A 520543-nucleotide genomic window follows, 5' to 3' on the forward strand; every position below is an offset into this window, starting at 1 on the left:
CAGTCTCTCCCTCTCTCTCTCCCTTTCTCTGTGTCTCTCGCTATCTCTTTCTGACTCCTCCTTTCTTCGCTTGTATCTTCATTCACATGTACTCTACGTGCTTATATTCTTAGGTAGATGAGTGTGTGCATGGTTAGATGCCTCCTACACATGGCAATCAATAACTGACACATTTTCAGTCAGACATGTTCCTTTTATACAATGTACACTTCTACACGCCCATATTTGAGATCTCCAGCCTTAGTGATACCTATGTGATTGTGTTTTTCTACTTAGATTTAAATCTCAAGGTCACCATATGTTGTGCCATCCAAAGTCATAAACATGATTTCTGATACTCTACAATAATTTCTCCCTGGAACTGCTGAGACTTCCTTCTATTGATTTTCTTTATCTCTTGACAGACAAGATTTCCTGCATCTTACCAATGTTACAGATGTATCAGACCCTTTTTTCTCTCCCTTATTTTAAACTTAAATTCCTTGTCATGAAATCAATAACACTCAAGGAAAATATATCTTTTTAAAAAATTTTCAGAAGAGTCATCTGGCCTTAGAGCAGAATCCATGTTTTCTACACTAAACTATATATCAGAAAGCCAAATCTTGTTGTTCACTTTATATTTAAAACTTTACCAAATCTCGACTTCAAGTGAAAATAAGAAATTAAAGGCCAATATTTATCCTCAGAACTTGCTGGCTCTCGTCAGGATTTCATAGTCATATTTGATATTTCTTTTTATCACTTATTTTCTTGACTATAAAATTTGTTACTACATTGATTCATTCTATAAATTTTTATTGAGCTTTTATCATATTATATACTAAACTATATACATGAAAAAGCAAATTAGACATTGCCATTATTCTAATGCAGTGCTCAGTTATTACACTGGATATGTAAGTCAATGATTACATTGGAAAATATTAAATCTATGCATTTTTTAAGAATAGCAATTACTTTTATTATACAGGATAAAGAAGTTGCTGCTCGTTTTTGTCTGAAGGAATAGAGATATCAGAAACCACCTCAAGAAGATACGTCATTTTAGTTGAGATCCCAGGAAGGGGTAGTAGTTAGACTTTTTATAATATTATAGATCTGCCATTTGGGAAAAAACATCTCTTTGAATTCTACAGATCGTGTTGATACACAGCTATTTTCCATATCTTCAAAAATGATTCTCCAGCCATCACAATATACAGTATTTCACAATCTTATAGAGATAAGCAAAATGTCCTCATAATTCTCAAGATCTGTTGCTCCTCCTTGTCCTATATGGACCTGTTCCCTTAGGCAGTTCAAATTCACCCTATATGAGGAAATACTGAGTTTGGTTTAACACAAATAGCCTAAATTATTCAGCATAACTTTCTATACAATACTATTTTTTTTCATTTAAAAATTATTATGTATTTTGCTCTTTATCATTTCCAATTTTCTTTATAATTTATCTGCTTTTGATGATTAGGTCAGTATTTTCAAAAAATAAATTCCTGGACATCAATTTTACTATTTAGTTATTTTTTGTTTATGAGCATTTTACTTATATTTAATATAATAATCCTTCTATTTTCCTTAATTTAAAATAGATTTTAGTTAAATGATTAGTTTATTTCTATTCTTGAGGAAAAAAATTACAACAGTAACAGTTGACAATGCCGGAAAGCTAAAGGACATAGAAACTGCATTTGGAACAGGAAACTTAACCCCTCAGCACCTGAGTTTCTTCATCAGTAGAATGGGGATAATGTTTGGCAGGGCTTCTGTAACGATTAGATGAGTTAATATATGTAAAAGGCTTAGAAGAGTTCTTGACACACAAAAAACACTCAATATGTTACATACCATTTATTTTCTTTTATTTTTTAACAATGATATCACTTACAGCCATGGATTTATATCTCAGTAAAGCTTTGAATGTACGGCCCATAATATTTTTGTATAGTGTCCCTTCATTACGTATTTTAAAGAATCTATTGAAATTTAATTACTTCTTTGACCAAAACAGTCATTGAGTAGTATAGTTGTCAAAAAAAAAAAGGAATGGTTGGAATTTGTTTAATATTTTACTATTAACGTATAGTTTTGTTACTAGTTGTAAAATGTTATCTATTTTTGTCTGCTTTTTGCAAGTTTATTGAAATTTGATAGTTTCATGTCATATAATATTATATATTTTTGCTTTTTTGAATTTAAAGAGACATTTAACATTACCTAGAGTATAATCACATTCAAATTATAAATGTCTCATGGATACACTGTGTGTTTATAAGATATAAAATATGACATATATTTCATGAAACAGTCCAAATTTTCACTTTCAAAGCCATCATTTTGGTCACTAATTATTTTTATCTTTTAAAAATGATTCCCCTTTTTGTGACCACTTGCCTTTTATTTATCTTCTATCTTTGCTGCATAGACTATTATTAACCTCCTGTCATTTTCAGAGAACTGATCTGATGAAGACCTAAAATTAATCTTAAGGAGATCTAATATTCAAATAGCACTGAAGTGACCTCAAGAAAGCAGAAAACTTTGAATTTGTTCTTTTTCTAATTATCTGCCATGGATCTGATACTATGGCATAAATGCAGAATACTTGTGAATGGTCAGAGAATTCCGTAGACGTTTTCCAATTATCCTGTGTTCCTTTCTGTTGCCTAAATTAAATGCCACATAATGCACCTGAAACTTCCTGTGTTTTGACAGTGACCTGCTCCAACTGATATTTAAAATACAGGGACTAGGAGCAAGATAAGCTCTGACACCTTTTCTGACTCTCTTTCAGTTTTATGAATTGCCATGGTAATGAGAAGGGATTGAAGAAGGAAGACACTGATGAATCATTGGGGTTTGTGAAACCTGGGTGAGAAATTGCCTCTGAGTCGTGACCGGCCCAGAGCCTCATCTGGTCCTGTGATGTGGTCTACAAAACCTCCTATGACGCATTAAGCCAGATAGCCTGTCATTCAGCCTTAGTATATGTTGGGATATCCTTAGAGGGAAAAAGAAATTCTACCATTGTCTTTTTGCTATTCATGCTTCGAATGGTCCTTAAGTATAAACTTCTTATCACGGATTTCCGTTTCTTTTTTGATGAGATTGACTTTTATTCTTTCAAATGAAGGTGTTAAGGTTTCATCCTTTTCTTACATTCTTTTCTTAATCGATCCAGCTCTATTTTTATTCAATAGACCTTCTCTTTATTTTTAATGAATATTCTCTTTATTTTAAAGACATGTAAATACCCTCTACAAGTCCCTTTTGCATCCTTTAATTTGGTAATTATTTCTACTTATTTAGATGGCCATCTATGTTCAGGGCCCCACACTAGATAAGCTGAATTTTTTTCCCCTCTGTCAACAAGAAGACATCTATAATATTTATCTAAGTCTGCTATTGGAGAGTTAAATGCAGGCTTTGGTGAAATAAATTTTCTTTTTCCTCTATCCTCTAAATATTTTTGAAATGATTTGTAATAATTGAAGTTATAGATAATGCACTTTATATTTATAATGTGTTTTAAGGTTATACTGCATTCATTCACCTTTCATTTGAGCATCATACCAATTATTTGGAACATTTTGTTTCTATTGGATATTCACTTTAATTTACCAAAGAAACTTAAGATTAGAAAAGATAAATGATTGCCCAAACTTTCCCAGTTTACACAGCTTATAGGTTGCAGAAATAAGACCCTGATGATAGCACGTGACTTCAAATCCTATAGTCTTTGTTCAATTTCAAGTTCCCTCTCTGTTGGATATATTGTCATTTTAAGCATAACATAGCTCTATAATGAACTATGATATTAAAGTTTTATTTATTATACTAATGTTATCAAATACTATATATACAATATTAAAAGACTTGAGTATACAATATCTATGAATCATTTAGAGAAACCATTTGACTGCAATTAGTACGTTATACACTTTGCCTATTCGATAATGAGTATATTGGATTGGTCATTAGATTGAACTAAATAAGCTACTTAAATAAAGCAGTTTATCTGTTTCTCTGGGTTGAAAAATGGTGATGATAGCTGTGATAAATGTAGATGACATTGATTGTGAATCGAGTTATAATGTTCCTAGAAATATGGAGAGGATAAACCCTTATATCAAAACAATTCCTTAGGACAGAAGACAATTGATAGTCATCCTGTTTAACTATATGATGGGCACTGTGTTGGGGAAGTCATATCACCTAATATTTGTAGACATCTCTAAATTATTGATATTTACCTTTGTAGATTGGGAAAAACTGAAGATCATGGAAGTTATATTCTGTCTTGCTCTGATGCTCATGCTATTTATACAACAAATAAGGTTCAGAGATGAAATGTGAGTGGCAGAGATTAAGGATGTTTTTGAAAAACAGAGAAGTAGCTGAACATCATGTCTAAGAGCTAGCATCAAAGATTTTTTAAGAAGCTGTTAGTCAGAGCAGGAGTGTTACAACATTTATCATGGACAAGACGGATCTGCAAAGAGTGTCTCCCAAGTCCTAATGGGAAGGCAGCATCACGGGTTGTGGGACTCCAGCATAGGAGCCTCTCCATCTTTCATTTCTGTCTATGTTTTCTGTTCTAAGGCATTGTGTGCATCCTACTTCCTAATTGGAAAATAACATTCCCTAACTTAGGTTCCCTTAGATCTTTGTACTTTATACTTTACCTATACTTTAAAATATCATTCCACTATAGAAAAAGCTCTGGATTAAAATAAAAGTTCCTAGAGTGTTGAAAACTACTGGTTTTATGAGATTGGACATCTCTGGCTAAAAGCTAAGGAGATATCTCTGAAATTCCAGCTGACTAAATAATCTGATTTTTCTTGAATTATATGTCTTGTAAGTATGTCTGTCATTCAGTATTATATATTAGTGAGTATGCCAATTAATTAACAGAGATTTTAAAATTCCAAATTAAGTTTAACAACCAAACATCACCTTTAATACCTTGAACTTATTTACTTGTTTCAGTGAGAACTAAAAATGAGATTTGCAAATATTTTCCTCTATGATTTGAGAAGAATAAGTTACTTTATTTATATTTAAATAATAAGTCAGATCATAAATTTGAATGAAAGGTCAAATATATTTTTGAAAGTGAAGAAATACATGGAAATAACCAATTCATTCAAATTTATATTTTAAGCTTTATTTAGATGGAGAGGGCAGAAATTGGTAAAAGTAAGTTAGTTAAACTTTACCTAAAGTGGGAGAAAATCAAAAGGTAGTGTTTCAGTTTATCTCCTTCAGTTATTAAACTACATACCAACATTCTTTTGAGATATTTGAAATAATAGCCTGCTTCTACACATCTAGCCCACAAGGAAGAAAACACTTTGCTTTCTATCAAAACAAGAGTCTTACCATTTATCAATCTCCAACATCTAGACAAGAGTCATCCAACAAGAGTGGAAGTGTCCGGAAGTCAATGAGATCAGGCAAAGCAATCAGAACAAAACACGCGAAGCACGAGTTTTGGAGGAGACAGATGGCCATGAATAAAACAATACAAAGAACATATGAGAACTTCCAAATGACAACTTTCTGACCTCAGGCAAAAGGCTTTCAAGAGATAGAAACATAATTTCCCAATTAAATATTTATAAGATGACTTAAGGAGAACAAAATTGATGATATATGAGTTTGTGGTTTGAAAGATCAAGTGCAAGGAGTATCTCACAGGAGACAGCTAAAAAACGAAAAAATGGAAAAAATAAGAAAAAAAAAAAGAACCAGAGCCTAAGTCCAGGATATAATAGAAATTCCAGAAGGAAAAATAGGATAATATATAAGTAGTAAAAAGTAAACAAATAATAGGTAGAACAACAGAAAATATCTCTATTATTTTAATAATAAGATAACAGCATTAAATTCTAGGTCATCTTAATGAGAAGACACACAAGGCACAATCCTAGTATGTTCTTGAAATTTAAGGATGAAGGGAATGTTTTACAAGCTTCAGGTAGAAAGAAAAAGTTACATGCTAAGAAAAAGTCAAAGTGGCATTACAATTCTTATCTGCACAATGTAAAATGAAGACTATGGAATAACACATATAGACTGCAGAGATACAGGACTGAAATCCAAGAATCCATACTATAATGAATGCAGAGTGTGTCATCCACATACCTATTTCAGGAAAATATTTAAGAATAGACTCTATCTAGAAACAGGGACAGAGACCAAGGAAATAGCTAAATACCTAAGGATGAGGGAAGATAATCAAGAAAAGACTGGTGAGCACTTTGTTATATATATATATTTATATTACACATATATTATATATATATTACACATATATTATATATATATAGGAAATGTATCTGGGAATATGTCATATAGGTGTTAATTCAGAGACAAATCATAAAGAAGTTTTAATACATATTCAACTCTCTCAGAAAAAAAAAACTATAGTTGGAAATAAGAAGGCGATAAGAGAAATAAAAGCATCTAAGTATCTAATGGGAGTAGGAAAAAGACTAAAAGAAGACAGAAGCAAATTATTCTAAAATTATCATTTCATTGGGGCTTAAGGAAAAATAGCATATCTTGGTGGGGGAAATGTTGGTTTTGACTGGGGGAAATAATTAGTGTGTTATTTGCAGTAGATTAATCATGCGTGTTTGCCTAAGAGTCAAGAAAAGTATTCATTACTGTGATAGAAAACCATATTAGAACTTCTAAATGAATAAGGGAAAATTGAATAAATAAAAAACAGGTCAAAGCGGGACATATAGGGAAAGTAAGAACACGTGTAATAAATAATAAAAAAGGAATATAAAAGGAATAAAATCTAGCATAGCCACCCCAGGTGTGAATTAAATGAACTTTTTCAAAATAAGTCTAAGAACGTTAAGTTGAGTCAAAATGTAAAACTCTTCTACATTCTATTTTTGAAAAGCACATTTAAAGAAATTAAAAGGGTGAAAATAAAAGGTTTGGAAAAGAGACGTATAGCAAAACCAACAATAAAAGATCATAAAGAGTAATATTTTTAACAAGTGTACTTTAAGAGTAAAGCATCAAAATTATAAAGAACATGAATTGATTTTTAAAGGCATAATATATGCTATAACATTCATAAACCTGAATGCAACAAACAATAGAGCAGCTAAATACATGGAGAAAACCTATTAAAATGCAAAAGAAACCAACAAACAAAAAAGAAATTATAATGAAAGACCTCTGTATAACTTTCTTGGAATTATGCAGACATAAGGAAAATACATACTTAGTTTAACAAATAATCATTGAATTTTCACCCCATAAATACTTGGTCACAAATGAAAAGCTTATTAAATATTTAAAAATAGAGATTTTTATTGGCTACATTTTCACATTACAAGTGAATAAATTTACTATTATATTTACAAATTAATCTACCATAGGTAAAATTAGAAAAAAATCACAGCATCTCTAGAAAGCAAAAAAAGAAAGAATCTTTCCTACAACGTGTGAAGAAAACCATAAGCTGACTTATGGGGGAAAAAAAAACTGGCTACTGACAGAATTGGAGATCTGAAGAGCCTCAGGTATATGCCAGTTTCCCGTTGTCAGAGGAAGTCATTGAGAGGATGTGCCCTCCAGATGACCCTGGAGCTGGACCCAGGCAATGGAGGCTCCTCATCTACTCCCTGTCCTTGGAATGTATGAACCATTTCAAGGATGCAGCCTTGAGGGAATAATGCGTTTTTGAGACAGTCTAGATTGTATATACGACTGAACCCAGTTAAGGCCTCCCTATGAACTTTAAGATTTAGCAGATGGGTACAGAGATCTACTCATCTTGAGACTGCCCAAAACAAGCTTCAGTGGAAGTTCCCTTGTTTATTAAACCTGCTATCTACCAATCTGGAGTGGGCTGACTCTTGCTTCAGTCTCTTCCTCCCCTCTGTGTATGGAGGCCAGTTTGTGAACCAACACCCCCCTGAAGGAATGTGTTGAATTCTGAAGTTGTGCAGTGTGCGATTTAACAGTTGAAACCAAAAACTTCTAACAACTAGCATGCAACTTCCTCAAAATCTCCCTGGTTTTTAGGAGTCAAAGACCCACCAGGTCTTTGAAAACACAACAGGCAAGTAACTGTTTAAAGCAATAGAGAACGTGGAAGCAGCTATTTCTTCCCAAAGAGCACTTGGCTATATAGATTTATCTGGAGACTGAGAATTTTTCTTTGCTCCCAGCAGTGGACCAAGGCTGTGGAAATGAGAAACCAAGTGGAACTGTTGGAATTACAAGTGGCCTAAGTCACCAATTGCAGATTTGCAGGTGTTTCAAACACTGTCTCTTCCTCAAAACATATGCCATTTGATAAAATTCAGAATCTGTTCATGATAAAATCAAACAGAAAAACAGCAATGGAAGCATATGCTTAACAAAGCCTATTTATGAAGTTAACATCATAGTTAATGTTGCAATATTAAAAGACCTCCCCAAAGTAAAGAACCAGGCAAGATGTCCAATCTTCTCAATTCTATTAAACAATGTTGGATAGGCCTTAACCAGAGCAAGAATAAGAATAAGAATAAGAGGAAGAGGAGGGAAAAAGTCATAAAAATAGAAAGTAAAAGGTAAAACTATTTTTATTCAGAGATGGCATGATTGTATATCTAGAAAATCCAAAATAATTTTCAAATATATTCCTATATCTAATAAGTGAATCTACCAAGGTCAACTGTATTTTTATACCCTAAAGACAAAATAAATTGAAAATTAAATTTCTAAAAACACTACTTCTATTGGCATTAGAAACATCAAATATCAAGAAATAAATTTAAATAAATATGTGAAGACCTCTATAATGAAAAACTGTAAACATTTAAGGTAACATAGTATATTAGTTTGCTAGGGATGCAATAACAAAGTACGACAGACTGGGTGATTTAAACAATACAAATTTATTTTCTCACAATTCTGGAGGCTAAAGGTCTGAGATTAAGGTGTTGGCAGGGTTGGTTCCTTCTAAGGCTTCTCTCCATGTCTTGTAGACGGCCGTCTTCTCCTTGTGTCTCCAATCATCTTCCCTCTGTACATGTCTGTGTCCAAATTTCTTCTTCTTACGAGCATACCAGCCATATTGGATTAAGGCTCACCCTAAGGACCTCATTTTAACTTAATTATATTTTTAAAGATCCTATCTCCAAATACAGTCACACTCTGAGGTACAGGGGGGTTAGGGCTTCAATATATGAATTTTGGGGGACATCAATTCAGCCCATAACACATAAAGAAACAATTGTGGAAATAAAAAAAGTGGAAGAAGTATTCTTATTTGGAGAAGGTAGGAGAGAGGTGTTAGGTGTGTGGTATAATTGAGCCAAACTTGTTTATCCTTAAAGAAAATCAATACCAGTTAGATTCTAAAGTTGAGAAATCAAGAAACAGTAATATAAGCGTATCACTTATTATATTATATAATGGAGCAACCACTAACTAAAAATAAAATTCTCATTTAAATCAAAAATATTACACGAGTGCTTTAGCTTCTATCATTTAACATTGTTCCAGAAGTTATACCCATTGCAATAAAATAAGAAAAATATTGTAGTAAAAATATTAAGTAGGAGATAAAATTATTTTTTTGATGAAGAAATCAAAAGAATCAACTTATAATAAACTGTAAATAATAAAAGATTTTAACGGTGTTTCTATAAAAGCATTTCTAATAATCTAATATAATCACCAGTTATAAAATTTAATAAAGGAAATATTATTTGTGATGGTACAAAAAAAGCACTAAAGAATTTAACTTGAAATATATAAACATGATGCTTATGAAGAAAACTGTAAAATTTTACCAAAGTGTAGGAGTTATGGAAAGAGAAAGCAAGGTCATATTTCTAAATGGAAAAAGTCAATATTTTAAATATATGCTTTCACTCAATTTTCACTGGAAAACATTCATATAATTCGAAGCAAGTCCAGTGGGGAAATTTGTAGGACAATAACACTTGAATATCACAAATTTTGAAAAAGAAAATAATAATACATGCATTGGGGTGGGAATGGATTTGCACTACCAGATGTTAACTCACACTAAAAAACACAATGAGTAAAATTTTGTGGTTCTAAAATAATAATTAGAGTATTCTGTTCAGCTGAATAGGAGGTACAAAAAAGAGGTGGATGTATAATCCTTTTTAGTATACAATATTTGGGCAATTCAAATTCAATAAGTGTAATTAAACATTAGAATAAATGTTTAATAAATATATATTTATAATATATATTTACTGAATATATTTACTGAATAAATATCAGTACCCCCTCCAATAAACCTAAATAAGTGGATTAAATATTTAAATATAAATATCTTCAATCATAAATGTTTTAAAAAGGTAGAGGCAGATGTGTGTGAGATGGTATTGTGGTGAGCAAGCAACATAATTTGAATATCCCAATCCTCTCACGTAAACAAAGGTGGCAACTGGGATCGAAAAGGAAAAAACCTGCACACGGTGTCCTTATTGTAACTAGATGACAAAATCTACAAGAAGAGAGTGTACCCCCAATCACCAACAGTGACAAGAGTCTCAGTGGAAAAGTGGTTGTGTGAGAGAAACAAGAAGAAAAGAAGGAACTCTGCCCTGGAATCAAAAAACAAATTCACCAAAATAACACACCTTTAAAAGGAAGGGTCCCCACTCAGAGTAGAGGGCTATGCAGACCAATCTGAGAACACCTGAAGAAGCAATAGATTAAAAAGTTGGAGCTTCAGATGTCCCAAATTTTGGGTGAGTGTAGAAGGACCTTCGGTAGTTGTGCAAGTGGAATAAGTGGCCTGGGCCTTAGCTCTTTGACAGATAAAGCCCCACCCTGGGGAAAAAAAAAGAAACTATTAGAAATAGAACAAAAATGAACCAGAAGAGGAATTCTGGAGTGTGGGAATGTGATTCAGATATTAGGGAATGAGGGGACCTGAGTAGATAAATCATAGGATGTCTTAATGTGGATACATTGAGAAGCCATATCTTTGACGACCTTATGGTACAAGAGAAGAAAGCCAGGGGTATCCTAACTGGGCCTCTCCTCCGATAAATGAAACCCATCCTTAAAATAAGGAAAAATCCAATTTGTTAAACATGAGCATGAGAAAAGGACTGCAGTGTACTTTGTATTTCCAGTATTGTAAGTTTGATACCTGGATTGGATAATATTCTTAGATGGCACTCATGAGGAAGAGGTATGCTCCTTTTGCATATGAAAGAAAAGAGGGAGAGATTCCTGAGAGAACTAGGGAAAATATCCAGATTCCTTTGATAACTTTATCTTGTGAGTGACATCCCCTCATTTCTGTCATACTGTATTTGTTATAACTCATTCAATAAATCTGGCCCACACTAGAGAAGAGAGGATTACAATGCGGTGGAGATCTTTGTGACCCATTTTATAAGCTACCTGCAATAGTCTGCCCTCTGGATCGCAATGATTTGTGTTTCTCACATACTAAATACGTTAACCCCATCCCAAGACCCCTCAAATTCTCATCCTATTACAGTGTGAGCTCAAAGAACAGAATGTTGTTATATAAAATAGTGCTGGTGTAAGTAAGGATCCTCAAGTGTAGTACCTTAGGCATAGTTTTTCAAGTGTGGATCTTGTTCTCAAACTGTAGACCTTTGAATCTAAAGAGACAAATAATCTGCCTCCCACAGCCCCAACACGCAAAGGTGAGACAAGCACAGTACAACCACTAGACACATTCCTTTTCAAAAAGGGACACAAGAAGCCACATAGAATCACGGATCCATAATCCTGAAATACAAATGGGAATATGCTGGCAGTTCCTGGATTAGTTCTCAAAGTCAAGGAATACGGCTCTATGATTCTTAGCTCTTCCCTCTAGGCTCTGGGGTCCTCCCTCTGAGTCATCTTTACTTTTTCGTGAAAGGTAGCATGGGTTTTTCTTTTTCAGCTGAGCTGTTCTCTCAGCCTGCTTCCTGCCAGTAAAATACTGGGAGTCCAAGTGCCTCTCCTCATTCTGGATTGTCTTTGTCTGATACTGTTTCTGCCTATATAACTCTTTTACGAACTTTGTGGGTCTCCTGTGAATCTCTTTACTCTATTAGATAAAGATACAGCAAAGTGTGTGATTGTAAAATCATTGATTTTTCTGAAATCTTAAAAAAATGTATATGTTATAGTCACACACTTGGCTTTATCTTTAGGCAAAATTTTCATAGCAGTGCCCAGGATAAGATCTTTGTTCAGAAGCCGTTTCTTAATTTTGTCATTGTTGTGGTTTGAAGAGGCTGGGAATGTTCAAAACCATCAGTTCTTGGCTCCTTTTTGTTTCAGGGTTCTTCCCTCAATTTATCTCTCTTCGCTCTCATTTTACTACGTAGCAAGAAGAGATAGGCTGCACCACCACCATTTTTCCTGGAAATTTTTTTATCTAAATGGCACGGTTTATTAAGTACTTGTCTTAGTTTCTACACAGCTGCAGGAAAAAGTATTGCTACTTTTCCTGCCATGACATAACCGGAATGCTCCTTCCTCCAATTTCCAATAATATTTTCATCACTTTATTGTAAGATCTCACTCACAGTGTCCTCAATCTCCAAAACTTTGCAGTGTGTGCAAGGTACCCCAAGCTTTCACTAACACTCTTCTCAAGGCCACTGATGGGTTCTAAAGCCATTCCCAAATTTTCCAGTTTTGCTAAGGCAGCACTTTACTTTCACATACCAAAATCTATTTTCGTTATCCATTTATGCATAACAAATTACCACAAAAGTTAACAAATGGAAACAACAAACATTTGTTATCTTACAGCTTCTGTAGCTTCCTAGTTTAGGAACAACTAGTAGCAGCTTAGATGTCTGCTTCTGGCTCAGGGTCTCTCTCAAAGTGTCAGACAGGGTGCAGGCATCTAAAGGCTTGCCTGGGGAGGATCCATTTCTGAGTTTACTCACATGGCTATGGAGAAACCTGAGAACATCTACTTCTGAACTCATTTACATGGGCCCCTCCACAGGATTACTTCATATTGTGGCAGCTGGCTTCACCCAGAGCAAGCAATCCAATAAAGATCACCCAAGATAGAAGCCGCAGTCTTTGTATAACCTAATCTAGGAAGGACACTCCATCACTTCTACCATTCTATTCAGTAGAAGTCAGTCAAAAAGTCCAGCCCACACTCAGAAGGAGGAATTACATGAGACATCATAGCAAGAGGTGGGGATCTCTGGGGCCCGGTTTAGAGACTGTCTACCATGGTGATAAAAGTGTGAACAGTATGCAGTTTTTTAGTGTGTAAGAAAAATATAAACAAGAGCACATGTATGTCTTTTCTTATATTGTCAAAAAGCAACAATGGAAGGATAAAACTAAATCTAATAAAAATGGTTTCCTAAAGGATAGGTAGAGAACAGAGCAGATGGGACAGAAATCAGAGCTATATCCCTCAATGTGCCTTGTTTGATAGGTTTGACTTTGGAAACTTGTAAATATTTCACATTGCGAAAACCTTAAAAGAAAAGAAGCAATACTTAAATATGGAATCTGTCAACATTAATTTGAATTGGAAATATCTTTAAAAACTGTGAATTTTTCTTTTAAAATATATTTCTAAAATAAAAGCATTTCATTTCTCCATAAGTGAAAAGCTCAGAACGTGTAGCAGAAATAACACCCTGGTAACTAGATTATGGGATCTGAATTTCATTTCTCATTAAAATGAACAAAAGTTCCTATGAAAAATAACGGATGGGGCCGGCTCAGTGGCGCAGCGGTTAAGTGTGCGAGCTCCGCTTCGGCGGTCCAGGGTTCGATGTTTCGGATCCCAGGCACGCACCGATGCACTGCTTGTCAAGCCATGCTGTGGTAGCGTCCCATATAAAGTAGAGGAAGATGGGCACGGATGTTAGCCCAGGGCCAATCTTCCTCAGCAAAAAAGAAGAGAATTGGCAACGGATATTAGCTCAGGGCTGATCTTCCTCACAAAAAAAAAAAGAGAGAGAGAAGATACTTGTTATAGACACACACACACAGAGTCCTATGTCAGAAATTTAAGAATCAAAAGTAACTATAGGAGAATATTTAAATCATATTAGGGTGTTATAAAGACCTACATAGGCATATGAACAAAGTCATAACTGTTCTACAATCATTGAAAGCCAGAGTTACCAACCATACCTGATCCTTAGGTTAGCACTAAGATTGTTGCTGAGACAAACTTAAACCCTGACTTCATATATCTTACAATTGATTTGTGGAAACAGATTATTATATAAATGATGGTGGAAGTCAGTTGTCATGGAAATTTTTGTAGACACAAAACCAATCTGGAAATTGCAGGTCTGAAATCGAATGCCTCTGAGCCAGTTTCCTCATCTATTAAATGGCAAATATCCTTTACTTAACACATAGAGTTGCAAAGAGGACTGAATGAAATAATGTATTTAACGCAGCTGCAAATCTAAAACAAGTCTTCACATAAAGAAGTAGTAGTTATACAGCATATGAAATAGTAACAAATGAGTGGAATAGACAGCATGCCCCAGGTGTTCAGAGGAGGAGGATCACGCCAAGTTAATAAGGAGTTTATGCAAGTTTTCCAGGAAGGGCAAAGCTTGAGGTCATTCTAGAGTGACAGCCTAAGGATCTTGCCATGTGATGCTCCAGCATTAGGTACTCTGCATGGTTCATAGTCCAAACAAATGTTTGCTACATAAACGAATGAATAGGAGTAGTGTGTTATTAAGGCAAATTAGAGTTTCCACTGGGTAACGTGGGGTCTAGACGGAGACTCTTGCAAATGATGGGACAAAAATCACCCTTGGGGCGCCCATTTAGTTGGGGTGAAGGGCATGCTACTTTATCCTTCAAGGTTTTATATTTTTTTCTCCCCTCAGTCAAGTAGTTTCCTTTCTCTCTTAATATTATTATGTTCCCAATAGGACTAAGAAAGTTTAACTGAGAATATGGAAAAAGACTGCTCACTAAAATAAGCAGAAATAAACACGATCTTTTTAATTTTTATTAAGTATAGACTCTTTATAACTAAGGGACTTAGAAAATTTTCAATGTTTGTACATTTTTTTTTTTTTAGTTAGAAACATCCTTAGTTACTAGGTACTAAATATTCTTGCCTATAGCAAAAATCTATATGTTGCCTCTAGCCAAAATTTAAAACTCCCTATTTTTCCTTAAATCTTATAAAATAATTGTTAAATTAAAATTTTTTTTACAATAGAGAATAGCCTACTTTTAAATGTCATGCGTTCCTACATTTTAGGGGACAAAGTTCTTCATTGTTCTGTTTCACAAGTTGAACATTTCAATAAATCATTTGCATCCACCGGTAATAGCTATGGTCTCCATTTCCCCTAGAAGATTAAAAGCCACTCGCCACTTCTGGTCATAGTTAACTAAAACGCGCGCATAAATCAATCCACTCTGGTCCTCGCTGCTGCTACGGGAGAGGACGTCGGCGACGGGCTGCCTCGCCTGATTGCTCCAGTCTCCTCAGCAGCAGAGGGATTAGACACATGCGCACGATTGGTCTCTTTGTGTGCACCAGGAAGGGCTTGGCGTCGATTTACACTTCCTAACGGGGCAAAGACCTGGAACGCGAGCGTGTGCTTAGGAATAAAAATGCACTGTAAACACGGCCATTGAAATAAACAATCGTCTCGCTCCCGTTTGCCTTTTTCCTTGGGAGCATCCCCGCCGCCCTTTTCCCCGGCGTCCAGTTTGGGAGTGGAGATTAAGAGCCCCGGAATGAGGAGCCGTGTCCTCAGGAACCCCGCACCCGGGAGAGCGCTGCGGGCAGAGGGAGCGGGTGGGAGCTGGACCCAGGGCGCGGGGGCGGGAGGAGCTCCCCGCCCGAGCGGCGAGGGATGGAGCGCGTCTTGCGAGCATCTTCGAGCCCAGCCACCCCGCGGGCCAGGGGGAGGGAGCCGGGCAGGCGAATCGGCCCGCCCCCCCGGCCCGCCCCTCCCCCGCGCCGGGGAGCCGCGATGGTGCGCTCCGGCCAGCTGTGCGCCGCCGAGTGAGCGCCAGCCGGTGGGTGCTGCCGGGGGCGGCGGCGGCGCGGAGGGGGCGCCCGCAGCTGGCGGCGGCGCGGGCCGGGGCGCTCGGCTCGCGGCGGGGGCGAAGGTGAGGACCGGCACGCGGAGGGCGGGCGCTGCTCGCGGCGCCGGGCCGCGTCCCCCGTCCGCGGTCGCCCTGTCACCCAGCCCGCGTCCCCGCCGCCGGGAGCTCGGGGGGACCGGGCGGCGGCGCGGCTGCTGGCGGCGGCTGGCTGGATGCGAGACCTGCGCGGACCCGGCGGCGGACGGCGGCTCTCGACTCGGGGAAGCCGAACGCGCTGGCCATGGCCTCCAACTTTAACGACATAGTCAAGCAGGGCTACGTGAAAATCCGCAGCAGGAAGCTGGGGGTGAGTTGCTCGCTCGGCTTTCTCCTTCCCCTGCGCCCGTTTGGCACGGCTGGCTGTTGGGGAGAGAGGGGGCGGGGAGAGGTGACCGCGCGGAGACAGGGGCAAAGAGGGACCTGGTCCTCCGGCAGACAGCCCGCTTGTTGCGCGGCCGGGCTGGGAGCCCGCACCTGCCTCGGGGGGCTCTGCAGAGGGGGCTGAGGGCTCCGGGAGCGCCTCGGTCCCCATCCTCAAATGCGCGGCGCTCGTTTGGACCCAGACTGAGAAGTCCAGTAGACGAAAGGGACTGTCAGTTCCAAGATGAATGTGCCCTGGCGGGGGGATTTATATACTGTGCAACCCACAATGGTCTGTTCTCTAAAGTGTGCGCCTTTCGGGTAGAACTGCTCTGTGTGCGGGAGATGGATAGCCGCTCCTGTGTGTGTATTTAGAATCACCATTTTCTAGTCCCCGCTTCCAAAGCCCGTTTCGAAATTGTCTCTTGATGCCCAACCAGCGCCGCGCATCCCCGCCGGCTATGGCCAGTGAGTTGAATGCGCCCTGAACAGTTGCCCACTGGCAGGCTCCCTGGCGATGTGTGCTCCCGGACAGGTGTACCTGCGCCCATGTGCAGGCAGGTGTGTGCTCAGGGCCGCTGACACGGAAGCGTTCGCAACAGCAAAGTTTATGCAGACCTTTCATAGTTTTTTCTTGAAAGATGCTCTGCCTAATTTGGGAAACAGTGTAGACCCCCGGCAGTTCAAAACTTCTCTAGTGACCAGAGGAGAAGGTAAGAGGGACGCGTTGACGGTCGTAGAGGACTTGGGGTGTGGACAGGAGGGGGCAGGAGAGGAGTGGCAGGCACCTGGACTGGGAGCTGCCCAGAGTTGGCTGACGTGGGGGGACTGTCGGAGCGACGGGCAGGAGGTCCCGGGGGAGGGCGGTGGGAGGTGGGCACCCGAAACTGACCAGGACGGGCCGGTCCACAGAAGAAAGGAAAACTTGATCTGAGGCCGAAAGCGTCCGTTTTTTGGATTCCCTGGATGTCTCTCTACCTCAGTGTTCTCAGAGTTCCAGTTCTGCGAAGCTCTGTAATCCTGGGGCAAAGCGGCCTCGAACGAGAACATTCCCTGCGTTCCCTGCTGAATGGATGAATACCATAACTAGGAGAGGGAAAGAGAAGAAGGGAGAACTTCGTTAATTTTCTCATTTTAAAAAATAAATAAAAAGAAATTAGATGCTAAATATGTTGTTAGAAAATTGAACTAAGGTGGGGCAGAGTCCCTAAAAGAGGAAGGATCACCACGCACCCAGAAGTCCCTTGGTCGGGAGTTGGTGGACGCAGGTGCCGGGGGCAGGAAGAAAGGAAAAGGCAGACTTGCCTTTTTGTGCTGTCTCTGCTGGGTTTCACGTTCAAGATGCAGACTGTACCCCAGGGACGCAAGGGACCGGTTCTCGAACTTCGGCAGATCTGTAAAAGCGGGGAGTACAAAACTGGGTGACAGCAAAGCTCCCCTCCCCCAGCCTGGCGCCTGGCTTCGCTGCTGCGCGCCCCACCAGGGCAAGAGACAGCAGGTGCCGGGTGCAGACCCTCAGCCTGGTTGCAGGAGCTGCTCTTGGGGAGAAGGATGCGCCTCATTCTTTTCCAGGGAGATAAGGAAGAAACCACGTGAAAAGCTGCGATCGTCCAGGAAGCTGATGGCTTCTCGCAGCCGGGACGCAGTGCTCAAATCTGTTACCCTCACAGCCATCAGCCAAGAAAGGAGGTGCGGAGCTGGAGGGGAGAACCATTTCAGGAACTTGCCCTTTGAAGCCTCTTGCTCTCCTACAGGGTGCTTGCTCATCATTCTCGCTCTTCCGTCTTCTTGGAATCTCAATTGTGTCTGACATCTCAGACACTATGAGCTAATGGATGATTTAAGTCCCCCGGGGAGATGTGTGTCTGCTTCCAGAGTCCTCGTGTACGTCAAAATCAGATAAGGAATATAACACTGAGACCCCTCCCCACCCTTGCCCACTTGGCCCTGGAGGCTATAGGATTCCTCCCCCATCTGAGCTTTCCAGGATTTCATACAATAGAAACTGAATATGCAACCTAATTCTAAAATAGGATCCAAGGGAAGAGCATTGAATACCTCTTGAGTAACTGTGGTATTAACAGCCTTTGAAATGTCCTCTTAGAACACCATTTCCCCCTAAAGATGTGTGCAAATGTGTATTTACATTTCCAAAGCTCTGTTTCCATACTCCCTGTTTACAGCTGTGCTTTTCTAAAGCACAGTCTTCCTAGAAAACAATAAAAGCATGTTTATATACAGATTAATTGCTTTTGTCTTCCATTTCTACTTGAGAAATGTGAACTTCGGAGTTTGATGTTGAAACAGTTTTGCTTTGTTTTAACATTAAATCAAAATATTAAACTAAATTAACCTTGACTATTTTGGAGATTATTATTTATTTAAAAAAACTTTAGACACTTTTCTATTCAGAATATTCTAGTGTTCAGAAGGGTGAATTCAAACGACGAAACTTCACACACAGGGTTCTGTGAACGTTAATAAGTTAAGTGGGTCCCCTAAGATAGTGGAACTCTAAGCAAATACTATGTGCCTTAAAAATGAAAATGTATAGTCATGCCCAAAATCATAGAAATAGGAATTCTCTAAACATTATTTCATTTTCATAGTTAATAATACATATTCCCAATTTTATGGACTCTGAACTATAAACTTTTCCAAATAAAATAATATTTTTCACTCAGAGGATACACTATGGCTTTTTATGGTTTATGTTCAAAACTAAATTTCAAAATAAAAATAATTCTTTTTTTTTTTTTTTTTTGTGAGGAGATCGGCCCTATGGTAACATCTGCCAATCCTCCTCTTTTTTTGCTGAGGAAGACTGGCCCTGGGCTAACATCCGTGCCCATCTTCTTCCACTTTATATGGGACGCCGCCAAGCATGGCTTAAACAAGCAGTGCGTCGGTGCGCGCCCTGGGTCCAAACCAGCGAACCTCGGGCCACCACAGTGGAGCGCGAGATCTTAACCGCTTGCGCCACCGGGCCGGCCCCAAAATAAAAATAATTCTAATTAAATATGCACTGATATTGGATTTATTATGGAAAGAACTCATGCTTTCAAAAACCAAATTTTATAATATTTTAAGGGGAAAAAAAAAGGCCTAGGTATGAGGCCAGTTGTGTCAGAGATTATTATGACATGAAAATGTATTTTGAGATGAAATGTTCTAATGTACCCTTTACTCCTCACAAATTAGTGCTTATTATTATGCGGAATGAGGACAGAAAAGAATTTCTTGCTCTCTAGGCAGTGGGGCAACCATCTCAGAGGGCCTTCCAGGTCAAATGGATTGAAAGGGCCCTTGCCTTGTGCCTTCCTACAGAATCTAGTGCTACCTGTTGAAGATAGTTCCTTAGCCAACTATTTAGCAGTAAGTGTCAAACATTTTTTTGAATGTTTGCTGTGGAATTTGTCTTGACTCATTAATCAGTTTTTCTTCTATTTAGGAAAATAATTTTGAGAAAAGATAGAATCATTTTTCTGAATTTTACCCATGTCCTTTAAAAATATCTTTATTAAGTCACTACATTTTTAAAGGTATTAAATCATTAAAAGTATGACATGACTCTTATAGTCATTTCTTTAAATTCTGTATTAATTTTTCATTATAATATATCACTGTTTCTATGACTATATTGTTTTCCTTTTGCAGTATTTAAAAGCCCTTACAATAGTTTCATTCCTCTAACCATCTTATCTGTTGCATGATTGGTATTATAATTCACAAGGTATCATGGTGGCTAGTATTTTTTTTTTTTAAACAAAAGAGTACTTACAAACACTAATAAAAAGCAAATGCATGTTGGTCAATATTATCTCTTAGCTTTGATTAGCTATATTCTTCTGACCTCTGATGGGTTAAATTTAGTCAGCAAGAGATATATTGCAAAATATCCAACTTGTTCTTAGTTCGCAGATAAACTAAGAACTCTGTCACTGAAACCATTAATGAGTTTATACCTGGGTGATTGACTCCATAAGGTAGGAACAGTAAAAGCAGCATTACAGAGGGACATCATCATCTTCACCATCATCATCATCGACATCATTGTAGAGATTCCAGACTGCCACAATTTGACAAATTCTAGACTCACATCATTGTTTTCAAGGAATTCTGTTCAAATACATCAATGTGAATATTCTTAGACACTGTACACAGACAAATAGTATTTTACACAATTTTTTTTCTATTTCTTACTCAAAGTCAGTAGTGGTATGTGTGGGTATCAAAGAAGTGTCGCAGGATAGGGTGGTATTACACATTCAACAAATGATGAAATCATCATGGAGCATCTGCTGTTTGTCAGGTGGTATACACTGTGTGTGTGTGTGTTTGTGTGTGTGTGCGTGAATATTCTAGAGTCATGTTGTATTGTCAGGGTTATTAACGGTAAATACCTCCTACATCATCTCATGTACTCATACTACATTAGGCCAGTAATAGTCACTTTGCCCCAGCCTGGTGTAAGGGAAGCAGGGAAATGTAGAGGAACACATCTGGAGTATTTGATGAGCATCAACTTTATGAGCTGAACATCTATTCTGGATTTTCTCTTTTGCATGGTTTCCATTTGTTTTAACAATGAATTGTGGATTCATCTACCTCTTGCCCTCTCTCCCTCCTTGATTAAAACTTTGACACCTCCATTCCTAACTTGATAGTTATTGATCTCTTTCCTATAAACTCGTTAAGTTTTCCTGTTCTTTTTCAAACAGGTTTCTTCTGATGATGGAAGAGAGTAGTTTTTCGTGAGAGATGTTTATGAAAATTTACCCCTTTATAGAAGCTCACTCATTAATGTAAATGGGAATTTTCTGTGTATATTTGCATATTTTTTGATTGATTAGAGTATTTTAAGTTTTCTCTGGTCTCCCAAATCTCTAGAAACTATTTTGTGAGGAGAGATTATAACTTGTATGGCATGCATTACCAATTTGCCAAGAATTAGATGCAATAAATATATTTAAGATAAAATGTATAAATAACTTAATAATTTTGACCATTCAGAAGTTCAAAAGAACTAATTTCAGAACTATTACTTCAGATATGAATTCTCAATCTATGGATTTAAGATGTGGAAGTTGTATTGGGTGTGTTTAAATCTTTACTCATTCTAGAATATTGTGTATCCTGGGCATTGGCTTCTGAAATGGATCTGTTATATCCATGGTTATTTATCATTTATTTCTTTCTCATTAAATATGGATTTAGAGTGTATGAAAATTCTAATTATTTGAGCTATTGTTATTTTAGATTTTTATTCATGGTGACTATTATATATAATAACACTATGTGTACGTGCCACTTATTTCTGTATCTGTATCTATCTCTCCATATCTACAAAAACTACTGGTTCTTACAATTTTAAGAGTAGAAAAAGGTCTTGCATACTTTCTATCAAATCCCTATATATTAATTTATTTGCAAATGTTTGGTTGTGTGTATGACGTTTCAGGTGTTCTTAGAACCTCTGTTATCTACATAAGTGAGATTCCTTTTTAAAAAATCCCTATGTGTGCATATGGGCATGCCTGATGTTCTTTGAATTTTCAAAACTTAAAGCCAAAAACAAAGAAAATAAAAGTAAACCTAACCATAAAAGCCAAACCCAGACATTTTGCTGGATTTTGATATTAAGTGATTATGCCTATGCAATACCTGGGGGAAGCCACTAAATCAGGGGTGAGATAGAAGAGTTCACATCTCAGTTTGCACCTTGATAGATTTACACATGACTGCTGGCAGGGTGAACCTTAGAGATGGCGTTCCCTCAGATAACAAAGATTATACTCAGTATTTAGGGAAATCTTTCAAATGACTGAAATAAATTGTGGATAGGGTAATAATACAGTGGTCAAATATCTTTGGAAGACTTACATTCTCAGTTTCCTTAAATGTTTTTCAAAAGTGCTCAGTAATAGTTGATATTTTGAATAGGTCTAAAACAACATGAAGGAAATAGTTTAATCTGAAGTCTATATATTTGAAATAGTGTCTTTTTTGAAGTATTTTTGTTGTAATATATTGTTTTGTTGGATCATAGTAAGCCATGTAAATACTATTCAGTGGGACTGTTAGGTATCATATCTTTTGTCTGTTTCTATTTACATCTACTTCATTTTAGAAACTGTAGAAGATAAAAAGCAAGCAATACATACAAAATAAAAATTACCTGTATTCCCACCATCTACAGATCATCTCTAGATTTTGTAAATTTGTAAGTGCTCGCTTTAGGGAAAAAGTGATTTCTATCAAACGAGACAAACTAATTAAAAGAGAGGATACTATAATTTCTTTTCCCTTAGTTTTATTGTTTTTGCCTCACTTTTCTCATAGTATTTTCTTTTTTCTTCAAGCTCTAGTAACTTCGTCCAGAGAGCCCAAGAATTCTTGGTGGAGAGCATTTTCATTAACTTTCTGCGTAAATCTCCGTTAGTTTTATTTTAAGATACAGAGCAGGATTATCCTCTGAGTAATTCATTTTTATATTGTAACACTATTCCTCAATGAGAATATTGCACCTGTCAGTCAAATTGGATGGAATATGAAGTGATATTTTGTTATTAAAAGAGAACAGAAATTCATTTAATAAAGAAAACTGTTTTCATGTTGTTTGAAAATAATGGTGGTTGTAATCTTTGACCATGTGCAAAGTATTTTGCCTGCTATTTTACTAATTCATTGCAAAAAGCTTGGCTAATATTTTGGCTTAACAGTAAAATGACTGGGAGGACAAACTCATGGAAATTTAATTTGGGACTTCAGGATAGTAATATGATCATGTTGCATTGTGGTGTACCGTGCATTTTACAGCTTATAAAGAATTTTCACATCTATTATCTTGTATAATTCTCCCAGCAGTATATTTAATTTTACCCCTATTTTATACATAAACTAAAATACAAAAGAAGTAAAATGAGTCAGCCAGAGTTACAGAGACACAGATTGGGTTTGCGTATGCGAATGCGTATACTCAAATCTAGGTTTTATAACTTCAAGTTCAGTCTTACACCTACTATGCAACAGTTTCCCCTTTGCAATATATGTAGACAGGTGGCAACACAGCCATGTGTACTATTCAAAGTAAATGTATTCTCTTTAATTGGTAACGTAGTGTAAAGCTATTATTCTCATTCACTTTACTCAACTCTAAGTCATTTATATTGTAGATAAAAGTGCTATTGGTGGGTGGGAGATGGGAAAATGGGTGTTGGTGGTCAAAAGGTACAAACTTTCAGTTATAAGATAAATAAGTTCTGAGAATGTAACATACAGCATGGTGACTATAGTTAACAATACTATATCGTATACTTGAAAGTTGCTGAGAGTAGATCTTAAAAGTTCTCATGAGAAGAAAAAAATGTAACTGTGAGGTGATGAATGTTAACTAAACATACTGGTAATCATTTCACAATATGTGCATGTATCAAATCATTATGTTGTACACCTTAAATTTATACAATGTCATATGCTAATTATATTTCAGTAAAACTGAGGGAAAAAAGTGCTATTTCGTGAAAGAATTTATGCCACGATGAGGTACAATACAGATATTTCTCCAGGCCACTTTGAACGGATGTAATTTCATTTTCATTGTACCGTCTAAAAATCAGCTACTCTCTCCTTGTAAGACAGGAAAATAGGCTCCAAAATTCTGCTGACAGTGTCCAGGTAGAATTTAAAACATTTAAAAGGGCCGGCCCCGTGGCTTACCGGTTAAGTGCTCGCGCTCTGCTACTGGCGGCCCGGGTTCGGATCCCGGGCGCGCACCGACGCACCGCTTCTCCGGCCATGCTGAGGCCGTGTCCCACATACAGCAACTAGAAGGATGTGCAACTATGACCTACAACTATCTACTGGGGCTTTGGGGAAAAAAAAGGAGGAGGATTGGCAATAGATGTTAGCTCAGAGCTGGTCTTCCTCGGCAAAAAGAGGAGGATTAACATGGATGTTAGCTCAGGGCTGATCTTCCTCACAAAAAAAATAAATAAATAAAATAAAACATTTAAAAAATACATTTATTTTAGGTTACCTTTATTTATGTAAAATGACCTTTTATTTAAGGTGGTTATATGAAAGATTATGTTTAAATTAAATTAATGAAAAGTGAGTTCATTTAAAGAAAAACACAAGTAAAAAAAATAGTGCATATTTACTAGGATCTGACAGATCAAAAGGTGATATGTGGTGATACAGTCAGGCAGCAAAGAGTGTGATGGTGTTACCCGAAGGCCTGAACACTGCGACCTTGACCTGAGAGGCTGGGTTGTTTGTTTATTTGTTGTGCTGCTCAATGCTTTTAAGGGACAGGAATTGAAATATATATACTTAAATGATGTTTTTTTTCTTAGTTCCTTTATGTATTTAAATTGGCTAGATGCCACTCTTTTATTTGTACATGTACATTTTTATATAAGAATTATTACATGTGTAAACATGTATAGTTATTTTTATCTTCATGATTTTTTTCCTTGTAAATATGAAATTGCTTTTCTCTGAGCATTCACTATCCTTCAAAGTGTGTGTATGCATATATATATGTGTGTATATATAATATGTGTGCATATATGTGTGTGTGCATACATATGTACACATACATGTATACATGCAGACATGTAATATATGATATATATTAAATATAATATGTATATATTTCCAAATGACATGTTATTCCTTATACACACTGAATTTTTATCCTTCCTATTTAATAGCACCACCCAGGAGAAGAAAATGTTTATAAAATCCCTTAATAGCATACAAGGAAAGTTTTTATTGTATAAATTGTTACACGTTCACATTATTCTTTATTTGGAAAAAAATAATTGATATTAATTTAAAATTGAAATTTAGCATATCTTTCAAAAACTATAACTTTTAAAGGGTGGCAACCAGTTAGAGAGAATTTTGTATTTATCTCTGTTTACGTAACTAGTAAAATTTCTCACATACTATTCAAGAAACAGAATAAAGCATACTTTTTTATATGTTTGAACTTGTTTTGAAAAATCTGCCTTGTCATTTAACTTATAGGCAATAGGACTGCATTTCCCTGAATGCTTTAAGGACCCTGGAGCTTTGCTGTAGAAAGTGTCCACGTCATTTTACTGATGCTTGTATAGACTTCATTACACTTTAGAATCTCTAAGTGTTAGCTAAGTCTTCTAAACAAAAGTACATCTAGTGCCAAATCGTTATGTTGAGTTTAACTGTAAAATACCAAACTTAAGTATGAAATGTACTCTTCTATACATTTAAAACATGACAACTGTTTAAAATTCTGAAAGCTACTTAACACATGTACTGTTGCCTCCTGTTACTTTGCATAACTATCTACATGACTTAGCCCTCTATTTAAGAAAAATGGTTCTCAACCATGACTGCATATTGGCATCCCCCACAGAGTTTGGCCTTTTCCTCACTGGATTGGTCTGGCTGGATTTTGAGCATGGATATGATTTTAAAGTTCCCCAGGGGTTTTTAATGTGATGCCGGGGTTGATAATTGTTGCCATGCCATCAGGATTTTGGGGGGAAATAAAGAAAATGTGTGACATGTTAGACTACTTTAAACTACTAAAAACACTTTTGTTAGTGCTAAGACTTCTGAATTGGCATTCCTGAAATATAAAATTAGTTATCCAATAAATCAGTCATGATTTACTGACAATTTGTAATGCTTTATAATGCGAACACAAAAAGAATAAAGTAAAACTTTCTTTGAGGGCTGAAATTCACTTTTAAATACGATGAATGTCACTTTCTTAATGATTCTGGATTATTCTTTCTGTCAGCTCTCTTGATGCCTGGCTGATACTTCTACCAGCAATATGGCTACACTTGAAAGACTTCCTTCTTCTAATTTGTGTATTCTAATCTAAGTAATTAGAACACCATGGCTGTTTAAATTGTACTTAATTTAAGACTCAGTAAAGTTCTGAATGATGCTGTAATGATTTTCCTTATTGGAGATTTAATGCTTCAGACTTTATTAAAGGTGAAAAATCTATAGCTCCGAGTCCATTTTATACTCTTCATAGGCCTGGGTTTATGGCTATGCAAGGCAGTTGCTACAGTGCAGCACCTTCTTGCTGGTATCTAAGAGGTTTCTTGTGTACTTTGTTTCCTACTTGAGGAGATTGGGCATGGATGGATGGGTGAGGGGAGAGAATTGAGGCAACACATGGCAAGTACCTATTGAGCCTACATAGATAGTATGAACTGCTGTGGTTTACAGAGAAAGTGATCACCAGGATGAGAAATCATGAGTGAAGAAGGCTTTGTTAAGATTTCCATGCAGAAGAAATAGCATACCTAAATAATAATAAATGGCTGGATGGGTATGGAGAGTTGAGTTAAAGATCCAGAATAAAGGGGCTTGTAGTGTTCTAAGAACCCAGGAAGTCACTGATATGTTTTACAAGAGTTAAATGTTCATTCTTCAATTAGCAGTATCTGTGAATCTTGGGTTTGTAGAATGGATTGTAATGAAGTAGGACTATTGACAAGGAGACAACTAGGATGAGTTTTAGTGTCCTGGAAAGGCACTGGGTAATTCTAGTGGCTCGCCATGGTTGAGAATTACTGGCATAGAAATATTTTTCTCCCCGGCACTGAGAAGACACAAGTTTCTACCTATTATTTTTTGTGTTGAGAAGTCAGCTGTCAGGCTTATTGTGGCCTTTTGAAAATAATTAGGCTTTTTACCTTTGGCTGCTTTTAGTGTCCTCTTTTCTAGTTTTCAGGAGTTTTGCTATGATATGTGTAAATTAGTTTTCATTTTATTAATTATTCTTGGATCTGTAGTGCTTCTTGATTCTATGGCTTGATATCTTTCTTCAGTTCTGAAAAATTATCTACCATTACCCCTTCAAATATCAATTCTGTTCATTCGTTTTCTTCTTCCTTACTCATATGTTAGATAATTTCTACCATATTTCTCGTTTCTCTATGCTTTTTTCTTTTCCATCTTTTTGTCTCTCAGAGCTTCAGGATGGATATTTTCTTCTGATATTTCTTCCAGTTCACTAATCTTCTATTCAGCTGTGAATGATCTACTGTTAAACCTATTCGTTGTTACCAATTTATTTTTTTTGAAGTCTGGAATTTTCGTTTGATTACATATTTTAGAATTTCCTAGAAAATAAATTCTCAATTTTGTTTTTGATAGGCTTCAATGCCTTTCAGATAGATGATTTTTGTATTTGCCCAGTATTTCTAATCGTCAGCATGTAGGCTGTCCTGAATTACCTGGTGCACCATTAACAGGAATGGAACATTCTCAGCTGGGTGAATTTTGTAGTGATTTCCTTGTGGGGAGCTGGAGGCCGTGTAGTCTCCCAGAACAGCACTGAGAGCCAAGAAGTTTGGCTGTAGCTTTTCCCTAGCTGTGGGCCCCTCTCCCTGTGGTAATTTTGTCTTAGAATATTTTCAAACAGGTTATCCACCTCTATAGAAGAACTAAGGTTTGTGATAATAAAGTGGAAGAAAAATGAAGGTGTTTGAGTGATAGGACTAACCACAAGTGTTGCAAGTAGTGTGTGTGGGTCTAACCTGCCTCTGTATAAAAATGGAGGGAAAGAGGCAAGAAACAGTTATAAGCCAGCTCTAGCATTTGACTTAATGAACAAGGCTTTGCAAATAGTTCTACCCCTTAAAGCAACATTTCTTAACCCTGGATGCACATTACAATCAAAGGGGAGGGTTTTTGAGTTTTTTTGATTGTTTTTGTTTGTTTGTTTTAGTAAATAGCAATGACTAGATCCCTTCCCAGAGATTCTATTTTAGTTGATCTCTGGGCAATAGAATTGCTTGTTTGTTTGGTTTTAATCTACTCAAATGATTCTAGAATAAGTGAATTATTTTTCACCAGAAAAAATTTCAAAGTGGGTTGTTTATGACTACATATTACCACAGAACCCTGCTAAACTAGGATAAATAGGCTATAATGTGCCTCCATAAGCAGCTACACAAATTAACAGTATGACTCAGACATGCAACATTTATTTTTTCACCCAGCATTTGAATCTCCTTCCAAATATTTGGAGAGTACTCCCACATTATCGATATTATGAATGTTGAAGATAGCAAATAATGCCTCACATTATAGAAGATGAAGTGCCAAAAATATTCTTCCCTCAGCTTCCTTGCTGCTAGGGCATGAGAAATGAGTATTGAGTATTACCAATTATGTGACCAAACTTTGAGTCAGTGACAAAAGAGGCAACCCAGTGGAGGAGTCTTCACAGGAGATGATAGAGGAGTCATTTCTACTGGATCAATTTATTGATGCACAAATAGAAGCAATGCAGACTGTTGCACCAACTTTCCAAAGACAATAGCCTCATCAAGACACTTTACTGATTTCAGAGATCACTTATGGTTGCTTAGTCTTGAACCTGGTTCCCCAGCCCTCTATTCCTAATTTGAAGTAATTAAAAATTTAATAAATTTCTTTCTGTCTAAATCAGCCAGTGTCAGCTTCTATTAAGACTAATAGCAACTAATACAGCTGACGGATAAAATGGCATTATTGGAAGTGATTCAATTAAATTTTAGAAGTAATATACTAAAATAATTTTTAGAGCAATGAGTATTAAATAGTCATCCTTAATAATGTGTAGGCATAGGGCCGGCCCCATGGCTTAGCAGTTAGGTGCACGCACTCCGCTACTGGCGGCCCAGGTTCGGATCCCAGGCGTGCACCGACACATCGCTTCTCCGGCCATGCTGAGGCCACGTCCCACATACAGCAACTAGACGCATGTGCAACTATGACATACAACTATCTACTGGAGCTTTGGGGGGAATAAAAAAGGAGGAGGATTGGCAATAGATGTTAGCTCAGAGCCGGTCTTTCTCAGCAAAAAGAGGAGGATTAGCATGGATGTTAGCTCAAGGCTGATCTTCCTCACAAAAGAAAAAAAAAAAAGAAAATATTAAAAAAAAAATAATAGTATGTAGGCACTAGAATTCATTTTCTATTGTAGTCACACCTAGCTTGGACATTGAGAGCATCATTAGTGAACTATTCTGTTCACCCATGGAGAAGTGTAGGAGCTTTGATGGAAGCATACAATCAGACCATATAATTAAGAAAATAATTTATTTTAAAAGAAGGACCCACACAAATATAGCCAATGAGTTTCTGATAAAGGTGCAAAAACAATTCAATGAAGGAAGGCTGCCTTTTCAACAAATGTTGCCGGAGCATCCGTAGGCATCCGTAGGCAAAATAAATGAACCTCAACATAAGCCTCACACCTTGCAACTCAAAGTAGATCATGGCTTTAAATGTAAAAAGTAAAACTTTATTTCTAACAAAACGTGTAAGAAAAATCTTTGGGAACTAGGACTAGGCAAAGACTTGACATCAAAAAACATATCCATAAAAGGAAAAATTGATAAATTAACCTCATCAAAATTAAAAGCTCTTGCCCTGTGAAAGAGCCCACTAAGTGGATGAAAAAACAGCTGTAGACTGGGAGTAAATGTTGACAAGCTACGTATCTCTCACACAGGATTAATAAAAAAACTCTTAAAACTCTACAGTAAAGTTAAACAACAACAACAATTTAATTAGAAAATGGGCAAAAGACATGAACTGACACTTCACAAAAGTTGATAAGCAGATTGTAAATAAGCACATGAACAGATGTTCAATATTATTAGCCGTTAGGGAGATGCACATTAAACCTACTGTGAGATGTCAATACACACCTACTGGAAAGGCTACAATAAGAAACAGCGACACCACCAAATGCTGGCAAGAAGGCGGGAAAGCTGCTCACTCATACATTGCTGTTGGGAATGTGAAATGGTTCAGACGCTCTTGAAGACAATTGGCAGTTTCTTAAAGGAACTAATTATGCAACTGCTGAACGACCCATCAAAGGCACTCCTGAGCTTTTATCCCAGAGAAATGAAAACTTCTGTTCACACACAAACCTATACACGAATGTTCATAGCAGCTTTATTGTAAATATCCCCACACCAGAAACAGACCAGATGTCCATCACTGGGTAAATGGTTAAACAAACTAGCGCATCCATATCATGTAATACTACTCAGCAATAAGAAACTAAACTGCTAATGTACACACAATGGTGAATCTTGAGAAAATTATGTTGAGTGAAAAAAGCCAATCCCCAAAGCTTATAAGCTATGATTTTATTTATATAACATTCTTTTTTCGGTGTGTGTGTGAGAAAGATCAGCCCTGAGCTAACATCTGATGCCAATCCTCCTCTTTTTGCTGAGGAAGATCGGCCCTGGGCTAACATCCGTGCCCACCTTCCTCCACTTTATATGGGACGCTGTCACGGCATGGCTCGACAAGCAGTGTGTCAGTGCACACCCGGGATCCAAACCGGCGAACACCAGGCCACCACAGCAGACTGCGCGCACTTAACCACTTGTGCCACCAGGCCAGCCCCTAGATAACATTCTTGAGATATAAAATTATGGAAGTGAAGAACAGATTAGTAGTAGCCAGAGGTTATGGACAGGGAAGAGGGAATGGAGTTAGTGTGGGTGTGGTGAGAAAAGGACATATGAGGGATCCTTGTGGTGAAGGAAATGTTCTGTGTCTTGACTGTGTTAATGTATTAATATCCTGGTTGTAATACTGTATCATAGTTTTATAAGATTTCGCCATAGGGGAAAACCGAGTGAAGGGGTGAAGGGTCTTCAGGGTCCCTCTGTATTATTTCTTACAACGGCATGTGGAACTACAGTTATCCCAAAATAAAAAAGTTTGATTAAAAAATGTAAGAAGGACATCAAAATGTAGCCTTATTTTACAAACATATAGGTGATCTTTTGGGGCATAGTTATAGTGGGAGTGATTTAGGAAAATGGAAAGAGCACGATCTTTAGAATCAGTCAGCCCAGATTTAATTAGTAACTCTGCCAATTAGAATTGTGTAATTTATGGGAAATTTCAAATACCCCTGAGCCTTGCTTTTCTGATTTGTAAAATGGAGATCAGAATACCAACCTCGTTGTGTTTTGTTAACATTAAGTAAATACATTTTACAAGATCTAAAACAGTATTTGATCTATGATGCTCAAAACCCTTGAAACATAGAGCTTGTTGACAGATACTGCAAGCTTCCTGGGACAGCCCTTTGAAAAGGAACACACATCTTTGCAGCCCTTCTGAACTGGGCTTCCATGAGCAAAGAAAGCCTATTGTAAGTAATGCTGCAGTGAAAATGGGAGTGCAGATATCTTTACAAGATCCTGATTTTAATTGCTTTGGATATATACCCGGTAGTGGAATTGCTGGATCATATGGTAGTTCTATTTTTAATTTTTTGAGAAACTTCCATACTGTTTTCCATAGTCGCTGCACCAATTTGCATTCCAACCGATAGGGCACAAGGTTTCCCTTTTCTCCACACCCTCTCCAACACTTGTTCTCTCTTGGCCTTTTGATGATGGCCATTCTAACAGCTGTGAGATGGTATCTCTTTGTGGTTTTGATTTGCATTTCCCTGATGATTAATGATGTTGAGCACCTTTTCATGTACCTGTTGGTTGTGTGTTTGTCTTCTTCGGAAAACTGTCTATTTAAGTCCTCTGCCCCTTTTTTAATCGTGTTGTTAGGTTTTTTTGCTGTTGAGTTGTATGAGTTCTTTATGTATTTTGGATATTAACCCCTTATCAGATATATGTTTTGCAAATATTTTCTCCCATTTCGTAGGTTGCTCTTTCATTTTGTTGATGGTTTCTTTTGCTGTGCAGAAGCTTTTCAGTTTGATGTAGTCTTCCTCTCTCCCTAAATTGCGGAAAATATAAAGTTGATCATTTTGCAGTTTCAATTTAGTGTTCTCTGTGAAATGAGGTTTATATAAGCTACATTTGCCCACAGAACACCTTAATTACTAGGATCCAAGTGGCGTGAACACTCCATTGACTCCAGAAACAAACAGCAGTGCAAAACTTCCCTGCCTTTGACTTTGAGCTCTAAGCGAGCCACCTTGTCCAAATTTTACAAAACATCATTATTTAGAAGAAGATCAAGTTCAACAGCGTTTCAATGAAATTTCATTTTGTATCTCCAATAAGAGATCACTTGGCTATGTTCCCATCCAAAAAGTGTCATTAGCCATTTTAATACCCAAGGTGATACCTAGTTGCAGCTCCGTTTTAAATGATAATAGAACTGCCCGGAATAAAAATAAACAAGTCCCAAATAAAGCATCCAAGAAGAAGTTTCAGTTGTTATGTTCTCTGCTGATAGGTTAATTTCAGTGCCCGAATAGAACGCGAAGGGAGAGCAATAAAATTACTTAAAAAAATAGCATCACAACACCTGAAGCATTTGGACATCCGTGATTCGTCTAGGATTCAGAATCAATGCTGAAGGAAGTAATTGTTTTGCTATGGAATTAGAATCTGTAAGATATTTTATATATTTTTTTCAATTTAAAACATCAAGGATATATTTATATGTAATAACTAAGGATATATTAATGTGAAATATATCAAGGATAAACCAGTAAAAAGAAGCACAAGAAAAATCGGCATTAATACCTGCAAGTCCAGTATGTACCACGCACAAGGGATACAGTGATGAGTAGGACCCAGTGCCAGAGTAGTCCAGCCTGGCACAAAAGAGGTGGTCAATAAATCTTTGCTAAATTGTTGAATAAGTTTATATTCAGAACTGTGCCACCATGGTTTTGATTGGCACGTCCAGGAGCATTGGCACGGCCTTCCTGGAGGTACTCTGTAATTTCTCCCTTCCTCATTAGCTTCAGCAACATCAATTGAATTGCAATACAAAGGCTACAGTTGGAAATATATCAGCCAGAAAATGTCTTACATCTTACCTAAAAGACGCCGTTCAGTGCTTCATTTTTGCACAATATAGTTTTCAACGTTACCTAAAGACATTTTCTGAAAGTTCTTAGAGAAAGCACTAAAATTTAGCTTCCCTAAGAACACACCATACAACTGCGACAAAAAACCCCAAAGTGCATTAGTTTTTTGGAGGGAATATGTTTTGGTTTAAAGGCTACCTAAATTAAAAAAAAAAAAAATGAAACTCTGTAACATTATCTTTAGATATACTTCTTATATTGCGATATTTTGTTTCAGTTGCTATTTACACTATTCTTTGTGTGTGTGTGTGTATATATATATATGTATATATATATATATATTTTTTTGGTTGAGGAAGATTGACTCTGAGCTAACATCTGTGCCAGTCTTCCTCTATATTGTATGTGGGTTGCCACCACAGTATGGCTGCCGACATGGTCGCTGACGAGTGGTATGGGTCTGTACCTGGGAACCAAACCTGGGCTGCCAAAGTGGAGCATGCTGAAATTAACCACTAGGCCACAGGGCCAGCCCCTGTATACATTTATTTTTAATGTTGATTGTGAAAATTAAATAGTATAGAATTAGAACCTGTGGTAATTGTTTTCCAGCAAGAAGAATTTTCCATTAAGAATCATACCAACAACTTGTATTTTTATAGTATTTTACAGTTTAAAACATGCTTTTACATATAGTTTCCTTTTAAAATAGCCCACTCTTCAGTGGGCAGGTCAGATATCGTCTTCATTTTGTGTAGGAAAACTATGATTTTAAGGCAAGTGAGATACACTCTGAGTCTGAAGGCTCAGTTCTTTTGCACTGATTTCTAGTGCCTTTTCAGAATACCTATCCTAACCACTGCACACATTTTTATGACAGTGTATTCTACTCCCACCCCAGTAGAGGTAGGCATATCTCTGAGAGTGCCCTCTGCAATAGCATCCTTGACTAGGACATGGTATAATTTTTCTTTCTTTTTCTTTTTGCTGAGGAGGATTCACCCTGAGCTAACATCTGTGGCCAATCTTCCTCCATTTTGTATGTGGGTCACCACCACAGCATGGCTGATGAGTGGTGTAGGTCTGTGCCCAGGATCCAAACCTGCAAACCTGGGATGCCAAAGCGGAGTGTGCCGAACTGAACCACTACGCCACTGGGCCAGCCCCGGTATACTTTTTCTTAACAACCTATAATAATTATGAAGCTCCTATCTTATATAGATTTACCCCCAATGTAGTTTGGAACCATTTAATATGTCTGTTCCAATGCTCAGTCTCTGCTGAGCGTCTCAATTCCTGCTTTCAAAGGTAATGTCACGAATAGTTCCTCAGATCTCTTTATCACTTTTCCTGTGATGTGTGTGATCTTCCAGCCTTGAAATCCTGAGATACATGTATCACTTTAAATGGATTTGAGAATTAAGAAATTTTCTTACTTGTCTTTATTTTTAAACATGAAAAACTTTTGCAGAAATAGTCCTATATGCAAAAGTGTAAATCTGAAATAGGCTTTCCTCCATCTCTTCGATATTGATTTTTATGATGTGATTTTATGGCTTAGATGGAGTTGATTGATTCCCCTCTTCTACCAACAGCTACATTGTTTTTGTCTCTGAACAACTCTCCACAGACCTCTGCTTCAGGAAAACCCACTATTTTAGATTATTAACTTGACTTAAGCCTCCACTCAAGAGTTCCAAGCTCTGAGCATGAGCACAGTATAGTGGAGAGGAAAACTCTGGAAACAAAGGCCTTTCATTGAGTCCACTGACTTTCCAGCTCTGTACCTCACATATAAAATGACTGTCAAGTCCCAGAAGCTATTCCATAGGGTTACTGTAAGCTGTCAAGAAGATAAAATATGCTAAGTGCCTGGCACATGGTAGACCTTTTACCTATTGATATTGGTATTTCTCGAGAACAAATACTGATTTGACTTGCCACGAGGAAGGAGTATCGTCATTTTGGAGTATTTTACATTTAGTATCACCTCTTTGGGACAGCACATCTCTCTTTGCCTTGGGCAAAACCCTTTGCTGGATTTTATATTTGATACATCATGGGAAGGCATGATTGGATTTTAATCCAGAGCAATTACCTGATTACAGGTGTTTGAGACACATTAGTCTGGTGAAACTACATGCATGGGTTGATGTGGGTGAAGGCACGGGAACCAAAGTGCAGGTTGCTAGGGTGGTCACGCCTTGGCCACACCTGCCCTGGGCTGCCTTCCTTCCTCACCTGAGGGGCTGGACCTCCTGGTCTTTGCCTGACTGGCTCTTCTCTGTCATTCAATTTTTTTTTTTAATGTCACTTCAGTTTGTGTCAGCTACCAGAAGCAGAGGTGGCATCACCTAGGAAGCCCTACCTTCTGGACCTTCCATTATATGTGCCTTACCAGTTTCCATCCTAAATGCACATCCTCTGCTTCTGACACCTGCTGCCACATGGGTGTGGAGGGCCAGGAGCCCTGCGCTGCGCCTCCTCCTGCCGTTCCCACTGCATCTGTCCCTGGCTTCCCCTCCCCCTCTTGCCCTCCCAATGCCCACCATGGCAAGAGTTCTCTCAATGGTCTGTTTTCTAAAATCTTATCCTTTTCCCCTCGGAATCCTTATTTAGTTCAGAGCCCTACAGTTTTATTCCCACTTCTCAAAAGAGGTCTCTAAAGTAGATATTTTAAACTTTAATCTCACTTCCAATCTCCAGATTTGCATGCCCAAATTGCTATGAACCACTCCCTGCTTGAGACCTGTAGTGCACCCCAAGCCACTGAGTCTAAACATAGTTTTTCTTCCCAAACCAGCCACTTCATCACATATAAACATATATAAATAGATATTTCTATTACAACTGCCACTCATTTAAAAATGATTCAATATCAGATCTCAGAGACAATGCTGGCTCTTCCCTTTCTCTGATTCACTACAAACAACCAAATGACATATCTTATGGTGCTGCCTGGGAATATCACTGTCATCCGTGGTCTCTTTCCAGTTGAAATTCTGCTGCTATAACTTTGGGCTCAAGTATTGGTGAGACTTTCCAACTGTTCTTTTTACTGCCTGCTCGATTATCCTTGTATTCCTGCCAGATTAATTTTCCTAAATTTCAGTTTGAAACATATAATTCCCCCTCTTAAATTTTCCCGTGGTTTCTCATTACTTAGAGTAATAATTAAACTTTAACTTGTAATTCAAAGCTATCTACAATACCTACCATTGTTTCATTTAGGTTTTTTTTAATTAGGTAATATTTCAAACATACTGGAAACTGCATAGAATCATATTACAAACCACCATATATGAACTACCCATCTTTTATCAATATTATCACAGAAATTTTTTTTCTGCTTTAAACTTTTTAAGCTAGAAAATGTTGAGAGTTGAAGACCCCTTTGAACCTCTTGACCTTAACACATTCAACAGTTGTATTCAGTATTTATCTGTTACTACATAAATCTAGTTTGTTCATTTCAATGGTTATATTGTCCTGTCTTGCATAAATAAACCACACTTCCTCTGTTAATGGATATTTATGAGGTTTTTCTGTTTTTGCTCCTATAAACCATGCTTCAACAAATACACTTATATAATTCTCCTTGATCGCATATGTCCAAATTTCTCCAGAGTACGTGGATAGAAGTGGACTTTCTGGTTTTTAAAACATGTAGATTTCACTTTACTAGATGTTTTCAGATTGCTCACAAGTAATTGTTCCAATTTATAAGCCCAGAACTAATGAAATGAAAGAACTTCTTTTATCACATCTTCAACAGCAATTGATATTGCCAGATTTCTTTACTTTTAGTTTGTTTGTTTATTGCAGTAACATTGGTTTATAACATTGTATAAATTTCACGTGTACATCATTATACTTCTATTTCTGCATGGATTACATCATGTTCTCATGTTCACCACCCAAATACTAATTACAATCCATCACCACACATGTGCCTAATTATCCCTTTTGCCCTTAAATTATGAAATATTTCAAGCAGAGAGCGTAAAACTTTATTAAAAAATACCATTTTGCTATTTTTGCTTCAAATTTTTAAAAAAAGAAATAAAACGGTTCAAGTTGAAGCCCCTTGTGTATCCCAACACAGTAACTTCAGAAGTAAACTTATGTTTATAATTCCATGCGTAGTTTTTCAACATTTATTGCATTTTTATATTTATTTAAATAATATATGCTGTTGCTTTGCTTAGTTTCAACTTTACCACAATTTGCATTTCTTAGTGCAAATGTGCAAGAGGTCTTTTTGGTGGTGGTGGTGGTGTTTTTTAGGTTATATGCTTAGAGGTGGATTTGCTGGGCATAAGTTGGCACATACTTATTAGAGATTGCCAAATCGTTTCCCAGACGTTTCCCAAATCCAGATGCATTCTTCACTGAATTTGAGCACTCTTTGCTCTGCTTCCTCACCAACACCTGATATTTTCAGGGGAGACTTTCGCCCCTTTTGGTAAATGGGTGTTTTAAAGTTACATTTCTCTGTAGTTTGAACATGTTCTCATTTGTTTATTGACTAATGGATGTTCCTAGTTTGTGAATTATCTCGACAGTTTCACCGCCTGCTTTTCCATGTGATATCTTGTCTTAATGGTTTATAGGAGTTGTATCTATATTTTGAATACTATTCCTTTGCAGTTATAAACTATACAGCTGTCCTCTCTCATGTTATGGCTTGCCTTTAAATTTGCTTATGCTCTCCTGTCTTACTGATATTTTACATTTTAATGGAATCAAATTTATCTATTTTCTTTATGGCTTGTACCTTTTGTTTTCTTATTTAAGAAGCCACTCCACACTGTAACATAAAACTGCTATTTTCTATTTTATTCTATTGTTTTCATGTACTTCTAGAAATGCTTAGATCTTTAATCAACCTGTAGTTAATCATTATTTTAGGATTTAAGTTTGGAATCTATTTGGTTCTATATGGATGGCCAAATTTTCACCTCTATTTATTAAATATTCTTATCCATGAGCTTGGTAAACAAATCCAACTTTTCATGTTTTCACATGTATATTTCCAATATTTTGTTGTATTTACTCTTCTGTACTTTAACGTTTCTGCTGTTTTGAATGAAATATTTTTTTGTTTGAAATTAGATTTTCTAATTGGTTGCTGCTGGTTTATTGGAAAGCTGTTGTTTTTGCATATCTTGTATCTAACATTGATTCACTAATTGACTATTGAATATATTGAGGGCTTGCTTTGTGCAGACGCTGTGTAGGTGCCCAGGGTATGTCAAAGCAAACAGCATGAACCTTGCCTTCAAGGAGCACATCTAATAAGGGGTCAAAAAAGGAAACACACTGTTGCCACGCAGAGTTATGCGTGCCTTTTGCGAGGGAAGATGGTGAGAAAATTATGAGGGAACTCTGCCATAGAGAACCAAGAGGGCTCCAGAAAGGTGGAGGTGGGTGAGTTGGTTCTGATGGAAGAGGTGGAGCTCATTGGGTGGGCGTGGAGGAAGGATTGGGCGGGTAAATGGACCAGGGGGTCACGGAATATCTGAGTTTGTGAACCACAAATACCCCAGTTCCACTTGTGTGTAAAGCGTGCCAGGGGAGGGTCACATTTTAGAAGACATTTAAAGTTATTGGAAGTTGCAACCTTAATGTGCAGTCATTGGGTTTTCAGAAGAGAAGTCTTAAGCAGGGGAGTAACGCAGCAACGTTTGTGCATGTGAGGTCTGGATTGGCACGGGTAGGATTGGAGGCACGGATGCCATATGGAAGTTAAGCCAAAAAGTGCAAGAAAGGGTCAGCATGGGCAGCAAAAATAGAAATGAACTTTCCTTTCATATTCGGAGTAGTGCCTTTTATGAATTGTATGATTATATAAAAATGGATGAATAGTTTTCCCACTTCTGGCCCTTTGATTATATATACTTATTTTATGTAATATAATATTTTTTATTTTGCTCCCACCTTCATGGCTTGTCACAGTGCTACCTGTTAAGACCATTAAAAAGTCACCTCATTTACAAAGGTTTTTCTAGAATTCTTGAACAGTATGTGGTTTCTCCTCCTTCCTCTTTTCAATTGTTTGTAGGGCTTTGCTTTTACTCTTTATATACCATTTTTCCTGCTTCTTTTCTTTATTTGCTCATGAAACTGATTTTTTCTCAGTTTTTCCATGATCGTATTTACTTTGTAAGATTTAACTAAAATATATTAACAAAATTTGAATTTATTTTACACCATTCTATTTACGGCATCATTATTAGCGCAGTTTTTTACTTTTAAGGAAGAATAACTTTTAAAATACGGTTCTTCAAGCAATGTCTAATCAGATATTTGCAATTTTAAATCTATTGATTCTGATTTGAAATTTTGGAAAACTGTTTCTGCTTTAAAATTAAAGAAATTACATAAACTATTAAACACATACTTAATTTTTTTGATTGTCTACTCCCCTTGACTTTATTTCTCTATCTATATGTTAAGGAATTGGGCAAGACCATCTTTAAGATCACTTTAACTTTAGCATACTATAGCTAGATATACATATGTATGTTTTTTTTTTTAATTTCTGGAGAAATTCTTCCCTGATCTAATATCATAAAGGTATTTTCCTACGTTTTATTCTAATAGTTTCAAATTTTATTTTTCGTATGTGTGTTTTCAGTCCACCTGGAATAATTCTTGGTTAGTGTGAGTTAATGATCAGATTTATTTTTCTATATGGTTAGCCAATTTTCTCATCACTATTTGTTAAATAGTCTGTCCTTTTCACTGGCATTCAATGCTACTTTTCATATACCCAGTTTCTCTATAGGTGCGACTTGTACCTGGGCTCTCTATTGGGTACCACTTGTTCCTTTGTGTGTCAGGAGCTTTGGTATCCTCCCCACCCCCAACCACTTTATCCTTCCTCTCCAAGTTGTCTAGGATGTTTAATCCTTTATTTTGTCATTTGCATTTCAGGATCTGATATTAAGTTATATCAAAAAATTTGCTGAGATTTTAATACAAAGTCCATTGACTTTTTAAGTTAGAAACACAATTATAAATAAGTTTTAGACATTATGTGGTTCAACTTCTTAATGTTACAAATATGGAAATGGAAACCCAAAGTATAAATTCAGATCATCTATAAAAAGTCTTTTTTTTTTTTTTTTTTTTGGTGAGGAAGATTGACCCTGAGCTAACCTCCATTGCCAATCTTCCTCTTTTTGCTGAGGAAGATTAGCCTTGAACTAACATCTGTGCTCATCTTCCTGTATTTTGTATGTGAGATGCCACCACAACTGGCTTGATAAGTGGTGTGTAGGTTGGTACCTGGGATTCGAACCCATGAAACCTGGGCCACCGAAGCAGAGCGTGCCAACTTAGCCGCTAAATTACTATGAGAAGATGTAAATGACTAAAATTTGAACCATGTTAGTAGACACTGTAGATGATGACTATTCCATTAAAAAAATAATCAAATGGAAAATACAAGAAAATCTATGCAAATTAAATATGCAGTCAATATAATGAATTGTTAAAAAAGTCAAATATTATCATTTTTATAAACATTCATACCAATTTATTCACTTTGTAGATTATGACACATTTCACATTTTATTTAATTCCCTTTTCTGAATCTAATCATTCCTAATCCCTTCCAGTCTAATGTATTTACCCTACTTTTTTTGTTGTTGTTGAGGAAGATTTGCCCTGAGCTAACATCTGTGCCAGTCTTCCTCTATTTTGTATGTGGGTCACCACCACAGTAGCTGATGAGTGATGTGGGTCTGTGCCAGGGATCTGAACCAGCGAACCTGGGTCGCCAAAGTGGAGCACGCCAAACTTAACCACTAGGCAATGGGCCTGGTCCAGTATTTACCCTACTTTTATACCTGTTTTCACTTTGTTTAGAATTCTTTATGACCCTTACCTTAGTCAACTTTATATTGTACTAATGATTAGATTATATAAAATATAGAGAATACAGCTTATATATAGAAAGGAATATATAGGTTATGAACTATAGAGCAGACTTGTGTTCCAGCCCAAAGAATGGCAGGATCAATATTTACACTCCAAGATAATTTTTACTTTCTCACAATAAATACAGGGGCCCACAATTTTTAATGGGTATGATTTATGGATATTATATAATTTGTTTAACAAATTCCCTACTGTTGGACTCCCCTCACCCTTTGGATAATGTCTTAGAAGTGGAATTGTTGAGTCAAAGTTATATATTTTGTAACTTTTAAATTTGGGATAATTTTACGTAAAAGCCTTGCATAAAAGTTACAATAATAGTGCAGAGAATTGTGTATACCCTTCATCCAGCTTTCTCTTATGTTAATATGTTACAGAGCATACAATAATTCTCTATCTTATTTTTTTTTGTTTTACTACATGTATTAAAAATAGTTAGCATCCTACATTTAAATATTATGTTTGGAACCATTAAATTATAGGAACCTGCATAAATCATCATTACAAAAGAAAAGGAAACAAAAAAGAGAACTTGAAAATATATTGCAATTAAACATTGAGATATTTCATAATATAGTTTACAACTAGTGAAAATTTTCTCTAAAAATTATTAAACTAAACAAGTTTATCATTGCGATTTTTCTAAAATGCATTAAAAGGTGCCAAACTGGTAGATAAACTGAGTGAAAAGAGTGAAAACTACTTTAAGCTGATTGTTCATACATAATACTATTTTGGGAAAAGAGAGGGAACAGATATACATATTTCTGTATTTCAACAGGAGCTCAATTTGTAAAATTAGTCTTATTCACAGTTTAGCTAATTAAATACTGACTGGCAATAGTAATACATTTGCTGACATGAATGCTTAGAAATTAGTGTTCAAAGTTTATAAGTTTAAACTCTCCTCCCCCCCACAAAAAAGAAAGAAAATGAAAAGAAAAAGAGAAGTTATTAATGGAAGAATATAAAATTTTATTTAAAACATAAATTAATACAATTAAAAAATATTTCATTAAGAAACAGTTGTGCTTGAAACATTTAAAGCATTAATTAAGCTAAAGAGTAAGATTTCATAATTAAAGATAAAATGAGTTTGCATTATATTTTCTGGCCAAATAATTGTTATTAAAACAAGGCTTTAAGACTGTGGACATGTCTGCTTTACCTCAGAACACAGGGATTTGCTTGTTTTAATGGTTTTGGTTATTGCAAAGTCATAGAAGTGACTATAACATTAAAATAACTAGGGAGAGCACAAATATGGAAAGAACCACAAGAATTTCACATTTGGAATTTTGTCATATATATTCCTATATACTTTTTCATCTCAGATTTTCTGTATTTCTTTCTTTTGAAATTACAATAGAAGAAAGAAAAACACTAAAATTAAACTGAAAAACACTAAAATTAAACTGAAATGAATTCTCGATGCCTCCTTATTCCTGGTAAATTGTATGTTTGTTTTTTTAATTTATATTTAATCAGTCCTAATATCTGACAAAAATATCCTTATATCAATACCAGATGAAGTTAAAGAAACATTTCATTGCAGTTATTATTATAATACTGTGACTGTCAAAACTAGTATAAATGTATGACCAATATTCTACTATAACAGTGCTTAATTTTTAAAATCAATAATTACTTTGTTCCTTTACTGTCCATCTTACTATTGTGTAGTAGGTAGGAGATCTTTTCAGGATCTCTAACTTTTCATGCTTTTTGAAACATGTTCGCAATTGAAGACATTTGAAGGCAAGACAAAATAAATTCAATAGGACATTTTTGTACATAACATCTATTGTTGCACAACTTAGTATGAATTACTTGTTTTGAACTGTATTTCTTATAAATAAAAATTTTCAAAGGCATTCCAGACCTACTCCCAATGACTCATTCACACATGGCTAGCATAGAGAACTTAAATTTACAAGTTATTTCTGAATCAGATAATTATATTCTTTGGCCCACCAGAACATGTGTTGGACAGTGTAGCAATAAATGTAGATAAAAATCTATTATGCTTTTTTATAATAGAAATATAAATAGTCAGGGGATGTACAGAATAATTGTTCATTCAACAGCTGTTGCAGGTGAAAAGCAATACCCGTGTTCTGTGATATAAAGAGATGGCTCAGGTAGAGGTAAAACATCGATATGCATAACGCAACACCAAATATTTTGAGTGCCTTAAGAAAGACACCATAAAGTATTCTGGATATTGAGAGAAAACAACAAATTGTTCTGGCTGGAAGGAGGGCGGAGTTCAGCAAGATACTTTAGAAAGGAGATAACATTTAAGCTGGAGGCTAAAATATGGTTACCCTGGGATATGCAGAGATGGGGTAAGAAAACAAAATAAAGGATTCTGAGGATTTGGGAAATCCTAAATTGTGTAGAAACCCTGCATCATTAGTCAGTCTTTCTTTTATCTTGTGTTTTATTTTTTTTAAATTTCACCATTAATGTTATTTTTGACTTGTTTTATTCTCTTTAAGTAGGATAAATTTGCTCGTCTTATGAATATTAACAGAATTATTTGGAAATATCTTTTATGTGCTTTTTACTTTTAAATGTCTGTAGAGATTCTTAATATGCTTTGCAAATTATTTTTGAGCAATAGAAATTTAATTTCTGCTTGGTACTTTTTTACATGCTGATTATTGCCTTGAAGCCACTTGCATTTTCCCCTCATAACAAATATCACAATCTTTAATTATGTGTCTTTGTGAATATTTTATTAGTGTTTCTCTCTCCCACTATCTCTGAGTTCCATGAGGTAGGGACCACTTCCATTATTTCTCACTACATTCCCATAGCACAAGGCTGAAGCACAGCAAGTGCTCAGTGAATACCTGTTGAATTAATACACAAATAAACGGGGGGAAAAAGAATGTTACTTTACTCTCATTTTATGAAAAATAAAGAAGATAACTCTAATTTTTTCATTTGGTATAATGTGGATATGTATAGGGTAATCTGCCTCACAGCGAATGCATCGGTTGACTCAGGGCCTGAATTAATTTCTTTCAAAGTCAAAAATTACATTTATATGGAAGCTATAGAGTTCTGAATATAATTTTCTCATATTGATTTTAAAATATCTCTATATTTATAGAAAGATTCTAGTGTCTGAACATGAAATTTGAGTACCTGCTGAATGCATAGCTCCTCTCTCAGCAAACAACTCGAGACAGAGCCTTTAAGAGACCTTCTGAGAATACCATAGCTAAGTGTGTGGATTCTAGAGCAAGACTGGCCCGGGTTGAAACCCAGCTTGGCAATGTGACCTGGGGAAATTTATCTCCTCTTTGTTCTCCACTTTTCTGCTTTGCAAAATGGTGTTGGGGTGGTAACATAAATGAGTGAAATCATGTAAACCATTTAGGAAAGTGATACAAGTAAAGTGCTGTAAGAGTGGGTGTAATTATTATAGTATTGTAGGTACCAGGGGACCCCAGTCTTCTGGCCACAGCTGGTTAGGACAGGAGTTACTCTTTCTAAGCTGGAGAAACCTGAATCCATTCTGTTTCTTCTAGCCTGCAAGAGAGTAACTCATGGAGTGCCGTTATTTGTCCCATTTGGTTCCAAATTCTGTTATCTGACTTGACTGTGCTGGAGATAAAGTCTAAACTCCTTAGCATGACTTCAGGACCATTCAGGATCTGTGCCTTGCTTGCCTCTCCAGCATTTTCCTGTGCTACTTTCTACCCCTTCTACCATATGTTCTGGCCATACAGAATTACCTGCTGTTGACTCTATCTTGCCTAAAGGAGTTGCTGATATTGCTCTCTAGACATAGACCTGCACCATTCTTCCTACTGCATTTTGCCAATTTAGGTCCTCAGATCTCACCTCCTCTAGAGGTAGTGATCCCAAGTCCAGGGTGGAGGTCAGGTCTATGTGCTTCCATAACCTCCTGTGTACAGCCTATGTTTGCGCTTAGCACATTCCACATGCAGTCTTGCTTTATACAGCTCCATACAGCGTGGGATGGCTTGGTTCCTCTCTCCCTCTCTCTCTTACTTTCTCTTTCTCTCTCCATACACACATGCGCACACAACACATACACACACATATGTATTCATACATATATACACATACATACAATAAACACATATATACATACATATATGCACACATATACACATGTACATATGTATAAATAAATTATATGTATATAATCTCCACTTGCACAGCAAGCAGGGAAGGATGTCAAGCAGGGTATTAAAAATGTAAGCTTTAAGATGGATTTAGACAACTTCAAAGATATGGCAGAGCTAATGGAGGATGAGGTTCAGTAGACGATTTGGAATTTTTGAAGACCTTCGATGTTTTGGAGGACATGGCACTCATCACTGCAGTCTGGGCCGACTCACTTGCGATGTGTGAATAGTAGCTCAAGAAGTGATCATTGGAGATATCTCAAGATGGCTGGATAATTGAAGACAACCAAAGAGCAGTTGTGAATATTTGATGCCAGGAAATCATTGCCTTTAGCAGCTATGCAAAAAGGGCACCATGTGGATTTGATTCATTTTGAGGTCATTTTCCAAATATAAATTTCCCAACTACCCAACCCCACACATGAGCTATGCCTATTTTTTGATTGTTTCTCTGAGGTTTATTGGTTAAAAACCTCAGGAGAAAGAATTTGTCATCTTTATTGCTGTCTCCTCAATACTGAATGCCATATTAGTTCTTTCTTCCTAAAAAAATATATATATACACAGACACACACACACACGTATATGTGTATGTATTTTATTGAGGCAAAATCCATATAGTATAAAATTAACCATTTTAAAGTTTATAATTCAGTGGAATTTAGTACATTCACAGTGTTGTGCAACCATCATGTCTTCTAGTTCCAAAACATTTTCATCACCCCAAAGGAAAACCTATCCCATAACCAGTCACTACCCATTTCACACTCTCCTAGCCCCTGGTGATCACCAATCTGCTTTCTATCTTTATGGATTTACCTATTCTGGATATATAAATGGAATCATACAATATGTGACCTTTTGTGTCTGGCCCTTTCACCCAGCATAATGTTCCTAAGGTTCGTCCATGTTTTTGGCAGGTATCAATATTTCACTTATGGCTGAATAATATTTTGTATGAATATACCACATTTTGTCTACTCATTCACCGGTTGATGGACATTTGGGTTGTTCACACCTTTTAGTGATTGTGAATAGTTCTTCTATGAACACTCGTGTGCAAGTTTTTGGTGATACCTTTTAAAATTCTTTTGGATATATATGTATGAGTGGAATCACTGTCTTATATGACAATTCCTGTTTCACTTCTTGAGGAAACTCTAAACTGCACAGTGTTGGCTCCATTTTACATTCCACCAGCAGTGTCTGAAGATTCCAATTTATCCATATCCTTGCCACACTTGATATTTTCTTCATTGTTGTGATTATGGTTATGATTATGATTATGACCACCTTAGTGGGTAAAAGTGGTATCCCATTGTGGTTTTGATTTTCATTTCTCTAATGCCTAATATGTTGAACCTTATTTCATGGGCTTGTTGGCCATTTGTATATCTTTGGAGAAATGAGTGCTCAAGTCCTACGTAATACCTTCCCCATATGAGGGGAGGTGGCTTTCTGTTTTTTTTTTTTTGTTGACTTGTAAAGTTTCTTTATATATTCTGGAAGCTAGACCCTTATCAGATATATGATTGCAATTTTTTCTCCTATTCTGTATGTTGTGTTTTCACTTTCTTGATAACTGCTTTGATGCACAAAAAAATTTAATTTTGATGAAGTCCAATTTTATCTATTTTTTCTTTTGTTGCCTGTGTGTTCAGTGTCATATCCAAGAATCCATTGCCAAATGCAACATTAGATAGATTTACTCTTATGTTTTCTTCTAATTGTTTTATAGTTTTAACTCTTATATTTAGGTCTTCGATTCATTTTAAGTTAACTTTTTCATATGTTGTGAGGTAGGGGTTCAACTTCATTCTTTTCCATAGGGATTTCCAGTTGTCACAGCACCATTTATTGAAGAGACTGCTCTTTCTCCATTGAATAGTCTTGGCACCCTTGTTGAAACTCAGTTGGCCACAGATGTATGGGTTTATTTCTAGACTCTCTGTTCTATTCCATTGATCCATATGCCTATCCTTATGACAACACTACACTGTTATGATTATTGTAGCATTGTAGTAAATTTTAAAATTGGGAAGTGAGTCCTCCAACTTTGTTCTCCTTTATCATGATTATTTTGGCTATTTGGGGTTACTTACACATCCATATGAATTTTGAATCATATGAGTTTTTGCAAGAGGCCATTGGAATTTTGATAGGAATTGCATTGATTATGTAGATCACTTGCGGGTAGTGGGGTATTGCCATTTTGACACTATTAAGTCTTCTAATTGATGAACATGGGATGTCTTTCCATTTATTTAGGTCTTCTTTAATTTCTTTTGTGAATGTTTTAGAGTTTCAGTGTACAAGTCTTGTACTTCCTTGGTTAAATTTATTCCTAAATATTATATTTGTGATGCTGTTGTAAATGGAATTGTTTTCTTAATTTAATTTTCAGATGACTCATTGCTGGTGTATAGAAATATAACTGATTTTTGCGTGTTGATCTTGTATTCTACCACTTTGGTGAATTTGTTTATTAGCTCTAACAGTTTTGTGTGTGTGTATGGACTTTTTAGGATTTTCTATATAAAAAATCAGGTCTTTTTCAAAGAGAGATATTTTTACTTCTTTTTTCCAATTTGGATGCCTTTGGTTTCTTTTTATTGACAAATAGTTCATTGTACCTCCTAGTACAATGTTGAATATCAGTGGCCAAAATGTTCATCCTTGTTTTTTCCTGATCATAGAGTGAAAGCTATCAGTCTTTCACCATTGAGTATAACGTCAGCTCTGGGTTTTTCATAGATGCCCTTTATTATGTTGAGGAAGTTCTCTTTTATTCCTAGTTTATGGAGTGTTTTTATCATGAAAGTTTGGATTTTGTCAAATGCTTTTTCTCATCAATTGAGATGATCATGTGACATGAATTTTTTCCTTCAATCTACTGTGGTGTAATACTTTGATCGATTTTCATATGTTTAACTACACTTGGATTCCTGAGATAAATCCCACTTAGTCATGGTGTATAATTTTTTAATATGCTGCTGGATGCAGTTTGCTAGTATTTAGTTGAAGATTTTTGCGTCTATTTTCATAAGGAGTATTAGTCTATAGTTTTCTTTTCTTATGATGTCTTTATTTGGCTTTGATATCAAGGTAATTCTTTCCTAATATATAGTGAGTTAGGAGCGTTCCCTCCTCCTTTTCTATTATTTGGAAGAGTTGGAAAAGGATTGATGTTAATTCTTGTTTGAAAATTTTGCATAATCCACCTGTGAAGCTATCTGATTCTGGGCTTTTCTTTAGGGGTGGAGGTTGATTACTGATTCAGTCTCTTAAATTGTCATAAATCTGTTTACATTTTCTATTTCTTCTTCAGTCAGGTTTGGTAGTTTGTGTTTCTAGAAGTTTGTCTATTTCATCTAGGTTTTCTAATTTTTTAGCGTACAATTGTTCATAGTAACTCTTATAATCCTTCTTATTTCTATAAGGTCTGCAGTAATGTTCCCACTTTCATTTCTGACTTTAGTAATTTGAATCTTCTCTCTTTTTTTCTTGGTCAGTCTAGCTGAAGGTTTGTCAATTTTATTCATCTTTTTTTTTCCAGAGAATCAACTTCAGCTTTTGTTGATGCTCTCTGTTGTTTTTTTATTCTCTACTTCGTTTATCTCTGCTCTAATCTTTATAATTTCCTCTCTTCTCCACTACGTCAGTACTTAGCCAGGCCATGTACAACTCTGCCTTAGCCATCATTTTGTGCTTGCATGGAGTCTGAAGGTGAAAGAGAGTGAATGTGTAAGTTATCCTCAGCTCTTTTCAGAGTAGGTGTGTAGCCCTGGGCATGTGTGTTCTTCCCAGTTGCCCAGTGTACACACGTCTTTTAGCAGCTCTTTTTTCTTGGATCTCTCTCTTCTCAACTTCTTCTTCCCTGGCTTTTTGGTCTATTGCTTGTCCTGACTGTTATCCCTTGCCCCAGGCTTCTGTGGCCAGTACTTTTGCCTTTTAAGTGCTTTTGGCAAATGCTACCCCAGCCCTGGGAATGTTCTGATTCAGATGAATTAACTGTAAGTCTTCACGCTGGTATTCAGGGAGCTGTCAGACAGGTCAAAAAACACAGCCACAATTCTTTGAGAATAACATCCCCGTTGTTCCCTCTGGCACTAGCAGCCTGCAGCAATATGGCCACCACCGATCTGGAGAGTGGGAGATGCTACGTAGGCAATTAAACATGCCACAGCGCCCCCTTACGGCAGAGCAGCAGCATCCTTCTTAAATAAGCTTTCCCTTGGTTGCGAGTTTTTGGCTCAATTCCAAAGCTCTGCAAAAGTTAACTCTGACAGTTTTTGCTGTTGTTGTAGTTGCTTTTGTGTAAAGATAGAGCCCTGGAGCTCCCTACACTGCCATTTCTGTGATGTCACTCCGTATTGGTTCTTAATAGTTGATTACACCATGCTTGGTTCTTCGTGGGAGGTTATTAAATATATTTTTGTATACTGAATAATAAGGAAATTTGTTATCTTTTAAAATCAAATATTAAGGACAATGAAAAGTGACATATTTAATATGCATTCAGCAAATACTTAAGTGCTTCTATATCAGTTATCACATTTTTAAAAAGTAGAATGTAGCAAAATACAAACTATATATAGAGTGATCAAATAATTTATCTCCCAAACTTGGACCCTTTACAAGTAAAAATAAGAGCTAACTAGGTAGGAACTGAGGATTAAGGTGTAACCTGGCTGTATTTGACTGTCCAATATGTATGATCACCTTCATGCTATCTTTCAGTCTCTCTAGTGATTGACTTGACTTGTCTTTAATTACTAGTTTTTGTTATTCTTATGTAGCTGTGAAAACAGCTTGTTGCTAAAGAGTTGGGTACAGGATAAGTCTACTTTTAATGTAATACACCTATGAACAGTATTTTCCATTCTCATTTAGTAATAATCAAATTTATGGCAGATGTTACATTAGAAACCTTTGCATCACTATTATAAAAATGTAACTTAATATGCATAATGAGGAAGTAAGAGCTTTTTTTCTTAGTCTTTAATCCATTTTCAGTTAATTTTTGTGTACAGTGTAAGATAAGGCTCTGATTTCATTCTTTTACATGTGAACACAGACATCCTGTGTTCATGGACTGTTGCAATCCCAATTGAAATCCCAAAGACATTTTTTACAGAATTAGAAAAAGCAACTCTGCGCTTCATATGGAATTACAAAAAGACCACAAATAGCAAAATCAATTCTGGGAAAGAAGAACAAAGCTGGAGGCATAACACTTCCTGATTCCAAAATATATTAGGAAGCTACAGTAATCAAAACAGTATGGTACTGGCAAAAGACGGTCATATTGACCAATGGAACAGAATAGAGAGCCCAGAAATAAATCCACACATATGTGGTCAGTTCATCTTCAAGAAGGATGCCAGGAATAGACATGGAGAAAGGATAGTCTCTTCAACAAGTAGTGTTATGGAAACTAGTAGATGTGCTTCTAACAGTAATTGTAATGCCTCACAGGATTCCAGCAGGTCCCTGAACTCCATTCTTGCTGAGTCAAAAGTCACTTGATCTCTGGGGCTGGCCTGTGGCGTAGTGGTTGAGTTCTGGCACGCTCTGCTTCAGTGGCCCAGGTTCGCGGGTTTGGATCCCAGGCACGGAGCTGCACCACTCATCAACCAATGCTGTGGTGGCACCCCAGGTACAAAATGGAGGAGGATTGGCACAGATGTTAGCTCAGGGCTAATCTTCCACAAGCAAAAAACAAAAAAACAAAAAAGGAGGATTGGCAATAGATGTTAGCTCAGAGCGAATCTTCCTCACCAAAAAAAACCCAAAAAACAAAAACAAACAAAAACAAAAAGTCACTTGATCTACTTTATCTCTTAAGTCAGCAGAAAACCTTTGCCACACTGAGGGTCTATAAATTAATTTATACCCTGTGTGTGTGTGTTTTAATAGGTAAAGTGAACATGGCTTGAACTATTTCCAATTGAAATATATATATACATGTATTATATATTCATATATTTTTAATACATATGTATAATTCATACCATAAAATATCTCCATGAATTCTTTTCCAAATGCTTTCTCTTTTTTTGGTATATGTGGCATATGCATTAGAATTGTGTGGAGTCACACAATTTTGAGATATTTGATCAATATGAACAGTTTGTTTTCACATAGGAATGTGAAGTAAGATCCATAGAGACTGGAGATTTTAACTGACAGCAGATGAGAAGCATAGAACATTTTGGGGGTAAATGCCACAGCATAAATGTAAAATATTGGCAGTCCTTCTCTTTCAGTAAAATTACCTGCAGCTGTATTGGCAAATGACTTGTCATTTATATTCAAAAAGCTAAATTATGAGCAATTTGAACTCATTTATCTTTTTAAAATCTATGCAAATAATGACAACATTAATCTTTTTTTTTCCCCAAAAGAATGAACGACTGGTTTGAAATGCCAATTCTCTAAAGAGATTTCCCTGACTCCAGTGTATCCACATTAAAAACCAGAATTTAAAGGAGAGATTAAGGACTTCAGATTTGTTTGAAATAGAGGAGACACAAGATTTCAAGTTTGTTTCTACCATATAAAAAAAAAATTGTCATTCAAGCATTACAGTCAAGAATCACATCTACCACATCAAAATGTGCTTAATGATACTGGGAGCTGGCCCAGTGGCGTAGTGGTTAAGTTTGTGTGTTCCGCTTCGGCAGCCCAGGGTTTGCAGGTTCAGATCCCAGGCACGGACCTGTGCACCACTTATCAAGCCATGCTGTGGTAGCGTCCCATGTAAAGTAGAGGAAGATGGGCATGGATGTTAGCCCAGGGCCAATCTTCCTCAGCAAAAAAGAGGAGGATTGGCAATAGATGTTAGCTCAGGGCTAATCTTCCTCAAAAAAAAAAAATACTGAAACATTATTTTTATTCAGGAATACATTTCAAACATAATTTCTTTTGTCAAAGTACCATTTAATTTATTTTATTCCAAACTCAATAAATTAAACTTTAGTAACAACGAAAATTTGCCTTTTATACTTTCTAGGGCTCATGAGTTTTTCTGAATGGTTTGTACTTTTTCTCATTTTAAATCTCCTTTCCCAGTTTCTTCTTGCCTACCTTGGCGGTACCCATGTTATTGAGCTGATAGCACCAATAATAATAAATGGCTAACCTTTCTCAGATACTTAAAATGTGTCAGTGTGCTCAGCATTTTATTTTTTAAATAATTGAATACTCATCTCTTCTTATATTTGAGGAAAGGCAGACATCTGATGAGTGACTAGCAAATTCCAAAACGAGATTAAAGCCCAGTCAGCCTTGTCTCCAAAACCTGTGCCCAGACCCATTAGATTTACTGCGTTTGATAGGGATGATTGCAGAGAGGCCGGTCTTCTGTGTCTCTATTTATATTCTCCATGACTAAGCTTCTGCCTCTGTGGTTAGAACTCTCCTGTCATTGAGGGCTAATTCATAATTCACATTCAGGAAAACAAATCTCAAAAAGAAATATGAATTCAGTATATTCATTACATCTGGTACTCGGCTGAAATATACGTAATTGATATAAAGATAGACGTTTCAGATAAATTTTGCTGAAGAATGTAACACTATTTTGATGTTGTATCTATGGGTAAAAGTCACTAAATAAAGAAGCTACTTTCCTATTAGTATGTTATTTGTGTTTAAAAATGAATTTTTCTTATTTCTTTAATATCACATTAATATCACTCATTTTTTTTTAAAAATTCGTTTATAATCAATTCCTCTCATTATTCATTTGGTGTTTAAATTGTCCCAGATATGGTGAGTGAGAGCCTCTTCCAGCTGGTTTCTGTGTGTCCTCCTGACGTTTCCCCATCGGCTCTTAAACCCTCTCTTACTTTCTGGCACAATATGGAAGGGGTGCTGGGGAGAGGAGAAAACTCTTCTTTACCTAACAAGGACCAACAAAAATGCAAAATGAGTAATAGAAATAGAGAAAAAAATCTTTTACAATCACTAAAGTAAGAATTGAGTTGCTCGCACATCATGAATCATTGGGTGAAAACAGTTGGGAATTCACAACTTAAATGATAAAACTTAACATCACCAATAGTGGGTCAAATAATATTATTGTATCCTGATATGATGCAATAAGAAGGAGACACATATGTCAATAATAATATAACATATCAATAATATATTAATAAAATAAATATATTATTTATATATTATATCTATAACAACAATAAGAAAGATAGCAATAAGTTTTTATGCAAGTAAAACTAAATATCCAGTTATGTTTAATATAAAACTACTGGATGGGCTTGATCTATGTATTTGTATGTAAATATATTAATGTTTCCACATACATGCTGCATATCCTGAAACAGTAATTAAATATGAAGTCATTCATACCTTTCCATGGACAGAGAAGAAATTGTAGCAAACTCATAGATATGTGGCAAACTCATTGGTATGAGAAATTTATATTAACTGATACTTTCATGAATTTAATATTTTCCAACTAAGCCACTGAATCTATTATTTTTTAACTTGTACAGAACTTGTAAAATAGTGACATCTATCCTAAAAAATGTATTGTCTTCCTTCCATATTTCATAAACATAATTTTGAAAGCCCACCTCTGTCTTTCTTGAAGTCTCATCACAAGTCAGACCATGCTCACTTTTGAATTCCCAGAGCAGCACTTTCTTCTTCACATTTGGTGTTTTTAACCTGCCTTCATTTTGTGTCTGTGTGTGTGTGCAAAAAAAAGTGATACGTTCGAGGAAAGCAAGGAAAAGCCTTAAACTGATTTACATCTCCTCATGGCCTTGCTTGTGGGAAGCACTGAGTATCTGTGGAATAGCATTGGTATCATTCTTCTTATTCCTAGTAATAACAGTATGGTATTGTGATGCAAGGACTTTCTTTCTTGGCTTTGATGAATAAATATACTTCAGAGTCTTTCTCTCTGTCTCTCTCTGTCTCTCTCTCTCTCACACACACACACACGCATATACACTATTTTATTGGAAAATTTTTCAGCTTCCTCTGACCCAGAAATGCCTCCCAGAACTCTCATGTTTTACTCGTTTTCTCTTATTTTCAATCCTCTTCTATTTCTTTTAGCTTCTCACCTACCATCTTCCTCATCACTCAAAGCAAATAACCTCACCTCCTACTCCATCTTGAGAACATCAGGGTTTTCTCAGCTCCCTGATAAATGCATGACAATCTTACCGATACCTAAATACCCCTTTACTCATCCCCATCGATTACAATGAGCATATACCCCTACTCTGGTCTAAAATCTTTCCAGCTTTTTTCTGAATAACATCTACTCGTGGGAACCCTGTTTAGCCCATTGTTAGGCTTTCCCACGATTGTTTTCCCCCTGACCTTTAAACTCTCTTGCCTCACTTTCATTCCCACTCGAGTAAACATCTTTTCAAAATTCTCTTTAAAACAAAATGGAAAAACATTTCTGATCTTAAATTCCCCTCAATTTGTAGCCATATCTTTTCCCTATAAGCGAGTTTTTCAAAAGATTTCACATTTGTCTGTGTACATATGTATGTATGTTCTAAGAATTTGAAATAGACATGCCAAGCAATTCATCATTATCTCCTTTAGTCCTCTCCAGCCATCTTCCATCTTGCAGACTAAGGCATCCTGTAAAACAGGGGTCTGCCTTCTCCATTCCACCCTTTAAGAACAGCTCCAAAGCCTTAATCCTTACTGTGAGCCTGTGAGGTCTTTTCTGATTTGCCTCCCACATAGCTCTGTTGTAGCCACATTGAACTAACTTTGGTTCTCCAATAGCTTGTTGCATGCTCTCCTTCATCTCTAGATGTCTACACCTGCTCCTCCTTCTGTCTAAAAATCTTTTCCCTGCACCCTCTCCTTCTCTTGCCTGGTTAGCTGCTAATCATGTTTTTCCTGCTAATCATTTTCATGTAGGTAGGATAACTCTTCTAGGATATTTCCCTTGACATTCCAAAGTGTGTTACGTCTCCCCTCTCTGCTCTCATATCACTGATCAGATTATATTATAATGACTATTTATTTGTTGGTAAGGTTTATGAAAGCAAGCATCGTGTGTGTTTTTTAACCATGTATTCTTAAGATCTAGCACAGTTCCTGGCAGATAGAGGTCATTCGCTAACCATCTATAAAATGAAATGTCAGTTATTAGTCTTTTTGCATCGACTATTGTGTGCATTTTCGTGTGTGTGTGTGTATGTGTCCTCCAAGCTTTCCTTGGGCAATGACAATTAAGAATATTTATAAAATGTATCCTCAGACTTTAGCTTTCTATGAATATTTTGATTACATTATTGCTTCTTTCCATTTTGGTATTAGAAATTCTAAATGTCATGGGTATTTAAAGGTATATTTATTCAACACATTCTTGTAAATGGTAGAAAGGCCTTGTCCTATTTGTGCTAGATTTTTGGTCTTTATTTTTATTAAAAGCTTCAGTGAATTGCTTTGGCTTTAAAAAATGTTTTTAATAGAGCATTCATGTATGGTATTAACTGATTAATCCTTCTGCTAGAAGATTACAAAACCCTCAAATCTGTGCAGAATTCAGCAAATCCAGATTAATAGCATTTAAACATTGGAAAGGTAGTTTCTCTTGGGAGCTTGAGCAATTATTTTAACTCTATGCCCAAGTAACTAGAGCCATTAAGAAATGTCCTGCCTTTTAAATTCTCTGAGCCAGGAAGGATGACTGGCAGCTCTGCCTGTTTTTCATTGCCTTCATCAGTGATTTCTTTTCAGCCTCTTACTTGGGAGTTAGTCTGTGGCTAAGCCTATGGAATCCATGTCGCCCCACCCACTCTCGCTCTTCTTCCCCTCTCCTCACGAGACTTCATCAGCACTCAGCATTTAGAGGTAGACAGTAGTGTTTGTGGTATTGATACTTATTGTTGGCCTCTCCCACTCCCTCCCCCTTTTAGGAATGTGTTCTGTTAGATGAAACACTAAAGTTTTGTCATCAGACTAACTGAAACATTTAACTTAACTTATTCCTGAATAGGACACTTGATCAAGTACCTCCGAGTTCTGTGTGCTTTAAGTAATTTGCCTTTCACTGTCTCTTGTCCTGTGTGTGTGTGTGTGTGTGTGAGTGTGTGTGTGTGTGTTTTAATCTTAATAGTGTCCTCTCTCTTATTAGATTTCATGCTACTGTGTCTGTATGATCAGGATAGTACTAGCATCCTATTGACACCAAATAAAGCTTAAACTGTAATTGTCATTACTGCTGCTTTTGTTTGAAAATAATGTTTATTACAGACTTTTGTTAACATTTTGTTGTTACTTAAATTGATTCCGCCTCTGTTTCTAGCTTTCTGAGCTCTGAATCGTAAAGATCTGGGCCATCTAAAGATTTGGCAATTTTTAAAGTGCGCAGTGAGTCCTGGGCTTCAAACGTAATTGTAAATTGTAGCCCATTTAATGAGTATAATAACCTAACAGCATGAGTGTTGTTTTCATAAACATGTTTGCATAATGATAGACTCACATCTGAAAAGAAATCATCTAATCAATGTGAATTCCAGTAATTTGTTACATACCCTGATGTGGGATTGACATTTTCTAAAAAGCTTTTTAGTTGAAAGCTTGTCTCAGGAGATTATAGATAAGATGTGAATCACAGTAGAGGGGGTATGTTTATTTTTGCTATTTAAATTTTAGTTTTTATGGTCCATTTTCCTACTCTTTAAGGAGAAATCTATTCCCAGAGTTGTCTACATCTTCATCTTCAGCTAAATGAGTTTGATGGCAACAGTTTGATTTTTTTCTTTTTAAATGGGACTCTATATTAGATTTACATTAGATTAGAACCTGACGCTAATACATAATAATGTTTTTATTTCATCATCTTCAGTCTAAGACAGAGATTTCAGTGAAGAATTTTGCTATGACAAATTAATGAAGGAAAATGATCTATAAGATATTGTAGATACATAATCTATACAAATCTGTAGCTAAAACACTGCAGATGTTTTCTATTTGTCAAAATTTTTGCAATTTGGGCTAATTGGAAGCAGAGCCAGTCTGAATTAATAAACAATATAAACTACGAATGCCTTTAAAGATATATCATCTTATTACATAAAATTAATCAGGCCCCGAGGGATCTGATTTCAAGAACAACAAAAATAACCTCAATTTTTAAATTTCATATCACACTTGTCAAAGTAAATGCTCTTCAAATGTACTTCAAATTAACTTTTATTTCAAGTTATTTATGTTTCCTTGTAGCATCTTCATATAACTTAATTGGATATTAAATACTCTTGTTCACAAAAGAAGTTAAACTTCATTCAATTCAGTTCCGTGTTATTGAAGTCTAAAATTTATTGAACCCAAATATGGGAAAAAATATTGTAAACACACATGTGCTCACACAGACGCATGTGCACATACAGCTGGAAACGACTTGACTGATTTTATTATATGGCATGTTCGATTTCTATCCTGCATTGGAAGACATTTAGTTTTCTAATAATATTAAATTAATGGAAAGCAGATATTGATGGATTTATATCTTCATTTAAGACAGAAGAAATTGAATTAAATTTTTGTATTTTTTGATATAACTGTAAAAGAATAAGCAAAGTTCCTAATAGCATTATTCTATTGGCTCTTAAATTTAAATTTAATATAAAATTGTACATATTTTCCTGCCTTTGAAAGGTTTTCAAGAACAAACAAACCAAAAAGAAAGCAAGATGAAGAAGGAAGAATGTAATGTAATCTCAAGTGGACACAGATGCCAAAGATCTGAGAGAGAGAGCAAGAGAGAAAGAGAGGAAGGAGGAGGAGGAGGAGAGAGGGAGAGAGAAGGGAGGGAAGGAGGAAGGCAGGCCCTTTCTCTTCTGTCCGTAATGAAATATCCTTTTCTGGTGAATATGTTGTTGATCCAAATTACTTTTATATTGATACCAGGGGAAATGAACATTTTCTTTTTTTTTCTTTTTTTCATAAGTAGGAGGGAGGAAAGACCATGAAGGCACTCAGTGCCTAGGATAGGTAACAACATCAAAGAAGCCACGGCCATTCTTAACCTCACTGACTTTTTTTTGGCAAGGACCCATCCTGTCTGGATGCTACAATACAGGTAACATGTTAGTCAGCCCTTATCTTACTTAATAATGTTATAAAGAGGAGGATAAGACTAATAAATGTTTGCGAGAATGAATATATACCATATGCTCTTACAGATGCTAAAAGAGAAGAGGTCATGTGGCAATCACAGTAATTCCTAAAGTTGTTGATAATTCATACATAAGATCAGAGGACAATTTTTGAAAGATGAACGTGCATGTAATAAAAAAGCAAGTGTTTACTTTAATGTGAATAAAAAATTGGTAGTGAACCAAGTAAGAATTTGTTTTGAGTCAGGAATGTGAGTGGTCCTGTTCTATAAGAAGTAAAATACATTAAAACACAGATGGTTTCAAACACTATTTCATAGTTTTTCGAGGAAATGCAGAACTTTCTTTCCTAGTCTGTGTTCAGCGAATCTATATTTGGCTCACAATATTGCATAAATTAATAATTTAGCTGTGTTTTCTATAAAGCTATCTAAATATTATCAAATCAGTTGATTTCTTATATCTCTTACATAATGAAAAAATTAGTGCTTTTGAAAAAAAAACAACAAGAGCTGGCCTGGTGGCCTAGTGGTTAGGTTCATGCACTCTGCTCCAGCAACCCGGGGTTTGCAGATTCGGATCCCGAGTGCAGACCTGCTCACCACTCATCAGGTGTCCACATACATAGTGGAGACATATGGGCAAAGATGTTGGCTCAGGGCTAACCTTCCTCAGCAAAAAGAGGAGGATTGGCCGTGGATGTTAGCTCAGAGCCAGTATTCCTCACAAAAACAAACAAACAAACAAAAACATATCATTTTATGTGCCACCAGATAATCAAACATTTATTATACCAGAATTACCCAAAAGGTCTATGTAAATATGCAGTTTCCTGTATCATTTGTGTTAATTATTTTTATGAGGTACACATTAGCTGTTAGTCTTGATATTTACAATTATTATTATTGTGGTAATATCTGTATTAAAAGTGATGGGCAACATAGTTACCAAAAGGCTTTAAAGACAGTCTGGTAGCTCCCTGATTGTACTGTGAGTAATAACATGGAAACATAGCCTGCAGTTCTGAAAAGCACTATGCCGTGCACTAGGCAATGATTTAATTCTGAAGTTATTTTATTACATTTTCAAATGAAATGAAAATTCCCCTTGTTTCTTACTGTATGCCTCATTATTAATTCATAATTTATCCTCCTTAGGTGATTATCATGATTCATGCATCATTCCCTGCCTTGTCTTATATACACAGTTGCCATTATATAATGGTAGCAATTTGATATTTCTTATTACAATGGAATTACTTTCCTTGTATACAGTAAAGGAGGCTTCTGTATTTCAGGAGGCAAATTATAAATACTTATTTAACAAATAGAAACATATCACTGAGCAGATTCTCCCATTAAATTCTGCTCCATTTAGGATTTGAAACTCACTTAAGTTCAACACATTAATAACACACAATAAATTTGATTGCCTAGTATGCAGCAAGTCCTACGAGAGGTGATAGGCAGTGTCTGAACTCTTGAAGACTGTATGGCTTAATAGATGGTGTTTCTACTGCATTTCGTGTGTGTTTGTGTAGAAAGTATATATATAGTGTATATATTATGTATAATTATTTTGTATGTGTATTGTATATATTTGTATATATCATATGTTATACTTGTAATTATATATAGTCTGCATATATATACACATATACATTTTTTTTCAGTATATTATATTGTGTTGACATTTTAAAAAACCTTTCTGGCTAGGGTGAGACTGCCCCACCCCAACTAACCAATTTTTAGAGATAGCGAAAGACCCAGCCTGGAGACTGCCTTATCTCCTCTGCCTGACCTGTGCACCCTAGGGGGCAATATTCCTCAGCTTTAATCATCCCAGGGCTAGGTGCCAGGCAACTAGGGACCACCCTTATAGCTCAGAGCTTACCCAAATTGTTCAAACTAGCCACGCCCTTCCTGGCCTTGCCTTTCCTGCCAAAACCGCAGGGAAGGCTCTTGCCTGATGTTTTCCCCTCTCTCCTGTCATCTGCTCCTGGCCACCCTGGCACTTCCCCACGTGACCCTGTGTGTGCCCTGCCTGCTGCCTCCAGGTCCTGTGAGTGTAATGAACTTTGTTCCCCTGAGCCTCTCCTCTGTCTCCTCTTGTGGCCAGACCCGACTGACCATCTCATAAATGAGCACATCCTCATTTTTCTATCAGTTTATCTGTCCTCCCTGTTCTGAGATCTGAGAGGCAGATAAGGCTGGATAGAGAAATAGAAGCTGAAAGACATTAAATGTTTCGTGTTTGATCTGAGACGTGATAAGATCTGGGGCCATTTTAGATTTCAGACTCAGATAATGGTGTGATATAGTCATAGGTTTGAATGGTTTAATCGCTACTGCATACAAGATGGACTGGAGCACTTCCTGAACGGTTCGTGAACGATGGACCAGAAAGAACTTGGAGCATAGAGACCAGCTGGGGTACAATCAGCTGGAGTACAATGAGTCAAATACAGTTCTCGATAAAAATGGTGATTGTTTTTTGAAACAAAAGCGAAGGAAGAACCTATGACATACTTCAGAGCAAGCTACATCAGGATTTTATAACTACTTGGGTATTTGGGACAAAGGAGGGTGGGTGAGGAGTTGTTTTTAAGATGCCATCTTTTGTATCTGATATAGCTGAGGATAATGATGATGCTACTGAAGGAAACATAGGTTTGTGTAGGAACTTAATGAGTTTGATACTGTTTGTCCCGACATCAGCTGTGGTAATAGCACCCGGAAATGTGGGATGAGAGCCCAGTGAGTCAGAACTAGAAATACAGATTATCAATCTCTAATGGCTGCTGAGTACTGATAATTTCATAGAGAAAAGAGATTTCACTTTGCTTTCTTGTTTGTTTGCTTATTTAATTCTTAGTTTTATACAAGTCAAAATAGTAAAGCATTTTGTCCTTATCCTTAGTTTAAACAATACAGAATTTTAAATTGAAATCATTTTAATTTTATGTGTTTGCTTTGAAGGATGGGGCAAGATAATTAAGAAATTAATAGAGCTGGTAATTTAATTTTGGGGGGTTGTTTTTTTGAAAATACATATTATTTATTAACTGTTTCAGAAAGTTGGATGGGAAAGATGTTAGTAAAGGAGTAGAAAGCAAAGTATAGGACATTTTTCTTTCATTCAACTCGTAGTTGTTGGTTTTGCCTTAAGTGTTGGGCTAGAAGATTTGAGTTCAGGTCTCATGGAGCTTTTGTTTTAGAGGATGGAGATAGCGAATAAACACTTAACAGATAAACAAAGAAATAGATGAACATAAATGCTACTTGAGATTTTTTTAAGTGTGATACAGTAGGAGATGCAAGAAGGGCATTCTGAATTTAGGGAACAGAGTTGGTATATTTGAGAAACAAAAATGAAGCCTGTATGGTGGGTAATAGGAAAGGTTGGCAGGAACTTAATCAAGTCGGGCTTGTAAGCCATGCCGCACTGTTAGGATTTCATCTGAAGTTCTCCAAAAAGACACTGGGCACTTTTAAGCAGGGATTTGTCCTTACCTGATTTATATTTTTTAAAGGTCACTCTGGTTGCTGTGTTAAAGTGGATGGGAGATTGAGGGGACAGGAGAGAAAGGAATTTAAGATGCTATTGCAATGTTGTCCTATCGGAAAGAAAATTCTAATCAGTAAATATTGAATGAATGAATGAATGGTCTTTTGCTTCTGGTATCTCAAACAGAGAATAGTTCTTGGCTGAGCAGGAAATACAGAGAAACTTTCAAAGCACCTAATGAAATTTGCCTCTTCTCCTGCCGATGTATTCTGTTTACACCATTTTCATGGTAAGTTTCATGCAACCTGGCTCCTTATCCCCATGTTGCCTCTGTTTCATCACAATACTAACCTTACAATGTTGATTATGGGATGATAATAAGAATAGTTATTATTGTACTAGTTTACATTTAGTTATTGAGCAGGGATGGTGATCAGTGTTTTACATGCATCACCTCATATAATTTTCCCAAACAACCCTGTTAGGTTGCATAAATGTCCCCATTTTACATATAAGGAAACTGAGGCCTAACCTCACCTAAGAAATGGCCCCTCCAAATCCTGTTGAGGAGAAGCCAGAAATCAATGTCAGAACACCACTTAGAATGCCCTTCACTTGAGGCTAAGGAGACGTAGCAAAGACAGGGGGAGCCCACCTGACGGTGGTGGGCCCAATTCTGAGTGTGACGCTCCACCCAGGGAACTGGCACTGCTGACAGGACGCGGCTCCCTCATCCCCCTTGTGGTGTTGCCCATACTAAGAATATGCCCAGGGACTCGGAGTCCTTAGGAGAAGAGGTGGCGGGTACTATTCCTGCCTTTGGGTCTCAGGTTCCTGTGGACAAGTCCACTCCCCCGGCTCCCCGCGGCTGCACGGCCTTGGAATTTGCAGTTGGTGGTGGTTGGCTCCTCGTCCTTCTGCCCCCTCCCGGGTTTCTGGGACTGCTCGTCCCTGGTGCTCACGCAGGCCCAGGTGGGAGAGGATTCTTCAGTTATCTCTAGAACCTTTTTTCCGTCATCTTCTTTCCCATTTTCTCATCAAGAGAAATATTTGGGAAAAACACACATGTCTGATCCCATTATTTCTTCAAAGAAAACTTTTTTCCTTTCCATTTGTCCTCAGTCACAAAGTCTGGCCTAGAGGCAGACAAATTATCCAATTCAAGAACTCCTTCCTAAGAAACACAGAATTTCAAGCATCGGTTATTCAGATCGTGTTGCTTTCTGCCCTCTTCTTATCCGAGTCAAAGAATCTCATACTGTTTGAAACCTCTTCAAAGATAACTGCTGGCTTTTGCTTCTTTTGTTTCACAGCCGTGTTAACATATAAATCAGAGGGAAAAGCTCATTTTATGCTTACTTCATATAGTAGAATAAAAATTTAACAAGTACAGACTTGGGTAGGAAAAAATTAATATTCCTTATTTTATGTAACTAATATAATCATGTTTCCTAAGTTTGAGAAAAAGTTCAAGCTTGCCACTTAATTACAAGTAGGCTTGTCAGATAGAATACAAGATACACGGTTAAATTTGAATTTCAGGTAAACAATGAATATGTTTTTCATGTGAGCCAAGTCCCACACCATATTTGTATTTTTATTCGGTAAATCTGAAAATCCTAATTATCATCCTAATTATAAAACTATTTTTAGTTAAAAGTTAAAAGGCCAAATAACAAGAAGATGTTAAAATCGCTCAACTTAGTTTACATAATCACAATAATGAAATGATGTTCCCTGATAGAGTCCCAGTAGGTACACTGATTCCTGTCACGGTCACGTCCTGGTTGTCCCTGTTAACACAGACTCACCTAAGTTCCTCCCACTATGGAAGATCCCTCCATGTCACTGTTTTGCATCTGGCCTCTGTCCTGGACCCACTAGTGGGAGTCAGTGCTCTAAGGTCAACTAGACTTTCGCCCTGGTGGCTCTGTGGCAGACCCTCCCGTGTCCTCGCTGGCTACTATGTGGGGAATTGGGGTCCCTTTCATGTCACAAGGCTACTGAGGGAGAGAGACTCGAGACCACTGTTTCATGGCCTTTCTTGACCGAAATACTCGCTGGAACTATTGTAAGTTGTTTTGGCCATGTAGCTTGCTGTGGAGCACTCTGGATGGGTACTGCCTCCTACAGTTACAAATGGAAGCAGGATATTCACCTCTCCCTCTTGCTTTTAGCTTCCTCTTCACCCTTTCTAGGTTTTTCTATCACCACCCCCTTGAAGTTCACACCTAATGGAAGTTTAGGGGAAGCAAGGCCGCGGACTTCTGGAATCTTGCCCTTGTTTTTCTTTTTCTGCTTCCTCTGTCTTCCCCCTTATGGAGAGGGCAGCTTCCTGTCAGTAGTAATGGCCCTTATATTTTGGCCTCCCTCTCCTCTAGTGATGGCTTAATGCTTAGCTCTTGAGTGTAAAATGGGCTTTTAAAACCGAGGACTATTTTTTCCTTCTCAACATACCCAGGCTTTTAAGACTCAGTAAAGATTCAAGAGAGCCAACTTTCAGCCTCAATGACCCCTTTATTTCAGATAGAATTATCTTTCCTGTTGAAGGGATGAAAACCATGGAAAAAGCTTCATTATAATAGGATTTTTCAGGAATTGGAAATATATTGCAAAATAAATTTTAAATCCCCTCATAATACAGCCTTTATGATGTGTGCATACGTGTGTAGATGTGTGTATGGGGTGTGTTCCTCCTTCCTCCCTCCCTTCTTTCTCTCTCTCGTGAGCACACAGGTGCATTCCCTTCTCTCTTCTTTCTTTCTTTTTTTGAAACTGTATAGACGTGTGTACACAATAATAAAAGCAACATGCCCTCCTAAATACTGGAGAAACAGAAAATCATTTGAAAAATTGAACAACTCTGATGGTGAATTTTGAATTATAGGACTACCTCTAGGCTGCTTTATTCTAATATGAATAAGAAACATTCATTTTATTAAGACTCATTCGGAAACTATGTGCTTGGATCTTTAAAATAAATTTACCTACAAGGCATTTGAATTTGACCCTTGGTATGGTTCCTATAAGATTTAACATATTCCAAGGGCCCATTCATTAGAAAATGTGTCGAAACTCCTTTTAATGTCATTTTTCATTTTTGAACCAACTGTTATACAACTCCCTTGGGAACTGCCTATGCCTTCTTTAGCAAGAAAATCTTCAGTCATAACATAACTAAAATAGTTTCCAAAGCTTTCCCAGTGCAACGTTCTGCAGTGTTTCAGAGCTAGGGTAATTTTTGTCAAAAGCAAAAACTAATGCTGTCTTGTAATTCATGTCAATAATGAAACTAAAATAATCTCTTCAGAAATACTGCAGCTAATGATATCAGTTATCTCCAAGTAAAACTTGAACCAAATCAAAAGGCATGACAGAATGTAATGGTTTATTAAACACCAATATATCCATTCAGATATTTTTAAAAAACGCTAATCTTGGATAAAATTTAATTATTATGAAAGTCCACAAGTAAAACCTGAACTAGACAGATGTTTTGCTTTTGAATTCCAGGTGAACACATTTGTACTGATTTTAGTATATTAAGGAAGAGTTCAATAAATCACTCCTGAGAAATAATGTAATTAATAAATAGCAATTGTATACTTCAGTGTTTTAATCTACTTTAGCACAACAGGAAAAGTATTCATATAACATTTTCAATCATTTTAGACAAAAGAAAGATACTGTGTTTAAGTAGAAGATAATATTGGAATCTTATTTTCCCTGGGAAAGTTGGAAAAACAGAAAGTGTCAATCTTACCAAGAGTAAGTAGTTTACAAGGCATAAAGTAAAACTAAGCATCATGATTAGGCCCTGTGGAAATGCACTTGTATTGATTACAAATACCTACTTAGTATTTGGTAATTTGCCCATAATGAGATAGTAAAAAAATAAAGTACTTTGAAATTGGAAGTATAAAACAAAGAAAAAAAAAACAGGAAACGTTTGTCACAGAATTGGCAAATAGTTTTATATTTTGAAGAGAGAAATTCAGCGTTTTCTGTTGTGCTGAACATTGTCTTTGAGACTCTTCTAAGTGAGCCCTCATTTGAATTGTCTCAGCTTTACCTGAAATTGTGTTCCTGAAAATATGGAAGCTTGGTTCTTACTGGCATCGTCCTGAGCTGTATATCTGCTTGAAAATTAATTGTTTTCCTTTAGACATATCAGCTCTTCCAGTAAATATATAACAGCTATTCCTGTCTTGCTTTCTACTTAAAAAACTTTATTTTTCTCCATCTGTCTAATAAATGCTGATCTTCTAGTTCTACTAAACAAGAGTTAAACAATATAAGCTACTTATCACAGGTACCTAACATTTTAAATGCAGTTATCCACAGGCAGTTTTTTGTGACTGGTATTATCAATTTGATCAATTTGTCAGTTGTAAAAGACAGTTATCATCTTTGAACTATTTTTCTTTAGCACATAGGAATAGTTTTTTTCTAGATATATGCACATATATGAATTCTTCATATATGAAGAATATATATGAGAGCAAGGAATGTTCTTGATATTCCTAAACTCTTTGTCGCATAAGGAATACAAGTACCTGAGAACTCATGATTTTTGTTTTTCTTTTCTCAAGAGTGAAACAGCAGTCAGAAGGATTCTTGGAAGACACACACAGTTGTCACTTTGTCAGTCAGGGTTCCTGGAGGAAACAGATGGCAGTCTCAAAAGGAGTGATTAGAGAAATCTTACTGTAGACAAGGTAGTTAATGGATGGGTTAAAGGAAATGAACAAGATACAGGAGAAAGCAAGAGTCAGCCTCTGCCACCCCCAGGCCTAAGGACAAGAGAAGGGATTGATGATCAGCACTGGAGCTAAAGTTGATGGAGGGGCCACACCATGGAGTAGGCCTGAGGCCTGAGCAAGGGAGGGAGGGAACAAGCAATGCGATGCAACTCTTCACTCCCTCCCGTCTCTTGCTGGAACTTTCCTTTGTCAGAACCGAATTGGAACCCGGCTGGATGCACAGGGACTTGCTGTGCAGTCCATAAAATAAGCTCTGGGACACGGAGCAGAAGAACATCAAGAGTGAGGGAATCTGGAGGGACCAGTAGAACATAGAATGTAATTCCCATTTTTATGAACACAATGAAAGATTGCTTGGATTAGTCAGTTGGGGTCATGAATGCATGATTCCATTAATGACCCCATCACTGATTTTATTTGCATAGCAGGCTTCATAAATAAGCTACTTGTAGCATGGGAATAGTATTATTTTTAAAGAAGGGTTTGGTGTAGTGATGATTCTGTGTATTGTTATGTGTTTCATACAGTGCACGATAACCCTATGGTGACAATGCTGTTTGAAATATAAATTTAAAGTTTGAAATAAAGTTTAGAAGAACTTTCTTCTTTGGGGGATCCTAGTGCCAGTAGGCCTTACTAAGGAGTGAAGAACATAAAGGTGATGTCTTAAAATTGCTATGGGCTTAATAGTCCTTAAGTTTCTTCTAGATCTAAAATTTTACATTTCATCTTCCTTTTTATCTGGATCACTTTGGTTCAGAAGGGTTCCCGTTAAAAGTTAAAAATGTGAAAATGAAATTCAGTAAAGAGTTCTGGAGTAACCCAGAGAAGATGGGGTAATATAGTTAATACACAATCTAGCAACACATAGTGCCTTTAACAGGATGTGCTTGAGTAAGAATGTACTGTGACCCCCACACCTGGCCCTCAGTATATAAGGGACGTTGAGCCAGTTGATAGATAAGAGTAAATGTAGAAACAAATTTTGAAAGGTTCTGGGATTATAGGACTACAGTCTTTTTCTTCACTTAAATTTTCCTGCAGATAGTTTTCTGTAATATGGTCATTATAATACATTTTTAGAGATTTAATTTTGAGCTCTTTGGAATGAAAATGGTCTATTAATACAAGTTAATAAATGTAAGTTAAAATATTCTTTTTCAGGTAATTTGTTCATTAACTTTAGCACATTTTTACAAAAAAAGGAAATATCTTTTGTCACCTGTGGTCTTAGTTAGAATAGAATTATAATTTATTCCCATGAGAAAAAAAAAGTATTTAATGCTCTTAAGTAGAGATGTAAAAATAATTTAAGGAAATACTTATAATTCATAAATTATTTTGAATGAAGGATGACACTAACATGATTAAACATTTCTTTTGCATCTGTTCAGTCTCTTGTGAGTATGTGGTAGTGACCTGATTTTAATTTAATTATCAAAACCACTAATAAATTTAGACATAAATCAGGAGGGAGCAGGTCATTTGCAATAGTTATTAATAAATTGGCACACTCGAAACTCATTTAATTCTTCAGCATCTAAGCTAATGAGATGTTACGGTCTATTTGTTGACATATTAATATAGCTGAATGCATTGCTATTAATCAAATATGCAACACTTGAAATGATAAAATAAATATATCTTAGTAGTGATAACTTGCCTCAAAATAATTTTAACTAATTTTAAAGTAAGTTATAAAGTTCAGTTTTAAATAATAGCTTATGGACTATACTATCACTTTAAATAATGCTCATTGATGTTCAATTTATAAGGTTAAAGCTAATAAATGATACATGTGGGAAACTGTTTCTTTTTGTTCCCAGATTTTATCTAACCTTTGAGATGGTAAAATGAGTGTCAAAGATATGAATATTAATAGACTACAATAGTGACAAGAATCTAGCACATTTTTCATTTGTTAGTTATACATCCTTGACTAAATTATTTTATGGAAATGAGGTAGCTCATCTAAAATATTTCTGTAGGCTCATCTATAATTAATGTAATACTCTGAGTTTATATCCTAAAACGAAAGCTGGTAACATCTAACCTGTTTGAGTTAATTAAGACATATTCATCAGTTTTATTTGCCAATGCATGATACTAGGTACACATATCAAAGTGAACAGATATGATCTTTAATTTCAAAGGCCTTAAAATCTGGCGTGTAAAATATTGATGCTTGTAGACAGGCCAACAGCCTCAAGGTAAGTGAAGAGCTCGGTAAACAACTTCATAGGTAAACAAATGCTTGTATTTTTTTTTTTTTTTTTTTTTGGATATCTGCCCTAAACACGTTGATATTGGACTGGACAGTACCTTTGTATCGTTTGAAAGCTTCTTGTTGTGGTGAGGAGTGTCTTACACATGAAGGAGATATGACTTTGATGTAACTGAGGTGATGGTACAGTGTGAGGAGTTTAGAATAGGCACAGAATTATAGACTGAGGGACAATAATAATCTAGGTATGTGATATAGGTTAGGGCAGGTTTTTAGTTTTTAAATTTTCAGGCAGTTGAGTTGGGTAGAGGCGGTCCCGCGTCAGGGCACTGTCTGAGGAGAAGGCCCTGCAGGACCTTTGAGAGAACTCACACGTGGGCGTGAGATAGTTGGATGGCTGGTCAGCCCCAGCCAGAGAAGCGCAACTTCTTTACTTCCAAAGTGGGAAGTAAAGGGAGGAGGTACTAGCCCTTCTTCCCCTGCATCCCCTCCTAATATTCAGCACCAGAGGAGCGAGACTTTGGTTGACAACTGGGAGCACCCAACGTATACCAGAGCACACCTTTACCCACCGGCTTCTCTTCATTCACATCCCTCAAGGCTCGTGCTTGAGAGTGGAGAGGAGGGGACATGGCAGTCAACTGTGAGGTGGAGATTTTAAACTGTGCTGGGTCAACTCTTTACAACTGAAAATTATCTGAAATCTGGCGGTCCACTCAAGTGTTATAAGTAGAATGGGACATGAAAATTTTGATACAGCACATTTAGGGGAAGAGATTGAAGAAAAATTAAATACATTTATGATGGTGTGCCATGGAATTTAGAACATTCAACACACTCGTTACATATGTGCTGGAAGGAATGATTCTGTTCTTGGGCTGAAGTTCACTCCCCATTACCAAAAATCCCCAAAAAGGGGTATACAGTAAAAGTGGAAATGACGAAACATTAATATTTCATAGTAGTATGAAAAGAATCCATTTTAAAAGTTTTGTTTTGCTTAGCATATGCATATCTCTGCTAACTAGGATCTTTCTGTTTTAAAAATTATTCTAGAAGATAAAGAACTTCATGAAAAGGGATGAAATCAAAGAATTGTATAAGAAATATGAATAATTTAAAAGAACCTGGAAATACCTATTTACTAATTGGTGTCCTTTAACGATGAATGTGGAAAGGTAGCCCTGAGGCCTCCTCTGTTTTAGGAGATTCATTCTATTTACAAATAAAATCCTAGAAGGCCCCTCTCTCAGAAGGGATCTCAGGCTGCTTGGGAGGAATGGGCCTCCAGCCTTCCGTAGAATTTTAACAGACTATGAGGTAGTCACTTTCCTGATGATTTCTTCTTCTGATCTTGGCTTCTAATGACTGGTCTTGTTTTCTGAACCTTTGTAACATGGGAGTCCTTGCAACTCCTTTCTCTTCAGTAGCTGCAAGTGACATTCAAGCCTCAAGAAACTCTTCCCTCCAGATCGCGATAATAAATTGTGCGGGATAGACTTGCTTAACGAAAATAATGTCTTAGCAGGATCGTAGACTTTACTCCTACTTGACTTCACAATATTTAGAAAAGAAAGACATTAGAAAGACACTAGTCTTCGTGTTTTGTTCATATTTGTTGTAGAGCCTCCTTTTTTAAGTTAATTGCTTTCCTTTAATGATTAAAATAATTTTTCTGTCCAATAATCTGGTCGCCAAATTGGGTTTGTTCACGTAGTTAAGTATTCAAATCCTTTTTTATTTTTCAAATAAACTAGCATATTTAACTACTTATGAATTATTTTAATGTCTTCTTTATCTATGATATCAGAAACCAACAGGTTGAGGGCTTTCTGCTCTTTGCTGATGTCTTGTAACCGTAACATCCAGTCATGTGCTGAATGACAATGTTTCGGTCAACGTCAGACCATGTAAACGGTGGTGGTCCCAAAAGATTAGTACCACACGGCCCAGATGTGCAGTAGGCTCTACTCCATCTAAGTTTGTGTAAGTGCACTGCATGATGTTCACACAACGACGAAATCACCTAACGATGCATGTCTCAGAACATGCCCCTGTCATTAAGTGGCACATAACTGTACAGTGAATTGCTATTTACTTAATTTGTAAACCCGAAGTCCTGAATCTTACCTCAAAAGGTAAATTAAATGTCCAATAGGTCTCCAAAAACCAAGACTGACTGAAATATTACTCGTTTAAAATGCTTTGATGCACTGATTTCTATGTAATATGTGTGTTTTTTTAAAAAATTCAAAGTCTCTATGTTGTAAGCAACTGAAATATTTATTTTATAGAAGGAATCCAAATAAATGTCTCAGCTTCGTAAGTATGCATAGAGAAACTCACTTGATTTATTTTTGGTGATGGGAACAAAGCCTAAATTTAGAAGCTATCTTTCTTTTACAGTATGGTCCTAAAATACTTGCAGACATTTTTGGTTTTTGTATTTTGTATTTTTTCAATGAATTAAAGAATTAATATAGCAAAATCTAGAAGGATTTTAAGCTTTGTCCATCATCAGGTAATATATTTAAAAACATTTTTTTTTCTTACTGACCCGTGAAAAACTAAATATATAAGAAGTGTATTTTTAAAATACCTTTTTAAACAGTTTCTAGGGTTAATTGAAAAAAATGGCTCTACCACACTCATATGAGGAAAGAATTGTATATACAATTAATTCTCATTATTCATAGTAGTTATGTTCTATAAAGTCACCGGAAACGTTGAATTGGCTAATACTGAACCATTGCTCCTAGGGAAAATACAGAGTTGGGTCCTGCCAGCCTCTAGTCACAACATTTTTATCAACCAATTAATATATAAATTTGTTTTAAGTGTGTTTCTGTTTAAAGACACTTTTTAAATACATATTGTTGATTCGTTAACATTGAACTCACTGCCAACAGCATTGCAACTCATGCTTGAGCTAAGCTTATCGATCACACGTGCTTTCTCCCTAAGGCACATCACAGGCATCTTTTGCTGAAGAACTCTAGCCGGCACTTCAGCCCTATGCTTGGGGCCGTTTTAAACAGTGAAATCACCAACAAAAAGCACAAAAATTTGAAAAACATGGCAAATCAATAGACCATGAAAAAAGATACTTCTTTACAGTTAAGTGAGCTGAAACAAAGGTGGCAGAACATCGCCTTGTAGGGCCTCAGCTGGGAACATACGGATATCAGTTGACCCAAATTGATCTTGGGGTTACAAAAAGTACTAAAGAGTAGATGAATTTGTGAATATAGACTCCATGAACAATGAGGATCAACTGTATTTCACAGTGTATATTTTACACATCCTTTGAGATTGATTTGGGACTCCTTGAATCAACTGTTCAGCATACGATATCCCAGTGAGGCTACTCAGATTCCCAGTCCAGATGAGCTTAGGCCAAAAGTGAGAATCCAGGCTTGAAGGCTTTGGGGTGATTTGACGTAGTGATTTTAGATCTGTTGAATCTAATTATATTAAAAAAATAGGTTTCTATATAATATATATGTTTATTTTTTAAGAAATTCATTATTAATGTACCTTATGAAGTTTCCTAGTGGATAGGAGAGGAAAAAAAAAAAAAGGAAAACACTGATCCTTTCCCCCACACAGTTGGAGAGGCGTGGCTTCGGGTGGTTGTTCAACCCTGTCTCACAGGTCCAGAATATAGAGCAAATAGGGCAGCAAATGTCCTGTAGTCTAATTCCTTCATTGTCCATCCGCCCCTAGCAATCTCTCTCCCCAAGTCTGTGCCTGAGAAGTGAAGGCTTCACCCTTTTGACCCATTTTGTGCTAAGACCCTTCAGAGGAGTGAAGAAAGGTCTAGTTGACTACCCCATCTGCTTTATCCTTCTTAGGAAGATAGAACTGGTACTGCTCTAGGAATGAAAACATTTTTCTGGTCTGGTTTAAATGACCAGACAAAATATTGTCTGATTCTACTGAAAATTTTAAACCCAAACATACTATATGTCTTGTCCTAAACATAGGATGACATCCATTATATTTTTCTCTTCTACCACAGAAGAAAAAGAACTCTAATAATTTAATTTTGGGAAATATTTCCATGAGCAGTCTCAGACTTGCCTTTTTTCTTTACCAGAGTGAAATAATTACAAAAATTCTTATGTATATTCATGCATGTCATATTCATGACTATTCATATGGATATAAATATATATTTGTAAGCCCGTGATCACCTCACAAGCACTATTACTCATTTACTTCCCACAAACGTATAATGACGACCTTCCATGTTTTAGGAATTGTTCAATACGTATTCATTGAATGATTTTGATAATGATTCTTCTAAGCTGCCTTTCAAATTAAAAAAATCAATTTATATCAAGGACTACAGTCAGTAGATAAATATATATAAATATATGAATATTGAAAATAGAGAATTTGTGCAGCACTTGGAGGAGGAGGTAGAATGACCGCAGTCAATGATTAGGTCAGGCACACTCTTGAAATGTTCTACAAGCTAGATGGCTAATCATGAATCCATGTGTCACGTTGTCAAAAATTAGTTAAAGAACAGGAGAATGTGATTAGGAGAGAAGATCATCCCTCTATTTGAAGATATGTAACATAAACATCTTGGGTGAATTGGGGGCCCATATGTTCCATATGTTCAACTGGGAGCCAGCTGATGCAGTGCCATGTTGTGGATATACTGTTTGAAACAGGTTGTCTCCTTGGTTGCCATGGCAGAAGATTGAGAGACTGCAGGATCTTGCACAAGCTTTTCACTAACTGAGCTGAAGGTGACATAAGTTATTACTACAGATTAGTTAAACGATGTGGGTCTCTAAGTCCAAGGGGCGAGGAGGTGTGGGGAGCAGTTGGAATGCTTGCTGAATTGTCTGTCCCATGAGGAAAGAGTGGTGATGGGGGTTGGACACTGTTTCTAACCTGAAATGTTTTGCAGCTAGTACTTAGGTCAGTGCACGCTCCTGTGACTTGCTTGTGGGCAGCAGGCGAGTATGGATGAATTTTGTTTAAACCCAACGTGCACTCCATAAAATATATTGATTTTCATCAGTAATACTAACTGACCTAGTTCAGTGGTTTTCAGACAGTGTGCTTGGAACCCTAAACATCTACAGAAGTGCTGCAGGAGCACAATCAGTGGGAAAAGGAGAGATCAGATGGGCAGGAATATGGCCAATCTCCAGCCTCAATCCCCTAGAAAAGAGATATCTTCATCTGTTTCATTCATTGCAATGGTGAGGAAGGTTTTGTTACAAACAAGATAAAAGAAAAAAGAAGTTTCTGCTACTGTAGAATCATTTGAAAACCAATGATATTTTATAGAAAACCACTTCATATGTATCACTGAATTGCTTTTAACATCTACAGTATAAAAATATGAAATTTGAGGTTCTTGACAACCAGCCTCTGAAATTTCTACACAATATAAGAATATGCATATTTGAAGGGCTATTCTTAGCAGTTGAATCCACTTGTGATAAATGTCTTCTCATTTACTTGATGTTTGAGTATTTTAATCATCTAATTCTAGTGTTAAAATGAATTTGCTAATTTATAATGTCATATATTTATATATATATATGAGTTGCATTTTTCATGAAGAAATCAGTGGTGACAAATAAAAATCTTAATCACTGAAAGAGCATAAATTATGTTAGTTTAATAATTTAATAGTAATATATATTATGCTGAATACAGAAAATAGAAAATTTTATATAAAGATAGAATACCATAGTTAATAAAGGAATTATAAAAATGTAGAAATGCCTTACAGTAGTGTGCATGGATCAAAAGAGTTGAAATAATGAAATCTTATTAAAGCATCTGTAATAGGTTTTGAACAAGCTCTTAAAGAGAATTACCCTTTGGAAAAATGCCACTTCATTCATACTAAATGTATCGTTTTTACTTTCATTTAAACTATGTTATATAAATACTTGACAGTTAAGTCTAAATCATTGACAGAAATTACTATAACGTTGTCTGAGCCTTTGACATTTATTTCCTTTGTGAACACACATTTGTTCCCATTGTTTAATATTTAAGGTACACTGCAGCTTAAAAGTCTAAAGATGGATGAAAATCAATTGATGAATAAATAAAACTGCTTCTGGCCTTTGAGAAAAATGCTTTTATACTTTAATATAATAAAATATATTAAATACTTAAAAAATATACTTCCATATAGTAAAAATACTTTTATATTCAGTATCTATTAGAATTCTCTAATTTAGGGCCAGCCTGGTGGCGCAAGCAGTTAAGTGCACGCGCTGCACTGCGGCAGCCCGGGGTTCGCCGGTTCGGATCCCAGGCGTGCACTGACGCACTGCTTGTCAAGCCATGCTGTTGCAGCGTCCCATATAAAGTGGAGGAAGATGGGCATGGATGTTAGCCCAGGGCTAGTCTTCCTCAGCAAAACAAAAAAAAGAGAAAGATTGGCAGATGTTAGCTCAGGGCCGATCTTCCTCACCAAAAAAAAAAAAAAAGAATTCTCTAAGTTTTCTCAGGTATAAATTTAACCATATATTTTGAACCATAAAAATATTTAGAAATAAACACAAAGTATATTGCTGTAGATAGAAATAGGTTGTAAGAAGGTAGAATTAACAGTCTTGGCAACCAGATAAATATTCAGATTTTTAAACTTTTTTCTTCTGCATATTGGCTAATAAACAATCACCTAATGCCTTTTCTTTCCCTAACAAGCTCCTTTAAGCCTAGAACAATATTTTTGGCAACTAGGAAAGAAGCATAGAGCTGCTAGGCTATGAGCCTTGGAAAAGTAACCACTGTGGAACTGTTTATAAGAGGTTCATGCCTGGATATATCAAGCCTCTAAAAATTATGATAGCCTCAAATAACATAAAATCATTAGAAATAAAGACATAAACTTTAATGTTAGTTTTGATTATCTATTGCCGTGACATAAATTACCCCACAATTTAGAAGCTAAAAACAATCATTTTATTTTATTCAAATTTTGCCCAGATTGCAAAGGGCTTTGCTGAGGGGCTTGTCCCTGATCGTTGTAATGTCAGCAGGAGTGACTGAGGCTGGGGATCTATTTCCAAGATGTTTGGTGTCTTCGCTCACAAATCTAGTTCCTCATTGCTCCTTAGTCCCTCACCCTCTCCTCACGCAGGCTCAATCTCCAGGGCCTCTCCCTGTGGCTTAGGCTCATCAAGCTTGGTTTTCCTAGTACAGTCCCAGCCTCATATGCCAGCTGGCTTTCATGAAAAAGGAGCAGAAGTTCTTAGTTCAGTTAATTGCTGTGCCTGGGATCGCTTCATTCCGTCATATGCTTGTGGTCAAAGCAGTCAGAGGGTCCACCCACATTCAAGGAGGTGGAGAAATGGACTCCTTCCCTTCACGGGAGAGCAGCAAGTTCACTCGACAGAACATATGGGATGGGAGATGTTATAGCGGCCAACTTTGTAAAGTAAAATCTGCCGCAATTCTTAATCTGAAAAAATAAATATTTTAGAAATTCAAATTCTCCAGAATGATATGTCAAATAATAATCTATTGAGAAGCAAAGAAATGATTAACTATTGAAGCCATTTAATGAAATTAATGAGCAACTACTATATACATTTTTAAATGTAACATGTCCTTGAAGAAATGTGTGCTTGTCATTAGAAATTCAGAAATTCCAGAAATAGGCTTTAAATTAAGATTAGAAAGCAGGGATAAAACATTCAAATATGCATCTTAGTTTGAGGAGAGATGATACTTACGTCTAATGGATTCTGGAATGAAATTCACATTGGGACGAAACTGTGAGAACAGATCTTCTAGGAAGAATTTTAGCGGAGACATATCCTTTAGCACAGAAAGCCCTCTCTACAAAGAACAGAATTCAGTCAAACCATGTTGGATATAGTTATCTGTCTCATTGCAGACTTCAAACATTTTAATCCCACATAAATGTACAAATATCACCTAAACCTATTTCAGTTTTCCTTATTAAAATATGTTCTCTTTATTAAAATATACCTGGTCTATAAATGTTATTTACTCTTCCTCTGTTGGTCTGTAAATGTCAGGTCTTGAATGAAAAACAAATGTGAAGCAGAGAAAATAGGAGATCTCATAGGTATAAAAAAGATTTGAGTTCCAATAATAAGTAGATTCTTCCTTTGCAGAATATGAGATATTTCTTGTTCCTGACTTGTGCTGATTTTAGAGATTTACCTCTTGTGCTGGGGAACATCAATAGATGTTTGTAGGAATTATGCAAGATGGGAGGAATTATGGATGGAGTTGGGAAAGACACAGTGAGAAGGGGTAACAGGTTATCTCCTAGCAGGAGTGTCGCTAGGCCTCCAGAACTTCACCAATTCTAGAGTTGGGAGATTTCGGCGTCTTCCTATTTTGAACATCTCTGCCCTGCCCGGCAACTTTAATAGAGTTTCAGGAAGCATTTCACTGTATTTATAAATCAGTCTAGTCTGTTTCTTGAGTCACTGGCCAAAGTGTTACCTTAGCTCACCTCAGGGGCCTGTTGCCCATGTATTGCTTTGGCTTTGCATGAATCAGTCTGCCTCAGTAGAACCTCCCAACTGCTGCTTCTCACTCCTTAGGCCTCTCCCTAAGGCTTTCACCAAAACTCCCTCTGGTCGAGGCACACTCTGTAGTCCCTTAGGGCCAAAAACAGCCTCATGCATGTTCCATTAAAATAGTGTTCATGTGTCTTTGTCAGGTTGGGCTGCCATAACAAAATACCACAGACGGGGTGGCTTAATAAACAGAAATTTATTTCTCACAGCTGTGGAGGCTGGGAAGTCCAAGGTCAAGGTGCCAGCAAGGTAGGTTATTCTGAGGCCTTGTGCTTTGGCTTGTAGGTGGCCACCACCCGTCTTACCGTGTGTTCACATGGTTTCTTTGTGTGCATGAGGGAGAGTGAGGGAGCAAGCTCTCAGTTGTCTCTTCTTATAAGGGCGCTAATCCTGTCATGAGGGCCCCACCATCATGATCTCATCTAACTTTAATTATCTCCCAAAGGTCCCATCTCCAAATACCATCACATTGGGAGTTAGGGTTTCAACACATCAATTTTGAGGGGACACAAACACTCAGTCCATAACACCTGTAACTCCCTCTGTTTAGACCCGTAGCCTCACCACCAATACGCCCTGCTCACTTAGGCCATGATGTTGCTGTCTTGGCAGTCCTTGTTGTGATTCAGTTGTGCTCTTCTCCTTGTGTCCCCTCCCTAGGGCCAGTGTCTCTGCTGCCTGTACTATTGCAGTCAGACCACTGCTCATTGGTCTATAGCAAAAGTAGTAGAGAAATGGGCATAGGTCCTTGATCAGCTCTTATCGACATGGTCCATGGGGTCCAAGGTGCTACAGCTTTTCAAGTTTCATACACATAAAACTTTTCTACTAAATAGAACATAGACTGCTAAGGTGAGTGCATTGAAAGTGGTTCAGTAAAGAACCACCACTGAACTCAGAACCACAGGTTTATTTGGTCAGACCATCTCTAAAATCATCACAATGCCTTTTGTTATTTGGCTTCGTCTTAGTGCCCCAGTCACTCTGTCCAGCTTAAATATTTACATAGTTCCAAATCCCAATTTTTCAAAATCTTTTCCAGAAAGCTTCTTGAGCTCTGTGTAAATCAGTCAATACAAGTACTAAAGCTGCATCAGCTCCATCTCCATTTTGCTCACAAAGGGTGTAGGTGATCCACTTCCAAGGGCATGCTGCCCAACTGGCTATGGGTGAGGGAGGGAAGATCAGCCTCACCAGTTCCAGGTGCTGTGTACTTTCAGTGACTTCACATTAATAGCTTGAAATCAAAATCAGCCATGGTGGTAGAAGTATTTACACCATGGAAATTGGCAGATGCTACAAATCTGGGCACTTTTTTTTTTTGGCAGTAAGCCAAAACACCCATACTCTTACCACGGCTGATTTCAAGTCAGCTCACAAAATTCGCAAAAACTTAACAATCAACTCTCACCATTCAGTGTCATTTGGTAGCAGCATACCACTTCTGTTCTCCTCAACTGATGACCAGGAAAAGTCCAATGTATAACACAGTTTTCTTCAATGTTATTATTTATGTAATGAGCAGATATGTGGATGTATCTGAAGCTAGGGAATTTATGTTTAGGCTCGTGGCATATAAACACAAACAAGAAAAATTAATGTAGCTGAAAACGTAGTCAGTACATTTCATATTTTTCTTTAGTCTATAATTAACTGGCTAGTCTTAATTGTTGGTGATTAAGTATAAACTTAGGCCATAGCCCATCTATGACAAAACTTACTAAAATTTTCTTTTGTAAAATACAAAACTTTAATTCATTAATGGCCACTAACAAGAGTCAAGCAGAAGTGATTATTTGTATATCGTGTCAGTTTTTGAAAGATTCTGAGGAGCGTCAGGACTGTGGAATTTGAAAATCATGAGATCATTGTACACGTTGGCGAGTAAAATGCTCAGAATGGTGGGGATTAGGAATGGCTAATGAGAGTTAGTAGTGAGTAAGTGGAAACAGCTGGGGTACATTAGTTTTTCCAGAAACTTAGCAACATTAGAAATGAAATAGGATGGAAATCTGAAGGTGAAAGAATCAGAGGATAGTTTTGAGAAGGGATGAGAAACTTATGTTCTATAGACATATTGGAAAGAGCCAGTCAAGAGAAAATGTGGCTGACGTTTCTAGAAAGTTAGATGAACAAAATCTGGAGTGAATCTTCTTGGCAAGAAGGCTAAATATTTCTCCTTCAAGACAGAAGTGGAGTGAGGGTGAGAAGTTGGAGGAAAAGAGAGTGATTCAGAGAGTTTGGGAAGTGAAAATGAGTTTGAGAGCTTAATATTCTTAATTTATTGTCAACATTTCTGATATGAGTGAAAGGGATGGAGACATTGGGGTTTTGAAGAAAATAGGGAATGGTTTGCCAGAAAAACACAACGAGGAACTGAGAGAAGTAAAAAGAATAAAGCCTGCAAAAGAAATCTATTCCTATTGCTAGTCCTAAGTGTTAAGTGAAGGCTGGTCATTTTGGGTATTCATTTTTATTCATTTCTATCCTTAGACAAACGCTTCCCACCTTTACGTGCTTAGCATAGAGTATGCACACAATAATTATCAATTTTTATAATGCCACATAATCACATTAAGTCATTTTTATCTCTAGTTCCCCCTAATTCCTAAGACGGAACTTTTGCCTTCTGCTTACATTTCGTGCTCATTTCTGTTTGACATTTACATAAATTCTCTCCTTCATCCATTGTCTCCATGGGCAATGTCCTAATGCTTTCTCACTCAGTACACACCCCTCTCGTTTTGAAAGCACTCAAGGACCCTTTTCTTGACTGTCTCCCCTACAACCTGCTCCCCGAGTCTTTCTTCACTTTACCTTCACAATTTATTTATGTAGTTTAAATGTTTATGAGATACTTAGGTGGATGTAAGTAAAACCTTTAAAAGTTTCCAAAGACCAGTGAAGAGCTTACCACTTAGTGAGAAGGAACACATACAGAAAGAAATTATTAAAAAATAATATTTTAGTATTTAGAAAACAAATTAAGTAAATCCTACACGTTTAAAAACTCATAAATTATTTCCTGAAGTGTGATACCAATGCCCTTGCTCGATCCCGGAGCAAGAGGTGGTTGTGGAGGTCTGTCTGACGAGCAATAAGGATGAAAGACAAATGCTGTAAGATGAGGGAGAAGTTTGTGGTTGTCACTTGACTACCTATTTAATAAAATGCACTCATTTTAAGGAATAAAATATGTTTTCCATAATTGTAATACTTTGTTACTGCATAATGCTACCTCTATGGAATATAAAATCTCTTGGAAAAATCTTTTAAAAACAACATCAAATTGAAAGTTATGGTTTTTTGCTTTACAGAATTAAATCTTAAAATAAAATTCTGGTAAAACTGGAAAAAGCGGAATATTCCACACTTAGATTTTGTTTTCAGGGAAGTATCTTACTTCAATAAAATATGTTGTAAATGTCCCTCTAATCATTCATTAACATGATTCACATTGAACTACTCTAAAAATAGAGCAGTTTTCTGTCACTTTGACATCATGTGTGTCATATCTCTTTTTTTAATATATTGCACATTTGCATTCATAAGTAGAAAGTAGCAGCATTTTATATACAAACAGGTTATGTATACATTTTTCAAGTATATGATTGAATGGTATTTGGAAACTAAGAACCATAAAAATTTAAATCATAGATCAGATTCTCCATCAGCCCATAAGTACCTATTTGTTTTAAGAAGCATAAGTATAAGAATCTAGAAATACTTCAGAGAAAAATTACATTTTAACATATCATAAGGAAAGCAGCATGAAATGTAATTGTGTAGATAATGTCCATATCCTATCTTGATTTCTAGTGTGTGTTATTTGCTCCATTTTTCTAATTTCTCTTGTATTATGATACTCAATGGTATATGGTTTTCGCATTTGCTAATTTTCCCCTGCTCCATATTCTGGTACCAACCCCTCGCCTCTTCAGACAACCGTTTGTCAGCTAAGAATATACCTCTTTGTGGAATGATGTAGGTGATATGTGCTATTGGATAAGATTCGTGATCTGGGGCCAACAGGCCTGGGTTCAGATCCTGTCTTTGTACTCAATGGCCTTAGCAGGTGACTGTCCCTTTGCATCAGATTCCTCATGTGTAACATACCAAGAGTCTGTATCTTGTGGAGTTACTGTGAGGATTACATGTGATAAGTTAAATTAATTAATAATGTAAAGTTCCCGACCCATAAGGTGAGCTAGTTGATGTTCGATAGTGCTGCTAACATTTTTCTTCATTCCAAAGGTGGCCCTGGCAGAGTTGCTTTTCTCCTTCATTATCGCTGTCACCTATCCCCAACCACCCACCCGAAGCGATACCTCTAAGTTATTAAGAAGCAGGAATGGTAATAGGGGCATTACAGCTACAAAGTTTCAGGAAACTGGCAGCCAAAAGGGTAGAGGATTTTTCTCAGAGATGGACAGGTGAGGCCAGTGCCTTCTTTAAAAAATATGGGTCACGCATCAACTCCTTGATCACTCCATTTATTTTCTTCCCACGACCACAGAGATTGGCCCAGCTTCCCCCTTCCCGTCTCCAGCCCTGTTTCATTCCACTCAGGGTTTCATTTCTTCTCCTATTCATTACAGAGCAAAGCAAACATTTGTAGGTTTTTTTTTATCCTTCTCTTCCTAATGTATGCAAAAAGCCCTGTTCAGATTTTTACGAATTTCGTACTTTTGGTTGTGTATGTTTTGGCATATCTCAAGTAGATATTTTACTAATTCATGATTTACAAAGTCTGAGTTGTTTTATCGTACAAGTTAATGTGCCTTTACAAGTAGAAGCAGAAAAGAGCAGTATTTTATTTATTTTTTTGTCATACATTTCCCCTAAAATACTTTGGGAGGGACAATTTTGAGGTTCTGCATATATTTTGAAAAAAAATTCTGGAAAGCCTATCTCTACATAAATAGATTTCTAGGAAAACTTTTGGCATATCTAGTGAAGTATTATAGACTACTCTTTCATAGTTTTAAATATTCACAGAACATGCTAATTATTCTAGAAGCTCAGAATGCTTGAGAATCACGTTTTGAAAAAGAATTGTCTCGTGTGATCATATGTATTCTATTTTAAGGAGCTAAAATTTCTAAAACAACGCAGACTTCTTGCTCCAAAGGCAGTCTCTCCATTTGTATCCCTTATGGCTTTCTACAAGGGATGAAGCGTGGTTCTCACAGCCGTATCCTTAGACAGCAGTTACCTCTCACAGCAGCATCTGGAGGCTACTCTGTTCCCCACTGTTTTTATCTGCACACTTGGTACCCTGCAAAGGCATTAAAATTGGATCGTTATATAAATATATGAGTTTGATAGAATATGCAAAATATAGAAAGAAAAAAACCTCAACACTGGACTGTGGAAACATAAGGCAAATAATTATGAAAAATGTTTCCAATTAAGAAGTAGTTGTTATGAGTTCTTTTAATGATGTATTTTAAAGAAATTTGATTTATTAGTATATGTCTGTTAACATACACTTAAGCTAGAAAATACCTTTCGTATCATTTAACACAAATTCTTCACTTAAAGAAAAAAGATCTTGAGAGAAAAGACTAAAACTATGACCACTTATATACTAATGTAATGCTTTCACTGGTGTCTGACACTGCCTTCATCTTGTGCAATTAAAACAAGCAAAAAAAAAAAGGACAACTGGCTCTATTTAATTTCTTTTTGCTTAAATAAAATAAAAAATATTTTTTGAGATAAATCTAAACTAATAAAATCATGAATCATTTTTGATTATTTAAAGTCTTGTATTAGGCTTTATGTTCAACTTTAGCAAGTTGGATCCGCTAGTTTCCAAGTGGGTTGGTTTTGCACACGGGTGATATGTGCACATGCGTGTCGTTGTAATACATTTTATAAGAGTAACTCTCGTCTCACGTGAAGTACGTCAGAAAGCTGGATGGCCCGTGCCCTGCTGTAAGCAGGGAAGAAGCAGTTGGAGGAGATCACCTTCAATGCCCTCTACTCCTCAAAGAGCCTGTGGTTCTTCCTCATACCTGGCCTCAAACACATTACATTTTACTTGGAGGAGACAAATGTATCATATAAAATAAAACTACTCTTTTTTTTATTTCTGGATTTAGAATATGATGCCTTCCCATACTGACTAGGTGGGAGAGTAGCCTGCCCTAGAAGTGAGGAGGTCTGAAATGCATGCCTGCAGAGCAAGCCCAAAGACTTTTGTCAGATGGCAAAGATGCTTCAGGAGTTCTACAAGGAAGGAAGTGTGCTTCATAAACCACAGAAATTTACAATGCCAGAGGTGTCTGTTCATTACTTTTATTCATTTTGGGTTCCAAGAAAGTCTTTGTTTGAAAAAAATAAATTATTGCAAGAAAGATTGAAAACCACTGGAGTGGGTGTCCAGTAGATCACCTCCAGCTCAGTGATTCCAGTGAATATACTTTTCAGTGTTTTCTGACTATAAATTATATATGTCTCCTAATTGTAAAAAAATTTTGAGCAATACAAAAATAAGCATATACTAAAGAAAATAAAAATCAGCAAAGTTCCCATCATTGAAAAAATTACTTCTCTATTTTGTATTTATTTTTTAAATAAATAGTGAACATCACTGTCTTAAAATTTCTTAGATATCTAATTTAGTGGAAAAAGTTACCCTATCATGTGTCTAGATAATGTATTTAGCACTATATATTTATAACTTTCAGTATTGCAGGAGTTTAAGTACATTCAATATTTTAAATAGACTTCTTTTTTAAAATGATGCCTTTGGGGTTACTCACAAGATTGCTTGTAAGTGAATATGCTAATTAAAGTAAGACATTCAGAAATATAGGTTAGCTATTTCATCAAACAATATTGACAGATTATCTAAGAATTTTCTCTTTCCACAAAATGTGTGAGAACACACACCTGAAGGTAAGAAAAATTATATACATAATTTCTAATGTTGAAAGGAATGTGCAAAATTTCATACATTTATGCATTATTAGTGATTGAATAAATTTTGAGAAGCCTTTCAAAATCAATTGTATAGCAAGGGCCTAAAAATATCTATATATGTCTCTCAAAGTTTGTTGAAATAATTACACATGGGTTATATATTATTTTTCAACTCAAGAAGATATTCAGTATTGGACATTCAAATGACAGAGGAAAATATACCTAATCTGTTCTTTCTGTTGATTATGCTTCCTTAGATAGTTATTGACTCATTAAGGCTAATTATTTAAGCATGAGACCCACAATATGGTATAGTGTTTAAATAACAGGTTCAAATAATACCTATGTAGCTACTAGCTATATAATATTTTTAAAAAGTTATTTGTCACTACCAGACTTCTATTTCCTCATCTTCAATTGATAAATACCCTTTCATTGGTTAACATGAATTATGCTCACAAAGGCATGGCATACACTAAACACTCAGTAAATGTGAGCTATTCATAGTAATAATAAACACAGTGAAATGGAAATTGTTTAAATTAACTCAACAATGTTATCAGTGCATAACATCTACCGAGCTTATTTAGATCATTTCTAAATACTTTTCTTGTCTAAAATTCTAGAGGAAATACATAATTTTTACACTTTACTATGTTGACTGGCTCAAAAGCCCTTCATGGACAAAAAAAAGCTAGCTAGTAAAAAATTATATTGCCCATCGTTTTCTGACACAGTAGATACTTGTTTTGCAAACATAATACCATAGGTTTTTTATGTGTTGAATTCTTCTTGGGAAAATAGTTCTTGGTATAGAAAGAGTATTTCCTAAACATTCATTAAAACTGCATGGGGCAAAATTTGAGATTCTGAAATGTCATCTCATTGATCACATTCTTATATATTATATGTCCTGTGTGTGATATAATTATGATCATAAATTGACAAAATGTTTAGCTTGTTGTCTGTACATTTCCTAAGGAAGAACTAAGAACCTGTGCTGAATATGAATTCCAGCCATGATTGAGCGTTTTCTGAAGGGCAATAATCATTTAGCAGGCTGTTATTTTGCATAAGACTTTGGCCTTCAAGGTTGTTTATTGTATCTGTTGAGTTTGGATTTGTGTAGAATAGGTTGCCCAGTCATGTTTCAGAAATTTAACAATGCTATCTAAATATATAAATCATCCTCTTTTTTGCCAACTGGCTAGACATTAGCAGTAAATGGCAATCATTGTGCAGAGAACCAAAGGAATATTAAGTATGGACATCTCCAAATTGAGGCTCAGAAAGGGTTATTATGGCTCTATTTGTTAGAAAGTGTTTATTTGCAAATCTGTCTTTTTTGGCAGAGATAATCATATGCCTGCAACAGATAGAAAACTGAAGGAAGGAGTGGTGTGAATCTATAATTCTAATTATCTTATTGAAAGAGAAACACGGCATGTAGGAGGAATAATACATTTCCTTTTTTGAAAATGCACAATAGGAACTATAAAAATCACAGTGTTGTTTACATGGAAGTATGGTGACATACAATTATTGATTTTAAACTTATGGATATCATTCACAATGGAAAATAGTGTTAGACGTGTCACTTCCTTAAATAGCCAAGAGCAATCGTGACGCTGGTTCTGAAACAGCAGCATTAGCATCACATGGCAACTTATTAGAAATGCAAATTTTCAGTCCCACCTAGACCTACTGAGTCAGAAACTCTGGGACTGGAGCACTAAAATCGGTTTTTAATAAGCACCCTAAGTGATTTTAATGCATGCTAAAACTTGAGAGCCACTGTACTAGACAAAGCAACTAAGGATAATGGTTAAAATCTGAGCAGCAACCAGATAATAATGATCAATTTTGTCAAATTCGCAGATATGTATCCATTCTATTGGCTCTCAGCTTCCTAGCCCTGCCTTATTATTCTTAATAGCCATAATCACTAGCTGATTAACACCTCCCCTAGAATATAATCTACATGAGGGCAAGGGTTCTGTCTCCTGTGTTTATTGCCTTTTACCCCAGCACCTGAGACAGTGTCTAGTATATAGAAAGTAATTCAGTACATATTTATTGAATGAATAAATTACTGAGAGTTCAATAATTTAACTAAACATTAAATTATCTTAATGAATAATATTAGTATCAATTAAGTTTTAAGACAGATATGGATAAATAGATACATGTGTTCACCTTTATTAATAATATGTAAACTTTGTATCACCCTGGAATATAAATTAATTTTAGTCAATATAGTTTGATAAGTGTAATGAAATATTTAATATTTAAAGTTTGTGTAATGTAAAACTACCTTTTTCACAAATCTACCAGTGATTTGTGATATGGTGATATGATAGACAGGTGATATGATTATTTTAATGCATGTACTTTGGAAGTAGTTGGTAAAATTTGAAATGCCAGCAAACTTTTGGTTTTGGGGTGTGTGTGAAAGTGTGTTAGAGAGTTGCATTCCCTGTACTTTTATGCAAAGAATCCTCAAGAGCAAAAAACAGCCCTAAAAAATGGGATATTTAACCAAGACAGAGGATGAGAAAAAGAAGTTGAAATAATTGTGGTTATTGGCACTCCCATATAATATCCAAAATGTCATATTCACTAGAAACTGAACTAAACAGTACTTTAGACACTTGCCTCTCTATTTTTTAGAACTAATTTTATCGTAGAGTTTGAGAATCTTCAATTTATCACTATCAAATGATCTTGAAAAATATTTATTTCATACTAACTTGACTCTACTGATTTAACTGGTTAATGATCTGATCTGTGTGAGTTACTCACTAGATTTCGATCTGAGATATTCTTTTATTTAACCTGAAAGCATGGTTCTAGGAACCTTGAATGTTAAAGAAACGAAGAGCTGTGCATAACCAAAAGGCTTCCCAGTTTTCAGTAGATACCCAGTGAGCTGAGGACAAAATTAACCACTGAAATTTTCAGTACAGAGGCTGTTGTTGGTCTGTGCCAGGGAAGTTTCAGTGTTTTTGTGGAAGCATACATCTACCTGCAACAAACTGAGGAGAAAATGAGACGTCAGAAAGTGCTGAAAACACCTAAATTAAAAAAATCCCTGTTCTCATTGCCTGGTGTATTCTCCTATTTTGATAAATAATAAGTATAGTTGAATTTTCCTTTGTTATAAGGTTGAGGAAGGCAAAAATATTTAAAATCATAGACTTTAAAACAGTAAAGTTGTTAGACTATGTCTTAAAATAGCACAAATATTTGTTTTTCAGTTCAATATATGTGGTACCTTTAAAAATGAGAATTAATTTCCTTTTGGTTAATGTATTTTGGTCCAAATAGAAATGTCATCACCTTAACAATGAATATGAAATTTTAATTCCAATTACAACAAAAAACAATTTTAAAGTATAATTTGACAAACATGTCATTTTGTATTGAATAACATTTTTAAACCAATATATTTTTTATTCAAAGACAGAAAAAAGAATGAATAGAGTCATTATTCTTCCTGAACAATAGAAGAAATGTTGTATTCGTATGTCTAAAACATTGTTTCAAGAGAAAGACCTTTTGAAAACTAAAGAACTATTGAGGCTTCCCAGTGATTCATAATTTTTTATAATAGCATCTTTAGTCATATCCTCCACATGGATTCACAATGGAAAATTATAAGACAATAGGTCTCCATGTCAAATATTAAGCTAATTATCAATCTGGGTGATAGTCACCTGTCTACTCTGAGAGTTAATGGGGTAAGTTTAATACAGAGAACTGTCATTTTGTCTAGGTAGCTAGGTGAGTAGGTACTCCCCAAAAAAGCCTTTTAGAAATATGTGAGATCAAAAAGACCTATTAAGTTTAAACCTCTGAGTCTTAATTGGAACTATCCAAACTACCCCGTTCTATCTAACAAACCACGAGCAAGGAGATGACACCACAATTGCTTAAAAGAAATACACCAATTCTTTCCACACAAACACAATTTTTCATGTAGTTAACATAAAGAGAGAATAGAAAGTATATAAGTAGTTGAATATTGAAACACGTGCTTGATATTTATCTGACTCTAGCCTCTGGTTAGTGCTTATTTTAATGTTTGCTCTCATATTTCTATACTTTGAGCAAGAGACTTATTAGACACACTAGCAAACATTTTGCATTGAATGAATATTATAAATGGAAAGAGGATATATAATGAAAAATATCCAAATATAAAAATGTATTTGTACAGCTGAAAGTGTGTATTCTTTAGCAGTCTACTCAAGAAGAAATATATATTTTTCTTTCTTAAATAAAAGTGACATCTTTTTTACGTATGTTTAATATATGAAATATCACTTTATGATGACTTAAATCTACCATATGCCATCAAGACACAGGAGTAATTGAGAGAAATTTTAAAGATTATAAATCTTGTGATCTAGAGCTTTTGAGTTTCCACATGAGAAATATTGAAATGTTTTCCTCAGTTTTCCACTAATATCTCAATTTTATTAGAAAAAAAAGTTGAAGACTTTGAATGTGAAATTACATAATAGAGATAGAAACTAAGTGTTTTCATATTTTCACAAAAAAGTGCTTGACTAATGCATATTTTAATTCTCCTTACCCCAATAACGCATTCCCGCATTGTTCGTTTAATATATAAGCTCATATTTAAATAAAATGACTGCTCAGATTTAAGTAAAACAGTCCCCACAGAATTTTATTCTTGAGTGAACACAACTAAATTGCAATTATGCCGTTTTTGAGATTCTCAGGGTGCCTTGTATTTATGCAACAGCAAATAGATGTATACCTGCTGTCGTTATTTCCAGTCTTCATGACAGAGGGAGGAGGAACAGCACTTTTTTTTGCTAGTAATGTTTGACTTTATCGAACTGCTTTGTCTGGTGGTAGTTCTATTAGATCAATGTTGCAGCACACAAGTCTAATGAGAGAATGGTGATTCAGTGTAAATTTTACCCAACGATTACTCTTCTAGGAGATTAATTTCTGTTTCATGAACTTATTATTATTTTCGAATCATTTTGGCTAAATTTGAAAATTCTTTGAAATAAATGAATCTCAGAATTCTTATTAACCATAGAAAGCAATAAAATCTAAATTTATTACACTGAATTGGAGCTACTGGGTATTGTCTTTATTACTTGTATATTTCTTTTTGGTGCTATTGGAATCGCACAGTATTGCTTTTAGGTGATATCAACCATTAAGTAATGAAAACATCTTCAATCATTTGACAGGATACCTTACCTCTCACTGATCATACCATCAATTTTGCTCTTGTGAATATGGACTCCTGTTTGTATATTAACTTCTTCACTAGTTGCTTTTAAAACATTCATGCCAGATATTTTTTTTTAATGAACGAAATGAGTTGGAGTTTTGTTGTTTAGCTTATTACATTTAAATACCAAACACTGAACCAATTATTTTTAAAATTTTCTATGATTTTCTGAATGGAAATTCCTGAAGTGAATGTCGCTAATTTGTATTCTATCCAAAGTGATGGATATATCTGTATATTGGCCACAATACAAGGCATTAGCATGTTTCAAATGATCTTTACTGAACCACATAAAAAGTGTTATGATTCTAAGTTGGTATAAAAGAAAAAGGAAATCAGATTCAATTTAGTCAATTTGGTCAATAATTTTAGAAAAACTTATTTAACAACTAATTCTAACTCAAGGGCTTACATTATTTTAATAATTTAAAAATTTATTCTAGTTTAGTTTATTTTTTCTTCTCCTCCTCTCTTTTTCTTCATCTTCATCTTTTCTCTCTTCTTCCCTCTCTCTTTCTCTTTGGCTAAATTATTTTGTATTTGGACAAAATTATATTTGTTGTGAAATCATAGGTGAAGTTAAGTGGGCGAGTCGAGGAAGAGTACAAATAATTCTGGCAACACTATCTTATTTACAAAAAAATGTAAATAAAACAAAACTTGTTAGCAGAAGACATTAATTTTGAAGAGACAGATGATTTGAGCAAACAGATGGCTCCATCCTTGTTACTTCCTTTATATTAAAATTTTCTCCCCTCATGTCCTCCACACCCTATTATTACAGCATTGTCTGCTGACAGCTACCTGACTCTTCACAACCTTGAACCATCTTTTTCTCATATCATCTGCTGCTTGTATCTTGGCACATTGCTCTCACACCATTATGATATTCCTTTGTTTTGGAATGCATTGTATCAAATGAGGAACAAGATACAGATCTATAATATTGTGATTCTGTGACTATTTCTTTTCAATTCCCTTTATCTCAACCTTCATTTCAGTAGGAGTTAAGATCTAATTACTACTTGCCTAGGAATTAAGGACAAATACTTGAAGGACTCAGGAACACAAAGAGTAAGAGATCTTCAGAATCCATAGAACCTTGCTTTAGTTTTATCATTCTTATGCAGATACTCATTAAGGGAGATGGAGTCTTATAGGCACATTGTCATTTTTCCCATTTATTATTGCTATTTTATAGCACAGTAAATAGCAAAAGGTGGGTAAGGCACATGGTAATATTATTGACATATTGAAGGTTTTTCATATATTGATCCCGTTCATGGTTACCACAGACCAATCTCATCCCACATTTAACATTGCAATTAGTAACATATCCTGCAAAATATTAAACAATTTGCCCTATTAATTATAAAATATAAGTACCTTAATATCATCATTGAATCTATAGCTCTTTCACTAAAGCTCTTCTAGAATGTGGTTCATTTAACTTTCATTCCAAATGAAGCATCCAGTAGACTAAAATTACTGCACGTATAATGACACATACTGGAATGTTAGATAAACCTGAGAGATACACTGGGCTGGATGTAGAATGGAAGAGAGATTTGTTTGGTAATATCGGTTGGGTTGTGCTTGAGCAGATGTTTGAACTGATCCTGACAATCACAGTAATGCTGCTTATAGTGGATATTGGTTGTTTTTTCTGTTCAACCTCCCCATCCTACCTGCACATGCTCACAGTCTTTTAGTTTAAAAAGCCTTCTCTTTTAATGGAAATCATAGCACATATTTTCAGATAGGTCTGGCTTGCCTCAATGCTCCCTCACCTTTACCACCAGCAAACAAAGACATAAACATGACACTCAAGACTTGCCAGTCAAGGTATTCCACGTAGTATTTTATTCAATTGTGGGCATTTAGTACAAGCCAAGTCTATTAGAGTCTCCCCTTGGACTTTGCTCCTTAAGCCACCAAAGAAGAGTTTATTTTGATAGCTGGGCGAAAAAGTAATGAGTATTAATCTGAGCCTTTTCTATACTATTAACAAGGGATAGTATCTTTGATAAGTCAACCAATCTCTCTGTGACTCAGTTCCCCATCTAGGAAATTGAGATTTTGGCCTAAGTCAATGCTTTCTATGGTTATTATTCCTTAAAAATGGTCATGTCTTTAAAAAAAGAACTGGTATGTGCATCCCAACTGTCGAATTGCCTTTAGCTCTGTCTCATATTTTATATGTCTTACATCTCTTATTATTCTCTAGTGCAAATGTGTATCACTGGAGGTAAATGCTAGGTAAATTTTTAACCTTATTCTCATCATACATCACAAATATCTGATTTTGTTAAATATGTAAAGTAAAATAGTATAGAATTATTGAATTTAATTCTGAGATCTATTTTTCATTTTTGTAACTATAATTAAAATACAGCAATAAAAGCTCTTCACAAAATTTGATGCATATTTTAGTTTAAATATTCTATATTTGAACAATAGATGTACTCTGTTCATTTGTTTGTATTGAAAATGTCATGGCAGAAAATATTTTTGGTCTTGTCTAAAGGAAAGAAGAGGAATAAGGTCTTAAGATTTTATGATTGTTGCCGTGTTTCAGGCAGCAGCTGTAATATTTCTATCCCTCATCAAAAACTTAAGCTATGTTCCTAACCTGACTGCATGCGTGTAGCTCTGTCAGACATATACACTTGCATACACATGTGCGCGCGTGCGCACACACATACACTCTCCAGGTACAACCTATCCCAATACATAGTGCCGTACTGTGCTTATGGCAAGTTTCAGTTACTCCCAGATAATGGGGATTTCCAGCAAAAAGTAGTCTCCAAAGAAAGAGAAAATCCTTTCTTTTTTAACCACCCTGAGATTGTGAAGAATGGTATTTTCCTCTTGAGTTCAAAACTATATTTCACTCCCTGGTAAAATACATAGCCACCCTCCTATCATTTGAAAACCTTGCATGGTAGGAGAGATTTTTGACAATTTATGTGTTCGGGTAAAATTCTAGAGCAGCAAAGCAGCCGAGAGGTAGTGTAGAGTTCGTTACAATGAGATTTTAGTTGGGCTAAATTGCTCAGCAATGAATAAATGCAATGTATAAATAGTTCTCACTTGTGACGAGATCAGCGTATTCTTGGTATTATAAAGCTGCAATATGATAATTTTAACAGAAAAGCTAAAGCAGAGAAAATACAATATACAATTAAAATATTATTTTATCTCCTAAAAACTAAGCTCTCTTTAATAAAACATATTTCTCATTTCACATTAATATTTGACAGATTAAAATTTAATAAATGCTAAGTCCATTTTAGGATTTAAAATACACATTATCTCTGATTAGGTTTTCTTTTAACTCTTTGTCAATGCATATAACTTATTGAATGTATATTTAAGGTATTATGTAACAATCATTCAAGAGTCAATATATACAAAAAAGGATGAAGTGTAATAAGATCCTTTTTCATTTAGATGTTTTTGTCTTGAAATCTTCTTGTGATTATTTGATTATTTTCCCTTGTGAATACTTGAATTAAATATGTATGTGTCATTCCACTATTGACTTATCCATGTACTTTTTTACTGATCACCTTGAGATCCAAATATTAATTCAAATATATGATAAGAATACAAATGAGTAAAAAAAAACAAGAAAGAAATAGAAGGGAAGGAAGAAGAAAGAAGGCAATATTTTAAAACAGTTTTGTCCTTTGCTATCATCGTGAAAAATTAACAATAAGAATTGCCTGTATTCTGTATCTGTTTTCAAATCTCTACATGCTAAATTTCCAAGATGGGAGAAAGTGCACGTCTGAAAATTTTAATAGGGTATTGTGTGGTAAAATTGTTTACTAGCTAAATTAGTTGAGTGAATCCTGAAACTTAATGAATAAACCATGTAATATATTAAGAAACTTTAAAATGAGAACAGAGAGTCCATGTAACTCATGCGGATGCCTTCGATGATAATAAACAAGTAGGGGGTTGATTCACTAATTTATACTGGGAACAAAATCATGATTGACAAGCAAGTATATTAATTTATCACACATCTTTCATCTCAAAATATTGAGGTAGTTTTTTTTTGGAATCCATTTTTATTTCAAAATCAGGTCATCGTCCTTGCCGGTAGGAAAAACAAAGCCGCCCATACAATTATGCAATATGCTCCCTCCCACTCTGCACACCACTCAGGCTAGAATTCCCCATCATCTCAGAAGACACAGGTCATCAGTGCATGTTTGGGTTTTGTAGGCAGCACCGTTCAACCCAGCACTCAACTTTGTCTTCTGTCCATAATCTCAGACTAATTAGAAGCTCTGCTCAGTTAATAGGCTACATGGTGCGAAATTGTTAAAATGATTGATGGTGAATCTTCAATGGCTTCGGATCAGCTGTTTGTATGTGTGATGCTCTTGTTAAGGTTAGGATGATGTCAGTCTTCCATTTTTTTGAAGTGCTTAATCCATTTTCACTATAATATTTAAAACATATGAAATAAGACAAATATTTTTACATCAAAATTATTTTAACCAATGTGCTTAATCATGTACAATTTATTGTGTCTATCTATCATTTCTTCCTGGACTTCCTTCAGACCACAGAGGGAGGAAAGCAAAAGAGGCATTGTGTAGATAGGTGTAATTAAAGAGAAATTTCCCCTGTGTTTGTCGTCAGATAACCTTTATAATGCACGTAAAAGAAATGACAAACTTTTTTTTCTGATTCTAAAGTGAACCTGATAATAAATTCAGTGGCCTGTCAGCTTCAATGTTTTCTGATATTCGCTAGATAACTCCCTTTTTTGTTATTGCTTGGTCAATCACTTGTCTTGTTTCCCTTTGTTTTTGAGCCATCTAAAGGTGTCATTACCACAAAGCCAGTGACATACTGAATAAATGAGGGATCCAGGCATAAGCTAAAAAACATAAAAGCTATTTTTAATTTTCTTTGTTTCTGCTACAGCTTAGATGAAACAAAAATAGAATGGATTTGAAGAAACAAAACACATGTCTCAAAAGAGACAAAGGGAGAAAAATCAGAGAAGTCTATGGAGAAATATCTTGAAAGTGAGAAATATATCGTTATTAATCTTTTCACTCTTACCCTGATTGAGTAACTTTATGTCAGAATTTCTTGGGGAAAACAATCTTTCGTGTAAGACTAACTTCTACTTAATACTAATAGTCTCTATCTCCCTTTCTCTCTCCGTCTCTCTCTCTCTTTTAATCTATGTTCAAGTTAAGATTGGGAAGTCTTAACAATTGAGGGAGTGTTTCATTATTGTAGAGCTTTTCAGAGTTTTTAAGCATGCTAATATGAATTATAAAGTTCTCCAACAGATTTATGGTTATGAATTTCTAAACTCTTTAGACCACAGATTAATTTTCACCAATACTCACTTTAGCATATGCTGTTTTGGTTTCATTATTTAGAAAATGCTGATCAATTCTTACTTTTTTGTAGCTTTGTAATTCCCAACACAACTTAAGTTTCTATTCCAGAGAAGTTTACAAGAAACTTACTAATGTACCGAGAGCAGGGACTATGTGTTGTACATCTTGGTGTGTCCATAATGTTTTACAAACTGTGCTTCATCCAAGAAAGCTTTACATTATAGGCTCTGTACAACCTGCTGGAGATTAAGATGTTACCTTTTCTGAATTTAAAATAAGACTTGGTCTAATGATAATGGCAGAAATACAAATGCACAACTATTATATAAAGAACTAGTGGCATAGGTACAAATAAAATCCTATTTGATCAAATGGGAGAGCAACTAACTCCGCCTGAAGGAACTGGGGAGATTTGTACAAATGGCAACTAAACTGACTCTGAAAGCAAAAATTGTTACTTCACCAGGTGAAATATATGAATATATATATTCATACTATTAGGTCTTCAATTTGCATCATTTTTTTCTGACTTCTGAGGAATATCCTTGACTGTGTTCATTAAACTTGAGAAGTTCCAGGGTCTCTTTCAGTGGTTGAACCCATGGGGATATCTTTTGCAATCTGTCACAGGATGAGCCATTGTTATGATGCATATATGTGTGTATGGATGGATGGATGGATTGTTGAAGCTAAAAGGTGGGTTGTTTTGTATTTATGTATTTTTTTAAAAAATTATTACTTTCAATTTTAACTGTTTATTGACTCTGTCCCTAATGCTTTAGGATACCTCACTTTAGAGGACTCTGAATTGAATACAGCTAGATTTAAAAGTTGGGTTATATGGCTTGGATCTTTATTTTTCTCATCTCCCATAGTCTTTTCTTAGAGATATTGTATTCTGAGCAGTAAATGACATGAATGTGTATTCTGGGTAGTAATAACATGAATTTGCAGATATCAGCCAAGGAATCCTGTTGATTCTATGGGCCTGTCCTGTCCTCTGTCCTGCTTTAACTTCTGAAGGTGCCCTTCATGTTGCAGGCTAGATTTCCTTTAACACCAGCTTTCATACATTAAATGTTAGCAGCGCTGGACCTGCCTCTCCTAGGCCAGATTATATCTTCCTTACGTTGGCTGGCAAGACATGGCTTTTAAGTTGCCCTTGGAAGCTCTGCCTGCTAGCCACTGACAGCTTAGTTTCCATTTGTGCATTCCAGTGAGTCTCTTAATAATTCAGAATATGATTATTACTTGTCATAAATATTAGAAGAATAAGTGAGAAAGAAAGGATGCTTATCAGCACTCCTTTATTTTGGGAAAGCATTGCTGGTCTGAAAAATTGAGGGCTTGTTTTCATAATATTAAAATTTTGGAGATCTGCTGGTAAAAATATAAAGACCTGAACACAGAAATGCCTGAAAAGAGAATGGTGTGTCCCCTCTCCAGCTCTCCTCTTCCTCCTCCTCTCTTTTGCCTTTTTTCAGTGTGCTGTGTCCCCCGTGTGGGTTGACCTTCTCTTCCCTTGTCTGCCTGTCTTTCTACTTATTATTCTAGTTTGACTACTTAGGCAGCTTCCTTTTTATGATCATTTATGGGAAAATACCTTAGTTATTTGTAAAATACTTCATTGTGTTTTAAATATTTTAATGTATTGTTCATTTTGTCTGAGGTCGTCATACTGATTACTGCTGTTCAGGTATATGACTGAATTTGAAAATTTTAGATCAAAATTAAATGAGGAGGTCACAGCAGAAAATTCATAAATATTTGGCAAGGTAATATGTAGATAATCTTTTCAGAGCATCATCTTTTTGGCTAAAGAGAACAGAAAATGTCTTAAAAAAATAAAAGGTAGGACTAAAAATTAAAATCATGCTTAGTAGAAAGGAACAGAAGATAGAAAGAACTTGATGGAAGACATTGACTCAGTCTAATCTCTGAAAATTGTGTATTTAAGTTTCATTGGATGTAATGGAATATATGGTGGAAAGTAAACTTACCATTGATAAACTTGGTAGTAGTTTAAAAAATTATCAGATACATAAAGTTATTTTTCCCAGTCACATTTTTATTGGCCACCCTGTATTTGACAGTGGAAATCTTTCCTTCTACTATCTGTAAGCCATGTCAATTGGGAAAAAAAAAATGCAGAAATTTGCCATGGCGTCTTGTAGTTGACTTTCAGAAATTTTCTTGAGAAAATATTAAAAATAGGATTAAAAAATTTAAGAACGGGAGTATTACCCATTTTTAGGCTCAACTTCACAGATTTTATATTGGACACTGAAGACAAATATTGCACAAATATTTATGCTATGATTATTTAGAACATAAAATTTTGTTGAATATAATTACAAATTGTGAAGATGAATGTATAATCATGCAGACTTTAGGGGGATAATTTAATATTTCATATTGAATCCAAAAAATACACTTTCAACAGCCAAATTACACTTAAAGTCACTTACTAGTTAGTCAAACTAAGACAATCAGAATAAAGAGGCAGAAGAAAATAATTCAAATATGAGAATGCTTTATTTTCATTATTTGTAGATACAAAAAGAAAATAACCAAAATGCTACACATACAAGGAAAATTTAAAGAAATTAAATTCATACACTGGATTTGTACAGAGTCATTAAAAATGGAGATTTGGAGACTAGTTAGATACTTAGGGAGATGTTGATTAAAATGCTAGATGTAAAAGGCTGATTAAAAAAGGGCTCCATAATTATTGGAAAAATGTAAATATAGACAAATTGGAAAAGTATACCAAAATATTAAAAGGGGCTGCTTTTGGAGTAGAGATTAAAAAGTAATAGTTTGTAAATTTTACTTTTCTGAATTTTCAGTAATGATATTATATTACTTTCACAATTAAAAATAGTTTTCTTAAAAGTGTTTGAAATACTATTGTAATAAATCTTGTGTATAACATGGTATAAGAACCTGATTATAAAGAAAAATAATGGTATTAATAATTATAAACTACTATGTTGGCATTGTCAATAGACCCTTCAATAGAAAATGTAGATAATTTAATATTTTTTATTTTTTAATTTTTAATTAAAAAAAATTTTTTTGCTTATGATTATTTAAATGTACAAAACAATACTGCCTAAAAGTGTCTAGGACACTGTTAGCCTGAGCAGTTTGATTTAAAATTATAATGATAAAATAAATAAAACTCTGTTTCCTTCTATGCAGATGAAATAACTTTGAATACATTGAATTCTAATCTCAATTCACTCTGTATAAAAACTTTAATGTTTATTGCATTAAGGATGAAATATGCATTTGATAGTTTCAATTTTAGTTGCCCTCAATCATGTTTCTGAAGACTCTAAAATGAATGCATTTTTAAAGAAAGTATATTTACTTATTTAAAACACTTAATTACTAATTGACCTGATTAAAAATAGATATTACACTATTGGATATGGGTAATGCACTACAAATATAAGCTAAAGTAATTAAACTATATCATCCTCTTTGTGTAATTTTAAATATACTTGAATAGTATATATGTCAGTAGATGCCATATTTTTTAATCTTTATTTTTTTGAATTACTGATAGTTTCAGATCTTTTCTGCTTCTGTTTTAGAATATTACATAATAGGGTGAAGTCAGCCTGGAAATTTTCTTTCAATTCAATTCAATTCAGTTCACCACTATGAAATATGCTAGGCCCTACCTAAAGTGTTTGGGATATAATGACTAAAAAGACAAAGTCCCTTCACTCCATTGTTCATGTTTTTACAAGAAGGATGTAAAAGCAATTAATGAAACATGGAAAGTGTGATGATAATAACAGTAAACACACTGATTGCTTCAAGACATCAGTGTATAAATGCTTAGTCTGTAACAGATTGTTCTGGTAAGATATCTCTGTATACATGAGATATCACTGTAGTTGCAAACTGATATTCCAGATTTTTAAACTTAAATATTTATACATATTATAGAATTCCACTTAAACATCCAGAACCTATACAAATAAATTGTGTATCACGAATCTGAGATTTTATTTTACTCTTGTATGTTTTAAGTAATATGCATTTATCTGTGACATTACGTTAGGCAGTATATATAGTTTACATTCTCTATCATCAAGTTTCTGTATCTTAAAGTCAGAGGAGATAAAGAACCAAGCAAATTGCATAATGTTATTTTGGCAATGTTCTGAGTTCTTTTAGAAAGTGTGCTATATCCAATATCTTGAAATTTGCAGTCATTTTTTTAACTTGTGAATTAATGTTTACTTCCATCTTTGCAAAAACGTTTAAGAAAGGGCATTTTATTTGTTTTAAGTAAAACATGGTCTTTTAGGCACATTTTTAATAGACAATGAGAAGAAAATACTGAGGCTCAAAATTTTCTATGAAAGAAGAGTTTAGATTTAACATTTGTTTATTAATTTTTCCAGTAGAAAATTAAGTGGAGACTTGCAAAACTAAATCATTCTTTCCAAAAGAAAAAGAATTATTAATTACTTGTCTACATTCTGGATTTATTACTTAAAATAATTTGTTGTAATATAGATATTTTTATTCTGTAACTGTCTTGGTTTGGGTAAAAGTAATAGTTCCCAAGTAAAAATTTATAGGTATTATTCTATCTAGCTTTTATGATATCCTCTTCTGAGATATACAGTATTGTTCCACATTATTGAACTCTCTTCTAGCTTTTCAAAACTTACTGAATTATGGTTCAAAAATGTGGCAGAGGAAAATAAATCTATTCTTTTCAATCCCCTTTCTGCTTTCCAAGGAGGATAAATCATACTAACAGGAGCTTGTCTTGTTTTCTGAGGCCGGTTATGGGTGAGATCTGTAAGAATGGAGGCAGAAGACAGGGGTAATTGCTCTGAAGGAGAAAGGGAAGAAAGAAGCTAGGAAGGAAGATCTAGGGAATGGGCCAGGAGCAAAGCAGAATTTAGAGGCTTCACGAGGCAAAGGGTCAAGAGGGAGCAAAAGTGGGACTTAGATGTGATCAGAAACGTAATTCTGTTACTGAGTTGTTTATTTTATGGTATGTGATGTAAAGCCTTTCTGTTTCCCACGGAGCTTTCAGTGAAGCTCATATTTCTGAATATTGATTCAATAAAGTTCTGCATTCTTCCATGGATGACATAGGGTGAACAACAGAAGCAGTACCCAGAAGAAGCCAGCATCTTGATCTAAAATAATGTTATGAAATGTGGATAAGGAATGAGACAAAGTCATGATAAATTGAAATATTTATTGGAATTTTTATATTAACATATTTTAACGTTTATGTTCCATGAATGGTTCCCAAACATTTATTTTTTAGAAAATAAAATAATAGGCATAACATATACCTCATTTGAAATATTATATATTGCCTTGTTTATCATCCAAAGAAACAAGTCTAAATTTAAACTCTCTAAGATTGGTTTAGTGTAATGCATGTCATAGAAATGATCTACTAGGTTTATCCAAGCTTTTCTACTTTGATTTCAAAACAAATGCTTTATTCGATGGTTAAAAATATTTTCACTTTAATGGTTTTTTCAGACACTGGAGATAGTGATCTGCCACCAAAGAAAAACAATTTTTTTTCTCTAGATAAAGTTTTTCTTCTCCTCTCTTTGGTTTTATTTGTTTTGTTTATGTATTTTTGTAACTGATCCAAGAAAATACTGCTTTGTCAGCACCAATAATGTTTGTGTTGCTGCTAACTGCATGAAACCTCTTTTCTTACAGTAGTGGTTACAGTCGCCTGACCTACAGAAAATGTATGAACATAATCTCCAAAATGCATTTGGTGAAGTTGATCTAAAAGTTAAATATTGAGTGGGAAATGGATCTAAAGTTATGCCCAGTTCATACATTTGCAGTCCCAAATGTTTTTCCAACTTCCATCTCAGTTTTTCAGCAGTTGGAATAGTGACGAGAAGATATCTACAAATGCACGGGTGCAGAAATCTAATTCTATTCCAAGAGAGTTTATCCACGCTTGTGTGCCCTATGCAGTGACATCTGTATCCTGGAACATATGAGATGCTTTTTGTTTATGTTGTGTTTGAGAAACACATTAATTTTGTGATTTTTTGTTACTGGTTTTAGTCAAATTGGGCAATTCTGCTTAAGAGTTGAAGTTATGGAGTGAATTAATTATTGAAAATTAAGAACTTGAAAATTCTATTAGGTTAAACATTAGGCTAAACATAAAAAATGAAACAAGCAATACTTGCCAAATGTTTTGGGTGTCATAACCCCTTAGCAGCAAGTGTGTTTTACTGAACATTCCCCTACTTTCGTGTGATATTTTATGCAATTTAGAGCTTTGTTAAGAGCACTTCTGCTGAGTCTGTTGTGAAACTAGAGGGTCACTTTCATTGTACCTGCACTGCCTGAGTAGAGGGGAATGTGTAGTGGCTTAATAAACTGGACAGGGTGGACCATGGCGTGAGGGCTATTATCTAAATAGATTCTAACTATTCTTGGTTTATTCAATTATAATCACAAATGTCCTTAATAAATCTATGTGGTCAGAGCTATTCAGTAACTTCAGTGTTTTTTAGTTTTATTTTATAAACAACAGAAAATATTCATTTGAATTAGAAAGTACAGTGAAGAACCATTCATTTTGAAGCAGCGGACGTGATAGTTTTATTATGCAACTTATGAAGAATTTCCACTTAAATTTTTTTAATCAGGCAAGTACTCATCCAGTAGCCTGAAACTATCAAGCAAAGTTTTGAAAATTGAAATTAATTAAATTATTTTGATTAGTTTGTTTTAAAAAAATAAATTGGGGGCCAGCCCTGTGGCGCAGCGGTTAAGTGCTCACGTTCCACTATGGCGATCCAGGGTTCCCAGGTTCGGATCCTAGCCCCGCACCGTCGCACCACTTGTTTAAGCCATGCTGTGGCAGCATCCCATATAAAGTAGAGGAAGATAGGGCCGGCCCCGTGGCTTAGCGGTTAAGTGCGCGCGCTCTGATGCTGGCGGCCCGGGTTCGGATCCCGGGAGCGCCCCGAGGCACCACCTCTCCGTCCAACGCGAGGCCGAGTCCCACGTACAGCAACTAGAAGGATGTGAACCTATGACGTACAACTATCTACTGGGGCTTTGGGGGGAAAAAACTGAATAAATAAAATCTTTAAAGTAGAGGAAGATGGGCACGGATGTTAGCCCAGGGCCAGTCTTCCTCAGCAAAAAAGGAGGATTGGCATTGGATGTTAGCTCAGGCCTAGTCTTCCTCACAAAAAAAATAAATAAATTGGGAGTTTTTCCTTTTATCAATTAGTATTAATTTTTTTCTTCTCTTCCCAGTCAGGTATTCCTGGCAATTATTAGACCAGTCAACTTTGATTGCTATGCTCACAAATTCACTGGAGAGAGGAGAATATTATTTTGAATAAATTATATTAAATGAGACTTTTTAGTGGAAAAAGAAACCTTAGTTCTCCTAGTATATATTTCATGTATACTGGTATATAAAATTATTATCTGAATTAAATTGAGGAAGTCAAATGCTGTATTTTACAATTCTTTTTTGGTGGATAAGTAGAAATGACTAAAGTTTGAAACCTCTTTAAAACTATATAGAAATGGAAAACTATTTGTTTTTGCAAACCAATATTTGTTTCTAGCTTTGAAGGGGAAATACATAATATTTTAGAATTTTTCTTTATTACGTATAATTAAATGCAATTTATCTAATGGTTAGCATTACCCTCAAATGCCAATGCCACGTTATTCCATTCTAAAAATTTAGGTTTTTTAATTTCAGTTTAATTTGTATTTTACTCAATATTTTAAAATTTTAACCTTAAAATCTATTTCGAAATTCTCTGAATTATGTTATGAAGGACTTTGCATGTTTCCAGAGGGTTTCTGTTTCATATTGAACATTTAGGTAATTACTACAGAAATTTAAGGAGATGATTGTTATAGAAAGATGAGTCTGCTTGTGGTTAGGACTAGGGAGGGAGGAAAGATCAATGAGTAATTATTCTATTTTTCTATTTAGCTTGAATCCAATGTCTCCTTTTCACCTTCACTGCGTTTGCTCTGGTTCACACACGTGACTACGCTTGGCTATAAGTTTTCCTGCCCTTGGCTACTCATCATGATGGGGAAATTTAGCATTTTCTTTTTTTTTTTCCCCAAAGGCCAGATAGTAAATATTTTAGGCTTTGTGGACCACTAAGTCTTTGTCACAACTACTGAACAGTGCCGCCATAGACAATGTACAAATGAATAAGCATGGCTGGGTTCTATTGAAACTATGGACACTGAAATTTGAATTTCATATAATTTTCACCTATCATGAAACATTCTTTTTTCATTTTTTCAACCATGTAAAAATCTAGAAATCATTTGTGCTTCTTGAGTCATGCATAAATCTGGCCTGTGGCCTGTTTTTCGCATGGGCCACAGTATATGCACAACAAAGTTTGAGAAGCACTGATCTACACAATTTAAAATCTATTCATTAAATCATATTTATAGAAATATATCATTTCAGAATAAATTTATACATACTCCTGCTTTCTTTACTAAATTTGTATACCAGCTTTTTGGAGACATAATTCCCATACTATACAATTCACCTATTTAATGTGTACAATTCAGTGATATTTAGTATATTCACAGACTTGTGCATGCATCACCACAATCAATTTTAAAACATTTTCATCACCATAAAAAGAAATCCCATAACCGTTAACAGTCACTACCCATTTTCTCCCCATCCCCCCAACCCTAGGCAACTACTGATTAGTGGTTTCTATTGATTTGCCTATTCTGGACATTTCATACACATAGAATCATACAATATGTGGTCTTTTGTGACTGACTTCTTTCACTTAGCATAATGTTTTCAAGGTTCATTAATGTTGTAACATGTATCTGTACTTCACTGCCTTATATTGCTGAGTAATATTTCACTGCATAGATATCCCATATTTTAATCATCCATTCATCATGTGATGGGCTTTTGTGTTGTTTCCACTTTTTTGGCTACGATGAATAATTCTGCAATCAGCATTCATTTATAGGTTTTTTGTGGACATATGTTTTCATTTCTCTTGGGTATATTCCTAACGGTGGAATTGCTGAATCATATAGAAATTTGTCAAATTTCTTTTTTTAGTGGTTTCTAATTTCATTCCATTGTAGTACTAGAAGGTAGTTTGTACAATTTCAATCTTTTTAAATTTATTGAGGTTTGTTTTATGGCTCAGCATATGGTCTATCCTGGACAGTGTTCCATGTGCACTTGAGAAGAATGTGTATTTTGTACATTAAGTTGCTGGGAGAGCAAGGAAATTTATGAGTGTATACTGACCCACATACATATACATATCTAAAAATACTTCTGTATGTGACCAGCTATCTCTCTATTAAGCTAAATGTGAGTTCCTGCTGATGTCTCCATATCTCATTCGTCATCACATGGATCATTCTAGCCTCCTCCCCTTGCTTATCTGTGCCCTCCCACTCCAACAATGAGAAACCTGCTCCCACTAACCACCATCCCCCATCTATTGCTTAATTGTTTAACTCCAGTGTACATGCATCGTGGTTTCAGAATTGTTAACTTGTACTCTTGTGGGAAACAGCTTTATCAATAAGATTCGGTGCATGTGCGCCCTTAGTTTTACAGTCTCCATTCATTTCCAAAGTTACTTAATTCAGCACCTACTCCCTCACCCGTTCAGTGAGGCTGTTGCATGCATTTGTAATATGGTTAGATTATTTAGTCACAATCTACATTCCATCTTGGATATGCAGACTTCTGACTAAAAATCACTTGGCTACTACTTATTGTATAAAAATGGAGGCTACTTGAAAAAGGCAAATGCTGAGCTTTTGTTGATTTGACTTCATGCGTATGAAGACTAGTGATTCTGACTGTTTTATAGACCTCGCTAACAGTCACCTCAGTGAACCTTAAACTTGGTGATAAGCATAATCATAACAGCTATCTTGCAGTACATGTGCTTCATCTTTCAGATGCATAAACTAAGACTGAGATACATAAATTATTACTATTAATGATGGAGCCCGATTAGCATCGAGGCTACTCTAGGAAGAGTGGTCTTTTCACCATTCTTTCCTATATTTTCTTAGATACAATAATTATCATAAACATAACTCAATATTTTCTAATCATATTCCTTTCAGAATTTTAAATATTCTAAGATACCTAGAGTTAGTATAAGGAGGAAAATGACTTTGAAATAAACAAATACCTAACTCCTCAATACGTTTTAATGGCATATTCCGATTCAAGGTAAATTAGTGCAAGGAGAACTTTGATTTCTGTGTTTGGCATTTATCCAGGAGATTCCCTGAAGTATATAGCTTGACTTTCCCTGTGGGTGAGAATATTTCTCTCAAGGAAAGCTTTAATCTTGCCAGTTTTTACAATACTAAGGGACTCTAAATAGTCCTCTATTCCAGCATTTGTTTGTTTAGACTTTCTATTTAAATGTAAGGTTTAGTAAAACTGGATCTCCATAATCTAAGTATCCATCATTCATGCTGTAGTTCTGCCTGGGCCTCATTAATTAATCTTTAACACAATCATGACGTATGTAACATTACTCAACATCTCTCCTGGTTGGAAACTATTAAAATAGCATCACTTTAGAGCAACTGGCGGTGCTTACATTATGTTATTCACTATGAACTCTTTCCGAGAAAGGAGAAAACAAAAGTGAATTTCGGTTGCCCTGACAGGTCCAAAGAGCACAATAGTATGGATCTAGTGGTATAAAAGGGATCAAGAACTGCGTAAATCACCAGACAGAAATCACTTGCATTTCTGCATTTTGTCTCTTTTTAGTCAAATCTTGCAATGAGTTTGATGTATTGGTATAGAACTCTTATTTTCCCTCTCACTCTCTTTCTTTCTCTCTGTGCACACACACGTGCATATCCTCCTCACCATCTACAATGAAAGGAAATTATATAGTAAGTTAGATTACTTCCTGCCTAAACTGAATTGTAGTAATACACCAGGCATTATTGAAAACTCCATAAATTTCATTCCAGTCTTTATTTAATAATTGGAATTCCTCTTAGATTTCTTTCTCCTTTACTCTCCTATCCAACTAATCAATAATTATTTTCATTGGTTTATGACTTTTTGTACTGGCTACTTCTTTTAAATTCCCATAATCAGCAGTATTTTATACCTTCATCTCAGACCTTGGTTTTATTTTTCAATGATCTCCAAACTGTGTTGTCCAAAGAAGGTTCCCCATCTGCAGCCTCTACAATCTTCACTTATTTATGCAACTAACATTTATTTAAGGCATTGTGACATCGACTTGGAAAGGAGTACAAATATTTGCTGAGTCTCAGCCCTGCTCTGTAAAGCAATAATTGCAAGATATCCTCATGAGTATTCCGGAACATAAGTACACTCTCTGCTCCAAATACCTGTTGTATTTTCTTCCTTTAAATCTTTGCTCAAGTTATTATCACCAAACAAAATATATCCTGCAATAGTGCATTCCACGTGCGTCAGAATCTCTGGAGGGCTTGTTGAAGCGTATGTTGCTGGACTCCAACCCCCCAGGGATTCTGATGTATCATTTTCTCGCGGGTAATGCTGAAGCTGCTAATCTATGCGCCACGCTTTGAGAACCGCTGACCCAGAAGGTTGTGTGATGCTAGTTGGTTCACCAGCTTACCCTCATTGTGAGGGATCTCAGAGAGATTCAATCTAGACTTTTAGACCTTACACTAGTGACTCAAAGTTAGTGAGAAAATTAATTGTCTAGGTACAGGTAGGATGTGTTCAATGGAAGATAATGACAGGAAATAATAAAAACATTATGACTTTTTACATGAATTCTTATACATAGCTCTAATTGATGAAAACAATTTATACAAGCATGTTAGCATCTTATAACATTTTCATCTTTATATTGACTAAACAGAAAATCAATATTGTACCACACAATGAAATTTCTGAAAAAATACAACAGCTTTTATTTTTTCTTTTTTGCTTAAGAAATTTTAATTGGCTAGTCTTGACAGAGCAAAGGTAAGTTCATTACCAATAAGTATTTTACAAATAAATGGGTAAATCTATTGATTAATTTTCCTATTTGAGAATTTCTTAAATGAAGGACATTACCAGCCGTTAAGAGCCGTTAATAAGTGTAACCTTTTATTTCTTAAGGCTGTTTGAATTTTATAAATGAATTTTTCATTGGGGAGCCAAGTTTCATCAGGCAGTACTTTTGTAGGCTAATGATCCTCGTCAGGAATAACCTACCAAATTCATAGTGTAATATTAGTTTCAGCTGAGGCCTTTGAAATATATGCCAAATTTAGTTTCTTAGTTGATCACTAATAAACTCAAAACTTTTGTTCCTGCCATAATCTGGTAAGGAAACAAAATAATTGGGTTTTTTTGTTTGAGACATAAACACGTGAAAATTAGTTAATTTTCTATGTGATTTTTATCCAGGCCCTGCTCTTTGTCCCAAACTTAAATAAGTTAGACTATAGTATCATTTAATAAGTACATTTAGTCAATAGAAATTACATGGAAACTTATCTTAGATGATTTGAGATTAATCCATGTGGTCATTTCCAGTTCAGAGTTTTTGTTGATGACAAAATAGAAATGGAGAGTGTTATCTGATTTTATTTTGTCTCTACTTATTCTAGTCACTTTCCTCATTGGGAGAAGATGAGGTGATTTCTCATTAAGATGGTGAGCTCAGTATTTCTCTGACTTCCTGTTTGCTGCTTTTATCACATATGTTTTCAATGCCACATCCGCCTCCTGAAGTCCAGCACACACAGATCATTTTAGTTCTCAATCTGTCCCCCTCTTCCCAATGTTATTCTCATTCCTCTTGTGCTCATGAGATCCCTCCACCATTTCATACTTTAAGCCCCTGGACATCACCCATCTGTATATATTTTTTCCATCTCTTCTTCACACAGGCTATAGTATTTTCATTCTCGATGAAATACTGCCATTATGTTGAAAACATTTAGGTGTTCCTTTTGAAAGGATATCTTATAGATTTCATTGAAATTTGGTATTACATGAGAGCCATCTTTTCTGTTTGAACAAAGAGCTCTGGTCCCCTCTTCCAGTTCTAGTCAGTGCCCTGGGGAAGAAGAGCAATTATCAAGACTTACTGGCAGAGTTCTCAATATCATTTTCAATCTACACAGAAATACTTTCATGATTCTGCATGAATCGATATCCATTAACCAAAGAAGGGGCATTTTCTCCTTTATAAAAAAATGAAAATAAAAGTTTTTCCTGTCAGTTCTGGTTAGAATGTATTTAACCATTCAAAACTCTAATTAGGGGCTGGGCTGGTGGCATAGTGGTTAAGTTCATGGGCTACGCTTCAGTGGCCCGGGGTTCATGGGTTCGGATCCTGGGTGCTGACCGAAGCTGTGGCAGCATCCCATATAAAGTAGAGGAAGATGGGCATGGATCTTAGCCCAGGGCCAGTCTTCATCAGCAAAAAGAGGAGGATTGGCAACAGATGTTAGCTCAGGGCTAATCTTCCTCACAAAAAACAAAAACAAAAAACCTCTAATTAAATAAGTTAGGTAACAATTGTTAACAGATTAGGTAATATGTTTTTTTAAGTGAGTATTCACTGTCAATAGCCTTAAGATATTTTTGGAAATAAAATTGCTTTAAAAATCAAATTTCAGTGGTAGTTAAATATTCATAAAAATATACATTTTTTCAGCAAACAGACTTATGAGAAACCATCAATTTCAATATCTACTCTTTTGGGACCAACTGAATACAGACAGTCATTTTGAAAAGTGACATCTGTGGTACTCTAAAAGAAATAAAGAGAAATAACAGTATAAGTATGTTCTTTAAAAAAAGATACCACATGTTTAGTTATGTTAACCCGATATTTTATCCTCCTCCAGAAAAAATGATTAATTACTGAAAAAAAACACTCAGTCCTCTACATTGTGTGGAAAACTGCTTTGAATTGTAAACAACATACGTTTAAATGAACTTACGTGTAATATAAGCTCATTACTAACATAATTCCAATATTAACTCAAAATTAGTTCTGACAATTTTCCTTCCTTTTTCAACCATTTCAATTGTCTCCTCATTATCCTCTAAAAAAATTATTTTTAGTGTGGCTTGTCATGTCTTCCATAATACAGAATAAGGCATGTCTAATGTTATGCCAACAGATTTTTCTATTCAGTCAAATTGAATAAAAATAAGGTATGAGGCATTATGTCACAGAAAAGCATAAAAATGGAACATATTCATATTATGCAAATATAATCATTAACCTGACAACTGCAGGAAAGGAACTTCAGTAATTGTTTTATTTAAGTGACTAACATGAGAAGTGCATATTAGAATACATTCCATATGGACAAAATCATTATTTTGTTTTCAGTACCCAATAGAAAAATAAAGTTCTTAAATTTAACTTGTAATATAATGAATTCTAAATTTTATAAGTTTAGATCCTTATAAAGTAAACTACTTTATTTTCCTCTTTTAATTATTTCTTCCTTGGCTTGAAAATCAAGGAAATTATCTTACTTTTTATAATTCCCAAACTAATGGTTCTTATACTTTGATAGGAATGTTTGATTACCAGCAAATGCTTGGCGACTGGAGCATGGGGGGGGGAACCACCAGAAATCCCTTGGTGTGTATATTTGTGTGTGTGTGTTTTAAAACAGCAAGAGATTGAATAGTAACAGTCATCCAATCAGGTCAGCCTTGTTTAGATCTATTCTTTTACATTTTCTAAGGTAAGGGAAGTCAGCTTTTGATATGACTTGTGGATATATCAAATGTGACATGTTATTATAAAGAGATATATCACTTAAGATCTTCATTTTTAATTACTTAAAATAATTGAAAATAATTGTAAAGAAAAGCAGTTGAACAAAATGCAGCAATATTTGTGGTTCTATATCTTTCTGTGTATACCTAAATTATAGCAGTTATATTATTTCATGGTTACTCTAGCTGATCCACATGGAGCCAAGCCTTTTGTATCCATTCTTTGAATATCCAGTGTCTTGTATCTAGTTGGTTTTCAGTAAATGCTTGTATATTTCGATATAAGGCAATCAAATTTATTTACTAAAGAGCATGTCTGCCTAGTCCCTTCTGAAAAAAATTGGAGTAAGGTAGGATATGGTTTTTAGAACAAATTTATGTGTGTGCTCGTTAACCTTTTTATTTAGGGTTCTGAGTAGGCTGTAATCCCTAGGTATAACTAAGGTATTTAGGAAGATGATTTTAAATAAGATAAAAGAAGTTGCTATTCCTATTGTAAGTAGCATATTTATAAAGCCAAGAAACCAAGTCAGTCATACAAATGGTATACATGTGCCTTAACCATTAGGCTCAGATTAAGTAACTATAAAAGTCTAGGTCTCCCCAGCAACACACAAACAAGTCAGCAATTCCTGTCATATTTGCTCCTAAATAAATTGGGAATTTTAAAATATGAAATTATGCTATCCGAAAATAAAGACAGTTTTTCTTCTTCCTTTCCAATTTTTATCCCTTCTGCTTACTTCTTTGCCTCCCTGTCCAGGCTAGAGAACTTCTCCTGACTGTGGAGAGATGACGCATCCTTCTCTTGCACCCGAATTTAGCAAAACCGAGAGTTAGAGGAGGTAACTAGCCTGCAAGTCCTACTGCTCTTAGTGCATTTTTAAGCCAGGACTCTTAGACTATGCTGTAGCTGTCTCTAGTCTCCAAAGTTACATTTCTCTGTAACTACAAGAAAATAAGATGCTTAATCCTATACATGAATTCAGAGTTATCAGACTGTAATTACACAAAAGGACTACTTGCATCTTTCAGACGCTGACAGCTTCTTCAAGTGCCGATGCTCCTCAGCTGGGCTGCTCTATAGTGACTAGCAGCACATCTGAAAGCAGCACCGTTATCTCACCTTCACCTGCCCTTGGTCCCGGACAGGCTGTGGGAGAGACTTGGCTGGAGTAAGACAGCTAGTCCTTTTGCTCTTTTGTAAGTGTTAAATCGCCCTGCATTCTAGAGTTCATTAAATATGCCAACAGTTATTTTTAATTGGAAAATTCCTAATTTTTCACTAGTAATTCCCACAGAACTTATCTAACATACTTAAAACTTTAATCTAAAGACCTTGAAATCTGTATTTCTTCATTTCTGCTCTTATCATTGAGAAATTCCACTGTGCAAAAGGCTAATCATGTGTGTTGTGAATCAGTAGATTGGTGTTTTATAAATAAAGGAACCAGAACAGCTCCAAAATGTATGTGATATTTTAGTATACTTCAAAGACAGTGTTGAAGGAGTGAGCTTGTTATGAAATGTAATATTTCCCTCTAGGCTGAAGGCTCCTTTCTCTTTCCTCAGTTTCTAACAGTAGGCTTGACATCAAATATGTTTGATGTAGTAGATGATTGTCTGCTCAACTCTGCAAGAAAAATTGCATAAATCTGTTTATTTCTTCCAATAGGTTAATACGATTATAATGCAATTGTTTATCTTCAAGTTGAATTGTATATGTCCTTGTTATATAGGTATACAACCTATATTTTAATGTATTTTAAATGTATATTTTATTTAATCTATTTTAAATATATAAATTTTTCTCTTCATGGTTATTAAATGTTCATTATTTAAGTGTGACATCTTATTTAAAATAAAAATTAAACTAGTCAAAAATGCATCTTGTATGAAGCATGGTATAACTGTCTCACATTTTAATGGGAAGAAGCATGGAATAATGGGAAAAATACTAGATCAGGGTTAGCAGAGCTGAGTTCTAATCCTAAATGTTCAATTAAGAAATGGCAGTGATTTTAGGGAAATTATTTGGTCTCCATTTTCTCATCTGTGAAATTAAAACTATGATCATTTAGATGATCTCATCAGATATATGATATTTACAGACAAATATCTGATATTTTCATCTGAATAAATAAGAACCAAACAAAATCATCTTTTTATTTCGATGCAATTAATATAAAGGTCTATTCAAAATGAATCTACTGTTAATCTATATTTCCTGAAGGGTGAGAGTATGAGTGTGTGAACATGATGTTACCTGGTCAGTCCTTAACATGGGAAGGCCATGCTCTAAATTATCATCTACCTAAAGCAATTGTTGTGAGTACCACGACATATGGAGAATTAGATAAATGTGATGTAAAATTGCCCATATGTAAATGAAAGATGAAATTCTTGCCAGATACTAAAGAATTTTGAACACTGACCTCTCTATTGCCAATCTGTGTTCTTGGTTCTACACTCTACCTCTGTAACGTCTGTTATATCCCATCTCAGCTCTTTCCCATTTTGCTTTAGTAACTGCATTCTTCTCTCCCATTTTTCAAAGTGCAGTCCTTGTTCTTTGTATGTGCTTCAATCCAGGCTCTAATTGTACCTAACAGTGATTCTTTGATTTACCTTGGCTACGTGCTGTAGATTTTGAATCGAATGCCTTGAATTTTACCTCAACTAATCAACTAATCTGTGGTGCATTAAAGCAATCCCATTAGAACACTAAATTCTCATGAAGTCATGGCTCTTTCTGGTTCTTATTAGAGAAAGAGAAACTCTCATGTGCTTAGAAGCAGTGTTTTGTTTTCCCAAGCTCGGGAGATAGCAAGAATTAGAATGATGAAATGTACTGATGTTGAATGAATTTAAAAATTTCCTCTCTTGAAGTCTTTCTTTATATTTATGCCATATTTAAACTGCTCAAAGATTTAAAGAATAATAAAATCAATACTTATATATTCTCCAACAAGCCTAAGAAAAGAGTTTATCTACACAGTTAAATACCCTTGGTATATTCCTTCATGATGTCCTAGTTTACTCCTGGCTTCCACTCAAGATATCCAGGTTTGCATGAGAAGTTATATACATATCATCATCTCTTATTGATTCAGATATCATCTCCAGGAATTTTTTTAAAAATCTCAATGATATATTTTGAAAAATAGCATTTTGCATTTCAATATAGTTATGTTTATCAATCTTTATTTCCTGTGTATTTGATGTATAGTCTAAGAAATCCTTCTCAAGCCCAATGTAATAAATTTATTACTCTATATTTGCTTCTAAAATTTTTGAAGCGTTGCTTTTTATATTTACAATATTTATCCACAGGAACTGATTTTGTGTACAATGAGAGGTTGCAAGGAAACTTGTACTTTGTTTTTTTCCATATGAGTAACCAGTTTTTCCGGTACCATTTATTGAGTAGGCTTCTACTCCATTACTTTAAATCCCAGCTCTGTCATGTATCAGTATTCTATATGAGTGTCTGCCAGTTTATGAGCTCCATAATAATTTCCACTTCTCCCTTTATCTATCCCTGCATCAGTGCCACATAGTCTTAATTATTATACCTTCATTATAGTCTTCATATCAGAAAGGGAAAAACCTTTACCTCATTCTTCTTTAGCATCTGCCACAATTTTAGATTTGCAGATTCTATGTAGGGGTTTTGGTTGAAATTATATTTATAGATTAGTGTGAGGAGAATCAGTGTGAGTCATTATATTGCTCATATATCTCTTCATTTCCTTAGGACTTGAATGTCTTTTAAAAAAATAGATATTTTCTCCATAATAGTCTTAATCACTTTTCCTAGATTTATTCCTGTTTTATGTTTTCAGTGCCATTGTAAAACATATTTTCCTCTTACATTTTCTACATCTTTGTTGCTGGAGAATTAGAAAGCCATTGATCACTCTATATTGATCCTATTGCTGTCTGACCTGCTGAAATCTCTATTATTCTAATAATTTGATATGGATTTACTTAGTGTAGTCAGTATAATTTCCATAAATAATGACAGTTTTGGTTTCTCTATATCTTTCTAACCCTTACATAGTTTTTATTTTTTCTCGAGTTTGCTAGGAATTATATATTATATATATATAATGATCATAGATATATGGTAATGGACATTCTCATCATGTTCCTGTTTTTAAGGGTATTACTTCTCTGTTTTGTTATTAAATATAGTGTTTCTACTTTTTCTTAGGCAATATTAAAATATAAATATTTAGAGTTCTTCAGATTTCCAAACAGAACAGAAAATGACTTAGAATAGGATCATTCAGATGAACCTCAAATTTCCTTATGAAATTTTGGATTCCAGAAAATGATATATCAATATCTACAAAGTTCTGAGTGATAGGATATGCTGTGCAAAAAATCGTGTGCTTGGCCAAATTATTATTCAAATGTCAATGCAACAGACACACCTTCCTAAAAATGAAAGATCTTAGGAATTATACCACCTAGAAAGAATTCCTGAAAAATATTAATGAAATGCAAAATCCTGTCAAAGAATAAACGGGGATGTCATAGGAAAAGGACCGGTATCTTATCAACGTCTACCTAATTAGCACAGTGTCTACAAGGTCTCACAGAAGCAAGCATTTACCAAGAAATGTAATCCAGCCAAACAGTCAATGAATATAAAGACAGGTGGCCATATTCAAGGATGTAAGAACTGAAGGAATACACCTACAAACCCTTCTTAGAACAAAGAACTTAGCAATAAAATCAGATCTGCTGAAATATATGTGGGTATAATTACCTCAGGAATAGAGAATCTATGGTAAAAGGATTTGGTAAGCATTGACTCCATTGATCTTTAGATAGTTTAGTCAATGAGCAGAATGCAAATTAAATGCCAGAGAATTTAATATGTAAAAATATGATTAATTAAATACAAACTGCTAAATATACATATTGTTAAAATGGAAAGTAAAATGAATGTTTTGCTCTTATTAAATATAGTTTTATTAAATATATCTCATTTTTATAAAATCAACTCTGACTATCCATTCATTTATCCATGTACATGAAGAGAGAATCTATACAGAGTGTTGGTTATCTTAATAATTATAGTTATTTCCATTTGGTGAAAGCCTTTCTGTCTTCTTTATTGAGATTTTTATGATTAGAATAGACATCATTATTTTTATGAAAATTATCACATCTTTATTCTTAATTATCCTTGAATTTGAACCATAAAAGGTAGAGACACAGCCTATGTATTCACATGTATTAATATATGTGCAATATATCACAATATTTTTTGTTTGAAAAGGACTCTTGTTAGTTCAACTCTCTCATCTTAAAGGAGAGAATAAGAAAGTGCAAGTAGTTCAGAAAGCCGTCCAGTAGCACTTAGCTGGTTAGTGATTGAATGAACGAGGGATCATTTAACATACCTTAAAATAATTAACCAAAATTATCATGCAGGGGAAAGAACAAACACATTGACATAGAAGAAAATATTTAAATCCTATTCAAGTAATGGCAGATGAAATGATTCATAAGGATGATTCCACTTTGATTTTATAAGACTTGAATGTTGGACTTACTTCTGCTTTCTGCCTCTGATATTGCCCAGTTAACTCAATCTTATTCTAATCAGCTCTGCACCATTCACCTTTTCCTTCCCCGGCTGTCAGGTGTCCCTCTTTGTCTCACTTCACCCTGCGAATATCACTATCATGGTGCTTTCTTTAGTGATTTGAAATTAGTTTTGCATGCTGGTCTGCCGCACTAGACTGCATGTTCCTTAAGTCATATCCCCAGCGCCTAGCACAGTGGCATATGTTACGTGCTCTGTAAATATCTGTTCAGCTGATTGAATTGCATTTAGGAATCTATACACTCAACTAATTATTGAGCACTTACTATGAATAAGACATGTTTATAAGAGCTGGATCATTCCTTTATGTCTAGTGGAATGAGTTAATTTTACACAAATATGCAAACTTCTATTCGTGTTCTGATTTTATGTTTTTGATCAAGGAATAATTTATGACTTCTATCTGGCAAACATTTCAAAGATATCATCAGTATTACCTGGCCATGATACCAATAAAATCTCTTTTGCAGAGGGAATTCTATCTGCTTTTATATGATTTTTATAACAGTATGTCTTAAGAGTGTATTGACAGTATAGTCCAATGTGTCCAAGATCTATCAAAGATATGGCTTATACTAAAAATAAGCTCCTTAGAAAGCTTTCCGTATTGTTGTTTTTTCTAAAGGCATGATTGAAGGATTTTGAAAAAGGACTTGTATCTAAGCAGAGATTTTAAAATAAAACTGTCATGTTCAATTTGATGTTTTATGATTGCAACATATGAAAAATACTGTAAAGTTACAGGGCTATCATTATTTTATTGAAATACTAGGTAAATAGACTCTTTTCCCATGTATCTTCTTGGCTGGAAAAATGCATTTTGGGAATGGAAATGTAATTTTGATATATGAGAAACCACAGAAGATAAATGTGAAAAGAGTGAGGAGAAAGATAAGTCTTATAGCGAGTCCTGTAACATTTAGGTTACAACAGAGACACAACAGACCTAGTGGCTCATTTTTAGCATCATTTCTTTTAAGTGGGCTCCACATTGCCTTTTATTTTCCCAGTAAGAATAGTTAAAATAGGCACCTTAGATGATTCATTTCTCTTACTAGACCACCCTTTATATTCCTACCCTCTCAATCACTGGGGTACTTCACTCTGGTTACTCCTCTTACATTTCTGATTGTCTTCCTCAGAATCCGTTCTCTCCATTTCTCTTTAAGTGTCAACCTTTCCCCTCCCTCCCCAACCCCATGCAAAGTGCTGTTCTTGGTCCTCTCAGGCTAGTAGGCAGTTTCTCTGAGCCTCAGTTGCTTCATCTGTAGAATGGAAATGGTAGGAGTAGCTACCACACAGCATTGGTGTGAGGATTAAGTGAGAGGGTGCTTGACATATCAAAGTTGTTTAATGAATATCAGCTGTTATTAGAAGTAAAGACAAATACCATATGATTTCAGTCATATGTGGGAGATAAACACATAGATACGGAGAACAGGTTGGTGGTTGCCAGAGGAAAAGGCGGTGGGGGGAGGGTGAAAGGGGTAAAAGGGCACACGTGTATGGTGACTAGGCTTTGGCGGTAAACACCATGCGGTCATACAGAAGCTGAAATATAATGATGTACATATGAAAATTACACAATGTTATAAACCAAGATGACTTCAATAAAATAACAATGATAAAAGTAAAGACAACTCAGGGATCTTCCTGCCTGCGGCTTTTCCTCATCAAACTGCTCTGCACTCCACCACCGGAGTTAACCATTCTGAAATACAAATGTGACCGAGGAGTCTTCCATGTCTGTCCATATAAATTCTCTTTAAAAGCCGGAATATCTCTGTGAAATGTTAAACACTTGTTGATCACATTTTAATATTCCTTACCTGTTTGGTAAGGAATATTACTGGCACATAATTTATAAATTAAGAAGTTTCTCTCCTGCTCTCACCTTGGTAGACTCTACCCCTCAGTTCTGTAGTGGAAACCAATTTTTAAAGTTCTTTTTTATAGTTCTCGTGTTTCTTTATGGAGATCCAAGAAAATAAAGCTATATATTTTTAATTTTGTTCTTTCTCATACAAAAGGCATATATGTGTGAAAAAACCAAGGTGTTTTTTTCACTCATAAACATATCCTAGAGATATTTCACATCAGTACATAGAAAGCTTTCTTATTGGCGTAGATGTGCCATAGTTCATTTAACAAGTTCCTTATCAATGGGTATTGGTGTTATTTCCAATATTTTGCTATTATCAACAATCTTGCAACATATAAGTTATGCAGATAACATTGTTATGAATGCAGATGTATCTATGGTGTAAATTTTAGAATGTGGACATGATGAGTCAGTCATATGTATATAATTTTAACATATTTTTTTCAAATTTACAATGTTCATTGTCCTTCCTGCATTTTTTTGAGATGCCACCTTTATCATCAGACACTCTTCTAGAATTTCTATTCTGTTTTATTGGTCTGATTATTCAGGTGCCATTATCACTCTGCTTTAATTATTGGGGTATTATAGTATGTTTTAATACCTGTTAGGTCTCCCCTACCATTATTATTTTTCTGAGTTTCTTTTGGCTATTCTCTATTTTACCATAAATTAACATGTCTAGTTCTGAAAGAGTAAAGTTTACTGCATTAAACATACTAACTAATACAGGAGAATTTATCTTCTACCACAATCACAGGGTATCTTTGCATTAAATCATAGTTTATGCCTGCCAGAAATGTTTTTCAAGGTTCCTTTTGTGGGTCTTAGCATTTGTTTTAAGTGTACTTCTAGACTTTTTAACATTTATGTGACCATTGTAAATGGAGTTTTCTTTTTCATCATACTTTCTAAACGATCGTTGCTTGTTATATTTATGATTTTGGACTTCTGAAAATTTTATAAACTTTTACCTTAGTGAAATGAATCCTCTTATGCTCTTTAATATATTTCAGTTGATTCTACTGAGTTTCCCAATATATCGTTATTTCATCGACAAGTTGTTTTAGCTGGTACTTTCTAATATTTCTATCTCTAATTTTGTTCTCTTTTGTAATTGCACTGGTTAATATTTCTGCTACCATGTAAATCGTAGTGCTGCTAAAAGGCATCTTTGCTGTAATCCTGATAGGCAGAAAGGATCTAATGCGTTTTTCCTTTAAGTATAATGCTGGTTCTTGGGCTCATTTGAGTGTTGTGGGGAGGCAGGAAGGAATAGTGTGTATTTTATCCTGTTAGTGCATATATATCATTACCCTTTTCTTAAATCACCTAATGTTATGTTTATTTGTGCTCTGTTTCCCCAGACTGTTTGCCCCTTGAAGACAAGTATGTTTTATTCTCTCCTATTATAAGCACGATGTTTTACACATTGTCAGAATTCATTTATTGTGTAATTTGAATAATAAGTCAAGCTTCTAAAATTGCAGCCTACTGTAATTTTCTCTCATGCTCTGGAATAATTCCTAAGTAGAAATATTTACTTGAGTGTGATGGAGGAATTGATGCCCTTCATAACGACGAGTAATAAGACTTGGGTCAAGGAGGTGGCAGTGGGTGAGACCTGTGTATGAATAATATATATTATCCACAAGGACTGAAATCATTAAGTTACATTTAAAAATTAAATAACAACCATTTCCCACCATTTGTGAAAGACATTTTATTAATAAGTGTTAAAGTGTTATTGAAGTTTATAATTGCACTTAAGTTTGCAATAATTGTACTGGTTCTTCATAAAAATAAGGCATGAGTTTATGCTTTCCACCAATAAATATTGAGCCCTCATGGAACTATATTTTGCAAGAAGCTGCTTAACATATAAAGTTGTACTTTCAACAAGCATGCACTGCAACAAGAGAAATGAAACTTCTATATACTGATTTGCAAAACAAAGGGGTAAAATAACTATCATGTTTGTGGCATATAGAGTATAGGAAAGTGGAGACTGGAGGCGCTATGATGAGCAGGCAAGCTTAATCTGCCTAAAATTTTATTCCTTGAAAACTAAGTATTACACCAATAGGGAAACTTATCATGTTGACCAGATGTCAGGGCATCTGGAAAGCATGAAGTAAGTGTTGAATGTACAGTATGTTGCCTATAGTTAACAATACTGTGTTGTATACTTAAAATTTAAGAAAGTAGATCTTAAGTGTTCTCACAACAAAAAAAAAGAAGAAGAAAATGATAACTATATGAGATGATGGATGTATTAATTAGCTGGATTATGGTGATCAGTTCACAATGAATACGTATATCAAAACATCAAATTGTACACCTTAAATATATACAATTTGTATTTGTCAATTATGCCTCAGTATACATTGTCAATTATACCTCTTTTTTAAAAAAAAGAATGTTGGCAAGTAGTTGTGAGCCCCTGGAGGGCTTAGTTTGAATAAAAAGACGTGGGAGATGAGCAGAGAAACTGGAACAGGGATGGTGTGGAAAGCTTTGTGCTAGCCTTACGCAGTTAGAATTTACCTGATATGCGAACAAAATCCATCAAATGTGTCATGGAATTGAGAAAACGTTAGTATGACTGTATTGATGGCAGTGTAAGAGTAGTTTAAAGTGAGAGAAAGCAGAGGTAGGAAGCCAAATTAGCAAACTGTAGCAATAATTTAGTATCGTGCCAAACTTTGAGTAACTTACTTAGCTTTTCCACAGGAGTGTCCCATTCTGTAGGCAGGAATAATTATATTGCCTACCTCATTTGGTTTTGGCGTGATTTAAACTATGCTAGTATTTGTAAATCCTTTAGAACAGTGGAAAACATAATAAGAACTTAAGATGCTAGTGATTAATATTGAAAGTCAAGATTGCTGCTGCTACCTGATGGAAGCAATGCCCAAAATGTTGACCCCAGGGAAAAAGTGAGGTTAAATCATAAAATTAAATCATACTAAAACAAATATAGAGCTTCCAAATCTAATTACGTAGCTCTAAACAGAAAGCCAGGGCCTTTTAAAAACAGCAGCCAAAATTAAATTAGGGAAAATGATAGAAATAAAAACGTAAAGTAAATAAGAAACACTGCATACTTTTTGCAAAGAAATTTTCTTTCTGAGTAAAAACTCTTGCTTAAGATATTTCATTTCAAGGGAGCTTTATACATTTGAAATCAGTCACCCTTTAAGCTGTTTCTGCCCTGGGCTTTCCATCTCCTGAAGCGTTCATGTCTTTTCCATGCTCTGAGGTAAGAAGCTTCTGTTCAGCTCCTGAGTCTGGATTAGTGCCTAAGGCTTCAAGGTGCCCATGCTCTCAAAGACCATTTAGTTTAGGTCTTGACATTTTCTTTTACTCTTGACTTTTTTTAAAAAAGTCACTTATTACTGCACAAGATTTGTGTCCTTAAAATGAAAGGACACAAAGCTTGTCCAAAAGGGTATTTTCAAAACAGTCCATTTAGGGGCAAGAATTTATTTATCACTAAGCATATGGATTAAAGAGTTCCTCCTTGGTTTCATCACAAACAAACCCAATATTGGCCTTAGATTCCCAGATTTTAGAAGGAGGAAAGTAAGTTTCAAACCTTTTCTCTCTCCACTCTTTTCTTTTCAGTCATCTTTTTTGGCCTCTCCTGTCTCTTGGGTTTTCCGATGTGAAATGTCACAACTGTGCTGAAATTTTCAGTGTATCAGAGTAAATGAGTGATTGTCCTTCACTGGCTGGTTTCCACTTCTTGAGAACAAGGACTTTCTTCTGGATATTTAGGATACATTTCTCTGTGATTTAGGTGAGCAGAGGACAAATGAGAAGGGGTAGGTTTGAGGGAAGAGAGAGAAAGAGGAATTTCCCACGCATAATTGACTCCAAAAAAATGGCAACAGACAGGGGCCGGTCCCAACCTCATGGCATAGCGGTTAAGTGCATGCGCTCCGCTGCTGGCGGCCAGGGTTCGGATCCCGGGCGCGCACCGACGCACCGCTTGTCAAGCCTTGCTGTGGCGGTGTCCCACATAAAGTGGAGGATGATGGGCACAGATGTTAGCCCAGCGCCAGTCTTCCTCAGCAAAAAGAGGAGGATTGGCGTGGATGTTAGCTCAGGGCTGATCTTCCTCACAAAAAAAAAAAACAATATGGAAACAGACAAACGTATACCATCTCCCTTTCAGTCCCATTTCTTTGTTTTTAGCATCCTTTTTCTCCCCAGGCTCAGGCTTTCGTCCTTGGAGAAAGTCAACCTGTCTTCTTATCTTGGTGTAAATTTTCCTAACTTTAAAATCAATACATTAATACCTTGCTTGTTTAAGACTCAAAGGACATAATGCATGAGGAGGTAATGTAATAATTACAAACACAAGCCCTCGAGCTAGATTAGCAGGGCTTATTCCTCTATCTCCGTGACTGTCTTTTTTTCTTAAACGTTTCTGTGCCTCAATTTCATCATGTATAACAGAATGATAATAATGTAGCCTAAGAATGTCGTTTTGTGGATGAAATGAGTTAATACATTTTAAGTATTTACACCAAAGTGTAACCTAGAGTAAATGCCCATCTTGGAAATTATAAGAGTATATGCCTATGAAGTATTGATTGATTCATCCAACAACGTTTAAGTAATCACTTTGCTATGAGCGCGTTTAGGGATGGGGAGGAATACAGAGATATACTGTATAAAGCCTGGCTCCTTCTCTAAAGGAGGTTATATTCTAATAAGGGAGATTAAATGTCAAAAGACAGAAAAGAACAAAAGATAAAGGAAAACAGAGTAGGAGAAGTCCCTTTTGACTGGTTTGGTCTAGGAAAGCCCCCTGAGAGAAGTAAGACTTGAGATAGAATTCAAAAGGTAGTTAGGATTCTAAAGAGTGTGTATTGAAAAAGAAGGGAATTTCAGGGCCAGCCCCTGTGGCCTACTGGTTAAGTTCAGCACGCTCCGCTTTGGTGGCCCAGGTTCGGTTCCCAGGCACAGACCTACACCACTCACCTGTCACTGCCCATGCTGTAGTGGTGGCTCAGATACAGAAAGAAGAAGATTGGCAGGAGATGTTAGCTCAGGGTGAATCTTTCTCAGGAAAAAAAAAATGAGAAGCAGACATGAAAAATAAGGGAATTTCAGATAAAGAACATGACAAAGAAATGAAAGTAAATATGTTCAAGGGGGTAATGATGAGTAAACCAATGCAATTTGAGAAGTTTTAATGGGAGAAGTGAAAAATGTTTGTGAAGACTTTAAGATTAGTTTGTGAAGGTTCTTGAATGGCAAGCCTCAGAATTCAAAATTTCTTTTATAGGCAGTGAGCAATGGTGAGGCACTGAAATGTTTTTTGTTGTTTGTTCATTTGTTTTTTGGTCCAAAGTGATACATGAGCAGAGCTATGCTTTAGAACATTTACTATGGCAATAATTGTTAAGTTGGGTTGGAGTAAAACAAACGTGAAGACAGTAGATCAATGGGGAGGTTACTAGGACTTTCTTAAAGTGAGATGCCATTAGATTCTAGTAGTGAAAATGAAGAGAGAGATGTTATGCATCAGTGATTAAATGTATTTGTCAACTAAATGAATATTTTTATGGAGTGGGATGAAAAGGTTTCAAAGGCTGCAGAGGGAAAAAGGGAAGCAATCTAAGAAATTTTATTAATCCACCGCAAAGTAGGAAAAGATTAAAATAATATTAAAAAGAGAGTAAAATAAAAAATGAGGTGGCTAAAAGTTCAAATATATCAGTAACCACATAAATGTAAATGGATTATGCATTTGTATTAATGAACAGAAGTCATAAACAAACAGCCATAAAGGAAATAATTGATAAATTTGACTATCGCAAAATTAAAAACTTCTGCATGGAAAGTTAAATTATAGAAAAGTGAAAGTCAAGCTACAAAATTGGGGAAGGTATTTCCAACACATTTAGCTGATAAAGGATTTAAAACTAAATATATTTAAAAATTCCTACATATCAACAGACGGAAAATAAAAAATATATATATCATATATCAAATTGGATAAAGCTCAATCCTATAATTGGAAGTGCAAGTTAGGTTTTATAATATTTTATGCATGATTTTTTATACTATTTATGCAAAATTTAAAATAGAAAAACTAATAAATATTGCTTATGAAGGTATAAAAATATGGTAAATATATTAAAGTCTTTGATTAGAAGGATGCACGTTAAATTTAAGGTAATATTTGCTATGGAGTACATATATAAATGAGAGAGTTTATGTATTAGTGATTACTGACCCTACAAGCTCTGGAATTTCTTTAAGATCATTATGAAACTTTACTTACAATTGACATTTTAGGAATTCCTTAAACTCATTACGAAATCTGGCAGCTGTTTATGGCCGACTGAAATAAAATCAGTAACTTCAGTTATAATCGAGTTTATTACCAGAAAACTCAGATCAGTTGAAACCACAGTATAAGTCCCTCATTTGAAACCAACATCTGAATATCATTACATTTAAAGAGCAATGGATTCTTAGAGGCAGTGAATAATTCTATTTTAAATTTAAGCATTTCATTCAAGACAATTCAGAAGGTATGTGGACTTAAGCCAAGCTGATATACTCATTTGAAACAGAGGTAATGGAAACGTATTTGCTGATTTGATATTTTAAATACGTTGAACTTTATAGTTTTAAAAAGGGATCAAAAAAGCATTAAGCGTTGAGTAGCAGGGAAGGAATCAACATTGGATGAGTCTGAAAATTTATATCAAGAAACTGAAGTCATATAATGTTTTCAACAAGGAGAATAATAGTTAATAGTGAGAAATTATTCTGAGGTAGACAGAAAAGTGTCCATTTTACAGGAAGGCTGCAGCTTATGACTTTGTCAAGAGCAGTTTTGGTAATGCATATGTTTAACTGTCGTATCAAACCCAATATAGCTAAAACTAACCTCCATATTGTAACGTTCTAAATTGTTTCTGTAATGTTTCTTATCTTGTGTTCATCTTCTCTCTCTTTACTGTCTTCAACACTGGCTGAGTTGTAATCTCCTCCTCTGGTGTGAATGTACTAATTAATTAATGAAATTTTTCTGTTTTCTTAGTTATTGTTAACCCTGCTACTGTTCTACTATTCTTTAAATATTATTTCCATAATATCACTCCCTTAATAAAACTGATCATTCCCTCTCATTTTCTGCTGCATCAAGGAAAACTCTCTTTGATTTCTAAAGTTCTCTACCATTTTTATTTTTATTCTTCGTTTCTTTCCTAGATGTGTTTTTCTTTTGCTCAGTTCAAGCGATTCTCACTAAACAGGGGCATCTCACTTTGGATTTTGTCCATAGATTTTGGGATGGTGTAGGTAAAGACAGGGAAAAAGTAATGATGACACCAAGATTTGAAGATTATGTGACTAAAAATATGGTTAACAAATGGAGGAAATAAAAAACCCAGAAAGACAAGTGAAATGAAGAGGAAATATTTTGAGCTTTGATTTGGACGTTTGACTTTTACTTACTGGTCAAAATGTCAGTTTGAAGCTGTGATTTTGAAACTCTTCAGGAATGGGGTCTTGGCATGATTGAACCCTATACTAACTGGGTCCATAAAATAGAAACACGCTGGTTGTACATGGGAATACAGTTTCATTGATTATTGACTTCCACCTCTACAACTGACAAAAATAAAACACCACCAATTTCAAAAAGCATAAGTCGATATAGAGCCAAAGAATATTCTGATTTTAGAAAAACTAAAACCCAGAAGACATGGTTCTTTTCTGGAGATCTTGAGCAAAGAGAAAGGATTTTTTGTTCTGTATCATGTCAGTGTTGGGCTACCTGAAAGTCAGGAGCTCGAAGACTGTAATTGTAAGTATCCTTCCAGTGCTGTGATTGTTTCTAAAAATTGCCGCTGGCTTGGGCCACTGCTCAGCAGGTCTACTCTACAACCAGTTTTCATTCTCATGATAATGATGACAATTTCACACTTTGGACCTAAAACTTGCTGCTGCTGTGAAGCATTTCATTTCTGGCTATGACTCTAAACCATGTGTGTATTCTCTCCCAGTATTTCATTGATGGCCTGGTAGACAAATGCAGTACAGAGAACTATATATACTCAGTTGAAAAACAAAAAACACTTGGCCTCCACAAAAATTGCCACTGGTGAGAATTTGGGAGTTATCGTTTGCCCTTTATGAATTTCACAGTTGTTTTTCTGGATTATTAAGAGAAAGAGAAAGCCAGAGAAGAGTAACAGAAAAAACTAGCACATTCATTTTCGTCTTTCCAACTACATGAAATGAGAAAAGTGACATTACATATTGCTCTTGAAGCATGTTTTCAATGTTAATGGACAGCAATATTTATATTTTACTTTAAACAATCGTGAATGATGCAAAGCTCTTGAGTTACAAAATTGGTGAGAACTTTCTCTTATAAAAACAAACTTTAATTAAATTATGCTCCAAAGAGAAAAGAAAGAAGTTTTTAATTTTTTGGTCCTGTGATTTATATTTAAATATGTGGGTGTCTATACAGGGATATATGCATAGATATTTAGGTATATTTCTTACATACTTATGTAAACTGAAATTTTAAAACTCAAATATATATAAGTACATATGCATGTATATATAAATATAACTGGATAGCCGTATATACATAAAATGATAGCTTGCCTCTGCTTCCTCTTATCCTTAATGTCTCACTTTCTACTTCTGCTTTTTTCAATCACAGATTACATAACCTACAATAGGAATGGCCAGTAAAAATATTTTTAAAACACTTAAAAACAATCCTTGAATTAGTGACATGAATTCTTATATCTTATGAGATACTAGTTAGTTTTTTGCTAAATTAAGTTACTAGATAAAAATAAGTGTATATGGACTTGTAGATATTTAAGAAAGTACATTTAGTTCCCACATCCTCAGAGACCTATTCTTTGCCTTTTTACACTGTGGACTGCTTGGTGCCCCTTATAACACCTTTACAGTTACCTTTGGCTTGTCTTTTTCCATTGCTCTTGTATGATGAAGTATTTCTAATATATTCACAGGTGGAGAAAGACATTTATGTTTTGCATTTATCAGAGAGCCACTGCATTTATTTCAGAGAACTCAGCTGGCTGTGAACTATACCCAGAGTTGTAAGTGTGTACAAAGGAGGACCCACAGTGGATCTATTTAATTCTAGCAGTCTACACTCTCTTTGGGCATACGTAAGCCACAGAACTAGAGACATTGCCATTGACAGCTGCAAGTCTTACAGTTTAGAGAAGACATGTAGCTTGAAAAACCTAGGCATTTGATAGAAATCAACCTGAAATACCCAGTCACTCAATTGGTCTGTCATATTCCTGGCACCCTATGGCTATTTTTAAAATCTGATTCCATTTGTAACTTTTGTTTGAGAGTCCTAAATTGCTTAGGTTTTAGTTTATTTAAGAATGTCTACCTTAACATGCAGAAAGAGTTGATGCTACTTGGAGTTTTGAATCTGAGTTAATTCTTGAAGCCAAGATCCTTGCCTGACCTGGCTCTCCCACGTCTTTCTTCTCTGACCTCCTACTGCTTTTCCCCTGGTTCACTGCCCTCCACACCAGCCTCCGTGCAGTTCTTGGAGTAGCTCAGGGTATTTGCCCTTGCAGGTCCCTCTGACTAACGCACACTTTCCCTGGCTGTCTGCGTCACTCCTTCCCTCACTTCCTCTAATGCTGAAATGGCCCCTCATGGGAGAGCCTTCCCTCACCATCGTTGTGCTATAATTCTCTCCATAGCACTTAGCACCGTTGAAAATACTCTTTACAAATGCACCTATTTATCTGCTATCACCTGTCTACCCTACTGAAATGGAAGTTCCATGAGGCAGGAACTTCGTTTTTTCATTGTTACTGTTTTCATTTATTTATTTGTTTTTTTACTACGGTACCCACAGAACATAGAACTCTCAAATTTTTTTTTTTTTTTTGATGAGGAAGATTCTCTCTGAGCTAACATATTGCCAATCTTCCTCTTTTTTCACTTGAGGAAGATTAGCCCTGAGCTAACATCTGTGCCACTCTTCCTTTATTTTGTATGTGGGTTGCCACCACAGCATGGCTTGACAAGGATCTGAACCCGCGAAACCGGGCCACCAAAGTGGAGTGTACCAGACTTAACCACCACACCATGGGACCAGCCCCTCTCAAATATTTTTTGAATGAATGAATGAGAGTGATTCTGGTATTGGTATATATTTAACAGCAATTAAACATAAGCCAGTATTGAAAGATACTAAAGTTCATATCTATATTGAAATGATAGCTAATGCTAAACTCATTAGTGCATTAAGCTTAATCCTGTGTATTAGTTACTTTTTACAAAATCCAAAGTGTGTCTTTCAGTAGTACCATACACATTTTGTGAGAGGACAAAGACCCAGGACTAAGTAATTGAAGATACTTGTAGCATAAACCTGCAATAACTATGCCTGGATGGGCTTTGCTTTTGTGTTTATTTATTTGTTGTCTTGATATGTTCATCTGATACACAGTTATAAGTAAATAATGGAATCCTGTACCCCGAGTTATCATTTATAGAGTGTCTTGCTTTTAGGAGGGAACACAAACATACGGTGCTCCAGACATGTCACTTTCTTCTATGTCCTTTAAAATCTCGAGAGACGAAGTTTCTGTGACTTCCTTTGTGCAATGGACCCTCAGGTTTGACAATCCTATAATCAGAAATTCTTCCAAGTTCTAACCAAAATGCTATGGAAGTGCGGGGTTCATTAGGTCAACATCTTGTGATGGAACACACCCATTAAATCCGACTTTTGGTTAAGGTAAAGCGTGTGAATGAGTCCCAGCTAAGTAACATAATGATGGCTATGAGCTAAAGCCAAGAAATCACCATTTACTTCACAGTGAGTCTTAAGTGGAAAAAGGATGTCCTCAGCGTAAAATCACTTTGGAAAGGAGAAGGTACTAAGGAAAAGGGATTGCTATGAGGTAAAAGGATTTTCATCAGATGGAAGGGAATTAAGAGGGTATTTAATTATGGCAAGCTGGCTGGCTGGCTAATGCAGTGGAAAACTGAGGCTGTGGAGCAGATGGGGATTTCTGGAGTCCTGGCAACAACATGGAATTTTCTAGAAGGAAATCTGAAGGGTACCCAGGAGCCTGTTTGGTGAGACAATTGGCGTGTTTAGGAGATAAGTCTGAATGAGAAGGGGAAATCGGTTAATCCCCTGGATAGAATGAAGCAGCATCCTGAGCAGTGGTGGGAGAGGCAAGAGTGTCATCTCCTAAGAGACAGAACACGGGAGACAGTGACTCTTCTTGCAAGCAGTAAGTCCTGTTTCTAACCAGCCAAATGGTCTCTGCATCTTCTGATGCCCTTGAAGAGCCAAGCAGCGTCTGAAGAGACTGCACTACCTCCTCCCACATACTGCTAATGAAGGGCATTTATTTATGTCTTCTTCTCATGGGACATAAATAAAAATAAGGTACCTAATTTCATTGTGTGGTTTTCTTTCATGTACTTGAAGAATTCCTGTCTTTCATTTACGAGCAAAATAAAAGCTATTCCTTTATTTTTTTTTCTCAGAGGAGTGATTTCCTGGTCTCAAGCAGTCATTTTTGCTGCTCATCTCTGGAATTTTTCCAATAAACTCATATAAGGCATCAGTTCTAGAGCTTAAAGCAGAGCATAATACACTATTAAAATCCTGTTTGATGAAGAGTAACAAAAAGGTGATCTCCTCATGCTTCTGCTTATTTTATGTTTCTGGTATGAAGGTTGATTTTAGAGTGCTGACTCCTGCTGAATTTTACTTCACATTGACACAGAATGACACTTCCAAATTCTCTGCACTAGAGCTCTTTTTATTCTTTTACTCCTATCTAAAGTAAAATATTTTGAAAAACTATGTCCAAAAAAATCTGTGATTATTAAATGATTCTTTTGCTACTTTAAGTTTAAAAATTCAAGGAGACAACTGATCAAAATATAACTAGTCCATATCCATGATGAATTCATATTATTTTCCCCAATAAATTATTTGTTTTAATCACTTCATTGCGACATTTTCATTAGACATTTGGAATATCAAAAATGACTTAATTGAGACAAACAGAAGTTGAAGAACATTGTACAAAATGCCTGACCAGTAGTCTTCAGAATTGTCAAGATCATGAAAAGCAAATAAAGACTGAGAAACTATCAAAGATTAGAGGAGACTCAGGAAACAGGACAACTAAATGCAAGGTGGTGTCCTGAATTGGATCCCAAAACAGAATAGGACATTAGTGGAAAAAACTAGTGATTTCTGAATAGAATCTGTAGTCTAGTTAATAGTATTTCACCATTGTTAATTTCTTAGTTTTGAAAACTGGTTATTTAGGATGTTAATATTGGGGGAAGCTGGATAAAGTCTATACAGGAGCTCTCTGCACCATTTTTGCAGCTGTTTTGTAAATCTAAAATGTTTCCAAAATCCAAAAATAATGCTTAAGGGCCTCAGCTTGGTAGACAGTCTATTGCATCAAGTCTTTAACAATCAGTTTTGTCTGTATGTGGTTGCCTCTGTTAATGTAATAGCAAAGAGATAAGATACTATCAAAAATACAAAATCTATTTTTCCTTATTATCCGTTATCAGGTTTTTTCTATAGCAATATTGAGTGCCTAAATGGAAACACTTATGCTTTCTGACTCATGTTTAACTTACTCTTTAGTAGAGAAGAACTATAACCACAAAAGATGGAACATTGCAGCCAGTGAGTATGTGTGTTTGTGTATTTCCATGAATACCATAAGGCTTCATTTGACATCACCATGGTTACCGAGCTTTGAGCAATAAAGTGCAAAGGGTACAGGGAAAAGCATTCCTCTGTAGAAAAGAATGGAAACCACAATACCAGGGATTTGGCTCTCATTTCCATTCAGAGAGTTATCCTAGCTCAGTTAGGATTCTAAATCCATTAATAACCAGGAGATAAATACTTATAATCTATATGCATCCCACTTTGCAAATGATTTTTTTATTTATCTGCCTCTGATCTCTCAGATTTCTACTCAGATTCACATAACTGTTTTTCACTTCCACAGTATTACTACTACTACATCTACTTCTGCTACCAACCATCACCATCTCTGCTAATAAAAATAAAATTTAAAAGTCTCTGTCTTAGCTTGGACTGCCGTAACAAAATTATATAGACTGAGTGGCATGAACAACAGACATTTATTTTCTCATAGTTCTGGAGGTTAGAAGTCCAAGGTCAAGGTGCCAGCATGGTCAGGTTCTGGGGAGAGCCCTCTTCCCAGCTTGCAAATGGCCACCATCTCACTGTGTGCTCCCATGACCTCTCTTTTGTGAGAGCACAGGGATAGAGAGAGCAAGCTCTCTGGTGCCTCTTCTTGTAAGGGCACTAATCTCATGCTGAGGGCCCCACCCTCATGACCTCATCTAACTCTAAGTACCTCCCAAAGGTCTCATCTTCAAATACCTTCACATTAAGGCTGAGGAATTCAACATATGAATTTTCTGGGAACACAATTGAGTCCATAGCCATATCCAAAACCCAAGAGTTTCAAACAAGAGTACGTGGACTACACTTCAAACATATTTTCTAGATGCTTTCTGCAGGCTATCTTATTAAATCCTCAAATAACAACTTCATGAGGTATATTGACCTTAAGTTATAGATTAGGAGGTTAGGTCTTAGAGAAGTTAAAATAACTTCTGCAAAACAAGGCATTTAATACATAGCAGAACCTTCACTGAAAATCAAGTTGTTCTGATTAAAAAATTATATTCTTAGGCATTACAATAGAATACCTTAAATCCTAATACAAACAGGTGTGATTAAAGACTGAGTGAAATGATTTATCCTTTGCAAAAATTACTTCATGTTATATTGTGGAGAGAGTAATTTTAGGAAGAGAGTAAATTTGATGCAATTTTTTTCCTTTTTTGTCAGCTGTGTATTGATAAATATAAAAAGCTAAATTGATTAACAATATCCAAACCATTGTGAAATTAGCAGGAACTCATATTCGTATTCAACAGAATATTTAGAAGTTCTGTCTATTGATATTATATGTAACATAATTCCCATAATTTTTGGAATTATTTGAAACCTTTTAAAATGTATTAGAAGAAGCAATGATTTACATATAAATATTCATAGTGGTTATGGATGTGCTGAACAAAGTCTGTCACTAAGAGCATTTTATCTGTTTTGTATTGTACTACCCTTTGTTAGTTAGTGAGTCCTCTGTAAGGTGCTGCGGCATGAGTTTTGTATGCTTCATTTATTTTCACTTCACAATAATTCTACGATACAGACATTATTTTCTCCAACCTAAGATAAGGATTCAAGCTCAGAGGGTTAAATGACTTGCTCAAAGTTACATGGCTCTCACAAGGGGCTGAGCCGAAATTCCAATTGGAGTCTTGTCTAGTTCTACAGTCCTAGGGAACTAGAAACTGGGAAATCATTAATATATTTCTATTTATTTTTTAAAATTCTTATATAGTGCTCTAAGTGTTCTGGATGCAGAATATTTAGATCTCAATTCTGTTAGAATTATGTGTCATTGGTGAAAAAAAGTCCCTACATGTGACTTTGTCATGTGCTTCAGATTGCACCTAGTCTGTAAGTAAAAGCGGCCTGAGAAATGAGCTGACTCTTGTTAAGAACCTTCTGTGCACTAGAATGTGGGCTCACCTTGTTAACTCTTCCCTCTGTCCTATGAGGTACATTTCTTTATTAGAGGAAACATTAAATAATTTGTCCAAGTTTGCACAGCTAAAGTGGCATAGCCATGATACAAACCCAAGTCTGTCTGATTCCAAAGTGTAGGAGGAGGTCATCGAGAGGACGTGAACACTGGTTGACCCTTGAGCTGGACCCCATCAATCGGAGGCTCCTCAACCCCTCCCCTGTCCTTGAAATGTACATCCTGCCCACTGTTCTCGCACTCGGAGCCGTTTTAAAGCACACAGCTTTAAGAGAGTAATGTGTTGTTGAGACCATCTGCACGGTATACATGACAGAACCCAGTTAAGGCCTCCATGTAAACTTTTAAGATGCTGGTGGGCGGCTGCAGAGACCTACTCGTCTTGTGACTCCCCAAACCTCTATGTAGGTTCCCTCACTTATTAAACCTGCCACCTACCACTCTGGAGTGGTCTGCCTCTTTCTTTGGTTTCTCCTTGCCCCACCCCAAGTACAGAGCCCAGTTTCAGATTTCACCCAGGGAAGTCCCAAGGTTGAAAACTAACACAAAGCTTAATTAATTTTCCACTATACCAAACAATAACTTCCTGTAGGTTTGCATTTTCTAAATTTATTACCGCTTAAAATATAAATAATTTTTTTAAGTTTAAAAAGCCAAATTCTAAAACACTAAATAAATTCATATAGAATTGAGTTAAAGCTAAACAAACCATCTGCTGATATCATATTATAAAATCAATATTTACACTGTGTTTTTTTACTATTCTTTTACTTTGGACGTGGAGATCAATAAGGGGCCAACAAATAAATTAGCTAGAACACAATGTGCTAAACACAAGTGTGTAGGAAGAACACCAGGAGCACTGAAGGAGTGCCTTCACTCCTTATTTCCAGGGTGTGGTTAGCAATCCTGTGACAGAGGAGGTGCATCAGTGCAGGTAGAAAAGGAGAGGCACATAGATGTGTGTGGGAAGTTCAGAGTTGTCCTTCATTTGCTTTTTGAAGCCACTGGGAAGGAGCTAAGAAAGGTAGCTGGAGTAAAGTGAAAATGTGTGTTTGCATTGTTATTCTATTTATTCTGCTTTTGTAATGAGAGATCTTTATGTGATTGTTCTAAGAGTGCATTTTAACATGGAAGCACTGTCTTCTAGTGAATAATAAACAATGCACACTGCAAAGGAATTCTATTATCTGGCCTATATTAGTAACAAAACACATAAATAAATAAATAAATAAATAAATAAAAGAGTTGCAGTTTAAATAAATAAATAAGAGAAATACAGTTTAAGTAAATACAGGAGAAATACAGTGATGTAAGTTTCTAAAGTTTCCTTCTATGAATTTCTTTATGGTTATAAAGAATGTACACACCAGCAAAAATATGCTAAATGTTGAAGTTTAAAAGTTGTGGCCAATTTGCATTTCTACACCTCTTCAATTACTGAAAAGGAAACTCATTTTGTTGCTTTGCCTTAAACATACCTGTAGAAGGAGTGTGATAAGGTGGGCATCAGGTGACAGACAATCTAAAGGTCCGATATTAATTCGTCCTGTAAAACAAAGGCGGAGTCCTGAAAGGGTGGTTTGTGTTTGTGTAATTGGTAGTCCTGCTTTTTTGCAAAGCTGAAGCGCCCAGACAGATGTGTGCTCAAATCCTGACATTATCACTGTCTTCATCCTAAGATGGAGATAAACTACCTTGTACAGTAGATATGAGGATTAAGTGTGTTTATAAATCTTAAAATGCATTACACATAATAAGCATTTAATAAATACTAGTTACAATAAAACTATAAAGAGGTGAGACAGATGTGTCCATTATAAAAACATGTATCTTTTTGTTCTCTAAATTAATAATTGAGCAATTGTTTTTTTTAAAAAAATTAACCCTACAAGTTAATTTTTAAATGCGATGTTTTTTCAAACAGAGAAAATTGAGCATTATGAAAGTGCTTAATCTTAGCAAATCGTCACTGCGTTATCATGGAAAACAGAGAATTATCTGTAGCTAGGATGGTGAGAATAAATATTTCCTATGGCATTGACACCCAGATAATTTAGTTAGATTAAAGACAATTAAAAGCCAGCACCTTGAAAACTTCATAAAATATTTTCATGAAAAATTCATTTTTATATTAAATATCATGTTTTTAAAATTGGCTGTAATTTTAATGAATAACTTGCTTATAACAAAAAAATTGTTCTCTGTAAGTGAATTTTTAAAAATTTATTCCCACTGGATTCATTGAATAGGTAAATTCCTGATGCTACAAAACTAATGTAAAAAAGATAGATAATAGGATTCCTTTATTTGCTTTCAGATTTTCCGACGATGCTGGTTGGTTTTCAAGAAGGCTTCTAGTAAAGGACCGAGAAGGCTAGAAAAATTTCCAGATGAAAAGGCAGCATATTTCAGAAACTTTCATAAGGTAAGTCACAGTCCTTGGACTCACTGGGGAATAACTGGACCCTTGGCAACAACTGGTGGAGACATTTCTTTTGATAGATGAAATCTGCAGAGGCAAAAATGCATGGCTAGGATAAAATGTCCCTGTTCTGATAAAATGCAAAAGTTATTTTTCTCCTTTATTTTAATCATCTGCTGTAAATGCCAGTGGTACCTCTGCAAAATGAAAGACTCATTTTTATTGCTACTTTGCAATATGAGATGACTCATAACTCAACTAGATCATTTTCCAAGGTGCTGAGTAGGCATGTGCCCTCTCTTCAGGTTAATTGTGCATTTGTTACTTTGATTTAAACTGTGGGCCATATTTAGGAGGTAAAACTTTTGAGGCTGGCGTTAGCAGTGTTAATGACACTGTTATTGTACATGGCATTTGCTGTTTATAGCCTTAACAAGAAAGTGATCATCAAATATGTTGATGTATAGAGATGTTGCATACATTCTACGAATGAAATATCAATTTCCTAAGAATTAAAATTCTGTAAAAAATAATCCTAGAATGACGCTAAATGCGCTGCCTAAAGTTATCTTTGATGAAAACATCAAAACAAAGTTAAGTATTTTATACTAATGTGGAGGATTCCTGATCAGAACTCAGAATTGTGAAACAGTGTTGCTCGTTGGTAGAATGCATCAATAGCCTTAGCAAAGTTTCTAATTCTTTACTGGTGGTAGTATAGGGTAAGTTACCCTGAAGAAATGCAGTGAATTTCTAGACTTTATTTTATGTGATACATAGTTCTAATTTCTCCTTTTATTAAACATTTAAGGCTTTCCAGGGGTTGGGGGGGGGTGATAAATACGTGGAGCACAGAGGATGTTTAGGACAGTGAAACTATTCCTTATGATATTATTGATAATTGATACCATATTGGACATATAGTTAAAAACCTTCCCACCAAAAAAACTTTGGGTCTGTATCCCTTCACTTGTGACTACTACAACATGTTTAAGGGGAAAAAAGAATCTAAATAAATACCTAAAGAAAATAAAAAAGACAGAAACCCTTTCCAATTCACTTTATCAGACAGTCTTATCTGAAAACCAAAACTAGACAAAGACATTAGGAGAAAGTGACTGATCAATATCCCTACAAACCAAAATTTCTTAACAAAATATTACCAAATCTAATTCAAAAATGCATTCAAATGATAGCACGATCAAGTGAGATTTACGATAGAAATGCAAGGTTGTTTTAACATTTGAAAATCAATCAATGTACTGATGTAGAATAAAAGAGAAAATATATCATAGGATCACTTCAATTCATGCAGAAAAGGCATTTGACAAAATTCAGCATCCATTTATGATTGAAATCTCTCAGAAAATTAAGAATAGAGTGAGCTTCCTTAATCAAAAAAAGAGCAGCTAACAAAAAACTACGAAAAAGAAAAAGGAAAACTGTTTTATTCTCAATCACATAATTGTTTGTTGAAAATGCTTGCTCATCTTCAAAGCAAGTACCAAAATTAATGAATAAATTTAGTGAATGATATGTTGATAATCAATTGTATTCTTAATAATAACAGTTAATACTTGGTAAATTAATTTTTTAAAAAAGAACTCAATTTACAGTAGTGCCAACAAATAATTATGAATAAATTTATCAAAGCGCATGTAAAACCTCTACACTGAAAATTATGGAACATAATTGAGAAAATTAAAGGAAGAGGACACAAATAAATGGTGAGATATAAAATATTCTTAGATTGGTTGATTCAATATTATTAGGATGTTAACCCTCCCTACATTAATATATATTCAACATAATTTTAATCAAAATTCCAGGAGTCTTTTTGTATAGCTATTGAGAGTCTCTTTCTATATGGATATCTGTATAACCTATATTAGCTAATGCAATTTTAATAAAGAAGAACAAAGTTGGAAGTGTTACACTAAAAGGTATCAAGACTGACTTACTATAAACTTACAGAAATCATGATAATGTGATTTTAGCAAGAGGGTATCCATATAGATCACTGAAAAGGAATAGAGAGGTTAGAAATGAACTCACACGTGTATGGTCACTTGCATTTTGACAAATGTATGAAGACAAGTCAATAGGAAAAGAAATCCTTTCCAATAAACGGTGCTAGAGCAACTGGATGTCTCTATGTAAATAAATGAACATTGATCTTACCTCACACCATACATATAGTAAACTCAAAACAGATCATCATTCTAAATTTAAAGCCAAAAGTATAAAACGCTCGGTAGTAAATATAGTAGAAAACCTTTGTCACCTTGTGGTAAGCAAACATTTCTCAGGACACAAAAAGTATGAATCATAAGAAAATAATTGGTAAATTGAGTTATATTGAAATTTAAAACTTTTTCTTTTCAAATTAACAAAATAAAAAGACAAGTAAGTCTAGAAAAAATGATGCAAACATATATCTGACAAAGAACATGTATTCAGAATACTTAAAGAATTCTTACAACTCAATAATAAGAGATAACTCAATATTTAAAAAGGGTCAAAGGATATGAACAGACATTTTCCAAAATAAGCTATAAAAACAGCAAGTAAAAACATGAAATGATACTCAACATCATTAGTTATCTGTGACATTTAAATTCAAACCAAAATCAGTTATCACTACCCACCCATTAGAATGGCTGAAATTGTAAAGACAGATTAACTAGAGTTGGTGAAAATGTGGAGCAAATAGAACTCATAGATTGCTGATGGAAAAGTAAAATTGTACAAGCACTTTGTAAAACTCTTGGGCAGTTTCTTTTCTTTTTATTATTGAGGTAACATTGGTGTATAACATTATATAAATTTCAGGTGTACATCATTATATTTTGACATCTGTGTAGACTACATCTTCTTCACCCCCAAAAGTCTAGTTTCTATCCATGACTGTATGAATGTCCCCCATTACCCCTTTCACCCTCCTCCCCCCCTTCCCCTCTGGTAACCACCAGTCTGTTCTCTGTATCTATGTGTTTGTTCATTTGTTTTTTCTGTCTTCCACCAATGAGTGAAATCATACAGTATTTGTCTTTCTGCATCTGACTTATTTCACTTATTTAGCACAATACCCTCAAGGTCTATCCATGTTGTCAAAAATGGCAAGATTTCATCTTTTTTTATGGCTAGGTAGTTTTCCAGTGTATATATATATACCACATCTTCTTTATCCACTCATTCGTCGATGGGCACTTAGCTTGTTTCCATGTCTTGGCTATTGTAAATAATGCTGCAGTGAACATAGGGGTGCATATATCTTTTTAAATTAGTGTTTTCATATTCTTTGGATAAATACCCAGAAGCAGAATAGCTGGATCATATGGCATTTCTATTTATAATCTTTCGAGGAATCTTCATACTGTTTTCCATAGTGGTTGTACCAGTTTGCATTCCTCCAGCAGTGTATAGGGTTCTCTTTTCTCCACATCTTCTCCATGACTTTTTATTTCTTGTCTTTTTAATAATAGCCATTCTGGAGTGCTTGAGGTGATATCTCATTGTGGTTTTGATTTGCATTTCCCTAATAATTAGTGATATTGAACATGTTTTCATGTGCCTGTTGGTTATCTATGTATCTTTGAAAAAATGTCAAGATCCTCTGCCCATTTTTTAATCTGGTTGTTTGGTTTATTGTTGTTAAGTTATATGAGTTTTTTTTTTTTTTTTTTTTTGGATGTTAACTCATTGGATGTATGATTTGCAAATATCTTATCTCAATTGTTAGGTTGTCTTTTTGTTTTGTTGATGGTTTTCTTTGCTGTGCAGAAGCTTTTTAGTTTGATACAGTCCCATTTGCTTATTTTTGCTTTTGTTGCTTTTACTTTTGGTGTCAGATTCAAAAAATTATTGCCAAGACTGAAGTCAATGAGCATACTGCCTGTGTTTTCTTCTATAAGTTTTATAGTTTCAGGTCTTATGATCAAGTCTTTAATCCATTTTGAGTTAATTTTTGTGTATGGTATAAGATAGTCTACTTTCATTCTTTTGCGTGTGGCTGTCCAGTTTTCCCAACACCAATAATTGAAAGGACTTTTCTTTCTCCATTTTATGTTCTTGGCTCCTTTGTTGAACATTAGCTGTCCATGGATGTGTGGGTTTATTTCTGGGCTTTCGATTCTATTCCATTGATCTGTGTGTCTGTTTTTGTGCCAGTACCATGCTGTTTTGATTACTATACCTTTGTAGTATATTTTGAAATCAGGGAGTGTGATATCTCCAGCTTCATTATTTTTTCTCAGCATTGCTTTGGCTATGCAGGGTCTTTTGACTGAATAAGTTTTAGGATTCTTCGTTAAATGAATACAGTAAAGTTACAGGGTACAAAATCAATGTAACAAAAATCAGTTGCATTTCTATACACTAACAATGAACTAGTAGAAAGAGAAATCAAGAAGACAATCTCATTTACAATCACAACAAAAAGAATAAAATGCCTAGAAATAAATTTACCAAGAAGGTGAAAGACCTGTACACTGAAAACTATAAGACATTGTTGAAAGAAATCAAAGAAGATATACAGAAATGAAAAGATGTTCCATGCTCATGGATTGGGAGAATTTACATAGTTAAAATGTCCATATTACCTAAAGCAATCTATAGATTCAATGCAACCCATCAAACTTGCAATGACATTTTTCATGGAAATGGGCAGTTTCTTTAAAAAGTTAAGCATACATCTATGCAACTATTCCACTTCTAGGAATTTACCTCCCAAAAATGAATAGCCATGTCCAAATAAAGACATGTACAAAAATGTGCATAACAGCTTTATTCAAAATAGCCAAAAAGTGGAAACAACCCAAATAGGAGAATAAATACACCAATTGTGGTTTATCCATCAATGTAATACACTAAACAATAGAAAGGAAAGACTCACTGATATGCATAATAACAGATGAGTCTCAGAATCATTATGCTGATTGAAAGACTTCAAACCACAAGTAATATATATTATATGATTTCATACTTATTTGTAGTAACAAAAATCACAGCATTAGTTACCTAGTTGGAGGGAGGAACGGATGGAGGGATGGACTGCAAATGGACATAAGGCATTTTCTGGGAGTGATGGAAGCATTCTTTATCTTTATTGTGGTAGTAGTTTAAAAAGTGCATACTACTGTCAAAACTCGTTCACTGTTTACTTTAAATGGATCCAGTTTATGGTGTATAAATTATTCCTCAACAAAGTTAACAAGGAAAAAGGTCATCCTGGAAAACAGACTGTTGTTGAGAAAGATCAAGAATCTTAACCACTTGTGTGTGTGTGTGTGTGTGTGTGTGTGTGTGTGTTGAAAACATTTAATATCTACTCTCTTATCAACCTGCAAGTATATCGTACTGTATTAACTGTAGTCACCATGATGTACATTAGATCCCCAAAACTTATTAATCTTACCCTTTGACCAACGATGATGGAGATGTTAACTAACCTTATTGTGATAATCATTTCACAATATATATGTGTATCAAAACTTCACATTGTATACCTTAAACTTACACAATGTTATATGTCAATTATACCTCAATAATAAAGCTGGAATAAAAAACAACCTTAACCACATTGCACAGTGGATAAGATTGTAGGCTCTGGAATTTAGCTTCCATATTTAACAGCTGTGTGAACTTGAATAAGCTATTTAACCTCTATGCACCTAATTTTTCTCTCTGACATTAAGATTATAACAGTGTCTACTGAAGAGAGTTATTGTGAGGAATAAATGGCACTATAGACATATGAGATTAAATGTAACTAGATGTTATTAACAAATGAAATTTTATAGCTAAGCATATAATTACTTACTTGGCATACGGTAAATTGTAGCAAATATTAGCCATTACTAGTCTAGGTTAGATGTGACGGTGACTTGATTGAAGGTGTTAGTATTGAAGTTGGAGGTCAAAGGATAAATTTTGGATATGGTTTGTGAAAATTATTAAGACGTACTTATGGATTAGATATTGGGTGTCAGTGAAAGGCAGGATCATGAGCAATTCATGAGTTTGAGCTTGAGCAACAGAGATGAGGGTGATGCAGTACATGAAGGTGGGGAAGACTAGAAGAGCAAGCTTTGAGTAAAAATCACAAGCTTTCACTTTGTATATGTTAAACTTGAAATGTCTATTAGGCATTCCAGCTAAAATGTCAAGTAGCCAGTTAGACAAATGTGGGCTAGGGGATGATGTCATTGATAAAGTTATTCATTTGGCTGCCACTGGCGTATTGATAGTATTTTACTCTGTAGCACAGATAAAATGTCCTTGGGAGAGAGTGAAGAAAAAGGAGATAATTAACACTCCAGCACTTAGAGAATTAGCAGAAGTGGAGCCAGAGTAGAAATCTGAGAAAAGCAGGTAGTAAGATGAGAAGAATAACATGAGTAAATCACTGGGTTGGGGGGCGGGCAGCAGTGCCAGCCCGGTGGCACAGCGGTTATGTTTGTGTGCTCCGCTTTGGCCGCCCGGGGTTTGCAGGTTCAGATCCCAAGCGCGGACCGATGCACCACTTGTCAAGCCATGCTGTGGACGCGTCCTATATAAAGTAGAGGAAGATGGGCACGGATGTTAGCTCAGGGCCAATCTTCCTCAGCAAAAAGAGGAGGATTGGCAATGGATGTTAGCTCAGGGCTAGTCTTCCTCACAGAAAAAAAAGAGTAAATCATTGAGAACCAAGAGAAAACTGGGCTAAAAGAACTGAACAATGGTCATCTATATCTAGTTTGAGAGACTGAGAAAGATGACGGGAAAGGAACCATTGGTTTTACAACATGGAGGTCTTTGGTGGCTTTGCCAAGAGCTATTTCAGTGAACTATGGGGACTAATTTCACTTGGAATGGCTTATACGAGAATGAGAGGTGAGAAAGAGACAGCTGCTCAGGCAATTTTTTTCAAGAAGTTTTGCTGCAAAATTGAGCCAAGATATGTCGCAGATATTTTTTTTAAATATGACATATATTGTAATGCCTGTATGCCAATGGGAATGATCGAAAATGTGATGATTAGAATGTTCCTGTGTATAATAACAGGGTTTGGTCTTTCACAGAATCAGGGATCATTCATTTTAACCAACAAGAAAGAATGGAATATGAGTGCAGATATAAGTAGCTTAGATAAAAATTAATATTAGAAAACTATGACTAACAGTTCAAAAACATACACACTTGATGTGTGTGAGCTTTCTCTCTCCACTCTGTGAAAATTAAGCAGCCCAAGATCATGAGGAGCACATTGAGACTAGGAACAGTTAATCTTTTAATAAATAACTACACCAGTGTCATTGACTGTAACTTGAAGCTCGCTAAAGCACTTTAATAACTAGATTCAGTATATGTGACAGCTAAAATTTACCTTTCTCATGGCGATGTTATGAAGATTAATGTTTTTATTATTACAACTTATGCTTCATCGCATTTGGGAGGCTAATTCAGTTTCCCTAGTGATTTAAATGTTCTTTCAGGAATTTTCTCTTATTTTTTTCTTCCCTGATTGTGAACTAAAATGGTGAAGTTATACCAATCTTGATATGGAAGAATAATTTCGTCATGATTCATCAGTAATAAGAAATCTTGAGGGTTGTTTTCAAGAAAGTATGTAAATGGTCTCTTCTCTTATTTTGATTCTGTTTTAGAAAGTTTTGCCTAATGCTTCTAACTGGCTGTCTTATTATAGGCTTTGGGTAAAAATCACAAGCTTTCACTTTGTATATATTAAATTTGAAATGTCTATTAGGCATTCAAACCAAAATGCTGTGTCAATCTCACTCCTTTTCTTCTCCCTGTAATTTTAACCAGCACCGTGATACTGATTTTGCTTCTTTTTTTTCTTAGCATGTACATCTAGTGTTATTCAAATTCTCTTTTATCATGTCTTCTATTATTCTATAACGCCACTCTTTATCACTCAGATATGATCTGTTCTTCCCTGTCATCAAAATTCTATTACCGTTAAGCAACTCTAACATTGCTGAAATGAAAGTGGAAACTTTCAACATAAGTATTTGCTTTCGTTGGATGAGATAAGTAAATACAGGTGCCTCCTGCCTCTAAGAGTAGTTGCCATTATGCTACAAAGGAAAAGAGACCTGCCTTGCTTGTTGGGAAACTATTAAACCCAAGTCAATATAATAAATAAAATACTATTATTAATGTAAGATATATTTTTGTAAGACTACTGTGTATAGTGACAAGATAGACACTGAGGCTCAGAAGATGAAGACACTCTTCTTATTTGTACAATATTGACAATAATTGCCCTACTCCTCTGGGACTGTTATGAGGAGTAAATAAGACACTACATGTGAACTTTTAAAAAGAGTGTTGGAGCAGTCAATACATGCCGAGTTATCATCATTATTGTCTTAAAATTTTGCAGTCCAGAGAAGTAAGGTTTATAACTAGCTACCTATAATGAAGTATGATGAAGTGCAAAGTGCAGTTATAAAAGTATAAGGGAACAGTTCATTCTGCCTCTGGAAATTAGGACTTTCCAAAGAAGGTGAGAGTCAAGGGGCTTCTTAAGACTACTTTGTTTTAACAAATAAAATAATGGAGAGGAATACGTTATATGAGAAAGAAAAAGCGTTATGACAAGTACTGAAAAGCTACATTGCATGGGGAATTGAAGAAAATTTGAGTGATATAGTGTCGGCAAGCTCTGAAAAGAGGGCTAAAGTGGGGAAAGCTGAGCCCAAAAGCAGTGGGGGGGGCATATGAAGAATCACAAATCCTTTACTCATTAGTTTAGTCTTATCCTTTAAGCAGTAGAGAAGTTGTGAAGGGTTTTAAATGGTTTTTCATATCTTCAAATATGTATTTAGAAAAAAATAATTTGTATGAAATCACATCAAACAAATAGGATAATAGATTATATTCAGAGAAATGAGTTTATTGACTATTATAATATTTCCACTTCCCCAAAATAGACGATGTCCTGAATGGAGAAAGATAAAGTGAATAGAAAGGAGGTAGATTTTGGTGATATTTTCCAGGTACAGTCAAGTAGAATGAAAATGACTTAGCGACTGATTGGATATAGGGGAAATGGAACAGAGAGGAGTAAGAGTTGATATCTTTGCAAGACTGGGTGACAGATGAATGGTCGTGCTAGATGGAGACAGGGACCATGTGAGCAGGAACAGTTTTCAGTGGTGAAGAAAAGAAATCATTCTTGGCATGTTAGATTTAAGGTGTTTATGGTATATTCAGGTAGATATTTACATTAAATGATTAGAAATACAGCCAGATTGTAGTAAAAATTGCCCAGGAAATCTACTGAACAGGATTAACCTTAAGGTGGGGGTATAGTGATACCTCTCTGTGACAGCCCAATCAGTGCAAAATGAAACTCTCTTCTCTAAAAGACATGGACTTTGGTACCAGCCTTATGGTGACAGCCAGAGTATTTCAATTCTAAGTTTATGGAGCATTACAAATCAAAAAAGTTGACACTTGATTGAACAAAACAGCTAATTCAAAAAATGATAGAAAATTATGAAAAGGAAATGAGGAAATGCTAATAGAATAAATGTTAAAATACTAAACAGTAAAATTTATAGTAATTATCAAGACTCTTTAAATATACTCCTAACTGAAAAATTTAATAATTCTAAAGAGAAAATTGTTTATTTTACCAAAAAGAAAATTATTAAAAATATTGACATTTACAAAGGGGAAGAAGAGAGAAGACAGTACATTGGAGGCTGTGTGTCCTGCTCTTCCCTGGGGATACCCCTCCTTATGAGAGGGTAGGTGGGTGTGGGTGGTACAGAGAAGGCCACCCCAGGGGTCAGATGGTGTTAATTTGTCCAAGTCCTGGACAACCAGCCATCAAAGCAAAAAAAGCAATCCCAAATCTTCATAATATTTTTATCCTGAAGTATAGTCTTGTTCCTGCAGCATCAAAGACTGAACCATCACTTCCTATGGCTTTTTCCATTCATAGAATTATGAATCTTTTTTTTCAGATGTGAACATTGCAAAGCTGTAAATTTCTCATAGTTCCCTCTGATGGTCAGGTCAATAAAGATCTCTTTATGAAAAAGGATGGCATATTTAAAATCTTTGTTTTCCCTTGGGCAATTAATGGTCAGTCCAAATACTGGATCTCAAGAATTGGAAAAAAAATTCTTCATTTTCAAGATGGCCTAAAGAAATAGATTAGTATGGATTTCCCAAATTGTTCTATTTGTTAATGTTTAAATACTTTAAACTTATGATTAGTCTGCTATTTTGATATGCCTTAAAATCTGCTATAGTGCTCAATAGCAATAAATTGAAGTAATCAATCAAATGAATGAAATGTTTCCAATCTACGTGAGGGACGTCTGAAAAATAAGCTAAGGACACAATTATTTCTTTACCAAAGTTAAAGTTGGCATGCCCTATCTGGAACATACATATTATAAAGCGTATGAGTATTAATGTTCTCATTTAGACATTTGATATATTTACAGTGAGAGAGATCTTGCAGCATAAATCAATTTTTATATGAAACTGCTATAAAATTGTATATACCTTTTTTTTTACCTCTTTGTAGAAAGAAATTTGAAATTCCAATCACTAGCTGCTGAAGGAAGTTATTAAAAATGCATTAGTGTTGAAAATGTAGCTGTATGTAATTGTCATAACAGGTATTCAAAACAAATTTATCCTCAATGAAAACGGAACTAAAGCAATTTACATAGAATCAGCTAATAAATTTTCCTTAATTTTCTAAGCAGATGCAAAAGAAACAGTTTATAGAAATTTCAATAAAGTAAATGTGAGCGTTGTCTGTAGGAAGGAAAATATAAATAAAATCACTTAGAAGGATGAATAAAGATAGAACTATGTGAACTTCCAGTGATAAAAACTACGTGATGCCAGAAAAGCGATGCCTGTATTGCGACCAATCTTATTTCTAAATCCCCTATAACCTGACATTAAGAACATCACTTTATTCTGTCTGCTTTACTCCTATTTAGAGTTGTCAGTATTTATCTTTATGTAAAGCAGACATCTGAGCAAGTTGGGGAGAAGACGAAGACGTCCTGATGAAAAATAGCCACCTATAAATATAGCCTGTCCTTAAAGCTGGAAGCGAATCATTGGTCAGAGTGGAAATGCACGTGTGTGCAATATGTTATGTTGAACATTTTCATCTTGATTCCGATGGCTGTGAGCTTGGATGAGCACACACTTGGTGTGATGAGAAGGGATTCAAAGGCTTGGTGTCTCTTAAAATACCTGCCGGAAGTTCCCAGAGCAATAATTCAGGTTAAGACATCTTATCCATTTGTTTATTCATTCATTCACTCATTCATTCATTCATCCATCTGTAATCTCTTAGCTTGAAGAGGTCTCAATTTCTTGAACATATGCTCTTGTTAACAGACACATTGGTTCCTGGGATAGTCACACGTTAATTCATGATCATTTATTGATTGTTTTACTCATATTAATTGATCACGTGCTACTCACTCAGGGAAGACTCACAGAAGTGGAATATGAAAAGTTGGTTTTTACATAGGATGAAAAGAAGGTGTGAGAACGCCCAAGGCATGATGCACCGTCTCTGACAGACATGGAAGGGTTGTGAATGGGCAACTTTAAAGCCAGAGATTAGCAGGAGAGACCAAGGTTAAAACCTTTGGATGGAGGGATTGGCAAAATTGTGATCTTAAAATAATAGGGAACTCCCAGGGCTAAACTTGATCTTCGTAATATATGAATCAAGGTCAATTAAAATTTTACATCATCTAAGATATCTACTATAAGAATCATTCTGTGTGGCTTAAGGATGCCACAGAAAATAGATCACTCAGCAATCAGGATTATTGCTTATAATCTATTGCTCTACAATAGATATCTGTTCACTGAGAAATATGGAATCGGACTCAGAAAATATCTGTATGATTAATCTGAGCTTGACTTAGAGTATACAGCAGTATGATTTATGTTAACAAAATTACTGTCTTTATTCCACTTTTTAAAACTATCCATTTGTGTGTGTGTGAGGCACTCATCCATAATGGTACTACATTACAAAAAACATAGTATGATTTGAACAATATCTTTCTCTCACTTTCCTATCTGTAAAGTGCAAATAATATCATAGCTCACAGTGAGATGATAATTTCATGTAAAAGAACATGTAAAATGTAAAACAACTATGATGGCACAAGTCATTTCTGCCTCAGATTCTGCATCTTTGAAACCAGAGAAATAATTCATACCACCTTTAGAAAAATTTCGAGACCAACTTGCATGACAAAGTAACTTGTGTAATTTCAAAGAAGTCATTTTATGTGGTAAGTCAGAAATTTGAGAAAGAATATTCAATAGCATAATTCTGTTATGATGTAATTTCTATCATTTCTGAAGCATTTTTACATTTATTTTCCAATGCCCTTAATTATTATCTCAGAATATCAACAGTGCGTTTTTGGTTTTTAAAAATCTCTTTTTCACCCATTAACAAAAGTCTGCTTAATTGTGCAATATCTGACAGTTACAATAGGAGAAATGCTTATTGTATAACGTTTACTAAAGATAAATTGTTTCTCTGCCATTAACGGAAAGTTATATATGTACCTCAAGTAATGAATGTATATTCATTTACAACTAACAATTTGAAAAATATTTCAGTGAGAATTCATTCTTGATTTAATACTTTGTACCTCCCTATAAATATCTATCTAGCAACCTTTATTTTATAAATAACAATGCTGTTTCCTATTTATTTCAAATTTATATAATATTTTAAAAAATTTAAAGCCCTTTTACATCCAATACTTCTATTAAAAACAAAGGTAAAATTTTAATTGACCATTAACAATCCTAGGTTACGAACCAATAGCAGCCACTAAACTGATTTTATTGATTAGAGGACAGGTCCTAATTTAGGAAACCATGGGTTTTGGGACTCAGTGAAATTACTTGTTTTGATGATAACAGTTACATTTGTTCTACTTGGAATTATTGTCACACATCATTTGACCTCCTGAAGAAATGGTTGAATTCCTGCTATACAATATTCGGGGAAATAAGGTGGGTTTTTTTGGTTTTTTTTTGAGACAGAGAGAGAAAAGGAAAGAGAGATTGTAAGTGTTTGTTTAAAAATACAATTTTCCCCTAGTTCTTCTTTTCTATATCTTTTTTGGTGTGTGTGGGGAAGATTAGCCCTGAGCTAACATCTATCACCAATCCTCTTTTTGCTGAGGGAGACCGGCCTTGAGCTAACATCCGTGCCCATCTTCCTCTACTTTACATGAGACGCCGCCACAGCATGGCCTGACAAGCGGTGCATCGGTGCCCGATCGGGAGCCAAGCCTGCGAACCCCGGGCCGCTGAAACGGAGCGCACACACCTAACTGCTGTGCCACCCACCCGTCCCCTCCTTTTCTATATCTTTGACTCAAGTTAATCATATTTAAATATCCAGTGTATAGTATTATGAAATCAAATTTTAACCTGATTTGTAGTAGCCTGGATTCTCTATTTCTTTTTATCCTTTCGTGAAAGGTTTGTCTTGTTATAGGGGAAATTGGCCTCCTAAGCTCGGGGCGACCCTGATATTCCCCTAGTCTTAGCACTGGTACAGCTGACTCTCTCATAGGGGGACAAAAAGTCAACTTTCCTATCTTTTATTCCAGTTTCATCTGGTAAATAAACTGATGTCGTCAGACCCATCATTATCCCCAAAGCTGGGTCTTTTATGCAGTTCCATCACTAACAATAACTGGAGTAGAGTTTTCACTTTCTATTCTGTAAAAAATTACCACAAATTCAGGGGTTCAAACAACCTCGTTGATGAGGTCACAGCTCTGTAGGTCAAAAGAACCTAGCGTGGTTGGGTTCTCTGCTGAGGGATTCACAATCCTGAAGTCAAGGTGTCTGTCAGACTGAGTTATCTGATGGCTCTAGAGAAAACTCTGCTTCCCAGCTCCTCTGTGGTTATCTGATTCCGCTCCTCACAGCTGTAGGACTGAGGTTCCTGTCTCCTTGCTGGCCGTCAAAAGGGGCTGCTCTCTGCAACTAGAGGCTACCCACAGTCCTTGACGTATTTGGTTCTTTCCCTCTCCGAGACAGCAACGGCGCATCAAAGCCTTCTCAAGCTTGGAATCTGATTTCTCTTCTCTGACCAGCTGGAGAAAATGCTCTGCTTTTAAAAACCTCCCGTGACTGGGTCGGGTGCACCTGGGGTATCTCTGCATTGGGATCTAACCCTAGTGGTGAACCATTTACAGTTTTGTTTTATCTTTCATTTGGGAAGGGATTTTTTAGGCTGGTAGAAGTGAGAGAGCCACCTTTCCCTCGTGGCCTGTAGAAGGTATATACTTTATGGCCATTGTATTTGAAGTGAAATATGATGCAACTTTGACAATTCAGGCATGGGGGTTAATTTAATTAATTGCTGACTCAACACCCATTTGTAACTCACTTCTTCCTTTCCCGCCTCTACTATAGAGAGTGAAAAAGCTAGATGATCACTTTTTTACACTTTCTACAGTAAGGACAGTACATTTCTGGCCAGTGAGACATAAATTTAAACCTGCTAGAAGGTTTTTCTGATATGGCTAGCAATGTCTCTTATTCTTTTTTGCTAAATTGAAAGCATGATGGCTGCAAATGCAGCAGCCATTTTGTGCCCAGGAGGAGTGAGCAACAATGAAAAGCCAAGAGAAGGACAAATATTTGGGCCTAAGATGCTGCCCCTAATATCAGCAAACTGCTGAACCAACACCAATAACTGCTTACTTCAGAGTTCTTGTGTGAGAAAAATAAGGTTCTGTTTGTTTAAATCAGTGGGCAGCAAACTTTTATCTGTAAAGCGCCAGATAGTAAAAATTCTAGGCTTTGCAGATTATAAGGTCTCTGTTGCAACTCTTCAACTCGGGACTTGTAGCATATTAAATAACCATAGACAATATATAAACAAATGGCTTGGCTGTGTTCTGATGAAACTTTATTTACAAAAACAGATAGTAGACCAAATTTGGCCCACAGGCCACAGTTTGCCTACCCCAAATTTCAATCACTGATAATTGGATTTTCTATTACTTGAAGCTGTATATACATAAATAAATATATATTTAACTAAATAAAAAAGTGTAAATACTCCTGACATTATTTCTAGATGCTATAAGTACATAGGTAAACATTAGCTAAACATGATTGGCAGTTAACTCATGGATCACACCTAGAGTTGCTATCATACGCTTGGGGAAATAACCGTAGTCTCTTTTAGCTTTTTTGTACTCTTTGGAATTGATATATATTAATGATCATACCAATACTCTTTTCCATTCTGTGTCCTTTGTTAGAGGCAACATAATTGTGCCCATTAGTTATGTTAAGAGGTATCATATACCAAGCCATAGACAGCTGAGCTGAAGACTAGTTCAGAGCATTGGTAAGTTGTAATGAGCATATAATTGTTAATAGTGGTTGACACATCATTCAGTTGACTTTTCTTTGGAAAGTAGATTTTCTTCCCTCCATATCTCTCCATTCCTCCCTCCTTCCCTCCCTTCCTCTCACCTTCTCTCCTTTCCCCCTTCCCTCCTTCTTTCATTCCTCCCTCCCTTCCTCCCTTCCTCCCTTCCTCCCCTCCTTCCTTTCTTTCTTCTCTCTCTCTAGCCCCCTCCCTCCCTCCCTCCTTCTCTTCCTTCCTTTCTCTTTCTTTTCCTGGTGTGGTAGAACTTAGCTGCAAAAGTTGATTTAATCATGTTACTCAATTAGTGAATGCCATCATCATTGGTTTGTATAATATTGATTAATCTATTTTATTCTCATTCCTTAATCCCATTCATCTCTCCTCCTTTGTAGATAATCATTATAATGAGTTTTATGGGAAACTGTATGATTCTTTTAAATGTGTATTGTTGGTTTCTTGAATGTGTACTGCCTTGTTCATTCACATAAGTACTATTGTGTTATAACTTATTGTGTTTCTTATTTATATTCATGATGCGCTATGGCTTTTAAGACCTATTTGCATTTCTTTGTGTCCATTTTGCCAGTTGCTTCTAATTGCTATGTGATATCCCATCCATTATATTTTACTTTTCCATTTTCCTTGTGATAGAAACTAGATTGCTAGCAACTTCTCATTACCTCAAACAATAGTGTAATTAAGATTTTTGTACTGTGTCTTTATGATCCAATGTGAGAAATTTTCTGGGATATATAAAAAGAGTGAGATCATTGCGTTGAGGGTATGTGAAAACATTTTAAATATGTACTACCAGATGACTTTCCAGAATGCAACTTCATTCTGCACATCCACTAGGTGCATGAGGGTTTTATATTCTCATGTTCTCATTGATGCTTTCCATTATTCATTAACTTTTCCAAATCTGATGGGTATAAAGTGATATTCAATTGTGTTTTAACATTCGTTTTTCTATACCCAGTGAATTTGAGAAATTCTTCCTATGCATGTTTTCTTTCAGGGTTTATTCTTCTAGGAATTGCCTGATTATATCGTTTGTCCATTTTCCTACCAGAGTTCCTGTATTTTTCTTGCTGTTCTGCAAGATTTCCTTGTCTATTCTAAACACTAGTCTTGCTTTGGTTGTAGATGTTGTAAATAATTTCTCATCTCTATCATCTGTCTGTTAGCTTTCTAGAGTCCTGCATTAAACAGAAATCAGCAATTTGGAATGTATTCAAATTTGTCATGAGTTGGGCTTCAGTAGTTTTCTTTAGGAAATACCCCCCCACCTCATGCATCACAAAGATACTATCTTACATTTTATCAATTAACATTATAGTTTTGCCTTGCATTTTGTATTTTTCTAGATATATATCTTTTCATCTACGTTTTCAAATTAATGAGTATTCAGTTGTTTACAAACTTCCTATTAATATTTAGACTTTTTTTGTTGTTCCATTTATCCCTTTTCATCTTGTACTTGATTTATTTCTACCTTCTCTCTGTTTCCTTTCATCAAATTTGCCAGAAGTCTCTTTTATCAATCCTTTCAAATGGACCTTTTGGCTTTGTTAAAATTCTCATTTTTTTCTTCATTTCATTGATTTCTGCTCTTATCTTTATTGTGCCTGTATTTATGTAAATACTCTGTTACTTTTTTTTTTAACTTCTTCAATTGAATGCCTGAGTTCTTTGTTTTCAACCTTTTTTGTTCATGAAAAATATTTTTAAAGCCGTTTATTTTTGTTTATTAAATAATTATTCATTTTCATTTTCATTAAAATGTAAGTATTTTATAGCTTAACTTATAGTTTCCTTTAAAACTCATATGTTCCTTAGAAATATATTATTTTTTATATGTATGAACTATTTAATTATCCATATAATTTTTAATTATATTTTATTAAGGGCATAGAATGTAATTTGTAAATTTAGTTCTTTTAAATTTATTAAGAATTTTTTTTATCACCCAATACTTGTTCAATTTTTATAAATAATCCAAATGTGCTGGAAAAAGTGTCTACTTGGTTTGTTGTTGATAGTAAATATGAGTGTGTAGGTCTGTACAAGATAATATAAAATAACTTGACTCTATTAATTCTGTTTTGCAGAACTTCCATATCTTTGCTTACGAGTGGGACATGTTTACTATTTAACTTCCTTGTGAACTGTCAGATAATTTTGTCACCTGTGTTTGGATTATACTTTGTCCTTATTTTCTATTGGATTATATAATTTACTGGGCAAGAGTCAATCTGCTTCCAAAACCACTTAGGATGGGGGGTAGGGATGCACTGCATTACTTTTAGCATCCGTGCAATCTCACCTGAGAACCAAGTTTGACGGGTCGTCTGTGCAGCCGTGGTTTGCACTTGGGTACAATTTATACAAAGTCTTAACGTGCAAGCACTTTCTCGCAGACTTTTCTATTCTTGTTTCCAGTTGGAATCCAGCTTGTGACACTTTTAAAGGTTGATATGTGTCAGCAGAGTTTGTACCTTATCATAGCCTTGTGTCTTTTGAACAGCTGCAACAGCATTTTTACAGCAAGAGTCCCTAGAGCTGTTGTCTTTTTTTTTTTCACGCCATCAGTACTTTATCTTCTTTCCGTACTATTTTCCTCTCATATATATGGTTGGTCAGCTATCCTGGTCAACTCATGGTAATTCTTCCCAGCTGTAGGATCTATACAGTTAACATTGAACTTCTTTGTTCAACAGGTACCTATTCCTATGTTTTGATTCCAGAAATGCCAAGAGGCAGAGTTACAAAAAGTACAATTAGTGCTAGCTTAATAATAATGACTTGTTTAAATATTAAACCAAGAATTTTCTGATCCTGGTGAAAATCACAAACAAATCTGTGATTATAGACCATAGAAGAAGTTTTTGCAAGGAGATGTTTGGTATGTTTGAAGAGGTCAGACAGGAGACTCCTTGTAGTTCTACTACAGGGAAGAGAGTGGGTGCCACCAACAGTCTTCTCCAATGTTCTTTATCCTGATGTTTCAGGCTGATGGCAGGTTCCCAATAGTGCTACTTTTCTGTTCCCTGTTAATGTGCCAAAACAAATAAAGACAACTTATTACTGGCCACATCTAGACTATAAACAAGGCAAGGGACAGAACACGGCCAGAGCCTCCGGAACTTTCAGAACTTCTCATCTGAACCTTTTAATTACCTTATCTTGGCATGGATTGCCTCCATGCCGAATCGCTGGTCCCCTAACTGAGAAGAGAGAAAAACCCCAAAGCTGAGGAGCTTACCAGCTCAGTATCAGGTCGGCCTCGCTGGTGGTCCACATCAAATGTCAATAAATTAGTTTTCCAGCGAGGCTTCATGCTTTGTTACCTCATCACTGTCTTTGCCCCGGGCCCCCGACACTGGCAGCGTTCATTGGCAGGGAGCGCTTGCCTGAGTGGACCTGCACCTCCCACCTGGCTGTCCGTTAACCATCTGCTCGGCCTTTGGGGAACTATCACAGAGCTTTTGATTAATCAAAAATAAAGGAAAAAACATATTTAATGAATTTAAGTGACTCAAAATAAATAGAAGTGATTTAGGTGACTCAAATAACTAATATCTTAGAGAAATTTGGGATATATACAGAATTTTCATGGTTTTCTTTCTGTCATTTTACCTTCATTCAAGACTGCTAACTTTAAAACACAAATTGGGCTGCTTATCTTCAAACAATCCTGTATAATCTTGTTAGTTTCCTAGGGCTGGCCTAACTTCCACAAACTTGGTGGCTTAAAATCATAGAAATTTATTCTCTCACAGTTCTGGATGCCAGAAATTGGAAATGAAGGTGTTAGCCGAGCTGCACTCCCTACAAAGCCTCTAGGGGAGGAATCTTGCTTGTCTGTTCCAGCCTCTGGTGGCTCCAGGTCTTCCTTGGCTTGTGGCCCCATCACTCCAGTTTCTGTCTCTGCCTTCACGTGGCTGTCTCCACCATGTCCTTGTCTCAAAGCTCCCTCTGTTCTCCTCATAGAATGACACTCGTTACTGGATGTAGAGCCTACACTAAGTCCAGGATAATTTCCTCTCAAGATCCTTAATTCAATTATACCTGCGAAGACCCTTTTCCCAAATAAGGTCACATTCATGGGTTCCAGGAGTTAGGACTTGGACGTATGTTTTTGGGGGCCAATATTCAATCCATTACAATAATTAAAATATTTAATTTTGTACATCTGCTAAGTAAAGTCATAGTGTCTATGTAGTCTCTGTTAATATCTGTGTGGTAGCGCTGTAGCTCTCAAAGTAAGAATGATGCTATAGCTGACTGAGCTGTTTCATGCCTTTTTGTTCGTAGAGTCAGTGAAACATATTATTAGACATGCTAAATTTACACATGGGGAGCGAGAGACAGAGAAGGGGGGGAGAGGAGAGAGAAGTGTATAGATTTCCTATTTTAGTGCTTATTTTTTCTATGTACTAATTTTCTGCATTTATTAGACTTGAAAATAGATTATCTTTCTGTTTTATAATAGACAACCTCAAAATAATTTAGGAGTAATAAGGTAATGAGTTTTCCTGGGATTTCTTCCATCATCCCTACAATTTGAGTCTCTTTTGTAGTTGAATTCTCCTTCTTATAATAACTTCTTGATTAGCTCTTATTTGCCATTAATAAATCACATGAATTTCAGAGCAATAGCTATTGCATAAATTGGGGGAAAGAGCACTAGTCTAGAAACAGGAGGCGTGATCCTGATTCTGGTCATCACTTTAACTAACTGTGTGACAGCCGCCCAGATAGAGATAGGCATTTCCCATCGTTAAATGAGTAAAACTCAGCTCTATGTTTGCTTTATCAGTTAGAATGTTTTAGGGGGCAAATAACAGAAACCCCAACTTAAACGACTTACAGAAAAGCATTATTACGTGTTACAGCATGTCCAGAAAAAGAAACGGGCTTCAGGGTTGGTTGATTCAGTAACTCTTGTTTAAGCATAAAAATTAAGGACCTGGATTTTCCTTTATGTTTTTGTTCCTATCTCTGCTCTGCCACCTTAGGGCTGCCTTCATCTTCAGTCTAGTAGAATAATAGCTGGAGCGTTTCTGAATTGTGACATCCAGACAGGAAAACATCCACTGAGCAGAGGGCTGGTCTTATCCAGAGGCTACCTTCAGATCAGAAGACATTTATCAGAAGCCACCAGAAGACTTCTATTCACATCTTGTTAGTCTTATTTCGGTCATATCCTCTTTGCTAAACTAGCCACAAGTGAGGAGACTGTTACCCTAGGAGTAACAAGTTCTACCCTGATACTAGGGGTGAGAGAGTCCCACCAGGGCACTTGGGCTGCGTGATGTGGGGGTGGATAATTGAACAAGATCAGGTTCTGGCAAGATTGAAGGAGCTGGAACTGGATGCTGAGTAGACAGCCAACAGTGACTATTATAGTTAATTCCAATTCTAATATAATTTTATTCATAATTATTCTTTTCTAGATGATGTGTTTCATAATGCAGTTTAATATTTGAGAGATCTTAAATCTTTCAAAGATATAGAAGACTAAGCTTGCACTTATTAATAATGAACCTGTTGGGATAGTCAAATAGTAAACATGGGAGGACTATGTGGGAGCACATAATATCTGTCACAGGGAGCTGAAGGAATGAATTATATTAATTTTTTTCAGTGGTACACATTCATATTTTTCAGTGACAGGAGGCAAATATAAGGAAGCAACTACTGGAAAATTGATGTAAATTTTATTGGACAGAAGCAATTGTAAAATTTCTTTGCAAACATTATCACCCAAATATTGGAGCATACAATGTAGAGGGTAATACTAATATTTAAATTATTATTATGAAACTTTAGAACTCAAGCATAGAGAGATTGAGATGTATTAATTATAATGATAAAAAAATTTCAGTAGAATTCCCATCTTCTTTTCTTACTGGAAAATCAATATTCTCTATCTTAATAAAGTGAAGTTTTATTAAACTAGTTCCTAAAATGTACCATTTTATTCTCAAAAATAAAAACTCTGACTTAATTAAAACAACCATAGGAGATTAGTAAAATACCAGGATTAATAAGAATTATTAGTAAGATTAATAAGAAAGAAGAGTGCAATTTATTTTCTAGTTCATTTAAATCTACTTGAAAAAATGTGAACATTAACTTTCACTTTTCAAAATATAATTAGGTTTAAAGACAGAAACTGAGCACGTAAATAGGCAAGTATCTGATCTCAATTGTTGTGGCAGTAAACTGATGAGGCACTTTAAAACTAAAAATAATTTCAGCAAATATGCTTTTTTCACTATTTATCTGTGTACTAAATAATGCAAATGCAAATTTATACTAGTGAGAAAAATCTCCGAGTGCTAATATTTAGTTTAATTTGTACAGTTAGGCTAAGGGGAAGGATACATAAGTAGTATGATAATTTTTAAATTGCATAATAAATCTTAATTTGTTTATTCTAAATGTTGTTAAGTATGCAAATAAAATCCCTCTGAAAAACATGGGCTTAATTGGAGAAAATATCTCTTTGTCCTTCAGCCTGTATCAGATTCCTCCTAAGAATTCTGCTAAACTTAACAATGGTAGAACAAGTAAAATCAAATTAACCATTTTGACCTACAAGTGAAGCAAAGTTTCTCTCTCTGAAGTTTGGTCTTCTATTTATAACTCCTAAAGTATCTAAGTAGGCCCTCCCTTTCAGAACACAGAACCCAATGTAGCTGTATGCTATCTTATTCTTTAGCCTTTTCTTCTTTCATGGGATATGAAAGAAATAATCACTTAACAGGTGACTACTGGTCATCACTGTGAAACACACATGGTCAAAATGCCAAAAAAAAAAAAATTCCTATGTTGAAGTCTAGTTATGTAAAGAATCAATAAATAAATGACGTGAATTGATGAAAGAATAACAATCTTCACTTACTGAGTCCAATGTAAGAACATAATGGTTTCATAACGAGTCAAGAAGACATCTGAATTCAGATCAAAATGTCAAGGTCTTGAGAAAGCCCTCCCCAACAGGGATAAGTTATTAACTCTGCTTGAGTCATTCAGAGAAAACTAAAGGAAGACTTGCCCATTGGTCTTGACGAATGATTATGCACTTGACAGGAAGACGAAGGCGCAGAGTGCTTCAAGAAGATTATTCTGTAAAAGACTGCATAACCTTTAAAAAGCATGCTTTTTATTCAGGAAAATTGAAAGATTTTGTGTGTGGCTGGAACTTAATTTGTGTTCAAGGTTGATATGGAGAAAGATGAGATTAGATGTACAGATAGGAACTGAATCATCAAAAGTCTTCACGTCCTTGCTAAGGAGTGAGAACTTAGTTTTTAAGGTGTTATTAAATGATTTTAAGTTCATGAGGGTCATGGTCAAACGTTTACATTAAAAATATTAGTCTGGAATCAGTGTGAAAAAGTAATGGAAGACAAGGAGTGTGTAGGCTGATGGGAAAATAATAGAAATATTTAAGATGAGAAAGAGTGAGAGTCTGAACCAGTGGTGAAGTTGTGGAGAGGAAGGAATGAGTAAGAGGAAGGTTCATGAAATAGAACTGACAAAATTTTATGACATAACAGGTGTTGTGGGCCTGGGAGAGTGCTGTGTCTAGAACAGTGGATCGTAAAGTGGTCCATGAAGACAACACTCTTTCCATCATAATAATAATATGTTACTTGTCATTTTCACTCACTTTGTTTCGGTGTTAAGGCAAACTAGTAGGTAGTGCAGCATGAATCAAGGCATGGCTCCAAACAATAGTGGTAGTTATTGTATTCTTTTTTAAAATAAAATTTGTACATATTTAAGGTGTACAACGTGATGTTTTGGTATACCTATACATAGTGAAATGATTAGTAGAGTCAAGCTAATTAATATGTCCATCTCCTCACATAGTTACCTTGTGTGTGTGTGTGTGTGTGTGTGTGTGTGTGTGATGAGAGCACCTGAAATCTACTCTCTTAGCAAGTTTCCAGGATACAATATAGTATTAGTAACTATGGTCACCATGCTGTACATTAGATCTCTAGACTTATTCATCCTACATAAGTGCAGCTTTGCATCCTTTCACCAGTATCCCTGCATTTCCCCAACCTTCCACTCCAGGAACTACTGTTCTACTCTGTACTTCTATGTATTCAAATTTTTTAGATTCCACATGTAAGTGAAGTCATGCAGTATTTTACTTGCTGTGTCTGGCTTTTTTCGCTTAGCATAATGTCCTCCAGTTTCATCCATGCTGTCACAAATGGCAGGATCTCTTTTTTAAGGCTAAATAATATTCCACTGTATACATATACCACAATTTCTTTATCCATTCATCCATCTACAGACACTTGGGTTGTTTCCATATCTTGGCTATTGTGGATAATCCTGTAATGAACATGGGAGTGCAGATGTCTCTTTAATGTGCTGATTTCATTTCCTTTGGATGTATACCCAGAAAAGGGATTGCTGGATCATGTCTCTTTTTAACTTTTTGAGGAACCTCCATACTGTTTTCCAGGTGATTATACCAGTTTAAATAACCACCAACAGTGTACAAGGGTTCCCTTTCTCCACATCCTTGCCAACACTTATTATCTTGTCTTTTTGATAATAACCATCCTAACAGATGTGAGGTGATATTTCATTATGGTTTTGATTTGCATTTGCCTGATGATTAGTGATGTTGGGCACTTTTTTATATGTCTGTTGGCAGTTTTTATGTCTTCTTTGGAAAAATGTCTATTCAGTTCCTTTGCCCATGTTTTAATTGGGTTATTTGGGGTTTTCTTTGCTATTGGGTTACAAGAGTTCCATAGGTTTTTGATATTAATCTATTATCTAATACATGGTTTACAAATATTTTCTATCGGTCTGTAGGTTGCCTTTTCATTTTGTTGTTTCCTTTGCTGTGCAGAAAACTTTGAAAAATAGAAGTAGAAGAAATACTTCCAGACTCATTTTATGAGGCCATTATCACCCTGATATCAAAACCAGACAAAGACACCACGAGAAAAAAAAAAAAAAACTACATTCCAATATCTCTAATGAACATAGATCCAAAAATCCTCAGTAAAATACCAGTGAACCAAATTCAACAACACATCAAAAAAGACTATACACCATGACCAAGTGGGATTTATCCCTGGGATGCAAAGTTGTTTTAACATATGCAAATCAATCAATGTGATACACCACAGTAACAGAATGAAAGATCTGTTCATTCTGTTCAATCATCTCATAGATCACAATCATCTCAATAGATGCTGAAAAAGCATTTGACAAAGTTTAGCATCCATTCATGATAAAAAACTCTCAGCAAAATAAAGATCACTTATGAAAAGCCCAGAGCTGACATCATAATCAAAGGGAAAAACTGAAAGCTTTTACTCTGAGGTCTGGTACAAGGCAGGGATGTCCACTCTCACCACCTCCATTCAACATAGTACTGTAAATACTAGAAAGAGCAATTAGACAAGAAAGAGAAATAAAAGGCATCAAAATCAGAAAGGAAGAAGTAAAATTATTTCTGTTTTCAAATGACATGCTCCTATATGTAGGAAACCCTAAAGACTCCATTAAAAAAAAAAAACTGTTAGAACTAATAAATGGATTGAGTAAAGTTGCAGGATACAAAATCAACCTACAAAAATCAGTTGCATTTGTTAGCACCAACAACGATCTCTCTGAAAAGGAAATTAAGAAAACAACCCCATTTACAATAGCATAAAAAAGAATAAAATACTTAGGAATAAATTTAAGCAAGGAGGTGAGAGATCTGTACACTGAAAACTATAAAACATTGATGAAATAAATTGAAGAAGACACAAATGGAAATATCCTGTGTTCGTGAATTGGAAGACTTATGTTAAAATGTCCATACTACCCTAAGCAATATACAGATTCAATACAATCTCTATCAGAATTCCAATGATATTTTTATAGTAATAGAAAAAAACAACTCTAAAACTTGTGTGGAACCACAAAAGACCCTGAACAGCCAAAGCAATCTTTCAAAAGAAGAAAACTTTAAGCATCACACTTCCTTTTTTCCAATTATATAACAAAGCTATAGTAATCAAAATAGTATGATAATGGCATAGAAACAGACACTTAGTCTATGGAATGGAATGGAGAGCCTAGAAATAAACCCAAACATATATGGTCAACTAACTTTCGACAAGAGTGCCAAGAACACATAATGGGAGAAGGATAGTCTCTTTGATAAATGTTGTTGGGAAAACTGGATATTCACATGCAAAAAAATGAAAGTGGACCCTTCTCTTATACCGTAGACAAAAATCAACTCAAAATCTAAGACTTAAATGTAAGACCTGAAACCATAAAACTCCTAGAAGAAAACATAGAGAAAAAGCTCCTTGACATTGGTCTGGACAATGACTTTTTTTTGGATATGGCATTAAGCTCAGGCAACAAATGCAAAAATAAACAAGTGGGACTAAAGTCATTGTATTCTTTACCATCATGCACTTGCCCAAATAAGTAAATAAACAACAATTACATATGCCAATTTTATTCTTGTTTTACTTAAGAATGGTCTTGATAGCAGTAAAAATTATTAACTTTATTAAATTTAGACCTTTAAGTACATCTTTTTAATATTCTATTTGAAAAAAATGGTAAGAACTCATAGAACACTTCTTCTAAATACTGATGTCCAATGGTTATCTCCAGGAGGAACACTTGTGTGATTGTTGAAGTTACAAGCAAAATAACTAAATTTTTTTTCAGAGAACACCTGTCTTAATGAAAGAGTGATTGACAAACTACGGTCATTCAGACTTGGGTATCTGTCAGACGTTTTCTCAAAAATGAACTAAATGAACCTGTCTTTAAGGAAAACAACTGACAGTATTATTAACAATGTTAAAGTTTAAGTTTTCAAGTGAAAAATAAAATTTGGGAATCTTGTGTCTGCATTCTTGAGCTTGATAACTTCTCAAAACTTACAGATTTTTCTGTGGAAATCAAAGCTGATATTAATGAATATTTTTATATTGATAATGAAATATGTTGACATTTATAAGATCTTCATAACTCAGTGAACTGATATTTTCTCAATGAACAGTCAAAGATGAAAATAGTCCTATGGATTTTAATGCAACAGAGTGTAAAATGTGATTTTTTAATTGTAAAATGTTATTTGTGTTACCATAAAATGAGTTTATTATTATTTTTAAAAGCAAAAATATAGAATAACTTATAAGTTCTAATATTTCTTGTGGTGATCATTAATCGATATAACCCACATGAACAAAGTAGGGCAGGAGAGTAAGTTTTGGAAGTTGTCTATAAATTTCTTTACTTAGCCTTTAAAAGGCAGGTGCCATGTCCACCGACTGGTTGCAGAAATACAGATCTTCTTCCTCTATGCAGCTTTAGCTCTGTTTTTAATTCTATCATAGAGTTTATTACTGTTATTTGTAATCTGATTACCCCAACTAAATTATGAAGTCCTACAGAAAAAGGTTGTGTGTTCCACCTTTGAACTCTCTGCCTTTATCACCATGAATTCCTTAGGGATTGCTCATTGAAATAAAGATTAAATAGCACCAGTTTCCAAGTTATCATTTAGTTGTGTTTATATTTGAGTTTTAATTGTATCACTTATTAGACCTCAAGATTTTCAGTTGTTGACTGTGGCATTTATTGACTTAGACCTGAACAACCTGAATCATTTTCAAGTAAGTTTTCTTTCGATTGAATTCTGTTAATTTTGTATTTATTTAAAGTAATTATTTTAATGCTTTTATTAAACTTTAATTAATATTTTGTGCTTTTATAGCCATGTGAAAAGTCAATATTTCAGAAATATATATTGAATTGTTAAATGATCCAATAATTTATTGATATATATTAATTGAAATACTCTAGTATTTCACAATCGTAATAAATGTTGATAACTACTTTTATATCACATTGACAGGTTTTAGACTAATAATAAAAACATTTTTATTTTGAAACATTTAAAAACATTATTTTAAAAGTTGTTTTCATCTAAGAAAATACAAATAGTTTCCTACTGGATGGTAAATCCATATAGTACCAAGAGTAAAAAAGTGAGGATAGGAGATTCAAATATAGTATATCTTGACCTAAATTGTTATGATTTAAAATATTTTTAAAAATATATTTTGAATTAAAGAGGAACAAGTCCAAAGATATACCCAACTCCTCAGAAAATCTACTGGTATGATTTTGTGACATTTTATAGTCTAGTATAACACTTGAACTTCTTAACCAAGACAATCTGAGAAGAAGAATTTTATACTCCTCATGAGTATTTTGCTTTCCTGGCATCTCTTTAATGTCTAGGGCACACACTGAAGTGGATGGCATCACACTACTGATTAAGAACAAACAGCCTTGCACTATTCTGGGAACCAGTGTACCAGTGTCTGCTTGAAAAGGTTGTCTGCATTTCTAAATGTAAATTTTATAGAAGAGCAAAAACTGTGTTTGAACTACATCATCTGTCAGATAGCCTAAGGCACAGAAGTTAGAAATCCGTGGTGCTTGCTGCATTTTGCTAGGCTATCCATTAATTTGTTTTGTTGACTTTTTCTGTGAGGGGACAAAAAAGATGAAATCCACAATATCTGTTCTAATATTCTTTTATATTTGTAAATAAAAATATTTGGGAAAGGCCCTGAAGCAGAATAATAAATGTTTTTATGATATTGTTTGGTACAACTAGACATTATATATATATATCTTATATAGCAGCATATCACTTTCATGCTCACATGATGTAAATTGCATGAATTCGTAAGCAATACTTAATCTTTGTTGCTTCTAGATTCTACTTAACTTTGGTAAGATCCTTTGTTTAAAATTAATAACACTTGAAAATAATATCTCTTTTTCAAATATAAGTTCAATATGTTAGAATAAAGTTTGGCTTAAATGTTACTTGAGTAAATTATCAAATCGTTTAAAAATTCAAGAGTTTAACTTTATTTGAGAACATACTTTGATGTACTTTCAATATAATATGTGAATCATTGTTCCAAAAAAAGCATTCTCATCTTTCTCCCTGGGGCATTAATCCTCAGACACTGTAAGATATTGGTGTCTAATTTTTTTTTCCTGGAAGAGGAAATGAGTATTTTCAGATAGAAAGAGAGAGAGAGAGAGAGATTATAGGTAGACAGATATGAAATATTTATATAGTATATATGTATGTATAAATACACATGTATATATGTATTTGTATGTATGCATATATGTGAAGCGAAGTTTTTGTTAATTTAACATAAAATCACTCACCTTACCCATTTTAATTTTGCATGTTAATCTTAAGATAATTACAAGTAGAGAGAAAAACAAATATGAAGAAAAAGATATATTAAAATTAATTTTTCAGCAATGTGACAGAACTGTAAATTCATTGTGACAGAGAATAAAAAGGCTCTTCTGAGCAGCCTACACAGCAACCCTGAATAATGAGCTTGTTATTTTATGAGGCTAGAAGTCTAGGTCACTACATATTTTAGAAGGAAATGTGACAAATAACATCAAGCTCTTAAAAAAGTAGCCACAAGAGCTGGCCCCCGTGGTGTAGCAGTTAAGTGCGCGCTCTGCTGCTGGCGGCCCGGGTTTTCATACCAGGTGCGCACTGATGCACCGCTTGTCAGGCCATGCTGTGGCAGCGTCCCATATAAAATGGAGGAAGATGGGCACAGATGTTAGCCCAGGGCCAGTCTTCCTCAGCAAAAAGAGGAGGATTGGCATGGATGTTAGCTCAGGGCGGATCTTCCTCACACACACACAAAAAATAGCTGCATAGTTTTATTTTACAGATATTATTTTACATGACATGGGTAAAATTTTTGGTCATGAATTGATAATTTTAACTATTTCTGTGCTATTATATCCTAATCAACATCAGAGGTATTGTCTTCAATAATGGAGGACCAAAATTTAAAATTATATCAAATATATCTGTACATTTCTTTCCACTTAGAATACTTGTTGATGAATAGTGCTTCTAGGATGGCATTGTGCGTCGTGAATAGAATTAACTCTTTTCCCCTCATCAAAACCCTTCATTTGTAGTTAAAGCATGTGTGATAAAGTGAAAAATGTTAAACATTGATCAAGCAAGTCAAAACTGGTACCTTTGTCAAAGACAAGGGAAAAATCCAATTCCTGCCAACTGTAGCCATCCTCTCTCACCTAAGGTGGAGAAGGACTGAGAAACACTTAAGTTCCCAGTTCACAGACACAGGCTCACTAAACGCTGAGACTAATCGTGGGACTATAGAATGCTTCCCCTCCCCCACACCTCACCACCACATTACTAAAGGCCTATTTACAACAATTCCTTTTACCTAATATGTCATATCTGGCTATCAAGAAAAGATTACAAGGCACACCAAAAGGCATAAAACACAATTTGAAGAGACAGAGGAAACATCAGAACCAGACATGGCAGGGATGTTGGCATTATCAGACCAGGAATTTAAAACAATTATGACTAATATGCTAGGGGCTCTAATGGATAAAGTAGACAGTATGCAAGAACAGATATACAATGTAAGAAGAGAGATGGAAATCCTAAGAAAGAACCAAAAAGAAAAGAAGATGAAAAACACTAGCAGAAATGAGGAATGCCTTTGATGGACTTACAAGTATACTGGACATGCCTGAGGAAAGAATCTGTGAGCTTGAAGATATCTCAATAGAACCCTGCCAAACTGAAAAGCAAAAAGGACAAAGACTGGAAAAAAAATAAACAATATCCAAGTCCTATAGGACAACTCCAAGAGCTGTAATATATGCATAATGGGAACACCAAGAGGAGAAAAGAGAAAGTAACAGAAGAGATATGTGAAACAATAATGACTGACAATTTCCCAAAATTAATGTCAGACACAGAATTACAGATCCAGGAAACTCAGTTAACACCAAGCAGGATAAATGCAAAAAGAAAAAAAAGAAAACTTCATCTTGGCATATCATTTTCAAACTATAGAAAATCAAAGATAAAGAAAAAAAATCCTGAAAGAAGTTGAAGGAAAAAACACCTTACCTATAGAGGAACAAAGATAAGAATTACATCTCTCTTCCCCTCAGAAACCATCCAAGCAAGAAGAGAGTTGAGTGAAATATTTAATGTGTTGAGAGAAAAAAACCTACCAACCTAAAATTCTGTACCCTGCAAAATTATCCTTCAAAAGTGCACATGCTCTGCTGCGGCAGCCCGGGGTTCACCAGTTCAGATCCCGGGTGCACACCGACGCACCGCTTGGCAAGCCATGCTGTGGCGGTGTCCCATATAAAGTGGAGGAAGATGGGCATGGATGTTAGCCCAGGGCCAGTCTTCCTTGGCAAAAAGAGGAGGATTGGCAGATGTTAGCTCAGGGCCAATCTTCCTCACAAAAAAAAATAAATAAATAAAGTGAAGCGGAAATTAAGACTTGATCAGACAAACAAAGCTGAGAGAATTTTTTGCCAGTAGACCTGACTTGCAAGAAATGTTAAAAGAAGTTCTTTAGAGAGAAGGAAAATAATATAGGTCAGACATTTGGATCTATATAAAGAAAGGAAGAACATAATGTAAATGTATATTTGTAAATATATATTTCAAACTCTAAGGCAATGACCAAAATAAGTAAAAAAGAATTATAATTGATATGCTAAGACAGGAGAAAAATGGAATCATATAAAATGCACAATTAAAAACACAAAAGGCAGAAAAAGAGTGCAAGACAAAATAGGAACAAAGAACAAGTGCAACAAACAGAAAACTAACAAATATGGTAGATATTAATCCAACTATATAATCACTTTGAACATCAGTAATCTAAATGCACCAATTAAAAGATAGAGATTGTCAGAGTGGATAAAAAAAACAAGACACAGTGATAAGTTATCATAAAGAAACCCACCTTAAATATAAAGACACATATAGATTAAAACTATATGGATGGGGAAAAATACACCATGCTAACACTAATGGAAGGAAAGCAAAAGTAGCATACTAATTTCAGACAAAGCAGACTTCAAAGCAAAGGAGGTTATCAGGGATAAAGAAGGGCATCACACATTGATGAATTGCTCAATCCTACAGGAAGATGTAACAATCTTTAATGTGTGTGCACCTAACAACAGAGTGTCAAACAATGTGAGGCAAACACTGATAAAACTGCAAGGAGAAACAGATGCACCCACTATGGTAGCTGGAGTCTTCAACAGCCCTCGCTCAGAAATGGACGGATTCAGCAAGTAGAAAATCAGTAAGGACGTAGTTGAACTCAATAGCACCATCAATCAACTGGATATAATGGACATCTACAGACTATGTCATCAAACAACAGCAGAACACATTTTTCTCAGCTCACATGGAACATTCACCAAGATACACCATAATCTGGGCCATAAAACACCTTACCAAATTTAAAAGAATAGAAATCATGTAATATCTGCCCTCACACCACAATAGAATTAAACTAGAAATCAGTAATGGAAAGATAGCTGGAATATCCCAAAATATGTGGAGATTAAACAGTCCACTTTTAAATAACACATGGGTCAAAGAACAAACCTCAAGAGAAATTTTTAAATATTTGAACTAAACAAAGATGAAAATGAACCTATCAAATCTTTTGTATTAGAAGAAATAATGGCATTCAGCATGTTGAGAATTGAATTTTAAAAATTAACTCATCCAACATTATTATTGCAATGTTGTGTTTGCAGAGTAGTTGAGGAAACAAATATTTGCCCATTTCTATGGACTGTGGAGAAAAATAAAAGATACAAAGTTGTAGCAGAATAACATGTACCCGTAAAGATTTGGGAGCTAAAATACCTGTTTATTAAATATTTATTAATTGCCAAATGAATAAAGAGTTGTTAACTTGAGTCGATAAAATGTGGAGGGGCTTTAGTGAGAGAACAAGGTGAAGGAGTAGGGGGATGTGGGTCTGTGAACACTATGTCCATTTTTCTGGGAAGCAGGTCATTTGCTTATAAGTAATGACTCCAAACATTTAGAGTCATTTGTCTGCCAATCAACAGGTGTCAGTTGCATTGTGACAATAGTCCTATCAGGAACTTGCGTGATAGATGGGAGTTAGGAGAGAGGTGACATATTAAATCCAATCAATATTTAACAGAAACTTATTAAGAGTCTTCTATGTGCCACACCTGCTATTGTTTACAGAAGATACAATTTTACCAAAAACACAGAATAGTTGCTTTCGTGGAGCTATTCTTCTACATAGTTTTTAGACTATTTCAAAATTCAGCAAACAATGACCAAAACTGAGGGCATAATAGAAGACATTTTGTTTTGTCTGTATTGTTTTTGGCAACAGTTACTTAGAAATGAGTACAAATATCCATTGGACAGGTGTTTAAGACAGTAATAACTGATCATTTTGTTTAAGCACTCTGATGTATAGCATATACTGTACGCTAAGTTAAAAATATTTTTCTTTCAAGGTAACTGAACTGCACAACATCAAAAATATAACCAGACTGCCTCGAGAGACAAAGAAGCATGCAGTGGCAATTATCTTTCACGATGAAACGTCAAAGACATTTGCCTGTGAGTCAGGTAAGCAATCATAGCCCCGTCTACAGCTTGAGGAAATTGAGGTGCTTCTGAGACAATGGCCCAGATGGATTAAGATACACTGCTGAACAGGATGGCTTATTGTGCTGAGAATGAGCTGTAGAAGACTTTAATAAGAAGCTCAACATATTGATTTCTGCGGATGTCTTTGGTGCTTGTTTATTATCTGTCTGTGTCTGGATTTTGCTCCCAGGTGGTCGGAGGACTCTTGAGGTTTCCATTCAAGCTTGGAGAATTAAGTCAACAATGCCTGGGAGATGTTGTTAGGGCAAGCTTGTGACTTGTGGCTTTCTGGTTGTTGCTGAGTGCAGCTGTGAGCATGTGGTGGGGCAACATAATGCTGCCATGTGAAAGTGTGGCAAAGCAGAGCCTAAGTCCCAAGACATTTCCAAACAGAACTTTGAGCAACTGGTTGTTTTCATGAATTTTCAGTACTACGAGTAAATACATTTCAGGTTCAGTTTTAGCATCCCAGTTCGTAAAGCACTCTGACATTATTGAGACACAAGACAGTTTATAGTTTGAACTTGCACTATTTTTCATTTTTGAATCCCTGTGCTATGTAATATATTAGTTGGCTTATTATAGCTTTTTAAAGATTTTGCTCAATGAAATGGTGCATTCATTTTATGTAATGGATGGAAGCAAAAAGCATTGAGGGTTCAAAAGATGTGACTCTAAAATGATAGTTAAGTCTTTAGGAGAAGCTTTATTGAGTATTTTTTAAAAGGAAATAAAGCTTCTGGATTTATAAAGTTTATAGGTATGGTTAATACCAGGTTATACTATGCTAAAACTGATAATATAACTTTGCCTGAATAAAACGGCTCACACCACGTCACCTACACTTATCTTAGTTTTGCTATATTGAATTACAATTTATCAAAGTGTTCCTCTTTCCTTGAACGCCTTTATCCCTTTTGCTATACTTTCTTTACTTGTGATCCTTCCTCATTTCATCATTTAAAATTGACTTTCTGGAGTTGCAGAGAAGTCTGTTAACTGGTAATATAAATCCCCATTTTGTAATAGAACCTGTCCCGGACTTGCTGGTATCATAGGTTAATATCCAAAAGTATTTGTGCTTTCTTGTTCACTGGCTTAAAACTGTCCAACCACTTCACTTTTCTCTCAGCTCTTAAATAATGTCTCATATTAAAACTAATAACAGCCTGAAAATTGGTTTTCCAAAAAAGATGAAAGATAATTTTCACTATTGTTTGCATGTTTCTGGTTTAAATTTTCACTACTGTTTTATATTTTTGAAATTGTACTGAGCCATATTGTGGATCCACAGACAATGATGGAGTCTATTACTTCAGATAAGAATGACGTTGAATTATGTTTCTACATAATTCTTCTACATAATTCTGAAATTCAGACTCACATTTGTAACCCATAAGTCTGAAATTGGAAGCTTTTCTTGTCTGTGTCTCAAAAATCTTATATGAATCATGTAAGGGCTCTTGGGCTTATGAAATGAAGGGCTCTTCATTAAAAGAAAATGGCCTTTATTTCTAACAGGAGAATTTCCTGAGGGTGAAGCCAGATTTAAATGTAAAAATAGAAGAATACTTTTCTTTGAATTTCTAGCAAAAAATTTTCAACTACTTTAAACCATGATTTATATGAAAGTATCATTTGTTTTTCTTAAACTACTATTTATGTGTGGATATAACAGTCTGCTTGAAGCTTGTGGTAAAAGCGGTTAAGAAACAATGGCATGATTTTTTTTTTAATTGTCTTAACTTCATGGAACAGGCCAATGGAAAAAAACAAAGTACTTAAAACATACAAACAAGGAATTTGAGTACTTTTTCTTTCAAATTATATTTTTTAGATAGATGTTAAGATGCAGTAGTCCACATCTGTTGATAAAATGGCAAAATTATATGGAAAAAATACTCAAACTGTAAAGCACTCAGGGATGTGAAAATCAAAATAGCAACAAGATTAAAGCCAAGATTTAAAAAAACTATCACTTTTATTTCTAATGAAATTGCAGGTAAAAGTGTATTCTCATAACGGCTAGTGGGAATGTGAATTGTTTCAATTATTTTTTTCAAGAAAACTGACAACCGCTATTACATAAATACGCATACCCTTGCCTCAGTGAACCTCTTTGGAAACATATCCCATATAAACATATGCACTAGTACATGAGGAAGTGGGTTTAAGCACATTATGTGTAATGACAACAAAATTGGAAACAAATGCCTGTCAAGAGAATAGTCAAACAAATTATGGCACATCTGTATCATGAAATATTATGCAATCACTAGAAAGACTTCTAATTAAACCAATTAACTTGGTGACATTTCTATGAAGTTCAGTTGTTCAAGCAAAACAACTACAGAGAAGTATATACTGAATAATCATATTTTGTAAAAGAAGCAATGAGAGAAATAGCAGGTGTTTTAACAAGTGTTAACTGAGTTGAGGGGAGATGATGATGAGTTGAATTGAAAATGAAGATGGAGAAAAAAAGCAAGCAAAAAAGGAAAAGTAAAATAAAGTGAACAGAAGAAAAACCCCTTATTTAAACTATCCCACTTATGTGAAATTGTGCATATGTGAACATGCACATGAATATATCCAATTTTTTTTAAGTAAGTTAGTCATCAGGGAAATGCAAATTAAAACCAAAATAGGATATCATTATGTACCTGTTAGAATGGCTAAAATTTTAAAAAGTAGTGACACCACCAAATGCTTGTGAGGTTGCAGAGAAACTGGATCACTCATACATTGCTGATGGGAATGAAAAATTCAGTCTGGAAAATGATTGGCCGTTTCATATGAAATTAAACATGTAATTCTCACACAGTCCAGCCATTACGCTGTCGGATATTTATCTCAGAAAATAAATGAAAACTTATGTTCACACACACACACCCCTGTACAGCAATATTCATAGTAGCTTTATTCATAATAGTCAAAAACTGGGCAGAACCCCTATGTCCTTCAACAAACTGTGGTATACTCATACCATGAAATACTCCTCGGCAATTAAAAGGAACCATCTATTGATATATGCAGCAACCTAGATGAATCTCAAGTGAATTATGCCAACTGAAAAATAGCCAATCCCAAAAGATTACATACTTTGATTCAGTTTATATAACATCCATGAAATGACAAACTTTTTAGAAATGGAGAACAGATTTGTTGCCAGAGGTTAGGAATAGGATTGGGGGTGTGGGGAGAGGGGGGATGTATTGTCATAAAAGGGTAACATGAACTTATATTGGAACTGAGCAGTTTTCTTGATTGTAGTGGCACACACATAAACTTGCACAGGTGATGAATTGTGTGGAACTTACACACACAAATAAGTACAAGTAAAACTGATGAAATCTGATTCAGATCAGTGACTATCAATGTCAGTGTCCTGGTTATGATACTATACTATAATTTTGCAAAATGTTACCATTGGAGGAAAGTGGGCAAAGTGCACACAGGATCTCTCTATAGTATTTCTTCTTATTACATGTGAATTTACAATTATCTTAATAAAATTTGCAATAAAAAATTAGATCTATGTCTATTATCTGAAAGTTACCTATACAGTATTTTTAAGTTAAAAAACAGGGTAGGGAGAGAATTGCAGGAAAAAAAGTGTTTGGCGCATTCTAATATGGTAAAAAGAAACTGACAACAGTAAGGACAATCAACAGGAGTAATCCTAAATGTGTGCCTGTGTAGCTTCTGTATGTTCTATGAGCACAAAGAAATGTGTGCACAAGTACATACATGTGTGCCTTGCTCCTTGCTAACGTGGAGCCCTTGTGTGGGCTCCTCCCCAGCACACGCTCTTCACTCAACCTTCTCTACATTTCCTTCCATTTCAGCGTAGGTATCTCGTGCTTCCTGCCCCTTCATCTTATTTACTGCCTCTGCTTTATGCTCCCACAGCACCCTGAACTTGAACTTCACATACCCTGTTCAGAATCTCTCTACTCTGTTGGATTTTAAGCTCAATGAGGACGTGACCACATTGTCTTTCTCACCCTGGGATTCCCAGCACCACAGTGCTAATAAAAATTTGTTGAATTAATGAATGAGTAAAATTTATATTTAAATTTTGTTATAAGGATATATTTATCATTCTCCTTTTTCAAAGAGATAATTGTGTTTCAAAACAAGTTTTAAAGACTAATTTGGCAGCCCCATGGGAAAAAGTTATTTAAATTGCCAAACAACAGATTGCTCTGTGTTTGTGATGGGGGACCAGTGTGCTGTGTGCACACGTGTGTGTGTGTGTGTGTGTGTGTGTGTGTGAATCGTCATGGCCCACCAGGTCTGCTGCAATAACTTTATGAGTAAAACATTGTTGAATACAAATGAAAATTTCTGCACTTTGCCTAGTCCTTGAAAAGAGAGGCTTTTTTTTTTTTACATTCACTCTCATATCAATGCCTAGTAAAGGAAGGAGCAGATGGCTTAGATGTTGGAAACCCAGAGTTCAGCTAAGAGACTCTGGTTACCTTCATTAAAGAAAAGACAAACAGGGAAAATGAGCTGAACCACGTCTGTCTTTGTCCTTATATAAAACCGGAAAACTTATCTCCAAATAATTTAGGGCAAGTGGTATTTAAAGTGTGAACAAGAGGAGGATGGGCACAGATGTTAGCCCAAAGCCAATCTTCCTCAGCAAAAAGGGGAGGCTTGGCAACAGATGTTAGCTCAGGGCCAATCTTCCTCACAAAAACAAAAACAAAAAAAGTGTGAACAACCTGGTGAATTTCCTAAATAATTATTTGAAGCACTAATTTTATCCTGTAATATAGGGAAGTTCTTTTTATAGTTTCTTCCATCCAAAATGTGTAATAGAATATTCATGAATTGAATAAATTTCCCACATTAAAAATGAAAAATATTTGGGTAAAACTCAAATCCCAATATAGCCATAGATTTATCATTAATTTTTTTTTAATTTTTGCGTATTACTTTGTACCTGAAATACCTGGATATCAGTTAGTCACATTTCAGTTTATTCACATGTATTTCCCAAATTCTGTATCTTTAGTTCTGAGAGAACATTACTATCTAAAATAACCTCTTTTCCTCATAATTGTTTATATTAATCATTAAGATATATTTGTATCTTACATTTTATTACTGCTTGTTTTAAGAAAGCATTTTTTTCAGAGGATTCTCTATGGTTTACTTCTTCTCAGGATTCGCATAATTTTTCGTACCACAAATAAGTCCAAAAAAGATGCAATCAAAAATCATTCTTGAGGGGCCAGCCCCATGGCGTAGCGGGTAAGTGCGTGCACTCCACTGCTGGCAGCCCGGGTTCGGATCCCAGGTGCGCACCAACGCACTGCTTGTCAGGCCATGCTGTGGCGGTGTCCCACATAAAGTGGAGGAACATCAGCGTGGATCTTAGCCCAGGGCCAGTCTTCCTCAGCAAAAAGAGGAGGATTGGCATGGATGTTAGCTCAGGGCTGATCTTCCTCACAAAAAAAAAAAAAAATCATTCTTGAGTTCAAAATGAATGGTAATAGGCATGCACTTAAGCCTTTATTTCAATTAGCGTTTTTATTATACATGCAATTAGGAAACCTGTGCTGGCTCCCACCTGTGGCACAGAACCTGTGAACATGAGAAATGAACTTGTTATGCATCTGTGTTAAAGCTTTAACGAAGAATCTGTTCTTGGACTTAGGTGCATGGAACCTACTGTGAAGTCCAGTTATTATTCATTAATATGATAGTAAATAATATATACGTGTGTGTGTGTGTATGTATGTATTCATTCTTTCACCAAAGTGTTTTTTACTTGATTTTTCACAAAGCATTCCTATGTCCTGATTAGGAAATCCTTTGAACTATGTGGATTATTAATTTTGGAAGGGCTCAACTTCTGCTTAAGAATGAGGGAAAGTTCCCTCATGAAAGCTCTGCTCTTCAGGTACGCACCTCAGATTATAGAGCTTTTCATGTTTGTGGTAATAAAGCGAATTTAATAAAGCCAGTGAAACAACTAATAGATTTTAATGATTATTCAGTTATGTAGTCAAATATGACTTTAAATTGTAAAAATATAGTTTATATAACTCAAAATAACAGCTGGTATATATCCAGTACAAAGGAGGAAATCAATTTTATTGCATTTAAGAAGTCAGATTAGGGCGTGACGTTAGGAAAACTACTCACTGCTGCTTTTCTGAGTTACGTGGTCTGTGGGTAAATATCCTACTTCCGTTTCAGGGGATGTCAGCCCAGCACTGGCATAAGCAGCCTATTTACTTTGGGGATAATGGGAGACATTTCTGTTTACTGATTGTTCAATATAAAAGACATTGAATGAAGTTGTAGCAACTTATATTTCTAGCTGACTCAGTCACTGTGGAATACAATTGCTGGTTTATAACCATCTGGTTGTTAGCTATCTTGCTAAGAGACTTGGAAAAAAATCATTAAAAAACAGAATCTGGTAGCCTTATGTGATCTGAAATGTGTTGGGATTTTTGAAGTTATTTCTTTAGAGAAAGTGAAATGCTGTGTAGCAGTGACAGAGTATTGAGACCTTGAATTTTTAATGCTCTTTGCAGACTCACATTGAATAAAACTACCAAACCTTAATTTGCACCCTCTTATAAAAAGATGAAATTATTTGGTAATATTTGAGTGTGGTTTTATAAGGTTGGCATGATAAACAAATCAGAGACAGAACTGATTTGAGCAAAATTTTATAAGACTTAACTACCTCGTGGTGTCCGGGCAGTACTGTGTAACAGAACTAAGTGAAATGGTCTGGTAGATGCAGTCGAGAACAGTCCCCACTTAGGGCCAAAATCATGGCTGAGGTGAGTTGAGGCCACTTAGGATGAATGCAGCTAATGCCACATACTGGAAGAAGTTCTCTGATTTGGGATGTTGGAAACAGAGAGGAATTAGTTCACTGTGAGAGGAAAATGTATAAGCTGATTAACAATTAATTTAAGCATCTGTGGTTAGGTGCAACACAGGTAATGCTGATGTTTCCTGGTTTAATCACTCACTAAAGACTGATAAACTCTAGAAACTGATGGCTGGAGAATGGCATCTAGTACATGTCCTGTGAGTCTTCCTTTATGCCCCAATTCCAATGCTTTGCTTTTTCAGTTTCACCCTGGTCCTACTTTGGTTTCCTGCCTTTGAGCTTTGTAAGCAGGAAGAGCCGCAGTTTATGCGTCCTCTGCTGTGTCAGCACTCGTATCATCCTGTCATCCCCTGCTCACCTCCAGCACGCTGCCCTTCCTGCGGGGCCGCCTCTGCATGGTTTTCTGCCCATCATTGCACACAGTGAAGCACTAGCTAACTCGTGTGCCCTTTCTCTGAGCCAACCAAGTAGATTTCCCCAAAGTCCATCAAGCTCCCGAAAGTACTTTTAGAACTAACAACTATATGTGTAAGAATTTACAAAATATTTTTCAAATTTTATGAACAACTAATAGTGTCAGCTGACAAATGGTCAGGTAGGGAGACGTCATTGTCACTCTTTATTCTGTACATTAAGAACATGTATTTTTGCTTTATTTTTGGAATTTACATAAAGAATATTACCTTTGCTGTGTCACTCTAAAATTATACCATACACTCCTCTGCTATACAGAACTGTGCTTTTCTAAGGATCAAGCCATCTACAATTGGGTGCCAGATTTTTTTAAATCTTTGGAGCAGAAAAATGATTTGAAAAATTTTATGGGGAAAAAAACTTTTATTTGAAGTGTGGAATGAGGACTTAAAAATTGAGTGTATTTCTTAAAGTGACAACTCATTTCAGTAAACTAAGTTAAAAATATGTAAGACTTTTTAATTTAAACTTTCTAGAAAATATTTTAAACAATTAATATTCAACAGTGTAATAGGCCTCAAGACTGAATTTATTTTTTGCCAACACGTCCCTATGTATCCATATATTTGTAAAAGATTCACTATAAACAGATTAGGAAAAGGTCTTAATGCAAAATCCTCTGGTAGCACAAAACAAGGTGATACTACAAAAAGAGTTTGTAGGGGCTGGCCCCACGGTATAGTGGTTGAGTTCGGCACACTTTACTTCACTGGCTCGGGTTTGGATCCCAGGCATGGACCTACACCGTTCATCAGCCGTGCTGTGGTGGCAACCCAAATACAAAATAGAGGAAGATTGGCACAGAAGTTAGCTCAGAGCGAATCTTCCTCAGCAAAAAAAAAAAAAAAAAAAAAAAAAAAGGTAATGAGTTGTATAATCACCCAAAAGATGTGTGCAATTCCCAGTCCTTGTTACTTTATTTGGAAATAAGGTGTTTGCAGATGTAATCAAGTCAAGATGAGGTCATGGTTGATTAGGGCTGGCCCTAAATCCAATAACAGTGTCTTATAAGAGAAAGGAGAGGGAGATTTGGATACAGAGACACAGAGGAAACAGAGAGAAGAAAGTCATGTGAAGATGTAGGCAGAGATTGGAAAGATGCGCTACAACCAAGGAATGCCGAGGATTGCCAACAACCACCAGAAACCAGGAGAGGGGAGGCGTGGAACAGATTCTCCCTCAGAGCCTCGAGAAGAAGCCAACTCTGCTGACCGAGCTGCCTGATTTCAGTCTTCCATCCTACAGAACTGCAAGAAGGTAAATTTCTGTTGTTTCAAATCACCCGGTTTGTGATAATTTATTATGACAGTCCTAGTACTAATACAGAGCTCCTCCAAATAAGGTTTAAAATATATATGTGTCATTTGTGGAGGACTTTGAATTGGTTTCAACAGTTTGGTGGAGAGAAAATGGAATTCCGTGTATAAATGCAACCAAGAAATGATGAAATTCCTTCGTGTTTTTAAAGTAGTTTTGGGAACAGGGGCAGAAGAGTGGAAATAGCTAAGAGCGGTTCAAGAGTTTGGACTTTGTTTTGAACACAAATGAGACAAATTAAAGTTCCTTCTTTTTAAACTACAAATTACTTTTCCTTCTGGTTATCAAAGCAATACAGGCTTTCTGTCTCCAAAAATAAGGCTGACTTTATGTACTGAAAATTTTACTTAGTAAGTACTAAGTAAAATATAACATTTAAATGCGTAGTTCGGCTTACAAGAAAGAAAAGAGGTGCCACAAAAAGCTAAAACGAAAAGAAAGTTTTCAAAAGGAGTAAATTAGACCTGGGAGCTTTGGTTCATCTCTGCAATGGACATGGAACATGCCTCTTCACAGCTGTGAGTACAGGGTAAGAGACAGTGTGTTGGCTTCCACAAGCTGGGCAAACAGAATTGAGAGCTTTCAGTGAAAAGTGACTAAAGAAAAAAGTTCAAATGCCAGCAAAGGAAAATGACTGGGAACATCCTCATCTAAGCTAGGCTTCTGTGAAAACTTCAATCCCACACCTGCCCTGACTAGCATGTTTGTGCCATGACACCATCTTCATGATGCTGGACACCGCAAGCCCAGGAATTTATCTAAAATGACCCAGGATTTGTAATTCTTCTTCAGCAACACATGCCTCTCAGGATTCCCACATGCAATCTCCAAAATAGGGATTTACCAGCCAAGATGACCAAAATGATAAGCAAACAAGCACAACGGGTAAAAGTTAGAAAAATAGACAAATTTAGGTACAAGGGTGATTTTCTTTTTATAAAATAGAAAAATTAATGAGCTAATTGTATATCAGTTTGTCATTGATTTTTAAAAACAAAATAATTTGCAGCAATTAAAACTGATGATGTGACGGGCCGGCCCCGTGGCTTAGCGGTTAAGTGCGCGTGCTCTGCTGCTGATGGCCTGGGTTCGGTCCCAGGCGCGCACCGACGCACCACTTCTCCGGCTATGCTGAGGCCGCGTCCCACATACAGCAACTAGAAGGATGTGCAGCTATGACATACAACTATCTACTGGAACTTTGCGGGAAAAAAATAAATAAATAAAACTGATGATGTGAATTTGTATTTATTGACTTGAAAAGATGCAGATCATATATTAAGTGAAAAATGCAGTGTGCAAAATATACCATAAAGATCCCAATATTTTGGACATTTGTGTAAACACACACACATGCACATACACACACGTACACCCACAAGTATATCTGTGTATCATTAAACATAACATACTGAAAATTCACATCAAGGACTTTGCCTTGGTGACAGAATATCAGTGATGTTCTCTTTAGATCTTTATATTCTAAAAGTTGTTTAATTAGTATGCACTGGTTATATTATTTTATATATTATTAAAATATTCTACATAGATAACAATATAAATAATAGTATTACAAAAACCTGTGAACCTACCAACCACCTTAAGAGATAAATAAATCAAATGCAGTATAAATATGTGATGTGTGCCTTTGTTACAATTATATCAATCCCTAAAATTATATTATAATGCTTTGCATGCTTTATTTAGTAAATATTTGTGATTTATACTTTTATTATATTTATATTTCTAGAAATCATGGGGTTTTTTAACATATTTTTTGAAACTTATGTAAATATACACCATACTCCATTCTTTTGCAAGTTGCCCTTTTTTCCTCATTGCCTCCTTTGTGAACTTCTTCCACTTTGATAAATATGGCCCTAGTTCATTCATTTGATATCATTACAAGGTTATACCATACTGTATTTCTGATAGCTAAGTTATATTCTTAAAAGATGTCCACTCACTCAAAGTTGGCATCTATCCATATAATTACATGGTTCTTTTCCTTTAAACAATTAATAGGATGAATTATATTAACATATTTCCTGCAACGTCACGGTCAAGAGCATACTCTGCAGCCAGACTGTCTGAGTTCAGATCCTCCTTATGCCATAATTCCTCCTCTGTAAGTGGGGCCAGTAAGAGTTTCACCCCCTGGGTTTATAATGAAGATTTAATACCAAAAGAACAATGCCTGGAACTTATTAAGCATTTGACAAGTGATAGTTAATATTATCATCTTTATTTGCAAGAGTCCATCCCAATTGGGCATATTGAAGCATTGTTCTTAATAGATTTTTAAATTCAATTTCTGTAATAGGATTTTCACGACTATATTCATAATTCAAATAGGTCTGTGAATTTCTCGTACCTTCCTAGACAGGGTTTGGCATCAGGATATTGTCAGTGTTCATAAAAAGAATGTCCAAGTGTTCCTGTTTTTAAGCTCTAGAGCAGTTTATATAGCAAATGAAATATGATTTCCATGTTGCTTTTGAAACCATCTTAGCCTAGTACTTTTTTGAGAGGTACTTTGTTCACAAACTTGATGGCCATGCAGGCTTTCTACATCTATCTGAATGCATTCTGGTAATTTGGTTTTCCTGGAACACTGTCCATTTTATCCTGATTTTCAGATTCCTTTGTATCTGACAAGGCAAGACTACAGCCTCTGGTATCGACTGCCTAGGTTCAAATGCTGGCTCCCCACTTTCTAGTGATGTGTTTGGGAGAAAGTGACTTTCCTTCCATAAAAAGATGTTCTTCCTTCACATCCTTAAAAGGTTAATTATAGAAAGTACTAAAATTGTTAATCACTTAGTAAAGTACGGGGTCTTCTTCATGCGTGATTGTCAGTGTTAGCTATTGTTACTATATAACTCATTATTCTCATTTCCATTCGTTTGTATATATGTTCTCTTCTTGTTACTAATATTATGTACTTGTCTGTCTTTCTCGTTTTCTTTTTAAACTACTTAGACTGTTTAGGAATGTATATATTTTCCTGTCTTGTTTTGTGAAGATCTTGGCAACTGAATATGAGGAAGCAAGGGGGAGAGTCAAGGGTTGACTGTGTGTGCCCAGGAGCAATTAGAATGGTTGACAGTAGAGTTTGAGCTGGGTAAGGACAGGAGTGAGGACGTCAAAGGGGCAACTGAATTTGAAAATATGATAGGATCAACAGTGGCTTGGTTGTCTTGATGGAGTTCAAAGAGTGTTGGAAGTGGGAAGTCAATGGAATAAACTGGAAAGATAAGAGGTGCTGGTCTGAGGCTGGAATGTGTGAAAATAGTTTTAGGGGAAGATGTGAACTTTGATTGTTTGGAAATTTTCCTTATGGGAAATAGTTAATTCCTCAATAATAAAGCATGATGCCTTGCATATAGAACAGTCACACAAAATATAAGTTGTTGCTGATCATGTGTTTTGAAAGAGAGAAAATGACCTTAAAGTATATTTAAAATAATATAATTAAAAGTTCATCTAATATATTTCTTATGCTGGTGTCTTGGGAGGATTTAATTTTTACAAATAAATTTATTAATCTAATTTTATGACTTGCAAATACTCTAAGTACAGTAACAGATTATGTGTTAATTTCCCTTTTGAATTTTTCAGTTTCAACAGATTTAGATGCCAGAAACATGTAACACCCACTGCCCCTGATACAGTGCTAAGATCACATAGGAAATCCCATTTAATTTTCAGAGTAAGTCCTTTCTGTCTATTGTGTTTTCCAGACACGCACATTCTTATTAGCTTATAAACCCAATGCCTTGGATTTTAGCTCAGGGCTGATCTTCCTCACAAAAAAAGAAAAAAAGAAAGAAAAAGTTTAAACCCAATGCCTTATTTTTATGACTTTCTTCAGCTCTATAAGGAAAGAAAATAGAGACTAGAGAATTATATTTAAGTCCACAGTTTGATAACCTTTGTCTCCTGTGAATTCAAGCTTTGTATTATGGAAGCGCATCACATTGACATCTGCAGGATTTATTTGTTTTGATAACTATAATTTCTTGGCCAGAATATTTCACAAAGCTACCTCTTAATGTCTGCAGCCAAAAGCATTTTTCTTTAGTGTGTCACTAGAAATGCTGTGAAATAAGCAATAGGATGTTGTGTTTAAGTACTCTATTGCCATTTGCTTCAAGCTATATTTTCCTGTCTTCAAATGTACGACTTCTAACAACATAGCTATGGTTCACTAAATTGTACTGAATTTGTTTGTAAATAGTGAGGCAGATGTCAGCAGCAAATTAGATTTAATACGGGTCACCATGGCCTCCATAGATAAAGAGATTGCAGGCATTGAACGGAATTGCAGAGTGACACAAAGAAAATTGAGATTCAGAGATTTGAACAACTGGTAGGCACAAAAACTATTATTATTCTTTAAGGGATACAAATGTTAAAACTAAAAAAAAAAATTGTTGACCTTGAGACTAGTTCCCACTTAAGAATTTCAGGAAGATAAGAATTCACAGGAGTGTGGCTGACTGGGGGGAGAGAAAATGGTGGACTCGTGTCCACCTCTACCATCCCTGAATCATATGAAAGTGGAATACAGCCACTGGAGTTGGAATTGCCATTTCCCTATTTCCACAACACCTGTTTATACACTATGATAATTATTGTGGACACTCCATGTATTATATTCAAGGAAGCTTTCCAGTGTATGGAAAAGGTGATAAAATCTACCTAAAACATAACGAGGTGAGTAAAATTCAACTTCAGTCTAAATAATTTATTGAACGTTGGTGTCGTCTAGATGATATTGGCTCATAATGTGCATAATCATATTTCCGAGAAAAGTTCTTTGTCTTCTAAGAAAGTCAAGCAGTGTAAGGCAGTGGAAACGGATGAATCCAGTTCAGCCAATTGTTAGCTCTGTGACTTTAGGCAAAATACTAAATCCCTCTAATGATGGTTGCTAATATTTATCAAATAGTATTGTGTTTCCAGCACTGTGCTCTATACTGTGAAGTCACTCAGGTCTCACAATAATTCTCACAAAAATCAGAGAAGGTTATTATTCCCATTTTAGAGGTGGTGAAATGAAGACACAGATAATTAGTAAGTGCCCATAATGAGTAAGTGCTAGAGCCAGGATGTGAATCCAGAATCCAGAATAGTAGCTGCTTACTACGTATATTTTAGTCTTAGGATTTTCATCTGCAAAACAGTAATAATTAGACATGGTAGATATAAAGCACCTGTTAATAATTAGACGTGGTAAATATAAAGCACCTGGCATTGAGTAAACCCGTAGTGAATGGCAACTACCATCGCTTTTTGGCTCAGATAGCTCTTTTATCAATTCTTGATGTACAATAAGGATCAATGCCATTTCATTATTTGAGGACTTCTGATGTTTAATAAATCTGAAAAGAGTTCAGAAATGAATTTGTTTCACATAATGGCCCCTGAAATTCTCTTCCCCTTTCCTGAGGTATCCTTAAAGAGGTTGGTTTAAAGATACTTCGTTATCATCATCACTATCACCATCCTCATCATCCTCCTCTTCTTATGGTGCCAAAGATTTAGTAAATCATAATAATTTTTACTTCCATCTCCTATCAGTTGAGAAAGACAACCGCCTAACATATTTTAAAAATATAGCAAGCTTTTGTAGCCACTTTTATAACAAATGCTAGCAGCAGGATTACATTTCAAGTGTTATCTGTTTGTAATCTAAAACCAGATAGAAATCCAGCACTTTTCTGCAATCAGGGAAAATATAAAAGTAATCATAATCCCTTTACAAAAAGTTGTTTGGTGTCACTTTTCATGAATACAGAATCTCTCCCTTTAATCTTTGGGCCATCCCCTTAGATCTCTAAACCACATACAATTAACCAAACAAAAGCTTAGCCAGGGATGAATTTCATGAGAGAATTACTTTCCGATTCTTTTTAGGAACCATATTTTTAAATGAATTAACTGATTCCAAGTATGTTTATTCCCGTAACAATCCCATTTTTATTTGCCATTCAATATATAATGAATCCTGGCTTTTGAGTCACTTTATCATACTTGCTAGAAGCCAGTCTCTTCTCAATTTGCATGTGTAAAATAGTGTTTTTGCGCATTCTTTTACTTTATGCTGCAGAGGTTATACCTAATCTTATTAAATATGGTCTTTCTTAACCCCATCTGCTTTTCTGAACATTTTTGAAGATTAATGCTATTTTAAAGCTTTTGTACTCCCACTCTACTGGATGTCACCTATAAATTTTTATTTTTAAAGTGCTGCTATCAAAGTCCTTATTAAAATACACTGAAGGCTGAAATACCTAGAACAATTGACTAGACAACTCTAGAGAAGATTTGAAAACTGGTTTTCTTCAATTTCTCCTAGCATTTTCTGTGTCCTTATCACATAGGTAAATGTTCAAAATGCCTTTTAAAAGGCTATAAAACAGTGCAGTAGGTGACCTAAGAATGCAGTAAACTCTTTATTAGTGTCAAGACTAAATTAGAATTCATTTTAGGGTCACAAGTTGGAGTTATTTTATTATATTTTCATGAGTCAGAATCCTAAGAGGAGCATGTTTTATGGCCAGGGACTGTTTGTTTTATAATTTGTCGGGGAAATAAATCTATGGCTTGATCAAGTTCTCAGGTAGTGCATCTCAAAATGGTGACTCACCTTAAATTGCTTTGATTGAGAATTCTGCTTTTAAAAATAAATTTCACAGTAGACCGTACACATAATGAGGGCCCTTTGATACCCAGCTAACCCTGTAGTCAGACTCATTATGTCTGTGGTTGATAATAAATATTTATCTTTGCTTTATAGGTGTAAGGTCAGATGGGCATGCTCACATGTGCAGTTCAAATCCTGAAGATAGAAAAAAGTACTCAAGGCTTCTGAAGTATTTTTTTTTTGAGAAAGTATCTTAATTGCTTCAGAGAGATGCAAATCAGTTAACTATTTCCTCTGTCAGCAGCATTATTAGCATTTATTGTGTGCTCAGTGATTTGGAAACCTGCTTAATTTTTTGTTTCAAAACTTTAATTCATAAATATTACCTCTATGAAAATAAAATCATTAACAGGGCAGTTGATAAGTCAGTGTTTTTATGAGTAGAACTAAGTGAACTCTGAGATATGGAGTAGGGAAATGTGGTCCCATTCCTGTGTCCCTGGACAAAGTGAAGATCAACCCTATATGCATCTCATATGTGACTTCAGATAGTACCTGATTCCACTGCTCACTCCTGAGCAGAAACACATATTATTGTTATTCATGACCTTTACCCTCTCCCCTTATCACTGTATTATTATTTGTGTGTGTGCGTGAGGAAGATCGGCCCTCAGCTAACATCTGCCAATCCTCCTCTTTATTTCGCTGAGGAAGACTGGCCCTGGGCTAACATCCATGCCCATCTTCCTCTACTTTATATGGGACGCCGCCACAGCATGGCTTGACAAGCGGTGCGTCAGTGCGCGCCCAGGATCTGAACCGGCGAACCCTGGGCTGCTGCAGCGGGGCTCGTGCAGTTAACCGTTTGCACCACCGGGCGGCCCCTCCCCTTATCACTTTAAACTCCCACTCAATCCATTCACATTTACTTTTGTTGATGATGATTACCAGATGAAAGAATATGTTCACCTTTCTGCATTTCTTCCTTCCTTTATTCATTAAGTCAAAAAATATTTATTAAATGTCAACCATGTGGTTCAAGATGTTAGGGATAGAGCTGTGAGCCAGCAGAGAAAAACCCATGTCTGAAAAGAGCTTATAATCTAGTGGGAGGAGATCACCAATAAGAACAACAAATAAGAAAAATGTTTAGTAATTTGGTGATAAGTGCTGCCAGGAAAATCAGCATGAGCAGGGAAAATTGGCCTTACCCAAAGGAAAAGTCAGTTGCTCCTATCTTCATGATGGGAGGTGGTTTCACAACTTGGAGCAAGGCGTCCATGGCAGTTAGGCTCTGCCCTCCCACAGGGACTGGGAGATGGGGGCACTATCTTCTGTGATGGTTACATTTCAAAGGGATGGCTCCCAGGTTATTCTTGGCTGGTCAAACTGGCAATGGGGCTCTTAAAAAGATTTATTCTTAAAAAGGAGCAAAGTAAATGCTCCAAGAAAAGGGAGGGCAGGGACCTCTGTGGTTAGGCCGTCTGGATTCTATAATAAGGGCAAGGGTGAGCAGGGGGGTCAGAGGCCTCGAGTGAAGGGGGACAGGAAGACTCTTGTCGCCTTATAGACCCAGGCAAAGACTTTGGCTTGGTGAGATGGGCAGGCATTGGAGGGCATGAAGCCCTGCAGTGTCATGATCTGATGCACATCTCAACAACTGAGAACAGCGGGCACAGGAGCAAAAAGGAGACAGAGAAGGAGGGGTGAGACAAACTAAAGTAAAAGTAGGGGAGAGCTGTGGTGGTGGTGGCAGACAAGGGAGGAAACCTCAGGTGACAACAAGCCAAAAGACTGCACATGGATACAGCCTCTGATGACAGCCCAAAGGAGCAGATAGAGACACAAACAAATGTCTGCAGACACATGTAAACCAGAACTTGGAGCAATACGCATGGAGCATTCGAGGGAATTCTCGATACTGCCCAGTGAGATACTCATGTGATGGTTCATAAGTAATTAAGCTCCCCAAACTCTTCAATGGTCTTCAAGCATAAACATCCTGGATGCCCAGTCAATCAGGTATGAGGATGAAGAGACCTCGCCAAAGTAGCAACACTAGTAACTTAGTGGACTTGATCCTCGAGACAGTACTCTTTCTTCAGAATAATTATCCACAACTTATATTTGTATGTAAAATCTAGAGCTGTCACTTCATAAAACTACATAAAATACAAAAACTTTAGATGTTCATTTTGCCCCTTTAAATGAACTTTATGCATAATGCACACACAAAGAAGTTGTTTCCTAAGATTCTGCTATAGAATCAATTTTAACTTTCATTTCTTTATAAATAATACTTGAAGAAATGTGTATCACATTAGTGTTTCCCCAAATTGTCTTCTGTAGACTACTAATTTTTTTGCAAGGTTAATAATTAAATTAATAAAGGATGGGTAAGTGATCACATGTTTGAGGAATGCTGGATTGAGAAGAGCTGAACAATTTCATTGACTATAGAACTGCTCAGCACGTGGAATATGTTATGGTGAGTTGTGTCTCTCTAAGAGAGAAATGTGGAATGAAACTTTCCTAAACATATTTTTGACTATAGACTCTCTTTTTTTTAACCTTTGATGAAATCTCTGAACTGGAGTTCTATGGAGATATTTAGAAACAGTTGTAACACTTATTGGTTTGAGAATGCCTTAGATGTTGGTCTAAGTATGAGAGTAATTCACACCTTCATGTAGAAAAGGCTCTTAGGACTGGAGCAGGACTTACTTGTGCTCAAGAGTTAAGTGACAGCTGAGGTGAGTGGGGCTGGTGGTGGAGCAATATGCAAGCCACAGACAACAAGGTTAAGTGCTTATCCAAGATACCAGAGGGCACCTAGCCCCTGGCTGGAGGGATGATCCTATGGTAGTAAAAACCGCTCCAATTTATTCACAAAGGCTGAAATGTCTTTAGGTCTCCTAGCCAATCAGAGGTAATGTTGGGGCTCTGCCAATGTGAGGATCATGGTTCCTGCCAAATTAACCCGGCAGCTGTTCTGAGAGTATTCAGGCAGCTCCAAATCTATGCAGTAGCTTCATTTTTACGGTCTTTATAGCCTGGCTCCCCTGGAGCAATACAAAAGACTGTCGTGGTCTTGAGAGACGCAGCAAGTGGCAATATTTCTGTAATTTGCTCAGTGTATAAGAGCTCAGATGGAGGTTTGCTGAGGTTTAGAATAAGACATCAAAAATGATCATTGCCTGCTCTTTTCTGTCATACTAGTTGGCCATATATTAAACTTGTTACTGTCATATTTCACATCCCACATACTGTACCTAATTAAAAGAGTGGCAGTCTGACCCTTTTCCTACATCTTTCTTGCTTCCTGCATCTGTCATTCTTTTTGAAAGAATTTTCAATATAAATTTATTTTAATATTAATTTATTTAGAAGTGGAATAAGAAACATCATCAGGACTTGGCATTGAGGAACTAGTTAATATTTTTCTTTTATATTAACAACCACAATAGACTCATTGTTCTATGGGAGTTTCCATTTTCGATGGCCCAGTGGTGAAAACATTCTTCCCATCACCTGGGGAACTGGAATTGAGAACTACTGTGAACTAGGTAGGTCATGTCAACATGGCAGTAAGAAGAGAAAATGATACATTTAAAAGGAGGTTGTTGATATCTTGTCCCTGTCGAGTTAGGAGTTGGTGTCCATCATTTCCGTTTTGAAGGGCTGACTGATCCCAGGATGGTATGCCCAACCTCAGGACTCTGCGTCCCTGCTCACACCCTCCTTCAGCACCAGATTTTCAGTATACATTCAGCTCTTCCCCATACTTCCAACTGTAAACTGGAATATACAGTTGACTCTGCAGTTGATAGTAATTTTTAACAATTTCTTAATTCCTAATGAAAACCTATTGGGTAATGCATATTTACCCTGCACACACATCTACCTGGCATATATCAACAAGCAAACAGCAAGTATTCAGGAAAGACCTAACCAAACCCTGATCATTTGAAAGGAGATGTTTCCAAAATGGATCCTGGGTTTCTTGACACCATTACTCCTCTTATTAGACCATGCTTCTTTGGAATGAAAGAAAAAAAAAAGGAATGGTGCATCTTGTCAAATTTTAGTTCCTTTGGATTTTTTAAAAACATTTAGTAACATTTATGTTAAAATGTATTGAAATCTTTTTGCATGAGTGAGTAAAGCTATATACTTCTTCACATTTAGTCATTTATTATTCATGAAATCAGAACACAAATAGACTTGTCAGAATATAGCCAAAGGGTTGAATTTAGACTAAGAGGCTTGCTGTTACCATGTAAAGTGCTACAAAAAATTGAAATCATAATAAGGGGGGGCTAGATATACAGTTCTTCCCAAGGAAATGTCCCCCAAGTTTCACAAAGCATTAATCATTATATTCATTTTTGTTTTCAAAGCTCCAAGCATTATTTGGATTTCTTTGTTCTCTCTTGAATGGTCAAATTATACACTGACTGCATGCATTGCATTGTACATTACAACTCTTTACTGCATTCCTGTGAAATGCTTCTGTAAAATACTCTGGATATTGCTGAACACTTTTTGTGTAATACAGAAAAATATAAATGTATAGGCCTTTCCTTAAGGTAGTTTCTTAAGGCTATAAAAAGTAGATACCCCCAAGTAACTTTCAACGTTTAGAAATGCAAGTAACTGAGGGTAGGTTGGTAACCTGGAGGAGTTAACTCAAATTGCTAAATAACCTACATCAGGATGTTATATTCATTGTTGAATTAGGATGCATTTCTTTGCCAGGAAATTATTACCGTTCTAATAAGGTATCCCGAGCTAAGCTGACTTTGAAAAAAACAGCTCTCCTCTCTGCCTTTAAGCACATTTCACAGTGTCCCTCCTGAACCAGGCACCAACTACGAGAATATACACAAAGCAAAGACTATCTGAATATTTTGCTAATTGTCTCTTTGGATGAGGAAGTTTGATCACTAAGGGTTTGGAGAAGATATAATTGTTAATGTATAAACCTAGCGTCTTCAAGGCTGCTGGGTTCCCTAGAGGATTGCCAGCCAACAAAATCCTGAGAATAATTTGTAAGTAGACTTTGAGACATTGACAGATAATGCATGACTGGCTGAGCCCTGGAGACCTTTAGAGAATAACATGGTAATTTACTGCAGCTAACTTGAAACCCCAGCTTTCATCATCTTCTGTCGCTGCTCAGCCTCAATTGGCCGCTGAGGTCCCGTGCATTATCTCATCTTGCATACGGACTAACCAGTTTGACCGCCCTGCCCATCACCCCACCCCCCCAGGCTCTCTAATCATCACTGAATGAAGGACTCTACCAATTCCCTAGTCAGTGAGGGCACTGTCAGTGTAGCTAGAATACATCACAGAGTATTCAGATACACTTCTTCACAACATTAGATGTTTGACACTATGACTACACCCACAAGAAAAAAAGGATGATGGTTCATCCAAGCATCTGACTTGAAAACTACTGCTAACTAATGTAAATGTGCACATCCATGTAGACAAATTGTCCAAAATCCAAAGCATTATCCTCTGGATTTCACATGACTCTTTCCTGAAAGTATTCTTGTCTGTGTAAACCCGCTTATTTTTACCTCTAATCCTTTTTATTACAACTCACTAATATTTACTCAATTTGAAAATCATTATATTGGTTGCATGACTAAACTTTGATTCATTCAATGTCTTCAGCATTCAAATATTAATATATTTTCTTGACTACATGATTATTGAATAAATGCCATTGTCCACAACCCTAAATATTTATCCTTGAAATTAAAGAAATCTTTACTATTATTTGGTAATTTAATAAATGCATTTGCATTTCCCTTGAAGACTTTGCAATAAAGTTTAAAAAATTGTAGACACTTTATCACTAAAAAACAGATTTGGTTCATTTGTCGTAGGAGAACATGTCCCAGCTAATGGACAGTAGAACCTTTGACAATGGGAAACTGAGCATAACGTATAATGTAATCAATACTTAGGGTCTTGGTGTGTGGGGTTGGGGAATACTTTTGTTTATTTTCTAGTCTTTTAATGTATGTATCTTTCCTCTTGTGTTCTGAATTTTCCACTTTAGACCTATAAAAGTGATTATTTTAAAATTCCCAAAAGTCCTGTGTTCAATTTTTTTCCCCTAAAATATTACCAAAATAACCTTCTAAATTCTGAAATAGGGTATTCTGTTGTCTTGTTGAAAGGCCCTTGTATCAGAATACTGTAGATAGGATGGAACTTGGGGCCACATCCTTTCATAGGTATAAATTTTAAATATTAAAGTCACCTGGTAGCCTCTGACAACTAAAATGATTTTACCAGTAAAAGATGTCCATCTCTTACTTGGTAGCAAGATATTCAAAAGTAAGATCTCCCTAGACATGTTTCTCAATATTTAGAAATGTACAATTTCAGTAAGCCACTTTTTGCTATTTTATTTAAAAACAAAACTTGCTGATAAGTTTGTGACTTCATACATCCTACAGATCCCTGTACAATAAATTAAAAGAAGCATCATTTGGAGCAAAACAAAATGGATGTTAGAATCCAGCTAATTCAAGAAACAACATTAATCTAATATTTTCTTTCTTCTAGTGCTACTTATAAGACATGATTAACCACAGAAACTGCTATTGTCAGATACCATCCTCTATGGCCACCAGCAATCCCCATGTTGGATGTTCTGGGAGCATCACAGTTTATGCTGATTTCAGCCATGTCTATTCTTCATCAACAGCAGTTGCTAAGCTTATACTTTAAGTCATAGATTCTCCATGTATGGTCCGTGTATGAACTTGAGAGAATCCATGAATCCTCCGACATTTTTTTCTGGTTCATGTTTCTATGGCTTTCGTCGATTTGTTAAGACCTATGTTTTAATTAATGGTTTTCTTCCCAGTGTGAGTGTAACACCCTCCCAAGAATAATAATAGCTAACAATTATTAAGCACATGCTATTTGTCAATATGCCTTTAAGGCTTTGGCTTGAATTAACTTATTTTTCCTCACAATAATTATATGCAGTCAACATCCCCATTTTATAAATGAGGAAATGGTGGTAAGGGAGTTTAAGAAATTGCCCAAGCTCATATATCTAGTAAGTCACAGAGCTAGAATTTAAACCCCAAGACTCCTATGAAAGCCTGACTCAACCATGAAGCTGAACTTCCTGAAAATATAGCTTGTTCTATCTTGCAGAATATATTCTTCCCTGTGGGTTTCCATCTATCTTCTCCCAGATTACAGACCCTGTAACCAAAGTCTAGCTTGTGAGTTATTTTGGCCACAATTTAGAATCATATACCAAATTTTTGTTGAATGGGGATTTTAAATTTAGTAAAATTAATTAAAAATTTCCCAATTTATTTTCCTTAAAACATATTTTAAATTAAGCAGAACCTATGAAAATATGTTTTAACTAATAAAACACCGCCGTTTACTTACTGGATTAGAAAAAGCCATCTAACTAATCACTCAATGATACCCAGGGTGCCATTTTCATTCTTGAATTCGGGCAGAATATATGCTAAGTGGAGACATGTCACAACGAGTAGTTCACATTGCAGAGACAATTGTGAGACCATTTAACAAATATTTTAACTCAAAACAAAACAAAAGCCTCCTGTACTGAATATTGAAGAGGGAGATGAGAATTTAAAATGGCTGTTGTTAGCTCATCAGTGGTCTTAGGTTTTAGAAGAACAAGAAAAGAATAAATATGAGAAAGTAATATTGAAAGTCTTGCATGAGAAGACAGAAAAAATAGACTATTAATTTAGCAGTGACTTTGATCTAATCTTAACTAGAGGAATATAAGAAAGTTATAGCCTAGCCAAAAATGTACAATAGGGTTCCATATCCTCTGCTCTTGAAAATCAAATCCAAACAAAAAATCTCTGAAAATGGAGTTAGATGATTTGAGTTCATTACTGTGTCCAGCTCAAAATAGTAGTATGGCCTTGGGGAAGCAGGTTAGACTTTAGGCTTGTCTCTAAATGGGGACTACAAAGCCTTTTTTGCCTATATGTCATGGTGATCATGAAGATCAAGTGAAATTTTCTCTTTTGACAACTCTAGGACACTCTAAAATTTTAATTTACCTTTGTGTACCATTTTAAAGTCACACTCTCATCCCCCCCTCAAAAGTCAAAGAACTGATAATGCTTTTTGCCAAGTGTAAAGAAATCTGGTAGGGTGGTTGTCAAGATACTTGGATTTTAGTCCCAGGTCTTTCACAATCTAAGTTCTAACTAGCATGTCAGTTAAGTTTTCTGAGTCTCAGTTTTCTCTTCTATAACATAAGTGAATTAGGTAAGGTGATCTCTGATATATATTCCTTTTCTATGAGTTAAATATTATGTAATGAGAGGGAGAAAATTTTGTTCACCACAACTAATTTATTTGTTGGTATTTATTCATTCAATAAATATTTATCAGCTGCCTATTCTTTGCTTGGGGTTAGAGAATTGATCAGGACAGATTAAGCCCAGACCCTGAGAGAACATTCTAGATGTGGAGACAGAAAACAAACAAGTAAGCAAATGCTTATGTAATTTCAGATAATAATATGTGCAATGAACAAAAATGTGAGGGTAAGAGATTGGAAAGTGACCGAGGGTACAGAGAATTTTTGAATCAGATGTTCAAGGAAGACCTGCCTAAGATGGTGACAATTGAGCAGAGACCTGAATTAAGCAAGAGAGTAAGCATGGGAAGAGCTAGGGATTCCAGGCAGAGGGAACTATGCATGCAAAGGCAACAAAATGGCTGGGGTGGCTGGAGAGGAGTGAGGGAAGGAAGAGTAGTTGGAGGTGTGGACAGAGGGCTTTGATGTGTAGATCTACTATCCATTTCAGGTAAACTTTTGCATATGGAGTGAGGAAGAAGTCGAGGTTCACTTCTGCCATATAGATATGCAGTTGTTCCAACACTGTGTTTCAAATAGACTAACTCTTTGAACCAACTCTTTGAAATATATTAGTGCTTTAAAAAAAATGAATCAGTCAGCCATGTGTGGGTCTCTGTATGGACTCTATTCTGCCTCCTTGATCTGTATGTCTATCTTTATAGCCAAACCACTTTGTCTTAATTACTTAGAGCTTTGTTTATAGTAAGTCTTGAAATCTGGTAGTGTAAGCCCTCCAATATTGTTTTTTTCAAACTTGCTTTGGGTTTTCTTGGTCTTATCTAACCACCATGGTTAAAGATGTAAGCTCCATTGGCTCCCTCATCTCGTTGGCCTTCCACAGTGCATGCTGTAAAGAAAATCTTTCTCACACAACAAGTTTACTTGTTCTCTTCCACGGGGATGATGTTGAGAAGAGTCAAAGAGTCACGCTAATGTGACTCTAACTTCAAACACGTCCTTGTTGCTATTTTGCATTCTTTTGATTCATTTCGTATTGATTTCCTAGCACCCTCCCCACATCAGGTGTTCCAAAGCTGAAATGCTCTTAATGCTTAAACTAACCACTCTTACTCAGTTCTTAACAGATTACATCACCCAATACATTACTGATACAATTAAATATCTTTCATTAATATTTTCTTTCCTTGAAATTTCTTCCCTTCTAAGTAACCTCCCTCCACCTGTGTGCCTAATTTAATCCCTCAGTTATCCTCTGTTTTCTCTATGTTCACTGGCTTCTTCCCATCCCTGACAGCTCAGGCACGCCTGTCTCTTGTTCTAGTTACTACTGCAGCCATTAGCACAAGGTGGGCTTCAGCTGCCATCACCCACATGCACACTTGCAGTGCACGCACTGTGTGGCTCCCACTCTGCTCCATGGCTTTCTGTTGACAGCAAGGCTTCAAATACTGTGGGTCCTGATTGGCACTCATGCATGGGCAACTAGAAAATGCAGGGAGTGCTACAAGCCCCTGGTGTAAACCTTTCCCCAGTTGGAGGTGGGAGCCAGGGGTTAAATGTGTTGCCATTTTCCTCCCCATATACATTGGCTTGAGACACAGGTTTTATGACATTTCAGAAGATGACTCTGCCAGATTGAGAACTTATTTGCACATAGAGGTGGCCGGCTCCATAGTACATCTTTATATTGGCTCTCCCATTTTTCCCTCGTCCCTCACTGCTCCTTCAGGGATTGTACTTGCTAATAAAGTAGCACCACATATGCCTTTGCTTCAGTTTGCTTTTTCAAAGTGCTTGTGCTGCTGCAGAGCTGGGAATGGCTTTAGACAGCACACCCTCAAGACAGATTTTGGGAGCTGGATGACTCCCCTGACTGACGGCAGTGAGGATCAGATTTCTGGTTATAAACTCATAGTGATTACTCTTGGCATACAGTAGCGCCACGGTTACCAAGACCTTCACTTGTGGTTCACTAGGCTGAGGTGCGGGTAGAGGGAGAGGCGTTGGGATTCGCGGTGGCAGCGTGTCTAGACTCCCCGCCCAGCCAGAGGACACGCGGTTACACTTAACATCTCAGTCACTGAGAAAGAGGTTTAGTGTTTGGGGGCCTTCTCTGGATTTTAGAAACAACATATATCATATTTTGGAATATTTTTCCAAGTCATTTCTTGATTTCCGTGGAAGGTTGCCAGTTTTCAGTGGCGTCCAGAGCAAGAAAGGACTCTTCAGCACGTCCTGGCTATGTTGCAGGCATTCCTGTCCCTGGAACGGTGTGACCCAGTGGATCTGATCTTGCTGCCGATGTCTACGGTGTTAGGAATGCTGGCTGGCATGTCTGGCAAGCCTCAGTAGGAATTTTGCAGTGCAGAGACCTAGTGATCTGGAACAAGTTCATGCCTTTTATGGAGAACTGCTTTCCATTTTAAAATTGCCCCTAGCATGATCCTAGCCTTAGCAGGGAATAATTATTGGACTATGGGGCACCAAGAGCCTATGTGACAGGAGCCAACTTTTGTGAGCTGGATATTAGTAAACCTACCAGATCTTCAGGTGAGGTGGACACAGCAGCAGTGCACTTGACAATGGAAATATTCAGGGTCAAGTCCTAACAGGTACAGACAACACAAGATATCCCAAGAACAGGTAGCACAGACTCCCACATCATGAATCTTTCTTGCCCTGGCACTTTTCCTTCATCCCATACCTGTGGCCTCATGGAGGATTCCCCACGACCAACTAAAGGAGAAGGAAATAATCCAGGGATGGTTCACAGATTAGTTAGCCAGATATGTCTGCTCACCAGAGGTGGACTTCTGCCTCATTACAGCTTCACTCACGGGTGTCCCTGAAGGACAAGACGAGGTAAGAAAAGTCAGTGACCAAACTTGTTTGCCTCAGGCTCTGCTTTCTGGGGTAACACAGGCTAAGACACTTCCCTGCCACCTTCAAGGATTTGCATGCCTTCGCTGTCCCTTCTGCTGACTGCTACATCTTAAAGTTACTTATCACTCTTTGCAACTGTCAGTATTTTCCTAAACCTATGATCAGGGCTGCCAGAGGTACTATACTTATAAGTCACATTTTGTGTCCCAGTACTGCAAGATACATACACTTACACAAATGAAGTCTGGTTAAATGACGTTCAGAGTCATCTTAAAAGCCAAAAAAGGTTGGAAAGGCAAAAACACAGACTGGAAAGGGAGAGTATAAGTAGATGAAGTGACTTAACTTTGATGTAGTAGATAGTACAGTTCTAGCATGATTGTGTGTGTGTGTGTGTGCGCCTTGAAAAAACTGTTTGTTTTTAATCCCAAATGGCAGAGCACCCCCCTCACCTCCAAACCCTGCATCCACTGTCTGGAACCCGGAGTCATTACCTGAGCCTTCAGAGAGAGCACCCCCAAACATGCCCCTCCATGTAGCCTCTTGATCTGTCTTACAGTCAAATGACTCTTGCCATTCACTTTTATTCCGTCATAAATCTACCTAACAGCCCACTGATCATCATTATTTAAAGCAGTGTTTTCCGTAGAAAACAGGTCACAAGAGATGATCAGGGAAATCAATTTTCATGGTCATATGAGCTTGGGAAATACAATGTAATATGTCTCCCCTTTTGAAAATTCATCAGGCACATTTACATATTAAAGGCTTTAAAAAGAGAGAAAAAAGCAATAAAAAAGACACTTTTATCCTTATTTAATTCAGCAATTACCAAACTTATGGCCTACATAACTCCATTTTATCTTTGTTTTAACCACTTGCTCCCCCCGCAAATATTTCATTGCCTCTCATCATTCAGGGAGGAAAAAAAAGAGAAGTGATCATAACTTTGAAGTATCCATGTGATACATTTGTGTTCACAGAATTTTAGAATTCAAAGGGACCTTAGAGAATATCTAATCTAGTGGTTCACAAACATTTTATCACAAAAAAACCATTTTACTTGAACTTCTTCCCATGTACACATGTTAAGCAGTGTTCTATCACTCATGTGGTAAATGATAATGATTTCTCCTTTCTTATTCAGCAAAGGGTTATATAGCTGCCTCTCAAAACCTTTGATTAACGTAAGTTACTATTTATTTTGGTGGGTTAATAATACTTTCAGCAAAATATCAAAGGACCTTGATACGTTAGTTGGCAAACTTTTAAGTTTTTAGAAAAAAATGACTTCTTATTTCCATGATCTCATAAGGATAAGAGAGCTGTATTTTGCCCATGCTCAATTACTGACTGATAACAGGCTTTGGTTTCAAAGGGTGGAATGTCTTATTTGAGGCCCACTGCTGTTTGGTAGAACAGGGACTATAACTCAGAGCTTCTAGTTTCTTGATCAATAATCTTCGTATTGCCTTTGATGTTTCTCTAGAGCAGAGATTGGCAAACTTTTTCTATAAAGAGCCAGATAGTAAATATTTTAGGCTTTGCAGGTCATGCTGTCTCTGTTGAAACTACTCAGCTTTGCTGCTGTGTGAAAGCAGCAACACACAATACCTAAACGAATGGGTATGGATGTGTTCCAATAAAACTTTATTTACAAAACAGGTGACGGGCTGGATTTAGTCCAAGAGCTGTAGTTGGCCAATGTCTGCTATACTGCACTCTCTCAAACACTTGCCTGGTTATAAGAATCACCTGGCCTTTGGGGTGAACTACTAATTCCAACGTCTCTTGTATAATTCTGATTTAGAATGAAGCTCAGGAAACTATTCTTTTCAAATATGTCAAGTGATTTTTTTCCAAGGGACAAGTTTGGGAAACATTGACCTAGGGTACAGTTATCCTTTGCTTTGTAATATTAAAAAACCACAAATGTTTATTTCCTGTTTTAGCTGTTAATAACAACTTTGCCAACTTGTATCAGGTCAAGGTTGAGTCAAAAGAATTATATTTGGCTTCAGTTCGGTTTAGCGGATTGATTTGATTCAAAACGCTGATTTGTGGTTTAGTTTATGTTCCTGGCTCATATATGAACTCTTAAATGATTTATTCTTTGTTCTCTTGTGGTTCTTCAATCAGAATAGCTCAAAGAGGGGATCCAGAATCATCCTTTAAAGTACCAGATGCCTGCTTAGGAAAATGTAAAAAATATATATGTATATGATATATATGTGAGATATATATATATATGTCACAAGAAAAGAAAGTTAGAAATGGGGTTTTATAACGCAATTAAAAAGTAATCAACATTAATGTGATACTGCACAATTGACTAGGTACATTATTCTTATTTGATATTTATAATCCTGGGAGGTAGGTCTTTTGTCCTCATTCTGTAGCTGAAGAAACTGAGGCTCAAATCACACAGCTGGTAAGTGGGATTGGGAGATAAACTCAAGACTTTTTAAATGTCTAATTCTGTGCCCTTCCTCCTACAGTCGAGGAGGTAGGAGTAAAAGAAGGATAAGAGAAACTAGAAAAATCCATGAACCAGGAAAAAACTTTTTATCACAGCGTCCATTTGTCCAACACTGTGTGAGCAGAAGAAAATCCAAGACTCTTAAGAGCCACTTCTCCCCTGTCTTGGGAGTCAAGAAAGCAAGTTTGCAAAAATATCTCTAAATGTCTTCCAATCCTATGATTGTCCTATAGAGCAAACTCCTTCCAGCAGTGGAGGACTCTTTCTGCAGCTTGAGAAACAACTGCAGAAAGTCAAGAGCCCTCACTTGATGGAGAGGTGGGAGAGGTTTGAGAGAGAGGAGAATTGGCCCATTAGAAAGAAAGGGATTGCTGAGAACTCAGCAGAACTGGCTCCTTGCGTGTCTCCTCTGTAGTCTTTCCCAGCTATCCTTTTCACAGCTTTCGGACAACCTGATCAACTCTCCTTTGAGTCCTCATGCTCACTTGTCCTATAACACCTTTCTTACACTGCCCTCGTAATATGCTACAGGAGCCTAATGAGATGCCTTATTTATTGTTTTATTCCCTACCAATTAGGGACTAACCAAAGCATAACATCTAATGTATGGTAGTGATGAATGAATGCAAGAAAGGAGGAAGAAAGAGAGGAGGGAGAGAAAGAGGGGAAGGAGAGACAGAAAGGAGAGAAAAAACGTGAATGTCAACAGGGCATGAGACATATCAGCATTATTAATTGTCCAAGAAATATCTGAATATCCGTATTCATTATATTTCTATTTCTTTCCTGTCCCTAAACTAAGCAAAAGTGGAATTGTCTCCTCCAAAGTCCTTTGTCGTCTTCTGATGTTTTCAGCTAGATCATGGCCCTATTAATTAATGAGGAAGGTCGACTGCCTGTTTCCCAGGTAACTACGAGCACTTTGAGCAAAAAGGTCCTCTCTTAGTCATCATTTTAACTGGTTCCTCGGACTCTAGCCTCTCTGCTCTATTTGTTGCATAGGCAAATGCTGGAGTAATCCGCAGCATAGTTTTAATAAACAAATCAACAAAAACCTTTATGTCTCCATATTGCCTAATAAAATCCGAATACTTGGGCTAGACACGCTCTCTAGCCTTACCCAGTGATATCCCCTTACTGTCAACCAACTGAAAAATTGCTGTTCACAAACCTGCCCCAAATATTACCTCCATCTGCTATTCCCACTTGTTTCCTTTTCCTTGTCAGTTCTCTATTTTTCAAAACGGGTTCTCAAATGCTATCTCAAGAGAATCTCGCTGTCCTTAAGCTTCCTTATCGGTTTGTGTTTTCCTGTTAAGCAATTTTTATCTCTTTCTTATCTCACAAGAGGCACAATTGTGTAAGAAGAGCACTTTGGATCAGAAAGATGTAGACTCTGCCACATTCAGCTCAATGCTATTGGACAAGTTGCCTAGTCATTCGGAGTCTGTTTCCAAATCTGCTAAGTGATTTCTGAGAGCGGCGTCTTAGTTAATTTTCGAGTGGCCCGCAGCAACAGAAAAACTGCCCTGCATGTAATAGAAGTGCAACCACCTGTTTGCTAAGTGACAGAAGCTGTAGCATCAAACTGTGGGGTCAGAGAGAGGCAAGGACCAAGGAGTGTGAGGGAAGGGGCAGTTGGATCACAGATGGGCTTCAGTTTTTGCAGAATCATGACATTTAAACTTTATTAAAGGAAATGGCAGAGTATCTTTATTTGATGTTATGGCTAACAAGACACTAAAAAAATTTCCTTATTCTAAGAACATATAAAGAATTATAACCATTTAGCAAGCAGACATCTCTTTCAGAATGCTTCTCATTATTCTTTCTTTCTTAACAGTGGACTCTTCACCTGTTTTTAACAATGCCAGCATCTCAGTAACAAATTAGTACAAGTGTATGCTCGCCACTTGCTGTAAAATATTTAAAAATTTTTCTGCTTATCTTTGTAAAAAACTGAACTCAACCTTAATGACAAAATAAATAGGAAGTAGTACTAATGCTGTTCCACAAATAATTTCACTTAATCATTGACTAAACTATGAAAATATTTAATGAGAAAATTTAATTGCACTTATTTTTGTATTTGAACAATAGCAATCACACCTTATGCCAGTTGTTCACAGACTTTTAGCTCATTAATGTTGTTGGAAGAATCAGATAAAAATTTAGAGTCTGGAGCCACCCCCAGAATTTTTAACTCATTAAGTCTGGAACAAGGCCTAGGAATTCACATTTTCAAAGAAGAAGATGCTTAAATCGTGACCATAATTCAGGCTTTTTATTATTGTGTTTTTTCACACCTAACATAATCATTATCAGACTTGTGAGCTAGATTTCGGTTGCCCGTACTAATTCTGTTGCTTGAGAATCTCTGCAGTGAGAACACTGCCCCAAGATGACTGTTATTTTAAAACATGGTTTCTTGACTTGAATTTTCAACTAGCTCCATAAAGATAACAATGTTTAATGACATAGGATTCTAAATCCCCAAACAACCAACTGCCCCCACAGCCATCTTGCCGTGCACAAGCAACAGCGTGGGAAACATGCGAGGCATCCTGCAGAGGAATTATCTGAGATGTGAAACTGCGTATTCTTTTCTCCTCCCTCCTGCCACCCTCGCTTAGACTGTTGAGAGCAAAGATGCTAGCGTATTTTTAATTTCTTTAGGGTCATTTAATAACCCCTAAATTTTTTTATTTTGAAGAATTATAAACTTCAAAAAAGTTGACAGAACAGAAATATAAAGACCCATTTACACTTGAATTCGGAGATTAATACTTGCAATATTTACTTTATTTCTCTGTCCTTCTCCCTGTCTATATTTACCTCTCTGTACTTTTTAACTAAATTTTTGGAAGTAAGTTGCAGACATCGTGATACCTACCCTATATTTCAATATTTGTCTCCTAATGAAAGAGCTTTCTTTTACATAAATACAGTGAATTATCACATCCAAGACATTTAATACTGATAAAATAATGCAGTCTGTATTCCACGTTTCCTTCTCCCCAACGTATTTTTATGTTTTGCTCCAGATTTTACTCAAGAATCACTCATTGCATTTGGTTGTCATCTGTAGTATCTTTTAATTTAGATGAATCTACCTGCCTTTTTTCGTTTTTCCTTTTTTTTTTTTTTTGTCTTCCAAGATATTGACATTTTGGAAAAGTAAGGAAATTGTCTTTTACAATATCCTCCATCCTGGGTTTGTCGTATTTTTAACTCGAGTTAAACGTTTTTCCCAGAATAACTGCATAAGTGATGTTATATATTTCTGACAGCCTGACATCAGAAGGTACACAATGTCAGTTTGTCCCCTTAAGGGTGTTGATAATTTTAGTCACTTGGATATGCTAGATTTTGCCAGATTTCCCTATTGTAAAAGCAACTGCTTGTGTTTGTAATTAATATTCTTTTCCTCACAAAATTAACCCAATAGATTAAGAATCCATTGATGATCATTGCCTAAGTCAAATATCACACTGATAATTGCAAAACAGAGATTCTGTCATCACTTCTATTTTTTTAGGTGCCTTTAGTATGTAAACTAGAGCTTTCCTCATTGTGTATCTATTTTTTCTTTGATCGTTTATTTTCTGATTTTACTATCAGTTTGGACTCATGGATTCTTTTAATACTCAATGTGTATACTCAATGTGAACAACCATTCTTCTTTTTTATAACGAAATTTTTATTGACATAATTGTACATTCTTATGCAGTTGTAAGAAATAACAGAGAGATCTCAATAGTAACATTTTGCAAAAGGATATTATACTATCCCCACAGGGATATTGACATTGTTACAATTCACCGATCTTCAGATTTTCCCAATCTTGCTTTCACTCATTTTTGTGTGTGTGTTTAGTTCCAGACACTTTATTAGCTGGGTAGGTTTGTGTATGTGTGTGCACCACCACAGTCAAGACACTGAACAGCTCCAGCACCACAAGGGTTTCTCCTGTTGCCCTTTTATAACCACACCTGACTCCATCCCACCCTACCCCACTCCTGTCCCTAATCCTTGGTATCTGTCCTCCATTTCTAAAATTTTGTCCTTTCAAGATGTCACATGAATGGAATCATACAATATGTAACCTTTGGGGATTGGCTTTTTTTGCTCTGCATTATTTCCTTGACTGCATCTTGATGTATTCGTGTAACAGATAGAATGATACATCCATGCATCAGTACGTTTTGTTTTTGTTTTTGTTTTTATTGCTGAGTTTTCCCTGGTGTGACTTTATCAGAGGATGTTTAGCCATCCACCTAATGAAGGACATCTGGGTTGTTTCCAGTTTGAGTACTTTCCAAAAAAAGCTGCTATAGATCTTCATCTACAAGTTTTGTGTGGACATAAATTTTCAATTATCATGGGTAAATGCTCAAGAGGTCAATTGCTCATTCATACGGTAGATGCTTATTTAACTTTATAAGAAAGTGCCAAAATATTTTCCGGAGTGCCTGTATCATTTTATATTCCCACCAGAAATTTATAAGTAAAGTGTTTTCACATCCTCGCCATCATTTACCGTTGTCATTATATTTTTATTTTAGCCATTCTGATAGGTGTGTAGTGGTATCTCATTGTGGTCTTAATTTGTATTTCCTTAATGGCAAGTGATGTTGAACATATTTTTATGTGCTTATAATGTCTGCAATGTCTTTTCATGTCTTTTGCTCATTTTTTAATTGAATGTTTTTATCTTTTTACTAATTGAGTTATGAGAGTTCTTTATATGTTCTAGATATTAGTCCTTTGTCAGATATGTGGTTTGCAGATATTTTCTCCCAGCCAATAGTTTGTATTTTCATCCTCTTTACATGGACTTTTACACAGCAGAAGTTTTTAATTTTGATGAGGTCCAATGTATCAATTTTTCCTTTTATGAGTCATGCTTTTGGCATCAAGTCTAAGAACTCTTTGTCTAGTCTTCATTCCTCAAGATTTTTCTCCTACCTTTTAATAAGTTTTGTAGTTTTATTTATTTATTTTTTTGCCAAGGAAGATTAGCCCTGAGCTAACATCAGCTGCCAATTTTCCTCTTCTTTTGCTTGAGGAAGATTAGTCCTCTGCTGACGTCTGTGCCAGTCTTCCTCTGTTTTGTATGTGGGTGGCTGCCACAGCATGGCTGATGAGTGTGTAAGTCCACGCCAGGGATCCAAACCCTCAAACACGGGCCGCCAAAGCAGAGCACACCAAACTTTACCACTAGGCCTCAGGGCCGGCCCCTATAGTTTTACTTTTTACACTTAAGTCCATGATCCATTTTGAGCTAACTTCTGTATAAAGTGTGGGGCTTAGCTAGAGGTTTTCTTGCTTATGGATGTCCAGTTGCTCTAGCACCATTTAATGAAAGGGTTATCCTTCTTCCATTGAATTGCTTGGGCATATTTTGTCAAAAATCATTTGGGGATATCTGTGTGCACCTATTTCTGGATTCTGTATTCTGTTCCCTGGATCTATGTATCTGTCTCCTGCGAAGACCATACCATTGATGACCGCAGCTGTATCATAAGCCTCAGTATTGGGAAGTGTGATTCCTCCCACTATATTATTCTTTGTCAAGATTATTTGAGCTATTCAAAACCTGCTGAGACTCATGCTGATTGCTGTGTCTTGAATAATAAAGTCCTTTTTCTCTGACCCAGGAGTCTCTTGTCATCTGCCAGGATCCATGTAAGACTAACAAATAGAATGGCTAGCTTCTAAGTAAAGCAAAACCTCAGCTCCTGTATGATTCTTGACACATATTTCCTTTGCTTAGAAAATATGAAATGAATGCTTTGGAAGGACCAGTGTTAAAATAGTGTTTTAAATGTTTTCTTTAGAAATAATTACAGATTTACAGGAAGTTGCAAACATCATACAGAGAGTTCCTGTGTACACTTCACCCAGTTTCCCCAATGGTTACATTTTACATAAGTACAGTCAGTACTATGTGTGTGTATAATTCTGTGTCATTTTATCACATGTGTAGATATGTGTAGTCACCCTGCAATCTAAATACAGAACTGCCCATCACCACAAGACCTCCCTGTGCTACTCTTTAATAGTCACGCTCCCCATCCTCCCCTGACCATCTCCAACCACTGGCAACCACTGATCTGTTTTCCAGCTCTACAATTGTGTCATTTCAAGAATGTTATATAAATGGAGTCATGTGACCTTTTGAGAGTAGCTTTTTCATTCAGCACAATTCTCTAGATATTCACATCCAAATTGTCGCATGTACAAAAAGTTAGTTCTCTGGATATCCATCCACGTTGTGTGTATGAGCAGTTCATTCCTTTTTATTGCTGAGGAGTATTCCACAGTGCGGATGTATCAGAGTTTGTTTAACCATGCACCTATGGACGGACACTCTGGTTGCTTCTAATTCTGGGCTATTACAAATAAAGCTGCAATTATGTACAGGGTTTTTGTGGAGTTAGGTTTTCATTTTTCTTGGATTAAGTTTCAGGAGTACCATTTCTGGGTCACATGGTAAGTGTGTGTTTGGTTTTTTAAGGCTAAGAAACTGTCAGACTGTTTTCCAGAGTATCTGTATAATTTTATATTACCACCAGCATGTATTTTGCTTTGGAAACCAGTCTTAAATTTTTTTTCCTTTAATGTGTGAAATAAATCCTTTGAAATCATTGCTATGTTTGCTGCAATTGGTCTCTACTTCATCATATTATTTTATGTTTTGTTCACTGTGTGCATTACATTGACCGTGTTTCTTTCTCTATATGATATGATTCCTTTTCTCTTCTTTTGTTTATTTTTAGGGGAGTGTCTTTGGGGGAGTAATTAGAAAAATTTGAATTTCTATTATAGTTGTAATATACTACTAAATATACTAAATACTCAAAATCATTCCTTTGCTAACATTTATCTTTATTGAACAAAGCTTCTCCTCTAGGAGATTCCTAAGGACAGTATCTCCAGGATTTTTTTAAAATTTATTTCGTGTTTAAAATGCATGTCTATGGCCTTTAGAGTTTAAAGACCCCTTAATGCTTTTTCCTTGATTCTTCTGGGAATGTTCCATTATTGTCTTACTTTCTATTTTGTGTTTGAGAAATCTGATTCCAAGCTATCATTTTTATAAGTGACTTAGTCTTACTACCTGAGAGGTGAAAGAAATTTCTATTTGTTCTTTAAGTCCATAGTTTTACTATAGTCTATCTAGGAATTGATCATTCTTTTCAAATTCACCAAGTATGCAATGGATTCTTTCAAAGTGTAGATTCTGGATTCCTTAATTTTGAGCAATTTTTCTTAAATATTAGTCCTATTCCCTTGTTTTGTTTTTGTTCTTCAGGAATCCCAATTATGCATATTTTAAGTATTTTTCCTGTTTGTACCAATATATCTATATTTTTTCTGTATGTGTCCCTAGATTTGACATTCTGACATTAGATGCTTGTTTTTATCATGTTTGCAGTTGCCTGTTTGAGGGTGCTTAATGTAGATGTGGGTATCCTGTTACAGTTTTCCTTTGCTTTCAGGTTATTTTTTAAGAAAATAATTTTCACCAGCTCGTATGTTTTGTCTCTTTTTCTAATTTATTCCTTTAGTAGCTCTGTATGGATGTTGCCTTGCTTTTTATTCCTTTTTTTGTGTGTGTGAGGAAGATCAGCCTTGAGCTAACATCCATGCCAATCCTCCTCTTTTTTTTGCTGAGGAAGACTCGCCTTGTGCTAACATCTATTGCCAATCCTCCTCCCTTTTTTCCCTTTTTCTTCCCAAAGCCCCAGTAGATAGTTGTACGTCATAGTTGCGCATCCCTCTAGTTGCTGTATGTGGGACACCACCTCAGCATAGCTGGACAAGCGGTATATCGGTGCGCGCCCGGGATCTGAACCCGGGCTGCCAGCAGCAGAGTGCGCGCACTTAACCGCTAAGCCACGGGGCCAGCCCCCAACTTTTTATTCATGTTTAATACTGTATTTTCCAAAAACTTACAGGTGAAAGCAGGGATAAGGGGATTGCCTGGCTTACTTTCATTCTTCCATGACAGCGCATTCTGTTGAGGAGGGCTGATGGCTGAATGTCTGCTAATTTTGACTCTCTTTGCTTCTTCGGGAGCATTACTTTTCATCACTGGCTTACTTCTTTTTCTTTACTCCCAAACCTCTGAGGGATGCTTCCCTCCACCCAGGGACAGGGTTTTCATGAAACCGGCCCCTCCAGTCTACACACACTCTCAAGTCCTTCCCTTGTGATTTCCCTGGAGCCAAGGGCTCTGTCCTTGGCTGTCGCAGACAGGCGTTATCTGTTTTTCCCTCAGGGTGGGACCTCCCCTCTTTCTGGGAGTGAACTGATCAATGCTTCATATGACAAAGCCCGCTCCACCCTCTCCCTTTTCCACGCTGTCTCTCTCTGCTCCTCTCTCCATTTATGGACTCCACAGCTGGTGTTCTACTTGCAGATGTTTTTCTGTGTATTTTTGTGTACTTCTAAAGTGAAGTTTATAAAATTTGTGGTTTCCTGGTTATGGTATAAGCATGTAGTTTTATTGCTGTCTTGGTTGAGAGGTATGATGTTACAGGATATGAGGAGAAATAAGGCAGCCGTCATTATCCTATAGGAAACTGGAAGTCCCAAAGCCACCAGATTCAGCAGTCCCAAAGCTGCTGGTTCCAAGCACATCACTTCTAGTGACTGACTACATAATTATATGAAAATGCAAACGGTCAGAGCCATGAGATTTGAAGAAAGTAGATGAATGCCACCAGGCTGAATAAGACGCCTCAGACTTTAAAGAGAGAGATGTGTGTGTGTGACATACTATGCCCTTGTTTCTTCAACACTCTGCTCCCCATTCCGCCAAGCACTTCCCACTCACTGCGCTCCCATAAACTTTAGGGCAGAATATATGGAAAGGAGGAGTGAAAAGCATTAGCTACTCCTCAGTGGTATGGAAACTTGTGTCTCCTACTTATTTAAAGACTATTCTGAAAACTGAAGTCCCGTAGATCGACTACATGCCGTCAGGGTGAGAACAGATGACAGTAGAAACGGGGAGGCAGAAAAGTGAATGGGAGGGCCGAAGAAAGTCCTTCTCTGACTGCAGGCAGGGACCTGTCGAATAAGACCCTGCCCATGGAGGCTGCAGTTTGAACCTCCCATGGGGAATCAGAAGGAATTTATCTTTATTCCTTTGTTTATATACTGCTTTATTTTAGAACAGGTTTACGGTAACTAAGAGGCTATCAGATACTTGCTTAGGTTTAGAATCATGAAGCTTGGCTCCTCCTTTTTTTCTCTTTTTCTTGTCTAAAAGTACTTTCAAAATTTACCTTTTACCTTGTACTCTACACATCTAGAAAGGGAAACTATAGTCACATTCGCATCTTTGTAAACATTTTTGTTCCCTAGTTATTTACTATAATAGTTGAGATGACAATTAAAAAGAAATAAATTCAAAATGTTATTGTGTTGAATTTCAGAATATTTGTAAGCTAGGTGCAAACCAAGGTTACAATGTATTTGCTCCTGACAAGACACGAAACAAAACAAATGAAGATACATTTCCTTTCTCTATTCCATTGAAGGATTAAAAGGATATATTCACCATCCACTATTGACAGTTTATGTAAATGACCCTTTAGCAAGAAATTTAAAAATTGCAGTAAATGGCTTATTAATATTTATAGAATGAAGACTAGAATTAGAAAATGTAAGGGTCTGAAAATGTGTGAACTGAATCTCCCCTATTAACCAGTAGTAGAACATCAGTGCCTGGGACTCAGCAGTCCTGAGAATTCAAGTTGTCTTTGGCTAAATGCCAATGCAGGTTCTGCTCGTGCCTGGGTGGAGTTTGTAGAAAATCCTCAGAACAGCCCCTTTTCCCATCTGCAGTAAAAGGGCAGTTCATGCAATTGGAAACAGTAGTAAATTCCTGTTTATTTCTTGGTTCCTTTGCAGAAGGTCAAATCCCTGGCCAGTTTCAGATGTACATTAAAAAAAAAAAAATCTATAAATTAAGGGAGAGAACATGAGCTGAATCTTACCAAAAAAAAAGAGAGAGACATGATTTGTACTATTAAGCACATAATCCCGCTGGATATGATATTATTAGAGCATAGCATCCAGATGGCATCATTTCCTGGAAAGGAAGTTTCCCTTCCTTCTCTTACCATCCACACAACTTCCCATTTGAGGAGTCCGACTGTGTCCCTCTGAGAACACCTGAAAACCTCAAGCATGAGAGGGAGACGTATTTTTTTCAACACTTATCACTCATACAATTTAAAAGGCTCATCTAATTATAAAAAAGAAAAATAAGTCAATCTATATTCATTTTAAAAATGAATATGCGTATGGATATAAAAATGAATATTACAAGGCTTTTCTCAAAGCCATTTTTTCTACAATGAAAACTTCCTATCTAAGAGAAATAATTCATGACTATATAAACCAAGTCTCCTTGTCAGAGGTCTAAAACACAGTGCGCTTCATTGTATGAACTGAGTTTCTACAAATCTGTGGTACCAGTGAGAAAAGGGGTCTGTTAGTTTGGGATGTGTCCTGCTGATGCATTCCTTTCACTGCCCTGGGTTTGCCCACTTCTTTTAAGATGAAGAAACTGAAGTTATCAGCCTCAATAGATGTTCTCAGAACTTGGCAATTAAAATATATTGCTGTGAGGAAATTTTTCTGCATAACTGTTTTTTTCCTAAAAAAATAGTTGAGTCACAGAAAACTCTATGATTGTATAATTGGAAAATGCAAAAAAATCAATTGAAAATGGATTTGAATTAATGAGTATAGCAAAGTGGTTTGATAAAAGGTCAATATACAGAAATTAAGGACTTACAAAGAAACAATACATATCTAAAAAAGGTAACGGAAAGAAATTACTTTATTTTCAATGCCAAAGTTCCCAAAAGATTCCTAAGAGTAGACAATCTGAGAAATGTGCAAGACCTAAATAAAAAATATATAAATCTCTAGAGAATATAGAGGATGTCAAATCTTCCTATATTTGTCTATTTGTGCAATGTAATTCCCAAAATTAGAGTTTTTAAAAAAATAAACTTGACCACTAATCCTAAAATAGATCTCCCATGGGACACCCCTTTAAAGAGTCCCCTACATGAAGCTTAGATGCCCAGAAACCACCATGTAATGAATTTTCTTTCCAAGAAAAGGTACATAGGATTAACACTGTGTGCCTATTGACTATTGTTCTTAGATAAGTTAGATCAGTATGGCAGGGAGCATGTCGGACAAGAATTTCTGAAAATTCCCTTCTTATTAAAAAACATGGTTGGTTTTATGTATCTGTAAAGACAATACAGGGAATACTGCTTCTGGGTGGGTCAAAGACCCTAATATACTCATAAATGAGAGTTTCAATCTCTGAGTTAGGAGAAGTGATAAGAAGGGTCAGGATACCTCCTGCCCTGAGCAGGGCACCAGGTTCTGTTTATACAGAACTCTCTGCTACAGAGAGCAGGCAACACCCCAGTTGTCTCCCCCATCACAGGGTGAGCCATGCCAGACCTGGGGTCCTAGATAGGAAGGAACAAAGCAGGAAATGCCTGGATATTTCTTGATATGCATTTAATAAGGAATAAAAGAAAACTGAAAAGCTGTTCACAAATTTAAGTCTCTTGGCTTCTCAAATTTTCAGTGATATTTTGGTTAAAATGGATCAAAAATGATCATATCCAATGAAGGGAAGTGGCCCTTGCTGTTCTGTGAGTATAAAGTTTCAGTTATATAAGATGAATAAGTTCTAGAAATCTTCTGTACAACATTGTGCCTATAGTTAACAATACTGTGTTGTGCACTTAAAAAATTGTCAAGAGAGTAAATCTCGTGTTGAGATACCAAATTCAGAAAGAGAGAGAGACGGAGAAAGAGAGAATCAAGAATAAACAAGAAAAATTTGAAAAAGAATGAGAGGGAAGGGGAGTCTTGCTCCATTAGATATCAAAACATACTATAAAACCATTATTATTAAAACTATGTTTTAAGAACACAGGAGTAAATAAATAGAACAGTGACAGAGAATGGAAAGTCCATAAAAGATTCATGAATATTTGGGAACTTTGTTTATGATGTATATTAGAAAAATATGTTGATTTCCCTTAAATATTAATCCATAATTTATTTAGGCATAGAATTCTAGATTGATAATAATTTACTATATATATATTATACATATTGTATATATATTTTATATACATTATATATGTATATATATTTTATATATTTTTTTTAACTTGTGAAATGAGAGTTTGGCTGTTTTACTATCTTTTTAAAAGACATCCAGCAAATACATGTGCCCATTTAAAGGAGAAACTATATATAATAAGATATTTCTTTTTTCTCTTCTTTTTGTTTTAATTGAGGTATAATTGACATATAACATTATATTAGTTTCAGGTGTACAACATAATGATTTAACATATATATATATATATTGCGAAATGATCACACAGTAAGTCTAGTTAACATTTGTCACCATGTATTGTTGCAAAAAAACCTTTCTGACCTTATAATTTTGAAGACATTTCTCCATTGCATTCTTGCCTCTAATGTTGCAGCTGAGATATCTAAGGCCATTTTTGATAGGTGATCCTTGTATGTGGTGTAGTTTTTTCTCTCACTGAAAGATGTTTGAATCATCACTTTGTTTTCAGTATTCTAAAAGGTCACTTGATTCCTGCCCTTTGTTACTGGAAGTTTTTCATTTTTAATATTATTTGATAATTTCCTCTGTTATTTTTCTCAGTTCACTGATTTTGGAACTTCTGCTAATGTATATTGGACTACTTTGGTAAAGAGTCTGTTTTTTCACCTTCTATTTTTTTTCTCTTGGTCTATTTGTTTTACTTTCTATAAAATATTGATCTTCTCAATTTTGTCTTCCAACCCCTTCATTATTTGTTTTTTACTACTGCTACTATCACTGTACTTTTAATACAATATGAAGTAACCATTCACTTTTCAAGTTCTTTTTGTGTAACATCCTGTCTATATTTTATTCATTGCAGTGTCTAAATGCCCTGCATCAAAGGAGGGGTTTAAAATGTAGGTACACTCATAATATGGAAAACTCTCCAGCCACACACGTTCACAAAAACAAAAAAAGATAGTCCTGGACTCTGTGGAAAGATGTATAAAACATATTGTTGGTAAAGAAAGAATTCTCTTTCCTACTTCACAGAGAAAACAGAAGTCATCATTACAGTATACTACCCATTACATAGTATATGAACATCTATACCCATCCTCTCCACTAAGCCTCCTGTTATAATAGAGGAACCAAAATAAGGTCAACATGTCTACCTGTGATTTTGATCATACTACCTCCTTGCAGCACCAGGAATTTTTTCCTTTTATGTCTTTTATCCCATGTATAACCCAACTACTTCCGCAAAACTGGATCCTTCCCATAAAATTTTAGATATGGTTAAATTTTGTGCACTTTTTTTCCAAAACTTGTCCCCAGACTCCCCCTTTGGATAATCTTTATCTTTCTTTTCACCTTCACAATCGAACTTCTTGGTTCCTCTTCAAAGTCTCCAATCCCCCCTCACTCTGCATTGAGTCATCTGCCCCCTCCAATCTGTTTTCTGTCCCATTTCCTCACAAAGACTAAAAATATCTCTCTGACCTGCATTTGTTATATAAAATTAATATTTTTCAATCATCTTGTTATTCGGAATGCAATCGATACAACATTTAAAAAGGAAGCTAATTAAAGTTAGCCTTAAAAAGGAATTGCTTTAATAACAAAAAGAGCAAAGGGGATGGCCTTTGATAGCCATCAGTGTCCACGTGATTCTCTCTGCCTGGACCTCGCTGTGTGTCGGCGTCCACAGGTAGTGAACCTATGTGCCTGCTCATAGACATCTCATGCAAAAGTGACAGTGTTCTTGTTTCTCCACCAAGGAACATCTGTATGAGTAATTTTGCTTTCAGTCTAATCCATAAAACAGAGAGGATTAGGATGACATGCATGTTCTTAAATAATTTTTAGAGGAGTTGTTTTTTATACAAACACTAAAAATAATATGAAAAGCACATATCATAAAATCTAGAATCAATTTTCAATTTTTTTCATGTTTGTTTTAACTCTTGGTTTTGAAAAATGAACATTCCCTATAAATTCGAAACATTGACTTACACAGGCCGCCTTCTCTTTACAAGCACATGTCAATACAAAAATTTAAGAATATGTTTTACTACCTAGTCAAGGTTGAAGGAAGCAAAGATATTACTCTAGCTGCCAGAAATTATTTTTTAAATCTATTTTGAATAGTAAGAATTGTGGCTATATGAGAATCCATGGTATTTTCAGACTTGTGTATTGCATAAGGGGTGATGTCTGTATATTTAAAGATTTACTAGAGAATTCTACTTCTGGCTATGTGAGACTACCTTTGATCACATCAACACTCCTGTTAATAATACATATAAGTAATGGATATTATATTTTTTGTAATTATCTATTTGAAGTTATCTAAGGAATAACCATGGCAACTGGATTTGGAGAAGCCAAAATCCAAGATATAAAGCAAATGTATTTGGGTGAACCCAACCTTTGAGACTATTTTTACTTTTGAGGTTTTTGTTAATTTGTAAGCATCATAGGTCTCAAAGGCTGAGACCTAGGCAGAAAGAAGAGGCTATAAGCAGATAGCTGAGAAGAGCTTTAAGGCAGTCTTATGGGACTGGGAAGAAAAAAAATGGAGTTTAGGTAGCTGCAAAGGCAAACAGGACTTCAGGGAATATGATCCTGAAGAGAAGGAAGCACAGAGAAGTGAGCCTGACATTTGACTCTGCTTTGCCTCACAAGGTATTTACTGATGGGTAAGGAACCACTAAGAGACTGAGAAGCCAAGCTGAAAATGGCGGCTAGAAGAGCTTTTAATAGCCTCATGATACTGAAAGTCAAATTTGGATTTCAGAGTCCACCAAGGAAGAAGAACATCTGCCTCAGATTCTGGTGGGATCTTGAATACTCCAGGAATAAGGACAAATTGAATATAAACCAGTCCTGACAAGAACAGAAACCCAGATTGACATCAGCTGAGTCTCACACTGGACAAAGATGATATGTCTCTAACCACTTGCAAAAAGCTGAACTATACCCTCTCTGGACAAAGATAACATCATTCGAATCCTTAGGTTATCTCTATAATGTTTCATATGTACTTACCAACGTTCAATCAGATATCACCAATCATACTAAGAAAAGGAGCCAAGAGAAAAAATAGTCAATAGAAGCAGGACTATAGGTTATCCAATATTAGAGTTAACCAATATACCAACATGGGAGTTAAAATAACTGTGATTAATATGCTCAAAATATGACTGACAAAGTGAAGAACTTCAGCAGAGAACTGGAACCTAAAAAAAGTAATCAAATGGAAATTCTGGAACACATTACAAATTAAATTAATAATTTAATAAATAGATTTAATATTTGTTAAAAATAGCTTAAGAATATACTAGTACACTGAAAAATAGGTCACTGGAAATATACAGACTAAACACAGAGGAAAACAATAAAAAAACAGAAATAAGAGTAAAATATGGATAAAATACTAAGAAAAAACTTAATATGCATGTAACTGGAATTCCAGAAATTGAAGAGAGGAAAAAAAATGTGCAAAAGAAATATTCAAAGAGAAAATGGCTGAAAATTTTCCAAATCTGACAAAAGACTTCAAGGCACAAATTCAAGAGTTGTTATATACTGAACCAGATACATACACACACAACTATAAACATCACTAAGGCAGGAAATATGACATTGATATTGCATCAACATAAATTGGAGGCTGTGGACTTGAATTTCTTGCATAATATCTGGCTTTCCAAGTGCTCTCTCATTCTTGAAGAAAAGAATAGCATAACTTGACTTGATGCCCTGAGGAAATAATGAGAGGGCTGGCGTCTGTCTCAGAGGTAGAGCAGAGAATAGTCACCCAAACAAAGACTCATCCCACATATGAATATAATGTATCAATGTAAACTACTTGCATAAGGAAAAAATTCCAAGCTGTTATTAAAGTTCATCCAGAATTGTTCACCGCTGTAGGGCTTTGAAGCAGGCAAAGTTGAAACAGTTTTGTAGAGAGGATTTAAGAACCTCAGGCTTATAAGATTTCCGGAGGAGATGAAAACTTTCTGGAGATAAGCTTAGGAAAAAACAGTGCAAACCACATGAATAAATCACAATGAGAAAAAGTTGGCTGATAAAAAAAAGGCAAACTGGCACCCGTAGAACTGCAAATAATAGGAAAAGTTTTAAAAATATATAAAATAATTATATTTAAAATAAATAAATACGATAAGAAAGAAATAGACATCATCTTAGAAGGGCATAATAGTGTAAAAAACAGAATGTATGCAAAATAAACCACTAGAATTTCTAGATATTTTTTTAAAAAGTCATTGAAATGGAAAGGATTGAATAAAATTGGACTATCTGAGGTGATTACCAGTTAATTACAAGATGAATTTGGAGAAATCAGGAATGCAGGATGAAATATGAAGAGATAGAAATATTAAGATAGGATACTAAAATATGAAAGATAGAAGGAGAACATCCAGCATATACCCAGCATATACCTGACGGGATTTCCATGATAAGAAACAAGACTGAATAGGTGAGAGGCAAAACTCAAAATGATAATAGCTGACAAAAATCCCAGAAATGAAGAAAGACATGGGTCTTCAGGTTACATTAAACCAACAAGTAGACACATTATGATGAATGTGAAAAATTAAATATAAATCAAAAAATTTTAATAGCAGCCCCAAAGAAAATCAGACTACTTTTAGAGAGAAATGACAGATGAATAGATGACTCAATATTACCAAAAATAGGCAGAAGCCACTAGAAAAATATTTTCAAAATGCTAGAGAAAAATAACGGTCAAGATAAATTATCATTCAAGAGTGAAGGTTGAAAGACATTTTCAGAAATACGGAAACTAAGGAAATTTATTAACCTAGGTCTTCACAGAAAGAAGTACTAAAAACATATTCTTTTGGAAGAAGGAAACTAAAACCAGAAAGGAGGAGAATGAAAATCGAAATGATGAGGCGCTATAGCAGACCAGTTCAGGGTGTGGGTGCTGGAGTCAGCTATGCTGTGTAACTAAGAGTAAATTCCTTCACTGTGCCCAGTTTCCACATGTAAAATGAAAATAAAAATAATAATAGTACTTACATCATAGGTTTTTTATGGGAGGTAAACAAGTCAATACTAGCAAAGCCCTGGCACATAGTACAAGTTTAATAAATGTTGATGAAAAAAATATGTAAATAAGTTACTAAATTTGCAGTAATATTGATGTAAAATGCTAATAATAATAAGTATTTTAAGACTTTAAGAATAATAGACTTAGGGCCAGCCTGGTGGCATAGCAGTAAGTTTACATGCTCCGCTTCGGCGGCCAGGGGTTCGTGGGTTTGGATCCCGGGTGTGGATCTACACACCACTCATCAAGCCATGCTGTGGCGGGCATCCCACATATAAAGTAGAGGAAGACTGGCAATAGATGTTAGCTCAGTGCTAATCTTCCTCACCAAAAAAAAAGACTTAAAATAAGTTACAAACAGAATGTTGGAAAATAATACGGGACAAAGATGAGAGGAAATTATTAAAGTATTTTAAGATCATTGGATTTTTTCTTATACATGATGAACAGGGAAAATAAAGAAAATGCAATTAATACTATGCTCCAGTGTCTGGAGCAGCAGCATCAGCATGTCTGGGAACTGGTTAGAAATGCAAATTCTCAGGCACCACCTCAGACCTGTTGGATCAGAAACTCTGGGGATGGGGGTCCAAGAATCCACTGTAACAAGGTCTTCAGGTGATTCTAAGGCACAATGAAGTCTGATAACCTCTGGTGGAGAAGATAACAGAGAAAGAGGTGAGGAAAAAGTCATGACAAATGGGAAACGTGAAATCGTCAATAAAAATACAAATAAATATAAATACCTAGCTGTTTTTATTAAGAGATCTCAAACTGGATTTAAAAATCTGGTTATATACTTCTTACAAGATAAATGCACACAAAAGTAAGGCCCGAGAGTGATGGAAAGTAAAGGGATGGGAAGAGATGAATCACACATGGTAGATTGTGTTACGGTTTCCAGTTGTTGCCAGCCTTTCTCTGTTAGAATATTAAACCTCTTTCCCGTGAGCTTGCTTTCGTCAGTGGAACGTGAGAGTAGTGACACGTGCCACCGCTGAGATTTAACAGCATTAGCTCGGTTCTGTGTTCGCTTTTATCCCCTTTACCTTGAGACTGGGATAAAGGCTGCCCCTTCAGCCTGGTCCCAGAAGGAGGGAACCTGGAGCAGAGCTGAAGCTGACCAGCACCCACCAAGGTCAGGAGCCAGAAATAAGCATTTCTGTTATGGAAATCCCCTGAGATTTCAGGGCTTTTTCTTACCATAGCATCATCTAAGCAAAAATTGGTTGATATGCGAAAATATAACAGAAAAATGCAAACCAAAGAAAGCTGGTGTACTGTGATGACATTTTTGAAGTTAAAATATTTATTAGAAGTAGAGTTTAATAGCTCTCAGCCTTTATACACCTAACCAAATTGTCTCAAAATAGAAGCCATGTGTGGATAATATTACAAGGGGGAAATTGACCCAATATATGAGAGAAACAATAAATCCATCAACAGGATGAGAGATTTTCACCTACATCTCTTATAATTCTGGAATTAGTCTGGAGTCCTATCACACCTTGGATAAAAATTAACCAGACTCTCTTATTTTGGATAAGTGGACTTCTGGTGTGGACTCTGGTATGACTTCTGGGCTTTACATGCTGCATGTCTGACCTGGCAGTTTCTTTAAACTCTTGGGTCTCAGTTACATCATCTGTACAACTGGGAAACTAACAGTGACCAGCTCGTAGCACTGGTGGGATGCGTACGTGAGAAGATACATGTAATGTGAATTTCTTAGGACAATATCTGGCACACAGTAAGTATTTTTAAAATAACTGCTATTGTTTTAATGTTTAAAATCAGAACTACTACTGTTACTTTTGCTATTCTTATTACAGCACCAGCTCATTTCATTCCAGAACAACATGGAAAAGACACTGCAACCAAGAGTTGCGTTTTATTTGCTAATTTTCCTGATCAGAATAAAGGGCTCCCTTTCCTTCCTGGGCTCCACTACTCAGATCTCCCAGTAGCAGCTTTCTGTATGCCTCCAATTCTTTCACAAATGGAGACAAATCTTTTTCTGATGTCTTTTTTCAATATTCCAAAATACAGCACAAGCTAATAAATAAACTCCAAATTCTTAATTTTCGCATATCTAACTTTCTTTTTGCAATAAGGGAAAAAGTGAACTGGCAGCTGGGTTTCCAATAATTCATTTCTCAATATTCCTGGTTGACACCTAGAGCAGCTATAAAAATAAGCCTGCATATAATAATTAAGCACTATCCTTTAACAAACCGTAGATGGCAAAGACTGGCCCTTAAGAGTTACAACAGGGTTTTGTCTAGTTCCCTTAAGAGGGTTATTTTTTTCTACTGTGAACATTTGAAAACACATTAACACCAAATACACAGAGTTTGAAAACGTTCCCCACACTCTGCAGTCGAATGGGAGAACATGTAAACATTTAATCACTGGATCTGATTCTGCTGCCGCTGAATCCCAGGGTGAAAGGGGCTCCTGTCAGCCTGAGCTCCTGATGCGCCAGCTCCTAAGCTCCTTGGTCCATGTGCGCTGTCTCTGCTCTCTATTCCTTCAGAAGAAACAACAGCATCCCGGTCTTTCCTGTTACATAAGGTGATTTTTTAAGTCAGCACTATCCACATCCACATGTACATGTGATCTTTGAAAGGAGGCACAGTCAAAGCATTAAAAAAAAAAAATAGTGTCCATAGGAAAGAGATAAAGTGACCACGAAAACACTGAAAAGAAGGCTACCCACTGTCATTTTACAAAAGAAGATAATCACATAATATCTTATGTGTTTCTGCATGATATATTTCTTTGTGTTTCTATTTAGGAATCAATTCCCTGAGAAATTGCACACTGCTCATATTTACCAATGGAATTTTATGAATTAAGCAGCCTGAAATATAGTCAAGGGCACTAGGGACGCGAGCAAGCAGGTCATTAAGTGTGATGACGGGGACTCGAGGATCAGGACAGCGATAACTCGCATTGACTAGTGTTTTACAGCCGTAATGCATTTTGGAGTGTTTCAGAAAATGGCTAAACAGGATCTTGACCTGAGTGGACCTGTAATTATTTGCTAGGACATTATCTCTCTGACCATTGAATAAATGTGAGCTTTTAAATATTGTTAGATGAACAGTCAAAAATCCTGGTGCTGGGCCGGCCCTGTGGCTTGGTGGTTAAGTGCGCGCGCTGCAATGCTGGTGGCCCGGGTTCGGATCCCGGGTGCGCATCGAGGCACCACTTCTCCGTCCATCCTGAGGCCCAGTCCCACATACAGCAACTAGAAGGATGTGCAGCTGTGACATACAACTATCTACTGGGGCTTTGGGGGGAAAAAATAAAATAAATAAAAAATCTTTAAAAAAAAAAAAAAAAATCCTGGTGCTTCATTATAAGCACTGAACTGCTAAATCTATTGATGCAAATGATTTGGGTGTGTCATCGCTTTGCAAGGAGAGGCTGCACCTCTGCTGTGCCATCTGTTTCCCTTTAAGTGCATCATCAGGTCTGTTTGGAAGAGGCTGAAATGCATGTCGGAAACAAACAAATATGTGGCTGGCTGACAGGGCTGCACCTTCCTTCCTTTCTGCTGGCCACTTTTAAGTCTTTTCCACGTGGTTTCTGTGCTTCTGAAACAAACGCTGTGCATGGAGGCCTGGAGGCCTGCGCTGTGCATAGACTGTTCATATTTGGGGACATGGACTTTCATCAATTGCTAAATGCGTTACTTTTTCTATGAAGAGGAGTAGAAGGCAAGTGTCTCTCTGTAGATTTATTCAAATAAAAATTAATAAATGTAAAATTTCCACTAACTTGTAAATTTTAACTCTGATATACAAATCTCAAAGAGGCTGACCACTTTCTCTCATTGTTTGGGTAATGATGGTGTGTGCTGATGCAGGATATTGACTTTTTTTTCAGATTGGGCTTAACACAATCACTAAAATAATTTCATGTGTCTCTCTAAAATCGTAACATTCATCAGGACTAAAATTTTATGAAGGATCCCTCTGTCACCTAAATTGAGCAAATCTTCGAGTCGTCACACTGACTTTGGGGAGCAGTATGTTCTTTCTCCTTTTATTATGGGGACGTCTTACTAATCAATACTTGATATTTCTCACACGAGTTGCAAATTCGACTGAGGAGAAACCAGTTGCAGAAGTTTTAACAGGAAGGAATGGCACTTCGAATTTATCAAATTATTTTCATAAGCACTTAATTAAAGAGCAAAAAACAAGAACCACTGGCATCTCTGAAATGAGAAATTGAAGTTCAGAAATGATAAGTAACTTGCCAGGACCAGCTGTGAAAAATAGCGGCGCCTCCATCTCCTGACAGTCTGTGCTAACAACTTAGGGTTCCTATGTGTAGTTGTGGGGATAACAATTCTAAAATTTAGCCCGTTTTTATCAGAGGAGGTTAATTCAAAATGTGATGTGATTAATGATCATCTAGTTAATTTTGTTTTTGCTACCTGAAATAATTGTTTATCAAGATATAATTTTAATTCACTGAAATCATTTTTAAAAATGAGTACAAACAGATACAATGTAAAGGAAGCATAAAATGCTTACATAGAATATGTGCCATGGACTGTCACCAGCCACTCCAACTGTAAATACATATTGCACATGTTTTCTTACTTGTCTGTCCAAATCAGAAATCTGAATCACGCCTGTCTTGTGCCCACTCTGAGAAGCTGCATTTCTGGCCTTAGCACAGAAACAGATAGTAGTCAAAGAGGGCCAGTAACCTTCTTTCACCTTAGCTCTAAATAAACCCAAAATTTAATCTCCCCATCAGTATTTCGATTCCAAACTCCAGGAGCTAATCTTCATTTTCTTCTCTCTCTCCTCCCACGATTCGTTCTTGAGACTCACATTTTAATCAGGATGTTCGTTTATCTTAGATACTTTTAGCACGCTTGCTCCTGGTGTAAATTGCTGCTTTCTTTACCTCCTTTCTTGTAAAGAGGGCTCTTTCCTTAGAAGTGTTTTTCCCCTACCCTTACTATTCTCCAGATTCTAGGCTCTTTCCTTCTTGTTTATTTGAGTCTTTTTATCTTAATGTCTTTGTTGTGAGATGGATATTGTCTTTGAACAAACAGAAAACATTTGAACACAGTTTCACATTGATCCATTTTAATCAAACCAAAATTTGCATGTGTGCAGCAATGAATTTCCAATGAGACTTTTAATAGTCAGTTTGAAAATCTATACGTTAGAAAAAATCAGCTGTGATCCATAAATAAGCAAAATGGCAATGGTTTGATGATTAATCTCTTGTGCCATGCCAAAGCAACACTGTCCTATTGCCTACTCTACAATGATCAAACAGCCATGCTAAACTTATTGCTACAAAATGGATCTTCAAGCCAAGTTAAAATAATTGCTTTCATAGAAATACTTACTAGGAACAAATGAATTTAAACAATAGGGTGGATCCAGCCTTCAAGGTGACATTTTTCATCTTAGCTCCAAACCAATGAAGAAAACCAAAGGATGCTTCTTCGGAACCATCCCTAAGTGGTTCAGAAATGATTTCATGCTATCTCCTTGGAACAGTGTTTCTGCTCTCAAGTCCGTTAAAAGATAGTGCAGTTATTAACAAAAACGAGGAGGTGAAGGCCAGCTTCTACCTGCAGATTCCACAGGACAATGTGTCGCTCTTAGGGACACAGTGAAGAACTGGAATGGATTGGCTGATTCCTTTGGTCCCAGGGAAATCCCTAAACCACACTGTACTCTGAAGCTATTTTGCATTCACTTCATCCTGCAGGTGCTGCTCTGTCTGCTCCAGGTCCATGACTTCTGTAGGTTTATTTTAAGATCCTGCAAGAGAAATTAGAAATCTCAAGTCTGTTGAGCACTGGAGGTCCCTTCATCCTAGAATCCACCTGGAATATGAAAATGGGTCCCAATGAGAGAGAGTAATCGAATGGTCCATGTGTAATCCTCGGGTTGATTATGATAGCACAAACACATTGTGGAGAGCTGCTAATTGGAAAGAATTTAACTAAGAAATTCTGGAGGTGTATAGTTCTGAAAAGAATTGGGGGATTTTGACACTCTTTTTTCCCAGGAACAGTAATGTGTTTTGCATTGACTGCAGTGGAGCTTTTAATAAATTCATACCTTAATGTTGGAAAATATTTCACTAACAGTTTTGTCTGGTAAACCGCTTTTATTCCTATACACAATCTCCTAAAACCTTTTAGTTATTAAAAAAAATCTTTTTATCATATTTGCATGCTATATGTTAAAGAAATTATGTTAAGCAAAGATATTTCATTTTTGATCAGAATGTTATTGAAGAGTGTGGAACCAGAATAGTGAAGAGTCTGCATTTTGGGAGTTTGGTATTTTCTCTCCAATTGTTGCCTTCAGTTGGGCCTTGTCAAATTGCCCTTTCCTGCTCCTCAACCAAATCGTGATTCCCTGTTCACTTTCCTATCTTAAAATCTCATCCTGTCAAACTTAGACCTGTATCTCAGATTCAGTTGGTAGTTCTTTCTCTCTCTCTAGCTCAGGCCTCAGGGAAGATGGGGCATAATCTTTCTATGATGCCCTCACCTCCAAAATTCTGGCTTCACTGTTGTGTTGAGTCCTGAGAAAAAGGATAGAGGAAAAGACGCCAACACCTCTTGGTTAGCTGGCATGGTTGCCATTCTCTCTTGGATGCCCATGGTCTCTGTGTGGCATGTTCTCTTTGGGTGGGACCTGTGAGCTCTTTGGGAAGTCCTGAAGATGGCCTCCTCACTGCACAGACCCTGGTATGAGTACAGATGTGCTTCAGGTACTCGACCTATGCTCATTTCTACTGACCTCTGCCCAGCAGCCACCATCACAGTCCTTTCAGAACTTTCTATTGCTAGGGTCTTCTCTCGAGTCCTCACCCAGCAGGCAGCCCTCTTGGGCTGCAGCAGGGTGCACTTGGGACACAATCACTTCTTTTAGTTTTACCATCCAATACATGGGAATGCAGGCCTCTGAACCAATGTCGCCTTTTGATCTCTTTCCAGCCCTCCCCCACACCTTCATAAAATGGACAAGAATGCAGAACAGCAAGTCTACTGCACAAGCAGATTTCCAACCCGGGAGTGAAAATAGCAATCGCCACTTCTTGTGTGTCCTGGTCTCCCAGTCTCCCCACACACACTTACATCTACACACAGAGATACACATAAACACACCCTCTCTTGGCTTGAGGGATGGAGAGGGGTTTCACGCCTTCTCTTTCAAAATTAGAGAGGGGAATTGCCATAGTGCTCTCCTAGGCTGCCAATCTGTACTCAGGTCATTGCCTTTAATTTTTGTGGTGATGGTTGTTTATGTCAGCATGTATGTGGGAAGTAATTGCAACAAGTGACAGCAACTAGCCTGTTCTCACAGCTCCAATTTTAGCTAGTCTGAATTAGTATGGTAGCTCTCTTTATAATGTTTTTAGAATGTAGGGATATTTAATGGTTTTCAGGTCGTAGCTTTAGCTGGTCCAAACACAAGAGGACACATCCCATTCAACTATATTATAAAGTTTACTTTAATAAAATTTTTTTCTGAAATATATGAAATACATTTCCAATTTATCTCATTTTATAAGCCATTAATTTAAAAGATGACTATTCAACAAATGTATTTTAAATAAATTATTATGTAATATTTGGGTTGGGGCACAAAGGTGATATAAAATAAAGGTAGAAATTTAAAATATACTGTGCATCAAAAGGTGTATTAATTAATTTCAGGATCTAATATTTGAAATTCTTATAGTTTTTTTTAAATTAAAAATAACCAGTTGGGTTTTTTTCACAATTGCTGTATTTTCTTTTCAAATCGTTACTAAGAAATAATTTTTCAGACTAAATAATTTTCTGCAAATAATATATTATCTTTATTTCCATTAATGGAAAATTAATTTGAACATAATATTTATTATATACTCTCATTTTGATACTGGCTTTTGAAAAGACATCTTTATGAGCTGTATAATAGTTATGATCATATGAATAGAACATATAAATCTTAATGATCATCATGCTGAAAATTATCAGAATAATTATTTTTATGCTCCTCATTAATTATTTGTATTTCAAGATCAGTGGCCCTCATGCTTTCTTCCTTTATGAATGTATGACTAGAATTAAAGAAGAGTTTCAGGTATGTAATGGTTCTTCTTAGAGAGAAACAAAGATACTTATCACATTCATCCCATCTTCTAATTACAGGCAATGCTCACCCTGTATGCATTCAGAGTGCCTCAAACTGTGTATATTTAAAGGGGACAGTATGGAAAATATCTTATTACTTCCTCATTCACTCAACAAATGTTCAATGTGTCAGGCACCTAACTCCAAAGGGGAGAAAATGCCAGCTCACCATGAGACTAAAAGAAGCAGCTCCAGATCCAGTTTACCAAGTAAACTGCACAGAAGACCCACCATTCACGCTTCTGGTCACCAATGTCCACTCAGTTTTCTTCCTAAACACAAAACAAATTCACTCCTCCCCAAAGGACACACTCCAATGACTTATCCAGTCCCAACATCCAGTTGGATGCACGGTTGTCCCTACAGTGATTCCAGATGTGGTTCTTCATGGGAGAAACCTATGGCCCCCCACACCAATGCACCGGGGCATGAGACAAGATAAGCACTGGTGGAGAGGCCCCCTGCTATGTGAAATGGGATCTTCTACTAGATTAGGTACCAATATTACTTTCTGGGAGGGGGTCACTAGTCCATTGTTACCTGAAACCCATGATCTCACTTTCTGGGAGTTTCTTGATTTTCTCTTATCTGTCTTAACTTGACATCTGAAGGGAACATGGGAGTATAAACCTTCTTTAGGAGCTGAGAAACTTCTCAGACAGCTTTCTGCCCTAGAAGCTCAAGGGTGGTATACAAGATCCAGAAGTCAGTGACTTTTTTTTAGAGCAGTTTTATATTTCTTTGGTAATATAACTCTTTTCAAAAACAGAGCAGTTTATTAATGTTTTTGATTTTACTTAGTTCCGTGCCAATAGTTATGCCCACATTTCTTTCCTAGAAATACTTCTTTTGAATTCTAGGCCTGATGCTGTTTCTCTTTCAGAACCTGAGTGGTCAGGTTTGGGGAGAAGCACCCCCTCAGTATTGTCTCCCTGAGCCATTTCTCCAAATGAACAGACACACTGGGCATCACATCCTAGGCTGGCCTTTACACCAAGAAACTTTCAGCCATTCAGAAGTTTCAAGAAAGAGTATGGAGCTCAGAGCCTTATCATTTTTACTTTTATTGGAGTTGACTTGGAGTTGAGAAGCAGTTGCCTCTTTCAACCTTGGAAGGCTCCAATTCTTTGGATACATTCTATTTCCTTTTAATCCTCTTATTTGCAAACTGACCAATTCTTTTCCTTAATACCTTGTCAAATGCAGCCTCCAGCAACTAACACTTGCTGCTAACCTTCTATTTTCCAACTCCTTTCTTTACCCATGCTATTTTCTAACTCTTTCACCAAGTAATTGCAGGTGACATTTTAACCAAATATTTCACCGCTGCACATGGATCAGCACCTTCCCAGTGTCCCCTGACAGTTTCCTTATCCCTTGCTGACTGACCACCCAGACAATGACACATACTTTAAGTTTTTGTGACAGCAGCACTTCATTTTTGTTTTTTTCTTCTATCTTTTTTTAAAATTAGGAAATGCTTGTTACGTAGCCATAACGAGCAATCCAAAAATATTAGTGCCTTCACCCAGCAAGCCTTTTCTTCTCACTTATACGGTGGGTCTGTGAATGGTTCTGTTAGTCAAGGACATCAGGAATCTAGACTGATGCAAGCACTATTTTGTTGTTTGCTTTTCTATCACAGCATCAATGGGAGGGGAGTATAAAGAATTGTACACTTGGCTCTTACAACTTTCACACAGACGTGCCACAGGAATTTCTGCTGATAATTCATTGGTGAAACCAGTGACTAAACCAGATGTTAATGGTGCAAGGAAGTGCCATCATACTATAAGCCCTAAAGGAAAAGAACTAAAACATTTGGAGAACAGCACTAATGACTATTATAGAGGGAACAACTGGAGAGAATAAAACATATTAGAATGCTATTTTCTGTAGTCCAGGCAAGATATGATAATAAAATGCATAAGTATTAGAAAGTTTAAAGAAGTTTAAAATGGGAAATAGAATGACAGCATCTGTTTTATGCACTAAAGTGTTTCACGTGGATTAGATGTGGGAGTGATTGCTTTAGGAAGGTCCATGAAGAAGGTTGTCTTAGTCCAGCAGTAATAGGGAAACAAAGCACTGCGGCAGTGGACATGGGGAGAATTTGTAAGAAATATTTTAATGTTAGATTTGACAGTGTTGCCTCTATAGATAAGACTTCCTTGACCACGCTATCGAAGAGCCACCACAAATGCCTGACTCTATCACTATCTAAATTAATGCTTTCTACTGCTTCTTTGTCTATTTACTTTAGAATATAAGCAAGGAAGCAGAGACTTTGTCTATCCCCAGGACATTGAATGGTGCTTTGCATATAAGGGGATCAAAAATTATGGATTGATTGGATTGGATGATGTGAGATGGAAGGTGTGGAATGAGTTAGATGACAGAAGTCAAAGAAGACCCCAAGGTTTGTTAGATTGATTAAGAAATAACTGCCTACTGATGGCCCAGAGTCTCCTTCAGCAAAAATCAAGAGGAAGATGCCCCTCTGCAGTCTGCTGTCAGTAAGGATTAAGAGACTGTCTGTGCACCCAGCATGAGGTCTTCATCTGCAGTAATGAGGAAATACCTCACTGCCTTGGGAGTAAGTGTGCCCATCTGCAGGCTCTGCCTTCATCAGGAGGAGCCATCAGGAGGCCCCAGAACACTGTGTGCTCCCGGAAAGACCTCCCGTCTCTCTCTCCTCGGCACTCACTGTATTGCCATACTATCAGCATGAGGCCATCAGGACAAATTTCAACATGCCCTTTATCTCCATCATGTCAGTTACTATGAGAAGCTCATACTTTTTGGTCCTCTCTCATCTCCAGAATCTAATCCCCATGGAGCTCTCTATAAGGCACTACTGACTCCTCTCACACCCCTGCACATATCCTGATACTCTTTCATTATGCCACTAGAACTAATTATCAGTCTAAATTCTTGATCTCACCTCCCCCTCCAGCAACTGTGCCATCTCTCTTCTTCCCTTTACGAAAGACAAACAACTTCTGAATAGAGTTGTCTATATTTACCCATATTCAAACTCCAATTTCAGTCTCCTCTCTCCTATTTTTCCTTGCACCTCTTCAATCAGTCTTTGTTTCTACCAGTCTAAACTCTCCTTATTAAGATAACTGATGCCCTCCACATTGGTAAATCTTGTAGTCAGTTTTCAACCTCATTTGACTTGAGCTTTGCTAGTATTTAAAACAATTGGTCATGTGATATCTCATTGTGGTTTTGAATTGGATTTCCCTGTTAATTAGTGATGTGTATCCCTTTTTCATATACCTGTTGGCCATTTATGTCTTCTTTGGAAAAGTATCTATTCGGGTCCTTTGCCCATTTTTTAATTGCGTTATTTAGTTTTTGCTATGGAGTTGCGTGAGTTCCTTTTGTATTTTGGATATTAACCCCTTATTGGATATGTGGTTTGCAAATATTTCCTGCCGTGCTGTAGGTTGCCTTTTCATTTGTTGATGGTTTCTTTTGCTGTGCAGAAGCATTTTAGTTTGATGTAATTCCCCTTGTTTATTTTTGTTTTGTTGCCTGTGCTATTGGTGTCAAATCAAAAAAATCATTGTCAAGACTGATGTCAAGGAGCTTACTCTCTATATTTTCTTCTAGGAGTTTTATGGTTTCAGGTCTTACACTCGAATCTTTCATCCATTTTGAGTTGAGTTTTGTGTACAGTGTAAGACAGTGATCCAGTTTCATTCTTTTGCATGTGGATATCTAGTTTTCCCAACACCATATACTGAAAAGACTACCTTTTCCCCATTGTATATTTTTGGCATCCTTGTAGAAAATTAATTGATCATATATGCAATAAGCAAGAGATAACAAATGCTGACCAAGATGTGGAGAAAAAGGAAGCCCTTGTAGACTGTTTTTGGGAATGTAAACTGGTACAGCTACTATGGAAAACAGGATGGAGATTCCTCAAGAAATTAAAAATATAATCACCATATCATCCAGCAATCCCACTTCTGGCTATATATCTAAAGAAAAAGAAATCATTATCTCAAAGAGATATCTGTACTCCCATGTTCATTGCAACATTATTCAAAACAGCCAAGGTATGGAAAAAACATAAGTGTCTATCAACAGATGAATGGATTAAGAAAATGTGATACACACACACACACACACACACACACACACACACACACAATGGAATATTACTCAGCCTTAAAAAAGAAGGAAATCCTGCCATTTGTGACAACATGGATGGACCCTGAGGGCATTATGCTAAATGAAATAAGCCAGACAGAGAAAGACAAATACTTATATGTGGAATTAAAAAAAAAGTAAAACTCATAAAAACAGAGAGGAGTATGGTGATTTCCAGGGGCTGGAGGGTGGGAGAAATGAGGTTGGTAAAAGGGTACAAAGTTTTAGTTATGGGATGAATAAGTTCTGAGGATCTAATATACAATATGGTAGCTATGGTTGATAATACCATAATGTATAATTGAAATTGGCTAACGGAGTAGAACTTGTGTTCTCACTATTTAAAAAAAAAAACAGTTAAATATGTAAGATGATGGATGTTTAATTAACTCATTTGTGGGAATCCTTTCACAATGTATATATACATCAAATCATCGCATTGTTTACTTTATATATATATTACAATTTTTTTGTCAATTATACCTCAGTAAAGCTGGAAAAAAACCAATAAAATAAAGTCATGCTCTCCTCCTTGAAACACTTTTGTCCTTGGCTTCCAGCATATTACACTCTTTTTGGTTTCTTCTTCCTCAAATATCTGTTACTTCTAAGCCTCCTTTCCTCCTCCTTGCCCACATCTCCAATAGTGGGAGAGTCCCTGGTCTTAGCCCTTAAATGTCTTCTCTTTTCTATGTACTTAAATTAGTTGGTGATCGCACATGGATACATGGCTTTAAATGATCTCTGTACACTATTGACTCCACATTTACAAGTTTGATCTGAACCTCTGTTCTGAACACCTCTGCTCATATATCCAACTGCCTACTCATCTATCCGCTTTTGTATCTGATGAGCATCTAAAATTTATTTCTAAAACTGAGCTCTTATTTTCTTCCAAATCTGCTCCTCTTACAGTCTTCACCATTTCACGAGAAGATGATTCCATTCTCCCAGTTGCACAGGGAAAAAACTTTGTATTCATCGTTAATTTCTCTCTTTCCCTCATACTCCAGATATTGCAAATATTGCAAACTTGCAAATATCATGAGTTCTCATGAATATATCCTAAATCTAAACGGGGCTCCTCACCACCAGGCCCACTCTCTCATACATTGGTCCAAGTTACAATTACCCCTCTGCCTGTTATCCATTTCCACTACGTCACTCTGACTCTTTCTACTTCTTTATGACAGTTTTATTCTCTTACTTTGGTCAATGCCTCACTTGAGTCATTGAAAACTTTGGTCAAGTTATCATTTGAGTCTATTCTTCCTTAAGCACTTGGAGCTATGCAACCTCCCCGGGAGTTCCCTGGTGTAATCTAAAACTAGCCCCCTTACACAGAGGGCAGGGAGAGATGAAAGAAAGAGGCAGCCCACTCCAGACTGGTAGGTGGCAAGTTTAATAAGCAAGGGAACTTACATAGAGGCTTGTCTTGAGTGGCCGCAAGACAAGTAGATCTCTGCACTGACCCGCCAGAATCTTAAAAGTGTATAGAGAGGCCTTAACTGGGTTCAGTCACATACTCAGTCCAGATAGTCTCAACAACACATTACTATCTCAAGGCTGTATCCTTGGAGCAACTTCTTGGAACAGGGAAAGCAAGGAGAATGAACATTCCAAGGATGGGGGCGAGCCTCCAATTGCCCAGGTCCAGCTGGAAGGTCAACTGGCAGTCATATCTTCTTGATGACCTCCCCCAACCACACCTTGTAATTTATTTTTCATTTCTGAGTTGATTTTGTATTTTTCTTCCAATTCTTTCCTAGATTCATTCCACTCTTCATTTCTCTCATTTTTTTGTTCATTTCTAATCTTAGATTTTGAATTTCTAATTCAAGCTGATTTTTCATATCCACAAATGCTTGTTTGAATATATTCAGTTATTTCTGGAGTGTACACTTAACAATTTTCTTCTGCTTTGTGTTATCATTTTGGGGGAGTAGGATGAGGTAAGAGGTGATTTTCCTAAATTGATTTGAATTTGTATGAATTTTCATGTCTTAAATTTCTGCAATAGTTCTCTATGGACTTTTATTTCCCTTGCTGATTCTTATGATTGGGGTGTTTTTAAGAGCCTTAGCTTTATTCTACCCTTTTCTGTCAGTTTAACAAGGTCCAGGGAGTGTAGCAAGGGTGTTGTCTGTTTGCTTCAGTGACGGGGGAGGGATTGGGAGTTCTCCGATATTGTGGCACCCTTCTGTCTTACAGGACCCTAAATTTTCTGCTTTTTCTTCTCTTTTCCTCCGTTACCCAGTTGCTGAAGGGTACTTCTTCCTTCCTTTTTGCCTTTTTTCTTTCTCAGAAGCTATGAAAGTGGAAGACAGTGCCTGAAAGTCACTCTTGCCCTTCTAAACCCAGTGTGTCCCCTTAAATCACAGTTGCTCTTTCTATGACACCTGCTTGTTTTTGTTTACCTCATGCATCCTTTCACATCACTTCTCTACGGAATATGTACCCATCTACCCAGTCCTTTCTCAGTATTTTAAGATTCAAGGTGATTGCCCCAACTCCCCCTCAGTCCCCTTTGCCAGCATCCCTCCTCTGTCTCCCCTGCTGTTTTTCTGGGTTAGCTCTTGCAGTTTCTGCATTCTCTATCTTGAGACTTTCCCACCCCAATGTTAATAATCAGGAAATCTTTTTTTAAATCCTCCCTGGTTATTTTGTTTCTCAAGCTTCAAGCAGATTTAATCACATCATGTTCCATATATATAATTTTTTCATGGATCACATCCCATTAAATTAATTTGCTTGCTTCGAGGTTTTCCTAGTAGAGTGGAATAGACCATGTGGCCTTTGTATTTGGGTTGGTGTTCAGTTGCTGACGTAACAAATTATCACACATAGCAGCTTAAAACAACACAAATTTATTGTCTAACAGTTCTGAAGGACAGAAGTCCAACACTAGTCTCACCAGGCAAAAATTAAGGTGTTGGCAAGGCTATATCCCATTCTGGAAACTATGGGGCTGAATACACTTCCAGGCTTATTGGGGTTATTGGCCAAATTCAATTCCATACTCAGTAGGAGCTATTGTCCAAATGTTTTTGTAATAAATATGGCTATGTATAGAGAAACAGTGTTAGAGCTCTGTATGGGTTTAGACTTAGTCTTAGATAACTACAGCACTTACAGCATTTTCATAGTCCAACAAATAGCTCTCCTCTTTCATGTTCCCCTTCCCACCCCGAAGCACCTCATCATTGCTGCATAGAAAGGAATTGCTTTTAGGCCTTATGAGAACATGACTGAGATGAAAGCTCTTGACAGCACCTCTTCCTCAAAAAGTTCCCTGCTTCGTAATTGTTTTTGCACGCAACTTACAATGTGTACGTCAAATATTATGTTGGTATCTATTAAGAATTCCACAGATTGGAAGATATTCCTGATGCCACCTTTCCATCACAGAAATGCACTCATTCTCCATCTGGGCTTCAGTGTAGTTGCAAAGGATCCTTTTTAATCTTGCTTTCTTGTGATGTTTTAACATCCTGTTTCCATCTCCATGACACACACATTATGCCATCATTTTCAGACGATCTATAAGTGTGGATTTGTGTTCTTTTTGATTTTCTCTGAATTGTTTTAAGCTCTGGTGTCACGTACTAACCTCCATATTAAAGCATTTTGCAACAAATTCTCATCAGGCTAACGAGCAGCACATTTGATGGTTCTGTCATTTGCTGTTACTTGTGATTTCTTACTTTGGAGGATAGGAGGCGCAGTTTTCTCTTTGGCCACATATGAAAGCCTAACCTTACTCCGGTAGTTCAAAAAAGAGAGAAGTAGCAGAATAAGGCATTCTACATTGAATCCAAAAATTTGATGTATCAACCTTCTGTTAAATTAAGGAAAATAATTATGATTATGTGCATAATTTCTTATGGAAGAAAGGTAAGTAGTAAATCATTTCCTTGGCCTTTCCATTGACCTTTTCTAAGATTTCGTTGCCATATCTCTAGAGAAAATAAAAATTTGGTCAAGTGTTTATCATATATAGAATCAAAGGGAATTTATACACGACTTCCATTTTGGCATAAATACCACTAATGAGGTTAAAAGAAAAAGACAGCTTAATAAAATAAGAAACCTTTTGAATGGGAGATATTTTAGAACTACTGAAGTTTAGTAGAAAACCATATTTGGCATTTCTCCCTTCCCCTTCCTAACCAAAGATCTCCTTTATCTAGATAAGCCAGCTGTGAATAGCAAAAGTTATAATCTCCACTTAAATGGGGATGAACAGAGACTTCAAAACATCCAGCAAGTGGCTGCTTCCCAAATTATCTGCGTTTGGTTCTAGACCGTGTCTTAAATTTCTGGGAATTAACTGCAAATCACATCTACTTACTCGTCCCATATTTATTTATTAGTTTCCATACCCAGGTGCTATACTAGGCTCTAGAGTGGCTAAATCAATGTCTCCCACACTCCAATATCTCAAATATATTAGTTGAGAAGGGCAGACAAATAACTCAGTGATATATAGGGACTATGATAAATGTACAGAGTGCTGCAGAAATATAGAGGCAAGATGTCAAATCCAAACATGGGTCTGAAGGGGCTAAACTGAGAAGATATATTTGAAACAAGTGTTAAAGGATTATCAGGTGTGAAGGAATGTGGACAGGAGCATGTGAGGGCACTTCAGGGAGAGGAAACAAACACCCTTCCTGCTTAGAAAAGAAAACTAGAAGTTCCCTGTTTCAAAACTGATCAATCCTCCCAATCTGACTTCAACAGATAAGGCTCTTGCCTGTGAGCTGAACAGACACATTCTTCCATCTTTGCTGAAGCAAATGTTCAGGTTTCAAGTGGCTTCTTGTCTTCCTATTACAGAAAAAGTAAGAGAAAAAGAAAAGTCCATAAAATACCAACAAGGCCAGTTAAGTAACAAGGAGGTGCCAGTTTTCAAGAATGAAAAGCATTGTCAATGTGTATTTTAATAGCTCTATAAATTTCAAATGACAGTGAGAGATCTTTGTATTCTTTAAGCAATAGTTTGCATGGGGAGACATTACAACATTTATCACCAAATCATAGCAAATCAGCACAGAAGATAAGAAAGAATTAGATATACTTAAGAATTACTGGTTGTGCTGAAGACATAGCAGGACTAATTTACCTACACTTTCCCAAGATTATGTTTAAAACGCCAAATCCAATGAAGACTAAATAAAATAGTTTATTATTTCCACACAAAACTAATCTTACCTGTATCTTAACGATAAATTAACATGAAACTGATTCAGTGCTATTTTTAATTCTGCTGTATGATTTTTTTTTTTAATTTTTTTTTATTTATTTTATTTTTTCCCCCCAAAGCCCCAGTGGATAGTTGTATGTCGTAGCTGCACATCCTTCTAGTTGCTGTATGCGGGACTCGGCCTCAGGATGAACGGAGAAGTGGTGCCTCGATGCGCACCCGGGATCCGAACCCGGGCCACCAGCATCGCAGCGCGCGCACTTAACCACCAAGCCACAGGGCCGGCCCACTGCTGTATGATTTGAGCTGATAGCCTATTTTCTGTATATGTGATGAAAATTTTTTCACTGTTTTCAAATATAGCTCATTTTGGATCATTTAACTTTTATGTCATTACCCTAAGACCTAAATTTAGTGAAAGTAATAAAGCTTGAATTTAATCACTTGTTCAATAGGCATTGATTAAGGGTCTGCTATGTAAAGACCTCTTGTGATTCAAAGGGATATAGCCATTCTCTCCCCAGAATTCCGTAAAGAGATGGAAGGAAACTCAGGGAGGAGGCACCCATCTTAGACTGTATTTCTATTTTGCACTATCCTTGATCATCATTTTCCCTACAATCAATAAACCCATTTGTCTCATAATTCACTCAATTAGTTTAGTCTCTCTTCTACATTTGTCTTGTTATTCCCTAACACCTTTCAGTTTTTCTTTTGGAAGTTAACCGAATTTCTTCATTTAGCTGATCCTATACAGAATGAAAATATTATTTGGGTTTCTGTTCTAGAGAAAAAGTTATTTACCTAAATTAACAATTTGAGCATAGCTGCAGGTTATCCAAAAAAGACATCTTAATGAAAAAGCACTTCCACCATGAAGAGAAAAACAGAAAATGTTGTAGAACATTTTTATTCCTTTATTCCTCCATAAAGAATTTTAATTATTTACACACTATTTGTAGACTAGGGTGGAATTTTGAAAGATAAACGACAAAAGACACTGAGTCTATGGGAACATAAATATTTAAAAATGCAATAGCTCAGATGATGGCATTTGTATTTAATCTCCTCAGTCCTGTAAAAATAAAATAGGAAAGGTGAAAGATGGGAGATAATTCAGAGAAAAACACTGCTTAAATAAGGATGGGACAAAATAAATTAACATGCAGTAAAAGAATAAAGGACTTCAATGCATAGAGTTTGCCTAAGAAAGAACAAAGAGAAAGCAGAGCTATAATTATTTGAAAGGTGACTATCAAAAACACATTTAAAAACACAAAGCCTTGTATAATCCTCAAACAAATTCAGCTTATTTGCAGCAAAACTGTTAGATCAAGTTTGCAGACTACAAAAGTTAACGGTGCTGAGATGAAGGTTTGGGGCTGGTCTAATTGAACTAAATCCTACAAAACCATGAAGAGAATGGACAGAGTGCTGACTGTTTCTCAGATGTCACTACATGAACTCAGGGCCATCCCTAGCTGTTCACAGGATGTCACTGTCACTACCCTGGACATGCCTTTCCATCTCAGGCCCTAGCCACCCTCCTCAGTCCAGCCTGGTCCTCCAACACACTCACACAGACACACACACACTCACACACATACTCTCACAATACCCTCACACGCTCATGCACACTGACACACACATATCACACACATACATACACTCACTGATACACTAACACACAGACACACACTCACACAAATGACTTCACACACTAAGACACACTCATATACACACCGACACATTCACTCACAGACACAGACCCACAAATACTCACACTAACACACACTGTCACACACTCACACACACATGGATTCACATTCTCACACACAGATACACACACAGTCACACACATACTCTCACAATACCCTCACACGCTCATGCACACTGACACACACACATATCACACACATACATACACTCGCTGATACACTAACACACACACTCACACAAATGACTTCACACACTAACACACACTCCTATACACACTGACTCATTCACTCACAGACACACACCCACAAATACTCTCACACTAACACACGCTGTCACACACACACACACACACACCCTCACTTTCTTCCGGCTTGTCCTGCAGGGTTGTGATCAGATTCCTCCCATGCTGCTCAGCCTTTGCCAGGGCTCCCCAGTTCCTGCAGGCTCAGCCAGCAGCCCTCCAGGGCACCACAGACCAAAGTCACCTGCCCACCCCACTGGACTCTAAGATTGTTGAGAACAGAAGCTGTGTGTTTTTCCTATAACTTCCTAGCACAATGCCTGGCTTATAGTGAGTTCACAGTAAATGTTTATTAAAAAAGAAATGAAGCCTTGATGATATCTGAATTGCAGGGGCATTTCTCTCCCTCTCTCTCTCTTTCTGACATAGCTTACAGCTCAGTCTTGAATGTAATAGAGTAGACTATATCTACTCTATTTTTATTACTGTTGCTATTTCTGTTCTCACATGCTACTGCACTATTAAAATGCGGAAGCACTGCGATTCTTAGGACTGGCTGCAAAAGACATCGTTACCTGCTGGTGGAAGCCCACCAACACCTCTCCTTGCTGTGATGGGAGACCTCCCTGGCTCTGGTCTTTACAGAAAGGCCACATTGAGTTCTACTTGAAGGGAGGGTGGCTCCAGCTTCCTAGAAGCCCTGTATTGCAGGCTTGTTTTCTTTGTCTCCTTAAATCCTAGGACAAGAGTTAGCAGGAGTGAGTGACATATTTCTTCAACCTCTGGGCATGCACTCACTTAGTATTTAAAGAGAACATTGGCACAAAGGTGCTTTGTCATATTTAACATTCTTATTTTTACTTCAAACAGCATATTAGATATTCTCATCTCCATCTATGGAGTATTGGAAATACTATCAGGTAGAATCATGCAGATGAGATGTTAATTGTATGTGCTTTTACTGATAATTTTAAATTGTAGAGTGTTAAGAAATATTCAAAACATTAAAATGTAAAAAGAAAAATATATTATCTCCCTTAGCAGAAATGTCAAGGATTTCTAGAGACACAGCATGGAAATTGGCTTAAAATTTTGATTTGTTGTTAGAAAAGCTTTCAAAACTTTTTTAAATTTTATAAATCAAAACTCATATATCTGATGACAATTATTTTCAATGTATGCTGTTGTTGCTCCTGTAAAGTTTATTTGTGAAGGCTAGCATTCCCTCCCTAGAAGAAAACAGATTTTTTTGAGGAAGCTATGAGACTCGGCAAGTGCCCCTTTATTATATTAGTGGCCTTGTGATTGGAAAGGATTATTTTCTAGGTTCCTGAGGACATGCCTAAGCAGCCAGACCCAGCCTCTGACTCCACCCGAGCGAGGGGCCAGGCTCATGTGAGAATCTACTTTCTCCTTGACTTACGTAGATGGTGTGTCTTGCAGTACTGAGAGGACGGTTCCAGAAGTAGGCAAACTGTAGCTTTTGTAAAGCTAGCCCTGGTGGTCTAGTGGTGAAGATTCGGCACTCTCACCCAGGTTTGTTTCCGGGTCAGGGAACCACACCACCTGTCTGTTGGTTGTCATCTGTGGCGGCTGCATGTTGCTGTGATGCTGGAAGCTACGCCACTGGTATTTCAGATACCAGCAGGGTCACCCGTGGTGGACAGGTGTCAGCGGAGCTTCCAGCCTAGACCTGGTCACCTACTTCCGAAAAAATTGGCCATGAAAACCCTATGACCAGCAGTGGACCATTATCTGATACAGCACCTGAGAGGGAGAGGATGGTGCCAAAAGATCGGGCAGGGTTCCGCTCTGCTGTCCACAGGATCACTAGGAGTGGGACTCCACTACGGCACTAACAATAACCTTTTGTAAAGAAAATACCTTAGAACATGGGAACTATTATTTTCATTAGCATAGTCCCCTGTAGGAGACTGCGTGCTCTTTTTCTTTACTTTCTAACAATATTTTATGGTCTTGATAAAGCTAAAAGTAATGACAAATCTGGCTTGACATCTCATTGATTTTTGTTGCTAAGGCAGTGTGACTGAGCGCAGGAAGGAACCATTACCCACGTCTGAAGGTGCTGACCGTTGGGCAGAGCAGTTGGTATTCAAATCCCTGGAGTCAAGAAGACCTGTCACAGAAATCACTTTTTCTGGGGAGTTTAAAATGTCAAGGCAAAGGCTGGAATGTCATCCAGAGAGTAACAACAAATTGGAAGGAAATCTATGTTAAAATGTTCTGGTGCAGATTTATGCTTCAGGGAAGAGTCAGAAACTTCTCTGGGCAGGTGTTAATAGAAAGTTCTTATCCAATTTCTGTGCAGAAATTTTGGGGTGGCTTGGCCCAAAATTTTCAACCTCATATTCTTTTTCCGATCTCTGCATATTAAAATAGCTGGAAGACCTGGGTTCCAATTTGGTCTTGGTGCTGACCAATGATATGACATGAGACCCTGGCCCTTAGCCACCTCACCCACACAGGGCTTTATTAGAATCAAATTCATTCATGTTTGTGAAAGCGTAGACACTACAAGATTCTGTGCGGGTGTGAGATGTTCTCATGTTTCAAGCAGAAAACAACTTGTGAATATAAGAAACTTGGAAGGTAATGAAAGTAAAAAGAGAATGATCTAATCAATTTCTTAGATAATTAGAGTTTTCTAAAAGGGAAAGTTACTTTTAATATCCTATCTTAAATTTTTTTATAAAGTAAAGATAGCCCACTTTTGATGTTTACGGAAGAAAAGTTATCACATTCTCTTGCTGATTTATGATCCACTGCAATTCAGAATGACTTGGGGATCAGACCTTCTACCCACACACATCTAAGTCACCCTCAGGAAAACATTCATTTGTTTAATCTAGTCTGACATTTTTCAACTATTCATTTATATATTTTTATTTTATATTTAATTAATTTTTCTTAGTAATTTCCCTTCAAAAATTAAATCAATCTAAAATACACTAGATAGTAAACAAATATTCTCAGATTATTATTTGTAAATAAGATAAAGTAAATTGGAATAACTTAAAATCACTTTAAATATAATGTTATAATGTCAAGCTATCAGAAATAATTGTTGGGATTTTTTTTTTCACTTCTTGACTATTGTTTTTTGTTTTAAGGCAGATGTTTAACTCTTACCAGTTACCTGGGAGAATGTTTAGGAGGCGTCCCTCCTCCATCATTCCTGTGCAGCATGGCCTGACTTGGATGCTCTGTGCTCCTTTTCAGAGCTGGAGGCGGAGGAGTGGTGCAAACATCTCTGCATGGAGTGTCTGGGGACCAGGCTGAATGACATCAGCCTTGGGGAGCCCGATCTCCTGGCGGCAGGAGTGCAGCGGGAACAGAATGGTAAGTGTGAGTTGCCTTCCTTCATTTTAAAGGGCACCAAGAGTTGTAGAACTTTCAAAGTGGAAAGGCCCTCAGAAATGTTTCAGACCAGTCCTTTTTAAAGGAAAGTAAACTGACCAATCTGATCAGTTGTTAAGAGACTTTCCCAAAATTGCATAGCAACTAGAGAAAATACTAAGATACAACCCAGGTCTCCTGATGTCTCGCTCTGTGACATTAGCATTTATCTAAATAAATGACAAACTTGACTCATTATATAAGGTTTTGAAGGTACAACATTCCTACATTTTCTTCTTTGAGAGTTGTTGTAGATTTAGAGTCTAAATTAACAAATTTGGTTTATCATGTTATTTATCACTATATGTTAGGGAATTTGGCTAATAGTATCTCTTAGCTCAGGTTGCCTTAATAAAATACTGTAGACTGAGTGGCTTGAACAACGGGAATTAATTTCTCACAGTTCTGGGGACTGGAAGCCCAAGACTAAGGTACCAGCAGGGTGGGTGTCCCGTGGGACCCTCTTTTTGGCGTGCAAACAGCTGCCTTCTTGCTGTGTCCCGCACGGCTGAGAGAGAGAAAGAGAACAAGGTCTCTCACGTCTTTTCTTATAAGGGCACTAATCCCATTTTGAGGGCCACACCCTCATGACCTCATCTAAACTTAATTATTCCCAAAGACTCCATATCTAAATACCATCACCTTGTGGGTTGGGGCTTCAATATATGAATTTGGGGGGAACCCAATTCAGTCCATAGCACACTACAAACCAGAAAGTACAGTGTTTGAAATCTCAGATTATAACAAAATGGAGGTTGATGTGACACACACTGTGTACTTTCTACACTGATCTCTAATTTAACAGGCATTTCTGATGTCTCTTAAGAATTTATGCTGCATGTTCTTGAGTGGCACCTCTAAATAATGAAATCAGAGTAATGTAGTGAGCTCCTTTTTCTCATTTTTAAAAATAATCATCATCAACAGATGATCTAGTAGTATGAAAACAGAAACTTTTCAATGTTGCTAATTTTTGATAGCTGTTGTTTTTGAAAAGATGGAGGTATGTTGGTGAAGCTTGACACTAACTATTAAAAAGAAATTCTGGAATTATCTGTGGTTTATAAATTAGATAGCACAGGTGTAAGTGCACCAAGATAGTGCTTGATGATAATGATCTTGTTATTACTAATAATGTTGTAACAACCATCACTGTCTTGTAGCTCATTAAAAAGCATGATATTTTGTTTATCGCTAACTGAAAAAAGCAAATTTTCGCCACTCACTGATGATGAACATACATGTGCACAAAACATTGCCTATGTTGATAGTTTTCAGAAAGTCACAAAGGTGTTGCTGCGGCTCTTTTTCTAGCTCCCTTTTTGTATTCCAGTTCCTCTCCCACACTCTCTCGACGGCATCTCTCTGATTTGTTTTCTGAGAACTGTGCTAAGTACAGAATCTCCATAACCACACTGCTTAAAGGATGCTGCTCTTTCACGGTGTAAGAAAAGAAGGCAAAAACTCTTACTGATAAGCATTCGTCAAGTACTACATGAAGGAAGTATGAAGAAAGTGAATAAACTAGGCCTGCGGGTGGAAGTATTGTGCAGCTGGTTTAGTGTGAATTATATGCTTTTACTTTAAAGATTTGGGGTTGTATATGGTTTTCATCTAAATGGATAATGTATTCCTTTGGTTTATTATAATTTTTATTTCTAATTTAATAATAGTGTCAGAGTAATTTGCCTAGAATATAAAAAGGAAATTTGTAATATAAATATTTTAGGATAGGACACACATGGAATTGAATGCCAGAGCTACATAGAAGCGCAAGCAGAGTTAGCCTGCCAAGGACACTTTCAGGCCATGACTTGAATGCAAGCTACTCCCCTTAATTAGCTCCGACAAGTCACCAGCTCTCTTCTGATTTCAGTTTCCTAATGTATGAAAATGAACTAATACCTACTTGTGGTGCTGTCATGATGGTTAAATGAGATAATAGAAAATAAAGAGTAACTCTCATGCTTAGCTCAGTTTAAAAAAAAGCACAAGTTTTTTTAAGTACAAGTAAAAACAAAGAAATCAAAAAATAATTCTTGCATATATTTTAGAGAAGACCTGAAATTATAACAATATCCAATGCCATCAATGTTTTTCTTAGGTTTATTTTGTTTAATAATCCTAACTTCATACAAAGGGATATATGTACTTTTAAAAATATATTTAAAAAATTTATGAGTAATTATTTAGTTAGAGAAGGTAGCATTTGGTTCATTTAAATGACCTCCTATGAGTACACGGTACGCTATAGGGAAATCGGCAATCTTACACACACAGGCGCGCACACACACACTCATGATCACACAAACACACTCATGATCACTAAGACTCTTCAGTGTTTAGGATTAAAAGGAAAATTCTTGGTTGGAAGTATTTCCTGTCTCCAGGAATCTCCTTCCACTAGGGTGAATTTCTCTCTGAGTACCAAGGTCATGGACACAGCCATTGCTCCAGGCTCTTAGAGTCTGCAGGCACTTTCTTTAAAGTGCTTCCTCAAGTCCAGATCATAACACCTTTCCTCTGTTCCTCTTGGCTCATTGAGGGCCAGCTAAAAGTTTTTTAAATAGTCATTCATACCATCGGAGAACACAAAAAACATAAATCTCTACAGAATATCAAGATTGCAGACTCTACTATTGCTAGCTCAAAAATTCTGGTGTATATATGTATACATGCTGCCTGGGAGAGAAACACACACACACATTCTGATTGGCACAATCTGTTACTTTCATATCCTGATTTTCTCCCTTCCTAATCAACAAAATTCTCCTATAAATATGATAATTCCATTTTAGGTCCCCCCTGAAATAACTACCAGTAGTCTATAAAATCTCATGGTAAAGACTAAGAATGCCCTTTAGCCAGCTTGAACCCTCTCCTTTGGGCGCCATGATTGCTTTAGAGACACACCTGTTCCTTAGACAGTATACCCATTCATTGTACTACGTGTAAGGAAAGTATCTGTTGTTTTAGCTACCTAATAAAGCAATGTTATTTTTTACATCAATCCTTTCATGGCTTTCCATCACTATTCCAGTCTCTTCAAGCATAACACCTCTTAAAATAAACAGAATCCTTAACTTCCTAGTACATGTTGTAGTCGTTAATATATACAGAGTGGAAATAAACACTTTATGAAACATTTGTCATTACAGATTCAGGTTTTTTCCTTAAATTATATAATTTATTCTTCATCAGAAACATTATTTTACTATTTTATCAATGATGTGCTTGGATTTAGTTTGAAATTTCTCCTAAGAGATGAGATACATATGCATGCAGAATTGATGCAATAAATTACATTATTGTGGCTTGTGTTGATCTTGCGGTATCCTATCATCAAGGAAACGCTCACTGTTCAGTCTTGACCACAGCATTTTTTTTGACATTCAAAATTGCTACTTCTCCTCTAGTGTTTTTCTGACTCTTCAGACAGCTTGGTCTGATTTACTCCAAGACTAGCTAAGAATAAACATTTGTGCAAATAATTTTTAAAGGTGTAATGTGTGTTGCTGAGATAAAAGTGGTTATTGATTAAATTCTTTGCTATAATCGTCTTTATCTAATGCTGTCAGCTGCTTTCATATCGACTCAGAATCTCACATGGTGTAGGGGAAGTTAAGCAAACACACACACACACACACACACACACTTATTCTTAGACTGCAGATAACAGTGCCACAGAAAGTGCATATTAAGTACACATTTTGAACTTCAAATTCTTAAAACTTCCAGAATCTTCACATCTTTCAGTATTTAGGATAGCCTATACTGACCTTAGAAAATACTAATGAATGGTGTTAGAATCATAGTTGTTTATAAAAGATTCATAATACATAATATCAATTCAAGAAAACAAAAGTTACATATTAATCATTAATAGCAGAGGTAGGCATCATAACCAAGAAGCAGCTCACTTGCAGGAAATTCCGGCAGTTGCAATTGGAAGTGGACTCAGAGGATATGCCCAATTTGCTCTTGATGCAAGAGATCGCCATCTGGAACAAAATGGAAAAGTAACCTAAGACTGTGCCATCTGGTTAATGCAGAGTCAGATCTGAGGGTTTGGTTTTGTCCAGGCCCTAGTGTCTCTGCTTATGAAGGGACTAGAATTGGCATGTATTCCCATTTTTAGCCTAAGAATCTGTATAACCTTTCTCCAGAACCAAAGCAATATTCCAGTGTTGTTTCTAAATTATTTACCCAGGTTGCTATAGTAACCATGCTCCCTGCGTTCCACTCAGACACCCTCGTATGTCATTCATTCATTCATTATTCACTCATCAAACATTTTGAGGCTATGATATGCAGGAACTAAGCAGAGGAAATGTAGAATTATACAAAATATGATCATGAATTTTAAGAAGCTCACAGAGTAGTAGGGGAGACAAACCTGTAAGTGAGGTATATCTATCATTGTTTTTAAAAATAATGTTGTGTTATGGGTCACCACAAAATCTCAATAGCTCAGACCTGGAAGCGTGTCTTTATCGTTCATGCATAGGCAGCTTGGCTAGGGTTCAGCTGATTTAGGCTGGGTGCTGCTGAGACTGGCTCCAAGCTGCAGATGTCTCTCATCCTCCTTAGACTAACGGCTACCCAGCGCATGTTCTCCAAACGAAAAACAGTAGAGCAAGAGAGCAAGCCCAGACTTACAACACGATTTAAGTCTCTGCATGTGTCATGTCCACTGACATTCCACTGGCCAAAGCAAAGAGCTATGGCCAAGCCCAAAGTCAAGGGGCTCAAAAGTACACTCCACCTGTGAGGCTGTGACATGGGTTAGAACATCTGATCTAACATGGAGAGGAAGTGAAGAATTGAGAAAAAATGATCCAATCTACCATCTGAGTTATAATAAACCACATGGTAAAATAAAAATAAAAGGAAAGCACTGTGATATAGGTATGACCCATTCTAATCAGAGCAACCTACCCTCTTCTTTTCTTAAAATTATTTTTTATTCCCCCAAATAAGCTTTCTCAATCAGGCACCTCTGATATTCTTAATGTCCATCAGTGGTTAAAGCTAATATTAGCAGGACTTTACTCATGTGGCAAATGACAAGTTAATGACAAAACAATGACAATAATAATAATAAACCTCTCCCTATTTTAAAGATCTTTTCTCCAGTTTTTAAAAAATGATCTGGGGTAAACCATATTCACTCTTACACATTCTTTATAACCAATAATAACAGAGTTTTCCAGGTTTATTTTTTTGTCCACAGGATAACATTGAGCAAAACCAACTTTGGCATGGGGAAAAGAGCCTACACATACCTGTTTGAGCTTCTAAAATGCCATCCACATACTCTCGTGTTTCCCAAAGTGAGTTCCAGGAGATACTACAACTACTACAACATGCTCTCTAAAATGAGGGAATCAGAGGAGTGAATTTAATACTATATAACACTGTTGTGGGTTGAATTGTGTTCCCCCCAAAAAAGATATGTCAGAATCTTAACCCTCATTACCTAGAATGTGACCTTTTTGGGAATAGGGTCTTTACAGAGATACCAAGTTTAAGTGGGGTCATTAGAATGAGCCCTAATCCAATATGACATACAATCTGTCCTTATAAAGAGGAGAAATTTGGGCACAGAGGCAGATACACACAGAGGGAAGATGATGTACAGACACAGGGACAGAAGACAGCCATGTGACTAGAGTGACGCATCTATGAGCCAAGGAAGGCCAAGGATTGATGGCAAACACCAGATGCTTGAGGAGGCAAGGAAGGATCCTCCCCTAGAGGCTTCAGAGAGAGCATTGCCTTGCCAATACCTTGATTTCAGACTTCTAGCCTCCAGAACTATGGGATAATAATTCTGTTGTTTTAAGCCACCCAGTGTTTGGTACTTTGTTACAGCAGCCCTAGGAAACTAATACCAACCCTATAGGATGGTCACAATATCCATTAGCAGAGTAAAGCTGTTGAGAAGTCCTATAGTAAAAATCTTGTTTAACTTTGTATAACACAACATTTCCCCAACTCACTTTACCCATGTGTCTCTTTCTACACATAACAATTATTCATATCCTGTGAAACTTATGTTCTGTGAACACATATTTGAAAATGCTGATATAACCAACAAAGGTGATTATCTACAGGGAAAGCTGAAAGGTGATGGTGATGGGAGCAGCCACCCTGGCAGGAATAAGATGACATTCATGGATGCAACACAATGTCTTGAATGGGCCATAGCTGTTTGCCTAGCCTTGTGTTGCGTAGATTTAATTTCATTATTTGATCGATATAGACCCTGCATATAATTAAAAAGCCAGGTTAAAATCACCACTTTCCCCATTTGGTCTTTAGTCTGCACTACAATGGAATAGAAGTCAATGCTGTATATATTTCTGCCTCTCTTTGCAATATTTGCTTCAGCGAAATCAAAGATGTTTTATAGTACTTCTCTTACCACTCTGCCAAATCTAAATGATCCATGTGTCTGCCTCTAACCATATCATTATAAAGTGAAATGCATACTGGAACAAATACCTTGAAACACCAAAGGACTCGTCCTGTTTCCTTTGCCCTGGAAACATCCCCTATACAAGCAGTGAGAACAAAGATGCAAAAGCATTCAAAAGCACTCATAGTTATGAGAAAAAAAAAGCTTTGGAGGAGAATGCTGAATCCAGAATTACTGGTGTCTCCCAGCTGCAGGCAAGAAGAGGGACTTTGAAAATAAGAGATTTATGGAGAGTGAGAAGTAAATACCTTGCCCTTCTCCTCTCCACAGGAGTTTGGGTGGACAGACATATGGTTATATCTCCTCATATAAATTGGAGGTTAATTCAAGAGCAAAGACTAGAATTTGATTCTCTGTATTGGGTTTGATGACAAGCCTGGGAAGAATAGTGGAGAGATGTCAGTAGAGCCCAGCGAGGCGTAAAAGATAAAGATCCTCAGTTGTCTCAAAACTGAGTGTGGCATGGAGGGGTACCCAAGGTTCCTATAGGCCCAGATTGGACCCCAGACACTAACTGGGAGCAGAAGGTACCGTATCACAAGAAAACAGAGTAAAGTAACTTCATAGGGATACGAGTACATACAAACCAGATAAGAGGTCCCCTGTTTCCTCTGGTGACACCTGTGACCATATCAGTTCTGCCAGCTTTCAATTTAGCCTAGAGGAAAAAGGGGGGAAGCTCAGAGATCAAATTTTGATCAGAAACTGAGTTAAACGAGTCCTCGTTTGACAGAAAACAAACACAAACATACACGCACAAAAAAAGAAAAGAAAAGAAAACCTTAATTGAATTCAATATGTAATGAATTGAATGTCATTTCATTTTATTTTTTGGTATACCCACATTTTGATGATCCATTCTTTTTCTTGCTTCAGTAAAACAAACTATAGTGTAGATCATGAAAGTCAAACATGGAGCCTGATGAATGAAAGTTGCCAAACAAATTTAGCACATCTTCAAGTTCTGTTCCACTTCTCATAAGCTATGGGGCCATGGTCAGATTAGTGAAATGCTCTACCTCTCAGCTTCCTACTCCCGAGGATAATAATGATAGGACACGTCTCATAAAAATGTTGTGAGGATTAAATAAAATACAGCATGGAAAGCAAGTAGCACAATGCCTAACAGAAAAGTCAGTATCTCTCTGGGAAATTGGTGAATGTCCCCATCACATTCACATCAGGTGCGCATTAAACAAGAAAATTCTGGGCCCCCACCCACACCTACAAAGTAAACATCTCTGGGACATGGGGCCAGACGTCTATATTTTAACAACCTCAGTGACTATGAAGTGCACTAAAGTTTGAAACCTCAGGGTAATAAACTGTCAATTATAATTAGCTTCAAAAAATCTACCAGTGAATTGAGGAATTTGTTTATTTCTTACAAGTTTCAAAATTATTGACATAAATTTCATCACAACATCCTTGTATTATCTTCTTAATACCTGTTTACACTATAGATAAACCCTTTTTTACTTCTTATAGGTTATTTGTGGCTTTTTTTCCTTAATCAGCATCATCAGAGATTTACTGATTTGTCAGACCTCTCTTCAGTATGTTTTAAATTATATTAATTTCTGCTCTCATTCACTGTTACTAATCACTCATTAGTTGCTCCACAGTTTGGGATTTAATTGCAGGTTCTTTTCAAATCTCTTGAGATGGATGTTTAGATCACTAATTTTCAACCTTTCACTTTTCTAATATATTTTATAATATATAATATATCTACATTTTTCTTTGAGCACAGTTTAAAATCCTAATAGTGACAATATCTTACCCAGAGCTCAGATTATAATATAATAAATGTTGAAATTGGAGGGGAAAGTGTGGGGGAAAGTGTTTTTAATTTCCATCTGTCGTAAGGGACAAAAATCAAAATATTATCTCTGATTATAGCCTTTGTAAATGAAAATCTAATGTATAATTTAAGTCTCTGAAGTTAACTGGATTAAAATATTTAAAAGATAAAGGAAATGGTTAGGAATCATACAAAATAAAGCAAGGCAATATAAATAAGGTGTTAATTTTACAATAAATTGATAATAAATTTGAACAAATTTTTTTTAATCAAGGCATAGCTTTTCTAAGATTGGATTAAAAAATAACCTAATTTGTACCCCTTAATAGATATTCAAATTACCCAGACTGACTCAGGAAAAAATAGAAAATATAAAGAGCCCTGTATCCACTAAAGAAATTAAAATTATTAAATGACTTCTCATACACAAACTCCAGTCCCATATAGTTGCACTGTTGAATTCTATTAAGCATTTAAAGAAGAAATAATACCAATCCTGTGCAAACTTTTTCAGAAAACAGAGGAGGAGGGATTATTCCACAACTCATTTTGTGAGGCCACTATAACCCAGATAGTAAAACCAGACAAAGTCAATACAAGAAAAGAAAATTGCAGATAAATATCTTTTATGCATATAAGTACAAAATCCTGTTAAAAATTAGAAAGTGGAATACTAAAGTATTACATAAAAAAGAGAATACACTCTAATCAATATTGGTATGTGCCAGAAATGCAAACAATCCCAGAAATCAATCAATATGTTTCACTATATTAATAGATTAAGGGATAAAATCATATGATCATTACAATTGATTCATAAAAAGCATTTGATAAACTACAACATGCATTTATGAAAACAACTCTCAAAAACTTAGGAATGGAAGGGGACTTCCACAAACTGATGAAGGACATCGATGAAAAACCTTCAGAAAATATCGTTCTTGAAGCTAAAATATTGAATGCTTTCCTCACAAGATTGGGAATAAAACAAAGATATCCTCTGTCACCACTCCTAATCAATATTCTACTTTTTCTACTTAAAGGCCTAATTTATGTAATATGACAAGAAAAGAAAGTAAAATCATAAAAATTGGTAAAAAAATAAGAAGCTAGGATTGTGTACCTAGAAAACACTAAGGAATCTATGAGAAAGCAACTACAACTAAGTGAATTCAGTGATGTTGCATAATAAAAAGATAATATACAAAAATTTGTGTATATATGTATGTGTGTGTATAAGTATTATATAGATTATTATCATCTATATAATATAGAATTCTATATAATACAGAATATAATAATCTATATAATATTTATATGCACACATATATTAGCAATGAACAATTACAAAATGAATAAAAATATCATTTACAATACCATCAAAAAACATCACATACTAAGGGATAAATTTGGCAAAGTATGTAACCACACCTCTACACTGAAAACTAAGTATTACTGAGAGAAATTAAAAGAGATCTAAATAAATGGAGTGATAAGCCATGTTTATGACTGGAATATTCAATATTGTTAAGATATCAGTTCTCCTCAAATTAACCTATAGATTCAACACAATCCCAATAAAGCTAGACATTTTTTTCTAGAACTCAACAAGGTAATTTTAAAATGCATTTGGAAGGGAAGGACCAAGACTAGCCAAACTATCTTGAAAAGGAAGAAACAAGTTGGAATGAGTTCCCTTCCTGATTTCTGGACTAATTATAAGTGACAGCAATCAAGACAGAGGATAGACAAAGAGGTCAATAGAATGAATTGAAAGAAAATGATCCACACATACATGGGTCAGTAATTTTTGACGTGGACATCCAAGCCCTTTTTCATAAACTTATTGGTCATTTCAATGAGAAAAGGAAAATTTCTTTAATAAACAAAGTGTCTGGATATCCATATGGGAAAGAATGAACCTGAAGCCCTACCTCACACCATACTCAAACATCACTTTAAGATGGATGCAACTTTGGGATAGGCTAAGATTTTCTGTATAGAACACTGAAAGCAAACTATCAAAAGAAATAATTTGGGCTTCATCAAAATTCAAACTTGTGCTCATTAAAAAAAGTAACATCAAAACATTAAAAAGGAAATAAATAAAAAATAAAAATGGAAAGCTACAAACTGGGAATAAATTAGTGATTGTTGAAGCTGGAGGCTACCAGCTTTCAAGAGCCTACTAGAATAAGCAAAAATAACCGACAGTGTTAGAAACCAGATCAGTGGTTGCTTCTAGGGGCATGTGCAGCTGGAAAATAGCATAAGGGAACTTTCTGAGGTGACAGAAAAATGGTATGTCTTGAAGTGCAGTTGTCAAAATTGAAAGAACATTATAAGTAAGATATGAATATTTCATTATGTTTCAATATAGTTCAATATGCCAGTTAATGTAAAAAATAAAATGCTAAAACTGCTATGAGAAGTGTAGGATAATATTTAACCTTCTTTCAATAACAAAGGACAACTTAGAAAAAGTAAGGAAAACTATTTTCCACTTTCTGGACTTAAATAAATACCATAAACAAAATTAATGATAAATCTGAGATGAAGTATTTGTCATTAACATGGTAGAAAAAGTTCCTAGCATTATACGATTCTCACAATCAACAAGAGAAACAGTAAACCTAATTTTTAAAAAAAATCCTTTGCCAGATTTTTATACAAAAGTTTTTTACATAAAATTTTTGCCAGATTTTATTTATTGGCATTTATATAAATTTATTTATATAAATATATAACATAAATATATATTTATATAAATTTATATAAATGCTAATATATAAAATATATTTTTATTTGGAATTTATATTGGTAAGGAATTTCTGAAAAGAAATTTGATAGTGTGTGATTCTTAAAAGAGTTTATGGCATTTAATCTAATGATTCAGATTTTAGTACCCAATGCAAGTTAATAATCAAGAATATTAAAATGATCCAAAATTTATACACAAGAATAAAGTAAACCCTGTAACTCAATATCAAATCAATGAATTATTCAGCAAATTAAGCTGAAAGTTGGTTATTTTATTGCAGCTTAATTTACATTAGACAAAAGTTGGCTTAACTTCAATATTAATTGAATAGATAATTATTAAATAAAATATGGCATAGCTATACAGTGAAATATTATGCATTTATTAAAAATTATATCCCCAAGGAATATTTAATAGCATATGAAAATTCTTAAACTATAATAAGTGCAATATAAAGGGTTTAATACTTTGTATTTGATATAATAAGAATTATATGTGAATGTTTGTATTTTAAAATACAGTATTTCTTTAACAGAGACTATCTCTGTAAGGTATCGTAGCAGTTGAATTTATTTATTTTTATTTTTTCATTTTTGGTGAGGAAGACTGGCTCTGGGCTAACATTTGTTGCCCATCCTCCTCTTGTGGCTTGAGGAAGATTGTCCCTAAGCCAACATCTGTGCCAATCCTGCTCTATTTGTATGTGGGATGCCGCCACAGCATGGCTTGATGAGCAGTGTGTAGGTCTGCAACCGGCATCCAAACCCGTGAAGCCCAGGCTGCCGAAGCAGAGCATGTGAGCCCAACCACTACGCCACGGGGCCGGCCCTGATTTATTTCATTTTTTAAAATGATTTTCTGTATTTACTACAATGAACATGAGTTACTTGGAAATGCAGATAAAATGCTATCAAAGGTCATTTTTTGTAAAGGAAAAAAAAAAAGAAGGAAAGAAAGAAATTGCTGAGGAATTAAAAACTATTGCTGGGATTTTTTTTTTTAAGTGATGCCAATTGATTCAAGAAATACAAGGGCTCCAGTTCCCAGTGGCCATTGAGCAGATGGCCGCTGGCAACTGAATTTATTGGATCCATTGCCACATTATAATAAAATACATTTTGACAAATGTCAGTACTATGATGGAAATGGAGTCACAATTTCTGAAGAGTTCCACCAATTTTGACAAGCATAAATCATGCTTTGTTTCATTGCTGGATTAATTATATTATACAGATCTCAGGGTGTATCTAAATGTGCAAATATCAGCTTTCTCAGTGTGGCTCCATTTCTAAAGCTGCTGAAATTGAAGGCTGACCACTGCCATATCCCAATATTGTGGAAATTCAAAGATGGGAATATGAAGTTCAGAATGATCTTGAAATATCTCGTTATTTTATGAGTAATATCCGGTTCTGTTTAACTTTTTTTTTTAGCACTTCATATAACTATAAAAAAAAAAAAGCAGACTGTATGAAGCAACTCGATGAACCAAGATTCCAAATTGAGATGAATACTCAGTAATAAATTCCAACACTCCCATCCCAGAGTATGTTCGGTTTTTCAAATACCAGATTTTTGTGGACTTATTCATTAATGCTTAATATTAGACCAGTGACTCTGGCTTTTGACTAAATAACAATTAGTAAATTATTAATTTAGTATTAATATTAAAATTTCATGTTTTTAATTGGGATGTAGCAATTGTTAAAAATACAGAGCACAGAAGGGGACTTGCTTGTGGTCTCAGAAGTGTACTGCAGGCCCAGAGCAGTGTATAATGAGTGAAAAGCACCATGGCATTCTAAAGAGCAGGCTGGAAAATTCACTGAAGAGGATTTTTTGAAGGTCTTTCATGGGAGACGGGCAGAAAGGAGGGGGAACACCCCCCTCCAAGCAGGAGGAAAGTGAAAGGCAAGAGAACCACTTGGAATTGGGATTGTTTGCCCGATTGGGAGACTGGCCTCTTGATTCTTCCATGTTGTGGAGCTGTAGAATCACGTAGTCCTGCCCAGACTGACACCAGCACAGTGTGCAGGAAAGTCTTTGGGACAACCTGAGTTTGGAGGTATAGTGGTCTCTGTTCTCACCGTGATGAATCTGAGGTCAGGATGCAGGAATCGTGGTTGTTCATGATAGCCAAATAAGGAGATAAAGGTCACCAACGGGACAAGATACTTCCCACACTTGATGAGACAGCCAAGTTTGGGTGTTTTAATGAACTAGCTGCCATAATACATTTAATTTAAACAGTCTTCCATAAATATTGGGTTTTCTGATCACATGACATTTTGAGGAACAAAATGAATTCTCTTGACATAAAATAATCTCAGTTAAATCTTTAAAGTTATTTTGACCAGTAAGTTGTATATAGAGTGAGTTTTACTATATGGAATCACTGGCTGATAGAAACAGCTAAGAAATTCAAAATGGTAAATAAATTGTCCAATTATTTACAGCTATTACTAATCATTACATAACCAGTTCATATATTATATATAAATGTTTGTAATTATTAATTTTCTTTAAGTTATTTAATAATATCTAAACATTTCAATTCATGAACTTTTAACAAATATTTAAGTCTCTACTCTCTGAAAGACCCTGGAATTGAAATTAAGAAATTTGGGGATGTCACCAGAGAGCTAAAGAATGCCTTTCTTTTTGTGGGGTTTCTCCTTGAGAGCCACGCTTGGATTTAGAGGAAGAGAAGGTAAAAGTATAGTTCACACCCACCCACATAGCTGGAGTTATCATAAAATTTAACCTCTCCCCATGAAAAACCTGATGGATTTTAATATTTATAGATCTCTTGGTTTCCAAATATTTAAGTGTAATACTTAGTTCCATGTCCCATTCTTTCTTTTAACCCAACCTTCAAATCCACAACTTCTGAAATAGTGGGATAAGTGGATGTATAGAGGAGATAAGCGTGTTCAGCAATCAGCTCACAACTAAAACTTACCAGGACCCTTCTTTGAAAAAAGAAGAAACTGGCATCCAATAGACATTTCCCAAATTTCTTCTAAGTGACTAATATACAAAAGATGCATTTTATATTATGCAATCACAACACACTGAATGTTCACTGTGTACTAGATGCACAAAATTATTTCATACATAAATCCCAAACGCCTATTCAAAGAAAAATTCCAATTGATTACAAGGGAAACTTAGCTGAGCAGATATGTCAGTTGTTCGGTATGGTTCTCCCTTAAAACCAGTTCTCCATCTGTCCTATTACAAGATGGAAATTATCAAGGACCTGGTTGAAGAGCTCATCATCCTTTTGTTTTCTGTTTCTTTACTTCTCCTCACTAGATGTTGTTTTGCTTCATGTCAGAAACCCCATCTCTGAGCCTCAGGTTCCTGCTGCAGCTACATTCTCCACTTACCTCCACCGGCCGGGCTCAAGCTAATTGCTGTACTTGGATTATTAGTGCCTTCCCTAAACTAGAACCATTTAAAACGTCCCTGGCTGAGAAAGGAAGGTTTCGGTCCTTCTCGGGCTGATGACCCATTCAACCTCCCGCACATATCCTGGGGTCTCGCTATCCCTCAGGACTATCTCTCCTGAGTGTAGCTACCCTTTCTCGCCAGACCTTGTCCAATTTGTAGCCCCTTTGAGACTATTCTTGTGGTTGGGACCTTAATCTTGTGTCCCAGGCCTTTTGGGACACGATCTATTCCTTTGGATGTCTTAATCCAGCCCTAGAGTAAAAATGCCCTTGTAAATGTAACTGCAGATTCAATAATAGTATCTTTGCTGGACGTAGCAATTAGTTTAATAAATATTCCACCTTGTTATCGCTTTTGGCCATTTAAAATAAAATTATGTATTTTTATATATCAGCCGTTATTCAAACCTAAATTTTACCAAAATGCAATTTCATAGGCAACGTGTTGGGATTCTTTTTCACTATAGAATTCTATAGTTTATGTGTGTGAATACATTTTAATCTATTTTTTTACATAATCTTTTTAAAAATTTATTTCTTCACACATTCAGTAGTCTTCAGAAGACTTCATGTTAGTACAATTTGTATTCATGTTTCAGGATATTATTATCTTAATTTGGACAATTAGTTTCTTTTCTAATTCTTCTCAATTCTTTTGGAAATGTGTTATTTAGTGCTCCTCAATAGTGGTTTTATTGTTATTGTTGATTATCTTAAAAGACAATAGTTAGAATGTATGTACCTTGATGAATTGTAAACTATCTTCCAGGTGCCTCCTTTCTTTCTATGCCTGGCTCCCTTTTGTTCCAATTGACATGAGAGCTCTCTCTTGCCAAATCACTCACAAGTCAATTGAGATGGGACTAATTTATTTGAGCAGAGATTAGAGAACAGGTTGGAATAAAATGTGCTGATTTGTTCTACTGGAACATAGCATCACTTTTCAAAAGCATTCCTCGTCATTTCTCTAATGCTACTACTTCCTTGACAATATTATAAAATGAGTTTCACAAATCAACAGTTCTTTCAAAATGTGGTCCCCAGAGCAGCAGCATCAACATCCCCTGGGAACAATTAGAAATGTGAGTTAACCAGCCCCAGCATAGACATACTGCGGCAGAACGATAAGCATGGAGGATGCCTAGCAATCTGTGTTGAAACAAGCCTTCCAGGTAATTTTGATGCACAGTAAAGCTTGAAAAACACTACTCTAACCAGTAAAAACCAAACTTATGTTCTTAAATAAGAAAGCGACATGATTAGAGAGTGATTTAAAATGCCTACCTGTAGACTTATTTCACAAAGGTAACCTTTTAAAAAGTCATTTTAGTGGAGCCGATTTATGCCATATTGAAATGGTCTTTCCAGTAGAAACCATAACAAAATTTAGTAAAACAACATGTTCTACGTTACTAAGGGCATAAAATAATTTATTCATAGAAAATTCAGAAACCTTCCTTCTATTATAATGGGATTCAAAGAAATAGAGTTTACTGGATAACCTGACCTGCTGCCCTCGTCTCTATGTGCCTAGTTTTTTTGCTGCATTAAATTGGTCTGCTTTTTAATTGAATGTCAAATCCCTGGAAATTAACCATTAGGTGAAGATAGATTTTGAATATTTAAAAATTGAAAATAAAATTTCTTAGGATAATTCCTTTTATAAGATGCAAGAAATGGCTTCAAAAGGAAGAGTGGAGCCTTCTAAACCAAAGCAAGAAAGGGTTAACTTGAGTTGCTAGGTAACAAAGTGTGTGAAGACTGGGAACATAGAAGGCAGACAAGAAGGAAGCGACATCACAGGTACATTTCTCCTACTTTTTATTGCCTAGAGCTGGCCCTGGAAGGACTGGGACAAGTTATCCAATCACTTTGTATTTGCTTGTAAATGTGCCTCAATGATTTTGATATCTAGAGCCCTATATCATGTGAATCTTATGAAATTCACTTATTCATTATTTTCTGGCTTTTTCCAATGTCCATTGTGATGATTATACTCTTTTTTTTTGTAATAAGAAATATATTGCTTATTAAGACAAACAAATGCAAAACTGTGTGAGAGGTGCTATACTGGAATTATCTGCCAATATTGTTCTCTGAACGATACCATACTCATTTATATCTTGATGGGTTTTTTTCTTAAGCTTTTTTTATTGAGGTAACATTGGTTTATAACATTATATAAATTTCAGGTGTACATCGTTATATTTTGACTTCTGCGTAGATTACATCATGTTCATCACCCAAAGACTAATTACCATCCGTCACCATACACATGTGCCCTATTACCCCTTTCGCCCTCCTCTCTCCTCCCTTCCCCTCTGGTAACCACCAATATAATCTCTGTAACTATGTGTTTGTTTGTTGTTATTGTTATTGTTTTTATCTTCTACTTATGAGTGAAATCATACAGTATTTAACTTTATCCATCTGACATTTCGCTTAGCATAGTTCCATCAAGTTCTACCCATGTTGTCTTAAATGGCAAGATTTCTTATTTTCTTATAGCTGAGTAGTATTCCATTGGGTAAATATACCACATCTTCTTTAGCCATTCATCCATTGATGGGCACTTAGGTTGTTTCCAAGTTTTGGCTACTGTGAATAATGCTGCAAAACACACAAGGGTGCAAATATCTTTTCACATTCGTGTTTTCATTTTCTTTGGATTAAATACCCAGAAGTGGAATAGCTGGATCATATGGTAGTTCTAGTCTTAATTTTTTGAGGAATCTCCATACTGTTTTCCATAGTGGCTGCACTGGTTTACATTCCCTCCAGCAGTATATGAGAGTTCCTTTTTCTCTACGTCCTCTCCAACACTTGTTATTTCTGGTCTTTTTAATAATAACTATCCTGACTGATGTAAGGTAATATCTCATTGTAGTTTTGATTTGCATTTCCCTAATAATTAGCGATGTTGAACATCTTTTCATGTGCCTGTTGGCCATGTGTATATCTGCTTTGGAAAAATGTCTGTTTGTATCCTCTGCCTATTTTTTGATTGGGTTGTTTTTTCTATTGTTGAGTTCTATGAGTTCTTTATATATTTTGGTAATTAACCAATTATCAGACATATGGTTTACAAAATCTTCTCCCAATTGTTCGGTTGTCTTCATTTTGTTGATGGTTACCTTTGCTGTGCAGAAGCTTTTTAATTTGATGTAGTCCTGTTTGTTTTGTTTTGTTTTGTTTTGCTTGCCTGGTGAGACATGATATTCGAAAAGGTGCTGCTAAGATGGATGTTGAAGACTGTACTGCCTACATTTTCTTCTAGGAGTTTTGTGGTTTTAGGTCTTACATTCAAAGCTTTAATCCATTTTGAGTTAATTTTTGTATATGATGTAAGATAATGGTCTACTTTCATTCTTTTGCATATGGCTGTCCAGTTTTCCTACACCTTTTATTGAAGAGACTTTCCTTTCTGCACTATATCTTCTTGGCTCCCTTGTCTAAAATTAGCTGTCCATAGATGTGTGGATTTATTTCTGGGCTCTCATTCTCTTCCATTGATCTATGTGTCTGTTTTTCTGCCAGTACCATGCTGTTTTGATTTCTATAGCTTTGTAGTATATTTTGAAATCAGGGAGTGTGATACCCCCAGCTTTGTTCTTTTTTCTCAGGATTCCTTTGGCTATTTGGGGTCTTCTGTTGTTCCTTATAAATTTTAGGATTCTTTGTTCTATTTCTGTGAAAAATGTCATTGAGACTTTGATAGGGGTTGCATTGAATCTGTAAATTGCTTTAGGAAGTATGGACATTTTAACTATTTTAGTTCTTCCAAACCATGGGCAAAGAATATCTTTTTATTTCTTTATGTTTTCTATTTCTTTCAACAGTGTTTCCTAGTTTTTAGTGTACAGGTCTTTCACCTTTTTGGTTAAATTTATTCCCAAGTATTTTATTCTTTTTGTTGTGATTTTAAATGGGATTGTATGCTTGATTTCTCTTTCTGCTATCTTGTTGTTAGTATAGAAATGCAATTGATTTTTTATGTTGATTTTGTATCCTGCAACTTACCATATTCATTTATTATTTCTAATAGTTTTCTGGTGGATTCTTTGGAGTTTTCTATATATAAAATCATATCATCTGAAAATACTGACAGTTTTACTTCTTCCTTTCCAATTTGGATCCCTTTTATTTCTTTTTCTTGCCTGATAGCTCTGGCTAGGACTTGCAATACTATGTTAAATAAGAGTAGTAAAAGTAAGCACCCTTGTCTTGTTCCTCTTCTTAAAAGGATAGCTTTCAGTTTTTCTCCATTGAGTGTGATATTGGCTATGGGTTTTTCATATATGGCCTTTATTGTGTTGGGATACTTTCCTTCTATACTCCTTTTATTCAGAGTTTTTATCATAAGTGAGTGCTGTATCTTGTCAAATGCTTTCTCTGCATCTATTGAGATGATCATTCTTCCTTATTTATTATGCTAGGTTTTATCTGCTAACGTTAGAGCACACAGACATTTCAGTGAAAATAGAATGGTTCTTCTGGGGGCTCTATAATACTCTGTAATTTATATGTAATGTTTCATGTACCATTCATTTGAAGGACTTTCAATGTCAGGATTCTTTTTTTACATGTTCTCTTTTTTCAAATATCAAACTATGGGTGTGAATATCAAGGGTCAATGCAGCCTTAGACAACAGTAAGGTTGATTAATGATGTTTAATAATTTCAGGATTTGGGGAAAAGTGTTGTTATTTCTTGGCATTTTGTCAATGACTCTTTGGTTCTTCAGACTCTGGAATTGATGGAAAGGAAAGAATTTAGAGGAATGTTTTCCTTTCCACTTTTATCATGGCAGTATTTTCCCTCTGCACAACAGATGCCACTGACGTATGATTAGATCCAAATGCAGAAGTTGAACTTCATCAAAAGGGTCTTGATCAGAGAAAAGAAGATTGCTGTTCCGGCGTTATCCGTATTCCTGAGTCACTCTATTGGGTCTGAGTTTCATTTATACTCTTCTATGAGATTATGTCCCTTTGATTTACTACTTGTAATCCCTTTAGAGTGGGAATTGTGGTAGGAATGTGAGTGATGTATTTAATGCTAAAAGTTGACATTTTACTTGGTTGCCCACTGGAATTTTAATCATTTATGGAATATGTGTATAGATAGATAGGTAGATATAGACATAGATATGGATATAGGTATGGGCTTCTTTATTGCAGATAATTAATGGGGCAATGTTCTTTCTTCATTTTTCAGCTATAGAATTTATCTCATCTTCTCTTTTCTTTAGAAAAAGAATGTGAAATCTATATACATATTAGTTTCATGAGTCAATAAGTAAAAAGTTGAATCATTAGGTTATTTTTTATCCAAAAATATCTAGACACTTGAGTATAAATATTGCCCATATGGTTACCAAATTTCAAGCTGTCGTGCTTAAGTTAAATTTAACCCATTTGGAATCTGAATATTGTTTTTTTGGCATCAGCAAATCCTTACTTTACAAAATACCTGCCACAGAAAAGGTTCTTTTTATTATGCAGACAATTCCAGTTCAGTACCAGCAAACATACAGTGTTTAAGATCATGGCATTATGATGGATGATAGCACTTTTCTAGACATATGAATCCTTTTCCAACAGCAGCTGTATCAGTATGGCTCTCTAAATAATTAATTCAACTGCCTTTAAAGCACTATTCACAATTAAATTCAAACTCACAAAGATATATCTGCCAGTAATTCTTAAGCTTTTTGTTGTCATGACTCATTATATTTTTTGTAACTCCTCTATTCTTGCAGCCCTTATTCATCATGGGACATATTTATTTTATTCATACAGTTAACCAATATTTATCGATCACTTCCTATAAACCAAAAATATGGTGCTAGGAACTAGATATTTTATAGGACACTTTATAGGTCATACCAAGTTCTTTACTTCCTGGAACTTACGAACTAACCTTATTTTTCAAAGTAAAGTGCATCTAATGCATTTAAATGGGGATCAAGGGCTGCAGAATTTTGCAGTAGCCTTTGAGATACACAGAAAGTTATAAAGCAAGGTTTGGAATCATTGCCTAATGATCAGATTTTCAACTATAAAATATCCAGGAATGAAAGCAGTTATGTATTTTTATTTTGCTTACTAAAACGTCTAAAGTTCTGCAGAAGGCAGTAATGAATATCTGCAATTATCATATGCTGAATTTGTCCATGAATACAATGTGTTTTGAGAGTTAGTCTCAGTGTGCATTAAATGCTTCAGACCACAAAGATGAAATTGAGTAAATTCCTACTTAAATTAAATAAGACATTCAGGAATTGTATATATGCCATCCACTTAAGATTGTGTGAAGAGGCAGACGGTGAGCACCATTTGGGCAGAGACCCCACTTAGCTTTTTACCCTAATGTTTCCATTGTTCAATTTAACCATTTCATCCCCATCATAGAGAATGCATGCAACAAAAAGTTATAGAATGAGTGGATGAATAAATGATTAAGAATAATTTAATTAACTCCTTTCTTCATACACCAAGTGGAAAAAGGTAGTGTGGTGTATATTGATGTCACCAAGGGACATGATAATGCTTTCTGAAGGCTATAGGTAGGTATAAAAGTTAATACAATGCTGTCATAAAGAGTCATACCTCTGTTCACTTAATTTTCTCCATTATTTGTTTCTTTGCAGAGCGATTCAATGTGTATCTTATGCCTACACCAAATCTGGATATTTATGGCGAATGCACAATGCAGATCACTCATGAGAATATCTATCTCTGGGATATCCACAATGCCAAAGTCAAACTGGTGATGTGGCCTCTCAGCTCGCTGAGGAGATACGGGCGGGACTCAACGTGGTTCACGTTTGAGTCAGGAAGGTAAGCTTCAGGTGTAGGAACCAAGTGCAGGAGGTGTCTCCTGAACGAAAGGATCTGTCCACCAGTGCCCAGGAGGACCATTGTTTTTATAAAGGGTAGAAATCACCAAATACATAATTTCTTCACATTCTTGTTGATAATCTGAATAAAACCGTGTTAATTCTATGGCAAGTTAATTACACCATTCAAAATAATTTCAGTCTCTTACACTGGCATCAAACTAGTTTTATAATTATTTGAGTCATGCCATATATTTTGCAATATTACTATAGTACTGTATTTTTGGTGTATCCCACTATATTTTTGGTGCAATAGGAGTCCTATAAAATTCAACATGTTATTGCTAGCATTATTTTTCTAAATTTTTTATAAGCAAACAATTTTGAAAGGAGTTTTCTATAAAATTGTTTAAATATTACTTTTTAGCTTGGAGATAAGTTATCCAGATGTTTATGTTAATAACATTAGCTAAGTATAAATATTAATTCAGAATGACTGAAGAAATTTTGGCAAATTCACAATTTATGAAATGTGTAACTCAGATTTTAAACTTAGTATGTCAGGGCAAATACGTTGGTTTCTTGATCACAGCATATAGTTGGAATCTATAAATGTCTGAAATGAATGCCTGCTTCATAGTCATTATTCACAGACGTGGGTTTAGACATGAGCTTCAGTCAGCTAAATCAATGTCATTAACTATGACTCCTTTGTGATATTGTTTAAGCAGCCAAGACAAAACTTAGGTTTGGGGATTCCATATAAGAGATGTTTAATGCATCAGTCTTCACTCTGGGTATGTGATTTATCACATTCTGAGAACGAATCTGTGGCATTATAAGGTAATTATAGTGAAGTCACTATGTGACTGGTTAGACAAATTATGATATAGTTGTACAACAATACTACCTACTGATGACACACACGTGGATGAATCTCAAAAGCATTATTCTAAGCAATATGTATGATTCCATTTGTAGAAAATTCTACAACAGACAAAACTAATTTATAGTGACAGAAAGCAAATCAGTAGTTGCCGGGGGTTGGAGATTGGGAGAGAATGGAGTCAAAGGGGCACAAAGGAACTTTGGGGGATGATGAAAATGTCCTGTATTTTGACATTTGTCAAAAACCATGGAACTGTTTACTAAATATTGGTGAGTATTATTATATGCAAATTATGCCCTAATGTTTTTAATCTGAAAAAAAATTGGGGAAAAGAAAGTAGGAAGCGATTTACTCTTCTTATTTTATATACTTTCATACTGTTTGGATGTTTGGCAGTGAGCATTTGTTAATTTTATAATAAAACACTTCCTCTGGAAGGAATCGGGCCAAGGAAGGAGGAGAACCCTGAGCATTCTCTGGATAGGGGATCTTGAATATGCGGTATACATCCAGGCCTTTACTCCTAGGCAGGTAAAATATGGTCAGAAATCTGTTTTTGTAACCTGGGCAGGTTTGCACTTTTTATGTTTTCTTTGTAAATCTCTATTTTCCCTTAGTATTGAGATTTTTTAATACCTTATATTGTCTGATTTAAAAGTTAACACAAACTTTTGAGGGAGAGGTTGCAAAGAAAAGCTTAAAATCACTCATAATTTCTCCATCTTAAGAAAAATCAAGATTTTTTAATATTTTAGTGTACTTCTTTCTAATATATTTTCTTTTTTTTTTTATAATTTTATTTATTTATTTTTTCCCCCAAAGCCCCAGTAGATAGGTGTATGTCATAGCTGCACATCCTTCTAGTTGCTGTATGCAGCCTCAGCATGGCCGGAGAAGCGGTGCCTCGGTGTACGCCCGGGATCCGAACCCGGGCCGCCAGCAGCGGAGCACGTGCACTTAACCGCTAAGCCACGGGGCCGGCCCTCCAATATATTTTCACTTAATATTATATTGAGAAGCAATCTCTGAGTCCTTTAAAATCAAGATTCTAATGGCTGTACAGTATCTGAACATATGGCTTTGCCATCATTAATTTGACATTACGATGTTTCCAAAATGAACTCTTATAAATAAAGCCACACTGACCATCTGTGAAAAGATGAGCAAACCTCTTATTATTTTCGTAGCAGAGCCTTTTTAAAGAAGAATTACTGGGTCAAAGGCTGTGAACGTTTTCAAGGTTCTTCACAATGTAGCAAATTGCTTTCAAGGAAAGTAATATCAATTCGTACATCCTCTAATTGTGCAAAGAGAGTGCTCTTCTTGACCCTGTAACCACAAGCATTAAATGATGATTTAAGATGTTTCTATTCTGATAGAGGACTGGATATCTTGTTAGTTTTTTCTTTCCTCTTTTGCTTGTTTCCTTATCTTTATGATTGGAGGTTTGTCCACGTGCACACTGTTTATTTGTATTTGTTTCCTTCTCTGAATTTTGGGCACCCTTTGCCCTTTAATAATTGGAATACTGACCATTATTCTGTACATCTATTTCATAAATTCCGGATGATCTCACTCTTGCTAAAGGGAGCCAAGGGTAGAAGGATTTGTCCGTGCTGGATCCAGAGAAATAAAAGCAGGACATTGTGTTCCCTGGGTCAGGACGGGGGGTGGGGAGAGGGGGAGGTCATGGATGATGAGATAGAGGACAATTTAAAGGACAAATTGGCAGGTGAGGCCTGGCTAGTCATCCCAGCAAACCTTGAGCTGAAGATCTACGTTTTCTGGGTTTTATTTTATTAGCTCTTTGCACAGGTCATATCCTTTGGTAGCAATTTTTAGTCATTTATTTATATTACTACACGTACTGGAAAAGAATAAAATTGGATATGTTGAAATACTCCTTTTATTTACTGACAGGCTTTTTTCAAAATGCATTGTTAAATTCTACTGTACCAATAAAATATGAAAATGAACACTAGGAATGGATCTAGATCGTCCTTTCTGGAGGAGCTTACCTTGTACATCCTTACAATTATAACTATACTCTGTAATCCTCAGGGAACACATGCTGAGTGCGAGGATAGGGAGAGAAAATGAACCAGGAAGCTTTCAGTGAGAATCGTCCTCAGTGGGGACATGGTGTTTGGGAGTTTAATTCATAGTCTCATGCCAGCTTAGAGCAATTGCTCTTTTACCACAACAATTTTAAGAGTAAAAAACACCCAATTTGCCATGCAATCTCATTTTGTCAAAAAATCAAAAAAGATATCCAGACCTGCAGAGGATGTCATAGGATCCATGATTATGTGCAATTTTATCCTGTGAAAGACAAAACCACTTTTTTTAACTGCTGATGTGGCATTTTCACTTGATATATAAGCTTGTAAATATTGTAAGCAAAAATCAGAATGAGTTCAAATGCCTGCATAACAAAATTCAAGTGAGCCTCAAGTTCTTTTTTTATAAAATTATTGTTCAAAATGTAATCTCCTTATTCAGCACAATGCTTAATATAACAAAATTGATGCTAAAATATATGTCTTACTAACTTTGATAATATTGTTTCTATTTAGAATCCTGGGAAAAATCTGGTCACAGATTATTAACAATTGTTTAATAATTAAACAATACTTAAATATTGCAATACAGTTCTTATGGGAGGACGGTTAAGGGAAGCAAATGCTATATGTGCTATTATCAAGGATTCTGTGTTGTCATAGGTAGGCTTAATTTATCCCCAAACCTTTTTTGATCAGTAATGAAGAGAGAAATCCTTCCTTTTTTAATGCATGACCAATTAGTTAAAAGGAAAGGTAAGGCAGAGAGTTCTTAAATGTGATACCAAAGCATGATCCAAAGAAAATTGATTAATTGGACTGTATCAAAATTAAAAACTTAGCTCTGCAAAAGAGACTTTTAGGGAATAAAAAGACAAGACATAGGTCTGGAGAAAATATTTGGAAGTTACATATTTGACAAATCACTTGTATCCAAAATATATAAAGAACTTCAAAACTCAACAATAAGAAAAAATACAACCCAATTTTAAAAATAGGCAAAAGATTTGAGCAGACACTTCACCAATAAGATATATGGTTGACCAACAATCACACTAAATGATGCCAAACCTAATTAGTCATTAAGAAATGCAAATTAAAACCACGATGAGATAGAACTATATATCTCTTATAATGGCTAAAATCTGACAATACCAAGTGCTGAGAAGGATGCACAGCAAATGGAACTCTCATATAACGTTGGTGAGAATTCAAAATGGTATAGCCATTTTCCAAAGCCATTTAACCACTTTTTTAAGTAAACTTAAACATACACTTAACATATGACGCAGGAATCGAGCTTCCAGATATTTCCTCATGAAAAATAAAAGTGTATGTTTATACCAAAACCTGTACATGAATGTTGATAGACATTTAATTCATCACTGCCAAAAACTGGACAAGCCAAATGTCCTTAGTTGAAGGGATAAACAAACTAGTAAATCCATAGATTGCTACTCAGCAATAAAAAGGAGCAAACAACTGATAGACACAGGTGGATGTATCACAGATGCATTGTCCTAAGTGAAAGAAGCCAGATTCAAAAGACAACATACTCTATGGTATCATTTATATGAGAAAAATAAATAAATAAGGATAGAAAAGAGACCAGTGTTTGCCAGAGGATGGGGTGTGTAGAGGGATTGACTACAAATCAACAACATAAAGGAAATTTGGGGAATGATGAAACTGTTCCTTATCTTGCTTGTGGTGGTAGATATGTAATTCTATGCATTTCTCAAAACCTAGAGAACTGTATAGCACAAAGAGTGAATGCTACTATATGGCAAATTTTAAATTTAAAAATAAATTTAAAAAAATGAGAGAGTTTCACATACATGGTCAAATGATTTTTGACAAGGATGCCAAGACCATTCAATGGAGAAAAGACAGTCTTTTCAACAAAGGGTGCTGGGAAAACCGTATATCCACATGCAAAAAGTTGGCTCCTTACCTATCACGTATATCACAAAAATTAACTCAAAATGCATCAACGACCTAAAAGTAACACCTAAAACTACAAAACTCAGAAGAAAACATAAGGCAAAAGCTTCACAACTTTGGATTTAGCAATAATTTCTTGGATATGACACCAAAGGCACAGGCAACAAAAGAAAAAAATAGACAAATTGGACTTATTGAAAACTTAAAGAATTTGTGCATCAAAAGACAATATCAACAGAGTAAAAGGATAACTCACAGAGTGGGAGAAAATATTTACAAGTTATATATTTGAAAAGGGATTAACATCCAGAATATATAGAGAACTTGTAAAAATCAGCAACAAAAACTAAACAACCCAATTAAAAAATGAGCAAAGGACTTAAGTAAACATTTCTCCAAAGAAGATATACATATGGCCAATCAGCACATGAAAAGATGCTCAACATCACTAATTTTTAAAGAAATGCAAATCAAAGGTACAATGAGATGGCACCTCACATGCATCAGGAGGGCTACTATCAAAAAAACAGAAAATAATAAGTGTTGGCGAGGATGTGGAGAAATTGGAACTTTTGTGCTCCCACTTTTGGTGGGAATGTAAAATTGTAGAGCGCCTATGGAAAACAGTATAATGGTTCCTCAAAAATATTAAAAATAAAATTATCATATGATCCAGCAATTCCACTTAAGGGTATACACCCAAAAGAATTGAAAGTAGGGTCTCAAAGAGATATTGTTACACTAATGCTCATAGCAGCATTATTCACAATAGTAAAAACATGAAAGCAACTCAAGTGTCCGTTGATGGATGAGTGGTTAAAAAAAAACGTGATGTGTACATACAATGGAGTATTATTCAGCCTTAACAAGAAGGAAATTCTGGCATATGTTACAATATGGTGAACCTTGAGAACATTGTGCTAAGTGAAATAAACCAGTCAGAAAAAGACAAATGCAGTATGATTCCACTTACATGAGGTATCTAGAGTAGTCAAAATCATAGAGACAGAGAGTAGAATGGTGGTTGTCGAGGGTTGGGAGGGCAGGGAATGGGGAGTCATTGTTTAATGGGTATAAAGTTTCAGTTTTACAGAATGAAAAGAGTTAGGGGGATGGACAGTAGTGATGGTTGCACAATATTATGAATGTAGTTAATACTACTAACCGTATACTTAAAAACGGTTCAGATAGCTAAGACAATATTGAAGGAAAAGAACAAAGTGGGAAGACTGACACTACCTGACTTCAAGACTTACTATAAATCTACAGTAATTAAGGCAGTATGGTGTTAGTGAAAGAATACACAAATAGATCAATAGATCAGAATAGAGAGCCCAGAAATAGACTCCCATATATATAGACAACTGATCTATGACAAAGGAGCAACAGCAATACAATGAAGAAAAGATAGTCTCCTCAACAAATGGTGCTGGAACAACTGGACATCCCCATGCTGAAAATAAATTTAGACACAGACACAGCCTTACACCCCAAAATTAACTCAAAATGATCACAGACCTAAATGTAAAACACAAAAGCATAAAACCCTTAGAAGATAACATAGGAGAAAACCTACATGACCTTGGGTATGGCAATGACATTGTAGATACAGCACCAAAGGCATAATTCATGAAAGAAATGATTGAGAAACAGGACTTCATTAAAATTAAAAACTTCTCTGCAAAAGACAAGGTTTAAGAGAATAAGAAGACAAGCCACAGACTGAGAGAACATATTTGCAAAAGATCCATGTAATAAAGAACTTTATCCAAAATATACAAACTCTTAACACTCAACAATAAAAAAGCAAAATCCCAATTAAAAAATGGACCAAAGACCTTAATAGACACCTAACCAAAGAAGATATACAGATGGCAGATAAATATATGACAAGTTGCTCCACGTCACATGTCATCAGAAAATGCAAATTAAAATAATAATGAGATACCTCTACACACCTGTTAGAATGACCAAAATCTGGAACACTGACAACAGCAAATGCTGTCGAGAATGTGGAGCAATGAGAACTCTCATTTATTGCTCATGGGAATGCAAAATACTACAGCCACTTTGGAGGACAGTTTAGTCATTTCTTACAAAACTAAACACATTCTTACCGTATGATCTTGCAATTGTGCTTTGTATTTACCCAAAAGAGTTGAAAAATTATGTCCATACAAAAACCTGGACACAAATGTTTATAGCAGCTTTATTCATAATTGTGAAAACTTAGAATCAACCAAGATGTCTTTCAATAGGTGAATGGATAAACTATGATACATACAAACAATGGAATGTTATTCAGCACTAAAAAGAAATGAACTATCAAGTCATTAAAAGACATGAAGGAACCTTAAATTGCATATTACTAAGTGAAAGAGGCCAATCTGAAAAGGCCACATACTGTATGATTCTGACTATATGACATTCTGGAAAAGGCAAAACTATGGAGACAATAAAAAGATCAGTAGTTGCCAAGGGGCTGGGGGAAGGAGATGAATAGGCGGAGCACAAAGCATTTTTAGGGCAGAGAAGATGCCCTGAATGATACTGTAATGGCAGATACATGTCATTATATACATTTATCCAAACCCATAGAATGTACAATACCAAGAGTGAACCATAATGTAAACTATGGACTTTGGGTGATTATGATGTGTCAAAGTAGGTTTGTTAATTGCAACAAATGCACCGCTCTGTTGGGGGATGTTATAATGGAGCAGGCTGTTCGTGTGTGGGAGAAGGGAGTAACTGAGAAATCTCTGTACCTCACCCTCAATTTTGCTGCTAAACTAAAAAACCACTAAAAAAATGGTCTTAATAATACATTGACTACCTTAAATGTGTACAATTTGTTTTTGTCTATTACACCTCAAAAAAACTGGAAAAAAAGAAATCTAGTGTCTGGAAGTGTTGGAATATATTTTTGATCTACATTTTACACTCATATTGTTTCTCATAATCTAATACCTTGTGCCAAAGATACCTTGTGCCACAAAGATATATTTCTCTCATCTATTAGTAATTGCTGCTGAAACAATAAACGTCCAGCACACAAATATTTTTTTTGACTTGCAATGTGAAACCTAAGATGTATTAGCAAAGTTATATTATAATGGAAGGACGTGTGTTTCTGCAGCACTATTAGATTTGGGTTGAAATACTGATTGTTCTTCTATGTATTTGGCAAAATTGATATTCATTCTTGTCTTATATCCTTCATTTGTGACAATAAGGACCAAAATACCTATTTTGTTACAAAATGCCTTTTGTGATGTAAGAGGCAAGTGTTTGGAATGTATTCAGTGCTCAAAATATATTAGCTTTTTATTCTCCTTTTAACCTTTTTTAAACTTCTTTTGATCTATCTTATTTATGATAATTGAAATTATTTAATTTAAAATTTATATTTTTTTAAAAAATCAAATGGTCAGAAGGCTATAATAAGTTGATGAAAATCTAAGCAAATAAAAGATTAAAAGGAAATATGAGGAAAATGTTTTGAAACAGCTGATTTTGACAATTCAGTTTCCTTCACCACATGAAAAGTATTATTTTTTTTCTACTCTTTTGCTGTTACTAAAAAAAAAAACCAGATAATTCTAAACTTTTAAAGTTTAGTGAAATTATAGGTTTAACTTAAAATGCGCATCATGAATTAATTATTAGCATGACCACGTGTATATAATATGCTGTGTGTCTGTAACAGATAAAGATATTGATGAATTCACAATTTTTATCTAGAATTTATTCAACACCAAGAAAAAATAACCTTGTAAACACAAAAGTAGCTATAATATTGGTTCTCTTGCTAGATTTTTGTTGTGGGAGGTTTAACATTTGTCCAACAAAACTAGAAGACTTGAGTGCATTTTCTTAAACTATTGCAATAAAAAATGTGAAAAAGTTAACATTTGAGTCAGTGGTAGGTTTACTCATTTGACTGATTAAGGACTAAAATATTTTCATTTGTATGGTATTTTGACAATATATGCCTATTTAATTGAAAGTATTCATTTGATCCCTTCATTCCTTAGGGCTCACGGGTGAATTTCTAGCCACACAGTGTTGCAAAGCTTATGCGTGTGGTTGTCACCACCATTAAAAGAAATGAACCCAGAGTCATAAGACTAATCTTGAGTGGCACATTAACTCACTTTGAAAATTCCTCTTGAAGATTTCATAAATCAATCTAAAATTGTGACAAAACACTGATATGTGCGTCGCCTCCATAGGTGACCACTTCCCCAGAAAGGATCCCTTTGTGTGTTTATATTCAGCATATTTGTTAAAATACAGTCTCCATTTTGTAATTACATTCTGCAGCTGATACCACAAAATCATGCCCTAGTGTTTTAGCTTTTTTCATGGAAGAATGTTGATTTCTTCAAAGTGAGGGATCCTTCTAGATTCCTTATGTTGCCTTGTACAGTGCTGTGCATGTAAAAATAGGTGTTTGCTGAGTTATCTCTTATATATGTGTCACATCTGGTAACTTTCAAAGCACGTTATTTCATTTTATCCTCATAGCAGCACTGAAGGTGGTCATAGCAAAAACATTTTTATCAAGTTTTCATGGATGAGAAAATCCTCACAAAGGTTAATAAGGTATAACTGAGGTCACGTGGAAAGTAAGTGGCTGGCAGATGCAGAAGTCAAGTCTGAGTTGTCTGGTTCATTCTCCCAGGTCTTTTCACACCATAATTGCTCAGAAAACAATGACCTAGTGCTATGATCTGCATGTTTGTTTCCCCCCAAAATTCATATGTTGAAGCCTAACCCCCAAGGTGACGATATTAGTTGGTGGAGCCATTGGGAGGTGATTAGGTCGTGAGCCTGGAGCCCTCGTGAATGAAATTAGTGCCTATAAAAGACACTTGAGAGAGCTCCCTGCCCCTTCTACCATGTGAAGACACAAGAAGAAGATGGCATCTGTGACCCAGGAAACTCTCAGCAAACGCTGGATCTGCCAGTACCATGATCTTAGACTTCTCAGCCTCTAGAACTGTGGGAAATAAATTTCTGTTGTTTATAAGCCACCCAGTCTATGGTATTTTATTATAGTAGCCCAGATGGACTAAGACACCTGGCTACTCTATTTATTTGAAATTATTAACCTAGTTAAAGGATCCATTATTAAGATATCCCACAACATCACTGTATAGATATATCTAAAATTTAAATCTATGTTTACTTTTCTGCATTAAAAGTAACTCCCTGCTACCTAGAAGATAAAGACCAAGTTTTTTTGGCATGGCCTAAAAAACGCTTCTGTTTCTGAGCTTTATCTGCCTTTCCAACAAACTCTCTGCCTACTTGCTCCTTCTTACTCTAAATTCCAGCAGCAAAAAACAACTAATAAAGAACATCTATGCTTTGCCCATGCTGTCCACCCATCCTGGATGTACTGCCACCTCCCACCACTCTCCCACTTTAGCTTGAATAATCCCAACTCATCTTTTATGATTCCAGTTGCAGATCATCTCCTTCAGTAAACCTTTCCTATGTCCCTAAAATTGGATTTAATCCTCTTTTGCCTACACAGTACTGCTCTCCAAAAATTTCATGCTCTCTGACATTTCCCAACACCCAGTGCAGTCTGGGGAACCATCTGACTAGTTCCAGCAAAGGGCTGTGAACAGAAGTGATGTATGCCTAAGCTAAAGCATTTATTTTTACGCAAGTGTTGTCCTGGTAGCTCAGGATAATTGCCCAGAACCAAAGTGGGCTAGCATGAGTGAGAAATTCCTATTGCGTTAAACCACTGAGATTTTGTTTATTATCTAAGGGTAAGTCTATTTGATCCTGATAGAAATTGCTAGCAGGAGGAGTGCTACAGTAATAAATAAATAAATAGCCCTAAAATATGTAGCACTGAAATAGTAGTTACCCAAGGGATTGTAGAGGAGGAAAAACTATTCCTCTACCCTCTAGGTTCTTCTGGCTGGTTTATTAAATTGACACAAGACAGAATAACAGGAGAAAATCAAGCAAATTTAATAACATGTATGCATGGGAGAAACTGAGGAAAACTGAGTAACTCGCCAAAATGGCAGAAGCCTCCACCTTAAATACCATCTTCAGCAAAACACAAAGGAGGATGTTGGGGGAAGTGGTTTGGGACTTCACAGGGGAGGAAGGCAATTCACATGGAGATGGAAAAGCAGATGTTTGGTAAACAAATATTTGCTGGGCCACCTCTAGGCAATGTGACCTGAAAGAGAACTCTGGTAAAATGGGCCTTGCTAGGTGCCTTCCTGTCTGCCATACCTAGAGTTATCTATTGGTGATAGCTCCTTCCTGGGACAGCCCTTCTATCTTAAACTCTTTTAGGCAGTTAAAGGGAAGGTCAAAGTTTTTTTCTGAGTCTTTTGTTCTTAAAAATAATCAAGCCAAAGAGACACATTTTGGGGCGGCAAATTCTGATCCCCCACAGAATACAGGAAAGTGATATGGAAGCTGGGATATGATGTACAGTGGTGAGACATTTGGTGAACTCTTGCGTCTTGGTAAAACTTGTGATAACTTGGTAGGCGGGTTGCATGTAATGAACTTCTAGAATGTAAGGACAAATACAAATTAAAATTAAGAGGCTTAATTCTCTCCGTTGAAAATGAGGGAAAGATTGCCATTCCTCTCCCCTCCCTTTTTCTTAGAACATTTACTTTAGAAAACATAGAATTGTAAGTACTTTCCCCTCTCTGAAATGTATATAAACCCTTTTGAGAAATAAATGGATCTTTTGTCAGCTTTAAGAACCAGGAATGCCTTTCTCAAGGAGTCAGGAACCGCTTCTTTGAAATGTAAACATCAAAGGAGAGAACACCCCAACTCCCAGTTTCTGTGGGAGGATAGAGCCTAACTTCAGTGGGCACTTTGCTCCAAATTGCACAACTACCTCCTGTCATAAAGATAAGAGAAGTATGTTTTTCCTCTGGATGAAGCCAGATAGCTAACAGAGATGGTCCCTCCAATTACCAGGTGAATCCAGATCCTCTTATTTGAGACTAGTTATTGTTGATCTTGAGAACATGTAGGTATTGGGTTATATCTGCTTGACTATAAAAAGGGTGAGGTGTCTTTCTGTCTTTGTAATATCTTAGTGAATTGCCTGTGATGTGCACCACATTCTGGTTTAATATGTATAAAATAACGAGTGTTTTCTTTCTTTACTACCTTTGTGGAGAGGATTTCTGGATTGGGAGAAAATTTTGTTTTGTTTTGTTTTGTTTTTGGTGAGGAAGATTGGCCCTGAGCTAACATCTGTTGCCAATCTTCCTCGAAGATTTTGTTTTTAATTGTATTTCCCAACAACGTGTAGGAAGAAGTTAGAAAACAAAGTGTTAATAGTGTTTGTTGGCTGGCAAGGTACTATAAAGAAAGGATCTCAGAAAAAATGGAGAACTTACAAGCAAAAATGAAAGGGATTTGAAAAATCCAAAACCTTGCAAAATTGGAAAAGATAATTATGTTGAGTCACCAAAGAATAGGAAATAAAATTAAGTCTTTAAGTGAGAAAAGCAAGTTAGAACAGCCTCAAGAAAAAGATCAGATTAAGTGTGTAGTCTCCACACCTTTTGCTAAAATATCTCAATTGATTAAGATGTGTCAAGGAAAGAAGCCGCTTAAGGGTATGGTGCCCAGTATAATCTTTTAATTAGATAAAAATGGCCCAGGGTAAAGAATTGATTAAGTGAGTGGTGCGCTTACAGAACTTGATAAAGTCAAGGTAGCATCTTTAAGTCAAAAGAGAGAGTTTTGGGAAAGAGGAAACAAAATATAGCAAATTTGAGAAGTATGTCTTAAAAAGCACTCCAAAAAATGATGGATATTGCGTTTGGTACATATGATCAACTGGAATTAAATACACAAGCAACCTAGTAATATTTTGACAAACTTTTACAGGGGAAAAAAACCCTGAGCCAAAAATGTTTATTTTTTAAGACTTGCTAATAATCAGATCTCTCACATAAACTTCGCAGGGCAGAAAGTCGGCTGAGAAATGTGCAAAGCCTCCAAGGGGACATTTTCCCAGTGTCCAGTTCAGATGGCCAAAGAGGATAATGGTAAAGGAAAATCCTCTGTGGGGGCAGAGGACACAACCAAGGAGAACAAAGGATCAGCCAGCTCCTCCCAAAGAGCAGAATGAGGGTCAAGGATCACTGTTGACGCTTAAGCAGCATTTCAGAATTATCAGGGCCAGTCCTGCCTGCAGTGTGTCTCCTGTTCCTTCTTTGCTTGAAATAGGCTTCCTGATCCTCTTGAGCCACAGTTTATTGGGTTGGGTTGGATAGAGGCAGAAAAATTCTCTTTAGATCATTCTTTTGGAACCAAGAGAAGTCATATCTGGAACTGATGTAGACACTGCTGCACATCACCCACAGTTTCTGGACTGAGCTCGAATTAATGGCTGGATGGATTGCTTTTTGATTTGTATCCCTTAGGGAAGGACTGAGTGTGTAAGAAGAAGGGAGAAAGGGATCTTTGCTGACCAGAAGAGATGATTGCAGCAAGGACAGTCATGCTTACCCAGTATTCCACTTACTCCCCTATATTTACCTGCACTCTTGCAGTTAGGTGGGGCCACGTGAAGCAGTGTTCTGGACAGTGGGCCTCTAATAGAAGTAACACACATTACCTCTGCCAAAATATTTAAATGTCTGTGTTAGTCAACTTGGCTTGCCATACCAAAATATCATAGACTGTGGCTTAAACAACAGAGATTTATTTCTCACAGTTCTGGAAGCTGAGAAATCCAAGATGCAGGTGCTGGCTGATCAGTTCCTTGTGAGAGCTCTCTTCCTGGCTTCCAGGGAGCTACCTTCTCGCTGTGTCTTCACGTGGTGGGAAGGGAGAGAGAGGAAGCAAGTTCTCTGGTGTCTCTTCTTATAAGGACACTAATCCTATTGGATCAGAGCCCCACCCTTATGACCTCATTTAACCTTAATTACATCCAAAAAGGCCCTGTGTCCAAATACAGCCACATTGGGAGTTGAGGCTTCACCATATGAATTGGGGGGGATATAGTTCAGATCAGAGCATGCCTACTGGAGAATTTTCCAGGACTTTCACCTACTGTGGAGACTAAAGTGGTCTAGTGTTGAGATGTCTGAGCCAAAAGATTATAGCAGCATAGGTTTCTAAATCCAGTTGCCCTGGTGATTTGCCCAGACCCATGTCAGACAGAGCTTGAGTGAGATAACCTTTGTTGTGTCAAGCCCTTGAGATTTGGGGTTAGCATTATTATTATTTTTTAAATTGCACAGCATAGCTTAACCTGTTTTCCTAATACATAACTCTTCTGTGATTTCAGTACTCACTCACTAAATTTCTTTTGTTACAATTCCTACATTATATGGTAATCATTGCTCAATCTGTCTCTTCAAGTACCCTATGAGCTCATTAAGGACAGAGATTATGTTCTAGCCATCTCTATTTCTCTAGTTTTTACCACAGTATTTGACAAATAATTGAAAGTGGCCCAGAGAATGAATCGAGTTTCTGATGTCACAAAAAGATTTAAATCATAATGTTCAACTGAGTTTTAATCACGTGGTATAAGGAATAGGAAAGGCCTCCTACTTGAAAATTTGCATCAGGGATACATATAATGTTAAAAAATCATATGTCTATATAAACTCTTCCTTTAATTCCCAAGAAGTAATGCTTAGACAAAGCCTTTTGGGAGCTTAGTGCCTTTTTGTTCTATGTCTAATTTGGTAAATCTCTTGCCACTATAATACTGGGACTAATTTTTTCCCCTAGGATAAAGCATTAATTAAATGACTTAGGAAAATGTTCTTATCAAGAAATGGAGGCTCTGATCTTAATTTTTGCTCCATTAACTTTAAAGTTCAATACATTTTTATTGAACCCACACATACTTTAGTGTGAATTGCTTTTCATTTAATTGGTCTATAGGGATCCCAATGACAGTTTTGGCCTTCATTTTAGGTTTTCTAATTCTCCTTCAGAAAGTTCCTAAACTTAGTAATAGTCGTTAAATCAAGGAATGGTTGCTGGAATTAAGGGGATAAAAATCAGTGGAGACGTGAAGCTCCAGTTCCATCTCCTCCTTGGATTGTTGGCAGATCACCACCTCCACCAATGAGCCAGTGAGACTCACATCTCACAGGAGACTACTCCAGCCTGGCTTTATTAGCCCGATTGAACCATTCATTTATTAATTACTGACTTATTCACTCAAAAGATGTACATATTGTCACATTTCTGGAATTGGGTATATTTTGTTACTATAATGACATCGTATGTTGAATAGCATCATCCAGTAGCTGCTGCCAGCTGGTGGCAGTGATGCGGTTGCCATTGCCTGCATGCACACAGCCTTGGTCATAGACGCTTGTGTTTTCCTCACTTCAGTTGAAATTCTGTGTAATGTTAGTGCTTCACTTCTTGAGTTTAATTATATTTCAGTTTAATTACAACTCTTCAATGTTTTGGTCGAGAAACCTTTTAAGACCATTTGAAAGAAAGACTTGTTATAAACACCTTCTGGTAGATAAAGTATGCACCAACCAGCATAAAACTTATAGAATAGGTGTCAGTGGTTTAGAAGAAAACCTTAAAGTCAAAAGCAGCATACTCTTTAATGAAGAAATGTGTACCAATAACATTCTGATGGCAAATGAAATAATCTTTTGTGAAAAAAGAAAAACAAATATCATCGATAACTCTGGGTTGATTCAGAAGAGTTGGACTCCACGTGTAAGAAAGTTTTGGCAATTCCTTAGCTAACTTTTTTACTTGTATTTTCCTTCTATGCATGCATGAGAGTAATGTACAATAATCCAGGACAAGTGAGCCTGAGTTGAGAGTAATGTACAATAATCCAGGACAAGTGAGCCTGAGTCTTTCAGTATATATAAAAATTTTTAAGTGATTAAAAAAACTGTATGATAGCATAACTGGTGCATGTTTCCCATAGTACATAAAATCAGGTGAGTCTTATAATCTTTGGTGTTTTATATTTGACAAAATATGGTACTTATTGAATTCATATTATATGCCAGGCATTATTCTAGGTGCTTGGGATAACTCAGAGAACAAAGGTCCCTGCCCTCATGATGCTTATAGACCATTTAGACAGGGCAGTAACAAAATAAGCATAGTAGTACAAACATACTTAATATATCAGGTGTTGAGTGTTATGGAGGAAAAAAACATAACATAGTAAATGGATAGGTATGCTGTGGATGGGTGCTATGTGATGGAGCATTCACACAAGGCCTCATATAAGGTGATATTCCAGTAGATACCTAAAGGAAGTGAGGAAGATGCTTTGTAGGTGGTTACTTGAGAAATAACCTTCTCGGCAGAGGGAGTGTCAGGTCTAAAAGCCCAGTCAGGGGCAGTAGTGTACTTGCATATTTAAGGGACAGAAAGTGTGGCCAGAGCAGAGTGGGGGAGGGAGATTTAGGAGATGACATCAGACAAGTGCTGTGGGCCACACACTTAGCAAAGATGCTAAGTAGCATCTTTGGGGCCATGTTAAGGAATTCAGGACTTACTTTGAATGGACTGGAAAGCCATTAGGGTATTTAGGTCAAGCGTGATGCAATCTCAATTATATTATAAAATAAGAGATTACTCCAGATGTTGTATGGAGACCAGACTGTATGGAGATAAGGATGAAAGCAAGGAACACAGTTAGGATTCTGTTACAATAATCCAGGCAAGAGATGACAGATCAAAATTTTAGCAGGGGAGAGGAGGAGAAACTGCTAGATTTAAAGTTAGAGTCTGAATAGTCATGGAATGTGAGAAAACTATATGAATCAAATATGACCTCAAGAATTGGACCAAGCAGCCGGAAAAATATTCATTGTAACATAGAACCCTGAAAGGATGGAAGATTGGGTTGAAAATCAGGAGTTTTTGTTTTTTTTTTGACGTGCCAAGTTTGAGTTACCTCATAGACATCCAAGTGGAATTTCAGAAGGTGGCTAGATATACGTACCTAGATATTGGGATAGAGGTCTGGGTTGGAGATATGAATTTAAGAGTCACCAGCATCTAGATTGCATTTAAAGTCATGTACCTAGATGCCTCACTATGGAGTGCATACAGATAGAGAAGAAGAGAAGAGACAAATAAAAAGTGCTTCAAGAAGTAAGTAATATTAACCACGTTAACTGCTGCAGAGAGTCATACAACTCAATCTCATAAAAACAATCCAATTAAAAAATGGGCAGAGGACCTGAGTAGATATTTTTCCAAAGGAGACATACAAATGGCCAACAAAGAAGTGAAAACTTGCTCAACATCACTAATCATCAAGGAAATGCATATCAAAACCACAATGGGATATCACCTCACACCTGTCAGAATAGCTGTTATCAAAATGGCTGTTATCAAAAAGATAACAAAGTGTTGGCGATGATGTGGAGAAAAGGGAACCCTTGTGCACTGCTGTTGGGAATGTAAACTGGTGCAGCCACTATGGAAAACAGTATGGATATTCCTCAAAAAATTAAAAATAGAATTACCATACAATCCAGCAATTCCACTTCTGGGTATTTACCTGAAGAAAACAAAACACTAATTTGAAGAGATATATGCATCACTGAGTTCATTGCAGTATTATTTACAATAACCAAGATATGGAAGCAACCTAAGTGTCCATTGATAGAGAAATGGATAAAGAAAATGTCATATATATATACAATGGAATATTAGCCATAAAGAAGAATGGAATCTTGCCATTTGTGTCAACATGGATGGACGTAGAGAGTATTATGCTAAGTGAGATAAGTCAGGGAGAGAAAGACGGATACCATATGATCTCACTTACATGTGGAATCTGAAAAACAAAACAAGCAAACAAAACAAAACAGAAACAAACTCATAGATACAAAGAACTGGTGGTTGCCAGAGGGGATGGGGTGGAGGTATGGGCAAAATAGGTGAAGGGGATTAAGAGGTGCAAATTTACAGTAATAAAATAAGTAAGTCACGGGGATGTAATGTACAGCATAGAGAATATAGTCAATAGTATTGTAATAACTTTGTATGGTGACAGATGGTAACTAGACTTACTGTGATCATTTCATAAGGTAGATAAATATTGAATCACTGTGTGTACCCCTGAAACTAACATAATATTGTATGTCAACTATACTTCAATAAAAACAAATGCTGCAGAAGGGCCAGCCCGGTGGCATAGCAGTTAAGTTCGAGTGCTCCGCTTCAGCGGCCCTGGGTTCATGGGTTCAGATCCTGGGCGCGGACTGACGCACCCCTTGTCAAGCCATGCTGTGGTGGCATCCCATATAAAGTAGAGGAAGATGAGCATGGATGTTAGCCCAGGGCCAATCTTCCTCAGCAGAAAGAGGAGGATTGGCAACGGATGTTAGCTCAGGGCTAATCTTCCTCACACACACAAAAATGCTGCAGAGAGAATGAGTAAGATGAAGCTTGGGAAGTGACATGTTGATTTTGCAAATCAGATGTCGCTGAAGGCCTTGAAAAGAGCTGTTTCAGTGGAGTAGTGGGGACAAAAGATTGGGGTGGGTTCAAGAGAGAGACTGGGAAGAGAGAAATTGGAGTCAGCAAGGACAGATGACTCAAGAAATTTTGTTGTGAAGATAACAGAGAAACAGAGAAGTAGCTGGAAGAGAATACGAGGTTAAAGTGTTTTGTTTTTTCTTTAAGGATGAGATAGTCAAGAACATTTGTATGCTGATAGGAGTTATGCTGTACAGAGAAAAAAATGATAAAGCAGAAAAAAAGAGGGAAACAGCCTAAATCAATATCTTGGAGTTGATGAGAGGAAATGGGATTCATGAACAAGTTGAGAGGCTACGTTAAAAAAAAAAGGAAAGTGTAATGGAGGGTATAATGGAGGTATAAATGGAGGTACATATTTGGAGGTCATGAGAGAGGCACGTGGAAGTTGTCTTCTTGATAGTTTCTCTTTTCTTGGTGAAATAGAAAGTGAAGTAACTGACATGAGGCTAGAGGAGAGACATTCAAGATTTGATGCAAGAGAAGGTATGATATGGTTGTTGAAGAAAGTAAGTCTACTAGGGAAATGGAGTAAGCTGGCCAGTTAGCACCAAAACAGAGTTCTTGTAACCATCAGAGGAACCTGTGGCCTTATTGATTTTCCTCTGCTCTTGGCTTCATCACCCAAGACTACTTCCCAACTACTCCAGGCTTCTCCCCTTTAGAACTTCTGTGTTCTACGCAACAGGGCTCAGGGCCTCCCTGCCTCCCGGGAGTGGACCAGGCAATGCTCAGGCTCATGTACTTGCCCACTTCTGCCATTCTTCCTGTTCCACACCTGGAGTGGCTGGATGTGGGGATTGTGAAGGTTCTCCTAGAAGGCTGCACCCTCCCTCTAGCGTGCTCCTACTTATCATGTTCTCAGGTTCCCAAAAATATCCGAACATTTCTGAAGTCTCCCCCGACCCCAAATGTGCATTCTTGGCTGTAATCATTTTATATTTGCTATGGTCCTTATTTTCACTCCTGTCCATGTCATCTTGTCTACCTGGAAGACTCCCCCATACCCGCTGATATTCACATCATAGACACACAATTGTCCAGCCTTCCTTAACTTAGGTGCTCCACTAGTGCGCTCTCTTAGTGACTCACACAGAATCTCTGTCCTGTAGCGCCGAGCACGCTGATTGCAAAGCCCAGTACACCGCAGTGTACTCCACACTGCCCTAGGATCCTTTAAGAGGAGATGTTTTCCCGGCAACATGCGTGGTGTCTGCTATAAAAGTCTTCGAGATGAGTGAAAGGACACAGAACGAGGGAGGGCATCACCACCGAGGGGAGCAGACCATCAGCCTCTGGAATAACCCAGGCGGTGTCATGTGGAAGATCAGAAGCACGACTCCAGTTCTAAGATTCTCTTCATTGCATGGGTCAGGCAGAAAAAATAATAATAAGTCTCTTAGTCACGCTATTGCTACGCTGGTGAGGCAGCGTGGATAATACCGACAATTATGCCACTTTATGAGGCAAAGAAGTGAGAACAAAAACCTCAGATATTATTTTCAACTGTCAAATACTTTCTTCACTTAATAGTAATGGAGGGGCTCAGTTCGGGATTGTATTACATCAAAATCTGAAAAGAAAGCAGCATAATAAATCACAGGAAAAGTTAACAAAGATGAGGAAATAGTATTATTTTCATTTCTTTTTTGTCTAAAGTGCCTGTGACTTAAAAAATAAATGTATTAGTCTCTGGATACAGTCAAAACATATTCCTGTTTCCCAAAGTGAGAGTGAATTTGGCAGAAATGAAATATGTTCCTAGTGTCATCCCTTCATAATTACATTTAAAACTATGTGAGATTGTGTCAACACTTTTCCGTGTTTACAGGGTGTTCCTTTTCCGTATCTCCCTTCTCTTCCCTCCCCCCCTCCCCTCTCCTCCTCTCCCCTCTTCCTCTTTTCCTCTTCCCTCTACTCCCTTCCCCCTCCCCTCCCTTCCCTCTCCCTCCCTATCCACTCCCTTCTTTTCCTTCTTTTTAATGAATATCATCTACTTTGGTATCACTCTTCTCTTGCTTGCTTTGTTTCCTTTCTACCTGACAAATCCTGATCCAGTCCCTCCAAAACATCAAACTTTCTCCAAGCTTTCCTTCTAAAACTTTTTAAAATTTCATGTAAAGTGAATCTCCTTAAAAATTGATTCTTTTATAACACTAAAGCAGAAGAATTTGTAATACCATTTAAATATGAAGCCACAGAGCCCTAAATTTAAATTTAATTCTCTAAAGAAAAAAACTCTAAAAAAAAAAACTTTCAGAAAAAATTCCTTTTCCTTTTTCTTTCTAATTTTTTTTATTGTGGTACAGTACACATAAAATTTGCAATCTTAATTATTTTCTTATTAAAATACTATTTTTAGAGCAATTTTAGGTTCACAGCAAACCTGAAGGGAATGTACAGAGATTTCCCGTATGTCAACTGCCCTAACTCATCGTTATCTTCCCCCATTGTCAACATCTCCCACCAGAGTGGTACATTTGTTACAACTGACAAATCTACATTGACACATCATAATCATCCAAAGTCCATAGTTTACGTTAAGGTTCACTCTTAGTGTTGTACATCCTATGGATTTGGACAAGTATCATATTCACCTATAAGTAGATTTTACTGAGATGCTAATGGGCTATGGCCTCAGGACCCCTTCTAATGTGAGGGGCCCTTGCAACCTGTTCACATACGTGATCAATATTTTTGTCTTTTTGCACATGTGAAATATTTTCTTATTCTTCTTACTATAAAAGTATAAGCACCTCCAAAATAGTATAAGCTTTGGGCCCCCCAGTAACCTGGATCCAAACCTGCTCACTATTGTGTCTGTTGAATTATTTCCCCAATAGGGGTGCTGGATTTGTGTTAATGTATCTACCTTTGCCTCACCCCCTACTTTCCAAATGGAATCAGTAAAACTCGCTCCCAAGATGGTGGCCTGCACTGGTATCATGGTACCTCTCCATGAAACATTGCTGCCTGGATCATGTAGGAATTAAAACCCCATCTTGGCCCTAAACTTTATCAGTGCTCCCAGCAAAGCAATAAAAACAAGTTATAGACTCAACAATGTGTCCTACTATGGAGGAGGGAGTTAAAGCAACTGATCTGTGATCTATTTCTCTCTTGAGTAACACTAACGGGACTCCAGGAGGACAGAAGGAAAGCAGGTGATCCAGTCTGATCTTGTAAACATGCCGAGTGACCTCTTGGTAAATAGACTAATGATATTTGCTGGGAAGAGATTCCCTATCTATGGAATGCTCTTAGCAGGATGCTCCTAGTTTAGGATTGCCTATGGTAAACAAACCTACAACCCATGGACTTATGAGACAGAGTTCCCTACTAGCTGGGATATAAAATAAAGATATTTCCTAACTCCAAGCTTCCTGCTGAGTATACCAGTCACATGCTTCACTGAGAGACCTAATGTACCTGGGGCAGACAGTCCACACCCATGGCCAGAAGGAAGGTTTTAAGGAACTTCCTTGGATGTCCCAGACCTCTTCCTGACTTGGCTGTGCCTCTTGATTATGGTAAAATTTGATATTTAGTAAAGTCTCTTGACAATCTGATCCTTTGGGTTGGCACACCCCCAAAATGCTCAAAATGGTTCACAGAGAATGAGTAAAATAAATTCAGAACAGAAATTATGGTCCATTAATGTTCCTTATTAATGAGTAATCCCTACATATAAATAGTTTTTAGTACTATATCTGGGTCAGATGAAAAAATAAATAAAATAGATGTTTCAAATAGATGTTTATTAATACCAATATACTACTTTAGTTGGATAAAAACACCCGAGAAGGAGATTTTGAGGGGCAATTCATCTTGATCATTAAATATTTAGCAATATTTTTAGATGATAAATATTTTGTGTATGCAGTGACATTCTCCAAAATGTGATGAGTGTATTTGTCAATATATAAAGAACTTAGGTAAGTTGAATTATGCTTTCATTGGCTCACAGAATTACTCCAAGAGTACATGAATCAAGAAGGATTTGATATGAATAATATAGGTGTGCATAAATCAAATCGTGTCACAGAAACTCATTTTGTATATTTATTTTTATTTGTTATTTTTGTTGTAATAAATATAATTTAGAAATCCATTCCTTAGGAAAAAGCACTAGAATGAAAAAGCCTCTATATCTGACCAAATTTGACACTATGACATTGTACATTTCTCACATTAAGTTCATGTAATGAAGTGGTTGAGACTAGAATATGAAATTGCAGGCAATCGATTCTGGATTAAAATTCCCTTGTACAAGATACTTAACTCCTTTGAACATCAGTTTCCTCATCTGAAAACTGGAGATTAGCTTTGCCTAGGCCATGGGGGTTGTTTTTAGAATGAAAGGAGATGATGTACATATAAAGAAATTTTCACAGTGCCTGACAGACAGTGAGCACAGTAAATGGGGGCCACCGTTATTATTAATCAGGCCCATCGATGTCTTGATTAAATTTTTAAGGCGCTATCTGAACTTAAAGGACACCAGAATTTTCTATTTTAAGAGGAAAATTAGAAATCAGGTCTCAGCGTGTTACACACACATGCTAAACAAGGGTAGCATATGACCTGACAACTTTTCTAGCTGAAGGCCTCAGTTCCCCCACCTTTCACATCCTGTTCTGTGTGACAGAACTGTCAGTCAAGTGCGTTGTTAACCACAGGCCTGATGAGGAATGGCAAACACAACTTTTGACATTTGGCTTTGCAGATGAGTGAATTCTTCCAATCTTACAGTCTGTGAAATAAAGGGCTCTCTCTAAAGTTACATTTGAAAGACTCATGCTCCATTGCTCTGCAAAAGGATTGTATTTGAAACAAGTCAAATCAGGGTTTGAATTGGCTGTGTAGGCATTGAACGTCCCCACTGACTTTCCACATGCTTCCTATTACCCCCCTGAACCCATTCTCCTGTGCACAGTGATTTCTGAGGCTGCTCTGTTTGCATTCATTGTATTACTATTAAGACAAATGGCAGAAACTGGTTCATTCAGCAGAGAGCTGGAAAACAAAACCATTAGTAATTCTGCTGGAATTAACTAATTTATTTGTAAATATAAAGTCTAATCAAAAGAAAAAGAGAAAGGAATGCTTTAGCAACATCATTGCAGCAGCAGAATCCCAGCTGTATTCAAACGGATTCCTTTCTATTTCCTCCAAACTTGCTTAGCAGGCTGAAAACTAATTTTTCTCTCCTGGGGAGGCAGCGTGTAGCAGAGACCCCTCCCGGATGAAGCTGTGTCTCTGTGAGGAAGCTTTCTTTCCTCCCCACCATGTTATCGAGGGAATTCGTTATTTGAAGCCCACTTGGTCCATATTATTCTATTAAGCTCCACCTCGAGGAGTTAACTGGAAACATTTCGCTGAGAATGGCACTAGATAATGAGAACTATGGGGCAATTTCATATGCAACTAACTTTAATTATAAATGACAAACTATAAATGTATCGCAATGAAGTTCTAATATGGGTGTTTCTATTTCCTCTTCCATTTCCTCTTTCTGTTTCCTCTTCCTCTATGAAGAAATAGCTAAGGTTTTATTTTGTTTTGTGTCTTTATTGGTACAGATTCTGCTGATTCTATACTATATCCACACCGTTCTTTTCCTATACTTGTCTACCTTAAAATGTCCCTACATTGCTCAGGACCCTTATTGCCATTTAAAGAAAATTTTCGGACTGTGCCTTCAGTTGCTCAAAGTTGCTTTAGATGGCAGACTCTCTGCAAAATTGACAAAAATGTCTTCCTCTGGTTACTTATATCTCCTACCCTAGAATGGTGTTTAAAATTCTGCTATTTTTTACTAAGAATAACTTGTGAATTATTTCTAATTTCCAAACGGGTATCAAGTGAGCAAAACCACCCACCCCACCCCCAGCCCCTCGGGAACATTGATCTGATTTCTATCCCTATAGTTTTGCTTTTTTCCAGAATGTCATTTAAATGCATGTCTGGCTACTTTCACTTAGCATAATGCCTCTTAGATTCTTCCATGGTATTCCATATACAAGAGTTCATTTCTTTTTATTGTGATATGAATATACTACAGCTCCTATATCCATTCACCAGCTGAGAATTTTAAACATATTTTAGTTTCTTGCTTTACATAAACTCTTGAGTTCTGGTTTTAAGGAAAATTCTCTCACACTCTTTCTGTACCACAGACAGAGAGATTGACTCATTTTATTCCATAAATATCTGGAATCCAACGTAGACATATTTTTGAATAGTAATCTCTATACAATGTAATAGTTCATGACAAAAAGCTTTTGTGATACAAAGATTAATATGTAAAAGTATTCATTAAGCCCCGTTTCAAAATATATTTTTCTGTAAAACATAAGCTTTGAGAAATAAAAAGTGTTTTACGAAAGCAGTAGAAAAAATGAGGAATATATTTTATGTTGCACCTAATAAGTGCTTATAAACAAAAAACAAACTACTTAAGGCACATGAGTAATTGTTTTAATAGGTTTTATTATTATTAAGGTAGAGTAAGGCCATCAGATTAGGCGATGATCGCCATTGAAGAGAGAGTTTCTTGCTCACAGTTCCCTGGAGGAGGGCGTGCCATGACACGGGGTGGGGGGCGGGGCACAGGAGGAAGCACAGGGTAGGTCAGGAGGCAGAGGGAGAGGCAGGAACTGTGGGCAAGAGCCTTTATTGTGAAACTGGTGAGGCAGGATAAGCAGGTTTAGGATTGGCTGGTTTGAATACTTTCTGCAGGCTCTGGGACATAGGAACTGTCTCTAATTGTCTGGCGTCAGGCCCTGGGGTGATTAGGGCAGGTGGATGGTGGCCCAGAGGAGGTGGTTGGGTCTGCATTGGTTGATTTGCATTGGAAAGGCATGCTTGCAGGTGAGTTTGCTGTTTCTAGGAATCAGCTAACCCTGGGAGGAGCAGTCTCTCTAGGTCAGCAAGGCCTTATATGTCAAAGTATCAGAACACAGAAAATAAAAGATATGGTTAATACAGTAATATGTTTTCTAAAACATTCCGTTAAAAAATGTAACACTTTCAATGCTCTTTAAAATCAATAGAAAGTTGCCTTGTCTATCCTTATGTGGCAGAATTCCATGTCACCAAAGCCGATGGGATTTAGGATAGAGGAATCTGTGGTGTCCACCTTGAGTCTTGGAGACACTGAGGAATGGATTTGCCTCTTCGTGCATTTGAAGCGATTTGGCGGGGATGGGAGGAAAGAGTTGGAGTAACAGCAGGCAGCAGCTGACTGAGTGCGGAGGGAAACAGGCAATTTCCATGCAGCAAGAAGAAGCACTGAGTTGTTTAATCCTCTATCCAGAAAGCAGAAACTCTTACTTGGGTTGAAAGTAACAATAGAGCACATTTTATCAAGAAAGGAACTATGACGCAGGGTTTGGAAATAACAAGGTAGTAAAATTGTTAGAGAAATTGTTTCTCTACAATTGTGATGAGGCCTCTATTTAGTTTTAAAAAGGAAGCATATTTTATGCCGCACCCATCAAAGAGTGAGTAATCACATTCTATTGTGTTAATAGCTTTACCTTTCACAAATAGAGGAGAACTTGCCTGGTGTTTTTCTACTAGTCATGAATTGTACCACTCAAATGAGCCCAATAGTATTCACTATGAATAGCTACTTCATATCCAGTCTGCTAATTCTCTGTTTGCTCCTAATTTTTTAATGGTACCAAAGACAGCATTAACCTGGGTGAGTATTGGAAAAGAGAACCAGGATGACCATCCAAATTGCTATATAAATATACTAGACTCTGACAAAAAAGAAAACTGGAGTCTACTCAAAATCTAAATAGCTAAGACATTGGGAGTACAAAATATCGGTTTAATATATTCTGGATCTTAATAATTCTATAATCTTAGAAGAGAGAAGAGTACAATTAAATTATTGAAAGCAAAATGTAAGCAATACCTAAAAGTCCTAGGTTCCGTGTGGTTGACAAGTGGTTTATATTGGCATTAATTCTCACCAACAAAATGTGCTCTAAATATTAAGCATGGGGGCCTGCCCTGTGGTGTAGTGGTTAAGTATGGCATGCTCTGCTGTGGCGTCCCGTGTTCGTGAGTTCAGATCCCAAGCGCAGACCACACTCATCAGCCATGCTGTGGGAGTGACCCACATATAAAGTGAAGGAAGATTGGCACAGATGTTAGCTCAGGGCTAATCTTCCTCAGCAAAAAAAAAAAAAAAAAAAAAAATATTAAGCATAGAACCATGATTTAGCAAACACAACTTGCATTGGTGGTGTTTATATATACTTTAGGTTTACATTATTAAGCATAATAATAGCTACTGGCTTCCCAAGATGTTATAGTGTTATAATTATACTTTTGAATGATCTTGATAGATAGATAGCTCTATATATGCTCTTTATTTGTTTTTCCCTTGCCCACACCTTTATATGGGTAACTCCTTCAGTAGTCAGCCCAGTCTTGTGACCCAAGCCTTCCCTAGCAGATTTCAGCACTCTCCTAGTACAGCATGCTACTTCTATTACAGCACTTATTATCGTAGATGATTTTTTACATTTACTTATTTAATTGTTGCCTCTCCTACTGATGAAGCCGTGGAATGCTGGTGCTATAACTTATTTGTCTCAGAATAAGTGATATGTACCTATCAATTAAATATAGAATTAATGGATTTTCAAAGTACTATGATTTTTTAATTGCAAAGAATTAAATCTTAATTTATATTACATTTACTTCTCAAAAGATTGAAGGACTATCTTTGTTTTACACTGAAGTTAAAGTTTTGATGCTATAATTCACTAAGATGTCCTTCAACTCCTGAGTCATTCTGTCACCAATTCTAATTCAAAGTGCAGAATTTACAAAGGTAGGATCTTGGAGAAGGCAAACATAAATTGTCTCAGGAGGAAGATAATATGCATTTTAGGCCTCAAATTATTTTAATAAAAAGTCTATTGCACAATTAAAAATAATCAGAACACAGCAAGATGAGACAACAAAAAGAACAACTAGAAGAAATGATAAACAATAATAACAAACCCAAAGAGATACCAGATCCTGGAGTTATATACAGACTTCAGGATAAATACACTTACAATATTCAAAGAGATAAATGACAAAATTGAGAAGTTAGTCAAAAAATTGGAAACTATTTTTAAAAATGAGAGAATTTCAGAGCTAATAAATACAATATTTCAGTAACTTTTCTACTATCTGAAACAGTCGTGTAAAACAATAAAAATCATTATTATTATCATTATTAGTATTATTAATATTATTATCATCATCACCCCCTCTCAATATTCTCAGAGTTGACTGGGTTCAGGCAAGCGGTTCTCGCTCATTCAGTTTTCTCATGTGTTTGCAATTAAATCGAGACTAAGGATGGAATCATTTCAAAGGCTTCTTTACAGACATATCTGGAAGTTGATGTCATTTTGATCTAGATCTCCACTAGGAAGTAAGTTGGACACTTATATGTAGCCTCTCAAGTGTGGCCTGTGCTTCCTCATAACACGATGACTGAATTCTAAGAGCAAGCATCTCAAGAAAGAGGGGGTCAGGTGGAAGTCGGCTTTCATGACCTAGAATTGGTGGTCATACAGTGTCACTTCTACTGCAGCCTATTCACTAGAAGAGAATCACTAAGGCAAGCCCAAATTCAATAGGAGAACAAGAGTCCTCCTTTTGACAGAAGTGTCAAAAAGTTGCAGGTCCATACAACACATTCAACAACAAACATTATGATCTAACTAGATGTGTATAACTGCAGATTAGACATACCTGAAAAAATTAATTATTGGGAAAAAAGTCAGAAGAAAACATCCAGGAAAAAGAAAACACAGACTAAAGGCTGAACAAGAACATGGGAAACATAGAGGATTCTTATGTTTCGTTGGAGTCCTAGAGGAAGAGAAGAGAGAAAACTGAACAGACGCAAAATTTGAAGATATAATGGCTAGAATTTTCAAAAATAATAAAAGACATCATACCATGGAGTCAGCAGTTTCTACTAAACCTAAGAAAGAGAAATAAAAAAGAAGACGTCACTTCGAAACAGGTTATTTTCAGAGGTTACAGCATAACTTACAGCTAGCTAATAGCTCAACAGAAATTATGAAATCCAGAAATAATACAGAATAATACATTTAAAGTACTAACGGAAATAATTGTCTACTTAAAATTCTATTCTTAGTGAAAACATTCTTCAAGAATTAATGCAAAATAGAAATATTTTATACAAACCAAATTGGACAGCAGGCCTTCACCAAAGGAAATACAGAACTACTAAAAAATATACTTCGTGCAAAAGGAAAGTGTTCACAGGTAGAAGATTAGAAGTGCAGTATTCAATAAAGGTAAATGAAAAGAGTCAAGATGTGAAACTTAAAAAGCTGATTCTGAAAGTTGTATGGAAATGAAAACAGAAAAACTCATATGAATTACCCAATCCATTCTGGGAGAACAAGCTGAGAAGACATGCCCCACTAGATATTTAGACATATTACAAAGCTAAACTATTTAAGACAGTGTAGCATTAGCACAAGAATAGATCTTTGGCCATTGGAAGAAATATAGATATTTCTTTTACAGCAAAGGTGGTACTGGAGAGCATTGGGGAATAGTCAGTCTTTTTAATAAATGGTGCTCAGTCAACTGGATAATCTTAAGGAATAAAAAGTAAATTGATCCAACCTCACATATATAAACACTAATAATATTAAGTACAGATAGATTATAGATTTTAATTGTGAGAAAAAAAATAATATATTTTTTGGAATGAAACAGAGGAGAATATCTTCATGAACTCAAATGAAAAAGACTTTTTAAATAGAATTCCTAAAACACTAATAGAATAATCAGTAGATTGGACCACATTAAAATTAAGAATATTAAGAAATTCTGTTCATCAAAAGACTATGGAGGGCATGAAAATTTGGCATAGTGTGAGTGAAAATATTTGCAACATATATGATTGATGAAGGGCTCATATCCAGACTAGGTATTGAGCTCCTAAAAAGAAGCAACAATAAGGAAAAGACAACCAAGGATGAAAGTGGACAAATAACTTGAACATCTCCGGACAAAGAGAATATCCAAATAGTCAATAAAAATAGTAGTGTCATTCAATCCTGTTATTACTCAGGAAATTACAAATTCAAGTTCCAATGAGATAAGGCCACCCCCACTCAATAATGGCTAAAATTTAAAAGACTGACAATACCAAGTGTTGATGAGGATGTGGAGCAATTGGAACTCTCATCCATTATAGTAGGAGTGGAAATTTGTATAATCACTAGTTTGTCATTAGCTGATAAATCAGAACATATGTATACTCCATAACCAAACAATTCCACTTCTTGATATATGCTGAATAGAAATGCTGCACATATCCACCAAGAGACATGTACTCAAGTATTTATATATTTGGTAAGAGCCTCAATATGGATATAACCTGAATGTGCTTCAGCAGTAGAATGGAAAAATAATTTAGCATAATCAAACAATAGAATACTTCAAGAACAATGAATGTACACAACCTCATGCATAAACAAATATCACTTTGAGTGAGCAAAAGAAGCCAAACACAAAAGAATGAAATTGGAAAATCAGCAAGACTAAGCTACAGTGTTTATGGATGCATAATTAGATGAAAAACTAAAGAAAACCCAGGAAGCTATTGCCATAAAGATCTAGTTGAATCAGCGTGTAGAATGGGGAGGTGGTAGGAATTGGGGAGCACAACATCTTGGATTCTATGTTCTAAGTTTTGACTAGGAGGTAGTTATACTGGTGTTTGCTTTCTGATATGTCGTTAAGCTCTACATTTATATTTTATCTCATTTTCTGTATACATGTTTCTCACAATGAAAAACTTAATATGAAAATGTTAAAATTATATTTTTAAGAAATTTTTTTATTTTTAGACATCAAAACTTTCTGAGTCTTGTTTCAGGATATCGAAAGGTAGAAAACATTGAGAAGCATGATAATTCTACAGTGCATATCCGTTAAAATATTGTGCTATTATGATATTAGGCCAACTTTGAACTCATTACCTTCACCTCCTGGTTTCTGAACTGAAAGGAAAATTTGCTGGGTAATAAGATTATGACAGGTGGTTAAGTCAGGAGCAGTTTGATGTTTGCATTTCCCTTTTAATCCTATATGTTAATTCTAAATTTAAATGTGGTTGCTTAAGACAATAAGGTGAAAAATAGAAAATCTTCATACAAAAGGCAGATCATTTAAATCTAAGTTACCATTGGCACAGAATATCAAAGTTGGTTGATTTCCTGAAGGATAGGCACACATGAGTTCACACAGTTGAAAGTCTTCCATCTGTCTTTCACCATAATTTACATGGACATAATACTTAGTCAATTAATTTATTTCTTCATACAGTCATAACATTTCACAGTTGTTGAGTTCTAGTTTTTGAAATATAGCTAGCATGGTGATTTTATGATCATGTTCTCTTAAAAGACTATTTCTTGAAATCCAAATCAAAGCTTCAGAAGATTTCCTGTAAGGCAGTTCATCAGGAGTGACAATTTTAATCAAATGAACATACTTTAAAATCTAAAGAGATAGAATGTGTGAATTCCTACATAAAGGACTAAATACAGCCAGAAAGGAGAGATTTTTCTTTTGTTCTTAAAAATTCCCTGTGTACAACCTGCCCCAGAAATGTGTTTGTAGAGTCAACCTTGACTTTTTTATAAATTCTGTCTTTAATGTTGCTTGTGTTCACTAGCATAAAGATTGCACGTAAATTCCAAAGCTTGCCTTCATCAGGTTATAAATAAGAAGACCCTAGCCTCACGTACCTAGGGTATTATACAAATGTTTAGATAAAAATGTTCCCTCCCATGTTATCGTCAGAGGATTTCTGTAAGTGTAGAATATACACCTAAAGTCCTTCTCTGAAAGTTCTTTTCTCCGATAGCATATGTATTCCTGGCATATACAGACACCCAAAAATATTTGCTTAATTATTTGAAGATGTTTGCAGCCTAAGTCAAATTTGCTTGAAGAGGGAGGATTTTTTTTTTTATTTTGCCTTACCTTCTCTTCAAATGGCAGGGGCTTGATGAAGTACTCACAGAAGTTCCAAGGTAGCTAGCTAGATCTGGCCAAAACTTAAAATAGAAATAAACATAAGGTTTTCCATAAAAATATGTTTCTGACAATATAAATTATAAAACTAGAAAAATAATGCTTCTGTTATCTAAAACAAAAAAATAAGTGTAATTTGCTTTCCCCAATCACACTGTGCTGTTGTATGCAGTTCACGTGCAGGTGTATTTTCTAACTGCAATAAGCATTTTCATCTCTCTGTCTTGACACTAGTCATCCATCAAAAAATGCTAATTATATTAGTTCTTTCCTAAGCCAGCTCCCTTGGAAGAAATTTTTAAAATGCAGTAGAAGCATTATTGTGAATTTACTTAAAGTATGTATTTCATACATTTATTGATGAGAACAAAAAGAAATAGAGGAAATAACCACCAAAAAATTTTCTCGCAGTTACAAAAGACAACCAAAAAAATGTAAATAATGTAAACAGTGCTATCTTTTCAAATAGAATCAAGTTAAAGGATCATTGAAAGTTGATTCTCTGTAGTGAGAACTATGGATATACTGGATAAAACCAGTTTGATCTGTCTTTAAACAAAGAGGCTTAATTTATGAGAGAATTTTTAGACTGCAAAGGTCAGTTCAAGGGTACATGTGGGTTTGGAGGAAATTGAAAGATTCCTCAAAAAAGATACAGTGTTGTTTCACACCTCTTTTCAATGGGGATCTTAATTTAAATCCATATTATAAAATGAAATCGTATGTTTGGGTCTGTGTGTCACATTGGGTCACTGTTGAAGAGCTTTGATTTTCTTAGCATGTTTTTCAGGGTAGAAAATGATGCTCTACGCTATTCACACTTACACCTTTGAACTTTGGGTTCAAATTTATAAAAGAGGATATTATCCAAGTAAGTTATTATTCTTATCTTCAAATGAGGGCCTTCAAACAACCTAGCCACTCCTCATTGACGTAGAGGACATCAGCTCTGAATGTAACCCTGATGTCTCAGCCTGGACATGCTTTTCCTTTGATCTAAAGCTAGGAGGACATTAGTGACCAAGCTTTAAAGACAGCTCTGATGTCTTCTCTCCAAAATGCCCATCTCCTTGGTACCTCTCTCAAAAGCTTAACATGAACTGGACCAGTGTGATATTTCTAATGTACCAAACATCCAATTAAAAAAAAAAGGCAACTCTTGAATTTCTCAACCTAGTCATTATCACAATTTTCTGGAGAATCCTTAAGGACTACACACTGTGAGCTCATTCTCCCTAGATAGTCACAGCTCAGGATGGAAAAATATTTGGGTAACATTTATTGTCATATTCCTTTTGATTTAAACCCTCCTGTCCCAAACCCAAGATAACATGGCATTAGCTTCCATCTAGATATACTCTTTGATCTACCTTAAGAAGCTCTCTAAGCTGAGGCCCCGGGGTGTTTAAATTCTGTTCTATCTCTTTCTTAAGACTATAGTCCACAAAACTTATTTCTCTTCTGCCATCTAATTTTCTCTTTTTTGGTTCTTATTATATATTATTTTTTAATTTCTGATTTTAACAAATATGCAACACCCAAAATTATCTGTTAACACACATGGCCAACATTCCTTTGGAAACTCATACGTTAAAAAATTTCCCACTGTTTAACTTCCAAATTTTCAAGTATTGTGCTCTGAGCAAAATTACTCTGGCTACTGTGGAGACTCCAGGAAGCACATCTTCCTGAGACCTTCCTGGAGCACTTTTTTCTACCATCATGACATATTGATAATAATAACGTATGATACATACATACAATAATAACGTATGATGTGTTATATAATTCGTTTATATAACATAATATTTTGAAATGATTTTCATATTTTTCTTGTTTGCAAAGAATGTTTCCATCAGCTATCTGTTGCTTTGTAAAAGTCACCCAAAATTTAATGGCTTAAACAACCATTTATATTCATGAGTCTGTAGGTCATCATTTCCGCTCAGCTGGGCCAGCTTCCACTCATCCTGGCTGGGTTGATCATTCTCCTACAGTCAGTTAGCAGCTTGGCTGGAGACTGGATGATCTAATAAGGTGTCTCCTACTAGTCTAGTGGCTGGCTCAATGACGGGTTAAGCATGACTGGGACATGTGTCTGTCATCATCCAGCAGGCTACCCGGCTTGTTCACACGGTGGCAGGGTGTCAAAGCAGCAATTGAGGAAGCCCAAATGCACAAGCGCTTTGTAAGTTGCCAACCATGTCTCATTTTCTATGTTCCCGTTGGCCAAAGCGAGCCACAATGCTGGCACAGAGTCAAAGGATGTAGAAACATGCCACCTTTGATGGGAGGAGCATCAAAGGCATGTTGCAAGGACATGAACACAGGATGGGAAGTAGTTTGTGACCATTTTGCATTCCACAAGAAAGGGCATTATGGAGAGAGGGTGAGCTTTGAAGTCAGTGCATAATGCATGCCAAGTATTATCATTATTATTATTTTTATTATTAGCATCATCCTTATTATTGCTCATCATAGCAATCTTCTGAGATGCACTGGATGTATATTATTTTCCTTACTTTATAAATGAGAAAACTGAAACTTAGAGAGATTAAATAACTTGTTATAAATTAAGTTTAGTCCCATCAATAAAGAAAGGATCTATTCAAAGAGTTTGAGGAGAATTCAGTGTTGGAACTATTTAAAGATGGATGGGTATGATTAGGAAAGAAACACGGTGCTGGAGCACCCTGAGACTAGCGGCAGAGAGGAGCTTGTACCTACCCCAGGCCTGAAGGAACAAGGAAAGCAGAACCCAGGAGGAACTTGGATCCTTGGGAGGTGAAACACTGGCAAAACCACAGGGCCGAGGCAGGAAGGACAGGGTGGGAAAAAATACCTCAGCTGCTCCCTCACTCGCCTGTCTTCTGTCAGCGCCCCTCTTTGGGCAAACCAGAAGGCAAGCAAGCCCAGGCCTGTAGAAGTCAGCTGCCCAGGGCATAACCCCAGACAAACACATTAGAAAAGGATGGAGAATAGACAGCAGGGTACAAATAGAGAGCAATCAATACCTTCAAGGTCATGTAAGTCATTCTTAGCGCGTCCAGAAAAGAAACCCCTGTCTACAGAGCCTGAATCCGGAGCTTCTGTGCAACTAGAAGATTTAAGTCGTCAATTATTAGATTCTTTTCTCTGGCATGTGCTTGCATGCACAGCAAAATACTTCATATCTCTAAAGTTAAATTCAATCACCTTTATGTTAATTTAAAATGTTAGTAACATATTCAACACCAAAATCTAAAATGACAGCACGGGATCCTGAGGAAATATACATCATTGCTCTACTTACTAGTAAAACTGATTCAAAATGAACCCCACAATAGCATAGAAACTCTAAAGAAACAGGGAATTTTCACTACAAGAAATTCTGTTTTCTTACTCTTTGTGCCAAGGTAAATGGCCTTGTTTTAAATAGAACCCCAGAGAAAAATACATAAAGTCACCCAAATCCAAAATCAGAAACTAAGCCTTAATATTTATTCCAATCCTGATCATCTATAAATATTTTTTGCCTACTGCATTTCTCTTAAATACACAGAAAGCTGGCAATAGGTATAGTAATGGGTTGTTTTGCCTGCGATTCTAACTCCATCATCAGCATGCTCTACTGCACTAAATATAATGAAACTTGGTATAGGGGGAAGAAAGTGCAGCCCCTGAGAACAAAAATGAATTTCAAAAAAGGCAACATTGCTAGAGCTGTACAATCAGAACCTTCCAGTGCAGGAGAAACAGTTTGAAAAATGACCTTTACATGAGCTGGTGAAATCGCAAGTGTTTTTTGTTCTCTTCTCCAATATTGTCTGTGTTGGTAGAAGCAGAAGGCAGATTTCCCCTGTGGAAAGCTGCCACTTTACCAGGGGAAGCAGTTTTTCACAGGCAAATTCTCTGATGGGGACAATTGCTCGTTTGACAGAGCACACGCTAGGGTGTGATTGGGCCTGCCAGAGGCCTGGAGGGTCACAGTTTGAGAACAGGAAATGCCACCACCAAACAGAAAATACAGCATCCTCAGAGACATAGCAGAGGCTGATGATATTCAAAAGTGCAGCTAGAAGATGTTTGCCGAGGAGGACATCTTTGGTCTCCAGATACAGTAGTGCTCTGGTGAAACCATCTCTTGCATTCACACCAATAATATCTTTCATTTCACAGTCTTGAGAATTTTCAGAATGCTTTCACATTTTGATCCTCACAGCAATCCTAAGAAGTGTGTAAAGCAAACAGTGTTATAGATGAGTAGCCAAAGACTTGGAGGTCAGGTGACTTTTCCAAGGCATCCCCACTGAGCCCAAGCCCTTTGGCTCCTCATCAGTGTGTCTTCCCAGGATGCTACATGCTTTCCCAGGGCAACATCTTGTCCTTGCAGCTTCTCCTTCCCACTGTATGTGCAACCTGGTGCCGCTCCATCTCTTCACCTGGTCTCCAAGACTCTACCACTGCCTTTGACATAAACACTAATTGAAAAGAAACAGAGATTTGCTTTCCAATTCTCTCTTGTTTTCTACCTTGCTAATTCCGTCTCCCCTTCAATCCATAGGAAAACCTAATGAAAATGGCAAGAGAAATAATCATTGGGAATTGAAATGAGGAATCCCTAGATGGAAAATAATTGCTTGAATTATATAAACATAACTTTACAGCTCAACCGTTTAGAATTGTAGACAACAGAGCAATACAAAACGTTATATAATTGGGATTCTGTGACATCCTTATATGCAATAAGGAAAATGAAATCCTATAGATATTACTTAGCAGCACGTGACCTTTTGGTCACAGAGAAGGCAGCATTTAAAATGGGCACTTTGTGGAGCTTTAACAGCTAGCAAAGCTGAAAGAAATATTTTTCACTAAGATTGCTTTGATCCATGATAAGTATTTACAATATGCAGCCAAAGGCTTTGACAATTAAGAAAAATAAAATAAAATGTATACTGCTTGAATTTCCATTAGATCTCAAGGGTAAAAGAGTAAATTTCTCTCTACTTTTCTTATGGCATTTTTATTCCATTCTTTACAACAGTTGGTGCTGGGCTGAGAATGGTAGAAAAGATTCCAGTAAACTCCCACCTCCTTTATGCTTCCACAGTATTTCATCCTGAGCAGAGATGGCAGCTGGAGAGGATGCTGGGCAGCCAGCTCATCTATCTTCTCCCCATCTCTGCCCGGCCACTCAGGGAGAGAATCTGAAGAGCCGAGAAGGGGTCCAGTTGTTAAATTAGCTGCATCGGGTGCCCTAACCATGTCTTGCCAAAATTATAAGGAATGTTAAGTTGACATCGTCTGTTACTTGGGATTTTCTGTATCCATGCAGCTTGTTTAGTTGAATGACTAAACAAGAAAAGGAGAATTTGGTCTTGTAGTAAGGCTCTCCGTGGGCCTTAGTTCTCTCTACATTCCATGGAGCAGGAAACCATCCTGGCCGTGCTCTAAGAGCACTAGTTTTCAAACTTAAATGTGCAGAAGTATCACCTAGTGTTTATTTAAAATATGGAATCAGTCTCTGTTATCTGAAATCTTATGGAATCCAAATACAGGAAATAAAGTATACCTGGCATTAGAGAAAATGGAAAAGAGAGCTAAAAATTCAGGAAGACGCTACACACCCTTGCCAAGATCTGTTCACCTTCTCCTGTGCCTCTCTTTCCACAGCTGGACATCGAACACTGATGTTATTACCCCCGTGTACTTAAGTCATTGAACGGGGAGAATTGGATTGTCTCCTCCGCCTGCAGCTTAAGATATCAGGGAAATGCAGTCAGTACATTCAGCCACGGCTGTGGGCAGGATGAGCAAGGAGAGATACGTCTAGAATATTCTCTGATGATGGGACTGTGAAAATGTTTTTTACATTTTAAAGTTGACTGTTTTTGCTGCTTGTTCTGAGCTTGACTCCCTCCTTTCTGGCTTCTGGAATCTTTTCTGTCCTCAGGATATGGCCAGCTTGTTCCCTGAAAGATGCTCTTGTTTGGATAATCATTTTCTCGACTCATTCCTTGTTGATTTTTATCACCATTTAACTCACTGACCTTTCCCAAGCGTCTTTTTTTTCTTTAACTTTTTCTTTATTTGCTACTGCTCTCTCTCTCACCCCATACTGTTTTTCCAATTTCTTACCAAGCATTAATCTCACCCAAGAGATTGCTTTTAGTTAACTAATTCATACTCTCCTACTTCCAGCTGTGAATGTGCGGAGCAGAAAGGATTCTAGTCCTTAAATATGCCTGCCCTAGTGACCCTTTCTTCAGGTGGACTCTTTTCTGCACTGGCTGAAATCTAGGTCATTGGAGCCTGTCCGAGCACAAATATCCTAGATGCTCAACATCTAAGAATACATTTTTGGTTTTGGCTCTTTCTGTGGTTTTCTGACAATGACAGCAGGCTGTTTAGTAACAATATCAATCAAAATAAAATACATCCAGTTCACTCCACACCCTCAAGTGACTGTAGAAGGCAGGAGCACTATGGTGAAGGAATTGGAAAGAAGTGTGGGCAGAAACTTGGAAAAAATATTTTCCCCAAAAATTCATGGAGAGACTATAGATCTGACCTGAGGACTCTATAACTGTGAGATCACAGCATATGAAAACTTTTGCTAATTAATTTTCACAGACAAAGGAGTGAAGGTATTACTATTTGAAACTGCAAATATTTTACAACTGTAGCCGGCTTGAGAATTTAATACAACTCAATTGAGCAAAGAAAGTGCAGATTCTTTATTTTTTGTCCAATATTTCTCATGAACCCCCTCCCAATGAGAAAGAGGTCATTGTAACTTGCCATTTTAAATTGTCATTTTCAGATGACTCATCTTGGTGATATAGTGATGTTCTCCCCTCTTCCCAGTTTTATGTAGTTGGGTGTTGGAACTTAACGAGAGTCTTATGATCTTATGTAGTAAAGGAACCTCAGACCCAAGCACCATCTGGTCTGGTCTGCCCCAGCTTGGCATCTGCTGAAGTGTAACTGTACCCATTTGGTCTTTTGGGGGAATATGCTGGCACTTTCCCCTGAAACCACTGATCCTAGATATTTTCCTTAGTCTTACAGTCCTCACATCCTGTCTAAACGAGTTATCAGTTACACTAGTACTCTTCTCCTGCCACGGTTATCCAAGTCTTGCTGTGTTTGGGGAAGAGAAAATGGCACCTTGGGTCTGGTGGGCAGTATTTTTCTTATTTTTTCGCTATAAGCTGACTCAGAGGGCAAAGGTCTACATGGATCTCGGCAGAAAGAGAACTCGAAGAGCTATGTCCATAGTGAAGCAAAAATGAAAACAGGAAGAAATTCCTCTTTTAAAATCGATTTTTCTCAAGCCAGCCCTGATGGCCTAGTGGTTAAAGTTCAGCGCTCTCACTGCTTCTGTGGCCCAGGTTCAGTTCTCAGTTGTAGCGGCTCACAGAAGAACTAGAAGGACTTACAACTAGGATATACAACTACGCACTGGGGTTTTGGGGAGGGAAAAAAAAAAAAAGGAAGATTGGCAACAGATGTTAGCTCAGGGCATATCTTTCCCTGCAAAAAAAAATTGAGATTAAATTTAATTATTAGAAAAAATCAATTTTTCTCCATTCTTTGCTCTCTCCACGACCCACATGATTTTTGTGACATCAAAGACAGCTGCATGGATTCCACTCACCACTCTCAAACTCCCCAGAATCAGGATATCAAATTTCCACTGGCTTAGAGGAGGGCTGGCAGAGTTAGAAGGCAAAAGATATGCCTGCTGTGTTAGTCCGAGTTCTTTAGAGAAACAGGCTAATAGGATAAATAGAGAAAGAGGTTTATTATAAGGAATTGGCTCACATGGATTATGGAAGCTAGGAAGTCTCACTATCTCCAGTCGGCAGGCTGGAGACACAGGAGAGCTGGTGGTGTAAATTCCAGTCCAAGTGCAGAAGACTGATGTCCCAGCTAGAGTAGTTTGGCAGAGAGAGCAAATTCTTCCTTATCTCACCTTTTATTCTGTTCAGGGCCTCCAATAGATTGGATATGGTTCACTCACATTGGGGAGGTAAATCTGCTTTATTCAAATGTTAGTCTCATCTGGAAACACACACATCCAGAATAATGTTTAACTAAATGTCTGGGCACCAGGTGGCCTAGTCAAGTTGATATGTAAAATTATCCATCACACCTGCCATAAAGAGTGGGCTATTGACTCAGTAGAGATGATATGAGGACATGAGGCAGACAGCTTGAGAATTTCCAATAGCAGTCATGTGACTATTGACTCAATAAATGATAGGTTGTACTGATCTGAGATGGATGTAAATGAACCTCGATGAACTGCACATTCATGCAGAAGTTCTGTACATTCCTGTTCTATGAATGCTTGAGCAGCAAGATGACTCCAATTAACTCCGTTCTCTTTTCCCTTACATGGAAGTTACTAAGCATGAAAAGTAAAAGTACCCAAGAAAAGACTGAAAAAATACAACATAGTAAATCATATTTCAATGACAATAGCTGTCCTTTAAAATACAAGTATAAATAGATGGAGTTTAGAACAGACTAACCCCTTAAATGGAACTATAAGTCAAAGCTTAGTTATGAACTACTTCTGTATTTGAAAGAGACCTTATGAGTCACGTAGCCAAACCTTCTTACTTTAAAAACAAGAATACTGAGACTCAAAAATGGGTAAGAATAGGGTAAGTAGTATTATTTTCTTATACAACTTCCATTTCACCTCTTTTTTAAAGTTTCAAACATCAGATTCTCTTTTATCATTTGCTTTGTTCCATGACTTGTGCATGGGAATCTAGACACTTTATTAGAGGTAGACCGGAGGTGAAGGTGGTTCAGAGGTAGCAATGGAGAACCTGTTCAAACATTAAAACAAATTGTATTCCCAGGAGTCAGTACCCTAAGAAATACTGAATTGTTTCTGCTTTGTCTCTAGATTTTTACGGAGATTTTTGAGTCAATGGGATTTTCTTTCATTTCATTTCTTGTTTTAAGAGTCTAGTTGGGAAGAAGGCAAGTGAAAATCAAGGTGATGAGATGTTAGAAGTGCTCTATTACAAGTTTATACCTGATTCATCAGGAGAAACGGAGATGATTGGTCAATTCTTAAACTAGGATACATGAATATGAACCTTGATGAGCACTAAAATCTTATACCTAAGAAGGTCAAAGATACCAAGGGATAATATACAGTGATTGATACTTTTATTTATGATGATTTATTATGATTGATTCCATTTCTTAGCTTATATTATGAAGGTGATTCAAGTTGTTTGTTCACCATATTTTCAATTCAGTTTTTTTTAAGAAATACAATATAAAATTTAAATGAAGTTAAAAAATTAAGATTTCAAATTTACTAACCTGGAATGAATGACACTTGACATTATAAAAAAATCTAGGTAATTGCATTTGAAATTCTTTAATTTTTTAAATTTAAATAGATTCTTTTTTTTTTTTTTTTTTGGTGAGAAACATTAGCCCTGAGCTAAAATCCAATCCAATCCTCCTCTTTTTTTGCTGAGGAAGATTGGCCCTGGGCTAACATCCGTGCCCATCTTCCTCTACTTTATGTGGGACACCGCCACAGCATGGCTTGACAGGCAGTGCATTGGTGCATGCCTGGGATCTGAACCTGCAAATCCCGGGCCACCGAAGCGGAGTGCATGCGCTTAACCACTGCACCACCGAGCCGGCCCCCAGTAGATTCATTTTTTCACCGTGGCACTAAATTTTAATTTCTATTTCAAACAAATGAAAAGGCTGTTGGTTAAACATATGCCCACATCTTTCATAATACCAATCAGTATTTGCACTCTGTTATCTTAGAATGATTTGTATTTTGCCATTTTGCTAGGTGGCTTGTTTTGGTAATGGCAATAGAAGACTAAAAGTTGTACTCTATCAGTGATCTGTCAACTAAAAGCCTCTAAAGAAAATTTTAACACAATAAGGATAACGAATTCAATAGTTCTTAATCTCCAAAATGTGGTATTTTATTATATATTTCATATAGTCATCTCCTCATTTACTGACTTTTTAAGTGAAAAATACATATATATAATGAGATAAATACATATTGTATATAATGAGAGCAAATGCACTTCATGAGTTAATGTTCATTTACTTATATCTTTTTAAAATATGATTTTTAAAAATATTGTCCAGAAGCTAATACAGTACCTGACATGTAGTTGGTTGGTATCCAAAAAAATGCTAATGAATGAATAAATAAAACCTAAGAAGAAAAGGTAAGCCTTAATCAATAGAAAATCAAGTATAATCTTAAATTTCTTTTCTGTTTTGGCTATAATTTCCTCTATTGTCACTTGAGACACTGAAAATATCTTTCACATAGTTAAAAAATTACCTTAATTTACTATATTTAGAGCAAAAAGAGAATAAAAATGTAATTTTTAAACCGTGATTACATGCTCTTTTGCTCTGAGGGAATATAAGATCTCATTTTTAGGTTCTCCTCAAAATGGTGAGACACACGACTTTTCTAATTCAGTGACTAAATATTACTAACTTGCATGTTAAACTATAAAAATTTCCCAGCCACAACTGACAGTCAAATTCACCTTAAAAGGGAAGTATCATTTCTAAATGATAGAATTGAAGATTTGCTTGACTTGCTTTGTTATTAGCTCTTCCCTAGAAAAACAGGTTTGAGTTTATATTGGTAGCTCTTTCTTGTGATACACACACAGCCTCTCAAACAATTTTAAAATAGAAGCCTTGAGCAACTAGAAGGATGTGCAGCTATGACACACAACTATCTACTGGGGCTTTGGGGGGAAAAAATAAATAAATAAAATCTTTAAAAAAAAAAAAAAAAGAAGCCTTGTACATCAATTGGGAACATAACACTGTATCAGTTCTCTGTTTTCATTTTGACCGTTTAGTCTCCTCCATTTGGAAGAATACACTAATAGCATGGGATCATGCTTCAAAAAAAATGTTTCTCTCTTTTACATTTTAATTTGCTTTATTTTTTCCTATCAGGAACTACAAAATCAATACTCATCAGGTATCCATCATATTGATAATTTTCAAATCGTTTTGGCACAAACATATGGAGTGCACTGGGTGCTTTTTGTGATTGACACTGAGGGTTAAGGATGTTAAAACTCCTAATCCTCAAGGAGTATCCAATATTTTTACAATAAAGCCACTGGGAGATATGTATACAAGATGAATATAAAATTAGCTGTAAACCTTTTTAAATGTTTTTTTTTTCACTAAACCTTCATAAACATAAAATGTAACAATATAATAATAATGATAATGGTAATAATTTGTGATCATGTATTGAGGTTATTATATAGCAACTAAAGGCTTATGAGTTATATTTTACATCTTCACACAGTGGATTTTTCAATTCTCAGTTTTTGAGACAGAAAGGAAGATAAATAGAAGAGCATCTTATATTTATATTTTTTTAAGGATTTGCTAAAGCCAAAATTTCAGACTCTCTCAGGGAGACTCAACTGGCTTTTCCATTGAGTTGAAAAACCAAAAGAGAAAGTTTGAAAGCAAGAAAAAGTAAATAGAGTAGGAAAAAATAAAAACTTTGAAAATATGTGAAAAGATGGAGATATTTTCATATTTCATATTTTCATATTTAATATGATTGCCATTCAGCCATTACCGAGTACACAGGTGGAGGAATTGTAGAAGTTTGGAACAAATTTGTACCTTAGAGATCATTTAGATCAACTTTTTCACTAAAAAACTTAATTTTCTAAAGAGTCGAAACAGCATTTCACAAAGCTAATTTGTGGCAGAGCTGGGCTAAAATCGAGATCTCCTTGTAGGCCTGAATTTCTCAGCTTGTTTGAGGGAAACACAGTAGTCCTAAGGCACTGACGGTGAATTCAACCAAGAACAGCCACCATATGCATTAAATGTTTGGGGCCGGACAGAAATCCAGTCAAGAGGCAGAGGGGATGGCAGATGTTCTACTGTACCTTCCTCCTTGCAGAGGATTTGACTTGAAGTTGGGAGTGCAGGGAGGGTTTGATTCCAATTCAACAGTTTGATTGATTGATTGATTGATTGATTGATTGATTGACTTTAATGTGCATTTTACTGGTACATCCATTGAGATGTATGTCTTGAGAACCTGATTTGAAAGAAAAGGAGCAGTGCCAAAGGAGAGAGCCTTCAAAGTATTTTATCCCAAGCCCTGTCCTGAGCTGTCTCTCTCCACTACCAAAATCTTCATAATTAAAGAATTATGCATGCTTTTCTGCTTCTCATCTTGAATGAATGCAACCTAGCTTAGTGATAGTGAGCTTACTCTCCAAAAATCACATGGCTAGGTTCAGATCACAGCTCAGCCACTTAAATTTTAATGACTAGGCAAATTCCTTAACCTTCTTTAGGATGGTGTTTTCTGTAAGATGGGAAGCAGTGAGGGCCTTGTAGGCTGTTACGAGGCTCAGTGAGGTAATGCACACACTGCATTTATCTCTGTGCCTGGCACAAGTCTGTGCTCCCTGAAGGCTAGCTATTATTATTCTCTGCGGTTGTTGTTATTTCAGTGTACTACAAACCAGATCTCACTGCAAACCTGGTCCTCTTGAAAATCATATCAGATGTCTGTGCTACACGGGAAAGAGATTAAATGTGTATAAAAATTTATGTACAATATGTGTGTGTGTTCTAATTTAAATTGGAAGGGAGGCCCCTAATGATCTGTGTAGTATTTTATAAGTTTAACAGTCAAAGTGCACTTGCTAAGTGACAGAGATTGAGCTAAGCATATTATAAACACCACATCTTCACAAAAACCCTGTGGGAGTCCTCTGACCCTTGCTTGAAAATTTAATATGTTAATTTAGTTTTAAGGATTTAAATTCAATTAATAAATCAGTACCATTCCTTTATCTAATTTGACTGTTTACGTAAAGTGTCAGTAAAAGTGTCCCCACCATACTTCTACATCTGTCATGTTCACTTCACCCCCAATACATAACACTAGTTTCTGGTGCATTCTTGCAGAATTGAATGTACATCTGTGCAAAGATGTATACAAATTCTCCCCACATATATTTTTTGTAACAAAAAGTGTTAGTACACTAATACATATTATTTGCACTTTGTTTTTTCATTTAACAATGTTTTAGATAACTATTTCAGTACCAGTAGTAATAATAGGAGTAGTATTTAATGAGTAATAATAAGTTACCGACACAGTTTTGAAATTTACATGTATTACTTCATTAAATGCTGAAACAACCCTATGAAAAAAGTACTGACATTATACCTAATTTTGTAGCTGAGAAGTTATCAGTGTTGTGAGTTTCAAATATTTTTCCTAGTTTTTATTTTTCTTTTGATATTTTATGATTTCTTTCTCATTTTGTAAAAAAAAATTTCACAGGCAGATTTATCCATTTTTTATTTTGTCACTTTTTGCCTTGGATCATAGCTTGAAACTCCCTCCTCTTTCAGAGTTTATATAGGAATTCTTCTCTATTTTCTTCTAGTACTTTTTTTTTCATTTGCTTTCTCTGGAATTTATCTCAGTGGAGGTAAGAGACATGGATCCAAATATTTTTCAAAATGACTAGTGTCCAAACACAGTTGATTGAAGAGTCCAGCTTTCCCTCACAGTTTTAAGGTTATACTTTCATCACATATTTAACTCTCATAAAATTGGGACTATTTGTGGACATTTTATACTCTTGCTTTTTTCTGTATGTACATTTTGCTAGTAGTTTCTTCCCACAGATCAAAGTCTGACTTTTTAAGTCCAAAGCTCTTGGAGAAAAACGTCAGCGTTTTTATAGCTGCTAAAAAAAGAATTAAATGCTAGCACCGTTAAATGATAATAAAGATTAAACTGTTACCGGAATAAAAGTGTTAATTGGTTTTAACTGCTTTGCAGAAAAGCCGTGCTTTTAAGAATTTCATTACTTTCTATAATTAAACATTAAATTTTAAATACCGAATAGAAACACCACTGGGTTTTCAGGAAAGAGTTTCTGCTCTTCTCCATTGCTCTGTTCTTCTCCATTGCTAAAATGTCTATGTGCATGGAGGATAAATATTTGGTCATTAAATACGTATACAATATTGCAAAACTTACAGTGAGAAAGAAATTATACAGCTGTGAAGACAGACAAAATCGCCAGAGGTCTGTAAGTTCATCTGTAGCAAACTTTTATCTGAAGACCCACAGAGAATTATTTTAAAGTATCCATTTTCCCTTTTTAAAAGTAAACTATTTTCATAACTTTTGATTTGGTAAATTTCTTTTGCTTGTCATTGGGAAGAAGCACTGGAATTTTGAAGCCACCCATTCGTAAAGAGCTAAGTTTGAGACAAAGTCAGGCAAGGGAGGCAGTGGTCTAATAGTCACGTGGTAGGGGCTTTTTCTCAAGTGGAATTGCCTCAACAGCACCATGTTTTAGGGCTGTTTCTCCCTTGAAGGCATCTATGAGAACCACGCCTAGCGGAGCATCTCCTTTGGAGTCGTTTCCTGTGAATACATACATTCACCTGAACTCTAGTTATTCCTTTATTAGAGCACAACAGAGAAAAGACTGACAGTACTGTTATTTCACGTGATTCTGGAATTGAGTGGTGAGATGGGATAAGAAAGAGAGGATCCTCTCTTAGATCCCTAGGAATTATTATATCAAAATATATTGACAGCCTACCACATGCTGGCTGTCTTGGGTAGAAGGGTCCCCAAGACTACCATCAGGCTCAGTGCTTCTCTAGAAAGACTCCCAAGACTCAGGAAAAGCGATTATACTGACAGTTATGGTTACTACAGTGAAAGGTACAGATTAAAATCAGCCGAGGGAAAAGCACGGGGATGAGGACCAGGAGACCAGAAGCAAGCTTGCAGGGACCCTCCCAGCGCAGTCAACGGGGACGTGCTTAATGCTCCCAGAATGACATGTGACAACACGTGTGACGTGTTGTCAACCAGGGAAGCTCCCCAAGCCTTGGTGTCCGAGGTTTTCATTGAGGGTCAGTCATACAGGCATGCGGTGTCCACAGGACTGAGCTCAGCAACCCAGACCCCAGCCTCCACCAGAGCAAAACAGGCGTTCACCGCAGTCACAGTGTTAGGGTAAACTCATTTGGTCAAACTGGTACAGCCCGGCCAAGGCCTCAGGTCCATGAAATCTCTTATCAGGCTGAATATTCCAAAGGCTCAAAAGTGACATTCCAGAAGCCAGCCAAGGAACCATCTGGAAAACAGGCCTTTCTTTGGAATGTGCAAAGTTTGAGCAACCCATACCTGCTAAATTAATCCTTTCCTGCCCACTGTCACATACGTTAGTTCATTTAATTAAAAGGAAAAAATCTATCTTGTGACAAAGTCTTGTTGTCCCCATTTTATAGATGAGGGATGAGTAGATAAAATAATTTGCTCAGGTCAATCCCTCGTTGCCTTCCTCTTGGCCCCGTTCCTCTCCCTGGTAGCACTTACCACAGTGAGAGTGTCATCCTTTGAACAATGCTAATCTTCCCCAATACTCGAAAAGCCTCCGATGCAATGAGCCGTGAATATTTTTTCATCCCCAGGCTCAAGACAGAGCCCGGCTTATAGTACTTGATAAATATGTGATAAATGAATATAACAGGCCATGACATGGTGGTTGAAATGTCCGCCCTTAGTCTTTTGAGTCCCATAGTAATATAATGTCCTTTATATCACAATGTCAGGCAGAAAAAAAAAGAAAACACCTGGAAATGAATATGACCTGGAATAAGTCCTACTCACCTCTTAGAATTTTTATGAAGCCCTATAGACTATTCTTTAAAGCTGAAAAGGACCTAGAGATTATATTCTTTAACGTTTTATTTTAGATAAGAAGAAGTATTAATTTTATGCAAATACCTGGTTAAATATAAAGAGAGGTAACATTTGTAATTGTCTATAAATTTCAAGAGAATCCTAGCTTGGAGTCAGGACAAATATACATTTCCATGTTCTCACTTTTTCTCTAAATAGATGCGATTGAGGAATGTGCATTTTGGTTTCAAGGGGGTTAGGATATTCAAATGTAACTAGCACCTCTGTCTTAGATCTTCCCAAGTTAAGGAAAGGACTCTTTTAGGTTTTTTGTTCCTTTTGTCATATTTCTTCCTTTCTAACCCTCTGTTTTGTATGTCACAGCCTTAAGCTGCACAGACATGACTTCTAATTTATCCTCATTTGGGTCCCACTCCCCTTGAATGAAATGGTAACCTGTGGAAAGAGTTGTATCGGCCACTTCTTCTCAAACTATCATGTGCATATGAATCACCTGGGGCTACTGTTGAAATGCGGGTTCTGATTCAGTCGTGTGGACAGGCTCCCAATGATGCAGGTGTGCTGGTCCGCTACCAAGGCAATAACCATCGAGACGATTTTATCTGTGCCCTTATCATCTTCTCTAGTACTGGCTCGCTACCACAAACTCGTTTAGACATATAAGAAAAAATCTCCATAGCTGTTCCTTACCAGCTCCAAAAGAGCATGATTTAAACAACAACCAGGGAAACCTAAACTGTTCATTCCAACACTGCTGACAAAAGTCATAAATATGAGCCAATTTTACTAAGAATTTTGACTTCAGCTTGGCTTTGAAGAAAGAGTACCTCCTACCTAAAATGTCTTATTTTTATGCTAGTATGTTTTTACTCCTTGTTTCTTGATCAAAGGATGAAGTTTATAGTAGTTTTTATTTCAGAGGCTGGAAAAAACCCTTCTATAAGTTTTCAGTCTCCCTCCCTGGGCAGAGTTAAGTCCCAGGAAGTGGATAAGTTTTGGACCTTTACATCTCAATGACTGAGTATGAAATAACAATTTGTGTCTTCATGGCCTCATTTCCGAAGGCTAATAAGCAGTGTTTTTCAGGTGACAATGAACAAAACTCACCCTCAAACAAGAAGCGCTTACTACTTCTCAATGGTTTTCATGCTTCTACTGTTGGATTTCTTTTCTCCTCTGCATCAACAAAGAGAGCACATTTGTTTCACTTTGTGAAAACTCTTCATTTTTCCCCCCGACTTTCCATTTCACGCTGTGTGAATTTTATTAAGATCTCTTTCACAGAAGCTAAGTGCTGGCTCTATGGGGCCTTAAGGGATGGCATTGGCAGCCTCTGTAATGTCTGAATCCTCTTGAGACATTTCTTTTCTACTGAAAACTCCTTGGAGAATCATGGAGAAGAATTGAAAATCTTTTTGGTGCTGGAAGACATAGTTTGGCCTCATGAACATTTTGTGCAAATCTTTTGAAGTTGTTACCACACAAATTTGGGGTTCTCTTGCCCAATGTGTGTAAATGGCCAATTAATTATAGCATCAGCCCCTGGAGAAAAGAGATCGGCTTTATTCTGTGAGATCAACCTGCAGGGAGGCAGAGGGCATGTGCCCTCGGATCTGTCTCCCTGATTCAGGATTTGTGGTGAAATTTAAGAGGTTAGGGAGAAGAGGCTGGCACGTGGAAACGCTGGTGGGACAAGTTTTGATTGGTGGGCTTCAAGCATTTATGGTAAGGTTTTAAACATTTATGAGAGGGGTCTAAACATTTATGATGGGGTTCTAAACTTCTATGATAGGGTTCTAAACATTTGTAATGAGATGGGGAAGGAATTTTAACACCAGATCTTCCTGAATGAGGGACCACCCCCCCACTTCCAAAAAGAGCCTGACTTTCAAGTTTCAGTTGTGTCCCAGGCCTTGGGTTCAGTGGGAAGGAGGAGCTTTGGTTCTGGGGTCATTTCAGGTCAAGATTTCCTCTTCTGTGCACGCTCTGGCTAGGTGACTTTGCGCATTTCTGAAAAGCAATTCTTAATCACTCTGCTGATAAGAGATGGGGTCAGTTGAACTGGTCCTGGAGGGCCCGTGGTTACAATGTTATAACCTGAAAACCAACAACACAGCAATCCAATTAGTGTCCAATATCTGAGTAGGAACCTCATATTGATATAGTGTGGGTCTTTCTGAAAGCCTCCAATTATTTTTAAAAGCTGACTTAAAATACTAATTTAAAAAAATTTGTCATTTTAGAATTAGTCTTTGTTAATAAAACTTACCTATAATCCTGTTGCCTAAGAAATTGTCTGTGGTTTTATTCCAATAAAAATTATGTTTTGAAAAGGTAGTTATAATTAAATAATTGAAAAATAATTTGTATTCTGACTTTTTTCCTCTTGAATTTACAGAATAAGAATTTTTAATGTTAATTTATACTCTCAGAAATTACATAGTAATGGCTGTGTAATAGTCCATCAGATAAAAATACTATAATTAAGCCAGTCATTTCTCAATGGTGAATATTGAGATTAGTTCCATACTTTCTCTATGATAAAAATAGTAATAGCTAACATTTTTGAGTGCTTAATATATGCTAAGCAACACTATAAATATTTTGTATATCAAGTCTTTTAATTTTCATAAGGATCTTATGAGATGGGTACTATTATTTTTCATATGTTAGAGATGTGTAAGGAGATGCAGGCAAGTTATTCAACTGACCCAAGGTCACACTGCTGGTAAGTGGCAGAGGCAACATTTGAACCAAATATCCTCATATGCAAATAGAGTCCCCTTTATGCCATGTTGTTTCCTAGGCTATGCCAAGATTTACTTAAGGATTACTCAGTCTAAATAAAAGCTTCAGCCTATGTATGCAAATTCATAAACTAAAAACTGTATAGTCTTTCCCTTGGTTCCTACTGTAATAAGTATAAAATTGCAGATTTTTCTTAAGTTCTTTAAATTTCAAGCATTATCAAGTCACAGGAGATAGCGCTATGATATCACAAATGTGAAAATCCTTAAAGAAAACAACTATTTGTATTCTTTAAATATTGGTAAGACATGCATTGCAATAACCTAAACCACTTTTACACTGTTGTGAACACTTCATCTTTAAAAGTCCAAATATACGTGGATTTCCAACCTTAGTTTTGTTCTCAAGTACCATTTAAAGATGCACTTGTTGGCTGGGTGGTTTGGCCAAGGATGAATCTGCTTCGCTAACTCCTATGACAGTCCTGGAGGAGGGTAGCACAGGGCAGGGGCATCTTTTACATGGAGAACTGTTACGTACTCGAACCCATGAAGACCCATCTCTTTCCCTATCTCTATTCTCACAGAATGTGTGACACAGGAGAAGGACTATTCACTTTTCAAACAAGGGAAGGAGAAATGATCTATCAGAAGGTCCATTCTGCGACACTGGCCATAGCTGAGCAACATGAAAGATTAATGCTAGAAATGGAGCAGAAGGCCCGGGTAAGGCTCCTTCCTCGGTAACCTAACAGCCTGGAAATGAATGTCACTGAGGTCTGATGCACGTTGTGTGTATGTGGGTCCATTTACATAGCACCTGGTTGTCCACCCCTACCCTGGCCCGAGAGCTTGCCCCAGTTACGGAATCTTGTCTCTCTAATACCCTATTCAGCATATGACAAAAGATGTTATTTGTGGCTACTAACAGGGAACCCTGCACTCTGTGTATCTACCTATGACCTGTTGCCATGGTTACCAAAAAAAGGGGTGGAATGCATAGAGAGTGAAATAAGAAGCAATGCTTTCTGCACATCTCCACATAGAGTTGGATGATCAGAGATTCAAACGTGGGCCCAAAATAACTAGGAAAATTAAGTTAATACCAGAAAAGTTTCCACTTTTCTTTTTGTTTTTATATTTATTGTAGATTTTCTGAAACTGCTATCTCTTTCTGTACCTGTTTCAGAGCCAAAAATAAAATGTTTGCAGAAGGAGCTTATACTGTTTACCAACAGAACGATTTGTCTATTATCCTGCCCTGGAACTATACTACAGTTTCAGGGTCAAGCTAAGAAATAATTTAGTAAAGAATCTGAAAGAGTAAATTTTACAAGTAGCTGAAAAAAATTTATAAGCTTTACTACTAACTTTTTTGAAGAGCGAACAAAAGAATGATTATTGGCCACAAACTTTTTTTTTTTTTAATTATTTTTTATTTATTTTTATTTATTTGTTTATTTTTCCCCAAAGCCCCAGTAAATAGTTGTATGTCATAGTTGCACATCCTTCTAGTTGCTGTATGTGGGACTCGGCCTCAGCATGGCAGGAGAAGTGGTGCGTCAGTGCGCGCCTGGGATCTGAACCCGGGCCGCCAGTAGCGGAGTGCGAGCGCTTAACCGCTAAGCCACGGGGCCGGCCCTGGCCACAATCTTAAGAGGTGAATTTCCTCTCTCTCTTCAGGATATATAGAGATGCATTAGATTTCATCTAGGAGAGGACTGGTGGAGCTTTGGGAAATAGGTGGGCCGCTCATCAGAAAAACGTTCATAATTCTATTCCAGTTTAAAGACTACAGACTTCTATGTGTAGTATTGTATTCATTTTGATATTTTAAATTCTCAATTACATAACGTTTTGAAATATAAAAGAAAATTATCTTTTAAATATAAGAAAACAAACAACTAGTTTAACAAATTATCTTATTTTATTCTTAATGCATTTCTAATTTTCTCAATACTACATACACATTTTTGTCTTTCTAGCTAAGGTATGGTTTAAAGAGCCTTCCTTATACCTAAGAGTGACAAGTGCAAATCAGGCTTATACAGGACATTTGGCCTTCCATGGGGATGAAGGAGTAGCTTGAACACTAGTAGGTTTATTAATATGACTCTGGGATTAACTGAAGAAGCATCAATAGGAGGTTGGTATGACTTAATCTTCTAGAAAGATTTGGATTAAATTTAAACCATTATAACAATTATCTAATCAATATGACATTTTTCTAGTGGCTTAAATCAGGTGAAAAAGTATAACTATCAAATTTCAAATTATTTCAGAGTCTTGAGCATTCATTTCAGCCCATATTTGCAATCTGCTGATGCTCGTTTGCACCCAAAATTAACAATTGTGATGTCACTCGCCATTAGTTAGCAGTTGGAGTTCTTTCCCTAGAGTTGTTCTGAACAGTCAAAATGCTCATAAGCAGAGTCATTTAAATTATATTTTCATGAAGGAAATTCCAAGAGCTCGTTCATGCAACCACTTAATTGTCTGCCATAAAGGAGAGCACTCAGTTTGTGTCCTGGCTTGGTCTCCCAGTTTCACCACTTACTGGCTGTGTAATCTTGGGCAAGTTGTTTAACCTCTAAATGTCCATTTTCCATTATCTGTAAAATGAGAATGCCATAGTTCTACTTATTTGGTTGTTATGAGGTATCTATGCATTGTTATATATGAAGTGCTGAGAACAGACGTGGCACCTAGAAAGTACCATCAAATGTTCATTATTATGATGGTGATCCATCTGCAGGAGTGATTTTGAATAATTATAAGACTTGTAATGTTTGTGAAGACACTAAATTGTTTTTCCCAATTATAGCTAAATAATATCTTTTAATCCCTTTCAAGTATGTCTAACAATCTTGTGCCAAAAAAAACTTGCAAAACAAAATTTAACTCACATTTGCTGTTGATGCTGTTGTGTGTTCATCGTGTCCTGTGCCACTGAGACACAAGTCCGGGGTAGGAGCGAAGGAGTTAGAGACCTCCTGCCGAGATCACTTACCGCTCCCCAAGACCTGGGGCCGTCTAAAGCTGGAGCAGCACCCCACGGGCCCGGGTGCCTGAGGTGGAAGGGAAAGGGGCAGATGTCTAAACAGCAAGCTCAGGACAGCTCAACAAAGAAACCAAATGTTTCTAGAAGTCACAAAATCAGAGGTTCCATCAGCTTGGTGCCTATGTGCAAATGGAGCATTTGGTTTAATTTTTAAAACGATTGTACCACTACGCTTTTCTTGAAGGTTAATACTAATAAAATTACTCCATATCTAGTCCATTGTTTAGAGTAAGCTGAACCAATGATGCTTTTCTGAGGGCATGCTACCACCACGTGAAAACTGCCCCCATTCCCCAAATTCTAGGACCACAGGCGAAGGTTTCCAGGTCTCCCAGACATAACTTTTTCTTTTTCTAAGAGACCCCCTCTACATGCGCAAAGCTCTTTTAAAAAAGAAGTTCCAACAAGTATGAAACAGTACTTAAATACCCTGTATCTAACTCTTCATTTGCTTATTTAAAATAAAATGGTCTGTGCTATAAACTAGGCAAAAATATAACTTGGGAGTTGGAAAGATACCAAAAAACCTATTTAAAATATAAAAGTGTTGTACTTCATTTATTATGTATCTACTAAAAAATAGGAAGATGACACTGTTCATTGGCTTTCCAGTTTTAAAACTGCACCATGTGAGATTAAAATTGATCAGATAGAAAATGTTTACATATTTTTAATGTGATTAAAAAGATTTTACAAGATTAAATTACCAATGAGCTATATTAGCAACCAATGCCCCAAACATAGTTATTCAGGCAACTGAAGCATTTACTCAGCCTTTCAAAGAGAGATGATTTAAGAGTGTTACTGGCTTTATAGATAAACAAACTTGAATGAGAAATAATGTCTCAATGACCATTTCTTAACTATAAGAGAAAGAATTCAATATAATCTTTTGACATCATATGTGTGTAAGACTTTGTTTTTCCCTGGTGTATTTTCTTGAGGGACACAAGAATAAACATATTTTTATGTATCTCCATAATCTAAGTTAGGCAATGTTTCTATTCATGCTTCAAGAATCTGATATCTAGGAAAAGTTCCCAGTATTGTGAATAAAACAGTGCATTTGCACTGTAGAGTAGTGGGTAAAAAGAATCACTAAATTGGTAAAGCTGTTAAAAGTGTATATTTTGATTTCCTTCATTGAGAAAGATAATTGAAGAATTAATATTAACTGACTCAGTTAATAAATTTTAGAGTAAAGTTTAGCTAGTTATTAACCACTCTCAGGTTTGTAAAGTGCTTATTCTGTACTCAGTACTCTGCATGGTAGTATAGGGAAAACAAGAGAAGAGCAAGAAAGTTCCTTCTCTCAAGTGGCCCAGAATTTTATGGGATCAAGTAGCCTGTACTGCCCAGAGTAAGATTATCTCATGTCCTTTTATTCCTTGCAATATCGAAAATTTTCCATGTTAATGTAAATCATTTAACCAGATTGGTAAGATAGCACCATCACAAAATTTTGATCACTGATACTGAAAACACCACTTGGGCTTGTTTGTCATGTCAGTGGGAGCCTGATTGATTTCTTGGTTAATCAAATTATTGGAAGGTCTTCAGTGAAACCTCCAAAGAGAATGACTTCTGCCATCCAGGAAGACACTTTGCCCCTCTGCAGTCAGATGTATAGCTTCAACTTCTCACTCCTACAAGTTAGCAAAGGAAGATGATCATGATGGAAAAAGGGATAGCAATCTTAAGTCGTCTCTGTATTTCTTTACTTATTAACCCCAAACTAGTCTTACTTTAAAAGAGAGCTTGGTTTTGGGAGTGTGTGGGAGGATTAAGCCACATCATAAATTTTAAACAGGAACTATTTCTGGAATATTATTAAGATTCAAATATTTGAGGAAATTATTAAAGCTAGATATTTAAATGAACAGCACCTCCAGAATTTGTGTCCATCTCACAGAGATCATTCTTGCTCTTAGAACCATCAGAGTTCTTTGAATTCTATTGCCCTAAAGCATTTATAGGTGCTCTGCCGCACATGTGCAGCATTATCAAAGGAAGTTTTCGTTGTCTTTAGGAGAGAAGCCATTGATCGGAAACCACACGAAAATGTGGCCGTGTGACTTAGCCAGCTGAGGTTGAGTGCAGGCTCAAATCATCATCGACAACAAGACCTCAAATGTCTTGAAATATTTTAATTTGAGATTGTCATGGATCTGTTACATACACACACAGACAAAAAAATAATATGAAACTTTTTTAAATTTGTTTTTATATTCTTCAGATTAACAGGTGTTATAAAATGCCCACAAGTAAGGAACAACTGAGAAGACATGAAGGAAATTTAAATAAAACAGATTTTTCCTGATATCTTATCGAAAATAAGTAAATAAAAGGAAGAGAAGTTGTCGTTAGTAATGTCTAACCTTGTAACATTGCAAATGATTTAAAAGCATATCTGTAGATAGACAGCCTTCCATAATAAGAATTATAGTGTATTATTTTTTAAAAAACAGTATTTGGAATGTTCCTATTTCCAGTAATTCTTGCCTCCTGGTCACCAAAAAAGCTCTCTGCACAGTTTAAGGACAAATAACAGTGGTATTGAAATACTGGCAAAGTCTGATGCCTCAAGACCCCACTGCAGGACTCGCCGGAGGGCTGCTGTCCAAAACTGTCAATCCGATGGTTTTCCTCAGCTCTGGGGGACAGGAAAAAATGAATAACAGGGTCTCACATAAAACTTCTTTCCTAGAAAACAGATAAGTGTTTTCTTTCTCTATTATTTCTCATTTTGCATGCTCCTGTTTCTAGAAATGTAAGGAATAAAAACAGGTTAAACACATTTAATGAACTAAAAAAACCTTACTGTTCCAAGAACAATAAACCTTACTGTTCCAAGAACAATAGACCTTTTGAACAATAATCATTTAAAAACAAGTTATCTTATTTCCTTTTTGTAAGATGAAAAGAAATTTCTCATGAACCAGCAGCACTGCCTTACACTCTACCCACTGCCCTATCAGTGTGGAGATGTGTCAAATGCCGCGTTCATCTCTATGGAAGCCAAAGTGGAGAGGAGCCCAGAGAAGAGGAGAGAAACAGAATGAAGCTAGCTTTCTGCACCACTAATTTAAATATCGACTCAAAATTAAGGGAATTTGCCCTTCTAGAGTTATACTTTATCATAAAACTTACCCAAGTATTGACTACTACCAGCCTATGAAATAATTTTTTGTCTAAATAGTTGTGTGAACAGGAAAATACTATTATATTGCATCAATTCCAAGATGCACTTTTTTTTTCCACATTTTAACACCTCTCCAGTCAAATGTGAGTTACAGTTTAATTAGCAGCTCTATTCTTTCATAGTGCCACATAAAATAATGTTTTTCAGTTGATGGCATCTTAGAGTGTATAAAATACCATAATACTTCTTATAAGAAGTATTGTGAAAACACTAAATTGTTATTTCCAGTTGTAGCTAAATAATATCTTTCAATTCCTTTCAAGTATATCTGACAGCCGTGAGTGCCATGTGCTCATTTATGACTTTTGAAGGAAGGAGGAAGACTTCCAGAATGGGCTCCATCCTGCAGTTTGTCTTCCATTTAGTGCAAGCATTCTTCATACCCACATTTTACAGGAATCTCTATCAGCAATGAGAAAAAATAACGAATTTTCCCACACTGAAAATGTGAAATAATTTGGAAGTGTAATACTCTGATAAACAGTACACAGAAAAATTTTAACACTGTTTGCATTCTCTTTCTAAGTATATTCATGGAAGTTTAAGAAATTCTGGGAGAAGTTTAGATGTGTGATTTGTGATAGCAAGTGGTATGTAATATCTAATATATAGCAATATCTGCTAACAAATTTTTTATTCAAAGTTCTATTCATGAATCTATTGCTCAATATTATCAATTATTAATCATAAGACCAGAGCCCTAATTACTACTGGCAATGACCAGTTCCCTGCTGGAAAATGCCATTTGTATATTTGCCAAATTTTCTTTTACTGATTGGTAGACACTGATTATAATAAACCAACACAAGCTGAATTAGAACAAATTATTATAGTTGCTAATTAAAGTGGGCCTGTGATCCTAGTTAATCAGTTCACTTACTGTCATTCCAGTTTCAGAACACTAAAGAAAATTTAGTCTCTAACACACATAAACACAAAGAAAAGTGCACATTTCTGGATAAACAGACAAATGAGAGGGAAATAGTGAGAAAGCTGTGTGTAATTTTTCTAATAAGCGGTTCTGTAACGTAGTGTAAGAGTGAAGTTCTTTCTCCTTAAAATTTGTTGGGATACTCTAGCTGTCACTTCAGAAAATGCATTTTATATATATATATTTTATGTTTAATTGACTCGATTAGAGTTGATGATATATAAGGAAAATGACTGTCTAACATAAAAGAGTACAACTTTCATGTTAAAAAATACAATTTTGTTTCTTTTATTTGCATTGCTAGACTAGAACAATAGCAAAGAAACTCTACAAGAATGATTTCCTTTTTTTTTTGAACTATGATAGTCTTATTTATTCAGAGGCATAAATCTACTCATGGTCAACTACAAGAATGATTTCCTTAAAGAAAACAATAGATTCCAAAGGTCAATCAAGATGACTCAGCATACGAACATATAATTATGACATATACACATACCGTGCAAAGAATCAGATTGTCTTCTCTTTGGCACAGTGCTGCAAAATAGAAAAAAGATGTAGGCCAGTAGCGGGCAAACTAAATCCTAAGAAATTGGTGTAAGAATTGCATGGGAAGACAGTTAAGCCTACTTTCAAAGAATGTAAGCATAGTTGTCAAATCCTGGGATGCATTCAATAAATGTGTGTGCATTATGTGGAAACAGTGCACCATAGTGACTAACCGGGTAGATGCTAGAGAAAAACTAACAGAACTGTGTGACCTTGTGCAAGTCACTTACCTTCTCTGTGCCTTCTTAAAAGAGGGGAGGGAGAAGCAATAATATCTATTTCAGAATGTTAGACTATCACCCGGCCTTTAGTAAAGGCTCAGTAATGATGAGCTAATTCATAAAATGGCTGGCAAAAGAAAAAAATTTAGTTTTATTTTTAAAGATTTTATTTATTCAGTTTTTCCCCCCAAAGCCCCAGTAGATAGTTGTATGTCATAGGTTCACATCCTTCTAGTTGCTGTACGTGGGACTCGGCCTCACGTTGGACGGAGAAGTGGTGCCTCGGGGCGCGCCCGGGATCCGAACCCGGGCCGCCAGCATCAGAGCGCGCGCACTTAACCGCTAAGCCACGGAGCCAGCCCTAGTTTTATTTTTAAATGCTTAAAATTTTATAACCACCACTGAAGTTCATCCCAGCTTTCATTACGTGCAGACGTTGGACATTAATTTTATAAACCTTACAACAGTGTCTAGATATTTACATATTTCAAAATCAAAAGACAGTGAAAAATTTCTTTAAAACACCTATGAAATTTAATGTTTTAATATGTATTTATCAAAATACAAAGAGTATTCAAAGAGTAGCTCTGTAAATGCATGTACTTACAGATAGCTATAGATAAATAGATTGACTAGTAATATATATATTCTTAAAAGCGTAACTGATTACAGATAAGAATGGTTCAGAGAGTTTATGTAGATGTTTGTAATAATTTCTGATATTATTCTAAAGCCCAGCTTTTTTCACATTCTATGAAAATATTTTGGTCGGTACATGGTTTAAATATATAATAATAACATCCATTTTATTTCCAGTTTAATGAAAATAATATTCCACAAAGTCCAATTTTAAAGGACATCTAGCAACTTCCATTAAATGGATAAACTACATTAAATGTATAAACTACATTTTATTTGTTAGCCTGGTCCAAACTCAGCAAAATATCTGTGAGAAACCAATTGCCCTTAAACCTTCGAACTTCACAGGACTGTTTGAATGAGTCCAAGCAGTGCCAAGGTTGGCTGGCTAACTGTCTCTGGGGTTTTTATTTCTATACAGTTTTCAATTGTCATGAACTCTTTGCCAAGAACAAGTTAAAACTAAATGTTCTCAGCTGGGAGTGCGCTTGTATGCAGCATCTCCTTATTAAGCAGCAGACGTGTTTTTTTCTTACAGACACACACTTCCCATGTCACAGTCGCATGTTTCCTGACCACTTGTATTTCTGCAGTGCTTCTCCTCTGCAGTATTTTTCCCTACCTGATCCCTCTCATCTCAGACATACCAGCGAACATGTTGACATAGCCACCCAATATGAGGCATTGCTTAACTCTCTACGTCATACAGAAAAAGCTATGACTGTCCTTTCCCAGCTTATATTGTGCATATGTGCAAACACACACACACACAAACTCCACTACCAGCCTTGCTTACCTGTCTCCCACCTGTCTCCCACCTGTCTCCCACTTGCCATCTGCTCCTCATTTTCATATTTCTTGGGTTCTGTACTTCTATCAAGCTCTTAGACTTATCCAAGTAGTATATGCCTCTGCCTTCATTGTCATTCCTTTGATAGCTCATTTTGGACAAATTTCCACGTCTTCACCATAGACATACGCAGACGCCTCTGGTCTAAGCCACTTCTCCTATGCAGTAGTAGCAATAATAATGCAGCAGTCTTACCGAGCACCTCAGATGTGACAAACATGGTGCTTTTCACTCTAAAGGCATCATCTTATAAAATATTTATAACAACACTTAAGGTGGATTATATTAACTCCAATTTAGAGATAAGGAAAAATTGAATCTTAAAAAAAAAAGTTAAGTACCTTGCCTGAGGTCAAATGAGTAGGCAGCTGTGGAGTTGACATTTTATAACAGTCCGCTGAGAGCAAAGCTCTTGTGCGTAACAGCTCCGTGATTCTGCCGCACATATTGTGGTATTCTACTTTGAACATAGGAAAGAGGCGCTCGTGTTCCTGCCTTGGTCCAGTGGCATTGACCCAATTGATGTAATTCTCATCTTATCTGCTCCCTGAAGTAGAGGGATCCAGTAAGTTATTTTACAATAGTGGTGTTGAAGAGGGGATAACATCCTGGTCTCTGAAGCCTCAGAGACATCACTCACTGGCTCTGTCACCATGAACAAATTATATTATCCCTCAGAGTCTCATTTTCCTTGTCTGTAAAGTTCAGATGGCATTTTGCTGACAATTTATGTAGATATTAAGTGGGATAACATATATAGGTTTGCACATTGCCAGGCACATAAAGAATGACTCATAAATGCTAATTCATTAGTGCTGAATTTTTCCTCTCTCAATTGCATTGATTTGTGTCTCTAGTGCTAATATGATTTTAAATTTCTAGGCAATAATTAGGGGGATACAAAGCAAAAGGAAAATTAATTTAACAATTTTTTAATACACATGAATTTTATGTAGGTGAACACAAATTAGCATTATTGTTTATCACAGGGGGAAGTGGAGTCTCAAAATAGCAAAGGGAAATTGCAAAAGGCAATATGGTAACCTGGATAAGCTTTTTGGTAAAAGCCGGAAGAGGTGCCGGTAGCCAGTACCTTCACAAAAATCACACCAGTCGGCAGCGTGGTCCTCTCACAGTGCACGGCTGTATTGTCACATATTGTACCATGTTTGGGAGGAAGCTTGTTTTTCCTAAGAGGGATCAGCATCAGAGTCCAAAGAGCAGTGGACTCAGGAGTCAAGAGAATTCTTTTGTACTAGAGATGTTGTGGCTGGGATTTATCTTGTGCAAATCCCTGAATTTTTCTGGATTTTGATTTTCCCTCCGTAAGATTAGACCTGCTAGATTCTCTAAGGAAGATTCAAACCTTGAATTACATGGCCTTTGCACACGGTTATCTTGGGCTTCCTCGTACCATGGCGGCCTCAGAGCAGTTAGACTTACACAGTGACTTGGAACAAGTAGAGAGAAGCAACAGCTGCCTTAAAGGTCTTAAAGAGCGTGCCAAAACAGACATGATGTGATATCTACCATATATTATTAATCAAAGCAATCACCAACCAGCCCAGATTTAAGAGAATGGAACCTAGACATCTTATTTCTGAATGCAGGCTTCTCAAGAATTTGCAGCCATCTTCTATCATCCACAAAAATATTGCAATATTTAGTGTTACTTATGATACAACCTCATTTGAAAGGCAATACGTAGAATCCCTGGATGGTCAAAAAAAGTGCAGAAGGACAGAGCAGAAGCACGATTCTATTCTCACTGCTTCCATATGATCTATGGCCTTAGAAAAGTCAATTCATGTCTCAAAGCCTCAGCCCTGTCTCATTTTAAAGAGGGATACTTCATCCCTTCCTTATCTCCCAGGAATTTTTTGAGGATTTAACTACATAATGTAAATGATTTCTGGACCAAATGCCAGGTGAAATGACTAAAAGAATACAAAAATATAGAATATTTGAATTCAGCTGAAAATATGGAAAAGATATTATCTGTATGTTGTAAATGCCTAGGAATTCCTACTAGACAAGTGCAGATGAAACAAAGAAGAGATTAATGGATGGTGGACACCATTTCTTGAAAAAGAAGCCCAGAATTTTGGGGAAAGTAGAGATTATTAACCCACTTATTTGGACGAGTGGGGGCTAAAAGATGGAGGTGAGAGTGAAACCTGGGACAGGGAAAACTTTTAAAAGTAGAGTTTTAAAATATAGCTAAAGAATGGGAAGATTAGTTATGGAACCATAAAACAGTCAGGAAGCTTTGTGTGTCAAATAAAATACCATTTTCATGTATAAAATAGTACTTAAATATAGAAGAAGAAATGGACAGAAATATGTTAATTTGTAATTTGAAATTAACACTTTCCTTCATATCTGATAAAGGAGATTTAAAAATCAAGCAAATATGCAGAGAAGGAAATACAGAGTGAATAGTGTGTGTGTGTGTGTGTGTGTGTGTGGAGAGAGAAACTCTACATTGATAGTGCATCTTTTCAAATGCCTATGAAACATACAGAAATTGTTCATTTAATATACATTGAATAAAAATGAAAAATAGTAGTATATGGAAACTACTGAGGCCATGTTCTCTGATCACAATGTATTATTAAATGAAAATAAATAAAATATACACAAAAAGCAATATCTCAACAAAATGTACACAGGCAGTCTCCTGTATAAAAGAGAAAATAAAGCCACAATTATCTAATTTAGGAAAGAATGATTTTTATTCTATTTATCAAGTCATTGGAATGTGGACACAGTGGCATTCAGAAGCAAATGCTTTCATTAATAAATAAAAATTTAAATGCAAGTATCCAACTTGCATTTAAGGATAGAAAAGACCAAGAGAACAACTTAAGGAAAACAGAAAGTGGAAATTAATTAGGATAAGAGCAAAATACAATATGTAAGAAAAACCGAAAAATATAAATCTTTAAATAAAAAAAAAACCCAAATCTCTCTAAAAGACCAACTTTTGGGGCCAGCCCGGTTGCATAGTGGTTAAGTTTACGTGCTCCACTTCAGTGGTGTGGGGTTCACAGGTTCACATCCTGGGTGGGGACCTACGCACCGCTTATCAAGGCGGGCTATGGCAGGTGTCCCACATATAAAGTAGAGGAAGATGGGCATGGATGTTAGCTCAGGGCCAATCTTCCTCAGCAAAAAGAGGAGGATTGGCAACAGATGTTAGCTCAGGGCTAATCTTCCTCACACACACACACACACACACACACACACAAAAGGCAAACTTAAATACAGAAAAAATTTTCCAAAGTAAAAAGTAAATGTATAAACTGGAGATATGAAAGGACTTGTAAAAACAGGCAAAATTCTTTTTAAACTCTAAGAGAATTTGATGCTTTTTTATAAAAATGTGAATGCCAAATAATGTTAGGAGAATTGATGACTCTTTGGGAAACAATGGTCGTAATTCTACTTGTATATACATAAACTAATTCCCCTCAATGGAATACTGACTCAAATGTTTTTCTAAAAAGTTTCTCAAAATCCTCTGGTATTGGGATTTGTTGGTTTTAGTATTAAAAGAGCAGAAAAAGGGAGCCTCTTTCAAGAGCAGAAACTTGAAAGCCTTTCAATGTGGATATGTTGAATAAATTGGGGGCATGAAGGGATAGTCCTTTGTATTAGTCAGGGTCCACTTAAGTAAATAGGGCCTGTGCCAGGTAGTTCAATAGAGGGAATTTAATAAGGTTCTTTAGATTCAAGATGTAGGAAGAGCAGAGACAACCTGGAGATTAGCACAAGCAGGAGAGATGCCACCACCCCCACCTCTCTGGCTGCCGCAGTTTCATGGATGCCACAGAAAACACAAGACTCCTGGATCAGAGACAAAGGACTTGATTAGTCATGGCACAGCGGGCAGCATGGGTTCCATGTTCCCATTAGCTCGCCTGTTCCCCAAGTCCCATGGGGCGATGTAGAGCAGCCAGGTGGATGCAGCATGTTGTCGCGGCTGAGAAATCAGAGCTCAGAAACTCCTAATCTTATAAAATGGCTGCGAGCAAACTTGCCCAACCTTTGCCCTGGAAGAAGACGTTATCTGCATTATCCTGGTCAGGAAACAAATCTGCCCTCTGCCCTGGAGAAAGACACTGTCTCTTCCAAGGCTGTTTGCTGTACAAACACACTGGAAACGATAGTAAGGAACAAAATTTGTCGTGAGAAATGCAGACATGAGTGACCCAGGAAGAATTGTTTCCTAACATCTAACATTTCAACCAAAGGTTTTCTGAAGAGTTTCCTGAAGTTTGGGGGAGGGGAGAGAAGAGGGTTGCAGCAGGATATGATATTGGCCTTTCTCTTTGATATCATACACTAATCTCAGATGTTGACAAATAAAAAATGAATTTGTTTATTTAGATATTGCCCAAATGGGAGTGAGCAGAAGCAGCCAACCCTTGTCTATATCTTTATGGGAGTCTTCTAAATATAAGCTTCTTTGCTTTTGGCTTGTCCTTCTCATCCACTGGAGGACAGCGTAACTCCTATCTGTATGATGCTCAAATAAAGGTATTAACTGAATCCCCATGTGGCACACTTTGGACCGAAATCATTCTTTTAGGCCATGGGCTTTGTGAGATGGGTAGCTTCAACTTTCAAGTAGAATACCAATGTTTTAACTACTATCCAGACCTGGTGAACTGTGACCTTTACCCTTTCCAGGTGCTAAATAAGCGACTTCTGTTTCATCACTCAGTATCTCAGTGAATTCACTGCTGTTTCAAAAAGAATGAAACTAAGAGAGAGTTAGAGCCAAAAATGGCAAAAAGTTATGGCAACTGCTTCTAGATCTAGTTGATTTCTGCATCCAAGCTGAAGCATCCTTTCCAAATCCTGACCCTGTGGAACAGGAGAGGCAGATGACGTTTGTCTGTGGGAAAGAGGCTGTGGTTAGATACCGAGGGAGCTCTGGCAGGACGGGTTGCAGAATTTTGTACCATTTTTTGAGGAATTTCTCACAGACTGAGGCAACTGAAAGCATCACCAGGGCAGATCCTTACAGAGAAGAAACGAAAGAACTTTGAAGACACGTACGTATCCATCTTGTTTGATTTCTTAAAATACAGAATTGCTTCGAAATGATCTCACAGTATCATTTTCTCTTTTGTATATGTAAATATAAATATTTATTTGCAATATAAATATAAATTGCCCTATATGTTTTTTCATATACACACTCTTATGATCCTAAAAATCCTCCAGGTCAAACTGATGCATTGCTCTTTCAATTCTGAAATTATTATAGCATTTTAAACTATATTTTTATCTTGATGCTTTTAATTGAAGCATTATTATAATATGAAAAGTTAAGGATGATTTTTATGTCACTTTGTTGAACCCTCTTACCCAGAGAAGTTTTGTCAGGAGTTTAAAATTAAAACTAACAAAATTCTCTAGTAAAAAGGCTTGAACTATTGCCACATTGTCTTTGTCATTCTGCACATCAAAAGCCCAATTTATAATACATTGCTTAAACTTAAAATTAACAGTTGCTGGATAAATCAGATGGATTCTACATCATCTGATAGATTGCCAATGACACAAAATACTTATACTAGTTTGCAAGGGCTGCCATAACAAAATACCACAGACTGAGCAGCTTAAACAATAGACATTTATTTTCTCACAGATCTGGAGGCTGGAAGTCCAAGATCAAGGTGCCAGCAGGATTGGTTTCTCCTGAGGCCTCTCTCCTTGGCTGGCAGATGGCCACCTTCTTATTGTGTCGTCACATTCCTGTGCACGCACATTCCTGGTGTCTCTTTCCCTTTTATAAGGACAACAGTCATATTGGATTAGGGCCTCACCCTGATGACATCATTTATCTGTAATTAACCTCTTTAAAGGCCCTATCTCCAAATACAGTCCCATTAGGAGTTAGGGCTTCAGTATGTTAGCCTGAAAATAAAAAGCCGCAATGAAAGGCAAACAAGCATTTATTTGGGATCAAAGAATTGCAATTCTGGGAGCACAGATTCAGGTAGAAACCCAAATAGTGCACCACTAGGGAATTAAAGTCAGGGGCTTTTAAAGGCAAAGAATAGGGAGGTTTGCATTCAAAAGAATTTTAATTGGAGTTGGAGGCAGAGAGCTAGTCCTGGCTAAACATGGATTGACTACCGATTCTATCTTCAGAAAGTCCATAATTATCAGTTTTTGTGGTGAGGTAGTCCGTTCTCCTGCTGACTTCTCAAACAATTGCTCGTAAAACAATTGCCTTTTTGGCCAAGTCCAAAGATTTGGCCCAGTTCAAGGTTCAAGGAACAAGAAGAGCAAAGCAGTCTCCTGGAATGGCTGCTCCAGCTCTATTTTAAAATGACTCCAGTTATGTCAATTTTTCACAAATATATGAATTTGGAGGGGACACAACTCAGTCCGTAACTCTACTGAATACGTAGTTGTGAATGATGAATGAGGAGTGGATTCTCTAATGTCTAGGAGAAGACTTAAACATCTGAGATGTGGTAGACAAGATTTGTACCTTTGCAAAGATCCTGAGAATATCTACATTCAAGTGTTCAAATACAAATTTTCTACTTTTCTGCAATTAAATATTGAAGTAAAATAAGAGGAACTAAAGAAACAAATGAAGAAATAGAATATTGTAAAAGGTCTTCTAGAACTTCAAAACAATGAAGAGCAAGAAATAAAGAAAGGAGACGAAAAAACATGGGATGATTCAGAGGAAAATTTTATGGAGGAAACTATTATCAAGTGGCTTCCAGTTATTTGTTTCCAGTAAACAAAACGTGTTTATTGTGTTTCTATGATGCTTAAGACTGACCATTTGGGAAGAAACTCGTTTCCCAGAATAAAAAGGAAAGGAAAATCACTTTCGTCAAATTTGGGGAAGATTAGTTTACCACTGATGATCTATATTGTATGCTAAGTAGTAAAGAAATTATAATATATTATAAAAAAGAATAAAGAGTAGACGGAAGTGTGATTAATATGAGATTCATTTTATGGATTAATTGATGTTATTAGTGGGCATTGCTGACGCTAACTAAAGATTTATGTGTTTAATTAAGTTTACACCTCACATGAGAAGTTGGCTCTAAAGGTGAAAGCCCTTTTGTCCCAGTGAGTTTCATAAATGAGCCTCGCCTGTGTCCCTTACAGTAGTGGGTGATGGGTGTTAGTGTGTGGGAGGCTATTTTGTGTCTTCTTCACACGCATAGCCCCACTCACAGAGATTCTCCAACCATTAGGTCTGGGGTGAAACTGGCCATGTGCATGGTTAACAAGCATCCCAAAGATTCTGAAAAGTAGCACGCTATTGTAACGCAAAATTTGACTTCCCCCCCATACCCGCTACCTACCACCCATGGGATGTGGCTGTGGTTCATAAAACCTATTTTCATTAATAAGGAGGAAAACTTTGAAATATAGCAAATTTTGAAAAATATAAAAATTGGTTGCTATTTGGAGCCATCTTTAAAAGAAAAAAAGATACCTTCAACAGGGCCAGACTTTTAAATACACTGAATTGAGCACTTTTGTGGCAAGACATAGCAGTTCTAGAAATGCGTCACTACTGAAAAAGTAAAAATCAAATAAATGTGTTCAAGCCCTTTGATTTCATCTTCTATTATAATGTAAAAACTTCTTGGTTTTATGTGGCTGTAAAGGGCCTGTTGTATCATAGCAGGTACCTTCCTGAGAGCATGTTCTGTGAAGCATGGTAACACTGGATCCACAGATAGGGAGTATGGGGCAGAGGAGCGCAGGGTGCGCTCCGCGGCGAGCAAACTTGCAGGGACCCTAAGGCTACATTTGACCGAGATGATCTTTACAGCTCCTAGTTTTCCAGGAGTCAGGTATTGAGTAAGGGGGAAATGTGAGATTTTATTAATTAGAGGATTGCCTATGATCTGTCAGACAGTGAACCTTTGCTCAGATTGCATCAGAGAAATGCGCACTAACACCAAATAAACTTGTTTCTGAATTTTTTTAAAAACCTGGTATGAATCAATAAAAATAAACTTCTTTCTGGAAAATGCAATGTAAAGTGTTGTTCTCTTTGAACTAATCATATGCCTGAGCACGTGATGTGATGTCGTGTGGATCTCTAGCTAACCTTAAAATGTATGTTTCAAATAGGAAAATATGCCACATTTTTATCACAGAGCTTCTCGGGGAAATACGTTTTTAATATGTACAAGGTCCTATCAGAGGAGCAAGGAAAAAGATCTATTCGAGAAAGGAGCCATTGGGTCAGGAAAAATCATAAGACACTGAAATGGGAAAAAAAGAAACAGTATCCTGTGTTTGGCACCATTCTGGGGGATCTGTTTCAGAAGGGGCTTGCACTTCCATTTTTTGAGCTAGTTTACAATTCAATAAATTGTAGAAAGCTGATAGTAATGCGGATAATTCTTGTTCATAGAACTGCAAATAAACTTGTCTGGTGGAATACAATTGATTATTGCTCTGGCTGTTTACCAGCACCCCTAATTGGCTATAAGCCCTCTGAATTCTCCTTGGAATCTGTGGACCATCATTTTATTCCCTTCTTAATTAATGAGTGGGGTTAAATTGTTTGCAAGTGTGCATTTCATAGGTTTTGAGTCATGATTTTACTTTATTTTAAAAAAGTTATCCTTAAACAGCAGATTATGCTGATATCTATAACAAACTCTATCATACGTCACCCACATTTAACCCTCAACTTTTAAAAGAACAGATTTCAATGGAATGTTTTAAATAAAGCCTAAGACACATTTTCTTTTTCTTTTAGCTTCAGACAAGTTTGACTGAACCAATGACATTATCCAAGTCAATATCTCTTCCTCGTAGTGCGTACTGGCACCACATCACTCGTCAGAACAGCGTTGGAGAAATCTACGGTTTGCAAGGCAAGTAACTTTAAAATAATAAAGCAGGGCCGCCATTAACTTCCTACAGGTGGACCAGGAGTCGTGCAAATTTCTTTGTAATTGCATTGCTTGCTTTTCTTCCATTTCCGTTTATCAGCTGTCACTGGCCACAGTGGCAGCTCTGAGATTTACAGTGGCATTTCTAAGGCTGTCATTTCATAGACTCATGGTAAAAATTATTCCAAAAATCACCGAGGGCTGAGGATCTGATCTGGCACAGGAACTTGACTAAAACATTATACCAAGCATGTTATCTGAAGCTAAAAGTAGCTAATACCAAGATCTGTTTTATGCTGTGTTTTACAAAAGATTTCTTTCTTAGCATCTTTTTTCCATAATGGGATTGAATATCAGTTCAGGAGGCTGACTTCAGGCTCTAATAAAATGCTACATAAACCTACTCACAGAATTTTTAAGGTTTAGCCAAAGCCTTGACATAGAAACCATTTGGGAGGGTGTGGGGTGGAAGGAGACAAATGTAAATACTTTGCTTCTGTTTTTTGCCTAATGGTAAATGGTTGACTAACTAGCATAGGCATGGCTTCCCAGATGAATCAAATTAATAATAGCAAGTATTTGGGGCCGGCCCCGTGGCACAGTGGTTAAGTTTGGCATGCTCCACTTCAGTTGCCTGGGTTTGTGGGTTCGGATCCCAGGTGTGGACCTACACCACTTGCCAGCCATGCTGTGGTGGTGTCCCACATACAAAATAGGGAAAGATTGGCACAGATGTTAGCTCAGGGAAAATCTTCCTCAGCAAAAAATAATAATAATAATAATAGCAAGTATTTGATCACAACAGCAGACACCTCAGCTTTGGGTTCTATTGCTCGCCTTCCCTTTTGTCCTAAAATGAAAAATCTTATTTTTTAGATAAAATATTTGGCTGCAGACAATTGACTAGCAGCTGTCCAAGACTGGGGGAAGCAAGAATTAAGAAAAATAAGGCTAACAAAACACAGCTGAAAACACTCACCCAACAAACATTTTTTGAGCACAGTAGATTTGAATGTAATACACATCCACTAAATAGGCACCCTGGTGAAGGGGTGACCATTGTGACCTTCAGCATAGTCAAGATGCAGAATATTTTTTCCTTTCGTACTTTAGCTTTTGTTCACATTAACAACCCTAAGTGCTTCGACAACAACAAAATTTTCTGTTACAAGCAAACTGAAATAGTGTATTTTTAAAGCAATATTTGCTTGCCATGGTTTCAGACCTCCACTAATGGAATTTGATCAGTGGGAATTAATGACTAAAGATAGATTCTGCATGGGAAAGTGGTCAGAACAATTTTAGTCACTTATTGAAAGTAATTGCATTTTATATTTTAAATGAACCCTCTATGGCCAACTTGACTACCTGTGTTTAACAGGTAGTTATTATCTTTTTGCATTATTTATTTGTATAAGAAAACCTTTAATAAGATAAGGATTAGAGGATGGAAAAGTGGAAGGGGGACTGGTTTGACAATTTCATGAATCAGAAAGAGGAGACATACTTCTCATTCTTTTCTTCCCTCCACAAATGTCAGCAACCACACAGTCAAATTGCCTGAGTCATAACCTTGTAAAATTGATCTTGCTTGTTCTTGTGATTATAAATAATTAGAAAATATGCTTTTGATATGTTTATTTTTATTTAAACATAAACATATATATGTAAATATTCATATTCACTAGAAGAAAACCAGGTCTATGGAATATTTGAATGAGAAAATTAAAATGATCAAATTTCTAAGCAAAACGAAAGTGAGATGTTAATACAAATAAGTTGGAAACAGGTTGGAAGCAATGTAATGATAACTTTGAGTTTTGACAAGTGTTTGGTCTATAATTCCACCAAATAAAAGACTGTTGTTTTCTTGGTAGCTTTGGGAAACTTTTCTCTGAAGGGAGGGCTGAGATTTAGACTGATACACACCTTTAGAAATAATTTCATATGTATCTAGCAAAAAATACCAGAACGCATTGAAATTTCTTCAAACACTGCGAAAATTATTGAAGGACAATGTTGATTTACACAATAGGATAGAATCAATAACTGACTAGAATACTCTAGGATTTATCTCACTAAGATTAATTTCCAACAAAGTTAAGGGCTTGAAATGCCTTTTCAATGATAATGAACAATTTACTTACATGGTCTCAATATCACATTCTTCTTTGGTTGTTTGTTGTTTTTGTGTAACAAAAAATACCCATCGACTAAGGTAACTACTGCAAGTCAAATAAACATAGAATGTAATCTATGTAAGTTACACGTCACTGTACCGTGGGTTTTTTTTCTTGATTGTACACTTTTTAGAGCAATACTTTTTACCATTTTATATACTCCTCATTTTATGATTATATCATATATAGATAGATCACAGATCGGTAGATAATATATGATAAATAAATATAGGTAAAAACTTGTAAGTGGTATGTTTTATTCTCTTTTGTTCTGTTGAGGCAACCAAGATAAGCAGATGACAAGAGCCTTTTGACCATAGTTTTTTATTGGGGTGTAATCTTCTATGCCCTAATGGAATCTGGGCAGAATAAAACTACTGAAACAAGAAAGAAATAAAAATAGAAACACTGAACCTCAGCACCCCTTCATGCGCATTTACATTTTTCTTCACTAAACTGCATGTGAAAGTGTGGTTGTTTTGCTTCTCAGCCTCTCAGTTGTGCTCCTTGAAGTGACATCACCTCTTCTTTACAAAGAGGAGAATATAGTCAGGCCACCACCATCATTGATCTTCCAGAGACAAAGGGACAGTCTGGCAGTGGCGGGTGTTATATCATCAAGGGAACCACAGGGAGCATTGGCGAATAAAAATATATCTTTAGAAGTTTTTCATCATATTTTTTTACATTTTAACTGTGAAGCTGAGCTCAATATGAATTAAATTCAGCAGGCTTTCACCCAGAAGGTAAAGGGGGAAAAGTTTTATATATTTAAAGTTGAATAGATTGGGATTCGTTAATGAGCACCACATGTACTAGAATTGAAAAAAATTCATGGTGTGAAAACAAATACATTCTCCATTAAGACTTACCACTGACTTTGATTGCCTGTCACCCTCAAAATTGCACTTCGCTCGGTTTTATTGTATTCACTTCTGTCATCCATTCTATCACTATAGAAGCAAGACGTACTCTAAAAGACCCACACGTCAACACTGACATCCTGCATTTACTTTAATGTGTGGAAAAGAAGTGCCATATAGTCTGCCAGATCTCTCCATGCTACTCCCAGAACAGTGCTCAGAAAGTACGTTCTTATGACTTCCCCGGTGTACTCTTGCTCTCTCGAGTCAAAAGATTGAGAAACAGAATAATTAGTTTTCAAGTACACATTGGTTAAGTCCTAGGCAGCTACTGTTTAAATCTCTACCTCTAAGTGGCTTGTAATAGGCTAGTTCTGTCACCTCTTCTTGAAGAAGTGGTAAAGACTTTTTCTTTTCTCGGGTTTTGCCAAATAATAAGGATGATTGATTCGTATTAGGATGTAATTTTCTATTTGTATTTCTCTAACTTCTGCATTTATGAGAAATGTTCATGTCACAACACATTATAGAGATGTTTTCTCTAGACTTAGGGAAACCTAAACCAGTAAGGGAAGGAAACATGATTTTGAACACTTGACTCAAAAGTAAATGCTTAAAAATTATCTTTTTTTTTAATAGAGATAGAATTGTGATTTTAGTGCTAAGGCCTTCAGCAGAAAATGTGTTGAGAGCGTGAGGAACACTCAATAAAACAAAAAGAAAGAGAGGGAGGGAGAGAGGAAAAGAAAAAGGAAAAAGAAAGAAAGAAACCCTGTAAGGAGGTGAGAGTTTCTCTGACTGTAAGGCTCTCACCTTGACCTGTAATCACCATTCTACATATTTATATGATGGACTATAGAGCAGGGTCTTTAAGTCAGGATTTGTGAAGATGACAAAAGCATTTATTGAAAATGACAAATCTAACTAGTAAAAACTGTAAAAAGACAAAATTCAAGAGAGTAAATTTTAAAGATCGCGTTGGCTTTGTTCAACAATTCATGAATCAGGCAGCGTCCCGTATAACAGACAGAAAGGAGCTCGGAAGAGCTGTGCAAAATGAAAGACTATAGGCAGAAGAGGGCGGGACAAGGAAGTTGCTAGCAAAGAGTGGATTGTTTCAGGCAAGGTCACCTTCCTTTGGGGGACAACAGAGGGTCTATCAGACAGATGACCTCACTAGTGCTGACCAGGTAATTCCAGATTGACTGGTTTAAGATTCCACCCCTGGAAGAAGTTAAAACTGTGATTAAGTTAGATGTTAAGTCTTGGTTTGTTGACGTGGGCTTAGCGCAAGTGACTCCATTTTGGGCCATTGTCTCTTTTTTAACAAAACCATTGGTGGTACCAGGCTCACTGCAGGCACTCGCTAAGCCTTTGTTGAATTAAAAAATGCCTTATAAAGGATATACAGAAGGGACGGCATTGCTACACACCTCCTTCCTGAGGCAAGTTCTCAACTAGTGTTGCAAAAGGAGGAGCGTCTAGGTCCACTTGCAGCCTCTCCTGGGAAGCCCGTCCTCTTCTCCTCGTGCATGCTCAGGGCTTTGTTGCTTATCTGCTTCTTGCTTTAGGATCGCTTTTACTCAACACAGGCGCTTGCTCCTGCTGGGCTTTATTTTGGTAAGCACAGGAAATGCTGTGAGAAGCTGTAGATCTGCCCCCTTACCCTCATAGCTGGACTTCTATCTCTCTGCACCTGCCGCTTTCCCTCTGGAAAAGTTCTTCCACAAGCGATACTGATGAGAAAGTGGGCCAAGAATGTGAGCTGAAAATGGTCACCCGTGAGCAGGCTTAGGGGACTGTGAGCCATCCTTAAACTTTCCCTGATACGTTTAATTACTTATTTTTACACAAATTGTATGGGCTGTACTGTCACTCATTTTTGAACAGCTTGAACAACCTCACTCTTTGAATCAAGGATGATTGGGGATGCTGTTTGTAAAGGTGGTAACTTCTGAAGTTCTGCTTTTCTTAACACTGATTAATATCCAGATGCCCACTCTGAATTGTCTGCCTCCCCCCGCCCTCTGTGCGTCTGTTATTAAGCCACAGACCTCCGGTGTCAGCGCAGCAGCGCACCTGATTACACAGAAGGCATTTTATGGTCACCGAAAGGGCGTCTGCAGCTCCGATTTCTCAGGACAGGACGCAAACAGGCAATTAGAATTAGAGATAACCTTCAGGAAAGAGTAAATAGAGTCCTAACATAGATTAGGGAGGTAAATCAAAGGATTTACTTACTCTTCACTCTGTTCTGACCCTCTGTCCTCCTTTACTGCCCATTCAGTTTCAAAGTCTCATTGTTCATAAATTGCTTCCACTGAGATCTTCTGTTTAAATTTTCATTATATGATGTTTTCCAAATTGCAACATTAATAAATGCCTCCTGTAGCAAATTAAAAAAAAACAAAATTGCACCATAAGTAAAAAGGAACCTGGATATGTTCAAGCTGCTGTCTTCCTAGTATTCCATCTATACGTTGTCAGGTGCTACGGTCATGGCTGTCGGCAGCAGCCAAATCCATCGCACGTTCTCTGTGAGGCCCAAGCCTCTGGTGGCGATTTGGCAACACCCCTTCAAAACAAGAGCCATTTTTTAGGATCGACATCTTCTGTCTATTAAACCTTCTTTATGAACATTTCCTGCATATTCTTACCTTAAGAAGGGTAAGTCAAAGGCAGGAAATGCCTCCCTGGATATCAGTTTTTAGAGATAAATGAGTCCATTGCTCCCCAAAATAGACACCATAAAAATGCTCGAAATATTCTGTGAATCATTCCTCACATCCCACAGTCACAATTAATCACTCCCTCTTCCTGCTCCCAGACATTTATGTATAACTTGAATATATCAGTATTCTTGTTGATAAACCTGCTTCTTCCACTGGGTTGTGTGGTAGCAGCTTTGAATGATTTGTTCATCCCCATTGCTCAGCCAAATTTGGGGGCTCAATCATTGTGAAAAGGCACTATCTGTAGAAGTTAAAATCTTGAGTTTTGGAGTTAAATAAACCTGAGTTTTAGTATTAACTTTGCCACCACCGAGTTGTGTGACTTTGGACAATTTACTTCTCCTTTCTAAGCCTCATTTTCTTCATCTCTAAAATGAGGATAATAGCACCTCTCACAGCACTTAAAGGAGATTATCCACATAAGGTATAAACATTCAGTTATTATTAACCATTGTCAATATATTGAAGTAAATTAAATTTCCACTAAGAAATTTCTTTATCTGACAAAGGGAAGTATGCTATCCTACTCCAATTTATTTTAGTATTTACTTTAAAATATTACTATAGAGTTTCTCCTCTGCATGAGGAATTTTGTTTTGTTCTAAGGACTTTATTAAAAATCTAGCTTTAAGAAATGGTTTCTAGTTTCTAAAGTTCTAGACAAAACTAAATCTAACTCTAAACTTAACTCTAAGTTTTTCATGCACAAAAAAAAAATATCAGGCTAAGTCTTCAGTTTTTTTTTTCTCTTCCCACCTGTGAATGTAAACAAGACACTGCCCCCTAAACAGATGAACCCTTTCTCCCAAGCCTTACATCACTTGGGTCAGGTAGCCCAAGGAAAACTGGACCTGTTCTTCAGACCAGGGAGTTGCAAAACTCCTGGAAGGACTATATTCAGCTCAGTGCGGAAGAGATGCCTTCACCCCACCCCACTCACTCACCCCCACTCCACTCACTCACGCCCACCCTCGCACCCATGATGGTTTCTTGCTGATTACCTTACCCTGACTGCTGAGAAGCCTGTCCAAGAATGTTCTCCTCCACTAGGCACCAGCCACTCTCCTACTGTAGACTAGCTTTGCTTTAGCCAGTTCTTACTAAATTTTTTCTCTTATGGGATGCATTCTACTGGCTGGACCAGAGGTGAAAGGCAAGATTTAGATTGTTAATTAAGTTCTCCTGACAGCACAACGCAAAATCTGAAGATTCACAGTGTGACATATAACAAATAAGCCATTTTATCATTGTTTACCAGATATGTAAAAGTAGTTACTAAAAGATAAAACACTCAGAGTTTCCAGATATTATATTGGATTAGTATAATCTACCAATGGTCTTATTAACATAAATTGCTTCACTCTCTTCAATTCAAACCTGAAATTGAAATTTCAACCTGAAACCTGGTCTCTATACTTGATTTTTCTCCGTCAAGCTTCCTCCACCCAATTTTTTAAATATAATAGGTAACATATTAAGTTCTATATAAATCAAACATTTAAGGGAAAAATATATATACCATTTTATTCAGTAGGGAATAAACATAGTACATAATAGTAGTTCGGGGAAAGGTTAATACAACCACAACAGAAGCTCAGCTGTCTGTGTCGTGGATATATATGTATATACGTGCTTGTGTGCACACACACGCACACAGAACCGTTTAGCTCATTGATATCTCAACATCTATTGCTTCCCTCAAAAACACACCTATTAGGCTACACTTCACAAATTATAAATGATGCAGAAGAACCTTGAGGGAAAAAAATGTTCAATTATATTTTTCTCCCTGACCTCTGTTTCTTCTTTTATTTTTTTAACCTCATCTCTATCTCTGGCCCTTCAACTATCCCTAGTTTGTTGTAATTGTACATTTTCCTTTGTCTGCCAAACAGAGAACACGGCATCTAGAGACTTGATAGTGATTGGAGAATAAGAAAAGATGAGAAACATCAAGAAATTAACATCGTTGAAATTATATTGCCAGAGAGTAAACTGTAGAATTGGTGTAGATTTAAGCTGGATGTGACCTTCAGTGAAGTTCTAGCACTTACCCCGCTGCCCTATAAATAATAGATGCTAATTGAAAGCTTGCTGCTTCAAACTTCAAACATCCAGTACTTTAAAACTTAGGAGCGTGGTTATATAAGTTTATATAAGAGAAATTTATGTTAAGAATTGAAGCCATGTGCATAAGTATTAATGCCTGTATTTAACACAGAGAGAATAGTATAGTTTGGATATGCTCTTAGAAATTTTGGGTTTCTGTGCTATATCATATTGGTTTTTTAGGGAATTTAGAACCTTCATTTTATTTTTAATATTCGTAATACAAAAAAGAAGTTCAACACCAAACTTTGTGACATAAGATGTCTTTTACATATATGTTCAAAGAGAAAAGATAGATGATTTTAGAACAAAAGTTTCTTACTGACAATACAACTCTATGACAGAAATTGTGCTTCTTATTCTTTCATTCCTCAGAAAATCCCATTCTTCCAAGTGAATTTTGGAAGTTGCCCCTCTGGTGTACATTTGAGGAATAGCCGTTGTCTATGGCCCTAGCATATCCATTTTAGAATTCTGTATGTGCTCAAAAAAAGATGTTGGCTTAGAAACACCCTGTGCTTATATCTGTAACTTTAATAAGCACCATCCTGATTAGTTGAAACTGTTGAGAATAGTTTATCATTCATGAATTTTTTTTGTAAAATATTTAAAGTTGTCTAAGTTTTTGACAGTAAAATTTAGCAATATTCTTAAATTCACACACAAAAAAACTCGCATTTTTTCCAAAACACAAATGAAGCAAATCATAGAGTACGGTCAGTTTTATTATTCAAGCGTGTCCCTACATTAATGTTTCAGCTTCTTTAGGGGCACATTAAATAAATCAAAGTATGTAAAAATGAAAATCACAATATGCTACTCATTTCATGATTTACTACCTGTTTCCTGGATCTCAGCAGTGAATCCATCCTTCTGAGGCAATGAGACACTAAGAGCCAGGAAATCAGAGATCTCGTCCTACGTGAGTCATTTAACAGTCACCAATTTTATTTAACCACACATAATCTCCCCAATCAGTAAATGGTAGGAGTAGACCTCTACCTGGTGCCAACAGAGAAATGCATGGTCTGAAGAGCAGTTGAGGAAGTGCAACAGGTTTGAAAATTCTTTATAGGAAGGAAAGATGTATTTTATTGCACAGTATACTATGAACAAGATATTATGCTAAGCAATTGACAAATATAATCTCATATAAACCACACAAACTCCTGAGAAGGTAAACTGTGATGGATGCAGTGTTTATGGATGGAGAAAAGGTGGTATCATTGTCAACGTAGCTCATGGTTATTGAGCACTTTATACCGTGTCATGATATTTGATCTTCCCAACAACTGTCTGAGGTAGGTACTCTTATTGTCCTGTTTTACAAATAAGGAATGTGGAATGCAAAAATAACTTGCCTAAGGACCAAGAGTAGGGTTATCAACCCACACGGTCTTAATTTTCTAGCTAGATTGCTGCCGGAGTAGGAAAGTTATGTAACTGCCCCAGGGTGACAGAGTTTAAGGCAAGATGGAATAAAGCATTCAGGTACATTCTCTTTGAACCAAAATCAAGGTATGCAAGAATTATTCCTGTGAAAAGCAGGCCATAGCTATTCTCAAATGTGCTTTATATGAGTCAACCCAGATGGACACCATCTTAGCAATTTGTGGAAAATCCACAGTATTCAAAGTCAAGTTCTATATGGTTTCGGCACTGCTTTTAAAAATTTCATATAACAGCTTTGCTCCTTTTGTGGAACCATTTAAAGCACATTGTGTAGATAAATTATTTAACCCTTGAGAGTTTCTATTACTTTTCATTATTACTTTTCAAGCTTTCTATGTTTTACAGCAAGTTCAAATGTGTCTCCCTCAGTTCCAATTTCTTTACAAGTGTCTTATTTTGGAGATTTCAACATCACTTTCCCAGCAGCAAATCCCTTTTATTTTATGCACTTTCCTCCCTCCTGAATATTTTCTTCTCTTTTCTTTAGGCATTAATGCTGACAGGCAGAGCTGCCCTGTTGTGTTAATTCATGTGGCTTCCAGTACAAATGTGTAGGTGTCTTCTTAGTCAAGCTTTACTTCTCTTAAATAAACAATTTTGGTGTCTTCCATTGAAAAGTGATTTTTTTTAACTTAAGGTAGTATTATTTCTAAAAATTTGCCAAAATTCCAGGGAATAAATACCTGAAATTTAACTGAAATTATTCACAAATTTTAATGGCAAAATGAATACACCCTTATTGAAAAAAACTTGAGACATAAAGAAATACGTGGATAAAAAAGTAAAAATCACTACTAATTCTACCATACATTAACTTTTAGACTATAAGTATAGCAGTATAGATAAAAATAGAAATTGAAATAAAATTCATCTATATATTTATAAAATTAAGATCATACATTATCTGAAGTCATTTGTTATGTTTTTAAGTTATGTTGTACTGAGAACAAAGTCTAATTATTTGACATTTAAAGGCTGCATAATATTCCCTTGCAAAATCCTAATTTATTTAACCATTGCTGTCTTATTCAGCATGTACATTATTTCTGCTTTTTGCTGTTAAAAACAATGCCTCAATAAACACATTTGTATATAATCATTGAGTATAAAAACATTTCTAGAAGTGGAATTGATTGATTTTTTTCCAATCAACATTTGTTGTACTACATATGTATTTGCCATACCTATATATGCCAAATACAGAAATCAAACAGGCAGGTCTTCTTGAAATAGAAAATAAAGACAAGATATATGTAAAAATCTTGGCTGAAATGAAGGAAGACCTGGGTCTTAGCTCAGGTCCTCTGAAAAGCAGATGCCAAGGTGGGTTGAGATGCACAAGAGTTAACTAGTCGGCAATCACCAGATATTTGAAGAAAGCATGAAACAAAAAACAGAGGCTGTAGGAAATAAACTTCAAAAGAGGAGCGTGGAAGAAACAGAGACAGTGCAGAAAGCATAATAGAACCACGCCAACAAGCAAGCTCACAAACAAGGCAATAAATTCTCAGTCAGAAGTTTGAGAAGGACAGACATGAAGTCACTGTAAATCGCCTGGCTGATGTAAATAATAATTGGATTGGTGACGCTAATGCAAACACCAAATACTGCTTTAAAAATGTAAACAACAATTCAGAGAAGATGAATGAGGGGGAAGTGTGTGTGTAAGGAAGAGAGGAGGTGGTTAAGAAAGTGAAATCCTCATGTTCCATATTACGAGGAAAATCTATAATGTCTGAAAATGAAAAATGAACACATACCAGCTTTTAAAAAAAAGTTTGTTTAGAATTATAGAGGCAAATAGGAGAAGCAGCCTAAAGGATTGTGATTGTTTCCCCTGGGCATACAGCGCAGCATTGCCTTTATTGTTAGGTTTTCCTCCTTTGTTGTTTTCTTTGCTTCAGGTTTGCAACTGCAAATCCCCCCTCCTAGTGAGTGGAACTGGGGAGAGCAGAAGAGATAGAAGAATCTGACTGGCTCATTTCTGCTCTATTCGAATGTTTTACAAAATTCATGTATCATTTGTAATTAAAAAAGCAATTTTAAAATACAAAATTCAAGAGAAAAAAGCACTAGATGCTCACTGCTTTAAAGACAATCTCTAGACTTTTTTTTCATTGAGGTCACATTGGTTTATAACATTACATAAATTTCAGGTGTACATCATTATATTTCGACTTCTGTACAGACTGCATCGTGTTCACCACCAAAAGTCAAGTTGCCATCTGTCACCACACACGTGTGCCCCTTTGCCCCTTTCACTGTCCCCCTGCCCCCTTTCCCTCTGGTAACCACCAATCTGTTCTCCATATCTATATGTTTGTTTATTTTGTTTATCTTCCACATGTGAGTGAAATCATATGGTAATTGTCTTTCTACATCTGACTTATTTTGCCCAGCATAATATCCTTAAGGTCCATTCATGTTGTCACAAATGGCAAGATTTCGTTTATTTTCATGGCTGAGTAGTATTCCGTGTGTGTGTGTGTGTGTGTGTGTGTGTGTGTGTGTATACCACATCTTCTTTTTCCATTCATCCATTGATATGGGCACTTGGGTTGCTTCCACATCTTGGCTATTGTGAATAATGCTGCAGTGAACATGGGGTGCAAATATCTTTTTGAATTAGTGTTTTTGTCTTCTTTGGGTAAATATCCAGGAGTGGAAGAGCTGGATCATATGGTAGTTCTAGTCTTAATTTTTTGAGGAATTTCCATACTGTTTTCCATAGTGTCTGTACCAGTTTATAGAGCCATGAGCAGTGTATGAGAGTTTCCATTTCATCACATCTCCAACACATATTTCTTGTCTTTTTAATAATAGCCATTCTGACGGGCGTGAGGTGATATCTCATTGTAGTTTTGATTTGCATTCCCTTATAATTAGTGATGTTGAACATCATTTCGTGTGCCTGTTGGCCATCTGTATATCTTCTTTGGAAAAATGTCTATTCATATCCTCTGCCCATTTTTTGATCGTTTTTTGTTTGTATTTTTTGTTGTTGAGTTGCATGAGTTCTTTATATATTTTGCATATTAACCCTTATTGGACATATGATTTGCAAATATTTTCTGCCTATCAATAGGTTGTCTTTTCATTTTGTTGATGGTCTTCTTTGCTGTGCACAAGTGGTCCCATTTGTTTTTTCTTTTGTTCTCCTTGCCTGAGGAGACATGATATTCATAAAGGTACTGCTAAGACTGATGTTGAAGAGCATACTATCTATGTTTTCCTCTAGGAGTTTTATGGTTTCAGGTCTTACATTCAAGTCTTTAATCCGTTTTGAGTTAATTTTTGCATACAGTGTAAAATAATGGTCTACTTTCATTCTTTTGCATGTGGCCGTCCAGTTTTCCCAACACCATTTATTGAAGAGACTTTCCTTTCTCCATTGTTTGTTCTTGGCTCCTTTGTTGAAAATTAGCTATCATAGATATGTGGGTTTATTTCTGGGCTCTCAATTCTGTTCCATTAATCTCTGTGTCTGTTTTTCTGCCAGTACCATGCTGTTTTGATTACTATAGCTTTGTAGTATATTTTGAATTCAGATACCTCCAGCTTTGTTCTTTTTTCTCAGGATTCTCTTGGCTGTTCAGAGTCTTTTGTTGTTCCATATAAATTTTAGGATTCTTTGTTCTATTTCTGTGAAAAGTGTCGTTGGGATTCTGATTGGATTACATTGAATCTGTAGATTGCTTTAGATAGTATGGACATTTTAACTATGTTTATTCTTCCAATCCATGAGCATGGAATATCTTGCCATTTCTTTATGTCGTCTTCAATTTCTTTCAATAATATCTTATAGTTTTCAGTGTATAGGTCTTCACCTCCGTGGTTAAATTTATTCCTAGATATTTTATTCTTTTTGTTGTGATTGTAAATAAGATCATATCCTTGCTTTCTCTTTCTGCTAGTTTGTTGTTAGTATATAGAAACACAACTGATTTTTTTCTTTTTTTTTTTTCTGGTGCGGAAGATTAGCCCTGAGCTAACATCTGTCGCCAATCTTCCTCTTTTTGCTGAGGAAGACTGGTCCTGGGCTAACATCCATGCCCATCTTCCTCCATTTTATATGGGACACCGCCACAGCATGGCTTGACAAGCGGTGTGTTGGTGAGCGCCGTGGATCAGAACCTGTGAACCCTGGGCCGCCGAAGCAGAGTGCATGCACTTAACCACTACACCACCGGGCCGGCCCCCACAGCTGATTTTTGTATGTTGATTTTGTATGCTACCACTTTACTGTATTTGTTTATCATTTCTAATAGTTTTTTTGGTGGGTTTTTTAGGGTTTTCTATATATAGAATCATGTAATCTGCAAACAGTGAAAGTTTTACTTATTCCTTTCCAAGTTGGATCCCATTTATTTCTTTTTCTTTCCTAATTGCTCTGGCTAGGACTTCTAATACTGTGTTGAATAAGAGTGGTGTAAGTGGGCATCTTTACCTTGTTCTTGTTCTTACAGGAATAGCTTTCAGTTTTTCGTGGTTGAGTATGATGTTGGCTATGGGTTTGTCGTATATGTCCTTTATTATATTGAGGTACTTTCCTTCTGTACCCATTTTATTGAGAATTTTTATCATAAATGGATGTTGAATCTTGTCTAGACTTTTCTTGAATCATAGTTATGGTGCTTCATATTCTGGCCTCACCTATCATTTCAACATTTTCTCCCTCAATAAATTTCATTTGGGGAATGTAACTATCCCAAATGGGAATGTACTTTCCCATTTTTACCCCTTTTTTATATTGTTGCTTCCACCTAATGTCTTTTCCCCATCTCTACTTGTGATTTTGATACAAGTACTTCAAGGTCCAGAAAAAAGTGAATTAATGTTATCTTTCTCCATACTGTATAGATCCCTACCTACTCACTAGAATGTCAAGGTAGAAAATATCTTCACTTTCTCCAGTAACTACCTAACATAGTGCCTTACAAAGGTTTATAGAACTGATGTTATCTATACAAAAAGCAGTGCGTTTCTGGCAAGAAATTTTAGTGTTGTTACGCTGCTGTTTATTACATTCTTGTAGTTGTATTGCCTTGTGATAATAGAAATTGTGCCATGGAGAGAAGATGCATCCCAAGATTGTTTATCTCTGATTTGTAAAATAAAAATAAATATATGAGTGCCCAAAAATGAAAGTTGATTTAGCAGTAACAATAGGACAGTTTCTGTGTGTGTGCGTGTGTATGTTTAATTTATCACTGTACCATAGCGCATTTGATTTCATATTTGGGAGGCTCTTCATTGGTTTTCTTCTTAGTAAATGATACTAGTGAACCTGCAACTCCTGCAATGTCTTTTAAACCTGGACTTAACCTTTTCTGTCTTGTGAATATATATTTGACATATTTTTCATATTTTCGCATTTTTGTGAAAAATAATCTGAATCCAATGATAGCATTCCATTTATTGCACTATTACTAGAAAAGGAAAATATCTGATTTTAATCTGAATTGTATAAATGATTGTATCATTGTATAAATAATAGGATGTGAAAATGTGGACCCACTTTCACATTTGAAGAAAGCAATAATTTCAGAATATACATAATTTCAGAATTCTGAAATTATAATTAGAAATTAAGATTATGTTTCAGTAATATAGAATAAGAAGTTTTGGCAGACATAATCTCTCTTTCCTTACAGCATAGAACATTAAACAATCAATATCTTCTGCTATGTATGAAAGTTTATTTATTAGCAATTGAATCCATGGTAGGGCAAATTATAAAATAGAGCTGAGATTTTAAGTGAAAACCATGTGATCATGTTTTAGATTTCCAAAAGTATACAGGATGGGAAAAGTTCTGTGTTTCTGGCCTGCTTGCTTTTCAGGGAACACAAAGATGTAGATATTTATGGGCTGTCTACTGTAGAGCCACATGTGGTAGCGATGGGATTTCTTAACTTAGCCTAGTGAGGTCTCCATTGATTTCTCTGTGCACTAAGTGACAGATGGCCATTTGTTGGAAATATTATGGTGCACCTTATGTCTTTGCAATACCTACAAACACTTCCAGCTACCAAGAGAAAATACTGTGAAAATAGTTTCCAAATTCCAACCGACCATCTGCTTATCCTCTTCGTAATGTTCAGAGGAAGTCAGAAGATCACTTTCCTTGACTTAAATAATTTGCACTCTTAAATGAGACAATTTTTTTCTTTAGTGCTATAAAAATAAGAAGTTTTTTCCAAAGGAAGCGTGAAGCACAGAAAGCTTCTAGTTGGTGCGCTTGACTGATGTTTCCTCCTGTGACATTTCCTAGACTTCTTCAAGAAAATATACCTTTGGTTATGTAAACCATCATTCACCATCTGTTCACAGGTACTTTCACGTGCAAAATTATCCATGACTTGAAATATACTAATTCTACTTCTATTATCAATGTTAATCAGAGATATGTTGTATGTGATCAGATATAAACGTTAGTGATGTAATTTATTAATCACCTAAACATATGATTTTGCAGAGAAGGTGTAACTATTATAGGTAAAATTTATGAAAAATACTCCATTACCACTGTAACTGAATAGATATTTTTATATTCTACAAATAAATGTCTCAGTTACAGATGGAGAAGCTAGGCTAAAAAGGACACAACACGATATCACATGAGATTTTATAATAATGGTCATTTCAATTGAATTTTGCAGAGGAACATGATTGAAATCATTATGTCACTTTATATAAATAAAATAGTTTGGAAGGTAAGTTTCTAAAATTGTGAAGTTTCCTCTGTCAAAATAAAACTTATCAAAATAAAAATGACCTTTTCAACTACATTACTGCCTTGACATGGTATTTACCTTTAAAAGAAAAGTTTGTTATATTATAAACAACTAAAATTACATATTTTCTAACAAAAGAGAAAGATTTCATTAAAGAAAAAGAGTTCTTTCCAGAATTGAGCAGTCCGATATTCACACTAGTGAATGTGAATTAGCTTTGGACAAATAAGAAATCAGAAGGAGTAATACAGGAGTTCTATCATCGCCCACAGTTAATAAAGCATTTTAATTATCATGAAAAAGTGGAAATATTAAAGAGAGAATAAATATAGATAAAGACTAGAGAAAGAGTGGACATTCTGAAGAAGTGAGCTCCTCTTTTTCTGTCAATGTCTAGAGAAGTTTTAAAATCTAGAGCTATCTGGAAATTTGATGTTTTAAGATTTTCTAAAGCTTCATGCATCTTCCTGAAGAAACTATCTTAGGAGCTATCTGTACAAGGATGCAAGAACATTGTGTTTCATTAAATCGTTCCTTTTTTAAAAAACATATCCAAGTAGGTCCTAAATGACCTAAAACACAGTTGCTATTCAGTCCCACTATCCTCTCCTGAGTGTGACCCATCCCTCTTCCCCTTCTTATGGGTTCCCAGATGCTCATTTTACTAGCTACTCGTGTGCCATGTAGCCTATGTACCTTAGGAGAGATGGACAGCATCCTAATTCCAGGAGTGTCCACACTGGTGGGCTTAACTAATTGGTACATATATTTGCTTGATCAGTCATTGATTCAGGATAGACATGTGACTCAGACAATGAAATAAGCCTGCAGCTCAGACTTTTGCTCAGAAGCACTTCCTCTCACCCCCATGCTTGATTGAGACAACAAAGAGCTTCACTGTGGCTGGCAGCCATCCTTCTACCCCACGAGCGGCCAGGCTACCGTGAAGCTGACACTAGAGCTGTGCTGTCCAATGCAATAGCCGCTAGCTATGTGTGGTCACTGAGCACTTGAGATATGACTAGTCCAAACTGAGATGTACTGTAAGGGTGACGCACACACCAGATTTGAAGATTTAGTATGAAAAAAATGTGTATCTCATTAATAATTTTTATATTGATTACATGTTGAACTGATAATAGTTTGGATACGTTGGGTTAAAATATGTTATCAAAATTAATTCCACCACTTCTTTCTTACATTTTTAATGTGGTTACTAGTAAATTTAACATAACGTGTGTAGCTTATGTAGAATTTTTATTGGTCAGCACTGCTCTACAGCAAACCAAGTGTGATGATGTTCTTAAGCAGCCAGATCAACCAACATTGAATTCTACTTGGTCTCTGGACTTTCTAGAGACATTTGTCAAGACATTTTCTCATTTTTTAAGTCACTTTGAGGTTGTATTTTTATTTACAATCAAAAGCATCCAAACCAATACACAATCATTTTGTATTTAACCATTTGATTTATTTATAGGTTTATTTGAAAAATATAAAGACCTGTAGTAAATTTTCCTTTAATATTTTTATGATTTCAATTAATATTATTTACTATTTCAAAGAGCATAAAAGCTTAGTGCAATTATGTTTCTAAATTGTGTTTAAAATATCAACTGTTCAGCAAGTGATATTAAAAATTGTTTCTAGGGGCCAGCCCGGTGGTGTAGTGGTTAGGTTTGCATGCTCCGCTTCAGTGGGCTGGGGTTTGCAGGTTCGGATCCTGGGCGTGGACCTCGTACCACTCATCAAGCCATGCTGTGGCAGCATCCCACATACAAAATAGAGGAAGATTGGCACAGATGTTAGCTCAGAGACAATCTTCCTCAAGTGAAAAGAGGAAGATTGGCAACAGACGTTAGCTCAGGGCCACTCTTCCTCAGCAAAAAAAAAAGGCTCTAAACAATTTAATAAATACATTAAAAAAAATGTTTTTCTATCCTTTCATTAATATCATTGCCAATATAACATATTACTAGTTAGCTTTTGATATAAAAAGTGACAAATATATGTGGGCATAATAAAATCTATATTATGAAGTAAAAATGATTCTTAGACATGAAAGATGGACTTATCTTTGATTGGAATAGTTCGCTTTGCCCTAGATAAAACATTGTGCATTTTTTATGGGATGTTTTTATATGTAAGTAAATTATTGTCATAACATTACAATCCCAGAAGAGCCTACTTCGTTTTATGAATTTAATATGAAATATCGTGATGCACTTGTATCTTATTGTACAAGTAAAATTGAGATTAATTTATACAAAATTGCTAAGATTAAGTGAAAGTGTCTATCAATCATCACTTTATGTTGGACTACATTTTATTCCTGTCCAAAAAAAAACTTTGGTTAATGTAGTTGGATTCACAAGATATTCCTGAACACCTATCAAATATGGCAACATAGTTATCTCATAGGGGAAAAAAAGCTCTATTTCCACAAGGCAGATGATTTCACTTTTAAATAAGATTTTCACATCGTGTTTTTAAAAGTTATTGGGAGATTCATCAGTTTCCATTTTCTTGGTCATGGATCATTGACTTTAAAGATATGCAGGTAAAATTGACTTGACTATTTTTTTTGTACGATTGTAAATCCCAAGGTCATAGAGACTGTTGATCAACCATGCTGATGCTGAAAATGCAATTCAAAACCTGGTTCTATGAACACAAAGGCAAAACTTTAAACTGAAAGACATAATCTCATCTTACGCATTATAATTAAAGGACACTCAATGTCCTTTTAAGGGATGGCAAATGACAGCCTTTGGTGATTTGCTTTTCCCATTATTCCTGTCATCTTGTGTATGTAGCTGAGCAAGTGCTTCCATTTCCCAGAAGTTTTATGTGTGTAAGGCAGCCCAGCATCAGCAATGTTTTGTTGACATACTAGAGGATATAAGGTTACCTATTTGGAGCTGGAAACTAAAAAGATCATTTGGACGATGTCTTATTATTTCATTCCTCAAATCTGGAATTTAATTCCAAGATGCAGGTCTGCAATTATGTATTTTGGAACAATAAAAGCACTTCTATATTTGAAATTCTGGTGATACTGTTTTGCCCAGTCAACTATAATTCTTTCCTTGACTATATGACTATGACTGGTTTCTGTTTATTAATGAACAACTTCAGCAACGCTCATTCTGCAGCAAAGGTCACTATGGTTTAACAAAGGAAAGGATATTCAAGTAAAAATATCGAAGAGTCAAGACATTAAAGCAAAGATAGATTTTTTTTACCCTAAGTTGTATAAGTTACAGGGCCTCTTATTTTTACTGAATAGATTTGCCATTAGTGCATGGGGTATGTAAATCTAGCAACCTCTGGAATTCTCCTGTTGCTCAGTTGCCAAATTAAAAACTCAGTCACAGCCTTTTGTTATCATAATACTCATTGTTGCCATAGTTCCAGTCTTCCTTTCCTCATTCCTAGCATTACTCATCACATTATTCATTTCTCTATTGCTTCATTCCTTATGATTAATGTCATAAGTTACCTCACATACTTTGTGGAGAGGCTTGATATACAGTTGTTAATGAGAATTTTAAGCAAATATGATTAAAATGCTGTTCTTGCTCTCTCAATTAGAAGGGCAATGCTCTCTCATAGTTCAACTCTCAGATTAAGTCCTATATACTCAACTAGTCTAAATGCAAATTAAAATATCTTCAAGTAAAATAGAATTGGGGAAGTTAATACTTTTAGTTTCTGATTTCTCTTACAAATGGGAATAGAAAAAATTTTTGGTAAATTGAATTATTTCTGGATCCTTTAAAATGTTTTAAATGTTTTTATATCTGTGGTGATTGTAAAAATTATTCCAGAATGCAAAATTTTGAATGCAGGTGTGACATGTTTTAGTCAATTCGACTTTTAAGTATCTGCACTAAAAAATAAACTGGCTTTAACTTTATGAATTCTTTCTCCTTTAAATGTGGAGAATAAAATCCTCTGAGAATGAACCAAAGTTTTATGGGTATTGGAGGTCATCTATATCCAATATGAATATAGATGAATTGGCATAAACTATAATTTAATTGTACTTTTTCTTTTTAAAATTAACTAATTTTTATTGAGATATGATTGACTTACAAAAAAACTGTACATATTTATGTATACAACTTGATGAATTTGAAGAAAAATCTACACCCGCGAAACCATCACCATGTAAAATGCCCTAAACTTAACCATTGCTTCTAGAAGTTTCCTCCCTCTCTCTTATTTTTAATAAGAATATTTACCAAAGATCTACCCACTTAACAGATTTTCAAGTATACAATTCAATATTGTTAACTATATTCACTATGCTGTACAGTAGATCTCTACGGCTTATTCATCTTGCATAAGTGAAACTATGTACCCTTTGGTTAACACCTTCTCAATTCCCCTCCCACCAGCCCATGGTAACCACCATTCTACTCGTTCTTACTATGACTTTGACTATTTATATTCTTGATATAAGGTTGATCATGTAGTATTTATTCTTCTGTGTCTGAATTATTTTACTTAACATAATATCTTCCAAGATCATCCATATTGTAGCAAATAGCAAAATTTACATCTTTTTTAAGGATTAATAATATTCCATTATATGTATATATCGCATATTTATCCATTCATCTGTCAACGAACATTTAAGTTGTTTTCATATCTCTGTTATGGTAAATGATGAGGCAATGAACATGAGAGTGCATACACATCTTTGAGTTACTGATTTCAATTCTATTGAGTATATACTCAGAAGTGGGATTGTTGGATCACATAGGAGTTCTACTTTTAATTTTTTGAGGAACCTCCATACTGTTTTGTTTCCCATAGCGGTTGTACCAATTTACATTCCCACTAACAGTGTACAAGGGTTCCCTTTTCTCCATATCTTTGCAAACCCTTGTTCTCTTTTATTTCTCTGATAATAGCCATCCTAACAGGTGAGGTGATATCTATTTGTGGTCTTGCTTTGCATTTCTCTGATGATTATGATAGTGAGCACATTTTCAAATACCTGTCAGCCATTTGAATATCTTCTTTGGAAAAATGTCTATTCAGGTCTTTTCCCTATTTTTTAATCACATTATTATTATTATTTTTTTTTTTGCTATAGAGTTGTATGGGTTCTTTATATATTTTGAATATTAACTCTTTATCAGTTATATAATTTGCAAATATTTTCTCCCATTATGTGGGTTGTGTTTTCACTCTGTTGATTGTTTCCTTTGCTGTGCAGAAGCATTTTAGTTTGATGTAGTCACACTTGTCTATTTTTGCTTTTGTTGCCTGTACTTTTGGTGTCAGATCCAAGAAATCATTGCCAAGGCCAATGTGAGGCAGGCTTTTCCCTATATTTTCTTCTAGGAGTTTTATGATTTCAAATCTTACATTTAAGTTTTTAGTCCATTTTGGTTGATTTTTGTGTGTTATGTAAGAGAAGGGTCCAATTTCATTCTTTTGCAATGAGGATATCCAGTTTTCCCAACACCATTTATTGAAGAGACTATCCTTTCCCCATTCTGTATTCTTGGCACCTTTGTCAAAGGTCAGTTTACCATAAACGTATGGGTTTATTTCTGGGCTCTCTATTCTGTTCCATTGGTCTGTGTCTGTTTTTATGCCAGTATCATACTGTTTTGATTACTGTAGCTTTGTAATTTCTTTGAAATCAAGAAGTGTGATACCTCCAGCTTCGTTCTTCTTGCTCAAGACTGTTTTTGCTACTCAGGGTCTCTTGTGGTTCCATATGAATTTTAGGATTGTTTTTTCTATTTCTGTAAAAACTGTCGCTAGGAATTTTATTATTTTTGATGCTATTGTAAATAGGATTGTTTTCTTGATTTCTTTGCCAGATATTTCATGCTGGTGCAAAGAAATGCTACTGACTTTTGTATGTAGATTTTGTATCCTGCAACTTTACTAAATTTGTTTACTAGTTCTAACAGTTTTTTGTAGATTCTTTAGGGTTTTCTACATATAGGATCATGTCGTTTGCAAACAGAGATAATTTTACTTCTTCCTTTCTGATTTGGATCTCTTTATTTCTTGTCTAATCTCTCTGGCTATGCCTTCCATGATGAGAAGAAGTGGCAAGAGCAGGCATCCTTCCCTGTTCCTGATATTAGAGGAAGAGCTTTCAATTTTTCACTGTTGAATAGGATAGCTGTGAGTTTTTCATATGTAATCCTTATTGTTTTAAGTTCCTTCAATACCTAATTTGTTGGGTTTTTATTATGAAAGGGTGTTGTATTTTGTCAAATGCTTTTTCTGCATCTATTGAGATGATCATGTGATTTTTATCCTTCATTCTGTTAATGTGGTGTGCCCCATTGATTGATTTGCATATGTTGAACCATCATTGCATCCCAGGGATGAATCCAGCTTGGTCATGGTGAATGATTCTTTTAACGTACTGTTGAATTCAGTTTGCTAATATTTTGTTGAGGATTTTTGCGTCTGTGTTCATCAGGAATATTGGCCTGTAGTGTTCTTTTCTTGTGGTGTCTTTGTCCAGCTTTGGTATCAGAGTGAAGCTAGCCTCATAAAATGAGTTAACAAGTGTTCCCTCTTCTATTTTTTGCAAGACTTTAAAAAGGATTCATATTAATTCTTCTTTTTAAGTGTTTGGTAGAATTCACCTGTGATGCCGTCTGTCCTGGACTTTTCTTTGTTGGGAGGTTTTTGATTACTGATTCAATCTCCTTGACTGTTATTAGGCTCTTCATGCTTTCCGTTTCTTCTCGGTTAATTCTTGGTGAGATAATTGAGAATACATATATTGGTCTCTGCTCCCAGTTCCTGACATAGAGCTCCTGAAACCCTTGTAATTTCCTCAGTGATAAGAACTCTTGGAGTATCTCTTGTTCTAATATTTGTCTTTGACCCGGCCCCTGACACAGGACTCCTAAAACCGTGTAAATTCCTAAGTGATAGGAGCATTAGGAGCATCTTTTGTTCTATTGAGGTGACTCTAGGTAGGCTCCTGGATGGCTCTTGGATTCGGGCTGGTCACCAGAAAGACCAAGCCGTGATTAGAACCTTGGAATTTTCAGCCTCACCCCCCATCCGCCAGAGAGGGTGGAGGGGCTGGAAATGGAGTTAATAATTGATCATATAGAGGCCTCCATAAAATCCCAATAGTATGGGTTTCAAAGAGCTTCTAGGCTGGCAAACACATCCACACCAGAAGGGAGACACATCCCAACCCCACAGGGGTAGAAGCTCCTACACTTAGGGCCCTCCCAGACCTCGCCCTGTATATCTCTTCATCTCTGGCTATTCATCTGTATACTTTAGTATATCCTTTTAAACTGGTAAACGTAATAAGTAAGTGTTTCCCTGAGTTCTGTGAGCCACTCTAGCAAATTAATTTAACCCAGGGATTGTTGGAACCTCCAATCTATAGCCAGTTGGTCAGAAGCACAGGTGATAACCTGGGCTTGCAACTGGGATCTGAAGTGTGGGGGTGGGGGAGCAGTCTTGTGGGACTCAGCCCTTAACCCGTGGTATCTGATGCTATCTCCAGATAGACAGTGTCAGAATTGAGTCAAATCGTAGGTTACCCAGCTGGTGTCATAGAGAATTGCTTAGTGTAGGGAAAAACCTTCACACATTTGGTGACCAGAAGAGTCACTAGTGGAGTAGTAGTAATGTGAAAGTAAAGGAGACACACAGGAGAGAAACAAAGGAGGGAAGAACTGGATTTTCCCCTACATAGGAAGAAAAAACTGATGTTTTCCCTAAACAGTGGGTTGTATGTTTCTATGAATTTATCGGTTTCATCTAGGTTGTCCAATTTGTTGGCATATAATTCTTCATAATAATCCATTATGATCTTTTTTATTTCTGTGACATTGCTTGTAATGTCTCCTTTTTCATTTCTGACTTTATTTGAATCTTCTTTTTTTATTGAGGTATATATAAACTTGGGTTTATATAACATTACATAAATTTCAGTGTACATCATTATATTTCGACTTCTGTATAGACTACATCATGTTCACTACCATCTAGTTTCCATCCGTCACCATACACATGTGCCCCTTTACCCCTTTTGCTCTCCCCCCACTCCCTTCCCTTCTGGTAACCATCAATCTGTTTTCTGTAGCTATTCGTTTTTGTTTTTGTTTTTTTTATTAAGTTGAGCTAAGGATTTGTCTTGTTTATCTTTTCAAAAACCCAATTCTTAGTTTCATCATTTTTTGTATTGTTTTTCTCTTTTCTATTTCATTTATTTCTGCTCTTGTTGTTTCTTTCCTTCTGCTAATTTTGGGCTTAGTTTGTTAGGTCGTTTATTTGAGATCTTTTTTTTTTTTTAGTGTCAGTATTTATTGCTGTAAATTTCCCTCTTAGTACTGCTTTTGCTGCAGTGTTGGTTTGTTGTGTTTTTGTTTTTGTCTTCTCATGATATTTTATAATCCTTTCCAATGTCTTATTTGACCCAATGTTGTCTGAGTGTATTGTTTAATTTCCTCGTGTTTGTAAATTTTCCTACTTTCCTTACATTATTGATGTCTAATTCCATTCAACTGTGATCAAAAAAGATACTTGGGATGATTTCAATCATTAAATTCAGTAAACTTTAATACTTTGCAGACATTAAGTTATATAAAAACCTTACCTATACATATATTAAGTTGAACCACGTGATCACCATTTTTGTAGGCCGAAAGCAATTTCATATGGTTCAACCTAATTAGAGAACTGCATAGATCCTATTGTACGATATGATGAATTTTCTCAAGCTGAAAATACCTGTGTAACCAGCACCAAAATTAATATGCTTTTCTTTTGTCATGATGTGTATTTGTCAAAATAGGTTGTTAAAGCATCTTTCCTTCTACTATGTATTGGATTTATTTATAACATTTAAATATTTTAGACAGGTGGGATGTAGACCTCCATTCATATTCTTTGCCTGGGTCTCTGGCTGTAGGAGAGAAAGTGGAGTCAATACATAAAGAGGAAGATTCATGGGGCCACCTCATAGGTTTTACTATGTCTGGGCTCAAAGTCTTGTGCTGCCTATTGTCCAAAATCAATTGTTTTATATATCCTGTCCTATTTTTAGTTGTTTATAATCAAAAAGTAATCCCACCCATTCCTAGTTCCTCCAGTCGTAGCCAGAAGTGGAAATCTGGGATACACTGCTAAATGACCTCCAAATGAAGAGTGGTTCTAATGATACAGTACCTCTTTTCAAACTTTTATGCATAAGGTGGCCATATGAGCAGAAGTGAGGGAATAGGTGTTCCTACAGGGTCTGGGGGAAAACCCAAATCAGCCCCAAAAAAGAACAAAATATCTTTCAAGTTTTATCTTAAAAAGTTGTAATTAATCTCTGTTCTCCTCCATGCTCTATCCATGTGCATTCTAGACTAAACATATTCAGCCTTAACACTAAACTTACTTCTGACGGTATTCATACTCTTGTTCTAGTTTATTTATTGAGTTAACAAATGCTTAGCACCCATAAGAGTATTTCTGAAGAAATTGCTGGGTGTCTGGGCACCTCTGAGATATTTTGAAATCTTCCAATGGCATAGACCTCCTGGAGCCACTAAAGGAACATGGGTTCAACTCAGAACCCCCAAGTCTCAAAAAATCTGTATTTTATCTAGCACTTCAATTTTTTCCAATCCAAAGTGCTTAACAACCTTTCGGAATAGCTGAGGGTGATCTGGGTCTCTTCTGGATTGAACTGAGTGCCATGAAACTCTCTTCACAAAGCAAGTTAAGCAACCCAAAAGGTAGCAGAACCACACATTACCCGTGTGTATGCCAATATCAGCAGGAATCTAGAAATCTCCTACGCCCTTCCCTCACTTACCCAAATAATTGTATAGCTCAGAAACACAGAGTAATGACTGATTTCCTACAGAGCGCAGTCCCAACTTATAAAGCACAAATGGGCTTCTGGTAATGAGAAGAAATTAGAGGGCTCAGTTCCATTTACATTGTTTAGAGGAATGGAGGAGTAAAATGGAAGTTTCCACTGTTATGTAACAAATAAAAATTAAAAAGTAGGTGGAGATTCCAACATTAAAGTAATGTTAAGCATATGATCCATTTAAACTTGGCACTTAAGCAGTGAGTAAAGCCATCCAAGGGGTCCTAACTGATCATTTGGAACACTGGCAAAAGTGATTGGCATAAAACCATCTGCAGTAGTGCAGTCAGAATGTGTAAATTGTGATCATAATGCCTCTTAAACGTACCCATGTCAGTAACAGAACCACTACCAAGTAATGAAGGCAGACGACTTGATCAGAAAGAGCTGTCTCATGTACTTCTGTAATATGTCCCGATTTGTAAAGGAGGAACATAAAAAATTGGTTCTGTTTCCCTGTGTTTTCAGATTTAGCAAGGCTATCTCATGAAATGATGGAAGTGTTTTCCTGTGGAGAACTGAAGTACAGAAATAATATGTCACTTTATAATACAATAGAATGCATCACTTTAACTCACTCCAACAAAGATAGCATTCCCAATAAACATTTCCTTAAAATGTGAAAGTAGGGACATTTATTGAAGTTCTTTAAAGATAATGTTTTGCTATTTTTTTTAATTGTATCAAAAAAACCAAGACCATATATTTGATTTACAAACATGATCATAAAAATCCAAGTGTATATGACAATTGTGAAAAATGAAAGTAGCACAATTTTCACCCCTCTAATTCTGAATTCCTTCTTCACTGAACTAATTAGTACTTATCCATAGGCTATATATAAATTATTAAATATCTGTCAAATAAATAATACATAGCATATACATATACATATATGTGTGTGTATGTGTGTGTGTGTATATATATATATGAAATATGGTTTTACAAGTAAACTATGTACCTTATAGGACCCATCTTTTAGTTTTCTTTTGTTTCATTTTGTCCTTTCCATCCTAAAAATGCTTACATTACATTGGTACCACTCCCTAAATTTTCGCAAAGCTCTTACACTCTAAACAGAGTGGATGTGTGACCATTATATTTGGTCAGATGTGTGTGTTTATGTGAGTGTGTGTAATATAAGCAGAATCAAAAACAAAGAAAAACTAAATTATTATCTCTGTATCTTGTAATAACCCAACAGAAGATAAGAAACCACCAATTTTAATTGTACGTTTTCATGTATTTATTTTATTTTAAAAATTTTTTATTGAGCTGTAAGATTGTGTAAGTTTAAGGTGTACATGTTGATATACATACAACTTGTATACACTCGTATATTGAGAAATGATTACCACTGTAGCATTAGCATTAGGTAACGCTTCATCACCTCACATAATTACCCTTTCTTGTTTGTGGTGAGAACATTTAAGATCTACTCTCTCAACAACTTTCAAGTATATAATACAGTATTCTTAACTACAATCACCATGCTGTACATTAGATATCCAAAACTTAGTCTTTTATGACTGGAAGTTTAACTGCACACCTGTTTTGTATCCTGGTAGCAGTAATGGCAAGCAACTGAACACACGGATTGTCAGAGTTGCCAAAAATAACATTTTAAGAAAACTTTGTACAAACATACTTTGCAATACTTCTTTTGACAAAATTTGTGTCAATTTACTAGTCACATTCAACCAGATTAAATATATTAAACCTAGTTTTTTTCCAAAGCTAGCCATGGCTAACCACTAAGAGTTCAGCTGGAATTATTTGAATCTCATGTTCAGAATAAATTTTTAAACACTTTTTCTTCTTAACCTGAATATCCAGCAGGTGTGCTGGCACTGAGGTCCCTACACAACTGTGAGCGCATCAGGAGGGGCTGCAAGATAAGTCTGAGGAGACACTCATTATTTCTAAGATGCAAAGACATTTCTCGTCCCCAGTGACTTCGTGTGCATCTTATTGAAAAGGCGCCACTGCCTTCCCTTTGCTACTACAGCAGAGGAACAAGATCAGTGTTCTCAGAGTTGAACAGGGACAGGCTAAACCCCAAGTCCTCCATTATCTGGGATCAGGGATGTTCTCAAAGGAGAGGGTATCTCCTGATCCAGCTGAAGACGCGCCAGCACCTCCGCAATTTAAACATTGACTCTGTTTCTGAGAACCACATTATAAAATCTAGAAAGTGTTTAGAGTTGATTGTGCTATCTAGTTAAAGCACAGTCTATGTAAGAATGTTTTATGTTCCTTTAAAAACCAATGTGGAAGATATTTAGATCTTGGTGGTTGGTGTTGTATTGCTTCCATGAACCAGATCCTGGTACCCAAGAGAATCCCACCCATCAGGAATAAGGACATTTTGAGCCTTTTTATTACAACACATGACATGTTCATCCAGGTTTTGTTGTCCTTGATCATTTTGGTTAATAATCTTTTGAGAAACAATAAAAAATGATGCAAATTATGGAAAAAACAAGAAATAATAGTCTCCATTGAAAATTAGTATGGTCTATTAAAACAAACAAGAGACTGTTATTTGTCTCATGTCACTTGGATCCTGCCCACTTTTCATATCAGTTGGGTCCTAACTTCATGTCTAGCCTACCAAAGGTGGCCGGTACTATGCAATTCTATATAGTTCTATCAAGCATCCAAATACATTTTAGCTTGGTTTCTGCAAAAGTATCTATTTTTGTGGTGTTCTGGGGTAAGCACTATCTCCCTGTCATAGGTATGCATTAATGTTATTAAACAAAGGAGAGAGTAATTATATGGAAAGTGAATCTCTATTTTCAAATCCACCAAAATATGTTTTTTCCATCATCATGATTTTCAGCTCTAAAATGCGATCTTACCCCTTCCTTAAATGAAAGAGTACTTTGGCTTAGGATTATTGGCAATAGAAGTGGTGACAACACGTCATATTTTACACGCTGAGATTTAAGCTCTGGGATTTCAGAACAGATACGCCAAATAACTTGAGTAACGTTTTGCTCTTCGTCACTACATTCATCATCTCTTGTTGACAGATACCACGTAAAGTGCATTATTCTGCATGTCGAGAAACTTGGGTTTTCATCCCAGTTCTGTCATTAACTTCTTGCGCAACCTTGAACAAGTTGATTACCCTCTCTGGACTGTAGAGTTCTCCAGTACAATACATACCAGGTGATAGCCAAGGTCATTGAAGCTTAAAATGCTTAGCCCTTCACTTTAGCTCGTTCAGGATGTGTTTACCATGGTTGTAGAAATCCTTCAGTCTCCTAAAACATGTGATGAAGGATATGAGGATATTTCTATAGAGCTAAGAATTTATTTATTTTGAACTATGAAACAGTGTGTACAAACACTTTGCAAAACTTAATAGTGACACACTGAAAGATAGCATGACCTGATTGCCAGAAAAAGCAGAAATAAAGACAAAAGTCTCGGAACAACATTGCTTAATCTGAGAACAAGGGTCCAATTCTCTAATGCTTGTATTCATTCAACAAATATTTGCTGAGCACCAATTGTGTGCTAGGCAAAGTGCCAGGTCTCTGTATAAGGAAGTGCATTCATTATACAAACTGATTCCCTTAATGACAGCATGTTTGGGAATTTCACCCATTTGGCAGGCAGGATAAATAGAATGTCTTGCTGCACTCAAAGTAAAGATCTCTAATGATAAACTTTATCTGCTTTTCACCACCTCCTAACAAATGGGAAAGAAGAGAGAAACAACTCTATGTATCTGCTCAGGCTTATTTTTCCTCTGAGTAATCAAACTGTGGAAAGCCGTCCTCAACTGTGCACAGAAAGAGCCAGCCACCAGACTGTGAACCACAATCATCCTGTAACTGAGAGCCTGGGGTGCTTTCTAGAAGAATGAGCTTTCTGCCTGAGTGTTCCTTTCAGAGAAGAGAGAAATGAAATGTCACAGCAATTATCTGGGCAGTGGACAGTGCAGGGAAGGCTGGCTGTGGCCAGGGGCCCAATTACTGGATTAGGCAGAGAGAGATCCCAGTGACGGATGTCACTTCGAGGTAAGCCTAGTAACCATATGATGGTAGACATGAGAAGAATTCCAGAGGAAGGTCCTGGGAACGCACAGGTGAGCTTGGCTTGATTTGTAGGAGTGTTTGGGATCCATACTGACAGTTTCTCTAATCCCAAATTCTGTCATTCCACATAATGAAAAATTATTGCTGTGAATTTGTCTGTGATAATATTCACAGAGTACCCTCCTTTGCCCTTCCCCTCAGTTCTAATTAATTTCTTTTAATATATGTAAGTCTAACGTGAATCTGGCAGAAATGACAGCAATTTCTGTTGGTTTTCACCTGTATACCAGCCTTCTAAGGACGTAAGACTGCACCATCTTTGAAGGAATTTTCTCAATCTGGGAAAGTCTGACAGATATTAACACATATATCCTTAAAAGTAAAGTATGTTATGCACAATATATGGCACAGATCAATTTCAAAAGATACCAGTCATGCCCCTGAAATAAAGTTTATAGGAAGATTAAAGTCACTGGCAACTTATTGAAATTCCCTATCTTGAATAAATTTAGAGAGTGTACATGTCAAATTAGGGACTAAACACTATTCCAGAGAAGGAAGTCAGAGTCAGACCCCATACTGTCAGGCCAGCTACCAGACTCTGGGTAGCAATGGCTTGTCATTCGCATAGGCTGGTGTTTGAGTAGCCGAGAATATTGAAGCTATTTGATGTTCATAACTCCTCCTGAGGGTGATGTCCTGAGCAGAGAGGATAGTTTGGATTAAAAGCATCATGAGTTTGTGAATTTTTTTTTTAGTAAAATTCTTGAAAACAGCTCATTTGATGACCTGACTCAGCTGAGCTATGGTGATTACTCTCGCTGGAAATTGCATCTTGGTTCAGTAATTTCATAGAGATTAATCTGTTATTTCCAATTCTTCACTTACCTCGTGATAGACATAATAGCCTGTATTTATCAGAAAAGAATTAGAAACCAATGATTTACACATGCACAAAACCTACCCCAGATGACAGGTCTTCTCACCAATTGAAAGAAAGAAGACAGATGATTTAAAAATTAATTATTCGTTGGCATTGGTCTGGTATAATTCTTCTAAGATTCTTTGAGAAAAGAGTTGTATCCTCTTTATGGGAATGAAATGCCACCATCACTGTAGTCAGATAATGTTACCCACTGAATTCATGTTGAATGTGAAAAAAATAAAACAGATAATCAGGAAAGTATGTATCATTGCTTGCTTTACTTTCACTTTCTTTTATCTTTTTGTTCCATTTATCTGAAAACTATTTACCACATACTATATAAGCCTTGTCTCATTTACTGAGTTGTCTCTTAAAGATAGCTTTTCTATTTTCATTCAGGAAACCTAAAGAGTTGTCAGAAGGTTGCCTCAAGATGTTAACATCTTGAAATGACATTAACCTTTAAAAAACACCCTTATAAATTAAAGCTGAATGTAAACAAAAAAAAGAGGCAGGAATATTCTATTTTGCTAGTGGTAAGGAAAAAAAACCTCAAAATTTTTAATATACTAATTTTTAAAAAAAGTATAATGAATAAACTTGATACAAGTAATTGTTCATGCAAATTTCTGTAAATAGGTTATTTTCTACTTCTTCTACTAAGACTTTCTCTACCACTGATTCCTTCAGCTGGATGTAATTTCTTCCTTTTTTGAACTACCATTACATTTCTTTCTTTTCTTATATGACACCTACTATTTTCTAGTTTATATTACAAATAATATTACATAGAGTTTATTCTCTCTGGTAGTTAGGGTGGAGTATCTTTTTACTTCCTCACAGTACCTGTCACTGGCTTATATTCATTTCTTCTTTTTGTTCATTCTTTCATCAAATATTTATTAAAGCAGGCAATCGTAAACTGGAAAAATGATTGTTGCCTCCGTGCAATTCTTCTCTTTAAATATGATGACTCTTGATTCAGATTTTCATCACAGTTTATACTCTGAAGTTTTATATAGACTCATAATAAGCCAACTTGACTACTTATTTATTTTTGTTTGTTTTCCCATACAATTTGTTTTTATTGCATTAGAATTTATGTACAATAAAATGCACAGATCATAAGTTCAGATCTTTGTGGTTTGAAATTATACTCATATAACCACCACCTACAAAATATAAAACATTTCCATCACCTCATAAAGTTCACTTGTGTATCTTTCCGGTCAAATTCCACCACCCCCAAATAACCACTTCCTGATTTCTATCACCATAGAATCTGTTTAACTTGTTCCTGGGTGTCTACAAATGCAATCAGACACTCTATTATTTTGTGTCTAGCTTCCTTTGCTCAACAGACTTTTGAGATTTATTTATATTGTCGTGTTCTTTAGTACTTTGTTTCTTTTTGTTAAATATTATTGTCATGTTTTTAGTGCTTTGTTTCTTTTTGTTAAATATAGTTCCATAATATTAAATATTATTCCATTGTATGAATATACCACAATTTGTTAATCCCTGTCTTATTGATCGTAATATGGATTGTTCCTAGTTTATATTATCATGAGTAAGGCTGCTAAAAACAATCTTATTTAAGTCTTTTTTTGGACATATGTTTTCATTTCTCTTAGGTAAATAATTGGAGGGGGAGTCACTAGGTAATAAATCTGATGCATGTTTAACTTTACAGGAAACTTTGTTATTTTACATTCCCACCAACAATGTATGAATGTTCCAGTTACTTCTTCAACACTTGATATTGTCAGTCTTTTTGATTTTAGTCATTCAAATGGGAATATAGTTCCAGTTGTTTCACATCCCAGGCAATATTTGGTATTTCGAGACTTTTAGTGATTCTAGTAGGTATGTTGTTTTATCTTGGTTTATTTTTTGTTTGCATTGACATGATGAATAATAATGTTGAACGTCTTTCCATGTGCTCGTTGGCCATTGTCTATCTTATTTTCTAAAGTATCTGTTCAAGCCTGTTGCTCTTTTCAAAATTGGGTTTTGGATCTTGTTATTTTTGTTTGTAGGTGTTCTTTATATTTTCTTGATATAAGTTGTTTATCAAATCTATGTATTGCAAATTCCTTCCGTTTCTGTGATTTGCCTCTATACTTTCTTAATGGAGTCTTCTGGGGAGCAGAAATTTTCAATTTTGAAAAACTCAAATTTCATGTTTTGTCTTTTATGGCTTGTATTTTAGTAAGTTCCCTCTAAGAAAAAGTTGCTTACCTCAAGACACAAAGATAGTCTCCCGTGATTTCTTCCAGAAGCTCTATGGGTCTCACTTTTACAGGTCTTGGATCCACCCCAAATTGATTTTTCCATATGGAGTGAAATAGGGATAGAGGCTCATTTTTTATTTTTATCTATACAGATACTAAGTTGTTCCAGCACAATTTGTTTTTAAAATATTTCATTTTCACCATTGAATTGACTTGACATCTTAGTCAAAAATCAATTGATATGTTGTAGCTATGGCTGAATGAGGAGTGCAGTAAATCCTCCACCACAAAAAGCAACTATAATTCTGTATAAATTTTGAGAGGAGAAAAACAACACAATTTAAGCACTCTGGAAATAGACAAAGGTATACAACAATCTGAGAAGCATTTATGTTGAAATACTGCTAACTTTGGGTAAGAACAATGGGAATCTGTGGCATCCTGTGCTGATGCTGCTACCACGTGGCCCTTCCTGCCAAGTGGATTGATGTCAAGGTTCTGCCAGGGCAAGCAGGCCATGAGGACCAACAGCTTCTCTGTTGTGGGTGAAGGAGGTCCAGTCAGTTCAGAGCAATGGATGACACCAGTGGCCTGCAGTGTTGTTGTTGGACGTGACACCTCAGCAGGGAGCAGTCAAGTAGGTTCAGTGGTTCTACTAGCCTGACATGGATGTAGTCGTTGATGAGGCAATCATTTTCCTGGCTGAAGTACTTGCCCCACACACTCTTGGCTGCCCCTGAGCTCCACCCATATGCAGAAGAGATGGAAAAGAGCCCATCAAATGTAAAATCCAAACTTGAAAACAGCCTGAACTCTAAATGTGCTTCCCTACTCACACTCGCGTCTATCGGCAAAGAACAGAATCCTCATTGGGTTGAGCTGGTTGAGCACAGCCACTGCCCAATTATTAGTAACCACTAAACTACACAGAAATAGAGGCAACCTCTAGAAAGCCATTCAGTGAACACTAATTTCCTTTGAACTTTTAGATAATACTGGTAAATATTCATACATTTGATGGAACCATGTATTGATGGTGCTTATGAGAACATTGCATTGCTGTAGGACATTTTATTGTAAATGACCAGAAAACATCTTTTGGAAGTAAAGGAAAAATGATGTAGCCAAGAAGCCTTAGAAATCAAACCACCATACATTTTGACCTTACATAAAAATGACATGGGAGTGATCTCTATAAAGTTAAGTAGCTGTGTAAACCAGAAGCTATTTCTGAACCTTATAAAGCTTCAGAAAACTAAATTAACACAAAAATAAGCAGTAGAAAAGTATCAAGGCTAAAGCCCATAAAAAATCACCATTAAAAAAGCAAAATTATAACCCTCTATTTCAAGGTGAGATTAATAAAATAATGCAAGACATGAAGGAACAACTTAAATCAGAATTAGAAAAACTTAGAAAGTGGGTGATAGAACTAGAGAATTCGAAGTAAAAGAATAAATCATTTTAAAATTGAAAGCTAAAAGAACACAAGAGAAAGTAAATAAAACAGATAATGGCCAAAAAAAGGCAAAAAGCAGGAAAAAATTAAAACCAAAATGAAATAAAGAGATAGAGAACATGAGAGACAGTGTCAAATATGGAAGACAGTCAAAGCAAATCCAGCATATGGATAATAGGATCCTTGAAAAAAGATAACTAAAGTGGGGAAAGAGAAAAAATAATTTATAAAAAGACTTCAAAAATTGAAATAAATATTTTGAAACTGTAATAATACATTTTTGTTTCTTTTATTTATTGTTGCAATAAAATTTGAAATAATAAAGAGAAATCAACCCAAAATGCAAAATGCCATATTGTATTAAAATTACTAGACTTTAAAGAAAAAGAGAAAAAAATCCTTTGAACATCAAGGCAAAAAAAACACATGTGAGATTGTTTGACATTTAGATAGCAACATTTTATTCCAGAAGAAAATGAATTAACATTTTTAAGATACTAAAAGTAATAAATTATAAGCCAAGTTTTTTGATACCCAGCAAAATTGACTTTCAATTATAAATGGCATAGATGACCTGAAAAAGACTCAGAGAATATTGTTCCTATAAGCCCTTACTAAGGAACCTACTAGAGGACAAAATTTAGACAACCAAAATGACCAGAAAGACAATAACATAATGACTGGTCATGAGTACCAAATGTATACTTAGTTACTTATAGAAAAACAACTAAATGAGAGCTAAAAGGTAGAAAATGTAGTATATAATCGCAGCATGATTTGACAATGTAAATCCAGCACAAACTTCTTTTTAATGGGTGGAAATAAGGATACCATATGCAATAAATTTTTGTATCTATTTTCATTAACGAAAATTAGTGATGTTAGCATTAGTATTATTCTTAAACTGTTGTAAGTGTAATGTAGGATAATAAATAATTATGGGATGTTCTAATACTATCATACCCTGTGTCCTTGAGAACTTAGATTCATAGTATGGAGGAAAGAAGACACAGACTAAATATAGAAAAGTTTATAATCCCAAATTTGAGTTGGAAATATCTGTATGAAGTTATAAGGAATTTTTCTGTAAAATAGGTAGATAGATGATAGATCTATTTGTACTGACTTTTTATTTTATTTTTCATTAAAAGAAAGAGATTTTTTTAAAACATAGCAAATGCCAGCTAGGTACAATAAGAGCCTGGGATATCTTGACACAGCAAATGGAAAGGAAACTAATAAAAATTATTAAGATCATTTCAAAGGACCAATTGAAGAGGCTTCCACTGGCTAAGGATTGGTCAGTTTGAGATATAATAAGGATAACATCACAGGGGATTGAAACCCATAAAACATGCTAAATCAAGAAGTTTATAATTATATTAAAAAATCAGTCACTTTCAGAAGATGAGAGGGGAATAATTACCTTAAAAATGAAGTAAATCAATTATCCTGATTTTTCTATATGAACTGTGCCAGTGGGAAACCAAACAGTATATGAGGAGAAGCATGTCCTTATAAATGTATTTGAGGTAATAAATGAAAAAAAGATAAAAATAAAAGTTAAAATTTTTAACACTAATTAATTAATGGATTTAGTCATTAGCAATTCTTAACATCAAAGAAAAGGAGTGAAACATAGACACTATATGCCCCTGATGAAACAACCCAGAACTACTTATAGCCTTGACAAAGGGCTCGGACCTGAATCTGATCAAGTCTCCATATCCACCTGCTAATTTTCAGCAAATAAAGAGGGGAGCAGAGTATATTGACCTGCACTGTGAACGTGCGACAATGAATCCAGTCTGTGGGCAGCTCAACCCTACAGGTCAGTCAGCCCAGGATCTCTTTTTCTTTTTTTTTTTTTGAGGAGGACTAGCCCTCAGCTAACATCCAATGCCAATCCTCCCCTTTTTTCTTGAGGAAGACTGGCCCTGGGCTACCATCTGTGCCCATCCTCCTCTACTTTATATGGGACGCCGCCACAGCATGGCTCAGCAAGCAGTGCGTCATTGCGCTCCCGGATCCAAATCTGCGAACCCCGGGCCGCTGCAGTGGAGCGCACGCACCTAACCGCTGCACCACCGGGCTGGCCCCGAGCCCAGGATCTTTAACAGGTAAATTGTAAAGTGATAGAGAAATTGCAGGTTAAAAAACAACGTACAAGATACATAAAGTTTTTCAATAGGTAAGAATAAACTACTGTGTTTAGGGATGCACACTTGGGCGGTAAAACAATAGAGAAATACAAGAAAGTGATTACTGTAAAATTCAGGATAGTGGTTATTTTGGAAGGTGAGAGATGACTGCGAATAGAATGGGAAAATTGAGGAGTTTTGGATGGGAAGACAACATTATGTTACTTAATCCGAATGATTATGCTGGTGTTCTCTTTATAATAATTCACTAAACTATACTTATGTTTTGTGTGGTTTTCTGTATCTATGTTTTATTTTAAAATAAAATGGTTAAAAGTAATTTTAAAAATTAGCTATATTAGACCAAGAGAGATTTATCCCAGGTATGTAAGACTGGTTCAACATTCAAAAATAAATTAATGTAATCCATCACATCAACAGGCTAAAAAAGAAACATCACATGATTATATCAATAGATACAGAAAAAGCATTTGACAAAATCCAACACCCATTTATGATAAAAACTTTCAGTAAACTAGAACTAGAGGGGAACTTGTTCAACTTGATAAAGAATATCTACAAAAAACCTAATATCACACTTAATAGTGAGAAACTAAAAGCTTCCCCATTAGGATCAGGTGCAAGACAAAGATATCCCCTCTCACTACTCCTTTTCAACATCACACTGGAAGTACTAGCTAATGCAGTAAGACAGAAAAAGGAAATAACAGACATACCGATTGGGAAAGAAGAAATAAAACTGTCTTTGCTCACAGATGACATGACCATCTATGTAGAAAATTCAAAAGAATTGACAAAAAGAAAATCTCCTGGAATTAATAAGCAATTACAGCAAGGTTGCAAGATACAAGTTAATATAGAAAAGTCAACTGCATTCCTATATACCAGAAATGAACAAGTGGAATTTGAAATTAAAAACACTATAGCATTTACATTAGCATCCAAAAATATGAAATACATAGGTATAAATCTAACAAAATATGTACAAGATCTGTATGAGGAAACAACAAAACTCTGACAAACGAAATCAAAGAACTAAATAAATGGAAAAATAGACCATGTTCATAGATAGGAAGACTCAATGTGGTCAAGATGCCAGTTCTTCCCAACTTGCTGTATAGATTCAATGCAATCCCAATAAAAATGCCAGCAAGTTATTTTGTAAATATCAACAAACTGATCCTAAAGTTTATGTGGAGAGGCTAAGACCCAGAATTGAGAACATAATATTGAATAAAAAGAACAAGATTGAAAGACAACACTCTCCAACTTCAAGACTTACTATAAAGCTACAGTAATCAAGACAGTTTGGTATTGGCAAAAGAATAGTGAAATAGATCATGGGAACAGGATAGAGAGCCTAGAAATAGACCTGTATAAGTAATCAACTGAACTTTGGCAAAGAAGCAAAGACAACAGAATGGAGCAAGGATAGTCTTTTCAACAAATGGTGCTGGAACAACTGGACATCCACATGCAAAAAAAAAAAAAAAATGAATCTAGACACAGACCTTACACCCTTCACAAAAATTAACTCAAAATGGATCACAAAAAAAAAGAAAAAAAAAAAATGGATCACAGACCTAAATGTAAGACACAGCACTATGCAACTCCTAGAAGATAACATAAGAGGAAGCCTAGGTACCTTGGATATGGCAATGACTTTTTAGGTATGACACCAAAGCCATGATCCATTAAGGAAATAATTGATAAACTGGATTTCATTAAAATTAAAAACTTCCACTCTGTGACAGACAATGTCAAGAGAATGAGAAGACAAGCCACAGACTAGAATAAAATATTTCCAAAAGACACATCTGATAAAGGACTATAATCTAAAATATAAAAATAACTCTTAAATCTCAACTGTCAGAGAAGAAAGAATCCAATTAAAAAATGGGCCAAAGATTTTAACAGATACCTGACCAAGGAAGATATATAGATAGCAAATAAGCATATGAAAAGATGCTCCATATCATATGTCATGAGGGAAATGAAAATTAAAAGGACAATGAGATACCACCACTCACCTGTTAGAATGGGCAAAATCCAGAACACTGACAATAGCAAATGCTGGCAGGATGTGGAGCAGCAGGAACTCTCGCTTATTGCTGGTGGGAATGCAAAATGGTACAGCCACTTTGGAAGACAGTTTGGCAGTTTCTTACAAAACTAAGCATATTCTTACTATACGATCCAGCAGTCATGATCCTTGGTATTTACCCAAAGGAGTTGAAAATTTATGTCTGCACAAAAACCTGCACACAGATGTTTGTAGCAGCTTTATTCATAGTTGCCAAAATTTGGAAGAAGCAACCAAGATGCCCTTCTGTGAGTAAATGAATAAATATACTGTGATATATCCAGACAATGGAACATTATTCAATGCTAAAAAGAAATGAGCTATCAAGATGTGAAAATAGATGGAGGAACCTCAAATGCATATTACTAAGTGAAAGAAGCCGATCTGAAAAGACTACTTACTTATGATTCCAACTATATGACATTCTGGAAAAGGCAAAACTATGGAGATAGTAAAAAGATCAGTGGTTGCCAGTGGGGAGAGAGGAATGAATAGGAAAAGCAAGGAGGATTTTTAGAGCAGTAAAAATACTCTGTGTGATACTATAATGATGGATATATCATTATACATTGTCCACACCCATAAAATGTACAACACCAAGAGTGAACCATGATGTAAACTATACACTTTGGTTAATAATAATGTGTCAATGTAGGTTAATCTATTGTAACAAATGTAACCCCCTGGTGGGTAAGATTGATAGTGGGGGAGGCTATATGGGTGTAGGGGCAGGAGGTATATGGGAAATCTCTGTACTTTCCCCTCAATTTTGCTGTGAAACTAAAACTTCTCTAAAAAACTAAGGTCTTAATAAAAAAATTAGCCGTATTAATTATATAGCATTTGCACATTAGAATACATTTTCAAATTTCTGTGAAAATTTAGGTTTATCTAAAATGCCTGAAGTTAATCTTACCAGATTTGAGGAAAAGGGAACTTTTTATTTTCTATATTTTGTATACTTTTGGAATCTCTTAAAGAAATTGAAACAATAGTATCATATGTTATTTCATTGATAGCATTATTAATATTATAAAATTTAGAAAGAAAAATTCTGCTTATTGCCATTTCTAAGTTTTTAGGTTATAGAGACAACCATTTTCACTTTATGATGTGTTATTTATCTTCAACTCATTCCTACTGCTATTCTCCTACTGCTATGGAGGGGAGAGAGCGTGGGTTTTGAGGCCAGATCAGCTCTGCTGGAGTACTAGTATGCAATTGTGGGCAGAAAACTTAACTACCTATTATCTCTGTTTCCTAATGTGCAAATAGAAGTAAAAATGTTTTTAGCAAGTCACTGGCTTGTAAACAGAATTTAAGTGATTATAAAAAACGTGAATCCAAGTACATAGTAAACCTACAATCAGTGCTATGATCATTTTTCTACTATTATTACTAATTATTACTATTATTACTAATATATACTGACCTGCAAGCAAGAAATTGGAGTTGTGAGCTAAAAGAAAACACTTCTACACTTGACATTTTGAACACTTTTATCTTGTTTTTCCAAAATCCATTAAGATGTCACAAAACTGGAAATTCTTATTTTTTTAAGAAGTTTGTTGTCAGCAGCAATATGCTGAAAACTAGCTGAGAAAGGAGATTAAATATTTTGAATCTGGGAACATCTAACCTCATTTTGTAAATAAATGAAGTCATTAACTCTGAGTTGTCCATTCTGGGAAAAAGTGAAAAGGTATGACGACTTTCTCCATCAACTTCCATAAAAAAAGATACATATACTTCTTTAGCATTGCTTGAATATCGCTGATATTTTCCTGAGGAGCGTCCAAGATCATGAAGTGCCCCTAACAAGTCAGGAAGTTCTATCAATGAAGCTACTTCAACAACATGATTTGGCTGTGGGATTTAAATGTGATGGTTTTATCACGCAGAATCAATGTCTGGAGTAATTAGGCTGCTCAGTCGACTGTGGAAGATACAGCATCATAAATCTGAGGTGTGGTTCTATCCTGCGAGTCCCCCATTTCTCCGGTGGCCTTCATGACCAAGCTTTCTATTACACTTGCCTCACACCTCAGTGGTTCCGGTCTCAGACGTCATCAGCTGAGAAACCCTCTGGACTTAACCACACAACACAATTCTCCAAGCCATTTGACATTAATATAGAAGCAAATAAAAGTAATTATCATAGCTGTCTTTCAAGGGATGCGAGTAAGTTCTCAGCATATACAATTTTAAGGCAACAAATTGAAATCCGCAGGAAAGAAACATTTGCAGTTCAGCTTATCTTTATGGAGTTATTTTTACTATTTTAGTTTTGCTTTATTTCTGTATGTGCTATAAAAACATAAAAATTGGAGCCATTCCATTTGGCTTCCTTTTTCTATTGCATTGAAACAGTAGATGAAATCTAAAGCCACTAATCCATGAATTTTCCTGATTTCAGAGTGTTTTAACATTTTTCTTTAGCTACCCCACTTAACAAATGGCTTCTCATTAAATGGAATTTTAAAATATTTTCTACATTACAATTACTTTCTTCTCTGCCCCATTATATTTTCAAATTGCTTATGACAAAAAAGCTAAATCATTTCTACATTTATTTTGCCTCTGTTTAGTTCCTCTTTTCAGAAATCCCTTATTCTTCAGAAATTACCCACGTTTCTGGGAAATACATTAAGTGCTAGTATTAAACATGATTCATCCAATGTACTTTATCTACAAACATGTCTAATAGACTTGCTTTAACACAAAAAGCTCTGTTACTTTCTTTTGTCAGAATTGATAATTTTGAAAAAAAAAATTTCATGTGAATATTTTCTCTTCTCCTGACGTTTTCTATTTTCGTTCCATAACAGTTTCAGAATGCTAGATTTTTAAGCTTTCTTTATGAAAATGTCCTCTGAAAAATGTGGGGCATCTTTTTTACGGTAGCTCATGATCTTGCGTCTGCTATTTAACCTGGCCTCTTGGACTCAATCTCTGAACGGTTCAGTCATTCTGGCCGGTTTAGAAATGTCATTACTAATATCTTGGTGAAGTTTATACTTCAAGAAGTGTGTGACTTTTTTTCCACACTACACTCTTTCCAAAGAACATGATAAATGACTTTTGAAATGTTTGTTTTAATGATTTTATTGATACAACAAACATATGTTTGGTATTTTTCTCATTGGGCAAAATATATTTAATCCTTGGGGTGGAAAGAACTCTCTACATTAGAACTTGAAATACACAGAGCACTTAGTTCTATTAAACCCTCCCATCAACTCATGAACCTGCAGCCCCAAAGGTCCACGTGGCCCGTAGCATAGCGACGAAGAGTAGGGACTTTTGCCTAGGATCAAATAGTTGCTCTCCCACTTATAAGCATCATGATCTCAAGTAAATTATTTAATTTCTGTGTACTTAACTTCTCTGTACTTTGCTATTGTCATCTATCAGATGAGAGTAATTAAAGTACTTATCACATAAGGATACAAGTATTAAGTGAGTTAATATTTTTTCTCCTAAATATTCAATTTTTTCCCTGTTTTCAGGGCCTTAGAATAGTGTGTGGAACACAATATGGATTCAACTAGTATCAATATTACTTTTACTTAATTGTCTAAGGCTATTGCAGTAAGCTGAATAATGGTTCCCCAAAGATGTCCACAACATGTCCTGATCCCCACAACCTGTGAATGCATTACCTTACATGGGAAAAGGGACTTTGCAGGTGAGATTAAGTTAAGGATCTTGAAATGAGGAGACCATCCTGGACTATCCAGGTGGGTCCTAAATGTAATCACAAGTGTACATCTAAGGGGAAGGCAAAGGGGATTTGGCTACAGAAGAGGAAGAAGATGATGTGACTATGGAAGCAGAGGGAGGAAGGGTGATGTGATATGGGGTCATGAGCCAGAAAATGAGGACGGTCTCTAGGAGCAGGAAAAGGCAAGGAGCCTGATTCTCTCCTAGATCTTCCAGAGGAGTGTGACCCTGCTGACCTTTCTGTCCAGTGACATTCATTTCACACTCTGGCCTCCAGAACTGCAAGAGAATAATTTGTGTTGTTTTAAGCCACTAAGTTTGTAGTCATTTGTTACAGCAGCAATAGGAAACCAATATAGTCCTCCAACTAGATATCGAAGTTCCCAGAATTATTACCTGATCTCTGACTCCCTGACAATTGAATTTTTCATTACGTTATGGGCTAAGCCGTAGAGCACACTGCACATTTGGGGTCACCTCTGGGCTAGAGAATTCTGGACTCTTGTTCAATGGCTTTGTAAGTACCACATATTTGGGAATTTTTTTAATTGTCAAGAAACTATTGGGGCTGGCCCCGTGGCATAGTGGTTAAGTCTGGCATGCTCCCCTTCAGTGGCCCAGGTTCTCGGGTTCAGATCCCAGATGTGGACGTACACCACTTGTCAGCCATGCTGTGGTGGTGACCCACGTACAAAATAGAGGAAGATTGGCACAGATGTTAGCTCAGGGCTAATCTTCCTCATCAAAAAAAAAAGAAACTATCAAAGATAAATATTTATTCATAGCTTAAGAAAGTCCACTTAAGTTTTGTCTTTCATTTTTTCCCAACAGACGTTTGTAGTATTTATTTTAGCTGAAAGTTCAGGCATGGGGAGAAGCAGCACACTAACCGGAAGTGAGGGTCGGCAGCTGAGGGAGCCCTGCACGCAGGCCGTGCGCATGTGGGGCCAGCCTAGCCCGCCGAGGCTTCCTGGGCCACAGCCGTGGTGATTCACCTTCTCCTGGCACCAGGTTCCAGAGGAAAGCTGGAAGCCACCTCCTGTCCTCTGTCCCCTTGCAAAAATAGGTCAGCCCTAAGTTTGCTTGGTCTCAAGGGGAACATTGTAGGAACCACTAGTAGGAAATAGAACCTACTCCAATCTGCTTTATAACAAATACATTGTCTAAAATATTCTCTCTTTTCAAACACATTTTCAAAAATCGTTTATGAGGGGGTTCTTATAGTATTAAAAAAGTGATAGTTACAATCTCACCATCTAATTTTGCTAGTGGACCTCATTTTAATAACTGGGAATGTTTTTTGCTGCAAGTAAGTTAAAAACCAACTGACAGTGACTTATACCAATAGGATTTTGTTTATCATATAGAAAAGCCTAATCAATTAGCTGCTGTCATTGGTTTAGCTGCTCAGTGATGTCATTGGTGATCCAGGGTCTTTCGATGCCTTTGTTCTCCTGTCCTTAGCGTGTTTCCTTTCCATCTATATGCTTGTAACTCATGCTCACAAGACGACTGTTGTAGCTCCAAGCATCACATTCACTTTCAAGACACAGAGCAGGAGGAAGAGACAAAAAGTTTTTCTGTTGTGAGGCTTATTAAGTTTTTTTTTTTTTGAGGAAGATTGGCCCTGAGCTGACATCTGTTGCCAATCTTCCTCTTCTTTTTCATTTTTTTTTCTCCCCAAAGCCCCAATACAGAGTTGTATATCCTAATTGTAGGTCCTTCTAGTTCCTCTATGTGGGACACCTCAGCATGGCTTGATGAGCGGTGAGTAGGTCCGCGCCCAGGATCCAAACCAGTGACCCCCAGGCCACCAAAGCAGAACACGTGAACTTACCTACTATGCCACTGGGCTGGCCCCTAATGTTTTAATCAGTGAAGGAAATCTTTCCAGAATTTCCACACAGACTTCTTCTATTTCATGGGCCAGAATTTTGACATATGGGCATCCCTGTCTGCAGAGGAGGCTGGGAAAGTAAGTAACTGGCAACCAAGGGAATTGTGATGATGAGGTTACTAATCATTATCTCCTTGGCTAAGGGAGAATCTTAACTTCCCAGAGACCAAAAGATTTTCATCCTGGGTTCTTATCACAAGGACAGAGGGCAAATGGGCAGTTGTCTAGGCAATAAACTAAATCCGGCATATTTTAGGACTATATAATTAGAAAATTATAAATTCTCCAAGAATATTTATTCAAGCCACTTACTATTTTAAATTTGTCCTAAAGTACATACACTTCTTGTTAAAATAATGTATGACCATTGAAGAAAATTTGGAAAAAGAAAGGAGCACTGAGAATAAAATGAGAAATGAGAGGTTTTTTTTAAATTTAAATTTTTAAATCTATCTCCCAGAGATAATCATGTTAGTATTTAGGTATAAAGATATGTCCAGCCTATTTGTTTAGTTATGTTTAGTTTGATTTCTTTGCTCAATGAATTGTAGCTTTAATACTATCTTCCCCCCCTCCCAAAGCCCCAGTAGATAGTTGTATGTCACAGCTGCACGTCCTTCTAGTTGCTGGATGTGGGACGCAGCCTCAGCATGGCCGGAGAATCGGTGTGTCGGTGCACGCCCGGATCCGAACCCAGGCCGCCAGTAGTGGAGGGTGTGCACTTAACTGCTAAGCCACGGGGCCGGCCCTAATACTATCTTTTTAAACATCCTTTTCCTTAGCAGTATGTCATGGGCATTCTCCCACATCATTAATGTCCTTGCACATCATTTGTAATGGCTGTATAATATTCTAGACAGTATGTCTGTTAACATAATTGATATAACCATCTCCCACTGTCAAACATTTAGATTGTTTCCTGTTTGTTTTTCTATTACACACCAATTTTTTTCCTGTGATGAGAGCTTTTAAGATCTGCTCTCTTAGCAACTTTCCAATATACAATACAGTATTGTTAACTATAGTCACCATGCTGTATGTTACATCCCCAGGACTTATCTTATAACTGGAAGCCCAGCTACTCCTTAAGCTTCTTCAGGAAATCTTAAGCCAAGATTTTTCATATTCACAGATACGCTTGCTCTGTCATCTTGAATATTAACACAGACCACCAGTTGGTATTGGTATTGTTTGTTATGTGTAAGTCATAAATTTTCTCTGACTTTGACTTTGGTGAGGGGTATGTACCAAAGGGAGTATCTGCAGGGTTGGATAAAAATAGAGAACCGAGAAGGTTAGCAACGGGGGAAGGGTCAAAATAAACATCTGCCTAGAAAGTGAGGAGAGCCCTTGCACTGTGGCAGCAAGGACAGCATTCAGAGCAAGCTCTGTTTCATATCCTTTCACTCCTGAAACGGAGGCTTCTGCTGGAGCGGTTTGAAACCCACTCAGGTAACGATTATTATGATTAAGTGCTGTCAATAAGTCTGAATTTGTACAGCACATAAAGAGACACAGTTCCTGCACTTGTGGTTTATAGTCTAATGGAGGCCTGCACCCTGGTGAGACGTTAAATTCATCACCGAAGAAAGCGTTTTCATCTCAGAGGACAAAAGTTCATGAGCACTTATACAGGTGGCTTTATGTCACCTGTTATGTCCTTTTACGGAGGATGGAGATGGGAGGAAAGGCCATTGAGGGGTTTTCGTGAAAGAAGTGAGCAATGAGAAGTAATGATCCAAGAGATAAAAATATTGATGAAATAATCCATGCAAAATAAAATAGATGTTGTCTTTTTCAAATACACATAGCCACATGCAGAATGGATGGTGCCGTAATTTTGATTAAACCTGTTTCTGCAGTTCAGTAGTCTTCATTCAATATCCCATAAAACCTTCACACTGTTAAGAGACCTCTCATACACACGTGGGGAAACAAAAGGAAAAAAAGCCAAATAGGCCATAGTATTTCCAAATAGATCTTCTCCCAAATTAATCCTGATCTGGTATAAAGCATATATATGATAAAGTTTGAGAATTGTCAATTCACAAGCAAATAAACATTTTCTTGAAGCTTTGACTAAAGGTTTTCAGGTTTAACTGAAACTTCTTAGGGTACAAATTTATGAATAAACTATTAAGGAAAGTAATTTGAATTGTGTCTGCCCTTTCAAACAACTTTTTCATTTTATTATTAAAGGAAGGGATATTATAGTAATTTCCCTTAATTATTAATTATCTGGTTTTTGAAACTAAGTTTATGTTGTGTGTATGTGTGTGTGTGTGTGTGTGTGTGTGTGTGTACTAAACAGAAAAAATAGGTTGTGTGCTTTACTGTTTACTTTTCCTTCAAGATTTCTTGGGTGTATTTCTAAGTTTTAAACTGAAATTTGTATTATACTCATTTAAATGTCTTTCTTATCTGGGCTCTTTTTGGTCCTCTAACCTAGTAGAGCCCCAGCCAAACATAATTACTTGTTCTATAATTAGTATAATAAATGATGTATTTAATGGTGTCAACACAGTTTAGAAAATTAGTTTTATTTATGTTTTCTTAGATGGTTTTTCTGCCTATAAATTTTTTTGAGAGGCAGCTGAATAAAATATAAAACTTTTAAGGAGCATGCTAATTCTATTTTTGGATTTGTGCTGTATGTTAAATTTTAGCCCATTCCAATTTTTAATAATGTAAAAGGTCAAATACTCGATGCAATGCACTTTTTAGTGTCTGCCCTAAATGCCACATTAATCTCAGTGTAATTAATGAGCTTACCCTGTATTTATTAAGCAAGAAAATAGGATTATTTCCCTCAGAACCCATGAACCTAGCAGAATAATAGATAAGAAACATAAATTTTGCAGCTGCTGCCCTGACTAGAAATAAGCTATACAGCCCAAATAAATTCCTTTTTGGTTTAATTTTCTGAGATTGAGAAGTAGAGTATAAATCTCATTTATCAATCATTGCAGTCTCATTATCATCAACCTTAAGGATCAGTATTTTACAAGGCAGCCTAGGTAACTGGAGACACACAGCACCAGGCAGGTTATTATATAACATTGTCATGTTAAATGACAAGCTCCTTCAGGAATCAGATTGCATGCAAATTGGCTTTTATGTCTCTACAGATTTCTAAAATGTAAACACTAGCCATTCAAGTTCATTGTATATTCAAATGGAAAATAGAATCAATATTAGATCCACATCAAACTTTAGGCAAACCTAGTCAGGAGGTTCTGGTGGGCTTATTATGAGCATCCTCCATCTTAGTTGCTCATTATCAACAGTGCCAAGCTACATAGTTTTGTTGGCAGTTTATTGACAGTGACCATGATCTGTTACTCCCAATGACAATGGTTAAAACTTAAGGAAATTTAGAAATTATGTAGGCCAGTCGTTCTTACAGTGTGGTCCCCAAATTAGTAGGATCAGCATCATCAAGGAACTTGTGAGAAATGCAAGTTCTCAAGCCCACCCCAGACCTACAGAATCAGAAACTCTAGGTGCAGAGCCCAGGAATCTGTGTTTAGCAAATCATTTGGGTGATTCTGATGATTACTTAAATTCTAGGCAACTCTACCTCATTTTGTCCAGTTTTGTGAGTGAAAAGAAGACACAATTACTGGATGGTAATGTCAGAAGAAACCTGAGATCTCCTGACTTCCCTAAGAATATCCTACTGCCATTCATCAAGATAAAATATTTATTGAACATCTCCAGTGTTATATACACAGTTTCTGTCTTCATGAAGCATGCTTTCTAGAAGAGGAGGGAAATGGAAAAAATATACAACTACTATAGATTAAGATGTCAAAGGGTGATAATGCTAATAAGAAAAAGAAAGCAGAGTAAAGAGAAAGAAAGTTACAGAGAGTGGAATCTTAGAGAGAATGGTTGGAGAGGCCCTCTCTATGAAGGTGATTTTGTGTTTATTGTTCCAAAGTTATATACTTTCCCTCATAGCTTTTATCTTGGGTAACTCAATTCACCCGCAAAACAATTTTTTCACCTTGTGCATTTTTTTCACCAAGTGTGCCCCAAGTAATTGGAATGTAGTGATGATACTGTACTGTGTCCCTCCATTGAAACTCTTTTTTGTGATGATAAATTTTATTACATTTATCATATTATTGCGAAAGCTTTAAAGACAAAATACCATGCAAAACTGAAGAATGGTCACACATCCTAGATCAGACAGTTGCCAATGGCAATGACTGAGACATTGACAGCAAGCTGGCTGCTGTAAGCTCCTGAGGATCTGAAGGCAAAGACAAGATGGCCTTTGATGGACAGCTCCTTACCAGCACCTGCTTCTGGAGGGGCAACATGGTTGAACTCCAACACTATCCCAGTTTGAATAACCAACCTGAGTAATCCTAGGTCAAGGCATCCGTACATTCTTGGTCTTGCAATGACATGTAAAGAAACAAATTGTAAAATGCCAAGGTAAGATAGCAGAAGAGACCTTTGACTTGATTGACGGGATAAGGTAGAGTCATCTGACAATATAGACAGTGCCAAGACCAAGATTCTAGTTCAAGTCTACATGACTTCAAAACTTGGCTCTTCTTTATCCTACAGGTGAAATCGAAGCCAGAGAGACATTAAGTGACTTGGGAAGTTCCAAAGTTCATGGTTGTCCCTATCAACCATTGTTTTAGGTGGCAGTGTGGAGGAACTATAATAAGGGAATAATATAAATATATAAATGTAATGTAAAAACTGCGACAGTGGGGTTTCCCGGTTGAACTGAAGTCCCGGTTGGAATGTTAGAAATAATGATTAATGCAAGACTGTGAGAAGGCTGGGTCTTCACCCTGCAGTGCTTAGGGAGTGTCTGGGAGCTGTTGCTGACATTTCTATACTTCCTAATATGAATGTGATTTGGAGCAAGTCCAAATAGGATTATAGTTTATGACAAAGCCAAAAAATATTTAAAAGGAAAAAAGAAAATCCTCTGGAAACCTTGATGGGCATTTTCCTTAGGTGGAAATTAAAGGACTTCAAGAGAAGATTTCATCTTTTTTAATGACAGAGTTGGACTTCATCTTGGGGGTAAAATGGTGGAAGGGTGGACTTAAGAAAAGCTTTGCTGCTAGACTTCTGATGTTCCAGAAGCCATGAAGCGGAACACAGAGGACACCTACAGTGTGATGCGACGGAGCAAACACACATCAGGAATTAGGCAATCTGGGTTTTGGACCTCACTTGAACCTGGATAATCCAAGCAAAGTCAAGCCAACTCCTCCAGGTTGTTTCTCCAAGTGCTAAGTGGGAACAATACCTACCCTGTTATTCCTCAATGCTGTTTGAAGAGTTAAATGAAGTAGTCATATGTGAAAATATTGTGAAGCCTGAAAGCAATATATAAACGTATTACTACTTGGAGAAAACACGTGACCATCAGCCAAGAGGGTGTAACCCAGAGGGAGGAACCACCGCAGAAGAGGGCCAGGGGTAGCAGGTGCTGGGGGAGGGCTCTGGCAGCTAGTGGAGGAATGGGAGGGACCTCCAGGGAGAAAGGAAGGGACAGACCTTGGCCTACCGTGTGGTGACCTTAAGAAAATCAATAAAAACAGAAAAGTTGATTTAAATACAAGGGCGGGCAATCAGAAACAAGTACCAACCGGATAGAGTGAAAGAAGTAGGCTAGATCAGACGTTCCTGACCAGGAAGATGTAGTTCAACAACAACAGCAACAAAAATGTATATTTTGGGGGTTGGCCCCAGGGCACAGTGGTTGGGTTCCCCTCTCTCTGCTGCTCTGCTTTGGGGCCGTGTTCGGATCCAGGGCGGGACCTACACCACTCATCAAGCCATGCTGTGGGGGTGACTCACGTACAGAACAGAGGAAGATGGGCACAGATGTTAGCTCAGGGCCAATCTGCCTCACAAAAAAAAAAAAAATGTGTATTTTTAAGGATACATTATCCCTCAACATGGGGATGTGGGGGAGGGTACACAAAGTGGCAGGGAAACTACAAGAGACATAGGGATACCTTAGAGCAGGATTGAAGGAAGGAGGGGCAAGGAAGGAAGAGGAACTCTGCCTTTATTCGTGTTGTCTCACTCATTGCACAAACATGCATTCCTTCTGTAATTCGAAACTCATCAAAGAAAAAATTTTTAATAAAAAAACAATAATATATGATAGAGAGAAGTGCCAAAATTAGCGATGAAGCAATTAACCAGGGCTGCGAATAAGTTGTGTCACATCTGCAGTGTTAATATGATTAGTGCCGCAACTCTTTTTATATTAAGGTCATACTTTGACACAAGGATATGGCTGTGGGAATAAATCATTTAAATAAAAGCAAACGAAGTGACAGGTAACAGAAAACCTTATCCAGTAAGCCCTCGGTATCCACGGGTTCGTGTTTATGATCCGCAGTTGTTTGAATCCTGGGACGCCGAACCCGCAGATAGAGAGGACCGACTAAGGGGTTTGAGCGTCCACGGATTTTGGTATCCACGGGGGTCCTGGAACCAATCCCCCATGGATACTGTGGGATGTCTGTGAAAATCACATTTTTCTTTATTCTGTATATATGTATTTTAGGTTGAACTCTGAAATTTCTGATACTTTACAGTTTGTAACCTAAAAACTGAAATTTCATAGGGCTCAGGCCTATCTTTCTATCTAGATAGATAGACAGACAGATATATTTGCACATATATATATATCTAACTTGAGGCTTTTCAATATTTGGTTAAAATTCTTTGTTTTAGTCTCATTTTCTGTTTTATTGATTAAATATATTTGTATGAAAAATAATCTTCACAGTTTTAAATTTATCCAATTGTATTTTCTAGCCTACATTTTTATGTTGTCTAGGATTTATGAAAAATACTAGTTTCTATGGATATGATCACGTTATTCAAAAATAAAACACTATGACTTAAGAGGAGAAAAGGTGTGGAGCCGAATACATTGATATTAATACCAGTTTTTAGTAACAGATCAAATGTCTTAATTCATCCTCCATTTAGCGATATTTTTTAAAACATAAAACAAGCTCCTGAATCCATTAGGAGACCCTCCCCAGTCCTATCGCTCCTAATTTGTGTTATTAAAGAATCAAATTCCATTCATGAAAGGCCTATGGCATTGCCAGGCCCCTGTCCAAATCTGATGTACTGGACATCGAAATGACAGCAGTGGCTCCCATATGTCTCTCTGCCAATGGAATTTACCCTTTATATCTCTTATGTAATGTGTTCCTCCTCCAAAAAAGAGGACTGTGCATAATGAAGGTTGTGATCACACATATCATTATAAATAGACCCGTTCCCCATGAGCAAATCCATGAATTAACTACACAGCCTTAAAGCAGATTTGCAGTGAATGGATTATGTTTTGTGACCAGAAACCTTGGAGATTTGTTACTTTGGGGTGTCTTCCTGCATGGAAATCAACATAAATAACTGATATGTTTGGAACACATACAGGAGTAAGTTTCATGCAAAGAACTTCACACATGTTACCCTTTTTAAAATACTGTCTACTTAGCCTAAGCCACGAAGTAGATGTTATTATCCCATTTGAAAAATGCAAAACCTGGGGCCTTAAAATGACTTCCAATTAAAGGCAAATGAGCTTTAAACCCAGATCAGTCTACATGCAAGCCCTGTACTCTGTCTTAGAATTTGTCAACTTTGGAGGAGGTCAACTTCGGAACTGTGGGTATTCTAAGTGTTCCTGACCGTTGAATGCTAGGCAGATAGGACATAGGAGGAGAAGGGAAGGCCAGAGCTTCAGCAGAGTTCATCACAAGAACTGCAGAATGGTCTCAGCAAAAGTTACATCACTGGGAGGCTGAAGACATCCCAAAGGGAAAACCTTCTGCCTTCAGTGCCTTACTTACAGAGGAGAGCAGAATTCTCACACAAATGCATGAAGTCATAAGCAGACCCACAGCTTCAATAAACACCAAAGGATGTGCAAATTACACTTTTAAACGTGTGACGTTTTAACTGTTCTTGCATAGTAGGTTTTAGTTCTTCGAGTATAGAGCCCAATTCATCTACTTCTTTCTTATTCTTTCGTCAAACACCTTCTACAGCTCAAGTCCCCATTCAATGACTGTATGTCTTGAACTGCTTCTTCATCAGTGACCAGTACTGCTGATCATTTCAGATGTGTTCTATCTTTATTTAGTGAAAAAGTTTCAATTTTCTTCTTAATTAAGAAAAAAACAATAATAAAAATGATCTTTAAGGGTCTCTAGCCCCAAAATCATTGGTTCCAAAATTTACCAAAGTCGGTCCTATCATAGTCAGCTGAGGCTGCCATGACAAAATACTGGAGACGGAGTGGCTTAAACCAGAGAAATTTATTTTCTCACAGTTCTGGAGGCTGGAAGTCCAAGGTCAGGATGTCAGCATGACTGGATTTTGGTGAGAGTTCTTTTCCTGGCTTGCAAACGGCTGCCTTCTTGCTGTGTGCTCACATCGTCTTTCCTCAGCATGTGTAGAGAGAGAAAGAGACTTCTCTCTTCCTCTTCTTATAAAGCCATCAATCCTATCTGATTTGGACCTTACCCCTACGACCTGGTTTAACCTTAATTACATCCTTAAAAGCCTTATCTCCAAATCAGCCACATTGAGGGTTAGGGCTTCAACAGGTGAATTTGGGGCGACACAACAGTTCACAGCAGTCTTGTCACAGTTGAGTTCAGTCCAGGATCCTAATCGTCACATGCGCGATGCAGCATGAGCATCCTGCCAACGGTCCACCGCCACCGTCAGCATCTCGGGAAGACTCACTAGGTACCCTGAAGTCAATTACGAGTTCTAAATCTAGTCTAAAGCAAAGACACATTTAAGCTAAGAAAGCTGCCAAAATCAGAATTCTGAGGTTTGGAGCTTTTTTAGAGAACTGAGAACTCAGAAAGAGTCTTTGAGATCCAAAACCAAACACCCACAGTACACACCCCTCCCCCACAAATGCCTACTGAAGACCCCCCTTCAAGTTGAGAACCCGTGAACTATGAAGACCTCAAAACTTCCTGAATCCGGAGATTCCACCACAATACGCAGCAATCCCAGCCTGTGAACTGGCCATTTTTGTAGCTGTGGCTTTCCCAGAATCCCTGTAGTTTGCAGAGCCACTTTCAATGAAGTTCAAGTATATCCTGGAACATCTCAAGTGGGAGGGAGAAATAGAAGAGATGCGTTTTGAGATGAGTGAGTTTGTTAGCAGTAATAGCCCTGTGTATCAGTCAGGGCTCAAGCAGAGAAGCAGAGCCAGTAGGACATATATGTTAAGACACAGTGCAAGGAATTGGCTTGTGTGATTGTGGGGGCTCACTAGACAAGTCCGAATTCCACAGGCCAGGCCATCAGGAAGAACAGGCTGGGACTCTAGGACAGGACCTGACACCGCTATCCACAAGCAGAAATTCTTCACCAGGAAATCCTTAGCAGCGCTCTTAAGGTTTTTCAACTGATTGAATCACGCCAACCCAGATTATCTAGATAATTTCCCTATTTATGGACTTTAATCACACCTGCAAAATATCTCAGAGCAACACCTAGGTTAGTGTTTGATTGGATAACTGGGACTGTAGCCTTGCCAGGTTTCCACTTGGAAAGACCATCCCAGCCTGCAAGCGCTCCCTCCACCAACCCCCACCCCCACCCCCGCAGAGGGCTGCCAGGCACCATGGTGAAAACTGGAGCCACCTCATGGCCAGAATGTTAAAGGGTCCCTGGTCACCTGCAATTGTCACCAGTGAAATCTGGGTGATAATTCTCATCCAGTTGCTCCTTACAAGGCTATTGGAAGGATTCACTGAAACAATATACACTGAACAAAAATACACTGAAAATGAAAGTTTTACACATACAAGGGAGTTTTTGGTTTTACCATTTTTAGGTTGTTATCAAAGAATGTCTGCCTGTTATTCTAGAAGCAAAGACTATTCTCACAAGTGCACAGGGGCATTAAGCAGTATCACCAGGAGTAAACTCTTAGTTAGACCTCTGCTGTTTTTGTTGAGTGCCATGTGTTTCTTAATTGTAACCAGTGTCACTCAATCTAATCCATAGCATGATCTTAGTCTTAGGATGACAGCTATCTGTTTCAGTGTGTATTTTTCTCAGTGGGTGAAGAGTATTAGTGAAATGAAGAAAAAAGTCTAGACAAAAATATTTCATCGATGCCAATTTTCAAAGCATCAAAAATGTTGCTGCCGCGTGAGGTGATATCTCATTGTAGTTTTGATTTGCATTTCCCTGATAGTTAGTGATTTTGAACATCTTTTCATGTGTCTGTTGGCCATCTGTATATCTTCTTTGGAGAAATGTCTGTTCAGGTCTTTTGCCCATTTTTTAATTGGGTTGTTAGTTTTTTTGTTGTTGAGATGCATGAGTTCTTTATATATTTTGGAGATTAAGCCCTTATCAGATGTATGGTTTGCAAATATCTTCTCCCAATTGTTAGGTTGTCTTTTCGTTTTGTTGATGGTTTCCTTTGCTGTGCAGAAGCTTTTTAGTTTGATGTAGTCCCATTTGTTTATTTTTTCTATTGTTTCTCTTGCCCGGTCAGATGTGGTGTTTGAAAAGATGTTGCTAAGACCGATGTCGAAGAGCGTACTGCCTATGTTTTCTTCTAGAAGTTTCATAGTTTCAGGTCTTACATTCAAGTCTGTAATCCATTTGGAGTTAATTTTTGTGTATGGTGTAAGGTAAGGGTCTACTTTCATTTTTTTGCATGTGGCTATCCAGTTTTCCCAACACCATTTGTTGAAGAGACTTTCTTTTCTCCGTTGTATGTTCTTGGCTCCTTTGTCAAAGATTAGCTGTCCATAGATGTGTGGGTTTATTTCTGGGCTTTCGATTCTATTGCATTGATCTGTGTGTCTGTTTTTGTGCCAGTACCATGCTGTTTTGGTTACTATAGCCTTGTAGTATATTTTGAAATCAGGGAGGTGATGGGTTGTAATTAGTATTTTGGTGGTGAACATGATGTAATCTATGCAGAAATAGAAGTACAATGATGTACACCTGAAACTTTTACAATGTTATAAACCAATGTTACTGCAATAAACAAAAAATTAAAAAAAAAAAAAATGTTGCTGCCGCTCATCAAATAAGCAGGCAGACGCTTACAGTTCTGCGATCCCAGCTGTGAGAATGCGTGAACCGCCTCTTCCCCAGGAACTCACTGCATCCTGTCCAAGACGCATTTTCATTCCAGCACACACAATCCCAGAGACAGAGTGGGATTTCAGGCAATGATCTTAATCACCAGCTGGGACGCTACACTAACCCCCACCCTAATACCTCGGATCTCAAGTACCTGAATGAACCTAAATTATTGTGCTGTGTAGTTTCTGCTACAAAGAAAAATACATATAATATTTTTAGAAATATAATATATGTTTTTATATATATGCAGACCTAATGAATCTTTCTAAAGTAGTGATTGTCAGTAGAAAGCAAAAGACAGCATACCATGCATAATTATGCAAGTCATTGATGAATTTTTCCCAATAACACACACTTCAGTGCACACCAAGCAAGAATCGAGCAGCCTCTGTGCATGGATTAGCTCCACAGGGTGCGCAGATTAGCATAGATAATGGAAAGTAGGAGGGATGTTTAACCATAAATTTACTGGTTTTATATCATATCACTTTCCATTCAGAGATTTAAAGTTGTGCTAAATTGTAAATTTAAACATACAGATGCAATGTGTAAACATCACCAGAACCTATTCTTATTAAACTAAAAAACCAAATCATTTAAAAGTTTGTAAATACCGGAGTAACATAATCATGGACCATTCATTTATTACGTTATCACATTTTTGTCAACAGAATCATGTGTCAACCATCCTTTGAAAATTATACGTAGTGGTTAAAATGGTCTAGAATCATGAGGCAATTAAAAGTTATTAATAAGACAGAGCATGTCTGATTCTCAACTTGCTTCTCAAAACCCCTGCACCACGCTTCCTGTGTGGGCCACATTTCTCTGCTTTCTGTCACCCGTTCTAACAGCCAGTAACGGGATATTCTAAACTACACTATGACTGCACCTTCTCAGTTCAGTTCAACTGTCTGTCGTGAGGGACAAAAAGAAACTATCTTAACAAGAGAACTCTGATAAGAGATATAGTCACCAGTGAATCATCCCCTGAATGTTAACCATCACAGCTTGTAAGCAATTTACCCTGTAATCTCTTTATTTTCTATCTTTCAAGTACCCTATTGTGGTGTAGCAATAGTCTCTTAGAGCAATTTTAAGGGGCAGCAGATCTTTGAGAACAATTTTCCATATTCAGAATTAAAACATGCTTCACTGTTTTTAACATAGGCTCTAACAGGATAAAAGCTTCATTCTAAAACCACAGGAATCATTCATTTTCTCTGCTTTGTGTTTCTCCTAAAATAAATGTTTCTTTCTTCCCTGTGAAAATCAAATGAGCTCTCTGATTTTTTCCCATTTCATCTTTATGTTGACAGCATGCTATTGTTAAAAAAAAAAAAATCGTCTGAAGAAGACTCTCCCCATCAAAGCAATAGCAGCAACAAAAATCTATATGCCTTATAAGAAATAATTTGGACAGTTCTTCTCAGATGACTGGGCTGTCTTTACTGAAAATTAATTTTGATTAATAATTATTTCAGTTCTATGAATTTGAGTAGTAAAAGAGCCACTTACCTAATTTTCTATTCTCCAGTAAAAACAACATTGTCCATATTTGTCTTTCTTCCTCATATATCATGGAGTTATTCAGCTCTCTCTATGAAACTATCCTACTGGTCACTATCATGTAAATTATCTCATTAAGACATGATGTGTGTTTCATATAAGGAAGGATTTCATTGAAGGCACTACCCTTAGTACGGGAATTATTAAATATCACTATTTATCAACATTGTCAAGAACTGTGAAGGGTGGGAGATTTTGCCCTATGTACAAGCTAGCAAGTCAGCGTGTCACAGTTTCATGGATGCTGGCAGAAGACATGAGACTCCTGGGTCAGAGACTAAGGGCATTTTATTACAGCAATAGCATTAGCCAGAGTATCAACATTTATGTTAGTTTCCTGAGTCCCAGTTCCCACAGGCAGATGCAAAGAGTGTCAGGTGACACCTACACATGAAGTAGGTTGTGCTCCAGGAGAAGAACCATAAGTTTGGAGAACCCCAATAGATTATAATGGGCCATAATCCAGCCTGCACTTTGTCCCAAAAGAAAACATTCTCTTTAGTGCACTGGCACTAAAGTAAACAAATTCTCTTTGCTCCAGGAGACACTGTCTCCATTTTCCAAAGCTGTTTTCTCTACAAATATCCTTGAAAAGATAATCCAGAACAAATGTCATCAGTGCCTTTGCTCACAAAACATGCAAAGATGCAAGAGACTTGTCTACCAACAAGCTTCCACGGCATCAGTCTTCTTTCCTCATTTTCTCACTAAGCCCACATCTGTTTAGATTTTTAAAATCTTCTAAGTCAGTACATTTCGGGGCGGTCATTGTATTATAATGAAGCTAAAAGTTATCATTTCCTTGTTCTCATATTTATACCTATAGCATACATTTGAATGTCACATTTAGCTCTACATTATTATTTAAATTTTCATTTTAAAAAGCACTGTCATTTCCTCATTAGCCAGGCTAGGCCACATAATTAAATTATTTTGATTCAACAGATAATTATTGACCATTAAAGATGTGCAAGGCAATCTCTGAGATATCTATACTTCTCTCTATGTTCAACTCTCTCTGTGCACAGAGGAGTGAGCTGCTGCATTCATTTTTCATAGTTTTATTCATTAATATTTATTGGGTGCCTGCTGTGAGCCTGGCATTTTACAAGGCTCCAAAGACACAAAGGTAAATAAGCTCATAGAGGAGACACAAAGATAAAGAGTTAAGAGATGAGATAGAAGTGTGCAAGTGGTACTAAGAAAGCACGGTGGAGTGGCTCCTAACTCAGGCTGAGTGGGGTGCTGCAGAGGAATGCATAAGGCTTCCTAGATGAATTCTTAAAGAAAAAATAGGAATTAGCCTGTTAAGAGCTGCGTACAAATGAGTGTGAGGCTGGACATTCTAGGCAGAGGAAGAAGCCCACGCTGTAGTTCAGAGAGCCTGCTTTCTCGGGGAACTGCATGTAGTTTAGAATGGGGCCCTTAAAGCAGAGCTGTGAGATAGAGACTGGAAAAAAATAAATAAATAAATAAAGTTTCTTATGCATCCAAACTTCTTTCTTTCAAAGAATTACATTTCTAATTCCCTCCTGATTGAAGAAAATAGGAGGACCTATTTGATAGGGCCAAATTCATACAATACTAGTACTAAAGTCATAAGGTCATATTCATGTAATACTAGTACCCTATTTATTGGGTACCTACTCCATGTAATATCCTGTGCTGGACACTTTAAATACACCATCTCATTAAATGCTCACGTGTTAGGTGTCACGAGCTCATTTCATAGGAGACGAAACTGAAGTCTGGAGTGGCTAAGGAGCTTGCCATGGTACACACAGCTAGAAAGCGACGGAACCTGCTTTCTAACCAAACCTGTCTGACTCTAAAGCCACTAAGGCGGGCTACTCGTAATGACCTACAGCTCAGCTTAATTTTCTTAAAACTTACACATATAGTTGAAAATATAGTAAAGAAACAAGAATACTGAAAACTTGAAATTATAATAATGGAAAACAAATCCTTTTCATCCTTGGTGCCAACAATTGGTTTTCTTCAATCTGTTTGAAAAGTGCTATGAGAGAGAGGCAAAAAAAGACAAAAAGGAAAATAAAAGGAAGAGGAAGGAATTAATGGTGAAGGAATAGTGTTCTCCTTTCTCTTTTATCCGCGTCCTCCTGGTACCTTCCTTCTGCACATTGCAAGCTCCTGCATGATGCCTGTTCTTTGTGTTCATTGCTGCTCTTCTCCGCTAAGAGATTCTTCATTATCATTGCATTGGATTTGCCTTTGCAATGAGCTGTCTACAAAAAAAAAATGACCTCTTAAGTCAAAACATATATGACTGAAGATCAAAAGTTGCAATCATTAAATGACAGTGCTACCAACCTGAACTGATATATATATATACACACAATATGTGTATCCAACCAAAGCAAATAGAAAACATACTCACATTGGGCAGACTTGTCTTAAGTAAAAATATAATTTCCTTTAAAAATTTTAACAAAAATAGTTTTCTGACCACTTCAACCCCACCCACCAGCACTGTCATGACCCCTCAGTAAATCCAGGCTAAAGTGTTAACTAACATGGAAAGGGTAGCTAATAAAAGTACTCCGTACCACCCTTTCTTGGCAGAGTCACATTAAAATTAAGGCTCCACAGAACCAAATGCTGTCAAATTTTAGAGTTAAACTCAGGATTTGATTCTTTTAGACTTGGTGTCAAAAAATGACAAATGACCCTTTATTTTAACTTCAACTGCTTTTGTGCTTAGAAAACTCTCCCAATTCAAACTATTTTCCAAAATTTCTTTCTAGTGTTTTTTTTAGTGCTTATTTTTTCACTTACTTTACAAGATCTCTGTAATTTATTTTCATATATAGTGTAGATAAGAATATAAACTAATAAGTTTCTCCAAAGATCTAGCCAAATTTCCCAGTACCTGAATTTTTTTTTTTAATCTGATAGAATTATGTGCAGGCATAGAGGCATAAGGACTAAAGCAAATATAAACCTCTTCTGTCTTTGACTTAGTTAAGATTTAGAAAATTTTAATTTTTATATGATTTACCAATATACATTAAGTCAATGTTATTAATTATGTAAACATAAATGGTTTGCATTAAAATATTCTTACGTTCTACAGCGGTAGTGAACATAGAGTGAATTTAGTAACACTCTCCAACTCATTGTCATGCACGTAACCCAGGAACGATCCAGATGGATTATCAATCATAACTTTCTAGGATTTAGCATCCTATTCTATTAACTGATTTTTAAATATAAAAATAAAGGATAAAAGTTAATGTTTCTGACTTTCATGATTATGAAATGGAAGTAAGACATATAAAGAGATATAGACCCTTGGAAAAAGATAAGTGGTGAATATCCATATTCTCATGATCATGTAATATGAAATACAAATAATTCAGATTATCTTGTGCTCCTTTGAAAAGCAAGAAAACTGTGTGTAATTTAAAAAAATTAAAAAATTATGAGACCTGCCTCTAAAATATGTTTTTGTTTGCAAAATCATGCTCTTTTCCTTGACCATTGTGCTGTGGGGTAGAGTTAACCTTCTGGGTCAGTGAAGAGTCTTGAGCCAGGCAGCTTGAGTTCCAGTGTGAGCATCTGTGTACCCAAGAGTGAAAGTAAGAGCACAGATCCTGTAGGGCTCCCAGCTGGATTAAAAATCAACATAAGTGAAACGTCCGACACTTCCTGGTACATTGTTAGTGCTCAATAAATTTTAACGAGCAGTATCATCATGAGCCAGGCACTCTGCTTCTTGATATATGATTATATCCAGCCTAAAGCCATCCGGTGAGGCTAGGACTGGCCTGAGAGTCTATGCTCTCAATCCCTTCCCTGTCCTGCCTGTTCTCAGTGAAATCAGTACAGGTAACATGACGTTGGAAAATGGCAGTTATACCAAACAGACATTTTATAGCCTTTTGACATTAGTACTTAATATGAAAAATAACTGATAAAAATATATTTTAATCTCCCGTACAGTGAGTAAAATAAAAGTAATTAATTAAAAACTAACAAGGGGTTAAGATGATGACTTTTACTGCTGCCTGCTGGGTACAATGATAATACAATCCCACATAAGGATTTCGCAACCAGCCTAGAAAAGTAATTTGGATTTTTTGCAGCAGTTTCTCATAAAACATAAGAAATGTCAATAGAATCTCTCTTTTGTCCTATACTCCTTGGCTCCATTTTCGTGACTCTCACTCCCCTTATTCTCTGTTTATCTAAATATTTACGATACTAATACAGACACATTGCAATATCTACTCTCCAGGAAGTGCTACTAATCAGAAAATTGTCTAGATTTCAGCTTCCCAGGTTCTTAAACTGCTGCATAGTTTATTGACCGTATAATTCAGAACTTAGAATATTGAATTTAATTATACTAAGGAATACATGTAGATCTTTCTCAGTGAGAATGAACTTCCTCCACTCCCCACCACACCCAACTATTCTGGCTTCGTTCTTATCAAGATCAGTGCCAGGGGTTTTCAACTCTCCTATTGGACCTGGAAGAATACTAATTAGTTGGAAAAAATGAGGGAGAATTATAAGTAAACCCCAGGAAATGTACATAAAACCAGAAGCTTCTTTTTATTTTTGCAATAGACTTCTGTGAGAAATTGTTCTGTCTGGGGTTAAATTTTATCCGTCAGATATATTATGGTGGAAGAAGGATTGAGAACAGCTACTGTGTAGTAGTACCACTGAGTGAGCTTTTGAACCGCAAATCTGACCCAATCACTCACCTTCTTCAAATCATTCAGAAGCTTCCTGTCACCCATTAGAAAAAATACCCACTCTGCTTAGTAGAGTGTAACGAACTCTCCAGGACATGTACCCTCTCCATCTCCCAGTCTCATCTGCTGCCATTTGCCATTTTTATATTTCATTATTGGCATCATGAGGGCCTAATTCATGATGGTGAGATATAAAGAGTTTGAAAGCCATGACCACATGGGCATTGTGGTCTTATTAACAAAAGAAATAGTTACAATTATAAGAACACAAAATTTTGGTTGAGATTATCAGAATGTTTCCCAGATCTCTGAAAAATCAATCTAACCAGTTAATCAAAGGAAAAGCTCGAGGACAACTTCTACAGAGAATGAGATGAAAAGTCAGATCTTGTCAAGTGCTAAGCAAATTTTTTGACACATATCCTCAAACTCATTTCAGAAGTCCTCAGACTAAATGCAAGCTTAAGCTCATATCTATTGTAGAATAAAACTATGCTACATTCTGTGAAAACCTGATAGTAAATTTCATTAATGCTCCTCATATTCAGTCTAAGCTTTTGCAAACTTCCTCCTACAAAAACTTATGTCAGAGATCAATAATTTTTTCCATATGTCTGTTGTATCTCAAATCTCTAAGTATATATTATGTAGGGAAATCCTATTCTCATGGAAAAGTGTTTCTTTGCATTAGTTTAATTTTTTTAGAAAATAATTATGGCAAATAAAATTTTCCGCTTTCTTCTTAAGACAGTATCTTAGGGACAATCAGCTGACATGTATTCTTCTATGGATTTGTGGGAGATTAATGTGACTTTTCAGTAAATTTGTTAATACCTCAGATTATAGTTCTGGAGATTTCTACTTGAACTGGGAGCACTCTACTTCATGATCTTAAATAGTTCCTTGCTTGCTAAAACTATCTACCAATAATATGTTCACAATGGAAAGAAAAATATATCAATATATAATTTTGTTCTTATTAACATTGCATTAAAAATTGTATAACTGAACCCATGAAAAAACAATGACATATTTATAGTTCAAAAACTAAATATCTGAATTTTTCATCATATAATATTTTCCAATTCCTCTTGTTAATCAACATTAATGAATTTTCATTTCATGTATTCTCTACACCTCATATTATGTTTCAACTAAGATTATCCCATTTTATTTACCATTTTATTGGCTGCCACAGATTGCTAATACACTCCACAATTATTCAAATAAATTCTGCTAACAGGTGAAGAGTTCAGCTAAGTTTTGCAAAGAGATCATAGTTGTAGAAAATTAATATCCTTGTAGGTAATGAGAATACAAGAGAAATTAAATGCAAGCGACAGGATAAATGAATGTTACATGAACCATAATAATAGATATAAGACTATTTTTATTCTGGAGAATTTATGAAACAGGTATTAAAAATGTAATTCTGTATGAACCAAACTAAACTATCTTTAAGGCAAATTAAAGTATTATAAACTATATTATGTCTGATCTTTTTCAGTGTTAGATATTGTTGCTAACCCATCAGTCTCTTTATAACTGTAGGTTGGGTACTACATAATATTAAATAATATGCATTCTTCCCATTCAAAAATTTGTAATTTTAAAAGATATGAGTAAAGAATGTCTATCTGTCCATTTTTATGAAATAAGCAAAAAAAGCCTGTGGTTTGGGGGCGAAAGTGCCACTGTCACTAACAATAAATGTATGACTGTGTATTAAAGAAAGGAGGGCAAGGGAAGGAATGGAAAAGGGAGAAGAAAACTTTTTCAGCTTAAAATTAGAGTAGAATTTTTTTTATAATTTAGTAAGTTTGGAAGATAACGTTAACCAGATAACGTTAACCGAATCTCAAATCTCCCACAAAGTAAAGCAGTAAAAAGGAGAGTGAAAATAGAAAAGATTGGAAAATTGTAAGATGAGTCCAGCACTTGAACATATAAATAGTAGATGGTGTAGCAAGGGAGCACAGAGGTGGGAGAGAGAGAGAGAGCAGAGAAAATGGTGGACGGGAAATAATTAACAACAAATTATAATAATAATTCAGCAATATTTCCCAGAAATAAGACACCTTCGTTCCTTGATTGAAAAAACTCATAAAGTCTTTGAAAAAATACCACACCAAGACACACCATCATGAAGCTCATAACGCTAGGAAGAAAAAGAAGTTCCCGAAAATTTTGGAGAAAACAAAAACAGGTGACAAAGGATCAGTGCCAGGCACTATGGCAAACACTTTATTTCTACCTCCGTAGCAAGATGTGAAAATTAAATGAGCTAATGAGGTGTGTGTATGTGTGTGTGTGTGTGCCACAATATGGTACCCCTACTCTTAATGTTAATATTGTGTTATACTAACACTAATGCAACATACTATTAGACTACATGATTATGAGTTAACTCATTTAATACATGATTCAGCTGGTAGAAACTATTGTGATTGCCATTATACACTTGGGGAACCTTAGAGACAGAACAGTAAAATAACTTTCAAGCTGTCACCCAGCTAGTAAGGGATGGAGCTGGAACTCAAACCACCTGGTCTTCCTTCAGAGCTAACAATATTAACCATTACACAGTACAGGGATCCTTAACTTAGGGCATGAATTAAGATAGATTCCCAATGAACCCAAGAGCTAAAGATAGCAGAGGAAATTTATGAAAATATAAAAAGAACTTATAAGAAAATATTTTAATAATCTTGTGATGAAGAAGGACTTATTATCAAGACACAAAACCCAGAAAACACAAAGACAGACTTGACTACAAAAAAATTAAATACCCTATGTAGCAAAAGGAAATTAACTAAATGAGATGCAATTTTGCATCCTTCACCTTGGAAAAAAAATTAAAAATCTAATAATATTCAGATCTATCTAAAGTTAAGAAAGAAAGTACTTTTATACCCTCTGAGTAGGAATGTAAATGAGTGCAATGCAAATTGACAGTTTATGTCAGAAACTTAGTGACATAAAACAACCATTAAAATTTTTCTCTTTTTCTGACAACTTGAAAAATGAAAAATTACATGTCATATTTAATCATTTTATGTAATATTAAACCAAATTACATAATTTCATTAACAAGTACAAATACCTCCCAGAGAAAAGGTCAAGAAAATAATAATCCCTAGCAAAAGAAAAGCTGTCACTCACATCACCTTAAGTTAATGTCACCTAATCCCTTTTATTTATTATAGCTTGCTATGGACTGAACTATGTCCCCCTCAAAATTCATAGGTTGGAGCCCTAACCGACAATGTGACTATATTTGGAAATAGAGCCTTTAAGGAGGTAATTAAGGTTAAATGAGGTCAAATGGGTGGGACCCGGATCCAATAGGCTTAGTGTCCTTATATGAAGAGGAGGAGACACCAGGAAAGCACACACAGAGAAGAGCCCACGTGAAGACCTGCAGGCCAAGGAGAGAGCTCCCACCAGAAACCAGCCCCGCCAGGACCTTAGCTCAGACTTCCAGCCTCCAGAACTGTGAGAAAATAAATTTCTATTGTTTAAGCCATCAGTCTGTGGTACTTTGTTATGGCAGCCCAAGCTGTCTAAGACGTAGCTTTATTTGTTTGAATTTTTTTTTCTTTGACAACGCCATACTTCACCATTTCAGAGGTACTTCAGTCAGGTCTTTAGGAATTGAGTCATGAGCACTGATATTTCTTCTCCTCTGAAGCTCTGCTGTATCCTAAAGTAAGACAGGTGTTTAAAGAGCTCTGTGAGGAAACAGAGAGAAGTGGTGGTTTCCAGGGGCTGGGGGAGGCGGAAATGGGGTGATGTAGGTAGAAGGGCACATATTTTCAGTTAAAAGACAATACATTCTGAGGATCTAATGTACAGCCTGGTGACTAGAGTTAATCATACAGTATTGTATACGTGAAAGTTGTTGAGAGTAAATCTTAAGCATTCTCGCAAATAAAAAAAGAATTAACTATGTGAGGTTATGGATGTGTTAATTATCTTGATCTTGGTAATCATTCCACAACATATACATATATCAAATCATCACGTTGTACACTTTAAATATATACAATTATATTTGTCAATTATTCCCAATTATACCTCAATTTTAAAAAAAATTTAAAAAGGTAAAAAAAATAATAAAAACAGTGAAATCCAAGTGTCTAAATAAAAAAAGACAATAAAATACCAAATAAAAAAAAGAAAAAGAATTCTGTGAGGAAATGAAACAAAATGTTAAGGGCAATGCTTTGGCTTCAGTTTCCAGCAGACCTAGATCTGACTCTGCCCTACCACTTATCAGGTTGGCAAGTCATCAAACACCTTTAGGCTTCCATTTTGGTTTCTTCTACCTGTAAAATGAGGATATGCAATCTCCCCTTATAGAATTGATGTGAAGATTTTTTTAAATAATATTTCTAAAGTACTTAGCATAGGGTCTGCATGAAATATGTGCTCAATGAACAGTGGTTGTTACATTATGGCTTCTCCAAACCCCTTTCCTTATGGCTTGAAACTCATGACCTTTATCCCCCATTGGCTCAAATGTGCAGAATCTGAGCCTTGATACCCCCAGCAAATCTGTCCAAGGGCCACGAAGCTCCTGGGACCCTAGAATCGCCACAGGAATTTCAGAAGCACCCCTTAGGGGAGCACAAAGATCAAACCAAAACGTAATGCTTTGAACTGTAATCAAAATGAATTGAGTAAAATTCAAATGCAGCTAACAGAAGAGATGCTGACAATGAGTCCTTGGCGTTTCTAAGCATAACTAGTATATGCAGGTTCTTCCTAAGATACTGTAGGCAGCCCCGGTCGCCTCTACCTCCAGGCTGGTTTCAACGTCTACCTAGCTGCAGGGTGAGCACACAAGTATTAAACACCCCATGAAAGCCTTCTGGCCCCAATTCACTGCAGTGAGAGCCCACAGAGACCTCTGTTTTGCACCACAAGTCGTTCTTCCATTCCCTCCTCAGCGTCCAGGCCTGAGCTGCCATCTGCCCTCTCCTTTCCCTTCTAGTGGCTAGAAACACCTTGTTGAAGGAAGATGGTATCTCCCCTGTGTCTATCTAGGCCCAGTTGTTGCTAATGCCTTTACTCGGGCTGCTAGCTTCCTTCCTTGCAAGGCAACTGTCTTCTTTGTGTTTTTTTTCGGCTTTGTTTGTTTTATTTCATTTTATTATTTGAAGGGACAACACTCTTTCCTCTCCCCCAAATTGTAACAAACTAATAAAACACATAAATTCAAATTGAGTTGCTTTACTGGGGCCATTGCTTCTTACCAATTAATAACCACCAGTTTTATGCTTTGGGATCCTTCTGATTTCCTACAAAAACAATTTCGTTTATACTTTATGTAAAGAATGCAATCAGTGTTAGTAAGTATAGAAAACTAGAGGCTAGCAGGAAAGGAATGAGCAGTGGTGACTGTACTGGCTACAACGTGCTTCTTAATTCCTCAGGAAGGACAAGATATTCATAAGGTGCTGTCATTCTCCATTTTTTCTTCTAAATGTGATGTGAATCTCTGGTCTCACACTCCAATTTGGTTGTTAGTTTCTATTGCACTTGTGTTCCTTCTAGTTTATTACTGGTTTGAATCTTTTATGATGCAGCAGAGAAGACGTCCCTTTATGGCTAGAGTGACTTCGCCTTTCTTGGCGTGTGGTACTCTTAAGTTTCCAGAATTCGGAGGAGTCATATAATTTTGTTAGAATAAAGCAAATGTTTTAAATGTCTTTATATCCAATATATTTCCTTCTTTATGGAATGGAAGTATGCTTCTCAGTCTGGGGTTTGTATGCATACCATAGGCAGAAGCGGGTTAGGAGAATGGTATGAAGTGTCATTTCAGGGTATACTTCAAACCACCAGGGAAGTAGATGTGTTTTTTCCCAGATTGTCAATATTACCTGAAAATACGAATAGCAAATATTATTTACGACAACAAACATGAATATACAATGGAATAGAAACCAAAATTCAAAAGGACTTTTAAGATAGACTAATAGTTAATAAATTTGTTGCTTTTAAATTATAGCATCCCCCACATCCCCAGGGTACATATTGGCCTTACTTGTCTTTAGTGGGTGATCTGGAGGGGATGTTAGGAAGGAATTAATAGAGTCTCTGTTCAGTGGAGTGAACAGGTCTGTTCCAGCAAGTTTTTAATTTAAGCCACAAAGTTGATTTCTGTTTTGTTTTGTTTTGTTTTCATCAACAGTGCCTAAGGGCATCATTCAAATGAATGTTGAGAAAATGCTTAATCATCTCTCTCTTTTGTGCTCATATTCATTGCCAAAATCAAACAGCATTTATTAAGCCTTCATATGTACAGTTTTGATTGAGGTATGTTATATTTGTGATAAATATTAAATAGCATCATTTGTGAATTGTCCGTAAAGAAATGATTGAGGTAATAAAAATCATAATTTAATTTCCAATTATACCAGAAATTGTTCATAGAGGAGACGAAGAAAGCAATGTTGACCTTGAAGGAGAATAACATTCAAAATCTGTCATAGTGAGGAACAGCACACTGAGATGGTGGAGAAAATATAGATATTAAACAAGAAGACTGACAAAAATATGGTCCCATTCAGCATAGAATAAGAAGGACCTGGCCACCCACTTCTCAAAAAATTAGCCATGAAAAACCTATGAACAGCAGCAGAGCATTGTCTGATAGAGCCGGAAGGTGACAGGATGGCACAGAAAGACCGGGCAGGGTTCCGCTCTGCTGTCCACAGGGTCGCTAGGAGTCAGAATTGACTCGATGGGCACTAACAACAAAAACAGCATGGAATGAAGGGAGAAAACCAATGTCTCTTGGGTACTTACGATCCCAGGTATCTTCCTATGTGTTGTTTTGTTTAATCCTCAAAACACCTTGGGAAGGTATGTTCTCTCCATGCTGGAAAAGGAAACACAAGAAGGGTTGGCAGAGCTGCATTTTGAACCCAAGTCTGTCTGTTTCAGGAGCCTGTGGTGGTGGTGGTGGTGGTGGTCACGGTCCACACACCGTGGAGAAGTTATTTGTGATTGTTGAATGGACACGTGCAGTTCTATAACACAGCTCTTCTAAGCTCCATTGGCACCCTGCTCTGATCCTGTACAGCACTGGCTGTGTGGACCCTTCATTTGGTGTTTGCTATTGTCTATCCTCCTCTGATCATTCCCAAAGCAGCTTGTGAGCCCTGCAAAGTCAGGGACCCTACTTCCCATCACTTTGTCTTCCCTGTGGAGTCTTAAACTGTTTTAGCAGATGTTTGGCAAATATTAGTTGCGTGACTGAATTTTTACACCCAAGATTCTAGGGTGAAAAACTGTGTGGGCATAGGCAAAGGCTCCTCTGAATTCGTAACTTAAACCTTAGCTTTTAGCTCACAAGTACTGAGAATTAAAGGTGTGCCCATGGTCTCTTTCAGATGGTTCTAAAAATTTTTTAAATAACAAGCTAAGGCCAGGGATATGATCTTCATATTAGAATTTCCAGCTGGTTTATGCTCATAAATGCTAGTATCTCTACTCACAGGAACTGCGAATTATCATCTAGTGAGTCAATGGTAAGATAAGGAGGTAAAATGGTTACTAGTAGGAGCAAACGCACCATGAGTCTCTGGTGTTCTAGCTCTGAGTTCCCACCCTAATTCCCCCCAAGCTCCCCTCTGCCTTCTCCACTCTCCTGCCTATTCCCAGCTCCATTTTTCCTCCTTGCAGCATCAGGGTCCTACAGGAAAGAGAAGACGTGTTCAGCTGAGATTTTAAGAGAATTTAACCAAGAGACTATTGAAAGAGCTGTGGGTAAGGTTACGGAACCAATAAGGAATTGTGAAGGACGGGCAACAGCAAGAAGCATTAGCACCCACAGGCCCAAAGGGGCAAAGAGAGGAAATGTGGTGAGGGGACCCTGGGAGAGGGAGGGAAGGGAGCAGAAAGGCCCGGAAGCTCAGAAGGCATCTGGGCAGCAGAACCACAGGAGTGGCCACAGGGCGCGAGGAGGAAATGCCCACGTCTCTCGTCCCCTCATCTGCTCATGTTGAGTCTTAACCCACAAGAGAATCAGGCCTGCAGTGAATCTAAAATCATTTTTATCTAGAAAGCAAGATTTTGCTATCACAATTTTTTAACATTAAGAGGTTCTACCAGTTTAATTAGCTTTTTATTACCCAATTCATTTGCATTTCCTCCCCGGATCCCAAGCTTCACACACTGCAAGGATATTTTCCAAGTCACCAAACACACCTGACAATGAAACTGGCTTTAAGTGCATGACCTTGCAAAGGACAGCATCACCTGAGGAGCCTGACGAGATGCTCGATGTTTCTGTGTTAACAGATTGTCTTCCCTGGATTCCTCACCACAGGGACCAGAAAAAATACAAATCAAACTAAGTACATCTCTTCCTTTGGGTGAAATACACACTCTGAAATTGCAGAGCACACTGGATCTATTCCACTTCTCTCTCCACTAAACTCATCCATTAGATACTTACCATTCTCATGGATGGAGAGACCCCTGGAAAGTTCATCTGAAGCCTTAGAATGCATGCTTTCTCCCTACATTGTCAGCATTCGGACAAGTTTTTCAGTCATCATTTCTGGTTTTTGCATTAGACAAATTTCTCATCACAGGGGTGCATCTGAACTGCAAAAAGCATAGACAGAATTTTCTTTAAATACATTTGATATAAGATTTAACTTTTAGGCCATTTTAGTAACCATAAAGGTTTCTCGTTACGGTTAACCACATCTTGAAGTAGGTTCAGTTACTCACAAACCTGCTAGGATAAGCCAGGACCTCGAACGCTATCATCGTGACAGCTTTTTCCTGATAATTGATGGTTACTGGTTATAAAGTGTAGTTTGCCTGCTCAAAAAGGTTTTAGGAGAGTGTGTAATTTGCTTTTGTATGCTGAAAGTGAGCACAAAAGAAAAGAAAGCAGCTTGTAGGCTCTCTATCAAAAACAGCTTTTTTTGAAAAGCTTTTTCTGCTTTTGTTCCAAAAGTTGAAGGATAGTAGAAGTTTGAGATCCCTAGAAAACTTACATAGCTCTCTGGCATCCAAAATTTTTGATGAGACACACTTGAGGAAAATATTGAGCCCTGAATACAACTTTTTTTTTTCCTGAAGGAGATTTGCCCTGAGCTAACATCTGTGCCAGTCTGCCTCTGTTTTATATGTGAGTCACTGCCACAATATGGCTGCTGATGAGTGGTGTAGGTCCGCACCCAGGAACTGAACCTGGGCTGCTGAAACAGAGTGCACTGAACTTAACCACTAGGCCACAGGGCCATCCCCATGAATACAACATTTTTTTTTTTTTTTTTTTGGTGAGGAAGATTAGCCCTGAGCTAACATATGTTGCCAATCCTCCTCTTTTTGCTGAGGGAGATTGGTCCTGGGCTAACACGACCATCCGTGCCATCTTCCTCTACTTTATACGTGGGACGCCTACCACAGCATGGCTTGATAAGTGGTGCATAGGTCCAAGCCCAGGATCCAAACCTGCAAACCCTGGGCTGCCGAAGCAGAGAGCATGAACTTAACCACTATGCCACGGGGCCGGCCCCCTCAACATTTGTAACTTATCATGGAATAAGGACCAAATTTCTCCATTTTTACCTGTGTACCTGCAGCTCAATATTGAGGATTTGAGGGCTTCTGCTTGGTTTGTTGGTTTGTTGGTTTAACATGTCCTTTTGCTTTTCTGATTCTGTTTCCTAGTATAGCTTTCCTTCCTTTCTTTCCATCTAGGTCATGGGTTTGGTTCATCGAAGATGTCACGTGCGCAGACATTTCCCAGCTACACCTCGGAGCAGAGCGAAGAGACTCAGCAGTCCTTGTCTCGGTCAAGCAGCTATGGATTCAGCTACAGCTCCAGCCTCATTCAATGACACACAGACACACAGAGAGCCACTGCTGACCAGAAAGACTGTCTGTCCCGGACCTGCTTGGAGGGTCATTGCGCCCTCTGCCTCCTGGAAGACCAATTGCAGTAAAAATTGAAATGGGTCGAGTCTAGCCCCAATCCCAGTAGAAGGTTAAAAACGGGAGTTCTGCTTCCTTGATTCTGTGGCTAAGTCCTTTATTTATTGAATTGGGCGGGGGGGGGGGGGAATCTATGTTTTACAAAAATAGAATCCAAATCGTATGAACAACATTTAAATAAAATTTTTTGGGTCTGACAGTAGCAGAAGCCTGGGCACCAAGAGCAGTTGCCCACGCTGTGTTGAACCTGGGTGGTGGGCATTACCCCAGCCTTCATGGTTCAGCCCTCCTATCTGATGACAGGGTCTGTCCTTAGACATAATGCTGGCCCACCACAAGCTATGTGGCTTGGAAGGTTTTGACAGGGACAAAGCCAGTAAACTCTACAAATGGCATCGTAACTCTCCATATAAATAAGCCCAGTGACAATTAAGGGAACACAATATTTAGGACACACTATTAAGCAGGGCCTTGTAGCTCTACTGTATGTGTGTGTGTGTGTGTATGTGTGTGTCTGTAGACAAATATGGATATTGCTATATCCATCTGTATCTAACAAGTATATATCAAATGTGTGCTGAGGGTGACAGGATATGCTCAATTAAATTGTTGAAAACTGTAATTTGGTGCATTAAAATTAAGATTGTTATGTTGAATAGCTATTTTTAAAATAGTGCTGTAAAAAAAAAGGCTTCTTATTAGTTACAGTATTTATGTAGTCCAGTCAGCTCCTATGACAAGTGCGAGTGAAAATGTGAGAAGACGGAATGCTTGGGAAGCAAAGGAACCGGTCTAGCTGTTGTATACGTCACATCACTGCTGTCTTTCTGGTTGGTATCTCTTGTTGTCGACAATGTTTCTCCCTTTGGCCATCCCTCTGAGCTACGTGGGGAAGACTAAGTGGGATCACTGACTGGCTTCCATTTAACCTAGAGAAAAAGGAGGACTCTAAATGAGAAACTGTTTAAGAAAGAGATAAAAATACACTTAAAAAGAACTCAGCTATTTTGCAGTCAGGAGAGGAACAGGCACCGGATTGTAGATATCAATTATTTAGAATTTCATAGATGCTGCTTTCAGAGAGCCATCAGGGGCTTGTAGTTTACCGTGTAACCAGAGTTTGCTGGGCTTTATCTTCCTTTTCCTGGACGTGAGTTGGCAGGGATTATAAGAGAAAATGGATCAAATATAATTTTTTTCATCCCTGACATTAATGACAAACCTATAAGGTTTAAAGGGAAGTGGTGATTTCCATGTGAACTGAGGAAGTTTGACTAACTCAGGTCAGCAGAGATATTTCCGTTCTTAATTGTGGAGTTCACTTGAGTAAAAATAAAAACTATTCCGCTGAGTTATCTGATGCTACATGCCTAAGATGGTCAGCAAGCCAATACTCCAAGGTGATCTGAAGACCAGTGAGCCGGGTCATGTAAGATGAAAACCTGATGTTTTTTAATAGCAAAATTTTTTAAACTATCAAATTTAGTCTATTGAAAAGGTACCTGTTTTGCTGATCTGTGATAAGAACTTTTTTTCACCTCTCTCCAAAGCTTGAATGTAAGATTGACAATTCATTTCAGAGAATAACTACTGAATAAAAATGGTTCTGAGTCCCTCCCTGATAAATTTGCACTTATAGCAGCTACCTAGACTCTCCGAATCTCTCAGATAAGTATGAAAATCCCATCAAGATGCTAATCGTAAGAGTTAATGTGGCTGTGAAAAATAATTATCCTAAGCTTTCAAGGATAAAAAGAAAATTACTCACCCTCTCTGCACTGTGGATTTTGCTGACATAGCAGAAGAGCAGATGACTGGTTCCTGACGACGATACAGCCTTCCCTGAAATCCCGGCTTTCAGGGCTAAACACTTCTGAATCACTTTAGTACATGACACTTGCTTTTGAAATGCCATTAGTAAAACACACCAGAGCAACTCCCAGCTGAGACCATTTGAGCACAGCTCCTAGTGCTGCCACTTTCAGAGCAAGCCTCTCCCGGCTCACTCAGTCGAGCTGTTGCTTAGAGACCACAAGTTTCTACAAGGGACTTATGGGGAAAGGGCCTCAAGGGTCCTGGTTCATTTCTCAGCTTTTTTAATGTGCCAGAAGCACAGACAGCGAGTCCAGGGGAGATTCTGCTAATTAGATGAGTCTGCTCTTGTGTCTATTTGGTGGGAGACACAATCCCTGCATGAAGTTGCTTCGAGAACACCATTTGCTTGTGGTCATTACCAGTGAGCATAACTGAGGGGCTACCAAAGATCAGGCATAACCTTGGGCCAGTTCATTCTGAAAATGATGTCATAAAAAGAGTGTGTAAGAGAGAAATTTACCTTCCCAAGTCTTTAGCCCAACCTCATCACAGTGAGAATAATGCTATAAAATATCTCGTGGTACATTTTTGGAGATTTATTCTAGTGTACTCCTCCAACTATACTAATAATTGTAGCTAAGTGAAAATTGCTAAATGAACAAATAGGAAAATTTATATTAATCTTATATACTTGACATAGGCAGCGTGCATTGTAATAAAAATAACAAGCAGATAAATCTTCTACAAAAACCAAAGACAAAAAGTTAGTGTACCAGTTTCCTGGAACTTCACAAAATCAGTTCCAGTGGAGCAATTAGAGTGGTCATAGATATGTATTCAACTCACTTGAGCTCGTAGGTTTTTGACTGAAGATGCCTCTACCCTTGGCAAGTCATTTTTCTCCCTTCAGAAATTGTATTATACTTTAATATACATGTGACTTTTTCATCGTGAGGGAGGGATTGCTGTGAACCAAAGATATCTTTCGGCTCCTTCTCAAAGTGACTCAGTTGGGGTTCCATCCAGATTTTCAGATAGGTGATTGAAGATGGTCACAGTTTCCATACGAGTTTGGAAGAGAGCAATGATGAAGGAGCCCAACACAAGTAACAAAGACTCTTCTGAGAGCAGAGAAGCTTGGAGATGTACACATTTCACAGAAATATTACATGAGGGATTTATATTTTATGTCCCCAATTTTTTTCTTCTGGTGGTATTAATTGCTATACGCATGACCAACACATAATATTATATTTAAAATGCAGAAAAGTACAAAATAACTTTGACCCAATAGTTCACTATTCTGGTGGAGGACAAAGAAAACACATCTTTCACTTATTCATTGAACGAATAATAGGCACTCAGAACTAATTTATTTATGCAGGTTGCAAATATTTATGAATCCATAGGCTCTGACCACTGCCACAATTTGAACTTAATGAAATAAGAAATAAATATTTACTTATATATTAGGAAAGATACTGTTTGATAGAGCATGTGGTATAAAGTGAAACATATTTATTAAAAGTAAACCTCACCTTTTTCACCAAATAGTAATGAGTCCTAGTATCTTATTCAATGTTTCTCTGTGTTCATTGGGCAATTTTATGTTTGCAAATCCTTTATCACCTAGAAAATAGTCAACCACTTATACTTTCTGTCCAATATAGAAACAGTAGACTAACAAATAACTTTTACACTGTGAGTAGTTTCTACAGATCCAATTTATTGCATGTGGTACCTTTAAAGTAAATATTAAAAACACATCATAAAAATTGATGTCCACCCCTCGTTCTTTGGCCAATATCTCAGAAAACTTTGTAAAAAAGCATGAGTACCTTACTCCCTAGATTACTTGAGCCACTTACGAAAATTGACCATTAATGCTGCAGTGAAAACAAGCTAAGCAAATTATATTCTTATAAAAAAATTGTAGTCCAGTTTTGATTATTATAACACAGCACAATAAATAAATGGGCAATATACATTCAGTGAGGCCAAGCTTTAGGCCTTTGACACTTCACGTTTTATAACAAATATTATACTACAAACTGCTCAAAGTGAAAATTATACATTTTTCTCCAATTCTGTTAACATGTCTATCAATATCTCACAATTTCAAATTACTTTATCAATTATTAACCATACTTGAAATCCCCTGACCTTGACCTTCTCAAAATAGATAAAAATTTGCCACTAGATATGCATTAATAATATGATAATAGGTCATATGCCACGCAAATGAATTTCTAGCCTGTGAAATTTATGGAGTGCAATTTCCCGTGGAGGGGGTAGAGAAGAAGGACAGGAACTAGTCAGGAGGGCAACAATTTACATAAAATTATGAAGACTCTGGTGAAATGTCCAGAGTAACACTAAGACTCTGTTTCTTAACATTCTAACCTCAGTTCCATGTCACAGACTTGGCCTTCTCTACTGGTTTCACTTAGTGCTAAGCATGCAATTCAAAGAAGACATCAGTTGTATCACGTTTTGAAGTTAATACAGAAAGACAACACGTAACCAACAAGTATACTTTCCCAGGCTTAGTGAAAATTATTGAACACGAAAGAATGTATAACAAAATCCCCATGGTAAAATGTCTCTTCAGTAACATGAGGGTCATTTTTGTATGGCCAACCTCTTTTGAGTTTCAACATGAAGATATATTATGAGTGACACTAGCTGGAGGCTAAGTATGTCAGAGAAGATCGACAGCCCATATGTGCATTCTCTACAAATGTGTTTGAAAGATTAACCCACCTTCTTCTCCCTGAAACTACCCCAAATCCCTACTTTCTTACTCGAGTATGTGAATCTTTGTTGTATTATTTCTACAGTTATTACAACTAGATAAGGCATTAGATGGTTTATAGACTCTCGTGGAAGTGTCATGAGGTGTTGGGCACCTTTTCTAGATAGGCAGAATGTTAGTTAGGGCTGGATGCAGTCTTAAAGGTCATGTAGAATAAAGGTCCCACTTTATGTTCCACTCAGGAGAAAACCGAAACAATGGATGCTGTAATTTATGCAAAGGTAAAGAAATGGTGAGCAATAGTTTGGCCTAGTTCCAGGCTCCTGGTCCAGGAATGTCTCCTGGGCTCCATCTCCTCTCCCAGTGAGACGTAGTGGGAGTTGAGCAATGCCAGGGCCTATGAGGAAATAGACCCTTGTACATTTCAGCATTGCCCCATGTTTTTTGGAATCTCCTACTCTTCCTGGGCTCATCACCAACATATAAATAAATAGAGAGGCTTTTTATGGGGCATTCATTAGACTTCTTGTAGGTCATGAATGATTGGGATAAGTTTTATTACTCTTACAGTGTCATCCAGTTCTTTGTTGGGAATTCAGACTTAAGTGATAGTCAAACTAAAAATAAATAAATAAGTAGGTGTATGTTTTTTGTATTCCTACTAATTCACCATATTGTAATTGTGATTATTATTTTGGGGATTCTGTGGCACTTTGGTTTAATTATTTATGGCATTTGTCACAACTTTGTTAATTAATAACATTAGAGCTACATTTTTTTCATGTGAACTTCAAAAAGCTTCCATTTTCAATTGAAATTTGGGGAATGATTTTTTTTTGCATTAAAATACCTTACACATCAAATTTTTCCTTATACTCTTCAGTAGTCAATTATTTAAATTAACTGAAGTTTAGATAACTAAGAAATAAGTTAAAATTACTAAATAATAGAAAACTACATTTTACTTGTGATTTTCATATGCTTTTCCCTAGTTTAAGATTTTAATATCTTGTAAACAGTTAAAGGAGAGGAAAAATACAATTATAATAGAAACATCAATTTCCTTCTAATAATTCTGTTTAATAAGTTTTTATTTTACCTCATCTTCTATGCCTGCTGCCCTAGTCCATATTCCATATTCAGGTTTTAAGAAGAATGAGTGGATTTAAATTTTCTAATAGTTATTTTGGGCTTATTTTAGTAGTCGATACAATTAACTTCCTCAGTCTGTTCCCTGATTTTAGGATGACTTGAGACTTAGAACATAAAATCAACCCCTTTTGTAGACATAGAGTTGTGCATTGAATGGAGCAACATAACCTCACTGAAAGTGTAGTTGTGTTGATGTTGGAATTTAATTGCCATCTTAGTTCACTCGAGGGACACACAGCCTCATAAGAGTTGCTTATTTTCAGAAATCCAAAATTTAAAAGCCCAAATACAGGAAAAGAAAAAGATTGAGATGATTTAAATTTTTTTTTAAAAAGTCGCTATAGGATTTTGCTCAAAGAAAACATCGTGAGAGGGTTTCCATGGTGTTCCAATCTCATTTACTATTTGACAGATGGGCTGAAAGGCAGGGAAAATGAAGAATAAAACGATAGGAGTATCTTGATACCGAATATGTATCAGAAATTAACATGATACAGGTCAATATGAAATAATTTGATTAATCAAATTCAGATTTAGGTGTCTATTGCATAATTCAAGGAACAATGCTTATTCTTATAAAAAAAAAATATATATCAATGGGTGGAGCTGGGGGAATGGAGCTCCAAATTTTTGTGAAGACCTGAAGTGGAGAATAGAGATTCTTTCCAGTTATGACACTTTCTATTATTTTAGTTATAGCAGGCAGTATGTGAATCATAGCAACTGATCAGTCTACTCCCTGACGGTGAATGAGCATGAACGCCAGCATCACCTCCACTGCAGAGGACAGGAAACCTCCCAGGCCCTGCAGAGGCCCCGTGGTACCCTCTCCACGCAAACCCTAACACGCACACACACACGCACACGTTTTTGACCTTTGACCCACCCTATATGTTATAATTCTCTTTTTCTTAGGGCCGCACAGACTTATCTTGTAAAATCCTTATCCCTATGAATCTTCAAAATATATTAAATTATGTGTTATATGTTTGCTTTCTGTAAATTCTTTTAAATTAACTTACATATACTTTGTGAAGTCTTATACTGTACATTATAAAGGGATGTCATGTGTTGATTAAATATAATGTTTATGATCATTTTTATAAAAATAACTTTGGACGCTAGGCCCTTTTCAGAAATAAAATACCCATTACAAATTTGCTTCTGTTGGAAAATATATGATTTAACATACTGTATTTTTAATCACAATCTATTCCAGATAAATAATAGTTTGGGGACGTCTGTACTTAAATACTAGTTGACCTGCTTTTTGGAATGGAATGCAAAGGAATGGCTGTCCCTGGAACCTAAATGTGAATTTCTGGCAGAACAGAGAATATTATAATAATAAGGCAATAATAAAATTAGGAAATTAAATTATTTTTAAATCTGTCTGTGTGATTTTTCCCCGTGGTACAAATACGTGAAATACATAGCTCAAGAATTACCTTCTTCCAAATTCATAGTTTCTACATCTCAATACTTAGATAAACTGAATCTATTGTTATTAATGTTTTACTCATAATCTAAGAAATTTACAAATGATGTTGCTACAAGGAGGTTAATTTATAGTTGTGCAATATTAAAATTTCCTCCGTAACTTGAAAAAAAGGTAAAGCAGTTCAAAAACGCCACTTTACACCACAACTTTGCATGATCGAGATTTTGAACATCTAAAATGATGGTTTTTACCCACAAGTTATTTAATATTGTTAGCACTGTAATATTATATGATTTCCTTACATTTTTGTTATCATGTGATGAACTGTAACTACGTAATTAAACAGAATTCTGACAATCATATTCTGCTAACCTTTAAAAAGTCTCTTATTTCTTCACTTATTGGCTTGCTATTTTCAAAATAAAGTGAAAGAAGGCCCTTTATTAAATGTAAGGTTACTGACAATTTATTATGCATGTCCAGTGTTTTCCTAACCCTCTGTTATACTAGCATATAATGTTTATTAGGTTGACTCTGGTTTGGTGGAATCATAGAATATTAATTTTGAAAATGACATTGGAGTTCAACACTTTTATTTTCTAGTGAAGCGACATCCAGTTTTTAAGTGGCTTTCACAGTGTCATACAACTAGAAAACAGTTTTTCCTCCAACACCATGCTCACCCTCTAATAACCAAAGAAAATTATTGAAAATGAACACTTGGGAGGCAAATATTTAAATCAAAAGTGAAACGCATGCTGCCATGACTGCACTAGATATCAATGACTTCTGTTTTTATTTTCCATCCCATGATAGAGAGGCCTTTGTCACCTGGATTTAGATGTATCTGGAAATATGCTTACAGAGTCTGTTTCTCACAGTTTTTAAATATTAGCTGAGCATTTCTTGTTGGTTTATTAAATTAATTTCTTAGGAGTATTTTTCCTTTTAGAGCCATGCCATTAAAGAGATTGAAGCTTCCATAATATCAGAAATCAAAGTGGGTGAGGGAGCCCGGATTCGGTAGTCAGCAGTGCTAAAATGTCCTGCTACGGGCAGGTCTGGCCAAAGTCATGAATTTGAAGAAGGCAATGAAAAATGTATGAGAGTTTTCAGTTCTATGCAGCCAGTAGAAGTTCAGAAAATGCTGAAGAGAGGCAATAAGGATGAAAAACCCATTCTTTCCAAATGCCAAATGAAATACAGCTTATTCCGGATATGAATTTTTTGTGCCACTTTCATAACAAATGGTCATGTGTTGATAGATTTTTCTTTCCTGTTTTGTCACTATTAAAATTGTGGGGACTACATTTCTCGGGGAAAGTGTCTTTATGAAGAGTATAAAGGTTTGTATAAGTTTAGAGGGGACAGCAAAGAAGATATTTAATACATGCATGTCACAGGGCACAGCCCAATAGCAATTACTCTGTGTTTTTGTAATGTACAAACAAAAACAAAACCTATTAACCCCCAAAATGGCAAAACTGCTATTTTGTTCCAAGTTAGTCAACAAATATGTTAGACAAATTTACCTAATTTTTATATCTATATGGTGAATTATTAAAATAAATGTTTGAGCCAGAACTGGATAGGATATCTAAACATTCATGGTAATATGAATTATCCTAATATTTAGGTGTTTTAAGAAATCAGGCTGCTGATTTATATGATCTCAAAGGGCAGTCAATCACTAAACACTTATTGAGTGCTTCCTACCGACAAAACATGGTAAAGGGCATGCAAGATCTCCTGGCTCTTGGGTCTTGCGTCCTTTTAATTCCTTTTGATACGCATCAGTGTCAGGAGGGAGCTCTGACAGCAAACAGGTACGTGGTTTTCCATAGGAGAAGACAAGAGAGGCCTCAACGTAAGGGAGGAAGGGAAGGCAAGAGAGACCATCCTCACCATCTTCCTAAGTCCCTTTCTCAAAAGTGGCTCTGAATTTCTGCCGCTCCTCCTCCTCCTTCTTCTTTATTCTCATTCTCTTTCTGAATGGTTAGCCCCTGCTTTTTTTAATCACAGGAAATTATTACACAGCATAGTCTAACATAACTCCAAAATTATCTCTTGCTATTTGAATTGTATAAATTTTTTAAAACCTCTTTTTCTAAAATTCCCTATTCTTCTCTTGACACAAATTTACACATAAGACAAATATGCACTTACCATCACTTTCTATGTATGTGTGACTTAGAGAGGTCTGTGCTCTTATACTCTTCTGAATATTTGCAAATTTTACTTATAAGGTAGCCAAAAGGAAAAAATACCATTCTAAATTCAATTTTAAAACCATTAATTGAATCTTCTAAGAGCCAGGAATTCAAAAGTGAGTACGATTTGGTCCCTCCTTTAAGGAGCTCACCATTTAGGAAAGAAGGATGATTTCAAATCAGGAAGCAGGTATATTCAGTCTAGTGCTATTTAGCCAATATCCCTTGACTTAGTAAATCCTTTCTTGTTCCAATATCTATTTAAAAATATGTTTTAGGTAGCCTGCTCTTTTTGAGATTTATAGTTTTTTAACAATCATAGTCATATTTCAGAAAGCTAAATATACAGGTAGAGCTTGATGTTCAAAAAAATCCATATTAAAGCCACTACTCAGAAATAACCCATTTCACTCACTCCAACTAGTCACCTCACTCTCAGCAATATAATCTAAAGGAAAAATGCTACAAAGAATTTATTTTGAGTATTTTACTCAGATCCTCTCCCCTAGCTCTCCTTCCCCACCGTATCTGACCCTCTGTCTCAATACTGAGAAGGAATGGCATTCTAAATTCTAAATTGCATGGACCATTAAGAGCTCTGACAGAAATGTAACTGAAATGAATCATTATAAATTTAGAATTTGTAAGCGGGATGACTAGGTATTAGATGGGAAAGAATGCCCACTGCTACCATTAATATTTGGCACAAATTTAGACTGATTTGGGGTGACATTGGATATATCAGGTAAAATCGACACTGCTTATAGTGCAAAATGTTTACTATATTCATGAACAAAATGTAATTCCATCCTTCATGTGATGTATGTGCTTCCTAACTCTTCAACAGAGGTGTAAAATGTATAGGTATCTAAGAGACACTATACCCCAAAAGAGGTGTCATATTATGGTGTTTGATGAACAATAACAGGTATATGTTATATTTAACTGTGTGTTTACATTGGTTTTATGAGTGTGGTTTGGAGCATTATTTTTAATATACAGAATATTATGATCTCTCAAGTAGTTCAGGTCATTGCTGATAACTCTTGAGTAAAAGAGATCACATTTGCCTTATTTTTGTTGTTCCTGCCTAGACACTGTGTTCTCCCTGAAGCTTAAATGGCATGTGATTCTTACAGTAATAACTGGTGATTATTGTTAATGCTTTGTCCTAACCTGGAAGAGATGGTAACAGGTTTTGGGCAGTGGGTTGTTTGTGTGTTTTCTAGTCTAAATTAATAGAAATGTTCCGCTTCAACACGATCTCCACAAACATGTAAAGAGAAAGAGGGTAGAGCTTGAGAAGAAATTGTTAAATGATCTATTTAGAAAATCTTTGCAGTAGTTTGATTTATGGCCATATGTAGTGAAGAAACTATGGCAGCTCTGACTTGGTTCTATCACACATTCATAAAAGCGTTCCCCTAACAAGCATTGTGTAATGGGCCACAGGATGTGTAGACTTGCTTTCTCAAGTCATCTTTCTGTTTTCGTTTATCTTTCTTTCCACTGTGTGTTTTCTTCAGTAGAAGCGTCATATTTATTTTGTATATATACATATATATTTACATATATATATATGCGCACATATTGCTTGATCATGCTGTTACTGCCTTGAGTTCCTTTACCTATGGATTCTTCTAATTCTCATTTACGTTTTGTGCAACTAAACCTTAAAATAAATTAATATTGAATACATGTGACCAGGAAAACACTTTCCTGTGACTCATATCTCATTGAATTTTAGCAGAATCCCCCCCAAAAAATCATTAAATCTGGTGCCTCAAAGTGAGTTTTCTGATAGGCGGGTGTTACTGACAGTTCCCCTTCCCTAGATTTTGCTGATTGAGTAGACTTGACACAGCACTGTCTTCTTGTGGCTTGAGATGGAATTTCTCTTATTTATCTTTTGCTTCTTTTTGGAGTAAAAATTTTCTGAGGCCTGACGTTGATCTGAGCATGGTCAGGGAAAATGGGTATCATCTCACACTAATCTTCGGATTGTATTCTGTACTTCATTGGTGCCCATTTTTCATATACCATAAATATTTTGTGAGGTGGATTGGTGGTTCATGAAAATGGGCCATGGAACAGAGAAAGTCAGATGGAGCAGAGTCCAGTGTCAGGCCACCCTAGTAAAGCATCCCAACAACAGGAAAAAGAAACAGGTCAGAAACCAAGACAACAGAAAACGTATGTATTAAAAATATATGGGGAAGGACTTCTGGGTTTAATGCCGATATGTAAAGCGCTTGGAAGATGTCACTGCCATGATTATAGCAAGAAAAAGCTGGATGGACTAAAAATCAGTAACTTTTCTTGGACCTCTCAGAGAATTGAGGTTCCAAGGCAAACCGCCACCCCAAAATGTGGAGAGACAGACACATCCAGAAAACCACAGTAACCAGTATCTGGTTTCCTAGAGCTGAGGCACCAGAGCCATCAATGAGCAGTAACACTTAAATGGTGAGCTGGACGAATTGCTGGCACCTGACTGTGGACTACTACGAGTGTGAGAGACTCATGGGCGCCACTGTCTGAGAGAGACCCTGCGCTTTCATGGGATTTCCCTCCATCAAACCCACCAGGTTCTCACTATGAGGATCCAAGAAAGATCCCTTCGTGGTTCTGGCAAGGGAAGGGGCAGGATCACCATTGTGAAAGAAGCTGAGAGTCTTCTCCAAGCAAAGACTTGCTCTCCAGAGGAAAGGACTTTCCCAGAGCACAATTCTCAAACCTAGTCCCAGCTCCTGCAGTCTTCCTGTCTCAACTAAGGGAGAAAAAAATTACATAGTCAACAGAGCCAGGCCTTCATGGAAATAGACTGGAGACTTCAGCCAGAGACAAGACTAGAGGACAGGAGGAGACAGCTATTCCGCTGGAGAAACATTTGTAAATGTCACAGACCAAACACACAGGCATGCTGAAAGACTGAGATTTACTGTAAGATTATAGAACACCTCCCCTTCTCCACCACTTACCACCAGACCAGTAGGGATCCAGTATAATAACAGTGGATTGCAGGCAAAAGAGCTGCAAGACAGAAAGTCTCTCTGAGGAGGAGTACTTAGGAATACTTTGTACTCTTTTTCTTTCTTATTTGTGGGGTTTCCCAAGAAGGGAAGGAAGGCACATTTAGAACCCTCAGAGCTTTGTGACTGTGGATGTGTGTCTGGGAGAGTAAGTGCAGGTCCAGACAGAGGGTCTGGAAGAGGATAGGCTGGGACACGCTGAGTGTCAGGGGTGACCAAGATGACAGCAGAAATGGCCCAAGATGTTGCTGGGAACGTTCCTCCCAGAGGAAGCCTGATCTCAGGAGTTCTGCGGGGACAGGTCATAGAGTCCTGGGCTGAGAAACACCAGGCTGCCCCAGTGCCAGAGCCCCTTATCCCAGACTTGTCAGTACAGCGTCTGGCTCACGCCGTACTTTCTCACCTTTCAAGCAAACCCCAATGGACGCAGATGCCTCCCAACTCTCAGTCAGAGTCACAATACCCCTATGGCCCATCCAGGGGCACAGCTAGGGGTGGGGGACCAGGCTCTGGGCCAAGGGACGTGCAGGGGCAGGACCACCCAAGGCCAGGTGGTGAAAGTGTACTGTGCATTCGTGAGCCAGGAGTCTGTATGTTTCCAAAGGCCCAGGACCCCAAGGTAGCATCCCAGGTCACAGTTGGCCTCTAGGGGTGCCAATCCAACATCTGCCATGGTCCAAGCCTTCAGCTAGAGATAGATATGAGATGCTAACACTAATCAAAAGAAAGCTGAGGCAGCTATATCAATTTCAGACAAAACAGTCTTCAAAACAAGGAATATTATCAGGGAAAAAGAGGGCATTACATGTGATAAAGTGGTCAATTCTCCAAGAGAACCTAACAAGCCTGAAAGTGTACGTCCTTAATCACAGAGTATCAAAATACATGAGGCAAAGCTGATGGAACTGAAACAGCACATAAAACATTGACCAGGTTAAACTAGTTTTGCTTCTTTAAAACAGGATATTTAACCAAACCTCGCTCAACAACAGAAACAGCACTGCGCATGTGCCAGGCGGGAAGCTATAGCACCAGGATGACCCCAGAACCAAGAATCTTCAGAAATGTTGCCACCTGAGCCCTTTATGAAACAAGAAGTCCTTCAATAAGGAAAATCTGGCTTCTAGCAGCCCAAGTGGCTTGATTACCACATATGGACTGATTTGAGACTAGCCAATCAGCTAACATGGGCCCAGCAACAGCCTAGCAGCCCCTAACTCCTTAAATTTCACCCCAAACCTTGGATCAGGGAGACAAACTTGAGAGCCTTGCCTTCTGTCTCCTGGCCGGTCAACCTCACGATAAAACTCTTTCTTTCCTCAAAAACCAATGCCATAGGGGCCGGCCCGGTGGCGCAAGCGGTTAAGTGCACGCGCTCCGCTGCGGCGGCCCGGGGTTCGCTGGTTCGGATCCTGGGCGCGCACCGACGCACTGCTTGGCAGCGAGCTCTTGCTCTGTAATAGAACTGCAAGGTGACATAGACAAATCTGCAGTTACAGTTGGAGACTTCATCATACCTCTGTCACTATGTGATAGATCAAGAAGGGAGAAAATCAGAAAGGATATAGATAACCTGAACAGCATTACCAGTCAATTTGATCTAGTGGACGTTCATAATATAGTACATCCAACAACAGAATGCACATTCTTCTCTAGCTCACGTGAAATATTCTCCAAGATAGTCCATATTCTGGGTCATAAAACACAGCTTAACAAATTTAAAAGAATAGAAATCATACAATGGAATTAAATTAGAAATCTACAAGAGAAATATAGCAGAAAAATCCAAAAATAGAGAAAGATTTAAAAACACACTTTTAAATAACCCATGAGTCAAAGAAGTCTCATGAGAAATTTTTAAATGTTTTAATTAAATGAAAATGAAAATACAGCTTATGAGAATTTGTGGGATACAGTGAAATTTATAGCATTAAATGGCAATGTTGGAAAAGAAGAAAGATCTAAAATCAATAACCCAAGATTGGGTGTTAGGAAACTAGAGAAAGGAGAGCAAACTGCTAGCAAAGCTAGCAGAAGAAAGAAAATAAAAAAATTAGAGCAGAAATCAATGAAATTGAAAACAATAGAGAAAAATCAATGAAATCAAGATCTGATTTTTGAAAAGATAAAAAGAAATGAATAGGTCTATCAAGGCTAATCAAGAAAAAAGGAGAGAAGACACAAATTACCAATATCATAAATAAAAGAGGAGTCATCATTACAGATACTATGCATTACAGACACCTAATTACAGATACAATTGAATGTTAAAGGGTAATAAGGGGATAGTAGGAAAAGCTCTATGCCAACAATTTGATAATAGATGAAATGGGCCAATTCTTTGAAAGACATAAACTACCAAAACTCACACAAGTAGAAACAGAAAAATTGAACTAAACTATTAAAGAAACTGAATCAGTAATTAATAACCTTCCAAAATGAAAGTACTATTTTACCAAACATTTAAGGAAGAAATAGTCCCAATTCTCCACAATCCCTTTCAGAAAGCAGAAGCAGAAGGAACACTTCCTAACTCATTTTATGAAGTCAGCATCATCCTAATATCAAACCAAATAAAAACACTGCAAGAAAAGAAAACTACAGACAAATATCTCCCATAAACTTAGATGAAAAAAATCCTCAATAAAATATTAGCAAACCAAATGCAACAATGTATAAAATGAATTTTTATGATCAATTGAGATTTATTCCAGTTATGTAAGCCTGGTTTGACATTCAAAAATTAATAATGTAATCCACCACAACAATAGGCTAATGAAGAAAAATCATATGATTGTATCAATTGAAGCAGAAAAGGCATTTAACAAAATACATTCGTTCATGATCAAAAAAAAAAAAACTTCCAGCAAACTAAGAGTAGAGGAGAACCTTCTCAACTTGTTAAAGAACATCTACAAAATACCTACAGCTAACATCATATTCAATGGTGAGAGATGGCAGGAATGGACTGTCTCATCACTCCTATTCAACATTTTACTAGAAGTCCAAGCCACACAGTAAGACAAGAAAAAGAAATAAAACACATAAAGATTGGGAAGCAAGAAATTGAACTATCTTTATTTGCAGAAGACAAGATTGTCTATGTGGAAAACTCCAAAAAATATACCAAAAAAAAAACCCTCTTGGAACTAACAAATGAATACAGCAAGCTAATAAGCCACAAAGCATACAGATCCTGTACATGTTTGGTTGAATGTACACCTAAGAACTTTATATATATTTTTTGGTGCTATGGTAAATGACATTGATTTCTAAATTTCAAATTCTGATTGTTCGTTGATGGTATACAGTATAGGAAAGCAATCGACTTTTTCTTTTTTAATACATTGCCCTTTTATCCTGTTCCCTTTCTATAAAAGGGAAGCTGATAAGAGGTCTCTGTGAAGCTGTTGCCACTGGATAGCTATTTCCTCTGTGGTTCTATAGCCAAGTTATAGCGATGGTTGGGGTTACGGTTGGCCAACAGGGTCAGCAGTCGGGAAGAGCTGGACATGCAACAGGGGAAAGCAAGGAAAACCCGGAACTTGCCAGGCCTTCTACATGTGTCCATCACCACATTGGCTAAAATGACCTTCCGAGAGCCATGTCCAGTGTTTCTCATCCATCTTGTTCCATTTTAGCCAATTCTAACCCAGAACCATATAGAAAAGGAGATTCAGGGAATTACAGTTCCTGTCAATCAAATTGACAGAGCACATCTGGCACAGTTTCTCTGGACCTAGTTTGCCTCAATTGTCAATTGGGATAATAATATTGATCTTGCCTATATCTTAGAGTTGTTTTAAGAATCAAATACATAAAAGGTGCTTTGAAAATTGTAGCACATAGCAAAAACATATAATAATATTTTTGTCAATAGCCCAACTTTACAATAGCTAGTATTCACTAGCCTTTGAAATAATGATCAAACAGACATTTGAAAATATAGAAAGGCTGGAAGCGATTTCTATGTCTCTAGAAGCTACTGAGCCATTACATTTCTTTGTATATTTATTATGTGAGCTAAAAAAAATCAAAATTTGCTTCTGATGATCTTCATATGATACAACAAAAAAGTGAGATAAATCATCTCATCTGAAGCCACATTGAAAGCTGTAATAAGAAATTTTACTGACGTTGAGAGTAAATTGGAGAGCTCAAAGTCTTACCCAGACAGCTGATTAAAGAATAGTGGTCTTATTCACTATAAGTACTTTTGAATACCTGAGATAAGAACTGTCATGAGTAAGTGATTGAATAAGAAGATCATCTTAAGAATGAATTTCCAAAAAAATACAAAATAAGTTGAGATTATTTAAATTTTGAACAGTGAAGAAAATAAGTTATCAGAGCTTCTTCTCAAGTTTTATGTCCTACAAATGTGGTTTGGCTATACAACACTAGACAGCACTCTTCAGGGATTTGGAGAATTTTTGCTTGATGTTTTAAACTCATGAGAATTTAGTCCAGAAAGGGCCCTCGCATATTTACCCACATGTAGAAGAATATCGGCACTGCCTACCCATTGCTTTCTGCCTTTAATAATATTTAGTTCTATAAGTCAAACGGTACTCAGTATAATTTTGTGGCATTTTAATCAGCAGCTTTCCATTAAAAATGGACAAAGGTCAACTTTTTACTTGGAATTTTGGAGGTAGTACATTACAAAGAAATTGATATTTCACGCAAAGATATACCTGTCCAGACATAAGGTGCAGTCTTAAAAATCAATAAACTTGAGTGAAGTTAAAGTCTAGAAAATCATGCAATATATCTATTATTTGGGGGATTGGTGAATCCTAGTACCCAAATCCAATCTCAATAGCAATATCAAAAATGAGCTATTGGCCATTATTCCACGACTACTAATTGAGAGTGTTGATATAGATACTAACTTGTATTTATTTGTCTATTCGCCAATTTATTCAAAAACAACCTTGGGTGTATTTGGATATATCTGGATACACGTGAGTAAGGTCCTGAACTTATATAAAAAGTCTATTTAAACCCTGTCATTAATAAAATTATCATCTAGTGCATAGAGACGTTTGTCAGTTTTAGAAGTTCTTCAGCAACCTTGGGAGGAATACTATATTGTATATATTACCTGGAAAGTAAGTTATCCCCCCCCTCCCCCGCCACTAGAGAAGCTGAAGGCAGCAGATAGCTCCTCGCTGATATCTGTAAGGGGCACTGATTCTGGAATAACTGAGGCAAATGAAAAATGGTGTTCAGAACTCATCCACGTGTGGGAGAGTGATGTCATTCAGGCTTGAGGCACTGTTCCAGCCAGAATACCCGAACTCAAAGTGGTAGTTGTGCATCCTGCTGTGGAACACTGGAGTTGCCACGTTTTCTCCCTGTTGCTCAAGCTTATTCCATGAGTGTCCTGGTACTGCTGTGAGCAGTATCTAATGAGTCCTGGTACTCATATCATTCAAATAAATTAACTGTTTTTTATATAATATAGTCAGCATCAACTTCCAAAGCTTACAACTAATACTCGCAACTTTTATGTACACAAACCCAAACATAACAGGCTTCTTATTGTTCCTTCTTCCGGGCACTGGTGAAATACTTGCAATCTGAAACCTCATATCCTTTTGTATTGGGGAATTTTCTAGAATTGATTCCAGGCTTTATGTTCCTCGCTCTTCTTTTTTCTAGATGAAGCGAGACATCAGGATGACAGCTATGCAGAAAGAACCACTGCTTGTTGGCCCAAGCCAAGGTTCTAGGGTAACGTTTTCGGTAGATGAGATTGTTGCAATATCTACTGCATCACAGAGGATCTGGAGCACTCACTTAGACCACTGGTGAAGACTCTGAGGTAAATTTATGGTGAATACAAAAAGAGTAAGCTAAAAAGAGATAATTACTAACTCTAGGTGGAAAAAAAGTTATGTAGGAGAGAAAGCACAATTGTTTTTATCATATGATTCAACTGAGAAGAGTGTTGGCAAGATCATAAAAAAATAAATGCCCAATATTTAAATAATCAAAATTTTGATATAAATATTTTGGAAGAATAGGTACATGAGAAGAGTTTGCATGTGTGGTGAGCTTGTGGATAGGAAGACATCTAATTCAATAATGTCTAAAATTGGAAAAAAATCTGGTAGTGATATAAACATGCTATTCAGAAAAGTAGAGAGAAATAAAATAATCAATCAGAAGAAGTGAAATTTCTTGTCTCAATGGAGGGAAAATGGGAAGGGCAGGAACTACGATTTTTTGCAAAACACCCTTGTATAGCACTTGGACTATTTGAACTACGTGCACTTATAAGATGCACCAAATGTTGCACTGAGATACAAGTTACAAAGTGTCAGTGGTTTGAATTTTTTTCTGCATTTAACTCTCCATGTTCACAGTATTCCGTAGGAATTTTCCCCTAATATTCTTAGATGGCAAATGAAACTAACGATCATGGAGCTCTGCATTTTATTCATTCACGCTACAGAATACAGTACATCAAGGCAAACATTTGCATACCCTACAAAACCCAAGAGTCTGAAATTACACATAAAACTGGGAAAAATGTTCTAAAGAGGGTAACTATGCAACTTACCATTCAAACGGGGACAACAGGCAATAAATGGAGATTATTCCAGACATTTATCACCCATATCCCTAAATCAGATCTTTTCTTACAACATAGTTAGTGCTTTGAATCTAGAAAAATAGAATATGTAAACATACCTTGAAGAATTATAAAATTTCCTTAGAAAGCACTGCAGTTCATTTTAGAAGCCACAGTTCTGCCTCTTGGATCACTAGCAATAGAAAAGTTTTTTTAAAAAAATCTTGTTTCTGTCTTTCAGATAAGTGTATAAGAGCCCAGAGACTTGGCTTAGAATAATTCCAATAAACCAGACCAACGAAAAAATATACTAACTTACGCAAAAGTCTAAAGGTGAAGGTCAACACTTTCTAGATATTACATTCTAATAGTGGCCAATCTAATCATGGTAATAAAACAATTGTTACATGTTTAATTGTTTTATATTTCTCAAAAATATCTTCTTATCACTATTGTGGAAAGAAGCTAAACTTCATACTCATAATTTAGCACCTCCACTTATACTTTATAAGCATCTTAATTCTACAGTATCTTAATCTTGCTGAAATTTTGTATAAACAGTACCAAATACAGCACATTATTATAAATCAAGGAGAAGCGTTTTGATTAGAGTGATTTCTAATTACAATGTGGACTCTACCAATTCAGAAAATTACTGCAATGCAGTTGCAGTTTTTATTTAATATAGTTCTATATAAACCAACGTAACTTGGATGTTTACAATAAAAGTAAACCTATTAAAATTATTTTTAATTTTCCATACATTATAAATTGATAATCAATATGTTTTAAATTTATATGTATAATATTTTAGTAATAAACTGAATTACTTAAAACATTCTATAAATTTGAATATTTACTAATTAAAAATTATAGCCTCATCCCCCTGCCTCCCATCCTCTAAGCATGATTACAAGTTAATGAAATCTCTCTTCTATTCTCTCAGCATGCATAAAGACCTTTAAATAATGTTTCAAGGTCTCCCTGTTGATAATATAATCAATACCTAGTCATTGTAGGTTAATGAGATGCATTCTTTCCCTGACAAAACTGTGTACTCTATAATGACATTTAACAAACTTATCTACCTTGTCATCACACAGCAATTCCCTTTAATTGGTTTCTTTAATATAAACATTAAAATAATGGCATTCAAAGGAAACACAGATTTTTATTTAATGTGTTATATATATCAATATAAATTATATATGTAAAAAGGAATCTTAGGAAGCATCTTGCTTCCTAACTAGCACCTTGCAAAAAAGATTTAAAACATAAGTTTGATTCAATTCTTTTTTTTTTATAATTTTATTTATTTATTTTTTACCCCAAAGCCCCAGTAGATAGTTGTATGTCATAGCTGCACATCCTTCTAGTTGCTGTATGTGGGACGTGGCCTCAGCATGGCTGGAGAAGCGGTGCGTCGGTGCGCACCTGAGATCCGAACCCGGACCACCAGCAATGGAGCGCGCGCACTTAACTGCTAAGCCACAGGGCCGGCCCTAGTTTGATTCAATTCTGACCTTTTATTCTGGGGATCTGTTTTGATCTGTTTCTTTAGTAACAACCAGAAGAGTAGGTACACAGATTAGGAAAAAAACTATGTGTGTGTGTGTGTATATACACACACACACACAATACATATAGCATATACCTTATATACATATATACACCATATATATGGTATATATAATATATAGCAGGTATAGTTACATATATACACATATATACATAGTTAGAGGTACAAAACTCTAGCAAATTAGGTACAATATTAAAGAGATCACAACGAAAGTGCTTTGTTAAGTAAAGACATCCAGAGAAAGAAAATGAATGAACAGAATTTCAGCAGTGTAAAAGCTGAGAGTGTACCAGGGTCAACAGGGGAAGTCAAGTCAGAGAACTTTTAGCAGGGTTTAAGAGGGTTCTGCATCCTGGAAAGATCCTGAGCTCTGCAGAGAAAGAATATATAGAAAAGAAGAAGTGACAGAGTAAATAGTTCTCATAAATATTTTGAATGAGAGATTTTTTTTTTTAATTAAAACACCCATGGAAAAAGAGACAAGTTTCAAATGTTCTGGAGGCTTTGCAACACTTGAGTGGTTTGCCACAAAAGTCCCCCATGAAACCACGACTAAAGGCCACCAGGACAATGACGCCTGGCTGTACTGTTCTCATCCCCCAGTAGTCATTTTCCTGTTAAAATGGGTTTACATTTCCCCACATTGCAATGGTAGAAAGGTTTTACTTCTCACCTGTATTAGACATTGAGAATTTGGTTATTAGAATCTTCCAGAAAGTAATATTTTGATTAACTTTTAGGAAAAAGAAATAGTTTATTTTTTAAATGATGCTAAGTTTGCTTCACCATGCAAACTGACAGATTCAGCCGTGGAAACTTTCATAGATCTGATATAGTTAACACAATGGTAGATCGTTTTCTTCTAAACCACCTTCCAGCTTTGTTACACTAATGTATTTGTGGAAACACTTCACGATCCAGACATAAAGATCTCTAAGCAAACAAGATAAAAATGAGAGCTAACTCTTCTTGCATGAACATAAGCAAGTACATAGCTGGGAAGTGGTCATTTTTATTTTTTCCCCCCAAAACATGTAGAGACACTGACAATTTCTGTAATTCACAGAATAATTGCACTATTTGGTGTGAATGGTATTTAAAGCTAAAATCATAAAATATCCACTGACTTGCTTAAAAATGTAAATTACAGCTTAGAATCTATCTAGACAAAATGAGAATTTGGTTTTGCTTCACTTAAGATTATCATGAAAAGTCCACAACTTTGATACTTATATGCAGTTTTCGTGATGAATCTTTTACAGATGAGGATCTTTTAGAGATGAGTAATGAATAGTTGAGACACCATGATCACTATGTTTGGTAATGACCATTGTAGTTTCAAGATGACCATAACCATTACCGAGTTTCACAAATACTTTTCATTGTTTGCCTCCATCTAGAATGTGGACAAGGCAGGCATGGTCTCTAATTGCTCTGTCAGTGATATCACCAGGGTTATCTTCGGCCAAACTGTGAAGCAGGACAAGTTTCTCTGTGTATCGTCCCATTTTTTGATCCCTTTTCCTCCTTCCTGTACCCTCCCAATGCTCTTCCCCCTCACTTTTCTATCCTACCACCCTATACCACCACTATCAGCTATCATTCTTTTTCTTAGACTTCACATAATTATTTAAATAATAATAATAATAATGCCTAGGTACCTAACCCTTTAGAGAGAATTTATATATTAAAAATAATTCTCAAAAGTAGAAAATAATTCAATATCAAAAACATTGTTATTATTGAATCGTCTACTACACTTGCTGATAAGGTTAGTCCAGGGATAGTGGCAAGAATTCTGTATGGAACTGGAGAGGAATTTATTTGAGAATAGAAAGGGAAGAGACTTCCTTGTCACATTTCTCTTTCTCTTGACCAGTCATTTATTCTGCCAACTACTCTTCTGGACTAAGCTGATAAAGCAGATTCTAGAAGTAGGGAGAGAGGGAGCTAGTCTAAATCCACCCGCATATTCTCTTTTTAGTTGGCTAACAAGAAATATCTTGAAATGTCACTGCAGTCCACATTTGTTGGTAACCAGCGCAGCTTCCAGGCTCCTCTTCCCTTCTTCTAAAGACACTCTGAATTTCCCAGTACTCTGCTTTGGCTCCACTCCTAGCTCTAGAGATGAACCCTTAATCGACTTCATCCTTTCTGGCCATGATGACTGTTTAATTATGGGCAAATAACCAAATTTGTTTGCTCCATCAGAGAAGAAAACTCTCGACTAGACAAAAACAAGGATGATGAATTGCCAAGAGTTGTCGGCAGTCATCTTGGAAACACAAGAGAAATGCCTAAATGGGAGTTAGGCTAACTCTAAGAAGTGGATCCAACATGGTGAAAGAGGATGCAGAAACTGGGTTATGCCTATACTTAATTCTAGACAAGTAAGCCCTGATAAATAACTCTTGCCTCAAGATTGCTCTCCTCTGGATTGTTCCATTACATGGTTCAATAAGTTTCCTTTTATGTATAAGGTAATTAGAGTCAGGTTTTCCAAAACATTTCTGCTAAGAATGTTCTCTAGGTAATGCAGTATTTTTCCTATCAAATGAAATAAATTCAGTCAACTGGTATCCAAGGTAGACTGAGTAGTGGGAAGAAATTGTATAAAGATCCATGTACATAATAGTCATCATCATTTGCTCAGATCAAGGAAAGAGCTTAGACTCTAATCTTTGGTCTACGAGAGAAGGTTGGGTAGTTAACATAAATATCCTCTCTTGCATCATCTGGCGGTTGATTGGTAAACATGGGACTTCTGTAATTGTTGGCTGCCTAGAAAGACAAACAGAGAAGATGTCAATAATTCACTGCATTTCAGCAACTAATGAAGACACTCAAAACATAAATCTCTCCTCTCCTCAATTCAACCACAATTATAGGTCAAAATTCTATTCGAATAATTTCATAAAACATTCTCTTCATTGTATTGAACTTCTATGAGAAATCGTATTCTTGGTTTGCAGGGCTCTGAGTGAGATGCAACAGGAACCTAGCCTAGATCGTCGTTTGTTATAGTGTGTTATGAATTACTGCTTACATGTAGAACTCCCTCTCCCAATGTTAGGCTATTTTGATGAGAACAATTATTCTCATTTTTTATATGGAAATTCTAGTATAGTATTTTCCCATAGTGGGTACCCATTAATTTCTGCTGAAAGAATGTCTTAATTAAAGAAATATTTTAAAGTACACAGTGTCCTGGCTTAAAAATAAGCAACTGAACACCATAAAAGAAATTACCAAAACAAACTGACATTCACTTTCAAGATGATGTTACACAATCATTAATCTTCTCTCTTAATAAAGTCACTTTGATCACTGGTACACACGTGTGACAGGAAATATGTAGGCATGAGTAAATGAGAGAAAGAAAGAAACTGAGAGGAAGAGAAGGAGAATGAGACAGAGAGGTTTTTTTAGCGAGCAGTTTGGAAATTTAGAGTGGTTTTGGTGTTTGCAAGAAGAAAGCAAAAGGAAAGTTCAAGTGCCATTGTTACTATATAGCCTGTTTAAAAAAAAAAAAGAATTGGTAGCTCTCACCTCTTTATCTTTCACAGTCCAACTTACTAACTTTCTAATCATCCTTCAAAACAGCATTATTCTACAATAGCCTGAAAAAGTTGAATACCTAATGTAGGAAGTCGCAAAGCTCCTCTCCTCCTCTGAAATTAATAGCAATAAATTTGGCTTTGGATTGGCTTGAGTGGACAACAGCTAAGGACAAAGAAGGGATCCAAAAATTGTATATGACAGAGCACTGTTTTAGCGCATGCTGGAGTGGCAGAGGAAACAAGACAAGATTTCTTGAGTCTTTGCAATTGATGGCAAGAAGCAAGCCATGAATTATTCAGAAAAAAATTTTGTTTTGCAAAGAGTAACTACTTAATAGAAGAAAAAAGTTAAACTGACAGATTATTAAGAAGTCTGAAGCACACATATTGGATTATCAGAAACTTTTTAGTGCTTGACATTTTGGCCATGTAGAATTCAATTGCAAATAATTAAGTTGAAAAAAAAATGGATGTAATTTTAGATACCACTTGGGGAAACGTTTTGTTGTAAAATTTTGTAAACAGATAATACGTGTTAAAGATAATTGACTTATAGTGGAGATAATGAGCATGAAATAAGCATCACTCTTATCTGCAAAGCCAGAAGGAACTTTCCACTCTTTCAATAAACAATAAGGGTCAGCAGCAAGGTAGTGTGAAACAATGTTACAGTTCATCAGACTCCCGCAGCCAATCAGAAATTTCTTTAGCTTTATAATCTGAGCATTCACGAATTAATAAATTATTCCAAACATAATAATGATAATGAATATCATGTATTGTGTATGTGCTTGCTATGCTTCAGGTGTTTTATGTAGTTTAATTTAATCCTCACAATAACCTTATGACATAAAAATATTGTTATGCCCTATACTGGGTCTGATAGCATTCCCCCAAAATTTATGTCCTTCCCAGACCTTCATAATGTGATCTTATTTGGAATTAGGGTTGTTGCAGATGTAATCACAGTCGTACATATCTTAACAACACGGATATGTTCTGAGAAATGTGTCATTGGGTGATTTCATCGTTGTGCCAACATCACAGAGTGTACTTACACAAACCTAGAAGCAATAGCCTACCACACACTTAGACTATATGGTACTAATCTTACGGGACCACCATCATATATGCAGTCTGTCATTGACCGAAACGCCATTATGCAGCACATGACTGTAGTTATGATGAGGTCATACTGGAGTAAGATGGTCCTTAGTCCAATATGACTGGTGTCTTTATAAGAAGAGGAGGAGAGACACAGGTAAGCATGTGTGCACGCACATGCACACACACAGGGAAGAATGCCACGTGAAGACAGGCAGAGACTAGAGTGACACGTCTACAAACCAAGGAATGCGAACAACTGCCAACAACCACCAGGAGCTAGGAGAGAAGCATGGAACAGACTCTCCTCCCAAGAAAGAACAGATCCTGCTGAGACCTTGATTTTGAACTTCAACCCTCCAGAACTGTGAGAGGAAAGATTTCTATTGTTTTAAGTCACCCATTTTGCGGTAATTTTATTGTGGCAGACGTAAGAAACTAATATAGATTTTGGTAATACTGAATGTTTATTATTATTATGATGTCAGTGTAATTGCACCTTTACTTATATTAATGTAAAACAGTTTCAAAGGGCATTAATAATAGGAGAATAATAGTTCAGAACATAACTGATACTTGAGTAGCTGATACTTGCATTACAGGCAACTGCATGACCAGGTTATTGAAAGGAGAATGGAAAAGAAGATTGCTAACTGCAAAATGGAAGGACTTTACAAGACATTTATGATGCACAAAGGGAGGAAAAGATGACAATTCTGAGAAAACTTACCTTATTCTGTGTATCCCAGGACTCTTTAACTAGAACACTTTGCTGTCTCCTTTTCCCTCTGGGAATACATATTCAATAGATGCATTAAGAATTACACTCCAGCACTAGTATTATTTCAAATGCTTTATACCTTACCTGTCCCACAGCCCACAGGCCCTTACTAAATATGCTGAAGTAATATCCACAGTTGCTTTATACATACTTATCCAAAATTACATTGACCTAAATTTTTCATTTTCCCTAACTTCTACAATGGTGAAGGCAACTAAATGGATATCCAGCCACTGTACATTAGTAAGTACAATTGAAACTTCCTTTTAAATGCCAATGGTGTAACTTCTTAGATGACAATGATAATATAATTAAGCTTTACAGAATCTTCCAGGGATTTTATTAAACCACTTGTATGGATTATTTTATTTCGATTTCATCAAAAACTCTATATTTTACAAATTGAGAAACTGAGGCATAGAGAGGAAGAGTAACTTGCCCCAAATCACATGGTTGGTTAGAGGTAGTATTGGGATTTGAATCCACAGCCTTCCTCTTGACTATTAGGCCCTACTGTTTCTGGAGTCACGTTGCTGCAGTTCAATGGGCCACATAGAGCCATACTATTCATTAAACTCTCCACAGTTTCAACAAAATCCACAAAAACCTAACTTCAGGAGGAATCTTTGAAAAGAAACTACAAGAGAAGAAGAAAGAAGCAAGGTAATTGAATGCAATAGATGAAATAACCGTATCCAAGTGTATGGAAATAGTTATTACGGGAAGATGGTAACTATCTCTTTTCATCTCCCTGAAGAAAAGATTCTTATTGAACCACAGAAGAGATGAGTTAGACACAAAATGTAGCATTTTTTCCTTCATGGAAAAAGATGAAGTTATAATTCCTTCATGGAAATTTTGAAAACCAGGCAATCTAGTCTCGCTCCAAAGAAAGGTTGTTCAGATGATGGATGTTGTCCCTAATGGTCTCTTCTAGTCGCTATGAAATCCTCCTACTGTGTCAACATAATCACAAACTTGTCTTATTTTATGTGCATTTATTTGTTTGCTTATTAAATATTATTAATTACTTTATTTATTTGATGTGTAAGTTTACTACGTGCAAGTCATGTTTCTAGATATTTTGTATAAGTTATTTACTCCTCAAAAGAAATCTGTGATATACATGCTATTATTACCTTCTTTTAGAAATGAGGAAACAAATGAGACACAGATCTGTGACCTTTGATCTTTTGTTAAATCATGGTTCACAAGCCCTTCTATATCATAACATAGAGATAACTTTCCCAAATAGGTCTAAATATATATATATATATATATATAAAATAAATACATATATATGTTTTGACATAAGCCTAGAGTATACAACGTGATGAAGAAAAGAGACCCTTAAGCTTAGAGTCTGGGATCTGTGTTTAACTTGTGCTCTGCAATTGACTAGTTATTTTCATCTCTGAAGTTCAGTCCTCTCATCTGTAAAATAAAGACAGTAAACATAATGTGGTTCGTTCTAGGTTGACCAACCGTGCTGGTTCACTTGGTCCTAAGGAGTTTCCTGAGATGTGGGATTTTCAGTGCTGAAACCAGGAAAGTCCCAGGCAAACGAAGACCACCTATTTGTTGTGAACATCAATGCTGACAACAAATGTAAAAAGAAGTGTCCAACATTTTGCTCCCTAAATATTAAATTTCTTCCTACAAACGCAGGTGTCATTCTATAGACTATATCTTGGCTCTGTCACTCTTCCCAGAGCTCCGTACTTCCCCAGCCGTGTTCACTTGATAGTTTCACTGTTCTGATCTCCAGCTGAAAACAACACACTGGGAGTAGAGAAAAGCTTCAAATGCTTCTGGACACACAGGCTCATAGGCACCAGGTGTGAAGCAAGAATTCAGTTTTGTCTCAGCACACTCTGACTTATTTTGATTTCTATCCAACTCAGTACATCAGAAGCGGCATGATTGTTTTAAACGGTTGCTAAGATAGAGTTCACAAGGTCATTGGTTAAGCCCTTGGGTCATTTTTCATAACATTTCCATTCTGAGTAATAACCACAAACCAATACTAGTGACAAGGTAGAAAGAACAAGTGCTCTTTCCTTTGTGATGTTCAGCCATGATTATGCATTCAAGTCCACTAATCTTCTTTTTATCACATTTAACCAAGTGGGACAAAATATTCTACAGTTCAATTTAGCTATTCATGTAAAAGTGATGCATTTCATGAAGCTAAATCCATCATGTCCAACATCTGTGACCCTCCACAGATCCATTCTGTCACTCACTCTCTCTTAGTCATGTTGTTCTTGTTCCCATGTGCTCCTGCTCTCACTTCTGCCCTCAGTGCATTTTTTATCAACCAAGGTGAAGGAGTAGAGAAATCCTCAGTGTCACTAACATCCTGGGTTCCTTACCTCAATTTGCTAATTTCTGACCAGGGAAAGACTTGAGGGCAGCCGGCGATGGAGAGAAAGCAAAAACAACAGTTTCGTGTTTCAATTTAATTAGAAAAATGCTTATCGACCATCCGTTATTTGGAAAGATTAGCACTAAATGCTATCAAACATTAAAAAATGAATAAAACACAATCCCTGCCATTAGGAATAGAAGGGAAGACAAGCATAAAAATGATTAAACTACAGAGCAGGCTGTGAGCTGTAGCAGATAAGAAGTACATGTGATTCCAGACGGTGACATCATGTCTCTTTGCAGGGAGGGAGAAGCAGCGTAGACTTCCAGAGGCGACATGTGTCCCACACCTTGAATGACACCTGTCCCACAGGATTAAGACCAAAGATGGAGAAAACAGCATTTTGGTGGCATACCAAATGGGAAGAGAGTCGAGTGTGTTCACAGGATAAAAGTTGCAGTTGTAACAAAATTTGTCACCATCGGAGAGAATAAGTAAAGTAGAAAATATGAATGAACATTAGGTTGGGCTCAGAAAGTAGGGCACCTCTAATGACAGGATTAATGGGTTTTACCATTTTTCTAGTGGCAGTGGGAAGATAATGAAAGGTTTTAAACAAGAGGCTGACCTGGCCAGTCTAGCTTTTAGAAGAGGAAGAAGGAAAAATCAGATGGGTTAGAAAGAGAGGAGATACCTGGGGGCAGGAGAGCAGATTGGAGAGTATTACTAAAATCAGGTGAGCCATGGTAAGAGCCTCCGAAGAGGGAGAGGCTGGGGAGACAAGATGGAGAAGCCTACTGGAAATCTTATCAATAAGCATGCATGTGCAAGTGTGGGTGTACTTAGCACTCTTCCTGAGGGGGGAGAGACGAGTGGAGACAGATATACTCATTCACTCAAAAAACATATATTAAGTGTCTACAATGCGCTAGATGTGCAAAATGTGGACATCAAACGTTTGGTCCTTTCCTCCCTTAAGAAGATGACACGTTAGTTGGAACACAAATGGAAGGAGGAATTCCAACCCCATATGATTACAGCTCAGATTGCAACAAATACCTAGACAAGCAAGTGGATGAACATGGGAGAACTAGAAAGAGTCAACCAAGAAGACCCTAGAAAATTCCCAAGTGTGCCACAAGACAGTAAAGGTAAGAAACTTTGGTAGAGGCCAAACGGCCACCTGCTCTCTCTAGGCAGCCCCTTCCAACCCCTTTCTTCCTCAATAATTTTTAATAATACTACCTAGATTGCTGGTTTCAGAGAATAGACAATCATTTAAAATTATGTTGTTTGCTTATTAGAACGTGCGCTTCGTTACGCCGTCTTCTCCACTGTCACAATAAATATTTGATGACTGAATAAATGAAGATATTATTACTGTTCAATCCTGTTCTTCCCCTTCTCAGAATCTCTCTCTCTCTGACACATACACACACACACACACACACACACTCACCCCCTCAAGGGCACCCTGTTTTCCTTGCAGAAGGAGAAAGATAGATGGGGTAGCAGACAGGGAAGACGCATCAGGTAGTTGGCTGCCCAGAATATGAAAGCTTTGTTAATATGGGGGCAGACTGCCAGCTCCTAGTAATTCTTAAATGAACTCCTCTAGCTCCCTCCTCCAATATCAGCACAACTACTTCTCCTTCATGTAAGAACAGCACTCAAAAAACTGTATGTGAGCGCTAAGACAGTTTGACCAGTTACAGGGTTATTAACAGAGAACCTCGACCATTACTCGACGAGAATTACTCAGGGTAAACAAGATGCAGGAGGAGTGGCAATACTCACCTCTTATGAAGAATGACAATGACGGTGGTAATTAGGATAACAAACAGCAACAATAAAACTGTCCCTCCAGCCACGAAGAGGATGTATCGGTTATCGGTTTCACCTAGGAGAAAAAAATTATTGTAGGAATTAGGAATAAAGCCGGAAAAAAAGGAAGGTGGGAAAATGAGGAACAGGTACATCAATCATCTTAGAGTTACAATTGAAAACAAAGAATCCAATAAAAAATAAGACAAGATAAGAGAAAAAGACAATTTTTCTTTTAGAGTCTCCTAAATATTTCTGAGTCCTCACAGATTTTTATTAGTTCCTTGATTCAGTTGGGCTTAACACCTTAAGAAGAACAAGAACAGAAAGAGTGTATGTTCAAGACAGATATTACTTCATTCTAATGAGCTCCCGGTTGCATACACAAAATCTTTTGTAGAAAAAATAACTATCAAAACCGTATGTAAATGAAGATTACTTCTTAAGTCTGATCTATTGCGCACATTAAATGCACAACAGTATGCAACTTTGATGTTTATAAGTAGAATTTTGTTTTTTTTAAACAGTTTTTTATTTATTTGTTTATTATTATTTTTTTTTGGTGAGGAAGACCAGCTCTGAGCTAACATCTATTGCCAATCCTCCTCCTTTTTATTTTTTCCCCAAAGCCCCAGTAGATAGCTGTTATGTCATAGCTGCACATCCTTCTAGTTGCTGTATGTGGGACGCGGCCTCAGCATGGCCGGAGAAGCCGTGGGTCGGTGCGCGCCCGGGATCCGAACCCAGGCGACCAGTAGCAGAGCGCGCGCACTTAACCACTGAGCCACGGGGCCGGCCAAGTAGAATTTAGTTTAAGAAATATTTTCTTCTCAATTGGAGTTAATCATAAAACATAATCAGGAAAAATACGTTACTGCAATTCAGTGCTTAAAGTGGAAAGAACAATGGTCCAGGAATGTGAAAATCCCATCCTGGTTCTTTCACTATTTCCTTGTTCGACCTCCATCTAATTCCTTGACCTTCTCTGCATGCCTTTCTTCATCTGTCAAGTGATGACAACGCCAACAGTTCTAATTATGTCTCAGAATTGTGGTAAGAATCTAATGAGGCAATATTCAAAGGAGCAATGAACTACTAGAGAAATGTCCCTCTGGAGCGTGATCCCAATGAGGTCAGAGACCATTTTATCTTTAAAATGTCCTCCTGCCCATGGCATATCTCACTGACCACCCACAGAGCTCCTTGCACAGAAGAAACTCCATCTACACGTGCTGTTGACCAGAAAGGGATTGAATTGAAACGTAGGAGCCCTCTGAATTGCCACGTCTCTTTGGGACAGCAAACTTGCCTGTGTCACCTCCTACAGGAAGGGAGCAGGCCACGGCAGAGAACAGTACAACCTCCCTCCCTCTTGAAATTAAAGCTAAAATGCTCATACGCATCCCCAGGCTGTCTGAAACCCTATGGCAACCTAAAAATCATGCTTCTCAATGGATTCTTCCCAATCTTTTCCTCAGATTATTTCTTCCTTCCTAACTCACTATTTAGCTGAGATTTTTTCATGATAAGAGCTCAAAGTCTACATCCACTTGTTCTTTTGTAATCTCTAGTGCAAAGGGAAACTAAGTCAAATAAACATTATTTTTATTTTTTAAATTTGTTTGACTATAAGGTGAATAAAAGCAGAAAAACATGTGAACACTTTAAAGACTTTGTACATGGAGTCTAAGAATGGCCTTTGTCCATATATGATGGGGAGTGGGAAAGCTAAATTAATTCAGAACAAAAATACATTGAACCTCCACTACAAAAGAAACAATGAGATTTTCTCCCCATCAAATAAGAAATTAAACTTTTTAAGCTCTTGACACATCATAAAAAATAAACAAAATACCTGAAACAATTTTGCATTACACCACAAGACTATAAAAGGACCACACGTGCCGTACTGAAATAATTTAAATATAGTAGATGCTAAGGTTAAATCAATCAGGTAATCATAGTGAGAAAATTAAAGTTATGATTAAAAAATTCATTGACAGTATTCTAGGAAAATTGTTTACTTTTCAAATGCTATTTAGATCTTTGTCTTGTAAAAAAAAATATCTGGGCGGACTAGAGACCTAAATTTTTTCATGTAAACATTAGAAGAAACTATAAGTAAATATTATTTAATCTCTGGAATGAGAAATGACTTTCCAATTTATAAAAATAAATCAATATATAGGATTGACCTGGTCAAAAGGAAAAATATCTGTAGGTCAACATTATCACAAACAACATGCAAAGACAAACAAAAAAACTGGTTAGTATATTTAACATATCGTAGCTATTAAGAAAAAGCTATATAAGACAATAAGAAAGATACCAATAACTTAATAACTAAAAGCACTTAAAGAATAAGTTTGTATAAAAGGAAGACCGTGGGGAGATAGACATCTCAACCTCTATTGGGAGCAGTGAAAACGGCTACAATCTGGATCCATACAGAAATGGGTCTCCGTGTGTCAGACCCTTTCACTAGGTGCTTGCACTTCTGATTAATTACTTTATTCTAAAGAAATACTCAGAAACGTGAACAAAGAGTTTTGTGAAACATTTGTAACAGCAAAAAGAAAATCCTTATTTCCCAACAGTAGACTAATGAGTAAGACTACACAGCTGTGGTTCTCAAACTTAATTTGCATCAGAATCACCTGGGGGCTTGTTAAAGCACAGATTGCTGAGCCCCTCTCAGAATTTCTGATTCAGTAGGTCTGGGTGGGTTCCAGAATTTCCAGCTCCCATATGATGCCTATGTTGCTGGCCAGGGAACCACTCTTTGAAAATCAGAGCTACAGACACCAGAACGAAGTGTGTAAAGAATTCCAATGAAATGGAAAACTGCCGACTATAGACATAAAGTTAAGTAGAATTTCAAAACCAGAATTCACAATTGCACATGCTATCATATCTCAATCAAGCATAGATTTTACGGGGAAAAAAGCCTGCAAGGCAACAACATGCCAAAATTTTTAATTGATGATCTTCAGGAAGTAGAATTAAAAGCAATCATTTCCTTAGGCTTTTTGGTATTTTCCAAACTTTCTAAATGATGCCTTGCTTTTATTAATCAGAAAAAAAGAATAGTACAAAAATTTAAAGTTCTGGATGCTTGAAACAGTATAATTTGCCAAATTTTAGTGGTTATATTTAAAGTGCACAATGTAAAGAACTTCTTTGTAGAAGTATCCTCAGAATCCTTAAGAATTAAGATGGCATTCTTTATTAAGCTCTAAATTATATAAATTAAAAAGTAGAAACCACTGAAAAGTATGGCCATTTGTTTCACACTGCTTAATTATAAATGCAAATTTCAAATGCATTCTTTAATGTGAAATATTTTACTTCTTTCTAACCTCTTCTAGTAATGTTTGACCTGTTGGAGTCAGATCTGTTTATCCATTCATCTTTTAACACATAGTATTTCAAGGCATACTATGTACCTGGCATTATAGACAAAATGGTGAGTAAAAAATTTGGTACCTAAAGGGAAAACACCAGTAGATGAAAACTGTCTTTCTACTCATAACACTTCTGACACTAAGTTCCCCAGAGCTGGCACAGACCCTACAGGTTAAGGGTTCAGTCCCACAACACTGCCTGTGCCCCCTGCAGACTCTAATCATAAGTCCAGGCCTCTTGCACTTCTGACCACCCAGCTATAAATTGGAGGTTCTCATGATCCCCTCCTCAGTTCAGTAATTTGCTATAACATCTCACAGAACTCAAGGAAACACTTTACCTACTATTACTGATTTATTATAACAGATACAACTCAAAAACAGCCAAATGGAAGAGATACATAAGGCAAGTAATGGGAGGAGGGATGGTGCACATGGAGCTTCCACGCCCTCTGGGAATGCACCACCCTCCCAGCACGTCCATCTGTTCACTATCCTGGAAGCTCTCTGAATCCCATCATTTAGGGGTTTTATGGAGGTTTCATTAGGCATGATTGACTAAATCATTGGCCATTGGTGATTAAGTCAATCCCCAGCCCATCACCCCTTGCCCCTCCCCAGAGGTCAAGGGGATTGGGCTGAAAGTTTCAACCCTCTAATCACATGGTTGATTCCTCTGGCAACCAGCCCTCACCCTGGAGCTATCTAGGTGCTTTCAGCCACCAGTCGCCTCATTAACATACAAAAAGATACTCATCACTCTGAAGATTCCCAGGGTCTTAGAAGCTCTTGTGTCTAAGGAACTGGGAACCAACACCAAATTATTATAGCAAAGATGCTCCTAGTGCCCCTGTAACTTAGAAAATTACAAGCGTTTAGGAGCTCTGTGAAAGGAACCGGGGGCAGAGACTGAACATATATCTCTTATTATATCACAGAACCTGATTTAAGGAGCTTACATTGTTTTTGAAAGATCCTGTATGATTTAAGAATACGCAAGGATCAATAAGGATCCTCCAAGGATCCATTTCTTACCCATAAGAAATATGGTAAAGGCATAGGGGTCAGATAGAGATTCAGTCACACTCCAGAGACCTCACGGTCTACAGTTTCCCAGCCTACGGCCCAGCCCGCTTCTCATTCCTTTCCCTGCCCCACTCTGCTGGGTTAACAGGAGCATCACTTCTTAGAACCAGGGTGGTGGAACCACACAACCTGCTGGGCCCTGTATGGCTAAAAACAAAAACAAAAAGCAAATGGATATGGATGCTTTAGGGAATTAATCACTAGTTCATAATATTCACTTTCCCTAAATTCTGCTAACAGATCTGAGGTTGAGTAACGGCAGCACTCAAGCCCTTCTCTTAAAGAATTATTGTGTATTCTCAGTAGCCACTGTTTTGCTGATTTCTTTTTTTTCACTTTCATCCCAATGCTATGTTGATTCATAGGAGGACAAAAGTGTCTTGAACCATAAAGCCATTATTTTCCCTCCCATCAAAAAAGATAAACACAGTTAAAACAATTTAAAGCATGTCACTGAGATATATAAATGAATAATTTACTCCAGGACTGTGACCCTCCAGCCTACGTTTCTGCCAATGACAAGTATTTATGGCTGAGTTATAAACCCTTAGAAAGGCTCATGATAGAAATGCTGCCAGGTCCTTTCCTCAGAGCCTGGCGGGCAAGAGTAGGCATTAATGTCTATTGTTTATCCTTTATTAGAGTTTGGGGTGGAGTTAGGGAGTGAGGAACCATGTAACTCAGAACCTAAATATCTGGACCAAAAAACACGCTAGAAAAAACTCACAGATCCTGACCCTCTAGCCAGCCCTGGGTAGGTCATTGTAGATATTGGTTCAAGTTATTCTCGCTTTCTTACCTCATTAAAAAGAGAAGCAGAAATATTAGATTTCATTCTATGTACAGATGGAATATACAGGGTGTGAGTTCCCACAGGGTAGATAAGTATGAGCTGACAGACTTAGCATTATCAGATCGATTCCAATTTTTGACTCACTATACAACGCAAATATCCAACCTTCATCCCACATTAGACCTTGATTTCCTGAAAAAAAACAGATTGAGGAGGGCAGCCTTAGGGCCTAGTCCTATCTTCTAATTCTTTTCCCTGAAAGACTTCAGCCTAAGACATTTGATCTCCCGGACACTTTTGTTGGCAACTGCAAAATGATGATAAAATCAACCCCAAGGGTGGCTATGGGGCTTAGATAAAACATATAGAAGTGCTTTATATACTTAAACTCTATGTAATATATAAATTATTAATAGTATACTTATATTTTGTATACATACATTCAAAATTGGGGTTAAATAAATAACTTATTTTTATTCTTTTCATGTTGAACTAGTCACTTGTAACAGAGGATGCTTGCTGTGTTCTAGATTCACCTTCTTGGGGAAAGCCAGAGGTAGTGCTGATAAACATGTATAAAATAATTGTAGCTTTGGAGGACCACTGGAAATAATGGTAGCCTGAAGTCTGTTGAACTTTCCTGTCTGCCTGAAATATGCATCAAGTGGTTATTGGTATGGTAATATTATTCCAAGTTTTCAAAGGTCAACTTTTTTGTGTGAATCAGTTTTATACTCTTTGTATTTCAGAAACCTTTCCTTGTATTATAGCAAGAAAGTCCTAGGGAATAAATTATTTTCAGAGAATTAAAGGACCATGACATCAACCTCTAATCTTTCTTCTGAGTGAATAGCAACCACTCTTCCTCAAAATACAAGTATTATCAGATTTTAACTGAGAAACATAAGATGCAGAGAATCTAAATAATTGCCCTGAGGCAAGCCAACAAGAGAAGTGAGTTTCCAACGCAATCTACAATTTTGTTACAGTGGTTTGCCTCTCTTGATGGAAAATAGTTTCCCAAATGACTTGAAAATTTTACATCAGTTGTGAAGCACATAGTGTAAGATAGGCCGTAAAGTTTACCTGCTCAATATAGGATGACTGAACGAGCTACATTTTCTGGTGTCATTAGGCATATTATGCTGTACTGTGAGCCATATGCTCTACAGCGAGCGATGTGTGGCACGGGAGGGTGTCTAAGCCAGCATATGAGGCATAGGGAGGTGAACATCTTTGATTTAGGACACTTGTTGAGAAAATTTTCAAGGCTGACTCCATCATATCAGATGTCTCACCTTCTTACCCAAATATTTCTTAGTCTTCTATTACACTTCTTGAACACGTACGTCAATTTTCATAAACACAGATTATTTAAAGGAGACTGTTTTTATGCATCATAAGTCAGAATGTTAGGAACTGCACATATCTTGCTCATTTTCTCAGTGAATTAGTGTCCAGAAAAGAGTTAACGTAGCAGGCCTGAGACTTGTCCTGACAAAGGCCTGTTTGCAAGGCTGGCTCCTAGTTCGTGTGTGGGAACTTGGATTTTTGGAGCGTTCCCACCGTTCCCTAACTGCTAGGTGGTTTATTGTGTCTAAACTGTTTATACGAACAATGTGATTTATGCTAAACACCTGCTTTCCTTCTGGGAAACCAGTCAGTCGCTCTGACTCTGCCCCATGCGCCTTTCCCTGTGCTGATTTTTCTGGGTATCCTTTCGCCGTCATAAATCAGAGCCACCCCTTTGGAATGTATCATCAAGAAAAGAGCACCCATGTCTCCCAATGGGGGGATGGTGGGAGGGGAGGAGCCTGACTTCCACAGGCGCCTTGCTCCAAGGTACAAAACTACCTCCTGGCATAAAAATGTAAGAAGTTCATTTATCCTTTGGACAAAGCCAATTAGCTAATACAGATGGTCACCCCATTTACCAGGTGAATTTAGGATGAGCTGTGTGTAACCAATGGTGCTGTCAAGTCCCCTTACTTGAAGACAAGTTATTGTTTTCTTGAGAACATGCATGTAATGAGTTGTATCTGCTAGGCTTTATAAAAGGTGCGATCTCTTTCTGTCTTTGCAATCTCCTAGCAGATCACCTGTGATGCGTATCACAATTCTGGTTTAATGTTTATTCAATAATAAAATTGTTTTCTTTCTCTTCTACCTTTGTGGAGCAGTTTTCTGGGTAGGGAGAAGATTTTGTTTCTAATTATAATTCCCCAACACATTGTTATTATCACTGTTGTTTAACCAAGTATAACTCTACAGTGTCATTATCACGCTTATCCACAAGGATATAATAGGAAATTTTTCAAATGCTCTACTGAAATCAAGATACACATTTTCCTCATGCAATAAAACACAGTAGGCCACCATACCATTTAAATATCCTACGTATTTAGCCATTCAATATAAAGGTCCATAAATATGAGAGAATATAACTATTCAGAATATTTTAATATGGAAAATAAACTTCTGCTTTTTCCTGGGAGATTTTGGGTGTTAAGCCCTTGCTGTCCCTGAGGGTACAGGAACTAGAATTCTGATGGCTAATAACTCCAGCTCTGGGTTTAATGGTCATTGATCATCTACAAGAACTAGAGAGAGAGCAGGATTTCAGAGGAAGGAGAAGGGAGGAGGGACCTAGGACAGATGGAGGATGTGCTTGGGAATTTTGAGCAGATTCCCGGGAAGTTTCTCAAGGGAGTAGGCTTCCCCATAAGGGGAGAGTCTAGTGGTTGGATCTGGTGAAGACCTCGGGGGCAGGTGCTTTGCAAAGCCAAGATGCCACATGAGAGCTGAGCTATGTCCAGTTCTCTCCAGCAAGAACTTTGATTCTCCTTTGTCCAGAGGCTACTCCTTAAGTTCCCCTAGTCTATTCCTGATGTGGACTTGACTTCATCAGCAATCAGCATTCTCTTCCAGACCCTAATACCTGCTACCTGACTTTGCTCATCCCTCATACGACTGTGTGGAAACATTCCTCACATGACCCTATGCTACCCACAAGCCCCAAAAAAGGCGACAAGTCAGTGGGGAACCCCACAGGCAGCACCTGTGATGAACTGAGCAAGCTTAAGCACACAGAGCTGGAAGAAAATGGGGAGAGATCAAATTTGCATTTCTTTGCTCTACATGTTGGTTCAATTTGAAGTCTATTGCACCTATAAACCTCCTAAAAGGAAGAACACAAGGCTATGAAACTCCACAGTAGCCAGCTTGGCTTGTGATGCGTCTGTTGATGATAGTCACGATTTTTTTTCTTTCACTTGGAGCAGCAATATAGTGCCGTGGTTAAGAACAATAACTCTGAAGCCAGTCTGCCTGGCTTTAAATCCCAGCCCCTCTCCGTACTAGCTATGAAGCCTTGAATAAGTTACTTAACCTCTCCATGCCTCACTTTCCTCATTCGTAAAATGTAAATAATAGAGTTGTGTGACAACTAAATGAGTAATCATCAGCAAATTCTTAGAGTGACTGGCACACGTATAAGCATTGTACGTGAGTCTGTCATATAGGAGCCAAGACAAAGCCCCATGACAGTCAATTCCTACAACTCGACTTGTCCCCTGGGTCCTTAGAAAACCTCAAAATTCAAACTATATGACCCTTACAAAGGCCTATATATAAATGTATGATAGATTTCACACAGATCTTTTCAGAATATGAAATATCAAGCTTTGGGCTGAATATTTACCTCCAAATATTCTATCAAATTTTAAATTATTTTATTCTAAAACATGTTCACTAAGTGCTCTACAAAACATATGAAAGCCAATGACTGGCTATAAGAAACAAGAGCTCTGGTAATAATTTCAAAATCTGCAGCTTTATGTTCTAAAGTTTACCCCATTCTAGGTACTTTCAACATAAGCATCTTTGCCATAGACATCTTTGCTGCAAGTATTTTCGCTGCATAACTAATTGGCCACAAGGATAAAATAATGAAAAATAAAAGAGGGACTTTAAAAAGGACATAATGAGGGGCTGGCCTGGTGGCATAGCGGTTACGTTCACGGGCTCTGCTTCGGCGGCCCAGGGTTCGCAGGTTCAGATCCCGGGCGCAGACTGATGCACCACTTGTCAAGCCATGCTCTGGGGGCATCTCATATAAAGTAGAGGAAGACGGGCATGGATGTTAGCCAGGGCCAGTCTTCCTCAGCAAAAAGAGGAAGATTGGCAACGGATGTTAGCTCAGAGCTAATCTTCCTCACCAAAAAATAAATAAATAAATAATAACAAAATTAAAAAGACTTTATTGTGAAATAAATACAAAATACTTGAATACATTTAAAATGTGTGTAGATTCATAGCAATACTGGGCAAATAACTGATTTTGTTTTGTAGTTTGTACCTAAGCACTTGTCTTCAAATCTTTCGTTCACAGTAGTATACATTTATTTTTTTTGCTTGTTGATTTGTATCCTCATTTTGGCATCCATCTCACTTTCTCTTTTTTGCTATAATTTCTTCCTCATTGAGAGGTATCAGTTTCCAAACACTAGGATGCATATTTGTAATGAGCTTTGTATTGCGTTGTGAAAAGCCTTCTACACTGTCATTTGTTCTTGGCATATTGTCACATTGTCCATTCCTAGATGTTCCAAAGGAAACATGGGAAATGTGGAGCTAAGATTTATATGATATAAAAATAGGAGTGCTGCATCAATGGAGAAATGAAACCAAACTGTTAACCAGTTGAAACCAAACTGTCAACCGGTTATTTTATCTTAACCAAACTGTCAACTGGTTATTTTATCTTTACAGCAAAATTGCCCTACGCCACTTAGTTGTGCGTCGAAAACGCTTACAGCAAAGACGTCTGTGGCAAAGATGCTTACAGCAAAAATACCAGACACGTGTATAATTACCCATCTGATCTCTATTTTTTAAAAATAGCCAATGATTAAAAAAGAAATTGCATAATTGGATTTCAAAACTGATACCTTTCTTTATTGGATCAGGAAGAGAAGACAGTAGTCAACACAAAAGCAAAACAATCTGTTTTGATTAAAGTATTTGGGATTTGGCGTATGTGTATATATTTTGTATGAGTGTAAAACTGCCCACACAATCACATGTATTTATTGAATGTTTACCATACGCAGGTTGAATAATATGCTCATTGCTGCTCCTAACAAATGTTCACACATATCTTAATTCACAAATGTACACACGCACACACATTAAAAGAGTGAAGAATTTATCTCAGTGCTCTATATAAGACATGAAAAACTGAAGGCACATTAACATTAGGACAATAATTATACTTTGCAAGCTTGTATTTTTCTATATTTGTCAACTTGCCTCCTGTGTGGACCTAATTTGGGGGTCATTTGCACACCCATTGTGTCCGTGAGCTTTGATTTGAAGCCGCAGAAAATATCCCATTAATGTAGCCTTCTCATCTCAATACTTACTCTTTATTTGCCCGTTGTCCGTCATGATGATGATAAGGATATTTCATTTCACTCACTATTCACCTTAGCTAAAGCCATTTCTCACTCCCCACCAATCCAATAGAAAGCCATAACATTTCAACCTTATATCTATGAAAGGAAGCATCTCTTCTTGTAGGTAAATATGCCACTGGTATATATAAAAGCTCATGAACATCATAGTTACTTTTGAGTTCTAGTAAAAGTGAAATACATTGAATTAATTCTGGAAATAAATCTTAGAGTAGCCAATGAGGACTGCAAATACTTATTTTATAAAAGTTATCCAAAAATATTTCTCTGTTGAATAAATGCCTTCTAAAAATCCCTGAATTATTTCAGCATAAATAACTTTAAGATACAAATTGGGGTTCAAAGATACATCTCTACAAATCACAGATCCATGTTTATTCTTTATTTCCTGTCCTTTTACATAACATAACATAACATAACATAACATAACATAACATAACATAACATAACATAACACAGTCCTCTGCAACCCTACTAGGTCACCTTTGGATATTTGTCAAGTCAGGTCAGTACCTGTTTGAAATACTCCAGTTGAAATTGGAAGTAGTTGTCTGACTAACTGAACTATAATACTGAAAACTAGAATTGCTATTAAGAATGAAATGCCGTTAGTCTTACATGAAGAACCAATTTTTTAAAATTTTAAGTAATTTTCTGCTTGCTTTTGGGGAAAACTTCACATAGTCATCTATGTTCAGTTGCTAATAAGGCTCTGAGAGAGAACTACAAGCTGTTAACAATTCCTAGATGCTTTAAAATGAAAAATCCCACGCATGACAAAAGAGTAGAAATGGCTGTTTTGCAGATGGAGTCAGTAGGCAGGTCTCTTTAATAAGTGTAGCCGTGGATTTTAAGTGGGAGAAGAAAATCAGTACATTTGTCTGAATTTGAATCCCTACCTATACTCTAATTTCCTAAGGAGAAGAAAACATGAAAATTGTTTGAAATTCAGGTTGAGGATAAAGATCCACTTAAAGAAAAGTAGCTCCTAGCATTAGCTGCTTTCTAATACTACCAAATTACATTGTTGATAGTGGTATTCAATGAGAACTTACATACATGAGGTAGCAATATACACTCAAGAATGTTCCTTACAGGGCCGGCCCCTTGGCTTAGCGGTTAAGTGCGCGCGCTCCGCTGCTGGCGGCCCGGGGTTCAGATCCTGGGCGCGCACTGACGCACCGCTTCTCCATCCATGCTGAGGCCACGTCCCACATACAGCAACTAGAAGGATGTGTATCTATGACATACAACTATCTCCTGGGGCTTTGGGGGGCGGAAAAAAGGAGGAGGATTGGCAATAGATGTTAGCTCAGAGCCAGTCTTCCTCAGCAAAAAGAGGAGGATTAGGATGGATGTTAGCTCAGGGCTGATCTTCCTCACAAAAAAATAAATAAATAAATAAATAAAAGAATGTTCCTTACATAATAGTGTCATCAAACCAATTTAACATGAGATCTTTCAACATTTCCCTCTCTCTGATATTAACTTGGCATTATTATTATTCAATTCAGTATCCTGTTTATCTCCACAAATATGGTATGTATAAAAAATGACTGCAGGCAAACATTCCGGGATTTTGTGCATTAGGAAAGATGGATAAATCAATATGTGTGGCTTACAAAACAAACTAACTGACCGGTTGCATTTTTTTTTTTAATGCAATGTCTCGTACACAAGAACTGATTTAGGCAGAGGCAACTGTAAAGTAAAGATACAACGACATAATAGGCCATGATTGAGTAATCAACTCACTTGTGATGCTGGAAACACTGTTTCATCTGGATATCCAGTTATCATCCAGAATTTTAACTAACTAAATTGGGCTGAAAATTCTAGTTGATCTGTTTCAGTAGAGGCTATTTTAACTTGCCAGCAGTGACACCAGTGCTCTGGGACTCTGGTCCTGTGGTCCTACCACATAAATTAACTGTCCTGGACATTATTTTCTATGTAGGTACAGATAAGAAAAGGCTGAGATTCATCACACTGTCATGGAAATGGACATATCAGGCATCCCAGTGGATACCAGCTCAGACAACCCCCATGCCTACCATAGTCGTATCTATTATAAATTCATAGGAGTGGGATAGAAGGTTCTGGATTAATGAATCCCTAAAAAAAACTTCTCTTACCTACAACCTGAAACTGTTCAGGAATCCAAATCACCTGGGAGCAAACTGGTTGATTTTTAGCAGAAACCAAAGGCCAAAGAAATAAATGAGGTTTATTTCTCTTCCTCAATATTCTCAAAGTCCAACTCAGGAGCACATAGTCCCAAAGTCAGTAATCTTCCACCATCTATAGGCAAGATTTATAACCTACAGCAGTCATTACCTCTTTGTCAACCCTATACCTCACAGAAGAAATATGTGGGAAGATTCTCTTGGCTGTGGCCCCATGATTTCCTAGTGAATACTTCTGTAATCCTCATTTACAAACCCCATCCTCCACGTCCAGTGACTAGCATTTATGCATTATTCATATGAAATATACAAAACAAGAAAACTAAAGTTAAAAAAGGAAATAGACTTTTTTGAAAGTTATATATGTGAAGAGATGTTCATGAAAATTTTCTCCCCAAACATTGCAATTGATCTTCTGAGAGTTCAGGTTTCTTTGATCAGCAATCACTAAACTTCAAATGTTAAGCGTTGGTGAAGAAAATCTAGAAATCATCTAGCTAGAAAACTTGAAACTAAAATGGACACAGTCCCTACCAGAGTAGATGGAAATATTAACATACAAAGAATCAGTCAAGAACACTTACTGAGCATATTCTGGAAAGATACTTTGACAACTCTAAGCAGAGATGCCATAATCCCTGATCTCAAGTAATTTCTGATAGAAGAGTCTGCACCATTGCAAATAGATGCAGTTATTAAGTGACTCAAGGGTATAAATTTCCAAGTTATAAAAGTTTGAGAAATTCAAGATGCTTAATGGTTTGACATCAGGGAAGCAGTTTGGGCTAACGTGGAAAAATCATGAAGATAGTGAGATCTGATTGAAACTCTAAAGGAAGGAAGGTAAATGTGGTAAAAACTAGTAGGTTGGTTAGGAAAGGGAAAGAATAGGAAAGTGTGAGTGACTGTCAAGGGGGCACTCCAATTAGACTAACATCTCTCTCCCCTTGTCCAGGCTACCTCTGTGCCCAACCAAGGTGGGTAGGGGGCCTGTGGCTCATTACTAAGCCTGTACACCAGCTTGGATCTGCATCAGTCTAGAGGAAGGGGCACCTTTTTCTAATTTGTCTTCCTGGAGGAGGCACCATTTGAAATTTGTCCCTCTGGAGTAGGCCCCAAAGACCCCAGTATGTGACAGTGGTAGCTTAGTTTGAGAGCTCAATCATTCATGCAGTGACCATCACAACTGACTGAGCTAATTTCCTCTGCCTCAAATTTCTCTTTTTATTCTATACTCAACTATTTGACCTATACTTCCTTGAATACTTTTTTACCATCTTTGGTCAAGAATTGATAATGGCTCTCAAGGAGATCCAGAGTTTCACCAAGGTATCACTCAATTGAACCTAGCTCCTTCTGTATTAACCCATGACTCAGAATATCTATACCAACCTAATCATTTGATTGCAATCACCCACACACAAATTCCTTATCCCTCCGTGCATATTTTGTGTTACTCCCTGTAGTCTTTCCTCTGCTCTGATTATCAACACCTCATTAGAAACTTGATGGTTCAGCTGAGTGGCCTCATTGGTGGAAGAAAATTGGAGAAGGACGTGAGTAACCCTACTTATCAGCAGTAGCAAAGAGAAGTTTGCTCAAAACTAGTGTCCTCTAGAAACTTCCTGAGAAAGCTGATTTCATTTCTTTGATCCTCATTCTTTTTATAATCAATAAGCTCAGTTGAAACAATAGTAGAGTGAACATCATTTAGTTAATATTAAAAGACTTCACAAATTCTTTTGTTGGAAACTAAAATACTTTTCTCATGGCTAGTGAAAAACTAGAGGATATTGAGGGATAAAAAGAATTTTTTTTACTGTCAGTATACACACATTTTCCCCTGTTCCTTGTCCCTGTGGTCTAGACAAGTTTCAAATTCATAAAAGTCAGTCTGGAACTATTTCAAACTACTTCCTGGGTCCTGAGTGCAAAGAACAGGAGATAAGTATTTCTTTCCATTCAGCAAAGAAAGTCAATAGTAATTTTGGGTTCAACTCATATTCTGCCAGTTTCTCCCTCTGCTCAAAATACATCAAGGCCTGGATACATGACGCATTGGGTGACATTGTGTCATCTGTTGGGTGACCTCTGAGTATCTGGTACTTGTCTGAGGATGAATGCAAGCTGGCAAAAGTCAGGAGAAGAGCCTCTGCTTGTGTATGTGGAATATGAGTCCTGAAAACCTCTCTTTTGGATCCTATAAAATAAGTTGACAGGAGCTAATAAAAGGATGCATAGCAGTTTATAAAATTTGTGTCACAATCACCTTTCTCTTGACAGTTGAAATAAATTAAATCTGCTCCACATCTTATACCTGTCTCTCTGCTTTAATCCCTACATTGATTTCTGACCAAACAGCCTCAAGACTTGAGATAATCGAATTTCAGCAGAGAAAACACAAATGATCTATTTTTGCTTTCCATCTGATTTTTTTATATTCAGTCTTTAATTATAATTATTTTTAAAAGGAATTAAATCACAACACACAATCAACAGCTGTCATCTTCCATCAATTATAACTTTTTACTAATGGGTCCACTTGATAGTCTTTCAACACGTCAATTGAATGTCAAAAAGCCATTCTGAAAGTGTTCAAAACACATGGACATTAACAATACTGACCATTACATTCGGTCACCATTTTTGATGTCATTTATAGCTTATGTACAAAGAAAAGAAATAGTTTTGTGCAAGAAACTTAGTCATGTTTGGACAAATGAGAGACATTTTTACTAATTAGTAAGAGTTAAACAACTATACCTCCTAAAATTCTATTACCTCCATTTTCTCTATGATTTAAGATGTTTATAATTACTTTTTCAACATATAATGGACAGATCTTATTTCACATGTGTTTGAAAATGATTCTTTATGACATTATTCTGAATAGAACTTCTTCTTGCCTTGGTCTCTGAGGGAATATTAGTGACTATTTTTATTCTTTCTCTTTCCTGTCCAGGTTTCAAAAACACTTTTATAACGCAAGGTTTTTTAAGGTGAGAAATATTTTCTACATATGTCTGAAGGAACAGAATCAACACTTAAAATGAAGAATCTCTGTTAATTTTTCTCCCCCAAATATTCCATCAATCTTCTTCTGCATCAAGTTCTCACCCTCAGCTCCCACTGTCATTAAGAGGAATAAAGAAGGCTTGATGTGACCCAAGGTGATTATGTATGAAAAACTGCAATCCTCTGGCAAATGTCCTTCTTAGCACACACAGCTGCTGCGGCTGCAGTGGTGGAGGCTGCTGTAGATGCAAAACCTTTTCTTCTTCCTTTCCAGTGCAGGAAGAAACATTGGTTTGCAGTCTATGAAGGGACAGCCAAATCCTAGGAAGCCTTGGCTCTAAAAGTCTACACACAAGCCAAGGCACATGAGCTGGCTGGAAGCACATGAAAGAAAGAGAGAAAGAAAAATGGAAGGAAAGAAGGAAAGAAGAAAGGGAGGGAGGAAAGGAGGGAGGGAGAGAGGAAGGAAGGAAAGAAGAGAGTGAGAATAAAGTGAAATAAAATTTCTGTCACCAGTAAAAATAAATTATTTTCTCTGACATGTCCCTCCGCAGTGAGAAAACTTGCCCAGAGGCAGAACCAGGAGAGCCTGAGATCACCTTCCTGCCACTCAATTGTAATGTAGGCCTCTATACAGACTTCCAGACAGGCCTCTCTGTATTTGCACTTTGATTAAGTGAAAAATTGCTTTTTCTTACTCTCACACAGGTTTTGTGGGGCCTGAAGCTTACATGGATTAGGGCTTCATTATGAAACGGGACACAAATTACTAATACAAAATTAGTACTGGACCTTGGAAGAAGCCTGCTCAGGTAAGAGATTCAGTAGCTTCAAGGCCAGTCTGGTTTTGCTCCCAGGTCTGAAAACAAAAGACGGAATCAAAGCTCCGATCGGGCAAAGTAACAACCACGTCATCAAACATTTATTAAATTCTACTCAACTCAACACTGGTTCAGCAAATACCAATCTAGCGCCATCTTTTTATTGCTGAGGATACATGGGATTAGAAAACCTAGTCACCACCATCAAAAAGTTTTAATGTAATTGAAAAAATAGGAGTTACACAGCTGAAACTTATAAGCTGTTGATACCAAGTATTTTTCAGACACACTGAATTTTTTTTTTTAATTTCAGGAATGTGGCAGATCAAGAAAATGGAAAAGATCTATTATTGCTATATCTGTGATGGATGGATTAGCAAGATAAAGAAATACTAAATACTAACATTCAATAACTGACAACTTATCTAAATTCATTCCTTAAAAAATATTTTGAACAATAGATTCATGAAAAAGACAACAGAAACCAATCCACAGTGGTTGGCTTTTTCCATTTTTGGCACTTGAAGACATCTGTCACCTACTCACCATCGGTTATGGTCAATCTCATCACGAAGGTTTCATTTTCTCCTGTGCTGGCCTTGAAGCGACATCGGTAAAGTCCCGAGTCAGAGGCCGTGACATAGGGCATGACGATGGAGGCCCGTCTCATTCCCTGGCTACAGTTGCTCAGGATCCGTCTTCGGTACTTTGAAGTGTAACTTCTCCCTTGTGACAAGTTGCAGCTAGTTAAGAGGTCGATCTGATGGGGCTGGATCTTTTCCCACATAACTTGTTGTAATGGCCACTTCATCTGAAGCTGACAGGTGAGTGTGATATTTTTTCCAGGTTCTGAGACTATGCGACTATTTGATGGCACAGCTGTCTCAAAACTATCTGAAAAGAAGGAGCAAATGATTACACTTAGGTCCTCAAATTTTTGGATGCAAAGATGGAAGCTACCCAGAAAGTTCTATCAAAATGATTGGTAATGTTATTTAACATAGTTTCATTGATTATAAACAATACCTTTATACCACATTTTTATGACAAAAAGGCTTTGAAAGAGGCAGGTACATAAATAAGAAAGAGGATATGATTGTTCAGACATGTTCTCTTAAGTTTTACTTGGTTAACCAGATAACAAGAAACATAATTGAAACCCCTGGTGCTTTTCTTGGTAGTGATCATATCAAGAGGCTGAATTTCACAAGACTGTTCTGCAGTGATGCTGGGCTGGTGACTCACACACTGACTTGAGTAGCAAATATCCAGATTATAATCATACCAACTAAGATTTTAACGGTCATAAAAGAGATACCAAATCATTTTCATTGATTACATACATAAACTTATTTTTCAAATATACAAGTTGCCTTATGCATAGATAGAGTAGGGACACACATGTGATATGAATTTCTGGGTACTAGGAAAATCCGCTAATATTTTCCCACTCCCCTATCACCATCACTGAAATATCCAGTACAGGGCACTCAGTAAATAATCACCAGATATTTAAATCAGTTCTTACAGTGAGGGCTGAGGATCCCAGGGGGTTCCTGTATCCCTCTCTGAGATCTGAAAGATCAAACCTATTTTGATAGTCATGTTAAGATGTAATTTACCTTTCTAACTCTTATTCTATATGAATATATATATTTTTAGAATTTCACTCTTATCCTACAATATATAATAGATAGTTTCAGAGGCTCTGATGACTAATGGGATATGTGCTTATAAATTCTGGTCTTTTAAATTTTGCTCAATGTTAATTTCTAATACAGTAAATATTGATAGTTATAACCCCATAAACAAAAACTCTTTGGAGTCCTCAATAATTTTTAAGAGAATAAAGGGAAAAAACAATTCTAAAATTCATATGGAATCATAAAAGACCACAAAGAGCCAAAATAATCTTAAAATTAAGAACAGAGATAGAGGCATCACATTTCCTGATTTGAAACTATACTACAATGCTACAGTAATTAAAATAGCATGGGACTAGTATAAAGACAGAAATACTGACCAACGGAAGAGAACAGAAAGCCCAGAAATAAATCCCTGCATATATGGCCAACTGATCTTTGACAAGGATGCCAAGAACACACAATGGGGAAAGGGCAGTCTTTTCAACAAATGCTGTTGGGAAAGCTGGATACCCACATTGCAAAAGATTGAAATTGGACCCTTATCTTACATCTTACACAAAAATCAACTCAAAATAGATTAAAGACTTAAACATAAGACCCGAAACTGTAAACTCCTAAAAGAAAACATATGGGAAAGTTTCATGACATTGGCCTTGGCAATGACCTCTTGGATATGACACCAAAAGCACAAGCAACAAATTCTAGACAAGTGGGAGTACATCAAACTAAAAGGCTTCTGCACAACAAAGGAAACAATCAACATAGAGAAAAGGCAATCAATGGAATGGGAGAAAATATTTGCAAACCATATATCTGATAAGGGTCAATTTCCAAAATATATAAGAAATTCCTAAAACTCAATAGTAAAAAAACCTAATTACCCAATTTAAAAAATGGGCTAAAGACTTGAATAGACATTTCTCTAAATAAGACATACAAATGGCCAAAAGATATGTGCAAAGATGTTCAATGTCACTAATCATTAGAGAAATGCAAATCAAAACCACAATGAGATATCACCTTACACCTGTTAGGATGACTATTATCAAAAAAAAAAAAAAGACAATTGTTGGTGAGGATGTGGAGAAATCAGAACACTTATATACTGTTGGCAGGAATGTAAAATGGTGCAGCCTCTATGGAAAACAGTATGGAGGTTCTTCAAAAAATTAAAAATAGAACTACCATATGATCCAGTAATCCCACTTCCAGGTATTCATCCAAAACAACTGCAATCAAGATCTCAAAGAGTTATTAGCAGTCCTATGTTCACTGCAGCACTATTCACAATAGCCAAGACATGGAAGCAACCTAAACACCCACTGACATGAATGGATAAAGAATATGTGGTATATACATACAATGGGATATTATTCAGCCTTAAAAAATAAGGGAATCCTGCAATATGAGACAACATGGATGTACCTGGAGGACATCATGCTAAGTGAAATGAGCCAGTCACAGAAGGACAAATACTGCATGATTCCACTTATATGAGGCATCTAAAATAGTCAAATTCATAGAAGCAAAGAATAGAATGGTGGTTACTAGGGTCTAGGGGAAGGGAGAAATGGGGGTTGCTAATCAATGAGTGTAAATGTTCAGTTATGCAAGATGAATAAGTTCTAGAGATCTGCTGTAGAATACAGTGCCTATAGATAAAAATACTGTTTGTATACTTAAAAATCTATTGTTTAGCTATCATGTTTGTTAAATGTTATTAGCACAATAAAATATTTTTTAAAAAGCGTATGAAGGGATCCGAGACCAAACAGTTTAAGAACCTGATCTAGAAAATAAACTTCAGGAATTGTTTCTCAAAATTACCATAGCCCAGTGTTGTAATGTCCATCTATTTAGTAGTTCTCAACACCTTTTTAACCCAATAGCTTTACTGCTGCTGACAAGGAATTCTGACCTACCATTTAAGTAGAAAAGGGCAGTAATGGTGTCACAGAGCACAGGGACACTAGCCAAGAAAGGCACAGAAGCGAAAGAGCATCTGTCACAGCCTTTATCTGTGTAACAGATTTGCTCAGGGCTGGCCCGGGAGCCACTTTCCAGACTTCCAATTAAAAAAAGAGTAGAGAAGAGAAGACAGGAGAGGAGAGAAACCAGCCTTCAAAAAGAGAGAGAAATTAAGTCTAAACTACAGTAAGATTTGCCAGCTATATTAAACTAGAATACTATGTCTATAATAGTTTCATCTCCACCGAAAACAGCTTCTTTTCTTCAGCAAGTGGTTCCATGTGTCAAAACGTTGTTGGAAAGAGAAAACCACAGCCTTCCAGTTTTTTGAGCTGTAACCATACAACTATTCAGCAGAGCTAACACTCTACCCACAGAACAAGCACACGAGGGACGTTTCATCTCTAAGGAATAAGCCAGCACCAGAACGGGGAAGAAAGAAAGAAAGGGAGGAAATTCATAAGAAGTGGAGAAAATAAGAAATAAAAGCATAAAGGAAACAAAGGAGAAATTAAAATAAAATTAAGATGGAGAAAGGAAGGTATGAGGAAAGAGAAAGAAATGAGGGACCATATAAATAAAAGCTAAATCAGATATGAGCAGTCTATGTTGGGAAAACGAAAGAACATCAAAGAAATGAAAATAAGAAAGAGAAACAAATTTTTATGTGAGCCATGCTGGAAATCAGAGGCAGGCTGGCCCTTGCTTCCGGCTCAACGTTCGTCTTCAGTGCTGACACGCCTGTTGGTTTTGTCTTGTTTTCCTTTGTGGGTACAGCCCTCCTCCAATCTCAGGAGCTTTCTTTATCTGCCTTTCTAACCAAAACCTGCTCTCAGGAAGCAACCCATGCACAGTTGACTTGGGTATAAAGTGGGGTCCTCTCTTAGGAGCCCCTGCATTTGCACAAATCCACGAAGCAGTGGAGACAATCTGCAAAGATGAATGGCCAGGCCCCGGGTCTCGGGTGGAGCTGTCCTTGGGGGAGTAGGATGCAGGGAGGTTGTGAGCACAGACTCTCTGTGAGGACCCAGACCCACCTGTCACCAGACACAGCCTGGAACCAAAAGAAGCAAGTCCCCGCCCCAGAAGCAGGTGGTTTGGAAGCATGGATAGCCCCCATTAACCCTTCCTGATGAACAGAATAGCTGGTTGGTGTCAGATGAAAATTGAGAACCAGACGGGGTCTGCAGAACCTGCCTTGCCTCACATGTCTCTTGTTGCTGCTCAGATCACCTGATCCTCCTGCACAGCTCATGGAAAGCCACACAAAACGACCCTGAAAACAACAACCAGGAAGACCCCACAGGCACAAGAGGACCTTGGCTCCCTGACACGCTTGGAACTGGAAAGTAGATCTATTTAAGATAGGGAGGGATCAAAATGTCATAATTAATAGGAAAGAAAAAATTTGATTAGAATTCAATCCTAAAATTGGAAACAAAAATAATAAAAACCAGTTAACTTTATATTTCTATTTAGTTATGTATTCATTCTTAGCATAAAAATAGAATAGACTGTGTTTCGTTTTATTTAAAATACTTAATTCTTGGGCCGGCCCCGTGGCTTAGCGGTTAAGTGCTCGAGCTCCGCTACTGGCAGCCCGGGTTCGGATCCTGGGCGCGCACCGACGCACCGCTTCTCCGGCCATGCTGAGGCCGCGTCCCACATACAGCAACTAGAAGGATGTGCAACTATGACATACGACTATCTACTGGGGCTTTGGGGAAAAAAAAAAAAAAAGGAGGAGGATTGGCAATAGATGTTAGCTCAGAGCCCGTCTTCCTCAGCAAAAAGAGGAGGATTAGCATGGATGTTAGCTCAGGGCTGATCTTCCTCACAAAAGAAAAAAAAAAAAAACCTAATTCTTTTAGAGAAGTTTTAGGTTTACAACAAAATCGAGAGGAAGGTACGGAGATTTCCCATATACTCCCTGCGCCCACACATGCACAGCCTCCTCTATTATCAACATCACACACCAGAATGATACATTTTTTACCAAGGATGAATCTACATTGACACATCATAATCACCCAAAGTCCGTGGTTTACCTTAGCATTCACTCTTAGTGTTGTGCATTCTATGGGTTTGGACAAATGTATAACGACATGTCCATTATTATGTCATACAGAGTATTTTCACTATTCTAAAAATTGTCTGTACTCCGCCTATTCATCCCTCCCTCTCCTCAACCCCTGGCAACCACTGATCTTTTCACTGCTTCCATAGTTTTGCCTTTTCCAGAATGTCATATAGTTGGAATCACACAGTAGGTAGCCTCTTAGATTGGTTTCTTTCACTTAGTAATAGGCATTTAAGTTTCTTCTATGTCTTTTCATGGCTTGATAGCTCATTTCTTTTTAGTGCTAAATAATATTCGACTGTCTAGATATACCACAGTATATCCATTCACGTACTGAAGGACATCTTGGTTGCTTCCAAGTTTTGGCAATTATGAATAAAGCTGCTATAAGCAACCATTTGCAGGTTTTTGTGTGAAGGTACATTTTAAGCTCCTTTAGGCAAATACCAAGGAGTATGCTTGCTGGTTGTATGCTAAGAGTATGTTTAGCTGTGTAAGAAACTGACAAACTGTGTTCCAAAGTGGCTCTACCATTTTATATTCCCACCAGCAGTGAATGAGAGTTCCTGCTGCTCCACATTCTCACCAGCATTGGACGTTGTCAGTCTTCTGGATTTTGGCCATTCTAATAGGTTTGTCTGTGTGTTGTTTTTACACAACTTTTATTGCAGAATAACATGATGAAATCCTCTGTACTCTGCATGTGAGGTTTCGCACGATAACAGATAATTTTTGAATATTATTTCAGTGCTTGATCACCTTTTCCAAGCACCATTCAGTCCCTGGGTACCCCAAACATTCTAGGTGCACTGCGCATCATGCCACTGCCCTAGGCCACCATCACATCCCCAGTTGCTGACCTGTCCCCCTTCGCTGTCCTCACTGGTCAATGGCTCTGCATGCAGTTTGAGCAGCTCTGCAACATCACTCGACTTCACAAAACCCACAGTCTTTTTACTAGAAGCTTGGTAAGCCCAGATCTTTGTATAGACCTTTCTACACCACTCTATCCTGAGGACCTAGAACAGTGTTTGGCATATAGTAGAGAACTCAATCGATATTTTTCAAATAAAGAATTAATTTGCAATTTCACTTGGCAGTCAACATGCAATGTGTATCCACTGATTTGGGGGGAACTTATATCCACAACACCTCTAATATTAAGAAATATGTGTAAAATCATATTCGTAATGCCTAAATGAATTAATGGTTCCAGGCAACGATCATCAATGCCTGCAAATTCTCAAAAAAGCACTCATGTCTCCAAAGTGCCACCTTGGAAGTAGTAGCCTTGCCAAAATAACCCCACCTGACTCTGATCAAGCCTCGAAATCTAATTACCAATTTGCAGATGTACAAAGAGCAGAGAAACGAGTCAAATGACAACCTGGCAAGCAATCCACGGGAATACGGAAAACTCAGAACTCCTCAGCTCTAAATAGAATCGCTTTCCCATCCCCGAAAACCAACTTTGGACTCTGCAGTGCTGTCCAATCCCTCTGCTTCTCTGCTCATTCAAAGTTCCTGAAGGAGTACGTTGCTCCTCTGACTCCGCCTCCTCATTTCTCACGTGCACTTCTACGCAATGAGGCACCAGTTCCTCCATTCTCCAACACCGCAAAGGTCACCAGTGTTCCTGACCTTGGGCACTAGATATCCCGCCCTCCTGGAAACCCCTTGGCTTCTGTGACACTGCACTTTCCTGCATGCCCTCTCTCCTTTCTGATCTCTTCCATGTTCTCCTTCAGCGGTCTCTCTTTCTCTGCTAGTCTTTTAAAATGTTGTTGCTTCGCCGGGATTCCATTGCTCATCCCCCTCCACTCACCATCCCTGGGAAATCCCACCTACTCTCAGTTTTCAACCATCTCATATGTGGATGCGGATGAAGTCCAAATCAATAGCCCCTGCTCAGCCAGACCTCTCGCCAGGGTTTCTAAAGCACAATAACTTGTTCTTATGATGTTTAAAATAGGCTAAAAATTAAACAGGCAACATTGCCCTAAGCTTTTCTGCAGGGGCACTACTATCACACCAGCTAGTTAGAAGTCATAATAGTAGTAGCTTTGTGTATTCCCAACTGTGCCTAGACTACGTATGTGCTTAATGGAGAACTTTTCTAAAAACTCTTAAATATAAAGTGTCCTATATAAATGCAAACTACAATGTTGACTGCATGATGACTAACGAAGTATTCTAAAGTGACCTGAGATAAAGCTCTCAAAAATAAGCAAGCAATTGCTAAAAGAGTCGATCTTAAACGTTCTCATCACAAGAAAATCAAAAATTTTGTAACTATGTATGGTGACGGATGTTAACTAGACACATTGTGATGATATTTCACACTATATACAAATATCACATCATTATGTTGTACAGCTGAAAATAATATGCTATATGTCAACTATACCTCAATAATAAATAAATAAAAATAAAGCAAAAAGTACGAGAAAAAAAGGCAAGAAAAAGAAATAGACACACAAATTCCCAATTACAAGCAGGAAGCAAAGTTCAGAAAGTGGAGAAATGTCACTTTTGAAGCTCACAGGGCATGCAGTGTGGAGGGCGTCCTGCGGACAGAAGAAGGAGCACAGAACCAAAAGGCTGAATCTCCCAGGGATGACTTGGCCTCCCTCAGAACTCTGCCTGTGACAGACAAAACGTGAAAAAGGCAGTCACGGTGGCCACTGGGCGGAGGTGTCAGGCAGCTTCAAGCAGAGCAGAAGCAGGAGCAAACAGGAGCCTTCAATCTAGAACACGGTGGTGCTCACAGTAAGCTGTGTGTGCTACACACTCCTCACCACCCTGTAAGCTCCCTGTGGTGTGATCATTTCAGATGCAAAAGGCAATGAAAGTAGTGGGTGGCACTTCTCTAAAAAGCTGGAATGTTCCCAGATGATGTTTGGGGCTGTTATGGGTTGAATTGTGTCCCTCTCAACCTCACATATTGAAGTCCCAACCCCCAGCACCTCAGAATGTGCCCTTATTTGGAAATAGGGTCACTGCAGATGTAATGTGTTAAGATGAGGTCACACTGGAGTAGGGTGGGCCTTAATCCAATATGACAAGTGTCCTTATAAAAAGGGAAATTGGGACACAGACACACACACAGGGAGAATGTCATGTGAAGATGATGAAGGCAGAGATCAGGGTGAAGTATCCACAAGCCAAAGAATGCCAAAGATGGCCAGAAACCAGCAGACGCTAGGAGAGAGGCCTGGGACAGATTCACCTTCACCCTCAGAAGGAACCAATCCTGCCAACACCTTGGGCTTGGACTTCCAGCCTCCCTATCTGTGAGACAACAAATTTCTGTTGTGTAAGCCCCCATCTGTGGTACCTTCATACAACAGCCCTAGCAAACTACCACTAGGGGTAAGGACTTCACTGGGCCGACGTTTCAGGTACAGTCTGGATCCACCAGAACCATCAGAAGCAGCAAGGCCGCCCAGTTAGGGAAACCAGCAGCCTTCACAACCCACCTCCCCATAGACTGCCACTCTCTGTCCTTCATTTAAAGTGCAGATAAAAGGTAAAGGAACCAAACAAGATAAAAATAAGCTAAAAGACTGCTTGACTGAAAAGCACAGATAACGCGGGAAGAATGAGAGCTGAGTTAAGAGATAAAAACGGAACCTGACGAAGATGTCATGGAGGCAGGCCGAGGAAGGCCATCTGTTTAAATGAAAGAGGTAGCTAGACTCAGGCAAGCACATCCTGGACGGCAAATTAGAGATTCGGCCAGAAAATACATATTAAGAGAAGGTTTGCAGCACGTTCCAAATGCAATGCCCCCATCTGAGCACTGAAGAGCTGAAGACCTTGCAACTTAGGCCTGGGCAGATGTGTGACTCAAATCCCCTGCGATTCTTGCCCCGGCCCCAGACCCCAGGCCCTCTTCCTGCAGCTTCCAGGAGCTCCCCCAAGCTTGAGAATGTCTGTCTGAAGGGTGACCATGGATCCTCACACTGTAACCTTTGCTCACAGGTTTTAATTGTTAAAAAATAAGTTTCAATCTCTCCATCATGGTGCAATGAGAACGATGCTTTTTATTTAAGTCAGTGCCATAAGGTTTGTTGAAGTACATGAAAAAGTCTAACTTTTGAGCAACTCTGCAGTTTCTCCCAAGCAGAAAAATAAATGACTCACGGGACATAAGCATTTTCAATAGTATAGTTCAGAGGTCTTGTAAAACCAAAAGATGACAACACAGCCCAGGAGCATTGACTTGTTTTCTACTGAAATGTTAGCAACTGGCCTCCCAGATTGGAAATTTATGGTACACTTTCTGCACGGCAGAGTTTTATAGAAAAAGAGTCAAAAGATTAACACTGACCTTAACCATCCCGTCCCAGAGAATAGATTGTGTTAGAGAATCGCCACTGAAGAAGATGTAAGCATTTTGTCTCATATGCTTGAAACATTTTCAACATATTTTAAAAGCAAAATAATAAACCTTGAATGAGTCCTTGCTAGATGCCAGCATTAAAAGCATTACATGTACTAACACATTTAGTCCTCACAACCGACAACCCAGAGATAAGTTGCCCAGCTGGTGGCTAGCAGAGAAGAGAGTCCCACTGGGGTAGGAGGCTCAGGGAGCAGCACCTAAGCCCGGGCTGCCATCTCATCTCTTATCTCTGTGAAGGGACTACACGTGATACTCAGAGTTTTCCTTCCTACCCTGCAACTGGGCTGGATTTCACAGAGGCAAAGCACGCTCCCAGGAAGCTCCTGTTCCTACACATCTTATTTTATGATGGCTTAGATCCTATAATTAGAAATCAATTTCTTTAGCTATCCTTGTTAAAATGCACATAACAACCTCAGCTCCCAGCAGGCACCGACACATTAGTGTGAAATCGCCCATTAGATTGATTTCCAAGTGGAAGGATAGGAAGCAGGTTCCCACAGGCAAGTGGCCCGGAACAGACTGGCTGGAGTGAAGGAGACTGAGAAGAGCCAGGAGCCAGCTTTGTCACAGGCCACAGTGCTCCCTGGGAGCAAAGGGTAGAGAAGTAGTGAGAGTCTGCAAGCGCAGGGTGGGGTGGGAGATTTAGGCAGGAAGATAGATTACAAACAGGAGGGAACAAAATTTTACCTCTTTTGCCATTCATTCATTCATTAAAGATTACTGAGTATTGACATAAAGACAAACAAGGCACAGTTCTGAGTTGGTGCAGAAACTCATAACCAGTCATTGCACAGAGCATCCAGAAATTCCCATGGAGGCCCTGTGTCCACAGAAACCCTGGGATGGAAAGGTGTGAGTCTGGTTCCCAGCCAACCAGAAGCCATGCTGTTGGCTGACCCTGAGCTCACCAAGGTCTGTCAAAGGTTCTGTGACCAAATGCAAAGTTATTTTCCCAAAAAAAATCTGCTGAGGACACCAAACGCAAGATATTTGATTAACTAAGCTTTGTGCATTTACAGCATCTGCTCCACGTTCCATTTCCTTCCTCTTCCCACATTTTCTGCCCATGTCACTATTTATTTATTTTAGTGTCTACTTCATTACATTTCCTTAATATTTCCAGTTGGTTTTGTGGAGAACAAATAAGCAGAATTTCTGATGAATGACGTGAAAAATGACTAAGAATGATATAATGCTGAAAATGGAAAAAGAAGAAATGACACATGCACACTCTACAGTGCATCATGCACATAGTGTGTCAACACATATTTAAGGAACTACCTACTTTGACTGCCATGGAGAGAAAAGATTTAATAAAATTAACCAAATTGCAAAACAAAGTTTTTAAACACACTGCTCAGAAAATCAGGGGTTCACAATTTTTACCAATGTGATTCCCATCCAATTAAAATTACTATGAAAAATTTCCAATTTTCTGCAAAATTCTGCAGGAAAAAGATATGACCTATGAAACAGAAGACACTTTATATAAGGAAAGAAGAACGTGTGGCCTTCTGGTCTCTAGCAGAGTTGCAAAAATCTCGACAATAATAGCGACAGTATTTAAAGAAAGCGAGCTAAAAACTCACTCTTAAGCTCTCTTCTGAAAATCTGAACATAAGCCCTATTTTACTAAGTAAAATACCTTATGCTGTATCTGGCCACGGTTAAGAAAGGCTAGGGTTTCTTGGGAGCTTGGTCGTTCAGACAACATTCGTGTTCTCTGCAAGGGAAGGCAAAAGAGGAATGGGGAGAATTAAAAGATCTGATCCTTCCCTTGGGTCTCTCAAGGCAGTAAGCTCCGAACGGCCCCCCAATGCAGGGAACTGCATAAAGCTGAAAAGGGGCGGAACTCGACATGGACACAGCAGATGCCTTCAGTGCTCCCTGAACACCCCCCGGATCCCTTTGCAGTTTTCGGGCGCCGGGTCCCTGTCTGCTTTCTCCGGGGCAGCCCGCACCTGCCTCTCTTGGATGGAGGACTGCCCGGGGTGGCTGGAACCTGCTATACCTGGGACTCTACACCCAGAGTGCCCTTACCCAATGACTGGCAGGGGTGGGGTCCTCTGCCCCTGATCAGGGCAACCTCAGCGCCTCGGCCAGAGGAGCTTTAGTTAAGTCTTAGTTAACCTCCAAGGACCTTGCTCCACCTCCTTCCTGCCCAATCCCGGCTCCCCAGTGGACTTTCCTGGGAAGACTTCCTAATAGGGGCTGCTTCTGGGGAATGCAGCCTAAGGCAGACACAGTTGTGGAACTTTTCAAAATTGTACTTGGAATCTAGAATTTGACCTTACACCAGTGTGAGGGCAGGAGTGTCCATGGGAGGTGGCCGAATCTTGGGTAACATGGCTAGAGCCGGTTAAACTCGCTCTTTCGCTCTCCGTTGATTCTGCCATCCTTCCAGACCGCGCTCGCCTACTCCTCTCGCAGGACCCGCTCTGCCCTGCCCACGGCTCCCCTCCGCCTCCGAGGCCTACAGCGCCTACTCTTCTCACACTTCTATATAATTGTGTATAGAACATGACCACATTTACAAAATATAAATTGCCGTGTTTTCTATTTTTGTGGGAATGTCTTGCCTTTCTCAATTATGCTGAGCTCCTTGGAGGCAGCAATAATTTTTAAACTGTTTGTATGTTGCTTGTTACTCCACCGTGTTCCAAAAGTTTCCAAGGTAATTGTAGGGTGAATTGTACGTGTTTAATCTCTAGAAACACTTTACATAATATCTTGCGCATATTTGGTGATCAATAAATACTTGCTAATCCATTTATTTCATCTGTAGGAGTCAAGCCTGATGTCAGAGAAATCTGTACCACAGAGTGACTTTTAAACCCAGCAGAGTGAAAATAGGAGACTGACTTAAAAGAGGTTTCCATGTGTCTTCAACTGGACCATTAAAATAGTTGCCTAAACGATCTCGCTAATTCTAGCTCTTTTTCCCTCCAACCCACACCGCATCCAAAACTATGTAGCTAAAATGCTGGTCTGGTCAGCCAGGTTTCTGCTTCAAAAGGTTCAGATGTTTCCATTGCTACCGCAGGACACAGCACACATTCTTTAGCAAAATCTACGGTGATTTTACCCCTGCCCTTGTCTCCTGCCAGAGTCTATCCCCCACTCTAGTTTCCCCGAGAACAGTACTGACCTTCATGATCTGGCATCAGCTGCCTCTTCTCCTGGAACGCCTTCATATACTCCTTCTGCCCCATTCCAGGAAATTTGCTATGTATCTTCAAAACTCAACTGCCCCACCACCAACTTGAAGGAAATATTTTCTTACTCATCCTAAGCTGGGCTGACCACTGTCACCTCTGTTTTACGTCTATAACTTCTATTGTGTTGTCTCTTATTTGCTGTCATTTCTCCCCACCCTACGAAACCATCAACTCCTTAAAGACGGCATATCTGCAATATGTCTGAATCTTAGCACAGGCGACTTAAGTTGCTCGATAAATGTTGTGGAATAAATGGCTAAGAAACCATCTCTGAAGATGACAATGTATTATAAATTTAGCAGATGCTCCCAGGAACCTAAAGTAATATTTTCTGGTCCAGGTCCTATGTGAGTTCAGGTCTTCCTTCCCAGGTTTGGCAAATGGAAGCACAGACAGGAGCTGTCCCTCTGGCACATCCCCTGAGCACCAGCCAGAACTGCAGTATTTATGGCTTTAACACCTTCTCTGCAAAGAGCTCCAGGTTCCACAGCAAGAGCGACAATATTTCTCACAACGCTCTGAGGTAGGAGAGGCTGAAATCATTTAGTTCAAGCTATAATGAAGTTAAAATGAAAAATATGACAATATTGAAAAACCAGTGCGAGTGTGGCTGCTGGCAGGGATAGTGGTAATCACTGGGTCTGTCCAGAAAAGAGACAGAAAGAACTGGCAGCATGAGGAAAACAAGGAGTGCCCATGTCATGTATTGGGATTTTAAGGGAAATCTTGGATATATATAAAAGTAATAGGTAAAAGGAGATAGAAATACATTTGTTCAGCATTCCATTTGTAGTCTTTATAAGGCAGAGGAAACGTCTACAAATCAATCCTAGGAAACAATAACTTTTTAAAAGCATTATATGTATGAAGATGGCTATCAAGCATTAGTTGAAATAGTGAATAGTGGAAATAATCTAAAAGACCAGCAACATAATAAAGCTAAGTGGATATGAAAAATAAAGATGTCAGTGTATCAATGTTGGAAATGTTTATGATAAAGAAAAAAATGTATCACTGATATCTATACTGACAGTCATAGAATATGTGTGCCTATGAATAAGACTTGAACAGCAAATGGAAAAATGAAACAGAAGAATGAGAGCTCTTTTATTTATTTGTTTTACATGCTTTAAAACTTCTGTAAATATTAGTTTGAGATTTTTGGTATGTTGTGTAAGTAATTATTTTCAAAAGAGGAGGAGCTCCCTTGAGGGTGGGCTAAACTTGGAGGCTAAGGTCCAGACTAGAATATAGAAAGAAAGTGACTTTACAGTGGAGACACCAGGTGAACACACCTTAACAAACATCCCCAGTGATGTCATGTGGACATCAGGCATCCCTGATGTGATGTGATGAGAAGGGCACTTCACCTCTGTCCTATTCTTTCCAGAATCCCATAGTCCCAGTGTAATCATGAGACAAACCCCAAGTGGGGGATGCTCTACAGGATACCTGGCTGGTACTCCTCAAGACTATCAAGGTCGTGAAAACTAAGGAGAGACAGAAATTGTCACAGACCAGGGAAGACTGGGGGGACATGACAGCTAAATGCAATGTGGTACTCTGGGCTGGACCCAGGAACAGGAGGAGGACGCTGATGTAAAAGTGGTGGAAACCCGGTAAAGCCCGGAGCTCAGTTAACAGCTGTGCGCTGATGTCAGTTTCTTTTTTTTAGCAAATACACCACGGTGATGTGAGGTGTTAACAAGGAGAAGCCAGGTAAGGGGCACATGGGACCCTCTGTACCATCCTCGCACCTTTCCTCTAAACCTTAGAATATTCCAAAATAAAAATTTTATTAGAAAGGGGGCTGGGATTTGGGAGTCTATGTGAGAAAAGGGAGACGAGACAGAGAGTGGAGCAGAATGAATGTTTTTGCAATACCATCTCGAGTCATAAAAGGAAAACTGAGTAAATGCCATGGGAGCGTTGGGACTGCACTGCACTAGGTTAGGAAAGAGGGTGATAACCAGCTATGGGTGGACACACAGCCGTGAATGCAAACAGGATGTTGGTGAAGTGAGTTAGCACAACAAACCAGGGTAGAGGAAATGATGGTAATGAAAACTGCCCAACATTTTGTCAACTAAAAATACAAATTTCTCTGTTTCTTTTGAGACATACCTACATTGAGAAGGAGGGGTTAGTCCTATTTTTTAAAGTAAGTAATAAATATCATAAAATTCAGAGAAAGCTTCGGTGAGATAGGTTTGGGTGCTGGAGATGCCATGGAGTTCTCAGGCCTGCCCTTGAGTAAGGGGCAATGGGCAGAGAGTGTTAGCCAAAGCTGCCAAGTTCAAGTATCTTTTCTCCCAAATACTGACATGTATCCAGCTAGAATAATGAGTTATTAGCAGCCACCTAGCCCACCACATCTTGGAGACTGTCATCTTCTTTTTGGAAGCTGGGACCAAAACAAATTGAAAATGACCCCTAAATAGATGTGTCTCCAAACTCTGTGCCAGGAACAGCCGTAAAATCAATGCTCATAGAGAGAGGGGCAGAACAATTCAGGATCTCACCTCCTCCTTCAACAAGTCAACACGCCCCCAATTTTACAGATGAGGACACTAACACTCACAAAAGTTTGAAAAGCCACCCAATGCCACTTAAAATGAAGCCAAGATTCTCAACTCTGTGTAATCCAAGGCCTCGGCTCTTTTCCTCACACTCGGCTCTCCCTCCTATGGCGCAGTCTGCTTTTGCGTTTATCTCTTAACCATTTGGTTAAAATAAAGAGGTAACTATTTTGGCATAAAATTCAACAATCTGTGTTTTCTGCTATTTTCTCAAAATGAAATGGTAATTATTCATGAATATAATGATTATATTCATGGACAAAGATTCTTTGAATCTTTTGAATCATCAAAAGATATCTCCTAATCATATTTCTTAGCTGGGAACGTCTTAAGTTTTTACTCAACTGTGTGCAGTAAATTCTTCATTTTATCGTGCTTATACAAACTGTTTCTTGAATTTCTTTGTTTCAACATAAGATGGCCTAGCCCTATTATGGGAAGGATGTTGTGCAAACCCAGGAGACCCCAAGATCAGAGATGTTGACATGACGTGACATGAGCTTCTACTCTTAAAATGGAGCCCATTCTACACTTTTTGCTTGTTTGTTTCTATTCACATGTCTTTTTCTTCCTTTGTCCTAAGAAAAGGTAAATAAAACTCTCTAAATTTTGATATTGAGATGTCTAGATTATAACATCCTTTAAAATTTTGGATAAAAAATTCCTCCCCACTGAGGGCTAGAATAGTTGTCACCCCTGATTTGTTGAGGGTTTTGGCTATATTTCCTGATCCCTATCAAGAAGGATGCTAATAATCTAATCTCTAGGTCTAAGCTAATAATAATAATAACAGCCATACCTTCTAGAGTACTTCTCATCTGCTTGTCACTATGCTAAATACTTTGCAAATACTATTTCATTTTAGCATTTACAACAATACAAAAAGGTGTGTATTATTAGCATCATCTTACAGATGATGAAACTAAGGCCAGAGAAGTAAGGGGAAGAGCTCGGATTTGAACTTAATCACTCATAACAAATACGCCATATTTCTATGTCACCTCAGCTGTAGGTGGGAGAACAACATAGCACAACCGGAAGCTAGCAGATGGAGAGCATCTAGGGACCCAATCTCAACAAACAGTTAAATTCACTGGCTTCTTATACCTAGAATGAGGTACTCCCAGACCTAAATGACACTCTGCTTATTAAGAGTAGAAGTAGAAAAGATCACCTCTGATGGGCAAAGAACCCGAGCCCCAGCAAGTGGTGTGTGCTGCCTCTGGAGATGTGCCTTCGTGGTTGGCCCAGCATCCACCAGCAACATCTTACCTGTATCTGTTAGGGCATCCTCCCTCCTCCACTCCATGACCTTTTCAAAGGCAGTGGAGAAAAGAGAGAGAGAGATCTGGAGAACATCAAGGGTACCGTAGAAAGAAAAAAGAACAGGGAACATTTTAGAAAATAGATTGGCAGAGCTTTAAAAACAAAACAAGTCCTTAATTGAGAAGATAAATAAGCTTAAAGGATTTGCTACTGTCACAGATCACAGATCGGATTATTTTGCCATTTAAGTTTCTCATTTCTCAAAGTGGAAAAAGGACTGGCTTGGGCACAACCAGAAAACAAAACAAACTTTTTCTTTTCTAAAGTGGAAAACTGCCTGAAGCATCCCCAGAATTTCATTAATCTATGTTTATGCATTAAAGTGTAAATATTCAAAAAAAAAAAAAGTAGATCATCTTAGAACAAAATTGGCAAACCTGTATCTTGCTCTTACAGGGACAGCCTCTCTCATTTACCATTCAATTCTGAAAGTGGGGTCGGGCCAACAGCAACTGAGAAGGAGGCAGTAGAGGTCCCTTTTCTAGCACAGTTTCGTAGACAGGAGGAGTCACTGTGGACAGAGGACGCTTCTCCTAGGGCTCAGGTGTCCTAGTCAAATGCTCAGTCTGCATGTCTTCAAACAAAGGAGCAGCCCAAGGGAAACAGGAGAAAGCTCAGTCAGGCTAAGAGAACTGGAGGGTTTTAGACCATCTCATAGGAAGGAGAGGGAGGAAAGTAAATGCTTCTTATCGAAGTGTAGGAGGAAGAAATGGGCATCCCATGCCTTCTCTATAATTTCTACTGCTCCTAATGAAGTTTCTGGAAACAAAGCGAGTTGGGGGAAATAGATCACTGCTATTAGAGACATTTCCAAAATTTGGAAAGCTGTCTCACTGGGATCTTATTTTCTTAGCGTTATTTTAGAGCAATGATCAAAAGTGTCCATTATTTGTAATACTGTCCAAGAGTTTGGTTTGCAAATTATGGGTCACGAAGTAAAAGTCATCTGGCTCTGAAATTCTACCTTTCTACAGAAATATTCCATACAACACATGCAAAACACCTCTGTGGCTCTTAGTACATTAGGTGAGCACCTGCTAAGAAGCCCTGAGAGCAACTGCATTCCCTTGCCATTCCAAGGAGTTTGATGAGATCTTTTTTGACTGCTTCTAGTCAACTACCTCATATTAGTGCCATTGGCAATGAGGGGAAGAATCAGAGGAGCTTAGTTCAAGTTCATTACCACTACAAGAAATGAAACTCACAAAAAATGTACATCCTTTATCAATATATTCATCATGTTCATGGACTCAGGAAAAATATTTCTTTTCTAATTTTGACTTGAACCTGTGGTTGGTAACTCCTTGCAATGGCTCTTTCAGTCTCCAATTTTCTCACTGAAGAGCTGCAGAGTTCAGTATTTGTGCCAGGTCCTATATACTGATCTTTTAGAAAAGCATTTCTTCCAAAAGAAATTGGGAAAAGAAGGAAAGGCAAGATAGACCAGACTTTTGGCTTTTCTTCTAATTGAGAATGACAACCAAAATCATTTCTGTCACATTCAGCTATCATTCTGTTACTGCTAATAAACTAGAAACGTTCATGCTCTAAAGTAACTAACACACAACTAACCATCAATTGAGGACCTACTATATTTAAGACTATGTTCTGAGTTTCTGGGCCAAAACCTAACCACCTTCAAACGAAGTACAATTAATAATGCAGGAGGTCCTGACTCTTCTGAAAGTAAACTTGTACAAGCAAAAGTCCACAAAATATTTCTGAACTGTTTTAGAATATCTTGACTTTTTTTAGGAATTCTATTCCTGTTCCATTTAAATCAGGGGAAGATTTTACTTTGAAGTACCAGAACTTTACCAGGAGTCGTTCATTTTGAAAACAGCATCATTGATGACCATGCCACTCAGGGTAATCAAGTCTTCAATCGCATGGGTAGTCGTGGTTTTAACCACTTTATTTTGTTTTCTCACATAATAATGCCTAACTATTTACATACTAACACAGACTTTGTTGTTAGTGCCATTGAGTGGATTCTGATTCCTAGTGATCCTGTGTACAGCAGATGAACCCTGCCCAGTCTTTTGCACCGTCCTCTCACCTTCCAGCGCTCTATCAGACAATGCTCTGCTGCTATTCATAAGGTTTTCAGGACCAATTTTTTTGGAAGTGGGTGGCCAGGTCCTTCTTCCTAGTCTGTCTAGTCTGGAAGCTCCGCTGAAACATGCCTACCATGGGTGACCCTGCTGGTATTTAAAATCCTGGTGGCACAGCATTCAGCATCACAGCAACACACAGCCACCACAGTGTGACAACCGACAGATGGTGATGTGGTTCCCTGACTGGGAAACGAACTCCAGCCGTGGCGGTGAGAGCACTGAATCTTAACCATTAGATCACCAGGGCTGACAGAGTATCTTATTATAAATTACTTTCTTGTTTCTCATTATACTACACTTAGAGCATTATATTTGTTTTTTTGAAATTATATGTGTAGGTAGTTTTTACTATTTATGAATGTGATTTTGAAATAGTTAAAGGGATTTATAAAGTATGTATTATGAAAGAGAACATTGGATCTGATAGGGTTCAGAATCACTGCTACTTGCTTTAATTTATTAGTAATAGAGTAAATAGAAATACACAGACATGTATAGGCATCTTAGGCATCTTTGAATGACCAAAGCACCTGTATGATGTATTCTTAATCTAATAAACGAATCCAATGTTAATGTCACTAACCAAAGGCCCTGGGTGTCTTCTATCGTGCTGTGGCTCTCCATTTGCTAGAATTCATCTAAGAGCCACATTAAACTTGTAAACACTGGAAGGAAAGATGAAATAGAAAAAAGAAACAGAATTCTTTCTCAGGTTACAGTTAGTTCTCAAACACGCTGTTTGAAGCGAGGTCACAAAGAGCTTAGATAAATATGTCTCTTATGAATTTGTGTGTCCTATTGCTATGTGCCATTTTTCAAATGCGGAAACTAATTGAAACGGTCACTTTTGAAATATTTAAACTCCACGTTTGCCATCTCCCTGGCTTCTCTATCTTGTTACAAACTCTTTCTCTAAATTAGGAATGACTTCCATTTCCCCCGCACGGTACACACTTCCCTCCAAAGTCTGCAATTTAATTTCCACCTCTGTAATTTTAAATATTTTCAAGTCATCATTTTATACTCTCCATTTTCCTCTAAAATTGCCTTCAGTAATGGCTTCCTAACTCCATTATCTTGGAATTATATTTATCACATTTATGGGTTTGTCTTTTTAAAGCAAAACAAAGCAAAAAGCCAGAAAATTGGGGGTTCTGAGTCCAACCACAGAATGTGTCAGAGCCAGTGGTGGTGATTACTGATATGCCCTAATGCGCTTCAATCAAGGTGAGGTTATCACAGCTATTTCATTTCAGAGCATCTTGTGTGGAGTAACAGGAGAATAAAGCACCTTTTTTGCCTATCAATAGATTCAATTGTATTCAACAGCAAAAATAATTTACTCATAGGCTTAAATTAGGCGTCTAACTGATGTATATGAATAAATCGCTGTTGGCTTAAGCAACCAGAGATAACCACCAAGGCGACGATTTGTGAGTTGTTTGTGATAAATAAATAAAACCACAAATAAAACCAAAAACCTCACTGTATATTTCAGGAAAACAGTAATTTAGTGCATAGTTACTTATAAAATCATATTAGATAAATAAAGCAAAATCAATTTTAAATAATAGAATTTAAGAATACTCTAGCCCTAGAAAATAATTTAGTATGACATTAACCATTCACCCATCCCTACTTTCCCTCTCTCCACATATTATTTCAACTCTGAAAATGAAATATATCCCCTTAAAAATTAAAAATAAAAGGTAAAAAAATAGGCTGTCACACTAATCTGAATGAAATAAAATGTTTTCCAGAAAGCCATGACTCAAAACATTTATCATCTCAACTAGAAATAGTGATATGTTTGATTGATAGAGTAATACAAAAAGTATATTTTCTTGATTTTTAGACAAGAGCCAAACCGCAAAATAATATTTTCTAATGAGTCGTTCCCAGTGAGCTAAAGATCTAGCTTTGTCTTCTGTAATGAATATACTTGAGTTGATAATATCAACTCAAGTATAAACCTACTAAAGGCATGAACCCACACTTTGAATGCCTTTTGTATATTGAAGAAGCCCAGAGAAGATTCTTATACTCAATATGTTTACCCAATGAGCATTCATTGTATTCTCATCAATTTTGCTTTAAGAGTATAACATCTGCATGTAAATTATGAACCTTCGCAACACGGTATCCTTCTGATGACGTCTATTTTGGTAAACGGCATCCCACGTGCTCTGTTACCACGGTTAGAGGCCAGCCTTCACTTCTTGCCCTGCCCACCCCTCTCGTCTAACTCACTTCCGAGTTGTCACTCTTCCTCCCTAAGAGCCTTAAATCTGCCCGCTTCTCTTCATTCCACTCCTACAGGTTCTTATACTCACCTCTCCCCTAAGTTGAAGCAATAGCCTGGTAACTATTCTCCCTACCCATGCCTACTTCACTTCCATCCAGCCCCATCACACAGCCAGAGCAATCTTTGTAAACACAAATCTGGCCCTGTACACAGAGTCCCGACCTTAAAATTCTTGAATGCATCCCCAAAGACTTTAAGATAAAATTCAAACTTCTTAGCACATATTATACGGCCATTACAGAGACGGCCCCAGTTTCACCACTCATCTTGCCCCTGAGCTTATTCTCAGGTCCTCCAGTCCTTGGTACACACTTGGTCTTGGCTTTGAACCCCAGACTAGGTTACCCCCTCCCGCAGCACCATCCTTCCTTCCATTCTTCCCCTGCCTACCTCCTCCGGCCTCTGGCGTCAGGTGTGGATTCTTCTGTTAAGCTTTTCCAGATCACTTCTCTTCCTCAGACTAGGTTCAACCCTCCCCCATGTTATGCCTATTTTAACCTATATTTACCACTTCATTCACAGTGCTTCTCCTAAAATAAGCCTCTCCCATACTTGTTGATTTTTTTAAAAATAAAACAGAAGGATTTACATGTTTTCTTACCAAATTTTGTCTTGGTAGTTTGAGTTCACTTTCCCAAACTGTTACTTTCATGTCTCTTTCATTGTCCAGAACACCAGAAATGTCCTGAATTATGTGTATAAATATAACTTTAATTCCTCCTACAACTTGTTGGGGGAAAAAATGTTATTGAAAAAGATCAAAGACCGAGGCTCCAGTGTAATAACTAATCCATTGATGACTATGCTCTGAGATAACAGGGGGCAGGTTCAGCGAAGAAAAATATGGGTAGTTGTGGATTCTCTCTAAAAGGAGCAAAAGAGGGTGATAAGTGCATTCAAACCTTGAAAATGGGTCAGACCCTCAGTGAGCCTGACTGCCCACAGCAGCATCAGACAAGCTCTGTGCTCATCAGACCAAACCAGGGCCATCCCACACATCACTCAGTTTTTACAGTTTTCACCACTGAGGTGAGTTCCTCTCAATGAAGCAAATAAAACTTTCAGAGTCTTTTGCAAAAATATCTGTGAGGCAATATTTCTGGGATATAAATGTGAGCAAGAGCTATCTCTGCCCTGAAGGAGCTTACAAAAAGAGTCACTTGCTTCAATTGCTAATTCAGTTTGAAAATATTTAGTGAGGGCCTCATATATGAGAGAGACTGAAAAAATATTAGGGACACAGTGGAAAATAAGACAGACATGGTCCCTATCCTCACAAGGCTTATAAACCAGTAAGGAAGGCAGACAATTAAACAGATCATCCCAATATACGCTGGGATGTGAGCTATGAGGGGGGAAGCAATATGAGAGGAGTTCTATCCGAGGCAGAGAAGCAAAGTCTTGACTGGACTTGGAGCAAAGCCACAGAGGTAGGCAACCTTCGAGTATACTTAAGGTCACCTCGGTGTGAATGGGGAATTCATTGAAAATACAGAAGGAAAGTAGAAGGCCTGGAATGCTGGCCAACATGCTGGAGCCTAATTTTGTAGACTGGATGTTTGCTGCAGGATAGAGATGGTTCAGGAAGAGCGAGTTGGTTGCTGTGCTCTGTACGGCCGTAGGAAGCCATCAGAGGAGGCATGGTGTACTGGAGAGCCTGCCCACAGCTTAGAAATTGAAAGAGGAAGGAGCATTTGAGAAACCATGTAGCTGCTGGAGGATCTGGCCACCAAACAAGAGAAAAGAGCAAAAGGGGGAGAAATGTCAAACACAGAAAAAGGTTAAAACTTGAAACAGTAAATGTTTTGGTGGCAGAAGCTTCAACCACTGCATCAAATGAGAACTGGCTGTTATCTCAGCTAATTTGCCGCCTCATTTCTCAAGGAGAACCAAAAACTAGCCGCGGCCTCTTTGTTTCCATTATGCTCAAGATGAGGAAGAATATCGGAGAAACTCAAGCAATTCAGACATTCCAGAAGAGCTGTTAGGGAGTTTTTTTCAAATATAGGAGGAAAAAATTTGATCTTTTATATGGCTACAAAGAATATCTTATAATATAGCGAAAGAAGCCTTGAAACAGGGAAGTTTATCACATAAGACAAAACATTTCATTTTCACCACAATATTTAAGGGATCATCTGGAAGTCAGATAAAACCCTTCAGACAATGTCTAATAGCAAAAGAAAGATAATGACTCTACTTTTTGAAAGAACTGAAGGCAAGAAGATTATCTAAGTTTTAAGAATAAATAAGTGCTGAAGAGACAAAGCGTATTATCTCTGTGTGAAATAAATGGCATTTCGCAAAGCATACTTTCATCTTATTTTGCTGAACAACGCAGGGCAGAATTATCAGGTCTAACGAAAAGAATTGTTTATCATGACTGATACATTAAGTACTAGTAACCTGATATGTAATTTGCTGAATGGTACCAGACGCTGCATGAGGATTTAAAAAATTAAGTTCTTTCATGAAAGAGTTAATTAGTTACCTCAAGGAACATGAACTATCCCCTTACCTTCATCTACTTTTGTTCTCACCCTTTACACATAGGCTTAACCCCAAAACTGGAAATGGGAAAAACTGAAGATGATCTGAACTGTTTTGCTCACCTTAGGAAAGCTTATAAATGAACTGATTTGTCTCCCTCCATTGGGTCTGATAAAAAAAGGTGGGGTAGTTATCTCTTTGTTCTTCACATTTATGAACCTCCATTTCATGTGTTTTGAAATACAGGAATTTTCCACAGAAAACAAACCCTGTTACCTTCAAGTATCCATTCAGATACAAGATGAAAGAGAGCTCCATGCAGTTTATAACATATAATCACTATTGTCCCACTAACGCATTCCTTTCTTCATTTTTACATTATTTGAAAAATCTTGACTCTTCTCTTTTTTACTCTCATGAAAGATATGTCTTCTGTATTTCTCTCTTTACACAATACTACTCATAATTCTTCTTCAAAAGAAAACTTTGGTGTATCCTTCTTTATGTGGTTCTTTTGGCCAATTATTAAAATAATATTTGATATACACTAAGTACTTACAATTTGTCATGAGATGTGACAAGAGCTTCCCAGGAAATGTTTCATTGAATCTCAAAACCACCCTACACGTTAGGCATTACTATTATCATTCTCATTTTAAAGCTATGGTAACAAAGGTCATGGTTAGTGAAGGTAAAGTCAGTATTTGAACCCAGAAATTTGATTCAGTTTCTCAGTAGAAAGACCCAAAGGCTCATTACGGACCAGAGTAGTAGACGTATGTTATATAGCAATCATGGCTCCCGCAAGGACAACTACAAACGACTAATTCTGGAGCCCTTTAAATAAAAACGTAATCCCACACACAGCGTAAATCAGCCACGTGTATTTGGCCTTTTCCCATCTACATACAACCAGTCACCGCTATCTTAAAATGCATTTGTTTTTCATGCTGAGGAAAATTTATATCCATCTTTCCTCTGAGAGGAAAATCCTTCCCAACTGTAAATCTGATCATAGCCCTCTCTGCTTACAAACCTACAGTTTCACCCCTCCAGCTCCGAGTGCCTCATGCAAGCACAACTGTTGCTGAACCTCTCTCTGCCCTTATCACCTCATCACCACATCCACCTGTGGTCATAATCTCCGTCCTCACCAGGCCACTCAGGGCCCTCACGTGTTCACCATGCTTGTCCAGTCCTTCGTGTCTTTGTGCAGACTGTTCTGTCTGCTGGAATCCCCAAAGCTTATATTCACCCTGAAAACCTCATGGAATGTGATGTCCTGTGAAGGCTTCTCTGACTTCACCACAAAAGTACAGTTTCGTGCCATCATTCCTCCACTCTGGACATCTCTGTTAGGTCTTAACATATCTTGTTGTGCCATTAGATCGTGAGCATCTCCAGGGCGGGAGTGGCTTCTTAATCATATATGAGGACACCAATCTTTTTACCTTCCCCATTCAATTTCATTAATAAGCCAGCAATCCCTCCCTCCAGACTGAGCCATTGTATACACGTCAAATATAACATGTGCCCAGGGGGAAGACACACGAGGCCTCCCTCGCTTTACTTTATCTTTTGAATATGACCTTACGTGACATATCTGTTCATTAGTCAACTTAAGTAACTAAAAATCGAAGTTAAGGACACAAACATTAGATGGCCTACACACTCCAAATTTTATCCAACACTGGGTTCAGCGTAATTTGCCTCCATCATATTCTTTATTCTTATTACCTTAGAGACATCTTTTCTCCAGATTTCTTATTTTGTTTTGGTAGAAATTAAAAACAAAATCCCATTTCTGTCTTCGGATGACTACACTTAAGAGAGTACTAAGCATCCTCACTGTTTTTATTACCCATTATTACCAGTTACATCAAACATAAGAAATTCCCCACGATAAATGACCAGTTATCACTTACTAAATGGAGCACTAAGGTGTACACAAAGCTGGAAAAATAAACATACATAAGGTTTTTATAACAGCATGGGAGATGTGGCAAATATATTACAAAATTTTTAATTTGTTCTTACAAAAAAGGATAAATATTATTTTTCAAATATTGAGACAGGCCTTCTAAAGAATGAGAAATAATTTCACTGTTAAGAAGAAAGTCTTTGAGTGTTTGATGGCTGTCTATAACATTTTACACTAAAAACAGACTAGGGTAAAAGGAACAATTCATGTTGAAAATCCAAGACCTGATTAGAAACACTCGACTTAGTAGAACCTCGGACTCACCTCTCTACTAACCCCATAAAGTCAGGAAACTGAGCCCCAGGCCGTTTTGAGCACTCAGTACTGAAAACAGATGCCTGGGAATGGAGCCCTTCACAGTCGACCCAATTTCACCGTCAGACAGTTTTCAAGTGGTGAGACACATTAGAGTTAGAAGCACTGAGAGCAGTTGTAAAGGGGAAGTGTGGTAACAAGATAGCAAAATACAGGGGCCAGCCCAGTGGCGTAGTGGTTAAGTTTGCACCCTCTGCTTTGGTGGCCCACCGGTCACAGGCCCGGATCCCAGACACAGACCTACACATCGCTCATCAAGCCATGCTGTGGGGGCATCCCACATACAAAATACAGGAAGATTGACACAGATGTTAGCTCAGGGACAATCTTCCTCAGGCAAAAAGAGGAAGATTGGCAACAGATGTTAGCTTGGGGCAAATCTTCCTCATGAAAAAAAAAAAGATAGCAAAATACAGTGTAATGTTGGAGAGGAGGGCTCGGATTGCAGCATGAGGGTACTGCAGTTTTGACTGGTTAGAACCCTGCTGAACACATGATTTTTCAAATCTTTTGGCAACAATTGCTAAAAAGTTGTGTTCCATTATCCCTGCCTTGCCCCATCATCTCTGGCCTTTTGTAAAATTTGCTATTCCCTAGTGAAGGCTCTAGCCCCCTCTTTATCTGGAAACTAACCAAAAGAAATCCATAACTTTATCTCCACGAATTCTGGAGACCTAAAAAAATTAAATAGATGAGTGGGAAACTTGCAAAAAAAATGACAAGCTTGATATAACTGACACATCTGATTCAGGAGGGAAAGAGGTCAATCAATAAAAATCAACAGAGTATTGTGCCTTCAGACTTTAAAAACCTGTTTCTAGAAGATAGATATAGCGTCATTTGTAAAGAACAGCATACACAGAAATCATGTCTAAACAGACAATTGCTACAGAAACTTCAAATTTTCACAAGGTGGACACTAGCTTTTTGGGTTATTCTATAGAATCTTCTAGCCAATACTATAAAACTAAGAGGCAAGTTTTATGCAAAATGGAGCAGAGTGAAAAATTAAACTGGTAGACTCCTCAAATTTCTCTACTCTGTCTTGTAGTCCCCTTCTGAAAAAGCTGCAGACTCATACATTTGAATTATACATATAACTGGTTCTTGAATCTACAAGAAATAAAAACACATTGAAATTTATATCACATTGTAGAACAGGATAGACACATGCTGAATGCACTTTGAAGCACACGTCATGAGCAAAAAGACTAAAGGCAATTCTAACAAGAAAGGCAAAGTCAAAATAAAAATCACCAGAAATTTTACATAATTACAAATGGAAATAATAACAAAATGCAAATATTCTGGTTAAAAAAATAAAAGATATAGTTGAAAAGGTAAAAATCCCAAAAGAAACCCCAAGACTACTGAAAAACACCTTTTTGAAAGTCCAGGGAAAATATACGCTGCAGATCTCAAGGGCAAGATGCTTAAAATAAAACTTCTGGTGGCTAAAGTGGCAAAGTCAAAGGGTCACAGCAGGATGAAGGTACTGCCAAAAAGACCATTCAACCAGAGAAAATGGTAAAACCTAGAAGTACCAATAAGTGAGTAGGCTAAAAGAATATTTGAAAAACATCTTGCAAAAGACCCCAAAATAAATGCTGGAAAGTTTTTAAATACATCAAAGAAAAGAAGAGAGTGAGAGAAACTCGACAGCATTTGCAAACAGCATACACAACAAAAGCTCTTCAGAGAGTAAAGAGAGAATGATAAGGACACTTAAGGAATTATTTGGTTCCATTTTTATGGAGCAAACTATTAGGAAATATCCTCATTTTTCCATTAGAATAGGTAAGTAACATTTTACTTTGAAGAAACGATGAGCACTTGACCTAAGTCAGGAACTGGACAAAAATGATCTTACCAGGAACAGGGAGCCTCCACACAGCTTGCTCTTCAGGTGCTGGAAGCTGACATGTTTCACAGAACGCACTGCTCGTATTTACAAATGGCTGCCATGCTTCAGAACAAGGATCTTTCCAACAGGCACCATCCAAAAGGGGAACTCTAGATAGCTCAAGAAATTAACACCACTGAGGCTCACTCCTGTCTAGAAAACCAGGAGAATGTGCTGGAACAAGCATTTAGTGCATAACCAGATATGAACCAGGATGGACACTGCAGCACGATCTCTGCAAAGAAAAAGAATATCTAACTCACCCTATTTAGAATTTCCTAAGTAGACAGTGATGTGGCAAAGGAGAACCAAGGGACACAACTTATTTAGATTTCCAAAACTTTTTTTTTCCACTTTCTATTCACAGGTACTGCAAAGCATATTCCTCTTTCCAAACTGGCTCTTCCCATTCTCCCCACTGTTCAGAAACTGGGTGTCATTCTTAATTTCTTTTCCCTTACCCACTCATCCAATCAGTTGCTGGGTCCTATCAATTCTACCTTCTCAATCTCTCTCAAACATGTGCCCTGCTCTCTATCCCCATTGCCTATTCTAGTCTAGTTGCCATTCTTTCCTGCCTGCGTTACCAAAACAGCCTCGTGCCCAGACTCCCTCGCTCCAGTCTTGCTCCCATACAAAACACAATGCAATCAATCTCATCTCTCTCCTGTTCAAGACCCTCCAACAGCTCTCAGTCCCTGGCACAGAGAACCACTTAGTGTTTGGCCCCTGCTTGCCTCTCCACTATCTGTCCCCATCCCCACCTCATCTTTTACATTTCAGGATAATGGGCTCCTTTTCCAGCCTCAAACACCTCATGCTCTCTCTTATTCTATGGACCTTTGCACATGCTGTTCCTACTGCAGAGGACATGCCTACCTGCTCCTTCTTTGGCCGGCTCCCACTCCTCCTTTAGTCATCAGACACCCCTCCCCACAAGTTGACCAATGAAGAACAACATCAGTCATCCTAAAGGCTCAGAGCCCCCTATTGGCATTTATCCCCATCAGAGCAGTTTTCACACAGTGATATAATACCTATTTTTCTCCCCTACTAGTGTATAACAGAAATGAGGGCAGGAGCCATATCCTCTCATCATAATACCTCTGGTTCCTGATGGAGTGCCTGGTGAGTGGTAACTGCTAAATCTGCATTTGTGGAAAAGCTCCGGAAGCTTCACACTGAACAAGAATACCCAACTGCTTAGGGAACGTGGAAAGGGAATTCAATGTAGCCACCACCTACCAAACACCTTCAATGTGCTAGGTACTCTCATAGCCTTGCATACATTATCTCATCAATTCTGAAGTCTGCCCATTAGGTACACCTTATTATTCCTGTTCTATAGATGACTAAGCCAAAGCTCAACAAAATGAAGGGACTTTCCAAATGTCACAGGACCAGTTAGAAGAAGGGCAGAAGCAGAACTCAAAATTCTCTCTCAACAGATCCACCCTTGTTCTTACTGTCATGGAGACAGAAAGCAAAGCAATAGACAGCAAGAATTACTCTCAATTGAAAATTGTTAACAGTGAACTCTCCCATGAATTAATCTTGTAACTAAACTCACCACAAAAAACTAATAAAAAATAAATAAGTCAACTTACCATTATATACATGTAATTTTTAATTGTGGTAAAATATACGTAATATAAAGTTTACCATCTTAACTATTTTTCTGTATACAGTTTAATAGTGTTAAGTACATTCACATCATAGTGCAACCAATCTCCAAAACTCTTTTCATCTTGCAAAACTGAAACTCTAAACCCATTAAACAACTCTTCATTCCCCTGTCCCCTACCCCCTGACAACCACCATTCTACTTTCTGTTTCTGTGAATTTGACTACTCTAAAGACCTCGTATAAGAGGAATCATGCAGCACTTGTCCTATCGTGACTGGCTTATTTCACTTAGGATAATGTTCTCAAGGTCCATCTGTATTGTACCATGTGTAAGAACTTCCTTCCCTTTTTAAGGCTGAATAATATTCCACTGTGTTTATATACTACATTTTGTTTATCTGTTCATCTCCTGATGGAGCCCTGGGCAGCTTCCACTCTTCCTCTACTGTGAATAATGCTTCTGTGAACATGGGTATACTAAATTCACTTAATATATTCACAAATAATGTGCTAATAGATATCCATAACAAAATCTTGCAAATGACTCTAAACCATTCTGGGTGGTGAAATAACAAACTAGTGGGTCGAATTACCAAAGTATCTCAGTAAGCAATGAAATATGCGGAAAAGTGATAGGTACATTTCAATAAATGCCCAATGGAAAGAATATATTTAGGGAAAAAAATCTCCTCTCAGTTTTTTAGCACACAGCTAGGTATAAATAATTAAACTATTTAGAGAAATAAATCTATACCGAAAAACACTTCAAACTATGTTTTATATATGATGTGCTATAAACCTCTGTTACCACCCAAGAAAGTACTTCACACTTCCTGAAAGGTACTCATAAGAAGATATTCTGTCCCACTTGATTGTGTCTGGAATAACCCCTTTCCCATATACTGATCAGGGGTTAATGCTGCTGATTTTCTAGGGAAGCAACACTCCCCTCCTTTCACCTTCATCCTTTTGCTGTCTTATTGAGCTGAGTCTCGTAAGCGCAAAACACTGTGCCCAACGCTGCTGGGATCATGGAGAGCAGAAAGAGATATGGCCTGCCCTCAACTGAGGGTTCTGGGGTGGAGGGGAGGTGGCAGTGAAGAAATGCATGATAACCACTAGGTGGAATACAAGGAAGATGACATATCCTCAATTAAAAGGCAGTCACAAACAACTTCTGGAGGAGTGGAGACGGGGACACTGTTTCCCAGTCTAAGTTTCTTTAGCTGTCCCTTGAAGGATGAATAGTATATGGAGTGAAGGAGTGTTTAAGGGGAAGAAAAGGCACAAGAAAAGACACCAAATTCAGGAATACAGAGGAGGCTTAGGGAATTAAAACAACCCACTTTGGCTGAAAGAAGGATGCATAAAGGGATGAGTTTGGAATGCACACAAGGACCAAATCTTAGAAGGGCTTGAATAGCATTTTTAAGGATTTAGGATTAATTGAATAGATGAGGATGGTAAAGTCAAATCCCCAGAGGGTCCAGGAAGATAATAGAAATTACTGAATCCGGAAGGTATAACAATAGGGAATAATGGGGATTGTGGAGAACTCAAGATTATATTATTCATAAAAAGGCAGCTGCTACTCCACCTAGAAAATGCTGTCAAGCAAAAAATTCAGGTCAATGTTAATGTTGTCCATCCAGATGTTTATGAGTGTCTCCAATTTTCCGAGAATGTGCTGGTCAAATGGAATGAGTCTCAGGGGCCACTACTTTGCACACTCTAGTGTGGATAGTGAGGCATCGCTGAGTCTAATAACATTGCTTTCATCTGGATTTCTTCATGTACAGTTAACCTTGTTTTATCAGGTCACCCTTATGTGCTAATTTCTTTTTCTTCCTACACTCTCCATAGTTTGTCATTCACTTTCTGTTTCAATGTTTTTTAAATTCTCTGTTAGTAATACTGTCTATTTCATAGAGGTATGGTGAGGGTTAAATGAAAGAATCCATGTAAAGCCTTTAGAACCCTGCCCAGAGCTGCCACGTAATAAACATTCAATAATCGATAGTCATCAATGTGAAAGATCACTAGCCAAAGCTCTCTGTGCACACTCGTGCACATCCTTGACTTCACCAGGTCAATGCGCCTTAGAATGGTAGACAGTTGTGACACAAGGATGTAACTCCAGGGAACACTAGCTCCCGCCCCCATCCCACTGCAAAGAAAATGCAACCTAAACGAGAATGTGGACTTGCTATGCAAACGCAATTCCAAGTTGAGTGTTCTGAAACCTGCCCTCCACCTTTGCAAGCAAAAATCTGGAGCTCCTGCTGATAGCACAACAAATTTCTTCATCTCCACTACCTATCCCTCCAGATTCACCACCTGGCACCCCCACCCACTTAAACTAATTTATACTCCTGTTTTATGAAGCATCCTGCAGTTCCCAAGCACACCAGCCTCACTTTGCTCTGAGCCAGTAGCACGAGTTCCCTCCAGCAGGAATGCCATCCTGCTAATAACAGCACGACCATCCTTCAACCCAGGAAGTTTCTAATCTTCCTCCATGAGTGAACTCAAGCATCTTTTGCTCTCTGAAGCTTCCTGAATGACCTCTTCTCCCCTCCCAATAACCACTCTTCCAACACACAGATACTGCCAGCAGCACCATCCTATCCCCACTGCCACCTGTCCTGTGCCCCTACATTATAGCAAGCATCAAAATGGCATTGTGAACGAGCCTTGAGCCTGAGATCAGAGACTGCACCCCCAACCTCACACAGCCTCCTGGCACAGAGCGGACATTCAACAAAAATTTATTGAATGAAAGAGGGGAGGGCCTGGGAAGGAGGAACTTGAGGAGGGGGAAGCTTTATTTGTCTGCAATTTTGGAGGGAAAACACAGACTTTGTGAAGACTGCGTTGGGTGGTCGCAAACTGGAGGCAGTGCCCCCACTTCATTTCAGGACCACCAGCCTCCCTTTCTTGTGCTTGTTTTCTGGTCTCCCATCTTTCTGTTTTCCCGCCTCTAAATTATCCCACATGCAATTGCTCAAGCAATGGCTCTAAACAACCTGTGACTTCCACTATTTGAAAACTTGACTAACAAATGAAGTCCAAAATCTAGACCTTCCACCTCCTGATCTTCCCCTAGCCTCTGAACAAATGTATTTTTTCATATGTCCCAAATGCAAAGAACATTTCCCTTATATGTGATGTTTTTTGTGATGTGTCTGCCTTCTGGAATCATACCCAAATTTCTAGCCTGCTTCAGACAACTTCCATGGTTCCACCAAACAGAAGTAATCTCTGTCACCTCTAAACCCCCAAAACGTTGTTCTAGCTGCTTAACAAGTTCCTCCTGCATTATGGTTACTTGGTCCACATGTTTACATAATGTATAGTACACGCCTACCCTGTTAGATTATAAACTTCTCAGAAAAAAAGACCTTCTTACTCATTTCTTCTCCTCACAGCAAACAGTAAACGTCTATTCAATAGGTTTAGAAAGAGTTGACATATTTTCCTTAAATTATTGTTACCAACATTCATCCAATAAAGCAGACTTTAATACCCCAAAGCATCAGGTGAGCAAGAAGATTTAATAATTTGCCCTTTGGTTCAATTCTACTATTTTCACAGAAAACATAACAGACTGTCTTAAGAATAAAAATTCAAACACTGTGTCAGCTCAAAGAAAAACAATGCCAGTAACTGGAAATGTTTCCACCTTACTAAATGTTCATTCTTTTAGGAACTATTTCTAGGATTTAAGAAAAATAGAAGGAAGAAGTAACAAGCTGTATGTTAAATAAGTGTTCTTTATATTTACTCATTTATTTAAATGAGCAACTGTGTTTCTTAAAAGATAATAAAGAGATATGTAGAGAAATATGGTGTCATAATCTAATGGGACAGACAAAACAATCTCATTTGAGGACATACATTAACATTACCGAGCTCTGTCTCAGAAGCAATACAGTCATGTGTTGCTTAACGATGGGCACACGTTCTGAGAAATTCGTCGTTGGGCAATTTTGTTGTTGCGCGAACATCATAGAGCATACTCACACAATCCTAGATGTGTACGTACACATCTTACTATGTATGTAGTAAGAAATCACTTACTACATACATAGGCTATACGGTACTAACCTTATGGGACCATTGTTGTACATATAGTCCATCCTTGACCGGAAACATCATTATGGGGCACATGACTATAATTGAATTCTCTGGTTGTTTCTCAGATGAAAAATGGTATACTTCCAATTGTAGCATCCAGTTTGTAAAGAGAAATAAATGTACTCTATCCATTAGTGGAGTGAATTGGGTGGATGACCTAAAATTTTCTGAAATCTCGGGTTCTTTATATGTGAAAAAGGAAATTGTCCTTTACACACAGAATACACACATCCCTTCACTAAGCTATTCTGGAAATGTCAATGTCAGTCGCATATAGAATTTCACGTAGCCTGCCAAGAAATGGGACAAACATGTTCTTAAGAGCTAGTCTGCTGAAATGAGAATGTTAAGTTTCCTAAGTATTCTGCTGGTTAAATGGTGCGCTTACTTAAATGCTCACAGAATTCACGCCCAGACTTCGTTCTTATTGGCCGCAATCATCACCCTACTAAAATCAGCAGGTATGACGCACGTGGCTATTCACAGTGCTATTGAATGTGAATACTGCATCTCGCATCTCTGTCCTTAGAAAGCTTTTTATATCAATCTTCTATGGAACATGGACCTTTCTCTCTGGGCAGATTATGATGAAGACTGTTCTTAAAAAAATATAAGTTGGTTAAATAGCTGAAGTCAGGGAAAATTTTCTCACATTGAGATTTATTGGATTGTGAATAATCTCTCACGGGAAGCACAGGAAGCCCCATCAAGTGAGTTATTTAATTAAAACTATTGTGGAGTAAGTAGAAGAGATTTGCCTGGGGGAATAATTTCGCATTGATCCCTGAAGGATTGACTTGATAGTCTTAAAATTCCTAACAGTTTTAAAATCTTAAACGTCTTCAGAAATTTTCTCAGAGGGAAGGAAAGGCCATCCCGCTTGCAACCTCCACTCTGTATAAAACCAAACAAAAACAAAAACCAGCAACAAAAAGAAGTTTAGAAATGCAGTCTTTTTTATCAACACTAAATAAATGGCACAGGACTGCATTAACTCAAAGAGAAGGCAGACGGAGGAGCACCAAGCCTCTGGCCAGCTGAGAACTTTATTTTTTCCTTCTCTCTTTGGTTACGTAGTTTCCTTTTTGTTTGTTTTTAAACATCAAAAATGCAGCCTTTTTATCTTACAAAATGCAAAAATATAATTTTACTGTGATCTTTCAATAGGCACATTCCCAAAAGGTCTCTTTGAAGGTCACTGACACCTACCCTCTAATCCTACAGAGAAGTTTCCGAGAGAAAGTGCTAGAGAACAATGCTTGATGTCTGCAGCTCTCAACCTTTGATGAGAGGAATTTTACAAAAGAATACAGAAGCCAAGAAGGTCCAGAGAAGTCTCAGTACGTGTGGGCTGAGCATGTTCCAGTTATTCAGATAGTTCTTACTCACACGTGAAGCCACGATCCCCACCCGACACTGGCACCCACACACCACCAGCGCCCACTCTGAAGAGGAAACATGTTCCGGATGCTGTGGTTGGCAGCGGCTTTAAGCACTGGGGAGAGCAGTTGTGGTCAAGAGCAATAGAAGAAGTGTGAGTTGTCTTGAACACTGAGAGTTAAAGGAAAGCTTGAGAACTGTAGAGTCTCCAGCTACACTAAGAAAATCTTCAAGGGCCACAGGGAAAAAGTTGTTCTCAAACATCCGCTGTGGCTCATTCTCCAGCAATTCAGCCAAATATGCCCCTACCCTAGGGTCATCTTGGGAAAAAAATATCTACTCAAGGAAGGGTGGGGTTCAGGTAAGTAAACAAAACAGTTGCAAGCAAAGATCACAGCCAGTTTCATCCCTTGTCTGGATGTCCTGAGAGCATTTTCGAACAAGTCTAAAGTAAAGTTCTCTTGCGGGTGTGGCGAGGACTGGTAAGTGTGAAAGACCGGGTGGCCTCACAGGGCCTCGGGGCAGCTGGAGCAACTGAAGAGCGGTCTGTGCGCTGAGATGGACAAACAGAAGACACGACTCATAAAATCCAAACATGTACCTGAGCTTGGACATTAAAATTTATCAGCCACTCAATTGTTGAATTTAATCACATATGTAAATCCAGTATTATCTTGTGTTAGAGGGGTTTTGTTATTTCTCTCTTTTTAACTTTTGATTACAGAGCTTTACCCCAAAGCCTGAGAGTTGAATCTCATGGTGGTATGCGCTCTCAAGCGTTCTCCTCCCTGGCTTAGCAAATGGAGAGCAATTCAATGAAAACAACCTTGGCCCGGGTTCCGTGACTCTCCCACTCTCAGACCCCCGTTAATTCCACCCTTGAGAAGAGCAGCGACCATAGCCTTGCTTTCCCACGAGTCTTCAGATGCTCTTTCCATCTGCCTTCTCTACATACTATTTTATTTCATTAAGGAGTGAGATTTCTAAGCCTTTAAAATGCTTCTGTTTCATCGGTTGACTATTGTTTACAGGTATCATTTAATATCTTTTCTCTTTCTTAAATGAAAAACTGCTGAAATGCAACATTTTACAGAACCCATTGTTATTCTCACATGTGTGTGGGGGGTGTGTGTGTGTACACATACACACCAGATAGATATATAGATGAGAAAACTTTTATGACTTATTTCTGAGCTTGTAAGTATGGACCTTAGGAGAGAATTTATGGCTTAATTCTTTCAATAAACATAAATTTCAAACATTCTTTTTTCTCATTTCTCTACCCCACTTAAAAAAATACTTCGGGGCCAGCCCAGTGGTACAGTGGTTAAGTTCAGCGTGCTCCGCTTCAGTGGCCCATGAGGTTCACAAGTTCAGATCCTGGGCACGGACATATACCACTCATCAAGCCATGCTGTGGCGGTGACCCCCATACAAAATAGAGGAAAATGGGCACAGATGTTAGCTCAGGGCCACTCTTCCTCACCAAAAAAAAAAAAAAAAAAAAAAACTTCAGAGTGATACAGATGCAAATGACGGGCAGAGCTAAAAGAATCCACCTAGGACAAACCATGCTGGCATGTACTGGTGACCATGTGACTGCTGAGTAAGAAAGACTCTCTTCCCATGGACTTATTAACCCTGTTTGGACTCTCCTTTGACAGGCAAAAAAGGCTTTTAGACCCAGACTTCCCCTCTATCACTTTGTACCTGTCAGTAATATATGAGGCAGTGTCATTTTCATGTTTTCTTCCTTCCTTCTGAATTTGGGATAGACAAAACAAAAGCTGAAATGAGAGTGTGCAAATATCTTCAGATAGATTGTAAAATATTACTGCATAAAAGATCTGGATTCCTATGCCTTTGGAAGCATTAAGTCAACATGTTGAAGTAAACCAAGCCATGAACTGTAAGCCAGAAAGAACTGCATTCATTGTTGACCAATCCCATGTGTCGGTTCAGTTTGAGAGGTTGTATTGTTGTTGTTGTGAGAGGCTTTTTTCAAAAATGAAAATTACCTTGCAAAGTAGGTTAAACTAGAGCCAAAGCTGTTTTCTACATAATTTTTTTTTTCTGAGCAAGATTAGCCCTGAGCTAACATCTGTTGCCAATCTTCCTCATTTTTCTCTTGAGGAAGATTAGCCCTGAGCTAACATCTGTTGCCAATCTTCCTCGTTTTTCTCTTGAGGAAGATTAGCCCTGAGCTAACATCTGTGCCCATCTTCCTCTACCTTTTTTACATGTGAGTCATCACCACAGCATGGCTGATGAGTAGTGTAGGTCCATGCCCAGGATCTGAAACTGCAAATCCAGGTTTGAAGCAGAACACACCAGACTTAACCACTATGCCATGGGCCAGCCCCATAGGTAATTTTTAAAGTAATTCTCCTGAAATGCTACTCCATCCATCTCTATGTTCAAATATTCTGATTTACCTCCTTGATAGCTAACTTCAAATTTCACCTTTTCAGGGACTCTATCCTGAATTTCCTGGTAAATTCTATCCTCTAAACTAAAATAACACTTACTTTTTGCTTTAAATTGTAATTTGCAATATACAACTTTTGTCTCTCTTAATACTCGGCATACTATTGACAGCTAAGATTCATGGCTTTCTATCTTCCAAACCACAAATGTTATCTCCAATATAGTAGGTTCTCAAAAAAGATTTGAGGAGTGAATTAAAGGAGAAGAGAATTCAGTTCCCCCAAATCAGCACACCATTTATACAAGCCAGATCTGGTAAAACATTTTTGATACAACTGGGAAATAAAACATCCGTATAAGAAAAATGTCAACTGTGAACTTCGAAGACCCCTGTGTCCTTTCCTGATTCTATCCTCTTCCTGCCCATGCTTCAAAACTTTGCTTTTTGACCATACATGTTTATATTTATAAATAACATATTGTTTAGTTTTGCATGTTTCTAAACTTTAAAGGAAAGGAATCATACCTTATGTGTTTTTCTGAACTTGCTTTTGTCTTTCAATGTGTTGTTCCTGAGATTCATTCCTGTTGGTGAGCAGGTGGTGATAATTCATTCATTTTTAGCCACGTGAAGTACCCTGCTGTAGGAATAGACCCCAATGCATTTGTCCGTTCTATTGTTGATGGGTATTTGGGTTGTTACCAATTTTTTGCGATTACTATCACTGCTGCTGTAAACATTCTCAGGTCTGTCTCCTACATGTGGGCAATCTCTAGAATATATAAGAGAGTGGAATTATAGCATTATAGGATATGGGGTTCTGTAACAGCTAATGCCATAGCACTTTCCAAAAGAGATGTAATGGTTAATTTTGTGTGTTAATCTGGAGGGTGTTTTTAGATGAGATTAACACTTAAATAGGTGAATTTTGAATAAGCAGATTGCCCTCCATAATGTGAGTGGGCCTTGTCCAATCAGTTGAAGGTCTGAATAGAACAAAAAGACTGGCCTCCTGAGACAAGAGGGAATTCTAAAGCAGACTGCTTTCTCACTTCGTCTGCACCATGGGCTCTCCTGGCTCTCCAATCTGCTGGCCCACACTGCAGATTTGGACTCCATAATCTAACAAGCCAATTCCTTACAATAAATCTCCTTCTATATACATACACGTCCTATTGACTGTTTCTCTGGAGAACCCTGAATATTACCAATATCAATAATACAATAGATATACCAATTTACACTCTTATCAGCAGTGGATAAGTGTTCCAATCCATAAAATACTCTTTGTTCACCCCGCCCTTAAGCTCTTCCCCTCCTATAAGGTTCCAAATAGTTTAATCTTCTAGGTGGTAAAAAAAACTGGGTTGTGTCTCCCTCTGAAAAACATTCAGCAACTTCTCACGGTCTACATTACAGAGGGAAATTCAGACTCCATTAAGCGTAGTGATGGGCCGGCCCCGTGGCTTAGCAGTTAAGTGCGTGCGCTCCGCTACTGGCGGCCTGGGTTCGGATCCCAGGCGCACACTGACGCACCGCTTCTCCCGCCATGCTGAGGCCGCGTCCCACATACAGCAACTGGAAGGATGTGCAACTATGACATGCGGCTATCTGCTGGGGCTTTGGGGAAGAAAAAAAGGAGGAGGATTGGCAATGGATGTTAGCTCAGGACTGGTCTTCCTCAGCAAAAAGAGGAGGATTAGCATGGATGTTAGCTCAGGGCTGATCTTCCTGACAAAAAAAAAAAAAAAAGCATAGTGATATCTGGGCCATCCTAAATTTCCAGGCTCTTCTCTGACATTCTGCTGTCCCACTGGGCTTCAACTTATTTTTTAAACATAGAATCTGCTGTATAAAACCTTACCTGGGACCCCAACGTATCATATGTTGAGCCCCTTTGCTGGTGTGGGCAGGGGGGTCCCACCTTCACAGTTTCTTCCTCTCAGGCCACCTCTGTGGCAGTGAAGGGCTTCAGAGCCCAAAGTGAGAACCACATCCTACTCAGGCTCTGTGCTCTAGCCAAACAGGTCCATCCTCTCTCTCCTGCATGAATTCTAAACTTTCCCCGGTGCCTTTCTCATGTCATCAGTACCCCCAAGATGCCCTTTTCTCTCCATTTTCTCTCCTTCCCTCACTCTAGCCTCTCTATCTTAAAAAACTCCTTCCAAGTCTTTAAGGTCCAACATGACCTGATTCCTTGAACCTCCTTGTTCACTCTACTGGAGTCAAGCTCCCCTTCATCTCATTTCTGGCACTTCAGGAAAGTCAACTGGTTTCCTCTTGGTGCTGCGACTTGGCAGCTCAGCAACCTTGAGTTAGTTAATGACCCTTAATCTCAGTTTCTTCAGCTGCATAATGGGAACATGTTACCTCCCCCATGGTGTTTCATAAGCATTAAATGAGATGACATTTCATCTACTTCATACACAGTAGTCACCCAATAAAAGGTAGTGGAGTATTTGGGGTGAGCCACCAATTTTGGGGGGCATTTCCATAAATATGACTACATTTGCTTTAACTGACTAGTAAGGCCAGAGACACACGGGTTACGGTAACTCTCTCCATGACCCCACTTCCATCACAACCTCTGCCTTAAAGGGCTGCCTTTGCAATGTTACCTCCCAAGCCGCCTCTGCATATCTTCCCATGAAGCATAAGATAAATGCAGCCATTCTTTGCATTAAATTCTCTAAATCAGTTACTAATTGAGAAATGCCTATTGCACAGTTAACATACATTTTAATATAATTTTACATAAAGAGTATCATTTATCCAGAATAAGATAACCAATACATACATCCTCTATCCCAAACTTTCAGAAGACGTACAGCTACCTGTTTTCTTTGTTAAATAAAAATGGTATATATTTAGAGCCAGCCCTGACAGTCTAGCAGTTAAAGGTCAGTGTGCTCCACTTTGGCGGCCTGGGTTCAGTTCCCAGGCACAGAACCACACCACTCGTCTTTCAGTAGCCATGCTGTGGTGGCAGCTCACATAGAATAACTAGAAGGACCTACAACTAGAATATACAAGTACGTACTGGGGCTTTGGGGAGGGAAGGGAAAAAAAAGAGAGAGAGATTGGCAACAGATGTCAGCTCAGGGTGAATCTTTCCCAGTAAAAAAAAAAAAAGGTATATATTTAAGGTATACAACATGATTATATATAAATATAATTTATTCATTTATATATACAAATTATTGCTACAGTCAAGCTAATTAACACATCTTCTTCTCACATAGATACCATTTGTGTGTGTGTGTGTGTGTGTGTGTGTGACGAGAACACCTGAAATCTACTCTCTTAGCAAATTTCCAGTATTCAACACAGTATTATTAACAAGGTCTTCATGCTGAACATTAGATCTCTAGACTGATTTATCCTACATAACTGCAACTTTGTATCTTTGACCAACATCTCCCTTTTTCCCTTCCTCCCTGCCCCTGGTAACCAGCATTCTACCTGTTTTCAATTGGTTTTCTTTGACAGAAATTGGAATCCCCAATCTGGGGCCCAAACTGCAAAGGCTTGCCACACGAGGCAGGGAGGGAAGCCCATCTTGTTCCAGCCTTGGTGGCTCAGGCCATGTGTCAAATGGCTCACTCCTCTTTAAGACCCTTGTCAATTCTCTCCTTTACTTGCATGGCTAATCAAAAGTGGACTATACACTAAAAACTTGCAAGCAGCATTTAACAGGTAACTGCACACAACAACAAATCACGGCTTGAATGGCAAAATGGAGTCTTTAATAAATGCGTATTTAACTAAAAAGATTTTGCTAAATGGCACTCCGTAAGCCTCACTCATATTCACCAAATTATTCTTGAACTTACCTACACCCAAAGAGAAAGGGAAAACTAACACATGGAAATTTTTCTTACCTCCTGACCATTTGATATTCCTTACACAATACTGTAAACTGTTCTTTTATAATATGGATCCCTTAAAAAGAAAACACTATATCAGACGTCACATAATATGCTCTGCTGGAGGTCCATTTGGAATATAACTTGAGAGACACCAGACAAGAAACACACAGTTCCAAATTATTTCCTTTCCTAGACTGTCGCTGACACCCGAAAATTTCATCATTATTCATTTTGTATCAAAAGCAAAGGAAATAATAGTGATAATAATAATACCTACTATTCCTTGACCACCATGGGCCAAGTTCTTTAAATATATCATCCTAGACCATTTGGCAAAGAGAATGGCATTATTAGCACAATTTACTATACAGGAACCTGAAATTCAGAGGGACCAAGCAGCTCACATAAGGTTACATAAGAAGTGAAGGCTAGAAAACCCAAGTTTTTCCAACATACCATACCCAATTCACATGGCTGTTACTCTAAGGACTAACACACAAGCACCAAACTACAATCACCAGTAGACATAGCAGAAAATACCTCAAGATATCATTTGATTCTTTCTGAAATGACTGCTAGCAATTTCCAAAGAGTCTTCTCCAGTGAAACTTGGGTGAGGCAGAGAATAGAGCCAGTGCTTGAACTCTGTCCAAGATTCACTAATAAATCTAAATTTGGTGTTATAGAAAGATTCTGAACATGCAGGGGTTGAAGCTAGCACTGAGTGCCTAGTGAAAGGAAATAGTACTACCTCGTTGGGATAAAGCACTAAGAGGGAGATATCTGGTTCCTGAACCCAAACGTTGCTGACATCAGTTTAATCTAGGCTCAGGTTATCATTAAGAGAATAGAAAACCTGTGCTTTCTCTCGCTGCATTCAAATGTGGGAGATGCTTCTACTCAGAAATGACAGCACATTAAGAAAAATGAAATTGACTCACAGAATTATTTCCTTGAAACAATAATATCATAGCATCTAGAAATGGAATTGGAAAACTCCATAAAAATATGATAAAGCATTTCATAGTTTCTACTTGGGCTTTATAGAATCAAATGTTGTAGATGGGTAAAAAGGTAAATAAAATTTTCACTTACCTGATGGAACCACCCGTATCACCTTTTCCCAAGGTCCATGTGGGAAAGTATGAAGAAAGCAGGAATAGAAGCCAACATCAGCTTCAGAGGCATTATGAAAGGACAGGGTCATATCATTAGGAGTCATGGTTGAATTGAAAAAGTACACCCTATCGACATAGGGCTTTCTTATCATCACACCATAATATGGGTTAAAAATGACTATGGACTCTTTCTCTGTTGCATTGATCTTGAACCACTCCATTTGGGTTAAGGTGTCCGCTGATGGATACACACATTCTAGAGTCATATTCTTGGCAAGTTTAACAGTTGTGTCCCAAAACATCTCTTCACATAGAGCTGAAATATACAACATCACATTAAATCAATTAGACTTGATGATTGAAACACCCAATAGATATCTTAACCTTTTCTAAGCTTTCTAAGACCTAGCAAGATAGTAAATTGAGATCATTGTAAAGGCTAACAGTTTCTACCTTAGTCTAAAAAGGTTTCCAATGTTGATATCTGGTACTTGTAACTTGCAGTTTGTCTGAACACGTGAGAAATTATCTAAGCGAACTAAAGAGCATTAGAAATTCTGAACACCTCACACTATAAGATCAAAAAAAGAGTGAATTTTTTAAATGAAGACATTATCTTTACCTTTGTATACATGAAGAATAGCCAAGAGGAAAGTAAGATAATCCATCTCTGGAAACCGTTTGGGGGGCTGGTCTATAAAAAAGACAATTTTTATAATGTTACATGCAGAGGCCCAGCACCATGCACTGTTTCCTTCCTCTCAGATATTATCAGTAGTGTCTTCTTTTTCTGAAGTATGAACACAGGAAAAAGGTCTTAGCTTCAAAGTCAGGTTTGCTCTAGTACAAGGATGGGCAGATTTGAATTACTTCTCTCTCGGGGAAATAGCTTATTTTCAAGCTTTCATTTTCTACAAAGATTCATTCATTGAACAAATGTTCGCTGAGCGTGTGCTCTGTGCCAAGATCTGCTCTAGGCAATGAGGATACAACAATAAATTAAAAAAAAAAATCCTGGCCATCTCGGAACTTACATTCTAGTAGGAAGAAACAGAAACTAAAATAAAGAAGTAAAAAATATAGTCAGTTGTAGGTGGTAAGTGCAGGTGGAAAAACAAAGCAGGAAAGTGGGGATCAGGAAGGGGCTGGTAGGGTTCCCCTTAGACAGGAAGGCGCACGCAGTCTTCACTGGGAGGTGAGCTTGGAGCAGACTGAAGGGCGAGAGTAGGCGCCCGTGGCTCTGGGAGTTTGAAAGCTCCGCCCGCGTGGAGGCCCCATTGCGCACGGCCTTCCTCTCACCTCTACCCTTTTGCTGACCTCAGGCATTTGCTTTGAGGGTGATGAAGGGACCGCTGAAGCCCCTCCAGATACAAAAGCGTTGGGGCTCAGGGCATATACAAATCTACCATTATGGTTGGGTTCTTTTAAACTTTTTATTTTGCAATAGTTGTAGAGTCACAGGAATTTGTAGAGATAGTACGGAGCGGACCCGTATACGCTTCACTCAATTTCCCCCAATGGTTACATCTTATATGATCATACTACAATATCTAAATGTGATCAATTTCTTAGGTTCATCATTGCTCCCTTCCCTGTCTCATAAAAGAACAGTTCAAGGGCCGGCCTGGTGGTGCAAGCGGTTAAGTGCGTGCGCTCCGCTGCGGAGGCCTGGGGTTTGCCGGTTCACATCCCTGGCGTGCACCGAGGCACCGCTTGTCAAGCCATGCTGTGGCGGCCTCCCATATAAAGTGGAGGAAGATGGGCACAGATGTTAGCCCAGGGCCAGTCTTCTTCAGCAAAAAAAGAGGAGGATTGGCAGATGTTAGCACAGGGCTGATCTCCTCACAAAAAAAAAAAAAAAAAAAAAAAAAAGTTCAATTTCTTAAGAACTTGTTTAGGAACATATTACCACGTCAGTATAAAAATATATTATTGTCTCTACAATAAGAGGAATTGTACAAATGCATTTGGCCCCTGATGAGAGGGTCAAAATTAAAGGCAGGTAAAAATTGGGAAAGAGTGGAGCAGGAACCCCTAAAGACAATTTTGTCTAAGGCCAACTCTGAACCTCCTATGGGATTCAATCCAAAAGTTTATTAGTAGGTGTCCACCACTCAACAGCGGTATCTAATGTAGGACCTTTTTCAGGAAACATGAGATCAACAATGTAATGATAATCAGAACAAAATTATAATGTGTACATATAATAATGTATAGTACCACCTTATGCTTAGATAGAATTCTATTTTCCAAAACCTTTCACATCTATGGTATTATTTGTGATATAATTAGATAAGGTATCTCTTATCTCTGTTTTGTAAGTAATTCAATGAAATAACTTGCTGAAAATTTTACTGAGTTGTGCCAGGTACCCTGCTTAGGCCCTGGAGATGCAAGCATGAAAAAGACACGGTCTCTGCCCTCAAATCATTGCATAAAGTATTGGGTCAGACAGATTAAAGAAGCAATTTATTATAATAAAATGATAATTTCTATGCAAGTCATTTGATCAAGTTTTATGACACCCCAGAGAGGGAACAATTCATTCTAATAGATTTGGGAAAGTTTCGCAGAAAAAGTGCACCAGATCTGGGCCTTCCAACCTGAATAAGACTTTCCAAGTAGAGAAGTGGGTGGAGGAGATAAAGGTGTGACTACATGCGGCATTTTCCAGAAATGTGTGACTATAGTCTAGGGGGTAGAGAAGTGACAAAAATGAATTTGGTCTGGATTGAAAGTGTCTTGAATGACGTACATATAGGAGTTCAAATTTGGCCATCAGAAACCATGGCATCTGGCTTACATATGTAACTCCAGCACCAAGCACGATTCCTGGACATATGTCTATAGATGGCGTAAATAAACACAGCTCTGAAAGGAACTTTTTTCAGAGTTGTTGTAGCTGGAGCAATTGAGGGGAGATGGGGACAGAAGTTCACAGGGGATTCGACTGTATAGATAGATGGTGAGATACTGTTTGCCCTTCTAGACTTTCTGATATGATTCTAAGAGCAAGTGAATGCTATTGGAGGGTTTTAGGCACCAGAATGATATGATCTGATTTAAATTCTTAGAAAGATAACAGAACATGACCCATTTCCCTTTCCTCATTCCTAACAGAAACCTGACTTTGTTTGGGTATCTATTCCTTCTCCCACCCACAGGGATATTATGACAAATCTAAGCCATTCCACTAACAACTATGATTCATGTGAGGAATGGGCATGGAGAAGCCAATTGTGGACTGAGTTGACCCAATCAGAGTAAAGGAAATTATTTACATTCCATGTCAGAAAGACAGATTTCCCTCCTCTCCTTCTCTCTGTCTCTTATATTGGAATCTTATTGTATGCGAATAAGAAAAAATGTTGCCCCAGTTACTACAGGCAGCCATCTTGAAGAAAATCAGCCTGAGGACAAAGCAGATGACAGAGAGTACTGGGAAGAAACTTGGATCTTGCATCACTGAGCTTCTAAATCTACCAACTCCAGAGTCTGAGCATATTGTGTAAGACTATAAATTTCCTTATTTTATAAGTCAGTTAGAAAACCAGCTTTTGTTACCTGCATCCATATACTTCTGAACTAATACAATTGTTCTGGCCGCTGCGTAAAGACTAGACTGGAGAGATGCAAAAAAGGATATCAAATTGGTAGGACATTATTACCATAATCTGAGTAAGGCAGGCTGGTGGCCTGGACTAGGATGATTCCCATGGAGATGAAGAAAGATGAATAGACTGCCAGGCCATTATCTATTATATAGAGATATAACAATAATAAGTACCCTTAACTTTGTGTGTCCCAGTCAGGGCCCAGTTAGGAAAACAGAGTCTGTACTCCATTGTTCAACAGAAGGTATTTCATAAGAAAAACTACTAGGTAGGGTGATGGGAGAGCAAAAAAAGCCAAACAGGGGTGAGGAAACAACTCAAAGAGGAGCATAAGGAGGAATCTATTTCTGTCCTTAGGGTTAGCGGGCCTAGGAAGAGCCAGGACTGCTCATTATGGAGGCTGCCTGACTGCAGCTGAAACCATGGAGGAAATTGAGCCCTTCCAGAGATTTTAGAAAAGGTCAAGGAATGGATCTGCCAGAAAAAAAAAAAGCAAATGACAGGCAAGAAAACATGCTCAGAGAACTTAAATTACTGCTACTGAATAACATTTATGAAAAACTCACAGCTGATGTGATACTCAATGGTGAAAGTTTCCCCTCTAAGACCAGGAACATGACAAGGATGCCCACTTTCACCACCAGTCTTCATATTGTACTGTAATTTTTAGCCAGAGAAATTAGGCAAGAAAAAGAAATAAAAGGCATCCAAATTGCAAGAGAAAAAGCAATCTACAGGTTCAATGCAATCTTTATCAAAATTTCAATGGCCTTTTCTGCAGAAACGGAAAAGCTGATCCTCAAATTGATACAGAATTGCAAAGGGGCCTAGAAAAAGAAGAAAAAGTTGGAGGACTGATACTTCTTGATTTCAGAACTTATTACAAAGATACAGTAGTCAAAACAATGTGATACTGGAATAATGATAGACATAGACCAATGGAATAGAATTGAGAATCAAGAAATAAATCCATAGGTCTATGGCCAAGTGATTTTCAACAAGGATGCTAAGACCCTTCAATGGGGAAAAAATAGTCTCCTCAATAATTGCTGCTGGGACAACTGAATAGCCACATTCAAAAGAATGAAGTTGGACCCGTACCTCTCACCACATACAAAGTTAACTCAAATGGATCAGCAGCCTAAATATAAGACCTAAAACTACAAAACTCTTAGAAGAAGACATAGGGATAAATCTTCATGACCTTGGATTCAGCAATGGATTCTTAGTTATGACACCAAAAGTATGCGCAATAAAAGAAAAATAAATATGACTTCATCAAAATTAAAAAATTTCATGCATCAAAGGACATTACCAATAAAGTAAAAAGACAACCTAAGAAATGGGAGAAAATATTTGCAAGTCATACATCTGATAAGGGTCTAGTACTAGTATCCAGAATATACAAAGAACTCTTACAACTCAACAACACAAAGACAAACAACTCAATTTAAAAATGGGCAAAGGACTTGAATAGACATTTCTCCAAAGATATACAAATAGCCAATAAACATATGAAAAGATACTCAACATCATTAGTCATTAGGCAAATGCAAATCAAAACCACAAAGAGATATCATGTCACACCCGCTTGTTAGTGCCATCAAGTCAATTCCCACTCCTAGCGACCCTGTATATAGCACAGCAGAACACTACTCAGTCTTTTGTGCCATCCTCTCACCTTTCAGTGCTATATCAGACAATGCTGTGTCTGCCATACATAGGGTTTTCCTGGCCAATTTTTAGGAAGTGGGTGGCCAGTTCCTTCTTTCTAGTCTGTCTTAGTCTGGAAGCTCTGCTGAAACCTGTCCACCATGGGTGACCTTGTTGGTATTTGAAATACCAGTGGCATAGCTTTCAGCATCACAGCAACACACAGCTGCCACAGTATGACAACCAATAGATGGGTGGTGCAGTCCCCTCACTGGGAAACAAACCCAAACGGGGCACAGCAGTGAGAGTGCCAAATCTTAACCACTAGGCCACCAGAGCTGGCTATAATCCCACTCACTGGGATGGCTATAATCAAAAATAAGGAAAATAACAGTGTTGGAGGGGATATAGAGAAATTGAAACCCTTGTGCATTGCTAGTCGGAATACAAATGGTGCAGCTGCTGTGGAAAACAGTTTGGCAGTTCCTCAAAAAGTCAAACAGGATAACCATATGACCCAGCAATTCCACTCTTAGGTTTATACCCAAAAGAACTGAAAACAAGTACTCAAAGAAATACTTGTACACCAATGTTCATAACAACTCTATTCATAAGAGCCAGAAGGTGGAAACAAACATCCACCAACAGAAGAATAGATAACAAATTGTAGTAAATCCACACAATGGAATATTATTCAGCCATAAAAAGGAATGAAGTATTGATTCATGCTACAACATGAATGAACCTTGAAGACATTTTGCTAAATGAAAAAAGGCAGACACAAAAGGTCACGTATTAGTAGGATTCCATTTATATGAAATATCCAGAACAAGTAAATCTGTAAAGACAGAAAGCAGGTGAGTGGTTGCCAGGGGCTGGTAGGAGGGGGAAATGAGGAGTGACTGCTTAAAGTATGGGGTTTTCTTTCGGGATGATGAAAACATTTTGGAACTTGATAAAGGTGGTAATTTCAGAACATTATGAATGTACTAAATGCCACTTAATTGTACACTTTAAAATAGTTAGTTTAAGGTGATGTGAATTTCACTTCAATAAAAAAAAAAAACATTCCTGCTAGTGAATAGCAAGAGTCCAAATCCACCTCAGGTCTTTCCAATTGCAGAAGCCACCATATTTTACTATTGACCTTGCATTTATTGAGATCGCTTGATTCCCCAACCACCCTGGTCTGAAAATGCCTCACGGTACATTCCAAGACTAGAGTCAAGTGGTACACTCCAAGTCACAACTTTATGATAACAGCTGGAAACAAATAATGCAGAAGGTCATAGTCCAGGGTGTCAGATGAATGGTTTATGATATAAAAAATTATTAAGTACTTATTAAACAAATGCCAAACATATATATAGTGTGTGTGTATGTGGGTGTGTGCACACGTACATAAGTGCACGTGTGTGTCACTAGGAAAAGAAAGGGGGTAAGGGTTAGGTAAAGTCTGAGAGGTGCGGGTGAGAGGTAAGAGGGACAAAGGGACAAAGAGATGTCTGCTACAGTATACTCGCTATGGATCCTAAAAGAAATTAGATGTCACATAGCCTCTTCCACTCTCAGGGGCTCCTCCCACCAGCCCCTCAGTGAACTTCCTCCCCCTGGGAGTAAGGAATCAGGTGTGGGGATGGTTATTGGGAAAGGGGTACTAATTGATAATAACTTGGAGTAACCCCTTCATTCCCAAGGCATCCCAAGCCAATTGAGCGATGAGCAGAAGAGAGCATAAGCACGCTGGCATTCTGAAGAGCTTGAAATCAAGGGACTTAAAGGTCACAGATCTGAACGAAAGGTGCAGAAAGACGTGCGGCTGAAGATAAAGTGCAGCTATTACAGCTTTGCTAAGGATGAGCCCTATTTATCAACATCTAACCAAAGACAAATAGAGACTGCGCTTGAGCTATTTTTGTTGTGTAGGCAGCCATTTTTTGCATGATTTATGAAGGGATTTTGGCTTGAGGTTTTTTCTAATAGAGCTGTCTGTATAAAAGAGCCTCATCCTCAAGGAAGTCATTAATCAGAATATTACTGGATTTCTCTACTATTGACCACGTCTCTGCTAACCACGTAAGTATGGATTCATCTCACAAGTTTGCCTCGGACTGCAGGCTCCCAGGTGACCTGGGCTGGTGACAATCTTCAGATGTGCTGTTTCCTTCTTTCAGGCTGTCCACACAGACACTTCTCCATCTCCCCAGCTTCATTGCTCCTGTTCTCTGTGATATGCTCTGCTTTCCCTGATATCTCTGCCCCGCTGAACATTGGGAGGATTCTAGCCTCCGCTCAGTTACCCAAGCCCACCTTCCCCTGCTCCCGCTGAAACACCTGATGCATATGATGGGAATCGGTTCCTGTTCTGACCCATTCCTCACTTGCTCAAACACCTATTGACATGATGGACAGCAGAGGGCTGTCAACCAGAAAGCCTGTGCTAACTTGGAGAACAAATGACTGGGGCTGGGAAGATTACAGGTGTGAGGTCTCTGTTCCTTCCCTTTTTCCAGATGCAGGAGTTGGACTCTGTGCCTTTGGCTGGGATGTCCCAGCTATTAAGAGGCTCATGCTTCCAGCAAGACTTAGACAGGAGCATTACAGTCTGAGTTTCTGCTCCCTGCCTCAAAGTGTCTCCCTAAGAGAATCTTTCCAATGAGGACTTATGGTTTCCCTCCGACCATGATGCCCTTAGAACTTCAGCAAGTCATAGACCTGCCCCCAGGAGTCAGACTACCTCTGAGGGACCAGTAAAACTCACTTCCAGTCAAAGCAGAGACATCAGTTTGGCTTCGGTGGGGAGCCTCTGGGACACAGTTCTGCAAACTATGGCCCGTGTGCTGAATCCAGCCTACCATCTGATCTTCGTAAATAGTTTAGTTGGAACTCAGCGACACTTATTTGTTAACACATTTTCCACGGCTGGTTTTGTGCTACAATGAGCAGTCGTGACAGAGACCATCTGGCCTACAAAGCCGACAATACTATCTGACCCTTGACAGAAAAAGCTCGTCGACCCTTGCATAGGAAAATAAACATTTGGATGGTGAACATTTAGTATTTAAGTTTATTCTTGCTCAGTGTTCCTTGAGGGAAGGAAGGTTAAGCCTTATAGCCCAGACGCTGGTAAAATTAGCTCAATTTTCTTATTCTCAAGAACCATACTATCAGACCTATTATAAATACAATTCTAGAAATATACTGAGTAAAAGTACTTAAACGACAGCCTTTTACTAAACTACACCCATCATTGAACTTACAGGTTTATAGAGCATCAACCTGTCAGCTAATTACAGCTTTCCGCATAGCTCTCTTTTCCTGCTGTATCTACTTGTCATGACATTTTATCGACAGCCCCACTCTTTTGCAAGCTATTAATTTTAAAAGTGTGAACTCGGCCACATCCAATCTTTTTTCTAGAAGGTTACTAACCTTGAGATGTGAGAGTTCTGCTCTCTCTAACTTCTTTCCCGGTGTGTCTTGGTGAAGGGCTTCCTGTTTATCGAGGTCTCTTGGCCTCACCCCGTTTCTGCCACTGGCAGTCTCCCCACTATACTCCGTCAGCACCAAGGAGCAGCCGGGCTTTTGGCCCAGGGCTGACCTGTCCTGTGTCTTGAGCTCTTCTGCACCAGAGTTCCTTCAGGTAGGAGCCGAAGTAAATCACCAATATTTCACTAAGCAGGGTTTTTTGAAGGATTAAAACCAGTCAAGAAGTATACCTGCTTCTGGAAGCACTTTTACCGTTTTAGCAACTCAGCCTCATTCCAAACTCAGGTGTTGTTCTGTCTCTCTCTTTTTCCCTTTAAGATTCTACAAGTAGAAAAGTTGCACTTCTCATCTTCAGTTCTAACTCTAGATTGAAACTACACACAAAAAACTTGAAGTTGGTTACTTGGCCTTTTCTTCCCCATTTGTTTTCCTGCCAATCAAAGTACTTCATATACAGAAGTCTCTTAAGTGCAGGAAGTTTCTTATCTCTGGCCATATCTAAGCGTGTTTTGATCCTACCTTCTAGATACTCTTTTTGGTTTTGCTTTTGAATCTCCCATTTTCTCTGACACAAAAAGTGCACGAGTTGGTGTTTCCTAAGAACGGTCCCCGCAAGTTAGCAGCTTCTGTGTCTTAGAAACACGAAAGATTCTAAGTTGTTCCAGAGGACAGCAAGGTTAGTTTTATTTATCCTTTTGATTTACCAGGTAATGGAGGTTCCCTATTGGTTAAACCACTCTGAAGGGTCGTGGCTCAGGTTGAGTTCATGCAATTCGTAGGAATAATGGGAAGGAAGGACGGCGACTGACAGAGAAGGCACTGGGGGCCGACCTGCTCGCATGTGTAGCTGAGCATCACAGATGCTGGGCTGGCCTCTCCTGTGGAGCACGTGTATGTCTGAAAACGTGGAAGAAGACAATGAATTGCTGTCTTTCATTCCACGACTTCTTATGGGACAGAGGAAGACTTCCAAAACACCTACCTGACTCAAGTCACTCCCTTCAATGCCTCACCATCCTCAGAAGAACATCCAAACTTCCTGCTGACTTACTAGGCTGGACACGATTGATCTCTGCCATTTTTTCCAGTCTCATGTCTTACAACTTCGCTCACTCCCATCCTCCACTCCAGACCCACCTGATATTTTACAACCTGAGGAACATATGACTCTGATTGGGCAGGGCCTTTGCACACGGGGTTCCTTGTCTTCCCTTATCCCACTCCCATCACCACGTCTCAGCTCAGATGTCCTTTATAGAGTCCTCTTCCTGAGCCCCCAAGAGTGGGTTAGGAACTCCCACTCTTAATTTGATGAGACTCAGCAGCTTTGTTTTATGTCATATCCAAAAGAGCAGCAAAAAGAACACACATATATGTACGTATATGCATATACATATTACATATGAATATATAGGAACGTGCCTCAAGAATTTGTAGCAATTATACAAAATCTGTAAATTCTATCAAAGGAAATAACATAAGTCTTGAATTAATGGAGGTAACATGCTATGTTCTTCTATGGCAAGACCTAATTTTAGGAAAACACATCAAAAAACTTTTTAATTTACCTGGAATTCTATAACCCCTTACATTTTTGAGCAGGCCAGGCAGTGAAAGACTGTTCACGAGGCTGTTGTTGACCACATTCCAAAAGAGATGGCAAAGGCCATGGGAGGCCATCGGGGGTACTTTCCTCAGCACTCAGCATGGTTTGTGTGTGTGCATGCTCACAGAATAAAAATGTCCTTAATGAGCAAGAGCTTTGTTTAAATGCATAATAGCAAAGTGTCTTTTTAGTAATAGAAACATGGAGTACATCACCTTGCACTACCAGATATTAAGATGTAGTATTATAAAGCTACTGTGTTCAAGTGTTTTATTCTGTAAGAATCGAGAGTTCAGAAGCAGACCCAAACAATTACAGATTTTCAGGGGTAGAGATTCAAACACAGCTAGATGAAAAAAGAACATTCATGACCTCATCCCCAAGCAGCCCCTGGAGTCCATGTGACAGTGGCTGAATGCATGACTCTGGCCCACCACTGGGGAGCCGAGAAGATCTGAGAGAACTTCCCCCATCAGGCCTTGCTGCGCCAACACCCTCCTCCACACCACGTCTAATGCACTGTATTTCTCCACTGGGTCATGTGTGCAGCAAGAGGGCCTGGTTATGGTCTATGCATTCGACAAACATACCCACCTTACTTCTCCAATAAGAAGATATTTGGATGTTACTGATTGTAAATGGCAGCCATTTCAAAGGATAAGAAAATGGAAATTAAGGAAAATTCGTTCAGCGACAAAGATCTTGAGGAATTAAGCAGACACATCAACAGCAGGAACCCAGAAGCAGCCTACTGAACTCCTCTAATGTGTGCATTTTTAAGCTAAAGACTCTGAAACTGTGGTGCATTGCATATCTAATGCAGTTATTTATTCAATTAGAACAAACGTTGTGCTTGAATTTATACCAAGGTTTGGGATTAAAGGTGCTGCTTACCTAACAAATAAGGACGGTTCAGTGACCTCATGTGGCCCAAATAGCTGTTCTGAATGGAAACCAAGATCCCCTCAATGATTTTGAAACAAATTTCCCTCCACAAGGACGGGAGGGGAATCTGTCCTGTTCCTTTGTCTGGCCACGTAACAGTAAGAATACGTGTGCAGGTGTCACATTGCCATTCTGATACAGTCAGGCTTGAAATACTGAGCAACAAACCATACATGATTCCAAACCTGCAACTTTGTCATCAGAGTTCCCGCTTGCTGAAGAGTGAGTTTGTGAAAGAAGTAATTTGACCTGTGGTGGAAGCTCATCAGCTTGCCCAAGAAGTCAGAGTAAACCTCATCCAGGAAGAATGTCAAGAATACTGCCAAGCAAAGAGAAGAGGCCCGAACAGACTTCTGGAGGAGGCAAGGGGCCTAGCTCTTCCGGATGCTTCAGACTATGATGGAATGTGAAACACTCTCTGAGTTCATTAAAAGGACTTTTGTCTTACGTGAATGTCTACCTTCTTGTCAACATTAACATCTAATTTTCTGTGTCACCCAACGTCCTAGTCGATCAAGATTGGGTAGCTGTTTCATATATGTGTAAAAAGTTTTGTCATAATTAATTAAAGTTGCCTTAAATAGTATGTAATTAGGTCACATGGAAAATGATTTTTCAGTAACGAGTAGACAGTGAACGGTGGCTCCACAAGTCAGGTTGTCAGGCTCTCTTTAAAGACCCTGAGTTAATTTTTGGTTAAAAAAAACATAATTATAGATTTTCAACAAATGATAAGGGTGACATTTCGGTTTAGTAGGGAAAGAATTGATTATCTACCACATGGTATTAGAGAAACTGACTCGCCATCGGGAAAAACCGAAGTCAGCTCCCGCCGTCACTGTGGGGACACCTGCCACTCCCTGGGCAGTGCGGCTTCTACACGCAACCTCATGGCCCTTGCGGCTTGCGTCGGGCGCGGGACCTGGGCTCTACCAAACGCACATCTTCCTGAGATTCTGAACCTGCGGCGTGGTGATTCGCCGCAGGGAAGCAGCAAGGCCGCGAGGGTCCATTCTGGCCGGAGGGCTGCGGGGTCCCACCACTCCCCCTAGACAGCCCCGTGCGTGTTCGGCCAGCAGCGGGGGAGCCGGGTGTCCCGGGGGGTGGGAAGCAGGCACCAGTGTCTGTGCCCAGCAGCAGCTGCAGGTTGCGCGCAGCAGGCTGCTCCCCGCGCCCGTCCTTTCCGTGAGCTGCTCCACGTCCTCTATCCTTCAACAAGCTGCTTTCTTCTCAACTTAGACGGAAGTGCTGTGGAAGTGACAACTAAGAACCCTGATCAGTACGTTCACCAGTCACAGCATCATAAATCTCAAATGTATTAATAATTTAAATAAGAAAAATATTCTAAAAAATTAGAGAATATGTTTTATAAGCCTGAGGGTGGAGATGGATTTTTGGTTTTGGTATATACATGTATTAAGATATGTATATACATTAAAATATATATATTATGATACATATATATGCTAATTACCAAAGCCAGAGAAAATATGACAGTTTTTCCTACTTAAAAACTTAAAACTCTAGCATGACAAACATCATAAACTAAGAAAGCAAAAAGGCAGTAGAATCAGGAGAGGAATATATGAAAGTTATGAGACAGAAGTATGTTTTCTAAATGTAAAATGCTTAAATATCAATGACAAAACACCCCACAAATACCCCAACCGTAAAACAGGCAATGGACGTTAAACTCAATTCATAAGAAGACGGAATACAAACAGGAAAATGTAAAAAGGTATTTAATCTCACCAGTTATGATAAATAAAATTAAAACAATGACATACTAATTTTTGCATATCAAATGTGCAAACATATAAATGAAAAGAATGATAGCGACCATTGTTAACAAGAGTGTAATGGAAACATAGATTGCCTAATGCTGTTGGTAGAAGTGTAAACGGTGTGCATTTTCTATATATTAAGAGTTAAGCGATGTACATGAAAAATTTGACTGTTTATATTTTCTGACCCAGCAAGGCCCCTCAAGATATTTAGCCTAAGGAAGAATAAATTAGCAAATTTTGCAAAGACGTGTGTTTAAAAATGTGTAAATGTTTATTACAGCATTATTTTTATTAATAGAAATTGGGAATGAACTGTATGCCTATCTCCGGTGGACTGGTTACATTAATTGTGGTAAATCCATTGGACGGGATACTCCACTGCTCTTGGTCACACAGATCTGTATTTAGACATCTAAAATATCTGTAATATACTAAGTGAAGAGCTTCTTTCAACACACATATGCCATAAAAACAAGACAACAAATGAGCCATTCTGGAAAGTACCACCTGCAGCAGGAGCCCACGTCCTGCTTCTTACCTGGTTTCCGCGTTGCCAGGGGCCCAGCAGGCTGCACCCAGGCCTCCCCTGGCCACTGTCCTCTTCTTCCTCCTCCGTTTATAGCCTTCCCTCTCCGGCTGGTCTCAAGGTTTCTAGGAAATAAATACTCACAGAAACATTTCAGGACTCCTGACCTCGTGTACCAGGCCCGGGTAAGTGCTAAGTTCCTCTTTGGGAATTGTTCTAAATGATCCCAGGAAACAGCAGACAGCCGTGCTCCACGGACTTGCAGATATCTACTATCTCTTCCTCCCAGTCCCTCCTCTGAGTGAGCTCATTCTTTTCTCTTCTGTATCCCCCATGACTTTGTACTGCTGCTATTTGATAACATTCCCTCCCTCTGCCTCCTGGTTAATTAGTGAGAGAGAGCAAGTTACCCTCCTATAAGCAACAGAGTGTGGGCTTTGCAAAGAGACTTGAGTTCAAATCCTCATCTATCTTGGACTGGCTGTGGGGGCTCCAGTCCCCAGTACTTTGATGGCAGCACAGACCCCTGGAGCACCCAGGCAGGCACACCCCACCCTCGAACTACCTGGACCATGTGCTCCCACCTTGGCAGGGCGCTGCCGGGACCTTTCAAGACCCGAAGTGCTGAAAACCTTATTTGGCCTCTTGAACTCTCAATACTCTGCATCCCAGGGAATTAAAAAACATTTTTACTTTCCAAAACAGCACAAAATATATATGTGCTCAAATTAAAACAGATTCTTGCTAGGTATTTTTATTGCAAATTTCTGAACTTTTGTTGCTGTTATCATGGTGGTTGTTCCCCTGTTTTGCTGGAGCCCTGAGGACAGTTTCATCTGCAGTTGGGTAATATGGCTCATATTTGAGCTGCTTAATTAACATTTACACCACAGTCATTGTCCCCATAGCCCGCCACCACGGCAGGGTGTTGGGATAAGGGAAGGTCTCCACCTGGGCTTCATGATGCATCACACCTTCCTGGAATTTGAAACAGGAACAAACGCAGTCTAGTGTAGGTAGGGTCGCATCCCTCAGGCTCCCCAAGATGGCTCCAATATACACTTGGTTGAACTGATGTATTAACAGCCTCTCATTTCACTCTCACAAGTGTCTTGGTTTGGATGATAAACTCTATGGTCACCCTAAAAGTCACCCTAGTTAGCTGTGGGTATGAAGTCCCATGTCCCAGGAAACCCTACGTCCTGGACAAACCGGGACAGTTGGTCTCCCTTGAAACAGCAGTGACCAAGACCACCTGGGGCTGAGAACTCCCTAGGACCTGCTGCTGGGTCCAGCCCAACTTCGCTGGCGGTCAGCTCACTTGGGAGGCCACAGTGTCTTTCCTACCCAGCCCTCAGTCACAGTATCCTTATCCATCAGAAAGCTTCTAACAACGCTGGCTCTCAAAGAGGCAGAGCCAGAGTCTCCGTCCTCCTCTTCCTCACACGTGTGGCCTCTTTGAAAGGTAGCCAACCCTGTCCCAAGGCCACCAGGTCCTATGAAGGGCAGGCTGGGTTGGCCAGAAAAGCAGTCCTATTCCGTTGCCTCAGGGCAATGGGAACCTACCCACCCTATGTGTATCCACTCTGAGGAGGTAAGCAGTGATCCTTCTGAAAGCACGATTATGTCCTAGGATGACCCTCTCTTTCATCCACTAGATATAGAAGGAGCCAGCTCCTTTTTCAAAATGAATAGATGAATCAATATATGAATACATTAGATTCTTCCTACCCTGATACTGCACTATAGGTAAAATTGTGCCTTTTGTCTTATTTTTATGTACTTTGTGTCTGTCTCTGAGTCCCAACAACTTGAATGTGTGTTCCTTGAGTGCAAAGACCGCCTTGTGCACTGTTGTATCAAGGGTGGCCAATCATCCTGGTTTCCCCAGGACCAAGCAGTTTCCCAGGACACGGGACTTTTGGTGCTGAAATCAGGACGGTCACAGGCAAACCTGGACGGTTGGTGACCTCAGCTGTATGCTCAATCCCAGAGCAGTGCCAGCATGCAGCAGGCGTTCAACAAACAATTGTTGTCTAGCTATGATCTTCACTCTTACTTTGCAAGTTTGTTTTTAGAATTAAAAGGGGGAAAAGGTGCCAAAATGCCCAACAGGAGCTTGACAAATATGAGTGTCAGCTCAAAGGAGGAGTTTAAGGCTCTCTCCTGCTGGACTCTCACTCCGTCCTGTGAGGATACAGGATGCTGTGGTTTACCAGAGCTGCCAGCTCCTCTCCTGGCCAAGCAGCACTGTTTTCTCCTTCCATGTTTCCCCCTGTATTTCAGGGGCTGGGACACTGGACACTGCATTTACTAGACCCATGCCAGCAGGATTCCAAGTTAGATTCTGCCATCAAAAGTCACTTGCCTGAGATCTGGAAATCAAAAGGGAAGTAGGCTTTCGTTTCTGCAGAACTGATGTCACACTCTCTGTAAAGTTATGTTTACTTTCATTCTTCAGCTGCGGTGGGCAGACGTGAGGGCTTTACAGGCAGGAGGTTTGAAGCAGCCTCCCCCCCAGGCTCTTCTGGAAATTCCCTGCATCTATGCTGAAGGTAGCTGTGGATGGGCCAGCGGGGCCCCCTGCTCTACCTTCCAAGTCAGCAATGTTGCGTCTTCTGACCATTCTTCCCTAGTCTCTTCTTCTGACTCTCCTCTCTGCCTCCATCTTCCACATTTAAAGACCTTGTGATTGCATTGGGCCCACCCACCCGGATAATCTCCCTACCTCATGGTCCTCAACTTGAATCACATCTGCAAAGTCTCTTTTGCCATGAAAGGTAACATAGTCCCAGATTCTGGGGATTAGGAGGTGGACATCTTTGGGGTGTCATTATTCTGCCGACCACAAAGCAAAATACAAACTGATTTCCTTCTTTCTTCCCAAAAGCATTGACTCTGGTTTATTCAAAGCCCTAGTACTTGGCACAGAAATGAGCCATATCATCTGAGAAAATTCACTCAAGGTGTTCAGCGCTGTGATTTGGTATCCTGAGGGATGATGGAAAAGACAATTTGGGGGAAGAGATAATAAAAAGCAGAGATAAAAAGAAGAAAAATTTTAAACTAAAGTTAAGCGATACACAAAAGCCCGTATAAACACATTTAATTTATTAACAAAAGTACTAATTCATTTAAATATTTCTTGTTCAAATGTTTTTAGACTCATTACTTTCTGATAACGGTATTCTGGGCCCTGGTGGCTTCCTGAAGGTTAGGATCCAAAGGCACTATACAAGAAAATGAAAAATAAGATGAAAACAAAATTGGGCTATAGTCTAACTCAAAGTCAAGTGCATGATTATGCATGCAGAGTATGTTAAATCTGATACATTTGGCTTATTTTAAGTCATTTTACCAAGTTTCCCATTTGCTTAAATCCTCTCTGCTATTGCAACTGCATTTTCCTCTTCTCCACTCTTTGATTTATGCATATTGATTTCTCTGGGGACCTTTCCAATTCTTCCTTCTCGCGTTGTTTCTCTTCTGCGTTCTGAGCACAAGCATGTATTTTTCTCTCTTAATTTCCTCTCAGAGGAGTCATTCCACCACTTCAGTGCCCTAAATAAAAAGCTGAGATGTCCTCAAAGTTCAAAGTTGCATCACGGGCATAATTTTCCTCGTACTACAACTATGTAATCAGATCGTTCCTTTACCAACATTGATCAGATTTCCGACTTTTGCATAAACAGACTGAAAGTCTTAATTTTCCTGCATTTATTGAAACCAGAAATTAAAATATCTATTACTTTTTACCTAGAATGCTACAATCATCGGCTTACACATGAATATCCAGGACACACTTCATTCATGGAGGTTACAAAATCCATGAAGTGGGAGAGAAGCAGGTGTGGTTCTAACAGGCAACACGAAGGACCCTCCTGGTGTTGGAACTGTCTGGTATCTTGACTGTGGTAGAAGATATGAAAACCTAAATGGGTGATAAAACTGTATAGAACTTAACATAACTAATGCAATTATTCTTGTATTAATATAATATACTTATGCATCTTATACAGCTTAATACAGTAGAACTTACTATACACATGCAGCCACGTGAAAATGAGTACAAGTAAACCTGGGAAAAGCTGAATAATGTAGGTGGATTGTACCAATGTCAATATCCTAGTTGTGATGTTGTACTATATTGTGTAAGACGTTGCCACTAGGGGAAACTGTGTAAGGAATATATGGAATCTCTCTGTATTATTTCTTACACTGCATGTGAATCTACAATTATCTCAATAAAAATTTCAATTAAAAAAGGAGAGAAGGCAATAACATATAATAACTTTTACAGTTCTTTGGTGCTCCACCGTCAGGTTTCTCCAGCCGAGAGTCGGAACTGGGGCCCCATTCACCTTTTAGGCGCCATCAAGAAGGGTCTTTAACTTGGGCTTTGGAGAGTTACAATTCCTGCACTGCCCCTTATTCTCCCACCTCAAACAGACTGTAATACACAAATAAAGCAGCATAGGAGTTACTCAACTCCGCAGTTCCCTCCGCTCCACAACTTGAAGGAAAGCTGGGGAACTGTCCAGGCTGATCCAGGAGGCAAGGTAATACTTGACTAGAGCAAGTGAAAGAAGATGGCTTACCAGCATGTACAACAGCCGTAAGGGTTTGATTTTATTCCCGCATTACCCAGGTTTGAGGTTTAACTTCAGTCTTTCTCAATCTCATTCTACAAATATACTATGCTTGGCAAAGTCATATATTTTAAATGTTGGGTGACTACTGCTTCTTGAACCAAATTTAAGAAGCATATAACTAAATATCATTGCAAAATTCTGCCCTTTAGGGTAGAGGACAACACACTTAAGTGTTTATTTGTGTGTGTGTGTGAAAGATTTGGGGGAAATGCAAATATAAAACTACTCGGATTCACTGTTGACTCCATCAAAGAAAGGGTTCTAGAAATAATTTTCTCTATGAATTCCCTCCTGTACTTCTATTCTAATAATCCTCTCTTCTCCTACTGTGTTAGCATCCCAGTTGCTTCGACTCACGTGGTTATTCTATTCCAATTCGACACCTCTTATAACACCATTCCTCATGCTGGGGATGTTTTCTTAACAAAATGTGCTGTGCACAACCAAAGAGATGTGTTGTTTGTAATACTTTATTGTCTAGATTTAAAGCTTTAAATTTCAAGAGTGCTATTTATCAATTCATTCCATGAGTACTTATTACGTATGCACTTGATGAAATATTATACAGTCACTAAAACAATATTAGCAAAGGGTTAACAATACAAAAGTTTGGATATATGCATAGAAAGAAAAGACTAAGAAGAAATACATTATATTGTCTTTAGGTGGTAGAATATGAGTGATATTTTCTTTTTTTCTCTATGATGAGCATGTTTCATTTGATAAAGGAGAAATTTAAAAAAAAATGAATCTAACATTTTTCCTGCCACTAGAGAATTACTTTACTGGGGGATTAAATAAATGAAAATGATACCAAGACAAAAATGGTGGTGGTTATATCTAGGTTGGTGCATTAAAAGCAATCTTTATATTTTTATTCATGAATTTATTTTATAAATTTAATATGAAAATGTATTATTTTTACAACCAGACAAGAAAATTTTAAATGAAAAAGGAAATAAATAATTATTTATTGTATGGATTTATAAGTGTTGCAGTCAAATCTTGTATAACCTGCTATGGTAGAACACTCCACGAAAATACAAGTCTTCAATAAGTGTTGATTGACCTGAATAGGTTCTCATTGAAAGCAGGTGAGCATAAAAAGTATGTGAATGTGCTTGACTCTTAGAATAAAGTCATTGCTAAAGTCAGTTTCAGAGAGATAACAATGGGTATAATTCAAAGCAGTTCATTTAGACCATGTGACTCAGAACACAGGTCGCACACAGAGCAGACACTCTCATTTGTGAGTTTGTGTTTTGCAAATGGCATAGGATGCCCTTCACAATTTGTCCACAATGGATCTCTAAGAGCCTCCAAATTACACACCCCAGTCACATTCTGGGGTGTGTAATTCTTCAAACAAACCATTCTCTTTCAACCTCTGCACTTCTACATTGAAATGAGCCTCTCCTCTGAGCCTAATGAATTCCTGCTTATCCTTCAGGATGAGGCAAGAGACACAGGCACTGGAGGTGGGCAGCTGTCAATGCCCCACAGCTGGCGGGAGAACTCAGGGAGACTGGGAGAATGTGGGCCACAGGGTAACAGCGTCTCCTACGGCAGCTATGGGGGAACACGCCTCCCATCTACTCCCATGGCCAGGGGGGAGGGGTGAGGGCAAGGCAATGCCCCAACAAAGGAATTTGGAAGGAGCTAACAAAACTACATACACATTTGCCTTTTGACTCAGCAATTCTACCGCTAGGAATTTGCTCTAAACATATACTTCTATATGTACAAAACAACAGAGGAACAGGTTTTTAATAATTGTGGCATTATTTATAAGAGCAAAACATTGGGAAGAACTTAACACTCATCCATGAAAAACTGGTCAAATAAACTATGGTACATCCATATAACAGAGTACCAAAAAGAGTGAGGAAGATCCCTGTGAACTCATATAGAGTGACATTCAGGACATATTTTAAATGACAATGGTACAAGAGTGTGCACAGCATGCTGCCCTTTCTGCAAGAAAGAAGGGATAATATACAAAATATATATATATTTGCTTATTTTAGTAAAAAGAGATACAGAAGGGATAAATCATAAATCAGTGAGAATATTTATTTGTGGGGTTGGTGGGAAGCAGGTGGTGGTGTATGGATAGGAATGAGACTTCTCTTTATATGACTGACTTTTGAGTATGTATATATTTTACATAGTCAAAAGAAAAAAATTAAATGAAAGGATGAAAAAATCAAACTAAAATTGAGTACAAACAAAAAAATTAACCTAAGTATACATCAAATATATAACCATACATACGTACATAAAAAAAAGAATTAATTCCAGCCACTTTGGAACTCAGTTCTCTGACTGTAAACTTTAGTATTAGGACTGTATTCACCAAAATAATTGCAAAAAAAAAAAATCTTGAGCTTTACTTAGTAGTAAAGTAGGACCAACTTGTTGGTTGTGGCACTCATGTAGTGATTCTGAAACTATTTTGTTCAAGTTGTAGAAAAGAGGAAATGAATAGATATATTTACTCTGACGTTGTAGGGACCCAGTGTTCTCACCGTGAGGAAGAGATATATAAATACGGAATGGGGGAAGGAGAAGAAGAACTCTGTGTTTCCGGGCTAGTATTGAAGCTATCAGTGTAAACTCGTGAATTTTAAAAATATAGCTGATAGCTATATTTCACAGCTCTGCCCACTGAAAGGGCCTAGAAGTAGTGACAGCCCAATAGCCGTGCACAAACCTACCTACCCTCCACAGCTTGGTTTCTAGATCCCATTCCCTACTAAAGAAACCAGGGCCCCTTGAGAAACTGCTGATTGCAGCCCAGGACAAGGAACATACAAGACCACTCTGTAATTCTCTCTGGGCATAGACAAAAACAAAGTCCCTGTGCAAACCACACCAGGCACCAAACCCCTCCCAGCCCCCTGAGTGACTGCTGCTTCTGCACCAACTGTGGCTTTGGCTTCTCTCCATTTTCCCCACTGCCTGTCATGAAGATACCAGCACCCAGTCCAGAGCAAACCCCCATTCCTTGACCCCCCGTCTCCTAACACAAGTTAAATTCCTACAATCAGGCCATACTAACATCCCTTCCTGCAGTGCCCTGCTGTTTGCAATGGTGTGTGGTCGTCCTTGCTGCAACAAGCATCAGAAGGCCCACTTTATTGCACTACTGGCTGTGCTTCTGGTCTTGAAGGAGGGTGTCAATGCCTCCCACCCGACTGACGTAAGATAAAGCATTTTGTAAGTAATATGATCTGAAACACTTTTTGTCAATGACTGTGATGGAACACACTTCTAGAAACTTCTCAGAATTATACAGTCAGAAGGGCATTTCAGAAACCTGCTCTACCTTGCGCCTCCCCACCTTGCTTTGCTGGTCCCTAGAAACAACCATTCTCAAATCTTCTGGCTGCTTTTTCTTGTGCCATATTCCTAAATAATAGGCCTATTCTGTTACTTCTTGATTTACCTATTTTAAACATTACCTTTTGCCTTCTTTTAGCATATTATCTCTCTTGTACATGTGAAAGAAAAATCATTCAAACTCAGAGGAAGGTAAAATGCTTACTGCTGATTGTTCAGAAATGTTAAAGTATTTTCTCCTCAATCTGTTTGACCCTCATCTGACACTCTTGGGGAATGTAACTTTACTTTGTTCACAAAATATTTGATTAACAATCCACAGTTGGTGAAGGTGTTTCCTTTTACACACATCCATATTCATTTCCTCCTCCCATCCTCCCAATATCAGTTAATTGTGATTTTTAAAAATTGATCACCAGTGTTGACATCTTTATGACTATGTAAATGCTGATCATTCCTTTCTTGAATAATGCCTTTCACCAAGTGCCACCCCAGCTCTTCTCAAACATGGAAAACCCCCTTCTCCGGGCCATGGTGTCCTCACTGTGAAGCACCATGCTCATGCTCCTGATTCCCCTGCAAAAATCCCAGCATGGTTTTGCAGTCAAGTACCCCAGCTGGAATGGTATGAGCATCTGCTGATGATGAGGAATCATCATGGTATCCCACACAGCATACCACAGTATCTCCGTAAAGTGACCCGAGACAGCCCCGAACTTGAGTCTGGTTGCAATGTTTGTCTCACCCATTCGTCTTTGCTAGGTGGATCCATTGAGAGGAGCTGGATTTAGAAGATCTGGACTTACTGTTTAAGCAAATCTGGCATTAGTTATGACATTAATTCCTTCCCTCTTACATTATCAATAGATGAAATAAAAGAGTTCACACCATTTTTATGTGGGCTATGTAGATACAGTTTCATCTTTATTTTGGAGAGCTCAAAATATATTAACAACATTACGTACTTGATTACATGATTGGGCACTGAGGCTCTTTTTGCTTTAGTGACCCACAGTATGAGGTTGGGTTAATTTTCTGAATCTAATGATCTGAGGCCCTTGAAGAGGAAGTAAGGGTAGAAAGTGAAGAAGGGACCATTACTGGCAGTGCTCTAGGTGATAGCCACTACAAAGCATACCCAGTTATGCTGTAATTTTGACAAGGTCAGCAGTTATGAGAGGGCAAAATTGCTGCCTGTGAAGGATTTGGCAATATTTTAGAAGAGGAGATAAACATGAACTTCTAGTAGTATATTTTTATTCCTTTTCAGTCTTTTATCTCTCCATTATTCCTTAATTCACATAACTTTTCATAAAAATCTATGGACAGGATGACCCCCAAAATTCTCCAAATTACATTTAGCAATCCTCTGCAATTCCCGTACATCCTGCCATGAGTGTTTATCAATAACTGAGATGGTGTGATTGCTGCCATGTCAATTTAAGCAAACTGCAGTTAAAAGGATAAGATAAAATGTTAATGCCTAGATAATTCCGCAATGAATTGCATGGAATGTGAAAGAAACCTTAATTCCTCTAAGAGAGGGGGCTACTTAGATCCAAAACCATATGAGAAATCAGGCCGTGAGGGAGGCGGATCGATAACAGGAAGGCACAGCAGGAAGGAGATAATGGTGTACAAGTAGACTTGGGGTCTTCCCAGTAAAGGCAATAACTAAAGTCATAGGGGGCGATATGACATCTTGGGGAAAGTACACAGAGGAAAAAGAGCTGAAGCATGTTTATAGTGAAACTAAACCAAAAAGAACACCAGACCAAACCCTAAACCCCAGATTTCTAAAGGGTCCTTGAAGGTGCAGGAGACAGATCTTACGGTGGGTTCAAATTCTCAGAAATGGAACTAGTCATAGTTGAGTGGAAGTAAAAGCGAAACATTAGCCCTTGTCACAGCGTTTTCAATATAGCAACCCTTCTACAATAACAATAAATAATAATATGTCTCTTCTCTAGAATAGACTACCAACAAGGTATGCTAAATGAGAAGAAGATCTGGGGACTAAATAATAAAAATTTAGTGATCCTAAAATTGCTAGAAGAAGAGTATTAAGGCTCCACAAGACACACATGCACATATGCACACAAACATATACTGAATTCAAATATGTGAAACGTCTCACCTAATAAATCACGCAGAGGGAAGGAAATTAGTGACTGTCGTCTGAGTACTTGAGACCTACGATTCTCTGAGTATGGAATAGACAGATCAGCAGTCGTTTTCTGTTTAATTTAATAACTGTATTAAGTTGATCTGTGCTCTTATCAGCTCTAAGCAGAGGGGAGACAGACCTTTAACTTCCACTGGGCCATAGAACAGTAACACACCATTCAAATATTTCAGGGAGTGAGGTTGGTGATTAAATGTCTGACATTTAACTGTAAAATTAGTTTGAGAATCACTGTATATCCAGAAGTACCCAGTGGACATTAAGCTGGAGATGGGTGTCACAGTGCAGCACAAGGTGACAGGGTCCAAATCAGGGCATCTGCAGACAAAGGCAGCCCTGCATGCCGCCTTGGAGCTCGAGCCAGGCTACAGGAGCTTTTGCACAGGAGTTTGGCCCGGCACAGTGCAGGTATCCAAGCCCGAGTCATGATGGAGCCTGAACAGGGTGTTAAGTAATCAGTTTGAAGGTGTTTATGTTGCTTAGTATCAATCTCTCTCTGTCTCTAGGTCTCTTCTCTAAACTCTGATATACATACCTGTGATGTGTGTGTGTGTGTGTGTGTGTGTGTGTGTATACAAGGCAGGGGTCCACTTTCTCCTATACTAGAGGACACTGGGGGTCAAATCCACACAATTCAAAGTCCATCCAGACCAAACTTCTTTCTTGCTGACTCTTCTGGGAGATTCAAGTACTTTCACACCTTCAGTGGTTTGTGTCTGAATAGAAATTCAAATTATACTACTTTTCTAATTTCAGAAGTAACCAAAATGCAACTGTGAGCTGAGCTAGTTTTAAGAAGCCCACTGAGTCAAGATTAACTACAGAATGAGGGACGTTTTCAGCACTAGAGGTCTGGAGGCAGGTGAAGCTAGTTGCTCATCTGTTGAACTCGAGGAGGACACTGCTGTTGCTTGGCCGTGGCACCTGAATTAATGTGTGCGGGTGTCTGTCTCTGCCCTAAGGGCTGTGAGCTGCTTAGGCAGGAGCTCCACGTTTCACAGCTCAGTGGCCCAGGCCCGGCACACAGTAAGTGTTCAATAAGTGTGCTGAGTTAATACACGGCTCAGCCTGGGGAGATGCACAGCAGCCTAGGACTTAGCAATTTTTTGGAGATTTTAGACAAGGATCCTCAGAATTCCAGACATGTTTTAATAACAACGAAATCTGAGGGGTTCCTCCTAAATTATGACTGCAGGTCAAAGCCTTTTTTAAAAAAAAAATTTCAATTAAAAAAATGTTGGCAGGGAGCCTTTTTTTCAGAAGCACACAATTTCCATTTTTCTTATTATACCAATGTATTTCTCAGTTTGTTTCCAAGTCCTGCATCAAATAATGCCTTTCTCCTGTGCTATTCGTATGTAACTAGGATAAGAGACTAGAGCAGTCTTAAATTGAAGAGTATACCAAAGAGACTTGCAAACTATACGAATGTATATTATCAAGTTTCATTCTGTGCTTTTGTGACGGGAACTTTTGAAAAACCCATCACACAACATTGTATAGGTCAAAAGGTAAACTGAAAGAATCAGTTCTACAAAATCAATGAAATAAAAAGCTCCAAGTGACTACTTTTACAGTTTAAAGGAATCTGTTTAAAGGAACAGTTTAAAACTGTTTACAGTTTAAAAGAATCAAAAGGAAAAGAGAAACTTCTCTCAGTGCACAAATCAAATCTCACCCAAAACCCTGGTCAGTCCCTGTTAACAAGGGAAGGGGTGTGATCAGCAAAGATCGGGTCATGTTCCCCTATAGCCACTGGATCCAACATTGACTTCAACAAATGGTACCGGGAAAACTGGGTATCCACATGCAAAAGAATGCAACTGGACCCCTATCTTACACTACTATAAAAATTAACTCAAAATGGATTAAGGACTTAAACATAAGACCTGAAACCATAAAACTCCTAGAAGAAAACATAGGGGAGACAGCACCTTGACCTCGGTCTGGGCAATGACTTTTTGTATGTGTCACCAAAAGCATAGGCAACAAAAGAAAAAATCAACAAGTGGGACCACATCAAACTAAAAAGCTTCTGCACAGCAAAGGAAACCATCAACAAAATGAAAAGGCAACTCACCAAATGAGAGAAAATATTTGCAAACTATAAATCTAATAAGGCGTTACTATCCCAAATAGATAAGGAACTTATATAATAACTCAATAGCAAAAAAAAAAAAGAAAAAATGTGTTAAAAAATGGACAAAGGACTTGAATAGACATTTCTTCAAAGAGGACCTACAAATGGGCAACAGATTTATGAAAAGATTGCTAATGATCAGGGAAATGCAAATCAAAACCACAGCTCATACGTGCTAGGATGGCCATTATCAAAAAAACTAAAAATGTACCGGCCAGGAAGTGGAGATATTGGAACCCTTGTGTACTAACGGTGGGAATGTAAAATGGTGCAGCTGCTATGGAAAACAGTATGGAGGTTCCTCAAAAAATTAAAAATAGAACCAACGTGATCCAGCAATCCCACTTCTAGGTATATATCCAAGAGAAATGAAATCAGGATCTTGAAGAGATGTTAGCACTCCATGTTCATTGCAATGTTATTCAATATAGCTAAGGTGTGGAAACAACCTAAAAGTCCATTAACGAATGGATAAACAAAATGTGGTACATATATACAGTGGAATATTATTCAGTCTTAAAAAGGGAAGAAATCCTGCAATAACATGGATGAACCTTGAGGAAATTATGCTAAGTGAAATAAACTAGTCACAGAAGGACAAATACTGCATGATTCCACATATAGGAGGTATCTAAAGTAGTCAAACTCATAGAAGCAGAATGTAGAATGGTGGTTGCCAGGGTCTGGGGGAAGAGGGAAATGGGGAATTCTGTTCAATGGGTATAAAGTTTCAAGATGAAATAGTTCCAGAGATCTGCTGTACAACATTGTGCTTGTATTTAACAAGATTGTATTTTACACTTAAAAATTTGTTAGGAGGGTAAACTTCATGTTATGTTATTTTTAGCACAATAAAAAAATTCTACTGCTAAGATCCATTCACACTGCTGGATGTTGTTATTGTTCATTCATTTTGACTGCTGCATAATATTTCATTGTGTAAAGGAAATTATGCTTATTCTGCTTACTCATTGACTCTCCCATTGGTGGACATTGGAATGTTTCTAGGTTTTTATTATTGTAAAGAGCACTGCTATTAACACTTTTTACATATGTCTTGACGCTCATCTTCAAGAGTATTTCTTGGGTGCATACCCAGGAGTAAAACTGTTGGGTTATTATTTGTTAATATTCAGCTCTAGGAAGTAATGCCAAATTGTTTTTGCAAAGTGGTTGCAATTACTTGCACTTCCCCCAGCAATGTATGAAAAGCTCCTGTGGCTTTCTATCCTCTCCAATATTTGTTGTTGTCAGACTTTTTACTTTTTGTCAGTCTGATTGTGGTCTTGATTTCTATTTCCCTAGATGAAAATGATGTTTAAGATCTTTTCATATGTGTATTAGCCATATGAGTTTCCCTTTCATTGAAATGCTAGCTCATGATTCTCGCCTACTTTTCATTGGATTGTTAATGTTCTTATTGATTTGTAGAACTTCTTTATATATTACTGCTATTAATCCATTGTCAGTAGCATATGGTAAAAATATTTCCTCCCAGTTGATAACTTATCTTTCCAATTTCTTTATGGTGTTTTTTAATTTAAAAAGTTCTTAATTTTTACAAATTAAAATTTGCCATATATAATAAATTTGTTTATTATATTCAACGCCTTTTAAAAATCTTTTTGAAGAAAACTTTTCTAGCCCAAGGTCTAAAATATAGTAATATTTTCTGTACTGTGAACATTTTGTCTTTGACATATCAGTACTTAATCATTTGGAATTGATTTTTATATATGTCACAAACAAGGAATTCAACTTCATCTTTGCCCATTTGGATAACATTTTTTCTTAACCTGTTAATCAAATTGTCCCTTTTTTCCATTATCTGTCATGCCACTTTAGTGACATATCAAACTTCCATAAATATGTTTTGCTTATCCCTGCACCCATATCAAGCAGTTTTAATTACCATAATTTCATAACAAGTTCTGATGTTTGGTAGAGTAAATCTCCCCTTCCTGCTATTCTTTGTCAAAAATATCCTGGATATCTCAGATATTTATTCTTTCATGTAGAATTCAGAATATTCTCATTAAATTCTACCAGGAATACCCTGTCAAAATTTTGACTGGAATTGTGTTAAATCTGCCCATCAATTTGGGAAGAATTGACACTTAACAATGCAAGACAACAACCATTTTGGTACTCAGACATTCCTGGGCCAGGATTCAGAGGAAGCACAGCAGGGATGGTTCTTCACTCTATCGTGACATCTGGGGCCTCAGTTGGGAAGACCTAAAGGCTGGGGGTGACTCAGTGGCTGAGCTGGACTCATCTGAAGGCTCCTTCATTCACAAGTCTGGCGGTTGAAGCTGGCTGTGCGTGGAAACTCATCTGTGGCTGTCATCCAGAACACCTACTCATGGCCTCCCATGTGGCTGCCTGGCTTTCTCACAGCAGAGTGGCTTGGTTCTCAGAGAACCAGGAGGAAGCTGTATGCCTTTTATGGTCTAACCTCAGAAGTTACATAGAATCATAGATCTCTCTCTGGAGGGGAGAAGTATCGAAGTCACTTTTTAAGAAAATAGGTGGGATAGGAGATATTGTTGTGGCCATCTTTGGAAAACACAATTTGCCACATAAGTCTCCCTGTCTATTCACATAGTATCACTCTACGTTTTTATGTCTTTTAAAATGTCTTAATAAATGTTTCTAATTTTCCCTGTAGAGATAGTGCATATTTTTAGTTAGATTTGCTACTCAGTACATTATAATCTCCATTTCTATTGTCAATGATGTCTTCTCTTTAAATATGGTTTTAGTTGCTTGTGATGTAAAGAAATGCAACTGATTTCAAATCCAGCCACCTTGCTAAAGTCTGACTTTTAAAATAACTTATTTTAAATTGTTTTGACTTCTTTATGTGATTATGTCATCTGCAGATGATGATACTTTTCCTTTCTACTGATACTTTCTCCTTTCTAATCTTTATGATTCTAGTCTATTTTTCTTATTGCACTGTGCAGGACTTCCAGTAAAATTGGAATAGAGGTGGTAATAGCAGGCCTCCTTGTGGCATTAATTGTAAGGGAATAAACACCTCTACGGCTTCCCCACTCAGAATGATGGCACGCTACATTTTTGATACATATTCCCTATTGATTAAGGAATTCCCTTCTACTTCTAATTCACCAAGAGATTTTTGCATTGATTGTAATAGAACACGATCAAATACTTTTCTACATCTACTGAGATAAGCATATAGATTTTTTCATTTTTTATACACTGTCCATTGATCTGCTAAAAATGTTGTTTAGCATTTTTGCCTCTATTCATGAGAGAAATGGGTCTATATCTTTCCCTTCTCGTACTGTCTTGGTTTGGTTTTGGCATCACAGTTATAGCGGCCTCATAGAATGAATCCGTATTCTTTCCTCCTTTCCTATAATTGTAAAGAGTTTGAATAACATTGGGATTGTCTTTGGAATGCTTATTACAACTTATCTATAAAACCATCTGTCTTGTGTTTTGTGGGAAGATTATAATCATTACTTCAATAGCTATAGGACTATTGAAGTTTATTACTTTTCAGGTCAATTCTAGAAAATGATATTTTTCCAAGAATTTGCCCATTTCATTTATGTTTTCAAATTCACTAGTATAGAATTATTGATAATATTCCAGTAGTATCTCTTTAATTTCTACTTTATCTGTACTTATGTCCCCCTTTATATTCATTATAGCATTTGTGTCTTTTTGCTTTTTCAGTCAATCATTTTGGGCAGAAATTTGTCAACTGCTATTTTTTTCAAAGAACCAATTTTTGCTTTGTTGATTTTCTATGTTGTAATACCTTTGATTCTATTTAATTGACTTCTGCTCTTGTTTTCTATTATCTCTTCAACTTAAAGGTGTATCCTGTCATTATTTTTCTAACTTCTAAGATAGATACTTGCTCATTAATTTTGTGGCCTTCTTCTTTTAGACAGATTTAAAACTAAAAATTTCTCTTGAGGATAAAGTAAGAGAACTTTCTCTTTTGCTGCATCCCACAGGTCTTTATGTGTTGAGTTTTCATTATCATTCAGTAAATTTCCATGGTGGTTTCTGCTTTAACTTGTGGGTTATTTAGAAGTCTATCTTTTAGTTTCCAAATATACAAAGACACTTTACTTATCTTTTTGTTATTAAATTTTAACTTAATTACATAGTGGTAAGAGTTCTTGCTCTATATGGACCTATTCTTTGAAATTTATTGATCTTGTTGTCTGATACTTGATCAATTGTAAATACTTCACGTGGATTGAGGAAAAAATGTGTTTTCTCTAATTCTTGGTTGGAGAATTCTGTATATATCCATTAGATAAAGGTTATCAATTGTGTTATTCTGATTTTCTATATCTTTTTTGAGTTATTGCCTGCTTGAACTATCAAATATCAAGAGTATGTGTTGAAAGCTACTCTCATGATGTCAGATTTGTCAATTTATCCTTTGACTACATATATTTTGATGTTACTTTATTACATGCATGTAGGTTTAAAATTGCCACATCTTCTTGATGAGTTGAATCTTTTATCAATATAGTTGCCTTTTTCATCTATTTAAATTTTTTTGTGTGTGTGAGGAAGGTTAGCCCTGAGCTAACATCTGTCACCAATCTCCTCTTTGCTGAGGAAGATTGGCCCTGGGCTAACATCCATGTCCATCTTCCTCCACTTTATGTGTGGGATGCCTGCCACAGCATAGCTTGATAAGCAGTGCGTATGTCTGTGCCTGGGACCTGAACCTGCGGACCCTGGGCCGCCGAAGCAGAGTGTGTGAACTTAACCACTACGCCACTGGCCAGGCCCCTTAAATTTTTTATCTTAAAGTTAATTTTATTCTACATTAATATCAGTTTATTTTGATTACATTTGCTTTTTCATCTTTTTATTTCAACCTTGTAAACTGCATGTATTTAGATTTTTTAATTCAATATTTTAAGCATACCTTTCACTTGTGAGTTTAGTTTATTTACTTTTATTAAGATATTTGGATATGTTTCTGTCATCTTAATTTATTCTTTCCCTTTTTCTGTTTTTCATCCTTTCTTACTAAAGAAAAAGTTGATATCTGCATTCCCCACTCCAAAGACAACATAGCATTCTCTTAAATCCTTTGTTCTTCTCTTCACTAATCTTCATCATGTTGATACTATCTAAATTAAATCTTTTTCTTTCAGTTGTCATATTGAAGTATAATATGCATATACTAACACACAATTTTTAAGACTTTTTACATCTGCATACACCTGTGTCACCAAAACCTAGATCAAGAAATAAAGCATCACAGATTAAGATAGACAAGTCTGATGGTTGCTTTGTACCCTTTCCAGTCAACATGCCCCTAAAGGTTATTATTATGAGCTTCTGGCACCAGAGATTAGTTTTGCCTGTTATTGAACTTCGTATAAGTGGAATCATCCAGTATGTTGTCTTTTTGTGTCAGGCTTCTTTTGCTCAATTTAATGTTTTCGACATTTATTCATGATATTGTATTTATCAGTATTTTATCTTTTATTGTTGAATAATATTTCGTGGCATAAAGATACCACAATTTTTAAAAAATCTACTCTCTTATTGATGGGCATTTGGGTTGTTTCCAGTTCGGGGTTATGACGTTATCATTTCTACTGGGTATTTTTTTTTTTTTGGCTTTAATATTCTTAAATTTTGCACAATGAGTATAGATAAATGTTTTTCCTTCCTCTCTTCTTTGGCTTTCTATGAGCTCTTTAAATATAAATTTTGTCATTTTTTTTAATATTAGGAAATTTGTTTCCATTATTTCTTCAAGTATTTTTCATTTTTAGTCTTCTCCATTTCTGAGACTCCTGCCATCCAGATGTGAGCACTTCTACTTCTACTCTCTGTATCTCGTTTTTATATTTTTTTCTATTTCCTATTTACCGGTCTTTTCTTCCTTCTCAAAAATTTCCTCAATCTTGTTTTCTAGTTCATTAATTCATAACTCAGCTGGATCCATTCTACTAATTGTCCTACCTATTTCGGTCTTTTCTTCAACTTTTATATTTGCCATACATAATATTTTCTTGTCCCTTTTTTATGTTTTCGTATTTTGGTCTTATATTTTTAATTTCCTCCTTTATCTCCTTTAATGTATTTATTTATTTATTTTGTGAGGAAGATCAGTCCTGTGCTAACATCTGCCAATCCTCCTCTTTTTTTGCTGAGGAAGGCTGGCCCTGGGCTAACATCCGTGCGCACCTTCCTCCACTTTATATAGGACGCCGCCACAGCATGGCTTGCCAAGCGGTGCATTGGTGCGTGC

The 520543-nt window shown here is 36.9% G+C and overlaps 2 protein-coding genes and 1 pseudogene across 2 annotated transcripts; 2 read left to right on the forward strand and 1 right to left on the reverse strand.

The window, feature by feature from the left end:
• Window positions 1-16029: 16029 nt before the first annotated feature.
• On the forward strand, window positions 16030-398561 carry DOK6 (docking protein 6). The gene is made up of 8 exons (XM_004422628.3): window positions 16030-16405; window positions 134492-134599; window positions 167478-167592; window positions 236638-236757; window positions 257968-258157; window positions 308772-308910; window positions 326411-326528; window positions 398214-398561. The coding sequence occupies exons 1-8, from the start codon at window positions 16340-16342 to the stop codon at window positions 398351-398353; spliced, it is 996 nt and encodes a 331-aa protein (XP_004422685.1). The 5' UTR covers window positions 16030-16339; the 3' UTR covers window positions 398354-398561.
• A 20129-nt stretch (window positions 398562-418690) lies between these two features.
• CD226 (CD226 molecule) lies at window positions 418691-497435 on the reverse strand. The gene is made up of 7 exons (XM_014781497.2): window positions 497030-497435; window positions 488953-489024; window positions 488308-488646; window positions 445980-446327; window positions 428628-428730; window positions 424409-424466; window positions 418691-421795 (listed from the first exon to the last, which is right to left on the reverse strand). The coding sequence occupies exons 2-7, from the start codon at window positions 488996-488998 to the stop codon at window positions 421682-421684; spliced, it is 1008 nt and encodes a 335-aa protein (XP_014636983.1). The 5' UTR covers window positions 488999-489024; window positions 497030-497435; the 3' UTR covers window positions 418691-421681.
• Window positions 496280-500047, forward strand: LOC101388817 (DIS3-like exonuclease 1 pseudogene; annotated as a pseudogene).
• Window positions 500048-520543: the final 20496 nt, after the last annotated feature.

This window comes from Ceratotherium simum, chromosome 14, assembly GCF_057802395.1.
Source record: "Ceratotherium simum simum isolate JZ-2026a chromosome 14, ASM5780239v1, whole genome shotgun sequence".
Classification (NCBI taxonomy): domain Eukaryota; kingdom Metazoa; phylum Chordata; class Mammalia; order Perissodactyla; family Rhinocerotidae; genus Ceratotherium; species Ceratotherium simum.

Excerpts from the sequence above, each read along its gene's own strand:
- DOK6 (XM_004422628.3), top strand. The coding sequence starts at position 16,340 with ATGGCCTCCAACTTTAACGACATAGTCAAGCAGGGCTACGTGAAAATC. Across the intron at positions 167,593-236,637 it reads GACATTTGCCTGTGAGTCAG|AGCTGGAGGCGGAGGAGTGG; the intron begins GTAAGCAATCAT and ends GCTCCTTTTCAG. Across the intron at positions 308,911-326,410 it reads AAATGGAGCAGAAGGCCCGG|CTTCAGACAAGTTTGACTGA; the intron begins GTAAGGCTCCTT and ends TTTTTCTTTTAG.
- CD226 (XM_014781497.2), bottom strand. The coding sequence starts at position 488,998 with ATGGATTATCTTACTTTCCTCTTGGCTATTCTTCATGTATACAAAG. Across the intron at positions 424,467-428,627 it reads ATTGTCATTCTTCATAAGAG|AGGGAAAAGGAGACAGCAAA; the intron begins GTGAGTATTGCC and ends ATGTATTCCCAG. Across the intron at positions 421,796-424,408 it reads CCTGGGATACACAGAATAAG|GCAGCCAACAATTACAGAAG; the intron begins GTAAGTTTTCTC and ends TTGTCTTTCTAG.